At 42.8% G+C, this 576,716-nt stretch overlaps 2 protein-coding genes and 1 non-coding gene across 6 annotated transcripts; 2 read left to right on the top strand and 1 right to left on the bottom strand.

The window, feature by feature from the left end:
• The first annotated feature begins 145,379 nt into the window (after positions 1-145,379).
• On the top strand, positions 145,380-518,893 carry LOC124805311 (epidermal retinol dehydrogenase 2-like). 4 transcript variants are annotated; one of them, XM_047265864.1, is made up of 9 exons: positions 145,380-145,492; positions 250,431-250,554; positions 435,845-435,916; positions 460,886-461,057; positions 493,560-493,711; positions 502,197-502,374; positions 511,035-511,282; positions 511,460-511,585; positions 517,243-518,893. In XM_047265864.1, the coding sequence occupies exons 2-9, from the start codon at positions 250,508-250,510 to the stop codon at positions 517,313-517,315; spliced, it is 1,068 nt and encodes a 355-aa protein (XP_047121820.1). In that variant the 5' UTR covers positions 145,380-145,492; positions 250,431-250,507; the 3' UTR covers positions 517,316-518,893. The 4 variants fall into 4 exon arrangements, with proteins under 4 accessions (XP_047121820.1, XP_047121903.1, XP_047122045.1 ...); XM_047265947.1 differs by lacking the exons at positions 145,380-145,492; positions 250,431-250,554 and adding an exon at positions 362,097-362,242; XM_047266089.1 differs by lacking the exons at positions 145,380-145,492; positions 250,431-250,554; positions 435,845-435,916 and adding an exon at positions 446,870-446,952.
• Trnas-cga lies at positions 384,891-384,965 on the bottom strand. The gene has a single exon. It is a non-coding gene; the product is annotated as a tRNA-Ser (tRNA).
• A 23,182-nt stretch (positions 518,894-542,075) lies between the features above and the next one.
• Positions 542,076-576,140, top strand: LOC124777220 (17-beta-hydroxysteroid dehydrogenase 13-like; the record flags this gene model as incomplete). Its single annotated transcript, XM_047252543.1, has 4 exons — positions 542,076-542,106; positions 559,300-559,442; positions 563,253-563,390; positions 576,051-576,140. Coding segments are annotated over exons 1-4 (402 nt in total), but the record flags the coding sequence as incomplete, so codon positions are not given.
• Between the last annotated feature and the right edge of the window lie 576 nt (positions 576,141-576,716).

The following is a 576,716-nucleotide window of genomic DNA, read 5'->3' as shown; positions in this document are numbered from 1 at the left end:
CTGCAGAAAACAATGGTGGACGATGCTCCCACACTGGTAGCAGCAGCGGCTTGACAGATAAATTCAGTGACGGATGTGCTGTCTCGTTAGCACCATCAGGAAGAATGCATTCGATGTTATTCTGAGCTAATTTCGTAAACAGCTCCTGTTAGGTCAAAAATATCCATGCAGACAAGCTGAGACATCACGAAAGCTCCTACAACAACAAATGCGACTTAACTATTTCTGTGACACTTACGACTTCTCTGAGGGGCTGATATGTGATGGATGGGCTTTGCCGTTAGGAGTATTGGTGTTATTCTGGGAAGCATTACAAAAGATTTCTAAAGCTGGTCCATAGGGAGACTAGGCTGTTGTTTACATAGACATGAGAGATCAGTATAACACTGACAACCTTTTGGCTGCACCTGCGTGGATGAGCCACTATGCAGACATCTCTTGCTTGGCAATTAAGCCTGTGCTGGACCAGCAGGTACACGTGGTGGCTGGGTAAACACGTACATGGCTAGAGGTGTCTTGCCTGTCCCGTTAGGAACGCTAAGGAGAAGGCACACTGTGCTATTCTGGAAAATATTGCAACAGATTTCTATAGCGAGTTCAGAGGGAGATTTGGCTAGTACCCACACAGACATGTGATGTCAGTATAACATTGAGAACCTTTTAGCTGCGTATGCAAGGGTGAGCCACTATGCAAACATCTCTCTCGGCGCTCGACCCACAGCTATGCCTCAGCCACAGTCGTTAGGTGAAAACGTGCGTGTCCAGATGGACACTTGGCTCTTATTTACATAGACATGTGACATCAGTACAATACTCAAAGAACTCTAACTGTATAATTGAAATTAGACACGACTTTAACCTGCTGGCTGTAGGTGGCAGCAGCCTGAGAGCAATGGCTCTCGCCCCTGCATTCGTCTCTCCGGTGATGGCTCACATCCAGAGTCAGCCCCGTTGGTGCGTGCGCGAGTTGGAACCTCTGTAGGGAACACTTCACTGATACATCACGGTCAAATTTCTTAACAATAGTTGGAAAGCGATTTTACATGCAATGAGTGTTTGTGCACTACATTATTTTCGGCTGTTTAAGCGTTGTGTGCATGTTGGCAGAGTGTTATATATGCATTATTTTGACAATTTTACACATTATGAACGTGTCTGTTGCATTATTTTGTGAACAGGTCTGTAGGCTGTGCTGTGCGTTATTTCAGTAATTTACGAGTTGTTTACGTGTCTGTACATCTGTGTACTGCATTATTTCGGTAATTTACGAGTTGTTTGCATGTCTGTACAGCAGTGTATTGCATTATTTCGGTAATTTACGCTTAGTTCACAGGTGTGTAGGCTGTTTATTGTGACCCCAAGGACATCAGAGAGAGTGTTTTGTATCATTGTAATAAATAAACTGTGTGAAATCCATCACTAAATAAACTGTTCCAAAATAAATAAATTACGCTCCTTTTTCTATCCAGCAGTCCATCACAGGGTGAGTCCTTTTCCCACCATTTTCCTCCATACCACCATGGGATGATAGTACTCTGTACCTCATGGTAAACACACTGGATGGAGTTACTGCCTACGATAAACCAAATTGTTTAAATAAGCACTGAAAATAAATAAAGTACACTCCTTCTTCTCCCCAGCATCTGGACACAGGCTGTCTTTTTCCCATCAGTTTCAAGGAAGTGGTGGCGATCGGATGACTTAGGTTAGTGCAGGTAGCGCAAATGACTTATTTTCCTATCACAATTTTCCCACCATTTTCTTAGGTTAGTGGAGGTAGCTCAAGTGACCTTTTTTCTGCCTAAATCTGAACTTTCCACCATTTTCTGGGGGAGGGGAGGGAAGGGGAGATTTCCCACCAAAATTTGAACTTCCCACCATGACGTCATTGCCTCCATCTTTGATCCGCCATCTTGAGTAAATCTGGCAACAGTGCAACATGGGGTGATGCTCTCTTTGTCCTACTCCTCACGTATGTGGTGTAGCTTCCAGTATCTTGGTCATCTCACTCCTTAATTTCTCATACGCTGTCACATACCCAGAACTTCCTTTGAGTATCCCATGTCTTGGCATTCCCTGACGGAATTTGTCGAATGCTTTTTCCAATCTTCTCACCTCATTATGCATCTCCCATGAGTTGCATACCACCTGTATCACCCAGCGATGACTGGTGATCACTACGTCTTCCTGCTTAGCAAACAGCACTCCTTTCCAGGAGATGGATCCGTAATGCTTCCACCCAGACTAAGATCAGTAGTACCACTATGAACCACATCACCTCGCCTTCTCTGCACTTCACCTACAGTCTTTCCTCTCCCTCGAATTCATTGCTGCTCCGCAGCTACTTATATTAAGTACACTAAATCTATACCTACCATAAAAAAGTATTAAATAACTGTCTCCTAGACCTTAATCCATATAGGTGCCTCATTACCGTTACATTCACAACCTCTTGTTTATCTTCCGACACCTTTCTCCTAACTCCCCTTTCCAGCCCATATTTCCTGTCCCTGGAATAGTTTTCGTACTTCCTTAAGAAGGTTTTTGTCGTTCTCGTCGGCAATTGAATCTTGACATTTATTGGCGACGTAGTCTCTATCACTTGGTTTGGCCCCTGTTAATTTGCTGAAAGCTTCTTTGTTCTGCCCTTCGGCGTATACGAAGTTGATAGCATCACCTACTGACCAACCTTGTACTGTGGCATTCTTGACATATGCCCCATTGCTTCTTCTAGTTTCTCCATTTCTCGACTATTTGTCCTCTGTACTCTGTTCCAAATTTCCCTAATCACTCTGGAAAATTCCTTAACAGATTCTCCGGTCTCTCCTTTCTTCGTTTTCAATATGTCGAACGGTGATAGCGTTTTTCGACCAAAGACGACTTCTTATGGTGATAATCCTGTATTCGTATGCTGTTTTGAGTTGTAGGCAAAGACGACGTATTTCAAATAGACATCCCAGTTGGTGTGATGTGAGTCAACGTAGTACCCAAGCATCTTCCCGACACTCCTAAGCAGTTCTCAGTTCTTCTACCGGATTATGGATGGAGAGCACTCGTCCTTATGTTCTTCACATTAAAAAAATGGTTCAAATGGCCCTGAGGACTATGGGACTTAACATCTGTGGTCATCAGTCTCCTAGAACTTAGAACTAACTAACCTAAGGACATCACACACATCCATGCCCGAGGCAGGATTCGAACCTGCGACCGTAGGGGTCACGCGGTTCCAGACTGAAGCGCGTAGAACCGCACGGCCACACCAGCTGGCTTCACGTTAAATAACTTACACAATTTCTTGAATAGATCTGACACGAAGTTCGTTGATGGCCCGTTACAATTGTTCCAGGCACTCCAAACTTCAGTATAGAATTATTCACAAATGTTTGTGCCATTGTTGCTTCCTGCTGGTTTGACATCGCGACCATTTCTAGTACCTTCAAAAATGATCTATGATTGTGTGTACGTATTTACTCCCTGCAGGTGTTTTATTGAATGGACCCAACACATCAATCTCCAGATATTAGAATGGTCCTAATGCTTCAGGTAACCTCTGCAATTGTAATCTTTTTCGACACAAATCCCCTCTCTGCACGCACCGTATGCAATTCCTCACATATTGGTTTACGTTAATCTGCCTGTTCCTCCATCAATACCTTTCTGCTACTCTTCTGTTGGTAGAACTGCTACCTCCATGACACGCTAATAAGTGGTCATGAGCTTCTTGTAGTACTCTATTCCTTAACTTCGCTGGTACCACTACCCGCAGTCCCAAATCGGTTTCTCTGCATAGCAGCCTATCCTGCAAACAAAATTGTGCCTGCTTAAAATACTGCTTATATTCGTCATCAGTTCTCTTTGCATTTTGCCATTCTTTATGCTCCTTACCCGCAATATGTAATGCTGCTACTTTTCTTCTTCAGTCTTCCTCATTTTCGTGTTCTTCCCAGGTTTATGCGTGACTTCTAAATCAAAATCACTTCGACTTACTGTCGATCACGTCAGCCTACTAGAAGGATCGTTCCACTCCAACAACCGTTTTACCTTACAGAAAACATTTGAAATATGAGATTCCATAAATAAGGTTTAACATCTCTTTGTACATTGTGGAATAATTTCTTTCTGCAGAATTTAGTTGTTTTGATGCGTAAGCTATGAGATATTTTACGCCTTCCGCCTCTTGTGATAACACACAACAAAGTCTGATGCATCACATGACAAAGCAAATTCTCTATTGAAATCCGTAAATACCAATATCGGACTCGATAGTAAAGCTTTTTTTTACCTTCTCAAAAGCATGCTCACGTTATTCCGACCACACAATCCATTTTTAAGAATTGTGTTAACAGTGTGGCAATATCTGCATATCTTCATTTTACTAAGGTTTGAAGCTACTATTTTCGTTCCTCCGTGTTTGCGATCTAAAAACTAGGTTATTTTGGAAATCAGCCTTATGCAAACACAATTGGTTTATTTTTATATTTACCCAGACACGTTTCGACACCAATGTGTCATCTTCTGTGGGTCAAATTTTTATTTCTTAAAATTACAATGCTAACTGAATTGTATTATTATACATCGATTTTAGTGCTCGTTTTCGTCGTTTTTTTGACAGCAGGTCATCTGCAAAATTTTTCGTCCTGTTTCGTGTCCCTGGTTGGTGTCTGAATCAACTGCTATTTAGTGCACTGTTTTCACTCAGTTTTGCACAAATTTCCACTCACTACTTCACCTCACATGCACTTACACAAAATGTGGCGAAATGTGATCTGAGCAGCCACTTCTGACAACACACTCAGTGAGAAATGTTATGTCCTTTTAAGAACCAGCGGTAAAAAGTCACAACTCCTAAGAACGATTGCAACTCCTTTATAGACTCTAGTACAGGAAATTCACGTACAGCTCTCACTAACCTTGGATTGGTCTTGACTGCTTCTTTACTTATGATATGCCCTAGGTATGCTACCTCCCCCCACAAAACTACACTTTTGTCCTTACGAATACTTCCTTTAGTCGCTGCATATGCTGTTCCATATCACTCCCATAGACGATTATGTCATCGAGATACACTAAGCATTGCCGTGGTTTTAAACCTCGTGCTGCAACAATCCCTGGAACGTTGAATGTGGATTTTTTAATCCGTCTGGCATTCTTCTGAATTGCTGTTTTTTGTCTAGCCTGTGGTGCAACCTCTACCTGGTGATAACCACACTTCAAATCCATTGATGAAAAAAATTGCATTCCCCTAAATGGTCCAACGTTTCTATGGTATTTGGCAAAGGGTAGGAATCTGTTATGGTTTACGCATTTAGATGTCTGTAATTATAACAAAACCCATATTTTCGTGTTCCATCCTTTGATCATTTTTGCACGATGACTATTCCTGCCCCTCCATGCACTATTACTTTCTTCAATTATTCCATCTTTCAGCAGTTGATCGATAAATTTCTCCAAATCCCTTGAGGATTTTTAGTGTCCAATCTGAGAGATGGTGTGTCTGAAATGTTTCTCCAGCCACCCATAAGAAATTCGAGTGATTTCAACGCTGAGTGTCGCTGTTCCGACCTCCATAGCAGATACGTTAAAAGAAGGGGTTAAATGAGACCAATAGGGGCGGTGATGACCTTCTCATTGTGAGACACTTCTACCTTGGCGTCGGGCAGAATTGCGATGAAATTTGGTGTCAGTTTTTTTTTGGTCATGATTCTACTGACTGGTTTGATGCGGCCCGCCACAAATTCCTTTCCTGTGCTAACCTCTTCATCTCAGAGTAGCACTTGCAACCTACGTCCTCAATTATTTGCTTGACGTATTCCAATCTCTGTCTTCCTCTACAGTTCTTGCCCTCTACAGCTCCCTCTAGTACCATGGAAGTCATTCCCTCATGTCTTAGCAGATGTCCTATCATCCTGTCCCTTCTACTTATCAGTGTTTTCCACATATTCCTTTCCTCTCCGATTCTGCGTAGAAACTCCTCATTCCTTACCTTATCAGTCCACCTAATTTTCAACATTCGTCTGTAGCAACACATCTCAAATGCTTCGATACTCTTCTGTTCCGGTTTTCCCACAGTCCATGTTTCACTACAATGCTGTACTCCAGACGTATATCCTCAGAAATTTCTTCCTCAAATTAAGGCCGGTATTTGATATTAGTAGACTTCTATTGGCCAGAAATGCCTTTTTTGCCATAGCGAGTCTGCTTTTGATGTCCTCCTTGCTCCGTCCGTTATTGGTTATTTTACTGCCTAGGTAGCAGAATTCCTTAACTTCATTGACTTCGTGACCATCGATCCTGATGTTAAGTTTCTCGCTGTTCTCATTTCTACTACTTCTCATTACCTTCGTCTTTCTCCGATTTACTCTCAAACCATACTGTGTACTCATTAGACTGTTCAATCCGTTCAGCAGATCATTTAATTCTTCTTCACTTTCACTCAGGATAGCAATGTCATCAGCGAATCGTATCATTGATATCCTTTCATCTTGTACTTTAATTCCACTCCTGAACCTTTCTTTTATTTCCATCATTGCTTCCTCGATGTACAGATTGAAGAGTAGGGGCGAAAGGCTACGGCCTTGTCTTACACCCTTCTTAATACGAGCACTTCGTTCTTGATCGTCCACTCTTATTATTCCCTCTTGGTTGTTGTACATATTGTATATGATCCGTCTCTCCCTATAGCTTACCCCTACTTTTTTCAGAATCTCGAACAGCTTGCACCATTTTATATTGTCGAACGCTTTTTCCAGGTCGACAAATCCTATGAAAGTGTCTTGATTTTTCTTTAGCCTTGCTTCCATTATTAGCCGTAACGTCAGAATTGCCTCTCTCGCCCCTTTACTTTTCCTAAAGCCAAACTGATCGTCACCTAGCGCATTCTCAATGTTCTTTTCCATTTTTCTGTATATTATTCTTGTAAGCAGCTTCGATGCATGAGCTGTTAAGCTGATTGTGCGATAATTCTCGCACTTGTCAGCTCTTGCCGTTTTCGGAATTGTGTGGATGATGCTTTTCCGAAAGTCAGATGATATATCGCCAGACTCATAGATTCCACACACCAACGTGAATAGTCGTTTTGTTGCCACTTCCCCCAATGATTTTAGAAATTCTGATGGAATGTTATCTATCCCTTCTGCCTTATTTGACCGTAAGTCCTCCAAAGCTCTTTTAAATTCCGATTCTAATATTGGATCCCCTATCTCTTTTAAATCGACTCCTGTTTCTTCTTCTATCACATCAGACAAATCTTCACCCTCATAGAGGCTTTTAATGTATTCTTTCCACCTATCTGCTCTCTCCTCTGCATTTAACAGTGGAATTCCCGTTGCACTCTTAATGTTTCCACCGTTGCTTTTAATGTCACCAAAGGTTGTTTTGACTTTCCTGTATGCTGAGTCTGTCCTTCCGACAATCATATCTTTTTCGATGTCTTCACATTTTTCCTGCAGCTATTTCGTCTTAGCTTCCCTGCACTTCCTATTTATTTCATTCCTCAGCGACTTGTATTTCTGTATTCCTGATTTTCCCGGAACATATTTGTACTTCCTCCTTTAATCAATCAACTGAAGTATTTCTTCTGTTACCCATGGTTTCTTCGCAGCTACCTGCTTTCTACCTATGTTTTCCTTCCCAACTTTTGTGATGGCCCTTTTTAGAGATGTCCATTCCTCTTCAACTGTACTGCCTACTGCGCTATTCCTTATTGCTGTATCTATAGCGTTAGAGAACTTCAAACGTATCTCGTCATTCTCGTCATTCCTTAGTACTTCCGTATCCCACTTCTTTGCGTATTGATTCTTCCTGACTAATGTCTTGAACTTCAGCCTACTCTTCATCACTACTATATTGTGATCTGAGTCTATATTGCTCCTGGATACGCCTTACAATCCGGTATCTGATTTCGGAATCTCTGTCTGACCATGATGTAATCTAATTGAAATCTTCCCGTATCTCCCGGCCTTTTCCAAGTATACCTCCTCTTGTGATTCTTGAACCGGGTGTTCACTATTACTAGCTGAAGCTTGTTACAGAATTCAATTAGTCTTTCTCCTGTTTCATTCCTTGTCCCAAGCCCATATTCTCCTGTAACCTTTTCTTCTACTCCTTCCCCTACAACAGCATTCCAGTCTCCCATGACTATTAGATTTTCGTCCCCCTTTACATACTGCATTACCCTTTCAATATCCTCATACACTTTCTCTGTCTGTTCATCTTCAGCTTGCGACGTCGGCATGTATACCTGAACTATCGCTGTCGGTGTTCGTCTGCTGTCGATTCTGATTAGAACAACCCGGTCACTGAACTGTTCACAGTAACACACCCTCTGCCCTACCTTCCTATTCATAACGAATCCTACACCTGTTATACCATTTTCTGCTGCTGTTGATATTACCCGATACTCATCTAACCAGAAATCCTTGTCTTCCTTCCACTTCACTTCACTGACCCCTACTATATCTAGATTGAGCCTTTGCATTTCCCTTTTCAGATTTTCTAGTTTCCCTACCACGTTCAAGCTTCTGACATTCCACGCCCCGACTCGTAGAACGTTATCCTTTCGTTGATTAATCAATCTTTTTCTCATGGTAACCTCCCCCTTGGCAGTCCCCTCCCGGAGATCCGAATGGGGGACTATTCCGGAATCTTTTGCCACTGGAGAGATCATCATGACACTTCTTCAAATACAGGCCACATGTCCTGTGGATACACGTTGCGTGTCTTTAATGCAGTGGTTTCCATTGCCTTCTGCATTCTCATGTCGTTGATCATTGCTGATTCTTCCGCCTTTAGGGGCAATTTCTCACCCCTAGGACAAGAGAGTGCCCTGAACCTCTATCCGCCCCTCCGCCCTCTTTGACAAGGCCGTTGGCAGAATGAGGCTGACTTCTTATGCCGGAAGTCTTCGGCCGCCAATGCTGATTATTTTATCAAAATTTAGGCAGTGGCGGGGATCGAACCCGGGACCGAAGACGTTTTGATTATGAATCAAAGACGTTACCCCCTTTTTTTTTAATCTCATTTTTGTTCGTTTTTGTTCGTTGAATCTGATTGGAGCAGATATCCTAAGACATCCTTTTAAGATTGTTGTTGATCTATTAACTCAGTTTTTTATTACAGAGGGCAGCTAACCCTCTGACCGAACACGCTGAGCTACCGTGCCGGCCCCCTAGACCACGGGTATTACAGTGTGACATCATTAAATCACTATACATTTCATATGAGCTCCTGAGCTCTGGCCTCGCTGTTTGAAGCGTCGCCAAGCCCAAGCATGCTGTCGCAGGGCACCACACTTTTGCATCATTACAGAGGAAGGTTGTAGCCACCTTATAGCCAAATTGCAAACTTCTGCGTCGCAATGGGTGACAATTACATGAATAAAATGTTCTCGGGTTTCCAGCCGCGTCAATTGCTTAAAACTACACGAGCTTTCGGCCAAGCCAGTGGGCTGTTGGTGCGCCCTTATATACGCTAGCTTCCGGCTGTGACGTCACTGGTGACCATGACATTGCCATATATAAGCATGTTTTGAGTCGGCGTTCGATGTGCCCTCTTCAACCGCGCGATCGCTGGATCCCATGCAGCGCTGAGCTGCAAGTCACCGTCTCTATTCAGGGTGTGTGTGGTAACTTTTATTTCAATAGCTTCCTTTATTAAACTGTCCCAGAAGCCGTTAGTGCGAGCCACGACAGAGGTATCGTCAAATTTTATGTGGTGATTGTTTTCTAACGCATGCTCAGTTAACGCAGATTTCTCTGGATACCATAGGCGATAATACCTCTCATGTTCTTTCCTGCGTTGTTCCACAGTGTGCACTGTTTGTCCGATGTACTTGTGGCCACACTCAGAAGGTATATCGTAGACTCCAGGTGTTCTGAGACCTACTGCATCTTTAACTGGTCTCAGTAATTGGCGGATTTTCGTTGGAGGCCTGAAGATGGATTTGATCTTGTGCCTTTTCAACAGGCGGTTTATCTTGCCCGACACAGAGCCACAGAATGGTAGCAAAGCAAGTCTTTTTCCCTGCTCTTCGTCGGTGGTCTTATTCTGATACTTCCCAGAAATCACTTATTTCACTTGATGCTTGATGGGTGCTGTAGCCGTTATTCCTGAGAATCTTGCGTAGGTGGCTCAGTTCGTCGGGCAGGTCGTCGTCGTCTGATATTACTCTTGCACGATGCACCAATGTTTGTAATACTGTGCGCTTCTGTGCTGGATGATGATGGCTGGTGGCGTGCAGATACAGGTCTGCGTGGGTGGGATTTCTGTAGACGCTGTGGCAAAGGCACACATTTCGTTTACGGTTGACAAGGACGCCGAGGAAGTGCAATGCATTATCTTTTTCCACCTCCATGGTGAACTGGATATTACTGTTGATGCCATTGAGGTGTTCCAAAAACTCGTCTAATTTCTCGCGTCCGTGTGGCCAAATGAAGAACGTGTCGTCAACGTATCGAAAGAAGCACTTCGGCTTCAATGGCAATATCCTCAAAATTCTCTATGAAGAGGTTTGCAACAGCTGGAGCCAATGGGCTACCCATTGCTACGCCGTCTGTCTGATCGTTATACTGGCCGTTGTACACGAAATAGGAGGACGTAAGAGTGTGTACATCGGACAAACAGTGCGCATTGTGGAACAATGCAGGAAAGAACATGAGAGGTATTATCGCCTTCGCTATCCAGAGAAATCTGCGTTAGCTGAGCATGCGTTAGAAAACGGTCACCACATAAAAAATGACGATACCACTGTCGTGGCTCGCACTAACGGCTTCTGGGACAGTTTAATAAAGGAAGCTATTGAAATAAAAATTACCACAAACACCCTAAATAGAGGCGGTGGCTTGCAGCTCAGCGCTACGTGGGATCCAGCGATCGCGCGGTTGAAGAGGGCACATCGAACGCCGACTGAAAACGATTTCACGGGCACGAGTGACGTCACAGCCGTCAGCTAGCGTATATAAGGGCGCACCAACAGCCCACTGGCAGTCATAACACTTGACAATGGCCAAGGAGTGCTTGGCCGAAAGCTCGTGTAGTTTTAAGCAATTGACGCGGTTGGAAACCCGAGAACATTTTATTCAATGTTATCGCCGCGAGACTCTGCATTCATACACGACAATTACGTGGCTTCCAAAAACTGCCACTTTAATTGTGTTCCGCTGTGCACGTTGTAAATACTGTGTCCTCCAGAACCTACGGGACACACCCGACATAGAAGAGCACCGAGCTGCCTACGACTCAGGCGCAACATGTTTATGGTCCAAAGAGGATATATGCTTCAACAACTACACAGCCCGAAATCAGTACTCTTGGAAAAACTACGTGGTTTTCGATCCGACGAGGGCATATACGACTTGGGAGATTGTAGATGTACTGACAATGGTCACAGCGTCATCCGCCAACTGATAGTGTAATAGCAATATGTACCACAGCGATATCTGTCTACCCTTCAGTAAGGAATGCTCTCAGCACGAAGGCTCAGTGTAGTACAAACACGTGAAGCAAGCAGGCAACCATGCCACAGAGACGCACTCGTGCTTCCTACAGCCAACTGAGTGAGGTTGGAAGCGGCCAAATAGCGGCCCTCCGAGTGGCAGGATGGTCGTTCCGGAGAACTGCCACACCATTGGACTTACTGCGTCAGTTGTGCAATGACGCTGGTATCAGTGGTCACGTGAACATTCTCACACCTGTAGACGAGGTTCTGGACGTCCACGCAACACAGACGCCCTCGAAGTTCGTCGTGCTATAAGGACAGCAGTGGCAGATCGTACAGCTCCCTTATCAGAGATAAGACAGCTTGTAAGCCCAGACCTTTCAACACGAACTGTTGCGCGAACCGGTTATTAGCAACGGAACTAAGGGCGTGCACATCTCTAGCCCGTCTTCCACTCACGCCTCAACATCGATGTGTACGGCTCGACTGGCGCAGTCACAGGATCTCTTGCAAGATGGAATGGTGCGCCGTGGTCTTCAGCGATGGAAGCAGATTCTGCCTGCACGCAAGTGACGGTCGTTAGCTAGAACAATATGAACCTGGTGAGCGCTGTTTCGTAGAGTGCATTCGTCCAAGACACACTGGATTAACCTCAGGTCTGGGGTGCGATAAGCTAGAACTCTCGTTTACAGTTGGTGTTTCTGGATGAGATGCTAACCAGCGTTCGGTACGTGCAGAATGTTGTTGGACTCATTCTTGCAACAGGAAGGTGTGTTATTCCAATAGGATAATGCTCGCCCACACACAACTCACGAAACTGTACGTACTTTGCAAGTTGCGCACCAACCTCCCTGTCCAGCACGATCTCCAGAATTGCAGCCAGTCGAGTACGTGTGGGATGTGATGGGACGAGAAGTGGGTCCGGAACAGCGCGACCGCTATGGTCGTAGGTTTGAATCCTGCCACGGGCATGGATGTGTATGATGTCCTTAGGTTAGTTAGGTTTCAGTAGTTCACAGTTCTAGGGGACTGATGACCTCAGATGTTAAGTCCCATAGTGCTCACAGCCATTTGAACCATATGAAGGAGAAGTGACTCGTGCGAACCGTCAACCAACAACTCTTACAGAACTACATGAACAGGTCGAGCAGGCGAAGCATAACGCATCCCAGGACAGTATTCGCCATCTGTACGATCGACTGGATGCTAGAGACAGCGCCTGGTTTACCGCCCGTGGACGCTACACCACGTACATGGGTGTTTCTGCATGGGTCGATACCTGGTAGCTCAGAACCTCCTGTGCTGTTGATCTGTAAATGTAATCTTTTCACTTACTCCATATTTACTGTTGCAACAATAAATCTTGAGCGAATTGGAGACCTCTGTACGGGTGTACTAGTGTTTTTTTCCTGCAATGTATATTGCGCTTCCGCCTAGCGTTGCACGAACAGTATGCAAGCGAACATCCGTCCGTGAAATGTGTATATAAGCAGGCGTACAGTTCTACTCGGAGTCAGTCAGTCAGTCAGCCAGTTAGTTAGGTATTTAGTAACTCAGGACAGTGTTAACGCGAGTGTCTTGGGAAGCATCTGCAGTCGATGCTAAGAAGAGCCAAGCCCGACATTAAACATGTGGTGTTGGTTATTGTCCACTGGATCAACGACTATACCAGCGTTCAAACACAGTAGTGCAAGTCAATGCTGATTTATAATGGAATGCACACTCTTCATATTCCACTTAAGTATTGCCTGTTTTACCATCAATTTTTGCCATAGCTGTTGCCTAAATCTCTTTGGCCTAGTGACGAAGTAGTTCAGTTGATGAGTGCAAACAAACCACTCATAACAGCAAGTACTCGATGATAGGGGGCTCTGTTCCTGCCGTACTTACACTGACGAAAAAATGTCTCAGCATCAAAAAATTATTAATGCAGTGTAACGAAATTTCAGGAATACATCCGTCTAGGTAACGTATTTAAGCAATTAATATTGTAAAATCATTGCTTAACGTAAACACGGAATAAGCCATTGGAAACATGAAATGCTGGTACGTTAATAATCGATGCAACCGCCAGAATATTGAATACAAGCATGTCGTATGGCAGTTTGTGGGATGTATGTTCAAATGTTCAAATATGTGTGAATTCCTAAGGAACCAAACTGCTGAGGTCATCGGTCCCGCCGGCAGGGGTGGCCGAGCGGTTCTAGGCGCTACAGTTAGGACCCGTGCGACCGCTACGGTCGCAGGCTCGAATCCTGCCTCGGGCATGGATGTGTGTGATGTCCTTAGGTTGGTCAGGTTTAAGTAATTCTAAGTTCTAGGGGACTGATGACCTCAGAAGCTAAGTCCCATAGTGCTCAGAGCCATTTTTTTTTCATCGGTCCCTAGACTTATACACTACTGAAACTAATTTAAACTAACTTATACTAAGAACAATACACACACCCATGAGCGATGGAGGACTCGAACCTCAAGCGGGAGGGGCGGCGCAATCAGTGACGCAGTGTCGCAAAGTCGCAAAAAGTCGCCTTTAACCGCGCGGCCACTTCGCGCGGCTGTGGGATGGAGTTCCAAGCCTGTGGCACTTACCTGGTCAGTACAGGGACGTTTGTGAATGATGCTGTAGGTATCGTCCAGTAATGTCAAACATGTGTTCCACTGCAGACAGATATGGTGGACGATCAAAATGGTTCAAATGGCTCTGCGCACTATGGGACTTAACATCTGAAGTCATCACTTCCCTAGAACTTAGATGTACTTAAACCTAACTAACCTAAGGACACCACACACATCCATGACCGAGGCAGGATTCGAACCTGCGACCATAGCGGTCGCGCGGTTCCAGGCTGAAGCGCCTAGAACCGCTCGGCCACACCGGCCGGCGTGGACGTTCAGGCCAAGGCAAAATGTCGACATACTGTATGGCATGTCGAGTTACAACAGCTGTGTGTGGGCACGCGTTGTTGTGTTGGGAAACACTCGCTGGAATGCTGCTAATGAATGTCAGTACAACATGTCGAATCACCAGACGGACTTACAGATTTGCAGTCATGGTGCGTGGGATAAGCGCAAGCGTGCTCCTGCTGTCACACGAAACCGCACCCTAGACCGTAACTCGAGGTGTAGGTCCAGTGTGTGAAGCATGCAGACAGGTTGACTGCAGGCTCTCAATAGGCCTGCTACGAACCAACATCCGGCTATCACTCGCACTGAGGCAGAACCTCCTTTCAGCAGAAAATATTTCAGGCCTCCATCCTGCCCTCCAATGATATCTCGGTTGACACCACTAAAGTCGCAAAAGCTGGTGATTTGGGGTCAATGGAACGCACACTACAAGGCGTCTGGATCGGAGCTGTCCTTGGAGTAACCGATTTGTATCTGTTCGTTGTGTCACTTTGGTTCCAACTACTACTCAGATTGCTGCTGCAGGTGCAGTACGGTGCGCCAGAACCATACGGCGAACACGATGGTCTTCCCTCTCGATAGTGTGACGTGACATTCCGGAGTCCGGTCTTCTTGCGACAGTACATCCTCGAGACCACCGCTCCCAGCAATCATGTACAGTGGCTACGTTCATGCTAAATCTTTCTGCAGTATCGCAGAACGAACATTCAGCTTCTCGTACCCCTATTATACGATCTCATTCAAATTCATTGAGGTGCTGATAATGGCGTCTTCGTCGCGTTAAAAGCAGCCTTGACTAACATCAACTCACCACGTCCAATCTCAAAGGTAACTAACGCTCAGGACCTTTACAGCGTGTATTTAAAGCAGTCCTGATACGCATCTTCATAGTGGCGCTACTAACGCCACTCTTCTGCAAGTGGCGTGAAACTGGAACAGACATCGTCCTTCAGATGAGAAAAAACACCTGCCATCTTCCGTTTATGTAGCGCCACTACTTGTTGGTGTTACCATTTATTTTTCCGTCTGTCTACATGTTTGACCCCAAGGGTATTTGCCTAATACAACATAAAACCCCGCCAACGAGGACAAAACAGCAAAATCTTGTCGACGAGGACATAACTACATGTTGAACAAGTATGAAAAAGTTTGAACTGAAAATAGTCAAACAACAAAAACTGTGTTTGTAAGCTAATTAAAAACGTGAGGACGACGCCTGACTGCCTAATTGAAACAAACAAAATATAAAAAGTTGTTAAATTTTGTAATTTAAGAGCGTTAATTACAGAAGGCAACAGATGCAGCAAGGAAATTAGAAAAAGAATGTTAAAAAAATTTTATCCAGCTGCTCGAGTAACTGAGCCTAATTCCGCTCATGGCCTTCAGGGGCATATCTCGAGTTACAGCCAGGTTGCCATACTTTTGCGTAAGTCTTTTTGCAAAGCGTGTGGCCGCGAATGCCTCTCCTTGAATATTAGCAGCAGAAGGCAGCAGCAGCAGCAACACCGCTTCGTTTATAAGAGCACGAGTAGCAGTTCTGCATCTACATATGCATTTACGTGGGCACTCTGCAAATAACACCTAAGTGCCTGGCACCGAACCACCTTCGCAATAATTCTCTATTATTTTAATCTCGAACACCGCACGAAAAAAACGAATACCCGTACACGTACGAGTTCTGATTTCCTTATTCTATTATGATGGTCGTTTCTCACAGCGTAGGTCAGAGTCAAGAAAATATTTTGACATTCGGAGGAGGAAGTTGGTAACTGATATTTCGTGACAAGTTTCGGCCGCAACGAGGAAGTCTTTGTTTTACGTAATGATGCCCACCCCAAATCCTGTATCATGCCGGTCACATACTCTCCCCTATTTCGCGATAATACAAAACGTGCTGCTCTTCTTTTAACTTTCTCGATGTATTCCGTTAATCCTATCATGTAAGGATCCCACACCGCGCAGCAGTACTCCAAAAGAGGCCGCACAAACTTAGTAGAGGCAGTCTCTTCTAAGAGTTCTGCCAATAAAACGCAGTCTTTCGTTCGCCTAGGTGTTTAGTTGAATTTATGGCCTTTAGATTTGACGATATTTCGTTGAATTGTTCGTACACTGACACTTGTTGATGCCTCAGCATTGAAATATGCAGCAATTTGCGGAAGAGCTGCACTTCTGTCACGCTGAACGATTCTCTCCAGTCGTCTTCGATCCCATTCTTGCAGAAACTTGCTCGTGGTCGTGCGGTAGCGTTCTCGCTTCCCGCGCCCGGGTTCCCGGGTTCGATTCCCGGCGGGGTCAGAGATTTTTCTCTGCCTCCTGATGACTGGGTGTTGTGTGATGTCCTTAGGTTTAAGTAGTGCTAAGTTCTAGGGGACTGATGACCATAGGTGTTAAGTCGCATAGTGCTCAGGGCCATTGCAGAAACCTTCTCCGGCCGCAGTGCCGTCGGAGATTGGATGGCTTACCGAATTCCTGATATTCACGGTGCACTCGTGAAATGGTCGTATGAGAAAATCCCCACTTCATCGCTACCTCGGAGGTGTTGTGTCCCATCACTTGTGCGTCGACTGTAACACCACGTTCAGACTCACTTAAATCTTGATAACCTGCCGTTGTAGCAGCAGTAACCGATCTAACAATTGCGCCAGACACTTGTCATGTATAGGCGTTGCCGACCACAGCGCCATTTTCTGACTGTTTACGTATCTCTGTATTTGAATACACATGTCTATACCAATGTCGTTGGTGCTTCAGTGTATATTACCGTATTTCCATGATCCCACACAAAGTATGCGATGGAGGTAGCGTAATGTTGGCACAGTTTTCTTTCGAATAAGGGTTCTATAATTTTATCCTACAGGAGCTTCACGTAACAACGTCACCATTGTTCCAAGAATTACCATTTAACTATGCTGTGTATCACTGTTGTACTTCGGTAGGAGCTCTTTTGACCAGCTACGACCGCAGCAGCACACCTCCTAATGCATTCCATGCCTCCTGTCACGCTCATTTCCATACGCTGCAACTGTACCCTAGAAATGGTCGCACATGCGTTTTATATGAGAGTATGCTGCACTTACCTATAATCCTTGCAACAAATCTAAGTCTCCCATGCACTTTGTCTCATACTGACGGGCTCCAAGTCATCCATTCACCATTCCTCATACCGACGGGCAACAGATGTGTACCATTACTCTTGTAATGGGCTACTGTCCGGTACTTTCAACGTGTTATTGGTATTATCTACATTTAAAGAGAGCTGACATTCACAACACCAAGAGAAACTTCTGACCATATCTGGCAATATTTCCCTACTATCGCCGAACGAGAATTATTTTCCTCTGGACTACAGAATAGTACCAACCAATCAACTAGTGCTATCGATCCTGTTTGAAAAAACGTTTATAAATGGTGATTTAGCTACCTCTATACATGTCGTTTTGTGCAACCCACAATGCTGTATCTAGCCTTCAAAAACCACACTCGAATTTTTCATATTTTCTCTCTCGCTACGTCCTACAGAAGAAATGGACAGGACCTTTTTTTAAGAAATTTGATGTATTTGAATCTTATAATGGGGTTCGTTTCCGCTGCCACTGTTTTCGAATTATGCAAGAAAAACGTACAGAAGTGGCCTTCAAACGCACCTGCACCCCAACACTAATGGTTCACCAGTCAGGATTTCTAGTATGTTGCTCGAAGTACTTCCTCCTACCACTGTAAAAAATTTTCGGGTGCGCGGACTAGTCGTGATATTCGACCTTTTTGGTCTCTATTGCTTGGGCTATTACGCCACTAACATAGTAGCCTGTTTCGTTAACATTATTAATTTAAACGTGCCTATGAGAGCAATGAAAGAAAAACGACTTTTGTAAACGTTACGCTGTAACTAATTATCTTGACAATTCGGTCCAAACTTAACTCTTAGAAGCACAGTAGTTAGAAGGCCTGACGCATACAAACATATAATTGTTTATTTTATGCTGTTAAAATCCACACAATTGTTACGTAAAATTTACACAAAAGTCAATTTCACAATTTTTAAGTGCTCGACTAAGCCGGTGGCGTAATAAGGCCAATTAATGAAGACCAAAAAAAGGTCTAATGTTGGAAATAATTTGTGCAGTCGCAAATTTTTGTACAATGGTAGGAATAAATGCCGTGAACAACATACTAGAAATCCTGGCCAGTGGAGGGTTGCGTGCGGGAGTGGGGATGCGTTTGTAGGTCACTTTTGTACGTTTCACTCTAAAACTACGGCATCTTGCGAAAATGTATCCCAGTACAAAATTCAACTCAATTAAATTTCCTGCAAAAAGGTCCTGCTCATTTTTCAGTAAGACTAATATTTTTGCCGTAGGGAGCGAGAGTATGAAAATCTCGCTCGCAGTTTTTGAAGGGCACATGTAATATTGCGGGTTGCGTAGAGTGACATCAGAGGGTCAGCAGAAGCACCTAGTAAAGATTTTTCTGTTGCCCCTGAAATAAGTATTCAAGAGATCTTCAACGACATTACGTGTATGGTATCTGATCAAATAGTATCATGACAACAGTGCCGCAGAGCACTGTTTCGCCATCAGAAGAAGAGGTTCCACGAACGTCTAACCTGCACACGACGCCTTGCTTCATTTCAAGACAAAATATATAATATTTGTGGAACCGCGTAGCCTGGTGGTGCTGTTATCTTGCTACTGTTCGATCCATGTCGCTGAAGTTCTCTTAGAAGCCTCTTTCAAGTGCGCACCTACTACCCAATGACGCATTCAATCCGTAGCGTTGAGGGTGTAATTCAGGCCGGAGGTGGTTCTATGACTATCTTGGGACGTTTCTCATGCCATAACTTGAGTCCATATAAGTTGGCGCAAGCAGGAACCAGGATGCGTAATCCAAAGTTTTCGGTGTTGCCCTTACCTCTACATGCTCATACTGTGGACATTGTTTGACGAACCCTGAAGTATCATACAGCACAGTGACTGGCACGCTAAATCACTTGATCTCAGTCCCACAGAAAATACATTGGACTGTATGGAACAGGGCCTGAAACGTAGTAAATTACACACCAGGAGTTCGAGAGCTCTGCGGGATCTAGTAATACCGATGAAGTGGCACATGTGGGTGTGAGATACGTTCAAAATGGTTCAAATGGCTCTGAGCACTATGGGACTTAACATCTGTGGTCATCAGTCCCTTAGAACTTAGAACTACTTAAACCTAACTAGCCTAAGGACATCACACACATCCATGCCCGAGGCAGGATTCGAACCGGCTACAGTAGCGGTCACGCGGTTCCAGACTGTAGCGCCTAGAACCGCACGGCCAAACCGGCCGCCTGTGGGATACGTGATGAAAGTCGTAGAATCTCTTGATAGCCAAACTGAGGCCATTATCAAGGCTGAGGAGCGGTTACACGAGTAGCGTGACGTCTTCTGGGGGAGACCAATTTTTTTTTTTCTGATGTGCTTGTAATAGTCGGCTTATCAGTTCCTTGCTTCAAGAGAACTGCGGACTGAGTAGTGAACAAGGATGCAGCTGTCTCCTTTTAAGGGTTCCGTACCTCAATCGATAAAAACGGAACCGTTATAAGACCACTTTGCTGTACGTCTGCCTGTCTGTCTATCCTCAGGATTGAGTAAACGTACTTTTATAAAATTGAAATTTATGTCACATACTGAGTCCTATAGTCCGTTGGCGGTGTGTAAAATTTAAGGGTCTACGACAAAAAGATATAGCTATTTGTGTCATACATTTTGATACTCGGGAACTCACTCATCAAAACCTAGAGGGTACTTCCCGTTCACTTAGAAACATCAAATTTGGCAAAATGAGAGATAAAGTAAAAATAAACGAAAAATCCAATATTTCTTAATTTCTGGTTACAGAATACGAAAAAAATATTTTTTAAATGTTATCCGACGGTCTATCCTTCTGTATATACCACTTTTTCTAAGGTGTACCAAGTTGAAATTTATGACACATACGAAGGGTTTTGATCCCCGACAGTGCAAAAAAATTAGGACTTTACAACAATTCAGTCAAACGATACGGCCATTTATGTTACATACACTCCTGGAAATGGAAAAAGGAACACATTGACACCGGTGTGTCAGACCCACCATACTTGCTCCGGACACTGCGAGAGGGCTGTACAAGCAATGATCACACGCACGGCACAGCGGACACACCAGGAACCGTGGTGTTGGCCGTCGAATGGCGCTAGCTGCGCAGCATTTGTGCACCGCCGCCGTCAGTTTCAGCCAGTTTGCCGTGGCATACGGAGCTCCATCGCAGTCTTTAACACTGGTAGCATGCCGCGACAGCGTGGACGTGAACCGTATGTGCAGTTGACGGACTTTGAGCGAGGGCGTATAGTGGGCATGCGGGAGGCCGGATGGACGTACTGCCGAATTGCTCAACACGTGGGGCGTGAGGTCTCCACGTACATCGATGTTGTCGCCAGTGGTCGGCGGAAGGTGCACGTGCCCGTCGACCTGGGACCGGACCGCAGCGACGCACGGATGCACGCCAAGACCGTAGGATCCTACGCAGTGCCGTAGGGGACCGCACCGCCACTTCCCAGCAAATTAGGGACACTGTTGCTCCTGGGGTATCGGCGAGGACCATTCGTAACCGTCTCCATGAAGCTGGGCTACGGTCCCGCACACCGTTAGGCCGTCTTCCGCTCACGCCCCAACATCGTGCAGCCCGCCTCCAGTGGTGTCGCGACAGGCGTGCATGGAGGGACGAATGGAGACGTGTCGTCTTCAGCGATGAGAGTCGCTTCTGCCTTGGTGCCAATGATGGTCGTATGCGTGTTTGGCGCCGTGCAGGTGAGCGCCACAATCAGGACTGCATACGACCGAGGCACACAGGGCCAACACCCGGCATCATGGTGTGGGGAGCGATCTCCTACACTGGCCGTACACTACTGGTGATCGTCGAGGGGACACTGAATAGTGCACGGTACATCCAAACCGTCATCGAACCCATCGTTCTACCATTCCTAGACCGACAAGGGAACTTGCTGTTCCAACAGGACAATGCACGTCCGCATGTATCCCGTGCCACCCAACGTGCTCTAGAAGGTGTAAGTCAACTACCCTGGCCAGCAAGATCTCCGGATCTGTCCCCCATTGAGCATGTTTGGGACTGGATGAAGCGTCGTCTCACGCGGTCTGCACGTCCAGCACGAACGCTGGTCCAACTGAGGCGCCAGGTGGAAATGGCATGGCAAGCCGTTCCACAGGACTACATCCAGCATCTCTACGATCGTCTCCATGGGAGAATAGCAGCCTGCATTGCTGCGAAAGGTGGATATACACTGTACTAGTGCCGACATTGTGCATGCTCTGTTGCCTGTGTCTATGTGCCTGTGGTTCTGTCAGTGTGATCATGTGATGTATCTGACCCCAGGAATGTGTCAATAAAGTTTCCCCTTCCTGGGACAATGAATTCACGGTGTTCTTATTTCAATTTCCAGGAGTGTATTTAGAAATCTTTCTAACATCGATTGGCTAAAATTTACAGACACGCGAAATTTGGCACGGACTTCAATGCGAGATGCCTTTAATAGGTTCCACAACGAAACATTGTCTCGAAATTTGGTAGAAAATCTGAAGAAATTCTGGTCGTATGTAAAGTGCACAAGCGGCAAGACGCAGTCAATACCTTCGCTGCGCAGTGTGGATGATACTGTTACCGACGACTGTGCCGCTAAAGCGGAGTTATTGAACGCATTTTTCCGAAATTCCTTCACCAGGGAAGACGAATGGAATATTCCAGAATTTGAAACACGAACAGCTGCTAGCATGAGTTTCTTAGAAGTAGATACCCTAGGGGTTGCGAAGCAACTCACATGGCTTGATACGGGCAAGTCTTCAGGTCCAGATTGTATACCGATTAGGTTCCTTTCAGATTACGCTGATACAATAGCTCCCTACTTAGCAATTATATACAACCGCTCGCTCACCGATAGATCTGTACCTACAGATTGGAAAATTGCGCAGGTCGCACAAGTGTTAAAGAACGGTAGTAGGAGTAATGCATCGAACTACAGACCTGTATCATTGACGTCGGTTTGCAGTAGGGTTTTGGAGCATATACTGTATTCAAACATTATGAATCACCTCGAAGGGAACGATCTATTGATACGTAATCAGCATGGTTTCAGAAAACATCGTTCTTGTGCAACGCAGCTAGCTCTTAATTCGCACAAAGTAATCGCCGCTATCGACAGGGGATCTCAGGTTGATTCCGTATTTCTAGATTTCCGGAAAGCTTTTGACACCGTTCCACACAAGCGACTTCTAATCAAGCTGCTGGCCTATGGGGTATCGTCTCAGTTGTGCGACTGGATTCGTGATTTCCTCTCAGGAAGATCGCAGTTCGTAGTAATAGACGGCAAGTCGCGGAGTAAAACTGAAGTGATATCAGGCGTTCCCCAGGGAAGCGTCCTGGGACCTCTGCTGTTCCTGATCTATATAAATGACCTGGGTGACAATCTGAGCAGTTATCTTAGGTTGTTCGCAGATGATGCTGTAATTTACCGTCTAGTAAGGTCATCCAAAGACCAGTATCAGTTGCAAAGCGATTTAGAAAAGATTGCTGTATGGTGTGGCAGGTGGCAGTTGACGCTAAATAACGTAAAGTGTGAGGTGATCCACATGAGTTCCAAAAGAAATTCATTGGAATTCGATTACTCGATAAATAGTACAATTCTCAAAGCTGTCAATTCAACTAAGTCCCCCCAGGGGGTCCACAACTCTTTTGTGGATACGTGCGTAGCGAGCACGGGACCCCGAGCTAATGTGGCCCTCCTTCCTTTCTGGGCTGCATACCTTCCTTTTCCGCATCCTTCCCTCTCCCCCATCTTCGCCCCTCCTCCCCTCACCTCTGGCTCTTTCCTTCCCTTTCTCCCCCTCTGGGAGTATGGTTTGTGCCTGCGTCCGGAGACGGACGCTTGTAAATGTACCGCATTCTTCGCCTTCTCTGCTTGTATGTCTTCATCCTTCCTTTGTCCTTCTCTTTTCCTTACCTCTTCTCTTTACCCTTTTCTCCGCTGCGGCGTTTGAGACCTCTCCTCTTTCCTTTCCCTTTCTTTGTTTTTCCCTTTCTCTTTCTTCCTCCCTGTGCGTGTCTGAAGGCCGACCCACGCATTTTTGTGCGTAGCCGGTGACGGGGTAACGCATAATTCCCCGCCCCGGGTACACAGGTTGGAGACGTACATACCCCCTGGCAATGGCCAGCCCAGGGAGGGGTGATTACCCGAGCTGATACCTTCCGAAAGCGCCGATTGGTCCCTCCGTCCGTTTGTCGGGAGGTGTAACCTGAGGTGTGAACGATCACCTAAGGCGAGAGTGCCCTCAGAGAGGGCCCCCAGAAGGGAGGAGCGCGCCATCGGAGACGCCAGTAATCATGGGGGATTCTTCCACAATTGTTTCCTCACCTTCCACTATGTCTGCTCACAAGCGTAAGTTCACTGAGTCTCAGCCACAGACAGCTCTTCCATCGTTGCCACAGTTCCTTGTTTCTCGGTCTGACGAAGGTCACGACTTCTCCACGGTCAACCCTTTCATTATTCAGAAAGGTGTCGACGCAATTGCAGGTCCTGTAAAGTCTTGTTCCAGATTACGGAATGGCACCCTGTTGTTAGAAACAGTCAGTGCCCTCCAGGCACAAAAATTGCTGCATACTTCACTGCTCCACATCTTCCCTGTCCGGGTTGAAGCGCACCGCACTTTAAATTCCTCGTGTGGAGTCGTTTATACACGCTCCCTCGATGGATTGTCTGATGAAGAAATTCAGCACTACCTGTCTGACCAGGGCGTAACGGCTGTTCATGGAGTTATGAAAAGGGTTGACACGAACATCATTCCAACCCGCACTGTCTTCTTGACATTTGACAAAGTTCAACTCCCATCGAAAATCAAAGCAGGCTATGAGATAATTTCCGTTTGCCCTTACATCCCAAACCGTACGCATTGCTATCGGTGTCAGCGGTTCAATCACACCAGCCAGTCCTGTTCCAATCCGGCCAAATGTGTTACTGTGGCAAGGATGCCCATGAGGGTGCTTGTTCACCTCCATCCCCTCGCTGCATCAGCTGTATGGGTGACCACGCTGACTCCTCCCGGGATTGCCCCGTTTTTAAGGACGAAAAGCTCATCCAGGAAATCAGAGTGAAGGAAAAGGTGTCGACCTTCGCTGCTCGAAAATTATTCGCCAGTCGACAGCCCACCGTGCCTCAGACAGGAAAATACAGCACTGTCCTTGCTTCTCCTCGACCAACAAAGGAGGCGGCCACGCAGACTAGCGACCTCACCTGTAGTTCCACGGTCGTCAGATCGGCCAGTGCAAAGATCGCCCGTTCAACCTCACCACTTTCGCCTGCCCACTCTCTGGCTCACCCTTCGTCAGGTTCTGCTAAATCTCGAGCCCAAAAGTCAGACACCAAGACTTCGAAAAAAGAGCATACACGTGAAGATTTTTTACGTACCCCAACGTCACAACCATCGGTTCCTCCTTCATCTAAACATCATACTTCCAAGAAGGCTACAAAGAAACCCAGTTCATCTCCTTCTCTGCCAAGGCGTGTCCCATCTACAGCACCACCTGGCGGAAATCGCCCTCGGCCGTCTTCTGTGTCGCCGAGGCGCACTGCTGGCGGCCGATCAACCGGCCGATCACTGATGGCAGGAGCTGCTCCTGAACAACCTATGGATCAGGATCTTCTGCCTTCGGCTGAATGCCATTCCATGCTGTCGGTCGCAAGCTCTGAGCAGTCGTTGAGTTGACAGCAACCTTGGTCACATTCCTCCATTTTCTGTTCACCCTATGTCCATTATCCACTGGAATATCCGCGGCATTCGAGCCAATCGGGATGAATTGTCGATCCTCTTACGATCCTACTCGCCGGTCATCTTCTGTCTTCAGGAAACAAAGCTGCGTCCCCATGACCGCTTTGTTCTCCCTCATTTTCAGTCCATCCGATATGATCTCCCCTCTGTTGAAGGCACTCCAGCCCATGGAGGACTCATGATTCTTCTCCATGATACTCTCCATTACCATCCAATCCACTTAAGCACTTCCTTCCAAGCTGTCGCCGTCCGTCTTTCCCTTTCTGGATACACGTTCTCTCTTTGTACTGTATGCATTCCATCGTCCACACCAATGGCACGAGCTGATCTCCTTCAACTTCTTCGCCAGCTTCCACCCCCCTATTTGCAGGTTGGGGACTTCAATGCCCACCACCCGCTTTGGGGATCTCCACATCCTTGTCCACGTGGCTCACTATTGCTAGACGTCTTCCACCAAGCGGATCTAGTTTGCCTCAACACTGGGGTCCCTACATTTTTGACTGCCTTCACGACAAATTTCTCTCATTTGGACCTTGCGGTCGGTACTGTTCCGCTAGCTTGGCGCTTCGAATGGTTCGCCATTGATGATACACACTGGAGTGACCACTTTCCATGTGTCCTTAGACTGCAGCCTCAACTGCCATATATGCGCCCGCGACGCTGGAAGTTTGCCCAAGCCGACTGGACACTTTTTTCGTCTCTAGCGACATTCGATGACCGTCACTTTCCCAGCGTCGACGATGAGGTCACACATATTACCGACGTTATTCTTACAGCTGCGGAACGTTCAATACCACGCACCTCCGAATTGCCCCGGCGCCCCCAGTTCCTTGGTGGAACGAGGCATGCCGTGACGCAATACGTAAGCGGCGACGTGCTCTCCGCGTTTTCCGCCACCATCCTACTTTGGCCAACTGTATCCGCTATAAGCAGTTCCATGCGCCATGCCGTCGTGTCATCCGCGATAGCAAGAAGGCAAGCTGGAAATTCTTTATTAGCTCATTTAACACCTTCACTCCCTCCTCGGAAGTTTGGAGTCGGCTTCGACGGTTCTCAGGCGCGCCTAGTTTCTCCCCGGTCTCTGGGCTCACTGTCGGGCATGATACATTAGTGGACCCCGTCGCAATTTCTAACTCATTGGGTCAGCACTTTGCTGAGATTTCGAGCTCTTCAAATTACCTGCCAGCGTTTCTCCCGAAGAAACGTGCAGCGGAAGTGCGACCTCTTGCTTTCTCCTCTCAAAATCGCGAAAGCTACAATACTGTTTTCTCCATGCGGGAACTCCAACATGCACTCTCTTCTCCTCGCTCCTCCGCCCCAGGACCGGATGGTATCCACGTCCAAATGTTGCTACATTTATCAACCCATAGTCTGCGTTATCTCCTTCGCCTTTATAATCGAATTTGGACCGACAGTACTTTTCCCAGACGATGGCGTGAAGCTATCGTCGTTCCTGTTCCGAAACCTGGAAAGGACAAACATCTCCCCTCTAGCTATCGCCCCATTTCTCTCACGTGTAGTGTCTGTAAGGTTTTGGAGCGTATGGTGAATTGCCGTTTAGCTTGGTGGCTGGAATCCCGCAGTCTTTTAACACCTGCCCAATGCGGATTCCGAAAGCATCGTTCTGCAGTTGACCATCTTGTTGCTCTTTCCACTTATAACATGAACAATTTTCTCCGGAAACGCCAAACAGTAGCAATATTTTTTGATCTGGAGAGAGCATACGATACCTGTCGGAGGACAGGCATCCTCCGCACACTGTTCTCTTGGGGCTTTCGAGGTCGGCTGCCCCTTTTTCTTCGCGAATTTATGGCAGAGCGCACATTTAGGGTGCGGCTGAACACTACTGTCTCCCGTACTTTCTCCCAAGAAAACGGGGTACCCCAGAGCTCCGTGCTGAGTGTTGTACTGTTTGCCATTGCCATAAATCCAATTATGGATTGTCTCCTTCCTGATGTCTCGGGCTCCCTCTTTGTGGACGATTTTGCGATCTACTACAGCTCTCAACGGACCAGCCTTCTTGAACGACGTCTTCAAGGATGTCTCGATCGCCTCCACTCTTGGAGCATCGAAACCGGCTTCCGTTTTTCTCCCAGTAAGACCGTTTGTGTTAATTTTTGGCGACGTAAGGAGTTTCTTCCACCCTCCTTACATCTAGGACCTGTCAACCTTCCGTTTTCAGACGTCGCTAAATTCTTGGATCTTATGTTTCACAGAAAACTGTGCTGGTCCTCCCACGTTTCCTATCTTTCGGCTCGCTGTCTGCGATCCCTCAACACCCTCCGTGTCCTGAATGGTACCTCCTGGGGAGCGGACCGAGTGGTCCTTCTCCGCCTCTATCGCGCCTTAGTGCGCTCGAAATTGGACTATGGATGCATAGTCTACTCCTCTGCTCGGCCGTCTATTCTTCGGCGTCTCGACTCTATCCACCACCGTGGATTACGTTTAGTGTCTGGAGCTTTTTACACCAGCCCTGTGGACAGCCTTTATGCTGAGACTGCTGAACCTCCGCTGTCCAATCGGCGAGCAGTCCTTCTGAGTCGTTATGCTAGCCATCTGTCTTCCATGCCTGCTAATCCAGCCCATGACATTTTTTTCGACGCCTCCTTTGATGTAGGGTATGCAGGCCGCCCCTCCTCCCTACTACCACCGGGAGTCCGCTTCCGTCAACTGCTCCATTCTCTTTCCTTCCGCTTTCCTAAAACCTTCTTGACAACTTGGGGTACAGCACCGCCTTGGCTCCGTCCCCGGATCTGCCTGCTCCGTGACCTTTGTCGATTTCCCGAGGATGGTACCCCTTCACTTGTTTATCGTCGGGCATTTGCTGCTCTATGTGCACAAATGACGGACGCCACATTTATTTACACCGACGGCTCGAAAACATCGTTAGGTATAGGGAGTGCCTATATTGTTGGCGACACCCCAAATCACTTTCGGCTTCCCGACCAGTGTTCGGTTTATACTGCGGAGCTTTACGCTGTTCTCCAGGCTGTCCACTACATCCGCCGCCATCAGCGGATACAATACATTATCTGCTCAGATTCTCTCAGCTCTCTCCTCAGTCTCCAAGCTCTTTACCCTGTGCACCCTCTGGTCCACCGGATTCAGGACTGTCTGCGCTTGCTCCACCTGGGGGGCGTCTCGGTGGCGTTCCTCTGGCTCCCGGGGCACGTTGGTATCTGTGGAAATGAGGCGGCCGATATTGCAGCCAAGGCTGCAGTCTCTCTTCTTCGGCCAGCTATTCAATCGATTCCCTTCGCCGATCTACGGAGCGTTTTATGTCGTCGTGTTGTTCACTTATGGCACGCGCATTGGTCGACACTTCCACATAATAAATTGCGGGACGTGAAAGCTCTTCCTTGTGCTTGGACCTCTTCCTCCCGAACTCGTCGTCGGGAGGAGGTAATTTTAACTAGACTCCGGATAGGGCACTGTCTTTTTAGCCATCGACATCTTTTAAGCGGCGATTCTCCCCCACTCTGTCCCCACTGCTCTCAGCTGTGGACGGTAAGACACCTTTTAATTGAGTGCCCCTATTTTAATCCGTTACGCTCCCGTCCACAGCTATCGCCTGACATATCGTCGATTTTAGCAGATGACACGCGCTCAGCCGATCGCGTTCTCGAGTTTATTAGTGCCAGTGAAATGACATCAGTCATTTGAAGCTTTTTTTGGGGACAACCAACCCCTTTCTGTAGTGGATTTTTAAGCCTTCCTTCTGCTTTTAGTTTCTCCAATTTTATGACTTTCGTTCCCATTGCTGCTGGTTTCCATTTTCGGTTTTTTACTGTTTCCTAAGTCACGGACCGGGCGCTAATGACCATAGCAGTTTTGCGCCCCAAAACCAAAACAAAACAAAAACAAAAATTCAACTAAGTACCTGGGTGTTAAAATGACGAACAACTTCAGTTGGAAAGACCGCATAGATAATATTGTGGGGAAGGCGAGCCAAAGGTTGCGTTTCATTGGCAGGACACTTAGAAGATGCAACAAGTCCACTAAAGAGACAGCTTACACTACACTCGTTCGTCCTCTGTTAGAGTATTGCTGCGCGTTGTGGGATCCTTACCAGGTGGGATTGACGGAGGACATCGAAAGGGTGCAAAAAAGGGCAGCTCGTTTTGTATTATCACGTAATAGGGGAGAGAGTGTGGCAGAAATGATATGCGAGTTGGGATGGAAGTCATTAAAGCAAAGACGTTTTCCGTCGCGGCGAGTCACCAACTTTCTCTTCCGAATGCGAAAATATTTTGTTGAGCCCAACCTACATAGGTAGGAATGATCATCAAAATAAAATAAGAGAAATCAGAGCTCGAACAGAAATATTTAGGTGTTCGTTTTTCCCGCTCGCTGTTCGGGAGTGGAATGGTAGAGAGATAGTATGATTGTGGTTCGATGAACCCTCTGCCAAGCACTTAAATGTGAATTGCAGAGTAATCATGTAGATGTAGATGTAGATGTAGATATCTAAAACAGACAAAAATCGACTAAATTCTCGATGCCGGGAATGGATGACCTACACACATAGTTAAGTTTTGTACGGAGCATTCGGTGCGTGAGTTCTAGTCTAACTTGCCCCGTTTTTTTTAATTGCTTAACTCCCTACTTCCTGAGTTCCCATTGCACTCATCAAATCTCAGCGAGCAGTTCCCCTCATTTTTCACCGGCCACAATCAACGTCTTCATACTAAAGACAACGCTAATCGAAGCAGTCCAATTATGTACTGTTGAAGTCACAACCTCTGATCTGGGAAAGGGGTACAAGAAAGTTTGAAACGCGTATGTATTCAGTACCAGCGATGGCGAGGCATGACAGAATCTCTGACCAGAGAGTTGTTTATCGTTACTAGTCTGCGCTTGACCGCGCGAGAGTTCAGTTGCGAGTTGGACTCAGTCGGAAGTTGTGTGTGAGGAGTCGGCGGGCGTCGACATGGGTCTCTGGTCAAGGTTCGGGACTAGGTATATTGTTAAATAAGGTAATGAACCAGCATTGCGCACATCTGATAATGTAATGTATGTTAATTGTAATTAATTTGTTCAAGAAATGCCCCAATAATAATTTTGTTTTCAAAGTAATCGTTTTTAAAAAAAGAATCATTCCAATTGAAACAATATTTCCTATGTTTTTCCTCCCAGAATCAATTTATCAGGTTAATTACTGCACAGGGCCTAAGATCAGCGATGCTGCCCTATTATTGTGGGTTTAATGATTAATCTTGATTTCTTAATTTTTGTGTCGAGTTTACATTTGGGTCATTATTATTCTATAATTTTTGTGGGGACCAAACATTTGGCTCGTTTTCATTATCATAGACTTTTCTTTTATTTCTGCTGGGAGGTTACGTTTAGCACGATGCCCATTCATATTTAAAATATTTCATTCATAATTTCTCCGGGGAGGTTACACTTGGCGACATCCGGTCCAGGATCGTATTTCTTTGAGAATCTTCTGAAAAGTAGCCAGATATCTGCTCTTATTTACTAAAATATAATTAGCATTTGGCGCAACGCTTTTACTAATTTTGTGACTTTCTTTCCACAGATCATCGGCAATTCGTTGCTCTTTGTTGTATTTGTATTTGTTGGATTTTGCATTGTCTTTGTCTCATTAGTGAATAATTGTGACTATTGTAAAAATGCCGCAAAAGACTGTGAATAGTGCATCGCGAAGTATAATGAGTGAAATAACCGAATTAAACAACTTGACCGATAGTAATTGTGACACGCAATGTAATGATGACAATCCTCCGTTTATTGACAATCAATATGTACCGACCACCAATGTTGATTTTGATCGTAGTGATGAACAGACGAATTCAATTGTGTTCTCTGTTAATTTGACGACAATTGATGACGCGGGGCGTTCTGTTGTAATGAGCGCTGCCCAGCTTAACACAACCAGTTTGGAAAATTCACGTGACGAACAGACAAATTTTTCTAATGAAAATGAACAGTGTACTGAAAGTACGACGGATTCATTTAATTCGGAGATAGTGACTAAAAGTGCGCATCCGATGAGCAAACTTTTTGGTGAATCACAGAATGACCAAATGGTCACACAAAACGTGACAATTGCAGGTACGTCATCAAGCAGCACTGAGAATAGAGCCGGTAATATTGACTTTGAACAAATTATGGCAAGGTTGCTACAACAACAATTTAGTGAAAATAACAAACAATTTAAAGAAGATTTCAAACAACTTAATGAACAGGTCAAACAACAGAATGAAAAACAAGACAAACTTAGTGAAAAATTAGAAAATAATTCGAGACAGCTTAGTGAACAGATCAAACAGCTTAATGAAAAACATGACAGCCTTAATGAAAAATTAGACAACAATTCCAGACAGCTTAGCAAGCAGATTACAGCCGTTGCCGTGCAGTGTAATGATACTAAGGAACAATTACGTGAGGAAATTGAGGCTTGTGCTAGGAAAAGTAACGAAGAAATTAGGTCTGTTGCTCAAGAATTAAGGGATATGCAAACAACTGCAACAGAATCACTCAGAGACGAAATTAGTACAGTCGGTAAACAATGCTCTGAAAAAGCTACACAATTACGCGACGAGTTTAAACTAATGACAGCAGAACTTTCGCGCACAATGGATGCAAAGATAGACGCGAAATTCGACCAACAGAACACTCAGATTGACGAACGTTTTAATCACCACATACAAAACAGTGATACGCGTTTCCGCAAATTTATACAGGATCAAAATAAAGTAAAACGACAAGTCATGGAAACAATCACTGCACAGAGACAAGAAGATAAACGTAAAATGTTCACGAAGGCAAAAACATAATAGACAACAATATTGCTACAGTATCGGACAAAATTAATACCATCGAACAGTTGAACACCGAATTACGTGATGAAATTTCTGATCTTAAATCAAAAACAGATAGACACACAGTAGATATTCAAACAGTGACCGACAGACTTGAACAATTAGAACTAAGACAGGATTACGATGACATCAAAGCTGACGTTAAAAAACTGAACGAAACCACACGTAAAATGCAAAAGCAGATTAATGCCTCTGACACTAAAACCGATGATCAGGTAAAAATACTGACTGAAAAATGTGATGAATTGGCCAGTCGTATTGATGTTATTGAAAGTAATAATGACAGCAAATCAGACAATACTGCACCGATTTTGTTTAACCAAACACCTGAATTCCAAAATTTACAGCAGACAATCAATGAGATAGATTCGTCTAATAACACATTACGTAGAAAATTGTCAAGTTTACAGCAAGAGGTAACAGAGATAAAAAATATTTCAGTTAATAACACATCACAGCAGACGCCACTTAGTGAACATTTGTCAGACTCACGCAGCGTGTATAATTTGGGTAATCTACAAAGAGTACGGGAGTTAGATTCCGAACAGACACAGACAAATAGATTCTCTTACAATCGTGAACCTGTTCCACCATACAGAGACGATAATTTTGATTACAAACATTTTCTGTCAGTGAGAAAATTTAAAGTGTTTAAAAATGACACAACACAGATTCATCCGCTAGATTGGATACAACGATTTAGCTTTGCTTTTCCACCGACTTGGCCCGTAACACATAAACTTGAATTTATTTGCAGTTTTTTGGAAGGCGAACCGGCAACTCGTATGAGACCGATCACGAGACAATGTTATTCAGTAGAAGAATTTCAGAATGCTTTTCTGTCAGCGTATTGGTCGAAGACGACACAGCGCGGAATTAAAGATCAACTAATTAGTTTACCGAATTATGAGAACTCGAATTTTCCCAGTGTCACGCAATTTTTTGAGCACATGGTCCCAGAAAACCAATACTTAAGTGAACCATATAGTGAATCTGCACTCATTCAATTAAGTATTTCTAAATTGCCACGATCATTAAGAGTTTCACTTTTAACGGGTCAGCAAAAAGAAAATATTTCGGCATTCAGGGATCTGTTGCAGCTTTTAGAAGTGCAGCAATCAGATTATTCCTTCGTAAACAAAAATTTTTCATATAACAACCAAGGCCAACAAACATACAGTAATTACGATCAGCCACGTAATTTCAATAGCAAAGGTAATAGACGTTTTAGGAACGACAACCACCAGAACTTTAATAACAGACACAATTTTAATTATCAATATTGTCAAAATTATCAGGAACAGGGACCACATTTTAGTAACAATAGAGGTTTTTCACAACAACAGCAACAAAACCAGCCGGTTAACATACCTAACCAACAATGTAATGCACAAGGTCAACCTAACTTTCACGTTTCGCCGCGTGGACGTATAGTCCCACCTACAACAAATATTAACGCACGGCAGCAAAGGAACAACTATGTACAGAAAACACAGTATTTCAATTCCTATCGCAATGCACCGTATAGGGATGACTATTACGACAGACGTAAAAATAATGAGGACAATTTTCAGCGTACGTTTAATAACAGTCGGTCTTACCAGCAGCAAAATGATCAGCAACAACATATTCTCATGAATGAACCAGACAGTAGGTATCATCCAGAGCATAATACGTCTGGAAGAAATAATAGAACAGTTCAAATAGTCGAAATGCCACAGAATCGTCCTGACAATAATAACACGTCAGATAGAATTTGACTAGATACTGTACAGATCGCATCTTCCAGTAACACAAACACTACTTAGGCACGCAGAATGTTGTTCACGAAAATGTAGTTACTTTTGACGATATCAGAGACACTCTTCTGCAGGAAAGACTAATTGTGCAAAAATCCATTTCACATCCTGTCATCGAAATTAAAATTGGTTCATCGAAATTTTCAGCAGTAATCGATTCCAGATCACCTATGTCAGTAATAAATGAAGAAACTTTTAACGAGTGTAACAAAGAGAATACGTATCCTACATTACCATTAGGCAAAACGAAAGCGAAAGGAGCAGTATCGAGTAAAGGAGTAGATGTTAAATTACAGACGCATTTATCATTTTGTATTGCAGGTCATACTTTTCACTCAAATTTTTGGATTGTTCCTTTATTGACAACAGACGTTATTTTAGGTACTAATTTTCTGGTACAACACGACGCAGTTATTGATTTTCAAAATTCCTATTTAATGTTGAAGGACGAGAATGTACAATTGGCTTTGGAATTTCAGCACTCATTATCTGCAGAAGAACAGACAATTAATTGCACAGAGGTCGTTTCCGCAACACGTAACATAGACTGCAATTCCACATTGTTCACAGATACGTATGTGCATAACTATAATACTCCAGACGAAGCTGACTATGATGTAATGCAGATGATTTCTGATAAGGTTAAACAGAGTTGTGCAAATACAGACGACGAACGCACGCAACTACACAAAATTCTTTTACAGCAAGCTCCAGTTTTTGACAACATTCCTGGTACTATGTCCGGTTTTATGTATGAATTTCAAGTCAAACAGCACGACACATTTAAATCAAAGCATTATCCCATTCCATATATCCACAGAGAACAAGTTAAAAAAGAATTGCAGGATATGCTTGACCAAGGAATTATTGAACCGGCAGTTAGTCCGTACATAAACCCGCTACATATTGTTAAGAAAAAAGATGGCTCACTTCGCCTCGTACTTGATTCACGTCACATTAATGACATTATTATTAATGAAACAGATCGACCACAGACACTAGAAGAACTACTACAGAAATTTCATGGTACGGCTATTTATTCCACACTAGATTTGAAATCGGGATTTTGGCAAATTCAGCTCCATCCGAACTGCAGAAAGTACACAGCATTTCTCTGTTTTGGCGACTGTTATCAATTTTGCAAATTACCATTCGGTTTGACTATTTCTTCTGCAGCTTTTATCCGCGGTTTGAACACAACACTTCCGACAGAACTTAAAGACAGAATCACGACGTACGTAGACGACATTCTTATCGCAGAAGCTAACTGGTCTGAACACAATATGATTCTTGAAAGTCTGTTACAAACTTTTCATGCTCAAAGACTCACAGTTAATCTCAGTAAATCGCATTTTGGTAAAACTTCTATAAAATTTCTTGGACACGTAATTTCAGCAGAAGGCATTGCGCCGGACCCGGAAAAACTTCAAGCTTTACGTGACATTACCGTTCCTACGACACAAAAACAACTACGCAGTTTTTCGGGTTTAATTAACTTTTTTCGTAAATTTATTCATCACTATGCTTTAGACACACCTAGATTATGTCAATTGACAGGTAAAAACACTATTTGGTCCTGGGATAAGCAAGCATATTCTGGATTTATGAACCTGAAACATGCTTTGTTGAATGCACCACTTTTATCGCACCCAGATCTTACCAGAAATTTTTCCATTGCCACCGACAGTTCTAACACCGCTTTAGGAGTACATATTTTCCAGGAAATTGAAGAAGATGGGGCACTTATGCAGTTTAGCAGGTACGGAAAAAATTTTTCATTTTTTTTCAAAATTTGATCGATTATAGTCAAATTTGATACGCTGATTACGAATACGATATTTATTTTCGCCCCAGTCAATTATTTACATCAAAAAAATTGTTTTAAATTTTTTTAAAATTTTTTTATTTTTCAATATTTTGTCGATATAGTGAATTCTGATGCGCTGATTTCGAATATAACATCCATTTTCATTTTCCCTTGACCGTCGGCGATATCTTCTGCCCGATAAGCGCGGCGCTGCCGATGACGCAACATTGCGTAATACACTAACTAATCAGTATTTTCAAATCATAGGCGGCCGCTGCCGCGGCCGCATTCCAAAAAAAACTCCCAACCTAACCTCAAGTGGGCTACGCTACAGATCACTTTATTTATGAAAATACACAGTACAATCACCAACAAACTTTACATATTCACCCACAAAGCTCTCCAAGCCAGATACATTTGGAATGAAAAATTTTTTCCGTACCTGCTAAACTGCATAAATTGGCAAGATAAGAATAATGTTACGATTAGAAACCATTACACTGTACGCAATGACATTCTGTTTCGCCGCTCTCATCCTGACAGCAACAATTGGTTATTATGCATTCCTGACGAACTGGTTAACAAATTAACCTGGTATACTCATTTAAGTTATGCACATTACGGAGCCAGAAAATGTTTTCTTATACTGAGACAGAACTGTTATTTTACCAACATGGAGAAACGTATGCAACGAGTTTTAGCGTCATGTAAAATCTGCCAGAAAGCTAAGTCAGACACAACTTCACATATTCCTCCATTATATCCCATTGTACCTGTTAAATTAAGACATATGGCCGCTGTAGACATTTTTGGTCCGATTCCCAGAACTAATAGAGGTTTTTGCTACATCTTTGTCGCTGTTGAACTCACTTCAAAATTTGTTGCCTTCACTCCGTTACGCAAAGCTACTGCTAAAACTGTTTCGAAAGCATTTGTAAAACATTTTCTATTTCATGTAGGGCGTGTGTTGAAAGTAATTTCCGATAATGGATCACAATTTCGTTCTGCTATATGGACACATATGTTACGAGCTAGAAACACTTCTTCGATCTATATATCCAAGTACCATGCTTCTTCGAACCCTTGTGAACGATTAATGAAAGAAATTGGTGAACTGTGTAGAATATACTGCCACAAAAGACATATAGATTGGGACACACACATATTCTCATTCCAAGATGTAATTAATTCCATTCCAAATGAATCCACTATGCTATCTCCATCTGTTATACGGAAAAATGTTGAACCACCTAACAAAATTACAGAATTAGTAAACTTTCCTACATTTCGTCGATTACGACACCACGAAATAATCGACATTGCGCTGAACAACATCAAACGTGCCGCAGAGCGCCGGAGAAGACAGCAAAAACAGGTTTGTATATGCCGTGACTTTCACATTGGACAGAAAATATTAGTACATACACACTATTTATCCAACAAAGGAAAAGGTAGGTGCAGTAAATTTGAACTTCTATACGCAGGTCCATATCGGATTCGCAGCATTCCTCACCCCAATGTTGTACACGTCGAAACTTTGAGAACAAGAAAATCCAAAGGCAACCACCACTGGTCAAACATCAAACCTTTTATTGAATGAAGAAACTTTGTGATTTAACAAGCTATAATGCCATTTTGCTAGTTTTATAATCACTTATGCAATTATATTCGCATGACTAATTACCAATGATTATCGTATTTTTTCTTGGCAAGTGCCCGGCAACGTAAGGTTAGCAGGTCGATCTTCTTGTCGTTACACATCAGACCGTGCATATTTTCCCAGATGAATTTACACATTTTATGACCATTTATGCAATTATATTTATGTGACTACTTATAGATGATTATCGTATTTTTTCTTGGCAAATGCCTGGCAAGGTAAGGTTAGCAGGTCGCTCTTCTTGTCGTTACATATCAGACTGTGCACATTTTTTTCCAGAGAAACTTACGTATCTTATGAATTATTATGCAATGCTATCTAGTGACATATTAATTTTATTAAATTTTCTCTCCATTAAAGTCTTTAATTCTCGCCTCTATTAACTACACAACATACAAGCTGAACACAACGAACATCACATTTTTTGTCTTTCTTAGGTATATATGATTGTTTCATGTTTTGTTTGTATGCACTATGAAATAGTTAAAATATAGCAAACACCAGTTGACTTTGACATTTTGCTTTATGATATCTCAACATCATGACTACTTTACTGCTACATTGTGATACACTGAGTACATTTTTGCCTCTGAACACTATGTTTTTTCACATATTACGTTTTTTGTCATGTTATGCTGTATTCTTAATTATGTTACCATAAACCAGTCATTATTTAGTGAGTATATGATGTAAATGCAAGATATTAATCTTTGTTCATCAATTTCAGAAAGAAATGATGCGTGAAACAAATAAATTAAACAAAATGGGAATTTCACCTTCGGAGTGAACTTCGTGATGAAGAGTAAATGGATCAGGATTAACAAGCATTGACAAGAATATACTACACACATCGTAGAATAGCAGTCTTAACTAATTTTTTCTTTCAGAATACGAGGCGATTGATGCAGGCTGTCAGACAGAACTACACATCTTAGTTTTAGTGATGAAATATGATAGAAATACGGAATAGTTGTATAATGAGTAATGAAGTGATTTTTTGCAGATGATAATGAATGCTGATGAATAATGATGAAGAATATGCTACTATGGATAATGAAGTTTTTCTTTACAAGTGATGATAATAATGGAGTTATGATAATATAGATAATGAAGTGATGGATAATGAAGTTTTTCTTTACAGATGAATGCTAATGCTACTAATTACTGGATTGAGATGACCAATGATTAATTAATAATGCTTTGTAACTGGGAAATGAATGCTACTGATTACTTTATTGAGATGACCAATGATTAATTAATAATGCTTTGTAACTGGGAAATGAATGCTACTGATTACTGTATTGAGATGACCAATGATTAATTAATAATGCTTTGTAACTGACAAATGAATGCTAATGCTACTAATTACTGTATTGGGATGACTAATGATTAATTAATAATGCTTTGTAACTGGGAAATGAATGCTACTGATTACTGTATTGGGATGACCACTGATTAATTATCAACATTATTCTGTAATACTATGTTATTGACTACCTCCTGTTTTAAGTAATGACTTCTGATGATTTGTAATTAGGCAACGAATTTCAATGTTCTCTGTAAAACGAATGACTTCTGATGATTTGTAATTAGGCAATGAATTTCAATTTTCTCTGTAAAACGAATGACTACTGATGATTTGTAATTAGGCAATGAGTGCCAATGTTCTCTGTAAAACAATTAATGAACATTTTTCTGTAATACTACATACATGGTACAGAAATGTTCAAGAACTGGGCTTTGAATGCCGCAAACTACTAATGTAATTCCCAATGAAGGCTAGTATGTGACTTAATGTCCTTCACCTTCTGACCTAACTACCCTCAATTACCGCAATATGCATTTGTCCTGTATATCCTCTTGATCATGGAGCACTATATTTGGTTTTTGCACTAATTCTACGTTGGTGTGCCTTGTAAGAGCGTGGTGTTGACACGACAGGCTGTCCACCACCGTGAGCGATGGAGACGTTATTATGGTCCCACTGTTTGGTGTACCTAATGTACTGCCAAAATGACAACATCGAATATTACTACGACATTTCAGTGTCTTGGCTACGCTGATAAACACTTATGGGAAAAGAACTTCAGATTGTCTCACTTGGTGTTGTACTTCTGTGGAAAGATATGGACTTTCAGCGCAGCTTCGTGCAACCTAAAGTGCTACAACCATGATGCAATCCTTTCCTTTCCTATCCTAATCTTGTAGCATAGTGAAAATCATTTTTTGCTAACATCATTTGTATTCATGGCCTATACATTTTTTCGATATATTCTGAATTACAGTGCGTGTGCACTTTTATCATTTTTCTAACATGATTTCTACTTATTGATTTGCTGATATGTTTTGAACTACAGTGCATGTGCACTTATGTCACTTGTCAACATGATTTTTTTGCCATTATATTTACTTGATGTGAAAATGCTAAAGAGTTTTTCAGTGCGTGTGCACTTATGTCATTTGTTAATATGTTTTGTACTCACATTTTGTTATTGTGTAATATGTTTTGTACTCAGTGCATGTGCATCACATTTACTTCATGTTCTACATCTGTATATTCTGTGATTGTAAAGTTAATTAGTAAAAAAAAATTTGTTGCTCATGGCAAGTCCAAATGACTCACCATCGCTGTCAAATTTTTGCCCCCCCCCCCCCAGTGGAGGGTTATGAAACGCATATGTATTCAGTACCAGCGATGGCGAGGCATGACAGAATCTCTGACCAGAGAGTTGTTTATCGTTACTAGTCTGCGCTTGACCGCGCAAGAGTTCAGTTGCGAGTTGGACTCAGTCGGAAGTTGTGTGTGAGGAGTCGGCGGGCGTCAACATGGGTCTCTGGTCAAGGTTCGGGACGAGGTATATTGTTAAATAAGGTAATGAAGCAGCATTGCGCACATCTGATAATGTAATGTATGTTAATTGTAATTAATTTGTTCAAGAAATGCCCCAATAATTTTGTTTTCAAAGTAATCGTTTTTAAAAAAAGAATCATTCCAATTGAAACAATATTTCCTATGTTTTTCCTCCCAGAATCAATTTATCAGGTTAATTATTGCACAGGGCCTAAGATCAGCGATGCTGCCCTATTATTGTGGGTTTAATAATTAATCTTGATTTCTTAATTTTTGTGTCGAGTTTACATTTGGGTCACTATTATTCTATAATTTTGGTGGGGACCAAACATTTGGCTCGTTTTCATTATCATAGACTTTTCTTTTATTTCTGCTGGGAGGTTACATTTAGCACGATGCCCATTCATATTTAAAATATTTCATTCATAATTTCTCTGGGGAGGTAACAAGTTGTAACGCCAGAAATGCATATCATCCTATTTCCATCTATTGTACTATAAACTTTTTTCCTTATTTTGTTACCTGAAGATATGACATTTCTGTGTCTTTATATATTGACACTGTTTTACTATTTGTATATATATATATATATATATATATATATATATATATATATATATATATATATATATATATATATGCAGTTATGTCGATGTATAATTGGCTTGTTTTGTAAATACTATTTGTATTTTTAAGCTGGGTCTGGCCTAGGGAAAACTATGCTATCGAACGATTACAACGATAGGTCGTGTGAAGAACCAGTGTTTAGGATCTTTGGGAGTGTTAACTCTGCCGCGTGGAGCGCGGGCAGAGAGAGAGTCTGGCTGGAGCAGGGCGGTGGAGAGGTGTGTTGTGTGACGCTCCCGCGAGTTGCCGCGCTTTCGGGGTTTGGCAGCATGTAATTGCGCTCGACTTGCTATGATAGTTTCTGACACGGTGTCGCGGACGGGAAGCATTAGCTGGTGCACATCAAGAGCCCGTTTCGCCTGGTGACCGTGTCGAGAACAAGGCGCGCCAACATCCAGCTTCTTCAACAGCGACGGCCGAGAATGAGTGACTGTCGCCACCTCCTCGACCTACGACTTCAAACCTTCAATCAACCAACAAGGAAGACTGGAAGCACGTTAAGTTTTAGAACTGTATGGCAGACCTCAGCTTTTAAAACTATTCCATTAGCAAATTACAGCATCTTAGCATGAACCTTTGTTGCTCATTGTCCCAATTGCATTAACAAGCAGGGTCCCTTCCTTTTCCGGAATGAACCCGAGTGTCGAAATTCAAACGCCAGCATTAAAGTAATATCATTCCATTTCACTGCTTTAATTTCAAAGTTCAGTTAAAGTATTCATAGCTGGCTACAATATTTAGATTACACAAGCACAAATTAAGAGTGCGAGTTTTGTTACCATATTTTAGCTTACCTGTGACTGCAGCTCAGCTTGGTACATACTAAATTTTAATTCAAGTTCTAAGTTAAATCTCTTATTTCTAAATTGCGTAGATTCAAGTAGCTTTTGAAATGATTGTTGAGGTAGCCCAAGAGTAACCTTATTTTATTGAATTTCGTAGTGCTTCAGAAACAAAGTTCACTATTAATTTCAGTCACTAAATTAACTTTCAATTTTCCGGTTTTGTTAATTCTTTTGCTAAATTAAGTCAGAGTGTAGCGAAATTTATTACTTCGGACAAACATTCAGTTTTCACACAACATGTGTCAACCTTCAGTTGCCACGCTTTTAGTGCTAAATATATGTGCATTAATCTTTCATTTTCAGTTATTATAGTAGTTGTCCATGGGACTGGCGACCGTAATTTTCCCCAAATCTCAAATATCTAATTAACGCCAATTAATTGTTAACGTAACAACCGCACATTTACTTTCTTTATTAACTTTACCACTTTTCAAAACTAATTTCCACCAATTTCATTTGCATTTTTCCTTTCATTTAGATGTAACCCTTTCCTCCCTCTTTACCGACAAATTCACTTTGGTGACGATTGCTTTTCCCAAATTTACATTGGGTGCACGCAGTTTAATTTTTCACTGTCATTAAGGTCGATAAGTGAGGGGGAGGTTACAAAGTGATTTAGTGGTTTCATACATTGCAATAACTCAGGACCATCAAATAATCCCCAAAAGTTTTTTTTTTCCTATTTGATCTTCAAGCAACTATCATACTCAGACGATAGTATTACTTCAGAATAAACTAATAAACTGATGCTGGGAGTCATAATACACTCTTCTTACCAGAGTTTTGATCGTCAGTCACTACCACATGTCAGTGCTGCTGTGAGTACGGCAAATAATAATTGTACTGCCACTATAATCTGTAAGGCATAATTTGTAAAATGTGGGAGTTTTTGAAGTAATCTTGTCATCTGCAAACAAAAACAATGCTTCGCAGGTGACCTTGCTGCTGGATTGACGTCAAACTGTAGACATACATACCGTATTTGGCAATGCATGTCTCGAGATTGCGTTTTCCCTGACCATCTATTTATTCGCAGTACGTCCATTACTTACTGCAGCAGAAAATACAACGTAATGTGGCTACGAGCCACTCTTTCGTCTTCAAACCGTCAGTCACGTAATAACAGTTGAACTTAGGTTCAAGGGAGTGAGTGTGCATAATCATGTTCATAAAGGCAATGATTGCGTTCGTTTGAAATGCTGAATCATCCTGGCTCTTACGACATGAATACTTGTTTGGAACTTCGATGATAATATAAAGACTTCGAAACAAAGAGAACAATACATCAGCAGTTATGATGCAACAGACAGAGGACAAGGGAGACAAGTTCCCGAAAATTTATATTTGGCGTCCACAGATAAAATGAGAACTGCTGAGTTAAGAGTCATACAATCACATCTTGCAATTGAACATGGGATTTGAGTTTTCTCAAATTTAAAAATAAATTACGTATAGCACAACTACAGATTTTCAGTATAATAAGAACCCCGTATATGAGATGGCTTAACACAGTAATTTCTATCATGCACATACAATATATATGTAATTCTGATAACGAAATAGTATACTATTCTATCGCGTAAGATTGATAAATGTCAGTGAAATGTCTGTAAGGAGAGTTGTAGGAAGAGTCCCAAATGATGAAATTTGACAGTCGTGCACATGAGCACGATATTTCACTGTAGCAGGAGCGTCGACGCCAGGTACAAAAAACATCTCTCAAAATACTTTCAGCAGTTTTCCATCAGTGCTTGGATCTATGGTAGATAGGAATAAAATTATCATGTTCAGCTGCTCGGCGATGGTCAGCTGTCTTAATCAGCAATAAGGTTATGTTGTTCGACATCTGGCATCTCGGATTTAAGCGGCGTACTGACGGTCCAGCCTAAACTGAACCATAACAGTGAATGACAGCGGTAACGATACAGGAAATGAAATAGAGTATAGTGATACGGAAACAGAAGATGAAGCAGAAATAACACATAATGCAAACGTAGCTACAAAACTACATAAATACGTAGAATAACATTAGAGATAGAAGTACATGCAATACAGCTACGTAGAAACTTACGAATAAAGAAAATGCTAATCAGAAATCCATAACTTGATGGCCCGATTCCACTGACAAGTTTTATAAAAAAATTGACGGCAATAACTACCACGATAATTGTTTTTACAATGAATTTGTTAACAGTTTACAAACGGTATCATCTATTGTCACCTTGAGATCAATTTAAAACCGTAACGAATTAAGGAGATCGCAACACTTTGTTTATTGTAGAAAATGACTGGCTGTTGTTGCATAGGGGCTAATTAAAAAGCGTACAAAATTTAGGAAGCTAACATTACAATCAAGCTGTACAACTCAGTACGTATAATAGTAAATAATTATCTTTACGATAGAGTCCCATTACACAAAAAACTTGTAACGTCAAATTAAAAGGCAAAGGGTCGACGCAATTCCGAAATTTTCTCTTTCCTACATTGACGTTGGTGCGCCACTATTGCTTTCATTAATTCTCTTCTAAGTTACTAACATTTTTTCTTAATATTCTCCGTTTCCTTTAACTAACTAGCAGCTTTTATTTTACTTTATTTTCTTTGTATCTCACTGTTATTACTTTCTTTGCCAAAACAATATTAAACAATATTTGCATGTAATGTGCAATTATTACACGATGAGATTTGTAAGATGTACGACGTGTTTTAAAATGCTAGGTAACGTTCTTTAACTACGAAATCAATTAATGAAAAAATGAGTGAATGTGCCCATGTGGCAACGAAACGCCTGGGTATTCAACAGACTGATAAGGAGAATGACGCGTTAGTAATCAAACCATGTATGGAAGTAGCCTACTCACGCCGTATAAAATTCACATCAGTCTTTCCATTGTGTGCCAGCCAGTCCGCTGTAACTAGCTCTGACGTCATAAATGTTGCGCAATACTTTAAAAATCAAGAAAATAACCTGAAACGTTTCTAGCATGTCAGGAGTAATACTAAATCAATATGTGTTGAATATCAGTTCAATAACTTTAACCATTTTCGAAATTTGGATGTTTTTCTGTAAAAATCATTGGTGCAACAGAAAAGAGCTAGAAACTTGAAAATTTATATTTAGATTCCTTTTTCATAATAATTTAGTAGAAACAGTATTCTGGATCTCACAAATCAAAATTTTAGTTGAAATTCATGATTTTCTGGTTTTTGTCTTAAAAATTATGATAGATTAAGTAGGCGAAAATAAGGCTAGGATGTTAAATTTAAGTACAAGGGAGATCCGCTATAATCATAAAGATGTGAGAAGTTTCACCTGAATAACTATAAAACTATAGTGATAGCATATCTCCAAAGAGCACGTTCAGAGCTCGTCTACTGCGTGTAGTGTAATTAAATTAATTCTCTCGCCTAAAATATTTGACTTAGCCACGTCAGACTTTTATTATGATTACTTACCTGTGTGCTGATTGCACATTTAAATTCAGAACTTCATCAGCCATCAGCAAAGGAAGCAATGATTTATTCGATAACTTAAAGTGGTACATTACTAGCCCAGCGGCTAGTTGGGAGAGCCGATTTGATCAGGCGTTCCCTTAGCCGTCCGCACCGCGGCTTTATATATAAGAACGCTGCACGAGAGAAAAAAGGGCCCCAGTTCTCTCCAGATGCTGATTAGCGTACCATCTGTGCCGGGAGTCGCGTCGCATCGGTATCATTGCTATAAAAACAGACTCGGATGCCGTAATAAGTTACTCGGGATACACGTAACCATGAAATCGTTTTCGAGTGAAGTGTTAATTCTGGGATGACTTTAATGATCTATCGTCAGTTGGCGTATGTCGTATTTTCATGTGCCACCGCGGGACAGACGTTCTACCATTATTTAGCGTGGCGTTTGAAGAACATTATCATCAAATTATGGCGAGCATTCACTTAAACCTTTAATTTGAACAGTTATAGTTGCATCAGCGCATTAGACTCTGAACTGCTCTAGTAGTTGGATTGTGTGGATTCTTTTTTGGTCTGTGACTTTCAGAATATAGTGAACATTTTAGAGAGAATCGTTTTTGATTATGAATCCCAGACAATCTCCTAATTCCTCAGAGCTATAAGCTGTAGCTATAAGTGTATTTCTCAGATGAAGTGGGCACTAGGAATTCTAATTACAGGCTTCACGTTTTGCTAATCACTTTCTGGTTGCCAATATTGTAGTTAGAGAGCCAGTGTTGAGAACGGCAAACAGCAGCATTAAATAAATAATACAAAACATTTTATAACAATAATTCCACCCCCCACCCCACATATGGTGCATCGGCTGGGAAAAACAAAACATTATATAATAACAAAAATATCCACCCGCCGCCCCACATATGGGTCATCGGCCGGGAAATGCATCTTTTCTACATTACATTCTACATTTTATACATAACAATAAATTCCACTCGCCGACCCACAATCACTTAGTCATCGTCGCTCAAGAACGACTCCGATGAGCGCACGTCACAGTGGACGGCACTGGCAAGCGCTTCCAAGCGTGGAAGTAGTGCTTCCAAGCATGGAAGGTCTCCTGAATTGTTGGTTCTTGGTACATGGTGGTGAAATGCAGTGCAGTTCGCGTTAGGCGATGTATCTTTCTCGCCAGCAGCATGCTGTTGAGTCCATACATGGGAAGCTTATGAAGGACGAAATGTAAATCCATGTACGTCTGACGTCAGTCACAAGCGAAAAGCTGTTGACAGTTAGCACATTTTTTGTTCCCTACAGTAGACCAATGGAGACCAGGACATTCAGAACAAGAACACAGCAAAACTTCGGAACCGTGTCGATGAAATGGGCCCAATTTGAGGGCCACTAGGATGCTGTTCAGAAATATGTGCGCATTATGGAGCCTGGTTCTATAGATCATCGTGCACTGCTGTCGATGAATGCAGACTCGTAGGGCCTATTCTGCGATGAGTTGCCACCGCCATAGGTGCGAAACAGCGTGCAGCATGCTGCAGGGTGCTGTCCGTAATTCAGATTCTCATCATCGGAGTTCGTACTGTTTAGGGGCGACTTTCGGAAAAATTTCTTGCGAAATATAAGGAGACAAGCTGATGATTAACACATGGTGCGGTGATTGACAGAAAATGTGGTACAAATAAAATATGAAAGCCATCAAAAACCAACACAAGAATGTATCACGTCTGTGAGTTATCCACTGGTATCCATCTGTAAGAAATTGTTTTATGTTTTCAACGGCTTTAATTTGAGCTTGTTCTTCTCATACTGTGTAAACAATATGTCTGCGGCTGCTAACGACGTCTTCTCTGCTGTATCAAATTTCTTGCTTTGCGCAGCCATAGCATGGTCGTGAGTACATATAAAACCGAGGTTGCCTTCGGGAACAGGTCAGGTCTGTCATCTGTACGGTTGTTAAACAAAGAGGGCGCTAACATGCTTGATGGAGGCATCGTAACTGATTACTCCACTTGCTTCTTTGGCCATGAAAGTCTAGAGAGAATATTCGGTTCTGAGACTATTTCTGATACAGCAGGTAAAAAAAAAAAAACTTTTATGATGTTGGCTTTTTTAATAAAAGATTCTGCGTCATAAGCTGATGCCTTATGAAAACGTCTCCCGTACCATGGTTTCTTCCATACCGAACCTCGTTGTCTTGAGTCAGCTTGGTTATCCGAGACGTAAAGTTCTTCCATGCTTTATAGTCTGCTTTGCAAGATAAGACTCCCCCACACCTTGTAAAGGCTGCTTTGCAGGGAGATCGGGCGATAGCCTTCTGGTTTTTGATATGGCTACAATCTCAAGTCTCTAAATTATTGGTCTTGCAGGATTAGACGGACTGAACAGAAACTACGATAGCCATGCGGCTGTGTAAAGAGCCTCTCTGATGAGTGTTAAAATTACAGCATTTGGGCTCCCACAGAGAAAGATGAATCGTCAGCCAAAACTTCCACTTCAGACGCATTAACGAACGACTTTAGCCTTCTGATAGTGCACATTACAACGTTGCTTCATACTAATTGTTTTTATGGATAACAAGTGGGACGTAATCATCTAATGTCTGGTTAACCTAAGGAACACTGCTGAGTTACTCGTATACGTGCTGGTTAATGCACCAGGACGATAATAAGAAATTTACTAAAGCCCTCTGTTATTAATGTATCGGTCTCAGAAGGAAAATTAGATAAAAATAGGTTTAGGATCAATATAAAATCATTTTAAACGTCATCTTTGAATATAATATTAGAGAAGCTGAAAACGTATTACTAGCACGCATTCCTTAAAGTGTAGACCTTACAAAAACTTGCTCATTAAAATATTTTTGATCATTGGTTACCTGCTCGGAAAAATTTAATGGAGCTATTCTGCTCATATTCATGGAAAATCGTGGCCGCAAAATCTCTTGTCGTTCTTGCAGTACTTAAGGGTTCTCACAGCAGCTGCAGAGATGTTTATTACATCGCTTTCCAGATAACAGGTACGGCGGTTTGCCAAGAGTCGCTTTCAGAGTATCTTGATGAAGCGTTTCGTGTGTTGCGAGTGGTATACTGAAAGCTAAATAAAAGTGGTCATAACTTCTTTACTCACGTCGTTCAAAGAGCACAAGTTGTTGTGAACTTACTGTTCCTCTATACAAGGTTACTACTCGACGTAGCCTGCATTAAAACGGATGCTTTAGCGCTATCATCGCCGTCGTGCAGTTTCATTGTCAGTGTGAACCGCTTTCAGATTCTTTATGTTGATGGTGGCACGGCCTCTTTCTTTCTTCCTTTTTTTTTAAAAAAAAAAAAAGAAGGATTCGTGGAAAATGACGCCATAATCTGGCCAAAGAATAATCCTCTTGTGTTCCTGAGGCAGTTTTTAAACTTTTTATACCTTGCGGAAGGACTATGACACTATTACATTCCTGGGACTGATTCTTTGTTTTACGATCATAAATATATGCCACGATTCTTATCTCGTCACCAGATCGAAGAAAATGGTCTAATTACTGGCTCAAAATAGTTCACTCAGACATGAACACTTCTTCAGTTTAGATCTCAACCGTCAACCTATGTGCTTCGAACACACTTTCCGGGTCCATGAGTTTTCATTTCCTTCTTCATGGCATAGTGCTCGCACAGTCACGGTTGTGCAAATTCTGTTGTTTTGGTGGTTTGCAGCTCCCTACACTATTCTGTCCCGTGCAAGACTCTTCAGCTCTGCATAGCTGTATTCACCTGTACCTGCTTACTGTGGTTAATTCTTGGACTCCCTCTATAGTCGTTTAACCGCACACTTCCTCCATTACCACACTGACGATTTCGAGATCCATCGTGTCAACTGATCCTGTCTTTTAGTGAAATTGTGCCACATGTCTCCTTTCTCCTCAGTCGAATCAATATCACCTTATTGCTGGTATTGTCTACCAGGTACTCTTCTGCACCAAAACATTTCAAAAACTTCTGTTCCCCTGTTGTGTAGAGGTTGTGGATATGCTTTGGTAGAGGATGGTTGGTTAAGGGTGAGTCAAAAGCCACATGATGACATTATTATCCGTTTATTACTTTCCTACAGTTCATATTAGTAGCTCAAGCCACACCTGGTGAGTGTTGGAAGATGATCTTCGTCCCGCAACCTCGGCGGTGAAGCGTTGAAGACACCTGGAAATGTTAAGCCCAGCCTAACCAGACGTAGCAGCATCTAACGTGAAAAACGTTCCCGACTAGTAGACGAGCTATTCCACGAGCTGACACGGCAGAATGGCACAGCGAGACCGAGCACGGGATTGGTAGCAGCCTACTCCCTACCGTGGCAAATGACGGGAATGCAGGCATCTGTGGAGGGACCACCGATCTGGCGTCTGACTGGCAGTGCCTGGAGCTGGCGCTGGCGCAGGCGATCAGTGGCTTGTTGGCTAGGAGGGCTTCAGTTGGACCCTCGGACCACCATCACGGTGGAAGCCGCCACTGTGACGGACGCGAAATTCCATGATTCACCAGTCCGATGACCTGCCTGACCGGTTGGCCAGTATTTATATGAGCCAAAGCATGATAGTTGTGGATTTACCGCTACATATGTCGAGTACCGCCGCGTACCAAAGTGTCCCTGAGCGGTAGGTGGTTGGAGGCGCCCAGTGGGTGCCGCTGCATAATGCTATGCCAGCGTATTGCAGCAAGTTTCCTTTATTGTTGCCTGGGATCAGGCCCTTCCACTCTTTGAAGAATTCGGTCCTCCGAGTTCTCTCTGTTGCTGTACCTGGAACTAGCTAATTCCCACAGTTAACCTCGGGCGCATTCTGTTAGTCATTGGCTCACATTACTTTCAAAAGTCCCTTTCGCAACTCTGCAGGTACATAGCTACTTTAAAATATTTCCACAGTTTACAAGGTTCCAGTCACTGGCTCAGTACTAATGCTAATATAGCGAACAAGCACCAGGACAAATGAGATTTGTTATCACACTTTAACTTTTGCCCACTACATACATGCTTCAGTCCATTTTATGTAATTCACTATTCAAGCTGTCACACTGAGGAGTCCTAAACACACAGTCTAAGACTTTGATTAGTCCATTCGGCAGCAGTGTCAAACATTCTCCTAGGGATAGAATTTTTGGGAATCCAAGTTGGCATCCTACAACTGTACCCCCAACTTGACTTACTATTCCTTACAAAACTACATACCCATTCCTCCCCAAATCTAGACGCATCTTTATCAACATATCTTCTTCGAACTATTCTCTATGTAACAGGATGAACAGGCTGTGGGAGATGTCTCTCAACAGCAAATCTCAAGCACAGAAACTAATTCAGAATAAAGAATTTTAATAAATCGTCCCAGTTCTCTCCAAATGGGCATCCATAATCTACCACATCTCAGGCACGCACTCTCCTTACAACATCTGGCCTAATTGCTTCTTTGCTGACATGTTCAACATACTACGTCATGTGACTCAACACATAGAGCCACATGACTTAAGAGCTTACCTATTATAGATTTCATCAGATTGTCTCTTGGGCCATTTCCAGGTACAACAACCTAACCTATTCCTGATATAATCGAGACACATGAAATGGGCAGAGCGAAGAGGATAAATCCAGGAACAATAGACACAAGGGCCCCACGAGCAGCTACAGAATGCATTCCCGATTATGGTGGCATCTCCAACAGTCCCATTTCTGACACTACCTCTAGATGGTGCAGGTGTGCTCTGATGGAGGTAGTGGGTCGGGTTGAGTCCAATGCCACTCGATGACAGTAGAATCTCTTTATTACTTCCCAACATTTCATATTAGTAGCTCAAGTCCATATCGAGAATAACGGGGAGACGGGAATCGACCCACGGATCCCGGTGGTGAAGTGTTGTCTTCAGACAACGACCGGTGGCCGAGCTACTAAGGGAGCTTATATCCCTTTCGCTGCTACTGACGGCTCTTTGCATTCTATGTTGAGGCGGCTTTTGTTATGGCTGCACTGCTCGCCAAATGCTGGTGCCTGTGTTGAGAGACGGCTTCCACCCGATATGAAATACTTACCATCCAATATTTCAAAACATATTAGGTAAAAAAATTTGATTTTTGCACATCTTACTGCGCTCCATCAAATTAAGTAAAACGTGATAAAGATTTTGTAGAGATAAAAGTGCATTGCGTAAACTTGACAAACGGTTGATTTTATCGCATACGTTGCAGTGAATGAAATGTAGATAAGATATCGAAATTATATTTAAAATTGAGAGCAGAAGAACTTCTCTTTTCGTTCTCGAGTTATTGGGTTTTACATATGAAGGACAGCCTCGCACGACGCGACCATTCACGTCCTTGGACATCACGAATCGTGTGGTCATAACAATTGACGTGTCTCATAAACGATTCAGGACACCGGAACGAAGTTTTTTACAAATGATAGCTTCATCACATGTTGTGTGATGAATACTCAAAACTTTTTTTATTGACAGAGTTATGGAAGTAATTAGTCTGCTGCAGTAAGAGGCCGGCAGCTCAAGGCGCATTCAGGTGCTCATAACACTGTAGAAAACCCAAGCGACTTGCTCACTCACGTCCACAAAAACTAGACAACGGTGGAGAAGAACGTGTATACAGGCTAACAGCGAAAGGGTTAAATGGGTGACTGCTGGCTCGAATGGAGCGTGGGCTGGCAGCATTTCGCAGGCACGGCAGGTGATGAGAGTATAGACGTTCGAGGAGCGAACACCTTTCTCGTGTCTGGTTGGTAGCGTCTGGTGCTAGCTGACGTCCAGTAGCTCATTGGGTAGGAGCGCATCGCTTGGACTGTCAGAATGCCAATGCTGCAGCTGGACCGCCTGATAAGTGGGCTGTCAGGAAGCCAATGGAGCAGTACCGACCTCAGGGCCGATGACGACACTGTAACGGATACCAACTCGATGACTAAACGAGCCAAAGACCCGCCGATTTGATGACCTTTCTGACCAGACGCCCAGTAATTATGAGGGCGAGTCAAATGAAAACCTTAAATTTGTAATAACAAATCGAAATTTCGCGCTGTTATCCTGGAAGTTGGTAAGCGTGCTACAAACAGCGTGCAGAATGGCCTGTAGGTGGCAGCATAGTGCAGATGCGCACATACAGTCGCAGTATCAGTATAAAGATGGCCGCCCCACTTGCGACTTGCACCAGGGAAGAACAGCGTTCTGCTATTCGGTTCTTGCGTAGCGAAGGTGTGAAATCTATTGAAATTCATCGACGAATGAAGGTTCAGTACGGAGATGCATGTTTGTCACAGCAGCAAGTCTACGAATGGAGTAGGAAGTTCGCAAATGGTGTGACTTCAGTGGATGATGCTTCTCGTCCAGGTCAGGAACAGCGAGTTGTGACTCCACAGAACATTGCAGCAGTTGAACCCATAGTGAAGGAAAACCGCCGAGTGACACTGAACGACATTGCAGCATGTTTACAGATTAGTCATGGGTCAGCACACCACATTGTGCATGATGTGCTCCAGTTCCACAAAGTGTCTGCAAGGTGGGTGCCACGGCAGCTGACTCCTGAAATGAGGGAACGATGTGTTGATCCTTGAGCCGGCCGGGGTGGCCGAGAGGTTCTAGGCGCTACAGTCTGGAACCGCGCGACCGCTACGGTCGCAGGTTCGAATTCTGCCTAGGGCATGGATGTGTGTGATGTCCTTAGGTAGTTAGGTTTAAGTAGTTCTAAGTTCTAGTGGACTGATGACCTCAGAAGTTAAGTCCCATAGTGCTCAGAGACATTTGAACCATTTTTTGTTGATGCTTGTGAAGATCTTCTTCGGCGCTTTGAACGAGAAGGTGATGGCTTCCTTGCAAGAATCGTTACTGGGGACGAAACCTGGGTTCACTTCCACCACCCGGAAACGAAGAGAGCGAGCAAGGAATGGCGCCATTCCTCATCACCAAAACCAAAGAAGTTTCGAAGAGAACTATCAGCAGGGAAGGTTATGCTAACTCTCTTTTTGGACGAAAAAGGCGTCCTTTTGGAGCCCCACACTGCCTGTACAACAATTGAAACAATCACAGACCTGCATTTTGAGTGTCTTCCTCATCTACCATACTCACCAGACCTTCCCCAAGTGATTTCCATATGTTTGGACCACTCAAAGACGCAACCGGAGGAAAGAAATTCCCTTCTGATGAAGAGGTACGCCACGCGGTGCATGAGTGTTTGCGTGGACTACCAAAACAATTCTTTCCTAAAGGAATTTATGCACTTTGTAAGCGCTGGAGGACTTGCATTGAGTGTGGGGGAGATTATGTTGAAAAGTGATGCAGCTTTGTACCACTTTCGCACAATAAATAATATTTAATAAAATATTTAATGTTTTCATTTGACTTTCCCTCGTATATGCACCAAACCTAGTTTTTTCGAAGTTTTGCTAGAAATGTCACATATGCTGCATGCCGAAGTGTTCTTTGGCTTAGTAACTAGCCTATCATTGAAGGTGCCTTACTCCTGATGCCGTGACAGCGTTAAGTGGCAAGTGCACTTTTTGCAGCATCAAATACGAGGAGGCATTCAATAAGTAAAGCACCTTCTTTTCTCGGCCAGTTTAGCTTGAAAAAATGCGGAATTTGTTCGTGGGACATATTGGAATATTCCAGCTTACGACTATACATAGCCATCAAAATGGAGTCTGTGACGGTGGTGCGTTCCGAGCAGGGAACTGTCATTGAGCTTCTTTTGGGGCAAAACCAGAGCATTGTAGATGTTCATAGGCTCTTGCAGAATGTCTACGGAAATCTGGCGGTGAACAAAAGCACGATGAGTCGTTGGGCGAGGCGCCTGTCATCATCACAACGAAATCGCGGAGCCTGTCCGATCTCTGGTGTGCCGGCCGGTCGCACACTGCCTTAGAAAATTGAAGAAAAGACTTCAGCGCCTTCGTCGCACAAAAGCGCAAAAGAACTTCTCCTTCTACATAATAATACAAGGCCTCACGAGTCTGCACATCCTAGAGGAGTTCCCAAAACTTCATTCTTCCATTCTACAACCCGGATCTCCCACCTTCCGACTTCGGCCTTTTTGTCCCAGTGAAGGATGCACTCCGCCGGAAGCAGTACGTATTTGATGCGGAGGTTGCTGATGCAGCAAGACGCTGGCTCCGAAGTCGACCAGTAGAGTGGTATCCCGCAGGCATACCGACCCTCCCAGTAAGGTGGTGGAAGGCCATCGCACAGAAAGCAGATTATATTGAAAACCAGGATTTTGCACCCAAGAGGGTGGGGAATAATATGGTGTACTGGAATTCTGAATAAAGCCAACATGCTTTCAGAAAAACAGTTATCTCATTGGTAACTGAATTGCCCTCTTTTGCCTAGGCTCGTGTCGATACACTTATCTGAACTGTTTATTTCCTACGTTTCACTTCCATGTGAGACTATAATACAAACAAAGACCTTCAGAGAAGACATCCTAATGCTTAAATTTATTTTTGATGTTAATAAGTTTCTCAGAAAAGTTGTTTTATATGCTCTCTACTTCAGCCGTCTCATTTATTTGGTGATTCAAATAGAAAAACTCGTCATCAACTTTTTCTATCTCATTTCCTAATATAATTCCCTCAGCATACTACTTTAATGCGACTACTTTACATTACCTTGAATTTGTTGGCGTAAGTTTTACAGCCTGTTTTCCAGACATCATTCATTCCGTTCAAATGATCTTCAGAGTCATTTTCCCCCTGTGACAGCATCACAACGTCATCAGTAATCTTCGAAGTTTGTATTTGTTCTCACTGAACTTTAATATTCTTTTCCAGTTGCCTTACTTGACTTCACTCCCTGTCTCTCCTCCCTGCTATCTTCAGGATTACAAAGAGTGTATTCTAGTCAACATTATCAAAGAGGTTTCTCTAGCACTACAAATGCTGTAAACGGTGGTTTGCTTTTCTTCAGCGTATCTTTAAGATACATTGTAGAGCCAACATTGCATCGTGTACTCAAATATTTCTTCAGAACCCACACCGACCTTACCTAAGATCAGTATCTACCAGTTATTCCATTGTTCCGAAATTAATGCGTGTTGTTGTTTTGGAACCATAAAGTGTTATCCCCGTGTGCAGCCTGCGGCCATTGGTGGTAACTGGACAGCCTGATCCTTTTGCTCAACCAAGAAGTCAAGGACAGCCCACTGCCTCAATTACATAAACAATTTAAATAATCTAAACTGTCAACAAAAAAGTTATTACTAATTGTTTTGTGTTTTGATGCTGTCCTGTTACTATGCTTCTTTCAGTGATGAATTTAGAGTTCACTAACTGCTGCATAAGCGTCCGCTTCATATATGAGAAAACGGGGCAGTTCCCCTAATGTTTTAAAGCAAGAGGCCATTTCAGTAACAGTGTTTTCTGTATTTCTCCAGTTTTCTGTGTGTCTCCAGTTTCCTTATGACTGATATTTCTGATTAGACTTGTGTACTGTCTTATCTTGAACTATTTTAACAAGTTTATTTTATTACTATTCATGTGAGAGGGTAGCATATCAGAGGGGTACTGTGAATGGTCACAGGAGTGTTAAACTCACGAGGAAATGTCACGGAAACATTGTAAAATCTGAATCATCGGAAACACAGAGAAAGACGCCTAACTTCTGGTTAGATTATACTTAAAAATTGCAGCAATTTTTTGTTGGGTCGAAATTAGGAATGTTTTTTCAGCCTCATACGTTATGCTTCAGTAACAAGGTTGAAGAGAAAAGTGTACACTGACAGGTTGTGGTGAGTGGTACAAAATGTACCAGAGCCGGCTTTTTTTCCTTTCTGTTCCGTTCGTGGAACACGCACTTGAAGAAAAATTGTATACGTCTGTATTTACCAAGTTCACCCTCGTAGTCATTACATGAGGTGGAAGTTGGAGGAGGTAATTCGTTTCTTAAATGGAAGGCGCCATTGCAGTAGCGTCTCCCTTTAGGGTTTACATCAACTGAACTGTATTTACTGACGTTGAATGGATGGTGGTTGTGGGAATGAAATCAGTGAAGATGCAATTTGTTAAAATGATATAAAAAAGTATCGCTCAGAAATTCTAGTTGAAATTAAAGTTCGTTTCGTATGACCAAATACACTGATGAACCAGAACATTATGACCACTGCCCACCGCGAGGCTGAGCCCCTCCTGGACGTTTTGCGGACACGTAATGCAGTAAGGAAAGAATGTAAGCGGAAGAGAGAGGAATGGGCAGTCATTACAGCTGTAAGGTTATGGTTAGGTGGTTTCTTATTCTATGAATGAACACAACTGTATAAGCTGTAATGACATTGTTTAATACTGCAATTTTGTCGTAGAAATACACACTTTTACACAGTTTACAATGTGAAAATGTTAAGACAGTTGTCAAATTGACACATCTTGGCCTCTGTAAGTGAATTAATCCTAAACACAACAGTATTAAACTTTAACTCTCAGAAAGTTATATAATCTTAAACACAACAACATTAAATTTTAACTAGAAGTTTCTTTACAAAATTATTCTTACGATTACATTATGATGCTGGCCAGTACTTCGATAAATCATCCGATTTCAGTCCAAAGTTCGGTACTAATTTTAGGATGACATTCAAGTCTAAGGAGGATGGTTAGTTTTGTGACAAGTCGAGCAAAAGATTACCCATAGTCGCTCGAGTTTACCATAGACACAAGTTGGTGAACCAACAAGTTTACGCTTCTGGACGTGGTATTTACGTTAGCTGCGCTGAGTTGTCATCTGCATGGCTGCTCTCGCCCACTGAAATTCCTATAAAATCTAATTAATCCTGTGCCGAATTTTCCAGCAGAAACTCCTATGTTTCTCGATATGCGAAAAAACATGAACTCATTCCTAGTCTCAGACTATGGCATATACATTTGCATGGCTAGAATAGCGTGCATATTATAATGCCCTCTCAGTTCTCGCAAGAACAGTTAACTAAGTGGATCGTTCGTTTCTCCACAGTTGGACCTCAACCACTCTACAGCTAATTTCTAGATGGAGGTAAGCGGCTGTGAATGCAATGTTCACACAAATTTCTCCTCTGTGTCGTACAGAGCGTTATGCGCTCCATTCTGCACTTGACGCCAGTTCAGAGAAGAGTCCCCTAAATTTTCCGCCTTGTCTTTCTCATAGCCGAACTGTCTCCCCACCTGGGTTCTTCCATTCTCCACGTCACTGCTTTTTTCGACCAATCGGAGCGTTCCTCTTATTTTGTGGAAACTCTGTCTACCAATCGCAAGGGTCTTACCATTAAACTGCGTCGAAATCTCGGAACTTTACTCCTTCCAAATGCGTTTCCGCCAATCGGACGTTTTGTGCCTGCTCCATACGCCTAAAACGTTACATGTGTCTATCACGTGTGTACCACTTGCAGTTCACATGATTGAATGCATCACTGGATTTGTTCGTATCCCTTTGGCATTCCGAAACTCAGTTTTCTAAAGCTTCTTTCTGTCCTACTTCTGGTGGCCCCGTTAGTCGCCCTGCAGTATGCGTTACCTGTCTGGCCGCTGACTCTTCCTGCGGGACACGCCCCCTTAAGAGCTTTCTGTAGTGCCTCCCGGGGTGCAGCCACTGCATCTGCCCACGCTGGCTTCCACACAAAACATTTACTCTCACTGCTTGTTTCACCTTCTGCTAATTGACATGCATTATATAGGAGTGGTGTGTTAATGGGTCAAATGGCTCTGAGCACTGTGGGACTTAACTTCTGAGGTCATCAGTCCCCTAGAACTTAGAACTACTTAAACCTAACTAACCTAAGGACATCACACACATCCATGCCCGAGGCAGGATTGGAACATGCGACCGTAGCGGTCGCGCGGTTCCAGGTTGTAGCACCTAGAACCGCTCGGCCACTCCGGCCGGCAGTGGTGTGTTAATACCGTCGATTGAGTGTCATCCCTTTTGCATTACATACTTATAGGCAAATCTGCTCATTACCGCCGAAGTAAGTTAGGTGTCATATTCACCTTCCTATTGCGATGTATAAAACCCTTATGTAAGATGCGAAATTGACCTTCATTTATTCCGCCACCCTAAACAAAGAAGATACAGGGAGCAAATGTGGAAATCCACTGACATCAGCGGTTTTGACAAAGGCGCTGCACCTGGAAGTCTCTGAAACCGAGAAGCTGGTCGCCTGTTGGCGTACTATTGTCGTGAGCACCTATGGAAACTGGTTGAAGGATGGTGGAATAACGAGTAGGCCATATGGTACTGGATGACCACGTCTCGTCACAAAACGTAAAAGTTGGAGGATCCCCCACTGTGTAATCCAGGTTAGGCAGCGATCTGTGGCAGGTCTGACGACACAGTACAATACTGGTGCACGTACCAGTGTTTCGGAGCGCACCGTTCAGTGTCGTTGTTGAATATGGAGTTTCACACCACACAATCCCTACACGTTCCAGTGTTGACCCAACGACATTGCAGTGGCCACATCATCACTGAGTTTTCACCCTTTATCAGTAAAAACTTGTCGCCTGTAGAATTAATCGCATTTCATACTTCAAGTCGATGGTTGGGTCTTTGCACACCGTCATCCAGGTGAATGGCCGCATGAAACACGCACCGCGCCATAGATGTGTGCCGGTGACGGGAGAATTTGTTACGGGGTACGTTGAGTTGGGCTTCCATGGGATCTGTGGTTGTTATGAAAGACATCATGTCAGCAGGGTATTACGTGAACATTATTGCGGACCACCTGCATCGCTACATGCTTGAAGTCTCTCCCTAAGGCGATGACACCTTCTAGCAGCATAACTGTCCGTCTTGCAAGGTCAGATTCATGCTACCGTGATTTTAGGGGCATTTTAGTGAACTTACATTAGTGTCTTGGCCAGTAAACGTGGCTGATCTGTACCAATTGGATCACATATCGGGCGCCAGCTGCTTGCCCGTAAACGACCATCCCGTTATTTGCGGAAATAGCTTGACCTGTGTGTAGGTATATGGTGATACATGACTCTAGAATCCTGTCGCGGACTTCTATAATCCATGTAATCAGAATCTCTGTTGAACTGTATTCGAAAAGTGGAACAACACGCTATTAAATAGTTGGTCATAATGTTTAGACTCATCGGTGCAAATCACGGCCTATGTACCGTTTTGGAATTTCTCTCCAACAAGGAAAACGGAAAAGTGAAAATCTTTATCCTCGAGATGAACGAAAACTTACAAAGTTGAAATATGTAGGTCATAAAACACAGGAAGTTATTTCGAAATTAGTTTCTTTGAAAACGAGAAAGTCACGATTAGGCTATCTCTGTGACTGACTCAAGCTTCCATAGTCACTGTCACTGGTGTACCATCCTGTGACTTCCGAACACTGTAACTGGAGCTTCTTGCACAACTTATTGGGTAAGGTGACCGTACGTTAAAAGCAAGAGATCCCATATCAAGTCCCTGTCTGGCACAAATTATCGTTTCGTATTCGAATAATTTCAGGTTCAGCATTTCCGAAGTATTTGCACTGCTATCATCGCATCCTTACTGATGTTATTCACATCTTTCCCTTGATTTCATCGCAGCTAAATTTAATTCAGTTCAAATACAGATGCATCCCTTATGGCAGGGATACCTCTCAGTAGTACCGCTCCGTTCCCACATATCCTGAGTTAAGCACTGAGGCGTGCTCCGGTAGTCTATTGATTAAGGCTACAGCGAGCGGTAAGCGGGATATAAGAGTTCAAGTTTCGTTTTCGTACAATTTTCAATTGTCCCAACATAGTCACTTAAGTTTACCTTCAACGTTAAGATATTCCTCTTTTTTAGGAAAATTTATTTTGCTATTTCTAGTCCAATTTTTACATTCTATTTACTTCCGCCCAAACAGAAAAACTACGCTACTGCGTTTGGAAGCTCATTCCGTCATATTCATACTGTTTCATTACATTCATTTTTCGAAAGGCAGAAGGCTTGATGCAGTCGTCGATTACTTCTACGATAGTATCGCTCCCTTACTTCTTTTTTATTCACATGTCATCTTTGAATACGTGCAAACGAAAGTGAAATTCCTTAGACAGGTAGTAACTTGCTTTTGCTTTATTTAGCTAGGATAAGAATAAAGTATTCAATTGTAAACGGATCCTGTCATTCGCTGTTTATTACTCTTGAGATGTGTGAAGCGTTAGAATTTTTTTAGAAAATTTATAACTAAATGCAAATGTAGAGTAATAAATGAAAAGCACCAGTTTGCTTTTGTTCTACAATATTGTAGAACAAAAGCAAACTGGTGCTTTTCATTTATGATAATGTTGTTCTACCAAGAACCGACGGAAGGTTCTGTTAATATGCAAATGTAGAGATTTATTGGTGCAGATAGCTAATGTCCACTACCTGAAAGAAGACAATTATGGTCAATTTGTGTTCAGGAGAACATATATTTTTTTCCCTACCAGCATGTGTCCGCCCCACAGTCGCAAAATGAACTGCTGTCTTATTTGCTTGAATGCCAGATGAAAAACTGAAGCAGATGTACCGCTAAAGAGCAGGAAGAGACACTGAGGATGAGAATTTATAGCTAAAACGCGTCAGACATAAATAATTATTTAAATTACGAACTTTTCATATACTGCGTTTTTAAAACGATCTTGTCCGTGTAAATTTTTTTCAGTAGATTTCAAACGTTTAATGGGACTACAACAGAGACATGTGGTTAATTTCAGGTTTATTTCAGTTTCTCTTCACCAGAGTCAACCAACGTGTTACTTCCTCCCACATCTCGTATCTCGCGAAAAGACCGTGAAGATAAGAATTAAGGAGATGCAAGCAACAATCCCACGCGCCGCGATGTTCTCATAACGTGGGCAGCAAGTTGCCATAACACCTTCAGGAAGCACTAGCAAGAAAAATGTGTTGTAACATATAACAACGTATCCTTGGGGCGTCGTTACTTATATTATCTTTTTTACAGTGGTTCTGCATGTGCGTACGTTCTTCTGAGGTTTTAATTACTTCAGACCCGTCTGTCCAGACAAGGTCTTATTTTTAGCAAAAGGTAAGGCGGTGGCCTTCAGACTCCGTCGTTCCTCAGCCTTAAGAAACGTTGGAGCCCGTAATATAAGACCGAAAGCCTCTTAAACATCACAAATGGAAACTAGTGCTTAGCTTGTACTCAAATCTGAGATGCACTCTTTTGCTTTACGAAATATATTGTGATATAAATAACCTTTTCATTTGTAATAAAAGTTTCATTTGTTAACAAAAGCGGTTTTATCGGTCTCCTGATTAAAACAAGCAATTCCTTACAGCGTTTAAAAATATTTTCAATCTACATCGGAACTCGTTGTCGATCACAATTGCAATATTACTAGTGCTGTTATTGATAATTATTTGTTGTGTCGGAACAGTGTGTTCATCACTTCTGCTGGCACATATGTGTGTATGAAATACTATTTTCCTTGCAGCGACCTTGTTGTTGCTGATCTGGATTGTTTCGAGATAATACTTGCACTCCTCAATATAGTTGTAATAGGTATACTTAAGAATCATGCTAGGTTACTCATGTCACTTTTACAATAGCTGCCAAAGCGAATGTTCGCTATTAGTAAAGTTAATGTTGACCACCGTTGAAATTTGGGGTTAAGGCGTGCGCCATTGTGTGAATCAAAGAAATTATCAACTAATTTGTGACTTGACATCCTGAGTGTGGGACCTGAGCTCTTCGTCGGATCTGCAGTGAAATCTTAGGATCGAAAATAACGACTTCGAGCCCGACAGCGAACCGGCACTAAACACTTCCTTCTCTAAAAAAAAGTTTATGAAGTTTATTTCCAGAGCTTGTTCACTGCAGCATAAATTAATGTTAGCAGATGAGCTCAATATGACTGATGAAACTACACGACACTACAGCTTGTAGTTACAAATAAAAATGTATATTTTTTTCAAAAAATATAACTCCCTTTGCGGCTAAAAGCTGTTGAGATAGCAACGCAAACTGGCAGCTAATGCACAGAGTGCTCCACTTATGTCCCACTAAACGAAGAACAAAGTTCATTTCCTACAACACCTGACGGAAACTTATAGCTGACAAAAATGCTTCATGGAAACAGCTAACTACCACAGTTTCTGACCACGCATAGTTCTTTGGACTATGCGGCTGTATACCGACCAGAAACTAACTAAGAAGAACAACTTGCCTGCAGTACCCTAAATAAAGTCTTCTCTCCACCATGTCGTTTATCGTCCTCAACAACTCTCGTCAAACTTCTGCCATCCTGTGTCTTCCCCCACTATCACAGCTGTCTCGCCTGTCGTTGGCTGTCGCTTTTTACTATCTTCCTTCCAGCAGTACCTTTACCAGTGACAAATAATACAAAATATTGGCCTATTTGCGTAAGTGATATATTGTATGACCCTCGCTAAAACGCACGCTAATTTGATGTAATATAACGTAAAAGCAATCAGTTATTTCTTACGTAATGTTAAATTAATAGACTGAAACACCAATGAGTGAGTCTTTTCGTAAATAGTAAATTAAACTACAAGAAATTATCGGTACAGCTCCCTACTAACGTGCAGTGTATGAGACCATTAATCATTTACTTTTTTTGTACTACTTCCTTAACTTAGAAAATTTGCGCAATAAATCTGCTCACATTTTACTTCTACGTAACGGATGTGGGATAAAGGTAGTGAGGTTCCTAAATTTGCATGCCTTGGTGTGTTTTCATATGTTATCCAGTGTTCGTGAACGGAATTTGCACCTTGCTGTTCGTAGCAGGTAATCCCACATTCAGCTGTTTTATACAGGGTGTGTCACCTAACGTTACCGCTGGATATATTTCGTAAACCACATCAAATACTGAATAACCGATTCCACAGACCGAACGTGAGGAGAGGGGCTAGTGTAATTGTTTAATACAAACCATACAAAAATGCACGAAGTATGGTTTTTTAACACAAACCTAAGTTTTTTTAAATGGAACCACGTTAGTTTTGTTAGCACATCTGAACATATAAGCAAATACGTAATCAGTGCCGTTTGTTGCATTGTAAAATGTTAATTACATCCGGAGATATTGTAACCTAAAGTTGACGCTTGAGTACCACTCCTCCGCTGCTCGATCGTGTGTATCGGAGAGCACTGCAACATACATCGCGTTTCTACAGAATGATCTGCCAACGTTGCTCGAAAATGTCCCACTGGAAACGCGTCGACGTATGTGGTATCAGCATGATGGTGCACCTGCACATTCCGCAATTAACACTACGCTGACCCTTGACAGGATGTTCGACGGGCGTTTCATAGGACGTGGAGGACGCATAAATTGGCCAGCCCGTTCTCCTGATCTTACACCTCTGGACTTCTTTCTGTGGGGTACGTTAAAGGAAAATGTGTACCGTGATGTGCCTACAGCCCCAGAGGATATGAAACAACGTATTGTGGCAGCCTGCGGCGACATTACACCAGATGTACTGCGGCGTGTACGACATTCATTACGCCAGAGATTGCAATTGTGTGCAGCAAATGATGGCCACCACATTGAGCATCTATTGGCCTGACATGCCGGGACACACTCTATTCCACTCCGTAACTGAAAACGGAAACCACGTGTGTACGTGTACCTCACCCCTCATGGTAATGCACATGTACGTCAGTGAAAAAGACCAATAAAAAGGTGTTAGCATGTGGACGTAATGTGCTGTTCCAGTCTCTTCTGTACCTAAGGTCCATCACCGTTCCCTTTGGATCCCTACGTAATTCGGTGCTCTCCGATACAAACGATCGAACAGCGGAGGAGTGGTACTCAAGCGTCAACTTTAGGTTACAATATCTCCGGATGTAATTAACATTTTACAATGCAACAAACGGCACTGATTACGTATTTGTTTATATGTTTAGATGTGCTAACAAAACTAACGAGGTTCCATTTTAAAAAAAACGTAGGTTTGTGTTAAAAAACATACTTCCGTGCATTTTTGTATGGTTTGTATTAAACAATTACACTAGCCCCTCTCCTCACGTTCGGTCTGTGGAATCGGTTCGTCAGTATTTGATGTGGTTTATGAAATATATCCAGCGGTAACGTTAGGTGACTCACCCTGTATACGGATGTTTCCAGTACGTGGTAGTATGAGTTTTGCTCCTCACGTCAGGCGATCACGTGGTAGGCAAACATTTCAGGCAGCGCCAGCACACCTGCGCCACCAAGCGCTTTCAGCCCCAACTCAGTACGAGGTACCAGCAGAGCAGTTTGATCACCGTCTCTCGACATCACCTGCGTCAAACCCCCCAAGGAGCCGTAACGGGGAAACGGTGCACCTGGGACATTTTTTAAAGTAGAAAACTATTTCTCTTCATCTCTTCTAAACCTACTACAGTTTTGTATACACAGTTTTTTTTAAAACAATGTATAAATCACGTCAGATTTCCTACGGACTGAATTGTTCTCGAGTGGTAGAAGGCACCTCGGTATTCTGGAGGAAGACTAAATACCGGCCGTGTAAGTAAGTCCAGGTGTATCCCAGAATAATATAAGACTGTTACTGTTATTATTATATGTTAAAGACTTTGCAGATATTTGAGGCCTCAGGTTTCGCATGGAGGATGTTAGTACCACGAACATTACAGGAAAAAAATTATAGTAATATCCAGATAGATTTTGAGAGGACATAGCCTGTTTGAAAAACAGGCAACTAGTTCTTACTCTAGGGAAATGTAAAGTTGTTCTCTTCACGAAACTACGTGGGTAATGATTCACTGCTGGAGTCAGTGCCCTCAAACAATATCTGAGAGCAACAATATGTAGAGAAATGGAATGGAGCAATACAGGTAAAACAAATAACAGGTTCTAATTTATTGCTAAGCTGCTGGAAAACTTCCGCTTGTCAGAGAAACAGGCAGCTTGCAAACTACGTGCACCATCAGAGCGAGAACTACTCAAACGTTTGACTTTATAAACCAGGATTCATACGGTGCATTGAGTGCATACAAAGAAGAGCAGCACGAATGATCACGTATTTGTTTATCTTGCGAGACAATGTAACAATGATACTAAGAAATCTCAACTGACAAACAGTCTAACAGCAAGTCCAATTTCTCACCAAAACATATTTCGTAAGTCTACAACCAGATTTTCAGTACGAAATACATAAATATTCATCACTATACAAAGTATCGTGCTGGTGATGCTTCGGAGATAAAATTGTACTGATAACAGCACAGTGAGAGCAACATAATTAATCTCTATTGGCGTTCCCCAGCTGTGAATACAATGGGAAGAAACCATAGCGTTAAAATAAAAATAACTCTCTGCCGCACACTTCATGATGATACGCAAAATATTGGCTAGGGTGTGCTTAAAAGGGAAGCTTCCGAATTTCTTGTACTATCAGTTTCAAAGCTTTTTAATAAAACAAACTTTATTAACATTTTGCTGTACATCTCTACTATTTCTGTCTACATGTTTATTTCTCAACAAAGTCACTCTGGCGACAAAAATTTCTCCTGACGAGATACCAGTTTGTTGACACCGTCACTGTAGAATGTTTGACTCTGCTGACAGAGCCACAACCCCACCTCTGCTTGCGCCGCTTCATCAATATCAGATTCAAGTTCTCGAAGATGTTCTTTAAGACTTGGAAGCGGATGAAAATCGAATGGGATCAAATCGTGACTGTACGGACGATGAGCGATGACAGTGAACACAAGTCGTCGGATTGCTGCTGATGTCGCAGGGCTCGTTGTGGTTTGACGTTGTCGTGCTGAAGGAGGGGTTGCTCCATGTGTGGACGAGTACTTCCAACACGAAACTCGATTACAGCACGCTATTTCTCACGCACCGACATAATTATGTTACACACCGCCATGTTGCACGTTACATTTCGGAACCCTCTAACGGCAGAGTGTTGCAAATATATAGACATAAAGAACGAAATGGAAAGAGGAATTCCGCCTCATGCAAGACACTTTTTTTTCTTTTCTTCTATTTTGTTTCACCTAGGCATTTTTTAGCACACTTTGTGCTATCTTCAGTGGGTTATTTTTTTATTTTTTTACTTACATGATACTATTGAAAATTTATTTTGGTAGCTACTCTGCTACAGAAGCTACAACTTCTCACGGTGTTGATATTGTGGTGCTATCTCATATGTTGTTGACGAAGTGAATAGGTAGATTTCGTGGCCTATGGTCGCTTGACACTGCACTTTCTCCGATTTTTAAAACATGGGCAGGGTTTTCGCCACCATTACGTGTTGTTGTGGCTGTGTGAAATGAACACGACACAGCCACAACAACACGTAATTCCCATTTTGTAGCAAGCACGGAGATAACAAGGAAAAACTACAACAAAACGAGATGATTATAAAGAACAAAGGTGTCGAATTTTAATAACGTTCAGTTTATTTAAAAAGCTTTAAGAGTTGTTACATAAAAATTTCGGAGGCATTACTTTTCAGCACGACCTCGCATGAAGATGTTTTCAGTCTTCGTACAAAGTTCGATACAAAGACTACAGATAATGGTCACAGGCCTAGGAATAAATATATGAGCCTTTAGGGAATCGTAAGTCAAACGTTGCCGAAATCTCTCGGTGGTTCCCGCTAATTGTCTTATTTAAGTTCTTTGCCCTTTTTTATCTAAAGTAACTTCTGTATAGCTGCGCTCTTTGATGTAGCTTCTATGTAAATGTGCTATTCATTATTTGTCATAATTTTTCAAATTGTAATTAATCTATGGACGTCATTTTAAAAGTAACATACTACAAAAGAATGAAAATGTTAAAATTTTACTTATAATACTTAATTATGCATATGGAAAGTAGGTTGGTAATCATTTAAAATTTGAAGGGAAGACCCTCCCCAATGACACTGGCTGGACAGGAATAGAAAAGATGATTCAAATGCCTCTGAGCACTATGGGACTTAACATCTGAGGTCATCAGTCCCCTAGACTTAAAACTACATAAACCTAGCTAACGTAAGGACATCACACACATCGTTGCCCGAGGCAGGATTCGAACCTGCGGCCGTAGCGGTCGCGTGGTTCCAGACTGAAGCGCCTAGAACCGCTCGGCCACGGTGGCCGGCTTGAAAAGATAGAATTGGCGGTTGAATCGCGACGTTCCTTTGTGGCAAGAATCAGGCGGTGGCTATATGTCAATGTGTTCGCGTCTTGTGGACTGAACGAGGCAAAAGGATAACAACATTATGTAACATAGTCTCGGATGTGGAAGCGATTTGGCTTATTATTCATGGAATACTTTAGTAGTCTCTGTACAACGAAAATCCGACGCTAAGAAGACAATTTTCGGAGTTAGTTAGACAGAAAGAGCCATAGATACTTTTGCGCCTTTTTTTGGAATAACCATAGCAGATCGACTCTGCTGCCACCTTCATCTCAAATTATCAGTTGAGTACTGTATAATTGCGGGGACCAGCAATGTGGTTTCTTTTTCAATAATAAGGTTACGTTCTGTAAACTTTGTGATGTTCCGCCGTATTTTATTTTTTGTCATTTTCCTATAAAGGGTCCTATCCCAAGTGCTACACTTCCAAGTATCCTATTTTATTGAGCTGAAAATTCATATCAGCGAACTTTCAAATGGCTCAGATGGCTCTGAGCACTATGGGACTTAACATCTGAGGTCATCAGTCCCCTAGACTTAGAACTACATAAACATAACTAACGTAAGGACATCACACACATCGTTGCCCGAGGCAGGATTCGAACCTGCGACCATAGCAGCAGCGCTGTTCCGGACTGAAGCGCCTAGAACTGCTCGGTCACAACGGCCTAGGGGTTAACATCCCGTCGACATCGATATCATTATGGTGATTTGGTGAAGACTGCCAGTCTCGCTAGCGGGATGAAAGCAGAGCTCACCATCTGCAGCATCGTCGACAAGACTGACTGCCGACCTATGGTACAGAGCCAAGTGGAGGGTCTGAATCAGAGGCTGAGACGGTTCTGCGACCGTGTGGGCTGCAGATTTCTCGACTTGCGCCATAGGGTGGTGGGGTTTCGGGTTCCGCTGGATAGGTTAGGAGTCCACTACACGCAACAAGCGGCTACACGGGTAGCAGGGCTTGTGTGGCGTGGGCTGGACGGTTTTTTACGTTAGATGGCCTTGGGCAAGTACAGAAAGGGCAACAGCTCAACGGGTGCGGGGCAAAGTCAGGACATGCGGGGACCAAGCAGCAATCGGTATTGTAATTGTAAACTGTCGAAGCTGCGTTGGTAAAGTACCGGAACTTCAGGCGCTGATAGAAAGCACCGAAGATGAAATCGTTATAGGTACAGAAAGCTGGCTGAAGCCAGAGATAAATTCTGCCGAAATTTTTACAAAGGTACAGACGGTGTTTAGAAAGGATAGATTGCATGCAACCGGTGGTGGAGTGTTCGTCGCTGTTAGTAGTAGTTTATCCTGTAGTGAAGTAGAAGTGGATAGTCCCTGTGAATTATTATGGGTGGAGGTTACACTCAACAACCGAGCTAGGTTAATAATTGGCTCCTTTTACCGACCTCCCGACTCAACAGCATTAGTGGCAGAACAACTGGGAGAAAATTTGGAATACGTTTCACATAAATTTTCTCAGCATGTTATAGTCTTAGGTGGAGATTTCAATTTACCAGATATAGACTGGGACACTCAGATGTTTAGGACGGGTGGTAGGGAAAGAGCATCGAATGACATTATACTGAGTGTACTATCCGAAAATTACCTCGAGCAATTAAACAGAGAACCGACTCGTGGAGATAACATCTTGGACCTACTGATAACAAACAGACCCGAACTTTTCGACTCTGTATGTGCAGAACAGGGAATCAGTGATCATAAGGCCGTTGCAGCATCCCTGAATATGGAAGTTAATAGGAATATAAAAAAGGGAGGGAGGTTTATCTGTTTAGCAAGAGTAATAGAAGGCAGATTTCAGACTACATAACAGATCAAAACGAAAATTTCTGTTCCGACACTGACAATGTTGAGTGTTAATGGAAAAAGTTTAAGGCAATCGTAAAATGCGTTTTAGACAGGTACGTGCCGAGTAAAACTGTGAGGGACGGGAAAAACCCACCGGGGTACAACAACCAAGTTAGGAAACTACTGCGAAAGCAAAGAGAGCTTCACTCCAAGTTTAAACGCAGCCAAAATCTCTCAGACAAACAGAAGCTAAACGATGTCAAAGTTAGCGTAAGGAGGGCTATGCGTGAAGCGTTCAGTGAATTCGAAAGTAAAATTCTATGTACCGACTTGACAGAAAATCCTAGGAAGTTCTGGTCTTACGTTAAATCAGTAAGTGGCTCGAAACAGCATATCCAGACACTCCGGGATGATGGAGGCACTGAAACAGAGGATGACACACGTAAAGCTGAAATACTAAACACCTTTTTCCAAAGCTGTTTCACAGAGGAAGACCGCACTGCAGTTCCTTCTCTAAATCCTCGCACAAACGAAAAACTGGCTGACATCGAAATAAGTGTCCAAGGAATAGAAAAGCAACTGGAATTACTCAACAGAAGAAAGTCCACTGGACCTGACGGGATAGCAGTTCGATTCTACACAGAGTACGCGAAAGAACTTGCCCTCCTTCTAACAGCCGTGCACCGCAAGTCTCTAGAGGAACGGGAGGTTCCAAATGATTGGAAAAGAGCACGGGTAGTCCCAGTCTTCAAGAAGGGTCGTCGAGCAGATGCGCAAAACTATAGACCTATATCTCTGACGTCGATCTGTTGTAGAATTTTAGAACATGTTTTTTGCTCGATTATGATGTCGTTTTTGGAAACCCAGAATCTACTATGTAGGAATCAACATGTATTCCGGAAACAGCGATCGTGTGAGACCCAACTCGCTTTATTTGTTCATGAGAGCCAGAAAATATTAGATACAGGCTCCCAGGTAGATGCTATTTTTCTTGACTTCCGGAAGGCGTTCGATACAGTTCCGCACCGTAGCCTGGTAAACAAAGTAAGAGCCTACGGAATATCAGACCAGCTGTGTGGCTGGATTGAAGAGTTTTTAGCAAACAGAACACAGCATGTTGTTATCAATAGAGAGACGTCTACAGACGTTAAAGTAACCTCTGGCGTGCCACAGGGGAGTGTTATGGGACCATTGCTTTTCACAATATATATAAACGACCTAGTAGATAGTGTCGGAAGTTCCATGCGGCTTTTCGCGGATGATGCTGTAGTATACAGAGAAGTTGCAGCATTAGAAAATTGTAGCGAAATGCAGGAAGATCTGCAGCGGATAGGCGCTTGGTGCAGGGAATGGCAACTGACCCTTAACATAGACAAATGTAATGTATTGCGAATACACAGAAAGAAGGATCCTTTATTGTGTGATTATATGATAGCGGAACAAACACTGGCAGCAGTTACTTCTGTAAAATATCTGGGAGTATGCGTGCGCAACGATTTGAAGTGGAATGATCATATAAAATTAATTGTTGGTAAGGCGGGTACAAGGTTGAGATTCATTGGGAGAGTCCTTAGAAAATGTAGTCCATCAACAAAGGAGGTGGCTTACAAAACACTCGTTCGACCTATACTTGAGTATTGCTCGTCAGTGTGGAATCCGTACCAGGTCGGGTTGACAGAGGAGATAGAGAAGATCCAAAGAAGAGCGGCGCGTTTCGTCACAGGGTTATTTGGTAAGCGTGATAGTGTTACGGAGATGTTTAACAAACTCAAGTGGCAGACTCTGCAAGAGAGGCGCTCTGCATCGCGGTGTAGCTTGCTCGCCAGGTTTCGAGGGGGTGCGATTCTGGATGAGGTATCGAATATATTGCTTCCCCCTACTTATACCTCCCGAGGAGATCACGAAAGTAAAATTAGAGAGATTAGAGCGCGCACGGAGGCTTTCAGACAGTCGTTCATCCCGCGAACCATACGCGACTGGAACAGGAAAGGGAGGTAATGACAGTGGCACGTAAAGTGCCCTCCGCCACACACCGTTGGGTGGCTTGCGGAGTATAAATGTAGATGTAGATTAGAGGGGGAACGCTAGCTCGGAATGTTTCATGGATGGTGAAGGAAACTGGCCTCGCACTTTCAACGGCACCATGCTGGCAGTAGGCTGCAACGAGTTAGGATAATCATAGAGTCTGAACTGACGTCCTCTCAAATACGAGTCCAGTGTGCTAAACCATTGAATCGTCTCGCTCGCGTTGCTGGCAGCAACAAGAGGCGAGAGGGGACATTAACTTGTACCGCTGTCGTTGTGGCAGACACGTCTTGAGGCGGTGTTGGACCTGCTGGCGAGCCGTCCAGACCGGTCAAGAGGCCGCAGACGTGGCGGAGTGAAACAGTGCGCTGACGGCCAGGAAGCGAGCAGGAGAGACTGGAAAGTTGAGCGCCGTGGAGCCGGGCAGCGTGGTTGCAGAATCACAACGCTCTAAGCTGTAGGAGCACATCGACTACTCAAAGAAAGGACGATGTCTTTCTCCCAGTGACCAGAAAAGGAAGACGGCAGGTGATAGCCAGAGATGAGGAACGGTGGAGAGTTTAGTTACTGAAGAATTGTGCTGTGCTTTTGTGACCCCACTTGTTTGAGCAAACCGCTGATACGTTTTGCCACAGTAGAACGTGGTGAAGTGAACTGGTGCCTGATACGGCATCTTCAACATGGCGAAGCCATTATAAATTGGCAATGCTGGGCCAGCTGGAGCGCCGTCCAAACCGGCGAAGCGGCCTGAGGCGTGGCGGAGTGAGCCAGGGCGCTGACGTCCAGGAAGCGAACAGGTACGCAGGGCCATCAACTGTGAGGTGTAATATATTATTTTGCTATGCTCGTTTTCAGTAAGAATTATTCCTTGGCATAATTCTGTTCTCTTTTCTGATTTTAGCCATTGAAGATGTGTGTGTTGATGTTTAGGCTTCTATGTTCTGTGGTTGTAAATAAAAGTGATTTGAAAAGAAGTCCACGCTCGCACAACTCACAGCCCAAACCTCAGCCCACCCAGCGCGCGCTGTAGCTGCGCTGTCTACGGCGCCTTGGCACGGTTTGCACTGCTCCCCTCATTAGAAAAAAATGGTTCAAATGGCTCTGAGCACTATGGGAGCTAACTTCTAAGGTCATCAGTTCCCTAGAACTTAGAACTATTTAAACCTAACTAAACTAAGAACACCACACACATCCACGCCCGAGGCAGGATTCGAACCTGCGACCGTAGCGGTCGCGCGGTTCCAGAATGCAGAGCCAAGAACCACTCGGCCACCCCGGCCGGACCCCTCATTAGAGGTTGGAGTCCTCCCTCGGGCACGGATGTGTGTGTTGTCCTTAGCGGAAGTTAGTTTACGTCAGATTAAGTAGTGTCTAAGCTTAGGGACCGATGACCTCAGCAGTTTGGTCCCACAGGAACTTACCACAAATTTCCAATATTTCAATCCATCCAAATCCTGTGCTGCAACATCGAAACAGTTCCGGGTACATAGAATGTAAAGCAGATAACACATTATTTTGTTTCGTGGAATGAGAAAAACAGCATGCTTCTTAAAAACGTGAGAGAGTCCTCCAAGTTTCGTATAAGCAGGCATTCGGCCCGAGCTTCGAAAATGGAATGGCTGTGCGGAGCGATTAAAAATGTGTTGGGTAGTGCACTTAACGCTAGTTTCAAAGTACAGATATGAAAGTGGACTCTAAACAGGACTCTAAATCGAAATATACGAGCCGTGAGAGAGGACAGATACATGCAGCACACTGTACACAAGGCTGCAAGTTTTTCTGACTGCTCAGTGGCGGCGTCTGGCAATGGACATAAGATATCCGCTGTTCAGACCAGACACTATAAAAACCGAAGAGCCCTGAACAAGAATTTTGTATTCATAATTGCAGTGACTTGCATCGCCTTCTTCTAACTGAAACCGGCTCATCAGATCCATTATGCCTACAATTTACGTCCAGCGTGCGACCTCCAAAACGTTTAGCACGTAGATCGAGACCCACCAACTCAACACCACTGTGTCATCAGTAACGAGCGCCGTGGGTCTACCTAGTATGATTACTTCACGAGATGTACCTGTGGTTCCTAAACTGTATGAATGTAAAAGCTATTATAGATCAATAGCTAGTGCTACTTACATTTTCTTACATTAATGAGAATCATGCGTGATAATTAAAACATTTCATTGTTCGCACTCCACTATGAATAACTCGTAAATGAAGTTCCTAGAGCAGTAAGACATAAAAAAGGAAGAAAGAAACTTATTTTAGGACTGGAGGATTTTGGTCCTCAGTTCGACTCAAATAATTTATAATTTGTTCACCTAACAGCCAGCAGGTGAGTGAGTGGCGTAAAAGACTTGTGTTTGTGAAGTTATTGCTTCCGCTAATAGAAACAGTTTTATTGTTCCTATTTCAATTCCTTCTTTTTTAACAAATGGAAAAGTAAACTGATGTACTCTGAATGATGATTTTAATTAAAAATTTTTAATTATGCGGGTATTCACAATTTACGAAAATTTGGTACAAAATTGTGAAACGTCAAATGCACAATGAAACACATTTTCATTTCTAGAGACTAAACGGTATTACTGATATATTTTTTGTTTGTTTACCAATACGGTATTTGGCATGTCTGTATCAAATATTCATTTATTTCCGTATGAACGATAACAAAAAACAAAAGAAGTTAATGTTATTAAAAATTACGATTCACTATTGATTACTTAGCATTTCCATTTGATAATAAGTATAGAATTTAAATACATGTAAAAAATGTTGCCAGTAGCTAGATTCTATTCTGTAACTTTACAAGTGTTTTACACTACTCACTCAGCTACCGGCTGTTAACTCAATTAATTTAAATTTTTGTACTTAACTACGCTCGCAAATCTAATCTTCAAAGACGATTTTTGTTGTGTTTATATAATTGCATCGTACTGTTTTCGGAAACTGAGTGGTGTCCGGGCGCTGAGCCTTATACCCCAAAAGTAAGAAGAAAACGGAAGAGGTTCACTCCATAAGGTCACCTCGTAAGAAGTATCTGAAATAGCTGGAGACAAGAAAAGGTAAGGTTACATATGGACTGTATTTCTACATCTACATTTATACTCCACAAGCCACCCAACGGTGTGTGGCGGAGGGCACTTTACGTGGGGTGACATGCCAAACAATAGTCTCCATTCAGTTTAGATGCTTCATCAGCAAAAGCAAAGCTGTCATCAATCTGAAAATTGATTTGAACACCATAATACTTTACTAGGCGCGGTCCTGTTGGAGGTCGTCAAGCTGCTGCTTTTCTTAGACCTTTGAGCGGACTTACCCAGCTGGGCACTGGGGGACCTACGTTTTAACGTAGCGGCCGAACCACGCTGCAACTCGGCAGTTTTCACATTACCGTACATTACCAGAAGTGAAAGAAGTGAGTGAAGTGACAGATAAAAGTCGGAATACCGACAAGGGATCGAACCCGGGACCTTAAAACTTGTAGGGTGGCACTTCGTCACCGAGCTCCTTACCCTAAATTTAACTCTTCTGCGGTCTTCTAAGTAACGGCTTTTCGCAATTTAGTGAGAATTATGCTGTACGCTTCACTCCTAGAGGTTCATTTGATGAAGAAATTCACCACATTAATAGTCTGATGCTGCCGGAAGATCGCTGCCATGTTCTTAGCACAGGGTTGAGTTCTTTGGCAGCTGTAAATTCCGATGCTTCAGTGCCATTTAGAAGGATTTGTAAATGTCACTTCGGAGCTAGTAATGCTGCTTCCCAGAAAAGAATTTTCTTCCTCCTGTTAATGTCAGTCAGGTACTTCCTGCAACACAGCTACTCAGCTGTTTTGTGTTTTCCCTCAGCATTTAAGGAACCTGGCGGGCAGAGCTTGATGAATTCATAACAACTTGTAACGGTACCGCAGCGATTGGTATACAGTTTCATCAAAGAAAGAACATGAATACGAAACATCGCAGTTGCATAACATAATAATAGCGATTTCAAATACGGTTTGGCCGAGAACCAAGAGCCACTCTAAAATTTATTCAGTTGTTTAAATAAAACCTACGTCAAGCCAAAACAGTCATGAAATAATTAGAATGAACACGTAATGTAATTTCTTTCTTCACACACAACATTTCTTTTATTCATTCAAACATGTAGTTGTTACTTTCGAAATATAATGTTAACTGGTACCACATGTGATGTAAAAGTAGTAAATTACTTGAACTGACGGCCTTCATACATCCAAACACAGTTATTATTGTTGTTGTAGTTATTCTTCTTCTTGTGGTCTTCAGACCGAAGACTGATTTGATGCCACTCTTTACGACGGACCACTGTTAATTTCCATGCACGCAGTGTGTGGTCGAGACCTGACGTTTATTTAATGATTCCATAAAAGTTCAATTACAATGAAAATGCACAGTCTTGTACTATAAAGAAGAATATAAAACAAATCATTTCTTTGTGTCCTTCTTCTTGTTTTTCTTGTAAAATGAGAGCCAGATTAAATTCAACATGTACAGCAAGCAAGAGCAGCTTTTGGTCACTACAGTAGCATTTATATCTGAAGTTTGTTACTGTTTAATTTCAAGTAGCTATTTCATTTTACTTAAATCCTGTTTCAAAAGTTATCATGGTGAACGTAGCAGCCGTAACAATAATTGCAATGTTAGAATTCAATTTAATTGGACAGAGTATTATATACTTTTGTTGCGTGTCCCTGTTGCAGTACTTGAGTAAAATCTGTTTGCAGTAAATGTGGCTGCATAAAATGTTTTGCTTCAAGTCTCAAGAATAAATTATCTCCCGTCAAGTAACAGCTATTAACTTTAATTGTTCTTTGAAAAATCTTAGAGTAACGAAATCAAGTCGCTAAATGCCTTATCAGCTTCATTTGGTTCTAAAAAGTAAACTTTAACTGTTTTAAAAAATAAATTAACTGTCTGTTCTCTGTTAACTGAATAGATTTACATTCTTAAAAATCGGTCCATCGGGACGTACGACCGAAAATAGCAAATATCCTCGTTAATTTTCAAAGTTCTAAAGGTGAGTTTAGTTACAATTACTGCTCCAGTGGCGAATGCAGTCAGTGTATTTAGTGGAGAACATAAATTATCGAAACGATAACTCAAAGTAAGCAGTGAAGTGCAGTGAATACTTTCTTGCTACCTACAGTGACAAAATGGTTCGTCTAGTAAACCTCACAAGAAGTTCGTTAGCCAGTTTAAAAATCAGTCATGTAATCACTCGGTCTGATTATTGGTCAACGTGAACAGAAAAACTTAACGTAGTGTGTAAAGTGTTAATATAACGTAGTGTTTAAAGTGTTAATACTGTTGCGTAGGTTCGCGAGTTCGAAATCAAATGCTACTGAAGACAGCCAAACTCGTAGCAATGTCACGGTGCTTCACGGTCGCCACCAGACGCTCGTAGATACAGAAGTAAAGAGAACACTACATTTGAAAACAGGAAAGATGGCGATAGGATTGCTACACTCTCCATACTAGTGTTTCTTACGCAAGCCTCTTGATATCTGCATAACTAAAGCAATCTATATCCCTTTCAACCTCTTTACTTGGTCTCCCTCTAGAATTTTTACCCCTCATGCTTCCCTCTATTACAAATTAACGACTTCTTGATGCCCCAAGAGGTGTACAAACAACTTATCCCTTATTTTAGTCAGGCTGTGCCATGAATTTCTTTTTTCCCCAATTTGCTTCGGTATCTCCTCATTCGCTACTCTATCAAACCATCTAATTTCAACATTCTCCTGCGTCAGAGCATTTCAAAAGCGTATATTCTCTTCTTGTCTACACTTCGTACCACCTGCGTTTCACTACCATACAAGGCTACACCCCAGACAAGCAATTTCAGAAAAGACTTCGTAACTTATGAATTTGTTTTAGACGTTAACAAAGTTCTCTTTTTAGAAACGCATGTGTTGCTACAACCAGTCTGCATTTCATATCCACCTTACTTTGGCCATTATCACTTATTTCACTACCCAAATAGCAAAGCTCGCCTACTACATTTCCTATTCTGATTCCCTCGTCTGATGTAATAGGATCATATTCGTTTGCCCTTTGTCTTATTTTTGTTGATATTCAACTTATAACCTCTATTCAAGACACGATTCATACTTTACATTTCCAAGTCCTTTGAAGTCTCTGATAGAATTACAATGTCATCGGCAAACCTCAATCTTTTTATTTCTTCTTCCTGCGCTTTAATTCTCTTTCCAAATTTCTCCTAGATTTCCCTTATTGCTTGCTCAAAGTAAAGACTGAATAACGTTCGGGGTAGGTTACAATCCCGTCTCACTCCCTTAACAACTACTGTCACCATTCAAATCCTTCGAATAACTGCAGTCTGACTTCTGTACAGGCTCCCTGTATTTAATGCCTGGTACCTCCAAAAATTAAAAAAAATGCATTCCAATCAACATTGTCAAAAGCTCTCCGTAAGTCTACAAGGGCTATAAATGTATACTTGCCTTCCTTTAGCCTATGTCCTATGATAAGTCGTAGTGTCAGTATTGGTTCGCGTGTGACTATGTATCTCTGGAACCCAGGATGATCTTTCCCAAGGTCGGCTTCTACCAGTTTTTCCACTTTCCTGTAAATAAGTCATGTGAGTCTTTTGCAAACAGTTATTTTTCAATTTATTATTACGTACAATTACTTCTACAGATGATAAGTAGAATAACGTACCAGTGATTAATGAATCCACTGCATGAAGAAAGCGAAAAAGTCATTTCAGTTTCAGAATTCTTACAGTTATAGATGAAGGATATTTTCAATTCAGCTCGTAAAGGCATTAACAATGATTAAGTACTCTGTCTCTACTCAGAAAAGTCTAATACGTGGTTCGTAGCATTTTAATGGCTCTGAGCACTATGGGACTTAACATCTATGGTCATCAGTCCCCTAGAACTTAGAACTACTTAAACCTAACTAACCTAAGGACAGCACACAACACCCAGTCATCACGAGGCAGCAGAGAAAATCCCTGACCCCGCCGGGAATCGAACCCGGGAACCCGGGCGTGGGAAGCGAGAACGCTACCGCACGACCACGAGCTGCGGACGTAGCATTTTATCACTTTAAAAATAAAAAATGTGGTTTATTTCTTTAGGATTTTCACAAGCCTTCGAGCGACAAACATAGATGATTTTCTTACTGTCGCACGTAAGCCTACAGCTTCTGAGTGCAGCTCTACAAGATCACATCTTTGATCTCAGGAGGATTTAACCGCAAATTCCATTTTCTCCTACCGTTGTCCGTACGTCGCCGCGAATGAGTTACAACACGAGAGTTGTCACTTCAAAGACCGTGGGTAACCTGTTATTAAGCACACTCTGACCCATTTTTACTTATCCAAAGAGTACACTCTGAAAACGGTACTCTATTTTAGACGCCTGTATTCCCTTCCACCTGCTTCGTTCACTGCATAATTGTATTTTGTTCTTTTGTCAGTAGAATCTATTCAACTGAGGAACTAATAGGATATAAACTTTATTATTGGGCTGTGCTGGGTGTTGGCTTCGTGTGTGCCATGGTTACGATGATGTGTTCACTATGCTGTTCATAGCGGCTTCTTATTTTCCTGTCTTTTGTAAGACCTGCTCCAGCATCACCCCTATCTGATTCTATGTTGATAACCCTGACCAGGCACTAATACCCACTGTAATTTCAACCTATCCATTTCCCTTTTTGAATTCTATGACCTGTCTACCCGGTCTAGGGATCTAAAAGTGCGCTCTCCGGCCTGCAGAATGTCAGTTCTTTTTATGATGACGACATTCTTCGGATTATTCCCCACCCTGCGGAATATTTTACCCAAGAGGATGCCATCATCACTCTTAAGCCATACAGTATGGCTGCACGGCCTAGAAGAAAATAATGGATATGGTTGCTTCCAACTGTGTGCAGTACCAGCACAGCAAGGCCGTGTTGGCTAATGTTAGAAGACCATATCAGTCGTTAACCCGGACTGTTGCCCCTGGAACAGCTGCCGCCGCTCTTCAGGAAGTAATAGCTGGCCTCTCCACAGATACTCCTCCGTTGTGATTGCATCTACGGTACAAGTATCTGTATCACTGAGGTACGCAAGCTATCCCGTTTTCCTGTGAACTATTCACAACTGGAACAGGAAAGAGGAAGAGTAACAGTGGTACAAAGAGTACCTCCGACTACATACTGCAAGGTGGATGTAGACATAGATCACGGCAAGGCCCATGACTCATGGGGAGTGGTCGTTGTTTTAGTTCATTAATAATCATTTTATCCAATCTTCACCTCAAATGTGTATCATTGACCTTTTACCCACTGTAGCTCCTTAAATGAAGTATTTTCCCGGTGTACCGGAAACAAAAAATATACAATATACTCAAAAGGCAGTCAACCTACAAATAAGCGAGTCGCCAAAACTTGTCAGTGGTGTAATAAGCCGAAAACCGTAGAACAACTGCACTGTGTACTTTCCATGCATACAAAATAGTATCATTCCGAACTGCAACCTTAGGAATAAAAACTACCTTCACTTTTGACTATTTAGCCTCAGTTTGACACTGATACGAGCAAATTACGCAATCTTAAAACTACCCGGCGGCCCTCCACGGAAATAACAGTGCTAACAAACAGTGAAAATGTTTTGAAAACAAACTGATAGCTTTCCTGTTCCATAAATATGGCACTGTCTAAAACAGTGCCGCCAATTTAACACGTTCCTACTACTTTGGCGAATGATTTATCGCTACAGACCGACGTGTATGTCATTCCAGTGAAAAGCGAATAGCAGTAATCGATAGTATTTATATAAATTTTTGTTTCCTGTTTGAATTATATTCTGCAAGAGCATCAGTACCTTTCTAACGGGAGTTTGTGGAACAGATATGTTATTGTCAGAAAATTCCCGAGAGTGAATAATATTCACTGGTAACACCGTAACAACTGGTTGATACGGTACATAGAAATATTTTAAAATATTTCTTTGCATGATACCATAGTTGGTGAACAATCCTTCGCCTCCACCAACATAACACGTTAATTACCATGGGTGGGTACTGCCCTGCAGGTCTCATTAGGGACGTGTCTCGGGGAAGAACACAATTAGCAACAACTCCACTGTTTCATGCTGTGCTGGGCCTACTGATTAATGATATGACCTTTCATACGGTGATGTACCACAGCAGCGATTAGACGAAACTTAAAACAAACGTAGCCTCACGTCTGGTGCACGACTTCAGATACCTGTCGTCATGTAGCAGGTACGCAGATACTGTTCCCAAAGTTATGAAAGGTACAGATAATTGCAATTTGTGGGGAGCGGCATTCTTGGCATCATAGTTACTCGATTTAGAGTTCCGAGAGTTTCAGATAACACACCATAAGCCCGTGCGTTCATATCTTAAAGTACTTCGTTACTTTTTTTTATCCGCAATGGTGCTTCTATTTTCGAGATGCAGGTTAAACCATAACACATTTTTATTTAAACAGACAATAATCACAAGTTCTACAATTATCAGTTTCGACTTGATCTACAGTCCTCTTCGCGTTCATGTTCCAAAGTAACAATTTCGTAAGAGGCGAGATGCATGCATTGTCACACAGTTATACCTGTATTACGAGTCGTCTTACGCTGCAACACCGGCAAGTTGCTGTGTTAGTGCGTCGGTACCTGCATCGCGACGTTTATCAGTAGCTGTCCCAACATCCGCTCCGGAAGCACAAGACCAACCATGTGCAACGAAACCTTGATGCATCAGTTTGGCACTAAATGAATTATCACGAGAGAATACGTAATGGGAAAGACACAGTTCACTCAGTAACTTACAGAATAGAAGTGGTAGGTCGAATTTTGCTCACCATCTCTGTGCTTGCTAAACGTAAGACTGTGAATTTGGCTGTCCCGTCTTGTTAAATACTTCAACTTATGACTGTCCCAAAGCTACTATGGAATAAGATAACACTTTTTCGGGGCTGGCCTCCAACCAGCGATGTTTTGTGGCGTATAATTTGGCTAGAACTTTGTGAGTTGTATTTAAGGAACTATATACTCATGCATTCGGATACTATCATTCGTTTTGACCTGTCAGGATGTTCTAGAGTTTGGTTTTCAACTGACTGTATTTCCTTGTGCAAGTATTGGCTTAGAACAAAGTTTGCGGGTGGCACCATACCGGATTCATTAGACTACCGCCGGCCGGAGTGACCGTGCGGTTCTAGGCGCTGCAGTCTAGAACCGAGCGACCGCTCCGGTCGCAGGTTCGAATCCTGCCTCGGGCATGGATGTGTGTGATGTCCTTAGGTTAGTTAGGTTTAATTAGTTCTAAGTTCTAGGGGACTGATGACCATAGATGTTAAGTCCCATAGTGCTCAGAGCCATTTATTTTAAGAATACCACAAGATAACTTGTCCATTTTATGCCTAGCAGCTGTGCTGTGTTAAAAAAAGAAACGCTGTTAGTTGGTGTTCTGCACATCACTTCGTACAGCTGATAGCTTGGGCAGCAGTTGCTCAATGTATGCCACATATGAATTGCGAATTGGACGTTCGTAAGTAGTTGTGATCAGAGGAGTAGGATGGGTTCAGGATGATCTTGACCTTGAGATAAGACTTCCAGTGATAAGGCACAGAGCATGATGTTACACCTGAGGCTCCCTGCCCCTGGGTATTGCCCCATTGCCCCAGCCTACCCGCACACATGAGTCAGTTCTGTGTGATACCCTGAAGGGCACTCTCTCCTCTCGGCCCCTTTCTCCCTGGGCCAGCTGGATGTCATACAAAAGGAGAGAAATCCCAGGACTAATAGGAATCAAGTTCCTCTCCACTCCCGTTTTTTATTACAAATCTCTGACTGCACGACCCTGTCGTTTGAGATAGTGAAAGGATCACCACGAAGTGCCTGCAGTGATCAGCCACTGCCTGCGGACAGAATAAGAAGAAGAAGCAGAAGACTGTCCACTAATTATTATTAATAGTTGGATACCAGTATCCGTACTAGTTAGAAAATTTCTAATGCCAACCGATGTCAGATTTCAGCTGATGCAACTGCACTACTTTCATTCAGGGCCACACCTCCTCTCTTCTTGCCACCTCTCCCTCGTCCCCTCCCCCTCATTCCCTCCCCATCCAACACTTTGCTTTCGATCAATGGTAAAACGTCAACGTAATGATACTCTTGGCTAACTGCTGGGATAGATGGCTTCATTACTTTTGGGCAAGAAGCAATTACAAATCAGCCTGTGCTCAAAAGTGTCTGAATTATTTAGCAATTTCGCATTGTTGATCTCGACCAAAAGCCACAAGCTCCACTGCTCTCAGCCAATAGGGATCATTCACTAGTGGAGGTCTGTATGTAGTCATAAATAGCCAGAGGCCTGAGAACCGCTTGATCTGAGCCCTCTTTCTGGGTCCCTGGGTCTCATGTGCTCAATTGACAAGATGCTTCTGTCAAGCAAAGAAGACTTTAACAACTGTGTTTCTTGTAAACGTCCGTCATAGAAATGCATTCGCAGCCTTCCATATCAGTAATGGAAAGACTTGATAATGGGAGAGTATATGAAAATTTATTTGGATAATACAGCAGACAAGATATGTACTGACAGGAATACAACAATACTGACAGTGCAACAGAATGGCGTGGAGATGCAATACCTGATTGGGCTCTCTTTGGCAACGAGCTTGGAGAACTTTCCACCCTGTGATGTAATCGCCTACCGCACTTTTATGATAAAGTGTAAAAAGATGACACTCTATCAATATATATATGTGGTAGGTATACTGCAATAAAACTGAAGTTTATCGGTGATTGTACTGTGCATAATAATATATAGAACGCTAGTGTCAGCCGAGTCACCTGACTGTACATCGAGAACAAGGGGCTCAAGGATGCAACAGTTGTGTCAATATATTACATTGCAGTTGCTGAGGCTGTCGTCTCTCTTTGAAAGACCCATCCATTCTGCCTCTCCAGCTGCACAAGATGTAGTTGGCGACAATCCAATGAGTTGACAGCCGAGGCATCGGCTCTGTATTGCATTTGAAAGTAATTAGCTGTTCATCCATTATTATTACGAGTACTATTATTGTTACATTCATAGATACTTGCATTGTGTTATTTACTGTTTCTCCAGAAAAACAATGCTCTCCTGATCAGGTACTTGCAACTAAAGGACCAGGAAGCACAGTTGTTGTCTGTGTCACCACAGCAGTTGCAGCAGCACTCCACAGACAATCTTCCAAATTTATCAGAGTATTCTATACCACTAGAGCTACAGCAGATACCTGAATTATGGGATCAGGAAATGAAGCTGGCGTATGCCACCCAGGAGCAACGGCACAGTGACAGACTGTCTGGCATACAACACTTCTTCCCGGACACTGAGTTCTCATTATCACCATCATCATACTGCTCATCAATGATGTAGTAAAAAAAAATTTTAAAAAAGAATCGGTGGATTTTTTAAATATGATGAATGAAAGTGTGTGTGGGTGTGTGTGTGTGTGTGTGTGTGTGTGTGTGTGTGTGTGTGTGTGTGTACATTGTTGGCTTACTGGTTCGACAGAAGACAGAAACATATTCATTACAGAGCATGGCTTTTCTTCTAAATACACACCCTTCCATTCTAAGCAAATATGGTGGCGTTACGTATACTGACAAATGGCGAATTATGCATGACAGCGTAGTATCCCCCTGTCACACAACACGATTTTTACTTGTAGTGTCACTATGTACTGTAATTTTAACATTCATAACCCGAAATGATGTCATGATCACGTGATCAACTTTTAACACATACACTGCAGTATGTCAGTCTTGAGAAATATTTGCTGTCATCCTTCTATAACCTATGCTTATACCGAAATACTACCCTGCAATCTTTAGTTCGACGAATATGGATGTGGAATGCTGTAAAATGGTAGTAAATATTACATGGTATATTTTGCAAAAATTACTGTAATATATACACCCTTATCCCACGCCACACAAATAAAACACAGAAAAAAATGCGTATTAGTATTTGACCTCGCTATAAGGCTAGTCTGGGAGATGAAAAAGCTTGCACAGGATAGAGTAGCATGGAGAGCTGCATCAAACCATTCTCAGGACTGAAGACCACAACAACAACAATAAGGCTAGTCCTACTATCCTCATAAGTCAACAATGGAGAAAAATCCAAAATTTATATTGTAAAAAAGAACAACTACCGCTACCAGAAGTAGCAGGGTAGAGAAGCACTTTTATTTAAAACAAATTACGATGCTGGAGACCTACACATAACCATCCATATTCAACTTATCTGGTGGCAGAGAAGAGACAGCCACAGTCGCTTGTTGTGACGTCACAACCGCAGATGAAAGAGAGGGGCTGACACTCACACACTCACACTCACACACACACACACACACACACACACACACACACACGCGCGCACGCACACACACACACACACACACACACACACACACACACACAAGCTCCATAATACGTTAGAGCGGGGCACACAAACTGACCTAGAGTTTTCACCATCCCCAACATCTACGTTACTAGCAGTGTGTAGTGCACCAATGAATGTCGTGTTACTTTCTGCAACATTAAATATGTTGTTGTAGGATAGTCATCAAATTCAGAGTTCAATGTGATGTTAATTTGTGAAAATCCAAGATTTATTAACATAAAAATGATGCTCCCAGATTATGATTTGTGAAATAACGCCTCCCGTCACCAGTTAGAAATAATTAATTATTTATGTCTGAGGAAAGATATATTTTGCGTTAACTGCAGCATCAGGGTAACGCTGATTGAGTGTTAATGCCAAGCTTACTGTGATCGGCGTGGCATTAACATCTCTGTTACTACTATAAATTACGATGCGCGACCGATTTTGCGCTCTCTATTGTTCTAACGCCTTTCTGTTAGCCTCTAGAACTATCAGATTCTATCTTGTCAGACTTTTTAGTTCTAGTGTGTTCTATTACTTAATATTGTAATCAACCCTTGTGTCTTATGACATATCATGCATCGCAATTACTGCGATATTATTATTTTCCACGATGATTTCCTCTGCTGATGAGCATTCTAATTTCTAAACAGGACTTAACTTTGTAAACGATAACTAATTTTCACCGTAAGTTGGCAAATTCCATTGTGTTTTCTTTGCAGAAGATTTCTGTCATGAAACTTGTAAATATACGAAACAATTTTTCTAAATAATACTCTGAATTATTGTAAAATAAAAGCGGGATGGTTTTCACAAAATTATTTATTAGTTAGATTTCCAAAGACTCAGATATTCTATATTTCGTGGTTAGTCGACCCCACTTCTGTAGACTAATAAGAAAAAATATTTTTCTTAGCAAAGTTTTACCCTGCTCTTTAAAAGCTAGCCGGTATACCAGCAAACAAACAATATATTTACCGCTGAATGACTTCTTCCAGAACTTCGCTACAGAAATTACAAAAGGTAAATTTCATGTTACTGACCTATAAAACTTACTATTTACTGTGAATATAAGTCGTCTCAGTTATAAAATATTTCCTCTATTTAACAAGATTTAACATTCGTTCAAGTAAAATATAAATACTAAGTTATATTTTAGATTGATATTAATTACGTCAGAATTTAGCACAACAACCTGAAATATCGAACTCTAAAATGCTGGATTACCACACAATATGTGTGAGAAGTACCCAAGAACTGTGAAAATATACATGAACAACGAGAATACCATATAGTGAACTCACTTTCAAAAAACCTGATGCATGTCATCAATACACGTAGATCGCCCTCCATTCTATACTTACCGATCACAGCTTTTAAACCAGGTTATTTTGTGGAGGAAATTATACATCTATTGTAACTTTTAAAAACAACAATAATTCATTAATCTGCACAGACTTTTAATACAAGCTCATTCTTCTTTTATCAAAACCGTTTGCATACATCAATATTTGCCAAATAATTGCTTTTCATTTACGTTAAATCAGCATTTATGTAACCGCGCCCATGTGTAGATACGAAATACTCAACTCGGAACCCTCACACAGAGTGATGCATTGTGTTTCCCTCATCATCACTGAACACATTTTTCACTTACTTACTATATTTGATCACCAGCAAAACATATCATTTAATACAACTCTCAGATACACCACTTACTGTAATACATGTGTCACCTCTGGAATGATTCCCCGCCGTATTACACAGCACTTGTTTCCAAACGATATAGAACTGTATAGCATAGGCCAATAATAGTGTTCTGCTGAGGAGAAAATGATGTTTTTAACTCCATGAAAGACTGCATATGTTGACAAAAAGACGGTGGTATTACCTGTCAGTTCTATATATAAAAATACATAGCAAACATAAAAGTATCTCTAACAAATTCGCGGTTTTCCTCAAAAATGCTCTTACTTTACCTGAAATAGGTTTCTGAGGTTTCTGACACACAGCACAGGAGGGAAGTGAGGTCCACATTTAACGCCAGCAGCAATACGTCTGCAAGGAACGAATGGCACTTCCATTTCTACCCGCAAGCAAGTGTTACACAGGCGAGTATTGTCGTAAGCTCTCAGATACATGGCGTTGTGATGCTGCTTTCAGAATATTTTATGGACATTTAATAACAGCTTCAGCCTTTGCAGTAATTATTCCATCTCTTCCCTGACAAATATTATGCATAAAATCTTTACTCTTCCTAATAATCGCAAACAGACTCTTGGAAAACCACACAACACGTTCAACCCGTAATCTGTGCGTTTCTTCCTAACATCTAAAACTTTCGTCACAGTGAAAAACTGGTTTGCTCTCCATTAGTGCTACAAAAGACTCGGCTACCTCGAATTGTGAGTGCTGTGAATATTCGTGATTTATAGTGAGCGTTAGGGATTCCAACAGACATACTGAGCTGCTGGCGTCCGTATGTTAGAGATGCACACTATGACTTGGAATAGAATATGTCCTGCGTCTAATTCCAACTACCATTCCGCGTTCGGAGTCTATTAATTCCCGTCTTGCGGCCATAATCACATTGGAAAACTTTTCACATGACTCACCTGAGTACAAATGTCAGCTCCACTTCTTTTTTTTTTTCTTTATTGATTTTCAATTCCCCCCGAAGGGGGCGGGCTGGCAGCAGCTTACTACGCTGCTCTACAGCCTACAGACTTTTTTTAAAAAAAAAGGAAGAAGAAAGAAACAAGAAAAAACAGGCGATAAAATGGTGATTTAAAGTGGAAAATGGCGTAAAAATGCGGAAAGTTAAAACAGAAAGCAAAAGGGGACGGCAATGTTGATAAAATACACAGGAATCAGACAAGTAACATAGTAGACACACAATTAAAAAACATGGCGACAGTCTGGATTCTGTTCACAAGTGATAAAAAGCACACCCAGCGACAGTATGATGGCTGTTCGCTACACTTCCCAAAAGACACAACACGGAGCACGCACTGGACAAACACACTGTAAAACACTGCACGAAAAAGGCGGCACAAAGATGGCACTCCCGATCCAAGGCAGATGGGGGGGGGGGACCTGGAGTAGGGGGAAAAACAAGGAGGGAGGAGAGGAAAAAACGAAAAGGGGTGGGGACCAAGGAGGGAGAGGACTAATAAAGGGGGAGAAGGGCAGACGCGAGACGGAATGAGAGGAGGCAGAGGAGGGAAATGTGAAAGGACTCGGGGGAGAGAAGGGGGCAAAGAGAGGGGAGGTGTGGAAGAAAGAGGATAGAAGGGGGGGAGAGGGAGCCCGGGAAAAGGACAGAGGAAAGGAGGGAGAGTGAGGATCAGAGTTTATATAAGGGATAAATGGAGGGAGAGAGGGCATCATCCAGGAGGGGGAGTTGATGGAAGCCACCTTGGGAAAGGAGATGTAGGGTGTAGAGATGGAGGGTAGGGGGGACACAACGGTGAAGACGTGGCAGGGGGCGGGGATCAGAGAGGAGAAGAGCAACCAGGGGGTGAGGGGGTTCAAGATGGCGGAAGGTGTAGAAGACGCGGATATGTTCAAGGAATAGGAGCAGATGGGGGAAAGGAATGAGATCATAGAGGATCCGCGTGGGGGACAGGAGGCGAATACGGAAGGCGAGTCGGAGTGCATGACACTCAAGGATCTGGAGGGACTTATAGAATTTGGGGGGGGGGGCAGAGATCCAGGCAGGACTGGCATAACATAGGATGGGACGGATTAAGGATTTGTAGGTGTGGAGGATGGTAGAGGGGTGCAACCCCCATGTCCGGCCAGAGAGGAGTTTGAGGAGTCGGAGGTGGTTGTGGGCTTTGGATTGGATTTAGCGGAGATGAGGGATCCAGGTGCGGTGACGGTCAATGGTTAGGCCAAGGTAGGTGAGGGTGGGGGTAAGGCAGACAGGACGGGCGCAGACAGTAAGGGAGAAATCCAGGAGCTGGAAGGAGCGAGTGGTACGACCTACGATGACGGCCTGGGTCTTGGAAGGGTTGAGTTTTAGGAGCCACTGGTTACACCATGCAGCAAAAAGGTCAAGGTGATTCTGGAGAAGGCGTTGGGACCGGTGGAGGGTACGAGCGAGGGCGAGGAATGCGGTGTCATCAGCATATTGCAATAGGTGTACTGGAGGGGGGTTGGGGCATATCTGCCGTGTACAGGAGGTAGAGGAGAGGGGAGAGGACAGAGCCCTGGGGCACACCTGCAGAGGGGTAGAAGGTGTGGGAATTGGCATTATGGATGGTAACATAGGAGGGGCGGTGGGAGAGGAAGGAGGCCATCAGACAGATGTAGTTGATAGGAAGGGCGTAGGTTTGGAGTTTAAACAGGAGACCGGGATGCCAGACATGGTCGTAGGCCTTTCCGAGGTCAAGGGAGACAAAAATGGCGGAGCGACGGGAGTTAAGCTGGAGGGAGAGGAGATGAGTGAGGCGGAGGAGTTGGTCATCAGCAGAGAAGGAAGGTCGAAAGCCACATTGGGTGTTTGGGAGGAGGTGGTTTTGGTGGAGGTGGTGGTGGATGCGCCGGGAAAGGATAGATTCAAAGAGCTTGCTGAACACCGATGTGAGACATATAGGACGATAGGAAGAGGCATCAGATGGAGGCTTGTTGGGTTTGGAGAACATCAGGATACGGGAGGTTTTCCACAGGTCGGGATAGAAGCCAGTGGCATCAGCTCCACCAATGCACTGTACTTTTATACCTTGTGTACGCGACACTACCGCCACCTGTATATGTGCATATCGCTACCCTATGGCTTTTGTCACCACAATGTATTAGCGCAGTTGAGTGTCTGCGAATGATATTGTCCACTTAACTGAACTGTCATCTTAGGATATTTGGAGTAGTAGTTCGTTAACACGAGCATACTCGTAACCTGGTTATTTTCAGTTCATACCGCATGGATGCTACCACTGAAGGCATGGATTAAGGTTACCTATATGGCGCAGTCATTGAGCGTTCTATTAATTTGAACACAACCAATGTTCTTGATTGAGCAGTGCCTACACGAAGCAGTTGTCGCAAGATTCCAAAATCACATAACGCCACTGTAACCACACACAACGATGGGTTAAATGCGGATCGTGCGCGGCTAAGAGATGTGATCACATGGAGCTCGTATGTAGCGTTCATGAATAGCAAAGCACATAATTACCCAGGTTGACACTATTAATTACTTTTATTCGCAGGAGCTGAAAAGTAATGCCTCTGAATTTTTATGTGAAAACCTGTGAAGTTTTTAAATAAAACAAGTGACCTTGAGAACGTAGATCTAACCCTCAGAAAAGATCACTGTTTATGAATCATACATTTATCAGTCGTACAACAACCAATGCATGGGAGTGCTCTTCCAATAATTTAGTGTATCCGTCATTTTCTTTTATTCCTGTCTCATTTCTTCACTACTACTGAATTTCGTGAGAGTTCGATTTGCTAACGCAATAAAACTTCAAATGCTAAATAAAACAAACGTTACTAACATTCTGCCTCTTTATTCATCAGATCTACATATTTATTTCTGAAAGTAGTCACATTTGCGAGAAAAAAAATTTCTTAACAAAAATCATACGTTGCTCCTTTTCCAAGTTAACTAGCTCTGAAGTTAGGCAATCAGACCGTCACGCGCAAAATCAAGTGGCATAGATGCTCCTGCTTACTTCACCAAAGCAACCTTACCAATGTGAAAAACGAGAGGTACGGGAGAGAGAGGAAGAGAGAGAGAGAGAAATACGAACGTAAGTCCACGAAAATGCAGATCTCTGCAAAATCTGTCATCTATTTGTACATTTCTGTTATGATGAAAGGCTGAAGAACTGTAATGTGAAGCGTTCATTTTTCACGTGAAAGTTTTTCGTGCAATGGTCAGTCACAATCGCTAAAGATCTGGTCGTCCGTTGAGCGTGATGCCATATGGCTAAGGCAAAGTATTTGAAACATTGGATAGGAAACTGTACATACCAACTGTTTTCTTATCAACAGACCATTACTTTCAAATTCTCCGGGTTTGAGTCATTTTAAGAGATTAACCAAATTGTTCCAGGGTCTGTCCATTTATCGTTTAGACCTCGACGGACATCGCGTCTCCGTCTTTATAAACTGCCTTGTAAATCTTTTAACTTTTTTGGTGTGCATGGTTGCGATAAAAAAACTAAAATAAAATAAACCATCCCTTGTACCATGTTGATACTTTTACGATGTGTATTCTTACCAGGTTACTGCCAGGTTTGTTGTATAAAAACAGCCTCCGTGATTGAAGGGAGATGACGTTTTAATTAATACACATGCACTTCTCATTTTATCTATTGAGGTGATTTCACTGTACTTGTCTTCAGTTTGATTCACAATGATTTTCTGGTGCAGACTAAATATTGTGGTGCATACATTTCTCCCTCTATCTTAAATTTTTCTCAGCGTAACTAACGAAAGAAATCTGCTTAGACTATATCTCTCTGCTTTGTATCGATGTACACTCCTGGAAATGGAAAAAAGAACACATTGACACCGGTGTGTCAGACCCACCATACTTGCTCCGGACACTGCGAGAGGGCTGTACAAGCAATGATCACACGCACGGTACAGCGGACACACCAGGACCCGCGGTGTTGGCCGTCGAATGGCGCTAGCTGCGCAGCATTTGTGCACCGCCGCCGTCAGTGTCAGCCAGTTTGCCGTGGCATACGGAGCTCCATCGCAGTCTTTAACACTGGTAGCATGCCGCGACAGCGTGGACGTGAACCGTATGTGCAGTTGACGGACTTTGAGCGAGGGCGTATAGTGGGCATGCGGGAGGCCGGGTGGACGTACCGCCGAATTGCTCAACACGTGGGGCGTGAGGTCTCCACAGTACATCGATGTTGTCGCCAGTGGTCGGTGGAAGGCGCACGTGCCTGTCGACCTGGGACCGGACCGCAGCGACGCACGGATGCACGCCAAGACCGTAGGATCCTACGCAGTGCCGTAGGGGACCGCACCGCCACTTCCCAGCAAATTAGGGACACTGTTGCTCCTGGGGTATCGGCGAGGACCATTCGCAACCGTCTCCATGAAGCTGGGCTACGGTCTCGCACACCGTTAGGCCGTCTTCCGCTCACGCCCCAACATCGTGCAGCCCGCCTCCAGTGGCGTCGCGACAGGCGTGAATGGAGGGACGAATGGAGACGTGTCGTCTTCAGCGATGAGAGTTGCTTCTGCCTTGGTGCCAATGATGGTCGTATGCGTGTTTGGCGCCGTGCAGGTGAGCGCCACAATGAGGACTGCATACGACCGAGGCACACAGGGCCAACACCCGGCATCATGGTGTGGGGTGCGATCTCCTACACTGGCCGTACACCACTGGTGATCGTCGAGGGGACACTGAATAGTGCACGGTACATCCAAACCGTCATCGAACCCATCGTTCTACCATTCCTAGACCGGCAAGGGAACTTGCTGTTCCAACAGGACAATGCACGTCCGCATGTGTCCCGTGCCACCCAACGTGCTCTAGAAGGTGTAAGTCAACTACCCTGGCCAGCAAGATCTCCGGATCTGTCCCCCATTGAGCATGTTTGGGACTGGATGAAGCGTCGTCTCACGCGGTCTGCACGTCCAGCACGAACGCTGGTCCAGCTGAGGCGCCAGGTGGAAATGGCATGGCAAGCCGTTCCACAGGACTACATCCAGCATCTCTACGATCGTCTCCATGGGAGAATAGCAACCTGCATTGCTGCGAAAGGTGGATATACACTGTACTAGTGCCGACATTGTGCATGCTCTGTTGCCTGTGTCTATGTGCCTGTGGTTCTGTCAGTGTGATCATGTGATGTATCTGACCCCAGGAATGTGTCAATAAAGTTTCCCCTTCCTGGGACAATGAATTCACGGTGTTCTTATTTCAATTTCCAGGAGTGTAATAGAGTGAGACTGCTCGAGGTGTATGGGCATCAGCTTGGTATAGTTTGGGTCTCTTCGCTTCGTGTTGTCCGCCTTGGTGCCATCCCGACACCGCAAAGGCTACCTCGAGGCAACAACTGTTGCACGGAATCCTTGTGTGCCAGGCTTGACAAACACATACGCAATTCTAGACAATCAGGGGGAGCTGACAACTATGGTTCCAACGCCGTGATCACGTGTGGTCAGCAGTCTGCATTCGCAATCCCCACAACGGGTTGGTTAGCTTTATCGTATTTGGGGACTTCGGCGTACCACACAAGACATTATTTTGAGACATAAACGACCTTACAAGGACACTGCATCCCTTGCGTCACCAGGTGTCGCCTGATAAGCTTGTCTACGTGTTATTTAACATCTCTTCTGAGTCTAGTCTGGAAAGGACAGCTTAAAAGAGGTACGTTGTTTTATGAAACTCCATATTTGTATTCATCGCCAATTACACGCGGTCCCTACTCTCATGAAAAAGTCAATAGATCAAAAATAAGGGACGCTCAGATGGGCGTGTGCTTCTGTAATTACATAACGTAGGTCGTCTATTTCTTGTCAACATCTCTTTCACCGTGTGACATGGATTCAGAATTCTCGGCTGAATCGTCGCTCATTGTCTATGAATTGTCACACGAAAGTTTCTCTAGTTTATGGATTGGACGCTGGTACGACTACGCACTGGCGATCACTTCTTTGTACAGTTATATTTCATAACTGAAGTCAGTATTGTTTAGAAATTCTCGTCACAAAAAGGCTTTTGGAGAATATGTTGCGCCAATTACTAAGCGTACGCAGATTACAAGGAAAGTGAAATGTGAGAGGAAATTAGATTGACTGCAGATCATATCTGTTAAAAATTTGACGGCCTGGGTGGCCGAGCAGTTCTAGGCACTACAGTCTGGAACCGCACTTCCGCTACGGTCGCAGGTTCGAATCCTGCATGGATGTGTGTTATGTCCTTAGGTTAGTTAGGTTTAAGTATTTCTAAGTTCTAGGGGATTGATGACCTGAGAAGTTAAGTCCCAAAGTGCTCAGAGCCATTTGAACCATTTGTTAAAAATTTAGATTCGTTACACATTCGCTACAAGGAAATTCTACTACCACATATGATATAGTGAATATATTAGGAATATATACAGTATTTTACATTGTTCCTCATACAACTACAAGAAACATGTATATATTTCATTACTCTGATCAACAGTGGAGCTCTCTTGAGAAGTAATTACGATATGACGCATTGAGCCTTGAATTATTCTTAATGGCACCTATCCATTATTTTTTCTTTTTTTCTTTTTCTTATCGCACAAGGAAAAAATTAAATAAAAACTGCTGGATACTATATTATTCAATGGAGAGGCTCTTGGTGACAATGCATCACATACGACTGAAACGCAAGCCCATTACTCCTGATAAGAATATCAGTTTTCGACATGTAGGAATATTACCGTATGTACAGGAATTCATCCCACTCCGTAATGTTAACACCATATGTCTAGAGAGGGTAATTAGAGACAAACAACATGATCAGAGCAAACCCATAAAATTACAATAATTGGCATAAAATGCATTCCGTGGAACTGTTAGCAACAATATAGTGGCTCGTTTTACTCAGTGCTTTGAGCTCTTTCTAATGGTAAGAATTCCTGAATCATCGAATAGTAGTCATGTTGTGGGCAGTATCAGTCAATCAGCAAGTTTGTCCTAAGTGACATTTACTATTAAAAAAAAAGAAAGAAAAAAAACACCTTCCGGCGGGAAATGCGATTGAATGAATATAGAAAGATAACTGTAGTTGATAAAACGAAAGGGTGACTGGTGAAATTTGGTCTGCCGGGAGCCAGCTCTTTCCTCAGTAACTCACGAACTACAAGATCCGTTAGATACGATCAAATTCAGTCACTTAAAATATATGCTGCAATGAATCAGTACCCACGAAGGTGCAAGCATCGATGTACAAACCATAGCGGAACATCGAATCAATCCAAAGCGACAGTGAAAATGGCACGCGGTCCCACTCCGACTGATGAGGAAACATAGTCACTGTTCCATGCACTACACCAGTGTTTTTCAACCTTTTTGAATACGCTACCCCTTTCCAAGTAAAAATATTCTGGCGACCCCCACAACCATAATAAAAGTATGTCGGCGATTTCAAAGGCAACGTATTTAATTTTCTTTCTATTGATACTATACTGATCGAGAAATCAAGTGCATTGTGAAATGAGGTCGCATTGCTCTGCGGGCAGAGATAACTATATTCTTTGCCGCGGTAGAGGCGTGGGGGTGAAGAGGGGTCAGCGGGGGAACAGTCGCTCGTTTTCGGTCACTACAATCAGTTGTACGAGTACGCCAAGTACGGACGTGATTATTGTTTACGCGCTTCACTCTGAGCGAGTACGAGCGAGTGTAAAGTGGACAAGTTTCTTAAAAGGTTTGTGCAATCCTACACGTCTGGTCCAATGGCAGTCGCGGAAGTGAATCAAAATAAAATAAAAAATAGACTTTATGACGACTGTTATCTGAAGTATGCTTTTACTGTCATGAACAATAAACCTCAATGTGTAATTTGCGGTGAAGTATTGTCACGTGAGAGTTCGAAACTATCAAAGCTTCTGCATCACCTCTCAACTCAACATTCCAAGGAAGCTGATAAACCGTTGAATTCTTCGAAAGGAAACAGAAAACACTTAACAAGCAACAAACTACTATGATTCAGGTAATAAAATAATAATGCTATTTATTGATTTAAGGTAGTATTAATGTTTCTGATTTTTTATTCGTTTTTCTGAAATAATATTTTTTATCTGGTTTTAGGTATCTAGTGTCATCGAGAAATCGTTACTACCTAGCTACCGAGTCGCATTTCGAGTCGTATTTCGAGTCGCTAAAGCAGGGAAGCCGCATACAGAATCTTATTTTGCCAACATCCCTGGACTTCGTTGAAATTATGTTAGGTAAACAAGAGGCAAAGAAGCTAAAAGGCATACCACTTTCTGGTAATACCACTGAACGCAGAATAAACGATATGGCCGGTGGTATTCGAGAACAGTTAGTCGAAAAATTAAAGAAGAGCCCACATTTTTCTTTGCAGTTTGATGAATCTGTTGATGTTCAGATTGTGCTCAAAAATGTTCAAATGTGTGTGAAATCTTATGGGACTTAACAACTAACGTCATCAGTTCCTAAGCTTACACACTACTTAACCTAAATTATCCTAAGGACAAACACACACACCCATGTCTGAGGGAGGACTCGAACCTTCACCGTGACCAGCCGCACAGTCCATGACTGCAGCGCCTTAGACCGCTTTTTTTTATTTTATTCCACAAAAACAGTAACAAAAATGGCTACAATGAAATGACATAAATAAGGTGACAGATAATTGCAGTCATAAATTACAGCATTCAAAGAATGAGGAATCATATTCAGTCTCGGCTAATCCCGCGCAGCTCAGATTGTGCTCAATTTATAGTACTTGTGCGCTTTGAAGCAGATGAAAGTATCATGGGAGACATTTTATTTTGCAAAACACTCCCTGCGAACACTTCTGGTCAGTGTTTGTATGACATGTTTTTAAAAAGCACTCTCAACTACGAGACTGATTGGACAAAATGTATCGTCATTTGTATTGATGGTGCTAAAGCTATGACTAGCAGTAAAATCACGAAATTAAAATCAATAATGCAAAATTTTTCGTGGACACACTGCTTTCTTCGTCGACAAGCTCTGGCAGCCACGATTTTAACCCCTGATTTAAATGATGTCCTTAAAGAGGTGATCAAAGTTGTAAGCTCTATTAATGGGAAAGCGTTGCAAACTCGACTGTTTACGATCATTTGTGAAGACATGGGTTCGCTCCATCAAAGTCTCTTTTATCACACAGAGGTCAGATTGCTTTCCAAAGGAAAGGTATTGACACGAGTTCTGGAGCTTAAAAGGTGAATTGTTAAAGTTCTTACAAGATTCATAATCTGGAATGCGAATTACTTTTGTGACCCTGTTTGGCTATTAGCCATATCTCGCAGATCTTTTAACCACCTAAATATTTTAAACAAGAGTATCCAAGGAAAAGAAGAAAACATTATAACAGCTAAGGGCAGAATCCAAGGAGTCCTCGAAAAACTTAGTCTGTGGTCAACGTTTTTACAAAAGATGATGTTTGAGACTTTCTCTTGCGTTGAGACGATTGTCGAAGAAATTGCAACGGACCAGTGGATGGTGCTAAGTTCTCACATTCCTTGCATGATACAGAGCTTGCATAATTTGGTAGAGAAACTGTTAAGTTATTTTCCAGAGCTGAACTCTGACGCTGACAACGGTCAGAGTTGGATACTAAATCCATTTTTAGATATGTCAGTACAACTGGCTGATCTGAGTAAGACGACGAAAGAAACAGTTACAGAGTTGGCAGTTGATGGGATACTTAAAATAGAATTTAATTCACAAAAGATTGACGTCTTTTGGATGACGAGAAAAGAAGAGTATCCTCAGCTGGCAAAGGAAGCTTTGAAATTATTAGTGCCATTCGCCACTTCCTACCTTAGTCAATTAGCGTTCTCTTCAATGGTGAACATAGAAACTAAGAAGAGAAATGGACTTCAACTAAAACATGATTTGGTGATTTGTGTCTCAAAAATAGAACCACAACTTGACAAATTATTAGTAAATAAACAAGCACAGGCTTCTCATTGAAATCGTTGTATTTGTATTGTAGTCTAGGACCTATAATCCTTGCTTACTTTCATCTCGCTAAGTGGCACTCGTGGCAGACATCGCTGGTGTCACCCTATGAATAAAAAATGTTCAGAACAATAAAATCTTAATAAGTGACATTAGTCATCAGGCATCACATTGCAATTGTGCCGATAAAGCGCTGTGCATTTGCGTATAATCGCTGGATCGTACCATTATTGTTATTGGCTTTACTCTTGACGGTGTTGTTTATGCTCCGCGAGAAAGAAATGACAATGAAATAACAGAAAATGCTGAGCAAAAAGGAGTCTAATGTTTTACTTCAGTGTTATTATTATTATTATTATTACGACGAACAAATTACATTATTCGCTCCGACAAAGACAACGCTGCCGACAATGCAGTATTCAGCTGTACTCCTCGCGTTTCAGTTATTGTAACCGATATCTGCGCTCGGGTCTCCTCGACGATGTTGCCAAATTCTCTGTGACGATGTTGCAAGCAAGACTCATGTTACTTCATGGACTTACAATGCCTCTATATGAATTCCATTTTAGATATGTCGTCGTCAACCAACGCGAATTCAATAAAGCTGCGCGTTAACCAATACGAAGGCAGATGTTTCATTCAGCTAGCCGGCTTCTGTGTTTATGACTGATTTTGAAGAGAAAGTACAAATAAATGTCTTTAGACGACTGTAAAAAAGGATATACATTTTATAAACTGTTTTAGTATTTTTTCGGAATGGAATGCATTATCCTTTTTTCTGTGAATTCCAACAGAAAAATATGTTTCGTATAACGACTGTTTCGTAATGTAGGTAAGGCTCAGAAGTGAATTATCCTCGTTAAACGAAGTCCCACTGTGTAGTCAATTTGTAAATAAGAAGATATTTTTTCGAATTTCTCTTAGTTACTTGTTGGATCTTCTTCATTTAGTTATCGATCGGTTCCTGAAAACAGTTTTCCAGTTTTGCGTTTATTTATCGTTAACATGCGTATATTTATTAAAAAACAATCTACATTATGCTCAATTCAGAATTAATGTTAAACAAGGAATTACGTAATTTTAATAAAAAAATATGTCTATGGTTTTGTAAACCCCTAGTTTTGAGACATGTAGCAGGATAGCTATTTCATTTACTTTCGTTCAGTTTCTGAAGACAACATTTCTTTTTAATTAATTACGGAAATATGTAGCATATATTTTTACAAATGATGGTACTAGTTTTTTGTAAGATATTTTTCAACTCTTTTATAAAGCACTATCAAAAATTCAATGATTCACACAGGAATCACCATAATTAACTACGCGAAACAAACGAGAAATAAACCAGGTGACGAGCAACGACGATTTTGTGGGAATCCCGATGAAGTCACAGTTCTAGGAAAATAGAAAACAAGCCAACAAGCAGTGTGTGGACTAAATTTGAGTTGAGCTCAAGCATCCTAGATCCGCCCGGTAGAAACTGCTGTACTTCGTGCCTTGCCTCACTGCTGCCAATCCTAGCGATCTAGTTTTTGGTTCGAAGTTTGTTACTGAAATGCATTCTAGTAATTGTGGTGCCAAATCTTGCACGTTAGCTGTGTGCGTGTTGCTGCAGCCATTTTGTATCACATTTGAACATGAGCATCTTTCAAATGCACTTTCATAAACTGTTCTCGTTCCGTGTGATATTTTTATCACAGCAGATGTTTAGCACGTAAACTGAGTTGTCAGTAATACAAAAGACGCTGCCACTGCACCGCCGTTCCAGCCCAGAAGTTGATGTGGTCCTTTTCCTCTCCCTGCAAGCCTCTCAGAGGTAAATACTATCTGTACAAGACTTAGTGACTCTCGCCGCCCTAGTTCCATTCCTCGGAAGTGTGCAGAGATCGATAGACATCGTGTTGCTCCTCACTGCTGCAAGTGTTTGCGTATTCGAACTCTTCGTAGGTTTAAATTAAATTCGTATTCATTATTATAAATGAGTACCAGATTTGAACATGAGCGAATTTGCAAGGTGCTTTCGCAAAACCTTGTCACTTCCATGTGATGTTTATACCATATCAGATGATCGTCATGAAACATACGATACCAACCATGCTGCAACTACTTTCTCCTGCGACCGCGACCCCTGAGCAAGGCTCTGTGACCCCCCAGGGGGTAGCGACGCACAGGTTGAAAAACACTGCGCTACACAATCAATAAAAAACGTGATTTTCACTAAAGCGTTGATGGTAACTAAAGGTGAAGCAAACGCGTTAGTTCTTAAGTATTCATCCGTAATCTAGCCTACACAAAGCAATCTGAACTAACAACAGATCATGTTCCGAAGTACAAATATATCCATAAGTCGACGGCTCCAGGAAGAGTGACTTAAAAAAGCAACACCTAGGCGTCCGTTGGAGGCAGGACCCCTTTTTATACAAGGAGGGGGAGAGATCATTACACGGACCCAGCCAACAGAGAAGACCAAAAAAGCGAGAAAACCTCTGACTTAGCTGCAGCCAGTGTCACTGGGCAGCTTTGGAATGGACCTAGCAGGCAGTTTGGTACTGCTAAGCTCCGAGGAAACAGAAATTAAGCAGGGTTTGACCACGGAAAGGAAAATGTTGTTTATCTTAAAAGGAATAAAACAGTAGCGCTCCGTCACATCGCATTGTTTTTTGAAGTACCGACAGATGCTCAACAATAGATCCAAGGCAAACATTCTTAAGACATTAGTAATGCATGAAAACGAAGAATTATGAAAGGGGACCCTGTTCAAGTTTCACACAGAAGATTGACCGACTGGATGCGGCCGACGAGGAATTTATCTCTCCTGTGCTAACTTCTTGATCTCCGACAAGCAATTGTACAATGTCCTCAGTTATTTGTTGGATATATTTAGATCTCTGTCTCCCCAACAGTTTTTACCCTCTTACATCTCCCTTTACTACCAGAAAGGCTGTTCGCAAATGTAACACAATGTCTATCATCCCGTCCCTTTTTCTAGGTCAGTGTTTTTCATATGTTTCATCCTTCGTCGATTCTGCGGACGATCTCTTTATTCTTTACTCTATCACTCTAATTTGCAATATTCTTCTGTAGCTCCACATCACAAACGCTTCAATTCTCTTCCCTTCTGTTCCAGCTTTTCCACGGTCCATGACTCACTACTATGAAATGCTGTGCGCCAAAGGTACATTCTCAGGAATTTATTCCTCAAATTGAGGCCTAAGTTTGATACTAGTAGACTACTTTTAGCCAGGAATTCTTTCTTTGCCTGTTGTGCTAGTCTTCCCCCTTCGTCCGGTTTTTTTTCCAACAATGTAGAAGAATTCCTAGACTTCGTCTACTTCGTGACCATCAGTTGTAATGTTAAGTTTCTCGCCACTCTCGTTTCTGCTAATTCTCATTACTTTCGTTTTTCTTTTCGCTTTACTCTCAGTGAATAGCCGGCCGAAGTGGCCGCGCGGTTAAAGGCGCTGCAATCTGGAACCGCAGGACCGCTACGGTCGCAGGTTCGAATCCTGCCTCGGGCATGGATGTTTGTGATGTCCTTAGGTTAGTTAGGTTTAACTAGTTCTAAGTTCTAGGGGACTAATGACCTCAGCAGTTGAGTCCCATAGTGCTCAGAGCCATTTGAACCATTTTTTCTCATTGAATATTCCGTAATCATTATACTGTTCATTCCATTTAACAGATCCTATAATTCTTTCCCACTTTCACTGAGAACAGCAATGTCATCAGCGAATCATGTCATTTATATTCTTTCAACCTCAATTTTAATCCTACTCTTGAACATTTATTTTATATCCGTCATTGCTTCTTCGATGTATAGATTGAACAGTAGGGGTGAAAGACTTCATCCTTGTCTTCCACCTTTCTTAATCCGAGCACTTCGTTCTTTGAATTCCAGTCTTCTTGTGCCCTCTTGTTTCTTGTATATATCGGATATTACACGTTTTTCCCTGTATCTTGCTCCTGTTTTCTCAGGATTTAGAACATTCTGCACCATTTTACATTGTCGAACGCTTATTTCAGGTTGACAAATGCTCTGAACGTGTCTTGATTTTTCTTCAGTCTTGCTTCCATTATTAAGCAGAACGTATGAACTTCCCCTCTGGTGCTTCACCTTGCCTAAAATCAAACTGATCGTCTACTAGCTGATCCTCAATGTCCTTTTCCATTCTTCTGTATATTATTCTTGTCAGCAGCTTCGAAACATGAGTTTTTAAACTGACTGTTCTGAAGTTTTCGCATTTATTTGCCCTTGCTAACTTCGGAATTATACAGAAGATATTTTTGTGGAAGCCTGGCGCTATGCGCCCTGTCTCATAGATTCCATACACCACCTTGAATAGTCGTCTGGTTGCCACTTCCTCCAGTGGTTTTAGAAATTCCGAAGAAATGTTATCTACACCTTCTGGCTTATTTGATCTCAAGTGTTTCAGAGGTCTTTGAAATTCCGATTCTAAAACTGGGTCTCCTATGTCATCCGTATCGATTCCAATTTCTTCTTCTATCACGTCATCAAACAAGTCCTCAGCCTCATAGATACCTTCAGTTTACTCTTTCCACCTATCCGTCCTCTCTTCTGCTCTTAAAAGTGGAATTTCTGTTGCAGTTTTAATATTACCACCCTTGCTTTTCCATTCACCGAAAATTATTTAGACTTCTCTGTGTGCTGAGTTAGTCCTCCCGAAGATAAATACCTTTTCGATTTTTTCGCACCTTTCCCGCATCCGTTTCACCATGGTTCCTTGTACTTGCTGTTTATTTCATTTGTTTACTTCCTACTTTCGTCGATCAATTGAAACATTTCATCTGTTACCCAAGGTTTCTTCGCAGTTACCTTCCGTATACCTATGTTTTCTTCCAACATCTGTGATTGCCCTTTTGAGGGATGTTCACTCCTGTTCAACTAACCTGCCTACTCCGGTATTCCTTATCTCAGTATCCACATCCTTAGCAAACTGCTAACGGGTGTCGTCATTTCTCAGTACTTCAGTGTCCCACTTCCTTCCACACTGATTCTGTCGGACGATTGGCTTAAACTTCAATTTCTCTTCATCACTACTAAACTGTGATCTGAGTCTATATCTACACCCGGATAAGGCTTACAATCCAATATCTGATTTCGAAATCTCTATCTGACCATGATATAATCCAGCTGGAATCTTCCCATGCCTCCCGACCTTTTCGAAGTATACCTCATCCTCCTCTTGTGATACCTTCGCGGAGCACTCGCTATTACGACCTGGAATTTTCTGTAGAACTCAGTTAGTCTTTCTCCTCTCCCATTCCTACAGCCAAGTTCGTAGCCCTTTCTTCTGTTTCTTCCCCCTACAACCGCGTTCCAGTCACCCGTAACTATCTGATTTTCCTCTCCATTTTCATACTGAATTACCCCTTGAATATCCTCATATATTTCCGCTATCGCATTATCTGTTGCTTGAGACGTTGGCATATATACCTGAACTATTGTCGTCAGATTTGGTTTGCTGTCGAATGTGCTGGTAACAACCCTATCATTGAATCGTTCACAGTATCTCACTCTCTGTTCTACCTTCATATTCATAACGAATTCTACTCCCGTTATACCATTTACTCCTCCTGCTCACATTATCCTGTAACCTTCAGACCAGAAATCCTAGTCTTCTATCCATTTCACTTCACTGATCCCAGTGTATCTAGATGTCCGCCCCGATAGTTGAGTGGTCAGCGTGATGGACTGCCGTCCTAAGGGCCCGAATTCGATTCCCGGCTGGGTAGGGGATTTTCTCCGCTCAGTGACTGGGTGTTGTGCTCTCTTCATCATCATTTCATCCTCATCCAGCTCGCAGGTCGCCCAATGTAATAAGACCTGCACCAAGGCGGCCGGACCTGCCCCGCAAGGGACCTCTCGGCCAATGACGCCAGACGCTCATTTCATTTAATTTCATTGTATCTAGATTGGGCCTTGCATTTCCCTTTTCGGATTTTCTAACTGTTTTATTACATTCAAACTGACCATCTATGCTCTGACTCGTAGAATATTATTCCTTTGTTATTTATTTCATCTTTTTCTCACGGCCATCACATCGTTGCCAGTCCCCTTCCAGAGATCCGAACTGGGACTGCCAGTGAAGAAGTCGTCATTACACTCTTTCAGCTACAGGCCACATGTATGCGGGTACACGTTACGTGCCTTTAATGCTATGATTTCCATACACTTCGGCATTCTAATGCCGTTGATCATTGCTGATACTTCCGACTTTTAAGTGCAGTTTCCCACAACAAGGGTCAAGAGAGTGTTCTGCTTCTCGGCCCTCATTGACTAGGTTATTGGCAGTTCTTATCCCAGACCCGGGACGTTTTGATCAGTAGTAACGTGTATCCACAGGACATGTGGCCTGTAATTGAAGAAGTGTCATGATGATCTCTCCATTGGCAAAAGATTCCGGAATAGTCTCCCATTCGGATCTCCGGGAGGGGACTGCCAAGGGGGAGGTTACCATGAGAAAAATATTGAATAATCTACGAAAGGATAACGTTCTACGAGTCGGGGCGTGGAATGTCAGAAGCTTCAACGTGGTAGGGAAACTAGAAAATCTGAAAAGGAAAATGCAAAGGCTCAATCTAGATATAGTAGGGGTCAGTGAAGTGAAGTGGAAGGAAGACAAGGATTTCTGGTCAGATGAGTATTGGGTAATATCAACAGCAGCAGAAAATGGTATAACAGGTTTAGGATTCGTTATGAATAGAAAGGTAGGGCAGAGGGTGTGTTACTGTGAACAGTTCAGTGACCGGGTTGTTCTAATCAGAATCGACAGCAGACCAACACCGACAACGATAGTTCAGGTATACATGCCGACGTCGCAAGCTGAAGATGAATAGATAGAGAAAGTGTATGAGGATATTGAAAGGGTAATGCAGTATGTAAAGGGGGACGAAAATCTAATAGTCATGGGCGACTGGAATGCAGTTGCAGGGGAAGGAGTAGAAGAAAAGGTTACAGGAGAATATGGGCTTGGGACAAGGAATGAAAGAGAAGAAAGACTAATTGATTTCTGTAACAAGTTTCAGCTAGTAATAGCGAATACCCTGTTCAAGAATCACAAGAGGAGGAGATATACTTGGAAAAGGCCGGGAGATACGGGAAGATTTCAATTAGATTACATCATGGTCAGACAGAGATTCCGAAATCAGATACTGGATTGTAAGGCGTACCCAGGAGCAGATATATCACAATATAGTAGTGATGAAGAGTAGGCTGAAGTTCAAGACATTAGTCAGGAAGAATCAATACGCAAAGAAGTGGGATACGGAAGTATTAAGGAATGACGAGGTACGTTTGAAGTTCTCTAACGCTATAGATACAGCAATAAGGAATAGCGCAGTAGGCAATACAGTTGAAGAGGAATGGACATCTCTAAAAAGAGCCATCACAAAAGTTGGGAAGGAAAACAGGTACAAAGAAGGTAGCTGCGAAGAAACCATGGGTAACAGAAGAAATACTTCAGTCGATTGTTGAAAGGAGGAAGTACAAACATGTTCCTGGAAAATCAGGAATACAGAAATACAAGTCGCTGAGGAATGAAATAAATAAGAAGTGCAGGGAAGCTAAGACGAAATGGCTGCAGGAAAAATGGGAAGACATCGAAAAAGATATGATTGTCGGAAGGACAGACTCAGCATACAGGAAAGTCAAAACAACCTTTGGTGACATTAAAAGCAACGGTGGTAACATTAAGAGTGCAACGGGAATTCCACTGTTAAATGCAGAGGAGAGAGCAGATAGGTGGAAAGAATACATTGAAAGCCTCTACGAGGGTGAAGATTTGTCTGATGTGATAGAAGAAGAAACAGGAGTCGATTTAGAAGAGATAGGGGATCCAGTATTAGAATCGGAATTTAAAAGAGCTTTGGAGGACTTACGGTCAAATAAGACTGAAGGGATAGATAACATTCCATCAGAATTTCTAAAATCATTGGGGGAAGTGGCAACAAAACGACTATTCACGTTGGTGTGTAGAATATATGAGTCTGGCGATATACCATCTGACTTTCGGAAAAGCATCATCCACACAATTCCGAAGACGGCAAGAGCTGACAAGTGCGAGAATTATCGCACGATCAGCTTAACAGCTCATGCATCGAAGCTGCTTACAAGAATAATATACAGAAAAATGGAAAAGAAAATTGAGAATGCGCTAGGTGACGATCAGTTTGGCTTTAGGAAAAGTAAAGGGACGAGAGAGGCAATTCTGACGTTACGGCTAATAATGGTAGCAAGGCTAAAGAAAAATCAAGACACTTTCATAGGATTTGTCGACCTGGAAAAAGCGTTCGACAATATAAAATGGTGCAAGCTGTTCGAGATTCTGAAAAACGTAGGGGTAAGCTATAGGGAGAGACGGGTCATATACAATATGTACAATAACCAAGAGGGAATAATAAGAGTGGACGATCAAGAACGAAGTGCTCGTATTAAGAAAGGTGTAAGACAAGGCTGTAGCCTTTAGCCCCTACTTTTCAATCTGTACATCGAGGAAGCAATGATGAAATAAAAGAAAGGTTCAGGAGTGGAATTAAAATACAAGGTGAAAGGATATCAATGATACGATTCGCTGATGACATTGCTATCCTGAGTGAAAGTGAAGAAGAATTAAATGATCTGCTGAACGGAATGAACCGTCTAATGAGTACACAGTATGGTTTGAGAGTAAATCGGAGAAAGACGAAGGTAATGAGAAGTAGTAGAAATGAGAACAGCGAGAAACTTAACATCAGGATCGATGGTCACGAAGTCAATGAAGTTAAGGAATTCTGCTCCCTAGGCAGTAAAATAACCAATAACGGACGGAGCAAGGAGGACATCAAAAGCAGACTCGCTATGGCAAAAAAGGCATTTCTGGCCAAGAGAAGTGTACTAATATCAAATACCGGCCTTAATTTGAGGAAGAAATTTCTGAGGATGTACGTCTGGAGTACAGCATTGTATGGTAGTGAAACATGGACTGTGGGAAAACCGGAACAGAAGAGAATCGAAGCATTTGAGATTTGGTGCTACAGACGAATGTTGAAAATTAGGTGGTCTGATAAGGTAAGGAATGAGGAGGTTCTACGCAGAATCGGAGAGGAAAGGAATATGTGGAAAACACTGATAAGGAGAAGGCACAGGATGATAGGACATCTGCTAAGACATGAGGGAATGACTTCCATGGTACTAGAGGGAGCTGTAGAGGGCAAAAACTGTAGAGGAAGACAGAGATTGGAATACGTCAAGCAAATAATTGAGGACGTCGGTTGCAGGTGCTACTCTGAGATGAAGAGGTTAGCATAGGAAAGGAATTCGTGGCGGGCCGCATCAAACCAGTCAGTAGACTGATGACAAAAAAAGTCAAAGATGCCACCCACTTTTTTTAAAAAAACGAGGCAAAACGAGTGTCTGGATGTAGGGGGGCGGAGTGGCAACCCGAGGCCTGGCCACTATGTCTCCATCCCCCGTGGCGACCGCTGTTTCAAGTTAGGTAATGCATGGATTTTTTTTATTTTCTTTCTTTCTTTATTTATTTTATTTTTATTTTTGTAATACAAAAATACTATATTCCTTGTCATTATATGCAAGATACTTTGCTGTATATAATTCAAGAGACTTTTCATTCAGGCAGAAAAGTGAAATAAAAAGTATGTACACATATTTATTGGCATCATATAACGAACAACAGAAAAATTACGTGAATTTAGATCGGTTCTAAAAGTCGTCCTATCTGTATAACAGCAAATTCATTTCATCATCAGATTATTGTTTATGATACAACACAGACATACAGAAAACAGAGCAGCCGCTCTGCAAATGTGGAATATATGGTGTGGAGGCGACTGGATACAATCGAGTACAGTATTATACTATGCCCCCCAATCAGTGCATTTGCGCTAGGTGTTGGCAGTTGTACTACATTTACACGCAGTTTTAGAACACAGCACAAGAGGTTATGTCATGACTGCATGGGTAGAACTGACATAAAAAATCGATAGAATTGCGAAAAATACGCATAAATTGAGGGAACATACACCGAAATGTGGGGAAATTGAGGAAGTACTTGCGTGTCTTCTGGTTGGCGCACAACAATTTGTACATGGGAACAAGTATGCGACAGCAAGAGGAATCCGAGGAAAAATCGACATGGAAGCCAAGGGAACCAGGGATACAGTCACTTTTTTTTCCGTCGAGGCAGCATTCTACTGTATGTCTATTGAGGTAACAGTGATACACGCGAGTTGACTACTGTATCTGACGCTTTTCAGGGAACCATCTGCCTTTAAACTTACTTGCATCTGCGTTAAAGGATGACATAGAGTGGATGGAGTGATCGGCTGAGATGGAGCTGTAACGAGGTACTATTTAACGGTAGATTGATGATGAATTCTAGAGAGAGAGAGGGAGAAGTTGCTGCAGGTCATTTGACCATTTTTTCTTGATGTTCTGTCAGGATGAATCAGTTGCGTGACATAGCCTGCATTCGACTCGTATACAACTGTGTGTTCTGCGTGGATGTTGGAGCAGTGTCTAGTTGCGATCGTTAACAGTAAACCTCTCGGTCATCAGAGGAATTCCGTCTCATGTGTGATGAAACGTGACACATTCCACTAAACGAACGAAGATTTACGCGATGTACTCCATTCCCCTGTCGCATCTTGTGTGTAAAACCGATACTTCAGTTCTATAACTAAGTCAGCGATAGGTGTTTGTGAGACACTGCAATCCCCGTGCATACATCTGCTTGACAGATGTGCTGCTTACAGAGGTAGTGGCGGCATGACTTGTAATTTAACATGTCGGACGCTGCTGCAATGCGTTTATCTGTTGTTTTTCCTTGTAAGAGGTATTCTCCGTTACTAATGATCATTTTATATACGACTGATGTGGGCACAGTATAATTTCTGAACCGTGATCGGATGTGAACAGTGGACGCTTTATATCTCTGGAAAGCTATATTGTGTACCACACAGAGCCACTGTTTTAAGGAAGTAGTTTTTTCGTTTTACAGTTTGTTACCATAGTTTATCGTAGAGATCCCTGCAAGAAGAATGTATGTCTTGCGCCGGAAATATATTTCTTACATTGGAATATTAACAGCGCTGCATTTCACACGATCTAACATTATAGCCTGTTTTAAGTGCAGAAACATGTAGCCTTAGGAGTGTCTGTGTTTATGTTCTCCCTTACCAATACCCTCCTGGTACTGATCCCAGACACTAGAACAATGCTTTAAAATAGATAGCGTAGTTCATTTACATAAAATTCTTCGAACTCCATCCACCTGGAGTTCCATCATGCATAAAAATCACCCGTTTCTTGTTATTATTAACCGTCTGCTATTACATCACAACGCTTTCAAATATACATCGATAAGGAGTTGTAACCTCCTCGCCATAGGCGCATCTGGAGAAATATTGTGCACTTGGATGGATAAACGGCTACAGTGACTGTTTGTAAACACTTTTAAAACGACTTCAGCTGTGCATTGGTTCAGGGTGAGATTATTTTGGATAAATACAGTGATCATGCGAACATAATCAAGAAAGTTAGTGGGAGTAATCCACTAAATTACAGGCCCATATCGCTAACGTCGATATGTGGCAGGATTTTAGAACATATATTGTGTTCTAACATAATGAATTACCTCGACGAAAACGGTCTATTGACACACAGTCAACATGGGTTTAGAAAACATCGTTCTTGTGAAACACAACTAGCTCTTTATTCACATGAAGTGCTGAGTGCTATTGACAAGGGATTTCAGATCAATTCCGTATTTCTGGATTTCCGGAAGGCTTTTGACACTATACCACACAAGCGGCTCGTAGTGAAATTGCGTGCTTATGGAATATCGTCTCAGTTATGTGACGATCTGTGATTTCCTGTCAGAGAGGCCACAGTTCGTAGTAATTGACGGAAAGTCATTGAGTAAAACAGAAGTGATTTCTGGCGTTCCCCAAGGTAGTGTTACAGGCTCTTTGTTGTTCCTTATTTATATAAACGATTTGGGAGATAATCTGAGCAGCCGTCTTCGGTTGTTTGCAGATGACACTGTCGTTTATCGACTAATAAAGTCATCAGAAGATCAAGACAAACTGCAAAACGATTTCGAAGAAATATCGGAATGGTGCAAAAAGTGGCAGTTTACCTTAAATAACGAAAAGTGTGAGGTCATCCACATGAGTGCTAAAAATAACGCGTTAAACTTCGGTTACACGATAAACCAGTCTAATCTAAAAGCCGTAAATTCAACTAAATACCTATTAATTACAATTACGAACAATTTAAATTGGAAGGTTCAAAAATGGTTCAAATGGCTCTGAGCACTATGAGACTCAACATCTGAAGTCATCAGTCCCCTAGAACTTAGAACTACTTAAACCTAACTAACCTAAGGACACTACACACATCCATGCCCGAGGCAGGATTCGAACCTGCGACCGTAGCGGTCTCGCGGTTCCAGACTGTAGCGCCTAGAACCGCACGGCCACTAAATTGGAAGGAACACATAGAAAATGTTGTGGGGAAGGCTAACAAAAGACTGCGTTTCATTGGCAGGACCCTTAGAAAATGTAACAGACCTACTAAGGAGACTGCGTGCACTAGGCTTGTCTGTCTTCTTTTAGAATACTGTTGCGCGGTGTGGGATCCTTACCAGATAGGACTGACTGAGTAGATCGAAAAAGTTCAAAGAAAGGCAGCACGTTTAGTATTATCGCGAAATATGGGAGAGAGTGTCACAGAATTGATACAGGTTTTAGGATGGACATCATTAAAAGAAAGGCGTCTTTCATTGCGACGGAATCTTCTCACGAAATTCCAATAATCAGCTTTCTCCTCCGAATGCGAAAATATTTTGTTGACACCGACTTACATAGAGAGGAACGATCACAAGGATAAAATGAGGGAAATCAGAGCTCGTACGGAAAGATATAGGTTTTCATTCTTCCCGCGCGCTATACGAGATTGGAATGATAGAGAATTGTGAAGATGCTTCGATCAACCCTCTGCCAGGCGCTTAAATGTGATCTGCAGAGTATCTATGTAGATGTAGATGAGCCACGAATTCTATTTTTCATAGCCACTGTCCTAAATGAAATGGGACAGACTGTGGAAAACTATTCACTAACGTTTCATCCTCGTCTGCGGGGGACACATTCAGAGATAAATAGAGAACACTAGTTGCCTACTTATTTTCGCAGATGTGTCTTGCAGATGAGGACGAAACTTCAGTGATCGTACTCATTCAACTCGGACGTTTTAAGTAAAGTAAACATCTGCCATTAAAGCTTGTATTGCATTATTTGTTGTTAACAGATTTCCAATAGTCGACAGATCCACTGCCAAAGTAAGTACATTACAGTTATCTTAATATACAATCCAATTACATAAATTCGGCGATATACATCCCACGCAAGTTATGGTATTATGATAAGTCTGAAGGCAGCTTAAACAAACATCATGCCTGAAGGAAATGGGTAAGGTTTTGTCAGTGTCCGGTGCAACGCAGTTCTGCAGTAAACACGCCTCTTAAACGCAGGACACGTCTTGTTGACTCATCATTAACGGGAAAACATGAGAATAACAAAATGCAAATTGACATACGCCCGAGCACAAACCAATATATGCGAGGAGTTAGAAGGGATCTGAGTTGTAGAACTTCGAAAAATAGGTCGACAAATAAGCAGCGTGCTCCGCAACACCTACTAGTACCTTCGTTCTGCCTACACACACTACTGGCAATTACAATTGCTACACCAAGAAGAAAAACAGATCATAAACGGGTATTCATTGGACAAATATATTATACTAGAACTGACATGTCATTACATTTTCACGCAATTTGGGTGCATAGATCCTGAGAAATCAGTACCCACAACAACCACCTCTGGCCGTAATAACGGCCTTGATACGCCTGGACATTGAGTCAAACAGAGCTTGGATGGCGTGAACAGGTACAGCTGTCCATGCAGCTTCAACACGATACCATACTTCATCAAGAGTAGTGACTGGCGTATTGTGACGAGCCAGTTGCTCGGCCACCACTGACCAGACGTTTTCAGTTGGTGAGAGATCTGGAGAATGTGCTGGCCAGGGCAGCAGTCGAACATTTTCTGTATCCAGAAAGGCCAGTGCAGGACCGGCAACATGCGGTCGTGCACTACCCTGCTGAAATGTAGGGTTTCACAGGGATCGAATGATGGATAGAGCCACGGGTCGTAAGGAATCTGAAATGTAACGTCTAGTGTTCAAAGTGCTATCAATGTGAACAAGAGGTAACCGAGATGTGTAACCAATGGCACCCCATACCATCAATCCGGGTGATACGCCAGTATGGCGATGACGAATACACGCTTCCAATGTGCGTTCACCACGATGTCGCCAAACACGGATACTACCATCATGATGCTGTAAACAGAACCTGGATTCATCCGAAAAAATGACGTTTTGCCATTCGTGCACCCAGGTTCGTCGTGTCTGTGATGCGGCGTCAAGGGTAATCGCAGCCATGGTCTCCGAATTGATAGTCCCTGCTGCTGCAAACGTCGTCGAACTGTTCGTGCAGATGGTTGTTGTCCTGCAAACGTCCCCATCTGTTGACTCAGGGATCGATATGTGGCTGCACGATCCGTTGCAGCCATGCGGGTAAAATGCCTGTCATCTCGACTGCTAGTGATACGAGGCCGTTGGGATCCATCGCGGCGTTGCGTATTACCCTCCTGAACCCACCGATTCCATATTCTGCTAACAGTCATTGGGCCTTAACCAACTCGAGCAGCTATGTCACGATACGATAAACCGCAATCGCGATAGGCTAAAATCCGACCTTCATCAAAGTCGGAAAAGTGATGGTACGCATTTCACCTCCTGACACGAAGGATCACAACAACGTTTCACCAGGCAGTGTTGGTCAACTGCTGCTTGCGTATGAGAAATCGGTTGGAAACGTTCTTCATGTCAGCACGTTGTAGGTGTCATCACCAGCTCCAACCTTGTGTCAATGCGCTGAAAAGTTAATCATTTGCATATCACAGCATCTTCTTGCTGTCGGTTAAATTTCGTGTCTGTAGCACGTAATCTTCGCGGTGTAGCAATTTTAATGTCCAGTAGTGTATTTAGAATACGAATCACTGTTAAGTGCATGGCAAAGAGTGCTTTTATTGTACGGTAAATTAAGCTTCTTTCCTGTTGCATTCAAAGATAAGCCGCGAGAAAAGTAACTGTTCATGTTCCTAGCAGTTATAAGTCTAATTTCGCCTTCTCCGTCCCTGTGGAATTGTTATATAAAGAGCTAAAGAATATTTAAATTGGACAAAGAAAACAAGTTGTTAGAATTTTATAATGAACTCGATATTTTTCGTCTTTTCTCGACTGTTAACTGTAATGCACTACTTCTTCATCCTTCTGTACGAAGTGCAGGCAATTGTTATTTCCGTGAACTCTGTCACTGTAGTGTGCAATTATAAGTTACCTAATACTCTGAAAACAATCTATGAATACAAGCAAAATACTTTGGCGGTTGCTGAGAGGCTGCAACCAGACATAACGATCAACAAAACACGATGATTGTAACTGACTACATCCATAGTATGGTGTTTTTTTTTAATTATATTTTGATCAAATTATTATTTTCTTGTGAAGATTCAGAAATCTGTTGTGAGTTTTGCACCACTTCTTGGCCGGGAGAGCAAAGATTTTTCAAAAAACGTAACTGCTCTAAGTTATAGTTTATCTATGTTTCACCTGAAATCGTTTTCAGAAGGCGTAGCGTTCTCAAGATTAAGAACAGAGTTCGCATTGCCACTTCATTTATTTATGTCGTAATCATGTTCGATCACGACCGGATATGAGACATAGCAACTACGAACAGAGAAACCTAAGGTACCAGACAGTGCTGGAAATTTTCTTTGCTATACTACACCACAAAGCACAAACAAGGTAAATAGCAATGCACCTTCTGCCTTAACTACGACGTTTTTCGACATGCAGTCGGTCCTTGGTAGCTGTATGAAAACCATAAAAACACCGTTATTTCTGTTGCCATTAATAGGAGTTGGATAGCACAGAAATACTTTAAGTAATAAGCAGGCGCTACAGCATTTGAGCACAATAACCAGTTTAATTACCTTAGTCAGTATTTCTAACAATAGGCTCCGTACATTTCAATTTTATATCTTGCTGGCTGTTTCTTTAAATAAAGTCCTTTAACAATTTCGACATTTCATCTTAGCTGCACACATAAATTCTTACATAGTACTGCACAATAGTAATATTTTATAATAACTAATTAGTGATTGCGGACCACGCCATATACGCGTCCGCCGTCTTTAAAAAATATCACGACTGTGTTAACAGAAGAGGATTACAATTCTTCAGCTGTCAAAAAATAAGAAACACACAATATCTCTATCGATACAAACTATGAACTATTCGTATTCCGCGCCGTGGCGTGTAAGGAATACTTTGAAATATCAAGTGGTCGCTGCTCAGCGACGATCTAAGAAATTTTTACACAGATGGGTTTTATGAACCTGCGTGGTTAGATTATCGAATGTAAGTTTATTGAAGCTATCGAAACAGATACTAATATTACAATATCCACTTAACACTCAATACGTGCTTTTCATATCCGATAAATATCTGATAATTTCCTTGTCGGTCACACAGTTCGAGGCAAGCCGTTAATCATGTGAACCGCCGCACTGGACTGACCTACCAAACGATAAATTCGTTGTACAGTGATCAATAAAATTGCTGTAATTGCTGGAAAGTAAGAGTCTTCTTGAAGGGAGATTAGAAAGTTAAGAGTTTAAGGTGCTGTCGACGACGCGATCATTACAGTCGGAGCACAAGGTATGACAGGGGAGGGAAGAAAAAGAGAAATCGGTCGTTCCCTTCACAAATGAACCATACCATTATGTGCCTTTAGTGATTAAGAAAACTATGGGAAAGCTGAATCTGAACCCCCGTTCTTCCGCTTGCAAGTGCAATGTTTTGTACCTGTTGTTTATTACTGAAACTGGATGAAATGTGACGTGAACCGGAATTCATGAACTACCCGCCGATGACTCCTTGTTAGCTGGAGAATGAACCTCACCTGACATTCTTCTGTTCCTTCGACCACGATGACATCTGCCTTCTTCTCATCTAGCAGGGGTTTCAATTGTGAATAAAACTTAATGACATAGGGCAACAGGTCATTTCTACAGACCAGTAAACTGACTGAACTGGTCAACAATTAAGATATAGTCACCATAAAATACACGAAATGTGAATTGATCTATTACATGCTACAAGAGATCAATGCACTCACAAAGACACTACCTGCCTCGACACGGGTTATTGCAGATCAAGATAAAACAATAAAATTGACTGAACATAACAAATGAAATATGAACTCTTGGTCCAACCCCTTTCAGTGAGAGCCCTGACAGAAAATCGTGAAGAAACTTTTGAACTCATCATCTCCTTCCACGGATTAGGTGTTGTAATCACCTGTTCTCGTCACTATCATCCATCCACCCATTTATTACGAGGTATACCTAGTTCTTTCTTTCCAGGCGACCGATAATTCATTATCATTTTGGCTTTCTATTTTCTGTCGTTCTGTCGCATAATCCTTCCATTTCATCCTATTTCCTTCTATGTTGTTATTAAATGAAAAGATTTTTAAATCTCATCTTATTGTTTCATATTTTATACATTTTATTACAGCCTCTTACATATCTCATGAAATTAATCTCTGCTGCTTGTAGAAGTGATTTTTCCTTTTTCTTTTTTTTTGTCCATGATTTGGAACCATATACAGGAGTGGGTACCGCCATAATTTTATAGAATTTAATTTGTGTTTCTTTTCTTGTTTTTGTTCCCATAGTTCTTCCAGTTGTTCCGCAGATAGCTTGATATTTAGTAACCTTTTTGTCAATGTCTTTGACTGGTATTACATCCTAGGTAACTGAAGTGGGACATTTGATCTAAAATTTTCTCATTCATTATTATTTTCGATCTGACTGGATTCTTTCCTCTGAGAGCCTTTGTCTTTGTCTTGTTTGCATATATGTTTAAGTTGTGATATACTGCGTTTGCGTTTTGGCTCAATCTTTATACTCCTCTTTGTAAATTATCTTCCGTTTCCTGTATAATTATCTGGTAATCAGCGTATAACAGAGTATTTAGTGGAACACTAGATCCCATTTCATCTTTTCACTTCATAACTGGGTCGTCAATATGTGAAATAAGTAGAGTGGGTGATAGACTGCAGCCTTGTCGAACACGATTTATTAAAATTTCTTCTGACATTTTCGAATCTGAACTTTTAACTATTTTTTGTATTTACATATAGTATTAATAAGATGTTTATGAAAACCTTTAACTTCCAATATGTTGCACAAAAGGAGTCCTTTTACCTTATCAAACGCTTTCTCAAAATCAATAAAAGCGTTTTGAAACCAAATTCCCCACGGTTTTCAGTAATCTGTCTTATTATAAGTACGATATCATTACACGAGCGTCCGTTTCTGAATCCTGATTCTTCTTCTCAGATTATTGCATCAGTGATAGTTTATAGCCTTTTATAATGAATTTTCCCGTAATTTTGTATCCTGCCTTCAGTAAACTAATTCCTCTATAATTTCCTGTGTCTTTCCTACTGCCTTTTTTAAATATAGAGATAACTTCAGCTGTGTTCCATGCTACAGGTAGAGAACATATATTTAAAAAAAAAGAGGAAGGTAATTTCTAAAATGGTTCCTCCATATTTGATTAACTCAGCATTAATGCCATCTAGGACAATAGCTTTTCAATTTTTTTTCTTCTTTTTGTTACATTTAAGGCTGCTTTTAATTTTGTCATGTCTATTTATCTACAGAGTTATTATCAATTATTAACGAATAACTTTCTTCACAATATTCATCATACCACAAATTTCTGTAATGGTGCATCCATTGTGCCTCTGTTATTAGATTAATGTTTACAGTGTCTTTCTCTGTTGTATTCATATGCTTCATAAGTTTAAACACATATTCTGTCTTCTGTGAATGTCATGTTCTACATTAGCAATGAATCTTTTCCACGATTCACTATGATATCTTTTTATTAAATTCTTTGTTTAATTCTTTTCTGTTTATATATTCTCCAGGCTTCACTTGCTTGTGTTTGTAAGTAGGTGTTATAAGCAATTTGGTTTCCTTCAATATTGTTAACTGTTTTTTAATTCTGTTTTTTCAGACCCTTTTCCCAGTTTGATGCTTTACTTTTCCATAGTACCTCAATAGTTATTTTCATCATTGCTGTTTTTATTCTTCCCTATTGTTCTTCAATACTGTGTTGAGTTTCAAACATTTGCAATTCCTGTGTGAGTCTGTGTTGATGTAAGTTCCTTATGCTTTCTTCCTGTTGAAGATGAACTTTATATTTCAAGTTTTTGCTTTGGGTCTCCTTTACATTTGTTTGTTTCCCCCATCTTTCCCCTATTTCAATCTTTCAGGTACCTAGGAATTGATCAAAGCCTATATCATTACCTGTAAACACATGAGTATTCGAATTTGAGAGCTTATTTTTTATTGCCTATTACATAGCCAATTACTGAGTGTGAAATTCTTGCATTCCAGGTGCACTTGTTTATATTTTTTCTTTCTGAAGAAGTTATTTGTAATTTTTAGATGATGCAATGTAACAAAATCTCTTCATGTCTTCCCATTTAAAGTTATTTCACCAAATGTGCCGACTGTATTGCTCTTGATACCTTTCCAATTCTTGCATTTAAGTCTCCTAATATTAACAAACCATCAGTGTTACAGATACTATACTTTCTTGTTTTTGCAGGTCTTCATAAAATATTTCAGAATTCACATTTTTCCTTCTTCGTGTGCATATACTCCTATGGCACATAAATGTCCTCTATAGTTCTGTATCTAGCAACTAGTATTATCCTTTCATTTACGCAGTCCTAAAATTCTTTCTTTTCCACTTTTCTTCTGTAAGAATGTCTAGGTCATTCACTACTTGTTTCGTTTGTTCGACTCCACCTAAATTAATGTGTAATTATTTAAAACTTTTGTTCCTCTCGGTATCTTCTCTGTTTCTGTTATTACAGCACTGTTTATATTTTTTGGCTTCAAGTTTTGTATGAGCTCCAATTCCTTTGTATTAAAACCGCCTCTTATAATCATGGTACCTACACACAATATATCTTTAACCAACTCGTTTTTCTTTATCATGCCTTGTTGTAGCTTTTGAGAACTATCCGGCTTATTCTTTTGTCAGATATATATATCATCAACAATTGGAAGTAACTAATACGCAGGTTGTCACACCCATTTTCTTTTGCAAATGGTTCGAGATATCGAAAGGAAGATTTCAGCGTCTGATGGTATGCAGCGCACGTAATTTTTGTGTATGGTTGAAAAATAGCGATTGTATCAACCGAGATATTGAGGTAAGCACACTTTGTAATGAACGCTGCACTATTTTATACGGCATTCGAAAGCTCTTGAGAAGACGAGTACACTGATGTAACGCTTCGTTAATGTTGGCGTTGAAACTTTTCGCAAAAGTACACGAGTAATGTCTAAAGCTGGAAAGCAAGGCAGTCGGAATTAGCTGTTGTGGTGTACACACGACAAATGTCGACCCCATGCCAGACTCCATCGTTATATGGAACGAGAATATTTCCCTACGCTACTAGGATAAAAGGTGTTTCCTCTCGGTCCTACTTTATACGAGTTAACTCCAGACCCACCCACGCTGGTTATAAACGTAACTATAAGCTAACTTCTAGCGTTATCAAAACGGGATCAGTAAAACTGTTTAAAACGCGTGTACGTACTCATGGTTAAGTTATTCATTGAGCAACTTTTATGGAAAGAAGTAAACAGTAGAAATGATTGATATGACGGATTCTGGCAGGAGCGACCACCTTGGTGGTGATTTTACCGCATCAGCTGATTTCCTCTCCATCCAGTTTAACCACGTTTCTCAGCTATTTTTGGAAAACTTTCAAAATCAGTAATAAAAAGCGTTATATTAATTAACTCTTTTTTCAACAAAAAAGTATATCGTTCCATTAAAAAACCATACTTCCTTCAGTATCGCAATCGATACAAGTGTTAAGAGATTTAACCACAAATTAGGATTATAAGCCAGTCTCTGTGCTATCATTTGCTGAAACTCTCTTTCCAATATCTCGAAGCAGTCACGAAATAATTGTGTTACCTCCTATGCGACTCTGTCTGCATATATAGAGTGATTATTATTAACATTGAAAACCACTGGAGCGACGTAGGCGACGCTGAGACAAGTAATTTAATATAAGGTACATGTGGCCGCAAATGTAGGGAAATACCCCAAAAGTGGTGAATTCTTGTCGAGTTATCAGCGAACTGGCTTCGCCAGAAGATGATGGGTACGAAACTCATTGAAACGTTGCGACAAGACGACGCCACTACTCGACTGGTAACCCGAGAAGAATTCATCAGTGGAATACGCCGAGAAAGACTGCAATCGCATATACCCCAAAAGTGGACAACAAATGTTGAAGTTGGGCCGTCAAAAAAAAATGGTTCAAATGGCTCTGAGCACTATGGGACTTAACATCTGTGGTCATCAGTCCCCTAGAACTTAGAACTACTTAAACCTAACTAACCTAAGGACAGCACACAACACCCAGCCATCACGAGGCAGAGAAAATCCCTGACCCCGCCGGGAATCGAACCCGGGAACCCGGGCGTGGGAAGCGAGAGCGCTATCGCACGACCACGAGATGCGGGCAAGTTGGGCCGTCACCAGATGACGTACCTCGCTGCACGTGCGATTCGACTTGTCGATCCTACCCTCGCCGGTACGGGGCCTTGCTATGCATAGCTCAGCTAAGCTACTCTGTTTGCATTGATCTTTTGTAAATGTTTTCTGGGGCGGTGCTATGCATCGCTCAGATAAGCTACTCTGTTTGCATACATCTTTTGTAAATGTTTTCTGTTGTAAACATTATTTAGTTAAATATATTTATGCAAGTGTGGCTCGGCCAACTGATTACTTCTTGTATGTACTGTTGGTTTTTGAATTGCCCAACACTCTGATATTTAAGATCTGTTAATTGCATGAAGGTTCTCACCGATCATTTGTACCATTCAGGACACAATATTAAACATCAGTTTTGTCCGGTTATTTCTCTTGCATGCCTTGTGCACCTCCGCTATGTAACAGTACAATAATTTTCGTATATGGTGCTTGTTTGCGGAGTACTTCTATTTTGGATTGTAAACCATAAAGTTCCTTTCGACAATGAGTTTTTAGCTCTTTCATTGTATTGCTAAAGGTTTGATTATTGTATTTAATCTGTCTACTATTAATCAATCTGGTACAGTTTTATGATTGTTAACTATTCTGTTTCTTAGTATTAAAACCACTCGAGGTGTTTTTCCAATGGATGTTTGATAAATCTAGCTTAGCATGTTCTATTAAAATAAAGAGAAACTTCACAGCACGTCTCATGTTCAATCTCCCTTTGACCCCGTTTTCCCTATTACAGACCGCTTGACGCGGATGCTGCATACTGTTTCCTTTTGTCCTTTATTTTTTGTTTACTGATTTTATTTAATAAAGAACACGTAGGTCATTTACTGACCGCGATGCAGTTCGGAAGCTTATACGAATTTACTTGTGACGCTGGTAGGCTTTTCTTGTACTGTTCTTTGCAGTAATACAGCGGAGACCGCGAGACCGGAATATAAAATAATGACTGTTGCCTAAATGTAAACACACAATTGTCTAACGCAGTGCAAAAAAATACTTCCTGCCAGACGCAAGATTCGAAACCTGACTCCGACCCGCTAAAGTCGAGTACGTAGGCTGGGAGTCACACCGACGTGAAAACATGACTTCACTTGGGTTGGGATGCGGCGAGGTACGTCATCTGGTGACGTCAAATGCTCAACATTCGTCATCCACTTTTGGGGTGTCTTCCGAAATTTCCAGCCCCTTGTGTCTTATATTAAACTACTTGTCTCAGCTTCATCTACGTGCTTCGGGGGCTTTTAACGTTAATCAGAATCACTCTGTCTCTATTTCCTAATTAGTAAATGACTCTGGATGAACTCTGTTCTCGTCATGAAACGATCGATTGAACAACAACCAGTCAAGTTTTGTCGGGTGATTTTCTTAAATGGGGCGAACCACAAGAGGAGGCTCATGAGAAGACAAGGAGAAGAAAAGGTCATGTGGATGTAAATGCGTTCCAAGGGAGGTACACCCTCTTTGAAGGTAGAGATAAAAGATCTCTGACACTCTGGGTCTCAGAGATTAAAATCACGCGTGGAAACACACCAGGCAAGTAGGAATCTTCTGTCTGCACTAGTGTTTTAGCTCCAAACTTAAGAGAGCCCTCACACTTCGCTGCTAGGTGTCATCCGTTTCACTGCTGCTGCCGACTCGCTCAGCTCATGGGCAAAGTAACTGCGGTCTTCAGTGGAGCTAAAACACTAGCACAGACTGAACACTCCCACTTGCCTGGTGTGTTCTGACATGTGCTTTCAATCACGGAGATCCACACTGTCAAAGATACTTTATCTACATGTTCAAGTGCGTGTACCTCCCTTGGAACGCTTTTCCAGCTGTATGTCCATATGACCTTTTCTTCTCCGTATCCTCTTGTGCGTCGTTTCCTGTACTTTGTTCCAATAGCAAATTTTCCCTGTACATTAAACACATTAATCTGGCGAAGTGGCAATGGTTAAAGACGTAAGTTTAGTGCTTCTAGTGCTCAGTTTTCTTTCTTTTATTATTACTCAGTGATTTGACCGATGCTACGTCGCAAGTATAGAACTCCTCAGTTTGATGGATAACATTTCACCATTCTATGAGAAAGGAAGGAAAATGGTACTGCTGTGACTACACCAAACCTTACGTTCTTCAGATCTAGATGCTAGTCATTAATCTAAACGCAAGCATAATTTTTATTGTTTCAAACATTTCGAAACTACGAAAACTTCAGAAGCTGTGAATTAAGAAACCGGACTGTTAGTTCTAGTAATGTGTTATATAATGTCTAAAACTAAAATGGATTTAAATAAATTACGTAGTCGCAATAAATAAGCACTATAATAAGTAAAACTACATAGTATAAAATCAGTGAACATGAATCATTGTATAACAACCAATACTCGCTGAGGCTAATGGTAATTTCTCATTGCTTGAAATAGTATAGCTCCTAATGAAATCGATCAGTGTCTCTCACTGGCAACAGACGTATGAAATTAAGTTATTTAATTTAAATATACTATCACTGTGACATAACATAACCATTGTGATATACGTTAACCAAAGACCTGCGAAACTCCAGAAGTTACTACCATGGAAAAGCCTTAACATTCTTAATACGTAAAAATATAAAATGAAAATAAAAAAGCTTAGGGAAGATGGGGCATAAACGCATTGCGGTCAGAAGGAAATTATAAGAAAACTGTTTTCGGTTTGTTACATTTTCCGTTTATATATTGCGCCATTCCTCAATACCATTTAACGTTCATTTGACTCTTAAAACCAATAAGATTACTGAAACAGTTGGCGTAAAGACAGCTGTTATGAAAATATGTTGCAGCTCTGTAGCGCTTCTGAAGCCAAGAGCCGTCGAAGGCGAAAACAGCAAACAGTGTTATGACGTTAGAGTGATGCAGAACATTGTAAAGGATAATTGACGCCATCGTGCACACGTGTTGTCTCGTTAACAGAGGAGTCTTCAAGGACTCAGTAAACGCATTCACCACAAGAACATGACAGGTTGACTGCAGCTCTGCAATAGCATCCATCAGATTATTTAAGCCAACTTTGTTTTGAACGTCCCGTGATTACCAATAGATATATTCGTAAACGAGCCAATATGATGTGACCTTGTAATCTTTTCGTTTCAGCTCAGTCCATCACTACAGGGTTATGTTTTTAGAGGAGCTATATCTCTACCATATTTGCGAGTTCCGGTATTATAGTGACCTTACTTGGGTTCACAACACCAGATAAGATTCACAGTTTGAGATGAAACCATAAACTCTTTATTTTAATCATCTAAAAAATTAATATCCACAGATCCGACTGATTAGCAAGATTAACTGAACACAATTAATGATATTCTTGATCGATAACCGATACAGAATAACCGTCTCCTATAGTTCTTGTCAGATACTCTAACACTTGAAATAAATATGTCCGGGTCAGACTTCAATCATTGCATAATGTTTAATAGTAATAGTTTGAGTGCAGACGGACTCAATCTTGGACGGCAGTCCTTGAACACAATCACGAAAGTCAGTAACAATCAGCAGATACCAAGTCCTGATGTCCAGAGTCCACGGGAGGCCAGTGTTGGACAGCAAGAGGCTCGGAGATGATTGCTAGCTGCACATAGTGACTGCAGAGGCGAAACTTCCAACTTCACGTGGCGGCCGGAACTCTTGTCACTGCGAGGTGTGGATACAGACATGGCTCAGTGAACTCAGCTGCCTGCTAGCAGCGGTCAGCTTGTGAAATACCTTCACCTTCTGCGGTCACCTTCTGGAAAATGGAGACGAGTTCAGTGCTTGGTGGACACCGGGATGCTGGACGCAAAATAGTGCCCGCGAATGCTGCGCCCCTAGTGGCGATAAAAGAACTGTCCGTTGGCGAAGCGGCACCGTACATTTCCGTGACGTCTGCCAGAGTTCCTCCTGACAACAATTCAAAAATAGAGAGGGACACCTAACACACAGAAACAAACAACCTGTCAGCAACTTGCGAACATAGACACACAGAACATACACATATAACACAAACACACAGATGACGCACAAGCACGAAGGAACACCCATAACACAAGCAAGTGGTACACACACACACACACACACACACACACACACACACACACACACACAACAACAACAACAACAACAAAGCAGCCCATAGAATAGGCAACATATTCCAATAACAAGGGCTGTAAATAGTCTACAGTCCAAACAGCTAATATCGATAAAACTAAGAACAACCAACACACGCAAAGGCAAATATAACATATCTGGTATTTACCAACTGGCATGCCAAGACTACAAATCAGTTTATATAGGATACACAAGCACACACTTTAATACCATATACACAGAACACAAGGCCATTAAAAAGTAACAGCTGTCACTCTACATTTTCTCAACACCTTATGGACATGAAACACAGTCCAACAAACATCAACACTGTCTTGAAAATTCTCAAATGCAGCAACAGCCCCCACAAAAACTAATGATCGAAGAAAAATATCAAATACAAAAAGCCGTAATTGATGGAAAACAAGTAATAAGTGAATACACAGTTCTCTGCAATAGAACTCTGTTCTCTGCCCTCTGAGAACTATCAGATAACACCAACCCATAAAACCACCAAACCCCTCTTCCAAACATACACAAAATGACATATACGCCCACAAAGATTAAAAACTCCCGCCCAAAAGGCATTCGATTGTTCAGCTGTCAGCCATCTTCTTTCTGTAGTCAGTAAACCGTGACATTGCAAGTTACTTAATGCGAGCCTTCACAGTGAAGATAACGGGGAAACCAGCAAAACTAAGTCGAACATATTGCAAACACACACACACACACACACACACACACACACACACGCACACACACACACACACAAACATACACACACACATTCTTCTTTGGTATTAGTTAATGGGAGGCAGAATTGTAACATGCCAAGTTGTAAATTTTAGAGGCAATTAACTGTTCTACATTAACTTCTTTATGGTTGCAGTTGACAAAGTGTAAAATAAAACAATAGAATTAAATAACGTAAAATCCAGGATATCAACAGCGTGTGGTAACAGGGTACACAAACAAAGTTTTGTCTGTTTTTCAAATATATACTGTGTACAAGCAGTCAAAAGTATTTTTCCTGTTTTATAGCAACGAAACCTGTCTGCGGAATGAAACGAAATAGAAAAACTGTCTTTTGCTAAAGGCGGGCCATCTCCAAAAACAAATTATTTCCAAGCAAACACGAGACAGAACAGCTTCAACCTCAAAATGATTGTAAATACAAAAGTCGTTGATACGCAGCGTTGTGGTGACCACTGGTCCGACGGAGGTCAAAAGCCCATTCTTGGCGACGAGGAAGAGTGTGTCACACAGGACGGAACCCTGCGGGATGCTGTTCTCTGTGGCCTATGCGCAGCTGAGTGATGTACCACCACTAACATGAAACAACGAATACAAATCAGTAACGAGACTCGAAAGCTCCCTTCATGTATGCAAAATTAGATGGCGTCAAGCGGTATTGTATGCCTTACGCTGGTCAAAAAAGACTGCAATGAGGTGTTAGCGTTTAGAAAAATCCCGTCGGGTAGCTGTTTCCTGTCTAACCAGATGGTCGTTTGTGGATCGTCCCTCCCGGAAACCACACTGAGAAGGGGACAAAGGGCCCTTTGATTCGAAAACCCAGCTTATTTGTCGAGATCGAGCTATCGCCCTTTGAAGCAGTTTGCGGAGCATGTTCTTGAGACTATTCGCTCTGTAGCTGTTGATGGTCATGTTGGATCATCTGATTATGGCCGGTAACCGTATTGTATGACGAGTCAAGAGTGTGGAGCAGTTCCCAATCAGTGAGAGGTTCATTACCTAATTCAGTGTGTCGGGGGGTCGGGGCAAAGCGTAGGAAGATGTTATCAATTTGTCTTTTATATGTTCAAAAGGTAGCCAGGTAAAAACAGAAAACTGCTGGTGTCACAATATGGGTCACAAGCTCTTCAGCAACAACTGATGCATTGGTAAAAATACCACTATGAAGGAAGAGACCAAAAAGAAGTTGACCTTTGCTGCTCCGAAGACTATGGAGGTCGGCCAGAAAGTACACAGTACTAAGAGGCGTATGTTCGCAAGGAAGAGACATAGCACATCCAGTAGCCCTCGTTTCCGCATTTAATTTGATAGTGATCTTTAGCTAGACGTCAAATATTATGATAGTTGTCTCAGGAGGATGTCACCTTCATTGTCTAATTTACTTTCAGTAGTACCGGAGGTCAAGAAAACTGGCTACGGTCAGGAGAGTGGTGTACTGACTCCACGTCCCTCCATATCGCATCCAATGACACCACTGGCAAAGGATGACATGGCAATCGGTCGGTACCGATGGACCCGCCAACCACTGTGTACAGAATTTACATTTACAACTTACTATGGTAGGACGTTGTAGAGGGGGTAAATATGCCAGATACTGATGACGAACTGGCCACAGTAGCGGCAAAGGTCGACCATACTGCAACAGGATATAAACTATTATATTTTCCTGAGCTTCAAAATAGGATAGATGATCGACGACCTTCAGTTCCTGGATTTTACAATTGTCGATTAGAGAACATATTTCACTAATAGCCGCAACTGACACAAAAAGTCGAAAGCGTTTATGAGATTTTTCGTTGAGTGGTTGAGAACATCCTGCGCAAACTGGGTCATATGTACACCAGGAAGATATACCTGACGCGATGTCATTTGAGACACTGCTTCATGGGTGGGAAATATGGCTTTACATCACAGTGTAAATCATGATTTTCTCCTTCTCTGGAAACAAATCTTACTGTGATGATGAATGCGCCAGTTTCAATCCTGTTGTCTGGCAGATATCTGGCAGGCGTCGACGTACATGACAGACGAAATGGATCCCACGCTTCTTCAATTGCTGGCGGAGTCCTTCATTCCATCTGCAGCATAGAAATAATAGCAGGTGCCATGTTTAGACTCTTCTGGGGTGTTACGGTAACAGATACAAATGGTTCAAATGGCTCTGAGCACTATGGGACTTAACATCTGAGGTCATCAGTCCTCTAGAACTTAGAATTACTTAAACCTAACTAACCTAAGGACATCACACACATCCATGACCGAGGCAGGATTCGAACCTGCGACCGTAGCAGTCGCGCGGTTGCGGACTGAAGCGTCTAGAACCGCTCGGCCACCTCGGCCGGCGGTAACAGGTACATCACCAAGTAAGTTTTTTACGGGAAAGTAACGGCAGAGACTGGGTAAGATTCACTGTTATAATTAAAATGAAACCATTTCGTAATTTACTAAGGGAAGAGATTTCCGCAAATACTTTCCACACATAATTCTAGCTTAGTAGAGGGACATGATGTTCTGTCTTTCCGAGTGTAAAATAGGAGTAAATAAAAGAGGAGTAAATTTCCGCAAGTTTCCTTGTTTTGCTTTCTTCCCACGTCATGGCCAAGGGAGGAACATTCCAAGCGCCATAATGTGGAGTGGGATTTGGCTGTGAGTGAGTGAGTAGAGTGACCGGGGGTCGCGCAAGCATGGGCTTTTAAACAATTTTTCTTTTATTGATCAACAATTTCAACAGCAAGATTCACACGAAAACAGTAAACCTTCGCACCAAACCACCTGCAATAATTAACTTCAGATAACAAACGACATAAAAACAAAACAATTACTCGCTTCAAAGAAATAAAATAATGTGATCGCCAAAGTGGGCTACTATAATTTACTGTAAAAGCTTATCCTAAGACACAGGTGTACATTATGCAAGTAAACAACATTGTTTCCGCCTCAAAATGACTTACCAAGAAAGAACCAAAGCAAAATCACGACAACCGAATGGTTCACTAGAACGAGGTGCAGTCATTACTACTAAGAACATCTTCATCATATCTCAGGCAGCCAACTAACAGAACAACACCATCTACCTGGATATAAAAACTACTATAGAATCTGCGCGAAAAATGCATAAACAAGCAAAAGGTACAGTGTAGTGACTTATTGCTAACACACAATGATCTCGTAACGGTCTAGTAGCATTTCCAAATTCAAAACAATACACTTAGGCAGCACCATACCCATGCCGTGCAAGTACAGTTATAGTACACTAAAATTCCTCAGGGCTTCGCCGTAATTCACAACAACGAACTATACAAGGATGATGTCACCCGTATCAGCGCACACCACCATACTGTATTTTGGCTGGCCATAACTCTGACAAGTACCAATGCCCGCCAGCTGCAGTTATGGGACACAAAAATAATACTGCACTTGATGCTCTGCTCTCTATCGCAGTAAGGAACTCTCCACCGAACTGCTCCCTGTCCACGGGCTGTCATCTTCTTCTGGACGCTGGAAGATGGACACCATCCGTTACCACAACTCTACGATGTCCGCGTTACCGCCGGCCACGTCCCGTGCTGACCGCTGCAGTCCACTGTTGCTGCTTCCAAACTGACTGCCCTCGGCTCCGCGGCCTCTGTTTCCCCAGGGCCAGTTTTCCTTGGTGGCCGTCACTGAACCCCCAGCCCAGTCTGGTTCGGTTCCTGACAGCGGAGAGAGAATCACTCGCGAAGTGCGCCATCAGAACGCAACTCGAAAACGCACATGCTGCAGCAGTACTGCACAGTAACAATCCTCACTGAAGAATTACATCCTGTCCGAAGAGACTGTCGGGGCCTTGCAGTTTCCGACTGATAGCTTAGGTCTTTTCACAGCACCAAATATCCCCCATGATGCCTCCTACTCAGAAAGAGGGCTGTCCCCACAGCTCCCACCCAACCAGAGCAATGGCTTCCTTGCTTGATGGCCATGTCCCCCGACTGTGTGGAGTGTCTGCCCTCCAAAAGAGACTGGTACTCACTCCTCGGTGTGCGTGGGGCGGTAATAGTTTGGTCATCGATAGTGCATTCCGTGCATAGCCAGGGATCTACCAACATATGGGTACCACACGATGCCCCCTTCTGCCCCCCCCCCACACACACATAAGCGCACACACACACACACACACACACACACACACACACACACACACACACACACACACACACACATTGGCGGGATACCATGCTGAGTGTTAGGTCAACTTCCACTTTCCTGTAAAAAATTTCCAAAAGGTGAAGATCAAACCCAGATATTGGACCGAACGTAAGTTAACTTAAACAGGTGGTGTAAAATAGTGAAACAAAGTGAAAAAAGCCGTAGTCAGCCTCCTATGAGCTAGCTATGTTTTCAACAGGGAATCTGTCCTACAGAATAAGTTTCTCATTTCTCTTCCAAATTTCATGAACAATGTCTGGATATTAAACCCATTGCAGTTACAGTTATTGTTTGTGTGTGTGTGTGTGTGTGTGTGTGTGTGTGTGTGTGTGTGTGTGTGTGTGTGTGCGTGAGTGTATGCGCACGTGCTTGGGGCACTAAGCTACTAGGTTATCATTGCATATAAGGCTAGTAGAAACGAATGTGGTTAAAAACTAGAAGATGCTTCGAAATAAATAAAAAGCAACTGGAGATAAAAATCGAACTTACTGTTTCCCGGTCTCACCCACCATCACTAGCACATTCACATTAGCTCATATCATACAAGAGAGTGTTTTAAATAGTCAGGTGTTTTGAAACTATCAATTAAATCACGAGTAAGACAGGAGGAGAACTAAAATATATTCACAGGAATATGAGATTGACTGATCACTTACAAAAGCCACGGATGAGAGAGTCACCCTGCTAACACATTATAATATCGCTCTAAAATTTTTGGAAACAAGTCCAACATTACATAATACTTAAAAAGACGTACTACTTTTGTGTCATTGTCATTTAAAATAGAGGCCAAATCGGTTGATAAGTGAATTGCTACTCTCCTGTCTGAATACAAAATAGAGTCTGCTAAAATGTGGTGCACCGTTATCTGCACGTCACAAGCACCACATCCTGGAGGTTCCTCTCCCCGGAACAAGAAGCCCTATCTGAAGGTGAAAGAGAAGAAAGGTATGCTATGGCCGCGTTGTGGACGTTAATACATGCAACTTACTGCAGGGTGTGGTTTGCTGGTAGGAGAGGGGGAGATGGGCGGATGAGAGGCTCCCCCCCCCCCCCCGCCCATCCCTTTACTGTATCAGACCATCCCATTCTCTTATTTTAAATTACCCATCACCACCAGGGATGTCTATTTCTTGCTCATTGGGTGTGAAAAACTTAACATCTTATTTAAACTTGTGGAGTCATTCACAGAAAATATTAATACACTATTACAGTTTTAACATTAGCATGTTTGCTCACAATTTTGAAAAAAGCATTATGTATTTAAATACTTCAAAACATTTCAAACTGAATCGTTAATTCTCGTGCCGTCATTGCTGCTTTTATCTAAGCTCTAGCCATCCATTACTTGCGAGCTTATGAGACAAGTAGCATTTTTAGCGAACTGAGTGCTCGCAAGCATGTAAGTACTACGGAATTTCAGAATGTCCTTCGTGCAAAGCAAAATTAAGTCATTCATTACGAGCAGTTCATTCCTGGGAAACGCATGTAAACCTTGACAGTCAGGATACTAACAGTGGTACTGAAAGAATTAAAACAGACGGCGAATGTAAAAAAACAAAACGGTAATGATGGTGCTAACAAAGTGAAAAATAGTGTATCTTCGACGACTGATAACTGTGAGACGTCTCAAGGTAGGAATGGGAGTAACAATAGGCTTGAAATTATAGTTGGAAATTGTGTTGCTTTATCATGTTTTCAAAACCGACAATGACAAATACTTGGTAATACGCAGAGCGTATTCAAAAGGTCGTGAATTTAAGACGGAAAGCATGGAACGTGTGTACATAGATAATACATCATTTAGTTAGTTTAAGTTAAAGTAGTGTGTGACCTTACGGACCGATGACCTCAGCAGTTTGGTCCCATAAGGCCTAATCACAAAATTTCCGAAATGGCAACTTGGGTCCATAACTTTGTGGTGTTTGTGCCACCCTCGAATCCTACCATGAGTTCTTATCAGCTGAAATTGAGACTCATTTGACTATACCACGGCCGTCTGGGGTCCATCTGATATGGTCTCGAGCTCAGCAGAGGCACTGCATGCGATGCCGTGCTATTATCAAAGGCACTCGCGTCGGTCATCTGCCGCCATAGCACATTTCGTCGCACTGTCCTAACGAATGTGTTCGTCATATGTGCCACACTAATTTCTGCGGATATTTCATGCAGTGTTGCTTGTCTGTTAGCACTGACAACTCTATTTACACGCTGCTGCTCCTGGTCGTTCAGAGAAGGCCATCGGCCACTGCGTTATCTGTGATGAGAGGTAATGCCTGAAATTTGGTATTGTCGGCACACCCTTGACACTGCAGAGCTCGGAATATTGAATCCTCAAACGATTTCCGATATGGAATGTCCCATCTGCCTGGCACCAACTACCACACAGCGTTCAACGCCTGTTAATTCCTGTCGCGCGGCCGTAATCACGTCGGAAACCCTTCCAGAGAAACCAACTGAGTACAAATGACAACTCCGCCAATGCACTGCCCTTGCATACTTTATTTACTACTTTAAGTGTCTCATTTCCTAATCCAATTCCCTCAGCATCACCCGACTTAATTCGATTACATTCCATTATCCTCGTTTTGCTTTTGTTGATGTCCATCTTATACCCTCCTTTCAAGACACTGTCCATTCCGTTCAACTGCTCTTGCAAGTCCTTTGCTGTCTCTGACAGAATTACAATGTCATCGGCGAACCTCAAAGTTTTTATTTCTTCTCCATGGATTTTAATGCCTACTCCGAACTTTTCTTTAGTTTCCTTTACTGTTTGCTCAATATACAGATTGAATAGCAACGGGGAGAGGCTACAACCCTGTCTCACTCCCTTCCCAACCACTGCTTCCCTTTCATGTCCCTCGACTCTTATAACTGCCATCTGCTGTCTGTACAAACTGTAAATAGCCTTTCGCTCGCTGTATTTTACCCCTGCCACCCCCAGAATTTGAAAGAGAGTTTTCCAGACAACATTGTCAAAAGCTTTCTCTAAGTCTACAAATATTAGAACGTAGGTTTGCCTTTCCTTAATCTTTCTTCTAAGATAAGTCGTAGCGTCAGTATTGCCTCACGTGTTCCCACATTTCTACGGAATCCAAACTGATCTTCCCCGAGGTCGCCTTCTACCAGTTTTCCCATTCGTCTGTGAAGAATTCGCGTCAGTATTTTGCAGCTGTGACCTATTAAACTGATAGTTCGGTAATTTTCACATCTGTCAACACCTGCTTTCTTTGGGATTGGAATTATTATATTCTTCTTTAAGTCTGAGAGTATTTCGCCTGTCTTATACATCTTGCTCATCAGATGGTAGAGTTTTGTCAGGACTGGCTCTCCCAAGGCCGTCAGTAGTTCTAATGGAATGTTGTCTATTCCCGTGGCCTTGTTTCGACTTGGGTCTTTCAGTGCTCTGTCAAACTCTTCACGCAGTATCATATCTAACATTTCATCTTCATCTACATCCTCTTCCATTTCCATAATATTGCCCTCAAGAACATCACCCCGGTATAGACCCTCTATATACTCCTTCCACCTTTTTGCTTTCCCTTCTTTGCTTGGAATGGGTTTCCATCTGAGCTCTTGATATTCATGCAAGTGGTTCTCTTTTCTCCAAAGGTGTCTTTAATTTTCCTGTGGGCAGTATCTATCTTACCCCTCGTGAGATAAGCCTCTACATCCTTACATTTGTCCTCTAGCCATCCCTGCTCAGCCATTTTGCACTTCCTGTCGATCTAATTTTTGAGACGTTTGTATTCCTTTTTTCTTGTTTCATTTTCTGCATTTTTGTATTTTTTCCTTTCAGCAATTAAATTCAGTATCTCTTATGTTACCCAAGGATTTCTATTAGCACTCGTCTTTTTACCTACTTAATCCTCTGCTGCCTCCACTATATCATCCCTCAAAGCTACCCATTCTTCTTCTACTGTTTTTCCTTGCCCCATTCCTGTCAATTGTTCCCTTATGCTCTCCCTGAAACTCTGTACAACCTCTGGTTCTTTCAGTTTATCCAGGTCCCATCTCCTTAAATTCTCACCTTTTTGCACTTTCTTCAGTTTTAATGTACATTTCATAACCAATAGATTGTGGTCAGAGTCCACATCTGCCCCTGGAAATGTCTTACAATTTAAAACTTGATTCCTAAATCTCTGTCTTACCATTATATAACCTATCTGAAACCTTCTAGTATCTCCACGATTCTTCCATGTATACGACGTTCTTTCATGAATCTTGATCCAAGTGTTAGCTATGATTAAGTTATACATAAACTAAACAGCAATAAATTATGCCTTAAAATGATTAACAAAATAGAGTTTTAGGGAAACTGCCAATCATGAATATTGAAACAAATTTAAACCACATATAGATTGATTTGGGAAAGCCGCAGGGAACAAGTGACCATCGTCTCAACTGGACTTTCTCCAAAAGAGTAACCACGGATGAATGTGCATTAATTGCCCTTATCGTGTCAGAAAGACGTTTGAAACCCACATATAAAAGAACAAAGCCTCCTCGATTATGAATAAGCCTCCCAATACCTCACCAAATGTTAAATAACATGACATGTTTAAAAGCAACACACCGAAAAACGCTAAACTGCTCTCCTTCCCAGGTAGCCTATACTGCCATATATTCCAACATACACTACTGGCAATTACAATTGCTCCTCCACGAATATGACGTACTATAGACGCGAAATTTAACCGACAGGAAGAAATTGCTGTGATATGCAAATGATTAGCTTTTCAGAGCATTCACACAAGGTTGGCGCGGGTGGGACAACTACAACGTGCTGACATGAGGAAAGTTTCCAACCGATTTTTCATACACAGACAGCAGTTGACCAGCGTTACCTGGTGAAACGTTGTTGTGATCCTTCGTGTCAGGAGGAGAAATGCGTACCATCACGTTTCCGACTTTGATAATGGTCCGATTGTAGCCTATCGTGATTGCGGTTTATCGTAACGCGACATTGATGCTAGCGTTGGTAGAGATCCAATGACTGTTAGCAGAATATGGAATCGGTGGGTTCAGGAGGGTAATACGGAACGCCGTGCTGGATCCCAACGGCCTCGTATCACTAGCAGTCGAGATGACAGGCATCTTATCCGCATGGGTGTAATGGATCGTGCAGCCACGTCTCGATCCCTGAGTCAACAGTTGGGAACGTTTGCAAGACAACAACCATCAGCACGAACAGTTAGACGACGTTTGCAGCAGCATGGACAGTCAGCTAGGAGACCATCGCTGCGGTTACCCATGACGCTGCATCACAGACAGGAGCGCCTGCGATGGTGTACTCGACGATGAACCTGGGTGCACGAATGGCAAAACTTCATTTTTTTCGGATGAATCCAGGTTCTGTTTACAGCATCATGATGGTCGCATCCGTGTTTAGCGACATCGCGGTGAACGCATGTTGGAAGCGTGTATTCGTCATCGCCATACTGCCGTATCACCCGGCGAGATGGTATGGGGTGCCATTGGTTACATGTCTCGGTCACCTCTTGTCCGCATTGACGGCACTTTGAACACTGGACGTTACATTTCAGATGTGTTACGACCCGTGGCTCTACCCTTCATTCGATCCCTGTGAAACCCTACATTTCAGCAGGATAATGTACGCCTGCATGTTGCAGGTCCTGTACGGTCCTTTCTGGATGCAGAGCATGTTCGACTGCTGCCATGGCCAGCACATTCTCCAGATCTCTCACCAATTGAAAACATCTGGTCAATGGTGGCCGAGCAACTGGCTCGTCACAATACGCCAGTCACTACTCTTGATGAACTGTGGTATCGTATTAAAGCTGCATGGGCTGCTGTACTAGTACACACCATCCAAGTTCTGTTTGACTCAATGCCCAGGCGTATCAAGGCCGTTATTACGGCCAGAGGTGATTGTTCTGGGTACTTACGAGTATTTCTCAGGATCGATTCACCCAAATGGCGTGAAAATGTAATCCCATATCAGTTCTAGTATAATACACTCCTGGAAATTGAAATAAGAACACCGTGAATTCATTGTCCCAGGGAGAGGAAACTTTATTGACACATTCCTGGGGTCAGATACATCACATGATCACACTGACAGAACCACAGGCACATAGACACAGGCAACAGAGCATGCACAATGTCGGCACTAGTACAGTGTATATCCACCTTTCGCAGCAATGCAGGTTGCTATTCTCCCATGGAGACGATCGTAGAGATGCTGGATGTAGTCCTGTGGAACGGCTTGCCATGCCATTTCCACCTGGCGCCTCAGTTGGACCAGCGTTCGTGCTGGACGTGCAGACCGGGTGAGACAACGCTTCATCCAGTCCCAAACATGCTCAATGGGGGACAGATCCGGAGATCTTGCTGGCCAGGGTAGTTGACTTACACCTTCTAGAGCACGTTGGGTGGCACGGGATACATGCGGACGTGCATTGTCCTGTTGGAACAGCAAGTTCCCTTGCCGGTCTAGGAATGGTAGAACGATGGGTTCGATGACGGTTTGGATGTACCGTGCACTATTCAGTGTCCCCTCGACGATCACCAGTGGTGTACGGCCAGTGTAGGAGATCGCTCCCCACACCATGATGCCGGGTGTTGGCCCTGTGTGCCTCGGTCGTATGCAGTCCTGATTGTGGCGCTCACCTGCACGGCGCCAAACACGCATACGACCATCATTGGCACCAAGGCAGAAGCGACTCTCATCGCTGAAGACGACACGTCTCCATTCGTCCCTCCATTCACGCCTGTCGCGACACCACTGGAGGCGGGCTGCACGATGTTGGGGCGTGAGCGGAAGACGGCCTAACGGTGTGCGGGACCGTAGCCCAGCTTCATGGAGACGGTTGCGAATGGTCCTCGCCGATACCCCAGGAGCAACAGTGTCCCTAATTTGCTGGGAAGTGGTGGTGGGGTCCCCTACGGCACTGCGTAGGATCCTACGGTCTTGGCGTGCATCCGTGCGTCGCTGCGGTCCGGTCCCAGGTCGACGGGCACGTGCACCTTCCGCCGACCACTGGCGACAACATCGATGTACTGTGGAGACCTAACGCCCCACGTGTTGAGCAATTCGGCGGTACGTCCACCCGGCTTCCCGCATGCCCACTATACGCCCTCGCTCAAAGTCCGTCAACTGCACATACGGTTCACGTCCACGCTGTCGCGGCATGCTACCAGTGTTAAAGACTGCGATGGAGCTCCGTATGCCACGGCAAACTGGCTGACACTGACGGCGGCGGTGCACAAATGCTGCGCAGCTAGCGCCATTCGACGGCCAACACCGCGGTTCCTGGTGTGTCCGCTGTGCCGTGCGTGTGATCATTGCTTGTACAGCCCTCTCGCAGTGTCCGGAGCAAGTATGGTGGGTCTGACACACCGGTGTCAATGTGTTCTTTTTTCCATTTCCAGGAGTGTATATTGGTCCAATGAATACCCGTTTATCATCTGCATTTCTTCCTGGTGTAGCAATTTTAATGGCCAGTAGTGCAGTTAAAGAGTTGGAAACCCTAATCCTGTATGTGGATGTCTCTAAAACCTGAGTCTCCGCTTCTGCATCTCCATTCAGAGTGTCCAAAAAACTTGTTTTGCACAAACCCATGCAAAAGTTTCTTCACCAATCAGAAGGCTCCGCTAAGCAATGGCCAATGACATTATTCTTAAGACAGCTGTAAAAAGCCCCTCCCAGCAAAATGTTTTACAAATTATCCAGTGATCTGCCATCCCATGTATACAACTCTGAGAAAACTGAGCGTCAATCTCCCACTTCTCAGATATCCTGTTACGGCGCCCAATGGCTGTTTCCCCACAGCGGTAATTTCTAGAAAACGGAATCCTAAACCGCCACTTACAGATATTTTTTTAGATAACACTATGAGCTACTTTCCCACCTTGTGAGAAAAAATTCTCACTGAAAGTGGCGTGGTGCCCAGCTGTCGCACGTCCTTCTCCACAAGGGCAGAAGAAAAGGCTTTTAACAAAAAACATCCGGCTAGCTTCCCTCGAGCAAGCGGCTGCGACTATCTCCCTGCCAGCGAAATTGTACTTGCGATATAAGCATTACACCAAGCTGTTCTTTGCGCAGAGAGACTAATTTGTAAAAATAATTTATTCTACAACGGCCGAATGTGGGATACGGTTCATTGTATTTGACTTTTTACCAAGTGTCCAGGTCAGCCAGCGCGTGCCTGTAGTCTGTGAAGTCTTGACCGCACATACCTAAGTGGCACCGAGGCAGATGACACAGGGCCCGTATTCGCCTGCCTGGCAGTCAGTGCCCGGATCGCCGTTCCCTACTCCGAGCAGCCTACTCTTTGGTAGTTGGCTGTTCTTCCCCAGCGAGCTCCAGGAGCAGGCACAGAACCCATTCTTCCAGTGGTCAGAAAAATGTGACCCGTCTTCCAAGGCCCGTAAGGGTCCAGGAAAGGATGGGACCTCTTCCTGCCGTTAAAAGCAGGTAGCCGTAACTTTCGAAGCTAATGACAGCCCTTCAGCGCATCGAGCGATGAGACCAGAGTCTGTGGCCAGCCCGGGAAACCGTTAGCGTTTACGCCCTGGCTTTTTCTGTCCAGAAAACGGCTCTCATCCCGGCCCACTCTTCAGTCCAGGGAAGCAAAGCTTTCTAGCATATGTACTTATAGCAAAAGCTGTAAAACTTTTTCGCGTTTATTGAGTATGATTACATGTGACATGGAGATATTCATGACGATATTCTCCAGTTTAGATTGGAAACTGCGAGGTTTACCGCTAGGATGTTTGACATCTCGTCATAGCTTACAGGAAAGAGATGTAGGAGAATAATATACACCTTTCTGCACAAGAGTCATGGAGGTGTGATCCAAACGCAGATTGAATTTGTGTCTAATATTAATTGAATGAAAGCTGCTAATTCTTGGAAATAAGCTCATGTTGTCAAAATCAAACATCATTAAAAAAATACATGTTGAGAATACCAGCTCGTTTACGTTCCTCAAGGTGCGCCACGAGGAGGCGAATTGATTTATAACCCAAAATATTTACATGTTCAATTTTTTGCGTTTTTAAATATATTTACAAAATTCTTTCATTTACGAGGCGTGTTTTTTAAGTAAGTACCGTTTTGAAATTTAAAAGAGACGTGCTGAGATATCTCAACAATTTTATTTTTACGTGAAAGCCTGTACCTTAATCTACTTTTCTACTTAATTTTCTGTCAATATTGAGGCACTTGTCATAACGTTGTACCAGTTTTTGAATACCCTCCTCATACAAGTCTGCCGCCTGACTTGTTAACCACTCCATCACCACTGTTTTGACTTCGTCATCGTCTTGAAGACGCTGACCGCCCAGGTGTTTCTTCAAGTGCACGAACAGATGGTAGTCACTGGGCGCAAGATCGGGGCTGTACGGAGGGTGATCTATTGTTCCCCATCGAAAAGATGTGATGAGATCTTTGGTCTGATTCATCACATGCGGACGGGCATTGTCTTGCAGCAAAACGATGCCCCTGCTCAACTTCCATGGACTGTTGCTTTGATTGTGGTGTGACGTAGGCCACCCATGTTCCATCGCCCGTAACAATTTGGCTTAAGAAATCATCACCGTCGTTGTGGTACCGCTCAAGGAAAATTCAAGTACTGTCTAAACGTTTGATTTTGTGCACATGCGTCAACATTTTCGGTACCCAACGTGCGCACAATTTTCGGCAATTAAAGTGCTCGGTCACAATGCCATACGAAACACTACGAGAAACATTAGGAAAGTCATCCCGCAAGGAGGAAATCGTAAAGCGTTTTTTTTTTCTCTCACCTTATTATCCACTTCCTGCACCAAACTTTCATTAACGACCGAAGGACGCCCACTCCGTTGTTCATCATGCACATTTTGTTTGGCCGTCTTTAAATGCTCTCGCCCACTTTCTTACCATACCATCACTCGATGTTTTATCCGTAAACTGCACAGATTTCACGATGAATATCTATTGCTTTTAGGCCTTAAGCACTAAGAAATCTTATAACAGCCCGTACTTCACAGTCGGCGGGTCTCATCTTTATCGGAGGCATCTTAAACACTCAGTACACAACGTAAACGAGGAAGAATCAGTCTGTAATGGCGTCAGTGCGTAGATTAAGGTACGGGCTTTCATGTAAAAATAAAATTATTGAGATATCTTAGCACATATTTTTTTAATTTCAAAACGGTACTTACTTAAAAAACACGCCTCGTATCTCCTAACATGTATATGTATCAAAATACAACTAAAATCACATTTAGAGATGAGCACAGTTTCTCCATCACCTCAAGAAACCTGTAAATTCGTCGACTGTTGGAGTAGAACTGACTGTTATACCTGCTGTGGAAACTTCTGCAAGTATTGGTGGTTAGATGTCTGTTACAGCTTAGTTCTGTCCACATAGATGGAGGAAAGAGTGAGTTTTCTTCTATATAAGTTTCCACAATGTAATCACAAAACGTTTATAATTTTTATAAAGCAGGCATAGCTGATAAGAAATCCTCAACAAAACAGTCACCAATCACGTCAGGACCCAGCATCAGCAAACCAAATACATAAGACATAAACCTTCCAATTACATTCTTTGGAAGTCCGATTGTTTGTATTTTTCGCTACCGGTTCTGGGTAAAACGAAATTTGCATCCTTAGATTCTTATATAAGTCCAGACTTCACTTTCTGCTTTCGTTATCCTGTCTTAAAAATCTGAAAACATCTTTGATGGTGAAAATTTAAGGCCTAGATCGTTAGTTACATTTATAGAGAACTGTTTGAAAGACATACTAATACGATGATGTTTTCTTGCCGTTCAGTAAAGAAAAACCATTGGAATATAATGTTCCTTAACTAGCCCGTGCACTGTAAACAGCTGACAAAAAAGAAAATTGGTACAACAGCACCTGAATTTTCCATCGACATAGATTGTGTCACGCCAAGTATTTTAAGGTTTTCAGATTCAGAAAATATTACAGCTTCTCTCTCGGAATTATTTTCCAGCGAAAGATTTGTGCCCCCTGTAGTTTCTACATTTAACACGTTGACATCATCATGAACCTCTTCGACACTCGTCGGCAATTGCGGCAGAATTTTTTGCCTAGCTTTGCAAATAGGTCGGCGAAAGCTGTCGACATCTCTGATTGTCATTTCTTGCGTATGTTCTTCTTTTCACTTATTGTAAAATAGCTTTGATGATCTCCCACATATATCTTCCGTGGCTTTGCTCTTCAGATTAAAAATTATTTTTTGTCTCTGAGTTTCGTCACAGGGTATTTCCGAATGATTGCGGTCTTCTTGTATCTCCACGACATCCGGCTCCTCAATAGAAACAGTTTAAATTAAGCTTCTGCAGTTTAATGTTGCACGCCCATCGCACTACATCAGTTTTCAACAGTGTTTGAGGCCCGAAGGTGTTACCTTTCAGAATTAACATTTTTCCTCCTATTCTGCTTACTGATATTGCAAGCGTGTCGCGGGATATTTCCACTGTAAAACGATCTGCCGCAGACTCAAGCATGAGCCTGTAAACTGCTGGGAGGTCTCGGGGCTATTACCAGCAGGCCATTAGGATAGTTCTGGAGGAGTGATTCCTGTTATCTGCTAATCTACCTGGTTTCAGAAGGAATGAGTCCTGCGCCCTTGGGGGTTTGGTCACCAGCGGCACTTGCCCCCTACTACCATGAGGTCCATCCCAACACTTCGTCAGATTCGTAGAAGACAACAAATATGGGACATGGAATTAGCTACACGGATAGAGGGAAATAAAGACGTGTTAGTGGCTCAATCTTCGCAGTCACCGATATCAGCTTTATCATCAGCATCAAATATTCATCAGTCAGTCGTACCATGATACGGATTAAATTAATTGAATCAGTAGCAATTACACTACTGCCCATTAAAATTGCTACACCAAGAAGAAATGTAGATTATAAACGGGTATTCATTGGACAAATATATTATACTAGAACTGACATGTCATTACATTTTCACGCAATTTGGGTGCATAGATCCTGAGAAATCAGTGCCCACAACAACCTCCTCTGGCCGTAATAACGGCCTTGATGCGCCTGGACACTGAGTCAAACAGAGCTTGGATGGCGTGAACAGGTACAGCTGTCCATGCAGCTTCAACACGATACCACAGTTCATCAAGAGTAGTGACTGGCGTATTGTAACGAGCCAGTTGCTCGGCCACCATTGAGCAGACGTTTTCAGTTGGTGAGAGATCTGGAGAATGTGCTGGCCAGGGCAGCAGTCGAACATTTTCTGTATCCAGAAAGGCCAGTGCAGGACCGGCAACATGCAGTCGTGCACCATCCTGCTGAAATGTAGGGTTTCACAGGGATCGAATGAAGGGTAGAGCCACGGGTCGTAACACATCTGAAATGTAACGTCCAGTGTTCAAAGTGCTATCAATGCGAACAAGAGGTGACCGAGATGTGTAACCAATGGCACCCCATACCATCAATCCGGGTGATACGCCAGTATGGCGATGACGAATACACGCTTCCAATGTGCGTTCACAGCGATGTCGTCAAACACGGATGCGGCCATCATGATGCTGTAAACAGAACCTGGATTCATCTGGAAAAAATGACGTTTTGCCATTCGTGCACCCAGGTTCGTCGTTGAGTACACTATCGCAGGCGCTCCTGTCTGTGATACAGCGTCAAGTGTAACCGCAGCCATGGCCTCCTAGCTGATGGTCCATGCTGCTGCAAACGCCGTCGAACTGTTCGTGCAGACGGTTGTTGTCTTGCAAACGTCCCCATCTTTTGACTCAGGGATCGAGACGTGGCTGCACGATCCGTTACAGTCATGCGTATAAGATCCCTGCCATCTCGACTGCTAGTGATACAAGGCCGTTGGGATCCAGCACGGCGTTCCGTATTACCCTCCTGCACTCACCGATTCCGTATTCTGCTAACGGTCATTGGGTCTCGACCAACGCGAGCAGCAATGTCGCGATACGATAAACCGCAATCGCGATAGGCTACAATCCGACCTTTATCAAAGTCGGAAACGTTATGGTACGCATTTCTCCTCCTCGCACGAGGCATCACAACAACGTTTCACCAGGCAACGCCGATCAACTGCTGTTTGTGTATGAGAAATCAGTTGGAAACTTTCCTCATGTTAGCACGTTGTAGGTGTCGCCACCGGCGCCAACCTCGTGTGAATGCTCTGAAAAGCTAATTATTTGCATATCACAGTATCTTCTTCCTGTTGGTTAAATTTCGCGTCTGTGGCACGTCATTTTCGTGGTGTAGCAATTTTAATGGGCAGTAGTGTATTTAAGCACCCTGTCTGATCAGTTGCATCCATTCATGTCCGTTGTGCATTCCGACGGACTTGGACAGTTCCAGCAGGGCAATGCAACACCCCACACGTCCGGAATTGCTACACAGTGGCTCCAGGAACACTCTTCTGAGTTTAAACACTTCCGCTTCCCACCACACATTAATGGGAATATCTTGGATGCCTTGCAATGCGCTGTTCAGAAGAGATCTCCACTCCCTCGTACTGTTGCGGATTTATGGACAGCGCTGCAAGATTCACTGTGTGAGTTCCCTCCAGCACTACTTCTGACATTAGTCGAGTCCATGCCACATCGTGTTGCGGCACTTGCTTGTGCTCGCGGGGCCCTACACGATATTAGGCAGGTGTACCAGTTTCTTTGGCACTTCAGTGTATGTTCAAAAAGCAAAAGATATTTACGTGATGTAATTACAGTGTAACAACTCTCAGATTTTTTTTTTACTTTACTTCTACTGTGAACTCTTGCTTCACGTCGAATTTCACGATTCCAGGTCAACAGGAAGTACTCCATAGGTTTTGATGAGTAGATTTCGTGATTCTAGGTCAACGAGAGATACTCTGAAGGTTTTGATGGGCGAGGTCTCGAGTATACGGGACATAAATGGCCGTGTACTTCAGTGAAGTAACGTAGAAGCTTAAGATTTTTACACTAACGGACCATGGACTTAAGGTACATCATTCATATGAACTTGATACGTCTACCGGTTCGTGAGAAATAGTGTTCTCAACAATCGGACAGACAGATGGACGGACAACCAAGCAATCCTTAAGGGCTCCGTTTCTACAGGTCAAGGCACGGAGCCCTAAAAATAGACCTGGGGGTCGAACTGTCGACTTCGAATGAAGACATGCGCGGAAAATCGGGCTAATCCTAAGTGATATTTATGGGTGAGACCAATGACTATTTTGATAGTTGCCATTCCCAGCAACAGATGGCAACACTTATCTCCAAGTTTTTACATTTCAGGATTGGCCCGTTTTTCAGTGCGAGTCTTCATTAATAGTGATGTCGTCAGTCATACGACCACACCGCCGCCCGAGAGATCGATCCACCGGATGCGATTCTCTCGATAAACGGAACAGAAGGACGGCTGTGGTAGCCAATGAGTACACAGCCAGTAGCAGTACTTATGCGCGCCGTGAGGCGCCGCTGGACCACTTCATGTGCCGCAGGAGAGTAAAGCAGTTGTGTCAATCTACAGTTCGTAGCCGCAGTCAGTGATCAGCCAGAGCCGATGTTAGTCACCGTCTGCAGCTCAGTCGTTGCTGCCATCAAGTCTTTGTAGCTCCGTTCCAAGTTAGTCTTCAAATTCACCAGATTCGTCATTCAAGATTACAAGAGATTTATTCGTCACTGCAAGATTTGTGACTTGTAAATTATGTCATTGTACAACGCTTAGTCTAGTGGCGTCTTCTATAATTGTCAACCAACTGATCATGGACTAAAGGAAAGTTAAGTAGCAAATACTTTCTTTTTTTATACTCCTGCCGGCCGGTGTGGCCGACTGTTCTAGGCGATTCAGTCTGGAACCGCGCGACCGCTACGGTCGCAGGTTCGAATCCTACCTCGGGCATGGATGTGTGTGATGTCCTTAGGTTAGTAAGGTTTAAATAGTTCTAAGTTCTAGGGGACTGATGACCTCAGATGTTAAGTCGCATAGTGCTCCGAGCCATTTATACTCCTGCTAATTAATTGTGTTTTCCTGTTGTAGCTACCAAGCAGTCTTGTCATAGTGGAACCCACGTTTCCACCTCCTTGGCTACCTCATATTTGCCACCTCATGTTGATGGACTCGATTATGGTGGAAGATCGACAGCCATCATTAATATTGCAATCCAAAACTCTGTTGTTGTTGTGGTCTTCAGTCCTGAGACTGGTTTGATGCAGCTCTCCATGCTACCCTATCTCCATGCTACTCTATCCTGTGCAAGCTTCTTCATCTCCCAGTACTAACTGCAACCTACATCCCTCTGAATCTGCTTAGTGTATTCATCTCTTGGTCTCCCTCTACGAATTTTAACCCTCCACTCCAATGCTAAATTTGTGATCCCTTGATGCCTCAGAACATGACATACTAACCGGTCCCTTCTTTTTGTCAAGTTGTCCCACAAACTCCTCTTCTCCCCAATTCTATTCAATACTTCATCATTAGTTATGTGATCTACCCATCTAATCTTCAGCATTCTTCTGTAGCACCACATTTCGAAAGCTTCTATTCTCTTCTTGTCGAAACTATTTATCGTCCATGTTTCACTTCCATAAATGGCTACACTCCATACAAATACTTTCAGAAACGACTTCCTGACACTTAAATCTATACTCGATGCTAACAAATTTCTCTTCTTCAGAAACGCTTTCCTTGCCATTGCCAGTCTACATTTTATATCTTCTCTACTTCGACCATCATCAGTTATTTTGCTCCCCAAATAGCAAAACTCCTTTACTACTTTAAGTGTCTCATTTCCTAATCTAGTTCCCCCAGCATCACCCGACTTAATTCGACTACGTTCCATTATCCTCGTTTTGCTTTTGTTGATGTTCATCTTATATCCTCCTTTCAAGATACTGTCCATTCCGTTCAACTGCTCTTCCAAGTCGTTTGCTGTCTCTGACAGAATTACAATGTCATCGGCGATCCTCAAAGTTTTTATTTCCTCTCCTTGGATTTTAATACCTACTCCGAATTTTTCTTTTGTTTCTTTTACTGCTTGCTCAATATTCTGATTGAATAACATCGGGGAGAGGCTTCAACCCTGTCTCACTTCCTTCCCAACCACTGCTTCCCTTTCATGCCTCTCGACTCTTATAACTGCCATCTGGTTTCTGTACAATTTGTAAATAGCATTTCGCTCCCTGTATTTCACTCCTGCCACCTTTAGAATGTGAAAGAGAGTATTCCAGCCAACATTGTCAAAAGCTTTCTCTAAGTCTACAAATGCTAGAAACGTAGGATTGCCTTTCCTTAATCTTTCTTCTAAGATAAGTCGTAAGGTCTGTACTGCCTCACGTGTTCCAACATTTCTACGGAATCCAGACAGATCTTCCCCGAGGTCGGCTTCTACCAGTGTTTCCATTCGTCTGTAAAGAATTCGTGTTAGTATTTTGCAGCTTAGACTTATTAAACTGATAGTTCGGTAATTTTCACATCTGTCAACACCTGCTTTCTTTGGGATTGGAATTATTACATTGTTCTTGAAGTCTGACGGTATTTCACCTGTCTCATACATCTTGCTCACCAGATGGTAGAGTTTTGTCAGGACTGGCTTTCCCAAGGCCGTCAGTAGTTCCAATGGAATGTTGTCTACTCCTGGGGCCTTGTTTCGACTCAGGTCTTTCAGTGCTCTGTCAAACTCTTCACGCAGTATCGTGTCTCCCATTTCATCTTCATCTACATCTTCTTCAATTTCCATAATATTGTCCTCAAGTACATCGCCCTTGTATGGACCCTCTATATACTCCTTCCACCTTTCTTCTTTCCCTTCCTTGCTTAGAACTGGGTTTCCATCTGAGCTCTTGATATTCATACAAGTGGTTCTCTTCTCTCCAAAGGTCTCTTTAATTTTCCTGTAGGCAGAAATATAGAGGAGACGGTTATTGCGTAACAACAAAACAGGTATAGAGGAGACGGGAAAGTTTCATAGCTACCAAGCAATCTTGGCATAGTAGAACCCACGTTTCCACCTCCTTGGCTACCTCATATTTGCCACCTCATGTTGATGGACTCGATTATGGTGGAAGATCGAGAACCATCATTAATATTCCAATCCAAAACTCTACCTATTACAATTTCTCTTTATCTGCACAAGCGGGCCAGCACAGCTACAAAGTACTGAATGAAGAAGAATGAAGCGTGATTGCCTTTGTTGCCAAGTTACCTGTATTTGACGTCCACTCTGTACTGAAAATACGCACGGGATGAAATTTTTTTCACTCGTTTTTGCAGTGTTAATGTGCAAGGAATGGCGCTTTGGCGGCCGAGTGCGCGAATTTTGTGTCGGCCTTTTCATCGCCTGCGACAGCCCTCGAACAGGTTACCGACGGCCTAGCGCGGCAGCACTAGCGTGCTTTAGCGATCTCGGCTACGGAATGGGAGGCAGGCCGATCCCACGCCGTGACCCGCGCGACAGCCAGGTAGGTGCGTGGTGGCCGGGCAGCCTTGTGGCGGCGGCGGCGGCGGAGGCAGCGCCATTCCGCCCCTGGTGGTGGTGGTGGTGGTGGGGGCGGCCCAGAGGACGCAGCCCGCTCGCCGGAGCAGCCAGTTCCTGTGCGACTCCGGAACACAGCGGCCCGCGCGCGATACCTGAAGCACTCGCCGCTACAACACGCGCCGCGCACAGGTAGGCCAGCCGCCGGGTACGGCGCTCTGCTGTCGCCTTCTCCAGCACGCACTGTATTCGGCGTGGATGTACCAGACACCTCATCAAGTTACTTGTGATTTTATGGTCCATTTTTGCACTTCTAGCAGTGTCTGCTAATGTGAAAACTGGAAGAATCGCACCACGGTTAGAGTCCACGTTAAACTGTTCAAAGCTCGCATGATGACAACAGCGTACTAGCTCCAACGGGACCATGCCCAGTAAAGTACTGTGGTGTTCCAGCCAACCTTCAGGTTAAGCTTCCAAAATCTCATGAGGCCCAAACGTCCGCCCACGTACAAACCAACAATGCCTTACCCCATCTCCACAGTGGTTTGGTGTAATTTGATGTAGACGTTTTCGTAACCATAACTGTGCACCTTCATCGTGTAGAATACAGTATTGTCAACTCCCTTGAATCTTGGTTCATTTGTTGCGCAGCCAGAGATTTAAGTTAGGTAGGCCGGCCTGAGTGACCGAGCGATTCTAGGCGCTTCAGTCTGGAACCGCGCGACTGCTTCGGTCGCAGGTTCGAATCCTGTCTCGGGCATGAATGTGTGTGATGTCCTTAGGTTAGTTAGGTTTAAATAGTTCTAAGTTCTAGGGGACTGATGACCTCAGATGTTAAGTCCCATACTTCATAGAGCCATTTGAACCAAGTTAGGTAGGAAGGCTAATGGCTCAAATGGCTCTGAGCACAATGGGACTTAACTGCTACGGTCATCAGTCCCCTAGAACTTAGAACTACTTAAACCTAACTAACCTAAGGACATCACACACATCCATGCCCGAGGCAGGATTCGAATCTGCGACCGCAGCGGTCGCGCGGCTCCAGACTGTAGCTAGGTAGGTAGGCTACAATCCGCTGCGAATTCAAGCCAACGAATGTGAATGTGAAATAAAAGTTGTGGTAAGAGATTGATCTGTAGCTTTGTCTCTGTGTCCGCGCCATATTTAACACCCTTTTCTCTTCCAAAAAGCTGAAGCTGCAAAGTTAATTCTACGTTGCTTCGTCCTTTCTGTTGACTGGGCTGCGTCAACAGAAAATAAAGTAGAAATCTAGGGCCAAACTCCATGCAGAAAATTTAGTGCTGTTCTGCCGAAAATTGACATCATACTATGGCTGTGTAAATAAGGGTAAATTCGTACAAATAAAGTAAAATCTGCAACCAGGCATCGTTACTGATGTTATATATTAAAAACGAACAACCCCGTTACCAGTTTCGAGCCGTCGTGTTCATCCTCTGAGGACTGTTAATATGTAAAGTTACATTCGCTTATGGTGTGGATGTAACGTTTTGCCTCAACAAAAAAACAGAAAACATAGAATGTATACAATAAGCTAAATTTAATTTCCAATATGAGTAGTGATCCACCAGTTTAAAACAGGTAACAACGCAATTTGTTTTTGATAAATATCGGTTTTTAGTTTCTTGCGCGATTTAATTAGTACAAAACTTTTTGTCCTGCCGAAACTAGTTTCTGCAACGTAATTCCTATGAAAGTGCTAATCAAAACAAACGTTGTTGGTGGCCTCCACGGCAGCCTAAACTGATAGGTACCTATTATAGCGAGGCCGTAGATAGTCGAAAGAGACGTGAAAACTGATTTGACGAAAATTTGAGAGCCATGAAATAACATAAGCCACATGACATGACCTGTGCTAGGAAACATACCTTATAACATGTGTGAAGCAGAAAACTGAAGTTTTAGCCAATCCCAAATCTCTAGTGAAACATGTTGTAAAAGAATTATTTTACTTCAGGGCGGTCCTACATATGTTAAAATGCTTTTTTCTCATTCCCTGTAACACACGTGCTCTCTGCTTCATGTCCACGATACGCACGCAAAAAGTTGCCTCAATATTCCATTAACGGTCAACTGCAGCTACGAAGTCTTCGATTTTGCACGTTTGATGGCATCGTTTTGAAATACTTACGGAGAATCTTAACGACATACGACAAGTATGCAACGCTCAGCATTGACGGAGGAAGCTTTCGCAGGCAGCTTTCTACCGGTCAAGCAGCGTCATTCTTGAAACTTGTTCAGTGGCGCGACCAGGCACGCGGGCTGTGCTGCCCGCCTCGTCTGCTCTGTTACACTATTGTCTGATGGCAGTCCCTCTGAGGTTACCATTATTAAGAAACATACGACTAGTGTCTCTTAGTACCGTTCATTACTGTATCCAGCAAGTCATGAGAGTAACCTATAAACTCAAACTGGCGTACGCTCTCAGACGATACACAACACCAGAATGTTTCACTAGGTACAGTCCTATTTGAATCTGTAGGAGAGTAATCTCCTCCCATCTGATAACTGCCTCACCAGTACAGTGGCAAGTGGCCTTAGTGAGAGCGTAATAACCAAACCAAGGTGAGTCTGAATTTTACACACAAAGCGTTATCAGTCGTGAATATGCAAGAAACAACCGAGGATCGCAACTAATTGAGTTGTTTTTTAAGACAGAGCACAGGCTTCGAAAATTTTCTGCTCTTTGTAGCTATCATACTACTTTGCGTTTCCTTTTCTTTTCTGCTGTGACAGTCTGCTGGAGCTGGAGCTAGTCTCTGTTGATCCATCATGGAAATGGGACATCAGCTGGTCAAGTAATCATCAATGAAAATCGCCATCAGCCGTTTAGTTTTATTTTGACTACCAATTTCGGCATTCCATTATGCCATCTTCAGGCCCCATATACATCTCTCGGAAATAAACAATACTGTCATACAGTACCATGTATTCCTGGATGTCGCCAATTCAAAAGCATATCCCAAATACTTCATTCGAAGACTTGATTGCAAATGAGTTCCAATCAAGTCTTCGAATGAAGCACTTGGGATACGGTTTTGAATTCACGACATCCAGGAATATATGGCACTGTGTGATAGTATCGTTTATTTTCGAGAGCTGCATATGAGGTTTGAAGATGGCATACAGGAATGCCGAAACTGGTAGTCAAAATAAATTAAAGTCTCGATTAGACGGCTGTTGGCGAATTTTATTGATAATTATCTGGAGGTGTGTCGAGCGGTGTTTTCAACAGAACGTTAGAAATGCATCACTGTAAAGACGCTGTCGTCCTTAGCACGAGAATATTTATTTACACAACTGTTCCGTGCTCCATCTCTTACTCCAAAATGCATGTTCAAGTTTACCATATAAACTTTGTGGAACACCATAGTGCATAACAAAAGAAAACTTTCCCTTTAAGAAACTGTCTTTTCCGCTCAGAGAGATAGAGATACAAATAGAAAGATACCTCGTTCATGGAGAGAGAGATGGGGGAGGGGGGGGGGGGGAAGAGGCAGAAGACTGCCTGCGCTTTTGAGCTGTGATGGCTGGTCGCTATCCCTACGCGAGAAAATATTTAGGAGGCAATGGGATACTAAAAGTAAAGCCATTATCAACGCGGTTTGTTTAAATCCTGCATTGCTTGACTAGGCATGGTTCTCTTAGCTGTGGTATGGCTTCCTTCCTCCGAGCTGTGAACAAACTTCAGCAGACAGTTAGGCGGAATCTACAGTTTCAAGTACGCTCAGAATCACGATAACCTAAATACGTCCTATTGTTACGTTTTGTTAATTTTTGTTAGGGTTCGTAGTTGAGACAAAGTAAACAAGGAATATCTTCCATAGCCACTGTTAGGACTTTTTATTTAGTTACATTACCACATTAGAGATACTCTCATTATCTGATGTAACACAGATCATTAATGAGCGACCAAACATTGTACAAAATACATTGTTGCTGAACTTACTTGTCTTCGTTTATACCGGCCTTAAGAACCCAGCAGACATTAAGATTGCAACTCTTTGTAAATCATGTACAACTCTAACATTTACAGAAAGGCGCCATTGTTTCACAAGGAGAAAGCTATGATCTTGTTTCATGATTTGAAGAACAAATTTTGACGATGCCCGCCAACTAATGCCAGTGACAACCATTCAACAACTCCAGATTTTCCATCTTCAGATTACCACAAAAATATGATCTGCAGTGTACTTTGTTCATGAAACCCAAACATTTTATAATTATGCTGGATATCTGATCAAAGGTATGCGGACACCTGTTAGTAGACATTAGTATGGAATCAGCCCACCCTTCTCTTTAAGACCGCTTGAAGTACGCTTGGGACAAATTTGATGTGGCGTCTGAATCTCTGTGGAGGAACAGCAGCCCATTATTCCTACAGAGCCGAAACCAGAGAAGGTACTCATGTCGGAAGCTGGGGATCTCGAGTGTAGTCAACGTTCTCATTTGTGCCAAAGAGATTCTGTAGGGTTGAGGTCCTGAGTCCAGTCACGCTAGCTCACTTCAGGAATGTTACCGTTGACAAACAATTCCTTCGCAAAGTACAAAAAATCTTAGTTTCCTAATTTTTCCTCTAATGTGTGCAGCAGACATTGCTCTAAAACGTGTTTGTCCTTTCGCATTTAGCGTTTTCTGAAGCACAATAAGCGGACCTCTATCTTACCACGATAGACATTTAAAAACCGTATTACCACCTCCTCTAATTCACTGTTGGCACTAAACATGACACGCAGAGTTCTCCAGACATACGTCAAACCCAAACACTTCAGTCGGATTGTCACAGGGTACAGCGTGATTCGCCTCTTCAAATCACTCGTTTCCAGCCATCCACTGTCCAGTGGCGTCCCTCTTTGGACCACAATAAGCGACGCTTAGCAATGACTACAGAAACGTGTAACTTATGATGAGCTGCTAGACTGTTTTACCCGTTCTTTTTAAATCCTTAAGCACAGAAATTGTGCTAGCTGTTCTGCTGGCAGCATTTTGAAACTCAAAAGTGATTTCTTATACTGATTTCGTGAAATTTTTTACAACTGTTCTCCGCAACGTTCCAAGACCTCTGTCCGTCATTACATAAAGTCTGATCTTGACTTAACTGTGTTTGCCCTTCGCGTTTCCACTTCATAATCACATTACCAAGACTTGGGCAGCATAAAGAGGGCTGAAATGTCCCGCATGGCTTTTACTTATGCAACATACAAACAGTAGCCCACATTCGAAGTCACGGAGCTCTCCTGATCGATCCATTCTGCTGTTGCTGTTTGTCTATTGAAGACACAACACTCTCCGCTCCTCCTATATTGGCGATGCTGCCGCTCGTGACATCTACTGGTCGATCCCGCATTACATAGGGGTGTCCGGATACTTTTGATGATATGCTGCAGCCCAAAGCTGATGTAATCCATGCTGTGGATCCCTCATAATCAGTTGGCTGGTTGGTTGGTTGGTTTGGGGGAGGGGACCAAACAGAGGTATCATTGGTCCCATCGGATTTGGGAAAAATGGGGAAGGAAATCGGTCGTGCCCTTTCAGAGGAACCGTCCCGGAATTTGCCTGAAGAGAATCAGGGAAATCACGAAAAACCTAAATCAGGATGGTCGGACGCGGGTTTGAACCGTCGTCCTCCCGAATGTGAGTCCAGTGTGCTAACCAATGTCCCACCTCGCTCGGTCTCATAATTAGTTAAATTTATTCTTGGTGCTCTTGATCCAAGTATAAATTTCGCTATTTGCTATAGCAATGGGTGGCAGCAGGGTCATATCAGCGAGATGGTTGGATAGTGCAGGATTATGTGTGTTTATTTGATCAGTGTGCATGTAAAACAAATAGCGATCCAAAAGTCTTGCTCTAAAAATTGTTCAGTGGTAGCACCAATACCTCATACACACTCCTGTAGAGGGCCATAGATGTAAAATATATATACTTAAGGATCGTCAAGATTTAGGAACCAGGTTTTAAATTGTAAGACATTTCCAGGGGCAGATGTGGATTCTGACCACAATCTATTGGTTATGAACTGCAGATTGAAAATGAAGAAACTGCAAAATGGTGGGAATTTAAGGAGATGGGCCCTGGATAAACTGAAAGAACCAGAGGTTGTAGAGAGTTTCAGGGTGAGCATAAAGGAACAATTGACAGGAATAGGGGAAAGAAATACAGTAGAAGAAGAATGGGTAGCTCTGAGGGATGAAGTAGTGAAGGCAGCAGAGGATCAAGTACGTAAAAAGACGAGGGCTAATAGAAATCCTTGGGTAACAGAAGATATATTGAATTTAATTGATGAAAGGAGAAAATATAAAAATGCAGTAAATGAAGCAGGCAAAAAAGAATACTAACGTCTCAAAAATGAGATCGACAGGAAGTGCAAAATGGCTAAGCAGGGATGGCTAGAGGACAAATGTAAGGATGTAGAGGCTTGTCTCACTAGGGGTAAGATAGATACTGCCTACAGGAAAATTAAAGAGACCTTTGGAGAGAAGAGAACCACTTGTATGAATATTAAGAGCTCAGATGGCAACCCAGTTCTAAGCAAAGAAGGGAAGGCAGAAAGGTGGAAGTAGTATATAGAGGGTTTATGCAAGGGCGATGTACTTGAGGACAATATTATGGAAATGGAAGAGGATGTAGATGAAGATGAAATGGGAGATACGATACTGCGTGAAGAGTTTGACAGAGCACTGAAAGACCTGAGTCGAAACAAGGCCCCGGGAGTAGACAACATTCCGTTAGAACTACTGATGGCCTTGGGAGAGCCAGACCTCACAAAACTCTACCATCTGGTGAGCAAGATGTATGAGACAGGCGAAATACCCACAGACTTCAAGAACAATATAATAATTCCAATCCCAAAGAAAGCAGGTGTTGACTATCAGTTTAATAAGTCTCAGCTGCAAAATACTAACGCGAATTCTTTACAGTCGAATGGAAAAACTGGTAGAAGCGGACCTCGCGGAAGATCAGTTTGGATTCCGTAGAAATGTTGGAACACGTGAGGCAATACTAACCTTACGACTTACCTTAGAAGAAAGATTAAGAAAAGGCAAACCTACGTTTCTAGCATTTGTAGACTTAGAGAAAGCTTTTGACAACGTTAACTGGAATACTCTCTTTCAAATTCTGAAGGTGGCAGGGGTAAAATACAGGGAGCGAAAGGCTATTTGCAATTTGTACAGAAACCAGATGGCAGTTATAAGAGTCGAGGGGCATGAAAGGGAAGCAGTGGTTGGGAAAGGAGTGAGACAGGGTTGTAGCCTCTCCCCGATGTTATTCAATCTGTATATTGAGCAAGCAGTTAAGGAAACAAAAGAAAAATTCGGAATAGGTATTAAAATCCATGGAGAAGAAGTAAAAACTTTGAGGTTCGCCGATGACATTGTAATTCTGTCAGAGACAGCAAAGGACTTGCAAGAGCAGTTGAACGGAATGGACAGTGTCTTGAAAGGAGGGTATAAGATGGACATCAACAAAAGCAAAACGAGGATAATGGAATGTAGTCGAATTAAGTCGGGCGATGCTGAGGGAATTGGATTAGGAAATGAGGCACTTAAAGTAGTAAAGGAGTTTTGCTATTTGGGGAGCAAAATAACTGATGATGGTCGAAGTAGAGAGGATATAAAATGTAGGCTGGCAATGGCAAGGAAAGCGTTTCTGAAGAAGAGAAATTTGTTAACATCCAGTACAGATTTAAATGTCAGGAAGTCGTTTCTGAAAGTATTCGTATGGAGTGTAGCCATGTATGGAAGTGAAACATGGACGATAACCAATTTGGACAAGAAGAGAATAGAAGCTTTCGAAATGTGGTGCTACAGAAGAATGCTGAAGATAAGGTGGGTAGATCACATAACTAATGAGGAGGTATTGAATAGGATTGGGGAGAAGAGAAGTTTGTGGCACAACTTGACTAGAAGAAGGGATCGGTTGGTAGGACATGTTTTGAGGCATCAAGGGATCACAAATTTAGCATTGGAGGGCAGCGTGGAGGGTAAAAATCGTAGAGGGAGACCAAGAGAACAATACACTAAGCAGATTCAGAAGGATGTAGGTTGCAGTAGGTACTGGGAGATGAAGAAGCTTGCACAGGATAGAGTAGCATGGAGAGGTGCATCAAACCAGTCTCAGGACTGAAGACCACAACAACAACAAGGACCGTCAGGGGCATTTTCTCTGGTGTTTCAGCAAATATTTGCAATTTCGTTTTTGCATTTTGAAGTTGGAGTCAGTCCAAACAAATACTGCTCAACACGTCTTTCATGCGTCGCCCAGCGTCGACGGGAAACTTCTGTTTGTTTCCTGTTACGAACAAAATGATTTTCATAGAGGTATTTTAGGCGAACATTCGAGAGACCGGTCGCGCATTAGTCTAGTGCGATCATCGTTTTATCGGTACATATTAATGGGTACAGGAAGACGTGTAGAATAACCATTAATCTAATAGCGACAGCACCGCCCTGACCCCCGCCGAATGCTACTGTCATGCAGCAGCGCTGCTCACTCGTTGCTGGAGTACTGGTTATTATTTATGTTTTATTGCCCCTGTTAACACGCACCGATAAAATGGATATTGCACTAGACCGTGCAACGTTTTATCGAATGCGCATGTGAGATATCGTTTCGTAAATAATTTTGATTGTAACGGGAAATAAACCGACGCTTTCCTTCTACGTTAGGCATCACGTGAAAGGCGTGTAGAGCAGTAGGGGTCTACTTGTTTGGACTGACTCCAGCTACACACTGCAAATACCTGTGTGTGTGTGTGTGTGTGTGTGTGTGTGTGTGTGTGTGTGTGTTTGTTTTCTCGGATGTGACCCTTAGCGACAGACTTAAACTGTGCCAAAGCAGGACTTTAATATACATATTCTCCACTATTACTTTTCTAACTGAACCCGCAGTGCACATCTCACGAAATTTCGCTGCTCTTGTCCATTTGCAAGCCCAATGCCAGCTTTCCAGTGGTTTACAGGAGTAGCACATACAGAAGAAAAGATAATAAAGAATGACTTGAACGTACGACTAATTTCTCTGTGGAATGTTTTACTAATTAGCACTGTGTGCGCTGATAATGACATTAGGTAAACAGGCATGAGTTAATCCTCGTCCAGCGTCTTATCAGTCCGACTTACCAACGAAAGATTCCATCCCATAATCATTCTCGGTTGTCTTTCAGCAATTTTCCGGCCTCTGGTTTGTGGAGGTGATGATGCCATCTTGCAAAAGCCTCCATGTAGTGCAAAAAAAAAAAAAAAAAAAAAAAAAAAAAAGAGAGGGAGAAGGAAAAGGTCACATGATGACAACTTGAACTGGAAGAAGCATATTGCTGAGCTTCTCAAACAATTAAGTTCAGCTTCTATCGCTCTTCGTATAATCGCTAGTCTTGGTAATAAACAGATCAGCTTAGTAACGTACTTTGCATATTTCCACTCAATAATGTCTTATGGAATAGTTTCCTGGGGTAACTCACCACTTAGACGTAAGTATTGATTGCACAAAAGAAAGCAGTGAGAATAATTAGTGGTGTTCACCCGAGATCGTCATGTAGGCACGTATTCAAGGAGTTAGGTATTTTAACTGCACCATCAGAGTACATAAATTCGCTAACGAAATTCGTTATAAATAATCCATCTCAATTCGCGAACAACAGTGATGTTCATACGTACAACACTAGAGGGAAAAATGACCTTTCCTATCCGTTATTGAAGCTGTCAGTTGCTCAAAAAAGAGTACATTATTCAGCAACAAAAATCTTTGATCATTTGCCCAATAACATAAAGTGTCTGGCAGGTAGTAGATCAAGTTTTAAATGTAGCTTAAAATCATTTCTTTTGGACAACTCCTTCTATTCCATGGACGAGTTTCTGTTTCAGAACTGGTAAAATAAATAAATAAATAAATTTGTACGTCTAAATATAGTTGCATGTGTAGAACTAAAAATTACAGTAATATTAATATTAGCACTATTCATGTATATATATATATATATATATATATATATATATATATATATATATCTTGTAATCTAACTTGTTCCACATCATACCGATAAAATAATCGTAAAAATGATCTGCGGAACATGACATAACTAAACTGAACTAAATTATGTGTCGGTTACCGATGGCGTTTTCGGATGGCTCAGCTGAAAGGGGACTACCTACAAGAGGTCATACTGCGTTTCGTCTAGTACTTGTGCTACGAAATTCCATTAATCAAATTCATAGACGGTATTAAATAATTAAAATAAAAGATTCGTTAAGGTGGGAACTATGGATGAAGGGCAACAGATATATTCCATATTTCTAGATTTCCGAAAAGCATTCGACACGATACCCTACTGCAGACTGTTAACGAAGGTACGAGCATACGTAATGTGTTCCCAGATATGAGTGGCACGAAGACTTCTTAAGTAATAGAAGGCAGTATGTCGTCGTCGAGGGCGAGTGTTCGTCAGAGACAAGGGTATCGTCAGGAGCACCGCAGAGAAGTGTGACAGGGCCAGAATTATTTTGTATATATATAAATGATCTGTCGGAAAGGGTGGGCTGCAATCTTCGTTTGTTCGCTCATGAGATTGCTGAGTACAGGAAGGATTAGACAAAATTTCTAGTTTGCGTGATGAATGGCAGCTAGTTCTAAACGTAGAAAAATCTATTTTAATGCGGATGTGTAGGAAAAACGAACCCTTAATGTTCGGATACAGCATTAGTAGGGCATTGCGTGGTACAGTCACGTTGTTTAGATAGTTGGGCTTAGCGTTGTTAAGCGATATGAACTGTAACTAGCGTGTGAGGGTCGTGTTAGAGAAGGCGATTGGTTGACTTCCGTTTATTTGCAGAATTTTAGGAAAGTATTGTTCATGTGTAAAGCAGACCGCATGTAGGACGCTAGTGCGATTTATTCTTGAGCACCTCTCGAGTGTTTTGGGATCCGCACCAGGTCGTTCTAAAATAAGACATCGAAGCAATTCAGAGGCGCAATGCAACGTTTGTTACCGGTAGGATCGAACTAAACGCAGGTGTTACGGACATGATTCGGGAACGCAAATGAGAATCCCTGGAGGGGAGGCGACGATTTTTCCGAAAAATACTGTTGGGAAAACTTAGAGACCCGGAATTTTAAGCTAACTGCTGAACGTTTCTACTGCCGTCGACATACACTCCTGGAAATGGAAAAAAGAACACATTGACACCGGTGTGTCAGACCCACCATACTTGCTCCGGACACTGCGAGAGGGCTGTACAAGCAATGATCACACGCACGGCACAGCGGACACACCAGGAACCGCGGTGTTGGCCGTCGAATGGCGCTAGCTGCGCAGCATTTGTGCGCCGCCGCCGTCAGTGTCAGCCAGTTTGCCGTGGCATACGGAGATCCATCGCAGTCTTTAACACTGGTAGCACGCCGCGACAGCGTGGACGTGAACCGTATGTGCAGTTGACGGACTTTGAGCGAAGGCGTATAGTGGGCATGCGGGAGGCCGGGTGGACGTACCGCCGAATTGCTCAACACGTGGGGCGTGAGGTCTCCACAGTACATCGATGTTGTCGCCAGTGGTCGGCGGAAGGTGCATGTGCCCGTCGACCTGGGACGCACGGATGCACGCCAAGACCGTAGGATCCTACGCAGTGCCGTAGGGGACCGCACCGCCACTTCCCAGCAAATTAGGGACACTGTTGCTCCTGGGGTATCGGCGAGGACCATTCGCAACCGTCTCCATGAAGCTAGGCTACGGTCCCGCACACCGTTAGGCCGTCTTCCGCTCACGCCCCAACATCGTGCAGCCCGCCTCCAGTGGTGTCGCGACAGGCGTGAATGGAGGGACGAATGGAGACGTGTCGTCTTCAGCGATGAGAGTCGCTTCTGCCTTGGTGCCAATGATGGTCGTATGCGTGTTTGACGCCGTGCAGGTGAGCGCCACAATCAGGACTGCATACGACCGAGGCACACAGGGCCAACACCCGGCATCACGGTGTGGGGAGCGATCTCCGACACTGGCCGTGCACCACTGGTGATCGTCGAGGGGACACTGAATAGTGCACGGTACATGCAAACCGTCATCGAACCCATCGTTCTACCATTCCTAGACCGGCAAGGGAACTTGCTGTTCCAACAGGACAATGCACGTCCGCGTGTATCCCGTGCCACCCAACGTGCTCTAGAAGGTGTAAGTCAACTACCCTGGCCAGCAAGATCTCCGGATCTGTCCCCCATTGAGCATGTTTGGGACTGGATGAAGCGTCGTCTCACGCGGTCTGCACGTCCAGCACGAACGCTGGTCCAACTGAGGCGTCAGGTGGAAATGGCATGGCAAGCCGTTCCACAGGACTACATCCAGCATCTCTACGATCGTCTCCATGGGAGAATAGCAGCCTGCATTGCTGCGAAAGGTGGCTATATACTGTACTAGTGCCGACATTGTGCATGCTCTGTTGCCTGTGTCTATGTGCCTGTGGTTCTGTCAGTGTGATCATGTGATGTATCTGACCCCAGGAATGTGTCAATAAAGTTTCCCCTTCCTGGGACAATGAATTCACGGTGTTCTTATTTCAATTTCCAGGAGTGTATATTTCGCGTAAGGACCACTAAGATGGAAGAAATTAGGGCTCATGCGGAGGCATACAGACAGTCGTTTTTCCCTAGCTCTATCTGCGATTGTGACAGAAAATGAAACGTCTAGTAGTGATACAGGGTTTCCTACGCCACGCGCCATATCGTGGCTTGAGGAGTATCTTTATGAATGTAGTTGTAATACGACGAGTTTCCAGTGACATCTTGTCTTTCCTCGTTGGCTAAGGCACTGGACTGAAAATAGTCGGTTTTCCTTTGCAAAACGTACGTAAATTCAGCCACAAACACAAAAAACTTCTTGAAACAAGTTGGTAGATTAAAACTCTGCATGTGACCTGGACTAGAACGACTCTTGCTGTCCGCAGACAGCGCTTTACCAACTGAGCCTCTCGGGAATGCCTAACAGCCACCCACAGTCACAGCAAAGATAGATTGGAGGTTGACGACTTTCTTAATCTCTGGTACTCTTCTAATGTTGACCTTGCAACAGCCTCACATGGCTAATATTAGGTAGTGTGTGCAGCCCGTCCCAGGAACAAGGCCCCAGAAAGAAGATTGTGCGTTGTACAACAAGATTGCGAGGATAACATGACGGAAGTAGCCAAAAACGTTTATCATCGACAGCGCCTGCGAAGACTTGGTTAATATGTGGCTGAACGGCAACAAAATGTGGAAGTCATCCGATTATCTTATTGGTTTCCATTAATTTCACTGCCTCCACCCCCGACATCTCCAACAAACTAAGTTCATCATTTAAAATAATCAGGACGAGGATGTTGGGCCATAGCAATGGAAGGGTGTTCTTTTGGTCTCCGGGTGTAATCTACCCCCTCCTTCCCACTTGCAGCTATTGACCACAATAAGCAAAGTCATTTATGAAAAATTTGGGAGGAGCGAAGATTACAACAAGCTTTCTACTTTACTTAGCTCCTCTTGCCGAGTTCGCTCCAGTTCTTGTCTGCGGGTCCGATTCTTGAAGCTGAAAATGTCACGTTGTGGGTCCTCACGGTTGGAATGATCTAAATAAATTTGAAGATTGTTGTTACAGTTTTACGTAAATATATTTTTTCAAATTTTACTATATCATACAGTCTTTTGATTATTCACATTAACAAAGCCGAAATTAAATTGTTCGCACAAAATATAAAAATACGTCCGATCACATCAGAGTCATGCTTACGACTCTCACACTCTGCGGAAATAACAATATTCCAAAGGGTTTAAAAATTTTTCTTAACCAATGAATTTCTACTAGTTTTTGTTGTTCGAACTGATTGCCGAATAACCACCGAACGTTTGACGTTGAAATTTGGCAACCCTATCCGTAGTATGCTCACAAACATCCACTGGAGATGTGTAATCTAACCACTTGTCTGCTTTTCTCTGTCTAAGTGAATCTTGTTAAAACTGTCTACCAAAGCTTCTCAAAAATAATTATCAAACAAACAACAAATGCTAACTTAACACTTTATTTCGCACACTCAGATACATTGTGAAGAAACAAAATTAGATGTACTCGTATACGGTCATGTGAACAAATGCCCACATTAATATTGTGGCACATAAATACTACCATGTTGTTCCTGTGTCCGAAAGAATGGTTGCATTTTACGCTATTTCATGTGAAATGTCTTTAAAAAACTCAATTTTGTAACAAAGCACTGGACAATTCCACAGTTTCCACATCTTACGGTCGGATAACCCTGAGGTCAATGGCTATATCTTTCCTTTTTTACCCTATTCTAGCCAGTGAACAAAAGTGTCATACTGTCACTGGCATAAAAAGTGCTGTTTTTTTCTTCTTCTGGAGTTGTTGTACAGCCAATTGTCAGTCAGTCTTCCTCTTCACAGAGGAGTGAGTGTATCTATCTTTTACGATTCTTAAAATGCCTCACAAACCAACTCAGTTTCGACTTAATATTCGTTCGTCTCGCCTTCTGAACCGCACCTTCTCGCTCGATGCTGTGGACAGGCCTCGATGCTGTGGTCAGGCTCGACCTCCTTCCCACCCTCTCCCCCTCCCCCTTCCTCCCGAGAGAAAGCATTTAAGGGAGAGTTCAGTTTCACTGCCTCATCCTCATGAGGGATAAACAAAAACGGCTTGCATGTCTAAATACACTTCCCCAAAAATATACCTGGATCCGAGACCCTCTACGGCTCAGTAATTGTCACCAGTGACATACACTGCAGATACTGTGCCAGAAATGCAAGAACTGCTCCCTAAATTAATAATCTTGACTCGGAGTCAGGGAAGCCTTTGTGGTGGCGGTGGACTTGTAGGTAAGCCGATTCGAATGAGTGGAAGGGTTAAGAGAGGTGGCGGCGTAATGTTCTCAATCTCTAGTCTCTGTATCAATGCCCGAATTAAATTCCATATGCCTTTTCAGTGTCTCATGAACTGAAGGATGTGAACTGGACTTGTTGTACAATATTCCAAAGGGTTTAAAAATTTTTCTTAACCAATGAATTTCTACTAGTTTTTGTTGTGCGAACTGATTGCCGAATAACCACCGAACGTTTGACGTTGAAATTTGGCAACCCTATCCGTAGTATGCTCACAAACATGTACGTCGTATAAGAACGTTAGGCCCGGCGATCCCCTTGATACTACTTGAGAATAGTAGTCTATGCACCGGCACCAGGATTCACCGTGCCCTTGTATGATCATCATCATCTTCATTATCATCATCACCAGCACCACCACCACCATCAATAACATGACACGGCTCTCTCATATCCTCAAGAAAAGGGTCCAATGCCCGCGGAGGAAGAAACCCCTTTCCGGCGGGTGGCTGAACCTATCCCGTGGGGAATACCCCACATCACATACAATATTTTAGATTCTCGTACTTATTCTATCAAAGATTAATTCCTAACGCAGTGAAAGTTGTTGTATAGCGTTAACATTGTATCATGCAGAGACTGGACTGAAAAAGAACGACGAAATGGCTTCGTCGTTAAATATTGAACGAGAAAAGCTTAAGTAGTTTAGTGGAGGCTCTTATTTCCAGGCTACCATTAGCTGTGGTTAAGTGCTACATAAAAAGTAAATGTGTAAGATATTGCACTTGAGAATACGCTGCTACAGTAACTTTGTTAGATGGGGCTGCTGAAATTGCACTTTCAAACAGCAGCATCGGAGGAATGCCAACACGTGGACTGTAAACATTCATCCATCTGATCTAAGATCTGCACGGTCGGACGACTGTTGACATGAGGCGCTGAAGTCAAGGACTGCGGCTGCCACCAGGCGTGAGGAGCAAGGACACACCGTGCTCGCGGTTTTTCCAGCCCAGAGGCAGCGGCAGCGCGGCAAGGAGGAGGCTGGGAGAGTGGAGTGGCCACTCGTTTTGCTCTTCCGCGCCGACGTGTGAATGAGTAGCGCTTTCTCTGCCCGTGGCAGACGGCGCAGGGCCGGCGCGAGTGCGCGCGAAACGCTGCACACACTCTAACCCTTCCATCAGCTGTTACCATCTGAAATCGGGACTCACCTGAACAGGCCAAGGTTTTCCAGTTGTCACGGGTTCAACTGATATGGTCACGAGCCCAGGAGATGTGCTGCAGCGGATGCCGCGCTGTTACCTAAGGCCTAAGGCACTGGCGTCGTTCGTCTGCTGCAATATGCCTTTAACGCCAAATACATCTATCTACATCTACATCTACATACATACTCCGCAATCCACCATACGGTGCCTGGCGGAGGGTACCTCGTACCACAACTAGCATCTTCTCTCCCTGTTCCACTCCAAAACAGAACGAGGGAAAAATGACTGCCTATATGCCCCTGTACGAGCCCTAATCTCTCTGATCTTATCTTTGTGGTCTTTCCGCGAAATGTAAGTTGGCGGCAGTAAAATTGTACTGCAGTCAGGCTCAAATGCTGGTTCTCTAAATTTCCTCAGTAGCGATTCACGAAAAGAACGCCTCCTTTCCTCTAGAGACTCCCACCCGAGTTCCTGAAGCATTTCCGTAACACTCGCGTGATGATCAAACCTACCAGTAACAAATCTAGCAGCCCGCATCTGAATTGCTTCTATGTCCTCCCTCAATCCGAACTGATAGGGATCCCAAACGCTCGAGCAGTACTCAAGAATAGGTCGCACCAGCGTTCTATAAGCGGTCTCCTTTACAGATGAACCACATCTTCCCAGAATTCTACCAATGAACCGAAGACGACTATCCGCCTTCCCCACAACTGCCATTACATGCTTATCCCACTTCATATCGCTCTGCAATGTTATGCCCAAATTTTATTTTCCAAGCACAGATCAAAAACTAACAAGAATAAACAACTCGTAACCAAGCCGACTACGGCAAAGATAAATATCTATCAGCTGCAGCTTTCACCCGCTGTTTTTGACGCAGTGGATAAATGACGTCGCCACATCAGCCCCTCTCCTTTTGAAACCGGGTGCACCAGGTATGTGGGGAAACTTGCACTTGATTTTTCTAACAGCTCTCGTGAAAACATCTGGTGCAGGCAATGGCTGCTCCTGTTCTGCACTTGCTGCTTCGTTGTCCTCTTCTGAAACCGAGGGCTCGGCGAGACTATCTGCTGTTTCTTTGGCCTCCACGTTTGAGGGTGATTTTGCAGACCGAGGAAGGAGTGTACCCTCTTCGGTGTAAGCAGGTTTAAGCCACTCAATTGAGACTGTCTCTTCTTTATCATCCTTATCGATTTTGAAGCTGTGGCTTCCTCTTGTGACTACCCTGTATGGTCCAGAGTAAGGCGAAACAAGCAGCGGGCGCACCGTGTCATCCCTAAGCCACACGTGGGACGTTGCTCGCAGGTATTTATGTACAAACACTCTCCGGTCTCCATGTCTGACAGGGTTCTAACGCTGAGTAGACTCGCGAATTGCGTGCATAGCTCAGGGGCGAACGGCTGTGTAGATGCTGGAACGATAAATTCTCCAGGAACCCTCAATTGCTCGCCATAAACCAATTCTGCGGAAGAGCATTGTAAGTCCTCCTTCACGGCCGCTCTCAATCCGAGTAGGACCAGCGGTAGTGCTTCAGGCCATGAAGTGGAACTACACATTAATGCAGCTTTGAGCGTGCGGTGTAGTCGTTCCACCATCCCATTACTAGATGGATGATAGCTTGTGGTACGTAGGTGGTTGCACCCGCACAGTAGTAAAAGTTCATTGAAAAGTTGGCTTTCAAACTGCCTTCCGCGATCTGTTGTTATGTTTTGCGGAACGCCAAACCTGGAGAACCATGAATGCAACAGTGCTTTTGCAACCGACTCCGCAGAAATGTCTTGTATTACAACTACTTCTGGCCACCTGGTAAAACGATCAATGATTGTGAGCAAATAGCGTTGTTCTGAAGAGCATGATAGCGGGCCCACATGTATATGTGAAAATCTTGCAGATGGCGTCGGGAAGTCAGCAATAGGTGCAAAGACATGTCTGCTGATTTTATTACGCTGGCATGTTAGGCATGCACGCGCCCATGCACGACAATCTTTTTGTATTCTAGGCCACACTACTTTGGAGGAAACTAACTTGGCTGTAGCTCGTACTCCTGGATGTGATAGGTTATGTAGTGCACTATAAATCTCGCGACGATATTGTTCTGGTATGTAAGGTCGCTCCTTTCCTTTTGCTACATCACACCAAATTCCGTCTGGAACATTTGGGACAGACACACGTCTGAGCTGCAGCGCAGTTCTCTGTTCCTCTATTAGACGGCGCAAGAAAGGATCTTCTCGTTGTTTAGACGCTAACTCGGTCCAACGAATTGAATTTAAACTGGTACAATTCCTAGGCAGGCAATCTGCGACCAGGTTGTCTTTTCCTGGAATGTGACGCACGTCAGTTGTGAACTGTGCAATGTACTCGACTTGCCTGCACTGACGTGGTGAATTGAGCTCTGTGTCTCGTTGAAATATAGCTACTAACGGCTTGTGATCGGTAAAAATTGCAAAGTGCCTCCCTTCGACAGACGTGCGAAAATGCTTTATGGCTAAGTAAATAGCAAGCAACTCACGGTCAATAGCACTAGATTTTTGCTGCTGTCGAGTCAGGCTTTTAGAGAAAAATGCGAGCGGCTGCCATCAACTTCTTGCTGTAGCGCTGCACCCACTGCTGTTTGGCTCGCATCAACCATGAGCGCTAAAGGAGCGCTCAATCTTGGATGTCCCAGTAGTGTTGCCCGAGAAAGACATTTCTTTAAGTCATGGAAAGCTGCTTCAGCATCTGGATCCCATGGAATTTTACGATTTCCTGTTGTATTTTTACCTGCAAGTAACGTTGTGAGTGGCTCTTGGGCGGCAGCTAATTTAGGTTAAGTGACGTCTGTAATAGTTGAGCATGCCTAAAAATCTGCGAAGTCCTTTGTAAGTTGTGGGAAGGGGCATCTGTTGTACTGCTTCAACCCGCTCAGGCAAAGGTGACAGGCCTGCTGCTGAAACCAAATATCCCAGGAACTTTACCTCGCGTTTTCCAAACGTGCACTTTGTTTCGTTAATAATTATGCCATACACTGTCAGACGGCAGAAAAGCTGCCGCAGATGTTCGACATGCTGATATACAGAACCAGAGAATACTAAAATGTCGTCCATATAACAAAATACGAATGGTAATTCTCGAAGCACCTCATGCATGAATCTTTGCCATGTTTGGGCAGCGTTTCTGAGGCCAAATGGCATAAAATTGTACTCAAACAAACCGAATGGTGTGATAACTGCTGTTTTTTTAATGTCAGATGGAGCCATGGGAATCTGGGGAAATGCTTTGGCGCAATCAATCACACTAAATATTTTGGCATTGCTAATCGTACTGTTAAAATCAGTCACATTGGGTACTGGGTAGCGGTCGGGAATTGTGCGGGCATTGAGCACCCTGTAGTCTCCATATACTCTCCATGAATTGTCTTTTTTACGGACCAGGTGAATTGGAGATGCCCATGAACTATCAGACCTACTTACAATACCTGTTTTTAGAAGTCTGTAGAACTCAGCTCGCGCCGCGAGCAGCTTCTCTGGAGGCAGACGCCGCGGGCGGAAGGCAACGGGTTGACCTTGTGTCGTGCTGATGTGGTGTTGAGTATTGTGTCTGCATTGCCTGGTTGCGTTGACGGGTTCGGTAAGTGCTGGAAAGTCTTGAAGCAGTTTACGAAAAAGTGAATCCTCCGACAGTGCTCTGATATTGCCTACAGTATACGAATCGTTACGACTGTCGGGTGTCTTCTTGCGTGACGCACACGTGTGCGCCCCGCTTAGTTGCGGGTACGAAATCGTATCACAATATCCCGACGCGGATGACACGGCAAAGGAGCCGGAAATCTTCGTGCAGAAAGACACGGGCACATCGCACTGCACTTGAACCGACGCGGAAGACGCAGTAGGCAATATCCCTTCTGTGGGAACTGTCACCAAACGACTGCTAACCAGGTCGGGCATAAGTCGGTAGTTCCGTAAAAAGTCCGCTCCAATTATAGGACTCGGCACATCATCAATCACAAAAGTCCATTTTGGATGGAAGTTGGAATTCAGATGTAATGCCAACTGTTTCTCACTATAGGTTGATATTCTGGAATTGTTTGCCGCAGTCAGCACATGTTGCGTTGTTGTCGTGAGTATATCACCTCTCTTTCTTGGATAAACACTGACTTCTGAACCTGTGTCGATCAGAAACTTCTCACCTGAAGAGAGGTCCAACACGAACAATCGGTGTGATTGGTTGACTACAGATACCGTGGCGTTTTCACCTCTTTGAATCACGCTATGACGCGGGCGCCTATGTTGTTGTTGACGAACGTTAGCGCCCTTTAACGCCCGCCTTTTAAGTTTGGGTAGCTGCAGGGTTGAAGACATTGACGGGCAGTGTTACCGAAGCGTCTGTGGTACCAGCACCATTGATCTGTCAAATCCTGTTGGATAGCATTTCTTCGTCTTTTCCAACTGCGACTTCGTAGCTGGTGGTGGTGTGAAGTTACTTGCACGTTGAGTTTTGCCACTTGTGCTGCCAGTTGCTGTATGGTGGGTTCGGTCGATGAGCACTGCTGTTGGGAAGTATTATTGCATGTTCCTGGCTCACTGACGTCAGATTCCATCACACTACACGTTCTTGGGCCTCTATCCTGGCTGTAGTTGAATTCGGAACACGCAGAAACTTCGGTTAAGGTGTTTGCGATGATGTCTGCCTTTTTTGCTAAGACTTGCAATGGTAAGTCTGTTTCTGCTGCAATGACGGCATGGATGTTGGCAGGAAGTTTACGACGTCATATTAGACGTAAGGACTCTTCAGGTAGGAGTTCCGGGCCGGCTAATGTACGTAAGGCTTTGAGTGCTTGTGACAATTTTTCGGGGTCACCACTATGGGAGCCTTTATATTTTATGAAGTAACAGCTTTTTCATGAGATGAGAAAACATTTTATTTTCCAAGCAAAGATCAAAAACTAACAAGAATAAACAACTCGTAACCAAGCCGACTACGGCAAAGATAAATATCTATCAGCTGCAGCTTTCACCCGCTGTTTTTGGCGCAGTGGATAAATGACGTCGCCACAACGTCATTGGTCAAAGCCGACGGGTTGTATCCCCTGCTTCACTAGACCCGCGGTGCAACATAAAATATTACACTTGGTGGCTTTACAGAGCACACATTAAAAACTGCCTACTGCATCATCTTTCGCTGACAGATTGATATACACTAACTGCTGTGCGCCAAGCGCTCTCTTACTCCAACACTACAATCTCAGACCAGAAGCAGTATCTTTGGCTCTGCGGTCGTGCAAAGTCAGCGATCCGCTTTATAGAGCCCATCAGAGACATACGTCGTTTACAATATAGCAGTTTCATTTTAGTTTACACTAGTATCGTTACAATACTCGGCCGCCAACTGTAAGTGGACCCCAGTAGACGCCTTTCAGTGTCTAAATGGAGTAAATATTAATTGTTTATTAATAATTTGTTAATACCATCTGTAGCATCAAAAGCATAAAACTAATCTCATGATACCGACGTATGGCTTACTTTATAAAATAATTTAATTAACGCGTCTATTAACTAGTGCAATTATGGATGCGTACTCCCTACGATTTTGTCATTTATTGACAATTCAGAAGAGTCAGAAGATACCAAAAGATGGATTTGAACCAGAATCCGCAAATTTACTCACCAGAGCGGAAAGCCAACTAATTGCAATCACATGGACTCAAGCGAAACAGGAAACGCCCAGTCGAATTTCTGAGCGATCACACACTGTCGAACTAAAGGCCGAAGTAGACGTTGATTCCTTTTCTTCTACGACAAATACCTGAGAGGACTTTTATCTAACTAACAAGGGAACCTCCCCATCGCACCCCCCTCAGATTTAGTTATAAGTTGGCACAGTGGATAGTCCTTGAAAAACTGAACACAGATCAATCGAGAAAATAGGAAGAAGTTGTGTGGAACTATGAAAAAATAAGCAAAATATACAAACTGAGTAGTCCATGCGCATGATATGCAATATCAAGGCTACTGTGAGCTCAGAAGCGCCGTGCTCCTGTGTTTAGCGTGAGCAACTGCGGAACGAGAGGTCCTTGCTTCAAGTCTTCCCTCTGGTGAAAAGTTTAATTTTTTATGTAATCAACTTCGCTCTCCAAAATTCCAGGAAATGTTCAGATTTGCTTAGACATATGCAGGATTTGACCGTATATACACGGAAAAATTTGAAAACGTTAAAAACATATGTTTTGACAGAGCACAGGGAAAACTGTGCCACTGTGAAACTGTTGCATTCATTTGTTGCAGTTTATGTGACAAACTCTTATGTTTTCATCACTTTTTTGAGAGTGATTATCACAGCCACAAGAAAACCTAAATCGGGCAAGGCAGAAGAATCTTTTTACCCATTCGCCAAGTGTACAAGTTAGGTGGGTCGACACATATTCCTGTCATGTGACGCACATGCCGTCACCAGTGTCGTATAGAATATATCGGACGTGTTTTCCTGTGGAGGAATCGATTGACCTATGACCTTGCGATCAAATGTTTTCGGTTCCCATTGGAGAGGCACGGCCTTTCGTCTGCTAATCGCACGGTTTTGCGGTGCGGTCGCAAAACACAGACACTAAACTTATTACAGTGAACAGAGACGTCAATGAACGAATGGACAGATCACAACTTTGCGAAAATAAAGAAAGTAAACTTTTCACTCGAGGGAAAATTTGAACCGAGCACCTCTCGTTCCGCAGCTGCTCACGTTAACCACGGGACCACGGCGCTCCTGATCTCGCACTATCCTTGATGTTGCCTATCTTGCACATGGACTACTCAGTTTGTATATTTTGCTTATTTTTTCATAGTTCCACACAACTTCTTCCTGTTTTCTCGATTGATCTGTGTTCATTTTTTCAAGGCCTATCCACTGTGCCAACTTATAACTAAATCTGAGGGGGGTTCGATGGGGAGGTTCCCTTGTAAGTGCCTCTCAGTTGCCGACTTCCCTTTGTCGATTTAGAGTCAAAATGCATAATCCAAAATCTGCTATCTTCAGCATGTGTAACAGGCACCCAGATACAAGTACAGATGGCGTATTGCTGGTGGCTGAATTAACTATGCTACACGAGGAGACCCGAGCGACTGCTCGACTTGAAGTGGAACGCGTTCGCCCGCAGCCTGACTCCACAGCCGCTGCCACCGACCCACATTCGCAGTCACGGTCGGTGGATCGCACTGCAGCCCTAATGCCGGGCCGTTCCTGCTACCGCTAATACGCGCTACACAGTGGCGTTGTACTGTCCCAGCAACCTCGCCACTTTCTGGACGAGATCTACGTATGCCAGCTATGCTAGAACAAAGCTGAAATGCGGCCTGTCAAGAATTCCTCTCCTGTGCTAACCTCTTCATCTTAGAGTAGCACTTGCAACCTACGTCCTCTATTATTTGCTGGATGTATTCCAGTCTCTGTCTTCCTCTACAGTTTTTGCTCTCTACAGCTCCCTCTAGTACCATGGAAGTCATTCCCTCATGTCTTAACATATGTCCTATCATCCTGTCCCTTCCCCTTATCAGTGTTTTCCACATATTCCTTTCCTCTCTCACTCTGTGCAGAACATCCTCATTTCTTACCTTATCAGTCCACCTAATTTTCAACATTCATCTGTAGCACCACATCTCAAATGCTTCGATTTCCTTCTGTCACGGTTTTCCCACAGCCCATTTTTCACTACCGTATAATGCATATAATGCTATACTCAAGACGTACATTCTCAGAAATTTTTTCCTCAAATTGAGGCTGATGTTTGATATTAGTAGACTTCTCTTGGCCAGGAATGCCCTTTTTGCTATTGCTAGTCTGCTTTTGATGCCCCCCTTGCTCCGTCCGTCACTCGTTATTTTACTGCCTAGGTAGCAGAATTCCTTAACTGGGATAGCCTACCGGAACAGAAGCAATAATTTCTGCTGTAAGACCGACCTCCTTTGTTTTTGAAGTTCCAAATCACCGTTTGCAACACGTGCAAGTGGCAAATGCAGTTCATTCATGTAACAAAACAATTTATCCAAGTGATCTGTCAGACGTTCTTGTTGTAGCTGATGCAGCCGAAAACTAGAATACCTAGGCCACAATTTTTAACCGTCTTCTCCAAGCAACGATAACAAATGGCATCAGAGCTCACCTTATGGGGAAGACACTAGAAGTCGTTTAATTCTTTTACGAGAAAACGAAGCTTTGTCTTAACGGATAAATGAAAATTTTTCTAGATCATAAATTTTTCATGCTCTTAAAATGACTTCCATAATTACACTACTCAAAAATATTCAATAATATTAGTACGTCGCTTTGTCATGCGTCTGATTCTTGTTACCAACTTGTAACTTTCTCTAGTGGGTCAAACAGAGCGAGTGGGTGCAATGGCAACACAGTTGACTCGGAATCGAGAGGACGGCGGTTCAAATCTCCGCGATGCCATCCAGAATCACGTTTTCCGAAAATTCCCTAAATCGCTTAGGGCTAAAGATGGGATGGTTCTTTCGAAAAGACACTACCGATTTCCTTCCCCATCTGTGTTGTCTAGTGATCCGATCGTCGACGCGGCGTAAAACCCCAATTTTCCTTACTTCCTCCCTTCCCGTCGTAGGATCCATCCCCACACAAGATATAAATTTATCTGATCAAAATGTCCGGGCATCCCTGTTTAATGCGGAACTGACCACTAGATTTGACGAGAACCAGACCAGCCAGTGTAAAAGGTGACGGGGAATATTGCGTTGTCAGTAGAGAAGTAATAACACCGGAATGGATCGGTCAGGAGAGCTCAAGAGATTTCGAACATGAACTAGTCAGTGGATATCACCTGCATAAGTTCATCACGGACATTTCATCCCTTCTGAATTTGACCAAGTCAACCGTTGGTGATGTGATTGAAAAGTGCAAAAGCGAAGGAATAACCAGAGATAAACAAACAGCAGGCAGACCTCATGTACTTACAGGGACCGCCGAACATTGGGGAAGATGGTTGTAAACAGTCGCAGTACATCAGCCAAAGGAATCAGTGGTAAATACCAGCAGTCCAGTAAGCATAATGGCTGTGCCTAGGCAGTTAAAAACGGTTGGATACAATGGACAAGCAGTTTCTCATAAGTCACACATTTCTGTAGTCATTGCCAAACGACGCTTCAGGTGGCGTATAAAGCGATGCTAGTGGACTGTGGGTTACTGGAAAGGAGTGACCTCGAGTGATGAATCACGCTGTAACCTGTGTTGCAGTCCGACTGAAGGCTTGGGTTTGACACATACCTCGATAACATTACCTGCCATCATTTGTAGTGCCAACGGTGAAGAACGGATGAAGTGGTGCTACGATATGAGAGTGTTACTGCGGTTAAGAAAACTAAAGGCAGTAAGGTACTCACGTTTCACAGCACTGGCTACTACATACAGTAGAGGAACAGTGCGGAGACGATAACTGTATCAGCGTAACTCTGCCGTAAAGCAGCAGCCTTCAGGAAGTGGTTTTTGTGCAATAACATCCCTGAAATAGACTGGTCTGCCCAGAGTCCCGGCGTAAACCCGATGAAACACCTTTGGGATGAGTTTGAACGTCGACTTCGCTCCATGTTTTCTCGATCTGGGACCCAAGACCACTTCCCCGTGAAAAGACCGCTCTTTTATCATTCTGTTTCTTCCAGTTTTTAGATTTGGTCTACCGTTTCACGCCTTCTACTGTGTGTGTTATAGTTTGACCCTTCTGATTCGATCCGTCAACTTTTAGCGGACCCTCTCTAATCCGCAAGTAACTTTGGAATCGCGGGGCTGATGACCTCGCCGTTAGGCGCTACAGTCTGCAATTGCGAGACCGCTACGGTCGCAGGTTCGAATCCTGCCTCGGGCATGGATGTGTGTGGTGTTCTTAGGTTAGTTAGGTTTAAGTAGTTCTACGTTCTAGGGGACTGATGACCTCAGAAGTTAAGTCGCATAGTGCTCAGAGCCATTTTTGAACCTCACCGTTCAGTATCATAGCCCCCCCCCCCCCGGTCAATCAATCAATCAATCAATCGACTTCGATCCAGACGCCAGTTTCCAACACCTAGCATCATTACCTTCTTTCGTTTCGTCTCTGAGGAAGAATGGGGTCTTATTTCTCCACAGACATTCAGACACCTCATTGACAGTGTCCCCAGCGGAGTTCAAGCGGTCATATATGTGAAGGTTGGGCACGCCGCACATTAATATTCACTAATTGTCGTCCGGGTACTTTTGATCAAATACTGTATATGATGGACAATGAAAGATGTTTTGGATTCCTCGGCATCGTGTGCTGCTTTTGCGGATCGACGGAAACGTTGGCTCGTAATTCGGAAAAAATCAAAAAGAACTTTCCCAAATAGGACTGTTGTCAAAAATTACAAATTCCACTGCTTTATTTTGACTAGCACGAGTTTACATGATTTTTAGCTCTTGTAATGAAATTAATGTCTTTCGAGATGACGGAAGTGTGACTTTTTTCATATATCAACGTACACTGTGTATTTACGCCTGTAGATTTTACACAACACGCTAACAACAGCTCTTGCTAGACTGAAGCGCCAAAGAAACTGGTTCAAGCATGCGTATTCAAATACAGAGATACGTAAACAGGCAGAACACGGCGTTGAAGTCGGCATTATCTATATAAAACAAAAAGTGTCTGGCTCAGATGTTAGATCGGTTACTGCTGCTACAATGGCGAGTTATAACGATTTAAGTGAGTTTCAACGTGGTGGTATAGTTGGTGCACGAGCGATGCGACACAGCAACTCCGAGGGAGCGATGAAGTGGGGATTTTCCCGTACGACCATTTCGCGAGTGTACTGTGAATATCAGGAATTCTGTAAAACATAAAGTCTTTGACATCGTTGTGGCCGGAAAAAGATCCTACAAAAACGGGACCAACGACGACTAAAGAAAAGCGTTCAACCTTATGAATCCATGGACCCTGCATGTCAGCAGGGGACTTTTGAAGTTGGAGGAGGCTCTGACAGATGACACGTACGTAAGCATCCTGTCTGATCACCTGCGCACATTATGTCCATTGTGCATTCCACCGGACTTGGGCAATTCCAGGAGGACAATGCTATACCCACACGTCCAGAATTGCTACAGAGTGGCTCTTGTTACACTCTTCTGAGTTTAAACAGGGTTGCTGGCTGGCAAACTCCCCTCGCATGAACATTATTGAGCAAATCTGGGATGTCTTGCGATGTGATATTCAGAAGAGATCTCCACTCCCTCATACTCTTACGGATTTACGGACAGCCCTGCGTTATTCATGGTGTCAATTCCCTCCAGCACTGCTTCAGACATTAGTCGAGACGATGCCAAGTCGTGTTCCGGCACTTCTGGGTGCTCGCGGGGGCTCTGTGCGATATTAGGCAGGTGTACCAGTCTCTTTGGCTGTTCGGTGTATAAAAGTCAGAGAAAAAAAATCGTCACATTGAGAAGAAATTTTAGAATTTACTGCGTCGTTAACGAAAAGTTGTCGAGTTGGGAAGTAATTTTAGAATTTTCTGTGAGTTAATCGGAAGTTTGATAACATCTTTACTGCTTTCGCAATCTTAATTCGCAAATGTTATGGTTTGTTTTAGGTTTCGACATCGTAGTATTAATATATCTAACATATAAAAAAATCGGTATTACCAACATAGAAATATCTCTCCTAACTGATTCATGTTCTACTGTCTTACACCTGAGATAATGAACCTACAGACGAAACTGAACTACTAAAAACCTTGCATATGGACAGAGGTTGTCACACACAATACATGTTCCAATAAATACCTTGGGAAATGACTGGTGGCGGCTGATAAATGCGTTTCTGTGTAGCTCCTACAATGACGTTTAAATGCTATTATTCTTCTGCAGCCGTTCGTCCGGTGTAAATTGCAGCTAACCTCGGAAAAAGCTCGGCTAAAACGATTTGTCGAGCGAGATGCGGCGGCAAGTGGCTGGAATGTTTTCGCTCTGCGTAGTACACGAAGAAATTCCTCTTCCCGGCGAAGAGCGCCTCCCTCGCGGAAAAGGAGAAACTCGTTCACAAAAAAAGCGGCTAGCGAACCGTTAAGCCGGCGCGCCGGCGCGCTGCCGGCTTCGCCCTGTGTGTACGGCCGGAGCCGAGCACATTCGGCTCGTGCGACGCGAGGCGAGCAGAGGCGAGTCACAAGCAAAACAAACATGCCCGGCTGCTGACTCAAGAGGCCCTGGATTCAAGCACTACCGTCAACACCGCCACCAGCTGTACTCCATATCCGACGTAAGCAAGCAGCGGGTCATGGTGTGCCGGTCTCACTTTGACATAACGGGAGTGAAATACGAGCGTGCAGTATCTGGAAAGCCGCATCAGAGCTGCTGCTGCTGCTGCTGCTGAATGTTTACCATGTGCCAATCCTTATACCAACATTTTATTCGTCTAAAAATTAATGTGTGAACCATTTCGTACAACGTGTAAAAACAAAACTGTATTTTTGCAGGTTAATGCACGTATTACCCCTTCACTATAACGGCGAAAACGCGCCTGAACGAAAACAAAGAAACTGAGGTAAAAAAATCGCAACACCAAGAAGGAATTACGCCAGATAAACGAAAGTTGATAGGCGTGCTTCTACATATGAACGATAACGTCTATTCACAGACAGATACGATCGGAGAATGTAAATAAAAATCTTTGGAAGGAAGACTACGTGGTTTTCGGTAAACCCTTTTGCGAAAATGATTTTTGAAAACACTGTTGGAGAAAATTAGCAAACACAATGTAATATTTGAAATTAATTATAAAACAGTCCATATAGTAAGGCACGTTTATTAAAAGGTTGCAGGTTTGGATAATCAGATGCTCATCTTCAGACCTTCAACCATGTTGAAGGACAATCGCTGTGCATGGAGAAGAAAAAAAATTGGCTCAAATCGCTCTGAGCACTATGGGACTTAACATCTGTGGTCATCAGTCCCCTAGGACTTAGAACTACTTAAACCTAACTAACCTACGGACATCACACACATCCATGCCCGAGGCAGGATTCGAACCTGTGACCGGAGCGGTCACGCGGTTCCAGGCTGAAGCGCCTAGACCGCACGGCCACACCGGCTGGCCATGGAGAAGAACCCTCTGAATGACGACAGTCAACTGCTCAGTCATTCAGGCGTTCCTGCTCGATCCACAGCCATAGTCCAGCAATATGGTTGAAGGTCTGAAGATGATAATGATGATGATGATGTAGTGATCGAAACTGATAACCTTTTAATAAACAACTGTTTTACCATTATTTTCAAACTCGTTGCATAAATTTAGAGAACCTGTGTTCTGAAGTGACTGTGCGACCATTTTGCTGTCACCAGGCTATGTCGAGGAGGAGTCACGAGAATAAAAGCTTAAGGCTGAAACAGAGACATATACACAGTCCCTCACTCAATTCCCAAATGCAACGAGAAAGAAAATGGACGACATTGGTACTGAGTTGCTTTAGCAATTACGTTCAGCTGCTTCTGCTCTCCGTATACCTACTGGTCCTCGAAATAATAGTCAATTTGCTATTTTGCTTATTTCCACTCATCTTCTTGCGGCATAGTTTTCTGAGGTAAGTCATCACTTACAGAGACAGTATTAACTGTAGGAAAGCGAACATAATGAATAATATGTGGTGTACACCCAGTCTTCTAGGTACCTCTCCAAGGAGTTAGGCATTTTAACTGTACCTTCAACTATTTACAGAGTGCAAAAAAAAGTTACTTCTTCGAATACCCGTAATTGTCTCCCACTGCGACACACAACATTGGAATTTGGCACAAAGGTGCCTACAAACTACTTCTGTAGTGGCGCAATAGCATGGCGCCCTGAGACGTCAATCGCGGGCTCGGCAACGTTTCAAACAGCAACACATCGACACATGAGAAAAAAAGGGCCACAGCTGTAAGACAGGTTAATGATGTCAAACTGGCACCAAATTTCATCACAATTCTGACCAATGCCACTGCGGAGGTGTCACACGATGGGACGCTCGACACGCCCCCCCCCCCCCCCCCTCCCCTCAGCCACATTTCATCTCTTCTTTTGATGTCTCTCCGATGGAGGTCAGAACCGCGATACCCAGTGCTGAAATTTCGCGGCTTTGTTATGGGTGGCGGAGGAGAACATTTCAGACACATCGCTGCTTAGGGTCGACACGAAAAGCCCTCGGAAGCTGGTATAAAGGGCGTCAGTGAAACCACTCCTCCTCTTGCAAGCATTGATTCCCAAATATTTCGCGGTCGAAAACGACAGGTCGTAGTACAATGAAAAACAGGACGCCGTTCTTCACAACCTTTGACGCTACTGACACCATCGGACGATTCAACCCTTCTGTAAGGACATCATCGGTCTGCAACACCGCTGAACGTGATCGCACCCCTTTAGGGCGTAGCGTGACCACAATGTTTGCTCTGGCGTACAGGGTGGAACCACTAGGGACCGTTCAGAACCATTCTATGAAATGTGGAAGTGATGTGACGCAGCAAAGGGTGCTTTTTTTTCAGCCGTCCTGTTTTGCGTCCTCCTGCGGTAGTGTTATGATGGAGGGTTGCTACATTGCCAAGCCCATGAAAAAACAAACGGGAAAGGGTCCCTCTAAGACCTCTCTCACACCCCACCTTCCCCCCACACCCATGTTCGGCAACGACGTCTGTGGTACCCATGCACCCCAAGCGTTAAGGATGTACCTATGTTAGACTACGCTCAGCTGAGCGGTACGTCGCAGCTGCTGTGGCACCTGAAGGAGGCAACCCCTTACGCATGCAATAGGAGAGGTTGCCTGACCTCAGGCACTACAGCAACCGCAGAGCAACATTCATCTGAATGAATTCTCTCGTAGGTACATTCTTAACGGGATTACCTCAGATCGCAATGTGAGACAATTATGGGGCTTCCAAAAAGTTAAACTTTCTTTGCGCAGTGTGTATTCGCTAATGAAATTTGCCATAACTAATCCGGCACGATCTGAGAAGAATAGCGTTGTCCCAAAGTGCACAGATGAAAGAAAAATGGCCCTTGGCTCATTATTAAAGCTGTAACTGTCTCAAAAAGGACTTCAGTATGGCCCTTACATTTCAGGGCCACAGGTGCTGAGACCACATTATTTCCATAGACGTCTCTAAAAATCTTCGATCATTTATACAATAACAAAAAGTTTAGTGATAAAGCAACTTTTAATTTTAGCATAAAATAATAGCTCTGGATATGTCCTTCCATTTTACAGGTCAAGTCTAGCTTTTAGAGTAGTTGCACGAGTAGAAATGAAAAGTGTGTTCATTAAAGTTAAATTTGGTTCAGTGTTGCATTTATTGCTTGCAAATGGCCAGGTTAAGCCATCCACCAAAATAATATACACTAGCTACTCAAAAGCTAAGAATCATTCAAAAGCCAAGTTCGCACAAAATATTTTTTATTCAAGAAATCGGGTTTCAACAGTCTTAGCTGTCATCTTCAGGTCTGTAAGAAAGTTAAACATTTTTTTCGCAGTGAAACATGTTAATTTACGCTGAACCCCAAGCACAAGTTGTCAAGTGGATAAAACTTTTGAATGCTTTTTCACGATTAAAACAGATCGCCCTTCAGTGCTCTCATAATGAGACAATTCAATCTAGTCAAAAGTGTCAGGACACCAGTATGTAAAGCGGAATTGACCACTAGATGTCACGAGAGACGTACTGGCCAGTATAAAGGAAGGCGGAGACTGTTGTGTTGTCATTGGAGGAGCAGTGACACGGGAATGAGTTGGTCAGCAGAGCTCTGTGACGTCGAAAAGGGGGCAGTCATTTCATGTCATTTGCATAACAACCCCGTCAGCGACATTTCAGACCTTCTGAAGCTTCCAGTGTCGAATGCTGATGTGACTGTAGAGTAAAAACGCGGAGGAACAACCACAGTTAAACCGAGACCTGGCAGGAATATGTACGGATGGACAGGGACCGTCGAGAAATGCAGAAGATTGTTCCGCAAAAAAATGTTCAAATGTGTGTGAAATCTTATGGGACTTAACTGCTAAGGTCATCAGTCCCTAAGCTTACACACTACTTAACCTAAATTATCGTAAGGACAAACACACACACCCATGCCCGAGGGAGGACTCGAACCTCCGCCGGGACCAGCCGCCAGAAGATTGTTCCGCAAAAAATGGCATGAAATTAGTAGAAGGAATAAATCGTCATTTCCAGCGCGCTACCAGCAGCCCAGGTAGCACAGTGTTGTTCGCCGATTTGTAGGGGAAGGGGTAGTTCAGCAATTTGTTCTACCTGCAGTTCAACACGGTGGAGGTCCTATCACGGTTTGGGGATGTTTTTCCGGAGATATATTTGGCGACATTGTGAAAATAGGATGCGTGGATCAGAAGCAGTACCACCGTATACTTCAGAATCATGCAATACGAAGTTGATTGCGCTTAATAGCGAAAGGGTTCACCTTCAACAGGATAATGACCCAAAACATCGGTCGGCATACTGTGCGAACTACATTGCATCAAAGGAAAAACAGAAAGTACTGAATGATATGGTATGCCCATCCCAAAGCCCCAATTGTAATCCCACTGAAGTTGTCTGGGGTGATGTGGACAAACGTGTCAGGGAAGTTAATACATCCAGCAAGGAACATCTCTGGAATATTGTTAAGGAGGTGTGGAATCATATAGATGCACGATACCTACAAAAGCTGATTGTCTGCACGCCTGAAGTTTGTGAGGTAGTCATTAAATCCAAAGGAGGATACTTTGGTGACAGTAAAATATAGTGATTGTGATTGTATTATATATGTGAGCCGGTTAGCCGTGCGGTCTAACGCACTGCTTTCCGGGCTGAAAGGCGTGCCGGTCCCCGGCACGAATCCGTCCGGCGGATTATTGTCGATGTCCGGTGTACCAACCAGCCTGTGGATGGTTTTTAAGGCGGTTTTCCACCTGCCTCGGTGAATGCGGGCTTGTTCCCCTTTTTCCGCCTCAGTTACATTATTGCTGGACAAACACTTTCTCCACGTACGCGTACACCATAATTACTCTACCACGCAAACATTGGGGTTACACTCGTCTGGTGTGAGACGTTCTCGGGGGGCTCCACTGGGGGCCGAACCGCGCAATAAGCCTGGGTTCGGTGTGGGGCGGCGGTGGGGTGAGTGGACTGCTGTAGCCTGTTGTGGGGTTGTGAACCACTTGAGGGCTACGGCGGGGACGAAGCCTCTCCGTCGTTTCTAGGTCCCCAGTTACATATAATACAATACAATATATGTGGAAGTTAATATAATTATATTTGGTGAGAAATAACGTTTGATTTGTGTTTTAAATCTGAAATACAAAGGTGTATTGAAATTTATGAGCGATAGTGTTATTGGAGATTCCCGTATAAGTGGTTTGGTAAGTCCGCTCAAAGGTCGGAGGAAGGAAACGACATACCACCTCCAACAGGACCGTGTCTACTAAAGCACTGTGGTTTGCAAGAAAATCCTGTGACCGACGAGTGCCTTAACTTTTTGCTTCTAAGAACTCATTACAATATTAAACCGTGCAGATGGAGCCGCCTTATTCAGCAGTGATTTAGAGATCTACCTGAACACGTGCACTGTAGCAGTCAGTGGCCTGTTCAGTAGGCTTTTTGTTAGGAAAACCCAATGCGTCACTGTCGGAGTCTTGGGCCACTCCGGACGACACTAGCAGGAAAAACGCCCGTGACTGGATTACAGGCCACGGCGCAGTGTGAAACCGCTACGGAAGCTGTAACGTAATGGGCTGTTGCGTGAACGGGAGCTGCACTGCCTGCTATCGAGGCCCGCGGGTGGGCGTCTGGCCGTGCTGGCTGCGAAGGTCCTCCAGGTGACGCCCGCACGCCTGACTGTGGACGGGCGCGCGTACGCGGCTCGGCGAGGAGGCCGCGACGGCCTTCGGACAGCAGACCCACCAGCCCACGACCCTCTGACTCACCGCAGGTCGGCGCCAAAGCGCTCCTCGCGCCACCTGAATGTTCGCTCGTCAAACGGTTATCCAATTACGGTCCTCCTCCTCAGCTGAGTGGTCAGCGCGTCTGACTACCATGTAGCTGGCCCGGGTTCGATTCCCGGCCGGGTCGGAGATTTTCTCCGCGCGGGAGCTGGCTGTTGTGATGTTATCATTTCATCATCGACACGTAAGTGGTCCAAACTGGAGTCAAGTGAAAAGACTTGGGACTCGGCGGCCGAACTAGCCCAGCGGGGACTCACGGCCATCAATGCCTTACGTTTCAATGAACTTAATATTGCGAAGTTGTCAAATGGTTTTAAGATGTCTTTACCGTCCTTGAAGAGCCCTTCACTTGCCGTTTTCCAGGACAACTTTGCCGATCTTTGAAAACTATTATACAAAGTTCTTCAGCTACCCCTACCTCTAGGACAACCCCTTCAAATACCACTCCCAATACCTTCTTATTCTCTCGCTCGGTACGAGCAAACTATTAGCCCCACTGAAAAAAAGGGACATGACCTTTTGTTAGAAACTCAGTGTAATTAAATTTCGTACTGCTATAAGTTTTTGCTGGAGGGAACGGTTTTAGAGTTGTTGTTGTTGTTGTTGTGGTCTTCAGTCCTGAGACTGGTTTGATGCAGCTCTCCATGCTACTCTATCCTGTGCAAGTTTCTTCATCTCCCAGTATCTACTGCAAACTACATCCTTCTGAATCTGTTTAGTCTATTCATCTCTTGGTCTCCCTCTACGATTTTTACCCTCCACGCTGCCCTCCAATACTAAATTGGTGATCCCTTGATGCCTCGGAACATGTCCTACCAACCGATCCCTTCTTCTAGTCAAGCTGTGCCACAAACTCCTCTTCTCCCCAGTTCTATTCAATACCTCCTCATTAGTGATATGATCTACCCGTCTAATCTTCACCACTCTTCTGTAGCATCACATTTCGAAAGCTTCTATTCTCTTCTTGTCCAAACTATTTATCGTCCATGTTTCTCTTCCATACATGGCTACACTCCATACAAATACTTTCAGAAAGGACTTCCTGACACTTAAATCTATACTCGATGTTAACAAATTTCTCTTCTTCAGATATGCTTTCCTTGCTATTGCTAGTCTACATTTTATATCCTCTCTACTTCGACCATCATGAGTTATTTTGCTCCCCAAATAGCAAAACTTCTTTACTACTTTAAGCGTCTCATTTCCTAATCTAATTCCCTCAGCATCACCCGATGTAATTCGACTACATTCCACTATCCTCGTTTTGTTTTTGTTGATGTTCACATTATATCCTCGTTTCAAGATACTATCCATTCCGTTCAGCTACTCTTCCAAGTCCTTTGCTGTCTCTGACAAAATTACAATGTCATCGGCGAACCTCAAAGTTTTTATTTCTTCTCCATGGATTTTAATACCTACTCCGAATTTTTTTCTTTTGTTTCCTTCACTGCTTGCTCAATATACTGATTGAATAACAAGGGGAGAGCCTAGAACCCTGTCTCACTCCCTTCTCAACCACTGCTTCCCTTTCATGTCCCTCGACTCTTATAACTGCCATCTGGTTTCTGTACAAATTGGAAGTAGCCTTTCGCTCCCTGTATTTTACCCCTGTCACCTTCAGAATTTGAAAGAAAGTATTCTAGTCAACATTGTCAAAAGCTTTCTCTAAGTCAACAAATATCCAAGAAAAACGCGTGTGAAGGTCACTTTTCTTCGGTTTCTTTACTAATTCGAAAACTATGGCAATCCCATACAAAATTTAACTGTACTACATTTCCTACAAAAATGTCCTGCTCATTGTTTCTGTAGAACTGCCAGGTTGCACGTAGCAAGTGAGAGAATATAAAAATCTTACACATGGTATGAAGGCGTTGCAGGTTGCATAAAACTCAGGGGTAAGTGGCAGCTGAATCACCTTGTATTTGGCTTTGGAAAGTTCCAGACCTCATCAACAGTAGAGGACCTCAAACAACGGCCATTTTGCATATTCTCAACATTGTCAAATGTTTTTCTGTGCTTACCAGTGTTCTTACTTTCGTTAACCTACAAAAGTGTCTCGTGGCCGTGGTGCTTTAGAGGGCAGAGCAATACACAGGCCTTTGACTTGGCGGGATGGACGTGGCAATTTTCCCCCTTCCGTTCCATCCAGGACGCCACCAGGTCCACCCATTCTGCTGTCAGATAGCTTTCCCAAGGGTAATATTCGACCGGGGCGAGGCACCTGCTACCCCTCCCCTTCTAGTGCCGTGGCGAATAGAAGGGTTGCACTCTACCCGCAGACATGTCAATAGTCAAGTCACAGTCTTTCGCCACCCTCTACAAAAGGTCCTACTCTACTCACCAACATCTCAGTAAACATTACTTGTAATGCTCAATAGAGCACACAATTGTCTTTCAGAATTAATTTTAATATAAATATTATGATCAGTTAGTTTTCACAATATCACTTGGCGTTGTAGCACCAGGGAGTTCGGCAGCAACAAGAAACACATTGCCAAGCTAGAATTTCCTAATTTTTTTCGCCATTCCCTGAACTTGCTTTTAAATTGCGCATTTTTGTTTTGTGCTACAAACTGTTCAGCAACCAAAATGCATTGGGACCAAGCTGCGAGGCCGCTTGTATTAACATTATGACGATATTACTCTGCAACTTGATGCCTCTGCAGTGGTTAGTAACAGTAAGAGTGGAAAGCAAAGCGCTTCCGTTCAGACACCATAGCAGACACATTAAGCAGTATGAGGACGAAGCAAAGTGCCTGAAACAAATCCTTGTCGGTTATACTCTCGAGATTTCGCATCTTCTAACAACTAACACTAGGAGAATTTTCTACTTTGCGAAGTTGCCTTATAACGGTTTATTCTTACGTTTACTTCATTATGCGTAAATGGTGTTTCATAATTCTTATTGCAGACTTCTAAGGGCAGTAGAAGAGACTTCATAGATAAAATTTTAATAAGAAAGCCTTGTATGTAAATGCGCCGTTTTCATATAAAAATGGTTTGAAGACTGCATCACTTAAAAATCTCCCGCTTCGCGGTATGCACAAACTGAGAAGAGAGCACCATTATCAGTCACTGTTTTAAGTATGATATCACATACAATTTTCATCAGACTTCAACTTCTATGATCGCTATTAGGAGAGTTTACTGAGACCTCAGCAGTTTGGTCCCATAGGAAGCACCGCAATCTCGACTGTAAAGAGCACGTACTTGGTCCTTACTTGGCTTTTTTAGACAAGACAGGTCAGTCCACTGTCTATGCTGTGTGCGTACCGTGAAGCGGCAGATTTGAAAAAGATCTGATGTTCAAACTTACTTTACATCCAAAGTGTTACTCTCCTTACAAGGCTGCGTATCAAAACTTCGTGCACTAAGGCCCCTCTACAACTCTTAGTAGCTTTTATTTGGAACTGTGAAACACCCTACCTAACTGAACCTCCTGAAATTAGGTAATAATTAGCCTTTTCTAACAAAAATTTCAGTATCTTTTTAGAAGTTCTAAGTGTATGAACTTAAAGCTCTTTATTTTAATACGAGGGTTGGAACTTAAATAGTGGCAACTATTTATTTACAACCGATACAAAAGAGTTACATGTTTGCACCTTTACTGTCCTTCAAAGTAGTCACCAGCGTTGTGTAGAAACCGTTGCCAGCGATGTTGAAGGCTTAGTATACCGTTAGCAGAGCCTGTTCTGTTGATGGTGCGAATGGAGCGACCTAGTGCCTGTCGAATCTTTGGAACAGTTCTGAAGCGAATGCCACGAACTGGTTTCTTCATCTTCGGAATCAATATCACAAGGACTTAAGTCCGGGGAGCATGGTGGATGGTACAGTAATTCCCAGTCCCATCGACCGAACAGAGAAGCCACAGCTTGCGCTTTATCCGTGTGTGTGTGTGTGTGTGTGTGTGTGTGTGTGTGTGTGTGTGCGTGTTGGGGATTACGGGCGCTCAGCGTCTAGGTCATCAGCGCCCTGACACACGTTAAAAGAAACGATTGAGGAAAAACTTAGTAAAATGGAAGCATACACTCAAATAAAGCGGGAAAAGATGAAAAATGCTGTATAAGAAAATATAACGTAAGGAAAACGAAAAAGGAGCGTCAAGGATGCCACGGGAAATTATCACTGGCTGACCACGTACGTAAAATATGGGCGAGCCAGTCACCCTGTGAACAAATTAAGACCCTCTCCCTAAAATCTTGGAAAAAACATTGGACAAGTCACAGAACTTTAAAACTTTAACCACATTCGTTTGAGTATTTCCTAAAAGAGATGGCGAATCCGCCGGCAAGTCAGCCGCGGCCCGCTGGTCAGAAAATAAAACGCAATCCAATAAAACGTGGCGCACAGTGACCTGGACGCCACAAGCACCGCACATTGGACGATCCTCTCGCCGGAGCTGGAAACCATGCGTCATAGGACGCCTATCCAAAGCCGAATGAGGAGAACCTCGTCCCGGCTACGGGGCTGGAAGGAAGTACACCACACGCGCGTTGTGGGCTTGACTAAACGGAGCTTATTGTCAGTCATTTCCAGCCACTCATCCTCCAATCGACGCATGACCCGTGAGCTCAACAGCGAGGTGGGTGCGTGCAGGGGGATGGGACACTGAAGTAATTGCGGATCGAGACACGCCTCCTTGGCTGCGAGATCTGCCCTTTCGTTCCCAGCAATGCCGACGTTCCCTGGAACCCAGCAGAAAGCCACCGCCTTCCCCAGTCGCTGTAGTTGGAGGAGGGTATCTTGGATGGTCTGGACTATTTTATCTGCTGGATACAAACGTTGCAATGAGTGAAGGGCACTTAGTGAATCGGGACAGACAAGAAATTTAGGACGGGCTGAATGCGCCCGCGCATTGTCGTGCAAAATGATGGGTGGGTTGCGCAGAAAGTGTCGCCGCTTCTTTCGCAAAGCTGGTCATAGGTGATGCTCCAAAAACGAACAGTAATACTGTCCACTGACGGTCTGCCGTGGAGGAACGTAATGCTTTAGATAAAACCATCACAGTCGTACACGAGAATCACCATAACTTTAGACCGCTCCATTTGCACCATCAACAGAACAGGCTCTGCTAACGGTGTACTACGCCTTCCACATCGCTGGCAACGGGTTCTACATAACGCTGGTGACTACTTTGGAGGACAGTAACAGGTGAAAACATGTAACTCTTTTGTATCGGTTGTGAATAAATAGTTGCCACTATTTAAGTTTCAACTCTCGTATTAAATTAAAGAGCTTTAAATTCTTACACTTTGGACTCCTATAAAGATACTGGAAATTAGCTATTCCACATTCAGCACAAAATGGTAGGAAACGTGTCGAATGCGAACTGAACGTGCAAAAAATGGTTCAAATGGCTCTGAGCACTATGGGACTCAACATCTTAGGTCATAAGTTCCCTAGAACTTAGAACTACTTAAGCCTAACTAACCTAAAGACATCGCACACACCCATGCCCGAGGCAGGATTCGAACCTGCGACCGTAGCAGTCCCGCGGTTCCGGACTGCAGCGCCAGAACCGCACGGCACCGCGGCCGGCGCTTTTTCACATTTTGGTGCATTGGAGTTCGTTATATTCATTTATTTATCTGGAGAAAAGTTATGGTGGTGAAGGTAAAATGAGTATGTAATTCACGTTAGATTTAAGTTACAGGAAGAGAAGCTCATCTGGAAAGGAGACCGCTTGTAGATCACTAGTACGATCCATTCTTCAGCGCCGCTAGTGTGTGGATCCCCATCAAGTCGGATTAAAGGAAGACACAGAAGCAATTCAGAAATGTGCTACTAGTTTTGCTACCGGTAGCTTGATCAACACGTAAATACTATGGAGATGCTTCGTGAACTCAAATGGGAATCTGTGGAGGGAAGATGACGTTATTTTCGCGAGATGCTATCGATGAAATTTAGAGTACTGGCGTTTGAGGCTGAATGCAGAACGATTCTACAGCAGCAGACGTGCATTTCACGTAAGGAACACGAATATAAGAGAAATTAGGGATCGAGCGGAGGCATAGAAAATAGTCGTTTTTTCCGTTGCTCCGTTTGCAAGTGGAACGAGTAACTAAACGACTAGTAGTGGTAAAGTGAACACTGCGCCACCCATCATGCGGTGGCTTGCGGAGCATGTATGCGGATGAAAAGGTTTGTTAGATAACTCGCCAAGTTTTCGCGATTTCTATGTGCGGTGACAAATTCCTGCCTGGCATTTCGCAGGGTTGAATGTTAGGACATTAAAATACGTCAAGCACATGGTCTTTGCCATCTTACACCGATAAAATAGAAACAGTGGTCTTTTCTGAACATGGAAGTATCATGAAGCCCATTAAGTCATAGGCAACAATAAATGAAATATTCTTTCAAAGAGTTGATCGGTTCTGTATAAATGATATACCACTTAAAAGAAACACAGTTAATGCAGCTAAGTATGTCTAAATTATAACTATAGACTCTGTGATTGCTGACTTTGATGATTGAAGTTGGCATGCTTGGCAAGCTTTTATATATTAACATGAAGTGGAATGATTCTGTATATCGATTCCTCAGATACAAATTATTCATTGTGCAGCAACGTGCCGTAAGGATAAAATCTCGAGTTCATACCAGAACCTCGTCTAGGCAACAGTCAAGAGGGTCTAGGGATACTAACAGCTTCACTATACATGCTCTCTGTTATGAGGGGTTTTGTGACAAACAGTTTTTTTTTTAACTGAACGGTCGTGCAATTCTTTCCACCAATTCCCATTCACCTTGGATTCTGCTGGTCTTTATGGTTCGTGCACAGGTTTGTGTGTGGGGTATGTGTGTGTGTGCGCGCGCGCACATCGCCTGTAAGGCAGTACGGCAATGCCACGACGTCTCGAAGGACACCTCCGAGGCAGCTTAGGACGAGGCGCCAGCGCGTGCGTGCTGAAACAGAAGCAGAGAAAGGACGCGTTGCGCGGCGACTGGTGCAGGCCTGGCCTCAGTGCCCAGGCAATGCGGTGTGCCGTGGTGCGTTGTGCAGCCAGGTCGCGTCTGGCGAGCGTGGCGGCCGCTGCGTTACGCAACGCACGACGCATCCACGGCCCGCTGTCGCCTCAGCCAAAGGCCTGAGCCCTAAAGGCTGCACGCACGCCACGCATCCCAACGGATCAGTCACGTCCGTCGCGATACCACTGAGCACACCGTGACGAGATCAACTTTCGACTGGGTGCGGTGTGTGAGGTGACGTGTTGTTACAGACTTCAGTCCGAAAACTAGTTCGACGCGTTTCTCCATACTGCTCTATACTGTGCAAGCCTTTTCATCTCCAATCAACTACTGCAACCTACATTCATTTGAAGCTGCTTACTAAACTGTATTAATCTCTTGGTCTCCCTCTACCGCTGCAAGAATGCTGAAGAATAGATGGCTAGATCATATAACTAATGAGGTAATACTCAACAGAAATGGGGAGGAAAGAAATTCGTGCCACAGCTTGAATAAGAGGAGCAATCGGTTGATGGACACATTCCGCGACATAAAGGGTTCGTCAAATGGTTATTCTTTTTGAAAATTTTTACATTGTTTCTGGATGCGTCATTTTGATCTACAACTCCATCTACATCTACATCTACATCGATACTCTGCAAATCACTTTTAAGTGCCTGGCAGAGGGTTCATCAAACCACCTTCACAATTCCCTATTATTCCAATCTCGTATAGCGCGCGGGAAGAATGAACACCATCTTTCTGTACGAGCTCTGATTTCTCTTATTTAATCTTGGTGATCGTTCCTCCCTATGTAAGTCGGTGTCAACAAAATATTTTCGCATTCGGAGGAGAAAGTTGGTGATTGGAATTTCGTGAGAAGATTCCGTCGCAACGAAATACGCCTTTCTTTTAATGATGTCCATCCCAAATACTGTATCATTTCCGTGACACTCTCTCCCATATTTCGCGATAATACAAAACGTGCTGCCTTTCTTTCAATTTGTTCGATGTACTCCGTCAGTCCTATCTGGTAAGGTTCCCACACCGCGCACCAGTATTCTAAAAGAGGACGGACAAGCGTAGTGTAGGCAGTCTGTTACATTTTCTAAGTGTCCTGCCAATAAAACGCAGTCTTTGGTTAGCCTTCCCCACAACATTTTCTGTGTGTTCCTTCCAATTTAAATGGTTCGTAATTCTAATACCTAGGTATTTAGTTGAATTTACGGCTTATAGATTAGACTGATTTATCGTGTAGCCAAAGTCTAACGAGTTCCTTTTAGCACTCATGTGGATGACCTCACACTTTTCGTTATTTAAGGTCAACTGCCACTTTTCACACCATTCCGATATTTCTTCTAAGTCGTTTTGCAGTTTGTTTTGATCTTCTGATGACTTTATTAGTCGGTAAACGACAGCGTCATTTGCAAACAACCGAAGACGGCTGCTCAGATTGTCTCCCAAATCGTTTATATAGATAAGGTACAGCAAAGGGCTTATAACACTACCTTGGGGAACGCCAGAAATCACTTCTGTTTTACTCGATGACTTTCCGTCAATTACAACGAACTGTGACCTCTCTGACAGGAAATCACAGATCCAGTCGCGTAACTGAGACGACATTCCGTAATCACGCAATTTCACTAGGAATCTCCAGGTTTCTGCTACCTACGTCATCTCTAATCACCATTCTAGTCAAATACGCTGCAGCGGAAACAAAGGACGCTGTACAGAATGGCTAAAATAACACTGGTTTTGAAACTATTTCACGCACCTTAAAACAGGCAACCCAACTCGAATTATCTGCCTCAGTTTCGGGTGATATAAGCTGCGTTGCCTATCTTGAGGTGCATCGTATACTTTCAAAGCCAATTTCATTTTAGTCACACTGTACAACGGTGTGGATGCGAATACGTCACCTTACTGCCTATTTCTAGGAGGATGTCAACATCTACGTAGTTACTCTAAAATTCACCATTATGCGCCTGGCAGAGGGTTCATCGAACCACTTTCAAGGTGCTTCTACATCTACATCTACATCTATACTCCGCGAGCCACCTTACGGTGTGTGGCGGAGGGTACTTATTGTACCACTATCTGATCCCCCCTTCCCTGTTCCATTCACGAATTGTGCGTGGGAAGAACGACTGCTTGTAAGTCTCCGTATTTGCTCTAATTTCTCGGATCTTTTCGTTGTGATCATTACGCGAGATATATGTGGGCGGTAGTAATATGTTGCCCATCTCTTCCCGGAATGTGCTCTCTCGTAATTTCGATAATAAACCTCTCCGTATTGCGTAACGCCTTTCTTGAAGTGTCCGTCACTGGAGCTTGTTCAGCATCTCCGTAACGCTCTCGCGCTGACTAAATGTCCCCATGACGAATCGCGCTGCTTTTCGCTGGATCATGTCTATTTCTCCTAGTAATCCAACCTGGTAAGGGTCCCATACTGATGAGCAATACTCAAGAATCGGACGAACAAGCGTTTTGTAAGCTACTTCTTTCGTCGATGAGTCACATTTTCTTAGAATTCTTCCTATGAATCTCAACCTGGCGCCTGCTTTTCCCACTATTTGTTTTATGTGATCATTCCACTTCAGATCGCTCCGGATAGTAACTCCTAAGTATTTTACGGTCGTTACCGCTTCCAATGATTTACCACCTATGGCATAATCGTACTGGAATGGATTTCTGCCCCTATGTATGCGCATTATATTACATTTATCTACGTTTAGGGAAAGCTGCCAGCTGTCGCACCATGCATTAATCCTTTGCAGGTCTTCCTGGAGTACGTACGACTCTTCTGATGTTGCTACTTTCTTGTAGACAACCGTGTCATCTGCAAATAGCCTCACGGAGCTACCGATGTTGTCAACTAAGTCATTTATGTATATTGTAAACAATAAAGGTCCTATCACGCTTCCTTGCGGTACTCCCGAAATTACCTCTACATCTGCAGATTTTGAACCGTTAAGAATGACATGTTGTGTTCTTTCTTCTAGGAAATCCTGAATCCAATCACAAACCTGGTCCGATATTCCGTAAGCTCGTATTTTTTTCACTAAACGTAAGTGCGGAACCGTATCACGTAAGTGCGGAACTCTAGAAGAGTGCGCGGGAAAAACGAACACTTAAATCTTTATGCATGAGCACTGCTTTATTTTATTATCATAACTATTCCTCCCTACGTAGATGGGTGTCAACAAAGTATTTTCACATTCTGAGGATAAAGTTGGTAATACAGATTTCGTGAAAAGGTCCTGCCGCAACGAAAAACGCCTTTGTTTTAATGGTTGCAGCTCCAGTTCACGAATCATACCCATATCGCTCTTTCCCCGATATCGCGGTTATACAAAACGTGCTGCCCTTTCTTTGAACTTTTTCGATGTCCTTTGTCGTTCCCATCTGATGCACACCGCACTGCAATACTCCAGAGTGGGGCGTACAAGCGTAGTGTAGGCACTCACTTTACTCGACCGGTTGCATTTTCTCAGTGTTCTGCCAATAACTCGTATTTGGCTTTTTTTACCCACACATTATCTATGTGATCGTTCCAACTTAAGTTATTCGTAACTGTAGTCCCTAAATATTTAGTTGAATTTACAGCCAAGAGATTTGTGCGATTTATCGTTGCCAGCCGGTGTGGCCGTGCGGTTCTAGGAGCTTCAGGCTGGAACCGCGTGACCCCTACGGTCACAGGTTCGAATCCTGCCTCGGGCATGGATGTGTGTGATGACCTTAGGTTAGTTAGGTTTAAGTAGTTCTAAGTTCTAGGGGACTGATGATCACAGACTTAAGACCCATAGTGCTCAAAGCCATTTGAGCCATTTGATTTATCGTGTAGCCGAAATTTAACGGATTCTTTTTGGTACTCATGAACATGACTTCTCACTTTTCATTATTTACAGTCAATTGCCACTTTTTTCATCGGAAAGATATACCATCTAAATTGTTTTGCAATTTGTTTTGATCATTTGATGACTTTACAAGACGGGAAATGACAGCATTACCTATAAATAGTCTGAGGGCTGCTCATGTTGTCTCCTAAATCGTTTATGTAGATCAGGAATAACAGAAGGCCTATAACGCTTCCCCGACGAAGGTCAGATTTTACTTCTGTTTTACTGGATGACCTTCCGTCAATCACTGTGTACTGTGACCTTTCTCAGAGGAACTCACGAATCCAGTCGCTCAACAGAGCCGATACTCCATAGGCAAGCAGTTTGATCAGAAGTCGCTTGTGAGGAACGGTGCTCAAATGGCTCTCAGCACTATGACTTACCATCTGAGGTCATCAGTCCCCTAGAAGTTAGAATTACGTAAACCTAACTAACCTAAGGACATCACACACATCCATGTCCGAGGCAGGATTCGAACCTGCGGCCGTAGCAGTCGCGCGGTTCCAGACTGAAGCACCTAGAACCGCTCGGCCACAACGGCCGGCCGAAGAACGGTGTCAAAAGCCTTCTGATACCCAAATCGCTCGACACAAATCCCATCGACCATCGAGAGATCAGCTTGTGCAAGAAATCCTGCACCGACAACACTTTGGACGGCTACAGAGGGAGCATGGCTCAATATTTCTGCAGGGGACTTCCAACGACTTGTTGAATCAACACCGCGTTGCGTTGCTGCAGTACGCCGGGCAAAAGAAGATCCAAAACGATATTAGGAGGCATCCAATGACTTTTGTCATCTCATTGTGCTTCAGGTCCCTATGTATCGCTCTCGTAAGGTCCCAGAAGGCAGAGTAGACAAACTACAGGATCCACAGAGACGTTTCAACAGGCATTTCTCCCGCGTTCCATACTCGAATTGAAACTGTAGTGTATGGTGCTGTGGGAAGTACCCTCTGACATATATTTCAGTGTTTTCTAGGCCATAAATGTAGAATCCACTCTCATAAGTCGCGTTCACGAAACAGGTTTTTTTAAGATACAGCTCTACCACTTTTCTAAGAAATGGTGACCCATGAACATATATAGAACAAACCTCTCGTACCTACATGGCAGAAGGCTAGGGAAACTTCCTAGCCATCTATCCCTCACGGAATCTAAATCTACGCATTGAAAAAATAGTACAGTTGTTATCGCAAACGCCTTGAACTCGATGAGGGCGAGAATAAACATGAGGAGGCTTACACGCTTGGAGGCACGCAAAAATGCCGCTAATGGCTGATGACTGATGAGGCACGCGCATTAAAGTGGGCGCCCGGTGCTCACAAGGCGGGGGTCACGCTGCCGCTTGTGCAAGCCGTGCGCTGCCGTGTATTTCCACCGCTGTCCCCGGCTGTTACTGCTGCTGCTGTCTGCATGCTGTAAGGTGTCTAGACTGTCTGGCAGTTATCATTCGTCTTCTAGCACTGGGCGCTGCAGCAGCTGCAGCTGTTTGCTTTCCTCTTCGATCTCGATGGACTGTCACGACCAAGCTAGAGATAACTGACAAGGGAAGCAGCACATTTTTTCTTATATTTCGCTCGACAGCAGAGCATAAGATGTCACAAGCGCTGCTCTGAAAATAATTTACTGTCCGGCTCAACCATACTAGTTTCCGACGAAATGACCAGTTTCGGCCGGCATCGTCCACGCACAGATCGTTCGTTTGAAATTAATGAGATTGTGCTGGACAATAAATTGTTTTCAAAACAACCAATTACTGTGCGTCTCTAGCCGAGTAGAATGCCATTCTTTTCAAAACACTGTCCTAGTACGATGGGATTTCAAGCATTTTCGAAAAATCGAGGCTCGAAGTTCCTTGACAACTTCAGTGCCACACGAGAGCGGATGTCGAACAGTGTCCTTAGCCGGCTTAACTCGTCAGTCTCGAACTTCGTACGTACTGACATCGAGTCGTCATTTATTACCTTTTTGAAGTATTTTAACAAACACTTCTATCTCTGCAACGATCTTTCTTCCTTTGGAAAGAAATATTATTGTTATTGCTATCGTCATCATCTTCGTCATCGTCGTCGTCATACATTCGTGGCGCGATGTGACAGAGAAATAGTACAGTATCGTAATAAAATACATATTTACCTAGAATGCATTAACGCGATTATCGCAAATCCAGTACAATTTATACAAAGCAGTCCTGTATGGCTTATTGTGATACGCTTGTAACATATTTATAAATCAATGGCCTCTTCATTATTCCTCTTATACCCGTATTATACATCGCTGTGGATGTAACACTGCTGTTGTTCTTCTTCGAAGTGGCTGTAAGAGGATATACGATGGCTTAGAAGGGGAGCGTGCGTACTCTTCATAAGCAGCTTCGCCGTCAGTAGTGACCGAGCGGTTCTAGGCGCTACAGTCTGGAACGACGCGACCGCTACGGTCGCAGGTTCGAATCCTGTCTCGGGCATGGATGTGTGTGATGTCCTTAGGTTAGTTAGGTTTAAGTAGTTTTAAGTTCTAGGGAACTGATGACCTCAGAAGTTAAGTCCCATAGTGCTCAGAGCCATCAGCGGCTTCGTCTACATCTATTGTGAACGCAGGACTCGGTCAGAAATGAAAGTGGCACAAGCGTGAATTCCAGATAGCCAAGCGTTTAGAAAAAAAATAGCATTTTTACCGTTGGTCGGGCGCGGAATAAGTGATTTTTGTGGACCTGGATTTCAAGTAGAGGTTGGCACAGTGAAAAGAGATCAAAGCGGTAATCGTAAGGCAGTGAAGTCGAGTCCGTATAAGAACTCATTTTTTATTTTGAATTTTTACTTTACTTACACTGCAAATAAACCGAAATAATATTCATATGTTGCGTTTATTAATATTTTCATAAAATGCATGAAAAGAAAAGGCAAAGAAAAAATTGGGATTGAAATAAATTTCCAAGAAAGGGTTGAGCTTACGGCGTCCACGAGGATCCTACAAATGTGCTTCAAAAAAGTGATTGTAATTAAAGCGCACAGGACTTCGTATTCCGTTAGTTTCACTTTGACATTAGAGCAGCCCTCGGTGAGGCACTAGAACAATAGGTTCGGTGTGCACGTAACATCGGTCCATTGGACTTGGAGACAACGCTGGCTACAACTACCGAATTCAATCGCTTGGTAACTGTAGACTCATTTTTGTGTATTTTATGAAAATATTAATAAACACAATATACTGGGCATTATGTCGATTTACTTTCCGTGTAACGAGCGTAAAAATTGAAGAACAGTAACAGAAAATGATCCCACTTAGGGACTCGACCCCACGACCTTCGTATTACCTTGCGGAGACATATAGACTGCCGTTCTTTTCCTCACTCCATTTGCGAATGGAACTGGAAAAGGTAAGACGGGTAGTGGTCCAAGGTACCCTCGGCCATGCACCTTACGGTGGCTTGGGGGAGTATGTATGTAGATGTAGACACCAATAATGTTACAGGGGTACGAGGTCTGGCAGACCGACTGCAGTAGGGGCAGGCTCAAATGGCTCTGAGCACTATGGGACTTAACAGCTGAGGTCATCAGTCCCCTAGAACTTAGAACTAGTTAAACCTAACTAACCTAAGTACATCACACACATCCATGCCCGAGGCAGGATTCGAACCTGCGACCGTAGCGGTCTCGCGGTTCCAGACTGACGCGCCTAGAACCGCACGGCCACACCGACCGGCGTAGGGGCAGGCTTCCAGCTTGGCGTCTTACATGTCAACGGCTCCCGGTAACGCAGCTGCTGATCGATTAGAGTTCTTGCGTGGTCCTGAATGGACCCGTAATACTTTGAACCAATATTTCTACAAAATTCGCGAAGCACATCGTACTACATCAGCATTTCCTAAGACTAAGTGTACTACAAACTTCCGGAAGATGCGCAAAACGAGTGACAAGTTGGGTGAGTGTTCCCTTGTCAGATCAGCTACTTCAGAACTTACTACCAGTTTTCTACAGTCTTAACGAATGGCAGGAATTGGAAAAATCAAGAAAGACAGCTTCTGTTAAGAGTTATGTAGAGAGGAAATGTAGCTTATCGCCTCCTGTAACTGTATTGTCAAGAAGAACTGAAATAAGGCGAATTAACAGGAACTGTAATGCAAAGGGCTCTAAAAGTAATGCAACAGCGCTCTCCACTAAAAGTCGAGAAGTCCTGGAAAAGCTCTTGAGTCAGCTAGGCAACCTAAGAGGCACAAAATACGGGTTTAGTAGTAGAGATGAATATTACAAAAGCAAATACTGGCTTGGTACGTATTGAAATTGAAGTGAAATACTACTTGACGCAAAACAGAAAAACATGTCTAGGAAGTAAAATTTCATTTGATGACCGAGGCATGTGAGATATCGGCTGATGATGTGCACAAATAAGAATGAATATTTCGGTAGTAAGAAAGAGGAGAATCAGCTGGAACTATGCTGGCTTCTTATGTCCACTAATTTTTATATTTTTAAACTGTTAGCAATAAAAGACTTAAATCTTCTAATTCTATGTGGAGCTAAGTTACTGCAATTTTGAAACAGTTTGCAACCAAGACTGTCTTTTTTCAAGGAATTTTGAAAATATTTGTGCCGGCGGGTGTGACCGAGTGTTTCTAGGCGCTTCAGTTTGGAACCGCGCGACCGCTACGGTCGCAGGTTCGAATCCTGTCTCGGGCATGGATGTGTGTGATGTCATTAGGTTAGTTAGGTTTAAGTACTTTTAAGTTCTAGGGGACAGATGACCTCAGATGTTAAGTCCAATAGTGCTCAGAGCCATTTTGAAAATATTTGTCTGTCTGTAACGCAAGCTGCATTCTTCCAGGTGAACATCAAATTTGGGTTCAGCATCTCTGCTTTAGCTTTGCTACCCTCTTTCGTGCTTATGTTTAACTTTTGTGAGAGATCTTCAGACAACTGAAACCTTCGGTGACTCTTGATGTACTGCCCTTTTGAGAGCTAGACTTGATTCATGCAACCTCTCTCTATCGATAGCTCTATGTTATTACCTCAGAGGTCTCTTTACAGTGAGCGTATGCCATGGAGTCAGTCTCCCATCAGAAACTACTCTAGTATAGCAAATATTCTTTTAAACTTCAACCACAGCTCCTCCACATACTCCTGTCCAAAGGTAAAGATTTTTATTTCGTCTTTGAGATATGAAACTGTTCTTATCTAGTTTACTGTACTTGCAAATTTTTCTGTTTGTTTTATTTTAGATATTAACATCTTCAAAGAGGTCGGGTCTAATTTGTTGCTATTAGCTGTAATATATTTCCACCGTGCGTGGGCTTTTGAATTATTTGTTCCAGGGAGTTTTCAGACAGTGCTTTCATTTCGCAGTATTACTTCCTTCCTTCCTATAACCTGTCCTCTCGGCAACTGGACGTGATTGAAGAACAGGTTAAGTTTTATTAAGTATGTGTTTGTCACCGTCGTCTTGAGATAACGTCTTCGAGCAGTCATCAAAACGTCCTGGCCCTAGGATTATCCCAGCCACTGCTTAAATTTAGAGCAAGAAATAGCAATAGCGGCCTTAGAGTCAGTGTAAGCAGTAGCCCTCGTTCTCCCTCCACGTAGCTGGGTGGAGGAGCCGGCAGTGTTTCAGGGCAACCTCTAGCCTTTGTAGTGGGTAACCGCACCCAAGTGGCAGAAAAATTCGTAGTGAATCCCCTGTGGCTGACAAAGTGCCATGGTTATCTCTCAACGGGCCAAATATTTCACATTAGTCCCCCATTCGGACCTCCGGGAGTGGTCTGCCAAGGGGCACAGATCGAACAACCAGTAAAAGCGTAACATTCTAGGAGTCGGAGGGTGGAATGGCGTAAACATGGATGTGGTAGGGAAGCTAGAAAATCTGTGAAAGGAGATGCAAAGTCTCATTCTAGATATCATGGGGGACAAATGAATTGAATTTGAAATATGACAGGAATTTCTTGCCATACGAACATGGGGTAGTAGCAACAGCAGCAAGAAAACTGTTTAACAGTAGTAGGAATCGTCATGATTAGGTAAGCAGTGAGAACGGGAGTTACTGTGAATATCATACTATTGTTTTCATCAGCATCGACAGCAGACTAACGCGAACAACAATAGTTCAGGTAAACATGCGTAAGTTAAGAGCAGAAGATGAAGATGCAGAGAAAGTATGGGAGCACTGAACGGGTAATTCAATACGTCAAAGATGATAATGTAATAACCATGGGGCTGGAAAGCGGAAATAGATTGAAGACTAGAAGACAATTAGGAGAAAATATGGGCTTAGCAACAGAAATGGAAGAGGAGAATTATACAAAAAATTTCAACTAGTAACAACGAATATACGGTTCAAAATTCACAAGAGGAGGTGGTGTACTTGGAGATGCCTGGAGATATGGGAAGATTCGTGGTACGTTACATTATGGTCAGACAGACATTCCAACACCAGATACTGAACTGCAACGCGTATGCAGGAGCAGATACAAACCCTGATCACAGTTTCGTAATGATGAAGAGTATATTGAATCATTCCAGAAAGAAGTGGGATGCTGAAGTACCGAGGAATTATGAGATGCGTTTGGTGTTGTATAAGGTGGTAGGTTCTGTGATAATGAATACCACAGTAAGCAGTTCAGCTGAAGGTGAACAGACATCTACACTACTGCCCATTAAAATTGCTACACCACGAAGATGACGTGCTACAGGCGCGAAATTTAACCGACAGGAAGAAGATGCTGTGATATGCAAATGATTAGCTTTTCAGAGCATTCACACAAGGTTGGCGCCGGTGGTGACACCTACAACGTGCTGACATGGGGAAACTTTCCAACCGATTTCTCATACACAAACAGCAGTTTACCCGCGTTGCCTGGTGAAACGTTGTTCTGCTGCCTCGTGTAAGGAGGAGAAATGCGTACCATCACGTTTCCGACTTTGATAAAGGTCGGATTGTAGCCTATCGCCAATTGCAATTTATCATATCGCGACATTGCTGCACGCGTTGGTCGAGATCCAATGATTGTTAGCAGATTATGGAATCGGTGGGTTCAGGAGGGTAATACGAAACGCCGTGCTGGATCCCAACGGCTTCGTATCACTAGCAGTCGAGATGACAGGCATCTTATCCGCATGGCTGTAACGGATCGTGCAGCCACGTCTCGATCCCAGAGTCAACAGATGGGGACGTTTGCAAGACGACAACCATCAGCACGAACAGTTCGACGACGTTTGCAGCAGCATAGACTACCAGCTCGGAGACCATGGCAGCGGTTACCCTTGACGCTGCATCACAGACAGGAGCGCCTGCGATGGTGTACTCAACGACGAACCTGGGTGCACGAATGGCAAAACGTCATTTTTTCGGATGAATCCAGGTTCTGTTTACATTTTCATGATGGTCGCATCCGTGTTTGGCGACATCGCGGTGAACGCACATTGGAAGCGTGTAATCGTCATCGCCATACTGGCGTATCACTTGGCGTGATGGTATGGGGTGCCATTGGTTACACGTCTCGGTCACCTCTTGTTCGCGTATCACTTGGCGTGATGGTATGGGGTGCCATTGGTTACACGTCTCGGTCACCTCTTGTTCGCATCAATGCACTTTGAACAGTGGACGTTACATATCAGATGTGTTACGACTCGTGGCTCTACCCTTCATACGATCCCTGCGAAACCGTACATTTCAGCAGGATAATGCACGACCGCACGTTGGAGGTCCTGTACGGGCCTTTCTGGATACAGAAAATGTTCGACTGCTGCCCTGGCCAGCACATTCTCCAGATCTCTCACCAGCTGAAAACGTCTGGTCAATGGTGGCCGAGCAACTGGCTCGTCACAATACACCAGTCGCTACTATTGATGAACTGTGGTATCGTGTTGAAGCTGAATGGGCAACTGTACCTGTACACGCCATCCAAACTCTGTTTGACTCAATGCCCAGGCGTATCAAGGCCGTTATTACGGCCAGAGGTAGTTGTTCTGGGTGCTGATTTCTCAGGATCCAGGCACTCAAATTGCGTGAAAATGTAATCACATGTCAGTTCTAGTATCATATATTTGTCCAATGAATACCCGTTTATCATCTGCATTTCTTCATGGTGTAGCAATTTTAATGGCCAGTAGCGTATGTAAAGGGCAATCACGGAACGCTGACACATCAAAATAAGTACAAGGAAAGCCGCTGCAAAGGAATCTTGGGTAACAGAAGAAATACTCAAGTTGATCAATGAAAAAATAAAGTATAAAAACGATCATAGAAGGCCAGAAATAAAATAAGTCACTTATAACTGAAAAAGAAATACTTGTCGGAACAACTGATTTAGCATTCAGAAAAGTGAAACTAAACATAAAGACTGTAATGGGAATTCCACTCTTAACGCAGCGGATAGGTGTAATGAGTTCGGCTTTCAGAAAAGTGAAGGCACAAGAGAGGCAGTTGTGATATTGAGGTTGATTATAGCAGTAAGACTTTAAAAAAAATTAAATCACGTTCATAGGATTTGTCGACATAGGAAAGACATCTATACAGAAAAGAAACAGTGTCGGAGCTAAAATAAAGATTAAAGAGTGAAACAAAAATTCAGGATGAAAAATGCTCAACAAAATTCGCTAATGATACTGCTATCCTCACTAAAAGTGAAGAATTAGAGGACACGTTGAATGGAATGAACAGTCTACTGCGCACAGAATATGGAGTGAGAGTAAACCGAAGAAAGATGAAAGTTATGAGAAGTTACAGAAATGAACTTAAGATTCAGATGGAGACTAAAGAAGTGGAAGATGTGCTGGAATTCTGCTACATTTGAGGCAAAATAACGGGCGAAGCAAGAAAGTCAAAATAAGTCTACTGATATCACAAAGTACACTCTAAATTGAGAAAATATTGAGAATGTACGTTTCGAGCGTAGCGCTATACGCTAGTGAAGCATGAACTACGGTAAAACCGAAAAAGAAGAAACCTCGAATTGTTAGAGATGTACTTGGAGTGCTGTGCATGACTGTTGGTAATTTGGTTGTGTGATACGAAATATGGAGGATCCCCAAAGAACAGGCAAAGAAAGGAACATACGGAAAACAGAAAAGAAGAGACAGGATGATAGGACATGTATCAGGATATCATGGACTAATCTCCATGGTACTGGTGGGTAATAGCTGTCACACTATAAAACTGAAAAACTTTGAACTTCGTACTCCTGTTATCATTGACTACATGACTCGACTGATGAAATCTTGTAGGATGATCAGCCGAATGGTGGCGTCGTCTTGTTTCAACGTTTCGATAACTTTCGTGACAATCATCTTTGCTTAAAACGTTGCGACAAGACGGCGCCACCATTCGGCTGATAACGCAAGAAGATTTCATCAATGGAATACGTTGAGAAAGCCTGAAGTCGCATACATGACTCGATCTTTTGGCAGTGGTAAGACAAAACATACGCTCACATTTTGGTAGTGAGGCTCCTATTTTTCGTTTCCTGCTGCTTGGTGCTGGATTGCAGTGTTAATTACAAGACACGGTGTTCGTGTTTGCAGCTGCTACCCCTGGAAACAACACGGCATGCGACCTTCGCGTGTTCTGGCCCGTATCTTGATCTACGTGTCGTTTCTACCGTGATGGTTCTGAAAATGTTGAAGTAACCTTGCTGAACGTCCTTGGCTGGGACGTTTCTGCTTTCGTGTCCTTGGTTTTGGAAACGGAAACGACGTGCAGCTTGGGCTACTTTAATTGCGCAGTTGTTAACTGTGCTGCTTCAGACTAGTCTTTCTGAGGTTTCTCAACGTACTGTCTGGGTCAACATTCAGTGAAAAGGATTCATATGAATTTAGTTTTGGAAAGTCAAACCCCTCGTAGCAAAACTTGTTGAAGCTTTATTTATACCAGTAGCGTGGCTTACTTTGCTGCGTAAACGTTATTTACAGAAAGGCTATTTTCTGTTGCCACGGAATTATATGTGTTCCAAAATGTTTTTCACTACAGAACTACTTTTAATTTTCTCAAAATAATTTTCCTTTTTTCTATACCTCTTAATAACTCTAACCAATATGTCTATTTCAAAGTGTCCTCCACACTTACTGTCAGCTGTTTTTATGTATATAGATTGAAGCGGTGAGTGAAAATTTGTACCAAGGCCGGGAATAGAACCCAAGTCACTAAGCCAGATTGGCACAGCGTTTCACACAACTGCATGGATTACCGCGGGATGCCTCCTCCTCGATTCAAACTCTCACTGTCGCCCCAGTCTATTTTAATTCCCGCTTACACACAACATATTTGCCGAGGCTCCCCATGTTTTGGAATAGCGCCTCAGCGAGGAATGTAAATAGGGGACCCAGCCCGAAACCCAGATGCTGATACTTATACAAATGAAATAACAATTTGCGACTTTACTGGTCTCGTACAGATACGATTTAACGTATATAGATTGAAGCGGCGAATTAAAATTTGCACCAAGACCGGGAAGTATAAGTACCTGCACCTGAGTTGATCTCCCATTTACGTTCGATGTTATTCCAGAACATGGAGAGCCTCGGCAATTCCCTTCGTGTGTAAGAGCGAATTTAAAGCAGACTGGAGCGGCAGTGAGAATTTGGATCGAAGGGGCGCCAGAGTAATCCGAACAGGTGTATGAAACGCTGTGCTAAGGTGGCTTAGTGGCTAATGCACATGCCTAACAAGCAGAAGACCCGCGTTCGATTCCCGGTCTTGGTACAAATTTTCACTGACTGCTTCAGTCTATATAAAGAGAATCAGATCTGTACGAGACCAGTAATTTCTCTGAAATTATTTCATTTGTATGTTACGTGTGTGCGCAGCTCAACATCTGTGGGAAACGGCCCACGCTCAGTTCGGATCGAAACGTGAAAAGCAAAACACTCACTCATAGTTGAAGTATGAAAGGTACAGGGTGACAATTGTTGAACTATATGAAATAAAATCGTCATAACTTCTGAACAGCTTGCATTAGGACTTTCAACCTGCACGGGTGGCCGCTGGGCATGATAGGAATTAGTGTGCTCGTGTGTGGTTTGATTTAGAGGAGAAGCCCACTTTCATTTGGATGGGTTCGTCTATAACCAAAACTGGAGCATGTGGGGGATTGAGAATCCGCATTTCGCGTACGGGAAGTCTCTTCACTTTCAATGGGTGACTATGTGGTCTGCAATGTCCAGTCACGGAATAATCAGTGCGGTATTCCTTGATGGCACGGTGACTACCAAACGGTATGTGAAAGTTTTGGAAGGTGATTTCATCCCCATTGCTCAAAGTCATCCTGATTTCGACATGGTTCATGCAAGAAGGAACTCGACCATATCGAACCAGGAGAGTATTTGATGTCCTGGAGGAGCACTTTGGGGACCGCATTCTCGCTCTGGGGTACCCAGAGGCCACTGGCATTGGCCTCTCTTGGTCGCCATATTCCCCTGATCTGAAAACATGCGACTCCTTTTTGTGAGGCTATACTAAATACAAGGTGTACAGCAATAATCCCAAAACCATTACTGAGCTGAAAACAGCATCAGCGAGTCATGCAGAATTTCGCTATTCGTCTGCGCCACATGATCGCCAATGATGGCAGGCATATCACAAACTAAATCTGAATATCTGCAGTGACGTTTACATGTTGTATAAAGTGTGCGCACGCCGTAGTTTGTAACTCATCTATGTTTTTATTCTTTTTATATATAGTACAACCATTATTGTCATCCTGTATTTATTGCATATTTGTGGTCGATATGCTGCCTTGTTGGCGTGATGAAGAAAACCATCATTGATTGACGGTTTAAGCACCACTGAGCTTTGACGCAGTTGCTCTGCTTGCACCATTGGCAGACCAGGATTTTCTTTTAAATAATGTCAACCCCATCTTATATTGTAACAGTAATATTAAGATTTGTCAGCTTTTGTAACGCTGTTGATGTAGCAAGAGACGTAATATTCAGTATTCTTTTGTCTGTGCGCTTCTTACAAGGGAACCTCCCCATCGCACCCCCTTCAGATTTAGTTATAAGTTGGCACAGTGGATAGGCCTTGAAAAACTGAACACAGATCAATCGAGAAAACAGGAAGAAGTTGTGTGGAACTATGAAAAAATAAGCAAAATATACAAACTGTGTAGTCCATGCGCGAGATAGGCAACATCAAAGATAGTGTGATCTCAGGAACGCCATGGTCCCGTGGTTAGCGTGAGCAACTGCGGAACGAGAGGTCCTTGGTTCAAGTCTTCCCTTGAGCGAAGAGTTTACTTTATTTATTTTCGCAAATTTATGATATGTCCGTTCTTTTATTGACGTCTCTGTTCACTGTAACAAGTTAAGTGTCTGTGTTTTGCGGCCGCACCGCAAAACCGTGCGATTAGTATACGAAAGGACGTGCCTCTCCAATGGGAATCAAAAACATTTGATCGCAGTAGGTCAACCGATTCTTCCACAGGATAAAACGTCTGATATATTCTATACGACAATGGTGACGGCTTGTGCGTCACATGACAGGAATATGTTGTCGACCCACTTAACTTGTACACTAGGCGAATGGGTAAAAAGGTTCTTCTACCTTGCCCGATTTAGGTTTTCTTGTGGATGTGATAATCACTCCCAAAAAAGTGTGTTTCGATGTTTGTTTCGGTGTAGCGTCCCCATACTACGGCGCAGTTACCTCGCATCGAGCGGACGGACGGACAGATAATAATTGTGTGAAAATAAAAAATTAAATTTTTCACTCGTGGGAAGACTTGAACCAAGGACCTCTCGTTCCGCAGCTGCTCACGCTAACCATTTTTTTTATAAAAACCTTTATTAAAAAAAAACAATGTTACACATTCCAAATACATACTAAGTTATACATACATGAAGCTAATTAAACAAAACGGTTTGATCATTTCAATTACGCTGACGTTAAGGAAAGACAACATAAGATTGTGTTACTGACTAAATTAGCAGAAAGAATTAAATTAAACATCAAGAAAAAAATTTTAAAGACATTCAAACTTCAACCTGAAAAAGTAAAATCTGCACTTTGAATTATGAGCTGCAATCTTTACAGAATCATAATTAGTTCTTTAAGATGGATATCAGCAAGTTGGTGGGATAATTTTACATATAAAGCAGTTTAATAATCATATTAGACAATTTCTGAAATATTTGAGAATGGCGGAAAGGAGATATATAATAAAGTTGACTAGCCTTCCAACTACACTTTCTGGACATTAATTGAATCTAATTATCTGAAGTGATCAGATGTATATAATCAGTCTTTCACTGCAAAAATGAGCAGGACAATGTGCCAACCATTGAATATTACATTTATCAGTTAGAATCTTATGGTTTTAACCAATCGATAAGGACATTTCTATAAAAACTGTCTATTTCCAAATTTCTAGTACAAGCCAATAATGCACCTTTAATGTTTTGTGCTTGGCACTATTAGACACACAATCTCAGTGTCACATAAGTTCTGTACATTAGCTTATAAATTTCAAAAAACTACTCTCTGAAGTAGAAAAAGCACACATCATAAATATACTGTAAAACCTTAAATAGTATCCTTAAGATAACTACAATACATCACTGTCAACACAGTCTTCTTTTTTATATTAACCAATGCCCATTCTTTCAAATACAGTTTTTAGCATATGACCGAACTTTTTCTTGTGATTCGAATAGCTTCTAATTTTGTGGAACTCACACAGCATGTGTACCTTGAACTCTATAATGCTATCGGATCCTAATTTGATAAGGACGTAGTTAACAAAATTTCCCAGCAACCAGTACACAGCGTTATTTTTTGCTTCTGGGAAATAGCGTGCTCCAGGCCTGTGTATAAATGACAGCGATATATGCTCAGGGGATGTTCTTGTAATCAGAGCTATTTGCTCCCGGATCCACTTCCAACTATTCATGTGACCACTGCAAGTATACCTATGAATTACTGTGTCAACTAGATGGCATTGTTGACATAAATTTGTTTCACAGAGTCCGATTGCGTGCAGTCTTTCATTGGTGCTAACTATGTTGTTAACTGTCTGTACCATGACGTTTTTATATTAGACGTGAGCACATTAGAACTGATGTTTTTCCAAATCTCAGTCCACTCAATGTTTGGAAACTGTCGTTCTATTTTGTTTCTTCCTTCGCTTTTCTTTCGTTCCCGCATTATGGCTCTCGATGTTAAGTGTCGGGACTGCCTGAGTTCGACACTGACATAACTAAACTCAACATAGAGAATCCTCACGTGCTGTAAGCGACTGCACGTCAATCGGGGGAAGCAGGCTTGGAGGTTTAATGATCTCGAAAAGTTGGCTGGTTATGCTTTTCGTGAGTCTCTTATTAAATTAACTTGCCTTTTCATAAAAAGAGCGGAGGCTTTATCCGTTATATCAGTTAACCCTAGTCCACCATTTTTAGGATCTAAAGTGGCTACTTTAGCAGGTACTCTGAACACTTCACCTCTCCACAAAAAGTTTGTGATTTTGGACATTATTCTCCTCGCTATCATTCTCGGTATTGGAAACAGCTGGGCAGTATAATAAGCCTTAGCAAGGATGCATGAGTTGATATACTGCGTTCTTTGAACTTGGTTCATATATCGAGTTAAATTCTCTACAATGGCTCCTTGCACTTTATCTGCTGCAACTTTCCAATTTAAAGCCGTCATTTTCATAGGGCATGTTGTCAGGGTGATCCCAAGTGTTTTATGTTGTCGGACTAATTTTGCCCACTCGACGTTGATATTATCAAAACCTCTGAGATTTAACATCTTACTTTTTTTCCGTTTGCATTGGCTCCAGATGCTCTACAGTACGAATCAGTCACTGTTGCTAGCGTGGTTATCTCGTCATTATTCCTTATAATGACCCCTATATCGTCAGCATAGACTCTTATAATAGTTTTATTTCCTGATAATGTTAAGCCTTTTAATGTAGCATGGACACGTCGGAGGAAAGGTTCATGAGAAATGGCGAAGAGCGACGTGGACAGAGGACTTCCTTGAGGAACACCTCGTTGTATTTGCATCGGCCTGGGTTGTTGACAATTCACCGCCATTTTAGCATTTATTCCAGTTGCTATGTTCTTAATCAACTGTATGACCCTATCGTTGAAACCTATTTTCTTCAATGCCTGTAGAAGATATTCATGGTTTACTACATCGAACGCTTTATAAAAATCTAAAAACAATAAAGCACACTTTATGTTTATTACAGAAGTTATTGCAATGATATCCCTGAATTCCGCTAGATTTTGAAAAATGTTTCTGCCTTGCGCACAGTTCTGATGTTGACTAATAATTTTATCTGTAAGGCGTGAAATCCTCTTGTTTATTATTCTAGCTATTAATTTATAATCAGAATTCAGCAGTGAAATTGGACGAAAACTATTTAAATCTTTCTTTCCATTACTTTTTGGCAACAGAACAATTTTACTCTCCTTAAACTCAGCCGGAATCATTTTATCCTGAATAACGTCATTTACAATGTCCGTGATTTTCGCACCTACTATTGGCCAGCAACGGATGTAAAACTCTGCTGGCAGACAATCCGGTCCTGGGGATTTTTTTGGTGGTGAGGCGCACAGAGTCTCATACACGTCTTCTTCACTGACAACCTCGAGAAAATTTTCGTTGTCATCTTCTGTCAGCTGTGGGGCTAGGATGTCAAGGAATTCTTCCAAGGAAGCATCACTACTTTGATGTACAGAATATGTTGTTGTTGTTGTTGTTGTTGTGGTCTTCAGTCCTGAGACTGGTTTGATGCAGCTCTCCATGCTACTCTATCCTGTGCAAGCTTTTTCATCTCCCAGTACCTACTGCAACCTACATCCTTCTGAATCTGCTTAGTGTATTCATCTCTTGGTCTCCCCCTACGATTTTTACCCTCCACGCTGCCCTCCAATACTAAATTTGTGATCCCTTGATGCCTCAGAACATGTCCTACCAACCGATCCCTTCTTCTGGTCATGTTGTGCCACAAACTTCTCTTCTCCCCAATCCTATTCAATACTTCCTCATTAGTTATGTGATCTACCCATCTAATCTTCAGCATTCTTCTGTAGCACCACATTTCGAAAGCTTCTATTCTCTTCTTGTCTAAACTATTTATCGCCCATGTTTCACTTCCATACATGGCTACACTCCATACGAATACTTTCAGAAATGACTTCCTGACACTTAAATCAATACTGGATGTTAACAAATTTCTCTTCTTCAGAAACGCTTTCCTTGCCATTGCCAGCCTACATTTTATATCCTCTCTACTTCGACCATCATGAGTTATTTTGCTCCCCAAATAGCAAAACTCCTTTACTACTTTAAGTGCCTCATTTCCTAATCTAATTCCCTCAGCATCACCCGACTTAATTCGACTACATTCCATTATCCTTGTTTTGCTTTTGTTGATGTTCATCTTATATCCTCCTTTCAAGACACTGTCCATTCCATTCAACTGTTCTTCCAAGTCCTTTGCTGTCTCTGACAGAATTACAATGTCATCGGCGATCCTCAAAGTTTTTATTTCTTCTCCATGAATTTTAATACCTACTCCGAATTTTTCTTTTGTTTCCTTTACTGCTTGCTCAATATACAGATTGAACAACATCGGGGACAGGCTACAACCCTGTCTTACTCCCTTCCCAACCACTGCTTCCCTTTCATGTCCCTCGACTCTTATAACTGCCATCTGGTTTCTGTACAAATTGTAAATAGCCTTTCGCTCCCTGTATTTTACCGCTGCCACCTTTAGAATTTGAAAGAGAGTATTCCAGTCAACATTGTCAAAAGCTTTCTCTAAGTCTACAAATGCTAGAAACGTAGGTTTGCCTTTCCTTAATCTTTCTTCTAAGATAAGTCGTAAGGTCAGTATTGCCTCACGTGTTCCAGTGTTTCTACGGAATCCAAACTGATCTTCCCCGAGGTTGGCTTCTACTAGTTTTTCCATTCGTCTGTAAAGAATTCGTGTTAGTATTTTGCAGCTGTGACTTATTAAGCTGATAGTTCGGTAATTTTCACATCTGTCAACACCTGCTTTCTTTGGGATTGGAATTATTATATTCTTCTTGAAGTCTGAGGGTATTTCGCCTGTTTCATACATCTTGCTCACCAGATGGTAGAGTTTTGTCAGGACTGGCTCTTCCACGGCCGTCAGTAGTTCCAATGGAATATTGTCTACTCCGGGGGCCTTGTTTCGACTCAGGTCTTTCAGTGCTCTGTCAAACTCTTCACGCAGTATCGTATCTCCCATTTCATCTTCATCTACATCCTCTTCCATTTCCATAATATTGTCCTCAAGTACATCGCCCTTGTATAGACCCTCTATATACTCCTTCCACAGAATATAGCTCGCAATAATAGCGATAAATCTCGTCCATGATATCCTGCTGGGTTCTGAGAATCGTGCCGTGTTTTGTTCGAATTTCTTCAATAAAAGTCCTTCTCCCGTTTTTCGTATGCTTCACTAAATGATATAGGGAAGTAGTTTCATCTTCTGACACCGAATTTGCCTTCGATTTTATTTTCAACCCTTCCATTTGACTTCTCTTGATATTAAGTAACTTGGCTTTGACTTTTTTGATGTCTGCTATCCGAAGTGAGGAACCTGCTGAGACTTTATCATATAGATCTCTCAAAACGGAATAGTAATACTCTATAGTGCATTTCATTTCCCTTGCGCTCTGGGCACTGTATTGGATAAGAACCTTCCTCAACTTTGGCGTTGCCATTTTAACCCACCAGTCAATAGCAGTGTCATATCTACTACGGGCTCGCAGGCATATTGCCCATGTTTCTTTAATCAGATCTTCTAAATCATGATTAACTAACAAGGAAGTGTTCAAATTCCACTGATTCTTGAATCGGCGAACCGGCTGTCTTGTTAGATTTATGCAAGCTAAGACACTTGAATGGTCTGAAAAGTACGTAGGAATGGTTTCTACTTTCGTCACGGAAATTACAAGATTTTTAGAAATATATAGTCTATCAATCCTGCTACGTGATGTTGCCGTGACATAAGTGAACTCAACAGTGGAGGGGTATTTGATTTCCCATATATCCTTTAATTCTAAACCAGTAACTAATTGTTTTAGTTCACTTGAGAAATTAAAATTAGGTAACTGATCTTTTCGATTTAAAACACAGTTAAAATCACCTCCAAATAATAACTGACTCGGCGATTTCCTTAACAAGTATATCAAGTCATCTTTGAAGAAACGTGCCCTGTCCGCTCGATGAGAACTTCCTGAAGGGGCGTACAAGTTGATGATAGTCACATCATAGATATTTAGTCCTATTCCCCTTCCGGATTCCAGTCGTTCCACCTCGCTTACTGTAATCCCCTCCCTCACCAAAATAGCTGTTCCAACACTTGTTTCGGGAGACGCATTTATGTAACTGACAAAACCGGGAATTACCAAATCCGAAATTAGAACTTCTTGTAAGAGGGCAATATCAGTCGCGGATTCGTACAAAAATTCCTTAAGGGCCGATAATTTCAAACCGGTCGTGATTTTATTTACGTTTATAGTGGTGACAGAATAAGATTGCGTCATTGTGCTGTCATTATGTAGTTGTTTTGATGAACTAATTTAGTTTACTGTGGTTCAGGGTACAGTTAAACTGTAACAGTTTTCTCGGAAGGCTGAACATGGAATAACACTTCAATCAGTTTATTAGTTACTGTCCCGTTTTTTTCTACTTCTGATGTTTTCTCTTGTACCGCAAGCAGACTGATTTCCTGGTAAACTTTCTGATTTTTCCTCCAGTGATTCGTGTACGACCGTTTCGGACTGAACATTCTGTGGACTTGGGTCGCCCCTACCGGATTTTCCCTTCCCTTGGTTACGAGCTACATTCTCATTTGGTTGCGTCGGTATTTTACTTCGCGGCTTATCTGGAGCAGCAGCAGACGCTTTAGCAATTTCAGTTGCGTGCGCCTGCCCTGTGGTGTTGACCGTGATTTCAGTTTGGCCACCACTTCCTCGTTCTTTATTAATTTCACACACTTTCTGATCGAGGGAAACAAATGGAGACTGCAGTTTTGCAACCTCTCCCTGAATTTGTTTATTAACAGATAGATTCTGATCTTTGCAATCGGCTACTGCACCTGTTGTTTCTTGCAAATTAATGCTGCTTACCCCCCCTTCATTTTCTGGTACCGTATGTGTATTATCTTTCTGTTCATTGGTTTCCATTCGCATTTTGCCTTCAGGTTCCTCTGCCTTCTCATCGCACTGTTTTTGCTTGCGAAGTGAGGGAGTGGGACAAGACAGATCGTCCTCTGAACAACTATCAGTTATCTCCAGAGGTCGTTTTTTCGGTTGCGTTTCAGATTCACGGGTAGTGGCAACAGGGTTTCCTTTTGTTGTTAACTGGGGAAATTGACTGTTATCGTGAAGGGAGACATCAGCTTGGCCCGCTGCGTTAACATCCTCAACCAGTTGTTCCGGGCTATTCTTTGGTAACAAATCTTTTAAGGTAAGCTTCTGACGCTGTATCAAATTACTTTTAAGAACAACAGTTCGCCGCGGACATTCCTGTCTGAAGTGGCCGGTTTCGTTACATATATGACATATAGCTTCCTGACCTGTATAAACAATTTGTGCCACATACCCACAAACAGTTATGTGAGACGGAATATTCGTCTTGACGTCCATCTCTACACAGCGGACCCCGTTAAAACACTGCAGTTTAAAGCGAGACGACCATCTTTCATTTGCAATTGATTTAACGTCTCTGTAGTTTGAAAGAGCTTCCTTATCTTATCATTTTCAATTTCAATGGGAAGATTCAAGACACGAACGGTTTTGTAATGAATGTCCGCTCTATAGATGGAAACCTTACTTTTATAACCATTTCTATGCACAAAATCTACTTCATAGCCCCACTTTCGTAACACTTTATCAACAGTCGAAGCACTGATTAACTTGACAAAAAAACAGTATTTTTCCTGATCCAGTTGCCAGGTACGAACGGTTTCAGAATTTAGACCAATTACCTGTGTAATCCAGTCATCTCTTTCCAGGGATGTCGGCTGAACAGGACGGGATTCCTTGTCAAAAGCAAATACCAGAGTATTCTTCCTGAGATTTATAGCCATGGTTAATCCAGCGAAGCAATTTCGGTTATACAACTGAAATTCCAAGTAGCAGCAGCGAGACCAGAAAGAGCGATCAGATCACAAGGAACAGGAACGAACACGGAGATTGACGGACGGACGGCACTCGGCGGAGCACAAGTGCAGCGTTGTAAACACTGAAGTGCAGCGCAACAGTTAACAGCGGCCACTCACGAGCGCGGCTGAAACGGAACTGACCCCATACTACGGCGCAGTTACCTCGCATCGAGCGGACGGACGGACAGATAATAATTGTGTGAAAATAAAAAATTGAATTTTTCACTCGTGGGACGACTTGAACCAAGGACTCTCGTTCCGCAGCTGCTTACGCTAACCATGGGACCATGGCGCTCCTGAGCTCAGACTATCCTTGATGTTGCCTATCTTGCGCATGGACTACTCAGTTTGTATATTTTGCTTATTTTTTTCATAGTTCCACACAACTTCTTCCTGTTTTCTCGATTGATCTGTGTTCAGTTTTTCAAGGCCTATCCACTGTACCAACTTATAACTAAATCTGTGGGGGGTGCGATGGGGAGGTTCCCTTGTTAGTTCAGAGGAACAGAGTTTGTTCTGTTTAATGTAGAGTTGCGGAATGATGTGAATTACAGGTGCAGAGATTCCCAGGAGTTCCTCTGGTGACATGACGCTCATGAGTCACCCTACACTAATTTCTATACAAATATACACTGCTGGAGAAAAGTAGTACACCTGGAAAGACATCTATTTTGATTCTATGGCGTCATATGCCACCTAGGATATAGTTGATGTACAGATAACGGTTTCAACGTCGTTCGCCAACAGATAGCGCAGTTGCATAGCTACTAGACCGCCAGGCCAGATGTCTACCCTTTAATGGGGAATGCTCATAGCCAAAAGGCTCAGTGTGGTGCACACGCAAGCGGCACCATGCTACAGAGAGACTCGAGCTTCCTACAGTCAACTGATCGAGTTTGGAAGGGGTCAAATAGTGGCCTTCGGAGTGGCGGTATGGTTCTTTCGGAGAATTGCCACACAAGTTGGACTTGCTGCATCAGGTGGGCAACTATGCTGGTGTCAGTGGCCACGTGAATGTCCTCACACCTGTAGAGAGGTTCTGGACTTGCACGCGGCACAGCGGCCCGTCAGGATCGTCGTCTTGTAAGGGCAGCTGTGGCAGGACAGATAAGATGGCTTGTGAGGCCAGACGTATCAACTATTAGCAGTGGGAATACGGGAACGCACACCTCTAGCCCGTCTCGCACTCACGCTACAACATCGCAAGTGACGGTCGTTTGCGCGTACGAAGTAGACCTGGTGAGCGCTGCTTCAGAGAGTGCATTTATCCGAGACATACTGGCGCCACTCCAGGCATTATGGTCTGGGGTGCTCAAAGTTAAAACTCTCGCTCACCTTGGGTGTTTCTGGAGGGGAAGCTGACCAGCTCTCGATACGTACAGAATGTTGGTAGCCCCGTTTTTTTGCCATTAGTGCAACAGGAAGGTGATGTGCTGTATGAACAGGACAATGCTTGACCACACACTGCCCGTGAAACTCTATGTGCTCTGTAAGATGCGCAGGCCAGCACACTCTCTGGACCGGTCTCCAGTCGTGGACTTGGGAGATACGATTGAACGAGAAAACGCTTGTAGGACTCGTCAAGCAACAATTATGACATAACTAAGTGAACAGATCGAGAAGGCGCGGCATAACGTATCCCAGGACAATATTTGCCATTTGTTCGATCGACTGGATGCCAATCGGCGCCTGAGTTGCCTCCCATGGAGGCTACACCGCGTACTTAATATGGGTGTTTCAGCACGGGTCGAAACCTGATACCTGAGAACTGCTCGTGTAAATGATGTAATTTGATGTACTCCATACGCATTGCTGCAATAATAAAACTTCAGTGAACTGAATCCCTCTAAAAGAGTGTACTAATCTTTTTCCGGCAGTGTTATCAATATGGAAAGCAAAAAGCCTTAAATTCTATGCGTAAGTAGAAATGGCTAGTTAGCTAGTTTGTCTCACGAGTATTTGGTAGAAGTCTACATCAACATCTACGTGATTACTCTGCTATTCACAATTAAGTGCCGGTCGCAGGTTCGAATCCTGCCTCGCGCATGGATGCGTGTGATGTCCTTAGGTTAGTTAGGTTTAAGTAGTTCTACGTTCTAGGGGACTGAGGACCTCAGAAGTTAAGTCCCATAGTGCTCAGAGTCATTTGAACAATTAAGTGCCTGGCAGAGGGTTCAATGAACCAACTTTAAGATGTCTTTCTATCGTTCCACGCTCGAACGGCGGCGCGGGAAAAACGAGCACTTAAATTTTTCTGTGCGAGCCCTGATTTCTCTTATTTTATTAGTGATTATCATTTCTCCCTATGTAGGTGGGTGCCAACAGAATGTTTTCGCAATCGAAGCAGAAAACTGGTGATTGAAATTTCATGACATGATCCCGTCGCAACGAAAAACGCCTTTGTTTTAATGATTGCCACCAAATTCACGTATCATGTCTGTGGCACTATCTAGTGACAATTTCGACAAAATACGAGGGGCGTTTGAAAAGTCTGTGCAAAGTCCGAGAGATGGCATCACCAGAGCGTATTGAGGTCATGTTTAGTTAGTAGCAACGCACACCAAGTTTCAGCCATATTGGTCTATTTTCTTTGTGTTTGGCATTCGTGTGAATCAAGGAAGTCGAGTGATTGTCAAGAAGTGGACGAAAAAGAATTTCGTGTGGTGATTAAACATTACTTTATGAAAGGCAAAACGCCTCAGGAGACTAAAGAGAAGCTTGATAAACATTACGGTTCCTCTACACCTTCGATTAGACAGTTTCTAAGTGGTTTCAAAATTTTCGGAGTGGCCATATGGGCACAAGTGACACTGAACGTTCTGGACGCCCTGTGGACGTTACGACTCCAGTAATCATTGATAAAATCTATTATATGGTGATGGATGACAGAAGAATTAAGGTGCGTGAGATTGCTAGTGCTGTGGGCATCTCTAATGAAAGGGTACATAATATTTTGCATAAACATTTGGACATGGGAAAGCTATCCGCAAGATGGGTTCCGCGATTGCTCACGCTTGACCAAAACCTGAATCGTGTGAAGTGTTGCAGGGATTGTTTGCGGCTGTTGAGGAAGAATCCGCAGGACTTTAAGTGTCGTTTCGTCACTGTGGATGAAACATGGATACATTACTATACTCCTTTTGGGATTCGCAAGTGATAATCCTCATCGACTATCTGGAAAAGGATAAAACTATTACAGGTGTATATTATTCATCGTTATTGGACCGTTTGAAAACCGAGCTGCAAGAAAAACGCGGCGACTGGACCGCAAAAGAGTCCTTTTCCATCACGACAATGCACCAGCATACAACTCAGCACTTTCGGTCGCAAAATTAGTGGAAATAGGATTCCAATTCGTTTACACCCCCCCCCCCCCCCCCTATTCTCCAGACTTGGCTCCCTCAGACTACTATTTGTTCCCCAATTTGAAGATATGGCTGGTGGAACAGAGATTTTATTCAAACTAGGAGGTGAATGCAGTTACTAATAGCTATTTTGCAGACTTTGACAATTCCTGTTATTCGGAAGGGATCAACAAATTAGAACGGCGTTGGACGAAGTGTATAAGTCTAAAAGGAGACTGATGATGATGATGAAGTCCCACACTCCGTGACAGAGCATAGGGGAAAGATGCTATGTCGAAAAATAAAAAAGGTTTACCCCAAACACGTAAGTAGTTTTTATTTTTGCACAGACTTTTCAAACGCCCCTCGTAGGCTCGTTAACAATAATGTAGGAATTCCAGTAATCACTGGTTGTAGCATTTGTTCCCTAAATCTGTCTGCCTGTCAGGCTCAATGGTACCGATCGATAGCCGGGTCACCCTCAGCCCCAAAGGCAACATCGGATGCGGACATGTAGGGGCGTGGAGTCAGCACTCGGCTGGTCGTCGTCAGTTTCCGTGACCTGGAGAGGCTACTACTGTCACGTAGCTCTTCATTTTGCCTTTCAAGAGCTGAGTGCACCCAATCTGCCAATAGAGAACGCCAGATCCGGGCGGTCACCCACCCAAGTGCGAGCCACTCCCGATGGTCCTTAACTTCCGTGAACTGACGAAAATCGGTGTATCCACAGCAGCAAGGCTACTGCCCTGTTCCATAAACCACTGACGGTTTTTTAGCTCTCAGTGAAAGAAAATATACACTCCCGGAAATGGAAAAAAGAACACATTGACACCGGTGTGTCAGACCCACCATACTTGCTCCGGACACTGCGAGAGGGCTGTACAAGCAATGATCGCACGCACGGCACAGCGGACACACCAGGAACCGCGGTGTTGGCCGTTGAATGGCGCTAGCTGCGCAGCATTTGTGCACCGCCGCCGTCAGTGTCAGCCAGTTTGCCGTGGCATACGGAGCTCCATCGCAGTCTTTAACACTGGTAGCATGCCGCGACAGCGTGGACGTGAACCGTATGTGCAGTTGACGGACTTTGAGCGAGGGCGTATAGTGGGCATGCGGGAGGCCGGGTGGACGTACCGCCGAATTGCTCAACACGTGGGGCGTGAGGTCTCCACAGTACATCGATGTTGTCGCCAGTGGTAGGTGGAAGGTGCACGTGCCCGTCGACCTGGGACCGGACCGCAGCGACGCATGGATGCACGCCAAGACCGTAGGATCCTACGCAGTGCCGTAGGGGACCGCACCGCCACTTCCCAGCAAATTAGGGACACTGTTGCTCCTGGTGTATCGGCGAGGACCATTCGCAACCGTCTCCATGAAGCTGGGCTACGGTCCCGCACACCGTTAGGCCGTCTTCCGCTCACGCCCCAACATCGTGCAGCCCGCCTCCAGTGGTGTCGCGACAGGCGTGAATGGAGGGACGAATGGAGACGTGTCGTCTTCAGCGATGAGAGTCGCTTCTGCCTTGGTGCCAATGATGGTCGTATGCGTGTTTGGCGCCGTGCAGGTGAGCGCCACAATCAGGACTGCATACGACCGAGGCACACAGGGCCAACACCCGGCATCATGGTGTGGGGAGCGATCTCCTACACTGGCCGTACACCACTGGTGATCGTCGAGGGGACACTGAATAGTGCATGGTACATCCAAACCGTCATCGAACCCATCGTTCTACCATTCCTAGACCGGCAAGGGAACTTGCTGTTCCAACAGGACAATGCACGTCCGCATGTATCCCGTGCCACCCAACGTGCTCTAGAAGGTGTAAGTCAACTACCCTGGCCAGCAAGATCTCCGGATCTGTCCCCCATTGAGCATGTTTGGGACTGGATGAAGCGTCGTCTCACGCGGTCTGCACGTCCAGCACGAACGCTGGTCCAACTGAGGCGCCAGGTGGAAATGGCATGGCAAGCCGTTCCACAGGACTACATCCAGCATCTCTACGATCGTCTCCATGGGAGAATAGCAGCCTGCATTGCTTGGAAAGGTGGATATACACTGTACTAGTGCCGACATTGTGCATGCTCTGTTGCCTGTGTCTATGTGCCTGTGGTTCTGTCAGTGTGATCATGTGATGTATCTGACCCCAGGAATGTGTCAATAAAGTTTCCCCTTCCTGGGAAAATGAATTCACGGTGTTCTTATTTCAATTTCCAGGAGTGTATAACATCACATGAGATCCTCATGCACGGTAAATTCCGTCTCTCATTCTCTCTCCCCCTCCCCCCCCCCTCTCTCTCTCTCTCTCTCTCTCTCTCTCTCTCTCTCTCTCTCTCTCTCTCCCTCCCTCCCTCCCTGACACACACACACATATACACACACACACACACACACACACACACACACACACACACACATTCATACACACCTCTGACACTTTGCCAATTTAATCAAAGAAACAAAGTCAGTCTTTCAGAATATACCATAAACTCAAAAAGTGGAACACTGGTGGGTCAATGATTAGGCTTGTAGAGCGGTCACTGCCAGCTGAACGTTAAGCCCTAACAACAAGGAACAACGATGGTCCCTGTTGGAGGAACCGACGTGGTATGAAGCGTCTGTATGTGAACCACAGTCACGACACTCTTCTTCTTTTTTTTCTTTTTTTTCCTGAATTGCGGCAGCAGCGCTTCAAGTGGACAGTAAGCTGCGCTTTTGATTACGATATCGAGTAGTATCGTTTCTACAGATTTGTAACATCGTCTTTTGCAATACAGATCGTACGCAGTTTCATAAAAAAATTTAAAAAAATTCTGAAAATGACACTTGATTTGTCTATCTTTAGTTTTCTAAGGACTGTAGAAGGTATAAACGCGACATTACAGGACAATTTATTTACTGTTCTCTTGTAATGCTGAAGCATATCGTCTTCTTTTAAGAACAAAAAATGGCTAGTAAACAGCAGAACACCTGATCTTTTGTAGAGAGAGGTCGCGTATCTACTCAACAACACGATGTTTTGTTCACCACATTTCCAGCCAAATCAGTGAACACTAACGTAGGAAACTTGTGCCGATTGCAGTAGTTACAATACCCCTTAACGTAGCAAATAAGCCACCACAACGTCACAATAAAACGTCAAAAGCAATGAAACTTGTTCACAATACAGAAGAACCCAACACCACAGTTGTTGCTACATCCGAACGACAAACGACAAGAATGTTAAACATATTCTTTATTGAAGCAAAAGCAACTAAAGTTACAAAAATAATCGTGTATAAGAAAGTTGAGTGAAATTTAAAAATGTGCGAATCATTACACTCCATGTCAAAAGAAGTGCCTAATATAAAAAGAACAGACAACAGAAATACATGATTCTCGTGCATGAAATGCAATGCATGTTTATATTTTCTGGCTTTCGAAAGCATTCATTCATGAGTAACTGAGGCTTTTTGCGGATGATGCTGTAGTATATCGAAAGGTTGTAACAATGTAAAATTATACTGAAATGTAGGAGGATCTGCAACGAATTGATGCATAGTGCAGGGAATGGCAATTGAATCTCAATGTAGACAAGTGCAATATGCTGCGAATTCATAGAAAGAAAGATCCTTTACCATTTAGCTACAATATAGCAGGTCAGCAACTGTAAGCAGTTAATTCCATAAATTATCTGGGAGTAGGCATTAGGAGTGATTTAAAATGGAATGACCATATAAAATTAATCGTCAGTAAAGCAGATGCCAGACTGAGACTCATTGGAACATTCCTAAGGAAATGCAATCCGAAAACAAAGGAAGTAGGTTGCAGTACACTTGTTCGCTCACTGCTTGAATACTGCTCACCGGTGTGGGATCCGTACCAGATAGGGTTGATAGAAGAGATAGAGAAGATCCAACGGAAAGAAGCGCGCTTCGTTACAGGACATTTAGTAATAGCGAAAGCGTTACGGAGCGAATAGATAAACTCCAGTGGAAGATTCTGCAAGAGACACGCTCAGTAGCTCGGTACGGGCTTTTGATGAAGTTTCCAGAACATACCTACACCGAGGAGTCATGCAGTATATTGCTCCCTCCTACGTATATCTCGCGAAGTGACCATGAGGATAAATCCAGAGAGATTAGAACCCACACAGAGGCATACCGACAGTCTTTCTTTCCACGAACAATACGAGACTGGATTAGAAGGGAGAACCAATATAGAGGTACTCAGGGTACCATCCGCCACGCACCGTCACGTGACTTGCGGAGTATGGATGTACACTCCTGGAAATGGAAAAAAGAACACATTGACACCGGTGTGTCAGACCCACCATACTTGCTCCGGACACTGCGAGAGGGTTGTACAAGCAATGATCACACGCACGGCACAGCGGACACACCAGGAACCGCGGTGTTGGCCGTCGAATGGCGCTAGCTGCGCAGCATTTGTGCACCGCCGCCGTCAGTGTCAGCCAGTTTGCCGTGGCATACGGAGCTCCATCGCAGTCTTTAACACTGGTAGCATGCCGCGACAGCGTGGACGTGAACCGTATGTGCAGTTGACGGACTTTGAGCGAGGACGTATAGTGGGCATGCGGGAGGCCGGGTGGATGTACCGCCGAATTGCTCAACACGTTGGGCGTGAGGTCTCCACAGTACATCGATGTTGTCGCCAGTGGTCGGCGGAAGGTGCACGTGTCCGTCGACCTGGGACCGGACCGCAGCGACGCACGGATGCACGCCAAGACCGTAGGATCCTACGCAGTGCCGTAGGGAACCGCACCGCCACTTCCCAGCAAATTAGGGACACTGATGCCCCTGGGGTATCGGCGAGGACCATTCGCAACCGTCTCCATGAAGCTGGGCTACGGTCCCGCACTCTGCTAGGCCGTCTTCCGCTCACGCCCCAACATCGTGCAGCCCGCCTCCAGTGGTGTCGCGACAGGCGTGAATGGAGGGACGAATGGAGACGTGTCGTCTTCAGCGATGAGAGTCGCTTCTGCCTTGGTGCCAATGATGGTCGTATGCGTGTTTGGCGCCGAGCAGGTGAGCGCCACAATCAGGACTGCATACGACCGAGGCACACAGGGCCAACACCCGGCATCATGGTGTGGGGAGCGATCTCCTACACTGGCCGACACCACTGGTGATCGTCGAGGGGACACTGAATAGTGCACGGTACATCCAAACCGTCATCGAACCCATCGTTCTACCATTCCTAGACCGGCAAGGGAACTTGCTGTTCCAACAGGACAATGCACGTCCGCATGTATCCCGTGCCACCCAACGTGCTCTAGAAGGTGTAAGTCAACTACCCTGGCCAGCAAGATCTCCGGATCTGTCCCCCATTGAGCATGTTTGGGACTGGATGAAGCGTCGTCTCACGCGGTCTGCACGTCCAGCACGAACGCTGGTCCAACTGAGGCGCCAGGTGGAAATGGCATGGCAAGCCATTCCACAGGACTACATCCAGCATCTCTACGATCGTCTCCATGGGAGAATAGCAGCCTGCATTGCTTGGAAAGGTGGATATACACTGTACTAGTACCGACATTGTGCATGTTCTGTTGCCTGTGTCTATGTGCCTGTGGTTCTGTCAGTGTGATCATGTGATATATCTGACCCCAGGAATGTGTCAATAAAGTTTCCCCTTCCTGGGACAATGAATTCACGGTGTTCTTATTTCAATTTCCAGGAGTGTATATGTAGATGTAGAATGGTAGCTGAAGTTGCTGAATCAGTGAGATGCGGATGCTTTTCCGTTTATTTTACGACCGTTCGTGTCTCTTAAAGATTCACTAATCCTTTGAACGCAAAAGTCAAATAACTTCTTCGTTAAATCAGTAGAAAAACAATTGAAAACTATCTTACAGGTGGCTTTTTCGTCGCTAAGGCCGTTGATGTCGTCCCAGCCGTCAGACAGTAGCGTCTTCCGACTTCGTGTGTGACTGTTAGAATAAAGATTAAGGAAAGGCAAACCTACGTTTCTAGCATTTGTAGACTTAGAGAAAGCTTTTGACAATGTTGACTGGAATAGTCTCTTTCAAATTCTGAAGGTGGCAGGGGTAAAATACAGGGAGCGAAAGGCTATTTACAATTTGTACAGAAACCAGATGGCAGTTATAAGAGTCGAGGGGCATGAAAGGGAAGCAGTGGCTGGGAAGGGAGTGAGACAGGGTTGTAGCCTATCCCCGATGTTATTCAATCTGTATATTGACCAAGCAATAAAGGAAACAAAAGAAAAGTTCGGAGTAGGTATTAAAATCCATGGAGAAGAAATGAAAACTTTGAGGTTCGCCGATGACATTGTAATTTTGTCAGAGACAGCAAAGGACTTGGAAGAGCAGCTGAACGGAATGGACTGTGTCTTGAAAGGAGGGTATAAGATGAACATCCACAAAAGCAAAAGGAGGATAATGGAATGTAGTCGAATTAAGTCGGGTGATGCTGAGGGAATTAGATTAGGAAATGAGACACTTAAAGTAGTAAAGCAGTTTTGCTATTTGGGGAGCAAAATAACTGATGATGGTCGAAGTAGAGTGGATATAAAATGTAGACTGGCAATGGCAAGGAAAGCGTTTCTGAAGAAAAATTTGTTAACATCGAGTGTAGATTTAAGTGTCAGGAAGTCGTTTCTGAAAGTATTTGTATGGAGTGTAGCCATGTAGGGAAGTGAAACATGGACGATAAATAGTTTCGACAAGAAGAGAATAAAAGCTTTCGAAATGTGGCGCTACAGAAGAATGCTGAAGATTAGATGGGTAGATCACGTAACTAATGAGGAGGTACTGAATAGAAATGGGGAGAAGAGGAGCTTGTGGCACAACTTGACTAGAAGAAGGGATCGGTTGGTAGGACATGTTTTGAGGCATCAAGGGATCACAAATTTAGCATTGGAGGGCAGCGTGGAGGGTAAAAATCGTAGAGGGACACGAAGAGATGAATATAGTAAGCAGATTCAGAAGGATGTAGGCTGCAGTAGATACTGGGAGATGAAGAAACTTGCACAGGATAGGGTAGCATGGAGAGCTGCATCAAACCAGTCTCAGGACTGAAGACCACAACAACAACATGTATGTGAGCTGTGTTTTGAGTGAGATCCTGAAGCGGCAGAATAAGCGTGCAGGAGAGGCTTATCCTACGTCATAAGACAGGCCTGCCTAATGTTCTCACCAGACAGCCATTAGCGCCGACGAAAGCGACAGAGCAACCGTCGGCAGTAGAGCGGTGCGCGTAACGGACTGATAGGCGTGTGGTGCGCGGTACGGCAATGCGTGGGCCGCGGACGGCAGCAACTCCACCGACCTCTCCAGCTGATCCCCATTATCTGCTGTGGATTAAGACGCAGTGAAAGTAAGTCTTAAACAGCACAGATGATGTAGCGATACCGCTCGTACGCTGTTGTTAATTCCCGCTGGCAATACGTACATGTTAAATACTACACACACGATTTGTGAGAACATTAGACTGAACAGTAGTGTAATAGAAATGGAAAATCTGTTCATAAGCTTCCAACAGTACTTTCCTAAAAAAAAACTAGTTTCATAACCAGCTAAAATCTGTTTACTTTCAGAATTTGGAGGAACTCATTTCCTCAAAGCGACCTATTAATTCCATACCTCAGGTTATTAACTCTCTGCCCACATGGTGGGGTGGAAAACCAACCGCAAGCCCTATTTGCCTTAGCTCAGGTCTTATCCACAGCTGGTATACCCTCCTAGCAACATATTCCTTCACTAAACTCTGACTGTGAATCAGAGTCTTAAATTTTCTGTCTGCGTTGTTTTAATCCTCAAAAATTATTCTCTCTCAGTGCAAACAGAACACACAATGTACATCTACAGGTATTTTTTTCTTTCCACAATATTGGTGGCCTTGTTGAGTTCATAAATGACGCAGACTGCTTTCAAAACGTCAAGCAGAAGATAAGCCACTGATCCCAAGCAAGAACTTACTGAAAAATTTCTTTAACATTTTCTGAACTCGTGTAATAACGTCATGCAGTATTGTACACAGCAGTGTAGAGAACATAGATGTGATGCTGTTACCGTTTTCCCAACCTCCCTAATTGCTCACTGACGACATCCCCTTCAGATGTTTTCATGTCTGTTGCCCATTAAAGTTAGCTAACTTTAGGATAACCGCAAGGCTGTATGCGACTGTCTAAATTTTTACTTTGGCGTCCTTTGCTTCTGCCACCTTTACTTACTCTTTTCCACGTCTACTGTGTGGTATTCAATGACTAACATTAAATCTAAGACGCGAAAAATAGCCGAATCCTGCTAGTGGAAGAAAAGCTCATGAGCAATATTTGGCTGGCAAATGGAGATACTGTAAGGTATAGTTTGTAACCATCGGTCTTTGTGCCACTATTATGAATTAAGTGCAAAAGACCTACATGGGAAACTGTTAGTGCTGCTTAATCTGACGCATGGATTATTAGGTATCAGCGGCACTTTTGATCCTATTAGAGAGTAACAGCGGTGGCCGTAGGACGTATCTAGGTTTCCCTCTTCCACTCTTATTCACCGTCATCCACAGCAATGTACGCAAATCAGTCAACAGCGCAACTTGCAAGTAGACACTAAACAAGCTACGCTGCCGAAAACAGAACAAATGCTACCACGCAATATCAGTACGTTCCACCCACGAGAAAGTCATCCACAGTACTTATACAATAACTGACGACTAGCTACTGGAACAAATAAACAGTTTTCACCAAAACAGTTGCATCCGTTTCGTATTTGGCTCATCAACAGCTGTTCATACCTTACGCGGAAATACTGCGAGATCACTTCTCAGGTCAGTGAAGCGGGAGGATATTGTCACAAATTGCTTGTCCATCGATTCGAGTAAAGTACTGTGTACCAAACGCCTTTCTGTACCGTTGTAGAATTCTTGAGAGAGACAATGACCTGATTCTTTCCACGCCTACAATTTCTGATATAGGATACAAAACCCTAAGGTATTTAACAACTTCGATAGCTGGTTTGTTTCGTACTGCATGAAAACATAATTTCACATTTCGTCGCAAACCACTTCCACGAATACATTGTCCTTCCATGGAGAAGGCGTTTTCAGCTGTCTTCTGACCACGATGTCATACGTTCCAACATTGCTACATTGTCACTTGCGCTAAATTCCCTCCTCCCTGTTATCATAGCACCTTATGGTGTCTCACAGTAACGCATAAATACTACACCATTTTGATATTTGCATCCAACTAGGGGCTATAGAGTCCGTTCTTGAACACACAGGTCATCCTGTAAAGGAAGACATCGAACTCACTAAAATTTTTTATGAGGAAATGTCACTGTCGAAAATCAAATTTGCTCAAAACAGCTCGGAGCTCTTTAAAGTTCCCAATAGCCAATGACCTTCATTTACTTTTCAAACAGCTGCTGCTGAGGGGGGGTGGGAGGGGGGGGGCCACTTCAGCAATTATCTCAGTAGACGTGTTTTGTGACTCAAGGACAGATAACACACGCACGACATTTCCGTTAGATGGCGCTTAGGAAACGTGATGTTTCTCCCGTAAGATACCACCCCACCAACCCCACACCCAAGGTTCCTGATAACGAACCATTGCGTGGTAAGATAATCTAAGACCTCAGTGAACAGCACATCGCTGACAGCAGTTTATGACGGTCCTCACGTTCTTCTTAAATGTTGATACTTGACCCTCTAGGTTCCGTACGTTCTTTGCTATGTCAGACCATCACTGACTGCCTACGGTACTACTGTTGTTGCTGTATAAATAAATCACGTTATTGCTCTCTATCATACTACATAAGGGTGAACCGATCTCTTACCTAGATATCAATATAATTTTATTTCTGTTGTGTTAGTTCACGTTGAGGAAGAGCTTAAATCGACATCTGTCTGTGTACTGTGTCCTCGTATAAATCAGAGTCCTACTTACTTTTAAGATGCTACAACAGAGTGAGTCGCTGTACATCACACTGTCTCTAACTAGCTTCCTGTTGCGCTACTACTCACGTACACGTACCGTGCAGACCGCCAGAAATGTGTACAGTTATTAGTAGAGAAGATTTCGTAAATCGTTACCCCTGACTCTCCACGATAGATTCCTGGATTGTTGAGGGTCATAACAGTTTCTTAATGTAACCTGAAAAGTGAGTAAAACCCAACTACACAATCCTACGTTCTTTTAATGACTATATACTCGTGTATTGTTTCTTGCACCGAAGGGAAAATTAGGTTTAAAAAAACGTACAAACACTTTGTGATTTGCGATATGTGATTCAGGCTTCACAGACCCATGTCAACAAGTCGATCATCACAGTTCCTACTCGACACTAATGAACAATTAACAAATCGGCTCACCTAAGGCTATTATTAAGAGGTAACACCTTTATAGGCGAATATTTACTTACGAACAAAAACTCCGAAAAACTCTACCTAGTGAAATATGTGAAATTTACTCTTTTGTTTATAGCAATAAATTCATTCATGGCAAATAAATTACATTTTTGAGCGTTTAGACTGAGATAATACTCGACTGCCTCTGAGCCGGTTTAATTTGGTGCAGAATATTTTTCTCTTTTTTCTGGTAAAAGTATAACTGATATGTTCATCCTTATAATACGACGTCACTACGATCGTATGGAAATGTTTTCTTTAGTTATAAAAATGTCTCTCCTAAATTCAGAATATCTGTGAATCTGTTAGCCGGTTGTATTGTATAGCAACGATAATGCAACCTCTGATTATCTGCGATCACTTTCAATAACTGCGGAAAATAATCACATAAACAATTATGCCTGTCGAAGAAAGACTCATTTCCCAATTAAGAGTGATTTCGCTTGTTTTTCTTTAACTATTTTTCATTTTATTCAGTGGCTAATTACGTGATTATCTTCCCTTATCCCTTTTATCTATGTTAATAGTAAATTATCCGACCACTTTCTTTCCACCAACTAAGGATATGAACACTCTTTGCTTTTCATTATCTAATTCCAGTTATTTACTTTACCTATAGGTTACCTCCACCTTTAGCGATGTTAGCTCATGAATAATGCTGACTTCCTCTTTCCTAACAAAACAGAAATTTGTAAATGTCTTTGTTCTTTCAGTAAAATTACTTTCACCTAGGACGTGGTATCAAAATATTTCGATCACTGACCAAACAAGTTTCTGTCTATTGAAATGAAGAACTGACACATTCTTTATTTTAGTTTACTGTTACGCAACGCACTAGCGTTCTTCATTTGAACTTCAGGTATTTCAGTACAGTTAAACGTAACTTTTGTGCGAGTGCCAGCAACAAAACTAGTAATTCCCTGCACAAACGGTAAGGAAACACGGAAATGCCATGTGCCACCGCCTCTTTGGTCCCTGAAACTTGCACAGTTCAACAGAGATCTGTCTCTTCAAGAACTGGCGGTTCGCTATCAGCTACAATTCTTAAAATGAAGTTCGGCCACTTATCTTTAATAGTCAGTCAAATCTCAGTTGCTACTTGCTGTTCGATCGATGGTTCCTCTTTACTGGGGTTTACTTTAATCAACGGTCAAGGGCAGTATCAACTCAAACTATTGTGGACAGTGTCAATATTAACAAGCCAAGTAATTCCGGTCTAATATGCTACCCCTTGTATATCAAATAATCCGCATTCGAATCAATATCTCGCTCGAAACACCACAAAACACTCAGCTCTCCACAAAATAAGTGCAAAAACCTAGTTACCTTTGGGAGTGCTTTCAGACAGCTTGCAGGACGACGCAGAAAAAGCTCAGATAATTTCTGATACAATAAAAAAAAGGTTCAAATGGCTCTAAGCGCTATGGGACTTAACATCTGAGGTCATCAGTCACCTAGACTCAGAACTACTTAAACCTAACTAACCCAAGGACATCACACACATCCATGCCCGAGGCAGGATTCGAACCTGCGACTGTATCAGCAGCACGGTTCCGGCCTGAAACGCCTAGAGCCGCTCGGCCACAGAGGCCGGCTTCTGATACAATCAGTTACACCAGTGACTACTACCAAAACGAAGACATGGCTACTAAAGTTCCTTCCACTTCACACGTAAACGATTAATCCTAACTTCTTCCCACAAAATACTATCAATCAATATAAGATCTTCCTTGCCAGTATTAAAAAATTTGTAGGGACCACTACCAGCTGAACCTATTCGAACAAAGTCGGTGATAAACGGGTCTCTGGAGAAAAACTCTCGCAGCCAGGCCAGTGAATAGTAGTCTCTTCATAATTTTAGACTTGCCGAACCCGTAAGTCTGCTTATAAGAAAGTCTGGCTCTACCAGACCACAAACCAGACATCAATCAAGACGGAATATGACCTGCCGTCTTTTGACGAACTGACTTCTACGAAAGTCATACATGGACTGCCTGTTCTTCTAAAATCATTTGGAACCACCATTGCGAACAAATACGTAACGCCAACTCGAGTTTTGAGAATGATTTCATTAATACGTCGGCTTTCGATGAGCTCAAGCGGTTGCTAGCTACTCAGGAGTGTCGTTACGTTTCTGGTTTTCACGACGACCAGTGGCTGCCTCACTGCTACCTTGTGCGTTCATTTTCTTTTGTCCTCCAGTGAACAGTGTATCCAGAACATTGTTAGAACTAAAATACAAATTTTATAATACACACTTTTTATACACACAAACCTTGTCTCAAGACCAATGTGCTCTAAGATGCCGAACAAGAGTACAGGCGAAATTACCCCGTGCCCATGACGCAGCCTGAAGATCGAGGATGAGCACTGCATGGTATCGAATAGCAGACTGTTGATGATGCTATAGGCGTTTGAGGAGAGTACGTGGTTCGATATCTTCCTCTCACTTGAAGTATTAGGTATGGGCGAGCTTCATGGGAGATTTGTGATGCATTTGTTGAAAGCTGATCGAGCCCACTTGTGATAAAGAATTTCTCTGCAAAGACTGAACAATTATAAAAATAACGCTTATAATTTTGAAGGGAATGACGAAATTACTTTGCTAAGAACACGGTACCGGGGTGAGATTCACGTAGATTCTCTTCGCGCAAGGAGAGCGGCGTGGTGATACGTTTTGTGCTGCCGCCGTGTCGTCAAGTGGTAGCGGAGTATGCAGTGCAATTAGTTGCGCCAGCGACGGCGACAGGTGTGCGGCTAGAGACACTCGACGTGACACGCACACTGGGCAAGGACAGCGGCCACGTGCTCAACACGGTGGGCAGCAGAGTGCTGCGCTGTTACAAGTGTCCGTAAGGCTAGTCGCAGTCACAAGATCACAAATCAAAGACATGTCGACACAGCAGGGCAGATGTCCTGGGACGACGAAAGATGAAGTAAGCGGACGATAGAATATGACCTGCGCATGTATCTTCTCGTAAAATGGGACCCCATGGCATGTGACTGTGTGACGAAAGCATTCGGCCAGTCATTAAAATTCTGAGGGTAGTAGGGGAAAAATACAGGGAGTTCAAATATATCGAAAACTAATGCAGAAACTAGAGTGTAGTTAGTCGAAGGGCACGACAGGTTCAAATGGCTCTGAGCACTATGGGACTTGACATCTATGGTTATCAGTCTCCTAGAACTTAGAACTACTTAAACCTAACTAACCTAAGGACGTCACACAACACCCAGTCATCACGAGGCAGAGAAAATCCCTGACCTCTCCGGGAATCGAACCGGGAACCCGGGCGTGGGAAGCGAGAACGCTACCGCACGACCACGAGCTGCGGACTGGCACGACAGGGAGGCAGTCTTTGAGAAGGGAGTGCGACGTGGATGTAGTCTATCCCCGATGTTGTTCAGTCTACAGAGCTCAAACGATATTTGTTTATAGTTTTCTACAGTGATTTAGAGGCAGTCGAGACGAAGAATTTGATACAGGGCACTTGTGGTCCATGAAGTCGGAAAACTACCACAAACTGGCCTACAAATACCACCTAAGCTAAGCGCGTGCGCTGTGCGAGAGATTTTCAATATCTCTCGCTCTCTGGACGCAAAGTATTGATCCCAGAGGGAAAAAAAATGAATAGGATATTTTCCGCAGGAATGTTAATGTATTTTAATTTTGTAGAAGGCTGTTTTCGCTGCTGGACGCAGTTTGATTTACTCAGGAAAAACGTACAAAAAGTTACTTTCAAACGCACCCGCCCCCAACGCCCAGCCCGCACACTTACCACCCCTCCTGCCCACTAGTCATTTCGGGTGGTGTATGTGGGAGGAAGAAACATGTTGCCCGGCTCTTACCAGAACGTACACTCTCGGAATTTGAATAGTAAACAACTCCATGACGCAGAAGGCGTCTCTTGTAGGGTCCGCCACTGGAATTTGTTGAGTACCCCTCTAACCCTTTCGCACCGACTGAACTCTCCCGTGACGAAACGTGCCGTCTTTCGTTGGATCCTCTCTATCACTTCTATCAGTCCTATCTAGTAAGGCTCCCATATTGATGATCAATACTCAAGAATCAGCCGCACAAGCGCTTTGTAATCCAGTTCCTTCGTGGATGAGTTAAATTTTTCGAAAGATTCCTCTTATGAATCTCAATCTGCAGTCTGTTTTTCCTCCTATTTGTTTTGTATGGTCATTCCACTTAAGATTGCGACAGTTACTCCTAGATATTTTACGGTAGTTCCTGTTTCCATCAGTCTCCCATCAACGGTGTAGTTGCACAGTAGTGTATTTATTTTCCTATATATGCGCAATATGCTGCATTTATTTACGTTCAGGGTAAACTGACAGAGCCTGCACCGTTCATCAATCCTCAGCAGGCTATTTCTGGCGTTGCTGCTTTCTTATAGACAACCGCATCATCTGCGAACAGCCTTAAAGATGTAATATAATTTAATAAAACTTTAAATTTATTTATCTGTTTGATATCTTTTAATAAAGTGACGTCAAAACAAAAGAGAAATAACTAATAATACTATGGACAATGTAATGTATTTTTAATTTAGCCCGACGCGGATCAGCAATCAGCAGACTAGCTCAGTACTCAGAGTGGTTACGGGATTATAAATAATTAATTATCTCTCTCTTGAATCAACACAGATATTTTCCAATGTACGTATATCCTAGTTAAAACTCATGTGCTTATAGCACCCGTTAATATTTCGTTTGTCAGTTCAATGTGAAGTAATGCAACATGTAACTCAAGATCGTGGTTTCGTCTCGAATACCAATATAAGATAACATGCCTAAACTTTTGAAGATGAAATCTTACACTAGAACTAGAATCCTGTGACCAGGCCTTTCTGCCTGAATATTATCTCTCAACCTTGAGAAAATCTGAATGTGAAATATATATTAAATTATTCATAGTGGTTACTTGTTGTTGTTGTTGTGGTCTTCAGTCCTGAGACTGGTTTGATGCAGCTCTCCATGCTACTCTATCCTGTGCAAGCTTTTTCATCTCCCAGTACCTACTGCAACCTACATCCTTCTGAATCTGCTTAGTGTATACATCTCTTGGTCTCCCTCTACGATTTTTACCCTCCACGCTGCCCTCCAATACTAAAATGGTGATCCCTTGATGCCTCAGAACATGTCCTACCAACCGATCCCTTCTTCAGGTCAAGTTGTGCCACAAACTTCTCTTCTCCCCAATCCTATTCAATACTTCCTCATTAGTTATGTGATCTACCCATCTAATCTTCAGCATTCTTCTGTAGCACCACATTTCGAAAGCTTCTATTCTCTTCTTGTCTAAACTATTTATCGTCCATGTTTCACTTCCATACATGGCTACACTCCATACGAATACTTTCAGAAATGACTTCCTGACACTTAAATCAATACTGGATGTTAACAAATTTCTCTTCTTCAGAAACGCTTTCCTTGCCATTGCCAGCCTACATTTTATATCCTCTCTACTTCGACCATCATGAGTTATTTTGCTCCCCAAATAGCAAAACTCCTTTACTACTTTAAGTGCCTCATTTCCTAATCTAATTCCCTCAGCATCACCCGACTTAATTCGACTTCATTCCATTATCCTTGTTTTGCTTTTGTTGATGTTCATCTTATATCCTCCTTTCAAGACACTGTCCATTCCATTCAACTGCTCTTCCAAGTCCTTTGCTGTCTCTGACAGAATTACAATGTCATCGGCGAACCTCAAAGTTTTTATTTCTTCTCCATGAATTTTAATACCTACTCCGAATTTTTCTTTTGTTTCCTTTACTGCTTGCTCAATATACAGATTGAACAACATCGGGGAGAGGCTACAACCCTGTCTTACTCCCTTCCCAACCACTGCTTCCCTTTCATGTCCCTCGACTCTTATAACTGCCATCTGGTTTCTGTACAAATTGTAAATAGCCTTTCGCTCCCTGTTACTTAGCTTGTGAAATCTGAAAGAAAGTTTAGTGTCCTAACCGGCGGCAGATGAGCTGAAAGAAAATTACTAATTATTTTCCAGTATGGCGCCCAACAATGATCTATATTCCGTTAAGGCCACGCCTACTCAGGACAAGTAAGGTTGAAGAATACACATTATTGAATCCTGTACAAAAATTTTAAGTTATAAACAACTATATTTTTTCTTCGTTTTAAAGTTGCATAGACAATTACAGCAAGATGAACTTCAATCGTTCTTTTCTCTTAAAGTCCAATTACAGAAGAAGACGACAAAAGAATAGAGAGTTCAGACACAGAATCTCTAATGTCCATGGAATACATTGCAACACAATGCGTTTGATTACCCTTTGGTGCACTGCGCCAGCAATTCATACAATAACTATCACCACATGGCACTTATAAACTTAAAATTCATGACCACCCCAGTTAATACAGTACAAAGAGCTTCCGACACTTTTTAGCACATCATTTTATACATTGCAACCAGTAACAGCGTTGTCACACTTTATAATTGAGGTACCCTCGAAATTGACCTCAAATCCGTCGAATTTGTTCCGTTAACAGCAACATGCTGAGCTCTGTGTGCAATGAAGCCTGGAACCAGGATGCAAATCTGATCCGCTGCTCGGCAAATTCATTCTGAAGTCGAGGAACATGGCATCAACCTGAGCGCCCATGTCCACAGCCCAATGGATGTCATGGAGGAACACAGCGAGCTGAGTTACGCAAGATTTCTGTTTGCGGAATCCGTGTTGATTTTAAAAGGGGAGATTTCCGTTCTCCGAAAAACGTCTATAATTCTCGAGCATAAAACACGTTCAATAACTGTACAACAGATTGACGTCAACGATATGCATCTTGAAAATGGGAATGACCTGCGCTTTTTTCCAGTCACTGGGTACCCTTCGCTGCTTCAGGGAACTAGATAAACTGCTGACAGAAGAAGGGCAGCATTATACTTCAGTAGCAGTAATAAATCAAATTTAATGGTGCACTCAAGAGCCCTCCATTTCCTGAAAACAGCTGTATGTTTAATTAACAAAAAAATTCTGAGCTCCTTATTAATCTAATGAATCATGCATCAACTGCTAAAAAATAACGCTGGTTTTCCCTGCTGATTAAGCGTAAGACAAACACACAACTTGTATCTGAATCGTTTGACGACATTACGGCAATTTGGCCTCAGTCATATAGAAGTAGAAATTACAGTAACATTGGAAGTAAATGATTCTTGTCACGTAGCTGCGCGGGTTGTTACCTCGTGAGATCATTAAATAACACGAGAATGCTGCAAGAGCACCTACCTTTGCTCTCCCGGAACACAACCGCATAGTTTTTGCTTACAGTTCTCACACGTCAAAAAAACTGAAATTACACCACGATCGTCGCTGTTGGCCACAATAACAACTGGACGGTAACAACCCTCACCGGCAGCACGAAAACGGTTAGAACCGCATTCAGAATGATGGTGCTAACATATTATGCATTTTCGTGATTTTTGTAAAAATTTTAAGAACCTTTCAAGAGGGACAGATGATTACGTTCCCTATCCGTAGCTCGTTTCCCATATTTAATGATCTCATGGTCCATCGGACATTGAACCCCAGTCTGCCTTCGTTGCTTCGAAGATAATGGTGACTATTGTGATACTGTGGACTGGAACACTAATAGAGTGTATGGGAGATAAGCATCAGATTGTACAAATTACATAATTTTCCTACCAAAAAGTGCAGTGGATGTGATTTTCAGGTTTATCTCGGTGTTGGGTACCGCAGATACGCTGAAAGATTTCAATTGACAGATGACACGGCCAAAAAATGTTACAACGTACAGGAGTTAGTTTTCTTCGAAGAAAATAACTTGATGTTGGAATGTAATTCAGGTTAAATTCTTTAACATAAAGGAGACAACTATTAAAGTGATAAAGACTTCCTCCCTGTCGCGCACATCAGCGTGATTTGCAGAAGACAAACGGGTATTCACTGGACAAATATATTTTACTAGAATTGACATGTGATTATTTTTTCACGCAATTTGGGTTCATAGATCCTGAGAAATCAGTACCCAGAACAACCACCTTTGGCCGTAATAACGGCCTTGATACGCCTGGGCATTGAGTCAAACAGAGCTTGGATGGCGTGTACAGGTACAGCTGCCCATGCAGCTTCAACGCGATACCACAATTCATCAAGTGTAGTGACTGGCGTGTTGTGACGGGCCAGTTACTCGGCCACCATTGACCAAAAGTTTTCAATTGGTGAGAGATCTGGAGAATGTGCTGGCCAGGGCAGCGGTCGAACATTTTCTGTCTCCAGAAACGCCCGTACAGGACCTGCAACATGCGGTCGTGCGTAATCCTGCTGAAATGTAGGATTTCGCAGGGATCGAATGAAGGGTAGAGCCATGGGTCGTAACACATCTGAAATGTAACGTCCACTGTTCAAAGTGCTGTCAATGCGAACAAGAGGTGACCGAGACGTGTAACAAATGGCACCCCATGCCATCACGCCGGGTGATACGCCAGTATGGCGATGACGAATACACGCTTCCAATGTGCGTTCACCGCGATGTCGCCAAACACGGATGCGACCATCATGATGCTGTAAACAGAAGCTGGATTCATCCGAAACAATGACGTTTTGCCATTCATGCACCCAGGTTCGTCGTTGAGTACACTATCGCAGGCGCTTCTGTCTGTGATGCAGCGTCAAGGGTAACCGCAGCCACTGTCTCCGAGCTGATAGTCCATGCGGCTGCAAACGTCGTCGAACTGTTCGTGCAGATGGTTGTTGTCTTGCAAACGTCCCCGTCTGTTGACTCAGGGATCGAGACGTGGCTGCACGATCCGTTACAGCCATGCGGACAAGATGCCGGTCATCTCGACTGCTGGTGATACGAGGCCGTTGGGATCCAGCACGGCGTTCCGTATTACTCTCCTGAACACACCGATTCCATGTTCTGCTAACAGTCATTGGATCTCGACCAACGCGAGCAGCAATGTCGCGATACGATAAACCGCAAGCGCGATGGGCTACAATCTGACCTTTATCAAAGTCGGAAAGTGATGGTACGCATTTCTCCTCCTTACACGAGGCATCACAACAACGTTTCACCAGGCAACGCCGGTCAACTACTGTTTCTGTATGAGAAATCGGTTGGAAGCTTTCCTCATGTCAGCACGTTGTAGGTGTCGCCACAGGCACCAACCTTGTGTGAATGCTCTGAAAAGCTAATCACTTGCATATCAGAGCTTCTTCTTCCTGTCGGTTAAATTTCGCGTCTGCAGCACGTCATCTTCGTTGTGTAGCAATTTTATGGCCAGTAGTATATAATCGGACATCTCGGGAGTCGCAGACCGGTATTCATTCTGCATCGGAATTTCGGGGTAGGCTTCCATCGCTTAACGATGCAGAGCCACTAACGAGAGCAGCAAATGGGAACTCTTACGATTTCGTAACGGCGGACTTCCGTCGCCTTGTTCCGGAACGGCGCAACTAAAACGGGTGGCGGAAAACTACTCCCCCTTGCAGTTTTTGTGGGTCCGGTGTTCAGTCGTCCTTAAGGCGTGTGACAGGTCCGGTTCAGTAGTAGAATTCAGTAGATCTATAGTTTATGTACATTAGCTTCACTAAATTTACACAAAATGTCGGGAAAGCGATAGAGTTTTCACGAGCCACTCAGCCAGTGCCAAAGGGAAAGTGAACTATTCGAACTGACAATTTAACGTACACTTGAAGGTATGTAAAAAAAAGTAAATTCTGAAAAGATTTCAAACAACACGTATCACCGTTTAGAATATGTCAAGATTAAATTTTGTTGCTTAACATAGGTTTTGCATCCCCAAGTGTTCACTCCCGTAAACCACGTCTGGTAAAATCAGCGGATTAACAGCTTGCACTGGTTATAAAGCGACCATTGTTATCATGTTACGTTTGTAATTCGTACGACAAATCTCTGTGGAGAGTCCTAGGACGACTGATCAGTATTTCTGGAGGTGATTGCTCTTTGAAACAAATGAGTTCATCTAGATGTATGCTCTAATCCAGCTTATTTCCAAAATAAAAAATATACGTTACTGCGCAGTCGAACGCCCTTTGTGTGGTAAAAGGCACAGTGTTCACAGAATTATTCCTATTCCTGTATGCGCCAATTAGCTGTCCTACTCGAGGATAGTAAGTGAAGACAAAAATTCCAGTCCCCCTTTCTGTAATTTTAACCTCACTTTAATTGAACGAGGTAGAAATACAAGGAAGTAACGTCTCCTGATTTGTATTGGAACAGGGCTCTTGGAATTTTAAAAGAAAAACTGTCCATGACGCCTGATGCACAGTGCACGTCTTGCACACTGGCTCCCATTGGAGTTCGTTGATCATTTCTGCAACACTCTCGCAGTACGATGCCATGACAAAGTGCACAGCTTCCTCTTTTTCTTCCTCTTCTCCTTTTTCTTGCCTTCTTCCTCTTCCTCTTTTGTCTCCATTCCATTAATCCAACTTAGGAAGGGCAACAAACTGTCGAGCAGTACTCAGAGTGTATTGCGAACGACCTCCTACATGTATGTATGGTTGTCTTCTGTTAAATGTGAAATGTCTTCCGAACATTAGTTATGCGTCGTTGCACCTTAAAACGTCGCACACGGAAACCGTTAAAAGATGACATAACAAAAAATTGTTCCAGATTGGGATTAAACTCCTTATCTTTTACTAATTGCGAACAGTTTCCTTAAGCATTAGGTTGTCTGATGGTACCTCCAATAATAAATACCCCAGGTGGTAGGAGGGGTAGCATCATTGAGGGAAAAGATTGATTTACTGTAGCACAGATGATAAAATGAAACCAATGCTTGTCGAATAAGTAACAGGGGAAAATGTCAGTAACATCGATAATTTGGATGTGTGCTCAAACGACCTATTTGTTAAGGGGACTGCTGGTTGCTCTGTTATATTCCTGACCATGCACTCAAGATCAGACTGCCTCAAAATTCACTGAGTTCGATGCAGAATTATGAAATCTTGACGGCAATGGAGCAGATGGGATGTTCGGACTGCTATATTCCTTGTCCGTTAAGACTCCCTGAGTGGCCCTAACTCTGTACAACTCTTGCACCCAGTAGGAAAAGTAATCAAGAATATCCAGGACGCCCTTCTCCACCTACAAAGGCTGGGGAAGGATGTGTCTTTCTGCTGGGTATCCGGGGAACATGGGTGTTAAAGGAAACGAAATTGTGGATGTAGTAGCCAAGAAGGCTTGTCAAGATAATAGGACAGTTCAGCGTGCCATCCACCGAAATGATATTTCACAGTTGAGGTACAGCCATGTGTAGATGGATCGACGAGTCACTGGAAGTAACAAACAGAAGGCTGCGCCTAATGATGTCAACAGCTCGTATACGGCGTACTTCAAGCCAAAGAGACAAGATGAGGCCCTTCTCACTCATCCTCGCATAGGACATGACCCTGTGATATACGGCTGCTTGCTCCGGTGGGAGCACCCTTCAGTATATATTACTTGTGGTGTACAGTCACACTGTGCCACATTTAGTGGACGGTTTTTTATTCAGACAGTCGAACTTGTTCCCTAAAATTTAAGGGTGAATTTTTAGTCTTATACGGGTGGCTCGTTCACCTGTGATTTTTGTTAAGCGATCAACTAGTCTCATTTCCCTCTGCAATTATTTTAGCTTTCCTTTTGTACTGTTTTAATTGACGTTTTTAAAACATATATCCCATGACACGCTGTCGTAATAGGTATGAGATAGTGTGATTGTGCGGGTGTCGGGGAGTGAAGTTGAGAGAGCAAGACTTACACTTACTTGTTTTATGACGTTTTAGACGTCTTAGTTTTCCTCCTCTAACGAAGTGACTTCCCTGTATATTACTACACCATCTGAGAACAGTTTGAGAGAGAGCTAAAAATATTGTCGGTAAAACTTCTTACGTACAGCGTAAACAGAAACGAGCCAGCAACACATGAACGCTATGTGAAGATCAACGAACTGGATTCTACACGCTAGGAAGTAGTAATTTCAACCGCATTATTGTTTCGATATTCCATTTCGAGAGCACATTTCAATTTATTTTACTTTCGTTAGTGGCGAGTTCATGTCGATTAAACATCTGAAGACTTTCCATTGCCTACAAGGAATTAAATGTACTTCCAGCATGGTGGAACGCTTCTAATTTACCACGTGTCCCAGTCGATGGGTTAGTCGAGGTAGAACCATTATGCCGCCTAAATCTCCAAACCAACATGGTGAGATTTTTATTTGAGAGATGAACTGAGGACAGCAGTATACAAAAGAAAAGTGAATGCGTGAGGCGAGCCGTTACGTCGCATCAGGACCACCACTGCAATCGTCGCAAAGCGACGTAGATGTGCAGTAAGACAGAGGACGCGACAAGTTCTTCTAAGAGTAAGAGAGCGAAATGAAATTAATGGACTGTGCAAATATATTGTGGAATGTGTGGAGCAAGGTAAAATTATAAGCTGACAAATGATAAAACAATTTCATAGTGATGACAAAAATTTTAGAGCTTTTGTCTCCAAACTATTCGAAATGGACCGAATATCTATATGAAAGTTTTTGCATCAGATGACCATTTTACAGCCTCCTCAACTAGCGAAATAAAACTTACATTCTGCCTGCATCTTAGAGCAATTTTGAGAGTTCATCAACAGATGTAAATATTCTGTAACATTTAGGTGTAAAAGAAGTTACTTCTAAGGCTGCACTGAGTTTCAATAGTGTTTGTTACTTTTTCATGGATGTTTCTCGAAAATAAGTTTTCAGATGAAAATTCATTTTAGCTTTGAGCTAAAGCACTGAAATAACAGCAGAAATTTAAAAAAATTAAACGGAAATTAATATCACTGTAGTAACGCACTATCTAATCTGGGAGCACCGATGGTGCCATTCCTTACGCTATATTCATAACAAAATCACCTAACTCTAGTACTACAGTCACAATTGCTCATTTCTTACGTTTCTCGTTAAATAAAATTTTTTGCTCAGGATTACTTTAACTGTACTTGGTGGTACTAACGCGCTTCTTTTTAATCCTCCTACATTTCGCATTACATTATTTTTAGGATTTTTCCTTGTGTAAGTAAAGCGATAGCTTACAGTCCTTGGAGTTCTGGCACTACGAAGTCGCTACTTGTCGCCTCGTATGTTTTCTCGAATTCTTCACTAGACACAGACAGCGCGTGACGCAGCCTCGTTTATGTAACCTGTGGCTTTGTCAATAAATCGTTTTGCGAAAACTCGGGAACCTGTTCTGCGCAGGGTCGACGCGTCATGAACTTACCAAGAACGCGGAAGAAATCTCTCAGTCCTGTGTCCAGGTTGTTCGGAATGGATTCCTTTCCAGGAAGAACGGACGTTTTTAGAACCATAAATTTAGTGTTAACCACGTATGACACGTTTATTCTGTAAACAACAAAGCACTGAACGTCGGTCCACGTTTGTACCTGAATGCTGTATAATGTTCTGCTTACGGTCATTGAGTCTCTAAGTATCTGTTTTCGGTAAAACAAAAGTTGTCGCTCAAATAAGTTACTCATTGTCGCTGACTGGTGTGAGTCCGTCTTCTTGTATTCTTTCCGTGATATGAAGTTTTTCGTTTCATCTTAGCAGCAAGCTGTACATACCAATGTAGTTCCGTGAAAACATTGTGAAACGACTCCATCAATTACTGGCAAATGTCGGCCACGGGGACAGGATATCACGGCGGCCAGAGCCGACAGATACCAGAAGTCTTTCCGTTCGCTGTTGGTCCACTTGACTCGTTATGCTAAGGAGAATTGCACAACACTACACGTTATGGTCATCAGGACAAACGACCGACCTAAAAGGAAAGATTGAAACTTTCTACTCTGTGCCAAATACGAGGGGCGTTCAGCAAGTAATACAACGTATTTTTCTGAAAGCATTTTATGCCCCACTCTTTTGGCTACAAAACCCTATTTTTACGGCATAATCTCCGTTCACTGCGACGGCCTTACACCACTTTAGTGTATGCCCGCATACCACTCTACTGGTCGACTTCGGACCCAACGTCTCACTGCATGAATAACCTCCACGTCCTGCTTCCCGCAACAAATTCTTTATTTTCCAACTGAAAATACCGGACAGATGGTCCTTCGTTGCCCTTCATGATCTGAACAGTGGCAAGGAACTCAGCAGGCACACACGTTTGAGTACCCCTGCTGGTGGACAAGTTGTCAGCACTACCAACAGAGATGTCAAGTTGTGCAGCGAGGTGTTTGATAGTGATCCGTCGATCACCTGGAATGAGCGTCCGCACATTAAAACTTTGCAGGAGTCACTGATGTATGCGGCTGGCTGGCATAGAGGAGGTCGGATAGGTTTAGGTGACATTGCGATGACGACGACTCACCGTGCATTCTGTTCACTGCCAGGTCACGGTTTACATTCAGTAAGCGCTTATGAATATTTGCTATTCTCTGGTTTTCGGGGAAAAAACGCGGTGACAGCTATCTGCTTGTAACGTAAGTCTGTTACAGACGCCAATTTTAAAGCTATATCCAGCGCTGCACCTGTCGGATGAAACAGGCGCCGAAGTCGGACTATTGGACAATGTCCCAAAACAAAACCGAGCGAGGTGGCGCAGTGGTTAGACACTGGACTCGCATTCGGGAGGACGACGGTTCAATCCCGCGTCCGGCCATCCTGATTTAGGTTTTCCGTGATTTCCCTAAATCACTCCAGGCAAATGTCGGGATGGTTCCTCTGAAAGGGCACGGCCGACTTCCTCCCCCATCCTTCCCTAATCCGATGAGACCGATGACCACGCTGTCTGGTCTCCTTCCCCAAAACAACCAACCAACCCAAAACAAATTCCGCATTTTTCAACCGAAACTAGCCGAGAACAACGTGTTCCATTACTTACTAAGAATCGGAGGAATAACATGTTGCACAAATCCCTGGCTCGATATACGGAACAGCGTTCGTCTATAAAATCGCAAAAGCTGCCCCTCAATAGCGAATATCAGAACATAGTCTTTATTTCTTAGGCATAGCTCCTCAAAGGCAGGAATGTGAAGAATGTGAGTATAGCGGAATTTTGTTATCGTTGTTGAAGATTTTTCTGTTGTCGATATACGGTCACAGGTTCGAATCCTGCCTCGGGCATGGATGTGTGTGATGTCCGCAGGTTAGTTAGGTTTAAGTAGTTCTAAGTTCTGGAGGACTGATGATCTCAGATGTTAAGTCCAATAGTGCTGAGAGCCATTTGAACCATCTATTGTCGATAAGCGTTTACGTCTCCCTTTTCAAGATTCCTACGTGTCGCACCTCAAAGGCTCCACTTCATGAGAAGTATAGTGTAACCTTACTTAAAGAACGTTATGGAGAGAGAAGGTACTTCACACTGGACCCGCATTCCCGAGGACGACGGTTCAAATCAGCGTCCGAACATCCATATTTAGGTTTTACATGATTTCCCTAAAATCCAGGCAAATGCTGGAACGGGTCCTCTGAAAGTGTACGGCCGACTTTCTTCCCCATTCTTGAAATAATTAGAGCTTGTGCTCTGTCGCTAATGACCTCGTTGTCAACGAAATGTTAACCCTAATCTTCGTCTATCTTCATTTACATAGATACTACACAAGCCACCGTACGGTGCGTGGCGAAGAGTTCACGCAGCGCGGTACTAGCCGAGCGGTCTAGGGCGCTGCATTCATGGACTGTGCGGCTGGTCCCGGCGGAGGTTCGAGTCCTCCCTCGGGCATGAGTGTGTGTGTTTGTCCTTAGCATAATTTAGGTTAAGTAGTGTGTAAGCTTAGGGACTGATGACCTTAGCAGTAAAGTCCCATAAGATTTCACACACATGTGAACATTTTTTTGGAGAGTACCCTGTACCACTACTAATCTTTTCCTTTCCTATTCCACTAGCAAACAGAGCGAGAGAATAACGACCCTCTGCATGTCTCCGTATGAGCCCTTATTTCTCGTATCTTATCTTCGCGGTCCTTACTCGAAAGATATGTTGGCGGCAGTAGAATCGTTCTGCATTCAGCTTCAGACGCCGGTTCTCTAAATTTTCTCAATAGTGTTCCTCAAAAAGAATGTCGCCTTCCCTGCAGGCATTCTCAGGGATTCCCGAAGCTTCTCTGTAACACTTCCGTATTGGTCGAACCTATCAGTAACAAACCCAGCATCGCGCCTCTAAATTGCGCCGATGTCTTCCCTTCCCTTAAACTGAACTGGTGCAAACCCCAAACATCGAACAGTACTGAGCAATGGGTCTCACTAGTGTCCTATACGCGATCACCTGTACAGATGAACCTCACTTTCCTAAAATTCTACCAATAAACCGAAGTCGACCATTCGCCTTCCCTACCACAGTTCCCACATGTTCTTCCATCTCATATCACTTTGCAACATTACTCACAGATATTTAAACGACATGACTGTGTCAGTCATCACACTACTAATGCTGTATCCGAACATTAGGGGTTTGTTTTTCCTGCTCATTCGCATTAATCTACATTTTTCTACGTTTAGAGCTAGCTGCCATTCATCACATCCACTAGACATTCTGTCTAAATCTTCTTGTATTATCAGCTGGCCGAAGTGGCCGAGCTGTTCTAAGCGCTACAGTCTGGAACCGCGCGACCGCTACGGTCGCAGGTTCGAATCCTGCCTCGGGCATGGATGTGTGTGATGTCCTTAGGTTGGTCAGGTTTAAGTAGTTCTAAGTTCTAGAAGACTGATTACCTCAGAAGTTAAGTCCCATAGTGCTCAGAGCCATTTGAACCATTTGAACGTCTTGTATCACAAACACAACAACTTCGGCAATTTACCGTACACCGCAACATCATCAGCAAACAACTGCACATTACTCCCCACCCTGACCGCCAAACCATTGACGTATATAGAGAACAACAGCGGTTCTATCATACTTCCTTGGCGCACTCCTGACGATACCCATGTCTTTCATGTACTCTCGCCGTCGAGGATAACAAACTGGTTTCTATTACTTAACAAGTCTTAGAGCCACTCACATATCTGTGAACTTATTCCATACGCTCGTACTTTCGTTAACAGCCTGCAATGGGGAACCGTGTCAAATGCTTTCCGGGAATATAGAAATATGGAATCTGTCCGTCCTCCTTCATCCAAAATTCTCAGTATATCAGAGAAAAGGTCAAGCTGAGTTTCGCAGGAGCGTTCCCTTTACACGTTCTGGTACAGTTAGCCACCAATAAGTTGTCTGACAACCTGTTTTGTGGTTTCGTGACCAGCCTGTAGGTGAAAATTCCTCCACTGAGATTCTACCATGTTCTTCGTATCGAGCATAACCACGATGTCGGCCCAGAAGCCGATTAGTGAAACCGAATGCCGTCCATGCCACCAAGTCTTTCTGTAACTTTAACGAAAAGTATGGACTTCGAATATGCCATCAGATAGATATCAGATAGATCAGCATTCATCGAGTTAAACGAGAGATATTCTCAGTGCGCACGAAGACAATCTCTGACGTAATGCAAAGAAAACATAAGAAGCACGAGTGTCGGTCTGCCTGAGTCAGCTTCCACGAATGATGTAATTGATCTCTCGGAGTGGCAACGAACACTTAATGCATCACTCTCTGTCTTCCTTTACATCATAAATGTATTTGCTGTTAAGGAAATTCTAAAAAATGTGCTCATCTATCTGGAAACAAAGAACGAAAGGAAAGTTTTAAAGAATATTAAGTCATAGCGATCTGTCATTTCAAAGGGCACGGAATATGAATAAGGGAATATGATGTTTCAAATGACTATTTTGGAAGCAACTATGCAATTACCGTGTGGGTACGGGTTTTATGTTATTAAACTCCAACACTGAATTTGCAGAGACGAAAATGGATGCTTTCACATTGAGATGGGCGTAGCCGCAAACTGGTAGTTTATTAAAAAACCGTTTTAAATTATGACTTGTAGCGGATTCGAAAAATACTTCTTCCACTGTACTATCCACCTGACACCCTTATAAATCATACTCTTTGTATCAAAAACATCGTTAGAGGTGAACAGTACGAAGTAAGAAAACATGGGGAACACTTCAGAGTTTGTCGTACTCGATATACAGTCATCAGTACGCATGCGGGATGTCGACTTAAATTTGCATCGATTGTGTATGCTGCGCATTTCGCTTAAGACCTTGGGTGTACATCTCAGCAGAATGCAGTTACAGTACGCAGTGATGGACATTTAGTCATTTACTGCCGCCAACGAGTTAACTTTGCAAAATTAGAATCTGAAACATTTCAGTCTTCTCAGCAACATTGTGCTTGACAGAGTGGAACCACTTTTGTTAGCGTCCTACCAGCTTAAGAGCTCACACGATGCTGATATTGTAGCTGCTGCTCCTCAGTCGACTGCGGCACGAGGGTCTGTGCAGACTAAATTTTATGACGACAGTTGATCGGCTGCGGTTTAACCGTAGGAAGACTTGACTTTATCTGTAGCATATGCACCGGATGCCTAATTACTACTGTGGTAAGATCACGTACGTAAATCACCTTTCCTTCGGATGACTACTAAGATACCACTGAATTCTCTTTAAAAAAAAAAAAAAAAAAAAAAAAAAAAAAAAAAAAAAAAAAAAGCGAAACAAACAGTTCATCTCTCCTTATGTGCCACACTTCTTCTGCATCGAATAGTTGTACACAGACTTTTACGTTGATTACTAGTGGTAAAACGTCCACGTATAAGGGGTTATCATAGTTTCAGTTATCTCGGAAAAAAAAGTTAATGTCATTTTTCAATTTCCTGCTACATTTCTACCCTTGCCACGGTACCGCAACACACCGTTAGAAGATCCAAAATAAAACGGTGCAGCCCATCTCGAGTCCATCAATGGGCTGCGTAGATCTGCTTCGGCGACGGCATTTTCAGTGCGCACCAGGGCTGCGTACATTTAATGTGATTCTTCAGTTTCTCCTGGCGTATTTCTTGCTCGAACAGTCCACGGGTGTACTGCCGGTCCATAGTGTCCAACGGTCACAATATTTCGGCGATCAGACATGTCGCCATCATCAGGTGCGCTGACGAACTGAGCTCCTGAGGGTGGGCGGCCGTCTTAAATCCCCTCCCCTTGCGAGGTGTTCTCTCAGCGGTCCGCACCCGCGCGCAAGCAGTCGGTGAGACGCTGGCGTCGGCGTCTGTGATGGCGTCGGTGTAATTGCCTCGTCCGCCCTGGTCGCTCGTTCGTTTTCTTTGCTGAGCCTCTTTTTAATTAGACTCAGTGCTGGTTCCCATGCCTTGCTGAGGTTATAGCCGCTTTCTCGGTTGATAAGTCCGTCCCTCGTACGAATTTCGATAGCCTCTCTAATGACGCTGTCCCAGTATTTAGATGCCTGTGCCTCGGCCCTGGTATGTTGTAGTCCATTTCGTGATTTTCGGACAAACAGTTCTCTGCGACCGCCGACTTGTTGGGGTACCCAAGTCGAGTGTGCGTCTGATGTTCTCGGCAACGATCTTCGATGGTGCGCACTGTCTGTCCAATATAAGTCTTCCCACAATGACACGGAATCTGGCACATGCCGGCCTTCCGCAAACCGAGATCGTCTTTGGCACTTCCCAATAATGCTCCCGTTTTATTTGGAGGGCAAAAGACAGTTCCTACTCGGTGTTTCCTCAATATTCGTCCTATTTTCCCTGACAGTGCGCCAGTATACGGTATACAGACAGTGGGTATCCCTTTCTCCCTGACTTCTTCCGTCCCCACATGCTGTACTGTAGAGGTGCGGCGGAGAGCGTGTCTGATGTGCCATTCCGAGTACCCGTTTATCCGGAGTACAGTTTTGAGGAGTTCCAGCCCTTGGGGCAGACACTCTGCGTCAGAGATGGTACGCGCCCTGTGCACCAACTATCCTCTTGCAAATACAGGTCGGTGTGCGTTTTCTTCCTGTATATCCCGTGACACAGGGTGCAATCCGCTCTTCTTTTGACCATGACGTCCAGGAAAGGTAATCTTCCTTCTGCGTCTGTCGCCATAGTGAATTTGAAGTTCGGATTATGGAGTTCAGGTGTGTAAGGAAGTCTAGGAGCTTGTCCCTTCCATGGGGCCAGATCACGAATTTAATTTTTTCGAGGCGATAATGAAAAGACTACCACCGTTGTTAGTCCAGCTCTGACCCTTGGCGCTGATTGATAGCGTTGTTGTATGTCCTGAGGGATATCGCGCCAAATTTTGTCCAATTGCCGCGTTGGATCGTCAAAATCCTGAGCTGCTTGCAGAGCCCTGGCCATAATGCTCAAAACGTTCTCAGATGGGAAGATATCCGGTGACGTTGCTGACAAAGATAGAGTTTGACAAGAATGAAGACTTGTAGTGACTCGCTGTCTGTGGGCGGGAATTATCTTTCTGAAATCTAAGTCCAGGATGACGCTGTGAAGGGCAACAAAAAGGAGCACAGAGTATCGTGGACGTACCGCTGTGCTATAAGGGTGCCGCTGATGACAAGCAAAGGAGCCCTGCTGATAAGAAGTGGCACCCCAGACCATCACACCTGGTTGTCGAGCCGTACGGGGGGCGACAGTCAGGTTGGTTGGTATCCTACCGCCGTCCAGGGCGTCTCCAGACACGTCTGCGGCCTGTAACCTCACTGACTTAATAGTCTGAAGTGATGAGTCCTGCTTCGAACTGACTTCTTTTACGTCCTAAGAAGTGTTTTTATAATTATTTTACGGTCGTTATACTGTTTCCGTCCGAAATCCAATGAAATAAACATTCTTCTCTGCTATTAAATAACGCTGCAACGTGGTTCCAGGTCGAGGGACAATCTGTCATGCAGCATATCTTTCTTTGAAAAAGGTCTCAGTTTTCTTGTAATGGACGATTGGACACGACTGCATTTTTTCCCAAGACGAGGCCATTAGGAGCTCAGCGTAAGCTTGGATTAGGAAGAAAGAGAAATAAACTGACCGCATTCAACCATTCACCATAACTTTGGGAAGCCACAAAAACGCTGCAAACAGATGTCCTGATGGGGAATTTGACCCTACTCGTTCGGAATGAGTGTGACACGCCAGGGTAGCCGACAGCGCCAATGCGCTGCTTCCTAGACTCGGGTAGGAGCGCCGGCCACAGATCGAATCCGACCGTCGGATTAACGACGAGGGCCGGTGTGCCGACCAGCCTGGCCGTGGTTTTTAGGCGGTTTTCCACATCCCGCTAGGTGAATACCGGGCTGGTCCCCAAGTTACGCCTCAGTTACACGACTCACAGACATTTGAAAACATTCGTACTATTTCATGACTTACACTAGACGCCGACAGCTGGGGTACTCTACTTCCGTCCCGGGGGGTTCGGGGTGGCAGCAGGAAGGGCACCTGGCCACCCTCTGCCATTAACACTGCCACATCCGTACTAACAAAGCCGACCCCGCGTTGGAGTGGGACAAAGGCCCCGAGAAAGAAAGAAAGACAGAAAGAAAGTTCGGAATGAGGCTGGTTTCTTAATCAGTCACAGAGCAAAAAAGCACCACATTCGAAAGGCAGTTGCATTTCCTCATAGTTCTTAATTTTCGGTAAATGTTACCCGAATCTCTGTATTTTCATTTTTCATTACTCACTATACATGGAACGTGTTTTATTCGTTTCAGCTAATTTCTTTACGGTGTTGAGGTTTTCGCCCTTGTGAGTATTTAGAATAAGCGTACAGCACCTGCCATACTGTTTCAGCAGTAAGAGTGCCTAGTATTTTGTTAACAGAGAAGCGGCGTGGTGTTCGTGTCAGTCGCTATTTCTTAGAGGTTAAAATACTTCATAAATTACTGAAATGAGTGATCAGTGAACTGTTCGTCACTATCTTATCCTTCGCACAGAAAGCTACATTTACTTAACATCTTTTTATTAGAATTCTCTAATCATTAATCTTGTGTAATACGGACAGAGGCGACGGCAAAAAAACTTTAAAAGCAACACTTTTCGAGGAAACAAGGTTACTTCCATTGAAGCACTGTCCATTTAACGGCTGAGAACTTTAATTATATTGATTGATTTGACTCATGTTGGCTTTCGTGAACAGATATCCTTTTTGGATTTGTGTGTCACTTCCTTCTGCGGTCTTGTAGCTCTGGCAGCTCCAGATATTTCACCGAAAAGTCGTAATCAGAGCGTAACGACAGAAAATGAAATAAAACCAACACACGGTAGTGTGTTTTCCACCCGAAAACCTCGTTAATTCTCTAGAAACAATAGTTTTAACCATTGTCAACATATGTGGCAAACATGGCGAAGTCTCTTGCAGCAAGACGAAATGCAAATCGTTCAATGGTTTTGAAGGGTTTGCTTTAAATTGAGAAATTCTTCCAAGGTCGTTTAAAAGCATTGCAGATGAAATGCAGTAGATGTTAGTTTTGTTTTCAAATTGACATGGAAGTTAGACAACAAACACCGACACTACCATCCGTGTGATAATCTCATTTTTATTACTTTCGCTTTATTGCATCAGAATTGCAATACCAGTTACGAAATTCAAACATTTCTAGTTGCGATTCGTAACAAATGGAGAAGTTGAAACGAATGTCAGTAATCATACTTGAATAAATGGAATAAGCTAGAAACTACACTGAAGCGCCAAAGAAACTGGCTAAGGCACGCGCATTCAAGTACCGAGATATGTAAACAGGCAGAATACGGCGCTACGGTCGGCAACGCCCATATAAGACAAGTGTCTGACGCAGTTGTTGGATCGGATACTGCTGCTACAAAGGCAGGTGATCGAGATTTAAGTGAGTTTGGTCGTGGTGTTACAGTCGGCGCACGAACGATGGGACACAACATCTCCGAGGTAGCAACGGAGTGGTGATTTTTCCCATTAGACCATTTCACGATTGTACCGTGAATATCAGGAATCCGGTAAAACATCAAATCTCCACATCGCTTCGACCGGAAAAAGATCCTGCAAGAATGGGACCAACGACGGCTGAAGAGAATCGTCCAACGTGACAGAAGTGCAACCCCTACGAAAACTGCTGCAGATTTCAATGCTGGGTCATCAGTAAGTATCAGCGTGCGAACCATTCAACGAAACATCATCGATATGGGCTTTCGGAGACGGAGGCCTACTCGTGTACCCTTGATAACTGTGCCCGTCAACACCGACATTGGATTGTTGATGGTTGGAAACATGCTGCCTGGTAGGACGAGTCTCCTTTCAAATTTTATCGAGCGGATAGACATGTACGGGTATGGAGACAACCTCATGAATCCATGGACCCTGCATGTCAGCAGGGGGGTTTTCAAGCTGGTGCAGGCTCTGTAACGGTGTGGGGCGTATGCAGTTGGAGTGATATGGGATTCCTGATACGTCTAGTTACGACTCCGACAAGTGAAATGTACCTAAGCATCCTTTCTGATCACCTGCATCCATTCATGTCCCTTGTGCATTCCGACGGATTTGGGCAATTCCAGCCAGGATAATGGGACACCCCACACGTCCAGAATTGCTACAGAGTGGCTCCAGGAACACTCTTCTGAGTTTAAACACTTCCGCTGGCCACCAGACTCTCCAGACCTGAACGTTACTGACATATCTGGTTCAATGGCTCTGAGCACTATGGGACTTAACTTCTGAGGTCATCAGTCCCCTAGAACTTAGAACTACTTAAACCTAACTAACCTAAAGACATCACACACATCCATGCCCGAGGCAGTATTCGAACCTGCGACCGTAGCGGTTACGCGATTCCAGACTGTAGCACCTAGAACCGCTCGGCCACTCCGGCTGGCACTGACATATCTGGGATGCCTTGCAACGTGCTATTCAGAAGAGATCTCCACCCCTCGTACTCTTACGGATTTATGGACAGCCCTGCAGAATTCATTGTGTCATTTCCCTCCAGCATTATTTCAGACGCTCGTCGAGTCCATGCAACGTAATGTTGCGGCACTTCTGCGTGCATGCGGGGGCCTTACACTATATTAGGCAGATGTACCAGTTTCTTTGGATCTTCTGTGTATGAAATTCTTTTACTGACGATTTCAGTTTAGTATCCAAGACCCCAAAACTCTCGGCTACAATTCAGTATGCAAATCAAAGCAAATGCTGCACACCCAAGCACTGGGAAATGAAGTCTAAGATGTACCTTATGTGACAGTATCCTGCCTCGTGACAATGATGTCTGTAGCAGAATTAGGTTGCGTGAACGCTGTCTCAACCTGGTGATGAAGTGATACACGAAAAATTCTCGGTGCACTTAAGTTGCCACGCTGAACCTCCCTGTTTACCGCTATCATTAACCTATCCAGCGACTTTTACGTATTCTGCCCATTACTTGTTCGGTGGAACTGTAGAACTAGCATAAATCGTAATATGCTATAATGAAGTAAAGTAGCCTCCAGTCTTCATGGTAAGGCATTTATCATAGTGTATATGTAAACAGCATTTGCAGCTCCAAGTATAACTGTTACGAGGGATACTTCGTCAAGTATTCAGATTACATAGCAACGACGGGGCGTGGGGGAGGGGGGGGGCGAATAAAACCAACAAAGTTATACAGTTTTTGCACTGGTGCTGAAACAACTTCGAGAATTTGAAGGCAGCCGCATATTTCAACTACAGAAATCTATCAAATTCGCGTGGCTGGCCATGAGTATCTCGACCTCCTCTACAATTATGCCACCTGAGGGAAGTCGACGCATCACTAGACACTGAATGGCGTATGCGTCTATATAATTTCTGATCATTCCAAAAATTTTCGGCCAGTGTGAAGCATTAGTGATTCTCACACCAACTAAGAAACTCCGGAAAATTATATTTACACCATAGGCCATTAAAATTGCTACACCAAGAAGAAATAAACGGATATTCATTGGACAAATATATTATACTAGAACTGACATGTGATTATATTTTCACGCAGTTTGGGTGCATAGATCCTGAGAAGTCAGTACCCAGAACCACCAGCTCTGGCCGTAATAATAGCCTTGATACGCCTGGCCATTGAGCCAAACCGAGCTTGGATGGCGTGTACAGGTACATCTGCCCATGCAGCTTCAACACGATATCACAGTTCAACAAGAGTAGTGACTGGCGTATTGTGACGAGCCAGTTGCTCGGCCACCATTGACAAGTCGTTTTCAGTTGGTGAGAGATCTGGAGAATGTGCTGGCCAGGGCAGCAGTCGAACATTTTCCGTATCCAGAAAGGCCCGTACAGGACCTGCAACATGCGGTCGTGCGTTATCCTGCTGAAATGTAGGGTTTCGCAGGGATCGAATGAAGGGTAGAGCCACGGGCCGTAACACATCTGAAATGTAACGTCCACTGTTCAAAGTGCCGTCAATGCGAACAAGAGGTGACCGAGACGTGTAACCAATGGTACCTCATACCATCACGCCGGGTGATACGCCAGTATGGTGATGACGAATACACGCTTCCAATGTGCGTTCATCGCGATGTCGCCAAACACGGATGCGACCATCATGATGCTATAAACTGAAACTGGATTCATCCGAAAAAATGACGTTTTGCCATTCGTGCACCCAAGTTCGTCGTTGAGTACACCATCGCAGGAGCTCCTGTTTGTGATGCAGCGTCAAGGGTAACCGCAGCCATGGTCTCCGAGCTGATAGTCCATGCGGCTGCAAACGTCGTCGAACTGTTCGTGCAGATGGTTGTTGTCTTGCAAACGTCCCCATCTGTTGACTCAGGGATCGAGACGTGTCTTCACGATCCGTTACAGCCATGCGGATAAGATGCCTGTCATCGCGACTGCTAGTGATACGAGGCCGTTGGGATCCATCACGGCGTTCCGTATTACCCTCCTGAACCCACCGATTCCATATTCTGCTAACAGTCATTGGATCTCGACCAACGCGAGCAGCAATGTCGCCATATGATAAACCGCAATCGCGATAGGCTACAATCCGACCTCTATCAAAGTCGGAAACGTGATGGTACGCATTTCTCCTCTTTACACGAGGCATCACAACAACGTTTCACCAGGCAACACCGGTCAACTGCTGTTTTTGTATGAGAAATCGGCTGGAAACTTTCCTCATGTCAGCACGTCGTAGGTGTCGCCACCGGCGCCAACCTCGTGTGAATGCTCTGAAAAGCTAATCATTTGCATATCACAGCGTCTTCTTCCTGTCGGTTAAATTTCGCGTCTGTAGCACGTCATCTTCGTTGTGTAGCAATTTTGAAGGCTAGTAGTGTATTTGATCAGGAAGCGGCTCTCGGCTGCGTTCGCGACATTGGCATCTGAAGATATCCGGTTGGCGATCCCATATATATATATATATATATATATATATATATATATATATATATATATATATATATATATATATATACAGAGTATTAGGAAGTGTTTCGTGTTTGATATTATTATCATGTTCTGCCAAGCACAGACGGAAAATTCAGTTAATATTAGTGACTCCTTTCAATTGTAGCTGTCCACAAGAAAGACATAAAATGTTTGTTGACTTCGGTGAAATGATGGCTGGTTTTTGTTGTTTCAGCAACGAGGCGACGCAGTGAGAGACGAGAGGAGAAGCGTGCACGGAAGTGACCGGTGCGTAGCAGAGCCGCAGCACCCATGTTGGCGTTCGCGACCACTAACGGCACGCTCACCACGCACCAACGGTCAGTACCTCACAGATCACTCAGCACGCAAGCACTGCCGTAGCCAGCACGTTTACTGCGCTAATCCTCCAACATGTAGTGCGGTTGCCAAAGCAGTCCGTAGAAATCAAAGGGAGACTGTCTGTTCCTGAAACTGTTCGTGTGACTTGATGTCATTTCATATGACCTAGTATTTTTGCCACCTTTATTTTCGTTGTGTAGATTAGAGTGCATGACAAACTCTAGTTAGTTTGATTACTAGAGGATGTCCCACGTAAAACCGGCTCGCCTCACGCCCGAGATTCGAGTAACAATGAACTAACTACAGAAATATAAACGTAACGTTAAAAACATGTAGTTAAGTGTTTATAACAGACGCTGCGTGTGGGTGGTCATGGGCATCTAAAAGCCGCTGACTTCGTGTGATGACGTTACCAGCAAGATGATGCACTTCTGCAGGGATTATGTCGTTAATTTCTCTAGTAATTCTAGTAATGTTGAGTTTAAGATCGACTCTGTGTGAGGACTGTCTGCACATACTTTGCTTTTTAATGTGCCCCATAAATAACTCACACGATGTTAAGTCCGAGGATCTTGGCGGCCAAGCCCTCTACTGAGAACTCCGTCCTCGGGGAACACGTTGATGATTTGGGCCGTACCTTGGTTCTATGTGCGAACGGTTGCTCCATCTTGTTGGAATATTGCATACAGCTTCTCTGTAACTGTTAATTTCATGTAGAAGGAGTCAAAGATCTCTAGATATCAGGCACTGTTTAAGGTGCAATTGAAAAATGTGGGGTCAATAATGCACGTGCCCGACAACGCACAACAGACACCTATCTTCTTCGAGTGGAGACGTTTTTCATGCGGAACATGCGAGCAGTATCTGCAATACCGGGAGTTGACATAACCTGACAAATGATACAGTCTGTCTGTAAACTGAAGAGCGAGCAAGCGAGTCCCCACTCTGCCTACCCTGCTACGTCACAGGGCGCTTCTACAGGCTGTTTCACAACGTAGTACCGGCCCTGCGGCGGTGCGCGCTTCATATCTGTGGCGACGCCGCGTACAGATACGTCCCGGCTGTGTTTATTTTTAGACAAATGCATTAAGAGTATAAGGAAAACAAAAGACGATAGCTTCTTCGAAACAAAACATTATAGAGTAAATAATATTAACATAAGAACGGAAGTCAGTATTCTACTACAAACATAGAACCGAATGCCTCTTCATGTGAATGTATGTTCCTCTATTCGTAAGACGAACCAGATATAGTGCAATCAACCTGTAGAATTTAAGGCTTGTTCTTATTAAAATGTAGAAGTTTTCTTTAAAGGGTCTGCATTGGAACTTAACAATTCTTGCAACACGAAGAGTGTTTAAAAAGTAAGCAGAAATTTATAATTCCGTGTTTTGTATTAGTTCGGTTTGCACTGCTTTTTTTGCCACTCTCTTCGTAAACATGTCTGAAAAGTATCTGTGCAATGTTTTGCATATTGGGTATTTACCCAGTTCTCAGTTGTCAAATGGTTCAAATGGCTCTGAGCACTATGGGACTCAACATCTTAGGTCATAAGTCCTCTAGAACTTAGAACCACTTAAACCTAACTAACCTAAGGACATCACACACACCCATGCCCGAGGCAGGATTCGAACCTGCGACCGTAGCAGTCCCGCGGTTCCGAACTGCAGCGTCAGAACCGCTAGACCACCGCGGCCGGCTCTCAGTTGTCAAAAAAGTTATATGTGTTTTGGTAGCATCAACTATTATTTGTTTTGTATAAAAATAGATTAGAGAATCTGTACTAAATTTTGTTATAAGAATGGAATAAAGTGTATCAAATTTTTAGGAATGTTAAATATTGCTTTTGGTGAGTCTCTTATGAGTAAACCCAGAACACACAAGTGGTATAAACATTTCAAAGCAGGCCTTAAAGGACAGCAGTTTTACAAGAATGGGTGAGATTAAAAATGCAGTCAAAAGGCCTATGAACTATCCCGAGGAAATAATTCCTAAAGTGTTTTGGGAATTGGAAAAAGCACTGGCATAAGTGTATAGCATGTACTGGGGAATATTTTGAATAGGATAACATTGTTGTAGATTAACAAGTAAAGTTCTTACCAAAAAATAAAAATTAATATGTGAACGCACCTTGTATGTCAAGCTTTTTACATAGAAGTCCAGAATCGGTATACGTGTCTCGAAAGAAATTTCAGTAGTGTTTAGATTAGCTATTGCACACATGTTTTAAGCAATATTCCTTAGAATCATGTGAATAGTAACCGAGATAGAGTTTTAGTGACAGAGTATATTCAAATGCTGCTGTTCTCTAGGCATTAAATGTATTACGTGATTGAATCACGTTCTGCTAGCGAAACGTTAATTGATTTTACCATGAAGCTCTCAAGTTATTCCTGGTTTTGTACAACAAGTGATAATGGTATTTATTGCTTTGGACAACATTTGACTGTATTTATCTTGGAAAATCTTTTACTACCATGTACTACATTTCTACCAAAAGAAATTTCATAGTGTATGAGCAGAGTCAGGCTTGAAAGAACACACAACATATTTTTCAAAAAAATATTCATTGCCTGTTTACATACATCGTATTTTAGAGGTCATCATCAACATTGTCACTATCATTACTGTCGTCGTCGTCGTCGTCCTCGTCGTCATCACTTTCTAAATTAATAACTATAGCGTCTATTATGTCTTCCATAACCCCATCCTTAACCCAATATTCTCTTTCAAGTTTCTCCACATGGAGGCAGTATGCACTCCAGTCATCTTGACTTATCGTTTCAAAACCTGTAACAATTGGGACAAGTTTTTGTATACGCTCTCTTTCGGTTACGGCAAAATTTAGTTCGGAATAAAACATGGAAGCTCAGAAAATGTCTACATACCTTCTTTCACCAACTGCAGCAACTTCGTCATGCAGATATCTCCAAGAATATTTCTTCCTCTGACGAAATTCTTGAGCTTTGCCCACGCCATTTCAATTGGATTTAAGTCACAGTTGTATGGTGGAAGTCGCAGCACAGTGTGTCCATGGGCTTCAAGTATTTTATTAATTTCAAATACTTTGTCTTCCGGCTTATGTTGTTTAATTAAATCAAATAATTTTGTTTTTCTCATTGTCAACTCAGCTTCCACCTTATTTTTTAATAACCATTCAATCATTTCGCTTTTATTCGAGGACCTAGTTGGAGCTTTGTTGTGTTCCTTGTTGTGATATGAAGCGTTGTCCATAACAATAACACAGTTCGGTGGCAGATTCGGAATCACTTTATTCGATATCCAATTAGAAAAATTTTCGTAGTTCATTTGCCCATGGTAGTCTCCTGTTGCACAACCCGCTTTATAAACCAACTGTGCGTTGGGTAAGAACCCATCTTTTGATCCAATATTCACCACTATAATCCTATTGCTTCCGCTAAAATTGTCCATAATGCCCTCAACGCCAGGGCCCTGCCAACATTTTCTGTAAGTAATGTTATTGTCCACCCAAGTTTCATCAATATAAAAGAATTTTCTGCCTAGCTCCCTTAATTTCCTCACTTGGATCAGATACTTACATCGCCAGTCAATTATATCCGTTCTTTCTACGAGAATCTTTCGTTTACTTACAGATCTTTTCCAGGTAAATCCCATTTCACGCAATGTCTTGTGTAAAACATCTTTCTGCCAAGGAAAATGTATTTTTTGTTTCACGGCATTAAGCAATTTCCGTAATGTCGGCACTATTTTTTGGTTTATGTAAAAGTCCTCCATCGTTTGTCGAATGACTGATTTTGTGAAACTGTCTATGACGATGGGTTTCCTCCCTAAATTATCAGTTTTCCTTCGCGGCGATTCCAGTAAACCATGCGGCTTGTTTTCACGTTCCTTCCTTATGCGTCCTATAGTGGCGAGGCTGACGTTTGCATAAACTGCAGCCCTTTGATTGGGGCTGTTAATGTTAACCAACAGTTCTTTTTGTGTTGCCTCCTTAACACACGCTGTAATAACGTTAGAGACGATCGAACGCTCGTTACTCCGCAAATACCTCCTCTTCTTCGTATTCCGCACATTTTCTTGCAATGCAGGGCGATTATCCATCACTTCGGGATACTGAAGTGAGTACACAAAGTCAACTGACTGACGCTGGCAACAAAGATTCCACAAACAGAAACGACGTATATCAGTATATCACTGCACGCTGAACTACACCGCTAGACGGGTAACAGGGCAACTGATTTTGGGTGGCCCTGTAGGCCAGTGGCAGCGTTCTTCCGGGAAAGGCCACTTCCCCCACCAAAGGCGCTGCTCGCTCTTCAGTTTACAGACAGACTGTAGCAGGCCTCATCTGACATTAAGCAAAGCACGGGGTCCAAATAACCGTCAGCAATTAATGTTAACAGCCATTTGCAATAATTAACTCTTTTTTTTTCCTGAAGTTCAGATTTCAACCCTTGCACCACACTCACATGATAGGCTTGTAATTTCACATCCTTTAGTGCACGTTGTCATAATATACGAAATCCACCAACCTGCTGCGGTAACCTTCTTATCGACTTGCGGGGTCGTCACAGTCGCTCACCTATCCCTCTGAGCGTTCTGAACGGATCCCACGGCCCTCCATTTCTTGTACTGATCTTGACTAGCGATGGTTTTGGGGAGTTTCCTAGAGGGATAGTTCGCTTGAAACATTTCTTCACAGTCCTTGATGGAGACGGTCTCTGTTAAACTTTCCAATATCAGTTCGCTGTTCTCATACAAACTGCCCCATTTCTGTAACAACTCAACAATACGAGCTGCTCACAGCAACTGACGGACGAACACACAGCTGCACTCAACTTTCCGATAAAATGCTGTGTAGCAAACTTTCGAAACAGTGTTGCCACTTCACAAGCAATTCGACTAGAGGTGTTTAACATCCTTTATTAACCGAGCAGGAAAATGACGTTATGAATAAATTAAATACCATAAAATTTATACAAAAGTTACAGGTGTCAGCAAACATGTCTGAAATGGGTTTTTTACACTTCTCTGATATTAACGAGCCTCCGAAGAAAAGGTTGTGAACAGTTATTGTGGCGTCACCAAAAATCCTCAGTTCTCCGCCTCTTTTCAGCAAACCAGGAGCAGCCCAGCAACAAGTGATGTGCAGATGTGTGTAGCCTGAACCTCGAACATGCCATACTGGTAGCTTTCCTCGCCTTAGAAGGAATACGTGCGTCAGAGTGCAGTGTCCTCTTCGGAATAGTATACGAATGACTTCATGTTGACTGACTAATTAGGAAGAAGCTGACTTCATCGTCCGCAGCTTGATACTTCACATTTCCAGACACTCGTTGTTCCATTGTTGTGGCTGTGCATCAACAGTGTGTTGCGGGTAGAAATTATACCACTGAATAAAAAGTGCAGGTGGCTTTGAATACCTCTTCTTCCTTAGCTTTCAGGGGGTAAAAGGTAGTATAGAATGGCTTGGACTGGTACTCTGCTTGCTATAGACATGGGTATGTGCATGCATGGTATTTAATCCACTTCGACCTCGTTAGATTCCTAGTGTAAACCACGTGATTTCGGCACCATTATAAATTCACGCAGATATTTACAGGGTGCCCATAATCATAGTTCCAGTTCCAAAACGCTGTAGAAAGAGAAACACTGTTCAGAATGACATCAAATTTGAACAGTATATTATTCACGCAGTGGGAAACAGCATGGAACACAAAAACGTTACGAAAATTTGACCAACAGATGACGCTGTAAGAGTCAGAATGGGCACGCCTACAGATGCGCGATACCCAGCTGTTCCTCAGTTTGCGTCAGAGACGCACAACATGACTGTCTCCATAAAGATCGCGCGCTGCTGGTCAAGATCTTTTGCAAGAATGGATACTGTGGGCCAATAGCCATGCAGAAATTCCTGACACTCAGGGGTATGCTAAGGGTCTGGAGAAACTGATTACAAAATTAGAAAAGGCAGATTCCTTTGGGATGCAATGGGACAGAGGGAGAAAAGCAGTTAATGTGACGTCTGCCGAAAATGTGGCCACAGCATTGCACGAGAGTTCGAGAAGTGGTTGCCTGAATGTTGGACATGCCTGCAAGTATGGTGCATTACATCCTACGAAACATCCTGCATTTCTGTCCATACCAGCTGACCCATGTTCAGCAGTTGCGTCCTGTTGACCTGGAATTTCTTGCTCGCATTGAAATGGATAATGAATGGCTATGGAACATTCTGTAGACAGACGATGCCCATTTCCTTCTCTAAGGACATGCCAATACGTAGAATTTTAGAATATGGGCAACGGAAAATCTGCACGCACATCAGCCGTTACTATTTCATTCTGGTAAGGTGACTGTGTGGTGCGAGCTGATGGCATCATTTACTGTAGGGTCGTATTTTTTCAAGGAGATGAGTCCTGCGGGTGCTCTTACCTGCACCATCACCGGTAAACGCTATTAGAGTCCTTCACGCACCAAAGTCATTCCAAACCTTCAACAGCGTGAATGTGTGTAGGATCATTTTCATGCAAGATGGCGCTCCTCTGCACACTGCAAAGTCAGTAAAGCGGCTGCTGCAGAGGCATTTCGGAAATGCTAGTATTATCAGCGTCATTTCCCTACAGCCTGGTCGTCCAGATCACCTGATCTTAATCCTTGTGACTTCTGGCTGTGGGGTTGTGTGAAAGATGACGGGCGCAGTGCACCAGTTACGAAAGTATGTGAACTGAAGGCACGCATCGCGCAACACATGCTGAACCTGAACACCGAGACACTCTGATCAGTTGTGGAACACGCTGTTTTTCGATTTCAACTTGTGGCCGAAAGTGGTAGACAGAATATTCATTGAACGTGTCTTGCCCAAGTCTCACGACAATTATAAAGCGATGTCATTTTGTTTTTTATGCGGTTCTTGTCTCCAGAACAATTAAAAACAGATTTTTCCCATCCGAAGTTAAACGACCTTCCCGTGGTGAATGGGCTTACCTAACAGTGCCACAACTGTTGATTGCCGAAGTTGTGCAGTCATGAATATTGAACAGTACGAATGGTTTTATGTGCAATTCAAACCACAGCCATTTTATTTCGATTCAACTGTCATCTGTAATCGACCACGTTAAGACGCTTACTGCCCACATCTATTGGTATAATTTTCCTTCTTTTTGTTCCATGACGTTTCCCCCGGCGTGTGTAATATGCTGTTCAAATCCGACGTCTTTCTAACGGTATTTCTCTTTCTATAGCGTTTTGAAAACTGAATTTTAATTATGGATACCCTGTATATATAGTTTCTGTTTTTATTAATGAGAAATTGTAGCAACCGATGTAATAATTTTTAACGAGTTCGATTCAACACTGTTTCATTTTGCGAAACCTGAATTAGACAGAATTTCTCTGTGTAATTCATATTTTATATAAACTTACTATTGGGTGCACTAAATTTCACATTGGAGATTCCACCAAGAGCAGACAGGCCAGGAAGTAAACGTCGCAGCAGTACAAATTTGAAAACCAGTTTCATTTTAATGTAGGGTGGGCCGAAAGTCACGGAGGGTGTTGAAACTGAGAATGGAGGATATTTACCTCAGATTGTACTCCACTCGCAAGTGTAAATTATCTCTCATGCTTGGTCTTTAAGACTGCGAGATATCAATGCAAACTAAGGATAAATAGATAATATATTCGTATTATAACCACCTCCTGGCTTTTGGCCCACCGTGTATGTAGCTAGTTTTCATGCTATGAGAAGCCGCGCAGAGTGGCCACGCGGTTAGAGGCGCAATGTCATGGATTGCAAGGCGGCTCCAGCCGGAGGTTGGAGTCCTCCCTCGGGCATGGGTGTGTGTGTTGTTCTTAGCACAAGTTAGTTTAAGTGGAGTGTAAGTCTAGGGACCGATGACCTCAGCAATTTGGTCCCTTAGGAATTCACACACATTTGAACTTTTTTTGTTATGAGAAGAAGTTTGAAATCAGTATCGTCTATTCTCTGTGTATCTCGGCGAAAGCAGAGTGGTACATTTCAGGAGGTATACTTGAAGCAACTCGTCCTTGCAAATGCTTAGGGCACACATCGGATTGCAATACAAAATGATACATTACAAACGACGTAATTTATCTGCCGCCTTAATAGTTCCATGTTGAATAATTTTGGTTAGATAGTTATTCATGTGAGTCATATCCCAGGAACTAAAGTGATTTATAATTACTTTTTATAGATTTATTAAGTTAGAATTTGAGAATTAGGTAGTGACCAGTCCGACTAAAATTACCAACTGGTCAGATATCGGAACAAAACCTATTCATGTGTGCTGTCTCTCCCCATTCTGTGTCAATATCCAGTTTTCATTACGAAGTTGAAGAACCTAATTAAACTTTCAAAACTTAAAGAACCCTCAAATTTATTCCCTCGCTTGTTTTTTCTTGAAAGTTAGACAAGTTGAAAGGTTCTCCGCATCGATACGCAAACCCGCACCTCCCTTCTTAATTTAACTACTGGTTTAAATTGTCTCGATCTCTATGTGATATTCACCATATTCTGAATGCAATACATGAAAATTTGCCCAAGGGTGACGATCCCATATCCTAGTAGCGTCAGTTTTGATGTATTTACTGGAAAAACGTAATAATCTAGAAGAGATTCTGCTCAGTAGAGTTAATAATAACGGCTTTTATCGAAGCCTGGTGAAATACAGCAATAGCGTTGATTCCGTAAGTAGCTTGGACGCAAGGTACCATGAAAGTTTCGAGAAGAGTGTGTGTGTGTGTTCGGGGGGGGGGGGGGAGGGTCTGGTCAAGGCGAGCATACTGAGAGCTTCGGGCTGTTCCCATTAGCGCTTACGCTAACACACGGCAGGCTGTCGACCGTGTCCAGTGTCCGATTAAGGCACGAAGTGGTAATACGAGTTTACAAGACCAGCTTAAGGCCATCTCGTTACTCCTACTGATTTCAAGTTTGATTAAGGATCTTAAGCAGAAACGGAGCCGTTCAGTACAAATTTCGTTGTAGAGACCATTGAGTCTGTTGTAGCAACGCAAAGATTTAATGCTGACTACGGCGGAATGCTTATCTTTCGTTCTCATTATCACACGATACCGAATGTCAGAAGTCAACGCAGAAACGAGCTGTATATTCGAGGTTCATTCAATAATTACAGAGACAAGTTGGTGTGGAGTAAAAAGCGTTTATTTTTACAAAACAATACTTTTTCTACTTTTCAACATAATCCCCTTGAACATTTATACACTTGTTCCAACGGGCTACAGCTGCAAATAACTCTTTATCTTGATGTTTGAATCAATTTCTCATAAACTTTTTCACGTTCGCGTTGTCCTGGAACCTCTTCCCACGTAATGCCTCCTTCAGTGCACCAAACAAATGGAAGTCACTAGGTGCTAAATCAGGACTGTAAGTAGAATGAGGCAGTACTTCCCAGCCCATTTTGTCGATGGTTTCATGGGTTACTTGAGCAGTATGAGGACGTGCGTTGTCTTGCTGGAGAATCAAGCTCTCCTCTCAGAACCACGACGTCCCTCTCTCATGGCTGGCTTAACTTTATTTAAAAGCAAATCCGAGTAGTATTGGCTGTTCATTGTAAGCTGAACTTGGAGATAATCACAAAAAACTGGACCTTCAGTATCCCAAAACACCGTCAACACGACTTTTCTTACTGATGCTTGGGTTTTGAATTTTTTCTTGACAGATGAGTTGGTGTGCTTCCACTCCATGCTTTGTCTTTTTGATTCTGGCTCATAATAGTGAACCCAAGTTTCAGCACAAGTTAAAATTTTGTTGAGGAAGTGCTCACCTTCTCCTCCATAACGTTCTGTGCACACTCTCAACCTTGTTTCCTTGTGTAGCCGCGTCAACTCCCTTGGGACCCATCTTGCACATATTTTGCGGTACTTCAGCTTGTTACAGATAAGGGTCGGCCGCGGTGGCCGTGCGGTTCTAGGCGCTTCAGTCCGGAACCGCAGACTGCTACGGTCGCAGGTTCGAATCCTGCCTCGGGCATGGATGTGTGTGATGTCCTTAGGTTAGTTAGGTTTAAGTAGTTCTAAGTTCTAGGGGACTGGTGACCTCAGATGTTAAGTCCCATAGTGCTCAGAGCCATTTGAACCATTTTGTTACAGATAATGTTATGATTGTACCAGTACTGACTTGAACCTTATCAGCTATCATTTCCACAGTCACGCGGCGGTCCGCACGAATAACGCCATCAATGCGACTTTCAAGTGAGGGAGTTGAAACTGCAACTGGTCGGCCAGAACGGTGTTCGTCAATCACTGAGTCGCGACCATTTTTGAACTGTTCTACCCACTTGTAAAAATTTGCATGACTCATACAACATTCACCGTAAACTTTAGACATTCTACAGTGTTTATTCACTGGTTTCTTGCCTTCAGCAAGTAAAAAATGAACAACAGAACGTTGTTCAACTAAAGTGGACATTTCAAGCGGACTCGCAATCTTGAAATGTATGTTTGATGTTATAAACAAAACAATGTTGATACATCAGCTGATCAGGGCTCATCCCAGTGATGCCAACGTAAGGCCACTAAAGTACCATATTTGCCCTACAAACAATTTTTTCCCCAGACCAATTTGTCTCTTTAATTATTGAATGACCCTCGTATCAGGGACAAACTTCGAGTATCTGAATCTGTGCAGGTGTCCATGACTGTGCAGCACTCGAGTCTCATTTCAAGTTGAGAGATAACTGCAGAAAAGGGCAAATCCTGTCGAACAACACATCCCTCAGAAATTATGTGACTCGAGTTTAATATTTCGATGGTTTTGTTTTCGCCCATGTCCCATCAGTGACAAGACACAGGCTTTGCCAAGCTTTATCTCTACCAAGGATTAATTTTAAACCCAGGTAACCAGACGGTCAAAGTGTCCAATGGCGTAAGATATTCTGTGCCAAACGCACTTCGAAACGTGGAATGAAAAAGCCTTTTTCCTCGTATTGTCACATAAACATTACAGTGCCAGATATATTTTTCAGAATACTTGGAATTTTCCCCGTAAGTAGCAAAGATAAGAATTTTTGCCCCTCATTAAGCGTTGTGTGTTATATTTCGTTGTTGGTTGCCGATACAACTTTCTTTCTAGTTCTCGAACCTTCACTCATAAATGCTTAGACGATAGCGCCAGAAAACTCACAATATGAAACGACTTTACGCCATCAGCCACATGTGAAATAAAGTACACAGGATGTTTATTGCCATCCGAAGGTCTTGTCTGTTCGAAACCGGTAATGACTCTTTTTATAATAAAAAAAGGAAACTATAAGGGCTTAATAGTATTTCGGGTAAAAATTGTTTATTTTGGCACGGCTACATATGTATAATAGTTTTTGACATGTCGTAAATGTATGTGTGTATAACACCTCTCTTGGTGTGATCTGTCCCAGCGACGCGCACAAGACGTGCACGGCAAAATGCAAAGGTAAATGGATTTGAGCCTTTGTTGAGTTTGCAAAACGACTTCAGGGAAATGAGAGAATGATTCATTCAGCATTGCTGCAGCCTTTGTCTATCTCAGTTCTCTTTCACTGCCCCCAACCACCACGACCATTATCACTACCACCCCCGCCACCACTACTATTCGTGAAATTTTGTTTTTAGAAAAATTATTCTTTAATCGGTGACACACCACAAAATGAAATAACAAAAGAAAATATCAGAGGCATCCAAAATATTATGAGTACTATTAATAGTCGCTGTCACAAGATTAAAATATAGATTTCGCAGAAAAGAAAAGTTGTAAATATAAATTATTGGGATGATCGAACGTGTACTGTTAGGTCACAAACTAACAAGCTGAAGGCGGAGACGTAGAGTAATATGGACCTGAATGGAGAGACGCAAATACGTCCAACACGCCACAAACTTAAATTAAGATTTTAAAAGACAGCAACATTATCGCACATATGCCGCATGCACTGTGTCGAAGATTGTCATGCAAAAACTTGTTTCTGAATACAGAAGTCATAAAATGAATAAAGTAAGGTTAGCTAATAAACATAACTTCCATTGCAGTGCAGTTGATTCGTGTGTTTCAATCAGAGGTCTCGAAACGTATCACCACTATACATAAACAAAAAACAGCATCTCTTTACTTTTTTTCATCTAGCCATTTATATAGTTAGAGAAAAGACTGAATGCAGTTGTTGTGATTCCATGTAGCACCTCTAAACCTTAAACATAACGGAACAAGGGTATTAAACCGATACAATGCCGTAGTTATTGAGCTGAACGTCAGTGTCGCAAACGAACGCTCTGAAATCAGAGTGCAGTGTGTTAGCCTTTGCGCCGCCTCCCTCGATAGCAGTATGACACGCAGAAAATGTTTCTTCAGAAAAAGAAGTTCGTCTTGATCACGTGATCCACCCTGTTAGACAGTTAGAGATAACTACATTAGAGCAAAACAATAGCTTCCCTCTACTGGTGAAAATAGTTTCGTGAGAGGGACGGTTAAAAGGTTAGGGAATACAGTTGCGAGAAATAACGCACAGAAGCTTCGCTTGATCTCTATTGATGAAGAATCGTGTTTCAAATACTAACCTCAAGGTTGGCTAGAATACATACAGGGTTGTTTCTAATAGGATCAATTAATTTTGCCAAATCGCGAAAAATTTGCATTTCGAACAGGTATAGTACTTATAAATGATTATATAGTCTCTGTCCCTGTCCCATTGCCATTACAGTTCCTAGTAATTTAACTTCACAGTCACGGAGAAAATAACCAAGAATAGTGAGACGCTAGATATTTTGTACTGAGTTGTGTTAGTACTATAACTGACTAGAACAAAGCACATCACGCACATTCTACGAAGATCCAGCAGAAATAGATATGCATATGCCAGCAAAATTTTGAAGGTTGTTTCAATAAATATAAGATACTTTTAATGACAAGAGCAGTAAGAGAACTGACGGCTGTCGGAGTATAACATGAAGCCACAATGGTTGCCAAATGTTGTTTTCAGTCCGAAGACTGCTTTGATGCAACTCTCCACGTTAGTCTATCCTGTTCTAGCATAATCATTGCAGCATATCTACTGCATTCCACGTCAATTAGAATGTTCTTACTGTATTCAAGCCTAGGTCTCCTCCTACGGTTTATAGCCCCCCCTGCTCCTACTCTCTCCTCCCCCCCCCCCCCCCCCAACACACACACACACACACACACACACACACACACACACACACACACGTGCGCGCGCGCGCTCTTCTCTTCGCTACCAAATTGGTGATTGCTTGATGTCTCAGAATCTGTCCTATCAATCGATCGCGTCTTTTAGTCAAGTTGTGAACTTTTTCTCCGCACTTCAATGCAGAGATTCTTCATTTACTATTCTTTCTACTAATCCAATCTTCAGCGTTCTTCTCCAACATGACATTTTAAAAGCTGCTATTCTCTTATTCTCTAAATTGTTTATTGTCTGTTTCGTATATGTACAGGTTGCCAAAAACAAAAGAAAAAGTGTGACAGTTGTGATGAAACTTATCCTGTATGCAGAACAAGAGATGAAAATCCAGTTGCAAAGAAAAAAGAGGTTCAGCTTAAAGCGTATTTGAAAGGCATTAATTAAATGTCTCGATATAAGTAAAGCACAAGTAACTTGAATAGATAAGAGATATTATGCCGATCAGCTGTAGATAACATACAATGATGCGTTAGACACGCACAGTTTGTATTTATGTATGTATGTACAGGTATGCCAGTTGCGGACGTCTGGTTATCGATGATAATGGGAGAAGACATCTTGTGAAATCAGAACATTCGCTCTTCGTACTCCACTTTTTATATTTTCTTGTCAGGTGTCTGTGTTAATGTACACATACGGAACCATCTGAAATACACGCTTGATTAGACGCTTTCCAGAGATACCACATTCATGCAACCATCTGCGGAGATCGTTCTGTGTTACCACGAAGCTCATGGGTCAGCAAGGACATACATTGGGAAGTGCTAAAGCAAATTTGTCAAGGGCGCACGACATTACACCTCTTATTTGAGACTGAACCTTCTAGTAACTGTTCCCAGTCGGTAATCAGCATTAGTCCCAACATTCAACCACCAGACCACATGACTATGCGGTTGGGCTACCTACAGCGTGCCGACAACAGCAAAGAATTTCATCTGTTGAAAGGCGCTCAGTTGCAATTCGGCCAAGTTTGCTTCTTATTCCCACATATGCAATTAAACGCTGTCTACAGATGAGGCAAGCAGATGAAGGCCTGCTGGTTTTATAGTTGTAGCACCATATTAACTATAGTGTCAATTGCTTTCTTTTGTGGTTACCACTGATTTTTTGTCGTATTTACAGAAACCAAGACATTTTCTTAAAATTTTGTATAACGTGTACAATATCTACAGTTGTAAATTACAATTAGATTCGACAATAACATTAGTAATAATTATTATAATACACAAGGAGGACTCAAATGAAAGCGAGACAGGTGGAGAAAAAGTAATCAGTTTATCGTTTCAAAATAAATCGCCGTAAGTGTTAAAATTTTTGCCACTGTGGGACGGGACGATCAGCACCCTCATGGAAAAAATATTAGCGGTTGCCTGCGTAACCATGACTGTACCCAGACCTGGACCTCTTCGTCCGAGAACTATTAACAGCCACGAATGTATTTCTTCAGGCCTCCAAAGATATGGAAATCGCATGGGGAGAGATTGGGAATGCATGAAAGTTGTGTAAGGGCTTCCCAAGGAAAATCCTGCGAAACTTCAGTGGGCCCACATGTTGTCAAGTTTGTTTCGACTGCGCTGCAGAAGTTGTGCTGCGAAACCTTTACACATCTTACATACAGTTCTCATTTCGCCCCATGCGATTTGCCTCTAACGAGTAGGTGCACGCCTGGGTACAATCATGGTCCCAGCAACAGCAAACATTTTTTCCATGATGATATTGACCGTCTCTTCTCACAGTGGGATACAGGTACTAACAATTATGGCGGTAACGTTGGAAATAACGTCCAGTTTACTTAATTTTTTCCGTCTTTCTCATTTTCATTTCACTGCTGTTTGCAGCTCGTTATTATAGCGGTGTATAAATAAAAAAGGGCCTGTGTGAACGGGTGTGCGCAGAGAGGGACGGGAAATACATTGCGACGTCTGCAGTGTATTCTGTCTGTCGCATGCCGCAATATCCAACTGATGCCGACCCTGCTAGCACTGGAGTAAATGCCACACTGGGCCAAAATTTCTGCGTCTGACTCTCTCGGCAAAAAGCTTGGTCGGAAAACTACCGCTGGATGTCAGGTTGACAACTGCCTGTTACAGAGTAGACATGATTAGACATGACACTACTCATCGATCTCTGTCCGTCATGATCTGTATACTACCACCGTTCTTACGCCGTGTTAAATACCTGCGAGTGTCACACCATTCGTTGTACATATTTGGACAGTGCAGATTGACACTCTAACAAATCTGGCAACTTTATTCACAGTGTGGTCAGGGCTCCTCGACAACCCCTCTTTGCTGATTCCATAGACAAGATTGGAAAATACACACTGCCTTACTGAGGTGACAAAACTCACGGGATGGCGACATGCACAGATGCAGATTAATGTAGCATAGCTTACACAAGGTATAAAAAAACAGTGGATTGACGGAGCTGTTATTTGTACTCAGATAATACGTGAGAAAAGTTTCTGAAGTGATTGTGGTCGCAAGACAGGAATTAACAGACCCTGAACGCGAAATGGTTAACTGGACGTAGACGAATGTGACATTCCATTTCGGAAATCGTTAGAGAATACAATATTTCAAGATCGACAGTGTCAAGACTATGTGTAAAAATGGTTCGATGAACCCTCTGCCAGGCACTTAAGTGTGAATTGCAGAGTAACCATGTAGACGTAGATGTAGAATACCAAATCTGAGGCAATACTCTCACCACAGACAACACAGTGGCCTTCTCTTAACGACCGAGAGCAGCGGCGTTTGCGGATGTCATTAGGCATTATGTAAGATGGTGTTGTCGGCCGGAGTGGCCGTGCGGTTCTAGGCACTACAGTCTGGAGCCGAGCGACCGCTACGGTCGCAGGTTCGAATCCTGCCTCGGGCATGGATGTGTGTAATGTCCTTAGGTTAGTTAGGTTTAATTACTTCTAAGTTCTAGGTGACTGATGACCTCAGAAGTTAAGTCGCATGGTGCTCAGAGCCATTTAAGATGGTGTTGTCTCCGTAATGGTGCGCGGTGTGTTTACATGCAATGGACTGTGTCCTTAGGTTCAAGTGAACTGGTCATTGACTGAAAATGATTATGTTCAGCTACTCGGAAACCACTGGCAGCCATTCATCGATTTCATATTCCCAAACAACGATGGAATTCCTATGGATGACAACGTGCTATGTCACAGGAACACGATTGTTCGCGATTTGTTTGAAGAACATTCTGGACAGTTTGAATGGGTGATCTGGCCGCCCAGATCAGGAATTCCATCAGACATTTATGGAACATAATCGAGACGTCAGTTGGGGTACAAAATCCTGCACTGGCAACACTTCCGCAGTTATGGACGGCTGCAGAGGCAGAAGCATGGCTCAACATTTCTGCGGAGGACTTCCAGTGATGGACTTCCAATGACTTGTTGGCTCCGTGCCACGTTGAGCTGCTGCACTAATCCCAGCAAAAGTAAATCAGACACGCTATTAGGAGTTGTCCTATGACTTCTGTCACCTCAGTTTGGCTGGCCGGTGTGGCCATGCGGTTCTAGGCGCTTCAGTCTGGAACCGCGTGACCGCTACGGTCGCAGGTTCGAATCCTGCCTCGAGAATGGATGTGTGTGATGTCCTTAGGTTAGTTCGGTTTAAGTAGTTCTAAGTTCTAGGGGACTGATGACCACAGATGTTAAGTCCCATAGTGCTCAAAGCCATTTGAACCATTTGAACCAGTCACCTCAGTTTACGTCAGCAATGTATCGCTACGTCACCGTCTGGTACCAGTTCTGTCTACACCACCTACAGCTTTCCACAACGGGCGGAATCCTCTTTTAAGGGGATATCTGTTTATCTGGGTGAGTTTAGTTAACTTAAAGATAATTTGCTGCTTACAACGTTACCATTATATCAATACCAAGTACACTACTGGTCATTAAAATTGCTACACCACGAAGATGACGTGCTACAGACGCAAAATTTAACCGACAGGAAAAAGATGCTGTGATACGCAAATTATTAGCTTTTCAGAGCATTCACACAAGGATGGCGCCGGTGGCCACACCTACAACGTGCAGACATGAGGAAAGTTTCCAACCAGTTTCTCATACACAAACAGCAGTTGACCGCCGTTCCCTGGTGAAACGTTGTTATGATGCCTCACGTAAGGAGGAGAAATGCGTACCATCACGTTTCCGACTTTGATAAAGATTGGATTGTAGCCTATCGCGATTGCGGTTAATCGTATCGCGACATTGCTGCTCGCATTGGTCGAGATCCAATGACTGTTAGCAGAATATGGAATTGGTGGGTTCAGGAGGGTAATAAGGAACGCCGTGCTGGATCCCAACGGCCTCGTATCACCAGCAGTCGAGATGACAGGCATCTTATCAGCATGGCTCGATCCCTGAGTCAACAGATGGGGACGTTTGCAAGACAACAACCATCTGCAATAACAGTTCGACGACGTTTGCAGCAGCATGGACTATCAGCTCGGAAACCATGGCGGCGGTTACCCTTGACGCTGCATCACAGACGGGAGCGCCTGCGATGGTGTACTCAACGACGAACCTGGGTGCACGAATGGCAAAACGTCATTTTTTCGGGTGAATCCAGTTTCAGTTTACAGCATCATAATGGTCGCATCCGTGTTTGGCGACATCGCGGTGAACGCACGTTGGAAGCGTGTATTCGTCATCGCCATACTGGCGTATCACCCAGCGTGATGGTATGGGGTGCCATTGGTTACACGTCTCGGTCACCTCTTCTTCACACTGACGGCACTTTGAACAGTGGACGCTACATTTCAGATGTGTTACGACCCGTGGCTCTACCCTTCATTCGATCCCTGCGAAACCCTACATTTCAGCAGGATAATGCACGACCTCATGTTGGAGGTCTTGTACGGGCCTTTCTGGATACAGAAAATGTTCGACTGTTGCCCTGGCCAGCACATTCTCCAGATCTCTCACCAACTGAAAACGTTGGTAAATGGCGGCCGAGCAACTGGCCTGTCACAATACGCCAGTCACTACTCTTGATGAACTGTGGTATCGTGTTGAAGCTGCATGGGCAGCTGTAGCTGTACACGCCATCGAAGCTCTGTTTGACTCAATGCCCAGGCGTATCAAGGCCGTTATTACGGCCAGAGGTGGTTGTTCTGGGTACTGATTGCTCAGGATCTATGCACCCAAATTGCGTGAAAATGTAATCACATGTCAGTTCTAGTATAATATATTTGTCCAATGAATACCCGTTTATCATCTGCATTTCTTCTTGGTGTAGCAATTTTAATGGCCAGTAGTGTATAAATGAGCGAGCCAATAAATTTCAATTATATTTATGGCCGGCATCATGCGGTAGAATCTGCTGAAGACAGTGTGCCAAGCGGACGCCAGAGCGCTCGCCTAGTATCGGCAGATCTTGGGACTCAGCGTGATGAGGAACTTGCAGGCGGCGCGCTGTGTGGGTAGGCAGCGCCCCAGACACTGCATCATCAGCGGGTCCTGCGTCACAGACTCGTGGAAGTCCTCGAACGAGATCTTTCCGTCGCGGTCCAGGTCCATCTTGTTCATCACCAGTAGCACCATGTCCTGCAAACACACCAAACTTCCGGCTAAACTACTACGTCAGTCCAAACGGAGGGAATGTTAGCAATTCTTTCCCAGGAACTTCCAGAATTTGCACATCTTGTCACGTGCGGAAGTACCCTTTAATGAATTTTCGTCTAAGCTCTGCACTCGGGTTGCAGAGCAATTCATGACATTGCGTTGTCATGGCAATTTGGAGGCAGCCAATGACAGGATAATTCGAGTAGCACTGCACCTCCAAGTATTCGTCAAGAAGTCGCTGCTGATCAAAAGTGATTGAAGGTTGAGAGTATTGAAGCTCAACCACTGTTTGGCCATCAACAGTCTTCACCTTGATCTGACTTCCCTCCAGACACAAAGGCCATTGGAAGTATCCCCAGCTAAGGGAAGACTTTCACTGTGGATGTGGTGTCATGTATTGATGCCACCCCATGGGTGTCAAAGTTGGCAACGAAACTGCAAGTTTCCGTCAGACGCCGATAATGGTCGTGCGGGATCCGGCGGACCCAACGGAGCACGCCCACTAAGACACGCCTCCAGGGGCTTCGTACCATGAGCGTCCTGCACCGCCAAGGTACAGAACAACCAGCTGCAGCCAGACTGCCAACTTGGACTTAGAACCTCTTCGTTCAACGCCAAACGCCACCTAGTCGTACGCAACAGTTGAAATCTAAGCACCAAGGCCGCGCGGGATTAGCCGAGCGGTCATAGGCGCTGCGGTAATGGACTGTGCGGCTGGTCTCGGCGGAGGTTCGAGTCCTCCCTCAGGCATGGGTGTGTGTATTTGTCCTTAGGATAAGTAGCGTGTAAGCTTAGAGACTGATGACCATAGCAGTTAAGTCCCGGCCGGCCCGAGTGGTCGAGCGGTTCTAGGCGCTACAATCAGGAACCGCGCGACCGCAACGGTCGCAGGTTCGAATCCTGCCTCGGGCATGGATGTGTGTGATGTCCTTAGATTAGTTAGATTTAAGTAGTTTTAAGTTCTAGGGGACTTGTGACCACAGCAGTTGAGTCCCATAGTGCTCAGAGCCATTTGAACCATTTTTGAGTTAAGTCCCATAAGATTTCACACACATCTGAACATTTTTTTCTAAGCACCAAGACAGGATATGGATAAGTGACACACTGTCAATGAGTAAAATTCTCGTACATTTCGGCCACTGTTGCGAATGGCCTTCCTCAGGGTGTTTTCGATAACTGATGAATGAGATATTTTTATTACCGCATACTCCTCGCCTCCATATTGGTGAGGGATAACACTGTCAGTGGTACAATACTCTGCTCTTCATCCAAGAGAATTCTTGAAAATATAACAGAGAGGAAAAAAAAATATGATAACTACTTTCATTTCAAATTAAGAAGACGAAAAATATATAAAGTTCAAAAACACGATTGCTACTTGGGGATGCTCTATGAAGAAGCACTGGAGCACTGTCTTTTCACTTAGAATTCTGAAGGATCTGCACTGCTTGAGAAGTATTGTAGGAGGAGAGAATATGTTCCATAGGGTTGAGGGGTGTTGGTTAACAGACAGGTATCTGTTAGCTATGGAAACTATGGAGATGACGTATAGGTGAGGCGCGTAGCGGGTATACAGACGATGAGAAAGACAGAGAGTGAGTAGAAGCGTGGTGTGTCGTTTGCGTAGTGGTTAAAAGAGGATCGGAATGCGGAAGGATGAAGAGGGGAAAAGGAGAGAGGAGGCCTAATGCCGAGTGGGATAGGTGGGGAAGAGTTAAAGTTGGTAGGAGTGATAAGTATCTGGACGGACCTAAATGTCAGGGAGAGCGAGTTGGTTGAAGCTGCGTTTAGATAGGATATTGAGGGTGTGAAGACGTAGGGATGTGGGGGTGGAGGGATCAGAGTGAGAGAAGTTTTGGTTCTCATATACTGGCGGAAGAGGCTGTTATCGTAATCCGATAGGGTATTGAAGATGAGAAGGAGGGGTGTTAGACCTCCTTTATTGGTATTTACATTATTTCATTTGTGGAAGTAGACGCGCTTAACTTGCTGCTTAGTGCCGGCTGAAGCGTACCAGTCCTCTGTGTACTTTACTTTGGGCCCTGTGGTGTGCGCGCGCGCTCGTGTGTGTGTGTGTTTGTGTGTGTGTGTGTGTGTGTGTGTGTGTGTGTGTGTGTGTGTGTGTGTGTGTGTGTTCGCGTGAGCTGCCGTTCCGCAGCGCTGTTACTGCTGGCAATCAAGACGCGGAAGCCTGTAACCGTCTTCTCTATTCATGCTGACGTGTCATTTGGCTGTCTCTAACACCTCCCTAAGCTTCCTCCTGAGGATAAGAATCTGTCTCATTAGTATGCAGGCGTCTCGCAAATCTCTCTGTTTACCGCATTCGTGCTGGTGTTCTGCAACCGCTCACCTGGTGTGTTGTCTTAGTCGGATATTTCTTCCATGTTCATATAACCGTGTGCTGAAAAGTCGCACCGTCTCGCCTGCATACGCATGTCCACACTCGCACCCGATTTCGTAAGCTCCACCAGCTAGTAGCTGTGAAACCTTCACGGGTTATCAGCCGAGTGGCGTCGTCTTCTAGTCGCAACGTTTCAATGGACTGAGCATCCATCATCTTCGCCTGAAGATGATGGATACGCAATCCATTGAAACGTTGCGACTAGAAGACGACGCCACTCGGCTGATAACTTGTGAAGATTTCATAGCAGAAATACGCCGAGAAAGCCTGCACTCGCATATATCCACCAGCTAGTAGCTTGACAACTGCATCTTTCGTTGACCCAAGAACATATTTTATTGACTGTTGCTTCGAAAGATCGGCATGATACCCACTCGGCGGAGAATTTTGCCCCCAAATTCAGTGATTCCTTACACATATGGTAGTAGGACGATGTTACGTGTTTCCTTTTGGACTTCCCTACTTCCTTCATACCTTTCTGCCATAGTTTTATCTATCATCCCACAACAATTGATTCCAAAAATGCACCTGAGATTTTGTAGTTCAGCCTTCGGATGTTCTTCATCGCTAATCTTGTGGGACCTCTTGGTTAAAGCGTGCAGGGCGGATTTTTACTGCGTGGGGGGATGGTGGGAGAAGGCCTGTAGGTACTCGTCCGTACTGGAGGGCTTTCTATATCCTCTGTAGCAAAGTTTAGCATTAGGCTTTCGGTAAACCTTCACGTCGAGCAAAGGCAACATCCCATTCTCTTCTACCTTCGTAATGAACTGGGTGTTGCTGCTTGAAGTGTTGGTGAAACTTCTATAGCTCTTCTTCTCCATGTGGCCAGATAACGAAGGTGTCAACATATTGGAGCCAACATTCTGGGCATAATGGTGCGGGGTGGAGTGCTGTTTTTCATATACATCCATGAAGATGTCTACTGCAATAGGAGAGAGGGGGAAATCCATAGCTACACCGTCTGTCTGTTCACAGAACTCCCCTTTCCACCTGAAATAGTTAGTCGCTAAACGGTGGCGTACTTGTTCCCAGACATTGGTGTTATGCTTTCCTCTAAGACGTGCGCAGTGTCTGACAATGGCACATTCGTGAGCAAAGACATCACATCGAGGGTGCCGAGATACACCTTTTTTCAAAGAAAGTGCTACAAAATGAGTGGTGTTCTTAATGTACGAATCTGTGTGGCTGGCTTCGGAGCCAGTTCTTTCACTACACTGTAGGTCGGTGAATTACTGCTATTCACATTGCCCCCCAAAGTTTCGTATAAAAGGGCTCACTCAGAGGTCCTCCATTCATTTGTTATAATCTGCCGTGTCTAATGTTGACTGTAACAATATTTATTGACCATGAAACGGCTGCGGAAGCCTAGGCTTACATCTTCCGGCTGCTTACAATGAGAGCTGCTGTGTTCGGAGGTCCCTTAACGGCATGATAACTGGTGTCGGCAAGGTTAAGTCATCGGTTAAAGCCTCGCTTAAGTCATGGACATTCACATCAGAAGATAGCAAGTACGAGAGCAACCAAGAACAAGTAGTCAGTCATATGTGCCAATGTGCGATCTGTCCGTTTCCGTGCTCAGAACAAAATTTAATGCTTGCCAGCGATAATGATCTAGGTGTGATTGTTTTAGAAAAATGTTTTCTGAATGTCGATTTGGTCAAGTCCGCTGTCTTGTTAATTTATTTTTCTGATTATATATGGATCTCTTTGCCGTGGTAACAGATTGATGTATAGTTTAGCTCGAAGTATATAGCCAAACTGGGTTGCGGCATTCAAAAGACTTTTTTTAATTGTAAGTAAAACTTGTTAGCATTCTGCCATCCACTGCTTTATATCACAAACTTATACCTATTTGTTCACATGGTAGGGAGGATATTAAGTTATCGATATGTTATTGTCTATTGAGAAGTAGCTGCTGATTCGGCTTCTTAACTACCTTTCACCGCTCGTAGATGCTGTTAAGAGCACGTAACATGTGGTTGGAGGTAGGTGTATGGATGGCTTTTAGTAAATGTCTGTTTGATAACTTTTCACGTCCAGATTTTTATCTTGGATAGGTTTAAGGTACTAATAAGACACTTTAGTGTAAGCTACGTCCAAATGCACAAACAACTTCTCAATTACAAACATGCGAAATGTGGCCCTCTGTGCTCTGTTGCATTCGTTCATTTCCCCTTAGAAGGTTTTAAATACCAATGCACATCAGACACTAGATTCACGGCGTTCCCAGATTTTCTCTTTTTTTTCAGACCAGATTTGGAGCGGAGTCATCACAAATGTCAAGATTGCTGTGGCTAATTGATGGCCACTATCAGAAAGTTTGCTCTCACCACACACACTTAAACCAGCACTCTCTTACATTTTCACAGTTCGATAGGGAAGTTCGCATTAGGAAGTAAGAACCCATTAAATAAAAACATTTTAATTTGGCCGAATCATGACTTACGAATATTAATTGAAACCCTGCAAATCTGCAAATAATTATAATCACTCACAACAAAGCACTCCTATCAGGTGGATTTATTTAAATTAATAAGACAAACCATTTGTACACGAGATTTCCCCTGGGCAACGCACAGCACTGTTTGACAGCAGTAGACAACTATAAGGAGCGATCGAAAAGATTTCCGTTCGAAGACCACTCTAACCCCTTGCCTATACGTTGGTGCTCATATACCAGCCTCGGATTCGTTCTGGGTTGTATATACACTGCAGCAACGCACTCAAACGGAAAATTTTTATGACTCCTCATACTTAAGTGAATGGCTCCAAGTTATGTGTATGAATATAAACTCCTTTCAGTGGTCACAGGAGGCTTTTTAATAGTATTTACATCGCATACAGTTTTTATAAAGTGAACTAAACAAAGATTGTGTGTTGTGAGCTAATGAGAGCTAAGGTCCATTAATAGAAAGTATATGTACATTATCTGAACAAAAATCCGGCCGGTGTGGCCGAGCGGTTCTAGGCGCTTCAGTCTGGAACCGCGCGACCGCTACGTCGCGGGTTCGAATCCTGCCTCGGGTATGGATGTGTGTGATGTCCTTAGGTTAGTTAGGTTTAAGTAGTTCTAAATTCTAGGGGACTGATGACCTCAGACGTTGAGTCCCATATTGCTCAGAGCCATTTGAACCATTTGAACCATCTGAACAAAAGCATCCAGACACCTATCGGCAGACATTAATATTGGGTGTGTCCACCCTTCGCCTTTACGACCGCTTGATTTCTGCTGTGGACATTCAACGAGGTGTCTGTGGAGGAATGGTAGCCCATTCCTCTTCATCAAGCGAAATCAGAGAGGGACGTGATGCTGGACGCGGGGTCTGCAGTTAAGTCAACGCTCTATCTCATCCAAAGGTGTTCCATTCGGTTCAGCTTTCGTGGCAGCTGAAGTTCCGACTGAAGAAGCCAACGGGAATTGTCAACAGACCAATAGTTCAAGTTTCGGTGGTTTACCTGGCCACGATTAGTAGATGTGGCTTTATCACTAAACAAGACACATGACATCTTGTCCTAATACCCGTGCACAGAAGTTAACATGATTTTCGTAATTGTTTACATGCAGCTCTTAATGTAGACAGATGTGATATAGAATGCGCAGGACACTTGGTTGATTCATACCACTTCCTAGTCCGATTGCTTGGGAGCTAAGAGCGGATCAGCTGCAACAGCAGCAAGAACATTGATTTCCCCTACTTCTATCGTCACTTGTTTGCTAGATGCTCCACTACCACTTTCACGTAACTGGTTGATGAGGCTGATATACAAAAAAATGGTTAAAATGGCTCTGAGCACTATGGGACTCAACTGCTGAAGTCATTAGTCCCCTAGAACTTAGAACTAGTTAAACCTAACTAACCTAAGGACATCACAAACATCCATGCCGGAGGCAGGATTCGAACCCATGACCGTAGCGGTCGCGCGGTTCCGGACTGAGCGCCTAGAACCGCACGGCCACTTCGGCCGGCGCTGATAAACAACTGCCAATGTCTATTGGAATACCTTGCCGTATACACCATACAAGAACGAACTGCATTCTTTCTATTCTCCATACACCAAAAGCGTTCGGCTTTTTCTGCCTCGGTATATCCTATCCTCCACTAAAGTTCTTCTGCTTGGACTGTCCACACTGATTAGCAAGTCGCAATGTACTCAAGGAACACAAAAGCACGATGTAAGCAAACTTGACATCGAACGTAGCAACTACGCAGACTGAATGGCACAAACAAGTGTCGGTATGGAAACATTGCAAAATACAATATCTCGTAAACGTCTTGCACTAGAATCCTGCAGCTTACACAATTGACTATCTAATTTCCCCTACTTTTAGTTTGTTAATGTCAGTAGACATTGTTGCATTTAAGAAAGAGTACTTTTGCACGAAAACACACTTTCCAGGTACTGTTACACTCTATTTATTGTCTAACAATACGAGTCGTTGACTACCAATCCATTCTGTCTAAACCACAAATCAATAGAACTTTCCATTTCTGCAATATTTGCGGTGAAAGTTTTAGCTGAGTCATCCTGTGTATCAGCTGTGTACATCCTGTTCATTTAAATAAATCTACCTGATGAAGGAATAAGGGTTCTAATGAGTAGCGGGAAAATCAAGGTTATTTGTATTTTCAACTCAAATAAGAACCTATTTTGGTTATATTTGCACTGCATCGTGCCGATCTCTTATTTCTTCCTCTCGAAGCGAATCGAATTCCAATTTCCGAGATTGACAGAGCCCTGGCGAGACTGGCGTGTGCTCACCTCGACGGTGTCGTCCAGCTCCTCTCCGATTGGCGGGGCGACGATGCAGCGCTTCAGCAGCTCAAACATGGCGCGCTTGGTGATGAAGCCGGTGCCCAGCTCCTCGTACACCTGCGGGAGAGGCTACAGTTTGAAAGCGAATCGTGTAACATGCACCTTCTGTATCATGCAGTAGCAGAGAAAAAAAAACTACTTCTTCGACTTTTGTTTCGATGTTGACACTTCGTTCCTTACCATACTGTATCCTCAGTGGAGATTTATTCTCAGCTGTCCTGATCACGTAGTTTCTAGTACAGTGCAATGTTTCTGGAAATTTCACATCGTTAGAAGTTAATGAAGCACAGCACATGATTCACTTGGACAGTTAAAACACATAATAACCGCGAGCTATGCGAGATAAACATCTGACGGTGAAGAACTATCGGAGAAAAGAGGAATCCGCACTAGCCTAGGACGTACGTGGACTGGATCGGAATAATTCATCAGTGCATGCACTTGGTCATAAACAGGCGCAGAACACGACTAACCGCTATTATTCGTGAGAAATTTCTCCACCATGAACGAAGGAGCGGCGAGACTGTACAGAAAAAAATGACTTTCTCCATGTTACGCAAAATAATGGGAAAAACAAATAAGGTTGACTGCGTGGCCATTGTCTGTCTATACCTATTGTAGTTACACAATGAGAAGTAGCAGAAATGAGAACAACGAGAAACCTAACATTATGATTGATGGTCACGAAGTATATGAAGTTACGGATTCTGCTACCTGGCCAGTAAAATAACCAATGACGGGCGGAGCAAGGAGGGCATCCAAAGCAGACTAGCTCTTCAACAAGATATGTCTACTAGTATCAAACATAGTCCTTAATTCGAAGAAAATTCTGAGAATGTACTTCTGGTGTACAGCACTGTATGATAGTGAAACATGGACTGTAGGAAAACCGGAACAGAAGAGAATCAGAGCATTTGAGTTGTGGTACAACATGCGAATGTTGAAAATCAGGAGCACTGATAAGGTGAGGAATGAGGAGGTTCTGTGCATAATCGGAGAGGAAAACAATATGTGGAAAACACTAACAAGAAGTAGGGACAGGGTGAAATGGCATCTGTTAAGACATCAGGGAATAACTTCAATGCTACTTGTAGGAGCTGTAGAGAGTAAGAACTGTTGAGAAAGACGTATTGGAATATATACAGCAAAGAACTGAAATGGAAATGAGCGTTTGAAGTCATTGGCCGGGAGGTCCATTGGGGGCAGGTCCGGCCGCCTTGGTGCAGGTCTTATTACAGTCGACGCCACATTGGGCGACCTGCGTGCAGGAGGGGGATGAAATGATGATGAAGACAACACAACACACAGTCCCTGAGCGTAGAAAATTTCCGGCCCAAACGGCAATCCGTCACGTTGACCACTCAGCTACCGGGGCGGACAGCAAAGAACTGAACGCGTAGATTGCAAGTGCTATTCGGAGACGAAGAAGTTGGCGCAGGAGAGGAATTTGTGGCGGGCCACATCAAAGAAGTCAGGATACTGATGTCTCGAAAAAGTTATACAACAAACGCCCTCACATGCGCTACATTTAAACTAAGCGTTCAGTGGATTGCACAAGTAACGACTCTGTATGTAGATGTAGATGCTAAAAGCCATTAGTTTCGTGAAACATCTCAGAGAACATGTATTACCTTACTCCACAGACACCTTATGGTGCGAGGCGTAGGGTACGCTGTACCACTGCTAGTCATTTCCTTTCCTATTCCACTCGCACATAGAGCGAGAGAGAATCGACTGTCTATATGCTTCCGTATGAGCCCTAATCTCGCTGATCTTATTTTCATGGTCCTTACGCGGAATGTACGTTGGCAGCAGTAGAATAGTTCTGCAGTCAGCTTCAACTATCGAATCTCTCAATTATCTTAATAGTGCTCCTCGAAAAGAACGTCGCCTTCCCTCCAATGATTTCCATTTAAGTTCCCGAAGCATCTCCGTAATACTTGCATATTGTTCCAACTTAACTAAATCTACCACCTCGTCTCTGAATTTCTTCCGTGTTTTCCCTTAATCCGACCTGTTGCGAATCCCAAACATTCGAATAGTACTCAGCAATGGGTCGCTATAGTGCCCTGCAAGCGGTCTCCTTTACGGATGAACGATACTTCCCTGAAATTTCCCCAATAAACCGAAGTCGACGATTCACCTTCCCTACTGCAGTTCCTACATGTTCATTCCATCTCATACTGATTTGCAACGTTACATCGAGATATTTCAGTAAGCACACTACTAGAGCAGTTTTCGAACATTATATGTTAGTTTTTTCCGACTCATCTGCATTAGCTTTCACTTTTCTACATTTAGAGCTAGCTGCCATTCATCACTCCAACTAGATATTTTGTCTAAGTCATCTTTTATCTTGCTACAGTCACTCAACGACGGCACCTTTTCATACGCCACAGCATCAACAACAAGCAACAGCAAACTGCTGCTTACCCTGTTGGCCAGATCATTTATGTGTATAGTGTACACTTAGCATTGCTAAAATATGTCAGCAACTTAGTATACTGTACCGTCAATGATCATTAATTTATACCAGTGGCTTCTGCTGAGGTTCTCCTATCGCAAAACATTTGGTTAAGGCTGAATGTATCTTTTAAGATTATCAGCACGGTTAGTACATACCTTTTGCTCACACGCTCCTCACAGTTCAGAAATTACTTCTGAAGTTACAGTTTAGGGTATGAAACTTTCTTTGGATCATTCATCTCAGAACATTTCCTGTATCACATCTTATCTAGCAAGAATGTTTGGAAGCCGGCAGGAGTGGCAGTGCGGTTCTAGGCGCTGCAGTCTGGAACCGGGCGACCGCTACGGTCTCAGGTTCGAATCCTGCTTCAGGCATGGATGTGTGTGATGTTAGGTTTAAGTAGTTCTAAGTTCTAGGTGACTGATGACCTCGGAAGTTAAGTCGCATAGTGCTCAGAGCCATTTGAACCCAAGAGTGCTTGGAAAACAACTTTGAAAACAATAGCTTGGAAAAAAAATCCTACATAAGTTTTTGACAATCTACATTTATTAGCAAAGGGGTAAGTCCTTTACAATTTTGTTGCGGTGGAAAACTCGCAGTCTCGTAATTCTCTGTTAATATATTAAAAAACTGCGATTAGAACTAACAGGAATGAATACCAGTCTCAGATGTGATAAATAATAAATGACGGTCACACAGATAAGGCAGCAAGTAGAGTATTATGGAAACTAATCAGAAATACTTGGCCTTTTACGGACGCTTGGCGTCAGTCGTTCTTACAACGCAACATTTGCGAATGAACAGGGCAGATGAGTGGGGGGCGAAAGAATAATCATTGTAACGGAAGATCCTCCATCGGAGCGTATGTGTAGATGGGTTATTTCAGACCAAATACTAAACTAAATAAGAAATCGTTTGTTCTATATCTGGCGCTTCCAAAACTACAATCTGCCGTAATTCCCGAATTTAATGACTTTTGCAGTTTGTATATGATTTTTGTGGATCAAACTCCCACGTTTAGAAGACGACTCGTTGACTTAATGCTGGTGAATTGCTAGCATTTACGTAGTAAATAGCCTGTGCTGACGCAATAGAAGCTTTTACAAAATTCCACTTATCGCGGAAATTTTCCGCTTGTTGCACATGAAAATGACTATGGAATCCCAGCCATTTGAACAACTGATGAATTGCCTGTGCGTATGTGTGTGTAGATTCATCATTTGTGTGATGTAACGTGATATAAATCTAGCCAATTACTGCACTTTCACAATCCACGCTATGCTGACAGAGTACGTTAACCATCAGTTGATGATTTGTTCAGCCAGTCTGTGGAATGACGTGCCGATCGAGCATTTGCACAATATTTTCCCACCGTGGAGCGCCGGAAGATCGCTGAGTGGTGCAAGAAGACGTGTCCCACAAAAATTCCAGTCCGTTTTCACCTTTAATTATCTGCACGCACTACAGTAGGGTGCCAAATAGCGTGGATGTCAACGTTGTTGTTCTTGCCTCTTTGTTTCTAGGTATATGGTCCCTTCAATGACTGAATATTAAATAACATCCTTAATAATTTCTTTGTGTGTATTTGTCGTATACGTTAAGTGAAGCAAATTAATACTAAAGAGTGATTTTAACAAAACTGAAGTCAACCGTTTTTACTTAAAATTTCTGCTGTAGGCAATAGGAGCTACACATTTAGTGAAAGGCGTTCTCTAAATTCTAAGAACAAAGACAGTTTCCTGCTGTTAAAAATATAGGTCCATGTCTCTTCCTGTTCGTGATGTTCTGTTGGCAATCTTTGTACATACAAAGTGACAAATTAATTGTCCGCAGTAAAGATAAGTCTTACGAACTGATACTCTCAGAATCAATAAATCTTCTAGTAACAATAAGAATGTGCAGACGGAAAATATTTTAAGATTAAGCTAGTCGAAGGAAGTTAATGCCAAACTATCCTGAACAGCTTTTTGGACTCGCTAAAGTAAGTGTATAAATTAATACATAAGGGGCTATCAAAAGAAAACGAGGCAGATGGAAAAAAGTAAACTGTTTATAATTTCGAAAGTAATTGCCATAACTGTAAAACTTTTAACTTTGTGAGACAAGATGGTCAGTACCTTCATGGCAAAGTGTTTGTGGGTGTCGACGGCTGCTCCTTATGTACCCAAAATTTGACTGTAATTGTTCCAGAAGTTACTAATTTATGTATCTGTCAATCCGTCTTCACCCCCACCCCTGTGAAACGTTGGTGGTTATTAGTCACACAGCGCTTCTTTCTAGATAAGAGGTGATTATACCACTTTTGGTTGCGATGAAGTGGTTCAGCAGATACATTTACATATACACATACACATTTACAAACATACATTCTTGAGTCTGTATTATTTCTTTTGGTTTCCTATAGCTCTATAAATGTTCTCACCGTACAGTAATTCTGTAACACTTGTACAATTCTGTTGGTATCTATCTGCAGTAAACTTCCAACTTTTTGGAGGCGTACATTGTCGATGTGCACTTTTGTTCTGTATCGGAGCCAACATTTTGCAGTTCTGCTGACAGTACCTAGGGCTTACGTATGCAGTTACCTAACAGCTTGTAAAACTCTGCTAAACACAATTGTAAGAAAAACTAAGCTTACGCACAGAGACAAGGAGGAGTTAAAGAAGGTGTAATATGAAGATAGTAATCACGAAAGTGATAGCTGAATTTCATAAAAGTCGTGAAAAAAAATGTCAACAACAAAAATGCAACTGGAACTGCATAAAAAACATTCACACTGAAATTCGTAACCTCAGAGGAATCATATGAATTTAAAAAACAAGGGGGGGGGGGGGTTGAGTATTATAAGTGGAGCAAATCCTCAGTCGTCCAAAAGGGCAAACGTAATGCGTTCTGAGCAGTTTATTCTCTCATTACATTCCGCTGCAGTACGTGTTTATGCAGGGAGAACTTCAGGGGAGACTTGCATTCAGACTCTTTCCTTCCAGCTTTCAACACGGTTGCATTCTTTAACGATTTTAGCGGTTAACTCATGCTTCTTAGAGGGTCTTATGGTCCTACCGAAAGAAAAGGAATCTTATACAGTATATGAACTATTGTAGGTGAACATTCAATCCAGAGGGTATTTGGAAATGCCCAAGAAAGCTTGAGTATGAGGATGGAGTAACTCGTCTTTACTGGGCTCAATGGCCTGTACCGCAGAAACATTAAGAACTCTTCAGTCTTATCCAGTACCACTCAAGGAATTAGAACGCTTTCGTTTGCATGAATGGTATTAAAATTCCACTGAATGACATCCGGTGTTTACAAGTACCGATTCCCATGACGATTCATGCAGGTGTCTCGTTCTGTCCAGCTCCTGCAATTCGCATGAAACGATTACGAAGGGGCGTGGTAGTGGCCACTGCTGTCTTCGGCGAAACTGGAAGCAAACTTTCCGTGCCGTCAGTTTGGCAGATTTTCCCCAGTCTGTGAGGTGGGTTGGGCCACCTGAACTTGGGACAGGGCTGAGTCGACCGTGGGCTGCGGCGGGGGAGGGGCGAAACGCTGCTGACGTCGTAGGCGCCGCTACACAGAGGCACCCGACATGACCAGTCCAAGGGCAGGCGTATCCAGGTTTATGGCGAATTCACGTAGGCGAGTGGTGGAAGCGACACCTGTTTACGTGGAAATCCACAGACTTAGGAATTGAGCAGTTAGGAGTTGAAGTGCCGTCCCTTCCATGGTATGGAGAAACATGAGTGCAGTAGTTAAGTCCACATACAGAATTCGTCATGAAAAGTAAACCATGTTTTGATGCTGAATCAGTTTTCGGAAGCAGTATGTGAACTCGGAGGACCACTGCACTGGCAAACACGTTTTGACTGGAAAGACTGTGACTGAAGTCCCATGAAAATAGTCCCATAGCCGAAACTGGCTTGCTATATTTATAAATAACAGTAAAGTTGAATATTAACAGCTGAAGTTGACTAACACAATTTTTTGCTTTATAAGTATGAAATGAATCTTAAAAAACTGGAAAATTAAAAGCCTTAGCCTTCAGTACAACGCAAAAAAGGAAATAAATTTAATTAGAATTACAGTAAGAGAATGAGGAAAAGTATAACATATCTTTTGCGTCTCCTGGATATTGTAAACTGATTAGCAAAATACGAAAATACTGACCACACGCAGTGTCAAACTACCCTGTATATCAGCCTTCGAGGGTCATCTAAGTAATATAATCCCCCCGGTTGTAAAAAGGAAGTATGCAGAAAGGTGTGTAGACAGAGATATATCACAGCAGTAGGAAAGTAAAAAATAGTATCATTACGATAGAAAAAAGCCGGCGTTCATATTTTCAGTCTCGATCTTGATGGGCACCAGTGAGACAAACTCATCATATTTCGATTTTTCATTCTGATCATCCTCATTTACCAGTATTTCTAGTCGATGCAGTTCTTCTTCAATTTTCTTTCCCCAGAACTCGCTTTATTAGAAAGCAGCTACTTCGTACACCTATAAATTCTTGTTTGCGAATGAGCCAATTAGGACTACGCAAAGTACTTAGTGGCGTGCATTTCCCTTTCTTTGTGCCCATACTTCTTTCATTATTTTTCTGTGGGCTTCTTTTCTTTCTTGAGACCACATTGTTCTAGTCTTCTTCTTTGGTTTCTCTTCTTGGTCAACTTGCCACTTGCGAATTTTGAATCTGAAGATTTCCATGTTTTGGATATCCTGTATGCAATTCCTGCTAGTTTCAGATCTGTTTTGATTTCGCCAATCCAATTCGTTGGGTCTGTTTTAGATTTACTCCTGTTTTCATAGAATTCAACTATTTGCTTTGTAAGTCTGACCGGATTCATTCTTTTGATGTGTCCATAGAATCTTAATCTGCGTTTTCTAATGTCACTGTGAATATTAGAGTATTGTTTGATTTCCTGTTTGCCTGTGAGCCGATACCGTTCATCTACAAGTTTTGGGCCTAAAATTTTTCTTATGATCTTCCGTTCCTTTTTCTAAATGTTTTCCATGTCTGTTTTCCTGTTTAAAATTAGCGTCTCTGATCCATATAGTCATTCTTGTTTTATGACGGTATTGTAATGAGGTAGTTTTGTGTGCTTGGAGACACATTTTTTACTGTAGATATTTAGAGTGATTCGATAAGCAGTGTCCATCTTTTGGCATCTGACTTCGTTGGCTTTCGTTTCTATTTCATTTTCCTGAACCGTTTCACCGAGGTATTTAAATTGTGGGACTTGTTTAATTTTGCCATATTTTTTCTCCATGAATTTTGGTGCTTGTTTGTTGCAAGTCATATATTCTGTCTTTTCAAAAGATACTAGCACGCCGACTTTTTCGGCAGTTTCTCTCAGGAGTTCAATCTGTTTTTTGGCTGTTGAAACATCGCGAGTTAATATGGCAAGATCGTCTGCAAATGATAAGCAATCTACTGTTAATTTTTCCTGCCGAGAGTAATTGGTTGGTCAATCTTGAGGATTGATTTCAGTTTGTGCCATTCTTGTATCACCTTTTCAAGGACGCAGTTGAACAGTAGTGGAGAGAGTCCATCTCCTTGTCTTACTGCTGTTTTGATCACTAGAGGTTCAGAGATTTCCCCATAAATTTGACTTTAGATTTTGTGTCTATCAACGTCTGTTGTATAATTGTACGGCTACCCCTCGCGGCACGTCAGGCAAGAGCGCCCGTACTTGGGGGCAAGGAGAGGCTGCGCTCCTCACCCCCTCCCCCTCCCACCTAGCTCTCAGGGAAAGGAAAAAGGAAAAAAATTTAGAGTAGTCAGGTGAGGTGCTTCTTTCAAGAAAATTGTTTAAAAGTCGGTGTTATGCAGGACCTGCCAAGGTCGGAAGTGGAACTTTATTGCGGCTACTTAAAAGTCGCCATTTGTCTTTCGAAATGTTAAAAATATCCCCTGTCACTAGGTCTCGCGCACACCCAATCCCACCCCGCACCCCCACCCTCCACCCCCCACCACAACCACCACAAACTATCGTATGGACGTTCTTGACGTCAGGTCAGTTTAGATGATTTCCTTAGCTGCCGTACCACAGTGGACGAGTGTTGTCGTGCTGATTGTACTATGACCCCAAGGTTCACCGTCGCTGAAAAACTTGAGGACCCAACGACCAGAAAGAGAGAGAGAGAGAGAGAGAGAGAGAGAGCGGAGGGGGGGGGGGGGGGGGCGCGAAAGTGCTCATAAGAGGCAAACTGTCCAAGAAGCTCACTACCGAAACTTCCTGACGAGGAGACGAGAGGCTGTCTAACCGAAGCTCCGCGGGAAGCTGTCAAAGGTGGTTTTTCTAGCTCCGCGACAACTCTCCGACTCATTGTCCACAGGACGCATTCACACATGCTGCTTCTTTGGACTATAAGACTTTCCCACCCCTTTCGCTACTGTACCCGTATTCTACTGTCAAGGCTCCCATTTCCTGCTACGCTGTTATGGAAGTTGTACATATTAATTCTACTGCCACTGACCGAGCGAGGTGGCGCAGTGGTTAGCACAGTGGACTCGCATTCGGGAGGACGACGGTTCAATCCCGTCTCCGGCCATCCTGATTTAGGTTTTCCGTGATTTCCTTAAATAGTTTCAGGCAAATGCCGGGATGGTTCCATTGAAAGGACACGGTCGATTTCCTTTCCAATCCTTCCCTCACCCGAGCTTGCGCTCCGTCTCTAATGACCTCGTTGTCGACGGCATGTTAAACACTAACCACCACCACCACCATCTACTGCCACTCATCGTAATAATCGTTACACAACTTGAAGTGGACGATTCTACACAAATTGTTATGCTGTCCCCACGCCAGTAAGAACAGAAGACACTGTAGTGATTGGCTTTTTAGACTTTCAGTTGCAAGTAGGCCTACAATGTAAGTTTGGTGAAAATCTAAAAAATGGTTCAAATGGCTCTGAGCACTATGGGACTTAACTTCTAAGGCCATCAGTCCCCTAGAACTTAGAACTACTTAAACCTAACTAACCTAAGGACATCACACACATTCATGCCCGAGGCAGGATTCGAATCTGCGACCGTAGCGGTCGCGCGGTTCCAGACTGTAGCGCCTACAACCGCTCGGCCACTCCGGCCGGCCGTGAATGTCTGTTAACATAAATTTGTGCTCTTCCCATAGCCAAAACCGGCAGAACTCCTGTACAACCTCACGGAAAAGTACAGGTAGAAAAGGTGTAAACAGAGGAAGGAATCAAAAGAAACGTATGTGTACTCTAATGGCCCCTACTTCGAAAGTACACCAGCTAAAAGTTGAACATATTTGATGAGAATAGAAATCTACAAAATCACTCACAGCTCAGACATGGCGGTACAGCCTCTCTATAGCCGCCGAAGTGATCGAATTTGATGAACCTTGTCGTGGCGTAAAGACACAGTGAAAGGTCGCAAAACCGTAACGCAATAATAAGCCACGATAGACAAGATTTTATTTGGTTCTGATGGTACGTTTTTGTTGTCACAAACAAAAGTAGATCCAACTTATAAGGGAGTTTATGGAAAGGATGATAACAGTGAAGACTGCTCAGTGGTTGAATATTGTGGCAGTAGACAAGAAAATGACTTGAGCCTCCGTTGCGTTTGGTCTAGCTTGTGTGATGCATCGATGCTATTCGAGGAAGTTATCCGTCCTAACTATTTTCTTCGGTTCTTTAGACACCAACAGCAACACTACTACACACGAAGTTATCTGTTATGCAATCGCAAGCAGATTGCAGTAACATTGATTTGATTGTGTCGTATTCTTTGTTTTCCTAATTTACGGGTAATTATTTATAAACAGCGGCCAGCTGTTTCGTGCAGAGCCTCGTTGCTGTGGCCCCTGCCATCAGTAGTCGCCTTGATCTGGAGCTCCCCCGCCGCTGTGGGTAGTCTTCTTACTGTTGCTGCTGCTACGGCCGGCTCTCCGTGCCGCAGCACGGCCTAGCCGCACCGCTCGCTTTCTCCGTAGCGCCAGCTTTCCACGGCTTGCACTCGGCTTACCGCTCAGCCTCTGTGATAGCCGGCGTCCGCCCGCTGGAAAGTAATCTCTTAGACATTCCAGCTCCGCGTTCGCTTCTTTCCTGGCTACAAAAGGGCGCAACGAACTGCTCATGTCTCCGATTTTATCACTACTGCGATTGGTAGTCAAACTTTTAGTTGTTGTTGATGTGGTTTTCAGTCCAGAGACTGGTTTGATGCAGCTCTCCATGCTACTCTATCCTGTGCAAGCTTCTTCATCTCCCAGAAACTACTGCAACCTACATCCTTCTGAATCTGCTTAGTCTATTCATCTCTCCGTCTCCCTCTACGATTTTTACCCTCCACGCTGCCCTCCAGTACTAAATTGTTGATCCCTTGAAGCCTCAGAACCGATTCCTTCTTCTAGTCAAGTTTTTCCACAAACTCCTCTTCTCCCCAATTCTATTCAATATGTCCTCATTAGTTACGTGATCTACCCATACAGTCTTCAGCATTCTTCTGTAGCACCACATTTCGAAAGCTTTTACTCTCTTCTTGTCCAAACTATTTATCGTCCATGTTTCACTTCCATACATGGCTTAACTCCATACAAATACTTTCAGATACGACTTCCTGACACTTAAATCTATACTCGAACTTTTAGTTAATAATAATAATAATAATAGTTTCGTGTGTCTCATTGACCTGGTGCAAGTCTTTCAACTGGATACCAGTTCGACAACTGCTTGTCCCTAACCTATACAACTTACCCGAAGGGAAAAGGAGACCCACAGTTTCACGAGGAACCCGAACCACGTGTCATTTCTAGTGAATCCTCGTTGAGAGGTGAAGGCTAGATTAAAACGCAGACTGAAAAATCCAAGGTCCCACCGGGATTTGATCCCGTGACCTCTTCATTTCCAATCCAGCACTTCATAAGTTTTTTTCCATTTTGTCCGTTGTTATTCGTTGCATTTGGTCGGGGCGGCCGCCACATGACAAGTTCGTCGTTGATTCCTTCACTCAGCTTTATGTTATTACGGAGGGCACCCAGCCCTCTGACCAAACAAGCTGAGCTACCGCGCCGGCAAACCGCTAGACCACCAGGTCCTAGTTGTCACCTCAAAAGACAAAATCAAGTATAGGACTTGGTAATCGTGTAAGCCATCCCCTAAATATTCTCCCTTTAGTCAAACATTTTCCCAACTGTGGATGACGTGGAGAAGACATTGGTTGTGGTCTGAATTTTGACTGTGTAGGAAACGCCCCATCGTTAAAGTTATGGTGTCATCAGTCTGGAAATACCTGCCACGCAATTTTTTCTTCATCCGAAAAAGAAGAAGAAGAAGGTGACTTGGTGTCCTGTCACTACAATATGAGAGATGAGGGGCTGAGGCAAAATCTGATTGCCCAGACAAGTATCATGTCTAATTGCGTCCTGTGCACAATGAACAGGAGAGTTGTGGAGCGAGCAAACTGTTCGCTTCCAGCTTCCAGACAGACTTCCTTCGGCCAGACAGACTCTCGTATCCTCGCCAGAAGATTTCGGTAGCTTACTCTTGTGACGGTCTGCCTCTTATGGGCATAATCTGTTAGCTCCGTATCACGGCAGTCCCAAGAAACACGGCTGCTGATGATTGGATCCACAGCTTTCTTGGCTATAGTGAATCACATCTTTTCACTGCTTGTTTTTCTCCTTGGTCTCAAGGTTATAGTACAGCTGGCACTCGTCCATGCTGATTATGTCAAATATATTACTTACCACTGACGCTGCTGCCACTGTTATGTCTGCTTTCTTTGTCATGTTAAAAATGTCGTGCAAGGTGTTGAAAACTGATCTATGATTGATTTTTCACTTTACCGCTATCATCTCGACTGTGATACACCGGTCTTCGAGCACAAGCGTTCATGAAAAACTGCTGTAGTATGGACAGTCCACAGCAGTTAGTTTCTATCGGTAAGTACCATTATTAGTAGTAGATTCCGAAAAAAACACAGATTTTAAGTTACATACATTAATAAGTACCTTTTCCCGTGACCTGTGGTACCTCGTATCTCCTAATTCAAATTTTTGCGTAAATAATAAAGTTCGTATTCAACTAATAATCAGTGCTACTTAATAAACTTAATCTAACCTTCGATGCAGAAAATAAGACCTTGCCTTGTATTACTTTCAAGATCTGACTATAACGAACAAAAACAAAATGTACTTGGAGAGTATCAGTCTGCATAACACTAGTAGGTATGCGAGGTCCAGTTACAAAAGGGCAATCCTGTTACACTAAACAACTTACAATTTCCCCTTGCAAAATAAATTTCTTTTTCATGTAGTTTTTTGTGTCCTTTGACAAGATAAAATTGAGATAGAACTATTCCACGAATATTATGATAACAACTTAGAAGGAGACGTACCCAGTGGTACGATCGACTTTCTGAAACCATCTATACAGTAATTTAGGTTAAGTTTCCAGGCATCACATAGTGCAGCCACACACCTTGGTGGGCGCTAGGTTGCGACTAACTGACGAAAATAATTTGTAATTTTGAGTGACGGTCATTAGCTTTAAATGTGCCGATCTGGGGACTGGTTGTGTAGAGTAATGGTTATGGTAAAGGCTTCAAGTGCAGAAGGTTTTGGGTACAAATGTTGGTAGCTACTCATTACTTTTATTCAGTTAATCAGTTTAAATGTAATTTTTTATTTCTATTCCTTTGTCACACCGTATGAACTTTAGTTGTTTCATTTTTTTATTTATATCATTCTTTTTATTCCACATTTTAGATAATGGGAATTTAATTATATTTACTTATCTATTATAATATTTAAACATTCTGCTCTATCGGATACAAAACAAAAGACGAAATAATCTATTTCTATTGACTGTGCAGTGCTGTCAGATATATTTTTAGTTAAGAGATTGGCATTTTATGGTAATCGTCTTACAAACATTTAAAACATAGATTCCTATCGTAATATGGACAAAATAACACAGATGAAGATTTAAATTAAAGAGGGGATTATAAGTAAAGTGAAATTCAAATAAAATGAGGAGCAGAAATAATGAATGCAATAATATGGACGAAAACATAAGATAATAAAAGGAAACAAATTAAATCAAAATAGATACATAAAATTAACTAAAATCACATGAACAAAGTTTACGAGTGAAGCAGAATGATACCAAGAAAAATGGGAGCAAATGAAAAACATGATACGATAATTAAAATGATGTGACAAAGAAATGAAAGTGAAAAAATTACATTTAAACCAGTTAACTTAATAATAATAATAATAATAAATCATTTCGATAAAGATTAAAAAGAAAAGCATGTACCAAGATTTTAACCCGCATCTTTCTGCATGTAATGCCCTTCCCCTGTCGATTATGCTATGCAACCACTCCTGGGGTCAGTAATTTTTCTAAGCTAATGAACGCCATGCAAGATTTCAAAATTTATATTCGTCCATTACTTGCAAACGAGGACCCACCAAGGTGAATGGCTACAGTACATGATTCCTGGAATGGTAATATACATCACTGTGCAGAAGGTTTTGTAAAATCAGACCCAATTGCTGGGGGATTCTTGTCAGCATGCCAACTTTCTGGCTTAAGACGTGCCATTATCAATGATTTTATATTTGGGTGACACTGTATCGAAAGCGTAATTCGTTAATGTTCTTCATAGTCAAAGTGAATAGGACACTATATTTTAGAGTTTCATTTTATAATTTCATAGGAAGGCGGCTTTTGTAAGAAATACGTAAGTTAAGACTGCAGCGCCCCATCGACGTTGTGGTTGTTACAGGCGAAGCACATTGCGGAAGGAAATCGGCCATGCCCTTTCAAAGGAACCTTCCCGGTATTAGTCTCAACTGTACGTGGACTACCGGAGATTCGAAACGGCGTCCTCCCGAATATGAGTCCAATGTCTCTCCGCTGCGCCACCGCGATCGGTAATAAACATCTTCGAGCCGCTTGCTGACGTATGGTGCACATGATCTCTCTGCAGTCTGCTTCCTAACAAATGTGAAATATTTCGGTATTAGTCTGAAAGTTTCCCGTTCGAAGAGACAACCGAGATAAGTTTCTGTCTTTCCGGGATACGCGTGTCAGTGACCTTAATGGCTTCTGAATGGATCTGCCTGCCAGCAGCCTCTCCTGACAGCACTTCCTTCTGCGCTTTACAGCCTTCCACCTCTTCTGCCTGTGCGTCTGACCGTCACGTTGTTGGTCACGTTACAGGTCGTCCAAGCTGAAGAGTAATGAAGAGACCAAGTTATCTGCTTTAGATGGTTTTATTATCTCTCCTGAGAATTTCTTCTGGGCTCTACGGTCGCTGTTCCCGAAAAACAGAAGACGAGCGGAGCGTACTGTGCACCGTGACATCAAGTATTCTCAAAACTGTAATGAGCATTTCGCAAGTATTCCTATTATTTTCATTCGTATCACTTCTGAACTTAGGTACTTATGGAGCTAACGATCCACAAAGAGCGAACCCTTTGCCACTATAACAGTTTAAACTCCACAGAAAATGTTTTATATGACGTCTTGTAATGTGAGCAGTGCCTGCAAGAGCGGACTGACTGGTCTCGGTCTGACTACGTGCGGCTGCGGCAATAGTGAGAGGTCTGGCTGCGCCAAGTGCGACTTGCTTTGCCGCTTCACTAGGGGCGTGCAGCAGTCGTTACTTTGGACGTGACCACCATCTCATGTTCTTCCTAGTTCCTCGTTCTATGTTCAGCTATGTGACCACTTTAAAACGTCCAGAAAAAGTTAACTGCTTTTGAAACTCGCAGACAAACTACTTGTTTGTGTCTTGAGGAAATAGACATTATGGAAACTTGAGCTTAGTACAAGATTTAATATTTCGAACAGCAACTAGTCACAGGTGAAAAAATTTATTATAAAGTAACTACTCGCAGATATTTGTGGTCACTTTCCACAAATTGGGTACTGTCCTCATATCCACAGTCACTTAAAAAGAATTCCCCAGCGATAGAGTTACTCTTTCATGAAAGTATTTGTCTGAAATGTCTAACCAGTCGCTATTGGTGCGTTTGGGCGAATCGATAAGTAAACTCCTAGGTTTAATCTATTACGAGGAAAGAATAACAAGAAGAAATTATTCGATAACAACCGCACACTGTTCAAATATATCAGGTCCATGACCACTATCAGCTGAATGGCAAATACAGTTAAGCCTAATTTATTTAGCCACAGCGCGTTGCAAGAACTCATTCCCAGACTTTCAGGTAAATAAATGGTTCAAATGACTCTGAGCACTATGGGACTTAACTTCTGAGGTCATCAGTTCCCTAGAACTTAGAACTACTTAAACCTAACTAACCTAAGGACATCACACACATCCATGCCCGAGGCAGGACTCGAACCTGCGACCGTAGCAGTCGAGCGTTTCCAGACTGTAGCGCCTAGAACCGCTCGGCCACCCCGGTTGACGGTAAATAAATGTATCGCTCTTAAATTACATATGCAAACCGATAGTGAGACTGGTGGGAAACATTCTGCGAGGCAGAACAACATTTTCGAACTTGAACGGTAGCAGACTCGAGTTATCTCAACATCAAAGGTGTAAGACGGTTTTCTAAACGAAAGCAGAAGATAGAGCTCTCGGTAAAACATTGAGGTGTGATATATTTTGTGATTTTAGTAGTATCTCCGGCACTGAGGTAATGTCCAAGACAATAAAGCGAATAACTTCCTCTTTTTCGAATGTAGACTACCATCCGTCATGCTGATGTATGAGAGAAGCGCCGAGAGACCTTTAGAAAAGAAAACAGATCTGATTGTTGGCAAATAGCAAGACTTTTATTGCCAACCGTCAGTTTGCTTCCGTGAATCATCTGGTTAGTGGCCGAGCGGTTCTAGGCGCTACAGTCTGGAACCGCGCGACTGCTATGGTTGCAGGTTCGAATCCTGCCTCCGGCATGGATGTGTGTGATGTCCTTAGGTTAGTTAGGTTTAAGTAGTTCTAAGTTATAGGGGACTGATGACCTCAGCAGTTAAGTCCCATAGTGCTCAGAGCCATTTGAACCAATCATCTGGTTATTGAACCGTATGCGCCTAATAGTTGAATTCGAACTGTTGCTGGCCACGTCGTAGACGGAACATTGAACCTTAATCTCTCACCTTCCTTCCTCCCTTTCTTCATTCAAATTCACTGGGATGATGACGCAGTTACGGACCGATAACTCATTCCAGTAAAAAATACCGTGTTGAAAGAAATGCATTTTCCACCATGAAATATTTTGCTTATTGTTCGTGGCTTATCAAATGGTTCAAATGGCTCTAAGCACTATGGGACCCAACATCTAAGGTCATCAGTCCCCTACACTTAGAACTACTTAAACCTAACTAACCTAAGGGCAAACATCCATGCCCTAGGCAGGATTCGAATCTGCGGCCTAGCAGCCGCATGGTTCCGGACTGAAGCGCCTAGAACCGCTCGACCATAGCGGCCGGCCTGTGACTTATCAATGTTGACTATACATTACTAAAGGCGTGGATGTAAATTGGCCGGCCGATGTGGCCTAGCGGTTCTAAGCGCTTCAGTCTGGAACCGCGCGACCGCTACAGTCGCAGGTTCGAATCCTACCTCGGGCATGGATGTGTGTGATGTCCTTAGGGTAGTTAGGTTTAAATAGTTCTGAGTTCTAGGGGACTGATGACCTCAGATATTAAGTCCCATAGTGCTCAGAGCCATTTGAACCATTTTTGATGTAAGTCGTCGAGAGAATAAAACTGTAAATAAACAAGGTAATAACATGGTAACTGAAAGAGGCGAGCACACGTCACTGATCTTCAGCAGAACAGAAGGGGGACAGCAGAGACGGAATCCATTTTGGATGGTACTGGTCCATCGCGCCGTGTAGATAAGATTATTACTCGCCATGCTATATTGCGCCGAATGTAAAGACTGGGCTGTACACAAAGTAAAAGTGACTTGCGTAATAACAGTGAAAAGTTGTTAGTCGGTCCCAGCCGAAAACGTCGTTGCATGACTGTAATAAGAGCTATTTCCTGGTGATTACTTTCTTCTGCTTTTACTCTCGACTGCAAAAGATGATGACATCTTGTCTGAAGTAGTGAATACCTCAGTTTTCTCTAACTATAAAAATGAGTGACTAGACAATTTGGAGGGTGCTGATTCTTTCACGAATTAATTCGAAAGTCGTCGATTAACTGAATAGTGGGTTGAGGAGAACCATTTTTATTCTTTTCATTTTGCGTGTCATAACGTATCAGTAGTGAGGTACTCGTGCCGGGCAGATGACAGGAAGCGGGCAGACAGCTGGTAGAAGACGCGCTTTCACTCACTTCCCGCCCGACACGCACGCAGCCGCCCGGCTGCACGGAGCGGCGCGTCGGAGGCGGACGCAGGTTGTCGGACCCGCTTCTCGAGGAAGCCACGCGGTACCGGTAACAAGCTGGTTTCTCTCACCGCTGGCCACGTTGCCCTCCCTAATAAAAGCGAAACACCTTCACTGGCCGGCCAGTGTGGCCGAACGGTTCTAGGCGGACCGCTACAGTCACAGTTTCGAATCCTACCTCGGGCATGGATGTGTGTGATGTCCTTACGTTAGTTATGTTTAAGTAGTTCTAAGTTCTAGGGGACTGATGACCTCAGATGTTAAGTCCCATAGTGCTCAGAGCCATTTGAACCACCTTCACTGGTCGCTATTGCGAGCTACTCGTAAGTGTTCGTAGACTAACTTATGTTTCTTTTTAAAGAGTGCATTTACAGACGTTTATAATTTTGATTGTCATTTTTAGACTTTCGATGTACAGGGAGACGGGTATGACGTATATATATATATATATATATATATATATATATATATATATATATATATATATATATATATATAATTGGTGGAGAGGTAGCTTACAACCAGGAGACGGACATAGGATACTTTTTATCCCGTTCGACCGCTACAAAAAAAATGGTATAACAAAAACGCATCTGGCATGGAATAACAAAACTCAAATGTCAGCTAAACGTCACTATAAAACGTGGTATAACAAAAACGCATCTGACATGGAATAACAAAACGCAAATGACAGCTAAACGTCTATGGTTAAGTTGTTCTTGCATCTGATAATAAAACAAAAAATGTCGCGTATCACAAGGTACTTAATTGAAGTGTGGAAACTATGCACCAAAAAACATAAAGAATAAAGAATCATTAAAATACTTGTATTTTTTTGATTGGCGACTCCATGGAGTGCTGTGTGCACCACGACCATATATGTTATATTAAAAGGAAGGTGCCGGCCGGTGTGGCCGAGCGGTTCTAGGCGCTTCAGTCCGGAACCGCGCGACCGCTACGGTCGCAGGTTCGAATCCTGCCTCGGGCATGGATGTGTGTGATTTCCTTAGGTTAGTTAGGTTTAAGTAGTTCTACGTTCTAGGGGACTGATGACCTCAGATGTTAAGTCCCATAGTGCTCAGAGTCATTTGAACCATTTTTGAAAAGGAATGTCAGCGTTGGTCGTAATACTGATGTTTTATTGATAGCAGAATCGATTTTCAATCACATAGTGATCATCTTCGTGCTGTCACGTTAAACTCAGACACTGGTATCAAGCTATCAATAACCAAAATATTAATAACTTGATACCAGTGTCTGAGTTTATTGTGACAGCACCGAAGATGATCACTATGTGATCGAAAATCGATTCTGCTATCAATAAAACATCAATATTACGACCAACGCTGACCTTCCTTTTAATTTAACTTAATTTTTTTATTTGTATTTCCTAATAAAAAATTGAACTTAACATCCAAAATCTGATTATTTATTGGCTTTAAGGCGGAACAGAGTTCGCCGGGTCAGCTAGTATCTCTAATAACTTATAAAAGTTTCAATTTATCAGAGCAAGCCTAGAAACTTTCTGGCAGATTCAAACTGCGTGCTACAACTGGACACGTAGGCGAAACCTTGTATTTCACAGGCCTCTTACCCTCTGAGGTATCCAGACACTGTGAGGATGGATTGCGAGACGTGCCTAGGTATAGATGGTTATGTAACTAGGTAGGAGAACTGCCCGCAGAAGCTAAGTTTCCGGGTTAGAGTCCCGGCCTGACGTAAGGTTTTAATCCGACATTAAATTTCCAAACATCGCACGTTCTGTCGCGGAGTGAAAGATAAATTTAATTTTATCCATTTCTGCCAGTGTTGCTTCTGTGATTGTATTACTTTCACAAAATAAATAACAACGGCTTTCAGTCACAATCCTGATGTTATTTCAATGCAAGAGGGATTACGACGTTCCAGGGCTGTAAATGCGTCGTACATTGAAATAAAATCACGACTGTGACTGAAGGCGGTTGTTCTGTATTTTATGAAAGCTTAATTTTATAACCAAGATTTTCTTGGGCATTATAGTATATAAAAGACGTATTTTCCTGTCGGATTAATATTCATGACTTTTATACACGCTTAACGACATATTGTTTTAGACGTAGACGTGACGTCACAAGCGCGTGACTGCGTGTGAGATCGCTCTCTAAGTTTTCATCTATTTTTAGGTTTCAGATATATATTTTAACTGTTTTTGTGATAATATTTACTATATAAGTGACTTATTAGTGGTTTCTTCATTCACCTCTGCATTTCTTGTGTTGTGGCCTGATATTTGTGTTTCGTATCGAGCAACTTAACCTCTTACCCGTGTTTACATTCCGCGCTGACCAGTTGCAGCTGTAGCGGCGCATCGAAAGCTAAATACTAATTAATTGTTTGTGTATAGTAGTTAATTTAGGAACTTTAGTGGTCTTCAACCGGTGTTCTTGGTGTTTTCCGGTGAAATAACTTCAGAAGAAATTTTTGCGAGCTGCTTTCAGTTTCGTTACTGTCATTAGACGTTTGATTTTCTTTCTGTGTTAGTATTTTGTTATATTCTCATTTGTTGAGGATTAATACTGTCAATAATAGTAGTTACTTCCCTTGTAGAGCAAGTTTGTGATAATTGTAGTCACTTTTTATTGTAGTAGCGGAACTTAGATAAAGTTGTTTTCTTGTTTCAATAATTGTAAAATTTTACCATGAGTGAGAAGTGTGGGCTTTGCCGTAGGTTCGTGAGTAGTGGATTGCGGTGTGAGACTTGTTCGAAGTATTTTCACTGGGGGGAATGCAGTGGGGAAGCCAGTGGGCATTCTGGTGAGATCCTCTCCTGGAACTGCAGGTTATGTAGCAAGAGTAAGTTGATAGAGGAGCAGGAGCGTAAGATCTGTGCCCTTCAGGTGCAGTTGAAAAACGCACAGGAGGAGCTAGATAGGATGAGGAGGAAGAAGGGGGTTGGGGAATGGGAGCTGGCTGTTGGCAAGAGATCTGCTAGGAGAAGGAGATTTTCAGATAGTTTTACTATTGGTGTTTGTAATAGATATGGCCAACTGTCAGAGTCTAGTGGAGAGGAATCTCTAGTAGCTGTAGATGTAGGAAGTATGCAGCAGACCTCAGCAATTACGGTGGCTAGGACAGTTGTAAAGTCTAAGAGAAAGAAGAAGGTTCTGCTGTTAGGTAGTTCTCATGGTAGAGGTGTAGGCCAGCAGTTGCAGGAAGTTTTGGGGAGTGAGTACCAGGTCACCAGCATTGTGAAGCCTAATGCAGGATTGGCTCAGGTGACTTTTAACATAGGGGGGTTATGTAGGGATTTTACTAAAGAGGATCAGGTAGTGATTGTGGGTGGGGCTGGTAATAGTATTGATAGGGATGGGGAGTATGACATAGATGGTGACCTGGAAAAGATAGCCACTCAGACTGGCAACACGAATGTGCATTTCGTGGAACTGTTTCAGCGTCACGATCGGCCTCATCTTAATACAGCCGTCAGGCGTAATAACATGAGACTTAGGGGTGCGCTGATAACGGAAGGCATGAGTCACATTTCAGTGGTGTCGGTGGAGTCTATCAGTAGGACGGGTTTCACTAGACATGGCCTGCACCTCAACAGGTATGGGAAAGGGAGGTTGGCAAAACTTATAGGTGACAGCATAGGTGGGGGTGGTGGGATCACTCATGGGAAAATTCCGGTAGTTGTGGGTGTTAGAGCTGTACCTTTTTTAGATTGAAGTCAGCTGATAGGTATTCCTGCTTAAGGGAAGTCTCTCTAACAAAGAAACCACTTTCTACAAAGCTTGGGTATCCGATTAATGAGGGAATTAGTATATTTCATCAAAATATACAAGGTATTAGAGATAAAGTTAGTGAACTGCTTATAGATGTTGACTCTGAAATTATTGGTATATCTGAACACTTCTTAAATAAGGAGATAATTCAGAGGCTTCCTTTACCAGGATACAGGTTGGCTGGCAGCTTTTCTAGGAGCTCTTTGCGGTGTGGTGGAGTAGCCATGTATGTGAAAAACGGTATCCCATTTGAGTCAATTGATGTTTCAAAGTACTGCACTGAAAAGGTGTTTGAGTGTTGTGCAGGTGTGGTTAAATTTAGTGGAGCTAAACTTCTTACTGTTGTTATTTATAGATCCCCAGACTCCGATTTCACAACTTTTTTGCTAAAGCTAGAGGAGGTTCTTGGTTCACTTTATAGGAAATACAAAAAGTTAGTTATATGTGGTGACTTCAATATTAATTGTATAAGTGATTGTGCAAGGAGAAGGATGCTGGTAGACCTCCTTAATTCATATAATCTTATGCAAACCGTATTCTTTCCAACGAGAGTGCAAGGGAACAGTAGAACAACCATAGACAATATTTTTGTTCATTCGTCATTATTAGAAGGGCATTCTGTTAGCAAAAAGGTGAATGGCCTTTCAGATCATGATGCACAAATTTTAAGTCTAAAAGATTTTTGTGCTGAAACACATGTTAAATATAGTTACCAACTTTTTAGGAAAGCTGATCCAGTTGCTGTACAGACTTTTGTAAACCTTATCAAGGAACAAGAGTGGCAAGATGTTTATAGTGCTGATACAGTAGACTATAAATATAATGCTTTCCTCAAGACTTTTCTCGTGCTCTTTGAAAGTTGTTTTCCGTTAGAACGTTCAAAACAGGGTACTAGCACAAACAGGCAGCCTGGGTGGCTGACTAAAGGGATAAGAATATCTTGTAGAACAAAGTGGCAATTATATCAAAACGTTAGAAACAGTCAAAATCTAAATGCAGCAGCCCATTACAAACAGTATTGTAAGGTGCTTAAAAAAGTTATTAGGAAGGCAAAAAGTATGTGGTATGCAGATAGAATAGCTAAGTCTCAGGATAAAATTAAAACCATATGGTCAGTCGTAAAGGAAGTGGCTGGTCTGCAGAGACAGGTCGAGAATATAGAATCAGTGCGTAGTGGGGATGTCCGTGTTACTGATAAGTCGCATATATGTACAGTACTTAATAATCACTTTCTGAATATAGCAGGTGAACTAAATAGAAACCTAGTCCCAACAGGGAATCATATAGCGCTCTTAGAAAAAAGTGTTCCGAGACTGTTACCTGAAATGCTCCTCCATGATACTGACAAGAGGGAGATTGAGTTAATAATTAAATCACTAAAGACCAAGAACTCTCATGGATATGACGGGGTATCTAGCAGAATACTGAAGTATTGTTCCACGTATGTTAGCTCAGTACTTAGCCATATCTGTAACTTTTCCTTTAGGAGTGGTCGGTTTCCTGACCGATTAAAGTACTCGTTAGTGAAGCCAATTTATAAAAAGGGAGACAGGGATAATGTTGACAATTATAGACCTATTTCTATGCCATCGGTGTTTGCTAAAATTATCGAGAGGGTTGTATATACAAGGTTACTGCAGCATTTAAATTCACGTAATTTGCTGTCAAATGTACAGTTTGGTTTTAGAAATGGCTTAACAACTGAAAATGCTGTAGTCTCTTTTCTCTGTGAGGTTTTGGACGGATTAAATAAAAGGTTGCGAACGTTAGGTGTTTTCTTTGATTTAACGAAGGCTTTTGACTGTGTTGACCACAAAATATTACTGCAGAAGTTGGAACATTATGGAGTAAGGGGAGTAGCTTACAATTGGTTCGCCTCCTACTTTAAGAACAGAAAGCAGAAGGTAATCCTCCGCAATATTGAGAGTGGTAATGATGTTCAGTCCCAATGGGGCACTGTTAAATGGGGCGTTCCCCAAGGGTCGGTGCTGGGGCCACTGCTGTTCCTTATTTATGTAAATGATATGCCTTCTAGTATTACAGGTGATTCAAAAATATTTCTGTTTGCTGATGACACCACCTTGGTAGTGAAGGATCTTGTGTGTAATATTGAAACATTATCAAATAATGTAGTTCATGATATAAGTTCGTGGCTTGTGGAAAATAATTTGATGCTAAATCACAGTAAGACTCAGTTTTTACAGTTTCTAACCCACAATTCAACAAGAACTGACATTTTAATCAGACAGAATGGGCATGTTATAAGCGAAACGGAACAGTTCAAGTTCCTAGGCGTACGGATAGATAGTAAGCTGTTGTGGAAAGCCCATGTTCAGGATCTTGTTCAGAAACTAAATGCCGCTTTATTTACCATTAGAACAGTATCTGAAATAAGTGACATTTCAACACGAAAAGTAGTATACTTCGCATATTTTCATACGCTTATGTCATATGGTATTATTTTTTGGGGTAATTCTTCTGATTCAAAAAGGGTATTTTTGGCTCAAAAACGGGCTGTTCGAGCTATGTATGGTGTAAGTTCGAAAACCTCTTGTCGACCCCTATTCAATAGTCTGGGAATTTTGACATTGCCCTCACAGTATGTATTTTCTTTAATGTCGTTTGTTGTTAGCAACATTAGCTTATTCCCAAGAGTTAGCAGCTTTCACTCAGTTAATACTAGGCAGAAATCAAATCTGCATGTGGAATGCACTTCCTTGACTCTTGTGCAGAAAGGAGTGCAGTATTCTGCTGCATCCATTTTCAATAAGCTACCACAAGAACTAAAAAATCTTAGCAGTAGCCCAAACACTTTTAAGTCTAAACTGAAGAGTTTCCTCATGGCTCACTCCTTCTATTCTGTCGAGGAGCTCCTGGAAGAGATAAAAAATTAAGCAAATTCCAGTGTTACATTCTTGATTTTCTTTATTTAAACTAACGACTTGTCGCCTGAATATGTTTCTTATATTTCATTTTATCTGTTTCTACAATCGTGTTATAATTTCATGTATTGACTCGTTCCATGACCATGGAGACTTCTCCTAAATGTGGTCCCACGGAACAATAAATAAATAAAAAAAAATATGGGCATATAATTTATTCGCCTTTAATCCTTTGAACCCCAGTGGTTTCTGCTGCAAACCACCATTTCATTCATTTTGTTTTGAAGTACCATTGCCTTTAGCATGAAACCACCGATGCTGTTAAAGCCCTAATTCAGGTGGTTCATCCAAAAGGGACACACTTGAGAACAAAATGAATAAAATGGTGGTTTGCAGCAGAAACCACTGATGTTCAAAGGGTTAATAGAAAAAGAGTAGCTTAAGACAGATGTCAATATGGTAGAGGAACAGTCCATGAAGTATGACGTAGAGGGAAAAAAAATGGTTCAAATGGCTCTGAGCACTATGGGACTTAACTTCTGTGGTCATCAGTCCCCTAGAACTTAGAACTACTTAAACCTAACTAACCTAAGGACATCACACACATCCATGCCCGAGGCAGGATTCGAATCTGCGACCGTAGCGGTCACGCGGTTCCAAACTGAAGCGCTTAGAACCGCACGGCCACACCGGCCGGCTGACGTAGAGGAACTAAATGTGAAATGCTACATTATCGAAATAGCGCAAACATAAAACATAAAGCATAACGAGGCAGGAACTCCATTGAGCTCTTACATGTAGCTGAGGCACTGATTTGTACTCACCGGCATAACGTGAAGTCACCACCACACATGCCCAACATGCACATTATTTCCCATCTGGCTTAAGACATTGGTATCAATTCTTATATTTTTCGTACGCTATTTTTTTGTCGATGAAACGCATTTGTACTTGTTTTTGTGTTTTCCAATTTACTCCTCAGATTCCTCTAGTCCTGATTTCTGGCCTTCGTGTTTACCTGTATTTTCTCGCGGACTATCTGTTTCGCCATTATCTGTAGTGTGCAGTATGCTATTAAACACTCACTAACACTACTTTCAACTGCAATATTTATGTCCTGTTCCTGCTACCACTACGTCTTTTCTCTATCGCTTGTGACGCACCTGGCAACAAGACTTGACCTGCTTACCTTCGAGTTATCTATTGGCAGCAGTCGCCTCCACGATTTTCATATGCAGGCGGTTTGTCTTACACATTACCATCTTAAATTTTTTTAGTAGTCTGATTTGTGGGTAAAATGATGGAAATCAACGTGCTGTTACTCTCTAAAGTTACATAATCTGTATGTCTCCGGAGTAAATTTCACGAGATACCCAAAGTAAACGAAGTTCATCTGGAGGCATCAAAAGCTGAAGAAATGAGACATAATTGAAAGAGTGGTTACGAAGAGAGGGGGACGTCTTTTCCCTGTTACTTTTTGAAGTACATTAGGCCCGTGTACTAGCTGTGCCAAAGGAGATAAAGCAAATATTACAACAGGCGCCACAAACGAATATGAGGAACCTTAGTAGAATGAGGCTAGGGTCGAGAGGGTGCCCTGGTATTTTAACCACAGAGTTTTCTTGGTCGATGAATCACTTTGCGTAATAACTTACTGAACTTAAAATCAGAGCTCTCAAACCTTTAACGGAAAGAATCTACATTACCACCTTCAAAGATTAACAATATTCTCATTGCAGTGAGTATAAAGGTAACAATGTTTCTGAGATATTACTGCGGCAATCCCAGTTGATCCCACGCTGTACTGCAATTATATGAATGCACCTGTACATTACATAACGTTATTGCTTCTTTATTATTAAACTAAATGGCTACAAGCGATCGTTGTTATCGACCTTCGTAAGCAAGAAATACACCAGAGAGAACTGTTTAACGTGAAATCCAGAGAGCTGTATAACTTAGCAATTTTCACGTACGTGAAGCGTTTTTGGGGATAAAATGTAAGTTTTATGAACACTCATTTCGGAAATCGGATTACAAACGAACTGAATGAGAGCTGCGATACCTGGAAGGCAACATCGCCAAACTTATATACGGAGGGCAGCGAAAAGAGTACGTGCTCCTTGAAGATCACATCGTGAACAACAAACATTCGCTAACGAAATCGTGACCGTGACTACGAGAACGAGCTTACTGTTTTTCAACAGAGCAATTACCAATGTTCCTCGGCGACTTAAATCAGAAGTGGTGAGTGATCCCGTTCCACACGTTACTAGTAACGTTGAAGTGACTGCGTTGTCCTCCTGCAGATATCCAGATTGGACGTAGGGAGTACGCAGTTAAGATAGAGGGAGCGCAATGAAATAAGTGAGTGAAGCCAGGTATGCGACAAAACTACCAGGCAAGAAGATTGACTCTTCTTTCATTAAGTCCATCATTTCTGCCATCCGAAGCCATGCCACATAATCGATGGCCACTTCAGTATTGATGGGCACTTCTGTATCGACCGATAAGATAGTTTCTTGTAGACCAACGAGTCTTCGTCCTGTACTTCAAGTATACACAGCGAAAGATTTGTTACTGTTTCTGTTGAGAACTGTTGCCATGGCTGCCTGCTGAAGAGCTCTGATCAGTTATAAGCAGCTACTTTCGTTTTTGTCTCGACGCACGTGGTAATCGCTTTCGAATAATGGAACGTCCTTGGCAACACGCCAACGACATGTTCGCCGCGTTAAGCGAAACCGACGTCCAAGAAAGAAGTAAAGACCCAGGACAAACTTGAAATTGGTATCGGAAGCTTTGTTTTCATTACCAATCCGACTCGAAATAAGCTGTTATTCAAGTATGTTGGATGCCACGACTTGCGTTACCCGTACCTTCTCCAATTAAGGTCGTGGAAATTAAATCGCGTAATAAATGGTTCAAATGGCGCTAAGCACTATGGGACGTAACATCTGTGGTCATCAGTCACCTAGACTTAGAACTACTTACACCTAACTAACCTAAGGACATCACCCACATCCATGCCTGAGGCAGGATTCGAACCTGCGACCGTAGCAGTCGCGTGGTTGCGGACTGAAGGACCTAGAACCGCTCGACCACAGCGGCCGGCAAATCTCGTAATAATTAAAAAGCCCACGGCTATGCAATTTTTTTAGAAGACATTTATTGTACGTTATACATAATAAGGATACCTATGCCATTTTCATTTGTGCACAACAATTTCTCGTTAAGGAAATCAGTCGAGATGTGTTGTAAAACTGTATTTTGCGCGATATGCTATTGACTGGGGCAGATGATGGATTCATTCAGACCCATTAGTTCGTAGATGGAGAGAGAGAATAATGTCTGGTGGACGAGTTCATCGCAACCTTCTAGGACTAAAGCAAATTTCATTAGCCCATGGTCTGTGGCATAAAATGTTGAGCATCACCATAAATGGAAAACATTCTGGCGGTAGTCAGCCAGGACAACTTCAGCCAGCTTCTGACATAAAAGATCAGAAGTTCCACAATCAATAGCTCCGAAATATTCCTCGAGAGATTTTTGGCCGCGTAGCACTCGGCCCATTCCTGACGACATATTAAGTTATTGTACTAACGACACAAGTCGCGAAGCATCTATATCTACCATGTATCATACTAACGGCGCCATTAAATGGCGATTTCTCTTGCAGTGAATGTTGGAATCTCATGACGTAATTGACTGTTCGGTATTACGCGTTGGCTGTATAGCCAGTTTGTGGCCTTTGCAATAGCTGCCTTTTGCTGCGCAGTTTAGTCTTTGTGGGGTAAATATTCCGTTGAAGGAATCAGAGCTCTTTTTGTTTCTCGTGAGTGACCAGCCACATTCCGCTTCCTACGTACATCCACTGAACTGCGGCAATGTTAACATTGTTTTACCCGTGTGCAGCCTTGCTGCTAATGGTCTCTCAAGGCCAGTCAGCGAGACGCTGTCTCAAGCAGCCTGGAAGAGCTGTTTTCAAGGAGTCGTTAAACATTCTGGACGGTTAGCGAGGCTCCAAAAAGCATACGCGTGGGAGCTTAGTTGGAATTGTGTAAATGACGCCCCGACTCATGATAATGGTGAACGGTGAAGCACGAAAGCTCAAGATTAACCTCCGAGGGGGGATATTAGGTTTGCAGTCCGACCGGTCTCGTTCTCCGGTACTTTTGGGCCTACTGATATTGAGACTGAAATAGTGAGCTGCATCGACTAAGCCCAACTTAATATCAGAATGCCAAACAGGTCGGTCTTCTTCTCTTTTATTTTAAATAAATTTCACTTACTTACCGATGGAGAGAATACAAATAATTCACTGTCCTTATTTAATAAGATATTTTTACCTTGCATATCAACTTCTTGTGGGTTAACAACGTGAGAATTGGTTTTGATTGTATATTACTGAAAAGTTGAATGAAGCAAGTTGAAAGTTGAGATGGTGCCCTTGTTCCGGCATCCGACTCGTATTCTTAACGTGAGTGGTTGGTTGGTTGGTTTTTGGGGAAGGAGACCAGACAGCGTGGTCATCGGTCTCATCGGATTAGGGAAGGATGGGGAAGGAAGTCGGCCGTGCCCTTTCAGAGGAACCATCCCGGCATTTGCCTGGAGTGATTTAGGGAAATCACGGAAATCCTAAATCAGGATGGCCGGACGCGGGATTGAACCGTCGTCCTCCCGAATGCGAGTCCAGTGTCTAACCACTGCGGCACCTCGCTCGGTCAACGTGAGTGGTAAAAAACCCAATCAAACCAGTTCGCTCAATGACAGAGGTCGCAAGCGGACGCCAAAGGAGTGATCTCACGCAGAGGTTGGCGGTTCGAACATAGGTGGCGGCAAAAATTCCGTCATCAGTATTTTAAGGGCAAGGGGAAGAGAGGTGACAGGGTATAGTTCGTGATTATGAGGCTGTGCGCCAAGACCAAGCTTTAAATTTAATGACTCCCGGTGGAGTGGTACTGAATGAGCGTGTAGAGTAGTCTTGCTGGTGATCATTTCGAGGGACTCGGGACTGAAGTTCAGCGTCTCCGAGCTGCAAGTAGCTGTGCACAGCACTTCTCTCATCGTCACCGCAGATCTATTTCAAATTTTGAACACTCCCCGAGGCAGTCGTCTACCCTAAACACCTATACGTTAATAGGAGACGTGCCAATGAGTATGGAAGATTGAAGACCTTTGAACTTAGGAACTTCGTCGTCTCTTCTCGAGGTCTTGCAGCCACCATTACCATAATACTATGCTAAGATCCTCCTAAATTAATGTGGAACACTTATTCACGTCAATAAGATAGCACTCATATTGAGTTTCATCACATAAGTTCGCAGGCACACCCCAACAACAAAACGCTCTCTTCTGGCTCACTCGTGTGTTTTCTTAACGTTGTAAGGAAGATACTTCAATGTGTAACGTCCAGCAAAATTTATTTTGAAATCTACGTTACCTCCGTCCTTTCCACATAGAGGGTGGTACATACGTACATAGTCCGTATATTCAAGTATTTCATAACTTTCTGAATGACCAGAATATGTTTAATTTCTTACGGGCTGCTTGAGAAGAATTCCATTATGTTAGTTTTCTAAGAAATCAGGCCTCAAAAGTAGGAAAATCTTCAATGCTTAATTCGTTAGAAGCTACAACGGCATCAAAACTCTGGAACTTTGGCTAAAAGAGTCCTTAAAGAAATAATACATTATGAAAATGAGTGAGTCTCCTTGCACGCTGCACCTGGAGCAGGCAGAAACAAAGAAAAGTATACCTGAAAAGATTGCTGTACCCAGTCTTTTCGAAATAATAGCATTATCAACAAGCTGAAATTGGCATACCAACTGATCAAGAGTGCCTATAACAGTGTGTCCCTCCCATAACGCAATTATGAAGTTCTATTAGACAGTCATCCGTTCTGAAATCCTATATATTTGAGTGTCTAGTACGCAAAAGGAAGGGTCGCACAGACACACTTGAAATCCAGGAGGGAAAAATAATGAGCAAGATATTGGGACCATTCGTACAAAAGACGTCCATATTAGGAGCTTCAAAAACACTGTGAAGAAATTATGGACGTTGATAGGAAAAGACGTCCAATCCTATGTGGGCATGTGTACAGAATGTATCCCACCGGTTGATGGAAGTGATAAAAGAACTACAGAAACTGAGACGTACAGAAAGAACTTAAAATACTAGACCTCTCTCAAGAGAAAGTTTAAGTAAGTGTGGTTACAGAACAAACCACCAAGAAAGAAGACAGGTACCCTCTGGACAAATGATAGGATGGAACGACAGAGGCTGCACAACTACTAGGCGAACTTCAAAAGCCGACTCCAAACACAATAGTTGAACGTCGTGGTGCTTAGATTGCCGGTAAGAAACAAGAAGAAGGAAGCAAATAGTGAAAAAGCCTTACAGAAAAAAGGGATAAAATTTAAAATGTATGGCGTCGTTAATAGCAGTTCACTAACTAAACGATAAAATCGGTACTGGAAAGACCAATTGAAAATCCATGTCATATATTCGTAGAGTCATAATTCACGGTACCAGACGTGAATAAGAGCATACCCTGAATCAGCTTTTACATAAATAATCGGTATGGAAGATCTTCGTCGTCTGTATCGTCTGCTGCAGCCACATACGATGAGGTAACCATGTAAGAGGTCCTCATGTTTGTAATAGTAAGGACAATTCCTGGCTGCTTTCTCAACGCAACTACCAAACATTTGCATAAAAATTCCGGCAGTCAAAAAATGGTTCAAGTGGCTCTGAGCACTATGGGACTTAACTTCCGCTAGAACTTAGAACTACTTAAACCTAACTAACCTAAGGACATCACACACCCCCATGCCCGAGGCAGGATTCGAACCTGCGATCGTAGCGGTCGCGCGGTTCCAGACTGTAGCGCCTAGAACCGCTCGTCCACCCAGGCCGGCTCCGGCAGTCACGACGGTCTGTAGAGGAGCCTCTAAGTTATACTAGCCGAATGACGTTCAGTAAACGATGGTCGCTCTTTTAATTCAGTTGTAGTCTAGTGAAGGAAACATCAACAGTGAAATACGTGTTGAGCTTCCAGCTCTACAAATGATGTCTGTCTTGAAGAAGAGCCCCTATTGTGCTTTCCTCATACAGATGTCTTCCATTAGGCAATGAATGCCTTTTACTGCGACGTCTGTCTTGGCGAAGAGGCCCTATCGTGCTTCCCTCATACAGATGTCGTCTCTTAGGCAATGAATACCCTTTACTCGATCGTCAAGCACAGACATTAAACCTCAAATTGTGTATATAATCGTATGCGCTAGGTCGTTAGTTCAGATAGCAGCGAACAACTCCCTTGCAAGTATTAACTGATTCTGTCTTTAGCATGCCTGCGAGCTTCATAAATAGCCAACAGAAACTTTCCCTCTCTGTAATATAAGCGTTTCTACACATCTTGCTGGTTTGCCATGTCCAATCGCCTCGTGTTACACGAATATATGCTTCCATACATTTATGATTTAAATGTGAGCTTAGGTGTAACGTATATTATACACCGAAATATTTTAGGTTTTTGCAAAAGGTAAGATCAAAATACCTTAGAGATCTCGGCTGCTGAGATTGTCACTTCCTCAGACATCTTTCGTGCACCATGGTGAAGACAGATATTTGAGTCTTACTGAAGATAATAGGAAGAATGGTGAAGGTTTATTTTTTAACATTCACATATTGAAAAAAAGATTATGTACAATCAGCGGTAGTTAATCTGCGATGCAGATGGAACACGTTTTCAAAACTTACACCTTTCTGTAAACAACGCTTGCTCTAAAACTTATTTCAGAAGCAGGAGAAGTTACTCCGCAAGAATGGAGAATCTAGATATTGTAGCAGACGCAGAAAACAGAAAGAACGGAATTAAATTTAATGCTGATAAGACAATAGCAATTTAAGTTATTAAGAATACACAAACAATGGTTTAGATATCCCTTGTTTAACCGAGAGTAAACTAGACGAGTTAGGAAAGTGCATCTACTGGCCCAGTCAGACACCTTTACTCGACGTCAGAACTGCAGAACTGAATAGACAAACAATGGTTTAGATATCCCTTGTTTAACCGAGAGTAAACTAGACGAGTTAGGAAAGTGCATCTACTGGCCCAGTCAGACACCTTTACTCGACGTCAGAACTGCAACTGGCTACTGCAGTCTGTGCGCGTTGGAGAGGTTAATGTTAAAATGCTCTTTCCTTGTGAAGCATGGCTGTTTTTATTGCGGTACGTGACTTCCAGGACAATCGACGTTGGAGCTGTAAAAATTGTCATCTGTTGCATGACACGAAGACGGGAGTATGGTGTAAAATTGGTGCAGCACGAATTACTGTATCTGATCTTTTCCACCAAACAATAACTTTTGATAGGTGCGTGAACATTACCCTGCAAGAACTCTTTTGTAGAGAACTAACAACTACTGAAAATACCTACCGATATTTAACACAGGACAATGCAAGAGCTCATACCATCAATGCGTCTAGAACAGAATTAGAAAGTGTTTTTGATGATAAGATAGTTGAGTGGCCTCTTCGTTCCCTATGTGATTATCTTTGTGGCTGTTAAAAGGTAAGGTATACTCATAAATGCTCATAAACTGGAAGAGTTAGCAGATAGTATTGGACTAGTGATTTCAAGAATTTAAACTGCCGAAACTCAACAAGCGTTGAAGCTTCAAGTTCTAGCAGCTGCAGTCACATTACATATTTAGTTTATGCTCAGCGCAGGAACGAATGAAGGAAGGTAGGGGGGCAGGGAGGAAGGAAGGAAGATTATGGTTCAATATCCCATCGCCATAGAGGTACTAGGGACGGAGGACACACTTGGAGATCTGAAGCATGGGGAAGGTTATCGGTCGTGCCCTTTCAAAGGAACCACCTGGTCACTCACCTGGAGAGATTTAGGAAAATCACAGAAAACCTAAATGTGGATGTCTGAACGCGGATTTGAAAATTCGTCCTTCCTCTTGCGAGTGCTGTGAGTAAACCACTGCGGCTCCTCGCGCGGCCAACGTAGGGAAGAGGCATCAAGCCTTCACGGGAACAAGCAGGTGCACATCTTGTGTTCACTGGCGGTATGCGCTTGGTCGTACGTGACACATCCAGTATAACAGAACAATACTTTTTGTATTGCTTAAACTCCAGAGTTATGCATTTATTTAGATGAATGTATTCTGTAGCGGCATTTAAAGTTTTTGTACGCCATCCATCGTGAAGTGAACCAAAAGCGGTTTTAAAATCAACGACATGATACTGCATCTGTGAATGTGTAGGAGATCGCACACATCAAACTTCTGTTCGTTATATCAACCTTTCTGATTGGATTCCTTATTTCCAACAGTAGCTGGTTCCCCCCTCCTCCTCCTCCTCCTCCTCCTCCTCTTCCTCCTCCTTCTCCTCCTCAAACCTAAGGCCAGTGGCTTGTTTGATCGCCTCTCAGATTCCTCCTCTCTAATACCATCTTCACTTGGTTGTGTTGTTGTCCTAAGACTATAGCACTCACTATATATTCTCGGGACCTTTCTCTTACTTTTTCCCTTTAAATTTCTGCTCAATGACATCGGTGCACCAATTGGAGTGACGCACAAAATAACCAGCGTTTTCCATTTTCTTTCGACGACGCCTTTTTCACTCATTCATTCTTTCCAGATCCTCTTTTCCATCCTGTCTGTCCATAATGTTCGTAGAGTGGCCACCAGCACCTTCTTACTAAAGCTTCAGATTTACGAAATACTTTGTATCGTTCAGTCACTTTTTACTGATAATGAATTAGCACGATGCGTTTCGGCAGCATGCTGCCATCATCAGGGTCATTTCAGATACATGTACATTACATTAATCCGAAGTTTGGTTAGGATCATTTGCTGCGTGTGGCAGTGAGAGTATGTGTCGAAATGCAATCAGTTTTGTTGGAAGTTGTCCGACACACACAGCACAGTAAGACACACTTCACAACACTCTCAAGATTCAGATGATAAAGTGTTGTTACTGCACGCTGCGTTCCAGGCAACTAAATTCTCAGGAAAAAGATTGTATTTAGATACCTATCATCACCGATAAACACAGCAATTGAACGTATTTAGATACCTAATATCACCGACAAACACAGCAAGTGAATCTAATCACACTTCAGTTTAATGTAATGTACGTGGAACGTAATGCATTTAATGATTGGCAGCATGCTACCGAAACGCGTCGTGCTAATTAAATATTAGTAAAGCCACTGAACAGGAGGAATTATTTCGTAAATTTACAATACTCTCGCAGTCCTCAGACCATTCCGCATAACATGGAAAAATGTAAGTCTCAGACTTAGTTATTTCATATTTCTTCATTGTCAGTGTCTCTGAGAAGAAACTTTCTGGACGCCGCAAAGCTTTTCTAAAGTGCTGCTTCACGTTAGAAGATGTCACCTTGGATGTCAATAGCGTTCACGCCCTGTTAAATGCTTCATTGGCCTGAATAATTCTTACAGCAGCCGTATTGCATCTAAAGTTGTGGATTTGACCCAGAAGCTTCAGTTGCTCAGCGATTAATGTACCACTGACTTTTAACAGACGAGTTCTGAACCGGGTGTGTGCGTGTGTGTAATAGATGGCACGCAGCACAAGAGGTAAAGTACGTTTACCCCGAAGAGTTAAAATCCGATTTGCGATGGTGAGGAGGTAACGGGAGGCGGCGGCGCGCGTCGTGTCCCAGCAGGGCCTCGGCACGTGACCCACAAGCACATGGCGGCATTATTTTGACGCCTTTCGCAAGGCGGGCAACCGGGATACGCAACCACTGGCCAGCTCTGGCCCCCTAGAGTGCCTTGCCCTGCAGTCTGCTTCGCCACAGGGAAAGCTGAGAGGACTGGCCTCAAACTCCAGCGCTGCGTCATCGCTGAACTTGCCTCAGACCGATAGAACTGACCTTCCCTAATGCCGTCGGCACTCGGGACGAATGAGCGAACTTTTGAGAGGCGCTATGGGTTTTGTAATGTCATTTCCTGATATTTCACGCTCAGGGGCCATTTCATCACGTGAGGCACAAAAATGTTCACCGATATTTTGACAATGTGCCATGTAAGGTAGAACCAATAACGAGCAAAAGCTGCAGTGCAGTATCTGACACATTGTGCTGACCATCAACAGCCAGATTCAATTAGGAATGAACTCTCTGTTAGTGTTACAGCTCCGCATCAGGCCTATATCACTAACGTCGATTTGCAGTACGGTTTTGGAACATATACTGTATTCGAACATTAAGAAGTACCTCGAAGAAAAAGATTTATTGACATACAGTCAGCACGGATTCAGAAAATATCGTTCTTGTGAAACACAACTAGCTCTTTATACTCATGAAGTAATAAGTGCTATCGACAGGGGATGTCAAATTGATTCCACATTTTTAGATTTCCAGAAGGCTTTCGACACCGTTCCTCACAAGCGTCTTCTAACCAAACTGCGTGCCTACGGAGTATCGCCTCAGTTGTGCGACTGGATTCGTGATTTCCTGTCAGAAAGGTCACAGTTCGTAGTAATAGACGGAAAGTCATCGAGTAAAACAGAAGTAATATCCGGCGTTCCCCAAGGAAGTGTTATAGGCTCTCTGTTGTTCCTGATCTATATTAACGACATAGGAGACAATCTGAGTGGTCGTCATAGATTGTTTGCAGATGATGCTGTCATTTACCGTCTTGTAAAGTCATCAGATGATCAAAACGACTTGCAAAATGATTTAGATAAGATATCTGTATGGTGCGAATAGTGGCAATTGATCCTCAATAAAGAAAAGTGTGAAGTTATTCACATGAGTACTAAAAGAAATCAGCTAAATTTCGGTTACGCAATAAGTCACACAAATCTGAAGGCTGTAAATTCAACTAAATACTTAGGGATTACAATTACAAATAACCTAAATTGGAACGATCACACAGATAATATTGTGGGTAAAGCAAGCCAAAGACTGCGATTCATTGGCAGAACACTTAGAAGCTGCAACAGGTCTACCAAAGAGACTGCTTACACTACGCTTGTCCGCCCTATTCTGGAGTACTGCTGTGCGGTGTGGAATCCGCATCAGGTGGGACTGACGGATGACATCTAAAAAGTACAAAGAAGGGTGGCTCGTTTTGTATTATCGCCAAATAGGGGAAATAGTGTCACAGACATGATACATGAACTGGAGTGGCAATCATTAAAAAAAAAAGGCGTTTTTCTTTGCGACGGGATCTTCTCATGAAATTTCAATCACCAGTTTTCTCCTCCGATTGCGAAAACATTCTGTTGGCATCCACCTACATAGGGAGAAATGATGATCACGATAAAATAAGAAACATCAGGGCGCGCACAGAAAAATTTAAGTGCTCGTTTTTCCCCTGTGCCGTTCGAGAGTAGAGAGACAGCATGAAGGTGGTTCATTGAACCCTCTGCCAGGCACTTTATTGTGAATAGCAGAGTAATCACGTAGATGTAGAATGTTGGAGAGCAAATGAAACTTCATACCGGACTGGGACTTGGCGCGAGCAGTTCCCTTAACCACTTTGGCTATCTGGGCGCGCTTCCAGAAACGGCCCAGATCCCCATTTATCCTGGTGTCTACTCTCCCATGTGCTCGCACTGTGCTACCGTGAGCCCCACAACAGGGTAAGACACTGTTTCCTCTCGTCATAGTGTGTGAGCTCGTGGGAGAGGTGACATACAGACAAATGGAGATTCGGGCCCCTCCTGGCAGCGTGATCTGATAGCTGAATAGGTTAAGGCGACTGCTCGCAAGTCGGAAATCCAGTTTAGTGTCCCATTTCGGCACAAATTTTCATTTGTTCCGAAATATTTTACTGGCGCCCTATTCGCAAATTGAGAGTTCATCCTTAAGAAGCAAGAGGGCCCTCTACGTCACAAGCAGAACTTGGAAGACGCCATACTGTATTTGTCGTCTTGGACTGAAGCCCATATTTGGTGGGTACTATTTTATACCTAATAGCCTTTGAATATATGTTGTTTCTAAGCCCCAGGACATGACTCTGTCGATCTGGTTCGATTTGTTACAATAAATCGACGGGGAACTTCACATTGGTACTTAAAAATTTTTCGTATTTAGTTATTTTCGTGTTATAATTCGAGTGTTATGAAAGGACGCCGTTTTAAGGAAACGGCACACTGAAGATTCATCAAAAATGTGTTGTTCTTGGTACGATTGATTATAATCAAGTGTCAATTAATAGCACACCGGCAATGAAAGCCTCAAAAAACAAGAAGACAAAATAAAAGGCCGCTAATTGCAGAAGGGTACCATAGGTGGTAGGGGCGCCATGTTACAAAACACTGAGTAGCAAGTTAGCGTACTACTGCATCCAGATTTTTTTTTTCGTCTTCGAGTTTTCTAAAAGGTTGTGGGACTTCCTTAGCAAATTAATAGAAACAATTTACGTAATATTTGATGTTATGTAAATATAAGTGCGCTCTCTGACGGGAGTGAGTTTTTTCGATTGTGTGAAGTTTTATAACCTGATGTCCTTACTGACCGGACATTTCTTTCCTTTTTGTGTTACGGATATTGAAGTTCTTATTTATGCATAGTGGAGACAGAACAACACGAGTATCATATGGACAAAGCAGAAAATGAGCGTTTTAAGTGCGATAACGTAGGAAATTTACGCGCGTTCGTTATCGTAAACAAATAGCGTGGTTTGGGAGCCAAATAAAGCTGACGACTGCCGCTGGAGAGCGCTGAGAGTGCAAAATCACGTTAAGCAGCTCATCCCGAGTGCTGAGGCCGCTCTCTCTCTCTCTCTCTCTCTCTCTCTCTCTCGTGACGTCTCTCTCCACGTCAACAGTAGCTGCCTCGTCCCCTGTGACGACGGGTAAGGGGGAAACTCTAAACGTTCCAGCCAACAAATTGACTGCTTGTTGTGGAAGCACGTTGGCCAACAGACCTAAGTCACAATTACGAGTCTGTTAGTTAACAGGTATGTATAAACTTGCGACCAACATGCTCGAAGACGGTTCATGTACCACTAGATTAGGGGCGCTCGCTCTCTGCATTTGCCGGAAAAACATACAGCAAGTGGCACGCGCCAAATGGCTCAGGAACTATTTACACAACACATGTGCGAGCAGCATGCTCGCGATTGTGTACGCGCCATATTAGCAAACAAGGGAGAGTCCGACAGAGCGCAGTGTGTGCCTGAATAAGAAGACAGCTCTGTGCTGCATTGTGTTCCTGAAGGTATCAGCGCACTCAGGGAAAAACGGAAAAAATGAAAATTGGAACAAGCGTGTCTTTCACACTAGACTTTAGCGTTCCACTACACACCACTACACTAATTTTGTCACGAGATGAAAATGATCTGTAGAGTAACGTTTTGTGACTGGAAATCACTAGCGATGTTTGTAGCAACGTATTATGTGGCCGGTATGTTAAGACAGGTATTGGACTGTTAATAACAAAGAGAGAGAGAGAGAGAAACTGCTGATGTAGCACTCTTCCGAACCTTAATTGATGAGAGCTGTGGATGAATCACAGCGACCACCGCAGGACTTAAATGTGAAAGTCATAACTGAACGGAGTAATATTGATATTGCACTTCTACTACGAATGTCCGTTAGATTACTTGCTTTGCTGATAGTCAGCCTCCGAATCGTTGTTGGCAAACATATAAGTTTGGTGACGGTGGACCGTGTTTGTATTAGATACAATACTACAAATAATTTTGGATTCAATGACTGAAATGAGTCTGACTTGGTACAATATATTTAGATACCAAAGGTTCAACTTCTCTGTTGCGTGAAAATCTACACGTAATGCGAGTGGTTGGCACGTAAATGGACGTGTTACCAAAGTGATATCCTTCTTCAATTACACTGAAATAGAGAAGCTTCTTATATTACTAGTGACAAAAGGCAACAATAGTTATCTACCAATGAATCGCGGACAAAAGTAGAGATTACTATTATTATCACCAAACTTAGATGTATATTACAAGAATGCTTATATGCTAAACTGTTGCGAGAGAGATAGAAAACCAGAGAAGAAGTGACGAAGATAGGCGAATTGTGCCTCTGTTGTTTACAAAAGAATGTCGCAATTCACATCAGCGATTGCTGTAGGGATGTAGTAGCAACATCTTAGGTTTACTTTGTTAGCTAGGTTGGAAGACAAATCCACAGTTAGAGCATTTATACATTTAGAAAAGACTTTCAATAATTTGGACTAGAAAATCTGAGCCTGCCAGGAATAAAATAAGAGGAGCGACAGGAATCTACAACTTAAACAGAAACCCAACTACGGTCATAAGAGCCGAAGAACATCAAAAAGAATGCAGTAAATCAGAAGTGAGAGCGCGCTGTAGCCTTTCCCGACGTGTTTCCTTCAGTATATTGAATAAGCGATAAAGTAAAACTAAAGAGAAATTTGAGAAGGGAACTAAAGTTCAGAGTGAGGATACTGTCGATGACATTTTAACTATGTCAGACGGCAAAGAGCTAAGTGAATCAGTTGAACAATGAAGGAGCAAATGAGTTTTGCTATTTGGGAGTATAAGAACAGACTATGACGCGAGTAGAAAGAATAGTAAATGCAAATAATCAACAGCAATAATATTTAACTTTGCATGGAAGTAAAAGGTGAGAGACAAACAGTCCAATCTAGAACAGAACTGAAACTTTTGAAATATGGTGCTACTGTTGAAGGTTAGATGTGTAAATACTAATAAGGAAGTACTTAATCGAACTGGGGAGGAAAGACATTTACAACACACCTAGAAATGTCGCGAGGCATCAATGACTTGTCGATTTGGCAATGGAGGGAAAAGCAGGCGGCAAAAATTGTAGACATAGAGGCTAGACTACAATAACCAGATTCATATGTATGTAGGTAGCATTAGTTACGCGGAGGTGAACAGGTCTGTACAGGATAGATAGCCAGGAGAGTTGCTTCAGATTAGGCTTCGGACTGAAGACACACACACATAGTTGGCGGTTTTCACTAATACTACTATTACTATTACTACTACTACTACAACCACTACTACTGTTAGTATTATTGCTAGTACATCTACACGGATGCTCTGGAAATCACATATAAGTGCCTGGCAGAGGGTTCATCGAACCACCTTCACAATTCTCTATTATTCCAATCTCGTATAGCGCGAGGAAAGAACGAGGACCTCCATTTCTCCGTACGAGTTCTGATTTCCCTTATTTTATCATGGTGATCGTTTCTTCCTATGTAGGTCGGTGTCAACAAAATATTTTCGCATTCGGAGGAGAAAGTTGGTGATTGGAATTTCGTGAGAAGATTCTGTCGTAACGAAAAACACCTTTGTTTTAATTATGTCCAGTCCAAATCTTGTATCACGTCCGTGACTCCCTCTCTCCTGTTCTCGATAACACAAACGTGCTGTTCTTCTTCGAACTTTCTCGATGTACTTCGTTAATCCTATCTGGTAAGGATCCCACACCGCGCAGCAGTATTCTAAAAGAGGAGGACCAGCGTAGTGTAGGCAGTCTCCTTAGTAGGTCTATTACATTTTCTAAGTGCCCTGCCAATAAAGCACAGTCTTTGGTTTGCCTTGCCCACAACATTTTCTGTTTTTTCTTTCGAATTTAAGTTGTTCGTAACTGTAATTCATAGGTATTTGGATGAATTTACGGCCTTTACATTTGACTGATTTATCATGTAACAGAAGTTTAACGGATTCCTTTTAGCGCTCATACGGATTACCTCACAATTTTCGATATTTAGGGTCAGTTGCCAATTTTCGCACCATACAGATGTTTTTTTCTAAATCGTTTTGCAATTTGTTTCGATCTTCTGATGATTTTACTAGACGATAAAGGGCAGCATCGTCTCCAGACGACCTAAGAAGGCTGCTCAGTTTGTCTCCTAAATCGTTTATATAGATAAGGAACAGCAGAGGGCCTATAACACTGCCATGGGGAACGCCAGAAATCACTTCTATTGTAATCGATTACTTTCCGTCAATTACTACGAACTGTGACCTTTCCGGCACGAAATCACGAATCCTGTGACATAACTGAGACGATATTCCATAAGCACACTTCCACAATTTCACTACGAGCCGCTTGTGTGGCACAGTGTCAAAAACCTTCTGGAAATCTAGAAATACGGAATCTATTTGAAATCCCTTGTCAATAGCACTCGTGTGTGTAAATAGCTAGTTGTTTCAAAAGAACGCTGTTTCCTAAATCCGCGTTGACTGTCTGTAAATAGACCGTTCTCTTCGAGGTAATTCATAATGTTCGAACACAGTATATGTTCCAAAATCCTGCTGCATGTCGACTACAATACGCAGTGAAGGTGATCTTAAGATAGCTGATGCACTTTCAGGTATCAGTGCTTGTTCTCGATCTCAATACGGACGACATTGATAATCACGGGGTAGAACACAATTTAATTTAGTTCGCCTATACTGACGTAGAGGTTTATTGGGTGATATTGTTTCAAAGAGATGGAATGTGTCCTTCGTAACCAGTTATATCGCAGAGAACGTAAATGTTTCCGCAGTAGTTTGTGCAGTTACTTCAGGAAGCGGACGTTAATAGCTTTCACTCCCTGCAACTCTTGTTTTTTTCAAGCGGAACAAGGAAACCACCAGACGAAGTCATGCGCCGGAACATCTGTGAAAAATGTATTACACAATACTAGTTACGAAACACACCGCCACACGCGCGTGCCTCAACGCTCCAATAAAATTACCGCCTGTCTCGTTTCTAAAACAAAGTTCTGAAGTTCTCTTCAACTAGGGATTAATTTAGAAAGGTGTCCGAAATATTTCATCAGCAAATAGCAACGGACGTCCACACACCACGTAAAATGCTTACAGGGGAGATCTGAATGGTCACACAGTCTCATCTGATGCAATCATTATTCAGTGACCTTCGTAAAGACTCCGAAAGTCAAATAGCTTGTTTAGAGTGTTCACAACACCAGAGTTTAAATGGAATGCCTATAACTGAAGGTCTACAGAATCGCCTAACCACTTACATAAAGGGTGATTCCGTGATGATGATAAAAAATTTCAAAGATGATGGTGAATAGTTAATATATCAACTAGAGTTAAAGGACCTTAGTCCGGAAATGACAGAGTCGAAAGGTATAAGCTAAAATCTACTCAAGTTCAGCCTCAGCCCCGTGCAGCGCTCAAACCAAGGGCCCCAACTTCCTAACCCTGATCATGACATACAGAACTCCCACTGAATACTCCCCAGCCGCCCTTGGTGGCCGAGCGGTTCTAGGCGTTTCAGCCTGGAACAGCGCGACCGCTACGATCGCACGTTTGAATTCTGCCTCGGGCATGGATGTATGTGATGTCCTTAGGTTAGTTAGGTTTAAGTAGTTCTAAGTTCTAGGGGACTGATGACCTCACATTTTAAGTCTCTTAGTGCTCAGAACCATTTGAACCATTTGAATATTCCCCAATACACTCAGATAATCTCCTTTGTTGTTGGAGCAGTAGCCGCACATGTAGCTCGGTATCAGAGAGACCGAAAGTCTACGGTATAATTTTAATGAATTCCATTTACCTGTCCAAGTTCCACAAGTTGCTACATTTACAACAGTGCTTCAAAAAGGCATGCCTCAGTGTCAATGCAGGCATCGTCGTACAAAGTGCTGTCATATCCGTTTCCCTGTGTCGTAAGAAAAGTGTCGCAGGCAGCGAGAATTCTTGCCACGAGATCCTCTTTAGTCTCGACAGGCGTCTCATAGCAAGACTTTTCAAGTGGCCCTACAAGAAGAAATCACAAATCAGGTGAACGTGCTGGTCACTAAACAGGGCCTCCTTTGCTTCTCAAGGAATGTCTGATCCAGATGTTAACGAACAAACAGTCCAAAGTAAGGGAGGACTCCATTATCTATGCGTTGAATAAAAAGAGAGATATGTTCCAGAAACCTACAATTGATTAATGAAATATTTATTTGGATATCAATATTTAACGTAAAAGCGCCTTAAAAGCTTGACAAATCAGTGAACTGCAAAAAAAAAAAAAAAAAAAAAAAAAAGCCACCTTTGTATTTATTTTATTGAATTAAGTGACCTACTCCGGAAGAGAGTTGTACCACATTACGTACAGATAACATTTCTGGACAAGACGTGGTTGAATACTGCAGTTGATCTTATAGAGTTAAAACAGCCACGAAGCCGTTGAATCTATCGCAGATTTTACCACTGGACTTGTGAACGCCTGTGACGTGATTGACTCGATGTACATTCCAGTAGAAAGAATTCCTTAAATTACCGAGGAATGTTAGAAGTCGCTTTGCCGTAGTTATTCTCACGTGTTTCTTACAAAATTAAAACAGTTGCTGTCTTCTAACCATAGTCCTACAGTCTACAATGGTTCAGACCTTCGGAATGTATTAGTATTTTATAAACGGGAAGCCTTGCGTGGTAATTTTTAATTGAGATAGGGTTGAGTAATAAAATAGTGACTTACTATGATGTTAAAGAACTTGAAAATACGTTATTTCCTAACTGCATACATTTTGTTTACATGCGGGTGGCATCAAATTCGTCCTTTGCGGGCTGAGCTGTTCAATAAGTATTAACTTTCGAGGTCTCTTCCTCATTGTTGTGCCTTATTTAGTATCATAGACGCAAAGTGTAAACACTTAAGCCCAGCGTTGTTGCCATTCCACTTTCTTTAGCAGATATCCTGTAAATCTTAAGAACAGTTACGAAAAACAGCATAAAATCAAAGCCTAGGGACGCCATCACACGTTAAGTCTATAAGCGAATTACATCCTACTGTAATTCACTCTTTACAAACAACCAAGTTCTTAATATACTGCCGGCCGGAGTGGCCGTGCGGTTCTAGGCGCTACAGTCTGGAACCGAGTGACCGCTACGGTCGCAGGTTCGAATCCTGCCTCGGGCATGGATGTGTGTGATGTCCTTAGGTTAGTTAGGTTTAATTAGTTCTAAGTTCTAGGCGACTGATGACCTCAGAAGTTAAGTCGCATAGTGCTCAGAGCCATTTGAACCATTCTTAATATAATGAATTACCTTTGCAAACTTCAGTGTTATGTAGACTGTTCGGGGACTGGTACACTATAAAGTCCTCTTCCGCTGTGTGTCCGTGCAGTAAAATACTATCACATACCATGTTACCGTTTCACGTTTTCCTTAGTGTCATTCACAAATGTCAGTGTTGGCCATTAAAATTTCAAGGACAATGACGCACTTGTGTACAACAGAACGAGCGGGTAAAACCCGCCTCCGGCGTACGTGTTGTTAACTATCACCTTCAGTTACCGTACAAAGTTCAGGAAAGAAAACTAGATGTATAAAACTGTGGATTAAAATTGAAACTTCCGCTTTTTTTGTTATCTCATACGCGATATCGATCTGTTGGTGGGATTCCAAAGAATGAAGAAAGATCGTTGCGCATGTGGTGGGACGTCATATGCGCGACCTTCACTTCAACATACAGTACTTGTCAAAAAAAAATGGTTCAAATGGCTCTGAGCACTATGGGACTTAACTTCTGTGGTCATCAGTCCCCTAGAACTTAGAACTACTTAAACCTAACTGGCCTAAGGACATCACACACATCCATGCCCGAGGCAGGATTCGAACCTGCGACCGTAGCAGTCGCGCGGTTCCGGACTGAGCGCCTAGAACCGCTCGGCCACCGTGGCCGGCAGTACTTGTCACCTTGACACCTTGCCAATGGCAACCGTCGGTTGATGGCTAACTGAAGGGTTGGATGGCCTTACTTGTTTGAACTGATGACATGCTCACAGACACGAATTTTTTTATTTATGTAGATTACTACATTGGTTTAAATAAATTCTAATCCAGGGACAAAAATGAGTGCATTTCAGATAAATGTTGGTGGGTGACCAACGATACAAGTTGATGTATACGCCCTAACTAGTTATGTAGGCATACTGCCCGTGCTGGAATACTGCTGAAGCGTGTGGGATCCCCGTCAGGTCGATACGACAGAGAGTGCACAGAGAACAGCACCGTGAAAGATAATTGACATGTTTGCCACTCAGGGGAGTGAAGAGGAAATTGTGACCAACCTCAGCTGCTAGACGTACAAAGAAAGATGGCTAATACAGCAAGATAACCTTCCTACAACCGTAAAAGAATCCGTTTTTCTGGTCGGAATCCATCAAAATTCACTGTCGCTGTATCATATACCTTTCCGAGATTGTGATGATAAGTAAAGCACAGAGAGACACATGCGTTCTGCAAAAACACGCGCCATTAGCCCTTCAACACCATCGATAGCCGCACAATATGGCCGCGTGTCTTACAGACTCGTCCTTGCGAGAAAGGTACACTGAAAACTTGAATATCAGCAAACGGACGCACTGCACCATACTAGCGACAGAATAAATTACATAATCCTCTCCTTCTTGTGGGTTCACAGTTTGGATCGGCTCTGGCTAAGTAAGAAGTGGGTATGTGTTTTGTTTTACCTTATAAACTACTGCACGTTATTAGTTGTCACATGAAATAAACAATTAATATACAATTAATTTTACTTAACAAAGGTGAGTACATGTTGCTACTTCTCGGTTCTAGTAAGGAATTTCCATCTATACTAAACAATAATAAAAATACTTTATCATATGACATAATGCGTGGTAAGAAATTTTTCAGCGTCGCTATTAGTATTCTGTTGTGTTTTATATTAATCGCTGCGTTATCGTGCGATGTATTTTAGCTATAATTTGATTATTTTATTTCATTATCAATCAACAGTATAGAAACAGGAGAAAAAATAACAGAAATATCACTGGAATAGATGATTTCGGTAAATATGCGGTTATATGTTGGTTTACTCAAAAGAAAAAAAATAGAAAGTGAAGAAGTAAGAGGAAAGGGGCAAATTGTATATTGGCTTCTGTCTCGGGTTCTTTGGCCAAGATTTGTTAGATAATTTTTCTGCTATTTCGTCAGCATGATTGACTGACACTGTCGAAGTTTCACCCTCCATTGCTGGTGGTGGACTGTAATAGAGCGTGAAGATTCGACAATACAGTCACTCGTGCTGGCGAAACGTCAGGAAAATTATCACACGAAAGTAGGCCGAAGAACCAGAAACGGAACTCAAAAGGAATTTGTCAACAAGTGACCACGAAAGCCTTAACAATTTTGTTAAAGGAGAGGGACTGAAGCTTCAGTTGGCTTGGTTACATTTGAAAGAGAAAGAAACAATTAATTTGTGGCCGAGATTGGTGCCTCGCTGACTAAGACAGTGAACTCACTTAGGCGGAACCCGGCTCAGGTCTGTCACATTGAACTTTTCCGTCGTTTCGCTAAACAACTTAAGGCTAACGCTAGCACGGTTCCTTTGAAAGCGGTGCGGCCGAAATCCTTCACCATTGCTGTTCATTGTGCTCTGTCCTGTGGCCTTGTCGCCAATGGACATTATATCCTAAATCACTTTACCACCATGTATAGGGTGTGGCAGAGTTCCAGGGTACAAAGAACCACAGCAGAGGAAAGGAAATAAAGTAGTAACCCGGCTATAGCAGATGTTGATAGTGACTACCATTCATCTCTTTGCACTTTCTGGTCCCGATCAGCAAGTTTCTGTGGGCAGATCGAAGCTGGACTGCTGGAATTGCTGCAGTCTCAACCGAAACGTTCTGCTGCAGTTTTTGAAGACTACGGTGGCTGTTGTGATACAACTTAGACTTGAGGGCTCCCCCTACAAAGTAATCGCTCAGTGACAGATCAGGTAACCTGCGCGGCCAACCAGGGCCGCGTTCGGCTGTAGGTCCAGATGTATTCGTCCGCATGATCGAAGTGATACGACGGTCTCTTGCGGCAGGCGTCAGGTTGATTTGGTAGGGCTCTGAAGCATTTTCTGGCGAACTGCAGCCACATTTTCTGGTGTGCCGGCACATTTCGGAATGTTTTTCGGCTTGTTCAAAACAGGTCCTGTCTGACGCCATTTTCCGACTAAGCGTCGAATGGCTCTCTTTGCTGGCACTTTGACACCGTTAAACTTCTCAGCAGACAACTGACCACACCGTTTCCACGACTTTGTTGTCACGTAACTTTACACAACGAACGCCCGCTGCTCCACTGCGAGTACCACTGTCCCCTTTGCACTGCTCCACTCACACTGACACAGCCCGCACGACGCTCTGAACCAGTGTTGTAAAGTGGAGAGGGTAAACATGGTTTGCACGTCACAACGTGTGGTTATATGCTGTACTATTCAATATAAAGTACTCTCCATCATATCATTTATTATTGTTCGTAGACTACAGATGGAGACCTGTCGTCGATGTACACAGTCCAATCATATTAATGTGACCACCTCTCAGAAGCTTGAACAAACACTTTTTGCAGCACGGACCACTGTCAGACGTGCAGGAAGAATGAAGAATATTCCTGAGGTTGAGGAAGCTACCGACAGAAATATGGGGCCACGGCGACTGCAGTGCCTTGGCCAGCTGCTAGGTTTCTAGGTTGAGGACCAATGGCGCATACAGCCCAGTCGAAGTGGTGCCACAAATTCTCGATTGGATTTAAATCAGGGGAGTTTGATAACCAGGACGGCGTGGTAAACTCAGACTGGTGCTCCTGGAACCTCACAAGCGCACTGCGACCTGTGTGACAATTTGCACTGTCTTGTTGGTAGATGCCATCGTGCAGAGGAAAATCAAACTGCATGTGGGGGTACACATCGTCTCCGTGGATAACTGTGTTTCTCCTGCCTGGACCCTTCCGACGATTGTTGCGAGGTGTTTGCTTCCACGCCGCACGCTCCAACGGCCATCTGTTCGATGCAGCATGAAACGATATTCATCTCGAGAGGCTACCTGTCGCCAGTCAGTTGACGTCCAACTGCAGTAGTAGCGTGACAGTGCCAGCCTTCGTCATCGATGTACAGCAGTCAGCACGGGTGCATGAACAATTCGCCTGTTGCAGAGTCCCATACGCACCAATGTTAGCTGAACAGTCGTTGAGGAGGTCCGGTTGGTAGCTCCTTGGTTCAGGTGGGCGGTCAGTTGCTCAACAGTTGCACGTCTATCCGCCCGTCATTCAGCCTTGTCATCTATGGCCCGCGGTGCATCAGAGTTGCCTAGGCGTCCGTTTTGGATAACGTCTTTTTGCCATGCTCTGAGTATTTTAATCGGGGTGGTACGCGAACAGTTTGCAAGCTTAGCCCTTTCGGAAATGTTTCAACCAAAAAATGGTTCAAATGGCTCTAAGCTCTATGGCACTTAACATCTGAGGACATCAGTGCCCTAGACTTAGAACTACTTAAACCTAGCTAACCTAAGGACATCAAACACATCCATGCCCGAGGCAGGATTCGAACCTGCGACCGTAGCAGCATCGCGGTTCCGGACTGAAGCGCCTAGAACTGCTCGGCCACAGCGACTGGCAATGTTTCAACCCTTGGGCCGAAAGCCAATGACAATGCACGTATTATGTCAGAGTATAATGACTTTTCTGGAGACTAGAAATCTACTCTGTAGGAATCAGCGTGGATTTCGAAAAAGACGATCGGGTGCAACCCAGCTTGCGCTATTCATCCACGAGACTCAGAGGGCCAGAAACACGGGTTCCCAGGTAAATGCCGTGTTTCTTGACTTCCGCAAGGCGTTTCATACAGTTCTCCACAGTCGTTTAATAAACAAAGTAAGAGCATATGGACTATCAGATCAATTGTGTGATTGGATTGAAGAGTTCCTAGATAACAGAACGCAGCATGTCATTCTCAATGGAGAGAAGTCTTCCGAAGTAAGAGTGATTCCAGGTGTGCCGCAGGGGAGTGTCGTAGGACCGTTGCTATTCACAAGACACACAAACGACCTTGTGGATAACACCGGAAGTTCACTGAGGCTTTTTGCGGATGATGCTGTGGTATATCGAGAGGTTGTAACAATGGAAAATTGTACGGAATCTACAACGAATTGACGCATGGTGCAGGGAATGGCAATTAAATCTCAATGTAGACAAGTGTAATGTGCTGCGAATACGTAGAAAGAATGGTCCCTTATCATTTAGCTACAATATAGCAGGTCAGCTACTGGAAGCAGTTAATTCCGTGAATTATCTGGGAGTAGGTATTAGGAGTGATTTAAAATGGAATGATCATATAAAGTTGATCGTCGGTAAAGCAGATGCCAGACTGAGATTCATTGGAAGAATCCTAAGGAAATGCAATCCGAAAACAAAGGAAGTAGGTTACAGTACACTTGTTCACCCACTGCTTGAATGTTGCTCACCAGATAGGGTTGATAGAAGAGATAGAGAAGATCCAACGGAGAGCAGTGCGCTTCGTTACAGGATCATTTAGTAATCTCGAAAGCGTTACGGAGATGATAGATAAACTCCAGTGGAAGACTCTGCAGGAGAGAGGCACAGTAGCTCGGTACGGGCTTTTTTTGAAGTTTCGAGAACATACCTTCACCGAGGAGTCAAGCAGTATATTGCTCCCTGCTATGTATATCTCGCGAAGAGACCATGAGGATAAAATCAGAGAGATTAGAGCCCACACAGAGGCATACCGACAATCTTTCTTTCCACGAACAATACGAGACTGGAATAGAAGGGAGAACCGACAGAGGTATTCAAAGTACCCTCCGCCACACACCGTCAGGTGGCTTGCAGAGTATGGATGTAGATGTAGCTGTAGATGCAGATGCCAATGAGGACGTCAAATACATCTCTCCGTTTCCGCGTTACGACAACGACTGCGGTGTTTTCCGTGTGTCCCTCCCACCGACACCAACAGGCATCGTATACCCTCCACTGCCTGTGTTGCCACCACCTCCTGCGAGTGGTTATTGTTCACTGACGTCGGACATTAAAGGGGACGTATGCAAATTGGTGAAAAATGTTGGAATTTTTTTTGCGACCAGAAAGTTCTGTAGCAAGTTACAAATACAGTCTCCAATTTTCAGAGTTTAATTCCTTTTAGAAATTGTGTAAAGCCCATTTTTTTAACCAATTCGCAATGCCATGCCGCCTTTTCGACAACACTCTGCCCTTTTTTGAGATATTTTTTTTTCTGTCATCAGAAAAGACATATGCAGAGCATAGAAGGCTGTCAGTCCATTTACGACGCGATTAATTACGATTTATTAAAGAAATGCACACGTAGTGGAAGAAGATTGATGATGTGTGTATTGCTAGTTGTGAATTTCCGGTGAAGGATATCACCCAAATAGGCATACCAGAAGAATCACAATAGAAAAAACGAGCCACATGAAGAGCAAAAAGACAAAATGTTTTATTAACATACTTGTTTTCGTCATATATGCTAGTAAAATCTTTTCCGCATTTCCCGTAATTTTCAATTTTCGATGTATAAAAAACATTTCTTTTACAAACTTCAGGCATGCTTCTAGTGATAAAATAGGTCCACAACTTGTCTTATAATTGAAAGAAGTGGTTTAGCTCCGTCAAAAGTTGCACTGAGAAGTATCTTCTTACTTTTTTGAAGGTGACTAGTTTCGGACACCTGTGTCCATTTTCAAACCATCCGTATCGTAAGTGTGGCAAATACCAGGCGATAGCCTATTCGCAAAAACTGCCCCGCAGTGATGATCAAAGCGGCACTATGGCGGACTCAACAACAGTAAATACGAGTACACCACATAGAACAGACATTAGTGCAACTTTTTTTGCTGAACCACTGCAGATCAAAAGGTGAAATTTGCTACAGTACACACTGTAACACAACCTCCTCAGGTACAAAATTCTTCAAAGTTCGCTACTGACAGATTTATCAAAATTTTCGTGAAATAAAAACTACTATGTATCTTACACATCAATTTGAAAAAAAAATGTTGCGAGAGTTTTAATACAGATATTAAATAACTGATACTCAGATTTATGTTTCTCGTTGTTAGTAATGACCTACCATAGTTTGAAAGTGATAAGAAAAGTGGCCTCTGACTAAATTTTTCTCAACTGATAGTACTGGGAAGCGATCTCCGAGTTTTCTCTGCTACCGTGAGGCAATATGCAAATGAACTATTTTCTGAAGTCGGAATTCTACTATAAATTGCCCCAATGCGATTTTTGTGTGCTTAATGACATCTAACTATGCAATACAGCCCTCTGTTGAAGATTCGGATATGGTGAGGTCGCTTGCCTGATAAAAAGTAGTGATGGATAGAAATTATTAACATCAAGTTAACCCCACCAAAATTTTTGACTATATTGTAGGATAGGTTTGGTGTGTCAATACAGGTATTCTGAAAAATCAGGAAAGATAATCGGATTTATTCCATTTGAGAATATAAATATGCTCTTAAATCGCATTAACGAGGTGACGCCTCTTGAATGTGGACAGATTAATAACTTAATAAGGAGAAAGGAGTATTACACGACTCTAAAACTATAAAACCTAGCGATGCAGATTGATACTTCCCCTTAATTGAACGAGAGCACAAGATTCTAGATCACGAACTTTCCATCTGTATCTGATCACAGGAATAATCCGAGACTGTGCTGCGATGCTCAACAGGAGAATGGCCACTCGTTTAACTTCTTTGAACTGGAAGACTGATCGTGCTACGGTCGGAGCTGGGTACATTGCCTATTCCGCTCTTCTGATCCACGAGAGGTTCCCCAGCGGGCTGTTCTCGTCGTATTGTTATGTCGATCAGGTGTGATGTCCCTGCAACCATAGCTAAGCGTGTACCGAGACAATCCCGCAAAACTATCCTGAGTTCCGGATAAGGTAGACAGCTACTCTGCAATCACTCTGTATCGCCCGGTACGGAGTACTGCATCCTTGTCAGACAGATGCCGAAACACAAGTTTCCTTCCTACCAAAAACATACTGCGGCGTGCCAGTGCGGTGGTGTGGCTGTCCAATCGCAACATTTTAACAATTTTTTCCCGCTCTGCTGTGAGTGTGCGGGGAACACCGCATATGTCACGTGAATCTGGCCAGTCCCAGTTGCTTGTGGGAGTCGCCGCTCGTCCGAAAAACTTTCCAGAAGCTTCATTGGTGCCAGCGTCTAAACGGACACATTCCGCTCCTCTATCCGACGCTAAAAAATATGGAGTGCGGGATTCAGGGAGGTACATTCCTTGGTGGCAATGTCACCCGCGACGCTTCTGTGGAACCCAGGTGACAAGGCCGAGGGGACAACAGCGTCTTCCTGCGTTATTCACTGCGGGGAGACATTCTACTTGCTTCGAAGTGTTTTGCCGGAAATGCCGCCTGCCTGTGAGACGGCATCGAAGCCTGCCGGTGGAAAATGTGTGTGAAATCTTATGGGACTTAACTGCTAGGGTCATCAGTCCCTAAGCTTACACCCTACTTAACCTAAACTATCCGAAGGACAAACACACACACACCAATGCCCGAGGGAGGACTCGAACCTCCGCCGGGACCAGCCGCCTGCCGGTGGAGACCACCCTGACGGTGTCAACACCCTCTCGGGTGCTGGAGGTTGTAAAATTCGACCTTCGTCTAACGCACTGCTGGCTTCCCGCCAACGTCTCCCTGAGTACAAGAATATTTGCACTTAACGCAATCCAGAACATTCTTGTTGCTCATCCTTTAGCCATCTCTGTTAACATAGCGTGATGAATCGCAAATTTGTTCACATCCATGCTGCTATTTGTCGTTACTGCCCTAATTAATTATTCAAAAATGCAAAGTGGAGATTGATGTGGGCGGTGCGCTCCTATTGCATAGGTGCATAGCTCACATAGGATGCCACCATGCAGTATGTGGTCTAAAAGTATCCAGCCATATCCTGATCAAATTATTTGACAAAACAATTGAAAAATAAATCAGACTATAGCCAGCAACATAATGACATCATCTGTAAAATTTAGTTCAATGATCTCTCAAACAGTAGCTTACATGTACCCATGTATTTTCTCAATCCGCCCCATCCCTTAATGTGACTGGAAAAAAATGGCTCTGAGCACTATGGGACTCAACTACTGAGGTCATTAGTCCCCTAGAACTTAGAACTAGTTAAACCTAACTAACCTAAGGACATCACAAACATCCATGCCCGAGGCAGGATTCGAACCTGCGACCGTAGCGGTCTTGCGGTCCCAGACTGCAGCGCCTTTAACCGCACGGCCACCTCGGCCGGCAATGTGACTGGACTGTGTAGTTTCTGCAGTGTATGTGATCATGGTAGAGTCGCACCTTGAAGCAGAGCTGTATGCGCTCCTCGAAGGAGCCTCGCAGCAGCAGGGAGAGGCCCACCACCCAGGACTCCATGGTGATCTTGCGCGCATTCTCGCGGTCCAGCAGGTCACACACGCGGATCGTCAGCAGCTCGTCCGTCATGCCCAGGAGGGAGTAGAGCACCTCGGCCGCGCGCTCGTAGCCCAGAGGACCGCCAGCGCGCTCCAGCTTGAAGTGCATCACCAGCAGCGATTCCACCTCGTCCTGCCCGGCCAAACGGCAATTCATAAGTGGCAACGAAACATCTCCATGTCAGCTTTTCCACTGCTTTTGTTTAAATGGTTACTTGGCACCTCTGATTCAATGCATATAAGCTTTACAGCTGGGAGTAACATGAGCAACAGCTTGCTTACTTTCGGTACTCACAACAGCATTTTAGTATTTAGATCTTGTGATTTTGTTTCACACACCTATACACTGATCAACCAGAATATTACAACCACCTGTCTAATAGGCAGTATGCCCACCTTTGGCAAGGATAAAGCTGCGACGCATCATGATACAGAAGCAATGAGGACATAGTATATCTCTGAAGGGAGTTCGCACCACATGTACACACACAAGTCTCCCAATTGCCGTAAATTCCAGGGAGAGGGGCGATGAGCTCTGACGCCACGTTCCAATCACATCCCAGATGTATTCGATCGGGTTCAGGTTTGCGAGTTTGGGGGTCAGCGCATCAATTAGAACTCTCCACCATGTTCCTTGAACCACTCCATCACACACGTGACATTTTGACATGGCGGATCACGCTGTTGAAAAATGCCACTGCCATCGGGAAATACAATCGCCATAAAAGGGTGACACGGTTTGCAGCCATCATGGTGCCTTGCACCAGCTCCAATGGACCCATGGATGCCAATGTGAAAGTTCCCTAGAACACAATGGAGCCACTGCTAGCTTGTCTCGGTCCTGCAGCACAGGAGCAGTTCCCCTAGAAGACGTCCCATCAGCATGATGAAGGTATCGGTATTCATCAGATCATGCAACTCTGTGCCACTGCGCCAACGTCCAGTGCCAAAGGCCACGTGCCCGTTTTAACTGTAGTTGCCGATGTGGTGTTGACAGTGGCACACCCGTGGGTCGTTGGCTGCGGACGCCCATTGTTCGGAATGTCTGGTGCACTATGTGTTCAGACACACTTGTATTCTACCCAGAATTAAAGTCTGATGTTAGTTCGCGAAATTTCGTGACCTGCCCTGCTTTGCCAGTCTGCCCAGCCTACGACGTCGACATCTGTAATCAGGGGTGCCGCCCAACCCCACGACGTCTGGTGAACGTGCTTTCGCCTTGGGTTCAAGACACTCACCACAGCACTCTACGAGCACCTGGCATGTCACGCAATTTCCAAAATGCCCATGCCGAGCCTCCGGGCCATCAGAATCCACATTCAGTGAAATTCAGGTAGTTTGCGCGCCCACCCCATTTTACACACGGACAGCAAGCAACGTGCGTGTGTTTGTCTAGCAGTCATTCCTCGGCAGGTGACGCTGCTATTGGCTGGACGGGATTTATATCTATAGTAGGTCGGTGGTCATAATGTGCTGGCTGATCAGTGTATGTTTATTGAATGTTTGTATACTCAATAACTTACGGGAATGCAGCCGGGTGACGTCGTCGACCACCACCGATACGTGTGTGAGAAAAGAAATCTGATTGATTTTTCATCTAAAAAAAGTTTTTACTTTTCTGAAATAACAATATTGCCCCCCTTCAAAGTAAACGCCTTCGGAAGGTATATACCGGTGGAGTCGTTGCTCCCAGTCTTGGTTCAAATGGTTCAAATGACTCTGAGCACTATGGGACTTAACTTCCAAGGTCATCAGTCCCCCAGAACTTAGAACTACTTTATCCTAACTAACCTAAGGACATCACACACATCCATGCCCGAGGCAGGATTCGAACCTGCGACCGTAGCGGTCGCGCGGGTCCAGACTGATGCGCCTAGAACCGCACAGTCACAGCGGCCGGCCCAGCATTAGTAGCAGCGCCTGTAACACGTTGGTTACATTCATCTGACTGTTCTCCAGAGTCCCAAAATGACGTCCTTTTAAGTCATTTTTCAACTTCAGGAAAAGAAAAAAAGTCACAAGTACTCAGATCAGGCGAATAAGGGTGCTGTGCAACAGGAATGCCGTTTGAGGTCAACAATTCCGTGACGGAAGTGTCCATGTGACATGATGCGTTGTCATGATGCAGCATCCAATTGTCTGCAGTGTCCCGTTTCACTCAGTTCACCCTTCTGCCTGAGCCTTTCAGGGGCATCTTTGTAAAACGTTCGGTTGGCAGTTTGTCCAGGAGGAACAAAGTCTTTATGCACGATACCCCTACTGTGAGAAAGGCAGATCATCATTGTTCTTATCTTTGATTTGCTCATTCGAGCTTTTTTTCGGTCGTGCAGAAGTCTGTGTGCTACTCATCACTTTGCCATTTTGTCTCAGAATCGTACTCAAAAATCCAAGATTCATCGCCTGTGATCATTGCCATCGGCAATCCTCTCAAAACGATCAACGTACACGTTTCTTTGGCGGTTCTTCGGCTCAGTTGTGACGGTTTTCGGTACCACTTTGGCACAGACCGAAAGCATGTGCAAAACTTCGGTCGAAATTTAATGTACGTTGAAAATGTTCAACAGGTCACCCATCATCCTATCTGTTAAATGTCAGTCCGATCTCACCACATCACACACATGTTCGACAGCTTCGTCAGTTTTTGAAGTTGAAAATCTCTGTGAGAGTGGTTCATCTTCAATGGGTTCTCGGCCTTCCAAAAAATATATGCCCAGTGAAAAAACTTGTGCTCTTGGTAAGGAATGTTCTCCTTAGGCCTGTTTCAACTTCTGAAAAATCACACTCGCGGATTCCCCAAGTTTAATACACAACTTCATTGCATGACGGTGCTCTAAATTCCGTTCTTCCATTTTCATAACACACAACGAAAACAGAATTTCACTTATGGCGCTCAAAAATCGTCGTGGCTTTACGGACCTGAAACTCGGACTGACCATCTGGAAGGGATGAACACACAGGTTGAACAAAGCGTAGCAGCGTTGTCAGTCTCATTACTTTTCTCAAACACATCGTATTTCGACAGGTGCACACTATTTCATTTTCAAAGCAAAACTGCAGCAAGTAAGCGATGTGTAAATGAATTTAAAAACTCGCTTTGCAGAGCAATTCCGGAAAGATAACACACAGTGTAAACACCAGCGCCACCACACGAAAGGAAGATGACCTACGCAGAATTTATCGATGTGTAAATTACTAAACAACGGGTGACGTAGCATTAAGTATGTCCCTATGTTTTTGATTATGGTGAGAGTAGGGTTCCATGCGGAGCTGAAACAAAAAACCCCAGCTCTATATTTTACAAGGTTACTTGCTAACCTAATTTAATCTGCTACCTATCTCAATAGCTGAAACTGCATGCCAGAATCTCCATGTTGTTATATTCCCTATAACGACCAGTGCAATGTTCTGCAATAGCCTGTTTTCTCGGCTGTTGTGAGCTTGTGTGACGCTTCCGCTCAGTGCACCGGTTCTCCAAGTTCCTGGTAGTCTGTCTAATGACATGCTAAAACTGCAAGGAACAAGACAGACACACGCCTTACGCAGTCCACGATCATCCTTAACAGTAGCTAAAAGGATTCTAATCTTAGAAGGCCAGAAAACACATTTCACATCATATTTCCGCAAAATACGTCCAAGCTTGTTGGAGATGCTCTCTGCTTAAGGCAGAAAGGCCGTAGACATTCGTGCCAACTCGGTATTATCATCACTCACCCCATGCCCGCTTGATCGACATCGTAAGGCACGTCTGAGTTGTCTTTCATTATATCAATTTTGATGGAAAGTTAACTCAAGATGGGTTAACTCAGCTAGCAAACTCTCAGGGGGATAGTGCGAGCCAAGGTACATCTTCACGCTGAGCTGGATGGTGACAACTATTGTCCTGTGGATAAGTTATTGTGAGTATCCTTCCTATAAATAGCATGTCCCAACGTACCATCAACCTTCCTTCTGTCCAACACGTCGAGGGAGGGGAAGCAGCCATCCTTTCCCACCTCCATCGTGAAACGAATTTTCGGTTGGATTGAATTCAGGTGTTCTAAAACACTGTTCATATTCTCACTGCTATGAGGCCAAACAATAAAAGTATCGCCCACATCGTTTCCAAAGCACGTTCCTCTAAGTCATACATACACAAATTTGTAATAATAGATGACAACGACCTTCCTATCGCAACTCCATCTGCCTGCTCATAGAACGGGTCATTGAATAAAAGGTAAGTGGCAGTCAACATATTTCGAAATTAGTTCTTTAATTCACCGTCAAACCCAACCACAATCAATGGTAACAAATTAAACAGAGACCACATCAAAACTTCCTAGAATATCAGTCATTCTAAAGCATTCCTTCTAATCGACGTAAGAAATCAGCCGAGTTTCTTAATACTATGAGTACACCGATCAGCTAGTGGGCTCAACGGAGTAGCAAGGTGCTTACTACAAAATATGTCGGAGGACCAATGTTACCGACAACCTAAGAGGGACCTCTTCTTTGTGGATATCCGGAAGGCCATATAACCTAGGGGAAGTAGCACAATAAATATTAAGACTCTTGCTAGTGTCCTGCGTCAAGAAACTTTCTTGAGGAGGCTGTTAGTCTTTCTCTCGACGCTCCTTGTGGGGTCAACAACGATCCTGCGACTTGTTGCAGTTTAGCCTTGAAAATGACAGGGTCTGCATCTGTCCAGATATCAGCGGTCGTCGATAACGTCACTCGGTTGCATTCCCGTAGGTTATTTGAACATAGAATACTCCGGGAAGAACTGACGTCTCGCATACATACAACAACGTTTATTGTGTACCTATGCTATGTTTCTGTGTCCCCCTTTCTATCATTTCTCCCGTCTTCAGGAGAGTGATTAAGTGTCTGCGTGTGATGCCGCAAAAAGCCTTAATTCTTGGCCACGGGCTCTTCAGACGCTGGTGGCACTTAACCCAACTTTTGTGTAGATTTTGGATAGAGCTATGGTCGGTCAAAGAGACATTAGTGATCACTGCACAACAGCTATTGTGTAGGTTGGTACAGGCAGCTGACGCGTATTTTCTGTGACCATTTCTGGCGTTACTGTGGACTCCGGTCCGGTAGCGTGGAGCCCACACTGTGCTCTGGGGCTATGGTAAATGAAGATGTACTTTCAGGGCATCTCTAATAGGAAACTGGATTATGTGAGACTTAGCCCAAAGTTCTAATGCGTTTCTTACCGGTGTAACCATTACAAATCATACCGTATAATTCATTTCAGTTAAGGAGTCGATTCATCTTTATTAACATTCAGATTCTTTAGCTTGATTCTTTGTCCTACCGTAAGTTTGAGAGTGAACTGTAACATCTGTAATCCACAACCTCATAATATCCACTTTGATAACACTGACTCTAACTATATATTCTGAAGTGACAAAACAAGTGGGATGGCAATTGCACATATACAGATAGCAGTAGCATCGCGTAGACAAGTTATAAATTGGCAGTGCATCGGCAGAGCTGTGATTTATACTCAGGTGATTCATGTGAAAAGATTTCGACGTGATTATGGCCGCAAGAGGGGAATTAACAGACGCAGAATGGTAGTTGGAGCTAGACGCATGGGATATTCTAATTCGGAAATCGTTAGGAAATTCAGTATTCCGAAGACTACACTGTCAGGAGTGTACGGAGTGTACCGAAAATACCAAATTTCAGGCGTTACCTCACACCACGGATAACGCACTAGCCAATGGACTTCACTCAACCACCGAGAACAGCGGCGTATGCATAGAGTACTTAGTGTTAACAGACAAACAACACTGCGTGAAATAACCTCAGAAATCAGTTTGGGACGTATGACGGAAGTATCCGTTAGGACAGTGCGACGAAGTGCGGCGAAACGTGGCGTTTTTGGGCTATGGCAGCAGACGACCGACGCAAATGTCTTTCTTAAAGTCATGACATTGTCCGCAGCATCTCTCCTGGGCCAGGGACCATATCGATTAGATCTTAGACGACTGGAAAACCGTGGCCTCATCGGATGAGTACAGATTTCATTTGGTGTGAGCTGGGTTCGAGTATGGCGCAGACCCACGAAGCCATGGACGCGAGTAGTAACAAGGCACTGTGCGAGCTGGTGGTGGCTCCATAATGGTGTGAGCTGTGTTTACATGGAATGGACTGGATGTTCCGCTACTTGGAGACCATTTGCAGCCATGCATTAAACTCACGTTCCCAAACAACAATGGAAATATTTTGGATGACAATGTGCCACGTCACCAGGCCACAGTTGTTCGAGACTGGTTTGGAAAACATTCTGGACGTTTAGAGCTAATGGCTTGGCCATCCAGATCGTCCGACATGCATCCCATTGCACATTTATGGGACATAGAGTTCATATGCAAAATTCTGTACCAGCAACGCTTTTACAATTTTGGACGGCTATAGAGGCAGCATCGCTCAATATTTCTGCAGGGGACTTCCAAAAAGTTGTTGAGTCCATTCGACGTTGAGTTGCTGCACTATGTCGGGAAAAAGGAGATCCGACACCATATTGGGAGGTATTCCGAGACTATTGTCACCTCAGTGTATGTTAGGAGAGGGGAGGCAAAAGCTAAATGTCATTTACTCTGTAACAGTGGCAGAAACGTAGATTGATCCACACTGTTTGCTCGACACATTGTGTAGCACTGTAGTACGGATGACTGTGGCTGATGACGATACATAGTGCTGTGTTGTTACGGATGACATGGAAATTTCATGTGAAATCTGTCGTTGCTGAAGAACACCCGGAGCGCCGCTATGCTGAATTTCACTGTCATCTGACGTGTGACCTCCAACGCCGACCTAGACTGCACTGCTCGTAACACAACGAGGGTCTAAACACCTTTGTAATTGTCCCGGGTGATCAAAAAGTTAGTATAAATTTGAAAACTTAATAAACCACGGAATAAAATTGGCATGCTTGGAATGACGTGGAGTTTTATTAGAACCAAAAAAAAGTTCACAAAATGTCCGACAGATGGCGCTGGACAGCAAAACGTCAGTAACTGCTACCGTGACGGGTGAGACGTACGCCGATATGTTACCGAATCGCATCATCCGCAGCGTGGCTGATAAACACCTGCTGGAACGTACGGTGTTTATGCATGATGGCGCTCCACCCCTTCTTGCTAGACGCGTCAAAGATCTCTTGCGCGCGTCGTTTGGTGATGATCGTGTACTCAGCCGCTACTATCATCATGCTTGGCCTCCCAGGTCCCCAGACCTCAGTCCGTGCGATTATTGGCTTTAGGGTTACCCGAAGTCGCAAGTGTATCGTGATCGACCGACATCTCTAGCGATGCTGGAAGACAACAAAAAAATGGCTCTGAGCACTATGGGACTTAACATCTATGGTCATCAGTCCCCTAGAACTTAGAACTACTTGAACCTAACTAACCTAAGGACATCACACAACACCCAGTCATCACGAGGCGGAGAAATAAAGACAACATCCGACGCCAATGCCTCACCATAACTCCGGACAACTCTTTACATTGTTGTTCACAACATTATCCCTCGACTACAGCTATTGTTGAGGAATGATGGTGGACATATTGAGCATTTCCTGTAAAGAACATCATCTTTGGTTTGTCTTACTTTGTTACGCTAACTATTGCTATTCTGATCAGATGAAGCGCCATCTGTCAGACATTTTTTGAACCTTTTTATTTTTTTGGTTCTAATAAAACCCCATGTCATTCCAAGCATGTATGTCAATTTGTACCTCTCTATCTACATTATTCCGTGATTTATTCAGTTTTCAAATTTATACTAACTTTTTGATCACCCGGTACTGTACCACCTTGCCTCCCTTGGGGAACATATTCAGAAGACGAAATTCTTTTACGGATTATTTCCGGGGAAATTATAATTTCTGTGCGTCTTCGAGGACAAAGGTGGGTACGGAACGGGCGACGTGCCGTCCTTAAACCGCAATAATCGGCAGCGGCTGCCTGGTTCTGCGTCAACACCGTAAATTGAGAGTCCATTAGTGCCAGCTACATGAAGGCCAGAAGTCAATAAACAGAAGCAGCTGTTCAGAAACTGAGAGGTCTTCTTCCCAGCGCTCATTAGAAAAAAGCGCCAGTGGCAGTTAGCGGACGGACCTTGCTGAAGCGCGTGGTGTGCACCAGCTTCTTGATGAGGTCCGAGTAGCGCCTCTTGAAGCGCGCCTCCTCCTCCGGGGTGAGTGGCAGGTTCAGGGTGTCCGGCATGCCGTCGTCTCACAACAGCTACTCCGAAGAGTAAACACAGTCGAGCCTGAAACACAAACATTGCTTATTGACACAACATATTTGACGAGACAGAAAAATGAATGTTATCGTAACATCTGCAACATTTATTTTTCATTACTACTAAAGAGCATCGCGGAGTGGCCGCGCGGTTTGAGGCGCCATCATGTCACGGACTGAGCGGCCCCTCCCGCCGGAGGTTCGAGTCTTGCCTCGGGTATGGGTGTGTGTGCGTGTGTGTTGTTCCTAGCATAAGTTAGATTAATTTGTGTGTAAGACTAGGGACCGATGACCTCAGCAATTTCGTCCCTTAGGAATACACACAAATTTGAACATTTTTCAACTACTAAAGATGATATGATAAGAGATTATGAAATGGTAAGATATTCTGAGTTGATATGCGATTATGACAACGTGGGGATTTAGGTGGACGTCGAGCTCATATGTGGTTTGTGGTGTGATTGCGTTCGGGCACTAAAGTCTTGATCTATCAGCAGCCTCACAAACAGAAAACAACAAAATGTTAAATTTCCTTGACCTCACAATATACAGACAAAACAACCAACACCATTTCTCCATATTCAGAAAAGTAACCACCACCAACACAGCCACTCAGTAACATTCTAATCATCCGATTGCACACAAAGTAGCCGGTTTCCAATATATGCTACACAGACTGAACAAAACTCCACTCACTGAAAGCAACTGTAACAACGAGTTACAGACAATCAGACAAATAGCTGTAGGGAATGGATATGATACAAACACTATAGATAAACTGAACCACAAAATTATAACAAAATTAAAAAAAGGCGCCCAACACACAAAAGTCTTCTCGCAAACTTACAAACACACAAATGAGCACACGTGGACAAGAAACACCCGCAACAACAAACAAATACCTCACTCTCACTTACAACAACAAAGCAGCCCACAGAATAGGCGACATACTCAAAAAAACAGGGGCTAAAAATAGGCTGCAGGACAGACAACTCAACACAGAGGAAACTAAGGACAACCAACACAAGCACAGACGAACACAACACATCTGGTATTTACCAACTAACGTGTCAGGACTGCAAATCAGCTTATATAGAACAGACAAGCAGAAAATTTAATACCAGATACACAAAACACAGAAGAGCATTAAAAAGTAACAGCTGTCATTCCACATTTGCTGAACACCTTACGGACAATAAACATAGCCCAACAGACATCAACACTGATTTGAAAAATCTCAAATGCAGCAATAGCCCCCCACAAAACTAATAATTGAAGAAAATTATCAAATACAAAAAGCCATAGTTGAAGGAAAGCAAGTAATAAATGAATACACAGCTCTCTGCAATGGAACTCTGCTCTCTGCCCGCAAAAAATTATTAGGTAACACCAACCTATAGAACTCTCCCCCCCCCCCCCCCCCCCCGTCCTCCCCCCCCCCTCAACACACACAGACACATACATACATAAACACAAATAAAAACTGAAAATAAATAAATATGTATATAAATAGTATAATAATAATGATAAATCCTTAAACCTACTCTCTCTCTTTTTTCACACACACACACACACACACACACACACACACACCTTAGAGATTCAAAACAACCGCCAATGACATCTTCAACTGTTCCACTGTCCACTATCTTGTTTCTACAGCTGGTAAACAGTGACGGTGACAACTCAATACACAGCACGTGACAATGAAGAAGATGTCGAAAAAAAGAAAACGTAAGTGAAATGTAATGTAAATAAATACACACACACACAACCTTTCACATAAATTATTAAATTCAGGCATAGCCATAACAGTTTAGAAATCGTAATTTTTGAGTAAATATTGTACTTACATTAAGTTGTATGTAGTTACAAATGACAAACTGTAAAGAAAAACAGGCACTGTAAAAACGTAATACTGCAGGAAAATAAGGTGTGAATACACAATTATATGTGCTCTTCAGAAATCTGTAATTACGATTTAGGAACTAATATTAACATGTATTTAAACAGTTAAGAACATTCCTGGTTTTTAACAGCCATTATAATAAAGAACCCACTGATGTTGCTGGAACTGCAGTGAAACATGTCTGGGACAAAAAACAAAACTGTGTTTTGCTGAAGGCGGACCCCACCCAAAAACATATGTTATAGGAAAAACCTGTTGGAGACTAGATTAACTTTGCTGGATGACCACTTAATAATAGTGAATGACAAAATCATTCTCCAACACACACACAAATTTTCTCGCCAGTATTTTCTGAATGTGTCCAGACAAAAAGCTAAACCTTACTGACTCCTCCTGGTTGGATGGTTCGTTGGTTGGTTGTTTGATTGATCGATTGATTTGGGGAGGGGACCAAACAGTGAGATCATGGGTCTCATTGGATTGGGGAGGGACGGGGAAGGATGTCGGCCGTGCCCTTTCAAAGGAACCATCCCGGCATTTGCCTGATGCCATTTAGGGAAATCATGGAACACCTACATCAGGGTGGCCGGATGCGGGTTTGAACCGTCGTCCTCCCGAATGCTAGTACAGTGTGCTAACCACTGCGCCACCTCACTCGGTAGCTAAACCTTAAAACATCTGCCACATTCGTCTCATTGTCATTTAAAACAGCGGGCAAGTCCTTTGGAAATGACAAACCTTCTGGTCAAAAAAGCAAGCAAGCAATTTCAGTGTTACATTGCACCATCCTCAGGCCTCTTCACCAACGTGAATTGGGAGGAATCCACTCTCATTTGCAGTCATAACAGTAACCAATATTACATAACCGGTGTCCGTAGAAATATGGTTTACACGATACTTTCTCTTCGTTCATCAACCGACGACTGTCAGAACAACGTCCAAACCAGAACCAATGTTGATATTGGACGTTCTGCTTTAATATTGTCCTGACAGTCGTCGGTTGATGAACCAAGGAATAGTGTCGTGTAAACCAGATATCTACTGCATTGGTTACATAATATTGACTCCTGTTACGACTGCACACGAGATTGAATTCCTTCAAATCCCCGCTGGTGAAGGGGTCTGAAGCTAGTGTAATGAAACACCGAAACTTGTTGCGTAAATTAATTAAATGTGAAAGGGACGACTGCAGGTGTTACATTCTTTTATTTAAGAAACATGATAGGCTGAAAGTCACAAACTTAATAAAAGTGGTGATAAGAGTGTAAGCCCGTCTGCAGAACCGTCTCTCTCTCTCTCTCTTTCACCTCAATATACAATATACGTGCGAAAGCTGAACTCTACACCAAATGAAAACTGCGGAAAAATAATGGGATAATTATTACAGTGCTACATATTAGAAACAATTTTCTTTTCATAACACAGGAAAGAGACAATGGTTAGTTCATATTATTATTATTTTATAATGCGTAGTTATATCGCTATAATTTTCGTGTTTTCTTTTGTAATATAACTTGTCTTTAAGAATTTTATATGTTACGAAGAAGGGAAAAGCTTTTTAATTTTAGTATCAGCCAAATTAAAATTCTTTCGCCTTGGGAATTTCGTTTATTGATATGTTAGAGGAAAGTGTTCTTGATGAGCAGAATAGGTTAAACAAACATGTTAGTTTGCTTGTCAGCTTCGTTCGGTTGCTAAGAAAGAAGCAATGACAAATATATTTTATCCTTTTAGCAGACAAATATTGCAGCTGCAAATTACAAAAGCATTAGTTCCGTCGTGGTGCGCTTTTGGAAACTAGTGATCTACAGACTTTTATAGGAAGGGAAGAGACTATTATGAAATACAGTAGTTTGTTTGAGCTGCCCGTATCCCATAGCTCCAGATACAATAATCTCAAAACCGTCATGCTCCTGACTTTACTCCTTTATCATAAATAAACGGACTTAGCTGCATAAAGACAGATTAGTTGTGGTACTAGGGCTTGGCTTGAAGTGAGTGAAAGAAGTGAGAGCTCCAGATGGCGAATACTTTAGAAAAATAAAAAACTGTTTTTCGGGCGAGTAGGGTGATGAATGTCATTCATTTTAGCATAGTTTACAGGCTGCGTTTGGCACACTGAAAAGAGTGGGTCGAGGCTATATAATGTAACTTTTCTTATTATCAATTTTCACTTTACACACTGTACATATAGCGAAATAATTCTAAATAAATCGTATTTATTAATAGGCAAAGGAAAGCTTGGGATTGCAAAAAATTTTCAGAAAAGGAGTGTAGGGCGCACACAAGAACTTCGAATATAAAATTAGATATTCTTACTATTTTATAGCAGTTTTACACGTGCTGGGGAGATACTGATGGCAAAAAAAGGAAAACAGAAATTTCCCGGCATCTTGCAGACGTTATAAATGCCACATTTCTACAATTATTTCATCGCTTCAAAGTTTCTATAGGAAAACAAACTTAGTTTTCGTTCATAAAAGGTAGTTTCTCATGACACAGTTTAGAAGCAAACTTCGCGTAACACAACAGTTTGCTAAATATTGGCGAGGATAGCTGATCCTGTCCGATGGAATCTATTTTAACGCAGTATTCTCGGGATGTGATTTCTTATTCTCACTCCATACAGCAGTTTTGAAGCGTTTTGATGAAATCCTTTATCTGACGATAAAAATACGCGTCGCAGGTTGTGCATTTACGGAGAATCACTTTAAAACTGCCTATCCCAGATTGTCCTATACCTTCAATGAAAGTATTAATAAGTACATTATAACGAGCATTATTTCGTCTTATTTCCAGTGTAAGTAACGTAAAAACTGGAAATAAAAAAAAGTTTCCGCATAGGGACTCGACCCGACGGTTCGGATTAGCCTACCGTTCTGTGCTCTCTCCACTGCGCCACTCGCTGCTTGGAAACTACGCCAGCTTCATGCTTCAACCGACCTACACAACAAATGCTGTTTTTCTAAAAGCTGGGCCGTCTGGACTGCCTATTCTGGTCACTTCCATTTCTGGCCAAGCCTCACATATAACATAAATCTTGGGGGAACCGGTGAATGTGAGAAGGTGCGGTCCCTTTGTGAAACTCAGTACTTCCTACAAACAGCGCTTTCTGGGATCCTCGTCTAGAAAGTCCACCATGCAACATCGTCACACGAAATTGCACATACACTTAGTGAAGTTACAAAGCGATTATAGAGACTACACGTACCTGGTAGCATGTATAGTTTGAGTTAAGGGTGTCTGCTCGACTGCCTACCGTTAGCTTATCGTAAATACAAAGCCACAAAAACGCATAATATCCTATGCAGTCACATACGAAATACTGATTTTAGGTATTCACAGAGATTTGTTGAGATGTATTACACTCCGTGCAGCTGCGCGTAAATACTGCACTTTGTTTACTCTAAAATAGTGACACAGACAAAGATTTTACAGATATGAAACTTACATGGAACCTTACAGGAAGAAGACTTAAAAGATTATCGCAGGAAAGACAAAATAAGAACATCTATGGAAGTCACATCACTATGGTACGGCGGTAAGTTTGTACGTGGTCTGCAGATTTCGAATGGGTTTACAATGGGAATTCAAACTGATCTGTCCAAAAGCATAACACGTACTGTAAAAGATGTTTTTAGGAAGTCTTATCAATTTTTATTCGACATCAGAAATAATCTTGGTAAAAGCCTTGAAGATATGAACGCAAGGGTATTTCGCTTCTTTGCGACAAGTGTCACAGCTCAAACGTCGCTCATTTTTGTGACTGGAAAAGAAGGGATAATTAACGGTATTTTTTTGGTTTAGTACTGCTCTTTACAGTATTTATTTTGAATTACGCTGCTGTCGGACTGCGAAATGACGTCTTAGCACGCCAAAGTGTGTGTCCCGAAAAATGTCGTATTTGGGGCTATTATTTCCGTGATGCAGAAACAGAAACGTTTTAGACTTGTTGCCTTAAACTTCGTTCACTACTTCCTGAAAACTTTTTCCGTAACGTTACGAAAAGTGTCATAATGGTCACTTGATGTGTGCAGGGAACATACAGCTAATAGTTATTAGTAAAAATCGCATTATTTTCGCCTCCTTTATCACAAAGCAAACAATTTCTTGTAATGAAATAAAACGACCTGCTTACGTGTCGCTGGCATAGGCGGGAGTGAGACTTTCAACAACCATACCGAAAGAGGTGGCACTACTATTGGCACATTGCACTCGCCATTCTGGGTGAAGGTTCAGATCCTCGTCTCGCCATCCAGATTTAAGTTTTCCGTGAATGCCCTACATAGCTCCAGGCAAAAGCTGGGATATTTGCTTTCAAAAAGATACGGCCGATTTCCTTGCCCACTTTTTCACAATACGAGTTTGTGTTCCGTCTCTAATGACAGCGCTGTACTCTATGTCAGTCTGATATCACATATCTGTTTAAATTATTAACAGTATATCTATCTAAATATCTTTAATTCCTGATCAACGTAACAGATGTAAGCCTAACAAACCCACAGATGACAAAACCAAAACTTCCATCTCCTACTGTCACTCCTTTCATCTTCTGTCTCTGAATCTCAACCTAATTGTGGGCAACATAATTATTGAACTTAATGTTTCCAACATGTCACTTTATTACATCAATGAACACAAAGTTTAAGCTACATACACTTGACAGAAAGGATTTTTTACAATTCAAACTATTTAATCTGACACATCCATTCATTTAGTCAACCCAAGATCTCCATAAAACTTTGAGGCTTACTCTGAAACAGTGGTTTCGTTTTGTTGTGAGTTCTTTGTAATTTGAAATAGTGTTTCTGTTTTTGTTATATATGCTTTATATCTGTCAGTTTCTAGACATCACCTTTGTTTACAAAGTGTGATAGTTTGTACGTGATATTTTACGACAGAGAAAGGAGCCTCCGGTAACTGGAGGTATCCAATTTATTTATTAGTACATTTACGTTTACGTTCAGATTTGCAAATACCTCCACAGAGCCATGTTCTGAGATAGTGTTTAGTTTGCCAACTAGACAGTACCATAGGCTACCCAAATGTGGTAGTCGAACACACATGACACATTAATGCAAATAAATCTACACGATAATAAACGTTGGAACCTTGAAACGCGTTGAGGAAATAAATAGTACATGAAATGTATTTGCAATTGCAAATATGAACCATCAATGGCCATATATTAGAATGATTATAACGAAAATCTGTCCCGGACTGCGACACAAACCGAGATTTCCCGGTTTACACGAGCGGTCGCCTTTACTCCTTCGGCTATCCGTACACGAATCACGGCCAGACCAAACTTGCACATGTGGTGCGCGTGTCACAACGTGCACCCGTACGCCGTGTATATTCCCGTCCAGGAAAGACATGTTAACTAATAGTCGAGGGCCTGGTATTGGTGAATAAATACGAAATAGCAGTGTCTGTGTTATTAAGTAGTACGATCCAATGGCCGGCCGTTGTGGCCGAGCGGTTCTAGGCGCTTCAGTCCGGAACCGCGCTGCTGCTACGGTCGCAGGTTCGAATCCTGCCTCGGGCATGGGTGTGTGTGATGTGCTTAGGTTAGTTAGGTTTAAGTAGTTCTAAGTCTAGGGACTGATGACCTCAGATGTTAAGTCCCATAGTGGTTAGAGCCATTTGAACCATTTTAACGATGCATCAAGGGATCACCAATTTAGTATTGGAGGGCAGCGTGGAGGGTAAAAATCATAGAGGGAGACCAAGAGATGAATACACTAAGCAGATTCGAAAGGATGTAGGTTGCAGTAGGTACTGGGAGATGAAAAAGCTTGCACAGAATAGAGTAGCATGGAGAGCTGCATCAAACCAGTCTCAGGACTGAAGACCACAACAACAACAACATGTTCCTTCAGACATGTATGTATTTACAGCCGATAGTGATTCATATTCGCAGTTAATACATTTCTTTTATTTATTGACGGCTGTAGTCGTTCAGTGCCTGATCCTTCGGACGTGAATGCAAACTTGCTGTTTCATTCAGTATCAATAACAGTCACCGTAGAGCCTAACCTAAAATGTTCACGAAAAGAGGAGCTGTAGGAAGACGTCAACATTACAAAAGAAATAATAAATAGGGAGCGATTCTTGTGAAAGATAGAGACACAAAGTAACAGGTATAGGGAAACAGGTACGTGAGACAAATGATGGAGAAATTAATAATCAAGTTTCGGAGAGAGGCAGACAAGTGTGTACAGTCTGTACTACTCAGCGACTGTTTGATTGTTAAAAAGTGAATGTCGCAGGGGACAGTGTAACACAGGGGTACAGAAAAAAACCGCAAAATTATCGAACAGGCAGGGAAGAACCTGCTTAAGGGACTGAGAGCACTTCTAGACCCAACTAAGGAAAAATATCCACCTCATCCGTAATACACAGACCAATATGAATCTATTATATGAGATAGTATTTATCAGTTAGCATGGTGTATTAATAAGATCAGTTTTGTGCTACTGACTGCTCTTTCTTTTTGTGTCTTGGTTTCATCACCAGATGAATCAATTTTGTAATAAGCTACAAAGACCAAACACCAACAAAATAAAATAAAAAAGGAGAGAGATACAGACCGTACACACAGGACAGGAGAAGCAACTGTACACTGTCGCAGGTGTACGACACAGACAGTTCTCCGCTTCCACTGAACTGTTTTGCTCGATGATGATCGCGGCAACACTCATCTCACAAGGCTTTCCGCATTCGTAATGTCATTTTGACGTCACACACACTATCGACAACTGCAGTAATTACTATCGACTGTGTCACAGGGAAGAATATGAATGTCATGGCCCCTCATTTCATTCGCAGCATTTAAGCTGTCCTCTTAGGTTCTTGCCTAACCACACACACTTGGAAATCACATATTTCGTTCATTCTTCGTTCTTTAATCGGTCGGAAATGCAAAAAGCATCCAATATTGAAGATCGTACTTGTATTATAAGCATAAGAAAGCGCAAAATGTGTTAAAATGCTAAGATGAAAAAAATATTAACATGTAGCGTCATACGAACCTACATGCTTCAAGTATGTAAACCACGACGTTATCCATGAGGCTGGCGCTTGATCATGTGATTTTAATCTCCTGTCTTGGTTATTACAGTGTTTCTTGAAGGCTATGCATTATTAACTGACATGTAATAATAATGGTGACATGTTATTGATAAATTTTCAACGCGCCGTTGCTTCTCAACTGTGTAATGCAAGTCATAAAATGAAACATCTAGATATGCTGAAATGAATAAGGTGCCTGCTGGACCGATAGTCGAGATTGCATGTGACGTCAAAATTACGTCACGTTTGGAAAAAGTCTTATGAGATGAGTACTGCCCTGATGTTTAGCAGTGCTCGGGGTTCTTATTGATGGAAAACAGGCGGAAATAGAGTATCCGATCGCCGCAGCATTAGCTGTGCACGTGTGTTCCAGAACGCATCAGGAAGGCAGGCCGCGCGTGCGTGGCTGGGCGCCAGCGTGCAGCGGACGGGACTATAAATATTTGAAGCGCCTCGCGTTATCTTTGGCTGGCTGGCGGGTGGAGGTCCTCCGCTCACACAGGCTGTTTCCACCTCGCCGCCCGACCGGTTACAAAGTGTCTGCTGCTGTCAGGGCGGGAACTTCCGCAAGATGCCCCTTCCATAATCCAGCGCCAGTAGCCGTCTGTTCATATTAAAGCTACACTAAAACTACCGCATAATCTGAATCAAGATATTTATCGATAGTAACGACAAAGTTTGTTAAATGATCGCAGCGTAACGAGTCATCTACATTCGGTACGTCGCACTGTCGTTAAACTACTCTTCCGACCTTGTATTCCACGGAGCAGGGCACTTCACTCATCCCAAGCCTACAAAGATTCTTCAAACGTTGGAAATAGCCGTACTTTCAGCCGAAAACGGAGCTGTGACCCGGGGAATAAGATCACAGATGTAAAAAGAATGTTGGAGAGCTTACTGCAGTTAATTGGTTGGCATAAACTGGAGGATCATTTGATGGAGCGTTGTCGCGGCCAGTTAAATATCTCTGCCTTGATGCTTACAAGGGAGTTACCACAAGTTGAAATCACAATTGCAACGAAGTTTTGGTTTGCAGATTTGCCACCGACAGTTACACTGCACAATCACGAGCATGTTCAGTCACAGAGTTCACAAAATGGGTTGTTGGCAAAAGATTCAAAAATGTTCAAATGTGTGTGAAATCTTATGGGACTTAACTGTTAAGGTCATCAGTCCCTAAGCTTACACACTACTTAACCTAAATTATCCTAAGGACAAACACACACACCCATGCCCGAGGGAGGACTCGAACCTCCGCCGGGACCAGCCGCACAGTCCATGACTGCAGCGCCCAAGACCGCTCGGCTAAACCCGCGCGGCTCAAAAGATTACGAGGGTGAACATGACAACAGAATATCAAGCGCCGGAAATAGAGTTGCTGATCACAGTAGTAGCCCTGTGTGAAGCAGTCTTCAGTCACAATGCGTTCGGGCTGTGTTTGAAACCTCTCTGATCTGAAGTCATCTTATCCAGCTACAGTCCAGGAGTACCGAACAAAGTCTGCGAAGACTGGAGAACAGAGCTGATTGTGTACACACCAGCAACGAAATACAATCCCTCGACGTTGGTGTGAACTGGTAGTCGTTAAGAATACTGTTATCTTCAACCCGCTTCAGCACATAGCACATAAAGTGACTGACTGTAAGGTGTGCACCCAGGTCGGACGGTCTTGACTGGATACACCATATTTTCCGTCGGATAGCTTCGATAAGAGTTCCGTCAGATATGTCCCAGCGAATCAATCGGAAAAGAGACTCCTTCGCTGCATATGGGAATTATACATCTTGAAGGAATTGCATCAGCATTTGTTTCGTAATTAGGTCTTCCTTCGAGGAAGCTTGAATCAGATTTTGCGGTACACCATGTGTTGCACTAGTTGCACTCCAAACTGACCTCTGGGTTCCTGGTAAATTACCAGAATCTCTGGAAAAACGTACCCACTTGCCGGCGTAACGGCTTGGATGGTGTAAGAATGAGTTGTTGCATGTTTACTCCACACCGAACTTCTTGCACATATCTGTTCCTTGAAATGCAGAGTCCGCGAAGAGTGAAGTTTCCTCCGTATACTACTTTGATCGGTATTATAAATCTGTATACTTCCATGGTGTTCATTAAGAACATTGTCTCCTTGCGAATTCGTGACATCTTTCATTCACGTCACCACGAGTATTCCAGGCTTTAATGGTTATACAGTTTGTTGTGCCCCGTGAGCCAAGATGTTGTCTCTGCTTAAATCTTGCAACCTATCCATGGCCGGCCGCTGTGACCGAGCGGTTCTAGGCCTTTCAGTCCGGAACAGCGCTGCTGCTACGATAGCAGGTTCGTATCCTGCATCGGGCATGGATGTGTGTGATGTCCTTAGTTTAGTTAGGTTTAAGTAGTTCTAAGTCTAGGGGACTGATGACCTCAGATGTTAAGTCCAATAGTGCTTAGAGCCATTTGAACCATTTGAACCAACCTGTCCATGGATAGATCCAGTGAATAGTCAGTCCTATTTCTCCGGTCTTTTCCAAACCCCAAGCACGAATATATATGTGGGAACATTAGCGCCTAGCACAGTTTCGCCAACCTGAATTTTTCAACTGCGTAATAGTCAAGCACTTGATGTTTCGAGCGCTGTCCTTCCTCCCATTTCTCTGCCGCGTGACGTAAACACCGGATCATATATGCCTTGCACCATATGATATAGTTTCTGTTCTGTACTGAAACTTAATCTTTCAGCTCCGCCAGAATCCTGGAATGCAATTATCACCGGCCGGAGTGGCCGAGCGGTTCAAGGCGCTACAGTCTGGAACCGGGCGACAGTTACGATCGCAGGTTCGAAACCTGCCTCGGACATGGATGTGTGTGATGTCCTTAGGTTAGTTAGTTTTAAGTAGGTCTAAGTCCCATAGTGCTCAGAGCCATTTTGAATGTAATTATCTCCTTTGCCTTTTCAAAAGATATCACAATACTTCTTTCTCTTCGGTGGTCTTGGAAGACAAGCAGACGACTGGCTTCCATCACTCATAACAACTCTTCGTCACTATCAGGTTCTAGATCAACCGTAAGTGTTTCACAATCAGACAAGTCCTTCTGCGTGTTCTTAAATATAGGCTATTGTACTTTCGTGATCTGTGTTATTACCTTTGGTTGCCACTGTTCCATCTAAGAATCACGTTTACTATGAAGGCAGCTGCATTTCTCTCTCTTACTGTAATTTCTGTGGATCTTCTTTTGTGTTTGTAATTGCTAACAATCATGCTCATATTTGCAGGTTTCATTATCACACGATTACGTTGACAATGAGAGTAACGTGACGCGTTACGAAATCAGTAACATCAGAAAGCGACGGATTAACTGCCGAGGTTGACGCAACACAGACGAGGGCCACTATTATACTGGTTTCCTTGCTCTTACGTGTAATGTCTGTCTGGTTCCCCTAGATGTCGCATCGGACACTTCGTCAGATGACCTTCACTACGGCGCAGCGTGTGTCGACCGTATCAGACAATGCAAATCTCTACCTTAGCTGGAGGAACAGTGTTACGATGACTACAGTTATTAAAATCACGACATCATGTTAGGTGTGATCCACTGCGAGCGGAATATCGCATCTTCGTAGCTTACAGCGTAATTGGCGATGACGCTTAGTTCATAGTTTCGTAATCATCGCCTTAAGCGTTTATGCAAACCATAATTCAACTGCAATAGCTATCGCAACTTGCGCTAACTCCCGTGTTAGTAAAAGCGCCAGGATTTTACTTTCAAATATTCCCTTTACGATGAGGAAATAATAATAAAAAATAAACAGCCACCAATCTTTATACATTGCGGTTTTTATACAAATACATATGCAGCCTAAACAAATCACTTCAGCCGGCCGGAGTGTCCGAGCGGTTAAAGGCGCTACAGTCTGGAACCGCACGACCGCTGCGGTCGCAGGTTCGAATCCTGCCTCGGGCATGGATGTGTGTGATGTTTTTAGGTTAGTTAGGTTTAAGTAGTTCTAAGTTCTAGGGAACTTATGACCGCAGCAGTTGAGTCCCATGGTGCTCAGAGCCATTTGAACCAAATCACTTCATCTTTTGCAACTTGGCGTAGATAGGAAAATACGCCAGTTCTGAATTTATTGACCTTCTTTGTTCACCAAGAAGTATATGATGAGAAACGCAGTCAAGTGGCGTGGTGTGCCATGTACCACGTGTTATCTTTCAGACAGTGTACTTTCTCACTGTAATGTTGTCTCAAGGAACAGTATAAATTACATGTTCATACGGTCACAAGTATTCTTTCATATTGGCGTGAGCCGTTATTGATGCAGTGGTGCGTAACGGTTTGCGTCGCTGGCTTGGGTCTCCAGTTCAAACACAATCACCCGATATTATTTGTTATTTAGTATTTATCATTTCTGAGTGGTTCTCGAAGTTTCTTATGTTTATAATGTTTGTATACTCTCTAATAATCCATATTCGTATAGCACCACCCTCTCTCTGTCCAGAAATTCAGTTCTGTTCTGGCTGTATGTTGGTGTCGGCAATAAACACGCCTTCAGCGATTAGTGTTGTACTTCATTGAAGACCCTGCTTTCGGATACCGACTTAAGTCTTTTTACGACATGGCAGCATTGTGATGTGACACTTACACGACTGTTTGTTAAGAGTGAAGCACTCAGAAACAATGGTCTGCAAGGCGCCACGGTAAGAGAACGTGTGTAACAGCGGAACCATAGTAAGTGATGTAAATGGCAGAGAGGTGACGTGCACTTAAGCCCAACAGCGCCCTCTTTTGTTCGACCGGGTAGGTCAGTGCCACCCAACGCTCAGTCGGTGCGCAGCCGTCATACGAAGTGCAAACGTGTAATCGAGTCCACCATGGCTCGCAGACACCGCAGGGTGGAATAATCGGCACATACGTTCGAACGGTCCAGAACAACTGGTCTCCGGGAGGCGGGTCTGTTGTTCCATGACACTGCAGCTAGTACAGGGCACGCTGCTAAAACACTGAGGCGTATGTGGAATCAGTGGAGCAAAGAGGGCTGTACACAGCGCCACAGCGACCACAGAATGAAATGATCGCCGTCTTGTCCACTTAGCCGTAACGGACAAAACAACTTCATCCACAGTGGCCCGGATGTGGACATGTCGCCGCCTTCTGCGGGTTCAACTTTCGACACGCGTGCCATTGCGTTGGCTTCCATTGAAGGACCCGATAACACTGCAGACTGCTCTGTGGACGTGAACGCAGACACTGGCTTGCGGAGCAGCAAAATGCAGTGTTTGCGGACGAGTCCCGCTTCGACTTGTACTACAGTAATGGCCGCATACGGGTTGTACATGCTGCAGTGGTGATCGCACACGGCCGTTGTGGCCGAGTGGTTCTAGGCGCTTCAGTCCGGAACCGCGCAACTGCTATGGTCGCAGGTTCGAATCCTGCCTCGGGCATGGATGTGTGTGATGTCCTTAGGTTAGTTAGGTTTAACTAGTTCTAAGTTCTAGGGGACTAATGACCTCAGCAGTTGAGTCCCATGGTGCTCAGAGCCATTTGAACCATTTTTTGGTGCTCGCAGGCTGTATTGTTCAGCGGCATAAAAGCTAGTGGTACCAGACGCCCCGTATTTCCCGGGACGTCCCCCATTTCCGGCATAATTTTAAATTACCCGCCGTCACAGGCTCCGTCCCGTATTTCAGCCTTGTTCGGTTATTACTGCGGCATCTTTCGCGCTACAACTGGCAAGTACCTAATATCTATACAAGTACAGCAAGAAGATACGGCTAGCTCGGTTAACAATCTATCATAGTGCCGGGTGGGCTGATATTGAGATTCCTACCCTCTCGCCCGACGCCGCGCGTCTCTAATGGCCACTGTCTGTTTTACATTCTTCTATTTGCTTACTATACATTTCATTTTCTTTCTACAATTTTGTGTTTACATTTTCATTCGTTTCCTGTCACGTTCAAATGCTATGTCACCGCGTATTAACAATACTGGAACGATTTTTTTATTTCGTTCTTGAGTGTCATTCTACTTCAAAAATTCGGTCATTTGAGAGAACTACTGAGTGTTGAACGTGCAACGCTTGTGAGTCATTTCTAAAACTGCAGAAAAAATTAGTAATTTAAGTGACAATGACACAGATAATTCGTCTGGGAGTGGTGGAAGCCTTACTAAGTATAATCCGAACTGGTAAAATAGTTATTCCTGGTTAAGACAAGTAAAAGAAAAGTCGTACAAGTCGTACAACACGTACTGTCGCCCGTGCAATAAAGATATCTCGTTTGCTTATGGAGGCGTTGCTGATGTAAAACAACTTGCATCTATTAAATATCACTTGACTGTTGTCCGGCCCGGTAGCTGAGTGGTCAGCGCGACAGATTGTCAATCCTAAGGGCCCAGGTTCGACCCGGCTGTGTCGGAGATTTTCTCCGCCCAGGGACTGGGTGTTGTGTTGTCCTAATCATCATCATCATTTCATCCCCATCGACCCGCAAGTCTCCGAAGTGGCGTCAAATCGAAAGACTTGCACCTGGCGAACGGTCTACCCGACGAGAGGCCCTAGTCACAAGACATTTGCATTTTAGTACGGAGCAGCACAGCAACGTCCTGCAGTCAGAGCCGCTAGACATCGTGGAATGGAATGTAGGAGCTCCTGAATATGCTGCAGGGGAATACTCTGCCACGCGGTTTGTAAGCGCGTCCACAAAGCATCAACTGTGATTGCAGGAACAAGTTGCCAACCGACCATAACCTAGATATATTCGATGGTTGATACGTCAGGCGAAGGACAAGCCAGGGAAGCAGAGGTAACCGTCGTTCTTCGTAGAAGGCTAGTGCGTTCCTCTCCACATTCGTCCGGGCGTTGTCCTGCTGAAATATGCCATGTGTGGAACGGTCTGTTCAAATGTGTGTGAGATATTATGGGACTTAACTGCTAAGGTCATCAGTCCCTAAGCTTACACACTACTTAACCTGAATTACCCTAAGGACAAACACACGCACCCATGCCCGAGGGAGGACTCGAACCTCCCCCGGGACAAGCCACACAGTCCATGACTGCAGCGCCTAGACCGCTCGGCTAATCCCTCGCGGCTGGAACGGTCTGAAAGAGTGGCAGTGCCTTGGTATGAAAAATCTCCCTGATGCAATGATAGCTGTTCAAATTGCCCTCAAGACGTAGGAGACGGTGTCGCGTGTTTAGGCAGTGGAGCCCAAACCATCACACTTTGCGTTTGTCAGTTTTGCCAAGTACTGCCAATTTTTTTTTTTTTTTTTTTACCCTGTAAGGGACAAATATTTGTTTGGACAAAAAAACGGGATTTCATTTTGTCCTCGAAACAAATGAAAAAATTATTTTTGCCACTTATTGTTCTTTATTACATTTTAAAGAATAATGTGTAAGTTTGAATATGCTTTGTTTGGTTTTACGTATTTAAAAAACCAATGCAATTATATTAATAGCAGAAAATGGTCATTAATACAATTTTTATCAAATTCGGGGTACATTTATTTCCTACATCAGTCCATTTTAATGCCTTCTGTGAAGAAACCCTTTCTGCGACGTAGATGGAATTAGGGAACTTAAAGGTGAACGATAAGACGTGAAAAATGTTATGGATTTCATTCTTGGAAAACCATTCTATGTTTTTCTTCCATTTCTCAATCGCTCCCTTATTTCTGTCGTCAAAACAGTGTGCCGTGTCTATGCTTCTTTTAATTATTTGAAATTCTACGTTTAAGGAGTTCATGTTCAATTGATCTACCCTTGAAAGTTCCGCAGCTTTTTGAAAATGGTCGTAATTTATTGGTGATTTTAAGTCAAAAAACAGAATCCTGGAAAGGATGTTGTTTTCTGGAACTGTAATAAGCTAATAACTGCCTACTAGAGATACCAAACGATAATGAACTGGTGCGACCGAGCGATTTGAACTCGCTGTTTGCGTCTCTCTTATGCTCTAATAGGAGTATATCATATGTGGCTGTATAGCAACTAAAAACAGAAGTCGAGGAACAATTGTACTGTTGACTTTTATTTTACGAATTTTCAGTATCATTTGACCTCGTTATTTAATATTTCATGGCACGGAATGCCATGAACTTCTACATTACAAAATATCATAAGCGTTATGTCGTATTTAAATCTGAGAATATATCGGTGCTTTTTGCCACCATTGAACCAAAGGAAGAAAGGAGACCTGGCGGAATCAGATCATTCATCAATCGTTGTGTTTATGTCTCACGATCAATTGAAGGCTCAAATGGCTCTCAGCACTATGGGTCTTAACTTCTGTGGTCATCAGTCGATCAATTGAAGCAAAGAGCACAAACATCGGTGAACTGTTGAGAAAACCACGCAGGCACTGTGGCAGCTTAGCGACGAAGATTAACTAGAAACATAGGTTTATTGGTATTCAGTTACATCTAGCAAGTTTCACATAGTTCCTCAATAAAGAAGCCATGAGGCCTGATACTATCACACATTACCGGAGATGGTAGGTACATAGTGTTATAGAAACAATTCTGAAACACCATCTTCAGATACACAAACAGTTCTGAAGAGCTCTCTTTGGGTTTTTATTCAACCAGTGTAGAAAATGGAAGCTTTCCACGTACGGAATGCACTTTAGTCGACGAGTCAAACGCATTGAGATCGGCGCAAAAGCAAGGTAACGCTTGAGATCGGTAGTGGGAGGTGCTAGAATGGCTTAAGTAGAATTACCGTTCCAGAAAAGTCACTGTTTGAACCTGTAACGAAAGTTTTGTGGTGATTCTTCTCAACTCGCTTTCTATGTTTCCAAAATGATCACAATTCAGATATTGATGTAGAATTCACCCTTAACCTCATGCCGCAGTAATATTTATAATCTCAACGATCTGTGCCTCATTCTACAAGCGAGTATCGTTTCCGGGCGTGTGTTCATGGCGGTGTTGCTGTCTTACTAGACTGTTGTGTAACTAAGGCTGGAAACAGGACAGTGCGACCTTTATCTGCTGTCGGCCTCACGTGGTATCGCGTTACCCATGGACTCACACAGTGCGCCATTTCGCCATCCACCAGTACATATACAAATGTAAATTACGAGAGTTCCCTCAACTACACCTATGTAAGAAAAACAATTTTATATTCTGGGCAACCGCGGCTGTTGAAGGGCATGATGGCAGGAAGAATTCCGCTCGCAGCTGGTAAAATTGTTGTTTGTTAAAACGCGACCAGTTTTCGCGGCTTTAAGCCGTATCATCAGGAGAACAATGTTAAAAGATCATAGGCATACCCATCGCTCCTAGGCAAACAAATTGTAATGTATGGAGCACTTCTTCCTTACCTTTCGTTCGCCATAATATTGACGACATTCTCTGAATAGTAACTTTTGACTAGGAGCGATGGATGTCCTATGATCTTTTAACACTGTTCACCTGATGATGCGGCTCAAAGCCGCGAAACAGGTCGTGTTTTAATAAACAAGAAAATGTTTCAAATGGCTGTGAACACTACGGGACTTAACATCTGACGTCATCAGTCCCCTAGAACTTAGAACTACTTAAACCTAACTAACCTAAGGACATCACATACATCCATGTCCCAGTCAGGATTCGAACCTGCGACCGTAGCGGTCGCGCGGTTCCAGACTGAAGCGCCTAGAAAAGCTCGGCCACCGCGGCCAGCAATAAACAACAATTTTACCAGCTGTGAGTGGAAATCTTCCTGTATGTAAGAGGTGCATCTCCCAAACAACTAAACCGCTAGTTACCAGAAACAACAAAAGCTAACTCATTAGTTTTAATTTAAGGTAGGTTTTAGGTTAATTAGTTTTAACTTGACGCATGTTTTAGGCTACTGTGCATTGCTCGCAGCATTTACTGCGAAGGGACTTCAAAAAGTGAGTTACACGTCACTATGCAATGCCAAGAAACTTCTATTGAATGCTGCACTTCACATCAAAGTTACACAGATACATGACGCTGTTTTGCATTATCGTAACCATGTTTTTGCAAACTACAATAGGAACCTTAAGCCAATTTTTCAATTCATCGACGATAGACATCCACTCCTTGGTCATGCAGTTATTCGAGTACATCTGTGTGAAAGCCCTCAGCCTGTTTCCCCGAGATCGTCTTCCAGTTTGCCGAAAACATTCAAATCGCACATATGAACTGTATGGCCAATGTTTCTAAAAAGCCCATATAAAGCATGAACGCGAAGCTTGCGTCGTGCGCGACTTGTCGGATGTTGCATTGTGGTAGAGAACAACAATGCCTTTGCTTAATACTCCACGTCTCGTTCTTTATTGCGTTGTGCAGCGTGCCAGTGTTGCACAGTACGTATCGGCATTAATGGTAAATGACCTTTGCCATAAACTCTGTGTACACGACTCTTTCACAGTGGAAGGAAACTGTGACCACGACCTTCCCTGGTGATGGCGCAACTTTGCGTTTCTTCCGCTGAGGTGAAGTTGTGTGCGTCCATTCCATAGACACGGGTATGAAGTAACAGACCCACGTCTTCTTGCCTGTAATGATGCGGTTTAGGAAACGATCACCGAGACGCCATAAATCCTGCGCCTTGGCTCCGGTCCCGTGAACTGACATACGGTCGGGAGAGCGGTGTGTTGACCACATGCTCCTCCATATCTGCATCCAGTGACGCCTATGGATGAGGATGACACGGCGGACGGTCGGCACCACTGGGCCTTCCTGGCTAGTTTGGGCAGAGAGAGAGTTTGTGTTCAGGTGACAGTGACAGTGGCCGGCCAGTGTGGCCGAGCGGTTCTAGGCGCTACAGTCTGGAACCGCGAGACCGCTACGGTCGCAGGTTCAAATCATGCCCCGGGCATGGATGTGTGTGATGTCCTTAGGTTAGTTAGGTTTAAGTAGTTCTAAGTTCTAGGGGACTGATGACCTCAGAAGTTAAGTCCCACAGTGCTCAGAGCCATTTGACAGTGACAGTGGTCGCGGAACCCAGCGTGAGCAAAATTTCCAATACTGCAGACGATCCCGGACGATGTAATGAGCGCTGCCGATAGATATGCGCAGGTTTTAAAGAATGCCGGCGGTAGTCATTATGCGAAAGCTCCGAATCAATTTCTAGATTGCCTCGATATTATCGTCTATGGTCGATGTCGATGGCTTTCCTTCGCCAGCACCACCAAATTCTGTGAGGTTTTGATCAAATTTCTTACAGCATTTCACCACCGATGGATGCGGCATTGAATTTGGTCCATATATCGTCAGAATGTCAGGGTGAATCTGGATGCAATTTAGACGTTGTACTCACAAGAATCGAACTGTCCTACGACTTCTCACTCCCACACTGTGACGCACATGTTATCCATGCTGTAGCGGAAACATCTCTGCAGGAAACCCGGGCCGTTTACTCACTTCTGACAACGCGCAGCTTTTATTGTGTAATGGTCTTAGCACGGTACGACATCGGTAACGTACTCTCTCAAATCCCTATCTAGAAATAACAGTAGGTGCATGCAGTGGAAGAACTTTTTCGTTGCCATCGCTTCTATCAATTTAAATAGAAAAGTTATGTGAAATCGTCTGTTTTAGAAGAGCAGGTGCACCTTCGTTCGAATAATGTCAGGTTATAGTTCAGGTCATGGCACTTGTATCATTTCAAGCGAATGAACGATGCCCGTAAGATACTATGGGTCAATATGTTATATTGTGAAAACAAAAACACCAAAAATATAGCCCCTGATTTAAGGCTTATTAGACAACAGTTGTACAGCTTAATGTGAGGAACAGGATACAGTTCACACAATCTAGGGTCATTCTCTAACGGCTTTTTATAGTCTGTAGATACTTTAGTTTTTGCGGTTACAATTGTTTAACCGAATCATGTGGAGTAAAAACCCATATTAAAACAATACATTATTGTTGTGGAGGATCGGGTTCAAGTCTGTCACAAATACACATTTAGTTTTTCGTAGTTTCCCTGTATCACTCCTGCGAATGGTTGGCATTCTACGACGGATTCGCTTATAATTCCCTTCTATTCTGCCCTCTATCTACAGGGTGTCTCCAGAAACACCGACAACCTTTAGCATCAGGTTCCTTACCCCAAAACAACAAAAATGTAAAGTAAACATACGCCTTAAAACGGATACCTTAAGTTCTATGTGCACTTGCCCAGTAGAAGAGTTGTTTCGGACTAGTGAAGATGAAAAAGTGCTCATAAAATGGTTCAAATGGCTCTGAGCACTATGCGACTTAACTTCTGAGGTCATCAGTCGCCTAAAACTTAGAACTAATTAAACCTAACTAACCTAAGGACATCACGCACATCCATGCCCGAGGCAGGATTCGAACCTGCGACCGTAACGGTCGCTCGGGTCCAGACTGTAGCGCCTAGAACCGCACGGCCACAGCGGCCGGCCAAGTGTTTGTAGATCTTAAGGTATGTATTTTAGAGCTAATGTTTACTGCATACTTTTTTCTTGTTTTGGTGTAAGGAACCTGATCCTAAAGCACTTGTCGGCGTTTTTACACCCTGGTTTTAAATATTTTTGCCTTTTTCAAAAAGTCCAAATAAATGCTATCTTTCTGTTTCATGATGTCACGAACCCGACTGGCATGTTCGGAAATAATATGTTCGAAATTTCATAAACAGTCTTGCACTGATCATGGCTGACTGTTTCATTATCCTCCCCGTCCCTATCCTCTCCCTAGGTAAGGTTCTGGTTTGAGTGTCGTAATACTTGGACTTGGCTTGCGTTCTTCGAAGCAACACTAAACGGAAGGACAGCGACAGAATGTTCATTATTCTGGAAGATCAGTAATTCAGAAAGGGGTACCATGCTGCTACCGACAATATCCAAATGCGATATATTGCGAGAAGCCTGTGGACGTAGTCTTTCTGTTGCTAAAGTTGCATCATTCCTTCCTTATTCATCACACTCGCGTTTCATTCCTTCTGCAGGGAGCTCATTAATGATTCTCTTAGTATTTTTAAGTGGCTCCACAATTCATCTAAGAAAAAAACTTACATACCTGGAGAACACTGGTGGTTCTAATGTGTTTCTTAGGGACTGATCAAAAGGCCTTTCTTATTTGAATTCACCTTCTAACATAATGTGCTGTGTTCCGTCAGGCAAACGTTTGGAGTCACACACATTCGTCAAAAAAAGCATAGTGGGGAGACGTGCTGGTCTGTTTCGGAGCAGCATACACACATTTGGTACTTTGTAAATCTGTCAAATGAAAATGTGGTTCACTGTCCTCATACAAGATTTTAGCTCTTAATTTGGTATTTTCTGCTTGAGACGTGTTGTACGAGGCGTGTTTTTTAAGTAAGTACCGTTTTGAAATTAAAAAAGACTTGGTAAGATATCTTAATAATTTTATTTTTATATGAAAGCTTGTACCTTAATCTACGCACTGACGCCATTACAGTCTGGTTCTTCCTTGTTTACGTTGTGTACTGAGTGTTTAAGATGCCTCCGATAGTCGTGATTCCCGCCGACTGTGAAGTACTGACTGTTATAAAATTTCTTAGTGCTAAAAGGCCTAAAAGCGATCGATATTCATCGTGAGATCTGTGCAGTTTACGGAGAAAACATATGGGTGATGGAATGTTAAGAAAGTGGGTGAGAGCATTTGAAGATGGCCGCACAAATGTGCATGATGAACAACGGAGTGGGCATCCTTCGGTCGTTAATGAAAGTTTGGTACAGGAAGCGGACAATAAGGTGAGAGAAAACAGACGCTTTACGATTTCCTCCTTGTTGGATGACTTTCCTAATGTTTCTCGTAGTGTTTTGTATGGCATTGTGAGCACTTGAATTACCGAAAACTGTGCGCACGTTGGGTACCGAAAATGTTGACGGATGTGCACAAAACCAAACGTTTAGACAGTGCATTGACTTTCCTTGACGGGACCGACGGTGATGATTTCTTAAGCCAAATTGTTACGGGCGATGAAACATGGGTGGCCTACGTCACACCAGAATCAAAGCAACAGTCCATGGAAGTTGAGCAAGGGCATCGTTTTGCTGCAAGACAATGCCCGTCCGCATGTGGCGAATCAGACCAAAGATCTCATCACATCTTTTCGATGGGAAAGTCAAGATCATCCTCCGTACAGCCCCAATCTTGCGCCCAGTGACTACCATCTGTTTCTGCACTTGAAGAAACACTTGGGCGGTCAGCGTCTTCAAGACGATGACGAAGTCAAAACAGTGGTGATGCGGTGGTTAACAAGTCAGGCGTCAGACTTCTATGAGGAGGGTGTTCAAAAACTGGCACAACGTTATGACAAGTGCCTCAATATTGACGGAAATTATGTAGAAAAGTGGATTAAGGTACAGGGTTTCGTGTAAAAATAAAATTTTTGAGATATCTTAGCACGTCTTCTTTTTAATTTCAAAACGGTAGTTACTTGAAAATCACGCCTCTAATTAGGGAGTGGAAAGGAACCCTGTGGTATTCACTGTGGAATACGTGAGATATCACATTAAGTTCGCAATACGTGGGAGCTACATAGTGGTAATCCGAGGAGAAAGACTGACCTCGGAGCATCTCCTATTCAGTGTCTGGCATTGCGGAAGATGGGAAGTACCGGCGGGGGAGATCTCGCTGGCGGGGAGGTATCATTGATCCCGCATCGGGGTGTGTTGTGGGTCGCTGAGGACTGGTGCGCGTGCGCAGTAAGAGTCGGTCAGTGTTATCTGCTCCGAGCTGGGACGCCGCGCGGCAGTGCGTCGCGTCGCCGGAGCCAGGGCGCACACATCGCCGTCGCAGCACACCCTGCTACACACAAAACACGCGTGCTGACTGTTCTGCTCTCCAGTGACAGCCGCCGCCAGACATGACGTGAGTAACACAGCGCCCGCACTTGCCGACCCAGTCGCGCGCATGCTTGATACACAGTCGTCTGCTGCCAAAAACAGCTACACATGACAAAAACAGTGAATATAGCGAGGTGCGTCTCAGCGGTTAGAATAGACGGGCTAGAAGAAAATATTAACTGCAGTAATCGGCTTACGCTCTTGTAAAAGTATGGAATCGCAAGTGTGTGCGGTTAGCCGAACGGTTCTAGGCACTGCAGTCCGGAGCCGCGGGACTGCTACGGTCGCAGGTTCGAATCCTGCCTCGGGCATGGAAGTGTGTGATGTCCTTAGGTTAGTTTGGTTTAAGTAGTTCTAAGTTCTAGGGGACTGATGACCTAAGATATTAAGTTCCATAGTGCTCAGAGCCATTTGAACCATTTTTGGTTAGCCGAACATTTTCGTACTGCTACTCTTTTTTTACAGCGAATTGAAATGATTCAGACGGTAAACACTCGCGTCGTCTGGATTGTGGTGAGGGCTTCAGTTTCTCAATGCAGAAGGATGAATAGTGTAAAAGTGCGTTTTTTACATCGGTCGGCCGGCCGGTGTGGCCGAGCGGTTCTAGGCACTTCAGTCTGGAACAGCGCGACCTCTATGGTCGCGGTTTCGAATCCTGCCTCGGGCATGGATGTGTGTGATGTCCTTAGGTTAGCTAGTTTTAAGTAGTTCTGGGCACTATGGGACTTAACTTCTGAGGTCATCAGTCCCCTAGAACTTAGAATTACTTAAACCTAACTAATCTATGGGCATTACACTCATCCATGCTCAAGGCAGGATTCGAACCTGCGACCGTAGCTGTCACGCGGTTCCAGACTGAAGCTCCTAGAACCGCACGGCCACACCGGCCGGCTATCCTGCTAATAAATTAATTCACTGCATCTTTTGCGATCTTTCCTAGTCAACTTTACCTCTCTTCGTAGACGTACCTAGTGCCACCTTCTATATACACTGAAGCGCCAAAGAAACTGGTATAGGCTTGCGTATTCAAATACAGAGATAGGTAAACGGGCAGAATACGGCGTTGCGGTCGGCAACGCCTACATTAGACGAAAACTGTCTGGCGCAGTTGTTAGATCGGTTACTGCTCCTATAATGGCAGGTTATCAAGATTTAAGTGAGTTTGAACGTGGTGTTATAGTCGGCGCACGAACGATGGAACACAGCATCTCCGAGGTAGCGATAAAGTGGGCGTTTTCTCGTACGACCATTTCATGAGTGTACTGTGAATATCATGGATCCGTAAAACATCACATCTCCGACATCGCTGCAGCTGGTAAGAGATCCTGCAAGAACGGGAACCACGACGACTGAAAATCGTTCAACTTGGCAGAAGTGCCACCCTTCCGCAAATTGCTGCAGATTTCAATGCTGGGCATCAACAAATGTTAGTGTGCGAATCCTTCAACGAAATATCACCGATATGGGCTTCCGGAGCCAAAGGCCCACTCGCGTACCCTTGATGACTGCACGACGCAAAGCTTTACGCTCCGCCCGTCAACACCGACATTGAACTGTTGATGACTGGAAACATATTGCCTGGTCGGACAAGTCTCGTTTCTAATTGTATCGAGCGGATGGACGCGTACGGGTATGGAGACAACCTCGCGAGTCCATGGACCCTGCATGTCAGCAGAGGGCTGTTCAAACTGGTGGAGGCCCTGCAATAGCGTGTGGCGTGTGCAGTTGAAGTGATATGGGACCCCTGGTCCGCCTAGATACTGCCCTCCAGTAAGCGTGTGGCGCGCAAATTATTCTCGGGACTGAGACCTGGCTGAACCCTGAGATAGGAAGTTCTGAAATATTTAGTGAGGGTTGGAATGTGTATCAGAAAGACAGATTACACACCGTAGGAGGTGGTGTGTTCATCGCAGTTGACAAAAATATTGTGTCTACTGAGGTCGAAGTAGAGTGTGATTGTGAAGTTATCTGGACACGTTAAACAGGGCTAGGGGAAATAAAGTTAATTGTGGGGTGTTATTACCGGCCACCAGGTTCCACCGTGATAGTCCTAGAATCATTCAAAGGGAGTCTATATTCTCTATTGCAGAAGTACCCGGGTCATGCTATATTAGTCGGAGGCCACTTCAACCTACCTAGTATAGACTGGGATGTCTATGGATTCATTACAGGTGGTACAGACAATACGTCGTATGAATTACTTTTCAACACATTATCCGAAAACTGTCTTGAGCAGCTAAATTGACAGCCAACGAGTAATGGAAATATTTTAGATCTGGTAGCCACGAACAGACCAGACCTCATCGACGGTGTCAGTGTTGAGATAGGGATTAGTGATCATGATGCTGTCATTACGACTATGGTTACGAAAGTTAAAAAGTCGGTCAAGAAGGCTAGGAGAGTATTCTTACTAGAAAGAGCAGATAAGCAGTTGTTAGCATCCCACTTAGTAAATGAATCGACTTCATTTACTTCCGGTACGATGGACGTGGAAGAATTATGGGCAAATTTTAAACACATTGTAAATCACGCAATGGTGAAATATGTGCCGAAAAAGTGGGTTACGGATGGAAAAGATCCACCGTGGTTTAACAGCGCAATTCGGAGAATGCTCAGGAACCAAAGACAGTTGCACTCGCGGTACAAGAAAGATCGGGAGAATGAGGACAGACAAAAGTTAGTAGAGATTCGTGCTGCTGTAAAAAGAGCGATGCGTGAAGCATTCAACCACTACCACCGTCATACCTTAGCAAAAGATCTTGCTGAAAACCCAAGGAAATTCTGGTCTTACGTAAAATCGGTAACCGGTTCGAAGGCTTCCATCCAGTCACTCACTGATCAGTCTGGTCTGGCAACGGAAGACAGTAAAACGAAAGCTGAAATTTTAAATTTAGCATTTGAGACATCTTTCACGCAGGAGGATCGTACAAACATACCTCCGTTTCAGTCTCGTACGGACTACCGTATGGAGGACATAGTGATAAACATCCCTGGGGTTGTGAAGCAGCTGAATGGGTTGAAAATAAATAAATCGCCAGGTCCTGATGGGATTCCAATTCGGTTTTACAGAGAGTACTCTGCTGCACTGGCTCCTTACTTAGCTTGCATTTATCGCGAATCTCTTGCCTAACGTAAAGTCCCGAGCGACTGGAAAAAAGCGCAGGTGACGCCTGTATGTAAGATGGGTAGAAGGACATATCCTCAAAATTACAGACCAATATCCTTAACATCGGTTTGTTGCAGGATTCTCGAACATATTCTCAGTTCGAATATAATGAATTTCCTTGAGACAGAGAAGTTGCTGTCCATGCATCAGCACGGCTTTAGAAAGCATCGCTCCTGCGAAACTCAACTCGCCCTTTTTTCACATGATATCTTGCGAACCATGGATGAAGGGTATCAGACGGATGCCATATTCCTTGACTTCCGGAAAGCGTTTGACTCGGTGCCCCAATGCAGACTCCTAACTAAGGTACGAGCATATGGGATTGGTTCCCAAGTATGGCTCGAAGACTTCTTAAGTAATAGAACCCAGAACGTTGTCCTCGATGGTGAGTGTTCATCGGAGGTGAGGATATCATATGGAATGCCCCAGGGAAGTGCGGTAGGTCCGCTGTTGTTTTCTATCTGCATAAATGATCTTTTGCATAGGATGGATAGCAATGTGCGGCTGTTTGCTGATGATGCTGTGGTGTACGCGAAGGTGTCGTCGTTGAGTGACTGTAGGAGGATACAAGATGACTTGGACAGGATTTGTGATTGGTGTAAAGAATGGCAGCTAACTCTAAATATAGATAAATGTAAATTAATGCAGATGAATAGGAAAAAGAATCCTGTAACGTTTGAATACTCCATTAGTAGTGTAGCGCTTGACACAGTCACGTCGATTAAATATTTGGGCTTAACATTGCAGAGCGATATGAAATGGGATAAGCGTGTAATGGCAGTTGTGGGGAAGGCGGATAGTCGTCTTCGGTTCATTGGTAGAATTTTGGGAAGATGTGGTTCATCTGTAAAGGAGACCGCTTATAAAACACTAATACGACCTATTCTTGAGTATTGCTCGAGCGTTTGGGATCCCTATCAGGTCGGATTGAGGGAGGACATAGAAGCAATTCAGGGGCGGGCTGCTAGATTTGTTACTGGTAGGTTTGATCATCACGCGAGTGTTACGGAAATGCTTCAGGAACTCGGATGGGAGTCTCTAGAGGAAAGGAGGCGTTCTTTTCGTGAATCGCTACTGAGGAAATTTAGAGAACCAGCATTTGAGGTTGACTGCAGTACAATTTTACTGCTGCCGACTTACATTTCACGGAAAGACCACAAAGATAAGATAAGAGAGATTAGGGCTCGTACAGAGGCACATGGGCAGTCATTTTTCCCTCGTTCTGTTTGGGAGTGGAACAGGGAGAGAAGATGCTAGTTGTGGTACGAGGTACCCTCCGCCACGCACGGTTTGGTGGATTGCAGAGTATGTATGTAGATGTAGATGTAGATACGACTCTGACACTTACGTAAGCGTCCTGTCTGATCACCTGTGTCCGTTCATGTCCATTGTGCATTCCGACGGACTTGGAAAATTCCAGCAGGACAATGGGATGCCCCACACGCCCAAAATTGCTATAGAATTGCTCCAGGAACACTACTCCGAGTTTAAACACTTCCGCTGGCCACTAAACCCCCTAGAAATGAGCATTATTGAGCATATCTGGGATACCTTGCAACGTGCTGTTCAGAAGTGATCTCCACTCCCTCATATTCTTACCGATTTATGGACAGCCCTGCAGGATTCATGGTGTCAGTTCCCTCCCGCACTATTTCAGACATTGAAATGATAATTAAATCAAGACCCTAAGCTTTCGACAGGCACTGATATACATCAACGGGGACAGTTGAAAATGTGTGCCCCGACCGGGACTCGAACCCGTGATCTCCTGCTTATATGGCAGACGCTCTATCCTTCTGAGCCACCGAGGGCACAGAGGATAGTGCGACTGCAGGGATTTATCCGTTGCACGCTCTCCGTAAGACTCACATTCCTAACTTAATGTCCACACTACATTCGTAGTGCCCCTGGCCATTACACTCATTACTGGCGGCAGACAAACTTACCGAGTCCCGTAAGAGTGCGGGCAGTGCGTGTGCAGAAGAAAATGGTTCAAATGGCTCTGAGCACTATGAGACTCAACAGAGGTCATCAGTCCCCTAGAACTTAGAAGTACTTAAAACTAACTAACCTAAGGGCATCACACAAATCCATGCCCGAGCCAGGATTCGAACCTGTGACCGTAGCGGGTCGCGCTGTTCCAGACTGAAGCGTGTAGAACCGCTCGGTCACACCGGCCGGCCCAGCACAGAAGAAGGAGGTCAATGGCCGGTTAGCCTTAACTATATGGAGATGGTATGTGTTCTTTCGGATATGTCCCAAAGAACAGATACCATCTTCATATACTTTAGACATTAATCGAGTCCATGCCACGTCGTGCTGTGGCACTTTTGCGTGCTCGCGGAGGCCCTGCGCGATATTAGGCATTCTACCAGTTTCTTCGGCTCTTTAGTGTTGCAATAACGTGGTGTTTGAAATTCCTTTCCAGTAGTAAAATGATACTGTGCAGTCACAATTCTCTGGACGCATACAAGCCAATCCATTTTTTACGTAATTCTATGGTTTTCCTCTGCAGATAAAGACCTAACGGTGATTTGTTGTTGTACATGAGTAAAAAGCTAATCAATTGTTGTTGTCGGTATACCTTGAAAACCAGGAGTCCACTTCGTGAGCTCAACGTCATAGACGTCGTACTGATTCGCTGATTGTGTACCCATCCTTGTCTTTTAACATTCTCAGAATATCTGTAAGAAATTGAGAATAGTGTGCCATAAGATTTTTGACGACCTGTAGAGCAGATGAAAGAATGTGCACAGAGAAGGCGATGAAAGAGCTAAAATAAAATAGCTATGTATGTGTACCGTCTAGGAAGCCTGCAAACTAGCTTCGCTAGACAAACAATCAAATAGTCTCATTAATGAGTTTTATTACAATAAGGAAATTACAGTACTTAATTTTGGCAATTGCACAGATGTGTCGCAAGCAAAGGCCGACATACGAAATAATCCAATGTTCTTCAGTATAGACAATCCCAAGTCGGTGCTACATAGAGAGTACAAGTGAAGTAATCTAGCGTTGATGCTGCTATCGAAGTCACTAATCTTGAACCTGCTATTGAACTGGCCAGTCACCAGTCGGTCGCAGCGCTTATGCCCTCTTCACATAGAGGCCGCTGCCGTTACGTTGTCGTTCTTGAGGGAGGGCTGGTCACCGTGCGATTGGCAGACTTCTTCTCAGTCTTCCCATCTCTCTCGTTTCCGACTGGCGTGTCGGCGCTTGACTTTACGCCGTAACGGGATGGACTTCTTGGTGGTAAAGGTGTTACATTAGAAATGTGTATGATGGTTGTTGAACGACAGTGCCTTGATGAAACTTAAAACACAGTAATATCAGACTGACACATCTAAGCCGTGATTATAGTCACCGATAGCATCGGCAGGGGACAAATCCATGGTCACACACGGCGAATATCACAAGAAAAGAAAGAAAAGAGTTGCTCAGTTAGCGCTAAGCAACACTCCGTTAGTAGATAAAAGACGTCTGCCAGTTTTTGTATTCTTGAAGCAAGCTGGCAGTCAATGCTGTACACTTCACTTGTCGGAGAGAACACGGTTTATACCTCCTCCTTTCTCTGTCTTGGACGTGAACAAAATTGTGCTCTGAGAGGCAAAACAGTCGGCCTTGCTTGACAATACGCAAGTATTCGAGTACATGTATTAAAAACACTTGTCGGAGTACCTTTCGATCAGTGATCTCTACACAACCTGGATGTAGAAGTCTGGTCTCTGAGTATAGAAGTGCAGCGTGTCTGCAAATACACCTGCTTTGCATCGTCCGTCATATTGTAGTTTGGCAAACAAATTTCCATCGTTCTGCATGTGACAAAGAATTGCAGACTGATTTCTTGTTTTGAACTTTATGTCAACATATGATGTACTAGGCTGATGAGGGAGCGGAATTGATAAGTACTTTCTTTTCGTATTCTAGTGACAGTACCTAGCAGCCATGTTGTAGTTTGGGAAGAAACGAAATATGGGCATCTATGGCTGGCACGATCAGATAGCTGAAGTTCAACATCCAGATTGTATAGAGATCACTGCTTTCGATTCACAGCTTCAACCACTGGTTAGGTCAACTTTCTGGGTTGCCGACCCTCCAACAAGTTCCTTGAAAGTTTCCGATATTGCCTCCCGACGGCAGTCTGTAGTGACTTTCGTTTGCTGATTTTGGCTGGGGTGTTTTTTGACAGACATCCCATATCTTTTCATATTTTGTACTTACAACAATCCCTGAAAGTTTGACCATCAACAAAGAAGTACCCTATGTACATAACGTCAGGCGACTGAAAAAAGTATTTTGTCTTAGTCCATTTCCCTGATACGGCTTACCTTTATTCTTTGTCAGTCAGTCTCTCGTTTTTAGCAGATGATCACTAAATTTCTTATAGCTTACCATTACAGGGCACCTAACTAGTATTTTCTGTCGAATAATTTCAAAAACACTGCCTAATTCGCTATTGTGGTTGAAGTGATTAGTGTATACAGCGACATTGGCACAACATGTTATATGTTTTAATTGTGTGGTATTTCATTTTTGACATGTTGATGTTGTCTGACACTTTAATTACAATTTGATGCAACATGACTATGTGACTTAGTGTTGTAAAAAGGATATACATCTAGTAATGTTAAAAGATCCGGTTACGACAGCGTATGTATATTTTGATATGCAGCCTAATGAGACGTAGCGACAGCCCAGCATACAGTGCCCAAAACATTGATGGAAAAAAGGGCCACACGCTGCGAAGATGTCAAATGGTGAGAGTTTGTATTGCTACAATTGATCTCTCCCTTGCTGGCTATCTTGACAAACGCGTAGACGGGCAGCTGAGAGTTTCGGCTGACGTTTGGTAGCTTCATACTGCCGTAATACTTCGTGTGCAACGCTGTTCCAGAGAGAGAGTCGCCTTTCGTGTAAATTTCCGGGGCCGGACGCAGGGGATAACTAATTGTGCCCTCCTACGTGGGACCAAAAAGATCACACGCTCGCGGAAAAGTAGCCTCCAGCGAATAACCTTGTGTTTGTCGGCAACAGACAACATCAAGTGTGGGAACAGGATGGCGTCATCTTGAGGCGAAATAGCTGCCGCAAATGGAAGCCATCACTAAAGACACTGGTCAACATTACTGTGGTTATTAAAGAAACAACCGGTTGAAGTACATCGTGTACAACGGCGAAGCAGTACGTAATCTATCACAACTAGCGCCGTCTGATTTCACTTCTTACTAATGTCCAGCTACTGTCCAGTAATAGTGAAGGAAGATCGGTTTATTGATGATGAACACTCAACCTCTGACTTCCTTAGCTTTGTCAACTGACGTCCTTACTCGTGCAATCTAGAACTGCTTCAAATGAAAAATACGTTTTTATCGTATCTAGAGATTTATGTACCAGGTTTTAAATTGTAAGACATTTCCAGGGGCAGATGTGGACTCTGACCACAATCTATTGGTTATGAACTGTAGATTAAAACTGAAGAAACTGTAAAGAGGTGGGAATTTAAGGAGATGGGACCTGGATAAACTAAAAGAACCAGAGGTTGTACAGAGTTTCAGGGAGAGCGTAAGGGGTCAATTGACAGGAATGGGGGAAAGAAATACAGTAGAAGAAGAATGGGTAGCTTTGAGGGATGAAATAGTGAAGGCAGCAGAGGATCAAATAGGTAAAAAGACGAGGGCTAGTAGAAACCCGTGGGTAACAGAAGAAGTATTGAATTTAATTGATGAAAGGAGAAAATATAAAAATTCAGTAAATGAAGCAGGCAAAAAGGAATACAAACGTCTCAAAAATGATATCGACAGGAAATGCAAAATGACTAAGCAGGGATGACTAGAGGACAAATGTAAGAATGTAGAGGCTTATCTCACTACGGGTAAGATAGATACTGCCTACAGGAAAATTAAAGAGACCTCTGGAGAAAGGAGAACCATTTGCATGAATATCAAGAACTTTGATGGAAACCCAGTTCTAAGCGAAGAAGGGAAAGCAGAAAGGTGGAAGGAGTATATAGAGGGTCTATACAAGGGCGATGTACTTGAGGACAATATTATGGAAATGGAAGAGGAAGTAGATGAAGATGAAATGGGAGATATGATATTGCGTGAAGAGTTTGACAGAGCACTGAAAGACCTGAGTCGAAACAAGGCCCCCGTAGTAGACAACATTCCATTAGAACTATTGACAGCCTTGGGAGAGCCAGACCTCACAAAACTCTACCATCTGGTGAGCAAGATGTATGAGACAGGCGAAATACCCTCAGACTTCGAGAAGAATATAATAATCCCAATCCCAAAGAAAGCAGGTGTTGACAGATGTGAAAATTACCGAACTATCAGTTTAATAAGTCACAGCTGCAAAATACTAACGCGAATTCTTTACAGACGAATGGAAAAACTGATAGAAGCCGACCTCGGGGAAGATCAGTTTGGATTCCGTAGAAATGTTGGAACACGTGAGGCAATACTGACCCTACGACTTATCTTAGAAGAAAGATTAAGGAAAGGCAAACCTACGTTTCTAGCATTTGTAGACTTAGAGAAAGCTTTTGACAATGTTGACTGGAATACTCTCTTTCAAATTCTGAAGCTTGCAGGGGTAAAATACAGAGAGCGAAAGGCTATTTACAATTTGTACAGAAACCAGATGGCAGTTATAAGAGTCGAGGGTCATGAAAGGGAAGCAGTGATTGGGAAGGGAGTGAGACAGGGTTGTAGCCTCTCCCCGATGTTATTCAATCTGTATATAGAGCAAGCAATAAAGGAAACAAAAGAAAAGTTCGGAGTAGGTATTAAAATCCATGGAGCAGAAATAAAAACTTTGAGGTTTGCCGATGACATTGTAATTCTGTCAGAGACAGCAAAGGACTTGGACGAGCAGTTGAACGGAATGGACAGTGTCTTGAAAGGTGGGTATAAGATGAACATCAACAAAAGCCATACGAGGATAATGGAATGTATCGAATTAAGTCGGGTGATGCTGAGGGAATTAGATTAGGAAATGAGACACTTAAAGTAGTAAAGGAGTTTTGCTATTTGGGGAGCAAAATAACTGATGATGGTCGAAGTAGAGAGGATATAAAATGTAGAGTAGCAATGGCAAGGAAAGCGTTTCTGAAGAAGAAAAATTTGTTAACATTGAATGTTGATGTAAATGTCAGGAAGTCGTTTCTGAAAGTGTTTTTATGGAGTGTAGCCATGTAGGGAAGTGAAACGTGGACGATAAATAGCTTAGACAAGAAGAGAATAGAAGCTTTCGAAATGTGGTGCTACAGAAGAATGCTGAAGATGAGATGGGTAGATCACATAACTAATGAGGAGGTATTGAATAGAATTGGGGAGAAGGGGAGTTTGTGGCACAACTTGACTATAAGAAGGGACCGGTCGGTAGGACATGTTCTGAGACATCGAGGGATCGTCAATTTAGTATTGGAGGGCAGCGTGGAGGGTAAAAATCGTAGAGGGAGACCAAGAGATGAATACACCAAGCAGATTCAGAGGGATGTAGGCTGCAGTAGGTACTGGGAGATGAAAAAGCTTGCACGGAATAGAGTAGCATGGAGAGCTGCATCAAACTAGTCTCAGGACTGAAGACCACAACAACAACAACAACAACATAAATTACTTCATCCTTTACAGTCATTTTTGTATGTTGCAGTGAACTTTACTGGGTATGTTCAGTCTGATCCACTTACAGTGAGGCTCAGGTATTTGCGTGTGGAGAGTGCATCACTTACTTTCAAGCCTGAACACTTAGTTGTTGCAGAAGATAGGCAATTCAATTCAGTTTTTCAACGTGGCAAAATCTTTCAACTATTGCGTATTAATGAAAACGAGTGATAGTATTTGTCTATGTGTTGGATATATTGTTGATTTTTCATTCAGCTAACACGAAAGCAGCTTAGCAGCGTTTTAGGGTACGTCGTCGTCAGGACCGCATGCAGACTGTTTATCCGGCACTTGTTGCTTCCTACCGCCGTCTTCCAGTCCATTTGATACACCTACTTAATGTACAAACGTATCAAAAAAGTGGATGATGACAAAAAGTGACTCATGTGGGCTGTATCGGTGTTATTTTTTAAAAATGTTAGTGATAGACAAGACGCTGACTTCGGATTACTCTGACTATGTAACGAACATTACACAAGGTGTAACCTCCCACTAAATTACCGACTCATACGGTGCAGTAGTGGGATACTTCAGCTCTTGAACTAGGAGAGCGGAGGCTCCTTTACATGGATTTCGTATATAATTAATGCTCTTCACCAAAGCCACAACCGAATCCTACCTCCTTCAGTCTTCGACAGAGATTTTGTTCTGTGTCTATACGAAACAACATTATTACCTAATATCCTCCAAGTTAATACTGTTACTGATAAAAACTGTAATCATTTCCCCAGACACTCGATTCATCAGACCATAATGGAGAAGCTCACTGACTACATTCATGAAGACTGTCGGTTACCATAGCAGAAACCTTTAGCGATAGACAGTGAGAGAAGCCCTAAATGAATGTACGATATTTTGCAGTACGATTAAAACTTCTCTTTCAATATGAAAACAAATATAACAGTTTTTGGGGAAAGTAACCTTTATCATCGTAGAAAGCAACGAATACAAGAAGAAATCGGCAAAAAGTAAAGTCAACTGTTTTAAGGTGGTGGCTGCGCTTTGGAACGACTGGGCCGTACAGTTTTCAAATCATTTCATTTGGTATATTTGAAAGCAAATTCGTATTTTTCCTAGACACAGTCCCACATTTCGAGACTTCCATGAATTCATAATGCCTTAAAGAACCTTAAAGAATTATATATTTAAGTTAGAAGCAAAAATTTGCTTAAAATTTAATAGTTTGTATCAAAACTACACGCTGCCTCAGTGGTTTAATTTCGAAAGTACTCACAAAAGCAGTAGGAAAAACTCAGATTTAAGTTACACTATCTTTAGACATACTTACTTTCACTGTCAATGATCTCCTCAGTATGGCCGTTATATTAAAAAAAAAAACGCATGTCACACTTCCCTACAATCACGTAGCACAATATCTGCGTCGACTGTGTTGCTTTGAACGCTGTGACTACTGCTACGTGCAGTACGTTCGTAGAAGTACCTCAGTGTACGAATACAAGCTGGTGATTTCATGCTAAAGGAAATGGTACCTGAAAAAAAAAAAAGAAGTTGGTTGTTTCAGGCATAAGCCACCGGCACTCTAAGGGTTAAATTGTAATTCGGTTAATTTCTTAATTGCAAAAGCAGGTGAAGAGTAATTTATTAAGCTTTTATTATTCTTCCTCACAATCCAACACCTACCTAAAGAAAGTTTATTAATAAAGACAAAGTATAGGAATAATCAGGCAAATTTCTTGTGGTCTTCAGGCAGTCACCACAAAGTCAATTTCGTACATTTTCCGTCATCTAGAAAGTTTTCTATTGTGTATTTGAGTACAGAGCGTTTCTGTAGTCAGTTTCGTTTTTTGTTTGTGGAATTTCTTCTATTTTAAAGGGGTCTATACATATATTGAAAGCTATGAAGCCACTAATGCACGCTTGTATGGTGGCTTTCTACTGAAGATGTAGCCAGTTCGATCACGTACGTTTTCTCACAAACATTTAAAAAATCCATCTGATGTTAACAGGTGTCAACTGAAATAAACTAAGTACAGTTCACATCCTTTTTTGGTACTCATAATAAAGACAATGAACGTTTGAGATACCTCCTTAAAAATAACTTAAAAGGACAACATCATACGCTCGCACTCCCTGATACATAACCGGAAATCCTGCAATGGAAACGGCACCGTAACAGTACCTGCGAAAAAGTGTACTATTACTCCTGTTCGTTTCGGAAATGGCGCAAATCTAGGCACAGAACGGATTACAATGAAGTAAGCTAATGATGAAAGTCTAGCGTAAGTGATTTGTTGGTGCGGATGTAGTTTCGTGAGAGTTTCGTAGCAGTTTAAACTATTTGTGTAGTTGGTACTGGTCAACGCAGTTTTATACTCTCTGATTACCATACTCCTTTGTTGCAGAGTTGTCCATTTCTCTGTGGCACCAATCTCGGCTTGTAACGATTCACAAATTACACGTACTTAAAATACAGTCGCACGATTACTGAACGTAGCACTATATAATTCCAAAATCACAGAAATTCTTTAAGACCAGACGAAACTAAAAAAGAAAGAGACTAACGAAAGATTTCAGATTAAAATATTGACAAAATTTTGCAGCGATACGTCCCTAACCAAAGCAGATTCACGCATGACGTTTCCGTAATCGAAAAATGGCCCGCATAATGAGTCGAGATATTTCATAACCACCTCTCGCTTACTGAAACTTATTTGTACCGTTTTTAAGTTACAGCACGAGTGCTTCAGTGAGTTATTCAGTTGGTGCGTAAGCACAAACAGCAGCCTTAAATAGCGGCGACACACAGCACAGCATTTGTTGCGAGGCTACCATGACATACCTCGTAGCTTTCCTCTATTTCACGGCTCTTACTGTTGCGTACAGCCCTTGAACTGTTTGCACATTTTGTGCCTGTTTTGTTCAGTTGTTCCATGCCCTTGTTCCCTAAGCCCTTAAAAAAATGAAGCCACGGTGTACGTCGCAGTGATTATTAATTTCTGTGGTAGCTTTCAAAAGATGATAAATCATCGAGAAATATTGTGCAAACTGTAATTAAAGAAGTTTGATAGGTAGCCAGCTGTGGTGGTATATAAAATTAGATGATGTAGTAATTTATAAAGACACGTCATTAACGAAATTTAGTTATCATTTACCCAAATACAAGGTAATTACGTGGTATTTCGATACACGTATACACGCAAAACTCGCACGGTAAGATAGGGTTTGCTTTCTACAGTATGTGTAATGAGGTCACCTAAAATGAACTTCCACTCCTAATTAGATCAGTCTAAGGCTCTGAAAATAATTGTTCGAAAACAAATGTTGCGTAACACACATCCAAGCCCCACGTCTTGAGCTCACGTTTGAAAATCAGTGGCTACACGGGATATACACCCCCCATGTATTCACTTTCTATTTTCTCCTGACGAATCGCGCACATCATCGTCCGTTGCACTTTGAGGACGACGTGGATCTCGGCTTACATCCCTACTACAGTCACTATCTTTGCAACACTCCACCAGTCACCCCCTCCCCCTCTCTCTCTCTCTCTCAAGAAAAAAGAGACAAATTGAAGTAACATCATCTCCTTTCTGACTTCAAGTGACTTTACGACGTGACCATTAAAAACTAAACGATGTCTCCCAAGTAAGAGAAAGAACAAGAAAACTGGCAGTTTACTGGCCAATGAATCACTCTCTTGGTGAGGTTTTACGAGTTAATAATTTTGACAGCAACGTAGAGCGAGGCGAAGCAGTGGCTAACGCAGTGATGATCGGAAAGAGGGTTAAAGTACCTGTTCGCACGTCCCGATTTACATTTGCCACGATTTTCCTGAATATCTCGTGGTCAAAGCTGAGGTGGTTGTTTCAGCAGGGCAAGGCCTATTACTTTCTCTTCCTGGAAAACAGAACCAGTAACCTTCCTTGTTTGGAAAGCAACGTTAAAAAGCAATGCAATTCGTGTTCAGCTGTTGTGGCTCGTTCTCGAAGCGTTCAAGTTGCTCGATACTGATCAGATGCACCACAAGTAGCTACGAACAGTTTCATTTCACGAAGACCAGAGGAGGTCCATGCCGGTCAACAGCACACTCATTTCCAGAGGTACACGTACCCCGGGGGAAAGTATTCTTAATCAAAGAGCAATATGGGCAGGGGCAGGGGGAGGGGGAAAGGAGGGGTCAATGCCTGTTGCGAAATGCCAGGCATGGCTGGAGATTACGTAAATGCGTGGCGCGGTCTGTAGAACATGGCGATGCGACGGAGACAGCTGCATCTCGCGGAGTTCAGTTCCATCAGAGCTAAGCTTGCCAAGAGACACCGTCGTGCAGGATTACTCCACCAGGAACGCTCTGTCAGGCGACAGACGACGCACAATTGCAAATGACGCTACATGCATCGAATATTTCATTAGTTCATCTTCCTTCCCTTCTCCCTGTACTTACAATCGTAACAAGCATTATATTCATTGTTAAGTACAGCGCCGGAACAGGAGACTAAAGTTTTCCAATCTGGTCACTTCATGATAGCTGTGGGGAAAATGCCTTATGTTCCAGAAGGATATATGTAATGTGTGGTTAATAGAAAACATGAAGGAACTTACCTGATGGGCGTATGCATCATATCACAAAGAAGCGAGCTGAAGGCTATTACACAGAACCAAAATCTTCAATAAATGACGTTAGCGAGCGACAGTCGTAACAACCGGTCTTCAGGAGTAAGAAAATCTGACAGAGTTCCAGAGTTTGTCAAGATGGGAAAGACAAAACGCTAAAAAAGCGAGTCCACGATGTAAATCAGGAAGACGATTCCAACTGATCCTGATCGCGCTAGTCCCACCTTGGAGCAGAAAGTGGTACAGATACGCGATGGAAGAAGAGAAAAATGGCTGAGGTTTGTTTCTAGCTACCTACAAAATTCCTAAAATTCAGCGGAACTGAATGACAACTATATATATCCAAGCAGAAATAGTAGACTTCTTGTAGGAGAGGACAAAGTGGTGACAGAACGGAGAAGAATCAACGCAACTTTCCCTGCGGATTAGAGCTACTGTAAATTTGACAAGCGCATGATAGAATTATTCACTGTTGCTTCGTAAAGCGTCTTCATGACATTTAACATGTTAATGTTAGAACATATCTGAAGCTGATACTCGGTAACAAAGGTAAGAGGCCAAGAAATACCTTAAGCTTCCGGGTAGATGAACTCGTGGAAGAAACGGGAATAAGAGTATGGTATTATGATATCTAATACGAATTTTTTGTATGATTTGTCCAATCCCAAAATGAAATACTAGCGAAAAGCTCTACTACATAGTTGATCAGATCTGTTATAATTTAGGACTTCGTGTAAAGAATACTTTGATTGGAGGTGATTAAAGTCGTGCCTTAGATATATTTCGTGAATAAGCAAATGGGGTAGGTGCAATATTTTCGTTGCGCCTCACCTCCCCAACTATCGATACGTGCTACAAAAAAAAAATAGTCTAAAGAGATCGAACAAAGAGCAGATCGTGTATGTGTCAGTAATGGCTATGCTTTGCGGAAGAACATCTTTTCAGAAGAACCACCACCACAGAACCGTTATGAAACGTTTCTAATTTTATCAGCTTGTCAAAACTGATGTTTCCAATGTAGCAGTATGTACCATTATGGGCATCTATTAATTTATAATGCAGTTTTACATTTCATTATATGCCACGAGCAAACATTAATTATTTCTGTGTGTCGCTCCTCTCGTTTGCAACGTTACATTAAGTTGGCAAGCCGCGGTTTCCTACCCTATTACTCAATCGAAGGTAATAGGATAGAAAAGCAATTATTTGCAGCATTTGCCAGTATCTAAATATAGGTTCCACTATAAAGCAGAAAGGCACATGCGATTGTATGGAGGTGAATAAAATTATTCATTTTAAATGTTCAGGTATGGGACGCTGTGATGATCTTTCGATGTTTAAAATTTTCGTTGCTTAGTATAAGGAGGTTGTTAACACCAAAGGGGGGACAAGGGGGGAGGGAATGTTACACTGCTACTAAAGCATCGTCCTCTAATCATTGCAGTCCTTGCTATTTACTTTCAACAACTATCTGAACAACACAGCAGAAATACTCGTTCTCAACAAAGTAAACTTCTCTCTGTACCACTACAGAAGGCTGCCGTGTTCTCGAAATCATGTTCGGCATCAAGAACCCAACTTCGGAGCAATCTTCCTCAAAAATTTAGAAAAATTAAAATCGTTTCACACTCAAAAATACAGCCAATGACCTACCGTCTATCTTGCAGTTCACCATCCTCAAACCTCTACCCCTCCCCTTCGTCTACAGAGTTCCCTATTGAAATTCACTTCTTTCTTAGCAGCCGCAGTAACTTTAATTTCAATCCTCTCCTCTCTTTCGTTGTCCGTTCCGCGTTTCTAGTACCAAACAAGGCTTCAAAAGTGGTAAACTAATCATTCTCAATGCCTCCATTATTTTATTATTATCGGTTCCAATATTATTATTATTGAAAAGTATAACTTTCATTAATAATGCAAATTATTATGATTGTGGTTATTATGTAGTATTTTTTGTATGTGTTGCTCCTGGTAAGAGAGAAACTGGGGCCGGCCGAAGTGGCCGTGAGGTTCTAGGCGCTGCAGTCCGGAACCGCGAGACCGCTACGGTCGCCGGTTCGAATCCTGCCTCGGGCATGGATGTGTGTGATGTCCTGAGGTTAGTTAGGTTTAACTAGTTCTAATTTCTAGGGGACTGATGACCTCAGAAGTTGAGTCCCATTGTGCTCAGAGCCATTTGAACCATTTGGGACCCTGAAGGCCCTAATCTGGTCGGGTTAAATAAACAATAAACGAATAAATAAGTGAATAAATAACGTTTGCTAGTCCACATTTTATTAATAGGAAGTCATAGTTTTAGGTTATACATTAGGTAGAGCCCAAAAAGTGTTACATACCAAATTAGGCACAAAATGTCCTATTTTACACACTACCGTAGTCGTAAGTGGTTAAACGTCCTAAAGACATAAAAGACCCACTTTCAGTTGACAACTGCGTTTCGTACAGGGCAATTATACAGGGTGTGCCATAATTAATGGCGTGAACGCATACAGTTGAAACTGCACGATACTAGAAGCAAAAAAGTCCCAGTAAACATAGGGTCGAAAATGCATACTTTAAGAGCTACGAGCAATTTTTCATCTTCAATACTGTGAAGCAAATCACTTCTACTGGAAGTTCTTTGCTTTCCATATTTTGAGAAGTGGTAGTATGGACCAAAACAAGAAAAAAAAGGTCCAGTAAACATGTGCTCTAAAATGCAGTCCTTAAGAGCTATGAGCACTTGTTTACCTTTGCTACTTTGAAACACAACTCTTCTACAGATGAAGTGCTCGTAACTTTCACAGTATCGAAGTTGAAAAATTGCTCGTAGCGCTTAAAGTATGCATTTTCGACTCTGTGTTTACTGAGACTTTTTTGCTTCTAGTATCGTGCAGTTTCAATTGTATGCGTTTACGCCATTGATTATGGTACGCCCTGTACAGACGGCTAACTCTACTGAAGCGTCACCTGGCTTTTCTAGCAAGAATGTTTTCTATACATTTTTGTGAAAGCTGATCCACTATTCACGGACAATACTTGAACTTATCGGCTGTTTACATTTCTGTTGGTTTTGTATCATAAAGTACATGTGATACCTGCTGAGGAACTATTACCCAACTGGAAGAGTTTAGATCTGACGTAAGAAATGTCACCTAATGTCACAGAGTAATAAAAACCTGTAGCCCCGAAGGGAAAGCGCGATTGTTGGGAAACATGTCCGTTGGAAGTTCCCTACGACCATTCGCATTCGCATCTACAGAGTGACGGTTTCCTTGTGCCTCAAAGTTTCATGCGCTAGTTTCTCTCCAGAAAACTCAGTTGCGTGTTTCATTCATTTTGCATTGTCACATTTCTTATCACTGTCGGACTTAAAATTAGTTTTGCTAATCAGCTTTTCTGTAGGGGAGTGTTAAGAAACAGAGAATGTAATAGCTTAATTTAGTTCTTCTACCTGAAGTTTGGTTAAAGATTACCACTACCACGAGAAAGTTTCCCCCGTCTGTCGCAGCCGACTGTCGTAGATTGTTACGTACGATGGACGGCTCCCCGTGTACAGAATCACTCTCCATTTAAAAGCTGGCTAACAACAGGTGACCAGACATACCATCCTGGACCATGTTTTCACTTTTAGATATAGAGGCCACCGCCCTATCATTGTACCCGAGCTCACCGTACGTCATACGAGAGGTTAGTATCGCTGGAACGTCATTTGACGCTCGAGGAAGGGAGAAAGGGAGAAAGGTCGCTTGCACTGACTTCTAGAGAATTATTGTGACGGTGCTTGTAGTACTACATAAAGCGATGTATCTCAGTTGTCAACAGAACACCGTTCAAAAAAAATGGTTCAGATGGCTCTGAGCACTATGGGACTTAACATCTCAGGTCATCAGGCCCGTAGAACTTGGAACTACTTAAACCTAACTAACCTAAGGACATCACATACATCCATGCCCGAGGCAGGAATCGAACCTGCGACCGTAGCAGTCCCGCGGTTCCGGACTGAAGCGCCTACAACCGCACGACCACCGCGACCGGCGAACACCGTTCACACAGCTGGTGGAAATATTCTCATGCAGGGATTGTTCTACACAGAACAAAGGAGCCCTTGTTAAGTTTCCATGGTGTCTCATAAGCGAACGGTACAGCGATCTACTGCCCATGATACTCACCTATTTGCTTGTCAGTAGGACTCCGCACTTGGGGGTAACCTATACTTTCGGCAGGAGCACTATCCTAACGCTTCCCAATTGTCAGAATTGCTTTGAGGGATAATGCGCTGACATGAGGGAGCTTCTGGCTTCCAATGGGCTTCTGTCGTAAATGACGTTGCACTCGACTGGGACACATCGACGAGACTTGGCCCTCTAACGCTTCTTGCCTTCAGCCCCGACCAGTATGAATGAATTGAGAACGGCGATTGAGCACTCATGGATAAAGGTGTTTCTCCAACACTTCCGGTAATCTGCAGAGTCCATGCCTCGACGGGACTCCACCGCCATTCGGATGAAAGGTGTTGCTGATAACTACTAGATCGGAGTTTCTTCTGAGTGCATTTGGCTTCTTTAGAACAATGTATATTACTTGAAGAAATAAAGCTATCAGCCACTTTTTGTATAGCTTTATTTATGCCAGGACAAGTTTCCGGATTTCACCCGTCTTCAATTGGCGTAATGCATCTACATCTCTGTCAGTATGAGGTTTTTATTGACTGCATTTTGTAACTCCTTTCTCCGCCGTTATATGCATAGGACAAACACTAAAGTTTACTCACATGCTGACGCAGCCCGTCTTGCCACAAATGAGGCTAAAGAAAAAGTAGCTGATTTATGCAGTCCTTTAAGTAATTAAATTCGCAGCCACGGGACTCCGCCACCATTAACATGGAAAATTAATGAGATTTGATAGTGACAGAATGAGTGTTTCACCATGCAGGAGAGTTTGTTTAATGAACCTTCTTGATAGATTAAGACTGTGCCCGACCTTGTCTTTCCCGTGCTCTACTGACCAAAGCCTTCCACGAACCGCCACGGCGTGCTGCAAACTTCATTGTACCGGATGCTTCTAAGTTCTCGTACGCAGTGAAGTTTTCTTAGGGGCCATGTGCGCGAAACCTGTGCTACGAATGCTACATCTTACTGGCCCTTATTGGGAAAGACTTAGAACTCCAGTTGCATGATTGAAAGAACATAAATCACATCTGAACAGAACACGGAATGTGGGTATATCGCCTGAGCAAATGGGGTGGTGTAATCAGTCCAATGCAGACTGTGATTATGCAGCACCGAACCAGACCTCATTGTCGAAGAGTGTAAATTGAGCCTAACAGGATGAACCAAACGAATTTCGTGGGTACACCATCATGCCTCGGTTGGATAAGAAGACTGGACATTAGTATATAACAACTGTTTGCTACTTTAATGCATCATTTCTATTTTTCTTCTACTTTTTGTTGTATTCCATGTTTACTGCTATGCGATTGATAAATAGATAACGCTGATTAGGTAAATCGTTTCTGCTACAGGCAAGTCCGGGTTCACATCAAATGTCGGTTCAATATATGAAAGTAACGGATTGAATCCTTCCATAATACGAATTTAGAATGATACGCAGACGTATCAGTTATATGTCAAGCTTTCTGAACCCAGAGTGCCAAAACACGTTGTATACGACGGGAAAACCTCGTCACAGGTCACAGTTCATCCACCAAGCTCGCCAAACGAGCAGCGGTGTTGAGTAGTAGTAACTGCTTCGAATGAGTCACAGTAAACTACGAGTAAAACACGCACAACGCGAACAGGGCGACCTTGCACATCGAGAGATGCTGTAAGAATCTCCCAGAATCGGCACGAACGAGGTCGAGCAATGTGCTGTTACAAAATAGCACTTGAAAAGTTCAGAGAGCACTGTTGGAAGTCCAGCCTCTGGTTCTCCGAAAAACTTCAAAATTTCACGCTAGCAATTTCCAGGGAACTCAAGTTCCATTGATGTACATCTACATCTACCTCTGCATGATTACTCTGCAATTCACACTTAAGTACCTGGCAGAGGGCTCATCGAACCATTTTCGTACTACTTCTCTAGGAACACCTAAATCTTTCCGTTCGAGCTCTGATTTCTCTTATTTTATTATGATGATCATTTCTCCCTACGTAGGTGGGTGTCAACAAAATATTTTCCCATTCGGAAGAGAAAGTTCATGACTGAAATTTCGTAAATATATCTCGACGCAAAGAAAATCGCCTTTGTTTCAGTGACTGCCACCCCAACCCGCGTATCATACAGTGACACTCTCACCCTTATTGCGCGATAACACAAAACGAGCTGCCATTCTTTGCACTTTTTCGATGTCCTCAAAAATGGTTCAAATGGCTCTGAGCACTATGGGACTTAACAGCTGAGGTCATCAGTCCCCTAGAACTTAGAACTACTTAAACCTAAACGAAGGACATCACACACATCCATGCCCGAGGCAGGATTCTAACCTGAGACCGTAGCAGCAGCACGGTTCCGGACTGAAGCGCCTAGAACCGCTCGGTCACAATATTCCAGCAGAGGACGGACAAGTGTAATGTAGGCTGTCTCTTTAGTGGGTTTGTCGCATCTTCTAAATGTTCTGCGAACAAAGTGCAGTCTTTGTTTCGCCTTCCCCACAATGTTATCTATGTGGACTTTCAAATTTAAGTTGCTCGTAATTGTAATTCCTAAATATTTAGTCGAATTAACAGCCCTTAGATTTGTGCGATTTATCGAATACCCTAAATTTATCGGATTTCTTTTAGTACCCATGTGGATGGCCTTGTACTTTTCTCTGTTTAGTGCCAATTACCAATTTTTGCACCATACAGAAATTCTCTCTAGATCATTTTGTAATTGCAATTGATCGTCTGATGATTTTACTAGACGGTAAATTACAGCGTCATCTGCAAAAAAATCAAAGGGGGCTGCTCAGATTATCACCTACATCATTTATGTAAATCAGGAACAGCAGAGGGCCTAACACTACCTTGCGGAACGCCAGGTATCACTTCTGTTCTACTTGATGATTTACCGTCTAGCTGTGTTCCACAAGAACGATATTTTCTGAATCCGTGTTAGTTATGTATCAGTAAGTCATGTTCTTCAAGGTGATTCAAAATGTTCGAGTACAGTATATGCTCCAAAATCCTACTGCAAATTAAGGTCAGTGATGTGGGTCTAATTGAATGGGTTACTCCTATTTACTTCCAGAATGAGATTTTCACTCTGCAGCGGAGTGTGCGCTGATATGATACTTCCTGGCAGATTAAAACTGTGTGCCAGGCCGAGACTCGAACTCGGGACCTTTGCCTTTCGCGGGCAAGTGCTCTACCAACTGAGCTACCCAAGCACGACTCACGCCCCGTCCTCACAGCTTTACTTCTGCCAGTACCTCGTCTCCTACCTTCCAAACTTTACAGATGCTCTCCTGCGAACCTTGCAGAACTAGCACTCCTGAAAGAAAGGATATTGCGGAGACATGGCTTAGCCACAGCCTGGGGGATGTTTCCAGAATGATATTTTCACTCTGCAGCGGAGTGTGCGCTGAGATGAAACTTCCTGGCAGATTAAAACTCTGTGCCGGGCTGAGACTCGAACTCGGGACCTTTGCCTTTCGCGGGCAAGTGCTCTTCGCAGGAGAGCTTCTGTAAAGTTTGGAAGGTAGGAGACGAGGTACTGGCAGAAGTAAAGCTGTGAGACCGGGCGTGAGTCGTGCTTCGGTAGCTCAGATGGTAGAGCACTCGCCCGCGAAAGGCAAAGGCCCCGAGTTCGAGTCTCGGCCCGGCACACAGTTTTAATCTGTCAGGAAGTTTCCTATTTACTTTCTTGAATATTGGTGTGACCTGTGCTACTTTCCAGCCCTTAGAAACAGACCTTTCGTCAAGTGAGCCGTTATATATGATTGCCAAGAAAGGCGCAATTGTGTCTGCATACTCTGAAAGGAACCTGATTGGTATACAATCTGGACCGGAATACTTGCCTTTCATAAGTGATTTAAGTTCTTTCGCGACACCTAAGATATCTACTTTTATGTCACTCATGCTAACAGCTGTTCTAGTTTCGAATTCTGGAATATTCGTCTTCTTTCGTGAAGGAATTACGGAAAACTGTATTTAGTAACTCCGCTTTAATGGCACAATGTAGTAACAGGATGCGTATGGAAGTGGAAAAGCTTACGCCCCGCCCTGATACTTGTCTTCGTTTAGAAACGTCCTTTTGATTCCTTCTGGTTGGGCGGAACAGCCTCCATACTTTTAAAGAACGCCTTCGTTTCCATGAGACTTATTTTAAGTTAGTACCTTATGAATAACGACGAGGTACTTTCAAGCGTGTGTCCATTGTCGACTGTAAATGGATGTGCCCACATCATTCTCGCGCGTACTACAAAACAAATCACATGCCAGTCACAGGTTACACATGTGATAAATCTGCGAATAGCTGTGAATGTGTGGTTTGCGGGTACACAACCAGATCGCGTGTACAATGAAGACTATGTTAAGCGTAACTATACATACGTGGGATTTGTTTCATGCTGCTGAGGAATAAGCTCACATTTGCAACTAAACAATAGTTCTAAGTAAAGCCTTAATTCGTCATAGCAGCCTGGTGAGAAAAATGCCATTCCTTGGTATCGTCGTAGTTCCTCTTTTTATTTGCAGTTATTTCCTTAGTCCGTGTTCCTTTCAGCTGTATCTCATTGAGGTGCTAAATGACTCAGCTTCGATGGAAAAACATGGAGACGTTGCAATGCGAATATGTTCAGGTACTGTATGACGAACGGTGGTAAGTTTGACAGCTCACAAACGTACGTTAAGCAGTGGTTCTTCGGCAGCCTCGCGGGCCGCAACCGCCGGCGTGTAGCATTCGCTTGAACTCGCCACCTACCTCCGCTCCTTCGCTCGCCCGCTGACTTGTTTACACAGCTTTTTATTGCTAGCGGCCCAAGCCATGTGCCGCTATGTGCTTGGAGGTGCGGAAACAGCACCACGAACTACTTATGGTCCTGCGCATCTCAGCAGTTGGGAATCGCGTACGGACTGAACCCGAAATGTGAAAATTTTCGAAGGTTGTTAGGGACATTTTCCGAGTGTTGTGACGTAAGGACGTTTGGTCACCGGCGAACTTTTAGACTAATTGCATTTCGTTTGAATTCTTATGCCCAGTTTTATTCGTATCCTTACGCACAGAACAGTGCCTCTGACGACGGTAAGCACTGTGTGTTGTTCTGGAAACAAACTTATTCCTCACGACAAAAGTAATGCCTACTTTGCTATCGCCCTCAAACTTGCAATCGCATTCAATACCGCTCGGTTCTTTCTCGGCTTCATTTTTCCGGGTGCCTTAGTAGCACGTTAACTGTCATACGCCGGCCGGAGTGTCCGTGCGGTTCTAGGCGCTCCAGTCTGGAGCCGAGCGGCCGCTACGGTCGCAGGTTCGAATCCTGCCTCGGGCATGGATGTGTGTGATGTCCTTAGGTTAGTTAGGATTAATTAGTTCTAATTTCTAGGCGACTGATGACCTCAGAAGTTAAGTTGCATAGTGCTCAGAGCCATTTGAACCATTTTGAACTGTCATACACACCGGTATTGGTGAAGGTGATCGGGTAACAAACCGAATAAATCATAATTACATGATTTCTCTGTAACAAGCCATTGCAGATGACGGATCCCTTACGCGAAAATACTGAAATTGTCGCTGATCAGCCTACGGAACTATGTCGGAGTTCGGGTTCACCGTGTGTCTGTAGGGATGCGACTACGTCGCAAATCGGTAGAGTGTGTGCAAGAGGATATTTTTCATTTTACAATGTATTACGTGTCGTGCGCAGGAAGAATGATTCCTCCTGCAACCAACACTAAAATAGTGGAAGGAACATAGAGTGGCAATAGCATTTAGGTCCAATTTTGCGAACAGATTTTTTCGAATTAATCATTTGTCATAAGGTGGGCTGAAGACGCAGATTTTCCGAGTGTGTGTGTGTGTGTGTGTGTGTGTGTGTGTGTGTGTGTGTGTGTGTTTGTGTGTCTGTGTAGGAGAGAGAGAGAGAGAGAGAGAGAGAGAGAGAGAGAGAGAAAGGGCCGCGTGGTTTGAGGGGTCTTGTCACGGAATACGCGACCCCTCCCGCTGGAGGTTCGAGTCCTCCCTCGGGCATGGGTGTGTGCATTGTTCTTTGCATAAGTTAGTTTAAGTAGTGTGTACGTCTAGGGACCGATGACCTAAGTAGTTTGGTCCCTTAGGAATTCACACACGTTTGAACAGAGAGAGATTTTATTTTAATGTTTGTCTCGTTAGCTCTAATTTTTTGGAGAGAGAGATTTTTAGCGTTTGTTTCGTTGTTTCTAATTTTTTGCACAAAGGCAGCTCGTGGCTGCATACTGTTGAGCACTGACTCGTCGCCCAAACAAGAGGTGGCTGGATATGGAATTAAGGAGCAGCGAACATTTTCTTTTTAATATTACTGGCCAGTTGATGAACGTCGAAGTTGAATAGTTACCGAAATAACTTCAACTATTTTAGCCACGTAATTTTTTAAACATTTTCTTCTAGATTTCATATGGAAAACACCAATATCTTTGTTGTGGGACTTCCATGTGCTCTCTTCTTGCCTAAATACGGCCGGCAGGGCATTCTTGAGAGACAGCCTGATGTTGAAACGTGGACACAACTTGCGCAGGAGAAAAAAATAATACGTCTTCGTGACTGTTAACTGTTCAGTAATCCTATGCGTACCTACGTGCAACGAGCGTGTAAAATATTAGTCTGAGGTGCTGGCGATCCCCATACGTTTAAAAAGGGTCATATGTTACTAAGATATTGGGTACTTACCTGGATAATACAACTGGGGCTACTTTTGATCACGTGAGTCGTTAACTACTTCACGATAAAGCCATTCTTAATGTAACCATTAAGAATCCAATGAATATTCTAGCGTCTTCATTAGTCAAATTTTTGATTTTATCAGCTGGAAAAATCTCAGTATCGCGGGGACTTAGAACTTGGTTTCTCTTATTTACAGCTACACTTTTCGGGGCTTTTAGCGGACGGTACTGTAATATTTACTGACTTTTTGACTGGGGATTAAGAGGTAATCTTTCACATGTACATATCTGACTGTGTCAGACTAAAAATAGGAAGCTTTCGTCTTAGATTTCGTATTATCAACATTTTACGCCTAATTTCACCATGAGCAATTCACTAATATACACGAAAATTTCCTTCCCGGTTGCTCGTACTCGCACACAAGAGATCTCTATGCATTCCGTCGCGAATTCGAATTATACGGCAAGAATCTACTGGAGAGGATGGGTTTCTTTTAGTGAACTACAAAATGAACATCCCTGGATATGCTCTGAAAGTGTCAGTAGATTCAGTTTTTACTGTGTGCGTTAGCCATGATGTGTTTAAATTAAGCGGTTATAGACTAAACTGGTTTGTTATTACATGAATAGAGGTTGCAAGGAACTCCGGCAAATCTTCGTTAAATATCTATAGACTGTACTTCCGCTCAATGGAACTCAAGTAGCGAGATTTTGTATTGCATGGCCCTGCGCTAGGGAAAGCAAGTAGGATGAGCAATGGCTAGCGCAAAGGATTTGCGTACTGGAGGGCGGTGCTTTGAACTCACGTCCGGCCATCGACGTTCGGTTTTCTTTGGTTTCTCTAGATCGCTTAAGGTAAATGCAGGGATGGTTCCCTTAAAAAGCACATGACCTTACATCCCCAGCCTTGCCCCAATACGAAGCTGTACTCGGTCTCTAATGATCTCGTCATCGACAAGGCGTAATATCCTAACCTCCATAACGTCCTTTCTTTTCCTTCCTTCATTGTGCTTTGGAATAATTCGATAAATCATAGTCAGTGTAAAGTCATAATGACACGTCCTCCTTGCTAATCTGAAGCAGTTACATACAGTTGCTGAAAAAAACTGCCACCACAAGAAACAAGCCCACGCTAAATGTCAGTGCATTTGTCACAGCCGCGGATCGCACCATATAGTAACGCTAGTTACGAATGTTGCTTATGTAAATATGAGTAACGGCGGGCAAAGCTCTTCGAGTAATTTCTCCATTTCTTCAGTTATATTACAGATGCCTGCAAAAACAGTTTATACGCGTCATTATACTTGTGCTTACCAACAAAACAAAATTTCACTGTTAGCTTTCGACCCGAGGCGCAAATCACTCACAACTAAAAGTATCATTAACGGAATTACAGAGTAGATTGTAATACTCAGTGGTCATCTCACATAGTATTTTACATAAATTGCTTAATTCTTTTGGCTTTGCAGCCAAAAAATCAGAAAATGTAAACAAAGACATATCAATAGATTTACTAAACTAAAACTGGACATTAAATGTGAGAATAAAATGAACAGTTGCCGAGAAATGATTAAATATTTATTTATCAGCAACACCTAGGCGCGCAGTCAGTTTGTAAAAGAATAAGAGGAGGGAATGTATAGTTGCAGAGTAAATAAAGTTTACAATGATCGGCCCTAATGGCGCTAGAAAAGTACCAGTTACAGACAATTGAAAATATCTGTACATAAAAATTGTATATATTAGAAGCAGTAGAGTCGCGTACTTTTCATACATCTCTAAAGTGTGGAATAATCTGCATATTTAAACGAAATTTAATTTAGAAATATAATTTAAAGTTTAATGTATATAAAACCTTTATATCAGCTTCTTTCAAGCATGATAAAAGAACTAGTACATTCACGTAAAATAAAAGTTAAAAATACAAAAACAATTTAAAATGTGCTTGAAGGCTGTAGCCATACAGCTGGATCACATAGGCATAACGTGAAAGGCGGTACATCGCATCGCAGCTGTTACACATTATTATATGTGAAATCCCTAAACACAGGATGGGGTAAGACGAGGAAAACATGGAAGGACCAACCCACAACAGGAGCTTCATTGGTCATTTGATTGTTTCCATTTATTTAACCACCACATTATAGCGTGAATAAATTCATACAATAACCATAAACGAGTGACATGGTAAAGCTAATTAGTTGCTTACACGAATAATCTGTTTTAACGAATGATTTTACTTTAACAAGACACAAAAGTCAGTGTCAGAATAAATATAAAACATTAAAAATATTTTTAAAAACTTTCCTTATAAAAGACAAATTGCTCAAAATGCAAAAGCAACAATCTTATAATTTAAGAAAAGGTGAAGGAAACTAATTGACAATTTTTTTTAAAATCAAAGAGGTCCCTGTCACACAGAAGAGCAAATACACTGCTAAAAATCAACATAAAAGCTACTGAAAATTTCATCAAGTACCAAAACAGCAAATGGGTTGAGCTTATCGACACGTGAGGCAAGTACAATGTCAAGTTAGGCTCAAACAGTAATTGTGGTTAAGCAATTTGCAAAAATTCACTTAACATTATAATAAAAGACAGTGCATTGGTTAAGAAAAACTTAACTACCTGGTATTCACAAAATGTGTAGCACAAGCATGTTCGAAAGGAAATGTAAAACTTTAAATAAGGTCCCATAAATCAGAACGTAAAGTAATATAGCCACTACTCAACTTAAAATATTTTAGCAGGTAGCTTGAACAAGAGGGCCAAGACGATCACGGACATGCTTCAAAAGAAGCCAATAAACACCAAAGCGGTGCGTACGGCAAAAAGCCCACGCGGCGACCAGGCGCTGAAAACCCTGCCACGGGGCTCAGAAGACTACGTAGGACTGTTATACACCACTTAGATGAAACATAGGCCAAACAAACAACTTAGGCAAATATTAATGGCCACCATATCGAGAAATGGTCAGCATAAGGGCTCTTAATCCGCCACAAAATTTAAAAAATTTATCCTTAAACAAATTTTTACAAAATTAAAAAGGGTAGTAGTGGCGAAGGTAATGTCTCTTCGAGCATTTAGCAGAATAATATTTGATACAGGAAAACTTAATAAATGCTCAGAATAAGTTCTGAAAGTAGTTTAGCCAAACGGCTATGAACCTCGCGTGAAACAAATAGTTATGCAAGGAAAATGACAAACGTACCCTGCGAGGCGGTACCTTGAGATCTTAAAAGCATTGCGCCCTTCCGTGGTGTTTAGCCATGTAAATCTACAACAGTTGTAATACATATATTAAATACAGGAAAGTTTCGTTAAAGCAACAAATATAAAGTAAAAGATTAAATACAAAATGCTTAAAACCAGTAAAATACACGTACAGTTATATATACACCCAAATTCGAGTGATCAGAAATATTGATAATTTGAAACAGAGCCGTCATTTAGATTATTGCACTCAAATATTTCAGCCGCCAAGTGGAGGCAATAGAAGTAGGCGTAGCTTAGTACTAGAAATACTGACCATGAACGCACGATGTGGCAGACATTTGGTAATCCTGGAACTATCCAGTGCGGCTCCCCGCACCCAGTTCCACACAGCATGGAATATCGAACCCGGACAAATACGCGGCCGCGAACAGGGCGATGCCGTACTCAGCTCGGTGTCGTAATTCCGACCCACCAGTTACACCAGGTCTGAACACAAACAGAGCTAACGACCGACTGAACCACTGTGTCCGGAACTTGGCCCGTAATGCCGTCTTGTCCACTGTCACTCGCTGCCTGGCCCTTGCTCTCCACCAACAATGCTCAAGGCGTACTTTAGGACTCGCTCTGCCAGAGATAATCAGCGAAAAGCTACAGCCGATTCGCGCTGCCAACATCTACACCTGCAAACTATCGTCCATTGCATGGCAGAGGGTACGTCCGATAGTACCAATTATGGTATCTTCCTGTTCCATTCACGTATGGAACGCGGGAAGAATGATTGTTTGAATGCCTCTGTGTGTGCAGTAATTATTCTAACCTTATCCTCACAACCCCTATATGAGCAATGCGTAGTGGGTTGTAGAGTAATCATTTAAAGACGATCCTTGAAACTTTGTTAACAGACTTTTTCGGGATAGTTTACGTCTGTCTTAAAGAGTCTGTCAGTTCATCTCCTTCAGTATCTCTGTGACATTCTCCAAGGATTAAACAAACCTGTCACCATTCTTCCTACCCTTCTCTGTATACGTTCACTATCTCCTGCTAGTCGTACTTGAACAGATTCCACACGCTTGAGAAATATTCTAGAACCGATCGCACGAATTATTTGTAAGCAATCTCTTTTGTAGACTGATTGCACTTTTCCAGTATTCTACCAATAAACCGAGGTTTACCACCTGCTGTACCCACGACTGAACCTGTGTGATCATTCCATTTCACACCCCTACAGTGTGTTACACTCAGCGCATTTGTATGAGTTAGCCAATTCCAACAGTGACTCATAGGCTATCAAGTTTCTTCGTTTTGTGAAGAAGTGCAAAATTTTACATTTCTGAACATTTAGAGCAAGTTTCCAATCTCTGCATCACGTTGAAATCTTACCAAGATCTGTCTGAATATTTATGCAGCTTCTTTCAGACAGTACTTCATTATAGACAACTGCGTCATCTGCAAAAAGCCTGATTTTACTATTAATATTGTCTGTAAAGTCACTAATATACAATTTGAACAGAAAGGGTCCTAACACACTTCCCTGGGGCACACCCGAAGCTACTTCTACATCTGAAGATGACTCTCCATCCAAGATAACATACTGTGTCCTCCCTCCAAAAAGTCGCCATTTCAGTCACAAATTTGACTTGATACCCCACATGACCGTACTTTTGACAATAAGCCTAATGGCGCCGGTGATCTTCCTCGAAATCCAGGCACGCGAAATCTATTGCGAGCCCTCTAAGGCTCAAATACACATTGTCAGTATATATCAAAAGTATCTTTAGCTTTTAGAAAGATATAAGAAGTTTTCCATCTGCTCCTAACACATACTATTTTTTAGGTACAGATACAATAAATTGTCTGTAAATGTTATTTTACTAGCGCCGATCGCTGTAAACTTCAAGTAATCTGTAAATATTCATTCCCTACCCTTGCTCTTTTATGTACAGACTACGCTCCTACGTGTTGCAGCTAAATTATTTTTAGATAATTTGTTCTCTTTGTTCTCACATTTAACACCCATTCCTGTTTTAGTTTCATAAACCTATTATGTTTTTGTTTACATTTTCTCATTTGTAGATCTGAAGATTGCTGTGACAAATACACTAACTTTTGTAATCTAGTTCGATAAAAAGTCAGCGGTCTCAAAAGGACGTACAAACACATTACACGAAATTACAAATTACGGTTTTGTTCGTGATACTGGGTTAACGAGAGGTTTATTCACTGTTACCTTACTATTGAGTTGCTTCAGCTCACGAAATTCTAGTTTACTGTGCGTATCCATGTGTCCATCGTCATCTTCGGATATATTTTGATGTCTGTTTTTTTTTTAACAAATGCAGCTTTATAAGCTATAAACAGAAGAGCTATTTGTATACAAGTAATTTATAGCCTTTCCCCTCGAGTTCCCACCAGTGGTAGTCTCGAAGTGGCAGTGACATTTTACTATAAACGAAAGAATTTGTGGCACCCAATTTCACCTTGTCAAGTATTCGGCAGAAAACAGCTATGGTACGTTAGACGACGGCGGATCTGATACTGCGGGAATGGCCACGAGTCCTAGCGAAGTATATCCTACGCGAAATGAGGTCGCTCGACCCTGTGTACGCTAAAAATTTTAATTAACTAATATGTGACCAAAACATTGAGTTCTATTATTCAAAGATTATGCTTCTACTTGCGATCAATTAATAAACTTGTGCATATCTCATACTTATGAGAAATAAGTAAGTAAATTTGGAATCATAGTCGTCGTGACAGACAGTATAATAAGCTGCCCTGACATGGATAATGAACGTTTCCTTCCACGCTTCGCTTCTGTGTTCCAAACTTTTTCATAAATAGGCTTTAGCTAATTTGCAAATACCCTTAAATAAGAACAACATTCTTCACCTAATACGACGCATGCTGCTTCTAAATGAACGAGCGATGATATAAATTCAATTAGTATTTGTCTTTGTCTATACATACTGCGTCGCATGTTTGTCGCCTGTGTGAGGAGACGTATTAACATCCAGCATGTAAGACAGACTTACAGTCACGCATAGCATCACTGCCTTCTTATTATTTTCTGATGACAGGGATTGAATGGAATGCGTTATACAACAGCTTGTTACTGCATAACTGGAAGCATAGCTTAAGGGCAAATGTTGTTCTTCAACTATCTATTGTTTGGCTTACCACGAGTAGAAGACTTAAAAACTTTTAGATACTTTATCATCAGACCTTTGGCTTGCAGAATTGCTGTGTGGCTGAAGATAACGATTCTCTCATGTTGCTCATTCATACTGCCGCTCATATTTGCGTTGTAACTGCTGTATTCAAGTACCTTGACCACAGGGGCTTGAAATCGCCGGCCAACATTGCCGTCTGCTGCGAATAGCCAGTTCAGAACCCACTAGTACAACAAACCTTTCGTTTTCGGGAAGTAGCTGGTTAAGTTCTAAACATTTTAGACAGTACACAAAAGATAATCGGAAATCACTTAGTGTGCTTGAATCGCGTGATAGAACCACAGACTGGTGATTGTGCTACATTGTACACAGTGTTAGGTACAACTTCTCCCCTGTGCGTCTTGTATCTGTTTACAACAGAATGATACTGCAGTAAAGTAGTGAGAATGTTGTTTGTTTATGGTGTGGCGTTTGGTAAACAGCTTTAACTAGAGAAACAGCATTAATGATCTACAGAAAAAAACCGTGAAACCACGCAAGCAAGTAAAATGAGAAACACGTAAAAATTATTTTACAGTTGCACTTTCATTTCGAATAATCACCGTTCAGTTTTCCCTTTGGTAAAGCATTGCATGAGTTAAGAGGTGTTAACAAAAACGTCTTCTGGCGTAGTCAACACAAATCAGCGTTTGCTTGCCACTGGTGCCTTATCATGATCTCAGTTAATACAAAATGTATTTAATTAATAATACCCATAGGATTCAGTGTTATGTAAACTTCGTATTCTTCTTCTTGACACATTTTCAACAAGTCATCAGTTACGCTCGTATAAACATTAAATTATTGCTTGTTAATTATGCCAGCAGTCTCCGTTGTTACAAGAACGGTTTATAATGCACTAGCAGACGCGCTTCGTTTAGGGTTCACACATGAGGCGTATGGCACACAATCTCAAATTAATCGTACGTCATTGTCTGGGTGGAGGAGGAGGGTGTGGAGCGAGGAGAGTTCATGCCTTCAACAGTGAAATCTTTCCAGCAAGTTAATTAGTATACCTCTCCCAAGCAATGTATGAAATAGGTTAACGTTTATAATATTTCTGAACAGTGGCAGCTGGAAGGCACACAGGAGCAGATCATTGTATTTATAGTAAATATTAACTTCCTCTAGCTACATTTTGTTGATGTTGATTCGTCGTACCTCACCATTTCGGAATACGTATTCCGTCATCATCAGCGTCTGGAAAACCAGTCACATTTATATCGGTTCAATTAAATACGTTCATGCATGGATAGTCGATAATTATAGGTATCCTGCGTACCACATTAGCACGTAGTTGATGCATAGTTATTCCGAAATCGTTCACGTGCTTTGTGTGACTAATAAACTTAAATACAGAGCAACCTGAGGAAATCCTTAACCTTTCAAATAAGATGTTAAGCATTAGTTTACCCTTAATGTATTAATTGTGTGTATCACACATCTGATAACAGGAACATGCTCTAGACATGGCATCTTAGTTTCATTGTATCGTAGTGTTAAGATAACGAACACACAAGTGCTGCAGTTAAAAAACTGTAACTTGATGCAGCACCGTTAGGATGCTCATTTTCAGCTAACATGGACAACCATCATCCAGCTGCCATAGCTTTTCCACATGTTCAACCGTTAGCTATAAAAGAAAGAGAGAAAATGGGTTCTTCCTTCAACTTCTTAATATTTCAGTTCACGTTGTTAAAATGTTAGTCAGGTTTTGCAAATGTTTTAACCACAGAGATCATAGTTCTCCGTGGAAAAAATGCATTCAAAAAATCACTAAAACAGTTAAGTCTTTCGGTTTATCGCAGTGTTACATGTGAATCAATGTTAAATGGCACGACACTCACATGGGTAAACTTCAAAATAAGGTAGATTCGTCATCTCATTGCACCTGTCTGTTAAACTCAAAAGTCTAAAGAGAGGTGGGAAATGTTGATGGTTGCGGTTGCGTTGATAATATCTAACCAAATAAGTGATTGTGTATGTTGACGTATCTCAAGAAATACAGTATTTAATTATAGTGAAGGCTGCTGCTTCAAGCAGCATATGTCTCCACTGTCACGTTCACCGCACACAACGTCATGCTCTGCAATCGGTTTCATTGGTTGCTATCTTTAGCTGTGTCATTCTTACCCGTTTAGACGACAATCAGCCAGCAAAATTGATGAAATTTCTTAGGAGGTTAAAGAAACACGTAAATAACTATCTTCAGTTTCCTAGTGGTCATACAGAAACAAGACAGGTGATATATCTCCTCCATACTTGAGGCAACAGAGAAAGTGGAGAAACGCTACAACGCCCCGACAGCACGCGACAGCTTTGATACACACACACACACACACACACACACACACACACACACAAACAAACACAAATTGTGCCTGCAGTAGTTTCGAGGAACCTGGTTTTTCTTTTGTTAACTAAATCGCTGCCTAGTTATAGCAACAGGTGAAAGATTCCCCATGTGTTAACAGGAGAAATTGAGTTCCGGTTACTCATTAAGAAAATACGTCAGTATCGCAGTAATAAAGTTTCGCTCTTAAAATAACTTAATTTCCAATCTTGATTTCATGTTTTATAATTTACTGTAACTGGGCTAATCCGACTGATCAGTTCCCCGTTAATGAACTTAGCGTCATTCAAACCATTTTGTAACTTGTACCACTTCATATAGAACATTAATCCTTGTGGAACTATTGCATTCACTTCATTTGCAGTTCTCCTAAGTGAAAGACACTTTCATAGGACAGCCTGCATCAAACCAGACTTGCTGTTATGGTCTTCAGCCCTAAGACTGGTTTAATGCACCTCTCCATGCTACTCTACTCTGTGCAAGCCCTTTCATCTGCAACCTACATTCTTCTGAATCTGCTTAATGTATTCACCTCTTGGTCCGCCTCTACGATTTTTACTCCCCACGCTTCCCTCCAGTGCTAAATTGGTGATCCCTTGATGCCTCAGAATGTGCCTTACCAACTGATCCCTTCTTCTAGTCAGGTTGTACTACAAATTTCTCTTCTCCCTAGTTCTATTCAGTACCTCCTCATTAGTAACGTGATTTATGCATGTAATCTTCAGCATTCTTCTGTATAACCACATTTCAGATGCTTCTATTATCATCTGGTCTAGACTTTCAGAAAGGACTTCCTGGCACTTAAATCTATATTCGATGTTAGGAAATTTCTCTTTTTCAGAAACGCTTTTCTTACCACTGTCAGTCTGCATTTCATTTCCCCCTACTTCGATCATCACCACTTACTTTGCTTCTCAAATAGCAAAATTCATCTACTACTTTAAATGTCTCATTTCCTAATCTAATTCCCTCCTCATCACTTGATTTAGTTAGACTGTATTCCATTATCCTTGTCTTTCTTTTGTTGACGTTCGTGTTATATCCTCCTTTCAAGACATTGTCCATTCCACTCAGCTGCTCTTTCAAGTCCTTTGCTGTCTCTGAGAGAATTACAACGTCATCGGCAAACCTCAAAGTTTTTTTTTTTCCTTCTTCAACTTTTTCATTTGTTTCCTTTACTGCTTGTTCAAGATACAGACTGAATAACACCGGGGATAGGCTATAACCCTGTCTCACTCCCTTTTTAACCACTGCTTCCCTTTCGAGCCCCTCGACTACTATGACTGCTATATATTTTCTGTACAAATTGTAATTGTAAATAGTCTTTCGTTCCCTGTATTTTATCCTGCCACCTTTAGAATTTGAGAAAGAGTATTCCAGTCAATATTGTCAAAAGCTTTCTCTAAGTTTACAAATACTGTAAACACAGGTTTGCCTTTCCTTAACCAATCTTCTATGAGAAGTCGTAGGGTCAGTATTGCCTCGCGTGTTCCTACTTTTCTCTGAATCCAAACTGATCTTCCCAGAGGTCTACTTCTACCTGTTTTTCCACTCTTCTGTAAAGGGTTCGTGTTAGTATTTTGAAGCCGTGACTTGTTAAACTGATGGTTCGGTAATTTTCCCACTTGTCAGGTCCTGCTTTCTTTGGAATTGGAATTATTGTATTCTTCTTGAATTCTGATGGTATTTCGTCTGTTTCATACATCTTGCTCACAAGATGGAAAAGTTCTGTCATGGCTCACTCTCCCAAGGCTATCAGTAGCTCTGACGGAATGTTTCCTGTTCCCGGGGTCTTGTTTTGACTTAAATCTTTTAGTGTTTTGTCAAATTCTTCAGACAGTATTATATTTCCCTTCTCATCTTCATCTACGTCGTCTTCCATTTCCGTAATATTGCCCTCAAGTACATCTCCCTTGTGTAAACTCTCTGTATACTCCTTCCACCTTTCTGCTTTCCCTTCTTTGCTTAGGAATGGTTTTCCAACTGAGCTCTTGATATTCGTACAGGTGGTTCTCTTTTCCAGCAGGCTGCATCTATCTTACACCTAGTGAAATATGCTTCTACATCCTTAAATTTGTCCTCTGGCCATTCCTGTTTAGCCATTTTCACATCCTGCAGACTTAAGACAGCAAAAAACAGTATAAATTATAATCTTTGGGAAAAATGACAATATTATTGTAGAAAAGATTGACGTACTCCACATCTTTTTCTAAGGGGCTATCATAAAGTTATCGTGGCTTTGCTGCAGTGCATATGCAACGTGGCGCGATTCCGATGGGGATATGTAAGAACATGGGGATATGTAAGAACATGGGGATATGTAAGAACATGGGGATATGTAAGAACATGGGGATATGTAAGAATATGGGGATATGTAATAACATGGGGATATGTAAGAACATGGGGATATGTAAGAACATGGGGATATGTAAGAACATGGGGATATGTAAGAACATGGGGATATGTAAGAACATGGGGATATGTAAGAATATGGGGATATGTAAGATCATGGGGATATGTAAGAACATGGGGATATGTAAGAACATGGGGATATGTAAGAATATGGGGATATGTAAGAACATGGGGATATGTAAGAACATGGGGATATGTAAGAGCATGGGGATATGTAAGAACATGGGGATATGTAAGAACATGGGGATATCTAAGAACATGGGGATATGTAAGAATATGGGGATATGTAAGAATATGGGTATATGTATGAACATGGCAATATGTAAGAACATGGGGATATGTAAGAACATGGGGATATGTAAGAACATGGGGATATGTAAGAACATGGGGATATGTAAGAACATGGGGGGATATGTAAGAATATGGGGATATGTAAGAGCATGGGGATACATAAGAATATGGGAATATGTAAGAACATGGGGATATGTAAGAACAGACATATAGGCAAAAGATTAGTGTGGCATTGTGTCTTTCCGACGTGTGTACCGGAAATGAGCAAATGTGAGCTATGGCGATGTGATTACCAAATGTGTGCAAGCAGGACCGACCTGCTATTTATGTTTTCTTGGCTGCCGAAGGACAAACACCTGTAGACACCTGTTGGCCACTGAAAAATGTGTGTGGGGCAGTGGTGTCATCCATCGTTCCTTTGTCCCAAGTAGTTAGAACCAGCCATCTGCTGGAAAGGTGATGCTCACCCTGTTCTAAATTAGCGGGATCCGTTGCTTACTGATTCCAATGAACCTGATGTCTCCATCACTTCGGAACGGCATCCATGCGATTATCATCCCATCTATACTTTAGGAAACCCCTTGAAGAGTCGACGATTCCTGTCGGATGGGCAGGCAGTTACGGACTTCTTCACACAATAGGACACGGTGTTACACCAAACGAGTTATCTTCAACCTGGTGCGTCGGTGGGATGATTGTCTCAGTGCTCACTGCAGTTCTGCGTGATTGGCATATCTATTCTGGACTGTACGGCCATCGAAAAGACTCTTCGATGGCCCATTGTATTTTAGGCATAATCGCTGGTCTGGCCATACACTGACCGTCTTATCACTGGCATTTGGCGAACAAAGCGTTTATCACATGCTTTGTCATGTGTTATGAAACCCGATAGTGATTACAATCTTCTTATGTGACTGTCTAAAATAACTGTGTAATTGTTCATATATCGTGCATATGGCTCTTCGATTTAATGTTATTTGATCGATCGGAAGCCACTTCAAGAGAGTTACTACTCAACCGTACAGCAGCAGACGATTTGATGTTAACACCATTAACTGTGGCGCATACAATACAACAACGTGAAACTTTAATAATGTGAAAATAGACGTGTCAGAATCTAGTTAGGACTGACTGTTATTTTTTAAATAAGATACTGATAGGATGATGATACGAGTATACAGCCGCTCTCATCCTACTGCCAACCTCCCCTGCCAGTGGTGTATCCTGCCAAACAGACGAGGCTTTGACAGCGGAGCATCGGTGGTATAACCATAACCTCGAGTACAGAGTAAATGCTGTACCACACCCTGTTATGTGACTTAGAGCTATGGCTGGTAAAGCTCACAGATGGCAGACCCATCACCAGTCTTGCCTATAATGGGCCAGTACCCCATACAGAAATTCAATAAACGTACTTACATTACTCAATCTAGCCTCAGGAACAGGACGGAATACCGGGATATGACATGAGCAAGAAATGGTTTAATGGAGCTTGAAAACTTGCCACCTGGAACGTTACGGGAATTGCTCTTAAGCAAGTTGAATTAGCTAATCATTTTAAAGAAAAGGAAATAGATTTTGCAGCAGTTACAGAAACAAAGAAGAAAACATCTGGAACTAAATATATGGAAGGTTATGTTATGATCAACAGCGGAGTAAAGCAGAAACTAAGAGCAAGTAAAGGTGGTGCTATCCACAGTCACAAAAAAATTAGAAGATAAAATTCTGGACTATGAATATGTAAATGAAGGCATTGTGCTAGTAGGAATTAAAGGCCCAAGAGGAATCGTAAGAGTAATAGCAACTTACGCCCAGAAGCAGTAAAAACTGACGAGTCGAAGTCTTTCTTTTACAAACATTTAGAAGTGATCTTAAACAGATCCAGGCCTATGGTACCATTTAGTTCAGGTAATGTCTGAATTAAAGTATAATCACACGATAAACTTTTATAATGAGCTGACCATTCATTTTCTCCTATATTATAAACACGTACACGACCATTTTCTTGTCTGCTGAACGATTTCATCACTTTATAAGCGATAGCTTGTTGCCAAGTAAATCGTGCTCTACTACAAAGAGATGCTTATATACAATAGTGTAATATTACTGCGTCGTCACCATGTATACTTCTATAAAAATTGTGTACTACCTGATGATAGATTCGATAGAGATTGGTAACAACGCTAGATTAGCTTCGTCAGCAGCTCTTGATTGTAAGTACATACGACTTCCTTTAAACATTTATGAGCTGTGGGGGGGGGGGGGGGGTCACAAACGCCTCAAATTATTTAATCATTTTATGGATGCCATATTTGCTGCCATATTGTCATTTACCGCATGATGGGAGGGGAACTAATGCACATCACCTGTCTATGAATCGCGTAAACTTCCTACGTTCAGTACTTCTCAGAATGTGTATATCAGTTCATAGGTTGTAAACTTGTCGCAAGGCTTTGATGGGTACATCGCTGACCTCCTGGTCTCGCTAACTAGCGATCTAAAACTTTCATTATACGCGTGTGGCTTGGTAAGTATGATGAATTTTTATGAAAGAACGGAACATTTTTGTTGCGCCTTCATGATTGATAAGCTTGACTATCCCGAGGAGAGCATAAAGAATCTCAACGGTGTTCAGCGTACAGTTCATAGCTGATAGCCGTCTGAACTGGTCAGTGTGTCGACTGCGATTGAAAACAGAGAAAACTGAGGCGCATGCTGTTATTGAACACCTTCATTTGAAGGGTTGGACTGCTGCATAAGTCAAAACAGAAATGGATAAAGTTCACGCAGAGTCTTCACCCTCACTGAAGACCATTTACTTTCAAATTAATTAATTTAAATTTGGTCGGACAAGTACCAAAGATGAAGCGCGCTCCAGCCGTCCAGTTGAGGTCACCACAAAGGAAACCATTGACAACATCCATGATATGGTAACCCAAGGCAGTCTGCGACTGTAGGTACTTCAACTGAGCCATTGAATAATATTCTGCACAGAGAATGGGGCGTGAATAAGCTGTCTGCGAGGTGGGTGCCGCGATGAAAAGCTCATCTGGCACAACTTTCAGCACAATGTCTGGCGATGTTTAATCGCTATCCTCAAGACTTTATGCGCCAAATTGTGACTATTGACGAAACCTGGATCCGTCATTACATACCAGAGTCAAAAAGGTAGTCAAAACAATGGACAAAGACTGCTGAAAGTGCACCGAAGAAGGCAAAGAATATTTTGTTAGCTGGTATTGTGATAGTCACTGTTCCCTTGGATTCTCAAGGAATAATCGAAAATGGTTCAAATGGCTCTAAGCACTATGGGACTTAACATCTGAGGTCCTCTAGACTTAGAACTACTTAAACCTAACTAACCTACGGACATCACACACATCCATGTCCGAGGCAGGATTCGAACCTACGACCGTAGCAGCAGCGCGGTTCCAGACTGAAGCGCCTAGAACCGCTCTTCCACAGCGGCCGGCAAGGAATAATCGACACAGATTACTCGAAGAAAGGTAGGACCACAGCTAAACCATATTACGCTTCACTGCTGGATCGTTTGAAATTTGCATTGGCTGAAAACGACCAAGGTTTGCACCCAAAAAAGTCTTCTTTCACCAAGGTAATGCACCATCCCATACATCAGCGATAACAGTGGCTTTGGATTGGAAACTTACTAACCCTATTCACCAGACTTAGCCCCAGGTGTCTCCTCCCTTTCCCTTCACTTGCACTTTCTCTTGCTGGGAAGAAATTTTCGTCAAAAGAGGAGGCAATAGATGCAAATGGTTCAAATGGCTCTGAGCACGATGGGACTTAACATCTCAGGTCATCAGTGCCCTAGACTTAGAACTACTTAAATCTAACTAACCTAAGGGCATCACACACATCCATGCCCAAGGCAGGATTCGAACCTGCGACCGTAGCAGTCGCGCGCTTCCCGACTGAAGCGCCTAGAACCGCTCGGCCACCGCGGCCGGTTGCAATAGATGCAGTTCTTGAGTATTTTGCAGATTTTGGCAGAACATATTGTTCCGATGGGATGAAAAGCTGGAGGATCGCTAGACCAAGTATGTATCTCCCAAAGGAGATTATGTCGAGAAGTTTGGTGAGTTACTCATGAGACATTTTTTATTTTTTTCAGTTGTATCAAACGAGTCTTGTACCAACAGGGCAATCTTAATCTCCGTGGAGAGTTCCGCGTTGTTGTTCAGAAAGTATCGTGTAGAGACCAGGGCACCGCGTAATTGCTGCGATCGGCTTCGCCGCGACTTGCCCGCTACTCGGAACAGTGGAGATGCTGGTGGTGGTGCCCCGCTGCCGCGGCTGGGCGGTATCTGGGTAAGAGGGCCGGCGGAGGCGAGAGTCGCCGCAGGTGCAGCGACGGCCGCGCTGCACCGCGCAGCCGACACACTTCCAGCGACCCCGGGCTCTCGCGATTAGCCGCGGCTGCAACTCACCACCGGCCGTTGGTGGCCGAGCGGTTCTAGGCGCTTCAGTCTGGAACCGTGCGACCGCTACGGTCGCAGGTTCGAATCCTGCCTCGGTCATGGACGTGTGTGATGTCCTTAGGTTAGTTACGTTTAAGTAGTTCTAAGCTCTAGGGGACTGATGACCTGAGATGTTAAGTCCCATAGTGCTCAGAGCCATTTTTTTTTTCAACTCACCGGCTGCTGCTCCCCCTGTGCGCAAGCAACATTCCGCTCTCCCACAATGCTCCTGTACGCCTTCTCGGCTGTACTTCTATGGGAATGAACGGGCAAGTTACCGTTTCTGTTCCTGCCCCACCGCGAATACACCAGGGTGCAGTGTCTTCAGTCCGAAGACCGAATTCATGCTGCACTCGGCGTTAATCCTTCGTCTGCATAAATACAGTCTTTTGCATCCACTTGTAACAGCTTGCTAACTGAAGCCTTGATCTCCATCTACAGTTTTTACGCCCGACACTTGTCAACCAGTCCCTTCTTTTAGCAAAATGAGGATAATGAAATGCAGTCGAATTAAATCGGGTGATGCTGCGGGAATTAGATTAGGAAATGAGACACTTAAAGTAGTAAATGAATTTTGCTACTTGGAGAGCAAAGTAACTGATGATGCTCGAAGTAGAGAGGATATTATATGTAGACTGCAATGGCAAGGAAAGCATTTCTGAAGAAGAGAAATTTGTTAACATCGAGTATAGATTTAAGTTTCAGGAAGTCGTTTCTGAAAGTATTTGTATGGAGTGTAGTCATGTATGGAAGTGAAACGTGGACGATAAATAGTTTAGACAAGAAGAGAATAGAAGCTTTCGAAATGTGGTGCTACAGAAGAATGCTGAAGATTAGATGGGTAAATCACATAACTAATGAGGAGGTATTGAATAGAATTGCAGAGAAGAGAAATTTGTTGCACAGCTTGACTAGAAGGAGGGATCGGTTGGTAGGGCATATTCTGAGGCATCAAGGATCACCAGTTTAGTATTGGAGGGCAGCATGGAGGATAAAAATCGTAGAGGGAGACCAAGAGATGAATACACTTAGCAGATTCAGAAGGATGTAGGTTGCAGTAGGTACTGGGAGATGAAGAAGCTTGCACAGGATAGAGTAGCATGGAGAGCTGCATCAAACCAGTCTCTGGACTGAAGACCGCAACAACATGCACGAATTATTTAGTTGCTTGATTTGCGATAGGGATAGAAGCTGAAGTATTAACTTAAAACTTCTGCCAAGGCTGGGACTATAACTCGTTGTTTCTTGGACAGAAAACATTTATTTTAATAGAGTTGTCGACGATAATTTACTGAAGGTAGCGTTCTTCGGAAGCTACAACCTCTTCACAATTTTGGATCACAAATGGACTGTACGATCCAAAAAAATCAGGTTCTTTTGAAGCGACCCAGTCATGAAGCCAATTTAGAGATCGTTAAAAGACGTGTTGTTCAGAATGACCGTACTGCATGGACCGGAACAAGTGATAATCGGAAGGTGCTATGTGTGTTGGGTATGGTGGGTGGGTAAGACATCCTGTTGAGCTACCTTAAACATTTCCTGCACTCTGTTTGCAACATATGGTGCGGCATTGTCATGAAACAGAATGAATTTGTTATTTCGCTGAGTATATTTCGGGCACTTGACCTTAAGCGCGCTATTCAGGTTGAGTAATTATGCTTCGTAGCGTTCAGCATTCAACTTTGCAGAAAATCATGGTATACCACACGGATTGGGACCCATTTTGTCATTCACCCCAAACTGTTGTCTCTGAACAACTGAAACCAGTCTCTGAACATTGTTTCCAACAGAACACGTTCTCCATACACCACCACCAGCAAACGATGACTTTCCGCAGCGTATTTCTTCAGGTGAAAGAGGAAGAGTAAGAACAGGGGAAAAAAAACAGGCATGTTCAAGGCACTGAATGTGTATATTTTTTCTACTCCACTCGATAGTCACATACAGGTCTGAAAGCGTAATGTTTCTACTGTTAAATAGGTCTGTTGTCCCAGTCTCCCACGCTGCGCTAATAAAATCACTGCCTCTCTTCAATAGCAAAAATGAATTGAAGCTCCCAATAAAATTTACCGCACTTCGATTCGGTACTTCCTCATTCCTCATTCATTATTGCGTCTACCCATCCAGCCTTCAGCATTCTTTCATACAGTAGATCCAAATAAAGACTTTCCAGTACTTCCTTGTCTGAATTGCATGTGATCCACATTTCAGTTCAGTACAAAACTGCACTCCAAACACGTTCAGAAAACACTTCCTAACCCTGGAATTTATGTTAGATGTTAACAGCTTCCTCTTTATCTGAAATGCTTTCCTTGCTACTGTCGGTCTGAATTTTATATCCTCTCTACGTCGACCATCGTCACTCTTTTTGCTGGCCAAAGAGCAAAATTTGTCTACTACTATTAGTGCATTATTTCCTAATGTCATTGCCTCAATCTCACCTGACTTTTTTTATTAGACTAAATTTCATTATTCCTGTTTTACTATTGTTGAAGGTCATTTTATAACTTCTTTTTCAAGACGCTATCTACTCAAATCAGCTTCTCTTCAAAGCTCTTTGCCGTCGTTGACAGAAATACAATGCTATTGGAAATACTCAGTTTTAATTTCTTCTCCCTGAACTTTAATTGTACTTCAGGATTTTTCCACGGAGTGTAATAAACTGAGTACTTTCCATAAGGAAACAATGTTTACAAATGAAAGTTTAGTTTTTATTGACATCAACAATTAACACTTTACAGCAGCAACTTAAGCTCATAGTCAATCAACTGGCGCAATGTTTGAATTCAAACTTAATCAGTAGAAATGAAGATTGGGTTCAAAATAATTTTGGTCCACTGGTTGTACACCTTGTCTGTAATAGGTATATAACTGCTGATCTTCAGGATTCTCAACACTACATGTTTCTAAGTGCAGGGGCGCTTGATGAATCTTCTCCCACATGGTCCAACAACATCTCCTGAAATTCTACTGTGCAAACAAATTTTTCTTGAGCTCTCTGTAGCTTGAATAAACCAGATTTTCGCAAGTTTCTATTCACGGTGATAAATTTCTTGTATTGAGGAGTAGCATGTTGGGAAACATTTCTCTGTACCTTTGATCAGATTTCTGGATACTACATTCAGCTACAACATTCACCTGATGTGCGCCTGAAAGTTCCAGTAACAAGACACTCACAATCTTAGATGTTTGCAGTTGGGTACTCCAGCCTCGACACATCACAGGCAATAGTGCATCATTTTTTAAGGTAGCGATACCATCGTCGATGTGGCACAGGTTGTTCATCGTGTAACATATGCGTTTTCTAAACACGTGCATCACAAGCAATCAGGATTTCGTACCGCCTGAAATAACTTATTCATTTATGACTATTGCTACCTCATCTCAACATAGTATAGGAACTGATACAGTGTGCATAATTTTGACCCTAAGGTTTTCCGGCACGTCTCTCACTTTTCGTCGCTCCCCGCTTTCATTTATTATCTGCAGCTTGACTTTCTGCTCTGTGTATAGGACTTTTGATGCAGTTTAGTTAGTTAATTTATACAGAGCTTTGGGTATACTCAGAGTTGACTCGATGCATGTGCAACGTAGTCTTATTTGACGTGGTTTCAGATCTAGTAGATCACTCTAGTGATAATTCCTTGTTTTTATTTTGTGTGCTTTGTTCATTACAGTATTCTTCTACGTGTTACATGTATTGTAAGTGGCAAACAGAATTGATGATACAGTTCTTTCTAGAAAATGACTAATCAATGCTGGGGACCACTTGGTGCTAGCTGACAATCGTCCATCCTGTAAGCCGAAAGGGAGGAGCAGTCGGCGTTTCGAGTTTTTAAAAAGTCCTTGATCCTATATTGTATGTTGCTGTTATCCAAATAAGCCCTAATTGTTTCAAGTACGCTGACTAGTTGCTTCATCTTCTAAGTGGAATCAAGAAAGTAGAAAAACAAGTCTTATTATGTCCACGTGACGTTGCCGCATATAAAAAGAGCTCCAGTTTTGCTAGTTAGGAAACTGATAATGGTAACAGAATGAAGAAAATAGCATTCGGACCTCTATGCTACATAAAGAACAGGCAAAGTATGGAAACAAAAATGTAAAATACGTCTGAAAGGTATGCTTTCTTCACAAGTACGGAATACAAAAAACCCTTCCTAGCTCCTAAGTAAAACCTGATTCTAATGATGAAGTTCGACATGTTTCTTGGGGCGCCGGAAGCAAATAACTATCTTGGGCTCCGTGCTGAATCATAATGGTCGGAGATAATGGAAAAAGAATCACTCCAGGTTTCTCCCAGCGTGAGAAGCGTCGGCAGATAGCTTTGTCAGAGTCCTTATCTCGACTGATAAGCAGTTTACACGTTTGAGAGTCCACTGACGGTCGGCAGTACCGCATCGTCGCCGTCAGATGCCGCTGCCTCTGATGCGGCGGTAGTCGAGTCGCCAGACATTAGAAAGAGTCAAATTTGTTGGCATTGCGAACCAGGAGAAACGTGATCTGTCGTAATTTTTTTTATTTATGTTAGGACTTCATAACTCATGAAGGACCTTATGGGTTTTCAATCCCTAAAATAAGCTGTTAAAAAATTAGAAAGTGATTACTTTCATGATCTTCGGCATGTGTACTACACGACAAAAAATATCGTGAACAATGGCAGCAAAATATCGCTCTAATATTTATCATATCCATGCCCTCTTAAATTTATTCAGTTTTATTCCTTACATATACCTTGTTGTTTGATTCAGAAAGTTAAATTTATTTTCCTTATCAAAACTAAATCTCGATTTTTTTCCGAAGAAAAAGTAATTTTGGGGCATCAGCGTGTACTTATGGGAAACTATATTTATCGATTGTTCTGGTATAAGTCACTCAGTTTAATACAGTTTTATTTCACATAGAACTAGTTTATGGCCAACTCTATCATTCATCCTGCTTACCCGCGTAAGACACACTCTTTCACATAGTTAGCGTTCAGAATGCTTGAGTTATTTAGTTACTTCACCAGAAAGTCTTGGACTTCTTCCGAGCCGGCCAGAGTGGCCGAGCGGTTCTAGGCGCTACAGTCAGGAACCGCGAGACCACTATGGTCCCAGGTTCGAATCCTGCCTCGGGCATGGATGTGTGTGATGTCCTTAGGTTAGTTAGGTTTAAGTAGTTCTAAGTTCTAAGGAACTGATGACCTCAGATGTTAAGTCCCATAGTGCTCAGAGCCATTTGAACTTCTTCCGATGTTCAATTTTTATACACTGTAATATTTAAAGAAATTAGTTTACCATGTGCTCCTAATGGCTACGATAAAATATCACTCTGCGATTCGCAAAGAGTTCGTAAATTGCAGTTCTTTCCAGTTAACTTAACAAAAATATTTCCCACGAATAATCAATTACTATCACGACTGAAAATTTCTTATCACTTTCAAACTATTTATTCTTAAAAATTGTTCTTTTCTCTGCGGTTGTGGGCAGCAGCCCGACCATCGCCCTTGACACTCCAACGCCTCGGTGGGGCACACAGTCCATTCGAGAGTCCCCGATCGCTGGTGCGAAACTGTGACATCCAGAACCTTCTAGCACATCGATACTTCAACAACGGAAATGAGCTGTTAATACCGATCTTCATTAAGGGCATCGATAATAATACACTCCTGGAAACTGAAATAAGAACACCGTGAATTCATTGTCCCAGGAAGTGGAAACTTTATTGACACATTCCTGGGGTCAGATACATCACATGATAACACTGACAGAACCACAGGCACATAGACACAGGCAACAGAGCATGCACAATGTCGGCACTAGTACACTGTATATCCACCTTTCGCAGCAATTCAGGCTGCTTTTCTCCCATGGAGACGATCGTAGAGATGCTGGATGTAGTCCTGTGGAACGGCTTGCCATGCCATTTCCACCTGGCGCCTCAGTTGGACCAGCGTTCGTGCTGGACGTGCAGACCGCGTGAGACGACGCTTCATCCAGTCCCAAACATGCTCAATGGGGGACAGATCCGGAGATCTTGCTGGCCAGGGTAGTTGACTTACACCTTCTAGAGCACGTTGGGTGGCACGGGATACATGCGGACGTGCATTGTCCTGTTGGAACAGCAAGTTCCCTTGCCGGTCTAGGAATGGTAGAACGATGGGTTCAATGACGGTTTGGATGTACCGTGCACTATTCAGTGTCCCCTCGACGATCACCAATGGTGTACGGCCAGTGTAGGAGATCGCTCCCCACACCATGATGCCGGGTGTTGGCCCTGTGTGCCTCAGTCGTATGCAGTCCTGATTGTGGCGCTCACCTGCACGGCGCCAAACACGCATACGACCATCATTGGCACCAAGGCAGAAGCGACTCTCATCGCTGAAGACGACACGTCTCCATTCGTCCCTCCATTCACGCCTGTCGCGACACCACTGGAGGCGGGCTGCACGATGTTGGGGCGTGAGCGGAAGACGGCCTAACGGTGTGCGGGACCGTAGCCCAGCTTCATGGAGACGGTTGCGAATGGTCCTCGCCGATACCCCAGGAGCAACAGTGTCCCTAATTTGCTGGGAAGTGGCGGTGCGGACCCTACGGCACTGCGTAGGATCCTACGGTCTTGGCGTGCATCCGTGCGTCGCTGCGGTCCGGTCCCAGGTCGACGGGCACGTGCACCTTCCGCCGACCACTGGCGACAACATCGATGTACTGTGGAGACCTCACGCCCCACGTGTTGAGCAATTCGGCGGTACGTCCACCCGGCCTCCCGCATGCCCACTATACGCCCTCGCTCAAAGTCCGTCAACTGCACATACGGTTCACGTCCACGCTGTCGCGGCATGCTACCAGTGTTAAAGACTGCGATGGAGCTCCGTATGCCACGGCAAACTGGCTGACACTGACGGCGGCGGTGCACAAATGCTGCGCAGCTAGCGCCAATCGACGGCCAACACCGCGGTTCCTGGTGTGTCCGCTGTGCCGTGCGTGTGATCATTGCTTGTACAGCCCTCTCGCAGTGTCCGGAGCAAGTATGGTGGGTCTGACACACCGGTGTCAATGTGTTCTTTTTTCCATTTCCAGTAGTGTAGTACTCCTGCAAGTGTTACGATTATTAGTTCAGACTTGAATATTGAAACCGAGGGAGAGGGAACGGTAGTTAAGATTCTGAATTCGCATTTGAAGGATCACGACTCAAACCGCCGTCAAGCCTTCCAGATATAGGTTTCCTGTGATTTCTTTGAATAGACTGAGGTAAATTCCTGGGTTAAAACTTTTTCTGTACTTGTAAACCATATAATGGGGTTTTAAACTAACCTTTCATATTTCGATACTGAAGCTCAGAGAAGAACTCTGGACTGATGATTTTTTTTTTTTTTTTTTTTTTTTTGTATTATATGTGGTTATACTGAGTCTGCTTTAGGTTCCCAAGACGTGACAAAGCTACTTCCCTAGAATCAATCTTTACTCAAGAAAATGATAGAGTTCACCGCACACGAATTACACAACCACTGCCATTAGCTACTATAGCTATGTTATTTACATAGACAGTAGGCAGGTGGGGTGCGAATGCAATACTGTCTATTTCTGCTAACAGGCCTCACCGACGCACGTTTTTCAACCCTTTTTTTTAAAGAACAATGGCAGGAGTGCTATGTTTTGTGGAAGTGAACAACAGACAACATAGCTGAAAGTAAGGATTACGTATGCACAGATATAAGGCTCAGTATTAGATTATGCCGTAAAAAAACGATAAAGGAAGTAGCAAAATCACTGTGACGAGGCAACGTCCAAGGACCGTACTTGGAAAGGGTAGCGTTATCGAGTGACTTGGTTTTGCAAGTAATTTACACTCGTTGTAATGGGAACGTTTGCTTACTATAAATGGATGTTATCATGAACGTCTCTCTGGTATTTATGTCTGTAATATCTTGCTGCAGACCCTGTTCTCTACCAGCATCTAAGGAAATAATCTAAGAAGAAATGTACGGAACTCGATAGAAATTTGACCGGATCTTACAATCTTCCGTATAATATAGCAGTTCCGGTCGTGTTTTCATGTCGCTGCTGACATTTGTGTACAGGCAGAGAAGATTCGAAAGGGACGAACGCAGCAATTTACGGACCATGAGCGAACCTCAAGACTTAACAGCCGCAGTAGCGAACTATAGCGTTCAAGTGGTAGTGGTTGGTCAATGATGAAACTACATGGGAAAACTCCTTACGCGAGTTACGCAGATCTTATTTGACATTTCTGACATTGATTTTAGCATCTTACATTAGAGACTAGAGATCGACCCTCACGGGTCGGTTTGGAGCATCACTCCAGACGAAAGGAAATGGTTAGACTGAGTCCAGAGTAAGATAACGAATCTTGAAAGTATGGGAGTCCATAAGAATGTTGAAGGAAGGTCCGCTTGACTGGTTTGTTCATAAAAATGGGTATCGTCTGAAGGCCGATGATCCAGTCCAGTATACGTGCAGAACAAGTTTTCTCCTAGAGCGTGTGGTAACCGCCCGGACCGTGCAGGGCTACACACACACACGCCCGCGGCGGTCACGTGCTGCCTTGAGGTCATGGCCACCAAACTGTGCCAAGAGCGACAGCCGCGTTCGGCTCAGGCCTTCACCGATGGCCCCGGACACACAGACACCTGCTGCTGCACTTTCACTCTCCCATACCAACCTGTTCCGTCCCAACGCCATTTTGTACAGGATCGATACGCAAAACAAATGCACTATCACAGTCCAACAGAGTAGCTGACGTGCTCTTGACAGCAGTCAACACCTAAATGGTAAATAGCGGTGATCAGGATCCGAGACTACAGCTCACACCCCAACATACACTCTCGTGAGTACTATCACATGGTGTGTAGCCGAAAGTACACTGTCAAGAGTTTCACACACATTAATCGCCGGTACAAGCCTTACCAAACAGGTTAAAGTGTCTCAGTACCTAGAATTCCCCTGGAAAGATAGAACCGAGTTCTTCCTTTATTCTTTTGTTTTAGAGAGGATGGAATTTAACACAAAACTGTATTGCATAGTTTACGGCGCGTTATTTGACTCCAACACGTCTTGGCCATATGCCGACAAAATATCGCTGAGGAAAATGACAGGCACCGCCGGGATTTACAGCAGCTAATTCCTCAGTCCAGTGATAACGCCTCACCGATATGCTACGCCTTCCCAACTGAGAAGTCGTTTTCAGCATATTAAAAAACTATCGTTTTAAACAAATGTCGATTTTCAATGACGACATTATTGGGGGGGGGGGAGGAAAAGGAGGGGTAGGGGGAAGAAGAGTTTTTACTTTTTGGTTCACGATGCCAAGCTTACAACACAGAGCTTGCAGGAAGCGATAATGGAACATCTGTTGACAAGCCTTCACTTGCAAACTCAGGAAGAAATCGACATAATCACCATTTCTGTCGATGCATTTTTGTAGACGCTGTGGCAGTTTTTGTATGCCCATATCATACCAGCTCGCCGCCATGCTGTTCAGAAAGTTATGAACCTCTTCTTTCACCTCGTCGTCGGAGTTGAATCGTTTTCCGTCCAAATCTTCTTTTAACATAGGGAACAGGTGAAAGTCACTGGGCGCCAAGTCAGGACTATAGAGCGGGTGGGTGATTGTGTTACAATGATACAGTTGCAGGAGAGCAACGGTTTGCCGAACGATGTGTGGGCGAGCGTTGTCATGGAGAATGTGTACACCCTTGCTCAACATTCCTCTTCTCCGGTTCTGAACTGCCCGTTTGAGTTTTTTCAGAGTCTCATGGTACCTGTCAGCGTTAATTGTGGTCTCAGTGGGCATAAAGTCGACCAACAATACCCCTTTCCGATCCCGAAAAACGGTTGTCATGACTTTACTGGTAGACTGTGTTTGTTTGAAATTCCGCGGCTTTGGCGAAGAAGGATGCCGCCACTGGCGTGATCGTTGCTTGGTCTCAGGTGTAAAGTGGTATGCCCAGGTTTCGTCACCCGTGACAACTGAGTCCTGAAAGTTGTCCTGTTCGGCAGAAAGGTGGTGAAGAAATGCGCGGGAAGCATCAACTGATTGCCGCATGTGGTCCTCAGTCAGCATGCGTGGCACCCACCTTGCACACACCTTCCGGTAGTTCAACGTTTCAGTTAAAATTCTGTGAGCGGTGCTTTGGGAAACCTCAGGAACCAACGCGCAGAGATCATCCAGGGTGATCCGCCGATCTTTACTCTTGCTTTGCTCAACCTTCAATACTGTCTCCTCAGAAATTGACGGTCTCCCGCTCCTTTGTTCGTCGTGAATTTCGGTCCGACCAGCTGCAAAATCTCTACACCATATTTTGGACATCCATGTACGACTCACCATACACTTCCGTCAATTGGCGATGGATTTCAATAGGCGCAGTGCCCTTTGCGTTCAAAAACCTAATAACTGCCCGCAATTCGCACTTGGCGGTAACATCCAACGGGAGCTCCATTCTCAACGGGTGCCAAGCCAAGACTGAGCTCGGCGTGCGCATGTTTACACACAGCGCGTGAAGCACTCTTCATAACAGTGTGACCAATTGCCACACAAAGACAGTTCCGTACTTATAAAATATAGGAGACCTCACTTTTGGGATTACCCTCGTAATTGTAGTCGTCATGATGTTAGCGACTGGGAAAACTCTGCAGTCAGTTAAAACTTTCGAAATTTAGTACGTCCACGCCACAACACAGAACGTGGAGGTCGGAGGCTTACCCTCTCTCTCAAGTAGCACAGACAGATCTGGCGACAGAATAAAAAACTAGTGCTGGCAGAAGTGTTTTGGAGCACACCAGTCAGCAACCAGCAGAAAATAACATCGACATTTACTACTGCAGCGACTAAGGGATCTTAGAGACTGGACCGTGGATCAATGGAAATGTATGGCCTGCTCGGATGAACTGAGTTTCTTGTTGCAGCAGGTAGATGGCCGTGTTTGACAACGCATCATCCATTTCTTGATGCAATAATTTATCAACAGCCGTATGTACTGTAGAAACGTATTTTATGAACTTCTTATGTGCTACCAGTTTCGGCATTACATTGATGCCATCTTCAGGCCCCACACGTCATAGTCGTAAAATCGCATACACGGAAGGAGCCATGTAACTGGATCCGTGAATCAAATCGCTATGCAACAGACTATTATACGACTATGACTGTGGGGCCTGAAGATGGCATGAATGTAATGCCAAAACTGGCAGCACATAAAGAGTTCGTGAAATAAATTTCTACTATACATGCGGCTGTTGGTAAATTACTGCATCAATAAACACATGCCAGCCGTTGTCCCACAGTCCATAATGGATCAACAAAGACGCATCGCCCAGGCGAATGGCTGCTCGAAACGCACCGCTCCACGGACGCAGGTTGACGGGGTAGTATTACGTTATAGGGGAGATGGACTACTTTAACGGGATAAGTCCGAACAAACAGACACCATATCCATATAAGTATATCGTTCTGGCAATACCGGCCATGACCTTCTTCTGTGCGGATGCACACATATTACCCGAACTCTTACGGGACTTGGTAAGAATGTCTTCCACGGGTAATGAGCATGTTGGGTAAGGACACAAAGAATGCAGTGTGTGGACATATAAGGTGAGAATGTGCGTCTCGCGGGAGGCGTGCGCGAGATAGTCGCTGCAGTCGTCCTATCCTCTGTGCCCTCGGTGGCTCACAAGGGAACCTCCCTATCGCACCCCCCTCAGATTTAGTTATAAGTTGGCACAGTGGATAGGCCTTGAAAAACTGAACACAGATCAATCGAGAAAGCAGGAAGAAGTTGTATGGAACTATGAAAAAAATAAGCAAAATATACAAACTGAGTAGTCCATGCGCAAGATAGGTAACATCAATGACAGTATGAACTCAGGAACGCCGTGGTCCCGTTGTTAGCGTGAGGAGCTGCGGAACGAGAGGTTCTTGGTTCAAGTCTGCCATCTAGTGCAAAATTTCATTTCTTTTTTTCTTAAAGTTATGATCTGTCGTTCGTTCATTGACGTCACTGTTCACTGTAATAAGTTTAGTGTCTGTGTTTTGCGACCATACCGCAAAACTGTGCGATTAGTAGATGAAAGGACGTGCCTCTCCAATGGGATCCGCAAACATTTGATCGCAAGGTCATAGGTCAACCGATTCCTCCACAGGAAAACACGTCTGATAAATTCTATACGACACTGGTGACGGCATGTGCGTCACATGACAGTTGGCGAATGGGTAAAAAGATTCTTCTACCTTGCCCGATTTAGGTTTTCTTGTGGATGTGATAATCACTCCCAAAAAAGTGATGAAAACATAAGAGTTTGTCACATAAATTGCAACAAATGAATGCAACAGTTTCACAGTCGCACAGTTTTCCCTGTGGTCTGTCAAAACATATGTTTTTAACGTTTTCATACAACGTCCCCATACTACGGCGCAGTTACCTCGCGTCGGACGGACGGACAGATAATAATTGTCTGAAAATAAAAAATTAAACTTTTCAATCGAGGAAAGACTTGAACGAAGGACCTCTCGTTCCGCAGCTGCTCACGCTAACCACGGGACCACGGCGCTCCTGAGCTAATACTATCCTTGTTGTTACCTATCTTGCGCATGGACTACTCAGTTTGTATATTTTGCTTATTTTTTTCATAGTTCCACACAACTTCTTCCTGTTTTCTCGATTGATCTCTGTTCAGTTTTTCAAGGCCTATCCACTGTGCCAACTTATAACTAAATCTGAGGGGGATGCGATGGGGAGGTTCCCTTGTCAGATGGACAGAGCGTCTGCCATGTAAGCAGGAGATCCCGGGTTCGAGTCCCGGTCGGGACACACATTTTCACCTGTCCGCGTTGATATATATCAACGCCCGTCAGCAGCTGAAGGTATTAATATATAATTCTAATTACTTTAACGGGAGTTGTGGCAGTTACCTCAGGCACCGCGACGGCTGTGGATTACGTGACCGTTATTGTGAACTATCTCCATCCTGTAACACTTGATGTATTCCCTGAAGGCGATGGCATCTTCCAACAGGATAACGATTCGAGTCACGACGCTACACTCGTGCTATAGTGGTTTGAGGGGCATAATAGTGAACTCAGTTTGACTCAATGGTTACCAAATTCGCCTGATCAAAGTGTGATGGAGTAGATCTTCGACTTTATCAGATACCAGCTGTGCACCCACAAACCACCGGCCCATAATTTACAGGATTCGCATGACCTGTGAGTAGTCACTTGTGCCACGTGCCTTTGTAAACCTACGAATGAGTTGTTGAGTCCAGGCCACCCAAAAATCGTTGGTGTACTACGTCCCAAAGGTGGACCAACACTCTATCAACCAGGTGGTAAATTGCTTCAGTTCATCAGGAACGTCGTAGTGGTTGGATCCTTTTACCCTACGGCACCTTCGTACTACATCCACATATACATCTACATCCATACTCTGCAAGCCACCTGACGGTGTGTGGCGGAGGGTGCTAGAAGGTTCTTTAAAGAACGTGCTATGGATTGTCCGTCAAGAAATTCTCTTCATAGATTCCTCGGTAGAAGACCAACAGAGCGTGTCGGCCGCTGTGGCCGAGCGGTTCTAGACGCTTCAGTCCGGAACCGCGCGACCGCTACGGTTGCAAGTTCGAATCCTGCCTCAGGCATGGATGTGTGTGACGTCTTTAGGTTAGTTAGGTTTAAGTAGTTCTAAGTTCTAGGGGACTGATGACGTCAGATGTTAAGTCCCAACGTGCTCAGAGCCATTTGAAACATTTTTGAACCAACAGAGCGTATTTGTATCACCGTAGGTGTAGTGTACCGAATGTTTGTTAACGGTAAAGAAAGAAAACTCCTGCATGTAACTGTGAGAAGCGTTGATTAAATAATCGCGACTTCAGTGGTTAAATTCAGATGTTTGTCCATGCAGATATAGCTCAGAATCTGGTTCCAGAGGAAACTATTGTTTCATGAAGTGGATAGCTAAGGTTAAAAAATTTGATAAAGTAATGATGCCATTTTCTATCTTTTCCTTGAGGGACGACGTAATCTAAAATTTGCACACATTAATAAAACTAGTAACTGTATCAAGTTTGGAAACTTCAGTCTTCCAGCCCATAATTATTCTACACTGCCACAAATATAGGAGTTCGACAAAAGTACGGAAACGTCACGAGAAATACATTCTTGAACGTAAGTGAAAAGCTAGCAAGCCTGCGTTTGGTGTTGTTTTATTTGACCACGTCCGGCACGTGTGCAATTTCCTCAATACGTTCCAAGTGTCAGTCGTCGTCAGAAAGGTGTTCTGTGTTGTTTCGAGTGCATTGTATCGGAGCTAAGTGAATTCTAACGTGGGCAAATTGTTGATACTTGTATGGTAGCCGAAATATTCTAAAAGGTACCATATGAAAGACTTTCACTGCATACAGAGAAAGTGGAAAAACATCACTAAGACAACGTGGATGACAGTGTGTGTTGAGTGATCGTGACAGACGCTCATTAAAGAAGACTGTGTCGAAAAATAACAGGAAAACCGCGAAAGTAACTGCAGAACTGAACGTCGCATTTGCGAACCCTGTCAGCATCAAAACAACACGAAGGGAGCTCCAGAAACAGGGAATTGGATGGCGAGATGGAATGCCAAAATCACTCATTAGTGATGCAGATGCTCATAAGAGGAAAATTTGGCACCGAATCCGTAAAACGTGGACCACTGAGCAATGGAAGAGAGTCATTTGGTCGGGATGAGTCTTGCTGCACACTATTTCCAACTTCCTGCCGAGTTTATGTCCCAGGAGTGAAACATGGCGGGGTTTCAGTGATCATTTGGGAAACCATATCATGGTATTCCACGGATACTGTGCAAGGTCTTATACTGCCAAGGAGTATGTGACCATTTTGGCTGATAAGGTTCATCCCATGGCACAATGTTCATTCCTGAAAAGTGATGCTACATTCCAAGACGATAGGTTCCTGTTCACACAGTTCGCATCGTCCATGACTGGTTTTGTGAGCACAGCGATGAATTGTCGCATGTCCCTTGGCCACCGGATCTCAATATTACTGAGCCTTTGTAAGGTGGCTATAATTTCGCACCTTACAAGCACTCATCCACATACTTTGCTGTGATCTACAAACACAATTAGGTATCATGTGATAGGTTGTATATCGTATACATGAATATATAAAGGAGACTCACATTGTCACGTACGTACATAAATAATTGTTAACGCTTATCACGTGAAAGTTGACGGAGTGTCTTTATTATAAAAACGGCGTAATGAATGATTGCCTATACTAGTAGAGGTTGGAACGCCAGTGGAAATGAATGGCTGGCGGAACTAAAGCCCTAGGTGGAAGGCCCACACAGGTGTGTTGCTCCTGCTTAAACACAAGAAATAGCAAGACAGACGTCGTAGCACCTAAGCGCTGGAGCACAATAGAGTCGCGACCGGCCGATTTGTAGCCGAACCGGAAGGATTATACTTCCTAAACGCTGAAAATCTTGGACGCAGGTGAGAGGAACGAAGAAGCGGCACCTCGGAAACCACGCAGGCTGGGTTATTTCCAAGGATTTTTACTCAGAAGGGTACCATTGTACGAGTATAGGTTTTTCCTCGCAAACTTTCCGCGCTGGACGACAAAAGACTAAAATATGGTTGGTCGGCGTTCGGAAGAATCTGAAGAGAGGGAGAATATTCCGTGGTTTCGGGAATATGATTCGTTTTCGGAATTACGATGGTGGGGAGCCGAGCCTTGCTGGGAAGCCAGTGATGGAGAGACGAGGTCTTCCATTGTGAGCGCCCGTGTGGGACGATCGCTCGGTATCATCTTTGTTGGTACAGACGGACTTGCTGTCTTTTTGCTCTCAGGAGAGTTTATAGTTAGAACAGTTAGGAACTATACTGTTGCGAACCAATACGATTCTGGACTTCACCTCCAGGTTGGAAGTCGTTGTTGAGCACGCAGCGTTCAGTAATTGAGGGCACTCCTTCTGCCTATATTTACGTTGAGACGTTGTGTGAACTCCGTCCTTGTGGCTGGGAGTTCGCGTTTCTCGTCTGTAGAACACAAAGAAGAGAAGACAGTATTATAATATATTAGTCAGAGGACCGCCTTCTGCCGTCCTAGTGTTTGAAGGAGTTTTATTTTGCGGCTCCGGCCTATTAGGACTATAAAAGCTAAACAGTTGTGATCACGTTAGTTTATTTCCACTGAGGTTCCACGCCATCGTAGATCATCTCTGAAAGTAGTGTCTTCTAGTGTTTGGTACGTAGATGATGCCAGTCTTTTCGCGTTTTTTATATTACATCGCACAGTCATAATAAGGGGCAGAGTTGGACAATTGATTAGCAATTTTACTTAGGAAATGTAAACTTTGTAACAAAAAAGTTTTTTATTTAAGTCTACAATAAATATATAAGCAGGCACCACGTTTATCATGTAGTAGTATTAGTTGCCTTAATCATTCATTTATGTTTAGGTTGTAATTTATATGTTAAAGTCCATTAAGAGATCCTAAGATCTGCTTCAGTGGGTAGTCCGACAGGGCCAAATCTTCATTTTAGCGTTTATTATTTTCCGTTGCGCACATTCATTTTACACCCGCCCGGAGTAGCATCTTGGACCTTTTTGTTTGATTTACTTTAGTGAGCAGGGTACGCCATCACTCTCCATCTCCATCATCCTTACCTGATCTTGCCACCATTTTGCAAGAAGAATGGTGTAAGATTTCCTTGAAAACTATACTGGACCTGTATTTATCCATTCCGGGACGACTGGAAGCTGTTTTGGATGTCAGCGGGTTTCCTAAACCGTATTAGCCATGGTGTAATGTGCCTTGTAAGCCGAAAACCGGTTAGCAAAATAAAAGTAGTACTATAGAACAGAAGCGAACTAGTGCTTCTCATGATGTTTCCACATTTTTGTCCACCCCACCTAGGCGATGCACAGCATATCTTTGCGTTTTAGCAATTTAGTAATTTAGTTTCCTGAAAATGTTTTTTTCACTTTCTCAGTGACCGCTCCAATGTTGCGAAAGGCACGCCGTAAGGACGTTTCGCAGCCACGTAAAGCAAAAGTTCATCTACTTTCTGTGTATGATACGTTCCGCCTACAGCCAGGCAGTTTTTTCAGAGTGAGCGTTCACTTTTCGCGTCAGTGACGGCGCAACAGAAGATGCTAAACTTTCTCCTTTCACGCGGAGCCCATGTCATTCACACCTAACTTCTCTCCCACTTGACAGCGATGTACTTGAGAACTTGCGACCTCATCGCTACATCTATAGAATCACTCATGTTTGTATTGGCGAAAGACACGGCTGTAAACTGTGTTTAGTTTCACCGGCCGTACACTGTATCAGTTGTTAAGAACGTGCTTACGGAGACAAGAAAAGCGACACCTGAATTTTGCGTACTGGTTGAACAGCAGTAAATGTAATAAATGTCATAACATGTTGTCAATCAATACAAAACATGATATGGTAACGTAGCTTCTTGCAGCCGACTTTTAACGGTGGAAATACGTTGGATTTTTTTGTTTTTCTTATCTGTGAATGATGAGGTGACTGAGACACTGAGAGAGAGGTCCAAATCTCTGTTCAGTCATTGTGAGTTACATCCTAGTAAGTTACATAAGAGATGGTTTTTCTAAAAAGGCCACATAGTCTATTCTCAGCGTATCGCCCGTATATTAATTACAAGGCAAATTGTAACGACTACTCAGTAAATACTGCAGCACTAAACAAAGGAATTTATTTGTTTCTACACAAAATACCATATGACTAAAACTCAAGGTGGTAATTCAAAGTATTCGCTAACTTCTTGTCACAGGGCCAGTACCTAGAATCAGGCCACGAAAATAGTTAACTAACTGCTGCATGTCCCATCTGAACATAAGCTTGGAAAATATTCGAAAACTAGAGTATGCAAATAATTTTTTTATAAGTGTTGCCACAGTTACCAGTGTACGAGAATATATTCAACCAGCACCTTTATTTTGTATTTATTGTCAAAAGATTCTACATATTTTCTTCCAAGCCGAGGTTAAGAGTATTTATTGCTCCAAATAAATCTGCAATACATGCCACTTAGATTATGTGTGTGTATGTGTGTGTGTGTGTGTGTGTGTGTGTGTGTGTGTGTGTGTGAAGCATTGACACGCTGCACATCAATCACGTCAATTGGCAGATTGTAATAAGTCGTAATTCTTCCAAAAAGAAAATAGCTGTTAGAATCCGACCTCGGGGAAGTTTGGATTCTGGAGAAATGGAATACTTGAGGCAATACTGATCCCACGTTTTACCTTGAAGGTAGGTTGAAGAAAATCAAAATGGGTTAATAGGATTTGCATAGTCAGAGAATACCTTTGACACTGTACTTGAATACGCTCTTTGAGATTCAGAAGGCAGCAGGGATAAAATACAGGGAGTAAAAGGTTGTTCGTAACTTTACAGAAACCAGATGGTAGTTACGAATCGAAGGATGTTAAAGAGAACAGTGGTTGAGAAGGGAGTGAAACAGTGTTGTAGCCAATCCCCGATGATGTTCCAACTGCACATCGAACAAGCAGTATTGGAAACAATGGAGAAATTTGGAGAGGGAATTACAGTTAATGGAGAAAAAATAAAAAATTCCAAGTTTGCCAGCTACGTAGAAACTCTATCATGGACGGCGAAGGACTTGTAGGAGCAGTTGCATGGACTAAACAAGAGCAAAAAGAAAAATAGCCAGGTATGAATAGGACTCATGCTCGGAGGGTTCCGCACAAACTTAATTACGTATATAAACACTTCCTGGCGGATTAAAACTGTGTGCCCGACCGAGACTCGAACTCGGGACCTTTGCCTTTCGCGGGCAAGTGCTCTACCATCCGAGCTACCGAAGCACGACTCACGCCCGGTCTCACAGCTTTACTTCTGCCAGTATCTCGTCTCCTACCTTCCAAACTTTACGGAAGCTCTCCTGCGAACCTTGCAGAACTAGCACTCCTGAAAGAAAGGATACTACGGAGACATGGCTTAGCCACAGCCTGGGGGATGTTTCCAGAATGAGATTTTCAGTCTGCAGCGGAGTGTGCGCTGATATGAAACTTCCTGGCAGATTAAAACTGTGTGTCCGACCGAGACTCGAAGTCGGGACCTTTGCCTTTCGCGGGCAAGTGCTCTACCATCTGAAGGTAGGAGACGAGATACTGGCAGAAGTAAAGCTGTGAGACCGGGCGTGAGTCGTGCTTCGGTAGCTCAGATGGTAGAGCACTTGCCCGCGAAAGGCAAAGGTCCCGACTTCGAGTCTCGGTCGGGCACACAGTTTTAATCTGCCAGGAAGTTTCATATCAGCGCACACTCCACTGCAGAGTGAAAATCTCATTCTGGAAACATCCCCCAGGCTGTGGCTAAGCCATGTCTCCGCAGTATCCTTTCTTTCAGGAGTGCTAGTTCTGCAAGGTTCGCAGGAGAGCTTCTGTAAAGTTTGGAAGGTAGGAGACGAGATACTGGCAGAAGTAAAGCTGTGAGACCGTGCGTGAGTCGTGCTTCGGGAGCTCAGATGGTAGAGCACTTGCCCGCGAAAGGCAAATGTCCCGAGTTCGAGTCTCGGTCGGGCACACAGTTTTAATCTGCCAGGAAGTTTCATATCAGCGCACACTCCGCTGCAGAGTGAAAATCTCATTCCACGTATATAGACAGTTCACTCATCCCAGCAATCGAAAATCTCAGTGATTTTTGCCTGTTATCGACATCGACACTAGCAAGACTCAAGAAGTCGTCAGTTTGTTGATAATGGAGGGATAAGTAGGAGTAAAAAATTGGAGTTGGAGGTAAAGACGTAAGTACAATAAGCAGGTTGAAAAGGACGCAGTAGTTAGGCAAGAAACAAGCGCATCATCAAATAGGCGAACACTAAAGAAGCTTCAAACATGTTTCCTGCCTGAAAAGCGTCTCCACACTAAGAGAAACATGAGGTAAAAATACTGTTCTTGCGTACGTTGGCTTTACAACTGCGTATCTCTCTACTGCCCGCCAGGCTCTTAATTGTTTTAGAATAATTCTAGGTAGAGGAATAAACTAGGTCAATTATAAATCAAACGCTAATGGAGACCATCTTAAAAGCAAAATTTCATTGAGAAATTTCAGAGCTCATCTAGATAGGAGTTATGCAGGGAGATGGACTATCATCAATTTTGTTTAACAGTGTCCTGGAAAGGATAACGTGGAAGGAATCCACGAAAGGTGTGGTGGCCAACGATAAAAAGCAGCAGCTCTAAAAATGATCGAAAAGCTACACGAGATAGCAGAAAAAAGCAGAACTTGTGATCTCCTACGAAAAAATTGAATGCACGGAATATGAAATTGATTTAGAAGTTCATCTCAATACAAGATTTGGAAAAATAAAGAGAACTGATACATGTAAGTATATTGGCGAATGGACACAACCGAACACGCTTGATAAAGAAGCAAATGATGAGCCAGAAGAATAGAATTAGCACACAAGTTAGTACAGAATAGAAATAATTAAAAAAATAGTGAGGATCCTCGGACAACAAAAAAGAAACGAAGTTACAAGGAAGAACAGGAAAAAATGACGATCTGTGTAAACAAGTGGAGATCATCACACACTGTACACAATATAAGACTGACTTTCATGGATACCTCTACAGAACGAGTGAATGTAGATTTACAAAGAGTATCGACCACAACAACAAACGAAAGGTGACCACCAAATCGATTGACGAAATTAAAAAGAAGGATATGGAGGAAGTTTGAATGAATCGGAAAGACCTCTTGGATAAAGAAATATTTCGAATAAAGGTCACAGCCGGTCGGGGTGGCGGAGCGGTTCTAGACGCTACAGTCTGGAACCGTGCGACCGCTACGGCCTCAGGTTCGAATCCTGCCTCGGGCATGGATGTGTGTGATGTCCTTAGGTTAGTTAGGTTTAAGTAGTTCTAGGGGACTGATGACCTCAGCAGTTTAAGTCCCATAGTGCTCAGAGCCATTTTTGAAAGGTTCACAAATTTAAGGGATTCCAGGAAGAGATCATGTGGACAGAGGGAAGGAAGAGGAACCTCAGCGACAGAAGTCCAAACAAACTTGATGGTTGTGGTGGTAGTGGGGTGGTGATGGTAATGATAATTATTATATAGCATTATTACTGAGCAGAAAAATCGGCATTGATAACGGCATGAGGATGCAGAATGCAATGGAAACTATTGCACTGAAGACACATAAGGCGAATCTATAGATCATGTGGACTGTAATTTGGACAAAGTGTGTTGATGATCTCTCCATTGGCCAAAGATTCCTGATTAGTCTTCCATTCGGATTTCGGGAAGGAGACTTCCAAGGGGCAGGTGACCACGAGAAGAAATGGAATGACCAACGACGGGATAACAGTCTAAGAGACGGGGCATGGAATGTCAGAAGTTAATGAACGTAGAAGGAAAGCTAGAAAATCTGAAAAGGGAAATGCAAAGCTCAATCTGAATATAGTAAGCGGAAAAAAAAGAATAGACGGTATAACATGATTCATGACCCGCCAGGTTAGCCGAGAAAGCTAATGCGCTGCTTCCTGGACTCGGGTAAGCGCACCGGCCCCGGATCGAATCCGCCCGGCGGATTACCGACGTCGGTCGGTGTGCCAGCCAGCCTGGATGTGGTTTTTAGGCGGTTTTCCACATCCCGCTAGGTGAATACCGGGCTGGTCCCCACGTTCCGCCTCAGTTACACGACTCGCAGACATCTGAACACGTTCGCACTATTCCATGAATTACACTAGTTGCAGGCCGGCCGCTGTGGTCTAGCGGTTCTAGGCGCTCAGTCCGGAACCGCGCGACTGCTAAGGATGCAGGTTCGAATCCTGCCTCGGGCATGGATGTGTGTGATGTCCTTAGGTTAGTTAGGTTTAAGTAGTTCTAAGTTCTAGGGGACTGATGACCACTGATGTTAAGTCCCATAGTGCTCAGAGCCACACTAGTTGCAGACCGCAGGGGTACACTAATTCCGTCCCGGGGGGTACGGGGTGGCGGCAGGAAGGACATCCGGCCACCCCTTTCCACTAACTTTGCCAAATCCGTTCCTAACAATGCCGACCCTGCGTCAGCGCGGGACATGGCACCAGCGAAAGAAAGAAAGTATAACATGATTCGCGGAAGTTCTCCGCAGAATCGGCGAAGGAAGGGAGGTACGGGAATCTCTGACAAGAATAAGGCACAGGATGATAAGACACGTGTATCACCGCCATACCCACCCCACCGCCCAGAGGGAGTGATAGCCCCAGGTTTGGAACGACTGCTGTAGACTCTTTACCCATTTCATCACAGTCCACGACTCGCCCCTGTGACGCGGAACGCAGAAGCTGCAAGGTAAGAGGAGGTTAGTCACGCGGCTGGAACAGCTGGCTGGTATCTGTGCGGCGCGGCGCGGCGTCTGCGGGAGAAAGGACGGCGAGTGCCAGCAGGCGAGGCGTGTGACCGCCATGGCAACTGCCTACTTGGCCAAGTGGCGGCAGCGGCGGCTGCACGAGCCGAGAGTGAAAACGCCGCGAAATGACGGCGCTCTCCAGCCGCGACCGGCACACGCCAGCGGGGGTTTGCCCACCGCCGTAATTGCTCTGTACAGTCCCTGGAGTCCAGCAGTGTCAAGGCGCCCGGTCTCGTGCTGACAGTGAACAGTCACCACTGTTACTGCTCAGGTGCCTGGTTGTTGCGCGGGATGGTTTTGCTGAATCTTGGTAGTATTTCCTTGTGCCTTTCCTGCTTATCAGCTTCCCTTCTATGCGAAGATGGCCAGCACCGTACCCGACGCCTTGCCGTGTGTCTGTTGACTTATTACGTAGCCGGCCAGTGTGGCCGAGCGTTTCTAGGCGCTACGGTCTGGAACTGCGCGACCGCTCCAGTCGCAGGTTCGAATCCTGCCTCGGGCATGGTTGTGTGTGATGTCCTTAGGTTAGTTAGGTTTAAGTAGTTCTAAGTTCTAGGGCACTGATAACCTCAGAAGTTAAGTCCTATAGTGCTCAGAGCCATTTGAACCATTTTTGCCATTGACAGAGGTGAAACGAAGTCCTTCTCACTCAACTTTGGTAGGAGGCAGTGTGACGATGCCTGACTTCCTGTTCAAACTATAAGACCCTCCAATGTATAATGCTTGTGTCCTACTTATAACAGTGCGTCACATTTAAGTTAATTAATCGATATTCAGAAAAGGGGATAGAGGCTACTGTACTACATAAATTCTCTGTTTCAGAAGACGATTAGATGAATGTGGTATAACGTTTAAGATTTTGTGAAAAGTCTGACTTAGTCATTAACTATTAGGGAGAATATTTTGATGTCAATAGTAATTTATCCACGACAATGTTGGTTGAGCTTGTGCCTGTCAACTGAATTACTTAAGCATTATACTAACCAGACACTTTTTGTATAGTTTTATTTTGCGTCAAGACGCGTTTCGGACGTTGATCTATATTCATGCGATATTGCGGTGCCTGTCTTAATCTGACTACAATGCAAAGTTCCTTTAGACATGCATGCATGTCCGAAGGAACAGGCACTGCGCCGACCACAGCCGTTACGAAACACATCAAATTAATTCGCAATTGTCAATAAGGACTACCATCAGCTGTAGAATGGAATGACGTCAATGAAAATTTGTGGCAGACCGGGACTCGATCCCGGATTTCGCGCTTATCGCGAGCGCTCACCTTACCATTTGACTATACGCTCCGGCCGCTGTGGTCGAGCGGTTCTAGGCGCTTCAGTCCGGAACTACGCGGCTGCTACGGTCGCAGGTTCGAATCCTGCCTCGGGCACGGATGTGTGTGAGGTCCTTAGGTTCGTTAGGTTTAAGTAGTTCTAAGTCTAGGGGACTGATGACCTCAGATGTTAAGTAGCATAGTGCTCAGAGCAATTTGAATCATTTGACTACACGCGGACGACTCCCGGTTAGACCCAGTCAACCTCTCTGTATTCACTACTTTCTGCTGTAGTCACGTGATTTTGATGAGACACTATTTAAACTGTGCCTTCCCTCTTGGAATATTAATTTTTGAAATAAAGCATAGAACCGCTAAACGAAACAAAATTGACGGCTTCCAAACACTAAGAATTTAAAACCAAGTTTCTCTCAACACGAACGTTAGTTTAAATAACACAGGACTTTAGTAGGTCGCGTTGCATGTGCTATGCTGTTGCCTTCCTTCCAACCTTAGTTAATTTATACTAGAACCAACTGTTTAGCGTAGACCCCGAGCCAAAGTGCTTCTTGGCATTTTTCACTTACACACCACATTTTCAGAGGAGGAAGAAGCGATTGTCCATAAAATTTCAGAAATGATTTGTGGCCGAATCACAAACTTAAACAATGTGAAGTCCAGATTTGAATATCAACAATTATTACCAGGACAGATTGCTGTTCACCGTAAAGATAACACGTACTGTGTCAAACAAGCAGAACGAAAAGTCTGTTGGTTACACACCGAGTTTTTGAACCAAGCGTTCTCCTGTGAGCTCAGCGTGTAACAGTCGTCGTTATGCATGTCTGTAACTCAACGTGTTATCATTATGGTGAGTAGAGAGAGACCTTATAATTTGTAATCTGTAAAGTATATGGACTTAGATATAAAATAAATATTACACTCAGGATGAGACGAATAATACAAATAGTAAGCAATCACAGTTACTTCAGCCGGCCGCTGTGGCCGAGCGGTTCTAGGCGCTTCATTCCGGAACCGCGCTGCTGCTATGGTCGCAGGTTCGAATCCTGCCTCGGGCATGGATGTGTGTGATGTCCTTAGATTAGTTAGGTTTAAATAGTTCTAAGTCTACGGGACTGATAACCTCAGGTGTTAGGTCCCACAGAGTTTAGACCCATTTTTGAACAGTTACTTCTTAAAGAGGTTGAAATGGCTCTCAGCACTATGGGACCCAACATATAAGATCATCAGTCCCCTAGAACTTAGAACTACGTAAACCTAACTAACTTAAGTACATCACACACATCCATGCCCAAGGCAGGATACGAACCTGCGACCGTAGCGGTCGCGCGAGTCCAGACTGTAGCGCCTAGAACCGCTCGGCCACCCTAGCCGGTTTCTTAAAGAGAACACTGCTGTTAAAGACTGGTTCTTACTTAACATGCTGATACATACACACAAGAATACTCATGGCTATGCAGTGGCAAATCGTTTCACTTGTGAATATAAACGCCATTATTATAGTTCCTGTGTAGAGACTGTATGTAAGAGTAAGTGACATTAAGCAGATGATGCTCTGAATTACAAACAATAAACAACACAAGGAGCTTTCTCACTCTTGGGAATAAGCTCTCACGTGAATGTAAGTCATAAACTGAACGTGATTCTTGAAGGACAAGTTACATGTTTACGTGAAAAACTTCTTTGTTCATTATCAAGCTTTCAACACTCAGAAAACTCATTATCAGATGCTAACGTTTACGGGAATTTTACCGATAACATCGCGAAAGTACGTAACAGTGATGTGGTAGAAAGGCTCAGAGAGTTACAATACAGGCGGAATACGTTTTACCGGCCGAGGTGGCCGAGCGGTTCTAGGCGCTTCAGTCCGGAACCGCGCTGCTGCTACGGCCGCAGGTTCGAATCCTGCCGCGGGCATGGATGTGTGTGATGTCCTTAGGTTAGTTAGGGTTTAAGTAGTTCTAAGTTCTAGGGGACTGATGACCTGAGATGTTAGCCGGTCGGTGTGGCCGTGCGTTTCTAAGCGCTTCAGTTTGGAACCGCGTGACCGCTACGGTCGCAGGTTCGAATCCTGCCTCGGGCATGGATGTGTGTGATGTCCTTAGGTCAGTTAGGTTTAAGTAGTTCTAAGTTCTAGGGGACTGATGACCACAGAAGTTAAGTCCCATAGTGCTCAGAGCCATTTGTTGAACCTGAGATGTTAAGTCCCATAGTGCTCAGAGCCATGTGAACCATTTTTCCATTTTTGCGAACTTTTGAAATTCCTGCATGACGCTTCATGCTGTAGTTCCTCTAGATGATTCCATCAGATGATTTGAGAATCTCGGTGGATTTGTGAAACTTAATTACAATTTAAATTTTCGTAGATATTTACGACAGCCCTCAGTCAGAAAATCAGAACCTTAGTGTCAGTTAGTAACCCGTAGACATACGTCTTCTAGCCGCGGTGTTTGTTACCGTTCTATGCATTAACCAGTGCAGATGGTACAAATTTCTACGAGAAGAATTGCGGCCCATCGGCGATCGTTGTTGATTACTGCATTCCTTAAGACTTTTGCGACCACTTAAAACCAAGAAGCGAAATGGAAGATATGACGGGGGTCAATGATGCCCGCTCCGCTGAAGCAATATGGAAAGCACTGAACAGGTAAGATGCGGGATAAAGTGCTTGCTCGTCGGGCACAAAAATGTTTGGGGCTTGTACGCCCCCCAACAGTAAAAAAGTAAATTTGTATATGGTTCAAGAATTATGTCATACAGGCTCATTCCGCGCACTGCTATTCCTACCGTTGCCAGATTGTTTGTGAGTAACTAAAACAATTATGTACAATTAGTTTAACTACAGAATACTGATTTTCGCACGCGATTTAAATCCATATTCTGTGAGCTGTCGTCAAGAACTTTAACACCAAGAGCTTAAGCTCATAGAATAGCTTATAGACTAAATGCAGTCCTAACTTCCACTCTCTCTGACGGAGAACATGCAGAAAATTCTCTCTTAAATATAAATCCTGTCCTTGGTAAGCACCATAGTTATCTCGATGTGCTCGGTTACAGTTCCGCGCTACGTGGAATAACAGGAACTTGATTGTCGTTTCACTTTCAAATGCAAATAGCGCTAGCTGAAAGCAGTTTGTTGAAACCAGTCTGTAATGACCTCGACATCGAGTTAACGAACATTCTACAAATAGGACAGGAAAGCATGCTTGTGTTTTGGTATCACGATGTTAAGTACAAGCGTGTTCGTAACAACTGTGTTCTCTTTCTGACGGCAGAATTGTGCAGCGGATAGCGCCGAGCCGAGCCGGCCGCGGTGGCCGTGCGGTTCTGGCGCTGCAGTCCGGAACCGCGGGACTGCTACGGCCGCAGGTTCGAATCCTGCCTCGGGCGTGGGTGTGTGTGATGTCCTTAGGTTAGTTAGGTTTAAGTAGTTCTAAGTTCTAGGGGACTTATGACCTAAGATGTTGAGTCCCATAGTGCTCAGAGCCATTTGAACCATTTGATAGCGCCGAGTAGCAGTTAATCAAAATCTGTGTTCCGGTTTTTTTTTTTTTTTTTTTTTTTTTTTTTTTTTTTTTTGCGTTGTTTGTAGCAACCTGCTCTCCCACGAACGTAACTCCACTATTCAGCAACTAAAAAATTTCCTTCTTTTTCAGTCCTTACGAATGGTTCTTACGTATGCATAAAAAGGAAAGGAAACACTAAAGATCTAGGAAAAATTGTGATGATTTCGTGTGGCGCAGCAGCCTGGGGCAAGTCTTCCACTTGGATGTTATTTCGTGACTTGCGTGTCCCTAACCCAGCCCAGTAATCCTACGAGGGAAAGGCTACCATCAGTTTAACGTGGGATCCGAACCGAGTGTCGTTCGTGGCGAATCTTCACTCATTGAGAAGTGAAAGCTAGGTTAAAGGTAGACTGAAGAAAATCCGTGGACCGACCCTCATTCGATACTGCGACCTTTAGGTTTAGAGGCACCCGATAGACCACCAGGTCCGACTGAAATAGAAACCAATCACGGAATAATTGTTAGGGGACAGAATTATTTGTAAAATAAAGTCTGTTTCCCCAAGTTCAAATTCCTGGTCATTTAAATTTAACATGTGTGTCATGCTAGACAAATTTGTAACCATTTCTATACGATCTAAGAAATTAGTCGTAGAACTGGATGTACAAAGGTCGTAATTTTGCGATTCTTTCTGTGATTTGATTTTACACATATATAATTAACGTTATATCTGTTTGGGATTTCAGAGTTTTAAGAATAGTCTGAGCGCGGCGAGGAAGTGAAATAATAGAAAAACGAAATACTTTCCCCTTTTAATCAGAGGAAAATTTTTCTTAATTTATTATTATCTGAATAAACGGTTACGTACGATTACTGATGACGCAGGGGTGGGGGCGGGGGGGGGGGGGGAGAGGGTTTGACACGTGGGTCATAGATTACGATCACGCTTTTTAAGGACGTCCTATACGGAAAAAAGACAGGCATTTTGCCTTTTTGTTAGACACTTCCTAATTTTTGAAAAAAAAAGAAGGTCAGAGTTGATGTCGGAAAATCGTATTTTCAATATTATGCATCGAAAGATCTATAAAAATAACCACCTTTCATCAATATAATGTGGGGTCCAAAACTAACAATGTTCGTGTTATTGTCGTTTTTGTTTTTTTTGTGCTGTATCGTGGATGCCCGCCATTCATAGCGTCTAGCGGAGCGACTTTCGTGGCAGAACGGTCAAGGCATTAGACCAGCGGACTGGTGGTCTGTGTTCGATTCTTGGGCGTGGCATTTTTCGTTCGATATTTTTTGCGGTGTATATGATAATATTCTGATGATCGAAACACTTCCGTTTGTCTTTTTTGAAGTAAAACGTCGGGAGGTGTGATTAATAATCGAATAAGTATATAGTACAGTGTATTGACAGCTATTTTCTTCGTGATACATAGTACAATAATACAAATGAAGTACATTACTGCGTAATCCTAACCGATCATCTATTCGTGAGCGTTCTAACAATCAGCGGGGTGAAAATTATCACGAAACAGGCGAAACAAATTTTTCTCGCATCATGCGCAACACACGAACGAAATGTCGCCTCATTCACACGTTTTCCGGTTCATCGTTTGTGGATAACGTATCTGATTCACATTTCTAAAAATAGATCTATCAGATATCATTTTGCCGGCCGCTGTGGCCGAGAGGTTCTAGGCGCTTCAGTCTGAAGCCACGCAGCTGCTACGGTTTCAGGTTCGAATCCTGCCTCGGGCATGGATGTGTGTGACGTCCTTAGGTTAGTTAGGTTTAAGTAGTCCTAAGTCTAGGGGACTGATGACCACAGATATTAAGTCCCATACTTGACAAAAAAAAAATCATTTTCGGCGCGTACGCAGTGTCTCGAGAGACACGCGTGGACACCTGGTTATGGACCAACGCATGAACTTTGATAACATCCGCCCTCTATTGTAATTCTGTGCCCTGCTGTGATGGATCATAAGTCTGAGGTCATGCGATGAAATTTTTTAGCTGTCCGAAAACATAAACGTCACACGATTGACAGAAAGACACATTTCGGTGTCATCACTTTCACGGTGCAGATCAGACGAGCGCCATCATCTACCAAAGTCCTATTTAGCGCGTCATGTATAAAGCTGAAAATGACAGTGCACAATAATATATACCTCTTTCGTGAATAATCACATCTCACGATGTTGTATTTCAAAAAAAGGCAAAGAAAAGTATTCCGCTTATCAGAATATACCTACACATCGAAATAAACATCGAATGAACGACAGCGACGACCATGAATCGAACACGGACCAGCAGAGTGGTAGTTGAATGCCTAGGCCACTCGACCGCCGACGTCCCTCTGCTAGACTTGTAAAATCACGGTTACCCAAGGTACACCTTTAAGACACAAAATCGTTAATAAACTGAACATAATTAACTCATGATGTTGATAAAAAAAATTCGTCTAAAAGCAGTCTTAAGATGCATAACATTGAAATTACGATTTTCCGTCATCAACTTTGACCTCGATCACTGTTTCTGCCATTGAATTTGCGTTCATCAGGGACGGCGTTGTAGTCCACTCTGGCCAAATTGTTTAGATTTTGCGTGCTAGCCTCTATCAACCTGAAGCCGGGGTGGTTCCTTCCGTGAGGACGCGACCGATGTCCTATCCCTTTTGTACTGCATCTGAGCTTGTGCTCTGTCGCTAATGACCTGGTCGATGACGAAACGTTTAATCCTATGTTTCCTTACTTTTGAATGATTACTTTTACCCAATATATCTAAGCTCGGCGTAAAAACCAAAGAGGTAGGCACAAAAATATTAGAGAGCGTGAACAACGAATCTGATGTGCTGCTAGACAATACTAAGAACGCGGTCGCGCTAGTGCACACGGTTTTGTGAAGCTTGTCACTCAGGTAGGCGTATACTCTCTTATAGTTCATACGACACCTGAGAAAGTTCCTGATGACATATGACGGTCCGTCCTTGGTTCCAAAGCATCTCTATCTGGCGGGATCATCTCGGGCGACGCAACGGACCCGTTAAGTCCACGCTTGGCAAGCAGGGGAGCGGCTAATTCCACTCGGAATAAACGAGCTGTGTTGTAAACACCTGCCAAGACCTTCGACTGTTTCCAGACAGCGCAGAGGCCACTCTGTCCAGGGCTTTAGCAGTTGCGTTTGCCTCCCTAATTTGGTATTCACTCTGTGTCGTGGAGGCGGTGTGCAGATGGATATACAGTTTTGTTACAGGCTTATATGAGATGTGGTTTCCTGGATCCTATTGCAACAGTCATTAACGATGTGTGCACTAGGTGTGCAAGCAATCACTGTCAAGTTAGCGGAGTGCAGAGACAGCTGTACTGAAGACGTAGCCGATGCTTTAATAAGCCTATGTTGCTCTGCTTCATATCACGCTATAATTTTTCAAATTCTCTCATCTGCTCACGGAGGGTACATATGAACAACTCACCTTCCATTCTATAATATCAAATTTCCTTCAGTTTCAACTGTTACATCAAATACCTTACTGATGTCACAGACTCCAATTATTTATCCTGACTCTATACTAGAACGATGCTTGTTATCGTCACGTTGTATGCTATTTAAACGTTAAAAGTTTGTGCAAACAGTCTGCAGAAGATCCCACCGCAGCAGTGACTGAAAAAAGTGTCTAATATATACAAGTTTTGACAAATTTTGAATGGGTGCGTGTATTTTATCCGCAGGGAAATATCCTTCTCATGTTGCTGTGGTGGCATGAATGTAGCCATATTGACAACAGCAGTTGGCTACGTCTAGGAGGAAGTTCGACGGAACTTATTTTCTATTCATCGATACAGACATGATATAGCCACATTCAAGAAAAGCAAATACATTCCTCTTATCCTCACTGATACAGGTACAGGGTCTATATTCTGCTTTCTCTACGCACAACTGAACACGCTGTATATTTCATAATGAATTAGCCGCGAAATGTTGTCTAGATATTTAAGTAAACCCTGGTATTTCAATTTGGAAAGTTCGATGTAACCATTGACCTGCAAAGAAGATGTGAAACTGCTCTTGCCTGTCCCTGTGTCTCTCATAGTATTGTTCTACTGCATGTTTATCATGAAGATTATCATCTCACAGAAAACATATTTTCCTTATGTGTATATCCTGACGTTTACTGGCTGTATTTCCGAAAAGATACCACACAGACTTTTTTCTTTTATTTTGCAGTTTTTTATGTGAATATTAACTGACGTAAATTCTCTCTTTCGTTGCAGGTCGATAAAATCGCCGGATATTTCCGTAACAGAAAAAGACAACAATATAAAGCATCATTTCAAGATAAACAGGTAAGATATCAGTTTCTCCAGCATAAGACAATCTAGCGATTGTCCGAAGCAGGAAAATGTCTGCTCGGCTCTCGCCGGCCGCTGTGGCCGAGCGGCTCTAGGCGCTTCAGTCCGGACCCGCGCTGCTGCTACGGTCGCAGGTTCGAATCCTGCCTCGGGCATGGATATGTGCGATGTCCTTAGGTTAGTTAGGCTTAAGTAGTTCTAAGTCTAGGGGACTGATGACCTCAGATACGCCGGCACGGTAGCTTTGCGTGTTCGGTCAGAGGTTCAAAAAATGGTTCAAATGTCTCTGAGCACTATGGGACTTAACATCTGAGGTCATCAAACCCCTAGAACTTAGAACTACTTAAACCTAACTAACCTAAGGACAGCACACACATCCATGCCCGAGGCAGGATTCGAACCTGCGACCGTAGCAGTCGCGCGGTTCCAGACTGAAGCGCCTAGAACCTCTCGGCTACAGCGGCCGGCTAGGTCAGATGGTTAGCTGCCCTCTGTAAAAGTGAGTTAATGGATCAGTAATGAACTTCAACGGGCGTCATGGGACGTCCGCCACGAACAATTGCAACGAACAAAATGAGATTTAAAAAAAAGAAATTACTCGGCCCTCTTTCTTATATCTGCAGGGGCCCTAAGTTAATTCTCTACATGCAATACGTTGCTTGTGTTACTACAACAAATTACATGTGTTACTCATGCCGTAGGACACTTAGCTTCGCATAAGCTGCTTGGCACTGGGACAGCAGCGAGTCACGACTTGAATCTGACACCAGCTGCCTTCCTGCCTCTGTACTTCGCCATGCAGCAGAAATTGTACTGTAAACGCTTGGGCTCAGGTAATAGATGGTGGTGCAGCTTTACAGATGATGATTTCTTACTTTAAAAAAATAGCACAGCACTACAGTGGTTTGACCTTATATAGTTGTTTGCAAGATAGTCTCCACGAGCTCGTTTGGGTAGGAGAGCTATAATGTTATGAATAAGGCGAGTCGTCCACGGGCTCGAACTCGAATGCTTCAAAGGACATGTGCGCAGGACATGTGGCCTTTATTTGAAAAAGTACTATGATGATCTCTCCAATGGTAAAAAAAGTTGCGGACTAATACCCCACTCGGATCTCCGGAAGAGGACTGCCAAGGGGGAGGTGACCGTGAGAAAAAGACTGAATAAGCAACGAAACGGTAACTTCCTACGAGTCGGGACGTGAAATGTCAGACGTTTGAACGTGGCAGGGAAGTTAGAAAATCTGAAAAGGGAAATGCTAAGGTTCAATCTAGATATAGTGAGTGTCAGTGAAGTGAAGTGCAAAGGAGATAAGGATTTCTGGTCAGACAAGTATAGAGTACTATCAGCAGCAGCAGAAAATGGTAGAACGGGAGAAGGATTCGTTATGAATAGTGGGGTAGGGCACAGAGTGAGACACTGTGAAGAGTGCGGTGATAGGGTTGTTTTTACCAGAATGAACAGCAGACGAACACCGACAACGATAGTTCGGGTATACATGTTGACGTCGCAAGCCGAAGATGAAGAGACAGAGAAATTGTATGCGGATATCGAACCGTAATTCAGCACGTAAGGGAAGATGAAAATGTAATTGTCATGGGGGATTGGAATGAGGTTGTAGGGGAAGGAGCAGAAAATTTTGAAATTTGTGGTAAGGTCTTAAGAGACCAAACTGCTGAGGTCATCGGTCCCTAAGCTTACTCACTACTTAATCTAACTTAAACTAACTTACACTAAGAACAACACACACACCCATGCTCGGTGGAGGACTCGAATCTCCGACGGGGGCAGTCGCCCTAACTGTGACAAGACGCCCTAGACCGCGCGGCGAAGGAGCAGAATAAAGGGTTAAGGGAGAATATGGGCTTGAGGTTGGTACTAGGAATGAAACAGGAGAAAGACTGATTAAGTTCTACAATAAATTTCAGCTAGTGACAGCCAATACTCTGTTCAAGAAGCATAAGACAAGGAAGTATACTTGGAAAACGCCAGGAGACGCGGGAAGATTTCAGTTAGATTACATCATGCTCAGGTGGAGAGTCTGAAGGCAGATACTGGATTGACTGGCGTACCCGGGAGCAGGTGTCTATTCACATCATAATTTAGTAGTGACGCAGAGTAGGCTGAAGTTTTAGAGACTAGTCAGGAAGAATCAATGGCCAAAGAAGTGGGATCAAACAAAAGTTTATTGATTGGCGACTCCACAGTGTCCTGTGCACTACGACCAGATAATGGGTATACTTGAAAGGAGAGACAGCATTGGTCGTATATTTTTGTTTATTATCGCAAAATCGATTTTCGGTCACTTAGTGACTATCTTCAGTGCTCTAATATATAACTTAAATTAGTAAGCACTGGTGTCAATAAGCTTACGGCGATCACATAGACTTGAGTCTATACTTTTGTTTATTATCGCAAAATCGATTTTCGGTCACTTAGTGACCATCTTCAGTGCTGTAATATATAACTTAAATTAGTAAGCACTTGTGTCAATAAGCTTACGGCGATCACATAGACTCACTAGTTATATATTACAGCACTGAAGATGGTCACTAAGTGACCGAAAATCGATTTTGCGATAATAAACAAAAATATACGACCAATGCTGTCTCTCCTTTCAAAAAAAACAAAAGTTTGTTCGTAAGGATTGACTTCGTATACAGAAAAGTCAAAACAACCTTCGGTGAAATTAAAAACGAGGTTTGGCAACATTCAGAGAGCAACTAGAGTTCCATTGTTAAACTAAGAGGAGAGAGCGGATAGGTGGAAAGAGTACATTGAAGACCTCTATGATGAAGAAGACTTGTCTGAAATGATAAACAAGAAACAGGAGTCGATGTAGAAGAGATAGGGGATCCAGTATTAGAAACAGAATTTAAAAGAGTTCCGGAACACTTAAGGCCAAATAAGACAGAAGGGATATTTAACACCCTATCAGATTTTATGAAATCATTGAGGGTAGTGGCAAAAACTAACCATTCACGTTTGTGTGTAGAATGTATGAGTCTGGCGACATGTCACCTGACTTTCGGAAAAATATCATCCACACAGTTCCAAAGACTGCTAGAGCTGACAAGTGCGACAATTATCGCACAATCAGCTTAACAGCTCATGCATCCAAGTTGCTGATAAGAATAATATACAGAAAATGGAAAAGAGACTTGAGGATATGTTAGATGACGGTCAGTTCGGCTTTAGAAAAGGTAAAGGCACAAGAGAGGCAATTCTCACGCTGCGGTTGATAATAGAAGCAACACTAAAGAAAAATCTAGAAAGGTTTATAGGATTTGTCGACGTGGAAGAAGCGTAAAATGGCGCAAGACGTTCGAAATTCTGAGGAAAATAGGGATAAGTTTTAGGGAGAGACGGGTAGTGTTTAACATGTACAAGAGCCAAGATGGAACTATAAGAGCAGAAGACAAAGAACGAAGTGGTCGGATTAAAAAGTGTGTGCGACAAGGATGTAGACTTTCGGCTCTACTGTCCAGTCTATGCACCGAAGAAGCAACGACAGAAATAAAAGAAAGATTAAAGTGCGGGAATAAACTTCAAGGTGAATTGATGTCAGTGATAAAATTCGCTGATGTCATTGCTATTTTCAGTGAAAGTGAAGAAGAATTACAGGATCTGTTGAATGGAATGAACAGTGTAATGGACACAGAATATGGATTGAGAGTAAATAGAAGAAAGACGAAAGTAGTAGCAGAAATGAGAACAGCGAGAAATTTGACATCAGGACTGGTGATCAGACGCGAATGAAGTTAAGGAATTCTGCTATCTAGACAGCAAAATAATCAATGACGGACGGAGCAAGGAGGACATCAAAAGCAGACTAGCACTGTCAAAAAGGACATTCCTGGCCAAGAGAAGTCTACTAGTATCAAACGTAGGCCTTAATTTGAGGAAGAAAAATCTGAGAATGTATGTCTGTAGTGAAACATGGACAGTGGGAAAACCGGAAAAGGAGAGAATCGAAGCATTTGAGATGTGGTGGTACAGATGAATGTTGAAAATTAAGGGAAGGAATGAGGAGGTACCTTACCGATAAGGTAAGGGATGAGGAGGTGCTCCGGAGAATTTGTAAGGAAAGGAATATATGGAAAACACTGACAAGAAAAAGGGACAGGATGGTAGGACGTCTGTTAAGACGTCAGGGAATAACTTCCATGGTACTAGAGGGCACTGTAGAGGTTAAAAGCTGCAAAGCGAAACAGAGATTGGAATACATCCAGCAAACAATTGAGGGCGAAAGTAGCAAGTGCTGCTCTTAGATGAAGACGTTGACACAGGAGAAGAATTCGGAGTGGGCCTCATCAAACCAATCAGAAGAATGATGACTTAAAAGAACAAAATTCAGCAAAAGGCGGGGATCCAGGTTCACTAGTCAGCCGCTCTGTACTGGCAACACATGTAAGGGGGCGGTCGGAAAGTTCCCGTTCCAAGGCCTCACTAATCCCTTGCCTACATGTTGGCGCTAGCACATAACCGCAAAGGAATCGCGCTGGGTTGCATATATGCCACAGCAACGCCCTCAAAAGGAAAGTTTTTGATCGCCCACATATAATTACTGTCCATTACTACGATCACGTCATTGAATTCTGTGCTTTAAAGTGGCCAGGAAACAATACAGCAAAAATACTTCACGAAAATGCCAGTTCTCTTTTGCATATTAGTTACTTTCATCTCGTAGTGGCCGCACTGAGTGACAGAGCTAACATTTTTCCTTGCGCAGTTCACAAGACTTTTAGATTTCAGCATAAATCATGTATTTGTCAGGCTAAACCTTAATCAAGGAAATCGGTTAAATTTATTTTTGTATGTCCATCCTCCCTACTGGAGGTTTGAGGAGCTTCGGCAGTTCTCTTACGTATTAAAACTAAACACCTAAATCCGTACTTAACGATATTATTCATTGTACGGTTATCAGTTTTGGTGGTGAGTCAGTTGGTAGTTGATGGTTGGAGAGACAACATCGTTGTTACAGCTAGTCAGCGAAAACCAGTTCATAGATGTTGGTCACTGACGAATCGCGTATACTGTTGGAGTTAACAACCTCAGCGTCCGTTAAGGCATCAAGATGGTGCACTGAAGCACCAAAACTGGTAGCCATGTAATAAATAACATCGTAAGGACCGCTGTGAGTGATCCATTTTACTACATTAAATTTATTGATCTATACGACCCTGTTACACATAAGCATTTATTAAATGGCTCTGAGCACTATGGGACTTAACTTCTAAAGTCATCAGTCCCCTAGAACTTAGAACTACTTAAACCTAACTAACCTAAGGACATCACACACATCCATGCCCGAGGCAGGATTCGAACCTGCCACCGTAGCGGTAACACGGTTCTAGACTGTAGCGCCTAGAACCGCTCGGCCACCCCGACTGGCCATTTATTAAATGAACCAGTCGACCTGGTCACAATGGCACGATAAGAACAGAGATAGGCACAGTCTCATAAAAAAAGGTTTCGATGAACATAGCTTCCAAACCTAATACCCGTAAACGATTTTTTCTCACATTCACTAATTAAGAGATGTTTACCCTGCGCAAATATTTGATATGTTATTTCTAGTTTCCCCACCATAATTCCTCTGTAAATCTTTTTCGGGGCTTCTTCGTTTCTTTTAATTCCGGAAAACTCTCCAAAAATCTTTCTTCATGCGAAGTAAATTTGTAATTACCAACTGGGTGCACATTCACGCAGACCTAAAAGTTACAACTGTAAGATATTATTTGTAGAAAATGGACTTTCACTGAGTTTAAAAATTAATGTGCAATTCAGTCATACCACTGACGAGACAAACTCATCACTTAGAATACAAGTAGAAGACAAAGATTCAGAAAAGCCAGAATTCTCATATTGCTGAGCAACACCATCAGAATATAACAGCACAAAAGGGAAGCTATACTACAATGTGTAATTTAGGCCACTGTTCCAGCTAACGAACGCAGTCTGTACAATAATGGCACTGTTTATAAGTGATGGAGCTCATCTCAAGCCAAGCTTCTGATGAAAGCTTATTTAACGTCTCGTCAACGTCGAGATCGTAAGAACTGGACCACTTTCTTAAATGGAAGGGGCTCTAGAATCGAATCAGTCGTGACATTTCAGAGACGAATCCTGAAAATCGATGTCCGGATAGAGAGCAGAACTCAACTCCTCCTCAGTCCAGTATCACAACCAATGTTTCAGTTCACACTGGAGAAAAAGTCCGAAAATTGGAGATGATCTGAACTCGTCTAAAAAACGAATGCGGTATATCAAAAAGCTTTAGGGACGATACCGATTGACAGCACACACACATCAAATTTAACCAGTGAGGACAGTGGGGTAAAAAAGGCAGAAAAACTTAAGTTATTTCTAGAACGCAACCAAATTGCTATCATGGGTAATAATGTAAGTAACAAAGACTAAAGTAATTAGAGCATCGTCATCCTGAAAAGTTTTCAAGTGCCCCTGATAAAAGCGACTCGTCAAACAAAAAGGTTACAAGCAAAGAGAGCGGTTCTAATCGCCGTTCAACGCCCAGCATTAAATATCCTATTGTTTCCCGTAAGTCGCTAAAAATTTTGGAATTCCCCACATCCAACCCAACGCCTTTCGCATTGGTCTACAGATGGGTCTCCAACGACTTCATCGTTGATTAGACGTTTAATCATTGCCGCACCTTATAAACAGAGATCACAACCAAGAGGAAGCTAGCAAACGAAGAAAAGGCACAAGCAGGCTAGGAACGAGTGAGGGATGGAAGTCGAAATTAGAAACCACAGAGGTGAAACAAAAAAATTAGAGAGATCGTGTGTTTCTGAAACGAAAGTAAATTTCATTTTTAAATCTTTCATTTTTCATACATGACTGTGAAACAGACAAGTATAATTTTGTTCTTTTCGGCCAAATCCCAGTAAACACGGAATTGGGCCGGTTGTTATCAATCTAGAATTTTGGGAGGTGTATCCAGCGTCGGTATTAACCAGATTAGCCAACGAAACTTCGTTCGGAAACTGGGGATTATAACTTTTTTTAGATTTGTTTCCGCGACAATATTATCCGTTGACACATACAAATATTAATAATTTCTTTTGTTTGTTTGTTTAACCTGTAAGATTAGGGCCATCAGAATCTCTCGATCTTACCAGGCATTCTACATATTCTAAATAGCATTCATTACAAGATTGTTAAAAATTAATGTGCTATAGAACATTATAAAAATTAATTACTACAGTGATGAAAGAGAAAAAGATAAACATTATTAAAAGCGTTCATGAGAAGTACAACACTAGTGACCAGGTTACAGGAAGGCAGATTTAAACTATGAGGACCAGTAGCAACTGACATGACGAAAGGTATGAAGAGGGAGAGAAAGGGGAATGTGATAACACACAGGGGAAAAGAAAGTTGCATCATGTATTAGAAAATGGAAATACAAAGAAACCTAAATGGAAGCATTTCTTTTACTGTTTGGCAGAGGGAAAACACTATGTTAATTTTTTGGAAAACGTTATGGGGGTGACGGAATGAAGCGTTTCAGGTGCTTCTTAGTTCAAAGGCGGACCACAACAACAGAGAATGAGTCTGTCAATTTTTTTGATAACCACAGCTAGAGTACTAGCTGTATTTCGATTATGGTGATGACAGGTGCTTAAAGACTGATGCGAGGTAGTGGGATGCATGAGACAATGAAAAACCGACGAAGTAAACATAGCACATTCTTGGAAGCTTAAGCAAGCATAGAAATGTGAAGCTAACGTGATTAACAACTTCCTGTGGTTCTTCATTCTGTAGGAATTGTACTGGATCACAAGGCACTATCCTCAGTTAGATAGGCGGATTGTGTATTTCAGTGGCCGCAACCAAGCTAACTGGGTACGCGAACCACTGACGCGGCCAAATAGACTGATGTCGCAGACGTAACGCACACAAGCATTCGTGGTTAGTTTTAACAGTCTAGCGTTCTCACTACACCGCCACGTTGGATTGCATCGCCACAGATGTGTTTCGGTAGATAGATTGATTACGTAAGTTCACTTTTCACATCTTGTGGAAATATCTTTCGAAACTTTTATAGCGGTATAGTGGCAAGTGGAAGACAACATTTTTTGCCCGATGGAGACGTTCATCAAAACATAAAATCAAGTTCTCCACTGTTTTCTTGGTATGGTATAGGGCTACCTTCGAGAAGAATAGGAGGCTGTTGTCCACGGAATTCAGGACTTCCTCGCATTTAGTACACTGTGTTTGTGTGTGTGTGTGTGTGTGTGTGTGTGTGTGTGTGTGTGTGTTGCATTAAGGCGGTAGCAGTGACAGCCACTAAGTATGTCAGACCTGAAGTAAGTTAACGTATTTTTAAAAAAAATTCCACCTGGAGTATGAACAGTGTTTGTTGTAGTTGTTAGGAAATACCTTTTATAGTGCCAACCATCCTTTCCTTGCTACTTAATTGTGCAATACATTTTATGAAGTTACGTTGCACTTATGCCACTCGAAATTCTTGGAAGCTTAAGCAAGCATAAAAATGTGAAGCTAACGTGATAAACGACTTCCTGTGGTTCTTCATTCTGTAGGAATTGTACTGGATCACAAGGCACTATCCTCAGTTAGATAGGCGGATGGTTTGGCTCGCCAGCTGAAGCGACCGCGGGTACACAGTAGATCGTATTGAGTCTCGATCTCCAGCAGTCACCGTACGGTGTGCATGCGGTATCCGGTAGACGCGTTACCAACGAATTGCATCAACAGCTGTATTTCATTCACGTGGGTTAAACGGAAACTTACGCCTTAGCGCTTTCGACCGCAGCCAAATTTTTCTTATAGGTTCCTCTTGTTCCTTATGCTACATGAAAGTCAGCCTGAAACACTGAGCATACCGAAAGCTTTCTAGACCATTTGTGCTCCCCTATTTCTTTCTTTTCCTCTTGAACTGTCCGAAACACAAAAACATTAAGTCAGCCAATGACTGTTTCGATGTATTCATTACGCGTTATTTTAGTATTACCACTCAGTATTATTATGAGAAAGAAGTGAAATGAAAGTATTTCTATGCCCTTTTCTCAATTAACTTACTCGTAACACAACGTTTTTTAAAAACACGTTTTGCTACTAGGTACAGTGTCAGCCAGAGGGCAAGGAGAAGATAAAGTTTTGATTCCTGGACGTGACACCTCTTGCACCGATAACTAAGATAGCATCCGTTATCTCTTCGATAGACCGCTGAAAAAGTCCAATAACATGTTAAGCAGTTAAAATTGTTTCGCGGTCGTTCACATAACTTTCTTTTATCGACAACACCGTTCAAAGTCTCACTCAAGTTTTCAGATAAAGTCTAATATTTTATAGGAGCAAATCGACGTTTAACTGTTTGCACCACAGATTCTCGTTGCTTCCTACTTTCATATTCTTTGTGTTTCGACATGCTATTGTCGACTTAAATTTAAATCTTTTATTGAAAGTTGCTTCCTATGCTAATATATACTTCTACCTGTGATTAATCGGCATCTGGTTCTTTTATTAGTCTTCTGACTGGTTTGATGCTGTCCGCCAACCTCATCATCTCACTTGTCAGAGTAACAATTGTACCTAACGCCCTCAAGTATTTGTTAGGCGTATTGCAGATTCGTCTTCTGCTACATTTTACCCTCTACGACTGTCTCTAGTACTATGAGAGCTACTCCCTGATGTCGTAACACATGTCCTATCATCCCGTCCTTCTTTTTTCCAGTGTTTTCTACACGTTCCTGTCTTCGCCGTTTCTTCAGAGAACCACCTCATTCTTATCAATCCACCTAATTTTCAACATCTTTCTACAGCATCATATCTCAACCACTTCGATCCTCTTCTTTCCCAGTTTTCCCACAGTCCACGTCTCACTACTACACAGCGCTGAGCTCAAATCTTCTGAGCCTAACAATTAAAAGAATGATATTTGTCATTATTGCCGACTTAACGTATGCAGCTGTAATATAAACCTGCTGCAGCCACGAAAGTCGTACAGGCAGCCTGTGGTCAGGTACTTCGCTCTTGGCTAGTATTTGCCTTTTCTTCTACTTCTACACGATTACTCTGTAATACACACTTGAGTGCTTGGTTGAGGTCTATGTCTCGATCATTCCACTCTCGAGTAGCAAGTGGGAAGACGTTAACACCTGAGTGTTTCCGTGAGAGTTTCATTTCTCTTATTTTATTTCTCTCTGTGATGTAGGAGTCAACAAAATATTTTCGCAATTGGAAGACAAAGGCGGCGACTGAAATTCTGTGAAAAGATCTCACCGCAATGAAAAAGGCTTTTGTTTTAATGGCTGCCACACCAACTCTTTCCCCTACTTCGCGATAGCAGAAAACCAGCTGCTCACGTTTGAACTTCGTCGACTCCCTCCATCAGTCAGGTAAGGACCCCCACATCACAACAGTACTCCCGGCAGAGGACGGACAAACGTAGTGTAGGCAGTTTCTTTAGTAGAGCTATTGTATCTTCTAAGTGTTCTACAATTAAAATGCAGTCTTCTGACCACCTTCCCTCTCAACATTTTCTGTTACAGGGTTCTACTTTAAGCTGTTCGTAATTGTAATCCTTATGTATTTAGTTGAATCGACAACCGTTAAAACGACGATTGCAAAGTCGGAAAAGCTACATTCAAAATTAATTTTGATTGCATTACAGTTCCGAATCACTTTAGGTTAAAACATAAAGGAATGTAGAACGTAGATGTTAGAACTAGAACATGGATGTTAGAGTTTGAGAAGAACCATGTAAGTTACACCTCTGATTTTTTAATTTTCTGAGTCACTACTAACCAACAACGATTCTGTGGCACAGTCCAACTTCAGATAGCATAGCCCACAGAAGTAAGTCTCTCAGACAAGCAAGGGTCACCCAACGAATCGGGTTATCAGCAAGCTATCGCAGTTCTTACGTAAGCAGCAGAAAAACGGACCAACCAAGCCGACTCACAAAAGTTTTACAACAGTGTGTATAGTCGTTTAGCTCGTAACATGAGTCTTTCACTATAGTATTTCCTTCGTAAAAGGTATTAGTGACACAGTTCTACTTGTATGTTAAGTTTTTACTGTAAGTGATACGCCTTCCAATCTCCATTTATTTATCACAAAATACAGGTGCTTCAACTCTTTCTTTTTTTCTCAGGTGTACATTCACGCCTGTTAGTAGCACCTTTTTATCCTTTTGCCCTCGGTCACTATGGCAAAGACAAAATTTTGATCAAAACTGCCGTAAGCTGTTGTTACTTGTTGCGCAAGAAGTACGCGTGGTGTCTGATGTTACTCGTACTTAAGTTATTCGGCATTCTTACAGTCACCAGATGACGACAGGCTGTTTAATATGTTCGTTTACAAGTAGTATATCATCAGGATACAGTTCGTGATATTCTGAGTGCTAATGCCATTGTTGTTCATTGTATTTAGGTGGAGGTAAATATTTTATGATTTTTCTTTGCAGTTGTTACAAAAGGAGTTGTCGCTCAAAGACGTCTAAACTCAAAAGGATATGCCATGTACGAAGCTGTTGCGCAGTGTTCAGGCACTGGAAATCTTGGATGAGACGGCTACCAAAGAAACTCCTAATTTTCAAGCACTCTTCGTGTCTGTTGATCTGTAACAGGACTCTGAGACTGTCTAAATCGAAATTGTCCATACTACCTCTATGTACTTTCTCGCAAAGAACACAACTGGAATTATGATGTCCTGAACAGTTGAACATTAAGCTGCACTCTGGTTCACTGCTTAACGCGCCAAAGCACAAAACTGAACAGACTAGCTGTGTGTGTAACCGTCATTTTCAACAAAAGAATTGGGATTAGTTGCCCAACTCATCCCCGGCTTCAGTCACCCGTAATAAGATTTTATTGAATCATTCTAAAAGAATAGCTACGGTCGATGACGTAAGTGTCGTAGTGTTGATGCAACAACAATAGTAGAGTAGTTATTATCAGATTTATTCGTTACCGTATTATTCTGAGGAAGTTGCATTCAGCTGTGATCCCACTTCCCATTTATAAAGTGTCGGGCTCGCTCCTGCTCATAAAATACCTCTATACGTCGTCCAGTCAAACCTCACTTCCAAGAATTCTACTTGTATAGCAATAAGGCTTCCTGAAGCCCCTTTAAGTTACTAACATATTGTCTTATTTAATTTTGTTCGTATATGCTCCTTCCGTCTGTGCGAGGCGTCGGGTGCAAACTGTTCATTCCAGTGACTGTTCTCTCTGGGCGAAGGAAACCCATTCGATTGTGCAACATAATAAGTACACTATTATATGGAGCCTCTACACGCGAATAATAGCCCCCAGCGATGTCTGACGCAATACAAAAAACGTCAGGTGACATATAACGAAAAATTGAAATACGCCCCAGTCGTACAGACGGATCCTTATTCTTGTTTGCAAATTTACAGAGACCTACATTAGAACTGTTTCGACGAGAAAAGGAAATCCGGCCGGCAAATTAAAATTCTAGTTTTGATTTTCCTCTATCAGTTGCTTCCTGTGAAAACTACTAGTGAAAAATTATGCCTGAATTCTTCGGCGAAATTTCATTAGTTGCTCGTAAACTAATATTTTGAGGTGAGCAAATTCTAAACTCAGAGAGGAAATATTAACAACGAATGAAACGCACCTCTTATTAATATTGTGTACAGTTTCATAGCCGGAGCGGTTCTAGGCGCTTTAGTCCGGAACCGCGCTGCTGCTACGGTTGCAGGTTCGAATCCTACCTTGGGCATGGATGTGTGTGCTGTCCTTAGGTTAGTTAGGTTTAAGTAGTTCTAAGTCTAGGGTACTGATGACCTGAGATGTTAAGTCCCATAGTGCTTAGAGCCATTTGAACCATATGAGCAGTTTCATAACATCAGTTTCATGACACTCTAATCAAAATGGCACTGCTTACACAATTCTACTCTATTTCTGACTCAGTCTTGGGAACTTCGTGCTAAAACGAAGTTTCCTCCATGTAGCAAATCCAGCAATATCTTTGAGCATGTCTTGGTATCTTAGTGCATAAAAGGAATGTATAATCCTGGACCCAAAAGAAAATAAACTGTAGTAATCACTTCAGCACGGTAAAACTAACTGCGGTATTATTTGATATGTTAACTCACTGTACGAAATATAGTCTGTTTGTTACCTGCTGGTCGAAATGCATAACTGCGTCCACCTAAATGAAAAGGTTTTCCTTATTCGTGCAGACTGGCATCTTTCCTCGCGGAGTGAAGGAGTGAGAGAAGGTGAACCCTGATGCTAACACTTAGCCTGCTTTTCTCAAACAGTATAAGGGACGCCACTGAGTTAAATGTGTTGTCCTGATTTGCGGGACACCATCAACCGTATGACATACCTGACATCATTAAACACTACTGAAATGTTTGGGATTTAACGCAGACAAAGATATGGTGATCATGAACTTAACGCCGATACCTTCATTTTCGTTGCTTTGTCATATAATTAAAATGAAAATGTCGTTCATAAAGTGGACTTGAACAGGTTACGACCAGGTCGAGCGCCGGAAATCGAAGCGGTATTAGTTACCTTGGCAACAGGAGAGGGTTGTGCACAGCTCATAAAATTGTCACACGAAATGAACTTTGTTGCACGTTGTGTCGTCTGAAAGCACCGAAGAATACAAAAATACCGACAGAGGAAAAATGAATATTTTGGTGTTGGCTTACAGGTTGCATTAGGTAGAATTGATCAAAGTGTGTGATTATGAGACTACAGTACACACGTGTATCACAGCAATAAATAGCGGTGCGACTCCTGATGGAACGCTATCAGAAACCTGACAAATATAGATAACGTCCGAATCGTAAACAGTCTGACTTTGAGAAGCAAGTGTGCGGATAGCTGAGCAGAAGGTCTCAGCCGTTCTATCTGTTGAAGTGCTCTCGTCTGCCAGGCTACAGTTGCGCGGACCGAAAACCATGCAACGGTATGTAATTGCGCCCGATTACTGCATGATAATTCAGTTGCAAATTTATCGTCCATCGTCATATATACATTTTTAAAAAGGAGGACAATTATTTTTCTGAAAATTGGTGCATGCTCCTAGGACTTGAACTATTTATCTTACTCACGTCCACCCTTTCTGAAATGTGTACTAAAGCTGCCGACAGTGCTTTTAGTTATTCTGTTCCGCAAGGAGCTGTAGCGTTTATCGCTGTGCGAGTGACTTCCAGAATAATGTAGGAGAAGATGATTTTCTTAACATCGTTTGTCTTAGTTTTCCCAAATTGTATTCTGAAAAATATAGCATCAGAAGTTTACCCTATGTATGGCAGAGCTGTGGTTTCGACATTGGACCATTATTCACAACGTTGTTGTTGTGGTCTTCAGTCCTGAGACTGGTTTGATGCAGCTCTCCATGCTACTCAATCCCTTGGAAGTTTCTTCATCTCCCAGTACCTACTGCAACCTACATCCTTCTGAATCTGCTTAGTGTATTCATCTCTTGGTCTCCCTCTACGACTTTAACCCTTCACGCTGCTCTCCATTACTAAATTGATGATCCCTTGATGCCTCAGAAAATGTCCTACCAACCGATCCCTTCTTCTAGTCAAGTTGTGCCACAAATTTCTCTTCTCTCCAATTCTGGTCAATACCTCCTCATTAGTTATGTGATCTACCCATCTAATCTTAAGCATTATTCTGTAGCACCACATTTCGAAAGCTTCTATTCTCCTCTTGTCTAAACTATTTATCAGCCATCCTTCACCTCCATACATGGCTACACTCCATACAAATACTTTCAGAAACGACTTCCTGACACTTAAATCTGTACTCGATGTTTCTCTTCTTCAGAAACGCTTTCCTTGCCATTGCCAGTCCACATTTTATATCCTCTCTACTTCGACCATCATCAGTTATTTTGCTCCCCAAATAGCAAAACTCATATACTGCTTTAAGTGTCTCATTACCTAATCTAATTCCCTCAGCATCATCCGACTTAATTCGACCACATTCCATTATCCTCTTTTTGCTTTTGTTGATGTTCATCGTACATCCTCCTTTCACGACTCTGTCCATTCCGTTCAACTGCTCTTCCAAGTCCTTTGCTGTCTCTGATAGAATTACAATGTCATTGGCTAACCTCAAAGTTTTTGTTTCTTCTCCATGGATTTTAATTCATACACCAAATTTTTCTTTCGTGTCCTTTACTGCTTGCTCGATATACAGATTGAATAATATCGGGGATAGGCTACTACCCTGTCTCACTCCCTTCCGTTTGTGGAGATGACCATCGACGTAGTGTAGCATATGTGTGATTCAGCCGAAGAGCCGACTCGATTCCATTGCTACCATGTGAAAGGGATGGTCTGCCGCGGAGCTCCATGATCAACAATATACTATGAACGGTGTGCCCCGAAACGATATTAAAATTCTTCGCTGACCACATTTCCGTATCTAAACTCTAAACATAATAAAAGTCAACTCACAATTGAGCAGAGAGGCTATTCTATAAATTTGTTGGACCTTCATGGCACTATGAAAACCTCGTTTAGCATTTATAGCAAAATAAAGGTAGGTACGTATAGCGTAACCTCCCAGCCCCTGCAAATTCTCCGACAGTCACCTTTCCATTCCACGGTTTATCGCCTCACACCTGTTCCATTATCTGAACCTGTCTGTCAAAAAGTATTACAGACAGTGAAACTCGTAGTTTTCAATATTGACTATAGCCCAGATCTGGAAACATTCTTCGAAAAAAGAAAATGCATAAAATTATACTGCATTACGGTATGGCGACAAACAAAAAAGTCAACGTTAATAAAGACTTGTGTACTATTCCACGTGTTGCCGGATTTCAGATAACCTTGAAAAAATAAGAAGTAGATGTCTCGCAGTTATGACATGTGTTTAACAATAACTACTAAACCGAAGACAATAATACGAGATGCGAGTACAGAACTGGAATCTATACACCACCCACAGTTCATAGGTCACTTGCAACTGGCTTCTGTCAACATCCGTCGTGTCTCACGCAACAACAAAATAATAATACAGTTCGAAGTCACTAGGAAAAGTCCCACAAACACCACACTAAAATTTCAAAAGAAACGAAAATAGTTTTGCTTTCAATGAAACCCACGCTAAGTCCGCCTCGTTCATTGAGCACCATCTTCTACTTACCTATTCGGTTCCACATCATAATTTGAGGTCTTTCGTGGGCTCCTAAACACTCGTTAAACGGGAACATTCGTCTAGGAAGACGAAATGCTTCAACCCAAAATCCACGTCCGCGCGGCAGAACGCATAGAATATCTCAGTACTCCAGCTAAAAAATAACAAAATTATTTTTTTGTATCAGGTTATGAGATTTTTCAGACCTGAGTACACACTGCTTGATAATCACTAAACATTCACGTCAGAAGACGGTCGTTACGGACCAAGATTAATAACCTAATACAAAGAAAAAAAATAGTGACCAGTAACTGGAATAAAAAACGCACAAATGACTTCTTGGATCACTGCGAAAAATTTGCTGCGACTATTTCGTAACTCGTGAAGAAGTTGATGATGATCACGAAAAATCATCTCCCGACTTTCGAAATACACTACGGGAACACTCCCTCCGCCCCAGAGGCCACTAGATCTCGATACCCCGCGAAGGCTGCCGGCCTACCCGAATTTTACAAGCTCCAAAAACACACCGCGACATTATTTGAAATTTAGATATACCAGTCAGTCAGAACCAGGAGTATAACGTAGATACTTTCATTAGCCGTTTTCTGTGCCAACACCTTCTGAACCACCTGTAAGGTCCTTGTTGCTGGTAGGCCTTTGTTCCTCTGCAGAGGGTGTTATAAAACACAGGCAATGATGAGGAATCACAAACCTTTAACCCAACCGTGCAGGCGCTGGCAACAATTCATTTAGGAGGCATAGGAAGAGACTGGTCCATAACCTCCCCATGGTGGGCACAATAGCCACCTGAAGAGCACACAAGCGCGGCGAGGAAATGGGATGTTCTTATTGTGAACGTAGTAACTAAATGCTACTGAATTCAGCCCAAATATCAACATTAGCAGAAAGCTGTTACCTAATGATGGCTGATTTGCACACTTGCAACTGAACACTTATTTGATAGGGTGGCACTATAACAAAGATGTACCAACACAATAAGAAATAACACCTTTATTGACAGTAAGTTACAAATGGTACTTAAATTGTACAAAGTTTAGTGCGTGGTACTTGATGTCCTAAACCTGACAAAGTGTGACTATAATTAAAGTTACATTTTCAAAACGGTGTAAAAAAATATCGAAGAAACGAGAAACTTCATCGAAAAAAAATTAACGAAAATTTTTCCGCTAGTTGGCACTGCAAGCATTACAGCGTAAACGGGTTCGGCTACAAATGACAGATGAATGGCAATACGATGGCTATCTTGCGAGTTGCATATTAAACCAAGCGTACTGTGCAATGTCCATGGCCGCGAAAGTTTGGCATTCAACAGTTGTGGCACTGTTGGTTGGATAAGAACAACCACCACGACAAGGTCGTACCACATTGAATGGGAAAATTTGTCTTTTAATGGTCCAGAGCAAAAAATCGCGTAAAAGCAACAACGGCATCGGTTTAAACTATCATGAGACTGACACAAGACATGGTCAAAATGATGTCAACCGCTTCCTGTCACATGTTACATGTCGCACAACAGATCGGAGTGTCACAGGGGTCACGTTCAGAATGCATTACGCTATGCGTGCCTTCAGTTCAGCTACGTTTGTAATCCGAGCACTAAACACAACATCTTTCAGATGACTCCATAGCCAGAGCCCACACAAATTGTCAGATGATTTGGATGGCCAGGCTGTAGGGAAATGACGGCTGATAATTCTAGCATTTACGAAACCCCCTGCAGCAGCCGTTCCACTGGCTGTGCATAAAAAATAATCCTCAACACACATAAACGCTGTTGAAGGGTTGCAGTGATGTCGGTACACAAAAGACTCTCACTAGCTTTTGCCACTGACGCTACAGGTAAAAGGGCCAACAGGACCCTTCCCGTCGAAAAAATACTGCTCTACGATAAACGACGCCACGATCCTTCCCCAAACAGAATGCATCGGTATCGCTTGATGTGCGAGCGGATTTTCCTTTGCCCATATTCCACAGTGGCATGTCCTTCAAGATGGAAATGGGCTTCGTCTGTCCACAGAACGTTCCATGGCCATTAATTGTCCACTTCCACGCGAGCAAGAAATTCTACAGCAAACCATTGTTTTATGGCGAGGCAACACGAAGCCACTCCTGACCATCACCAGTTTTATGTGGATAGCACTGCTGGATGTTTCGCAGAATTTTATGCATCATGTTCACAAGCGTGTCCAATTTTCAGGCAGTTCCCCAAGCACTGCATGTTTGCACACCATCGCTCGACCCCTCGTGCAATGCTGTAGCCACATCTACTAACGTTGGATCAGGTTTTTTCCTCCCTCTTCACCACTGGCCTTCAAAAGAACCTGTCCTTCCGAATTTCGTAGTCATTTCCTCCAAATCTCAGGCATACATCTACATCTACGTCTACATCCATACTCCGCAAGCCACCCGACGGTGTGTGGCGGAGGGCACTTTGTGTACGTCTATCGGTTCTCCCTTCTATTCCAGTCTCGTATTGTTCGTGGAAAGAAAGATTGTCGGTATGCCTCTGTGTGGGGTCTAATCTCTCTGATTTTATCCTCATGGTCTCTTCGCGAGACATACGTAGGACTCTTTGGTGAAGATATGTTCTCGAAACTTCAACAAAAGCCCGTACCGAGCTACTGATCGTCTCTCTTGCAGAGTGTTCCACTGGAGTTTATCTATCATCTCCGTAAAGCTTTCGCGAACACTAAATGATCCTGTAACTAAGCGCACTGCTCTCAGTTGGATCTTCTCTATCTCTTCTATCAACCCTATCTGGTACGGATCCCACACTGCTGAGCAATATTCAAGCAGTGGGCGAACAAGTTTACTGTAACCTACATCGGACCAAAGCCTATTTTTCGTACCCTCGAGTGTCCGGAACTTCTGCAGAGCTAATGGAGCACATCACCATTCTTGTAAAGGAGCACTATCAGCAGCACGCAGTCATGCCGAGTGTCTCAGACACAAACTGAGGAGCAGCCTTGTTCCCTACATCTTTTGTTTTGCGTATTCTGCCACTTACAGCACCATCTAGTGGTAAAATTTTCGTAATTTTTTTGTTTCCATGTTTCCCCCCTTCTTACATAATATTCTGTTTAAATTTGACGTCATTCTGGGCCGTGGTCCATTCTTTACAACAGTTTTGGGACCAACTTATATTAAAATAGTCCCATACAATGTTACCTAAGCAACTTTGCTGTTTGTTGGAAGCCTATATGTTGCCATTCTGATTGTAATTGAGTAGGCACTTGATAGTCGGTAGCTCCGTGAGGCTATTTGCAGATGACACGGTTGTCTACAAGAAAGTAGCAACATCAGAAGACTCGTACGTACTCCAGGAGGACCTGCAGAGGATTAATGCATGGTGCGACAGCTGGCAGCTTTCCCTAAAGGTAGATAAATGTAATATAATGCGCATACATAGGGGCAGAAATCCATTCCAGTACGATTATGCCATAGGTGGTAAATCATTGGAAGCGGTAACGACCGTAAAATACTTAAGAGTTACTATCCGGAGCGATCTGAAGTGGAATGACAACATAAAACAAATAGTGGGAAAAGCAGGCGCCAGGTTGAGATTCATAGGAAGAATTCTAAGAAAATGTGACTCATCGACGAAAGAAGTAGCTTACAAAACGCTTGTTCGTCCGATTCTTGAGTATTGCTCATCAGTATGGGACCCTTACCAGGTTGGATTAATAGAAGAGATAGACATGATCCAGCGAAAAGCAGCGCGATTCGTCATGGGGACATTTAGTCAGCGCGAGAGCGTTACGGAGATGCTGAACAAGCTCCAGTGGCGGACACTTCAAGAAAGGCGTTACGCAATACGGAGAGGTTTATTATCGAAATTACGAGAGAGCACATTCCGGGAAGAGATGGGCAACATATTACTACCGCCCACATATATCTCGCGTAATGATCACAACGAAAAGATCCGAGAAATTATAGCAAATACGGAGACTTACAAGCAGTCGTTCTTCCCACGCACAATTCGTGAATGGAACAGGGAAGGGGGGATCAGATAGTGGTACAATAAGTACCCTCCGCCACACACCGTAAGGTGGCTCGCGGAGTATAGATGTAGATTTAGATGTAGATAGTCCAATTACTCGGTAAATAGCAAACGCTAGGTAGGAAGGTAGTCTTCAGAGCACTATAATGAGTTAATAGCAGGCACTGAAATGCACCGTCTAACTGTCAGTTTGTAAGTGTCGGGGTGTCTCGAGCGCACCAGGTTTTGGTGCCTGTCAGGAGGAGGATTTTCGTGTCTGCCGCTAGCAGGTGGAAGCAAAGTAGTCCATGGTTGACAGCGTTCCCTATTGCCTGCTATCCACTCTGTCAGCGGACGTATCGACGCGTCAGAGAAAGTGGCGTGGAAGCAGAGAGAGGTCCATGTTTGTAAGCGCCGGGCAGAGGCTGCTGCACGGAACTGAGAGACGACTGGCTGTGCCTGTGTGGTGGTGGCCTCTCGCGCTATTTATTGGGTGCTTCTTGCTTGTTACACAACACTTCCAAAAACTTACGACGGAAATCATTCGAATAATGACGTTTATTTTACTGTAAGAAATGCATAATTGAAATCTACGAGGGTCGTTCAATAAGTAATGTCCCATACTTTGAGAAAAAAAAAAAAAAAGCCATTAATGTACTTACAAGGGAACCTCCCCATCGCACCCCCCTCAGATTTAGTTATAAGTTGGCACAGTGGATAGGCCTTGAAAAACTGAACACAGATCAGTCGAGAAAACAGGAAGAAGTTGTGTAGAACTATGAAAAAAATAAGCAAAATATACAAACTGAGTAGTCCATGCGCAAGATAGGCAACATCAAGGATAATATCAGCTCCGGAGCGCCGTCGTCCCGTGGTTAGCGTGAGCAGCTTCCACTCTCGCAGGTATAAGTTCAGTCAGGTGCTGCGAGGTTCCTTGCGGAATGGCAGTCCATTCCTCACGGGGTGCTGCACTTAGTAGAGGTATCGATGTCGGTCAATGAGGCCTGGCTCGAAGTCGGCGTTCCAAAACATCCCAAAGGTGTTCTGTAGGATTCAGATCAGGATTCTGTGCAGGCCAGTTCATTACAGGGGTGTTATTGTCGTGTAACCATTCCACCACAGGGCGTTCATTATGAACAGCTGCTAGATCGTGTTGAAAGATGCAATCGCCGTCCCCGAATTGCTCTTCAGCAGTGAGAAGCAAGAAGGTGCTTAAAACGTCAGTGTAGGTCTGTGCTGTGATAGTGCCACGCAAAACAACAAGGGGTGAAAAACACGACCACACCAAAACACCACCACCTCCGTATTTTACTGTTGGCACTGCACACGCTGACAGATGACGTTCGCCGGGCATTCGCCACAACCACACCCTGCCATCGGATCGCCACGTTGTGTATCGTGATTCTTCACTCCACACAGCGTTTTTCCACTGCTCAATCGTCCAGTATTTACGCTCCTTACACCAAGTGAGGCGTCGTTTGGCATTTAACGGCGTGATGTCTGACTTATGAGCAGCCGCTCGACCACGATATCCCAGTCTGGTCACCTCGTGCCTAACTGTCATAGTACTTGCAGTGGATCCTGATGCACCTTGGAATTCCTGTGTGGTGGGTTGGATAGATGTCTGCCTATTACACATTACGACCCTCTTCAACTGTCGGCGGTCTCTGTCAGTCAACAGACGAGGTCGGCCTGTACGCTATTGTGCTGTACGTGTCCCTTCACGTTTCCACTTCACTATCACATCGGAAACGGTGGACCTATGGATGTTTAGGAGTGTGGAAATCTCGCGTACAGACGTATGACACAAGTAACACCCAATCACTCGGACCACTTTCAAAGTCTGTGAGTTCTGCGGAGCGCCCCATTCTGCTCTCTCACGATGTCTAATGACTACTGAGGTCGCTGACATGTATTACCTGGCAGTAAGTGGCATCACAATGCACATAATATGGAAAACGTATGTTTTTGGGGGTGTCCGGATACAAAAATGGTTCAAATGGCTCTGAGCACTACGGGACTTAACTGCTGAGGTCATCAGTCCCCTAGAACTTAGAACTACTTAAACCTAATTAACCTAAGGACATCACACACATCCATGCCCGCGGCAGGATTCGAACCTGCGACCGTAGCGGTCGCGCGGTTCCAGACTGTAGCGCCTAGAACCGCTCGGCTGTCCGGATACTTTTGATCACATAGTGTACGACTCACATTACAAGCAGTGTCTGTTATTGAAATCTTGTGTGCCGAAAAAGAAACCGTGGTGAACATCCATAAACGTTTGTGTGCAGTGTATGGCGATGCTGCATTTGATAGGAGTGCAGCTGGACGATGAGTAAAGAAAGTTACAGCCTCAGGAATGCAGAAACAGAGCTCCATGATCAGCCGCGCTCGGGACGGCCTGTCACAGCCACTGCTCCAGACATGCTGAATCGTGTGGATGCCATTATCTCTTTGGTCCGCTTAAAGATTCTCTACGGGGAACACACTTTGAAGATGACGAGATTGTCAGCAATGCAGTGAATACATGGGTACGCCTACAGGACAAGATCTTTTACCAGCAGGGAATACATAATGAGATTTTCACTCTGCAGCGGAGTGTGCGCTGATATGAAACTTCCTGGCAGATTAAAACTGTGTGCCCGACCGAGACTCGAACTCGGGACCTTTGCCTTTCGCAGGCAAGTGCTCTACCAACTGAGCTACCGAAGCACGACTCACGCCCAGTACCCACAGCTTTACTTCTGCCAGTATCTCGTCTCCCACCTTCCAAACTTTACAGAAGCTCTCCTGCGAACGTTGCAGAACTAGCACTCCTGAAAGAAAGGATATTGCGGAGACTGGCTTAGTCACAGTCATGGCTAAGCCATGTCTCCGCAATATCCTTTCTTTCAGGAGTGCTAGTTCTGCAACGTTCGCAGGAGAGCTTCTGTAAAGTTTGGAAGGTGGGAGACGAGATACTGGCAGAAGTAAAGCTGTGGGTACCGGGCGTGAGTCGTGCTTCGGTAGCTCAGTTGGTAGAGCACTTGCCCGCGAAAGGCAAAGGTCCCGAGTTCGAGTCTCGGTCAGGCACATAATTTTAATCTGCCAGGAAGTTTCAGGGTATACGTGCTCTTCCACAACGTTGGCGTACGGCCGTAGAATGTGGTGGAGACTACGCAGAAAAATAGGAGATGGACAAGGTATGTTGATGTACACTACTCGCCATTCAAATTGCTACATCACGAAGATGAGGTGCTACAGACGCGAAATTTAACCGATAGGAAGAAGATGCTGTGATATGTAAATGATTAGCTTTTCAGAGCATTCACATAAGGTTGACGCCGGTGGCGACACCTACAACGTGCTGACATCAGGAAAGTTTCCAACCAATTTCTCATCTACAAACAGCAGTTGACCGGCGTTGCCTGGTGAAACGTTGTTGTGATGCCTCGTGTAAGGAGGAGAAATGCGTACCATCACGTTTCCGACTTTGATAAAGGTCGGATTTAGCCTATCGCGATTGCGGTTTATCGTATTGCGACATTGCTGCTCGCGCTGGTTGAGATCCAATGACTGTTAGCAGAATATGGAATCGGTGGGTTCAGGAGGGTAATACGGAACGCCGTGCTCGATCCCAACGGCCTCGTATCACTAGCAGTCGAGATGACAGGCATCTTATCCGCATGGCTGTAACGGATCGTGCAGCCACGTCTCGATTCCTGAGTCAACAGATGGGGACGCTTGCAAGACAACAACCATCTGCACGAACAGTTCGGCGACGTTTGCAGCAGCATGGACTATCAGCTCGGAGACCATGGCTGCTGTTACCCCTGACGCTGCATCACAGACAGGAGCGCCTGCGATGGTGTACTCAACGACGAACCTGGGTGCACGAATGGCAAAACGTTATTTTATCGGATGAATCCAGGTTCTGTTTACAGCATCATGATGGTCGCATCCGTGTTTGTCGACATCGCGGTGAACGCACATTGGAAGCGTGCATTCGTCATCGCCATACTGGTGTATTACCCGGCGTGATAGTATGGGGTGCCATTGGTTACAGGTCTCGGTCTCCTCTTGTTCGCATTGACGGCACTTTGAACAGTGGACGTTACATTTCAGATGTGTTACGACCAGTGGCTCTACCCTTCATTCGATCCCTGTGGAACCCTATATTTCAGCAGGATAATGCACGACCGCATGTTGGAGGTCCTGTACGGGCCTTTCTGGATGCAGGAAATGTTCGACTGCTACCATGGCCAGCACATTCTTCAGATCTCTCACCAATTGAAAACGTCTGATCAGTGGTGGCCGAGCAAGTGGCTCGTCACAATACGCCAGTCACTACTCTTGATTAACTGTGGTATCGTGTTGAAGCTGCATAGGCAGCTGTACCTGTACACGCCATCCAAGCTCTGTTTGATTCGATGCCCAGGCGTATCAAGGCCGTTATTGCGGCCAGAGGTGGTTGTTCTGGGTACTCATTTCTCAGGATCTATGCACCCAAATTGCGTGAAAATGTAATCACATGTCAGTTCTAGTATAATATATTTGTCCAATGACAATGGTGTAGCAATTTTAATGGCCAGTAGTGTGTGTCACCAAATTCTGACTCTTAACAATAAATATGTTCTCAGAGCAAAAAAGTGTGGGGCATTACTTATTGAACGACACTCGTAATTTAACAGGGGGCGGAGGGGGGGGGGCAAAAAGGACAATGTCTATTAATTTAAAACTGTTAGTAAAATAATAAAAGCACGAGATAGAGGATGCATATACTATATTGACGGGATTGTAGTGTATTTGAGACGTCGGGACTGGCTGAGCAGTGTGTGCGTTTGCCCGCAGCTCTGAGGCGCTGGACTCCGAGCGCGGGATGCTGCTGAAGGTGTACTCGGGGCTGGTGCTGGCGGCTGACGCGCTGCTCGTGCTGCTGCGCGTGCTGCTCGCCATCCTAGAGGCGCTCTTCTCCAAGTTCCTGCCCGCCAAGGAGAAGTCCGTCGCCGGCGAGATAGCGCTCGTGAGTACCCAACAACCTTCCGCTGTCTCCATGTCGGCGGTAAACACACTTCCATCAAAAGGATCAGGAAACACCTATTGAAAGTTCTCTTTAAATAAATAAAAAATGTAAGAGTGAAAGTTCTTTTTGAAATAATTAAAAATATCACTGAAATGCTGTTTCCGATTGTAAGGTCTGAGCTGAAATAATAAATGAACTTACAATGAAATGAACACCCTTAGCTGCTTACAGGCGTTGACGTACGTCAACGGGGACAGATCAAAATGTGTGCCCCGACGGGGACTCGAACCCGGGACCTCCTGCTTACATGGCAGACGCTCTATCCATCTGAGAGAATGTGAGAATGTGGGTTTCGCGGGAGGCGTGCCAGTGATAAATCCCTGCAGTCGCGCTATCCTCTGTGTCCTCGGTGGCTCAGATGGATAGAGCGTCTGCCATGTAAACAGGAGATCCCGGGTCCGAGTCCCGGTCGGGGCACACATTTTCATCTGTCGCCGTTGACGTATGTCAACGCCTGTAAGCAGCTAAGGGTGTTCATTTCATTGTAATTACATTCTAACGAGCTGCATGGTCACCGATGGTATCTGTTCTTTCGGACATGTCCGAAAGAACAGATACCATCTTAGTATATAAATAAATGAACTGTCGTAATGAAACTTGTACTGTCGTAATGTGAAAGCTAAGCTACACTTTAATAGTAATTAAACAACGGAAAATCCAGGATGGAATGTAACAATATTAAGCTAAGGAAAGATGCTGAGTCGCAGGCACAACAAAAGACTCACAATTATAGCTGTTCCCCGCAGTATGGTTTTAGCTGCCTGAGACTGCAGTCTTGTGTTTGAGTTGCGTTTGAGTGTGTGTGGGTGTGCTGCGCGTATGTCTGTCTAATTGTTGACGAAGGCGTTAACGGCTGAAACCTATAATTGTGAGAGTCTTTTTGTTGTGTCTTTCTGCGACTCAGCATCTCCGCTCTGTAATAGAAATTAGTTGTCGCAGTGAAAAAGGAAGTCTTTCATACTGTAAAAGTTAGCAGTCTGACTGCAAGACTTTTGAACAGTATAAACTGCCTCAATAATGAACTTTGGCATGAAACATTGGTTTTGCAGAACTGATCACAGAAACTTTCTCTGAATGACATAAACTGGCCCTGATTGAATAAATAAAAAAAACATCAAAATATTTAGTCCTTACCACTACTCTGCGCAAAACTGGATAACACGTTGCAGTACTGCTCTGTCTTGCGCGCCGCTATCCTAAAGCTGCAAATTACTTGTTCAGTTGGCTCTGCGCACTATGGGACTTAACGCCTGAGGTCATCAGTCCCCTAGAAGAACTACTTAAACCTAACTAACCCAAGGATATCACACACAGCCATGGCCGAGGCAGGATTCAAACCTGCGACGGCAGCGGTCGCGCGGTTCCAGACTGAAGCGCCTATAACCGCTCGGTCACAGAGGCCGGCTGCAAACTATTGTACCTACACAGAGGTACTCGAGAGGTGCAATGAGTTCTCTATTAGTTGCAAATCGAACTAATTTTCCGAATACACTTGGTTCTGCGATCCATTAAAAACTCTTAAGAGAAAATTTGGTAAAAAAAATTAATTATACGCATAAATGAACACACTATGTTTTTTGTATACTGTGAAATAGTGTTCATGCATGATTTTAAATTTAATGAACTTCTTAATATCCAAAAAATACTCTTTCCTATCTCTCAGATCTAGCAACTCTCAGTACAGTAACAAAGTCAGTCCGAAGGCACAGAAATAGTGAAAAAGCAACGTCATTATAATATTTGCCTATGACATTTCATTAAACTTCCTCCTTAACAGATCAGTTTCCGCTACAATCTTGATATAATCATGTTGATTGAACAGATTGATAAACTGAGACGTTATATTTTAAACAAAACATTTCCACTGCTTCCTCACTCTAACACAGCTTAACATTGTCTGCTCCACTGCGCCCTCACGCACGTCAGAGATAGTAACCTAACTTCTGCGATACAGCTTTACAACATCGCTGCTCGCTCACAGTCGATTCAGATTCCAAAATTATACATGACGCCTATGATTACCCCACGGTCCGGCGGACCAAAATTTCACACGCAGGGTGATGCCAGTGACGTTGCTTAGACTGGGAAATTTTACTTTATAAAAACAATATTCTGATAGAAAGATGTAGAGAGGTCAGCACACAAGTTTACGAGTACATAGGTAATGATAAAACTACACATGGCAGAAAATACGAGGGCTGTTCAGAAAGAAGGGAATGTTTCCGTCTGACGCCGCTAGGCGCGCGCAGATCGCTTATATTTTGGTACGTGCTTGCTCGGCAGCTCAGTCGGCATCCATCTGTGACAGTGGGAATGTCTCTGCGCGTCTGGTTTTTTCAGTATTCGAATTTGAAATGCGCGCTGCAATCGAATAACCCGCCACTTGTCAGGTGCGGTCTGTGATAAGGTTTTTTTCGCAAAAACCTAAAATCTATAGAAATTTATCGTGAACTGTGCGAAGTGTACAGAAACAATGTAATGAGTGAATGTTCCGTCCGGAAATGGTGCATTCAGTTTAAAAAATGGCCAAACCAACGTTCATGATGAAGAGAAGAGTGGACGCCCGAGCGTTGTGACTGACGATCTTGTCGCTAAAGTTGATGAAACGATTCGTGAAAACCGACACTTCATAATAACGGAGCTTTCGCTTTCTTTTCCACAAGTTTCACGGACTTTGTTGTTTGAAATTGTCACTCAAGAGCTAGGCTACCACAAATTTTCTGCACGATGAGTGCCCAAAATGCTTACAGAGCACTATAAAGAACAGCAAATGGGGCAACGATGACATTTCTGGAGGCCTACCACAAACATGGTGATTGATTACTGGATCGAATCGTAACCAGTAACGAGACTTGGGTGAAACACGTCAATTGCGAGACAAAATTACAGTCCATGGAGTGGGGTGACACAAGGTGTCCACCCCCCCCCCCCCCCAAAAAAAAAACCAAGAAAATGTTTGCAAACCTTGTCAGCAAGGAAGCTGATGGCGACAGTGTTTTGGGATAGGTAAGGTGTGCTTCTTATTGACTTTCTCGAACGTGGAGCAACCATAAATTCTGCCTGGTACTGTCAAACTTTGCACAGCCTTAGAAGAGCAGTTCAAAACAAACGCTGAGGAAAGATGACGTCCAAAATTTTGTTTTTGCATGACAATTCCCGACCTCACACGGCAAACTGCACTAAAGAACTCCTTAATTCAATCAAATGGGAAATTTTCCCTCACCCGCCCTATGGCCCCGACCTTGCACCAAGCGACTTCCACTTGTTTCCCAAGATGAAGAACTGCCTTGCAACGCAGCACTTTGATGACGACGCGGAACTCCGGGCGGGTGTGACTCACTAGCTGAAGTCTCAGGCAGCAGAATTTTACGGCTAAGGTATTTCAAATCTTGTCCACCGCTATGATAAGTGCCTCAATGTGTTTGGTGACTATGTGGAAAAGTAGTATGCCAGTCGCTCTTTCAGATGTATGTAATAAAATGTATTTCTTGTACTTTAATTTTTTTAATGCCAAAACGTTCCCTACTTTTTGAATAGCCCTCGTAAGTACAAATTATTGTTGGACATAAAACAGTTGCATAACTGAAAATAGGTACAAATCATTGCTGGACATAAACATATTGTTACAAGTATAGTATTTGCTAAATAATAGACACACAGTACTGCAAACTGCATTACATGAGTAGACTGTTAGTACAGAGAGCCGATAGAACACATACATGCACTGCACATGGTAGTGTCCTAAGTACAAAGAAAATGTTTATCACCACCCTAAGTTGCGGCACAAAAAGTGTCCTCACAGCAGTAAAACTTGTAAATAACTGCTAACCGTTAGTGCGTGGGCAACAATATGACACATTGAGTAAAAAATCTTGCAGTCCCACAGACAATGACTGTATAAATATTATTTAAAAAGCAGAGTGACGGTGTCGCCAGAGGCAGATCGATCAGTATAAACGAAACTGGGGAGTATTGTGTTGTCAGTAGAAAAGCAGTCACACGAGATGGTGACTTCGAATGTGCACTAGTCATTGGATATCACTTCAGTAACAAATCCGTCACGGACATTTCAACCCTTCTAAAGCTGCTCAGGTAGAGTGTTGGTGATGTGACTGAAGTGGAAACCTTAAGAAACAACCGCAGCATAAAGACCAGGCAGAGTTCACATACTGACAGACAGGTAGCATCGAGCATTGCGAAGATGGTGAAATCAGTGGAAGGAATCACTCGTGTGTTTCAAAGCCCAGCTAACACAATGAATGCATAAGGAATTACAAAGAATGGGGCACAACGGTTCGAGTAGCTCCTCAAAACCACACACTTCTGTAGTCAGTGATAAGCGACGCTCGATGTTGTGTAAACAGAGACGCCACTTATGACATTAGCACCCGTAATTATGGGAAATCTTCTTTATATTCTGAATATGATAATAAAGAACGTTAAAGTTTTGGAGAAATTATTTATCGGAACTCTTTCTTTGGCAGTGACATTACAAGAGAACTGGGGCCTCACAACCTTTGGTTTAATCTTTTTAGGATAATCGAGGATAATGATAATAATTGTTTTGACTTTGATTTTCTTTAAAGCTGCAAAATAGCTGCGGCCCACAGTTAGCAGGGAAACAATTCGTTTGGTATTTTCTTGACCGTGAAAGGAATTGAATGCTACTTTCGTGATAATCGCACTCAAAAAATATCGGACTTCACGAAACACAAATTACTGCAGGTCCTAATAAATGTAATATGTAAATTACTATTTCACACAAAACGGCTTTTAAAACAATCGCGAAACGAACGAATAGCTTCCAATAGCTTCAATATTTAATTTGCTAACTTCTTATGAATGAATTTATTTTTTTCTTTTTATCCAAAATGAAAGAGAATCTCCTAATCACATTGTCGTAACTTGCAGATTACTTTTTACGCTTTAATGAACACTCAGTCTACATACGTCAATAAAACTTACATTTATTATTACAGGTCAGCGACAAAAGACCTAATTGCAGCCAAGAGAACTTTTCACGCTTGTACATGTCCTTTCATAATATTCTAACACTCTTGACTTTGCGTAATTTCTACCTCCCTGTTCTTCTGCAAGGTTCATCCAACGCTGCATTTCATAGATGTTTAAATAAAAAAACTAAATATTGCTTCACTCAGGCGTACTAGACACTGTCATTAGGTAATTATTTCTTCTCAGTCCGCCTGCTTAGCTGAGTGTAACGATCCAGGGTGCATTGCAGCAAAACTCTACGACATTGTCAGGCCATAATGTGTAGAGCCGCCGATAAATATAAATAAGTTTTAAACCAAAACATATTATGGAGTTTCATCTTGAGCTAAGCTACCTCAGCAAAAAGCTTTTAAACTCCAAAAACGTTCCAGCAAAGGCGATTTTACCTGAAAGACGGAAACATGAAACGAAAAATAACATAGAAACTAAATATGCTGGAATAGCATGGAATGTAGTCTGGAAAACATCAGTAGTGATGTTCTTTCGTCTGACGCGAGAATAGCGTGGTACAAGGTGGTCAGTAACATCACCAGCACTAATGAGTGTCTGTTTGCCATCGGTTTAAGTGACATAACCTCTGCAGCAAATGCAACCTCGTTGATAGTGTGCCTCATCGTTACACATGTGGAGATGGATTATCAACTGGAGGTGGACCAGGGAGAAAATTGCTCAAATAACAAGAACTTGAGCAAACAATGTACCGACTAACATTTTCTTCAGACCAAAAGAAAGTTACTACCCTCAGACAAAAATAACGCAGTGATTTGGTGAATTGGCAAATATACAAGTTACATTTTTAACAATATTTGGAATGGTGAACATATTGAGTACAAGACGTAGATGGAAAATGAATTCGAGAAAACACATAAGTATCAGAATCACAATAACAAATATGGTAATATGCTCCGAATTGTCTTCAATAGATTGGGTATAGGTTAGGAACACGTGGATTCCTCGTGGAGAGGGTATGGGTTGGGCCACGAAGCACAAGCTGTGCCGCGGAGAGGCCCCGCTGCTTCTGCGGCGCGTTCCCGACTATAACATGCTCACCTGCAAGACACACATGAAAAATAAATCAATAGTACAGCAGATACAAGAGTATGACAGCAAACATTTGGTGTCTGTTATAAGGTAAAGTCTTGAACTCCCTAAGGATGCGTTTAGAAGACTGAAACTGACAAAAAATAACAAGGCAGTTCAAAATGGTTCAAATGGCTCTGAGCACTATGCGACTTAGCGTCTGAGATCATCAGTCACCTAGAACTTAGAACTAATTAAACCTAACTAACCTGAGGACATCACACACATCCATGCCCGAGGCAGGATTCGAACCTGCGACCGCAGTGGTCGCTCGGTTCCAGACTGCAGCACCTAAAACCACACGGCCACTCCGGCGGGCAACAAGGCAGTAAAAGACTTTTTGCGATATTGCTCTTCGGGACTACTCTCCTATCCGCGTAATTTACCCTGGAGCAGACTGAGGAACACACATCAAGGATTTACTGAATGATTGATTTGGGTCTGGAAAATGATGTTCAGGAGCCTCAGGCTGCAGAAGAAGAATGCCACCAGTTGAAAGTGACAGTGAAGATGCTAAATGTATACTACTGCTAAAGACTGAATACCATTTCTCATTCTATGAATACTGTAATTTATGACTGTAATTATCTGTCACCTTATTTATGTTATTTCATTGTAAGCTAGCCATTTTTCTTACTGTTTCGTGAAATAAATAAAAAAAAAGTGGCAAAGTGCTTGCCTCCCATGCAGTAGGCCCGGGTTCGTTTCCCGGCCGGGTTGGAGATTTTCTCCGCTCGGAGACTGTATGTTGTGTTCTCCTCATCATCATTTCATCCTCATCACCTGCACGTAAGTCGCCCAATGTAGCGTCGACTGAAACAAGACTTGCACTCGACGGCCGAAATTCCCCGGATGGAGCCTCCCGGCCAACAGTGCCATACGACCATTTCATTTTTTTTAAATTTCTTCTCATATGGGGGACAATGCGTTAAGTCTGGTTGTGACACCATACAGTGTACTGTACAATGTACTGCCAACAGTCAAGTGCGGAGAAGGTGCTGTTCCGGTATGGGGGGTGTTTATTCCTGGTTTTGGTGAGACCCCTTACTGTGCTTCAGAAAACCTAAATTCGAAAGGATATGGAAACATTTTACAGCATTGTGTACTGTGTACAGGAGAGAAACATTCGAGAGACGATGATTGTATCAGCATGACAATGCGCCCTGCCATAAAACAACGGTTTGTGGACGGTAACATTACTGCAATGGACTGGCCTGCCCAGAGCCCCGACTTGAACTCAACGCAACACGTTTGGAATGAGTCAGAACGTCGATCTCGCTCCAGACTCTCAGTCCAGTATCACTACTTTCTCTGCTTTCGGCTCTGGAGGAATAATACACTGCCATTCCTCCACAGACATTCATCACTTCATTGAAAGTGTCCCCAGCAGAGTTCAAGCCGCCATTGAGGTGAAGGGTGGGTACATCGCGTATTAGTGTCAGGTAATAGGTGTCAACATACTTTGGATCAGACAGTGTATTCGTAAAAATCTCTTCGCTACATTTGATTACCTAGTGCCTAGTGAAGATAAAATTAAGACTAGAGCACACCGTGACAAAATCATTTTTCGCAAATCTGTAACGAGTAAATTGGCTGATTGCTAGCATTGATCAGTACTGTTACCTTATTTTTGACTGATGCCTTGACCTAGTGACTAGAGTTGCCACTTACTAATCCAGAGGCCCCATATACTATATCCGTTGAAGTCTGATTTTCACAGAGCATATTGTCTTGCAACAGGGATGCATTCAGTCTTGAGCATGTGCTTGGAACAGCTTGATCAGAATGGCACAATTCACGATTCTGTACCATGTTGAATTAATATCTGTGGTTAGTATATGGTATCTTATTTCGATGCCACATTGCGACCAGCACGAAATACATGACTCACTCCTTCTAAAACAGTCATTTTAGAGACCAGGTTATATGCATTTGCATGCTGCATATGCATTTGCATATTTATCTCCTTTTCACCGGTTACTGCATATTTTAACTAAAAACTAGTGACGATGCATATTTTCGCTCTGTGTTTACAACATTTTAAAAGTTGATGTCTCACAGATTGACTGCAATCTGGAACTGCGTGCAGTCGCTGACCGAGTGGTCATTGCCCAGGAAAATCGTTACAGAAGAGGAACAGGAACAGGCAGACAGAGTCAATGCTCCTGCACCCGCGGTTAATCCCCTCCGCTGTCATACCGTACGCGTCGGCAACAGTTACACTACGCAAGCTTTTAGTCGCACGTCCATTGTTTCAGTTCAGCTTTCTATTTACTTGTACGCAGTTAAACGTGTTTACGACGACATGTAGTGTGTTACATGTTGTGCGCCATGCCGTCCGAAAAAAGAAACGTCCTTTCGTGTATAGCTGACCATCCTGGCACATTTACATATGACGGAATTGTTTTATATTGTCCAGCTTGCGAGAAAAACGTTTCGTGCAAAAAATGTTCAAGTAGACCAGCATGTCAGCACAAGTGTTCGTATCGCAGGAATGCAGAAGAAAGGACCACGACAACAACTTCCGACAATAGCAAGTTGCAGTAGCAGGGATTTGTCCAAAGGTAACCAAAAATAGTCGGTTTAACGTGGATCTATGTAAAGCATTCATTGCAAGCAATATTCCTCTTCACAAACTTATAAATCCTATTCTCAAAGGCTTCCTGCGTAAATATTGCTTAAACCAAATTATACCAGATGAATCAAAATTGCTTAAAAATTGCATACCGACAATTTACGTAAATGTTCTGGAAGAAATACGCAATGAACTGAAGGACAGCATTATCTGGATTTCAGTTGACGAAACTACAGACACTTGTGGCCGTTATGTGGCAAATTTAATTGCTGGTGCTTTAAAAGAAGAGCCGTCTTCTTCTTATTTAGCAGCCTGCAAAGAACTTGAAAAAGTAAATCATTCTACGATTGCCAGATTTGTGAATGAGGGTATTAGAAAAATATTTTCAGAATCTTCTGCAGATGAAAGGGTGTTTGTGTTTATTTCAGATTCTGTATCATATATGACCAAATCAGGAAATGCCCTCCGTATATTTTATCCAAATTTGATTCAGGTGACTTGCTTTGCTCAAGGATTACATCGCCTTGCTGAAGAAGTACGTTCCACGTTTGTGAATGTAAATAAACTGATTTCATCCACAAAGAAAGTTTTTCTCAAGGCTCCTGCTCGCATCAAGACCTACAAAGGAAAGCTGCTAAATGTATCTTTACCTCCCGAACCAGTGCTAACTCGGGTCACATGGGTCGAAGCTGCGTTATTTTACAATGAATATTTCGAGGCCATTAGAGGAGTAGTAAACGACTTCGATAGTGCAGAGGCTTTGGCAGTTTGCCAGTGCAAGGAAGCTTTTAACGTTTCCGGTATTGAAAAAGACTTTGCTGTGATTAGCACTCATTTTTCCCATATACCTGCAGGTATTAAAAAAGCTTGAAACTCAAGGTTTGGCATTAAATGAACCTATTCAGTTAATGAATAAAATTATTCTTGTGAACTCCTCATTGCCGGAGGCATTCCCAAGAAAATTGAAAGAAAAGTTTGAAAACATTTTAAACAATAACCAAGGTTTTGGAACCTTGTGCAAAATTGATAGTTTTATTAATGGAATGGATCAATTTTTACCAGAAACAGTAAGTACCAACATAGCACCCAAATTGAAATACTGCCCAGTTACCTCAGTCGATGCAGAACAGTCCTTTTCTGCTTACAAAAATGTTTTAAGTGATTGAAGATACTATCTTAACCCATTAAGTCCCAAATAATTTTTTTTAAATTGAAGTTTTTATTCCTTAATTATAGTGTACATAGTGTATGAACCACAATAAGTACAAAAATAGCCAAAGAACATTTATACATGCTGATATAATGGCCGTCCTCAAAATAGGACTCTGGGGTCTAACAGTGTCGTATAGCATACTCAACTGTATTCAAGTCTTTAACTATTTATTTGCTTGTGAAGTAATAATTTATTGTATATTTATAAATAAATATGTGCTCCCAATAGTTGGTCATCCCTTGCAGTATCTTCTGGATCCTTTCCTCAGTATAAATCAAATTTGAAACAGTAGCCACTTGCTCCACAAAGAGACCACAACTTATAGCCAAATCTAACAGGCTTGCCTCGGATAAACTGTTTCAGCCCACTCCGTCCATAGTATTTGACTATCATTTCGTCAACTGACAAATTTTTCTCAAATATTCCAAATTTTTGAAAAAATTCATTTATCATTTTCAAGAGACGTCTAGTTTTGAATCCGCGATCGTGTTTGTTTTCATTAGCTAAGTCATTATCTTGAAAATGAAGCAATGTTTTCAACTTCTGATATTTATTCCTTGACATAGCTGTCTTTATAATTGGTATGCCAACATCTTCATCTTCAGACCAGTATAGCTTCTCAGCAGGGAGCTTATGGTAGCCAGAAAAAAGAAGAAATCCGACAAAGACCTTCACTTCTTCGACTGTGATGATAAAATCCTGCATATTCTTCATATTTACTGCGTATCTTACAGTTTCTTCTTTATGAACTCGTATATGTTTTCGTTCATCAGTTCTTCAAACATGTCCTTCGGAGTCAAGGAAGAAAGTTGTTCCCTCAATTCCTCTCTCTTTGTGCTGATGTCATGCTCACTAGTTTGAGACAGCTTTGTATAAACTGGAGGTGTCTTTTTCCAATTGCTTTTCTCATCAGTAAGACGTCTCTTCTTCGATTTACTTCTGGAAACTTCGGATGTACTTGGTAGTAAAGTTTTACATACAGTTTCTTCGTTATTCTGTGATGCAACATAATGTAATTCAATATCTCCTGGCACACCTGAGACTTCCACGGTTCCAGTAACATCGTCTGGACCTTCTTCTTCGTCGGTCATACAGTCTACTTCAGGAGGACATACGGTGATATCAAAATTGTCCTGATCATATGACACCGCATTATAGAATGCGTCACTTTTATTATTTCTTCTATTTCTTCCTTAGTGAGGTAACTATCTCGTCTGAAGGCCATTGTAATCTACATAAAATGAAATGAAATAAAATGTAATAAAATAAAGTGCAATGAAAGAAAAATTACCACGTCCTAAAAATAAAATACATCATCAGTAGCAGAGTTTCATATTCGAACGTGCAGCAATACAAATAACTGAAATGATAACACCAAGTCCCAGTGTCCTATTTCGAGTACACCAAATTTTATAACGATGGAAAACAATGAATATAGCTCCAATTGAGCTAACAATGCAAGTAGTTTAAAAGACACATTGTTGACTATAAATAATCACAAAAAGATCTTTGCCACATATTTCAAATATTACTAAATTGTCGATAAAGTAAATACCTGTAATAACGAAAAGTGTGCCTTAGTATTCAATAACCAATTACTGGTAGGATTTATAGCTTGTAATTTCCTGTAAGCATACATTTGTTATAAAAAGCATCAACAAATGACGTAGAACAGTAATAGTTGCAAATTAATAATTTATTGTATATTTATAAATAAATATGTGCTCTGTCCTCAAAATAGGACACTGCTACTTAATGGGTTAATACCGAACATTTGGAACAGTGCTTGGTCGTTTATGATTACAATAGCAGAAAAATTTAAAATAAATTGTAAATGATGCTTTGATCCAGTAGTATTAATTAAAAGTTAATGCTGTTCAAAAAAAATTCATGATTGTATGTTGCTTTTTAAATAAAATATTACGGAATTTTTGAGGGTGTCCCTCTGCATGCGATACATCTCGAAGTTGGTCCTGTAGATATCCGTTGTTTCGCTGCGACTCACTGTTGCGCTGCGACTCACTCGTATCGCATCCGTTTGTTACCGACAACAGTATCAAAGAAGGAACAATTCTTGGGACACGATGTGCGTCCCCATTTTGCAAATTTTTAGAAAATAATCCCAGAAAGGCCCCCTTCCTAACCTCTGCCAGAAAGTATTCAAAAAATATCAGCGTTCTAAATGTACCGATTTTTCGCGTGGCCGGCGCTTTTCCTCGTAGTTGATATGCACAGGTTCGACTTTGAGGTATAATGCAAGCAGTAACTACCATGTTTTTTTATTATTTGATTTTGCATATTTCGACACTTTTCATGCATTTTTAAACTTTTTCCTTGCATATTTGCCTGCGTATTTTAGTTTTTTATGATACGTATAATCGGGTCTCTAGTCATTATTATGTGTTTTGGGCAGTTTATATCGAAGATGTCTCGTGTGTTTGCTGTTTCTGGTGACTTCGTCATATTGGTTGTTCATTAGATGCATGTGGAACAAGATGATAAGTGACCCGAACTGTGAATCGGTTACTTCTTGAACCACTGACGTAAGATGTACTAGCAACTTCAGTATGCAGAATCTTAAGCAATACTTGTATTGAAAGCAGTAATTACGCTTGTCACTGATGGAGATGGAATTACAAAGAGGACTGCATTTTTTAGGGCATCAAACTAGTTCCATATAAAAAAGTCATTACGTCAACTGGAAAATTTCCATTCCGGTCAGGGACTGGCAGAGGTGGAGATGCAAGCAGTGTTCTTGCACAGTCAGACGCGTGTGGTAGGGAAGGTTTAACCATATCACTTACATAATAACTAGCGGACCAGAAGAGCTAAGGCGATAATTTCGTGGCGGCTGTCCACATGCTTCACTACAGAAATCCAACTGTTAAATTAAAGAAAAACCGCCCCATTTGTTGTTGAGAAATTTGAGTCATCACCGGTTTCGGCCTCTATATTAAGCCATTTTCAAGTGAACATATAACACTTCAAATCCACCTAACTTGCACTTTTATCACTTGGACGTTGCTTCTCTACATCATAATTTTTCAGAACCACTTGAAAAGAGTCTAATATACAAAGGCCGAAACCGGTAGTGAAATCAGTTCTCAACAGCATCTGGAACGGTTTTACATTACTTAAATAAAGAGTTGCAGAATCAGCACATGGAGAAATTAATAGTCCTACTGCTTGTTGCGGTCCATGTTGAAGAATACGGCAAAAATAATTCCTCCATTACTGCGATTTTACCATGAAAATAGTTAATAATATACAGGAAAGCTATGATAAATACTTACGGGAAAAGTTAAATTAGTGCCAAGTTAGAGAGATCTGCTCTTCTAGACAATAGCAGTGACTAATTCGACTGAGTCCGGCCGAGGGATTACCGCTCATAAAAACCAACTGTGACGAGGAATCCAGCACTATTTCGAAAAGGAGGAGGGGAAAGGAACTGAAAACAGAAGAAAGAAACTGAAAACGGAACACACTTCTGTGGTCGGCTTTTAGCACTGTTCCATATCTAAGAACGTGCGAACTACAGTAAGTCCCCGGATTTTATTTCTATTTTTTTTTTTTATGGGCCATCAATTCTCAGACTGGTTTGAAGGGTCCCGCCACAGCCTTTTCTCCTGTGCCGAAGTCTCCATCTCAAGGAGCACTTACATCCAACGTTGTCGGGTATGTGTTGGATATATTCTAATCCCTGTCTTCCCCTACAGCGAGGCCCACGAGAAAGACAGGCCGTGGCGCGTACGGCACAGCACGTGTGATACTACAGGTCATCTCCGGTGCGGGAGTAACTATTTCAGACGAGTTTAATAATTCTTGACTGCGCGTGTAAATCAATGCAAGCTCTCGATAGCACACGACAAAGTTAAGATTGTCAGTGGATACCTTCCCAATTACATATTGATATCCAGTGGATCCTTCACGGAACCGAGCGTTCGCGAAGTGTGGCGGACAAGTCGAGTATAGTGAATTCAAAAGTTCGTGGCGAGGACCGTAAATCTCCTCGGCCCCACCCTACAGTTTGCCGGCTATGGTTCCCCACAGTATTACGGAAGTTGTTCCCTAACGTCTTAACACATGTCCTATCCTCCTGACCCTTCTTGTCAGTATTTTCTATATATTCCTTTGCCGGCCGGAGTGGCCGAGCGGTTCTAGGCGCTGCACTCTGGAACCACGCTACCGCTACGGTCGCAGGTTCGAATCCTACCTCGGGCATGGATGTGTGTGATGTCCTTAGGTTAGTTAGGTTTAAGTAGTTCTACGTGCTAGGGGATTGATGACCTCAGAAGTTAAGTCCCATAGTGCTCAGAGCCATTTGAACCCGTCCTACCAACATAGCATGGGCTATAGCACGCGTGTCACTTGAGATTTCATCACTAAACCTGCGGGTCACTTCACCCTCAAAATCTGGCACCCTCACCTCACGCCTACCACCACCAACATGCTGAGGAGGCAAATCCTTGTTTCTCGTAAGCGTCCACGAATTCCAGCAATGCTACTGTGGTGTGGATGTTTTCTGCTAAGAACTGATTTTCGAAGATACGAATAGCTGCTCTTCAATTTCCCCTCGCCTCATCGTTTAACCTTTATATTTTGATTTTGATGGAACGAAGTTTTTATATGCAGTGAGGTGCTCATAATATGGAATACTAATTGCCAGAGTGTCGCCGCCACAACTTCGGACAACGGTGACATGAGGTCTAAGGCAGGTAAAATGATTTCAGATTCATCCGAAATAAATAAATAAAGCTTGTCTAGCCTTCGTTTGTCACACAGCTATGACTTTGTCACAGATTTGCACAGTTTTGAGTTTCGTTTGTTCAGTACGCAGAAAAATATTGTGATAAAAAATAGTTCAAATGGCTCTGAGCACTATGGGACTCAACTGCTGAGGTCATTAGTCCCCTAGAACTTAGAACTAGTTAAACCTAACTAACCTAAGGACATCACAAACATCCATGCCCGAGGCAGGATTCGAACCTGCGACCGTAGCGGTCTTGCGGTTCCAGACTGCAGCGCCTTTAACCGCACGGCCACTTCGGCCGGCAATATTGTGACAATATTTGAAAATTTTGAGTGATCTTTTTTTCTAATTTTCTTAAAATTAAAATGATTATAGGCCTATCCTCATTAAAACAAAATGATAATTACAAAAAATGGAGCTACATCATCAATTAAAGAAAATTTTGGGACTTACTTACACACTTGTTCAATGGGACCATGTGAGAAAAGAACAGGTCACAACATTTACTTTTAACACAGTATACTTTACGCAACGTAATTAGATAAAACCGTCACACATTTACTAACAATTTCAGAGGCATCATAAAAACAGCGATGACACATTTGATACAATATTTTTAACAACTGTATATCATATTTAGGAACAAAGTGATAATGCGCAATAGAACTTTCTACGATCTCAGCTGTCACACTTGTTTCGGCTGGTATGTGTGCTGCCATGCTTACTCCTATAATCTACGGAGAAATTTTTTCGCTTCCTCATAGCTGAAAAACTTTTTGTAATATTTAACTCTGACACAGCATGTTCTGCACATGTAACTTACATTTATCAGCTGTTTGTTTTCAGTCAGCTCTTCAAATTTATCGGAAGTAACGTAAAGTTTCCACACTTACATGAGATACAGAACACGTAACTGTAATACTGCAGTAAATAAAAAAATGGAAATGTCGTGTGGCTAGGGTCTCCCGGCGGGTAGACCGTCCGCCTGGTGCAGGTCTTTCGATTTGACGCCACTTCGGCGACCTGCGCGTCGATGGGGATGAAATGATGATGATTAAGACAACACAACACCCAGTCCCTGAGCGGAGAAAATCTCCGACCCAGCCGGGAATCGAACCCGGGCCCTTAGGATTGACAGTCTGTCACGCTGACCACTCAGCTACCGGGGCGGACATACTGCAGTAAATAAATGGTTTTTTTTATTTATCTACAATTGAGATTCTTGCGCTACTTGCACCAGGATATTTTGCACTTCGTTTTTTCAAGTCTTCCATCCCACATGTTCTGCGAATTCTGCTACTGAATCGAAGCAGTGATCTAGCAAGAAGGACTTCCATGTATTACTAAAAGAGGGAGAATAACAGAACAACTTTTCTTTTGTGGAAGGTTATTGTTAACATGTAACACACTACCTATAATGAAACGTTTATAAGCTGATGTCCTTACTGACTGGACGTGGGTCTTTCCTTTTGTGGACGTTAAACCGTAATTTTCCTTCCTAACTTTCCTTTTTGCCTTATAACATGTTCATGGATACTGAAGTTTTCCACATGCAGATAAGACTAGCACATGAACAAGGGGGGAAATGTGCGTTTTAACAGATCTGGCGTAGGAATTTTACACGCGTCCATTTTCGTAAACACTGTGATTTGTGAGCCAGATACAACAGACAACTGCCGCTCGGAAGCGCTACAGTCGCAAATCGTCAGGAGCAGCACGTTCCGTTGCAATGGCGCCAGCTCGTTTCGAAGCGTGCACCAAACACAATGTAAACCGCGTCTGGCGTGCCTAACGAAGACAATCACGCCCTGCGTCCATCAATGAACGGTTCATTTTTCTTTCCTTCCTGCCCCACAGTCTTGTCTTCACAACATCTTCAATACAACCCCCGCTAAACTAGCCACTAAGTCTCGTACGTACGACATATGACTAAAGTGCTAAGTTATGTTCTCAAAGGTGTCGGCGCATAATCCGTTTATGTTCGTGTGGCGAGGAGCTATTTAACACAGACATGTTGTGCACAGTTGCACTGTTGAAAACAATGATAAAAAGTGGAACAAAAAAGCCAGAATAACTGCACGCTATCGATCGCATCAAAGCAAACGGTTTTCTTCGTCTATCAGATGGAAACAATTCCATCATCCTTCCTTTATAAACAGCCTTACAATTAGCTCCTAACGATCAAGCTATGAAAACCTCTTCTAGAGCATTGTCCAAAGGCCATAAGATAAATCTGACCATTAGAAGACATGTGATATCAAATCCTGGCTTTGTACAGCGCTTGTGAATGTAAAATGTGAGTTGCTTTCTTTTTTACCGGTAGACCTACAGCTACGACGCTCGCCAGTCTTAGGTTTCCGCGTCTTCGAGCAGCGAGTCGGAAGATGGACCCCGCTGGGAATTTCTCCGCCGGTATAATAGCGAAACTCGCGCAAGCAGCACTTTCTCCTCCGTGGTACTCGCAACAGATCAGAAAGCTTCCTCACTGAGGCTGTCATTAAAATGTGGGGACTGAGGAGAAAGTGTTCCTCTGATGAGCTCCAGTCGCTTCAAAATGACTTTTTTTTTTCTCGTCTACAGTGTGACTTGCGACTGTCTGTAATTTCTTACTTCTTGCCATTCACTGCCGCATAGAGTACAATTTATGCGTCCTGCTTGGATCAGCTGCATACAAAGGGCGATCAAAAAGTTTCCATTCCAAGTGTGTACAGTCAAAAATCGGTATGCAGGCAAAATCGCAGTGAGCATTGAGGCAATCATCCCACCGAAGCACCAGGTTTGGTAAAAAACCGTGTCGTCCTGCGTGACGTAGTCCATAACTCCCTGCTGCACATCCCAGTGCGACAGGAAGCGTCGACGCATCAGCGCCTTTCTTAGGGAACCGAAGGCTTGATAATCGCCTGGGGAAAGATCAGGACTACAGGCCGGGTGCTCGAGTGTCTCCCACTTGAATTGGCGTAGCTTCTGCGTCACGACATTTGCGACAGGGGACGTGGATTATCGTGAAGCAGCAGCACCGCTTGCCGCGCACCATTCCACAACGGTGGTTTTCGATAGACATGCTGCCTCAAACACATTCTCCATTCTCCAATGGATGTCGTTCGACAGCCCTGTTTGGACGCATTTGGTAATAACGTCACCGTAGTTCACGTTTCCGCATTTACTGCACGCATGTCGTCAAGACACGAATGTCACACTAACCCCTTGCCTATGTGATATATGAAATATGATTTATTCATCTCACTACGTACAATTTTCAAATCATTTGATTTGATGCACAGGAGACATGTGAAGGTTCACAAAAAGAAATTTTTTTCTCTTTTTTAAGAGAAATACAAAAGTTTTCATTGTACATTACTGACCATTAAAATTGCTACACCACGAAGATCAAGTGCTACAGACGCCAAATTTAACCGACGGGAAAAAGATGCTGTGATATGCAAATGATTAGTTTTTCAGAGCATTCACATAAGGTTGGCGCCGGTGGCGACACCTACAACGTGCTGACATGAGGAAAGTTTCCAACAGATTTCTCATACACAAACAGCAGTTGACCGCCGTTGCCTGGTGAAATGTTGTTGTGATGCCTCGTTTAAGGAGGAGAAATGCGTACCATCACGTTTCTGACTGATAAAGGTCAGATTGCAGCCTATCGCGAATGAGGTTTATCGTATCGCAACATTGCTGCTCGCGTTGGTCGAGATCCAATGACTGTTAGCAGAATATGGAATCGGTGGGTTCAGGAGGGTAATACGGAACGCCGAGCTGGATCCCAACGGCCTTGTATCACTAACAGTCGAGATGACAGGCATCTTATCCGCACGGTGTAACGGATCGTGCAGCCACGTCTCGATCCCTGAGACAACAGATGGGGACGTTTGCAAGACAACAACCATCTGCACGAACAGTTCGACGACGTTTGCAGCAGCATGGACTACCAGCTCGGAGACCATGGCTGCGGGTGCCCTTGTCGCTGCATCACAGACAGGAGCGCCTGCTATGGTGCACTCAACAAGGAACCTGGGTGCACGAATGGAAAAACGTCATTTTTTCGGATGAATCCAGGTTCTGTTTACAGCATCATGATGGTCGCATCCGTGTTTGGCGACATCGCGGTGAACGCACATTGGGAGCTTGTAATCGTCATCGCCATACTGGCGTATCACTCGGCGTGATGGTATGGGGTGCCATTGGTTACACGTCTCGGTCACCTCTTGTTCGCATTAATGGCACTTTGAACAGTGGACGTTACATTTCAGATGTGTTGCGTCCCGTGGCTCTACCCTTTATTCAATCCCTGCGAAAGCCTACATTTCAGCAGGATAATGCACGACCGCATGTTGCAGGTCCTTTACGGGCCTTTCTGGATACAGAAAATGTTCGACTGCTGCCCTGGCCAGCAAATTCTCCAGATCTCTTACCAATTGAAAACGTCTGGTCAATGGTGACCGATCGACTGGCTCGTCACAATACGCCAGTCACTACTCTTGATGAACTGTGTTATCGTATTGAAGCTGCATGGGCAGCTGTACCTGTACACGCCATCCAAGCTCTGTTTGACTCAATGCCCAGGCGTATTAAGGCCGTTATTACGGCCAGAGGTGGTTGTTGTGGGTACTGATTTCTCAGGATCTATGCACCCAAATTGCGTGAAAATGTAGTCACATGTCAGTTCTAGTATAATATATTTATCCAATGAATACCCGTTTATCATCTGCATTTCTTCTTGGTGTAGCAATGTTAATGACCAGTAGTATATTTTACATTTCTAAGTTACAGCTACACAAGTACATAAAATAATACATGTGTAACAATCCCTGTGTTCAGTCTGTGAAGCTGTCCTCAATGAATTCTTCGACAGAATAATAACACTTTTCCACCGGAAGAGTAAAGAGCAATCTTTTCAGTGAACCAAGCTCCATCTTAAATATATTACTGCCTTTTATGTTATCGAAAATTTTTAACCCCATATATTCCGGTGTTTGGGCATAAAGTTTTAAACGATGTGTTGGAAGTTTGAAATTATCTCAGTGGCGAGTGCTGTAGTTGTGGTCAAAACGGAAAGTGTCTAGTGTATGTTGATTTTTATATAAGAACACCACCACCTTATATATGTAAAGTGAGGTAATAGTGTTATTACATTTTTTAACAGTAGTCGACAGGATTCTCGTTTTTTTTGCAACACAAGTGTTTCTAATTATTTTCTTTTGTAATACTAGGAGCCTAGTGACATTTACTGAGTTTTCCCAGAAGATTATGCCATAACGAATAACTGACTCAAAGTAGCAGTGATAAACTATCTTTCTGGTATCCATGTTTGTGGCACCTTACAAAATACACATTGCAAATGCCAAGCTGTTCAGTTTCTCTGCTAAGTAATATATGTGTACCCTCTAATTTAAATTTTTATCTAGATTTAGGCCTAAGAACTTCAAGTGGTTTCCTTCTGTGATACCTTTCTACTGATTTAGCTTCAAATTGCATCATTTTGGTTTTAATTAAATTTAGTTTTAACCCCCTTTTGATGGAACCAAGTTTCGAGTTTTGCTAAAGTATTTTTGGCTTTTTCTGGAATGCTTTCAGATACCTCATTTTCAATTAGAACTGATGTATCATCAGCAAATAAGATTGAATGAACAGCAATAGGAAGTGGTACGTCATTTACGTAAAAAAGAAACAGATGGGGACCCAATATCGAACCTTGTGGGGCTCCTTGGAGAACTGTTTTCCAGTCTGAGGAATAATTGGTTCCACGTGAAGTTAAAATTACTCTTTGTTTCCTATCTGAAAGGTAAGAGCTAAACCATTTTAAAGAAGTGTCCCCGATTCCATACATCTGTAATTTGTGAAGGGGTAACGCATGGTTCACCGAATCGAAAGCTTTAGTTAGATCACAGAATATTGCTGTGACCTTTCTACCCTTATCTAACGTGGAGCGTATGGATAAGCTCATTTATAGCATTCATAGTGCTTTTACCCTGATGGAATCCAACAATAAGAAATTAATTAATTTGTTTTGCTGCTATATGTCGGTGCTTACATATCCGCATCGAAGCCACGCTACTTTGCATATAAGGCTGCACCCATGCCCTCAAATGGAAAATTTCTGATCACCCTCTACATTTTTATTTTATTTATCCTGGAAAGTTAAGGCCAAGAGACCCACACTTACATCTAACTAGGCATTTTACATAAACAATCTGACCAAAATTATCTATGCAACTCGGAATAGATCACCATATGTCAAGAGTGGCGGACCTGCGAGTATAGGAGTCGGGGGAGTACTGTGTTGGCAGCAGAGAAGCAGTCACAGCAGAGTGGATTGGTCAGGCGAGCTCAGTGACTTCGAACGTGGACTTGCCACTGGATTTCACCAAATAAATTCATCAGGGACGTTTAAACCCTTTTGCAACTGCCCAAATCGACTGTTCGTGTAATGACTGTAGAGACGGGCAGGACCACCACAGCCAAACTAACACCATGTACTGACAATGGACCACTGCAAAGGGTGGGTGAATCACTGGTGAGTTCCAGCAGTCGAGCTAGCACAATGACTGTGCACAGGAAGTTGAAAAGAATGGGGTATAGTGGTCGAGCACCTACTTATAAGTCACAAATTTCTGTAGTCACATGTACGTGACGCTTCTGATGGTGTGAAAAGAGAAGCAACTGGACGTTGGATGAATGGAAACCAGTGATTTGGAGTAATGAATCACGCCGGTGGCAATCGGATATAATAGTCAACGAAGGATAATTAGGGGAAAAATTTATGTACTCGAAAATTTTTGTACTGTGGTAGGCTAGAAGTGTAATGAATAGCATACTAAAAATCCTGATCGGGGGAGAGGAGGAAGAGGGTTGGGAATGTTTTAAGATCACTTTTCTAGGTTTTTCTTGACTACTTCGAAAATCGCGGCTCCTAGCGAAAATGTTTTCCAGTAGGAGGCCCTGCTCTACGACTAACAGCTTCCACGTTGCAGGGGATGGTAAAATTGTAGATTATTAAAAATAGTGCTTTAATGGTTTAAAATTGATATTTATTGTTAAATGAAGTAGGTTAATAATAAATGTTGTGCGCACCACATAGTGCAGTAGGACTGTATTACGGAATAAATTACGTTCTGGTGGTGTAACAAGGTGGAAAGGAGGGGCTGGAGATTAGAAGCATTGGAGATTAGAAGCATGAGGGGATGATTGTCGCCAGATTGTACTCATGCATTTGCCTCCTCTCTACTGTACAAAGTCACAAAGCAAACTACAAGCTGTTTCACAAAATCATAAAGACCTTTCTGCAGCTCGACTTATGAATCAGTGGCAGTGCACTGTGAAGACATGCCGATGTTGTTTATTTTCCACAAAGTGCGTTAACGCTAACACAAGAAACTCATATGTACATAAATCTCTGCACAGTGCAGGACATCCTGTACGGCAGCTGTAGAGTTCTTCCGGGAAAAGCAATTTCCCCCGCCACGATTGCTGCTCCGTTCTCAGTTTACAGACAGTCTATAATCCAGAGCATTTCCTAACCAGTTTCTCTCTTGTGAGTAGACAAAATAACTTCGTCGAGCTCGTGTTTATATAGCGGAGTTATTTTCAGTTTGAGTATTTTATTTGCAGTTCTCAAATGAGCTATTGTGTAAAGAAGTTAAGCAGCTGGAGCTATGATATGCCTACTAAATTGAAGAGCCTGCTCCCAAGTGTATCAGTCTGCCAATATGTGTTCGACAATGTCGATTCCGTTGTCTCCACGATCAATGGCTGGAATACTTTTCGCAGCATGAGGGTCTTATAAATGCATCACTACAGCCTCATCTCTTCCAACATCCGAAGAGGCCCAGAGGCTTAAATTGGCTGCCTCTGTAACAGATCACCTAGGTGCTCCGGAACTTCAGATAGTTCAGCACAAGTCAAGCAATGCATTACAGCAGGTTACTGCTCTAGATTTAAACATGATCAGTCCTATTCCATCAGACTGATTGACAGCCATCTTGCAATACATACAGTAGATATGTGGTAAGTGACTCCATCAGTGCAGCCCACTCTAAAAGTGCCAATAATTCCTGAGTAGAAGAGATTTACACAGTCTCCTAGTAACATAATTAATGGCTAGAGAAATGCATTAACTTGTTGATCGTTCAGTAATTCATCACCAAGTGATTACAACATGATTACATGGTTTACAATGTGCTGTCACTGACACAGTAGAAGGTTACACATTTACCAATGAAATCTCTTTGCTACCAACGCTACATAGGTCAGTGATAACATCACACTTAAAAACAAGCGCTTCTCAGTCAATGTTTAGACTTCCTGAAGAAGGGTGCTGAAAAATAATGACTCCGAGCTTTTCATGTGAAAACTCTTAAAGCTTAACATTCTACACCATTATTCTTCGCGTCTACGTATTTATTTCTCAACATAGTCACCCTGGCAACGAACACACTTCTCCCAGAGAGAGACCAGTTTGTTGATATCGTCATCGTAGAATGTCTAACACTGTTGACAGAGCCACCACCTCACATCTGCTTGCACCGCTTCATCACTGTCAACATGAAGTCCTCGAAGGTGTTCTTTCCGTCTTGGAAGCAGACGAAAATCGGATGATGCAAAGTAGGGACTATATGGAGGATAACCCATGGCGGTGGACCCTGATGTAAGACTGTTGCAGGTGTCGCAGCGCTCGTATGTGGTGTGGCATTGCCATGCTGAAGGAGAATGCTTCAAATGGCTCTGAGCACTATGGGACTTAACATCTGAGTTCATCAGTCTCCTAGAACTCAGAACTACTTAAACCTAACTAACCTAAGGACATCACACATATCCATGCCCGAGGCAGGATTCGAACCTGCGACAGTAGCAGTCGCGCGGTTCCGGACTGAAACGCCTAGAACCGCTCGGCCACTGTGGCCGGCGTCGAAGGAGAGAGTACAAACTCTTCGAATAGGGAACCCGAGTACAGCACGCTGTTTCTCACACACCGACATACTGTAGTTGCGTTACATGACGCCATGTTACATGCAACAATTCTGAGTCCTCTAGCAGCGGAAGGCTGCAAATATGTAGATATGAAGAACAAAGATGTAGAATGTTATATTTAAAAAGCTTTGAGTTCTCACATATACGAGGGTTGGAACTTTAATAGTGGTAACTATTTATTTAGAGCTTGTACAAAATAGATATGTGTTTCAAAGTTTTACTGATCTTCAAAGTAGTCACCAGCATTGGGTATAACGCGTTGCCAACGATGTGGAAGTCGTAAGATACTCTTAGCAATGCCAGTTGTGTTGACAGTTCGAGCGGCGCGGTCTATTGCCCGACGAACTTGTAGCAGTTCTGAAGCGAATGCCGTGAAGTCTTTCCTTCAGTTTGGAAATTGAGTTGAACTCACGAGGGCTTAAATCAGGGGAGTGCAGTCGGTGGTATAGCACTTAGCAACCCCATCAGTCAAACAAATCAAAAACAGTTTGCACTGTACGTGCTTAAGCATTGTCCCGCAAAATGATAGTCAGATCCTGCAGAAAGTGTCATCACTTCTTTCTCTATGCTGTTCATTTTTGGAACCATTTTTGGAACACGACTGACGACCAGACAATCTTACGACTTCCACATCTCTGGCAAAAAGTTATACATAATGCTCGTGACTACTCTGAAGGTCAGTAAAACTTTGAAACACGTATCTATTTTGTACGAGCTGTAAATAAATAGTTGCCACTATTAAAGTTCCAACCCTCGTAAAATTCGGAGACATTACTTTTCAGCAGGCCCTCGTATTTCACGAAAAAGCTCACTTAACAATGGCAAATAAATACTCATTTAATAAACCGAAAATAGGTCCACTGTATAAACACCAGCTCTGTGAAGTTATTGTCTACGTATGTGTTAACGGACAGGAAGTGCTGGGGAGGTGTAGTCTATTTGTTAACTGAAAAGCGAGCAGTGCTCCTAGCGGAGGGAGTCACCTTTCCCGGATGAACGCTACATCTGCCGTACAAGATGACGAAGAATCCATTTCTCCTGTAGCAGTGTAGAACAGTGCGGAGATTAAAGTAGAATCTGTCCACATGCTTTTCTTGCGTTTGTACGAGAGTGAGTCAAATGAAACCTTAAATATTATTTAAAATATTATTTATTGTGCCGAAGTGGTACAAAGCTGTATCACTTTTCAGCATAATCTCCCCCACGCTCAATGCAAGTCCTCCAGCGCTTACAAAGTGCATAAATTCCTTTAGAAAAAAATTCTTTTGGTAGTCCGTGCAACCACTCACGCACTGCGTGGCGTACCTCTTCATCAGAACGAAACTTCTTTCCTCCCATTGCGTCTTTGAGTGGTCCAGACACATGGAAATCACTTGGGGCAAGGTCTGGTGAGTATGGTGGATGAGGAAGGCACTCAAAATGCAGGCCTGTGATTGTTGCAACTGTTGTACAGGCAGTGTGGGCCTGGCATTGTCATGTTGCAAAAGGACACCTGCTGACAGCAATCCATGTCGCTTTGATTTGATTGCAGGCCGCAGATGATTTTTTTAGGAGATCTGTGTATGATGCGCTGGTGACAGTGCTCCCTCTAGGCATGTAATGCTCCAAAATGACACCTTTTTCGTTCCAAAAGAGAATCAGCATAACCTTGCCTGCTGATGGTTCTCTTCGAAACTTCTTTGGTTTTGGTGATGAGGAATGGCGCCATTCCTTGCTCGCTCTCTTCGTTTCCGGTTGGTGAAAGAGAACCCAGGTTTCGTTCCCAGTAACGATTCTTGCAAGGAAGCCATCACCTTCTCGTTCAAACCGCGCAAGGAGTTCTTCACAAGCGTCAACACGTCGTTCTCTCATTTCAGGAGTCAGCTGCCGTGGCACCCATCTTGCAGACACTTCGTGGAACTGGAGCACATCATGCACAATGTGGTGTGCTGACCCATGACTAATCTGTGAACATGCTGCAATATCATTCAGTGTCACTCGGCGGTTTTCCTTCACTATGGCTTCAACTGCTGCAATGTTCTGTGGAGTCACAACTCGTTGTGCCTGACCTGGACGAGGAGCATCTTTCACTCGAGTCACACCATTTGTGAACCTCCTAATCCATTCGCAGACTTGCTGCTGTGACAAACATGCATCACCATACAGGACCTTCATTCGTCGATGAATTTCAATAGGTTTCACACCTTCACTACGCAAAAACCAAATAACAGATCGCTGTTATTCCCTGGTGCATGTCGCAAGTGGGGCGGCCATCTTTATACTGATACTGCGACGGTATGTGTGCAACTGCACTATGCTGCCACCTACTGGTCATTCTGCACGCTGTTTGTAGCACGCTTACCAACTTCAGGATAACGGCACGAAATTTCGATTTGTTATTACTAATTTAAGGTTTTAGTTTGACTCACCTTCGTATTATTAGCAGTTCGTATCAGTATTTAATGTAGTGTTAAGACACTAAGTGGAAAACGATCCCTCTCCCCGAGAGATGCTGCAGCGCCAATGGAAGCTGTGGTAGGGTCGGTATAACTTGGCGAAATGTCTGTAGTTGCTTTTTGTGACGTAGTGCGGTGGATACAATGGTTAACTGCCAGTTAGTTCTTCATTTTGCAGACCTATGAAGGAGGGCGACCTACATTAACTCACACTTCCTACACTCAGCCCAGTTTTCCCGCCCTCTTACGGCCCCAGAACATATTTTATCCCTTAATACGGTTCTACCGCACTTCGACGTGTTACACACAATTAATGTTTATTCTTAACCTATTTCATTAAACTATAAGCATCAGTTTTCAGTAAATATACGGCCAACAGGTAGCAAGTTTATTGTAAAAACCTTGACCAGGTTTCAATACACCAAGGACATCTCCTTCAGAACGAAAGCCCCTATAAGACTATATATATGTACTGTGTGTATGTGTGTGTGTGTGTGTGTGTGTTTGTGAATAAAATGAGAATTTGGGTCTGATAGAAGGTATTCTAGGGTAGCCCGTGCAGTTGCAATGAATACTGTGTCCAGATGGCTTAATGGTCAGAGCACCTGCCTAGTAATCATGAAATCCGGCTTCGAATCCTGTTCCGGCACAAATTTTCAACTTTCCCCACTGGTTTCAATCAGTGCCTGGTCGCAGCCAACGTCTGTAATTCTTTTGTGCCTTAATATTATGTTTGAAACATTATAGATGACTTTCCTTCTGAAGAAGATACCGTTATTTTACAATATACTTACCAAATTGTTGGCTGTATACTTTATTTATTGCAAATTTATTTACGGTTGCTGCTGTAACCCATGTTTAAAATTGTGATAAACATGAGTCATATACCATTAAACCACTATTTTTAATAATTTACCATTTTCTGTACCCTGCAACACGGAAATTATTAGTCCTACCAGAAAAATGACTACGAAATTTATTTTTAGGAAATTTAATGAAGTTTAATTTTGTACTGCGAAACATTTTCGCTAGACTCCACCGTTCTCGAGCTATACAAGAAAAACATAAAAAAGTGACCTTCAGCTTCGTGTTTCTCACAAGTTTAAGGAAGACATCAAAGCAATTCAGAGGCGTGTTGCTCGATTTGTTACCCGCAGGTTCGATCGACACGCGAGTACTACGGAAATACTCCGTAAAGTCAAATGGAAATCCCCTGGAAAGGTTCTTTTCGCGTAATCCTATGGAGAAAGTTTAGAGAATCGGCATCTGCGATTGAGTGCAGAGCGATTGTGTGTGACGTTAAGTCTCGCGTTAGGGACCACGTTGCATCACTTAAGCAGCGCGCTCCCTTCCGATCCAGATCCGTACGGAATAAACGCTCTGGGCTGGTAACCGTTAAATTGTTATCCAGGCCACTCTGAGAGTGATTGGCTGCTTTCCGAGCTTATCCGAACTTTTTCCCGATCGGTTATGCGTCTCTGTCTCAGAAAACAAAACAGAACAAAACTTGCGCTTCACTTAATTTTCCCCCTCAGGATGACTGATGTTCGTGTCGAAAAGAAAGGGCATCCAACGGTACAAAATTAATTACAGTTTCGTGGACGGGACCTTATCACAGGCGCGACAAATGACGAAGAAAAAAAATAATTTGTTTCATTTTTAACTGTTTTTATTTTTATTTAGCGTATGGCTATACATGCAACATTAATACATCAAGTGGTAGACATTAAAATCTTGTATCAATCATAAATATAATTTATGTTTATATTGGTCAGTTAAAAGGTTATATCGAGGTTTGAGATCCATTCTAGCGCCGATGGGGATGCCTCCAGGAAGTCGGACCAGTTCCCTGCATATGCTCGCAAGGAGCATTCACCATGGATGTGTTGGATCGTCTGTCTAGGGGCACCGCAGTCGCATTCTGGTGACATCGCTCTTCCCCATTTGTGTAGTGAATCCGCACACCTGCCATGTCCAGTACGTATTCGATTTAATACGGACCATGTTTTCCGTGTTAGTTCCATTCCAGAGATGTTGCAGTTATATCTCTCAAACCAGGTCTGTAGTTGGTCATTTGTCTTTTGATTCCAATCTAGTCTCCATTGTTTCATGTGGTCATAGTTACTATTTTGAAGCTGCTCAGCTGTGCGTATGGGTGGCTTTCTTGATTTCAATCGAGTGTGTCGCAGTTGTGAGAATTCTTCTTTAATTGGTAGTTCTGGTTTTGTCTCAATCTTTCTGAATTCGTGCAGTAGGGCCGCTTTTCTACGCAGGTCCGGGGGCAGGATATTACATAGCACCGGTAACCAGTACGTGGGCGTTGATTTAACAGTTCCAGAAATCAACCTCATTGTGTTATTTAATTGCCTGTCAATAAGTTTGGTGTGACAGCTATTAATCCAGACTGGAGCGCAGTACTCAGCCACAGAGAACATTAAGGCGATAGATGAGGTGCGTAATGTTTTTGCGTTAGCACCCCAAATAGTACCGCTAAGTTTTTGGATGATGTTATTACGCGTTCCAATTTTTGCAGTGGTGTTCTCCAGATGTTTTCGGTAAGAAAGAGTGCAATCCAATGTTATACCTAAGTACTTTGGAAACTTATTATGTTTGAGGTTGGTGTTTCCGAGTTTTATGTTAATAATTTCATTTGCCATTTTGTAATTAAGATGGAATGTAGATACTTCAGTTTTGTTAGGGTTTGGCTTGAGTCTCCATTTCTTGAAATAATTGTATAGTATTTCAACGTCATTATTAAGGACTTCCTCTGTATTGAAGAGATACTTGTCTCTAGTAGCCAGTGCTATGTCATCCGCATAGCAAAATTTTCTTGACTTTGTGTTTGGGAGATCTGCTATATAGAGGTTAAACAGAAGAGGGGCCAATACGGAGCCTTGCGGAAGCCCGTTGTTAATAAGTTTTGTTTTGCTTGTCTTTCCGTTTAGGGTGACCTGGAAGGTTCTGTTACTCAGCATATTATGTATTAAGGATGTTAGAATCTGGCAAGGAATCACTCTTAAGAGTTTGTAAATTATTCCATCTCTCCAAACAGTATCATATGCAGATGTTAAGTCTAGAAATACAGCACTTGTTTTCAATTTCTGTTGAAAGCCAGCCTCTATGTAGGATGTTAATGCCAGAACTTGGTCACAGCAACTACGGTCAGGTCTGAAGCCTGCCTGTTCTATAGGTAATAATGCCGCTAATTCGATTATGGACAAGTCGTTCGAGAAGTTTGTATGTACAGCTAAGAAGTGCTATTGGTCTGTAGCTTAGCGGTTGGTCTGCTGGTTTCCCTGGTTTCAGCAAAGCTAGTATTCTTGCCTTTTTGAATTCTCTATGGAGATGGTTTGTAGTCAAAATGTTCGAAAAGAAATTTGCCAGCCATTTGACTACGTTCTTTCCAGCTTAGGTTAGAAATTCTGGATGTATGTTGTCAAAACCTGGGGCTTTGCCCGGTTTCATATCCTTGAGGGCAGTAATGACATCATCCTCAGTGAATGGTCTGGAAAGCTCTGATGTATTTGGAGTATTCTTTTTTAGTGTTCTGAGTTCGCGCTTAATCATCCTGGTATGTGGTTTGTCTCTCGGAGCTCTTGACATTTCGACAATGTTATTTGCAATTTTCTCTGGTGTTATGGTTGGATTTTTCTGGGCTGGTCTTGTCGTACCTCCGAGTTTACGTAACAAACTCCATGCCTTCCTACTTGATTGAGTGAAATTCATTCTTTCAGTTGCTTCAGCCCATCGTTGTCTTCTTGCGGAATCTAGATTGTGGAGGAGGTCATCAGCTATTTCTTGGTCACCACTACTAGTAAAATCCTCGTATAGCTGATGGCATTTTGCATCCCATCCTGGGATGTATTCTTTTCGAAACCCCCTAGGGATGTGTTTTTTAGCTGTGGTAATTATAGCTTTCCTGAAACGACCGTAGCATTTAGGTAGTGACGGTATAAACCGGATGCATTTATCAAGGTCCGCTGAATACTTCTCCCAGTCAGCTTTTTGGAAATTCATTTTTAACTGTGATAAGCCTTAATGTAGGGTCAAGGGCACATAAAACTAGAAAAAGCAATCCTCAGATGCAATAAGCTGCAGGCGACAGTCAAGTTCCTTATTATTTTATTTCGCTCATCAGGCAAGAGCAGCTTCATATATTCATTACCCAGGCGGCAACACGTTAAAGTTTTATAGCAGCAACGTAGCAGTATTGACGATACTACTGAACGGAGCTTTAAACATCTAACATTTTAACTTTTTGCCATCAAGGCAGTTAATATCTAAAGATGCTCTGGTCTGAAGTGAAATATAGTAAAATTAAAGTAAACGGCCTGATGCGGCTTATCCGTACTATCGTCACCTCAACAAATTATGTACGTCCTATCAGTAGTAAAATAGATTAAAAATATGAACACAGCCAATTTTCGACGATTTAGTACTAGCCTTACTTTCATCGTTGAGATTTTTGCTGAATTTAGTACATCATGGCATCAATAAGGGATAACTCTCCTGACAATGTGTTAGTTATACAAAAAGGTTTCTTCCTTTCTTTCTTTCTTCCTTTCTTCTTTTTCATGCTGAAGTTCTTTTCTGGATATGCAAGAAAAAACTGATTCAAGAGAGTTAGTTGCCTGCACCTGAAAAAGAAATGGAAATAATCGTCAAAGGCAAGCTTGCGATTTTAATTAAACTTGATGCGCCGAGGAAGCCAAGAATAGTTTTTACATTCTCCTATTATTACCTTTCAATTTTACAAATAACGTAAGTAAAAAAAAAATAAAAACACTAAAAACTGTCCACATCTCAAAGGTTTCTTTAAGCCCCGCCGATCTTTTCTTCATTGCCTTCCTCCGACATTTGCACAGATACACCGAGCCTACCAAATAAAATGGATCCTGTCCTTGATGGTTAAACACCAAACTGTTGTTGTGGTCTTCAGTCCTGAGACTGGTTTGATGCAGCTCTCCATGCTACTCTATCCTGTGCATGCTTCTTCATATCCTAGTACCTACTGCAACCTACATCCCTCTGAATCTGCTTAGTGTATTCATCTCTTCGTCTCCCTCTAAGATTTTTACTCTCCACGCTGCCCTCCAATGCTAAATTTGTGATCCCTTGATGCCTCAGAACATGTTCTACCAACCGGTCCCTTCTTCTTGTCAAGTTGTGCCACAAACTCCTCTTCTCCACAATTCTATTCAATACCTCCTATTAGTGATGTGATCTACCCATCTTATCTTCAGCATTCTTCTGTAGCACACATTTCGAAAGCTTCTATTCTCTTCTTGTCCAAACTATTTATCGTCCATGTTTCACTTCCATACATGGCTACACTCTGTACAAATACTTTCAGAAACAACTTCCTGACACTTAAATCAATACTCAATGTTAACAAATTTCTCTTCTTCAGAAACGCTTTCCTTGCCATTGCCAGTCAACATTTTATATGCTCTCCACTTCGACCATCATCAGTTATTTTGCTCCCCAAATAGCAAAACTCCTTTACTACTTTTAAGTGTCTCATTTCCTAATGAAATTCCCTCAGCATCACCCGACTTAATTAGACTACATTCCATTATCCTCGTTTTGCTTTTGTTGGTGTTCGTCTTATATCCTCCTTTCAAGACACTGTCCATTCCGTTCAACTGCTCTTCCAGGTCCTTTGCTGTCTCTGACAGAATTACAATATCATCAGAAAATCTCAAAATTTTTATTTCTTCTCCATGGATTTTAATTCCTACTCGAAATTTTTCTTTTGTTTTCTTTACTGTTTGCTCAATATACATATTGAATAACATCGGGGGTAGGCTACAGCTCTGTGTCACTCCCTTCCCAACCGCTGCTTCCCTTTCATGCCCCTCTAATCTTATAACTGCCATCTGGTTTATGTACAAAATTTAAATAGCCTTTCGCTCCCTGTGTTTTACCCCAGCCACTTCTAGAATTTGAAAGAGAGTATTCCAGTCAACATTGTCAAAAGCTTTCTCTAAGTCTACAAACGCTAGAAACGTAGGTTTGCCTTTCCTTAATCTTTCTTCTAAGAATTGTCGTAAGGACAGTATTGCCTCGCGTGTTCCAACATTTCTACGGAATCCAAACTGATCTTCCCCGAGAAGCGCCAAACTACAAATCGAAAAGGTCTAGAATGTTTTGTCACTTGCTGTCTCTCAATCTCTCTCTCTCTCTCCTGTGCTGTAACGGTATGTTAATGCAAAAATACCAAAAGTACATATTCCTCGCTAAACTACCCAGTGCAACTGGCTGAGCATATCAAGACTAGAGTGTATCGCCAACAATAAGACCATACCTAGATAAGCACTGTCGTGTTTAAACCAGTCTTCGGGTTGTCGACAGCATTACAGTTTACACGTGACATAACCTTGATGTTTTATGTCCGCAGATAACTGGTACGGGTCACGGAATTGGACGCGAACTTGCGCACCAGCTGGGTGCGCTGGGCGCCACGCTCGTCTGCTGGGACGTAAACCAGGAATGGAACGAGAAGACGGCTGCGGAGCTGCGCAAGAAGGGCTACAAGGTGCACGCCTACAAGTAAGTAGCCCAGAGCATCGTGCCGTCTGATCCGCAGGGCCGGTTTAAGGCCCAAGCGACACAAGTCAACATGGATTCCGGAAACAGCGATCGTGTGAGACCCAACTCGTTTTATTTGTTCGTGAGACCCAGAAACTATTAGATACAGGCTCCCAGGTAGATGCCATTTTCCTTGACTTCCGGAAGGCGTTAGATACAGTTCCGCACTGTCACCTGATAAACAAAGTAAGAGCCTACGGAATATCACACCAGCTGTGTGGCTGGATTGAAGAGTTTTTAGCAAACAGAACACAGCATGTTGTTCTCAATGGAGAGACGTCTACAGACGTTAAAGAAACCTCTGGCGTGCCACAGGGGAGTTTTATCGGACCGTTACTTTTCACAATATATATAAATGACCTAGTAGATAGTGTCGGAAGTTCCATGCGGCTTTTCGCGGATGATGCTGTAGTATACAGAGAAGTTGCAGCATTAGAAAATTGCAGCGAAATGCAGGAAGATCTGCAGCGGATAGGCACTTGGTGCAGCGAGTGGCAACTGACCCTTAACATAGACAAATGTAATGTATTGCGAATACATAGAAAGAAGGATCCTTTATTTTATGATTATATGATAGCAGAAAAAACACTAGGAGCAGTTACTTCTGTAAAATATCTGGGACTGTGCGTACGGAACGATCTGAAGTGGAATGATCATATGAAATTAATTGTTGGTAAGGCGGGTGCCAGGTTGAGATTCATTGGGAGACTCCTTAGAAAATGCAGTCCATCAACAAAGGAGGTGGCTTACAAAACACTTGTTCGACCTATGCTTGAGTATTGCTCATCAGTGTGGAATCCGTACCAGGTCGGGTTGACAGAGGAGATAGAGAAGATCCGAAGAAGAGCGGCGCGTTTCGTCACAGGGTTATTTGGTAACCGTGATAGTGTTACGGAGATGTTTAACAAACTCAAGTGGCAGACTCTGCAAGAGAGGCGCTCTGCATCGCGGTGTAGCTTACTCGCCAGGTTTCGTGAGGGTGCGTTTCTGGATGAGGTATCGAATATATTGCTTCCCCCTACTTATACCTCCCGGAGAGATCACGAATGTAAAATTAGAGAGATTCGAGCGCGCACGGAGGCTTTCCGGCAGTCGTTCTTCCCGCGAGCCATACACGACTGGAACAGGAAAGGGAGGTAATGACAGTGACACGTAAAGTACCCTCCGCTACACACCGTTGGGTGGCTTGCGGAGTATAAATGTAGATGTAGATGTAGAAGTGGCCGCTTGAAGGTGCCAAGCTGAGAGTGCAAAATCTGTAGACAGGGTGTATCATAATTAGTAGCGGAAACTACTCGTTTCCAAGCACACTAAATGTAGATTGGTTTTAAAGGTCTTACCAAGAATAGCAACTAATGCGTGTGCGAGGATGGGAAGGATGGAGGGAAGCAGTATGGGAAGCCCCATGTGATCCGCCACTTCTGTAGAAAAATGGAGGGGGGTAGGGGCAGCGTATTATATGTCGCTTTCGTGGAAAAATGTTAACGAAGCGGCCCTGTTAACATGGCTAGGGTGTAAGAAGAGACGAACGGGGAGGGCAGTGGCATAAATACTGCTATAGTTGAGTCGGCGTAAGTTGATCCTGGACAGCTGGCGAACGCTTGCAGGCGAAAAAAAGTAGCCGACTATAGAGCTCCGACAACACTGCAGCGTCCAGCCCACTGATAACTGTCAGGGAAATTCTTACAGCGACTCGATTATGCAGGGTGGAGAAAAATTGTGTCATGAAATTTTAACCCAGGGTAGCTGCTGCCAGTAGGACCCAAAATTACTAATGTGTGGGTTGACGACGCACCATTTTTAAACTACGGAAACTTGGCGCCGCGCGCTCCGGTTGGCCGTGGGGTTGCCCTGTTGGCGTTCGTCGGTTGACGGGAAGCGCTATGGTTGTCGCTTCACACATACAAGCGTCGCTCGGCCCCGTCACTTAAATGTAAATGTCGTACGATTAGGATCTCTCGTCGGGTAGACCTTTCGCTGGGTGCTAGTCTTTCGATTTGACGCGACTTCGGCGACTTGCGCGTCGATAGGGATGAAATGATGATGATTAGGACAATGCAGCACCCTGAAATGATGATGATTAGGACAACACAACACCCTGTCCCTGAGCGGAATAAATCTCCGACCTAGCCGGGAATCGAACCCGCGCCCTTAGGATTGACAGTCTGTCGCGCTGACCACTTTTTTTTTGTTTTTTAATCTCGTCTTGTTCTATATTGTTCGTTGATTTTATTCGTGACGGACGTCCAATGACACCTATTCAGGTTGTTCGTTGATCAGTTCACTCAGTTTTTTTTTTTTTTTGTTACAGAGGGTAGCTAAACTCTCTGACCGAGCACGCTGAGCTATCGTGCCGCCACCACTCAGCCGCGGGGGGCGGACGCCCCGTCACTTCCCCAACGTGATACGCACACGTGTTGAATAGCTCTTGCTGTTTGTCCACACCTCCGTCAGAGGCATTCAAATGTAAGCTTCGCTTCGGAGCACACACATGTCGCCTGCGATTTAGTCATACAGTAAGCATGGTGGCACAGTATTCGTTTGAAGAACGACGAGATATGGGTTTTGTTTATGGACTAGCCGACGGTAATGCGCTGAAGCTCCACGGTTGTATGAGGAACAGTACCCAGCAAGACACCACCCACACCCGCAAACGTTTACAGGAATTCACTGGTGACTTGGCGAAACAGGCTCGTTAGCGGGATGTCATAGTGATGCTGGAAGACGTCAAACACCATGGGAAGGTGTATTTGAAAAGACTGTTCTCTAGCGCTTCGAGGAAGACCCTACGACAAGTACTGGAGCAGCTGCACACGACATGGGGGCCACTTGTCTGTTAGTCTAGGAGGTTTTGAGGGATGACGGCAAGAATCCATTTAGTTTCCACCCTATCCAAGACCTAAATCCTGTGGTGGACTATGAACACAGGCAGGGTTTTACCGGTGGTTTCTGCGATGTGTTGGACAAAATCCCGAGTTCCTTGCCATTGTTTTGTTCGCTTACGAGTGCACCTTCCATCAGGATGGCCTTTACAACACTCGAACCATTCATTACTGGGCAGGGGGAAACCCCCACGTCACGCAGTCCAAGGACACAAGGAACGATTTTCGCTCAAGATTTGGGCAGGCATTGTGGCTGACCACCTGATTGGGCCAGTCCGCATACCTCCTCTAATTGCCGGGTCAAGTTACCTTCACTTTTTGCAAGAAACTCTACCCGGTCTGCTGGAAGATATTCCCCTAGACGTACTGCTACACTTGTGGATGCAGCATGATGGGGTGCCCACACGTAACAGTCGTGCTGTGTGCAGATATTTAAATGAAGTCTTCGACAGCCAGGTAACTGGCCGAGGTGCCCGTAGGACGTGGCACCCGCGATCACGAGGCCTTATGCCACCAGACTTTTCCCTGTGGGGATTCTTCAAGATCCTAGTTCACCCACCCAGATGTCAACCATCTAGAAACAAAGAGGAATTAATGGATCACATTCAACACGCCACCCCCCAGAGCAATGCCAGGAATCTTTGACAGAGTTCGGTAAAACACTGTTCGACATTACCAAGCTTGTATCACGTCAGAGGGTCGCCAGTTCGAGCACCTTCCTTAAATAAACAATGTCCTAGGTACAAAAAAGGCCCTTTCCAGGGCTGACACTATTTGTAAAAGACTTTCTGCATGCAAACCAACAACTGTTGACAGGTTTCTTCCCAGTACGTCTTATCATGGAACTCCAATGGATGTGTCAAGATTAGGTCCCCTGGTGGATTTGCCCCCAGGCCACCAGAGTGGAAGGCTGGCATGCTACCACCGAGCGTGCAGGCCGCCTTCAATACATCACGATATCTGGCAGGCAAAGCATTCACGGACATGCGTTGTCCAGAGCATTTGGCAACCAGCTACCAACTGGAGCGTGTGGCACCAAGTTTCTGTAGTTTAAAGATTGTACATTGTTGACCTACACAGTATTATTAATTTTGCTTTCTACTTACATCAGCTATCCAGGGTTAAAATCTCGAGACACAATTTTTCTCCATCCTGTATAATGGGCGTATTTCTTTCTCACTTGGCGCTGACGTTCAAAAGGCTGCGAGCATATCAAACCACTGATCAGCGTAATGCAAACTTGCCGAAACTGTGTCTCACACATAATTCCTTGGGTCTCCTTCTTTTACCATATTATCTGCACACATTGTTGGCAAGCAATCTATGCATCATTATGCCGGTAACGTCAGTCTACGAAGGCAAGTCAGTCCTTTTTACCTGATCGATAGCACTTCCGCATCAAAGACATTTTTTACGTCGTTGTTGTTCTTGAGCATTTCAGACAATAGCTCTATTTGCAGTGAACTCATAGCATTATTAAGTGACCCTCGTTGTACATATGCATCAATGAAAAAAATTGGTGAGTGATTAATTATCTGTACTGTATAAGGACTAAAACTCCGGAGCTTATTCGCAGAACGCAACTGCAGTACTTAGTGGTGACAGTTCTCTTAATGAACAAAAAATTTACGAGAGAATAAATTGCTTTAGAAGTGATGCAGCCTGTCTGATGAGTCTTCGTGTAGGCTATACACTTCGAATATCGACAGGAAAGTCGAGACAGCCAAGTGAGTTGTTTTGATTGTCATGTCAGAAATGGTACTGCGATAACTCAGACACAGTTTAACTTTTGCTGTCATTCATGAAACTATACACTATCATACAATTCGTGTTCGTTTGGTGTCACACCAAGTTGCAAACATAAACAGGAACATCAGGAAATTTTTTGAAGTTACATTTAAGAGATCTTGAAGAGGAAGGAGACAACATTCTTCGTCACGTCGTAACCATTAATAGGACGTAGTTCCATCACTATGAACCAGAGTGTAAGAATCTGTTTGTTATATGGAGACAACGCCAAATTTTGCATATGATTTTTGAATATGATTTTTGGCAGCAAGAATATGATCAACAAAAAGGAATGTACAGTACCTGTAGGGTAAAATACAGAAAGATTATTATAACAGAAGGAATTAACGGTGGATTCTTGGTGAAACATTGCAAAGTAACCAAACAAATACTGTCTTTTGTACTTTCAACATTGCAGCATGTGTTTTTTGCCTTGCTTCAAAAATTTTATTATGGTTACTCCACAACCTTAGATTTCAGATTAGAAGCCCATTTTCAAGTACGTTATGATTCCAAGTGTGGTAAAGCAAAGATAAACACCACAACTTTTTAATGTCTCTATCCTTGGGTTAAGGCAATTTTCTTCACTGACCATTTTTTGACAAATTACATATGGAATTACACAATTCAGCAATTACACTGACATGACTAAACAGACCTAGGAAAAAAGTTGAATGTCAGCCTACTAATAGACTGAGGCCCAAAGTTTTACTTCTACATGGTGACAATTATTGAAGTATGTGAAATAAAATCGTCATAACTTCTTAACGGTTTGCATTAGGACGTTCAAACTACATGGTTGGCCGTGAGGCAAATGGGAATTAGTATACTCATGCTTGGTTTGGTTTAGCGGCGAAGCTCACTTTCATTTGTATGGGTTCGTCAATAAGCGAAATTGGCGCATTTGGAGGACTGAGAAACCACATTTCGCGATCGAGAAGTCTCTTCACCCTCATTGGGTGACAGTGTGTGGTGTGCAACGCCCAGTCGTGGAATAATCAGTGCGATGTTCCTTGATGGCACGATGGCTATCAAATGGTATGTGAAGGTTTTGGTGGATGATTTCATCCCCATTATCCAAAGTGACCCAGATTTCGACAAGATGTGGTTGATGCAAGAGGGAGCTCGACCCAATCGAAACAGGAGTGTGTCTGATGTCCTGGAGGAGCACTCTGGGGACCCCATTTTCGCTCTGGGTATCCAAAGACCATATTCTCTGGATCTAAACACATGTGATTCCTTTTTGTGATGCTATATTAAAGACAAAGTGTACAGCAATAACCTCAAGACAATTGCTGAGCTGAAAACAGCCATTCAGGAGGTCATCGACATCATCGATGTTCTGCCACTTCAGCGGGTCATGCAGAATTTTGCCATTTGCCTGCACCACATCATCGCCAATCATGGCAAGTATATCAAACATGTCATAGCCTAAATCCGATGTTTACATGGTGAATAAAGCGTGTGTACACTGTAGTTTGTAACTATTTTACGTTTTTTTTTCATATAGTTCAGTAATTGTCACCCTGTATCAAGGAGTTGTGGTATCATCTAAAAATAATTGAATTACATTTTTTTTCATTTAATGGTGGGTGTGGTGGTATATTTCTGGAATTCCTAACTGGCTGAGTTTTGCCCCCTTTTCTTCTGTGTGTAGTACTTCTACATCTACTATATATTTTGTTAAGGCAATGTTCCACAAAGGCTTGAATCAGATCTCTTCAGTCTCCAGCTTCTGTGATGTTCTTTAAGCCTGGTTCAGACTGACCTCCCAGTCTGTCCAATGTAGCAAGAGCGACACTCCCAGCGTATGATCTTATAAACCTCATTTTCTGTGATGGCTAGTTGTTTGTCTTTTCATTGAACAAGCAAATACCTATTGTCTAAGGGACATAGCAAAGCACAGAGAAACCCTTTGCCTTGAAAATGTTATGTATCTTGTTTGATCTTTTCCCTAGAAAAGGTAATCTGCACCATTTCTTTTCCAATTTGTCTGTCGGAAGAAGACTTTGGCCAGGAATGCAATACAATAAAAACAAAGCTATAAATAATTAATTGACCCCAACATCATAGACAAAATTCTTAGTAAAATGATGAACAGCACAGATAAACTGGAAAATTAAATTTTTTATTAGAGTGTATCAAAAGATTCAGTAACTACAGCAAAAATTTCCAGAGGTAAATAATGTAGGCATATGCTACTATTTGCATTACCTATTTTGAAGGCCACCCAAAAAAAAAAAAAAATAGTTTTCGGTGCATTGCTGCACTTAGGAGAAGGTACACACAAAAGCATGGAAATTGTCAATGCTGTGCAACTAAAGCAATATGTAAAAGGACCTAGGTTGTCACACTCCTCATGGTACTCAGTAGCAGCAAAAGTGGCACAGACTAGTTCACATGAAAGAAGAATGTTTTTTCTCTGTTGGCTGTGGATATCATCAAATTCACACATGAAGAAAGTTGGACAGTAACTCCACATTGGTTCACCCTACTTCAAGAATATTTTTCCAAGCTTTTTGAAAGAATTTAACAGAAAAGTGCAGGAAGAACCACCAAAAGAACTTAGCTACACTATGGTGTGCTTCTCACATACAGACCAGTTGACACGAAGTAATCCAGAAACTTCCAAATTGATATCACAGCCCAAGTCTGTTTCTGTGGGAGTTCACTCTCTTGACAAACTACAAAATAAAAGCAACTCATGAGTAGTTTTGAGTTCCTGCTAAAATGACTGAATGCCTGTAAAACATATCTATGTGACCTTCGCAAGGAGGCATATCGTGTAATTTTCACAAAGGTACTCGAAATTTTTGTGTCATATCCTAACGAAAACTAGATAAGTTTCTGCCACTAACCATGTTGTGTATAGACATCAAGACTGATGTGATGTCAATGGCTGAAAACCTAGTAGACAGAGAACCATACGACTGAACATAACATTCGATGTACAATGTCAGAATCGTCTCATGCAAGAACACTTATAGAGTTCCGGATCAAACTGTAGGTTCAGGAAAGTGAGGTAAAGCTGTGTGCTAGAACTGGCATAGAGAACATTTATATGATGACAGTTAACTACTGATCCATCCATAAGGCTGGATATTATTTTGTTAGAAGGCCAATGGCTACCTCCATGTGACGTGTTAGCTGCAGCTACCAGTGTTGTGGCAGCTGAAAGTGGAATTGAGTGTGTCACATGAATAATATACCTGCGACTCTGAGACAGTCTCCATATCACTGGTGTGGCAAGGTACTAGATCCCCCCCCCCCCCAACTAGGCCATAGGGGTGGTAGCAGCTATGGAGTAAAGTAAAGACTGGCAATATTGTTGGAGGGAGGGGGAAGGGGGGCAGCTATCCAGCAAATGGCTTGGTTACAAAATAGTTTTCTGTGCCTCTGTCTTTATTGGCCTCATCACTTTCTTCTGCCTTTCTTTTACTGTCCTCTTTCCCATAAGCAGTCTCATTGACAGTAAGGAAAACTGGTTTATAAGTTTATTGCTTCTGTATTTTAAACATAGCTGCACAACAGTAACAGTTCCACGTAATAAAATTATAAACAGCCGACCATTTTGACAAATGGATCTATGCAGACATTTGTAAAAACGGCGATGATACATCAGTCCATACTAATGTAAAATTGCCACCTTCTGAAGAAGACAAATTTAAATTTGTTGAAACCTAGGTAAAGAATTCTTTATCCATTGCAATGGTCAGCTGTTTATAATTTTATTTATTGCTTCTGATTCCAGTGGTCACTTCTGTAAATTTTTTCAGATGTGATGTGTCAAACCGTGAAGAAGTACTTAACCTAGCAAAGAAAGTCCAAGCAGAGGTCGGTGATGTCAGCATCATCATCAACAATGCTGGCATCATGCCTTGCCGACCTTTCTCGACATACACACCTGAAGTGATACGTCGCATCTTTGATGTAAATGTGTTTGCACATTTCTGGGTATGTAAATTGAATTATTCATAATTTTGCTAACATTGGTTAATTATTTTACCTTGTTATAGACATTAGACTGTTCTGGTTTTTCCCCAATGTCTGTTGTTGTGTAGAATATTCATTTACCAGAAAAATCTTTATGATTCAATAGAGACTTTAGAACTAATTGTTTAATGATGTGCTTTACTAGTTCAATAAACTTAACATACATGATCTCTTAATGAGCTTATTCACTTTATAATTATTTGAGATAGGTCTACAAGAAGGACAGCAGAAGTGACTGACAAAACTACTATCAAATATCCTTGACATCAATTGGTTGTAGAATCTTTAGAACATATTCTGAGCTCAAATGTAATGAGATATTCTAACAGAATGATCTCCTCCAAGCCCACTGGCATGGATTCTGAAAATACTGATAATAGGAAACTCAACTTGGGCTTCTATCAGGGCATCATAAAAGACATGGATTAAGGCAATCAGGTAGACTTCTGAAAAACATTTGACTCAGTACCACAAATAAGCTTGTTATCAAAGTATTGTCATGTGGGATACCAAATGAGATATGCAACTGGACTGTGGCTTTCTTAATGGTTAGACACAGAATCTCATCTCAGATGGACAGTCATTGACAGACATAGTAGTAACTTCAGGTGCTCCCTATGGAAGTGTGGTGGGAATCTTTCTGCTGATGTTGTAAATAAATGATCTTGGAGACAATAGGAAGTCACTTCAGAATTTTTGCAAGTGATGCAGGAATCTATAAATGAAATACTATTTGAATAAATCTGGACAAATATTCAGTCACTTCTTGATTAGATTTCAAAATGGTGCAAAATTGACAACTCACTCTTAATGTTCAGAAATGTAAAATGGTGAATTTTGAAAAATGAAAAAAACTTAAGTAACTTATGACTACAATAGCATTGACCCACAACTGAAATCAGTCAAATCATGCACATACCTGGGTGTAGTGCTTAGTAGGGACTTGAAGTTAAATGACCACATGGGCTCAACTGTATCTGAAGCAGGTGGCAGGGTCTACTTCTTTGGTAGAATACAAAGAAATGCAGTCAGTCTACAAAAGATATTGCATACATAAAACATTCATCTGACTTGTCATGGAATATTGCTCATGTATGTGAGTCTGTACCAAATAGGACTAACAGAAATAACATAACTGGCAGAAGCTTTGAAAATTAGCCCATGAAAGCCTACTTCTGGTTCTAGCAGCAGTTTCATGTGATGGACCTAGAAATATACTACAGCTATCTACATATCCCCCACAGAGGGACAACAAAGACAAGATCAGACAAATTGCAGCACACACAGAGATGTTTAAGAAATCGTATGTCCTTCGCTCTGAAACTGGTACATTTGAATGTATTCTCTGCCGAGCAATTCAGTAGTTCAATGTTTTGTAGAGTATAGGTGAAGATGTGGAGGTAGTGAGGCATACTACCTTCTCCCTCTGCTTCAGAAAAAATAGAGTGTTTTATATTATTTTGATGATGCTAAACAATGATAAAACGTAAAAAATACTCTAATCAGAGAAAGTAATGTCCATATAATGAATAATATAATTATTTGTGCAGTCTCCCACAAAGTAATACTAAACTATTGCATCCCGTATGTATGACATTACATTAATAATAAAAATAGTGTTTAGCACAATGGTAGGTATTCATTGTCTGACATCAGCATGAAATTGTAAACTACTGTTCAAGTTTGTAAAGTAACACCCATTGGTTAAAATCTTAACCATTGTACTTTCTTGACAATCAGTGCAAAACTGCTGTAAAGTACTGAAGCATCTCTAAACAGCTGTTGTGCAAATTCAGGTACTTATAAATGACTGAATGCTTCTTAATAAAAAAAAAAATACTGAAATGTTTGCTCAGGTGGGACCAATATAAAATTTCAGTTGTGAGCTCTCTGAAAAAGAGTACAAAGAATTTTCACAAAAGTGGCAGGCACATATCTAATGAAAATATTGGAATTAAATTTGTTAATAACCCAAAATTGTGGAAATTAATGATAAATTTGGTTCTATTTCATTAATAAATTATATTAAATGATCAATGTTATTGGAGTTTTACTTATTTCATTGGAATGCATTTGCTTCCTCACTGGGAATGATAAAAGGATACAAGGCATTTCCCTTCCAGCCTCCCACCCCAAAAAAAAAAAAAAGGGGGGGGGGTCACACACATGTACTTACATTGATTCTCCTCATCATAAGTTAGTGTCCAATATATTTATTTTTATTTGGTCCTGTGACATCTTGTGTAGATATAGTAAAAGTCAAAATATAATGCACAGATAAATATTACAAATTTTTCTTATAATGACAACACAGAATGTTTCCTACAGACAATGCAGTTATACTGTACACATATGTGGACACATTTAGACATAAAAACAATACAGAAATTAATCATGATACACATTCAGTCTTAGTAACATTTAATACACATGCAATAGATATGATACAAATGATTCCTATATGTAAAACGGCTAGACAGTAGATGCATATGATCACATTTATACAATTTGCTATACATGTTCACCATTTTATGTTTCTCACATAGAGTTAGTATTTGCAATGACTGGTAATTTTACTTTGGAGTTAGATACGTGAGAGAAATGATTATTAGTGCAATTTCTAATTTCTTTATTATGTACAGAGCTGTTTTGTTTACAAGCATTGAAAGTTGTTAAAATATCCCTTACAAATACTATGGCTTAATTTATATACAAGCACAGAAGGTTGAGGACCTTTAATGTTGGGAAAGAGAACAATATGAATCTTTTCTCTTTTTGTTGCAAATGATTTTAACAGCTCATTTTTGTGTTTTGAATATAGTTTGGCTACATGGTGAATTTCCCCAGAATATGCTTTCATACCTGACTACAGATTGGAAACGTGTGTGATATGCCTGCAGTACTGTTTCTCTATTACAGCTTGAGTTCAGTATCCACAGCATATAGCCAATAGATGACATCTTACTTGTTGGAGCCTGAATGTGTGTGTTTTCTATTTGAGATCATCCTACATATGTGTTCCCAAAAATTTCACGTCACCAGTCTGTTTTAAGCTTTTGTTGTTTGTTTTCAGGTGGAGGTGATTCTGGTGCTTTTTATAGCATATTTGAAAGTTAATGGCTACAGTTTTTTCAGTGTTTATAATAAGTTTTTTTTTTTTTCAAACCTGTCTGACAGTTGCATCAGTGTCCTATCTGCTGATGACTGAAGGTCTTTTTTTATATGATCCTGTCATCAAAATGCTTGTGTCACCCACAAACAAAATTTTTCTTTGGCATGAAGGAATGAAGGAATAGGATTCGAGCTAATGCAAACCCTTGTCGCACACCATATTTCTTGAAAGTTTTCCCTGATGAGTTTCTGTTCTTATGATGTGTCCAGTTGTATGTCATGTTTAAGAATAATGTTTTGTTGCAGGTATGTGAGATACGATTTGATCAATTCATTTGGAAAACCTTTAATACCCACACTTTCTATTTTGTGTAGTAGAGTAGCGTGATCTATAATGTCAGACACTTCAGACAAGTCCAGAAATATACCATTAGCCATTACCTGTTGGTCTATGGCTTTCAGGATTGCATTTACATACTCATAGACAGCTGTGTCTGTGGATCTAGATTTCCAGACGCCATGCTGATGGTTTGATAGTAATGAATATGTTGTGGATTGGCAAGAGAGCCAACCCACTATGAGAGGAAGCCAAAAGGCACGCGTTTTAGCTCACGCAGGCTGGCGTGAGGTCTGGAACAGGTCAAGGAAATTAGACTAGCAAAAAAGGACGTAGCCGCTAGAAAGTTGGCTGTACAACTGGGTCGAGTGCTAGGAAGTGTCTCTAGACCTGCCGTGTGGCAGCGCTTGGTCTGCAATCACTGATAGTGGGGACATGCGGGTCCGACGTATACTAACGGACCGCGGCCGATTTAAAGGCTACCACCTAGCAAGTGTGGTGTCTGGCGGTGACACCACAGAATATTTGTTTTTAAATTCCTGTAGCCCATTGTAAAAGAGCTTCTCAAAGATCTTTGAGAGTGAATTTCAGAGGATCAACAATATACTTCCCTGTTAGTTTTATAATGCTGTCTGGAATATCACCAACACCACATGAAAGTTTTGTTGGTGAGCTTACTGCCAGTATGACCTACTCTTGTGTGGTCTGTTTGAGAAATATTGATCCTTTGAGAGGTGTGTTTCTAGTTTGGTAGTTTTTTGTATAAGGTCATTTGCTATATTGCTAAAATAATCATTAAAGATATTAGTTGCTGTGTTGGCACCAGATACTTGTCCACTTTCCAACTGCAGGTTAATTCTGTTTGCAACTGTCTTTACACTTGTTTCAGATCTGATAATGTTCCATGTGGCCCTTACCTTTTGTATGAGATATATTAATCATTTCTCTTTTTTTAATGAGGTCATGGTAGATCTTCTTGTATAATTTTGTATAATTTCTTATTTGTAATGATACAGGATTGTATTTTTCATATGACTCTAAGAATATTTTTGTTGCACTGGAGGTTTGTATGCCAGCTGGAAAGGCTATGTCAAAATAATGCTTATATGTATCGTGAAAGTTACTACTGAACATTTTATTTGTATCTGTCTCATTGTTCACTTCATCCCATGTTTCTTGGCTTAGTAAGCAGCACAAGTGTATAACGTTACTATCAATGAAGTCCATAAACTTACTTATTTTTGACTGGTGGCCTTTTCGGTGAAAATTTTCATGATTGCTGTAGCCTGTGTTTATTACTTCAGTGCTGTATGGGTAGCAGGTTTCTTGAATGAACATTTGGTCTAGGGCAACCTCATTGTTTAAAAAGATTCATGTTGGTGTATATACAATGGAGTTTAGAATGAAACTTTTTGTCATGTTCAGTAGTTTGTCTCTATGATTTGACTGTTTCAAAAAAATCAATTTTGAAGTCACCACATGATCTTATTTTTGGTTGGTTTAGAGTATTTAAGAACATTTCTAGGTTACATAGAAAGTCTTCAAAGTTTCCATCATGGCATCTGTACATAGTGACAATAACTACGCTCTTATCAGAAAGTGCAATGGTTGCTATTTCAGGATCCTTTTCTTTTATACAATCAGGATTTGCTTCCATTGCTCTATACTTTAAATTCTGCTTTACAAATATGATTGTTGCTCCATGTTTGTGAGAAGACTGCACAATGAATTGCCTAGGAGGAAACAAGGAATGTTTAAAGTATACATTTGCTGCTTTCCTAGGCAATGTTGAATTATGCAGATGACATCAACATTAAAGTCAGATCCCAGTAGTACTTCTAGATTTTGTAACCTGTTTGTTAATGATTGAGCATTGTGATACCTTATACTAAAAGGGGGAGCACTGATTTTGTTTTCTTTACTATTGTCATTGCTTTTATTCATTTATGATGAACTGCTTATCTTAGATAAGGTCATATCTCTGTTTATTTTGTGGCTCATTGATTAGTTAACTGTATATGATTACCTAAAGAGTAATAAGAATATAGATGTGTGCAGTTAAAGCAGACAAATGAAGAAGCTAATAAGAAAAATTATCTTAAAATATTATGAAATGGAAAATTTAAATCCCAAAATGTAAATTGAGATGGTTACAACTACATGTACCAGCAAAACAGAGAGCCTGACTGACAGCAACTCCAAACAGATTAAGATACTTCTAGTTTCAAGTCTACTTTTCATCAACAGAAATAGTGTCTAGGATGTATGTTATAGTTCTACATTCTTACGGTTACTGTAGATTTTTTCCTTCCAGTTATGTCCTACATATTTTTAAACTGAGATGAATATAGAATTAATGAAACCACATGGAGGGGTATTAGTCTTTCTTCAAATTCAGTGTACTATCTGTGTATAAATATAGGGTTTGCATAAAAAGTAATGTGACTGATTTTTTGCTCATGCAACTGTACTCCACAGAGCGCACTCACCTGCGGAGGGGGGAGATTGGTGGTGCTGGGTGTCTGGCCAAAAACATGTGGTGTGCCAGTCTATTGTGGGCTCTTGTCACGGCAGCATTATGCATTTAGTGGACACATTGCAAAGTCGTCAATCATGGCGCAACCTGCAGCAAACAATCGAGCAACATTACACCATCAAGTTTTGTGTGAAACTAGGAAAATTTGGTATGGAAATGTTGGATATGTGTCAGCAAGCCTACGGTGAGGATTGTCTGTCAAAAGCCCAGATTTTCAGGTGGGTGAAGAGCTTTAAAGATGGCAGCATTGATTGAGCACGAGGCCTGCTCCGGACGCCAGTCAACCAGCAAAACTGACAAAAACATTGACCATGTGCACCTTTTATTGAACACCAACCATCGGATGAGTGTCAGGATGATAGCAGACGATCTGACTTGATAAAGTGACAGTGCACAACATCATCACCAAAATAATTGTTGATGAGGAAGATCTGTGCCAAGAAGGTCCCAAAGATTTTGTCAGACGTTCAAAAGCAGACACCTGCCAAGACAAATTCAGAGCCTTGAAGCTGATCCAGAATTTTTAGATAATGTTATTACCGGAGACAAAACCTTGGAGTTTCAGTACAACTCAGAGGCAAAGCGCATGAGTGCCGAATGGTGTACTGCAGCATCCTGATGTACAAAACGGACTTGCATGAGCAAATTGAAGGTGAAAGCCATGCTGATTGTGTTTTTTGACATCATGAGTTTGTGCCCCCAGGCTAAACTGTCAACAGTGCTTTTTATTGCAAAGTGCTCAAGAGACTGAATGCCAGGGCCCATCGCATGAGGCTAGCCATCGCTGATTATTGGAAGTTGCATCATGACAATGTGCTGAGTCACACCTGCTTCTTGGTGGCCAGCTACCTGGCCAAGAAAGAGATTCCCCAGCCCCCCTACAGGCCTGTTGTGGCCCCGCCAGACTCTTTTTGTTCCCCAAACTAAAAACTTGCCTCAAAGGACACTGTCATGGGACCCTGGAGAAGGTCAAAGCCACCATGACAAGGGCTTTGAAGGCCACTCCAGACTCAGTGTTCGTGGCAGTGTTTGAAGTGTGGGAATCTTGAATGCAGTGGGTTATTAACTCTCTAGGGTCATACATTGAAGAGTACTAAGTGGTTGAAGCGATATCTACAATAAATTTTGATTCACAAGCTCAGTCTCATTACTTTTTATACAAACCCTGTATAATTTATTTTTAACTTTTGGTTTTTCTTTTTGAATATTAAGAGATCATTCCAAAATGGGGCTGTCATAAAGTCTCAATCCATTTATGAGAAATAATGGATGCATTTACGTAATATATAATTATAATATATTTATATGAAAACATGAGCCTACCACCACCATCACCACCACCACCATGACCACTACCAGGATAATCAAGAAGAATATTTATGCTAGAAGGGTGCATGTGGCTGTTGTTAATGACATGATTGCACAGTTTATCTCACCTGGCTGTGCAACAAGAGTCCGCTCAGAAATTTCACAAGGCAGCACCATTTAGAGCAAACATACAGTTATTTGTCAGTAAGTTCCAAATAAATGGAAACATTGCCGATGGAGAACATTGTAAGATACCTCTTGAACCACAAGAGACCATTCAGAAAATTGGAGAAGCAATGGATAGAAGTCCGAATCCATCAACTTTTTGTTAATCAACAAATTGGATGTTCCAAAATCAATGATTGTGAAAGTTTTGCACTTTATACCAAAAAAATCTATATCACATTAAAGTGCTTAACAAATTAGACTATGGAGATGATGAAGCTTGCCAAGATGCATGATAAAATGTGATAGAAATTGTTAACAGGAAACATTTGCCTTGATATGCTGGAACAATTCTGAAACCATAGTTTCAGCAAGAAGGCATTGCTGACACTGCTGTGTTTCAGCAGATGAATACTCCCCTCATTTTACTATTATGGCAAGGGAGTACCTAAATTGAAGATTTGCCAACAGATGGATTGGCAGATGTTCAGCAAGACTGTGGCTATATGTTGAATTTCTTCACTTAGGTGTATATAAAGTCAAGAGTGTACAAAACAAAAATAAAGAATCTCCAGGATCAAAGAGCTTGAATCAGAGATGCAGTGTTGGCTCTTTGACAAGGTATGCTTCAGAATGAAGTCAGATCAGCTCTACAACAACGGAAGCACTGTTTCAAAATGGATGGAGGCCACATTGCAGTATAATGAAAATGTGTACACATATTGGCAATAAACATAAATGTGTATTTTATATTTGCATTCATTATTTCTTAGAAACAGGTCTAGACTTCATGACTGCTCTGTATAGATACTTGAAAAGGAGGAAACAAGATTATAGAAAGGTCATTGCTTGCACTTGGGATATCTAGATCAATGTAAATGCAATTAGGACTTGAACATTTTGTAGATGTTAAGCATAGTGAATTCAGGTATTTAGACTTGAATGTTTTATTATTTTTAAAGAATAAAATAAGAAATACCTTTAAGTGACTTCTTTCACTTTTTTTCCAAGTAGTCAGTCTTGAAATAAAATAGAATGATTGTCATTATTCAGTTCTCCCTATTACCACATGAAGTGTGCTCCGTCAGTCTCATGAAATGATTTCCCCTTATTATGGGCTACTTCTAAAAGTAATATTTGGTATTGGTTAATTTTGTTTCACAGATCTTGGAAGCATTCTTGCCACGTATGATATCAAACAATCATGGACATGTTGTGGGTCTCTCTTCTATGGCTGGTGTAATGGGTATCACAAATTTGGTACCATACTGTGCTAGCAAATATGCAGTTCGAGGGATGATGGAGGCTTTATCAGAAGAACTGCGTGAGAACTTGAAGAACTCTCAAATACATTTCACTACCATCTTTCCATTTATTGTTGATACTGGCCTGTGCCAGAAACCACGTACCAGGTATGTGATAAATATAACAATATGACACTATGTAACTAAAAAACTTTGGAGACAATTTTGTATCCAGTGATGTTTTAGCCAGAGAGTGTAGTTTTTCCACAGTATAAAAGTAACTATCAGATGGTTTATGTACAAAGTTGAATTTTATTTTATGTTTTTATTAATATTATATTTCAGGTTCCCCAGTCTTCTAGCTATAGTACAAATTCCAAAAGCAGCATCAGAAATTATTAAGGCAATGAGGAGAAACTACAATGAATATTCCATTCCAAATGGGCTGTTGGACTTAAATCACTTCCTCAGGTATGATCATTTTCTTTATGAGAGTTGTGTTAAAACTTTTTATAATATAGAAGGGCATTTATTTATTTGTTATTTACCCATTCTATGTGACAATTTCTAACTAAGAATACTGAATGGGTCACACAGATTCTCAATTAACTCATAATCAGAAAAACAACAATTATATTGGCACAATGAACTAAATTAGCTATAAAGGTATGGTATACTAAACAAATATTTAACTTGGTTATTTTAGACAGTCATTGATAAATTCTTGTTTTGTATAGAAACATTTCTTCTGAAATAACATTTTTTACTTTAGCTCTGATTTGTTCTCTATTCAACTTAAAACATATAGATAGCTTGTTGTATTATAGAACAAGTTTGATGTACCTTGTGCTGTGGTGCCCTTTACATAGCCATTGACTAATTATAGATATGTCACTGGAATGACAGAGTGATGATAGTAGAAGTTATTTTTGGTAAAAATTGTAAATCTTCATGAATAAAACACAGCTTTTTGTGAATATAAATACAAGGCACTGACTGGAGACTGAGCTCCCAGAAGTGGATGTTTACTGGTGAAGGAGAAAGACACTTGTCTCATTATCTTAACTGCTCACTTCTGCATAGTAAATATCCCTCTATGTGACACACCCAAAACCAAAATGCAATATGTAAGTGTTAGAAATACAACTGCAAATTATGCACATTTTAATGTTTGAATGTCATACTTAAGTCATGACATTAAAAGCACAGCACAAACTGCCCAGTCTGTTTACTAACTGCCTTATTTTATATGTTCCACCACAGTCTGTCATCTTTCTACCCTCAGAGGAACTTAGTGGTTATCTCTCAGTTTATAAGGCACATTTCCAAATCTGCCGTCTATTCTTGATGGACCTATGTGATGGACAAAAATTTACACACTAGTTTGTCTTTAATCAGTTAAGCTACTGGTACCCTTTTATACTATGTGTGCATTTTTATGTTAAAGAGGCTTAGCCTTTGACAATGTCTCTGCTGAACATCTTAAGCCTGTTTTTCACCAGGGGCAACCATCTTAGATACGTGTCAGTTGTCTCGTTAAATAGTTCCCCTTACCTCTCCTGGCTTGTTCTTGTATCTTATTAGTGAGTTAATTATTGCTAATGTCTCTCACTAGCATAATAGTTCCACATATATTAACACCTACTGTGTACACTGTTGTGATCAATAAAATTCGATTCTACATTGTCTTTGTAACCTTTTGTCAACAAGCATTGCAGTTTTGTCCATCAGGAATTTTTTTCCTTGTATATAATGTGTGTTGTCCTTTCAACTCTCCCCTTTATTGACATCAGTCCCAAAAACATTTCTACTGCTTATTTCTGTAATATAACAAGTATTTATTGTGAAGTTCACAAATATATTACACATTGCTTGATTTGAAACACTAAAGATGATCAATAAAACTTCTTGAAATCCATTTTGTTGACCTTCCATCCATAAATTAGTACTTTCAATGTCTTAAAATTCAGAATTTCTTCTATAATTATTTCAGAGTTCTTATCAGATATGAGACTGACTGATATTCCCTGTACCTTCCTAATTCATGCCTACTTCCTTGTTCGAAAATGGATGTACTTTACTCTCTTCTATTTTATTGTTTTTAAAACTTCTGGTAGTGTTTCTTCAGCATTTTCTGATTTTTACCTTGAATTTCATTAATTTAGTCTGTTTTATTATGTGCAATCAATTTATTTACTGCAGTTAAAAAGTATTTATTGTATCTTTAGTATCTGCATTCACTTCTCCAACTTTTTGGAGATGACTGCCTTCTGTATATAGTGAAATTTATCCTGTTCATTTCTTTATTATCATATTCAGCACACTTCTTTCATTTATCTCTTACTGTCTTGGTCACCACATGCAAACCATAATAATAGTTTGTTTCAGCACAAAATGTGTAGTACTTTCGAAAATCTTTATTCATTCTTTCGCGTTCTTCTACTCGTAGAGTAAAAAATACTAAATGATGATCTGTAATACTGATACATGCTGGAGCATGTGGCTTTGATAGAAGTAAAGTCTTGGAAAATGAACTTGGAGTAAAAGAAGGCTTGGGGAGGGGGCAGGGGGGGGGACATGACTATCAGAAATATCAGTAGATGGAAGAAAAAGAGATTAAAAATGAAAAGGTGAAAGGGGTTAATAAGGATGTTAGTAACTGACTGTGCAATACTATATTCATTAAAAGTACAAGTAAAAAAAATATAGTTAGACCTTAGGAGTCATGGTAGAGATCAGTGCACTGAAGTTTTTCTTGCTCTTCTTGATTACTGTCATCCTTTTCTTCTTTTCATCAGTTTTCTTTGGTACTTTCATCATCATCATCACCATCATCATTCCAACTAACTCAGTGGGTTGACAAATGAGGCTTCTCCACCAGTCATGGTCACTAACAGTTTAAATGCTCTGGATGTGTTAATGTGCACACACCTTTGTACCTGTCCTTGTGTGCTCTGAATGTTCAGAGCTCACAGGGACAGGTACAAAGGCGCACACATCAACACATCCAGAGCAGTTCAAGCATTAAATTTCACTCCCTCTTCAATGCTATCTCAGGTATATCCTCCTTGCATGGTGTTAGATTTCACCTTATTCTTGTACCTAAGTCTTGATCCTTCATCTCTGAGTGTCAGATCACACATTACTCTTGGTAGTCTTTCAGCATCCATGCATAGTGTATATCCATATCATCTCACCTGCTCAATGTTATTTTGTCTGGTAGTCTTAAAATTTGAGCCTGTTTCAGGTTCCCACATTACAAGGGTCTGTCCCTCCATGTCTTTCTGACTGTGCTATGGATAAACCTCTTTTCAGCTGCCTGAATTTTGCTGATATCTTTACTTCTCATGTTCATGTTTCACTATCATATCTCAAAACTGGAATGTAATAAGTTTCGTAGATGATGCTCTTACATTTTTGTGGTACTTTCTTGTTTCATATTAGGTCCTCAACTGTTTGACAAAAGTTACAACATGCTTGGATCCTGTGGGTGATTTCTTTGTCTTGTTTTCTTTGCCATTGTTACTTTATTTCTGTTTAATTTCCCCCTCTCCCTCCTCTCCCCCCACCCCCAACCCCCCCGCCCCCAACACCAGCAGGGGTGCAATTTTTACTCTTCTGCAGCTTTACAAAGCCTTGATACAATCCTGCCTTGATTATGAGAGTCCGGTAAGCATTTCAACATCACTCTCAGCCTTGTGGATACTGTATCCAATACACCACTGCAGGTTTGACTTGCAACAGGAGCCTTTCAAACTAGCCCTGTGAACAGCTTACTTGTGGAGGCTGGGGTCCCTCCATTACAGGTTAGGGGCCAACAAAAAATGGTTCAAATGGCTCTGAGCACCATGGGACTTAACTTCTGAGGTCATCAGTCCCCTAGAACTTAGAACTACTTAAATCGAACTAACCTAAGGACATCACACACATTCATGCCCGAGGCAGGATTCAAACCTCCGACCGTAGCAGTCACACGGTTCCAGACTGTAGTGCCTAGAACCACACGGCCACTCCAGCCAGCACCAACAACAGTATGTCAATTGTGCTACCCAAGTTCACAGCTTCCCTAAGCATCCAAACTACATTCTTCTCTTTCCAATCCATCCTGCAATCCATTTCCTGCAACAATCACAGTTCGTGTCTGGTCCCTCATCTCCTTTTGTTTCCTCTTCCACCTCTCCTCTAGACTTGCTCACCTCTGTGGTGCATCCCTTGGACACAGCTTTGTCTTGACCTATCCCAAAATCTGAAAGACTTGGTTCCTCTCGAGGCCCTCTGTCATCAATTTTTCTTAATCCTTGGTGCATCCTGGGGTTCAGAAGTAGTCTTTTCAGATGGCTTGATGGTTGCCTGTCAGGTGGGCTTTGCTTTTACTCACAGAGGACATATTGAACTGTGCTCCTCGCCAGATGGCTGTAGTGCTTTCACTATGGAGTTAGTAGCCATCTCTCATGCCCTTGAGTGTATCCATTCCTGCACAGATGGGCCCTTTCTCAGCTGCAGCGACTCCTTGAACAGTTTGCAAGTTCTTGACTGATGTTGCCCTTGCCACCCCTTGGTCATTGCTACCCAGAATTCCCTGTATGCACTGCAACAATGAGGATACTCAGTGACTTTCACCTGGGCACCCGGCCATGTCAGGATCCCAGGGAATGGACTCGCAGATAGCCTGGCCAAACTAGCTACTAATAAACTCACTCTTGAGACTGGTATTATGCCAACAAGTTTTAGGAATCTGGAACACATAATGGCTCAGTCTGTTTTACCAAACAAGCTACAGGTGATACAGTATACTACGAATTTGTGGAGGTCCTCCATGCAAGCCTCGTGCAAGGAATCTGCAGTTATTTGCCAGCTGCACATTGACCATACTTGGCTGACTCATGGTCATCTCCTCCATCATGAAGACCCAACCATTGTCATTGTGGTTCTCTTTTGATGGTGGTCTATATTTTCCTGGACTGTCCCAATGTAGCCACCGTGCTGCAGACTCTTAATCTCCCTTACTCTCTATTAGGACATGATGATGCCTCAGTGGCTGACTTAGTTTTACATTTTGTTCATGAAGGAGGGTTTTACCACTCTGTTTGACACGGGACCACTTAACATTATCAGCCTGCTAAGATGTCGGCAGAACACTCTGTTGCCTCCTTTGTCCAGACTGGGCTGCCACTGACTGGGTGTGGTGGTCAGCCTGGTCTTGGCCCCACCTGCTCTTTTACTGTTCTTCTACCTTCTCATATAGTCTGTTAGACTTGTTCATCTCTTGTCTCTCTATGTCTCTCTTTGTATTGTTAGTCTTTCCTATGCAATTTCTGAGGGGTGTGCCTCTGATAATTGGTATGGGCTGGGAGGTGTATGTCCCCTCAGTGCACTCTGCTTTCAGGGGCCTCTGGCTGCTGCCTAGATAGGGCACCTTACCTTCCTCCCTTCCTCTGTCTCTCTTTCTTCTTTTTGTCTCTTTTCTTGCCTTTGTTGACCTTTTGTAGACCTTGGGGTTTTCTTCCCCTGGGTTTTGCATGATAGGCTCTCCCTGATCTACTGTCATGTAGACCTGTCTGTTTGAGGAAAAAGGGACTGATGTCTTAGTAGTTTTGTCCCTTTAATCATCCAATCAACCATCTAATCTGCATTCCCAACACTCCACTGTGTCAGACAGTCATTCACATAATATTTATTTGCCATGATGACACATTACAGTGCACTCTTCTCCAGGACACATGATTTCTCTTCTTAGAAGCAATGCTATAGCATAGTTTACCCAACTCCTGCTCTCAGAGGTGTTGATACAGTATGACTTGGAGAACAGCATTGTGATTTGCGAAGATAAGATGTATCCCTCAGTACATCTACTGCTAACATACTGTACTCCCCTATATTCATGTAGCTTCCTCCTCTGGGTGTCCACAACATATCACTTAGCATGGTTTTCATTACACTCAAGAATCTAGTTCTACTAACCATCACTTAAATTCATAAACATAAGAAATAAGTTGTTTGTTTTTAAACTGTTTTTCATATAGCTCATTGTATTGTGCAGAAATTATTTTAACTGTTAAATAAACTTTTTATTTATAAAATTATATAAATAGAGAAAAACATGTAATTCTTATTTTTTTAAATTTTAGGTTGCTGCCACTGAAAGCAACAAACACAATTAAGGATTTTGTTGACAGTGGAGTGGGTGCCCATGATGAGTGAATAATCAGAAATAAAACAAAATGTCTTCAACTAGCAACTTGGATGTCATTCTTCTACTACAATTGTAGGAATGATAAATTTTGTTTGTAAATACCACAAGTTTACAACACAGAGACTTGAATAAGTGAGCTTCGTGTCAAAATGTGAATATTGACATGTACATAGGCAGTTGTATAGAAAACATCAGATATTTTACAGTTGATTTATTGTGTAGTCTTTTTCTATTACCAAATCACTTACATATGTGGAGTTCAGAAACAAAATTCTAATTTTCTGTGATTCACCATTAATTTTAGTGATATATTTGGCAGAAGATAGGAAAAAGATACTTTTTCCCTTGCCAACAGTAACACATGTTGTTGCAATTATTGATACATATTACCTACAAAAATTATGACCAACTTTTGCTGTGTGCTATTCATAAAAAAACAGAACTGAAAGACATCCAAAGCAGGAAAATCAAATGAGATTTTCCAGTAACAGATTGTATCCCTTATGAATAAAAAGTATTTCTCTTCATCATAAAAGTATGGTGATGAGTTAGAAGAAGTTGAAAAGACTTCCACAAATGCCAAAAATTATTTAAGGGACACACATGTTCTAACAGCATTTATTTCTCTCTCTCCATTTTGTACAACAATTATAGAATTTTTTTGATACAACACTACAATAAATGTAATTGTGTAAACTTACAGATAAACATGTGATTTTAAAGTGAGTATCTATTTGTCTTTGCACAGTGTACAACAATAAATCATATATATTTTTATATATGTGATATTCTGTAATATATAATGGCAATATGTTATGCAACAAATATGTATTTTTGTACTAGAATACAACATTCTTGCCATCAGTGCAATGTTTTGTGTCTGGATGTGTTTGCAACTCTCATTTGTGCTGTCATTAATACATTTTCCTACATTACTTTGTTACTACCTCTAAAATTGATAATGACACTGGTTTGTTATCCCTCAGTCCAGCTAATGGTGCAAACAAGCTGTTCATTAAAATGCTTCCGTAACAAAGTTCAGGAATTGGAGGAAAATTCATAACTAAGGTCCTTAATAGTTAGTGTGGTTTTTTCCTTCCTTTTTTTGTATGAGTATTTAAGTAGAGTGGGGGGTGGGGTTTGAGAAGATACCCATTTAGGACTGCACAAAGTACTTAAAAACATTGCATGGCCTTCTTCTGTGACCTTATTCCTTTCATTATTTTGTTGTTAGCTTGTTCCCTTGCTTCAGAAAACATTTCCCCTTTGTTTCCTTGTGTTAATGTGTATATAATGTGTACTATTTGATCTTGCGGTTCAACACTGTTACATTATATACACAGTAAAGTAAATGTTACAATCAAGATTTCCCTGTTTGTGATCAGGTGTTGAACAAAGGATGATTGCACACTAGAACTCCCTGGGGGGAATGCATAACAAAATTTACCCACTTTAAATGAACAGTGGTGGTAAGAATGCTGTTACAAGAAGACATGGATGAAAACGCACCTTTGTAAAAGAAAGCTTTGTCTAGTTTTATGGACTGTGCAATGTCCTCATAAATATATTATATTGAAGGAAACATATTTTTGGATTGTGCTTCACCTGCAGTTCTGCTCTTTTGATGGTGGTCATGCTGGAGTTGGAGATAGTGTATGTGTAATGTTGTTCTTAATTAAGACAGTGAATAATGATAGGTAGACCAAAGTAAAGTTCAGTATGCTTTTCAAAATCAGTTCATTATTTGCCTCAGTACAAAATGCAGTCCATTTAACTAGTGTAGGCCAAATGTGTCAAGTACCTGTGGCACACACTGATCAGTAAGTATCTGCTATGTCAAAGCAAGCTAGTGATAAACTGAAAATATACCACACAAATGGGTCACCTGTATGTACTGATCAGCTGGAAAATTATGACCACCTACCTAATAGCCAGAGTTGGACCACATCTGCACACACACACAAGTAACCTAATTCCCATAAATTCCAGGGTGAAGGGGGAGGGGGGTAATGAGCTCTGAACGACACATTCAGCCACATCCCAGATGTGTTCCATTGGGTTCAGATCCGGTGAGTATGAAGGCCACCATATCAACTGGAACTTGTCACTGTGTTCCTTGCATCACTCATCACATGCCTGGCCTTGTGAGATGGGGCATTATTTTACTGAAAAATGCCCCTGCTGTCAGGAAACGTGATTGCCATGGAGGAGTGTAACTTGTCTGCAACCAGTGAATGATACTCCTTGGCCATCATAGTGCCTTGCACAAGCTTACTGGACCTATGTGAATGTTCCAAAGAGCGTAACGAAGCCACTGCCACTGCTGTACCCTAATACATGTGTTAAGGTGCTGTTCGCCTGGAAGACGACAGATTGTGCCCTCCCAGTGGCATGAACGTCCAGTGCTGATGGTCACACGTCCATCTCAGATATAGTTTTACCAATGCTGGCTTTGTCAGGGCTTTGATTATCTGCCTCCATGCCCCGAAATGAGAGACATCGTACCACCCTTCCTAATGTGGTATTCTGTCACCCACCCTATTATACATCATAATAGTCCTTACCTATGCCACTCACACTCCCAACCATTTGCCACAGTGATCATCCCAGTGGCAGGCCAAGGTGCAACCTCTACCCAGTCCACTCACCCAGTACATCCTCCTCCAGTCCTGTCACCCACTGATCGTATCCCTTCAGAGGCCAGTTAAAGCAGCCATGTCATACACCAACTCTGCTGCAAACACTGCACAGCTTTTAACGTGAGATGACTGTCAAGCAGTTGTCCACCAGAATTTATGGCCAACACTGCCAAACTGTTGCCAAGAACAAAGTTGACCAACATGCAGCTGAACACAATATCCTCAATTTCAATAGCTGCTTCACAACCAAGGCTATCTGGAAGAACCTGTGTCTCTGAATTACACAAATGGAAGTTACACCACATCCTCCACTCCATCAATGCTCTTGGTCTCAATTCCTGGTAACCCACTGATCCCACACTCTCCATCCAACAGTTTACCCTCCCTCTGTTCTATCACGCTTTGACAGTGCATGTCACAATGTCACATTCAGCATGCGCCACTCCTCACTAGCTCCAATAACTATGTGTCACATGCCTGACCCAAGTATTTACTGTCTCCCATAGAGATTTTCTGTCTCTATGTGAAGGCTAATCTCAAGAACTACTGCATGGATTTGGATATGGAGATGGACTGATTTAGAAGGTACGTATGAGTGTACAATTTGTTACCACTATGTCAGACCAGTCATCTTACTGTAGATACTTAGTGCTAGCTGGGGTGAACTGCTAGTTATTACTGTAAACCTATTTCTCAATATTATTTTGACTGAAGGAATCACTACATAGAGCCACATGTGTAGTGGGAGTACCAGGGAAATAGCATTCTCTCTGCAGTTCAATAGAGTGCCCTGTCTCTTCAGCCGTGAATGGGACATCATTATTTCTGTACACTGTTCGATCTGTCCAGGTCTCAGAGTAATTACATGAGTACACCATGCATACATTGTCACTTAACAACCCTTCATGTTGTTATCATAATAAGTTCAATGCTGACTGGCATACTCAACAATACTGTTCAAACTTTCAACTGATATTCAGAGTCGCAAAACGTTGAAAATCTATCTCCTTGTGACTGTCCACATTTAACATTATTAGCCAATGACAAATTATGGCTCATAGGTTCCACAAGGAGAATGCTATGAACTGTGCATTAGCATCTTGGAGGGCAAACTAGGCAGTATGCAACCATTTACACACGGTGATCTGGCCTCCAAGTATCCATAATGAAAATCAGGGTAAACACCTCACAACTGAAGGCAAGATAACAACTGGAACAAAACCTGCATCAATAGCATCAGCAGTAATAAATTAAAAAATTAACAATGTATTCATGATATACAATAAAAATAGAAAATAGCTCATCTGTTGCCAGTGTCTCTTGAAAATTGACAAATTAACGGGAAAATCTTTGTTCAGTTTTTACATTTATTTCAGGAAATAATAGGAATAAAAAATGGAAATTAGTTACTTCAGAAATAAGTTATTTTGAGCTGTTTTAACAGTCAGGTAAAAATCGTATGGAAAAAAAATTGAAACTGAAAACTGGTAGTTTGTAGTGCATCACTGTAAGAAGCCTAACTGCACACTCTGTGAGTATTGCCATTCTTGAAGGGTGGTGGTGGTGGTTAGTGCTTAACGTCCCGTCGACAACGAGGTCATTAGAGACGGAGCGCAAGCTCGGGTTATGGAAGGATTGGGAAGGAAATCGGCCGTGCCCTTTCAGAGGAACCATCCCGGCATTTGTTGAAGGGTGGGACAGGTTTGAGCACCAATATCTTGATCACCAAGCAGGAGCCAAGCAGATTACAATGTACAGAGTTGGGAAACACTGTATTGGTTGTTATCCAGCAGCACATTTTGTTTCCACAAGTGTGCTCTTTTGAACAGACCATCTATATTTTGGTTATTCTCTGCCTTTTACTTCTCAATAAGTTCCTTTTTAGTATCATGAGTCTTATTCCCTCATTCCCTGATTCTCTTGTACCTCAACCATACACATTTGCCTGCCAATATGAGCTGTTTATATGTCACCACTTAAATGCCCAAAACTGAGGGTACACTGCTACACACAAATCTTTCGTTTATTGAAATCAAATGCTCGAGTTTCATTAACACAACTGATTTAGACTAAACTAAGTCATTGTTAACATTATTAAGCGTCTATGCCAAGGACAGTCAGAGGGGGTAGGGATGGGGATGGTAGTGGGAGAGGGGAGTGAGGGATGGTGGATTTCTTTCTTTCCCTGCCACTCCCCCTTCCAAGGAGGTGTTACATATGCTTACACTAGTTTTAGGACATGGATTATTCAAGACATTTTCAGAGATGTGATCTGATTGCCAACAGGAAGAAACAATGTGTGTAAAGTTAAAATATTTGTAGAGCTCAGGCAAATGAAATTATTAATTATTTTAAGGGGCATTGATAGCAGGTGAAATGACAATTAGTTTGGGCTTGTAACAACATAAGTGAAGGAATCACACATTATTTTATGCCAAATATGAGGTATTAATAAGTTATTGACCTGACTCATGCCAATTGTTTGTTTAATAATGGACTCTTTCAGGATTCTGGTTTTTTTAAGATACTAGTGGCATTTAGTTTGTCACATGTAAATGAGATCTCACAGTGGCTGGTACTCCACTTGTGTGTGTTTACATACACACAGACTCCAGTGCAGCATATAGTGGCACTGTGCCTTGGATGAATCAGCATATTCCACACACGTTGATCTTAGTAGCTCACACAGTGTTGCATCGTGGGTTGGTAGCATATTTCGTGCACACTGTTTGGTTAGCAGCTCATATTGTGGTACACTGTGTTTTGGTACCTCACTAGTGCTTCATAGTGTGGTGTGCGCAAACTTGTGATGCCATGTATGCTGGTGTTCTGTTACTGTCATGAGCCAGCTGCATGGGTATGATGATTGAATGGTAACATTGGGGATGTCACTGCCCCCACACCTTGTAAATAAACAGAAAGAACAGACAGCAGTATCACGTAGATGTAATACTTGTGCCTCTCCCGCCACCAAACATGTAGGCACTTGTCAAGGTCAAAAACAGAACTTGCGGCTGGAAATAACAAATCCTTCACAACCTGGAAGGTTCTCAAAAGGCTGAGGAGTAGGGTCTCAAGTTGCAAGAATAGCCTTGCTCGATGGGGATATTTTGGTGGGGAATTTCTATGTGATTATGGAAATGTCCAAACAGACAACCACTTACTGAAGTCTCCAAAGCTAGACACAAGCTGTGCCCCACTAGATTTACAACTAACTAATGGTACGAAAATCTGTGTAGCTAATTATTGGGCAAAACATATTTAAACTTTAAATTTAATTATGATCCACATACACTATATTTTAATGTGTGGTGTTCTGGACACAGAAAATAAAATAAACAAGCACTTCCAATGTCATGATTCCACTTCAGTTGCTTCATCAAGATCATAAATGCACACCAGAAATATGCAATTCTCTTAAACAATTGCTGGAGGTATTCTCAACCGGTCTATTACACGTTCACTTATAATGTTGCTTCTTGATTGTTCATTCACCTGAATTCCTTTTCCAAGGATGCTGTTGAACTTCATTCTCAGTTGTGTGGCTTAGTAAATTATTCTGCAGATCATTGAACAAATATTCATCAGGAAATATTGTTTTGAGCTCTTAAGATGTGATAAATTTTCATACACCTACACTAGCTGATCAAACAAATCTGGATACCTATTAGTGGACATTAATATGGGTTGCGTCCACCTTTTGCCTTTGACAGGTTGAAATCTGTTGGGGCAATTTCAATGAGATGTCGCAATGTCTATTGAGGAATTGTAACCCATTCTTCCTCAAGAACTGGATCCAGAGAAGGTAGTAATATTAGATGCTGATGTCTGGATTGAAGTCCATGTTTTCTCTCATCCCAAAGGTGTTTCAGTGGGTTCACTTTGGGACTTTGTGCAGGTCAGTCCATTTCAGGAATGTTCTTGTCTACAAATCATTGCCTCACAGATGCTGCTTTATGATAAGGTGGATTACCATGCTGATACAAACAAATCTTTGTCTCCAAACAGTTCATCTACAACATGCAGTACATAATGCTGTAAAAAGTGTTCATTTCCTCTGTATTTAGCATTTTCTTAAACCCAATGAGGGATGAGGGAGGCCACACACTAACCCAGAAAAATACCCCCATACCGTAACACCACCTTCTTCATAGTTCATTGTTGGCTCTATACATTTGCAACAGCATCTGCATTACAGTGTGTCATGGATGGACTTTGTGTACCAGTGTCACTCCTCCTCTACCCATTTTCCTATTCCAGTCATGAATGTTCGTGGGTCATGGGAAGAAAGATTGATGATAAGCCTCTCTGTGGTCTCAAATCTCTCCAATTTTATCTTTGTAGACTTCTTGTGTGATACACATAGGAGGAAGCAATACATTGGTTGATTTTTCCAGAAACCTATGATCTCAGAAGTTTATCAATAAATGACACTGTGATGCAGAACACCTACAGATAATGGCAGGTAATGTTCCACAGGCATTTTCCAAACCCAAATCTTTCCATCAAATTGTCACAGGGTATACCATGATTCATAACTTTAAATCACTCATTTCCGGTTATCTACTAGCTAGTGGTTATTGTTGTTGTTGTTGTGGTCTTCAGTCCTGAGACTGGTTTGATGCAGCTCTCCATGCTACTCTATCCTATGCAAGCTTCTTCATCTTCCAGTACCTACTGCAACCTACATCCTTCTGAATCTGTTTAGTGTATTCATCTCTTGGTCTCCCTCTACAATTTTTACCCTCCACGTTGCCCTCCAGTACTAAATTGGTGATCCCTTGATGCCTCAGAACATGTCCTACCAATCGATCTCTTCTTCTAGTCAAGTTGTGCCACAAACTCCTCTTCTCCCCAATTCAGTTCAATACCTCCTCATTAGTTATGTGATCTACCCATCTAATCTTCAGCATTCTTCTGTAGCAGCACATTTTGAAAGCTTCTATTCTCTTCTTGTCTAAAGTATTTATCATCCATGTTTCACTTCCATACATGGCTACACTCTGTACAAATACTTTCAGAAACGACTTCCTGACACTTAAATCAATACTCAATGTTAACAAATTTCTCTTCTTCAGAAACACTTTCCTTGCCATTGCCAGTCTACATTTTATATCCTCTCTACTTCGACCATCATCAGTTATTTTGCTCCCCAAATAGCAAAACTCCTTTACCACTTTAAGTGTCTCATTTCCTAATCTAATTCCCTCAGCATCACCCGACTTAATTCGACTACATTCCGTTATCCTCATTTTGTTTTCGTTGATGTTCATCTTATATCCTCCTTTCAAGACACTGTCCATTCCGTTCAACTGCTCTTCCAAGTCCTTTGCTGTCTCTGACAGAATTACAATGTCATCGGCGAACCTTAAAGTTTTTATTTCTTCTCCATGGATTTTAATACCTACTCCGAACTTTTCTTTTGTTTTCTTTATTGCTTGCTCAATATACAGATTGAATAACATCGGGGATAGGCTGCAACCCTGTCTCACTCACTTCCCAACCACTGCTTCCCTTTCATGTCCCTCGACTCTTATAACTGCCATCTGGTTTCTGTACAAATTGTAAATAGCCTTTCGCTCCCTGTATTTTACCCCTGCCACCTTCAGAATTTGAAAGAGAGTATTCCAGTCAACATTGTCAAAAGCTTTCTCTAAGTCTACAAATGCTAGAAACGTAGGTTTGCCTTTCATTAATCTTTCTTCTAAGATAAGTCGTAAGGTCAGTATTGCCTCACGTATTCAAACATTTCTACGGAATCCAAACTGATCTTCACCAAGGTCGGCTTCTATCAGTTTTTCCATTCGTCTGTAAAGAATTCGCCTTAGTATTTTGCAGCTGTGACTTATTAAACTGATAGTTCGGTAATTTTCACATCTGTCAACACCTGCTATCTTTGGGATTGAGATTATTATATTCTTCTTGAAGTCTGAGAGTATTTCACCTGTCTCATACATCTTGCTGACCAGATGGTAGAGTTTTGTCAGGACCGGCTCTCCTAAGGTTGTCAGTAGTTCTAATGGAATGTTGTCTACTCCGGGAGCCTTGTTTCGACTAAGGTCTTTCAGTGCTCTGTCAAACTCTTCACGCAATATTATATGTTCCATTTCATCTTCATCTACATCCTCTTCCATTTCCATAATATTGTCCTCAAGTACATCACCCTTGTATAGGCCCTCTACATACTCCTTCCACCTTTCTGCTTTCCCTTCTTTGCTTAGAACTGGGTTTCCATCTGAGCTCTTGATAATCATACAAGTTGCTCTCTTTTCTCCAAAAGTCTCTTTAATTTTCCTCTAGGCAGTATCTATCTTACCCCTAGTGAGATAAGCCTCTACATCCTTACATTTGTCCTCTAGCCATCCCTGCTTAGCCATTTTGTACTTCCTGTCGATATCATTTTTGAGACGTTTGTATTCCTTTTTGCCTGGTTCATTTACTGCATTTTTGTATTTTCTCATTTCATCAATTAAATCCAATATTTCTTTTGTTACCCAAGGGTTTCTACTAGCCCTCATCTTGTTACCTATTTGATCCTCTGCTGCCTTCACTATTTCATCCCTCAAAGCTACCCATTCTTCTTCTACTGTATTTCTTTCCCCCATGCCTGTTAATTGTTCCCTTATGCTCTCCCTGAAACTCTGTACAACCTCTGGTTCTTTCAGTTTATCCAGATCTCATCTCCTTAAATTCCCTCCTTTTTGCAGTCTCTTCAGTTTTAATCTACAGTTCATAACCAACAGATTGTGGTCAGAGACCACATCTGCCCCTGCAAATGTCTTAAATTTAGAACCTGGTTCCTAAATCTCTGTCTTACCATTATATAATCTATCTGATACCTTTTAGTATCTCCAGGGTTCTTCAATGTATACAACCATCTTTCATGATTCTTAAACCAGGTATTAGCTATGATTAAGTTATGCTCTGCACAAAATTCTACCAGGTGGCTTCCTCTTTCATTTCTTAGCCCAATCCATATTCACCTACTATGTTTTCTTCTCTCCCTTTTCCTACTGACGAATTCCAGCCACCCATGACTATTAAATTTTCGTCTCCCTTCACTAACTGAATAATTTCTTTTATCTCATCATACATTTCATCAATTTCTTCGTCATCTGCAGAGCTAGCATATAAACTTGTACTACTGTAGTAGGTGTGGGCTTCATGTCTATCTTGGCCACAATAATGCGTTCACTATGCTGTTTGTAGTAGCTTACCCGTACCCCTGATTTTTTATTCATTATTAAACCTACTCCTGCATTACCCATATTTGATTTTGTATTTATAACCCAGTATTCAACTGACCAGAAGTCTTGTTCCTCCTGCCACTGAACTTCACTAATTCCCACTATATCTAACTTCAACCTATCCATTTCCCTTTTTAAATTTTCTAACCTACCTGCCCGATTAAGGGATCTGACATTCCACGCTCCGATCCGTAGAACACTAGTTTTCTTTCTCCTGATAATGACGTCCTCTTGAGTAGTCCCCGCCTGGAGATCCGAATGGGGACTATTTTACCTCCGGAATATTTTACCCAAGAGGACGCCGTCATCATTTAATCATACAGTAAAGCTGCATGCCCTCAGGAAATATTATGGCCGTAGTTTCCCCTTGCTTTCAGCTGTTCGCAGTACCAGAACAGCAAGGCCATTTTGGATAGTGTTACAAGGCCAGATCAGTCAGTTATCCAGACTGTTGCCCCTGCAACTACTGAAAAGTCTGCTTCCCCTCTTCAGGAACCACACATTTGTCTGGCCTCTCAACAGATACCCCTCCATTGTGGTTGCACCTATGGTACGGTTATCTGTATCGTTGAGGCACGCAAGCCTCCCCACCAACGGCAAGGTCCATGGTTCATGGGGGAGCTCTTACTGAATATACCCGCTAAATTACTAATGCGGTCAGTGTGGGTGCACTGTCTGCCACTTTTCCCTGTAGTGGCAAAAGTATTTTGTACAGATCGCCATATCACACTGAAAGTTACATCTTGCAAATCATCATTTCTGCATGCTGCGTATAGCTATCAAACATCAGACACTCGTACATATACTGTGAAGACAGACAGCATAGGCACAGGGACCGTATATAGCCCTTGCAGCACTAGATATTTCCTGTGAGCTCGGTAGGTCATCCACTGTAGCCGATGGTCATTAGTCATTTGTCCCCGCACACACACCCTAGCCCAATGTGTGACCAGAGCACCCAAAGCAGATTGAGGTCACTCTCCAAATTGTTGTACAAAGGCTGAGTCAGTTCCCCTCGGCACAAAGGCATTACTGTTTCTGGCCCCAACTTGTTTGCTTTCTACACCAATCTCAAGACTCTGGAATTACAAGAACATATGTATTTTCACATGGTTTGCCAGAATATCATACCATTTGCATGACACTTCTCAATATCAAGCACATATCAGTATGCTGCCAATTGCTTGCACAGTATAATTCTGAAGATATAGACTCACAATTATTTCTCTAGAAACCCAAAATTTTAGCGAGGTGCAGCGTGCTGTAAACCACTGAATATCTAGAAACTTATCACGGCTGTGAAGATCATTACATGACAACTCGAAAAAAATAGAGGAAAGAAATATTTCCACTCACAAATACTGATGTCAGTGATATAACATATTCCAAATCACTCCTATAATTTACAAAGTAAACTAAGCTGCTTCTGATATCCAGAGAACCAACAAATGTATGTTCCACCCATCTTTCACCTGCTAGATGCACACACCACGGTTGATGTTCTATCAACCAAATAAAGGCAGACTTGTGCAGAAGCAGTCAATTGGACAATTTACATTATAGGGAATAATGATACAGCACAAACAGACGCCCATATTGAATCTTCTCAAATTTCCACAGAGAACACAAGTGATCAGGAAGGGTGTTCATCACATAGTGAGTATTGGTTCATTATTCAGCCATCTAGAAAGTGACACGGTTAAGTCAGCTACATTCCTGTGCCCCAATCAGTCTTTCATTCGGACGGCTGCTGCCATAAGCTGGAAATGTGAATCATTCCTGCCACAGGCCACCACTGCCATGTAATCCTTGCACACCAGACAGAATCGTCCTAGGAAACCGGGCACACATATTTCATCACCGTACTTACAATTAAATATTATGGTTACGGTCTTAATTGGATGGTATCTGACAATGAGCGATGTATCGGAAATACTCCTGATGACAGCAGTGGCTCTGGAAATAGAAATATCTCTGCCGTTCTTATGACTTGACATACTTTTCCAAGTAAAAAAAGAAATTTCATTCCCTTTGTGGCTAGTGTAGTATTCCACATCAGACCCATACCTTCCTTATGACTGGACATAGTCATTTTCTTTCAGCATGTCCACACGTACTTTATAAGCCTGATACTGAAGGTAAACTTACCATGCATCCCCTGCTACTAAGTATAATACTTCGTCAAGAACTGATTGCTGACAATACAAAACAATACTGAGTGAAAATCAGTGATGGGTGGACATGTCTCATAAGTTTTTTTTTTTTTTTTGCGAGTGGTGCCACAGTGTCTTATAAAGAGAAATGTAACTGTCTTACAAGCCGCCAGATGTTAAAAAAACAATCACAATGACTTTGTTACTGTCACAAGAGGTCTTGGTTCTATAGATGCTCACAAGTATCGCTAACAATACCTGTGTCAAGAACTATACAGGCCTTATAAATTGAGGTATGGCATTACTTTAAATGAAGTGGTTTTTCCAGACATATACCACAACACTGAATGTAGACTGGGATCACCAGAGTGTATATTAACAGACCAAAAGTGCAGCTACACGTTGCTGATGGTGTAAACTCATAATAAAATCACAGAATTTAGAAAGTTATTCGGCTAAGGAATGTGGTATGAAGTCAGTATTTGCAACTCCCTCATGCCGCTGCTATATATTTTTCCAGTATTTGTAGTGCATTCTTTCTTGAGGCCAGAGGTTCTGTGATATACCCACTGGGTCATAGGTGATGGTTGATGAGAATAATCACATACAGTAGATGGTATACTGATTGAGGTCATAAGAAATGTATACTAGCTTTTCAGATCTCTAGTGCTTGCTCTCCAGTAGAAATGCTATCTGTGATTTGGAATCAAGCCTTTCCATTCAACCACATACCTGTGCTGGATCCTATGGAGAAGTCTTTTAATGATTACAACCACTAGTTGACACTTGATTAATTAACCTGATTAGTTAACTAGTTGACACTTGATTAATTACCATCTAGTACAAATATCATCATCATCATCATCATCACCGTCATTGAAATAATAAAGGCCATTTCTGTGTCAGAAGGGGAGGGCTGTGGAGAACGGGGAGGGAGGGGGGAGAGTCATTAAAGTCAAATTGCAGTAATGACAAAGGTTTAACATTATATTGCATATAAGATTAATCTGCCACACCTTGAAGCAAAGGAGCTCCTTGCCAACTGTTGACTGCACTTGGGAGGCTCCTGTATTAACATATGTCATGCTATTTACAATTTTTTTGCAGTTTATTCTTTAGTTTGTCTGCAAGCTGAGAATTCACATTCATACAGCAACAGATGTCAATAATTAGTCAGTAAAAATAATGTATTCTTGCTGTCAGTGGTTTGTGAATTATCATTGTTGTTGTGATGTGTGAACGAGTTTGCAGAGCATCATACACGCATTATTTTTGACAATTTTGCGCTTAGTGATCATGTCTGTACGTCAGTGTTCGGCATTATTTTATGAATATGTTTGTAAGCTATGCAATGCATTTTTTCGAAAGTTTACAAGTAGTTAGCATGTCTTCACAGAGTTTTACATGCCTTATTTTGACAATTTACGAGTTGTTTGCATCTCAGTTCATCAGTGTACTCCATTGTTTTCGAAATTTACGAGCAGTTTGCAGGTCTGTAGGCTGTACAATGCGTTATTTCGGCAGTTTATAATTATTGAGTGTGTCTGCAGAGCCATTTACATGCATTATTTTAACAATTTACGAGTTGTTTGCATGTCTGTACATCAGTGTACTGCATTATTTCGGTAATTTACGAGTAGCTTGCTGGTCTTTAGGTTATTTATTGTGAACCAAAGCACATTAGGGTGAGGATTCTGTACCAGCGTAATACACTCCTGGAAATTGAAATAAGAACACCATGAATTCATTGTCCCAGGAAGGGGAAACTTTATTGACACATTCCTGGGGTCAGATACATCACATGATCACACTGACAGAACCACAGGCACATAGACACAGGCAACAGAGCATGCACAATGTCGGCACTAGTACAGTGTATATCCACCTTTCGCAGCAATGCAGGCTGCTATTCTCCCATGAAGACGATCGTAGAGATGCTGGATGTAGTCCTGTGGAACGGCTTGCCATGCCATTTCCACCTGGCGCCTCAGTTGGACCAGCGTTCGTGCTGGAAGTGCAGACTGCGTGAGACGACGCTTCATCCAGTCCCAAACATGCTCAATGGGGGACAGATCCGGAGATCTTGCTGGCCAGGGTAGTTGACTTACACCTTCTAGAGCACGTTGGGTGGCACGGGATACATGCGGACGTGCATTGTCCTGTTGGAACAGCAAGTTCCCTTGCCGGTCTAGGAATAATAGAACGATGGGTTCGATGACGGTTTGGATGTACTGTGCACTATTCAGTGTCCCCTCGACGATCACCAGTGGTGTACGGCCAGTGTAGGAGATCGCTCCCCACACCATGATGCCGGGTGTTGGCCCTGTGTGCCTCGGTCGTATGCAGTCCTGATTGTGGCGCTCACCTGCACGGCGCCAAACACGCATACGACCATCATTGGCACCAAGGCAGAAGCGACTCTCATCGCTGAAGACGACACGTCTCCATTCGTCCCTCCATTCACGCCTGTCGCGACACCACTAGAGGCGGGCTGCACGATGTTGGGGCGTGAGCGGAAGACGGCCTAACGGTGTGCGGGACCGTAGCCCAGCTTCATGGAGACGGTTGCGAATGGTCCTCGCCAATACCCCAGGAGCAACAGTGTCCCTAATTTGCTGGGAAGTGGCGGTGCGGTCCCCTACGGCACTGCGTAGGATCCTACGGTCTTGGCGTGCATCCGTGCGTCGCTGCGGTCCGGTCCCAGGTCGACGGGCACGTGCACCTTCCGCCGACCACTGGCGACAACATCGATGTACTGTGGAGACCTCATGCCCCACGTGTTGAGCAATTCGGCGGTACGTCCACCCGGCCTCCCGCATGCCCACTATACGCCCTCGCTCAAAGTCCGTCAATTGCACATACGGTTCACGTCCACGCTGTCGCGGCATGCTACCAGTGTTAAAGACTGCGATGGAGCTCCGTATGCCACGGCAAACTGGCTGACACTGACGGCGGCGGTGCACAAATGCTGCGCAGCTAGCACCATTCGACGGCCAACACCGCGGTTCCTGGTGTGTCCGCTGTGCGGTGCGTGTGATCATTGCTTGTACAGCCCTCTCGCAGTGTCCGGAGCAAGTATGGTGGGTCTGACACACCGGTGTCAATGTGTTCTTTTTTCCATTTCCAGGAGTGTAAATAAACTACGTGAAATTCGTCCCTAAAGAAATTGTTCCCACTTCCCACTGAAAATAAGTAAAGTACACCCCCTTCCTCTGAGTCCTTTTCCCACCATTTTTCCCCAGACCATCATTGCACCACAGCACTCTCTGGTCGCAGTACTGTGTGCTAGTGAAGTTGGACTCTGGACCTCATAGTGTACACACTGGATGGAGCAACTCCTATGACAACTCAAATTTTTTAAATAAAGACTGCATGCAAAATAAAGACTTATGTCCATCCTATCCACCAGCGCACAGGCTGAGCCCTTTTCCTGCCATTTCCAAGGAAAACGTGGTGGTTGGATGACTTTGCTTAGTGGAGGTAGCCCAAGCGACCTTTTTTCCGCCAAAATTTTCCCGCCATTTTCTTAGGTTAGTGGAGGTAGTCCAAGTGAACTTTTTTGCCACGAAAATTTTTCTACCATTGTCTTAGGTTAGTGGAGGTAGCCGAAGTGATATTCTTCCCGCCAAAATTTGATCTTCCCACCATCTTCTTAGGAAAGGGTGGTGAGGGGGAGGGGAGGGAGGGAGTTAGGTTTCTGGAGGTAGTCCAACTGACCTATTTTTCCCGCCATAATCTGAACGTCCCACCATGAAGTAATTGCAACATTGCCACATCTATCGCTGCCAACTTGGATCCGCCATCTTGAATAAATTTGGCAAGAATGCAGTATGGGGTGGTGCTCTGGTTGTCATACTACTCTTGTACTCTCATGGGAGTGAGTGTTTGTGCTGTGTTGCTCATGGAAGAGCTTTAAGGCCTAGGGAGCAGTAGTTAATTTGAACAGTAGTGGGTCAGCAATAAGTTTGATCACTTGCACTGTGATGCTGTCCTGTACATTAAATGCTGATCTGAAGACTTTTTCGATGGCGTTGTCATCTAAAGACATGATTTATCGAGACTGCTATGATTTACCTTCGTGAAATAATCAGTAGGTCTATGTTTTGCTTATAGTTTAATGGCTCTTGTCACTAAAGTGAAGTAGTCATCTAGTTCCTTGGCTGGGACAAAATGATCAGCTGCAGTTTCTACTTCGCTTATTCTTCTCTAGGTCACACAAGCTTTTCCATAGAGCACCTGGGCTTTATGTTTTAGATTAATGTATTGGCATGCCTTAGTTATGGTTTCTCTCAGACTGATTGATTGTCATTGCTTTTTGCTTGTATTCAGTTTTATTTTCGATGGTAGGAGGTCATTTGTAAGTCCAATGTGTAGTGTCTCCGAGATTCAGGAACTGTTTTCCGTTAGCCAAGGTGAAGGTTTTTCCTTCAGTTTCCGATCTCTGAGGGAGCATATTTATTGTGTAATTGAAATAGTTTGGTAGTAAATCCATGGAGCTTGTCTTTCAAGTCCAGGAATGGAAAGGAAGTCGTCTCGCAGATTATTTCTTGCACCTCCGATGCATGTTCCGGTACACTGATACACTTAAAGTCTCTGTATGATGTCAGTTACACTTCATTTCTTGGATATTTTAGAGAGAAAGTCATGAATATGATGATGTGAGCTGATTCCAGGTACAAATTTCTTTGCTTGTGTATTTCGTGGCAGATATTTGTATGAAGGTGTGACTATAGGGTGCATTATAGGTAGGTGCAAGCTGAAATATTGTTACATTTGAAGAAAAACTACACAAGTGAATTTGAAAGTGAAGGGGAAGAATACTTATCTGTTACTAGTATTACTTTATGTTCCTAAGTCGAATAGAATTTAAAAAGGTCAGTTTCGAAACAGGCCATCCTTCCTATTTTTAGAGATCTGTAGAGGAAGCAGATTAAGTAGATATTGCTAAGGAATTTGCTACTTACGAACGTAGGGATATTCGACTTGTTTGTCTTAATTACAATTGGATGTGAGTACCACATGCGGTAATTAGTCACAGCGTTTGTATGCCACTGCTCCACCTCCTCAGCTTTTCCTTCTGTAATGACTTAGGATTATGGAGTCTATATTGATGGAACGGGAGAACATGCTTGGCTTGAGCCAGGTGCCCACGTTCGTTAGAAGAAAGACAATATGCGAGAATTTCACTGCTGAAAGATAAAAGTTTTGAATAACGTGTGATATCCAAACTTGGGCTACATCGCGTGTGAACAAGAGATGGGAGGATAATGGTGCGGATAAAGGATGAAAAAAAGCAGGGCAAGTAGACTCTAAAGCCCGTAATTTGGGATCTACGAACTTGTCTACTCATGCATCCCCATGCTCTATCATTGTGTCTGTATTGTTACTGTAGAACACAGTTGGTCATCACTTTCAACTCATTTCGAAGAACTCCACAATTAATCTCTACGACTGTTTCAGACTTTTTCGTATATGATACAAACTTGACGACTGTGGGTCTAAATTCCGCATATCATAACATACTACATCCTACCCTATAACTTCTGATTATAGAATCTGCTGCATTTATATTTGATTTCACTCTAAAATTTTACAATTTAAAACCTCTATGTTAAAATTAAATATTTTAATTTTTCCAGCGTACTTTTCAGTTCAGCACAATAATATGTCAAGCACATTACCTTCTACTAGAAGAATTACGAACGACGTACGGTAAAATTTTACCAAAATGGGAGAAAAGTGAAAATGCCGCTACTGTCAGCAGATAATTACCATGGCTTCTATCTCGTCATCAATCTTGAAGGGACTTCTAAAACGAGGCATCCTGTAATACTTCTGTAATGATGTGGGTCAGGAAGACGATAAAGATCGCCATCAATCGATGCAGAAATTCGAGAACTCATTTCTTGTGAACCGTCCTCACTGACTTGTGCTTGCACCTCTGGTGAACGTATCCTCTCACAAGGGAACCTCCCCATCGCACCCCCCTCAGATTTAGTCATAAGTTGGCACAGTGGATAGGCCTTGAAAAACTGAACACAGATCAATCGAGAAAACAGGAAGAAGTTGTGTGGAACTATGAAAAAAATTAGTAAAATATACAAACTGAGTAGTCCGTGCCCAAAATAGGCAACATCAAGGACAATGGGAGTCAAGGAGCGCCGTGGTCCCGTGGTTAGCGAGAGCAGCTACGGAACGAGAGGTCCTAGGTTCAAGTTTTCCCTCGAGTGAAAAATTTAATTTTTTATTTTCAGTTTATGTGACAAACTCTTATGTTTTCATCACTTTTTTGGGAGTGATTAACACATCCACAAGAGAACCTAAATCGGGCAAGGTAGAAGAATCTTTTTACCCATTCGCTAAGTGTACAAGGTAGGTGGGCCGACAACATATTCCTGTCATGTGACGCACATGCCGTCACCAGTGTCTTATAGAATTTATCAGACGTGTTTTCCTGTGGAGGAATCGGTTGACCTATGACCTTGCGATCAAATGTTTTCGGTTCCCATTGGAGAGGCACGTCCTTTCGACTACTAATCGCACGGTTTTGCGGTGCGGTCGCAAAACACAGACACTAAACTTATTACAGTGAACAGAGACGTCAATGAACGAACGGACAGATCACATCTTTGCGAAAATAAAGGAAGTAAAACTTTCAGTCGAGGGAAGACTTGAACCAAGGATCTCTCGTTCTGCGGCATCTCACGCTAACCACGGGACCACGGCGCTCCTGAGCTCACCTTTTCTTTGATGTTGCCTATCATGCGCATGGACTACTCAGTTTGTATATTTTGCTTATTTTTTTCGTAGTTCCACACAACTTCTTCCTGTTTTCTCGATTGATCTGTCTTCAGTTTCTCAAGACCTATCCACTGTGCCAACTTATAACTAAATCTGAGGGGGGTGCGATGGGGAGGTTCCCTTGTCAGAAAGGCAAAGTAAGCCTCCAGCTGTATCCAGCCCATAACTGTCGTCAGGTTCTGGACCTAGTCCTGATTTATTTCCTTTTGTGATGCCTTCACTTCAAACTGTTTTTCATTTACAACAACCATTAAGTAAAGGTTTTAATATTATAAAGCTGCTCACATTAATTAAAAGGATAGCATTCGATGTACAGATTTTAAAAATGATTTGCAAAGAATACCATCTCATTCCTGGTTTGTATCACTAGTTATTCGAGAAGATCAAAAATGATTGGCCACCGTAATGGTAGTCTGCCTTACGTCTGATGCGTGGACGAGTGTAAATAACCTAAGTTTCTGTGCCCTCACTGCGCATTGCATAGATGAGAAGAGTGAACTAAGTCATACATGTTACAGTGCTCACAATTCGAAGACAGACGCACTGCTGAGAACATCTCAAACTGGCTAAAGTCTGTTATTGTCAAATATAACATCGATTTTAAAATCACCTCCACGATAGCAGACAATGCGTCAAATATGAAATTACCTGTCATCTTCTCAAATTTCCACATATTCCATACTTTTTACATTTTTTAAACCTCGCTGTGTAAAACGCAATTCAGAAGTCTGTACAGAAAACCGTTGACGAAGTTTCTTAAGGAAAGGCCTTTTTCTTTAAGCACATTTACTGAAAAGAAAAATATTAAAAAGTGGCCGACTAAAACTGAAGCAAAATGTCCCAAACAAATGGAACCCTACTTACGAAATGTTGCAAAGACTAAGGTCTACTTTAGATACAGATCACATAATTTCTTGCCTCACTATTCTAGGTAGAAAATCTATCACCTTAAACTTAAAAGATACTGACAGGGAGATAATGCAACAGGCTTTACAGATTTTGATAGTTGTCGATGAGGTAATCAAAGAAGTGTTCTAAGAGAAAACAGTCTTACATTCAAAAATGAAAATACTGCCAAGATTAATGAAACAGCAGCGGAAATCTTTTAAAGACAAAAATAAAGAATGTCCTCAAGAAATAGAGTCACTAGTTTGTAATTTCCTTAAAGGGTTATGAGAGTGGTTTGGGGTTATCTCCAGGAACGAATTGATTCGTTAGGCAACTTTGCTGGATCCCAGATTCAAAAGGCAAGGATTTTCAGCAGACAAAATAGTTCAGGAGTGCTATATGAAGGCTAGTGCAGAAATGAAACCGTTGGTTGCTCAACAGGAAGAAACACAGCTTATTTCACAACCAGTTACCACCGTAGTGCATGAGACTTCTTCAACCTGGGAGGAGTTTGATGAAATTATTGGTCAGCTTCAAGCAAGTCACAAGCCGGAAAGTGCAGCAATTGTCGATTTGGACAAATATTTAGCAGATGGATATTTGCCCAGAAACAGCAGTCCCTAAAACTGGTGGAAAACAAAAAGACGAAGTGAGCGTATGGCATCGCTGCCCGGAAGGCCCCATCCAGAGAAGCTCGGCCGCCAAGTTCAAGTCTTATTTCAGTCGACGCCACATTGAGCGACATGCGCGCCGGTGATGAGGATGGAATGATGATGAGGACAACACAACGAAAATCTCCAACTCAGTCGGGAATCGAACACGGGCTCGCTGCACATGAGGCAAGCACGTTACCACCCAGCTAAGCATGCAGATTGGTGAGAAACAAGAAAATCGCTGTAGTCAAAGCTGTATCAATTGATTCTAGAAGTGTTATGTAGAACAACAATATCAGTGCCCTGTGAACGAATATTTTCAAAAGCAGGACAAATGTGCACTGAAAAGAGAAACAGACTCAGATCGAATAAAATGGGTCAGATTTTATTTGAAAATGACAATGTTGATTAATTTTTCCTTTTGGCTTCATATATGGTAGTACTGATTGTAAATTCTGACTGCAGATACACTTTCATTACAGTTACGTTATAATTCTTACATTGTATTTTTTCCAATAAATGTATCAAAATATAACAAGAATCAGTCTTCATTTTTAAAATTTTTCCACTTGATAAAAATACAGGGTGGTCCCGAATTCATGGTACAAACTTTAATGGTAGGTACAGGACATTGTAACAAGGATTTATTGTATAGGAATGTATAGTCGCAGGTGACGCGGTGAGGCGTAAACAGGGGAAAGAGAAATGGAGTGATCGGTTGGTGTCACTGCCGGTAGAGGGCAGTAGATGAACATGATGTATCGCAGTAGGGACAAGCGCCATTCACAATTGTGCTGCCGTAGACGATGGGTGACTTTACGTATGCAGAAAAAGCAGACATGCATTACATGTACGGCCGTGCAAATGGTAACGCCAGAGCTGCGTTACGAATGTATCGCGCGGAGTATCCTAATCGACGAATGCCGGATCATAGAATTTTTCAACGGTTACATCGTCAACTTTGTGAAACAGGTACGTTCGACGTCAACAGACATGACGCTGGTCGATTAAGAGCTGTACGCACTCCAAGACTGGAAGAACGCATCTTGAACATAGTGGCTGATAGACCCGAGTCAAGCACAAGAACTGTTGCGCGTGACGTACATGTGAGTCATCAGACTGTATGCAGAGTGTTAAATGAAAATCGCTTACACCCCTTCCATTTTCAAAAAGTACAAGCATTGAATCCGGCAGATTATCCTCTTCGCGTGAACTTCTGCCAGTGGTTGTTGCAGCAATGTGCGTTGCAGCCGGATTTCGTAGGTCATGTGCTATTTACAGATGAAGCGACATTTTCACGCGAGGGTGTCTTTAATGCGCACAATTCCCATGTGTGGGCAACAGATAATCCACATGCAACGCGTCCACATGCGTATCAACAACGTTTCGGTATTAATGTGTGGGCTGGTATTGTGAACGACTTTTTGATTGGGCCATACTTACTACCCACGCGACTCTGTGGCGAAAGCTATCTTATTTTTCTGCAAGAAGTGTTACCAGAACTGCTGCAAGATGTTCCGCTCGCCATTCGTAACCGCATGTGGTTTCAGCACGATGGAGCGCCAGCACACTTCAGCACTGCTGTACGGAATTACCTGAATGCCACGTTTGGTGCTAGATGGATTGGGCGTGGTGGACCAGTCCCTTGGCCACCCCGATCTCCTGATTTCTCTTGCCTCGATTACTTTTTATGGGGACATCTTAAGAGTCTTGTTTATGAGACTCCAGTTGACTCAGATGAGGATCTCGTTGCTCGCATATCTGTAGCTGCTGCAGGTGTGCGTGAAATACCAGGCATCTTTGAACGTGTACGCCAATCGCTGCACCGACGCTGTCAAGCATGTATCGCTCATGGTGGACGCAATTTTGAACACTTACTGTAAACATGACACTTGTCAACAACGATTTCAATAAAATCTTTCGTTTTCCTTTCGGCCGTTATTTCCCCTGTTTACGCCTCACCGCGTCACCTGGGACTATACATTCCTATACAATATATCCTTGTTACAATGTCCTGCACCTACCATTAAAGTTTGTACCATGAATTCGGGACCACCCTGTATTTAGGATTTTATTGTAGTATTTACAATTTTTACAGCAAACGATATTTAAAACTTTTATATCTCAAAATTACTAGGGAAATAACACAAAATTATTACTGCTCATTATATGCTCTTTCAAAATAGGACCAAATCAAATAAAAATACAAGTCCAGTGACCTGAATTAAAAAACCAGTGTAACTTTCTTTTACTCATTTTGTGAGAGGTGAGTCATGAAAAAGAATTAGTTCATTCCAATGAGTGACCAGTTCTGATCCGATCTCTGAAAAGAAAAGTTTTTCCCATCTCTAATTCATGGTAAGACTGTGTTCGGCGTGATAGACCTCGTTTTGATTTTGATCATATACAACTACGCTGGATGATATACACAAAATGGCTGTTTCCACCCCATTTGGACTCTAAACATTTGTGTGAATGCCATTCAGACTACAGTGCAACGGAAACTTTCCACTGTTTCAGAGATGAAGTAACTAGAGGCTTGGAGTTCTGTTACATCTACATTCAAGACGTTGTACTGTTGTCCAGCGAGGCAGAGAATCTAGCCCATCAACAGAAGCTGTTCACTAGACTTCACGAACAGGTTTAATGCTTAATGCGTGAATATGTTTCTTCAGAAGGAAGGAAGATTAGAATTTAACGTTCCATCGACAGTTATGTCATTGGAGACAGTGTGTCTTCAGAGAGACGGAAGTAAATTTCTTAGGGCACCTTACCAGTGCACAAAGTATCCTGCCATCTCAGTGCAGAGTGGAAGCTATTTCTCAATTTCCCCTGCCTAATTAAATATGAGAATTACGCCGTTTATTAGGGTTGACAAACTATTATTGACGTTTTGTGTGCAATCCTACATTGTTGACGGCATGTTTCAGCGAACTGCTGAAAGGTGTGCCTAATTCTGGAGACATGTTACACTGGATTAGTAAAAAAGAAGCATCGAAGCACCCTTGACCAGAATGGAAACTGCTATTGCACAGGCAGCTTTGTTGGCTCATCCTCTTCCTGGTGCACCTCTTGGATTTATGGTGGATGCACCATCAACTGCAGCTGGAGCTGTGTAACAGCAACATGTGCAATATGACTGGCAACCTCCAGCTTTCTTCAGTAAAAAGTTATCCTTCACAAGAAAATTTTTCATCGATCGACCTTGAGCTCCATGCGGCGTAAGCATCAACCAAAACGTTTATGAATATGCTTGAAGGTAGACATTTCACGCTTATCACAGACCATAAACCGTCTTCAGTTTCTGTCGGAAGCTAGACACAGCATACTGTGCCAGTTGTAGCATTTGGACTTCATGTTAGTGGTGAGCAGGATGGACCAGAAGATGCACTACGTCGCTCAAACTCCATCACGAAGAACTTGACTTCATCGTACTTACCAGTGACCAGGAAGGAGACAGCAAACTCAACGCATGTCTTGAAACATTGTCACGCTTACAGCTGTCTTATTCGAATACCGAACTTGAATGTCTTGTTATACCGCGATGTAGGCCTATGAATGCCACAAGCTGGACCGCTGGCTCCGGCAGATTTTCGGAAACAACCAGTTTTCTTTCTTCACAACCTTTCTCGCCCAGAGGTAAGTGCTACTGTATGACTTATGAACAAGACGTTTGTTGGGCCAAACATACAGGGTGACAATTATTGAACTATATGAAAAAAACATAAATTAGGTACAAACTACGGCGTGCACACACTTTATTCAACATGTAAACGTCACTACAGATGTTCGGATTCAGGTTGTGACATGTTCAATATGCTTGCCATCATTGGCGATGATGCGGTGCGGACGAATAGCGAAATTCTGCATGACCTGCTGAAGTGTCAGAACATCATCGATGCTGTCGATGAGCTCCTGAATGGTTGGTTTCAGCTTAGAAATGGTTTCGGGGCTATTGCTGTATACCTTGTCTTTAATATAGCACCACAAAAAGGAGTCTCATGTGTTCAGATCCAGAGAATATGGCGACCAATAGAGGCCCATGCTAGTGGTACCACAGAGCCAGAATGCGATGCCCAAAGTGCTTCTCCAGGACATCAAACACTCTCCTGCTTCGATGGGGTCGAGCTCTGTCTTGCATGAACTACATCTTGTCGAAATGAGGGTCACTTTGGATAACGGGGATGAAATCATCCTCCAAAACCTTCACATACCATTTGATAATCATCGTGCCATCAAGGAACACCGCACTGATTATTCCACGACTGGACGTTGCACTTTCATCCCCCTGAGTCAACCTTTACAGACGTCAGATGGATACCAATACTGCCTGACAGTATTTGACCGTTTCTCTTGTTGGACTGAGACCTGTCCTATAAAAGACGCAATGACAGCAACTATAGCTACAACCTTCCTTTGTGAGTCGGTCCCATGTTTTGGCGTTCCTCTCTGCGTCACTAGCGATCAGGGCAAGTAATTCGAGTCATATCTCTTTCAAGCAATCTCAGCACTGCTCAGTGTGGACCGTATTCGAAACTGTGTAACACCCTGCAGCTAAAACTGTGGAATGGCTCCATCAGCACTGAGATGCCTTGAACAGAGTGCTGGACTAACAGTCGTCCTATTGTCCTACTAGATCTCTGGACAGATTTCGAAGATCATCTCAGTGCAACAACTGCTGGGTTGGTGTATGGATAAACACTTGAACTACCAGGAGAGTTCTTAACTGACACATCAAACAGTATTATTGGAGCCTAGAACTTTGCGCAACATCTTCAATCTCAGATTCGCAAGCTCCGTCCTGCAATTTCAAAAGAAGATGCTACACTACGGCCATCCGTTTCCTACGACTTACTGAGCCAAACAGGTTACCGTCTGACACGATGCCATTCTCCAACCACTATATGATGGTCCGCACACGGTATTGGCATGCCACGGCAGAGAATTTGAAGTTGATGTCAGTGGGTTCTTTTGCCGTGATATCCATCGACAGACTCATGTCCCAGCTGTGGCTTACACCATTTCAGAGACAGCTGCTAACAACAAGACGCTACCGACTGTGGCTACAGTCCATTCCACGAGAACACCTGACACACCCAGTCTTCCACAGACTGTGCCTCCAAATAAAGGTCAAGTCACAACCGGTTTTGGACGTCGCATACATTTCAACCCCAAATAACATTGACCCATGACGGGGAAAGGAGGGAAGGGGTGGGGCGGTGTCGGAGTGATGTGTACAGTGCATCCATCGTTTGCTAAATTGTATGTGAGCAATGCAAATTGTCTGAGTCTTTGCGCTGCCTCAGAACTACAAAAAAATGGCAGGTAGACAATCATTGCAGTCTTGTGATTACAACTCGTAATTAAACGCTAACATTTCTTTGAACAAGTAAATTGTATTTATGCATGACAAATACTTCGATAACAAAATCGTAAGCACATTTCGTTAGTGTAATATATACTGTATATTATTAATATGAATATGAAATCCACCATTTTGATTTAGAAATTACATCAATTTTCGATTAATTACGTGGCCTTCAATGAATTATTCGCGATAAGTATTTTTATTAATACACCAATAATGTTGGGCTGTCCCTGAAAATTAAAAATCTGAAAACGAAAAAAAGTCAGAACACTGGAAAGCATTCTATTGGAATGCAGAAAAAATAATCAGGAAAAATTCCAAGTTAATACTTCTGAGAGTGGAGAAACATAATTAAACTTTAAACTGCACTATTTCCTATCTCAGCTATGCTAAGTCCGTTATTTAGAAATATCTCAGATAATCATTGCTAAATTGCGTGAGAATATTGTAAGGAATGAAAAATATGTACCCCCAGGTTCCAGGAGGGACGAGCATCCCTCCCACCCTACCCCCTGTTGTTCCTTGTTGAGGACGCATATGCACTTCTTATTGTTAAGTATCAAAGCATTGGCTACTGACAGTTATTGTTAGGGCGTGATTCTACCTTAGTCTAGCTGTTTGTTGCTCTGTGTCATTCCATGGTGGGGAATAGCTTAGAACGGGGACAACAGACTGGTTTTAACAACCCAGTACCAAGTCGATTGTTTTTTAGTTTAGTCGTTTTTTTTTTTTCAGTCGAATGAAATAACGGAATAAAACTACTCTTTGCGGCCATGTCAGCTGTATGAATATTTTCCCTCACTCTCCAGATTTGAGTGCTTTCACTTAATGCGAGACAACCGCTTAACAGAAGTCTTTGACAGTTATGGCAGTTTTCACTCAGTCTTCAGGTCTGAGTGATTTCATTTACATACTTTTGCAGCCTTTTCGGTTATACTGAACATGAACCATGACTAGGGTTGCCAACTTGTTTAGGAGACGAGATGAAAGGTATATTTCCAAAAATATTTTCAAAATCTATTTATAAAATTAAGTAAATAGGAACTTCTCGTACTTCCGACATTGAACATGAATTTTTGTCGATTTTAAAAGTGTAACAACTGGTTCTACATTAAGAATTTATGTTTAAATAAATGAATATTTATTTTTTATTTGAATTTATTGAAGCTCTGACTCTCTTTTCCCACTAGTTTGCAACCACCACCGATAATTCTAATTCGGTAAATGCTAATGTGGCCTGAACCGAAACCACGTAAGATACACTTTTTTGATTGTTTGGTGACTTAATCATTTCCTCTTCACGCATATGCACTGATAAGCCAAAAGTTATGACCACTGCCCACCGCGACATAGGACGCCGCCTGGGCCGACCGCTGTGGCCGAGCGGTTCTACGGGCTTCAGTCCGGAACCGCGCTGCTGATACGGTCGCAGTTTCGAATCCTGCCTCGGGCATGGATGTGGGTGATGTGCTCAGGGTAGTTAGGTTTAAGTAGTTCTAAGTCTAGGGAACTGATGACCTCAGATGTTACGTCCCATAGTGCTTAGAGCCATTTGAACTTCTTCTTTTTTTTTTTTACGCCGCCTGGTGGCGTTGCGGCCATGTGACGCGCTAACAAAAGTATCTAAGCGGAGCAGACAAGGACGTGGGATTACCCTAGCAAAGACATGGGCTGCAAATGCGGAAATCAATTGAGATAAGCGACTTTGATACAGAGCAGATTTCTTCATAGAATTTCGGGGTTCGGAAGCTTGTCTGCTCTGTAAAGTAGGATAGATGTTGGTCTGTGGCATCTCTACCGAAAGATCACAATGCTAGTACACGTACAAGTGTTTCGGAGCACACCGTTGGACATGGAGCTTCGCAGCAGATCACCCCTATGTCTTCACACGTCTACCTAACGCCAACGTCAATTACGATTGTAGTAGGCACTGGACCATCGAGATTCAACAGTCGATCAACGGAAAAATGTCAGCTCTTCGGGTGAAACACATTTTTACTACACTAGGTCGGTGGCCGTGTCCACAAACGCCGTCATCGAGGTGAATGGGGTCTCGAAACGTGCAGCGCACCACGGATGTAGTTTGGTGGGAGCAGTATTATGCTATGGGAGACATTCTCCTGCGCTTGCATGGAACCTGTGGTAGTAGTCTAAGGCACGCTGACAGCTGCGAACCACAAGTATTCCCTCGCCGACGTCGGTGTCATCTTCCAGCAGTATTATTGTCCGTGTCTCGGAGCAAGAACCGTGCTACATTGGTGTGAGGGGCATTATAGTAAACTTACGTTGCGACCAAATTCTACTGATGTAAATACTATGGAAGCCATCCGGATCACTATCGGGTGCGCCGGCCGCAGTGGCCGTGCGATTCTAGCGCTGCAGTCCGGAACCGCGGGGCTGCTACGGTCGCAGGTTCGAATCCTGCCTCGGGCATGGATGTGTGTGATGTCCTTAGGTTAGTTAGATTTAAGTAGTTCTAAGTTCTAGGGGACCGATGACCTAAGATGTTAATCCCATAGTGCTCAGAGCCATTTGAACCATTCACTATCGGGTGCCATCAACACGTACACAAATCAGCGGCCCGTTCTTTACGCGAATTACGTGACCCTTTCATAGACATCTAATGCCACGTATCTCCACAAACCTACCAACAAACTGTCGGATCCCTGATACGCAAAACTTTGATGTATTTCTTTCCAAGGACGGACAAACAAGGTATTCATCTGGTGGCCATAATGTTTTGGTACATCAGTGTACACTCACTTGTCGGAAGGATTGTTTTGCGAAAACATTTGTCATCATCCATCAATTTCCTTTGCATGCCTTTAATTAATATGGTTTTATAATGTGAACCATTCTTGCAGATACTGTGTATCGCACTGAATTTGTTTTGAGGATCACTTTCTAATCCAGTCGTATGATTTCTTCTACTCCACGCCACTGAGTGTCGTTTGTTTCCATTCGGTCGCTTTCACAGATGGATTCACTCGAAAGAGGAGAATGAATGATAATACACTCCTGGAAATTGAAATAAGAACACCGTGAATTCATTGTCCCAGGAAGGGGAAACTTTAATGACACATTCCTGGGGTCAGATACATCACATGATCACACTGACAGAACCACAGGCACATAGACACAGGTAACAGAGCATGCACAATGTCGGCACTAGTACAGTGTATATCCACCTTTCGCAGCAATGCAGGCTGCTATTCTCCCATGGAGACGATCGTAGAGATGCTGGATGTAGTCCTGTGGAACGGCTTGCCATGCCATTTCCACCTGGCGCCTCAGTTGGACCAGCGTTCGTGCTGGACGTGCAGACCGCGTGAGACGACGCTTCATCCAGTCCCAAACATGCTCAATGGGGGACAGATCCGGAGATCTTGCTGGCCAGGGTAGTTGACTTACACCTTCTAGAGCACGTTGGGTGGCACGGGATACATGCGGACGTGCATTGTCCTGTTGGAACAGCAAGTTCCCTTGCCGGTCTAGGAATGGTAGAACGATGGGTTCGATTACGGTTTGGATGTACCATGCACTATTCAGTGTCCCCTCGACGATCACCAGTGGTGTACGGCCAGTGTAGGAGATCGCTCCCCACACCATGATGCCGGGTGTTGGCCCTGTGTGCCTCGGTCGTATGCAGTCCTGATTGTGGCGCTCACCTGCACGGCGCCAAACACGCATACGACCATCATTGGCACCAAGGCAGAAGCGACTCTCATCGCTGAAGACGACACGTCTCCATTCGTCCCTCCATTCACGCCTGTCGCGACACCACTGGAGGCGGGCTGCACGATGTTGGGGCGTGAGCGGAAGACGGCCTAACGGTGTGCGGGACCGTATCCCAGCTTCATGGAGACGGTTGCGAATGGTTCTCGCCGATACCCCAGGAGCAACAGTGTCCCTAATTTGCTGGGAAGTGGCGGTGCGGTCCCCTACGGCACTGCGTAGGATCCTACGGTCTTGGCGTGCATCCGTGCGTCGCTGCGGTCCGGTCCCAGGTCGACGGGCACGTGCACCTTCCGCCGACCACTGGCGACAACATCGATGTACTGTGGAGACCTCACGCCCCACGTGTTGAGCCATTCGGCGGTACGTCCACCCGGCCTCCCGCATGCCCACTATACGCCCTCGCTCAAAGTCCGTCAACTGCACATACGGTTCACGTCCACGCTGCCGCGGCATGCTACCAGTGTTAAGACTGCGACGGAGCTCCGTATGCCACGGCAAACTGGCTGACACTGACGGCGGCGGTGCACAAATGCTGCGCAGCTAGCGCCATTCGACGGCCAACACCGCGGTTCCTGGTGTGTCCGCTGTGCGGTGCGTGTGATCATTGCTTGTACAGCCCTCTCGCAGTGTCCGGAGCAAGTATGGTGGGTCTGACACACCGGTGTCAATGTGTTCTTTTTTCCATTTCCAGGAGTGTATAAGGGTCCGTAAAACTACAACCTACTGAATCGACTGTTTTCATTCGGTTGCGCCCACAGACTGGTTTCACTCGAAAGATGAATGAACAGTCCAGCCGATACTAGAGACTACAACCGACCAAATCGATTGTTTTCATTCGGTTGCTCTCATCACTAGAATTACTGCCGTAAAGCATAAATGAAGTTGGCGTACTTTCTAGATTTCGTTTGGTCCAGTGACATCACGCCATCTACATTAATAATTAGTACGACACATTATGTTATTGTTCTCTTAAACTATCTAGTAATGTCAAACATTACGCCTTAGAGGTCTCTGCACATATGAACAACTCACGTCGTGAACGATAGTAATAAACGTGTACTCCATAACCGACTGAAGTCTGTTAGAGTGTTGTCTGACACCTACTCAAAAAGAGTCTGTTGCTGTTTATTTACTGTCCACTACAAAATATTCGTGTCAATCTGTCTTCTTACTCTGAAAAGCGCTTTTTGCGCTTCTTGCACATAAAGTGGCTTTCCGTTACATTTAAATACAATTTCTGGGGATAATACGACAAAACAGGCCGTTGCATCCTATTGATGACCTGAACTAGAAGAGAAAGTTGCGGAAATCTGAATAAAATAAAACGACTCAGTAGTACCGGCAGATGGGGTGAATATTGTTACAGAAGCTGCGTATGTTGGTTTAATACACAGAAATCGTTTGAGTTTTCATTGTTTTTCGTCAGTAACAGAGATAACCATCGATTTTATTTGCAAATTTCGAATTATCGATTCTTTGTGGCCTGCCGTGAAGTCTTAATGGATGTATGTGATTCTTCTATCATCTGGAATCTTTGATGATAACTGACATTTCCATGGGTATTTCATTTCTTATTACAATCTTTGGCACATCTGCATTCTTCCAAAGAGTTTATATTCAGTTTCATGTAGATTTTCGGATGCTAAATTATTCCAGTGAAATGACTGCCACAGTTATTGGTAAGTTATTTTCTCATCTAACATTAGCGTTAACTGTCATACTTTGCATATCACGATGGAGCGCAAGGAAGAGGTACTGTCATTGCACCCTGTTCGTAGTGTTGGACGCCTTCCTATTCTACACAAAGACGGACTTTGATATAAAAGCAACTTTTATTATGTTTATTGGGTCGTAATTAATAGTAGCGTTTCCGCTGGATTCTGACACATGACTGTTCGTAGATACTCACAAACTGTACTTGCCAGATATTTGTCATAACTGTTAGTTGTTGTGGCCTGTTAATCCTTAATAAACGACAAACGTATTTTTAGATTTCTTGCTCAACTTTACATTTTACTACTGTTAAACCCAATTGTCAGTTCCTACACCAGTCTGCAGTCTTGCCCAGCTCAGAAGAATTCTCATTTGTGCAGCTTTCTTCGGACGATAACTTGTCACAGGTGACTATATTATCAGTGGACAATTTGTGCTAACAACTTTTGTTGTAAAACAAACCATTAATGTTCATAAATATTAGGAATAAGTCAGTTCTCTGAATATACCTCTGTCTCTTTTGATAACTTTCCGGCCTACATTACACGCTAGGTTATCCCTCTGAAAAAATCGAGTTAGACAGTCAATATGAATGAAAGCTGCTTTCATAACCTACAATGCAGCCTTTCTGAAGTCAACGAACACGGTCAGTAAGTTTACACTGATCAACAGTTCTCCACTTTTACGCTTCACTCATAAATGCCGCTCGAGAGAATGAAGTTCAAAGTAGGAAACGGGCATGAGTTAAGCAGTGATTATTGCAAAAGCCATTCGTGGGGGAATAGAGATGGAAGCATATGAAAGAATGCTCTGCTCCCAATTGTTTCACAACACTAACAAGGGAACCTCCCCATCGCACCCCCCTCAGATTTAGTTATAAGTTGGCACAGTGGATAGGCCTTGATAAACTGAACACAGATCAGTTGAGAAAACAGGAAGAATTTGTGTGGAACTGTGAAAAAATAAGCAAAAATATACAAACTGAGTAGTCCATGGGCCACATAGGCAACATCATGGACAATATGTGCTCAGGAGCGCCGTGGTCCCATGGTAGCGTAAGCAGCTGCAGAATGAGAGGTCCTTGGTTCAAGTTTTCCCTCAAGTGATAATTTTACTTTCTTTATTTTTGCATAGTTATTATCTGTCCGTGCGTTCATTCACGTCTCTGTTCACTGTGATAAGTTTAGTGTCTGTGTTTTGCGACCGCATCGCAAAACCGTGCGATTATTAGACGAAAGGACGTGCCTCTCCAATGGGAACCGAAAACATTTGATCGCAAGGTCATAGGTCAACCGATTCCTCCACAGGAAAACACATCTGATATATTCTATACGACACTGGTGACGGCATGTGCGTCACATGACAGGAATATGTTGTCGACCCACCTAACTTGTAAACTTGGCGAATGGGTAAAAAGATTCTTCTACCTTGCCCGATTTAGGTTCTCTTGTGGATGTGATAATCACTCCCAAAAAAGTGATGAAAACATAAGAGTTTGTCACATAAAGTGAAAAGTTAAACCTTCACTCGATGGAAGATTTGAACCAAGGACCTTCCGTTCCGCAGCTGCTCACGTTACCACGAGACCACGGCGCTCCCGCGTTCCTAGTGTCCTTGACGTTGCTTATCTTCCCATGAACTACTCAGTTTGTATATTTTGCTTATTTTTTCACAGTCCCACACAACTTCTTCCTGTTTTCTCAATTGATCTGTGTTCAGTTTTTCAAGGCCTATCCACTGTGCCAACTTATAACTAAATCTAAGGGGGGTGCGATGGGGAGGTTCCCTTGTAAGATTGATAACAGAAACGGAAAAGATTTTTTTTCAAATTAAAACTCCTGGAAGAAAGGACATCACAGTTTTCATAAGCCAGGAAGTTTCAAAACAGAGCACACACTGCTTCAGAGTAAACGATTCATTCAAGAAATTTCCATCTTATAGATGATGGCGAGCCTATGTCGATTAGAAGGCTGCAGTTCTCAGAAGTGCCGTACCGCAATGATATTGCACATTTGTTTTAGTGTGATGTATCACAAAGAACAGATATTATTTATAAATTATTAATAGGGGATAAATTATTAATTAGGAATTAAAGTAAAGGAGTTATAATTAAGAGTTGAGAAAAATATCCCTTTCCAGGAGTTGTGTTCTATGACAATTTTTCGTTGAATTTCCTTGCTTCGAGCGAAGCACTATCGAGGTAAACTTTTAGCTCAGTGTTTAAAAAACTTACTGTTTTCGTTGCTTTAGCGTTCGTCTGAGCAAGAATAACAACAAAATGCGAGTGCTCTTACCACACCATAAGCTTGAGCTATGCAACCAATATCAATGGCAGAGCCATAGGCTGCCTGCAACAGCGGCGCTTGCCCTTCCTAGAACCTGGGGATGTAGACTTTGTATTTATGACAGCATACTCGCAACATTTTAACAGTGATTGAGATTCTACTAAAAAGAAGATTTAACATTGCCGTGATAGGAGATACTGTGATATTTTTTGTTTATTTCCGTTTCTTCACTTTCAGAAGTATTAATTTGCCATTTTTACTGATTATTTTTGTTACATTCACAGGATTTTCTCCTTCGCTCTTACAGTTTTTTCTGTTTCAGATTTTTTTTGTTTCCGCTGCCAACCTAACATTATTGGTGTATTAATAAAAGTACTTCTTGTGAATAGCTCGTTGAATACCCAGGAATTAATAAAAAATTGATGTAATTTCTGATCGTTAAATCTAAATGCTGAGTTTCACATTCATATTAATAATATAGATTTATATAATGCTAATGAAATATGCCTACAATTTTGCTAACAAATTATTCTACCTAAGAAACATTGAAAGAATATCTTTTAATCGTTTAATATGCAAAAGTTTTATGTAGTTCCTGTCAAATTTCGTTCTTAGGGAAATATGCATTCTCAAAAAGTTACTGGATCAGTTATACGAGATCTCATGGTTAGAGCATATTTTTGTTTACACGAAGGATGGAATAGTGTGTGGCCGTCTACAGGCACACTTGACAGTTCCCTTAATACACCTGAGCAACAGAAAGCTTATTCTTCAATGCTTTTTTACTTCACGGCTATCGTAGCAACCGAAACTTAGGAGGATAGACTAAATTACATGTCCCCTCCACCAGGGGGTGCCCGCAAGCTTTTACATGTCAGTAGGGACAAACATTTTCCAGATATGTGTAATTTAGAAATTTTGAGGACTCTCTTATATGCTGAAGATTTTCTCTTATCGTTTTCTACAATGATCTTTTAGTACCAGATCAATGTTATAAACAAATTAACAGTATAATTATAGCGTTATATTACAGTCCAACAATTACTTTATTTTCCTTTGGTTCCGTCGTAAGCCGTATTCTCTTAATATATTGTTTTCCTCCTGTTAAGCACTTCGCATGGATAACGTTTTCCACATTATAATATGCGATTTTTTACTACTACCACAAGCTTTAACATCAGTTTTAAAATCTATTTATATGGAAACTATATCGTCTTCACGCTCACACACGACCTGTAGGATAGTTTTTAATAAATAAACTGTAAAATTTGTTTCAGAGTCTAAATCATTTTGGGTTCTATGATAAATATAGGTGGCATTTTTTGGACACTTTCAAAATGTTTCCGCAATTTTCCTCACTTGGTTCCGCTCTAAACTGCAATAAACAGGCTCATCAAAAACAGCATTCGAATTTGTTTTTGTCTTAAGGCAAGTTATGTAATGCACAAAACAATATGCAAGGAACAGTTGGTTTCAACTTCGTGTGATTAGTTAGTATTAATTTCGCAATATTCTCGTTAATAATTTCATCTACAATCTTAGTTTTGTTTTCACTACAGATTTGACTTTTCAGCTGGATCTTTATGCCATCCGGAATTCACATGTATTTTTGAAGATTCGTGGAACTTTGAAATTGTTTAATGGATGTCTTCTGATGACTGCCAATCGTTACACGTGGTCGGAAACGCACACACAACTTACGAAACGCACCTTTAACCGTTTTAGAAAAAATCAACAATGAACATAATGACAGCCAGTCGAACTGAAAAATTCTGTTCACGCCAGCTAGGCGATTCTTGAAGCTGCTGTACAATTCTTGTCAGGTCGCCATGGCTCTAAGATGGGCAGGGACACGTTATAAGCGATGAAATACTTATCGAGCCATGTAGAAGATAGACTGGGGCACAAAATATCCTTGTTGATCTCAAGAAAGCGTTCGACTCACTAAATAGAGGAAAAATGATGGAGAAATTTACAGCATGGCCAGAGAGGGAGACCCACTAGCGAGAGCATTCGAGGAATACCTTCAACGAAAACTGATCCAAATAAACGACAGTACTGAAATGTGAGAGGAGTTATAACGAAGAAATCCAACCCACTTCAACACTATACAGCAATGTGACAAATATAATGGAGGAAGACTTAAAAGCAGGAATGTCTCTGTGCGCAGACGACATATTGATAGGATCAGTAGTAAGAGAGGACGTACGGAAGGCACTAATTGTGGCAAAGACAAATAACCTAAAAGTAAACCAAGAGAAGACAATTCAAAAGACGTTCAGGAAGGGCCAGAAAATGTAACACGAAGATAGTATAAGTGCATACAATTAACCACTGAAGATAGTAGGGAAATGTATGTGGATTACGTTAGAGGCAACAGTAATACCTTTCGGTTTGCACATTCGGGAAAGAACAACAGCAGCCATCAAAGCCTCATACGAGATTTAAAAAAAAATAAAAAAAAATTTTCCATCAACAACAGGTACGGCAATGGCACTGTTTAAAGCAGCAGTGGCGTCAGTCATATTGTGTGGAGCCGGCCGGTATGGCCGAGCGGTTCTAGGCGCTACAGTCTGGAACCGGGCGACCGGTACGGTCGCAGGTTCGAATCCTGCCTCGGGCATGGATGTGTGTGATGTTCTTAGGTTAGTTAGGTTTAAGTAGTTTTAAGTTCTAGGGGACTGATGACCTCAGATGTTAAGTCCCATAGTGCTCAGAGCCATATTGTGTGGAAGAGAGATCCTACGTTAGCACAGTGGTCAAACTGCGGCCCGTGGGCTGCATCCTACCCGAATCAAATATTCGAGCGGCCTGCGGTTCTCAGCCTATTTTATAATAACGTGCATTTAGCCGAATCCTAAAATGTCAACTAACGTTAAGGGCTTCTTAGGAGTGTATTTTTCCTGCCCAGTAGCAAACAAAAATACTTACAGAGATTGTAATATTTAAAGATGTGCTTAATTTTAATTGAGGTTGGTGAAATCAGCTGTGAGTTAAGCTGACCGCTGACCTCAGGGGCATAGGGATAAACAGTGCGGCCACTGCGCGGTTAGAGGATGTGAGAGGAGGGAATGTTTTCGTGTTTGTCTTCCAGTACTGACAACTCAAGGGCGTGCGAGACCGGTACCGATCAGCTGCTATAGTATAAATTGTGAGACGGTAATTACCAGGATTTGCGAATGCGCATTACAGACACCTTCAAATCAGATTAAGGCTGTGGTGGTACAAAAGGCCTCGTCGCTACTGCTGTGGAGGCCGTGTTGCCACTGCTGTTACGGTGGGCCGAGTTTGTGAGTTCGTGAAACGGCTCCTGGTGCAGTACATCGCTAAGACAATTTCTCCCTGCCACTATTACAGAGCTATGCCCAAGGGTCAGGTAACAGAATAGGAGAAAGAAGGTTCAACAACACTCCAGCAAATTAGTAATAAAGTCACACAAATGAGTTAAAAAGGTTTACTTATCATTGTGACTTGTTAAATAATGAAGTCTGCACCACATAACACAAAAAGGGTCCTCAATGGCTAAGTGTAAATAATCGTAGGTAAACTTCTCAGTAGGTAACAAATGCAATTTACATCTGTCTGTTCACGTCTAAGAGTTCACTAAACGACGTTCCCTGTCTAAGTCAGCCCTGGACGATGATCTATAACTAAGTGGGCGAGAACTGCTCTTCTGTCTTCCGAGTAGGCTTCTGTCCGTTGTCCTGCCTCGGGCATGGATGTGTGTGATGTCCTTAGGTTAGTTAGGTTTAAGTAGTTCTAAGTTCTAGGGGACTGATGACCTCAGAAGTTAAGTCCCATAGTGCTCAGAGCCATTTAACTCTGTCCGTTGTCGTCCGGTCATTGGCGGATAGTATTCGGCCGGCAGTTGGCCGAAGCGAAGTCGATATCTTCATCCTCAGCGCCGCCTGTGGCGCTATTAGAACTCGCGCGAGTCTCAATGGGACTGGCACCGTCTCGCATCTATGCGCCTGTGGTGCTTTTTCCCTGGCTATGTCTTGTTCGGACGACACAGCAATCCGCATACACAGATAACAAAACAATACTTTGCCAGGAAATAACAGTGTCATATCTTTGGGTTCGCTGTGGGTAGCAGCAATTTGCAACAGAGAACAGTCAACAAGAAGTGTTCCAAATGGTGCTGCAGACTTTTAACGATTGATACTAGTGGGTCAGTGACCAACTTACCTCACCCTCACTATAGCTAGTCTATTGGTGGCTCACGACATATTAATTTACGTAGGTTATCAATTAATAACAAGACCGGTTTATATGCTGCCCAAGATACCGTCCCACAATGTGAGTATTGGCTCTTGAGCAGAATAAGTTGACGAGCGCTGCGTTAGTAGCACATGGTCTTGTGGTTAGCATTACTGGTTCTCGATCATAGGGCTCTGGATTCGATTCCTGGCCGACTTAGGGATTTTCTCCGATTGGGACTGTGTGTGTGTGTGTGTGTGTGTGTGTGTGTGTGTGTGTGTGTGTGTGTGTTTTGCCCTCATTATCTTTTCATCATCGTCGACGGCCAAGTCGCCGAAGTGGCACCAAATAAAAAGACATGTACCAGGCGATAGAACATTTCAGTAGAGGTCTCCCGGTCACAAATGCCATAATCACATTTCATTTTCCGATATCATATGGAAAAACCTATAGACCATCAGTATGAAAAGAATATAAAAATTCAAGACAACTTTCGTGAAACGGATACCAGGAGTGGAAAAAAGAGCGCCATATCGACCTGCATTTGAACTCATGAAACAGACGTATTTCACAGAGGACATCAGATTAGAACACTGCCTACCTGTCACAGGACCACATCAGCAGCTGATTAAGAAGTAAGAGATAGACCCTAAATTGTGCAATTTACCAGCTGTGCTGGATGTCAGCTAGGCCAGAGAATGTAGGAAGCAGAGACATGTACCAGTAAGACTCGCAATGCACGGTTTTCATCATAAAATATGTAGCAGCAACAAATTCCACGAACCAATTAAAAAGTGTAAATGTATGCTGTGCAGACAAGGATGTAAAAACACCACATTGTAACGAGAGCGAAGAGAATGGAAACTAAAACAATCTATAGCAAATACCAAAACTTATAATCTTGTATAAATCTGTATATTAATGCTCAGTCTGAGCGCATTTAATCCATTAATAGTAATAAACACTTTTACTAGGTACTCTGAATTCTCACTAGGGCCAGCTGCGTAGACTATCCCCGCCGCCCCCCTCTGGTGCCGCTGCCTACACATATTGATTGCTTTCTTCATCGTCGCTTCTAGTACCTTTCGTCAGCTGAAAAAAATCGGACTTCTTCGGTCAAACAGAATTCAACACCCGCTCGCTGACCTTTGAGATCCTTCACCACCGTAGGGCAGTTGCAACAAGAAGTAGACGCAGCAGTTGCGTGGACCAAACGCAGTGTTGCCACAACAGCGTGGGATTTCAGCCAGACCAAGGGACAAGTTTTCCAGAGTTGCCAGTGATTGCTAACTGACTTCTTTTTAATAATATTTACCTGGCAAATGAGTGAATTAGCTGGGGTCTGGAAGCATGACCTTTTTCACAATCATTTGGTTTCTTTTCTAGTTGTTTTCTTTACTGAAAAGCATTAAAATCCATGTTGATTAAAGAAAAATTATTTGTCTCGAACTAAAATTTCGAAATATGTTTCACTATTCCATGAAAATGTGGTATTAGATTGAATTAAAAAGCATAACAAAGCAAACTAAAGCTGTGTTGGTGTATGTTCTAGGCTAGTCAGCATATCCAAGCGCAAAAACATAACTCCTAAATGTAAACAGTTGAGAGTCTTTCTGAAAAGTTGTTGCTGTCATCAGCAGAGATTTGTAACTAAACAATAACGAAGAAAGCTGATTCTAGCAAATCATACTTTGATGTATTCAGGGTGAATCAAGAGTATGCAGGATGAATCAGAAGACATGAGCTTCACTGTTGCAATACGCAATGCGCCAGCGCCTAAACTGACGAGAGGAACAGTGAAGTTCTACCCGTTGCATTAGTTTGCGAGTGTAAGAATAATGTAATATTACAGTGCAGATATTGCGAAGTTTGCCCTGGTATTTATATTTTTATTGTGAGAAAAAGGAAGTTCAGCGAAAGAAACATGCATGAAGATGTTTGTTTAAATATGTTTTCGGATCAAAATATCGAGGTTTTAAAAATGTGCTGATATTTTATAAGCATATCATAGAAATAAAATCTCTAATTGTTATATCTGCATTTGAAGTAAGAGTGTAGCCAGAAATCATTTCCCTAATGAGACGCAGAAGGTACGCCTCTAAATTTTTATTCTTTTTTATTTTTTTGGAAGCTTTACGTTTTAGAACATCTATACATTTTCTCTCCGCCTATTAAAGTCATGAAAATGAAACTTCGTAAGATATGATGCAAAATCTTGTGGAACAGTTATTTCCTGAGTTTTGTTTTAAGCTGGATTGCCGGCCGTTGTGGCCGAGCGGTTCTAGGCGCTTCAGTCTGGAACCGCGCGACCGCTACGGTCGCAGGTTCGAATCCTGCCTCGGGCATGGATGTGTGTGATGTCCTTAGGTTAGTTAGGTTTAAGTAGTTCTAAGTTCTACGGGACTGATGACCTCAGATGTTAAGTCCCATAGTGCTCAGAGCCATTTGAACCGTTTAAGCTGGATTAAACATCTGATACGTGTAAATCTGAGTAGATTACTTTTAGATAACTCGATTCCAAAGTTTAAAAAATCAAAATAATATTAGCGTTCATTACATTTTGGCTTCACTATCTACCTCATTACGTTTTCGTATACGGCTCTCCCCTTTAAAGACCTTACACATTAAAATTACTGCAAAATAAAACTGCACAATAATTCACATTGTTTTATTTCAACTTTCTCTGCCTTTTTCGCAGACACATTTAGCTTACACTGATCAACCAGAACATTATGACCACCGACCTAGGACTGCTAGTCAGACACACGCACGGTGCATGTTTTATCAGTGAGCGTGTTGTACTTGTGTACAATGGGGTAGGCGCGCGATCTGAGTTTGACCGAGGGCGGACTGTGATGGCCCGGATAACATTTTTGGAATTTGCACGACTTGTCAGGTGTTCAAGGAGCGCTGTGGCGAGAGTCTTGAACACGTGGCGGAACCAAGGTGGAACCAAGTCGAGCCGTCACCCCTCTTAACAGATCTCGGACGTCCCAGGCTGGGCAGACTGGTAAAACAGGACAGGCGCGGACTGAGGCTGAACTAACATCAGACTTTAATGCTGGGCAGAATACAAATGCGTCTGAACACACAGTGCACCGAACACTCCTAACGATGGGCCTCCGCTGCCGACGACCTATGCACACCACACCATCGGCAACTACGCTGAAATGAGCGCGTGACTATCGGTACTGAATGTTGGTGTAGTGGTCGAGCGTTGCATGGTCTGGCGAATCCCGATACCTTCTTCCTCATGCCAATAAACTAAAAACTTAACTCCTCCCGCACAGGCCATGAAGGCCCAAAGGTACCGACTGGCCGCCGTGTCATCCTCAGCCCACAGGCGTCACTGGATGCGGATATGGAGGGGCATGTGGTCAGCACACCGCTCTCCCGGCCGTATGTCAGTTTCCGAGACCGGAGCCGCTACTTCTCAATCAAGTAGCTCCTCAATATGCTGCACAAGGGCTGAGTACACCCTGCTTGCCAACAGTGCTCGGCAGACCGGATGATCACCCATCCAAGTGCTAGCCCAGCCCGACAGCGCTTAACTTCGATGATCTGACGGGAACCGGTGTTACCACTGCTGCAACGCCTTTGGCCATCGTGCCAATGGGAGGGGGCAAATCCGCCGTCTTCCAGGGATACAGCTTCATGATACCTATACTGTGGCACGGAGACAAGCTGGTGGCGGATCTATTGTGCTCTGGTGAACATTCACTTGGGCATCCATGAGTCCAGTGGAGTGCGTGCAAGGCACAATGACGGCCAAAGAGTAAGGTACACTGGTTGCAGACCACGTACACCCCTTCATCACGATCACGTTTACTGACAGCAGTGGCATTTTTCAACAGGATAATGCATCATGTCACGAGGCCAGGAGTGTGAAGAGTATGGAGCGGTTTTGAGGAGCGCAGTGACAAGTTCCAATTGATGTGCTGCTCCGCTTTCCACCCCCCCCCCCCCCCACTTCTCCCCAAAGGTGGACATAATGGCTATTAGGTAGGAGGTCATAATGTTCTGGCTGATCAGTGTATTTCGTTTTGGAGAGTTGGCAACATTGAAGGTTTCTTCTCGTAGGCAGAAAATAAGAACTTGAGGGGTAACATAACTCACGTACCTCACCCTATTAATTCTTAAAACGTCTTTCTTTCCTTTTTAACCAGTTTTTAGCTCTCTCCTGTGCCTGTGCTTTTCACGGGAGACAATTTCGTCACTGCCTCGATACGGCGGAGTTCTCTGGTCAGCCTACAGGTAATAGTTTTCTCGGATCTCGCGCTGGAGTGTGTACGTGTGTGTGTCCACAGCGAGGGCGACGGTGCACGGTGTGCGACTGGTGGGCGACGCCATCTCTCTAGCAGTGGGGGTTCTGTGGGTGCTGTTCACTGCGCTGCTTCGGACGCTGCTGCCCCCGCCACTACCCAAGAGCATCGCTGGCGAGGTCGCGCTGGTGAGTGTCCGTCCACATACATGCCTGTTACTTGGGCGTCTGCAAGGTGGGGCATTGGGAAATGGGAGTAGAAATAGTGATCGTAACAGAATACCAACAAATTTATAGCAATGAATCTCTGCGACTCTGCAGTCCGATTAAAATTACTTCATAGTTGACAATTCACGGGCAGGAGTGGCTTCCTCCAATCAGAGCGCTCTATGTCGCGCCTGAACCGTTCGCCGTTGCCAGACTACCACAAGAATTGGTCAGTTCAAACACACACACACACACACACACACACACACACACACACACACACAAATGGCTCTGAGCACTATGGGAATTAACATCTTAGGTCATCAGTCCCCTAGAACTTAGAAATACTTAAACCTAACTAACCTAAGGACATCACACACACCCATGCCCGAGGCAGGATTCGAACCTGCGACCGTAGCAGTCCAGCGGTTCCGGACTGCAGCGCCTACACACACATACACACACACACACACACACACACACACACACACACAAAATGATGCTAACGGCATACACTTATTTCATATATAGCACTAATAAGACACTACTGGATCATTCCCCACTAGACGCGATTCTACACTACATCTACACTTATTTTAATCACAGAGATCAGCGTACATTGGAAACGTTTCGCACATTATGTGAAGCCTAAATCTTTGAGGCTGCAAATCATCGTTGGAACTTGAATGTCAGAATCGTAAATGTAACAACTTCAGGCAACGTAGTCTTGCACTGGTTAGCAGATTAACGTGCTGTGCAGAAGGTCGTAGGATCGAAACACGGCGAAAATTATTTTATTTCTAAATCAAATCAAGAGATTTCTATTATAATTTTTTTGAATTAATTGATTTAAATGTATTTTTTTCAATTTCTAATGTTTTGTGGCGTTATTTTCATTACCATATTAACTTTTTATTTGCCCTTATTTTTCTTCTTATCGTCCTTTTCTCATTTGGAATCTGCCAGTTTCATCTATAATCTATAACCAGGTGTCAATCAGTGTTGCCAACTGATTTTCGACCATGTCCATACACAACATGTGATAAGTCCCAACCTTCACCTTGAAAGTCCCTACGGATGCCAAAGATTCTAGACTGACAAAAAAAGAACTAATCACGTATTGGGTAGTATGATTCCCCCTTTATTAAAAATTGCACCATTTTCAAATAATATATTCAACATGTCTTTTATGTGCTCACCTACGTGATTTGTTGTTGACAAGGATACTGAGTCCTCAGCAAATGCTGTCACCAGTCTTATTTCAGCAGCTCTGGTGCCCTCTTCGAGTTTAACCCTTAGCTACTATGGATGTTGACAGGAACACAGTTACTGTGGAGGGGTCTCCCAATCGCACTGTATGCTACAAACGATGGATCCATGATCACGCCTGGGATTTTCAGACGCTGGCCACCTGCTTTTATTTTAGCGACTGGGATATATGTAAGGTTAAGACAACGTCTGCAGGATCAGCAAACGTATAATTTACGTTAGTATATCTCATTTTGAGCAGACTGGCCCTGGTACTTCTAGATACAGAAGTAAGCTACAATGACGGTGTGGTCTCTTATTAGTTTCGTGAAGGGGCAGGAAACGAAGAAGCACAATCTTCCACAATTAATTTTCCCTCTGCCGTGGAGTGTGCGATGTTTTGAAACTTCCTGATAGAAAACTATGTGCCGGACCGTGACTCAGGCCTGGTACCTTGGCATTTCGCAGGCAAGTGCTCTATCTACCGATGTAGCCATCCATGCACGACTCACTGCCTGCCCTCACAGCTTTACTTCCGTCAGTACCAGTTTCCCACCTTCCAAACTTCTCAGTAACTCTCCTGCGGGACTAGCAATCCTAGAAGAAAGAACGCTGGGGGTTACTGCTGAGCGACAGACCGTTTTTAAATTATTAGGTCATTTAAACCATCACATACACTTAAGTGACAAAAGTCATGGGATACCGCCTAATACCGTGTCGGCCCTCCTTTTTCTCGGCGTAATGCAGCAATTAGACGTGCCAAGGTCTCTACAAGTCATTGGAAGTCCCCTGTAGAAATATTCAGCCTCTATAGCCGTCCATAATTGACGAAGTGTTGCCCATATTGTGCACGAATTGATCTCTCAAATTACCTCCCATAAATGTACAATGGGATTCACCTCAGGCCATCTGCATGGCCAAATGATTCGCTCAAATTGTCAAGGTTGATTGTTGGTAAGCTTCTGTATTAGCTCTCATTTCTCGAATTTCCTCATCGTGGTCGTTTCACTAGATGTATGTAGGAGGAAGTTACATGTCGCCCGATTCTTCCCGAAAAGTACTTTCTCCAAAATTTCAACAGCAAACCTCTCCGTGATGAACAACCCTTCTCTTGCATCATCTACCATTTGCGTTTGCTGAGCATCTCTGAAACGCTCTGTAGCGACCAAGCGATCCGGTCACGAAACACGCCATTTTTCGTTGGATCTTCTCTATCCACCAAATGAAGTCAGCACAGGCATTTTACTGCAGGGGAACAACAACCATTAGAAATTAAAATTACAGAGCAGCCAAAAATCACATGTCACTTTTTCTTCATATTTACTTATTTCTATCGATCACTGTGAGCGTCTTCAGAAATTACGTTGGCGAGAGCCACACATTACATTAAATTACTTATGCTACAATGGAAATGTAAATCATTCCTAAATTAACAGATTTAAATAGTAAAATTACATATGAAGCTAGTTTAGATCAGCCCTTGTACTATATTTTGACAATTCCGCTTTTAAAAAGTAGGTAAAAAAAACATTTTGTTACAGGACCCTTCCTGACATTTGAACTTAAGCGATGCAGGGATATCACAAAAAACTTAAATCTGAAGAGCTGGACAGAGATTTGAAACCACATCTTCCTAGATACAAGTCCAGTGTCGTACCTTTGGACCACTTCATTCTGTTTCAGGGATCTGGACCGCCTCAAGCTATACATCAACAGAAACACAAACAACATTTTTTCATCCGAAGGTATTTGGGTCTACCATCGACTGGTATTTCAGCATTAACTTCAACCGCATTAGAAACGCTACGGGGGACACCAATTCAACACAGGACATCAGTAGCTTTAGGTGCACTCGCTTCATGCTAACAGAAATAAAATTAATACTAAAGTTGCAACAAATAATAAGTCTCCAGACTGTTGCCTATAGTGACAAACGTCCTTTCCAACTGAGCTATCCACACAAGGCCCTCCAATGCAGCTTCACGTACGCCAGTGCCTGACTCCTACGTTCTAATCTCCTTCATTTCTAGAGTGTAAGTCCATCAAGATGTGCGGAAGGGCTCCTTTTAAGTTTGTAGAATAGAAGATAGGTATCAAGAGAAATGAAGATGCTGAAGTGGGTCAATGGTAAGAGCTTTGTCCTCGAAAGGCAAGGACTGATTTTCAACTCCCAGTCTGTCACACAGTTGAAATCTGTCACGAAGTTTCACAACAGTTCAAACTCTACGAAAGAATGAAATAGTGGTTTTGAATGAGTTTCAGTATTGCATAACTTTCCTAGCACTTTCTCTCTAATTCCTTGATGAAACATTTTTATGTTGTTGATGATTTCTAAACTGAAAGGACTAATAGTAATAGTAGATCCACTGTTGAGGCGCAGAATTTAAAAGCCTTTTCAACAGAAAACTCACTAACTTGTAGGATCTGGGACTTGAGATCTAGTTTCTTACATTCACCCACTCACTCTTATTTCTACTCGTTCTACAGTTGCTTAATTTTATTTGTTTTTATGTACCTGCGTAACTGGTTTAATTACTCCGTCAGGTAGTGGGAGCAGGACACGGATTGGGCCGCGATGTGGCGCTGCTTCTGGCCACCAGAGGCGCCAACGTCGTCTGCTGGGATTTCGACGCAGCAGCCAACGGCGACACCGTCCGGCTGATTCGCGGTGTCAGAGGCAAGGTATACAGGCACAGGTGCAGCGGGGGTTTTTAAACTCATTTGGTGCAAGTACCAATCTAAAATAATGGAGTATTAGCTCCTAGTTTATCGTGAAGTTACTGATAAATGCTAAACCACCTAAGACGCTCACCAAGCTTGTGTAAGTGGAGTACGTTTCCTCACAAAAATACATGTACGTGGTGGAATAAATTTCTTTTATTTTCGTCTACGATTTTATTATTTTAAGCAGTAGACTGCCACTAGTTGTATTTGATTGTCCAATGTTTTGCTGCAGATCTGAAGATGGTCGATCACTGACCGAACCAAGTAGTCTAACGTCAAAAAAGTTTTGCGATCGCAGACAGAAATAAAATAAATTAATTCTACACTTTCTGACTCACTGATTTATTCGCGACTGTGTTGCACCTCGTGAAACATGTACATGATACACGTGTTAATATTCTCTATATCGTGCATCACATAGGAAGGCAGCCCAGTTTTTTACACTCTGTACAACACCCATACCAGTCAATAGGAGCTGCTGACATTTAAGCCCATTTTATACACTGTGGCTTCATGTCAGTTGCTTGTGTGTAAATCAGCCGTCAGCTATGTTGTGAGTGAATCAACAGTGTCAGTGATCAAGTGACTGTGCCAAGTATGGAGTTCTAAAATTTGAGTTTGCTGCAGACTGCACATGCAGGAAAGGGGACTGTCATGCCATCTGCTAACATTGGAACTCATCCTATGTTATCTAACAGTTAAAAAGTAAACAAGGTCTCCTTCTTCTTTTTCTTGCACCTTTGTTTTGCATCGGCGCAGGGTCAGCACAGCTATTTACGGGTTTGGTGTGATTAGCGTAAGGTGTGGCCATTTGTCCTTCCTGTCGCCACGCCGTTAACTCCCCCTTCCTGGGATGGAATGCGTCCCCCAAGTTTTTGTGGATGTTGGAGACAGCAGCAGCAATAATTAGTCAACCACAGTATTATTGCACCTGGGAGTGAAGGTGCCTTTGTTGGTTTATCAGGAATTTTTATCATGGTACTTCATGAGGACACGCTGAACCACTTGACAGTATATGCAGAACTGTCTTGAAGTCATTTGATTCCCAGTGTGGTGCACTTTCTTTTGTCACCACTGTACTTGTTTACTGTGACGTCACTGCATGTTTCTGATAACGGCCACGGGAGGCCAAATGCAGTAATGTAATGGATGGTTAGTGCAGCAGCAGCAACAACATTGCAACAACAGTTACAACAACAGTAGTTTGCAACACCAATTTGCTGACAGCAAACGGCACAAGCCCCATTTGAAGATTTTGATGAGACCATGGAAGGGCGGGAAAGTTATTTACACCGCATAGATGTTTACCGGCAGTGAGGAGCTTCACAGTCTGTAGATCAGAGCATTCTGTTGCTGTCACATAGTAGTAGTTTGTACAAAATTATACAGGAATTGTGGCTCATAACAGACCCTTACAGCATTTTCAGAGCTGTGTACATTACTAACACACTACTGCACTACTGCAAATACACATGGCGGCTGCCCATTTATAGTTCAGTTAACATCGTAATCGTCCCGGGCACTCGTGTGCAGTCTGGATAGCCGACTTGGAAGGGGTTAACATGTAGTTGAGTCCTTTTGAGTCTAAAGTGTCCTTCACTGACTCCCTAATTTGCAATGTTGTGGTGTGGCTGACACCAGACAGGGCAGTACAGACTAAGCCATTAGCACATTTGGATCGGACATTACATGAGACAACGCAAACAGCAGAATCTGACAGTGTTGACTACTGCAGTATAAAACGTGTTTTCAGACGATTGGAAGGTGGCGAAAATTCATTAGTCACACCAGCAGGACGGATCCCCATTGGGGACTATTCAGGCTTCAGCAGTCACATCCTTGAGTCAGTCAGTTGTGTTTAGTAATAGATACATTTTCTGGCATCCCGACACCAGTCAGCTACAAAGAAAGAGGCCGCAGGGGACTGCTCTCAGTCATTCACTGAGTTCACCGCAGGCACAGAACGCCATCCTTCCCCTGTACTGGACTCGTCACCACGAGTGTGAAAGTCTTGCCCAGATTGTTGGTCATTATGTGAGAGGAGAAAATTCCCCTATTTCTTTGCAACTTTTTTAGCTTGCCATATGCCAGAAAATTTAGCAGCTTCTTGCAAGCAACAGCAGTGTGCAGCACCATGGGAAAAGATTACTGTGTTTGCAGTTGAGGCTACAGCCTCACTCAATCCTGGTAGACATACAGATAACAGGGTGTTACAAGAAGTTTCAATTAGACGCAGGGGCTTCATGCACTCTGATCAGTTAAGACACTTATCACCAGCTGGGGTGCCTCCCCCTTGGAGCACTCTAAGCGCCAGGTAGTACCTTATACTGGGCAGTGGATTCTCTAGTGACCAAATACAGAAATGTGGAACAGCAGCTCACACTTCTGATTGCAGTTCGCAGTTGGTAGAAAACATTTTCATAAGTGATGCTTTTATTATTGTTGGGTTTGAAGTTGTCAATAAACCTACTTTGCCTCTCAGGTACTACTGTGTGAGATGACTGGTAGCTGGTCCAAGCTCCCAGACAGAATGGCACAGCAGTCACAGCTTTGGGCCTTGCTTTTGTGTAGTTTTTCCTATGACATTCACTACAGGTCCACATAACATCATGTGAATGTGGATGCCTTATCTCGCTTGCCAGTGGGTCCTGACATCACCTTAAGACGGCAGGAGGACTTCTGTTCTGCACTGGACCAGAACGCTTAAGATACTATCAATGAATTTCCTTTGACGGCATGCGAAGTTAAGCCAGCTATGAACGAGGATTCATTCTTGCATAGAGTAATTCAAATGGTCCAGCAAGGATGGCCAGAGCGTTCTCCCACATACTGCTAGCTATAGAATATCAGAATTGTTGCATAGTTATTCAACTGTCACTGCAACAATACATTCCGCAGATGTTACATGCTTCGCTTTGGGGCATATCACTCATGAAAACACTGTCCCAGCCGCATGTCTATTGGCTAACAATTTATTTCGCCTTCGAGTACATGGAGTATGTCTGTCAGCATGTGCCTGCAAGCGCATGATCCCACACAAAAATTTTGTCCACAGTCTATGACAGAGCGTCCATGGGACCAGGTGCACGTGGACTTCACCAGTCCCTGTTTGGAAGCCATGGTGACAGACAACTAGCCTGATTTGTCATATGTTGCTCAATGTTCCTCCATGACATTGCACACTACAATTTGGGCCTTAGCTACCATTTCTGCTGTCTAGGGTGTGTCGTGCAACCCAGTCTCTGACAATGGTAGGCCGTTCATATCAGAGGATTTTGAAGCTTTCTGCACTGAAATGGAATTCAGCACCTGACCATCGTGCTGTTCTGTTTGGCATCAACCATAGATGTCTCGTGGTTGGTCAGTATGTTCAAGTTAGATCTTTACAGTATCTAGAGAAGGTGCACTGTCCAGTTTTTTGGTATCTTACCGAGCAACTCTAATCAGTCAGCGCAGTCTGGGAGAAGTGCTGCATGACAGTCAATGATGTGGTCTCTTCGACCTATAGCTACCAGTGATGCATGCCCCTGATCCGCAGGCCATGCCAGCAGGTGCCGAAAGGTTCCGTTGTCTTGGCAAACATGTTCAGACAGACACCAGGATCGATGGAAGGCATAGTGGTGGGACACCAGGGGCGACAACCTTTTATAATGTCAGTGGGTCAACAGCACCTGAGTCCTCACACATGCCTATTACGCTTGCATCAAACTGTGGAGGAGGTGCCACAGCTCAGACAAACAGGCCCAGCACCAAGCAGCAACCGTATTTGTTCCCAATGTGTTTGCCTCTCACCATGTAATTTAGCCTGTCGTGCCTCTCACCATGTAATTTATCCTGTCGCCTGTAGAAACTTGCCATCCAGGAAACCTATTTGCCTGGATTATCTGATGGAGGTGGAGTACATCCCTCCTCCTTCACTGCAGCTAGCAGAAAGTGCCTCCTCGTCCTCCCAGTTTTCATCAGTTCTCGACCCCAGTCTCTTGTGGAGCATTAGCCTGTCGCCATCCTCAGTGTCGCCCTTGACGTCGCAGTGGAGAGCACCCAGGTGGAACGATCAAGAACTCCATCATAAGTGATGTGGGTGTCGCATATAGTGGGCAATGCCTTTGGAACCTTAGCTTTTCTGGTGTAGCCTTGCAACTGCGAGGCCAGTCAAATCCTAGCTCTAGACATGGTTCAAATGGTTCAAATGGCTCTGAGCACTATGGGACTTAACATCTATGGTCATCAGTCCAGAACTTAGAACTACTTAAACCTAATTAACCTAAGGACAGCACACGACACCCAGTCATCACGAGGCAGAGAAAATCCCTGACCCCGCCGGGAATCGAACCCGGGAACCCGGGCGCGGGAAGCGAGAACGCTACCGCACGACCGCGGACTAGACATGGTACTGGTTTACTTCAGCCTATGCATTTCTGTGTGAATACTTAATGCTGTCACGCTCTCTTAGTTCTGTGTGTGTACCTGACCAAGCTTTTCTATTCCGCCCACTGCTTCGACTGAAACTCTTTGTTTGTTCACAGGTACCACACGCTGTGGTACTCTATAGTCATTCTGAGCATTATTGTGAAGGCTATCATCTCTCTACGTGAGGTATAACAGTAATATCATCAATGAATCAGATATGATAATAAGTTTATTAATAACGAAAACCAAATTCATTGTGAATGTTCTTGAGAAAGGTATGTGGTAAACCCTCCCACACCGCCAAAAACTGAAAAAATACGAAAAAAGAACAAAAATTACAAAATATTATCATTTTTACATAGAAACACATAAAACAGTACTTGGAAGTCAGCACATAGCACTTCTTTACTTTATCCTCTGTGCCTTGTTTTCATAAGTCTCAGATACAAACGAAACCCTTTTTCTACTTCAATAGAGTTGAGTTCTTCACTGCTGAAAAAATTTTCATTCATAACTTTTACCTACGTAAATTTCTATCTCTAAAAAGTGTGAGCTCTTTCTTTGTACAAGTATTGTTACGAGGAAACAGAGTTAATTTCTTGCTTCCGAATATTTGGCCTATCTTGTGGTACAACATTTATAGGAAAAGGTTCAAATCTTCATGCAACCTTGCAGTGTGTCTTGAAAAGAAAAGTAAATAATAAAACAAAAGCTAGGACGACACAAAACCTATTAGTACAGCATGTGTGAACGTGGCGAATCTGATTCACTTCAGGTGTTATCAGACTGCACCACAGTTCCTATTTCTGTGCACGTGCAGTGCCTAACATACTCGAGATTTTAGAGCTCTTCACTCGGCACAGTAAATTTACCATTAGCATCACTGATCAACTCATGGTGTGGTTGACCGTCCCAGCATTTAATTGAAATAGCTCTGGGAAATCACAGACAATCTAAATCAGGATGGTTTAAAACACTAAGGCAGCTTCAGTTAGTTTGATCTCGCAAATATAAGACCACTCTGTTTAAAAACAAGCTAAACTCATTCAGTTAAATCATTTATTATCATTTTGTGTCATTCACCATCCATGTCTGAATAAACTGCGTCAAAGACTACAAAACTGATATAGTACAATACAAATACATTGAGGTGGCAAAAGTCTTGGGATAACGACATAATCATAAATTGATGCCGGTGGTATCGCGTACAGCGTATTAAAGTGCTGTGCATTGGCGGAGTTGTCATTTGTACTCAGCTGATTCATGCGAAAAGGTTTCTGATGTGGTTATGGCCGCTCGAGGGGAATTGACAGACTTTGAACGTGGAATGGTAGTTAGAGCAAGACGCATGGGACATTTCATTTCGGAAATCGTTAGAGAATTCATTATTCTGCAGTCCATAGTGTCAAGGGCGTGCCGAGAATACCACGTTCCAGGCATTACCTCTCTCCATGCAATGGCCGATAGCCTCCACTTAACGACCGAGAGCAGCGACGTTTGCATAGAATTGTCAGCGCTAGCAGGCAAGCAACACTGCGTGAAATAACCGCACAAATCAATGGGAGATGTACGATGAACATATTCGTTAGGATAATGTGGCGAAATTTGGCATTAATAGGGTACAGCAGCAGACGATCGACACGACCGCCTTTGCTAATAGCACGACATCGCGTGCAGCGCCTCTCCTTGTCTCGTTGCCAGGTCAGTTGGACTCTAGATGACTGATACACCGTGATCTGATCAGATTACTCCCGATTTCAGTTTGTAAGAGTTGACGGTAGAGTTCAAGTGTGGAGCAGACCCCACAAATCCATAGACCCTAGTTGTCAACAAGGCACTGTGGAAGTTGGTGGTGGCTCCATTATGGTGAAAGCTGTGTTTACATGGAATGGCCTGGGTCGTCTGGTCCAGCTGAACCGATCATTGACTGGAAATGATTATATTTGGTTACTTGGAGACCATTTGCAGCCATTCATGGGCAACATGTTCCCAAACGACAATGGAATTTTTACAGATGACAATGTGCCATATCACTGGACCATAATTATGCGCAGCTGGCTTGAAGGAAGGTGTGGACATTTCGAGTGAATTGTGTGCCCCATAGAATATTTATGGGACATAATCGAGAAATCGCCTCGAGCACAAAATTTTTCAGCAGCAACACCTTCTCAATTATACGTGGCTTATAGAGATAGCACGACTTAATATTTCCGCAGAGGACTTCCAACGACTTGTTGAGTCTACACCACGCTGAGTTGCTGAACTACGCTGGCCTAAAGCAGGTCAGACACGATAATGGGAGGCATCTATGACTTAGGTCACCTCAGTGTAATGCACGACATTACAAAACAGTCACGCATTTTGAATAAAAATTTCTCGGTTTTCCAGCCGCGTCAATTCGAATAAAATCCTCGAGCTTTCGATGGCCATCTCCGCCATCGTCGTCAGGAGTTCGCTGACTGCCGGAGCTACTACGGTTTCTCGGTTATATAGGCATGATGACATCACCAGCAGCCAATCAGATCGATCCAATGTGGCGTGCGCGTAAGTCGACAGGGGCAGGTAGCGGAGCTATTGCCGGTGGCAGCACCGGTGACGTCATGTGGCGCCAGGGGCAGGCGCCACGTTTGAAGCTGTTGCTCCCGCGTCGCGCATCTGTCTTTGCTTTCTTTCGATGTCCAACACCCACCCCCATGCCCTGCTGAGTGTGTATCCCTGGTCTCTGTTGAAATTTTTGTTGTTTAAACGAATCTCGGCCGCTTCCTTTATAACGGAGTCCCAATATGTAGACGCATGAGCCAACTCTTTCGTATTTTCGAACTGTATTTTATGTATGTTTTTTAGGCAATGCTCCGCTATGGCCGACTTGTCAAGCTCCCTTTGTTTTATATGGCGCTTGTGCTCAGTACAATGCTCCGCAACCGTGCGAATTGATTGTCCAATACACATGCTGCCACATTCACGGGGGTACACCATACACACCGGACACTCGAAGAGCTTACGCGCGCACGCCACATTGGTTCGATCTGATTGGCTACTGATGATGTCATTATGCCTATATAAGCGAGAAACCGTTGCAACTCCGGCAGTCAGCGAACTCCTGACGACGATGGCGGAGATGACCATCGAAAGCTCGAGGATTTTATTTGAATTGACGCTACTGGAAAACAGAACGTTTTATTGATGTATGCCGTCGCGAAAGACTCCGAGGACACACAGTTACGCATTTTACTATAGATACATTTCATCTACCATTTTTATTTTAGTTTTATTACAGATTTACTAGTTTTAGAGAAAATTCAGTTTCCTAACAGTCAAAAAATCTCTTGAAATTTTTTCTTGAACTTCTGCAGTGGTTGGATTTGCACCTGTTATGCCATGAATGGCAACAAAATGTTGCATACAATATTGTCAACATTCTGCTGTGCTGTAAGGGTCCAGCTATGAAAAGAAATGGGTCCACAGATCGTCAGTCTGGTTGTTGGACGACAATGAGGATGGTGTCAAACTATTATGGCCATCTCCAGACACGTCTGACTGGAGTAGACCTTTCTTCAGTGATGAGTCTGCTTTGAACTGAGCCCGAATGATCATTGAAGAAGTGTCCAGAGATGCCCCAGACAGCGGTGGAATACCAGCCTGACTGTCTCCCGCCACATGGCATGACAGCCAGGAGTGATGGTCAGGCATGCAATTTCTTTTCATAGCAGGACCCCTTCGGTCGTCACCTGCGGCACACTTACAGCATACCGGTACGTCGATGATATTCTACGCCCTGTTTTGTTGCTCTTCATGGCAAATCATCCTGGGCTAACATTACAGTAAGATAATGCCTGCTCGCACATGGCGAGAGCTTCTGCTGCTTGTATCCCTGCTTGCCAAAGCCTACCTTGACGAGCAAGGTCACCAGATCTCTCTCCAGTTCAGAACTTTTGGACCATTGTTGGCAGGGCTCTCCATCAAGCTAACGATTTTGACGATCTGACTCATCAATTGGACAGTATATGGCACGATCTTCCTCAGATGTCCTCTTGAGGAATATCGTGCCATCTACTGTCCAATTGAAGCGTTAGAGCCGGTCGCTGTGGCCGAGCGGTTCTAGGCGCTTCAGTATAGAACCGCGCTGCTGCTACAGTCGCAGGTTCGAATCCTGCCTTGCGCATGGATATGTGTGGTGTCCTTAGGTTAGTTAGGTTTAAGTAGTTCGAAGTCTATGGGACAAAAGACCTCAGATGTTAAGTCCCATAGTGCTTAGAGCCATTTGAACCATTTTTCTTGCGTTAGATCGTCAAAATCGTGCTAAAATGCCAAGCCGAATAACTGCTTATGTAAGGGGAAGAGGTGGACCAATGCGTTTCTGGCTTGCTCTGTTTATGAAGCTCTTTCTCTTGAGTAAAACATCCCACCTTTCTGAAATTATAATCATTCGGTTGTCTGTACATGTACAACACATTTACTGGTACCCGTCCCACTCAGTTGAAACCGTGGTGTGTCTAATTTTGTCTTGTTGTTGTTGTTGTCTTCAGTCCTGAGGCTGGTTTGATGCAGCTCTCCATGCTACTCCATCCTGTGCAAGCTTCTTCATCTCCCAGTACTTACTGCAACCTACATCCTTCTGAATCTGTTTAGTGTATTCATCTCTTGGTCTCCCTCTACGATTTTTACCCTCCACGCTGCCCTCTAATGCTAAATTTGTGATCCCTTGATGCCCCAGAACATGTCCTACCAACCGGTCCCTTCTTCTTGTCAAGTTGCGCCACAAACTTCTCTTCTCCCCAATTCTATTCAGTACCTCCCCATTAGTTATGTGATCTACCCATCTAATCTTCAGCATTCTTCTGTAGCACCACATTTCGAAAGCTTCTATTCTCTTCTTGTCCAAACTATTTATCGTCCATGTTTCACTTCCATACATGGCTACATTCCACACAAATACTTTCAGAAACGAATTCCTGACACTTAAATCTACACTCGATGTTAACAAATTTCTCTTCTTCAGAAACGCTTTCCTTACCATTGCCAGTCTACATTTTATATCCTCTCTACTTCGACCATCAGCAATTATTTTGCTCCCCAAATAGCAAAACTCCTTTACTACTTTAAGTGTCTCATTTCCTAATCCAATTCCCTCAGCCCGATTTAATTCGTGTACACTCCATTATCCTTGTTTTGCTTTTGTTGATGTTCATCTTGTATCCTCCTTTCAAGACACGGCCGGCCGGAGTGGCCGTGCGGTTCTGGGCGCTACAGTCTGGAGCCGAGCGACCGCTACGGTCGCAGGTTCGAATCCTGCCTCGGGCATGGATGTGTGTGATGTCCTTAGGTTAGTTAGGTTTAATTAGTTCTAAGTTCTAGGCGACTAATGACCTCAGAAGTTGACTCGCATAGTGCTCAGAGCCATTTGAACCATTTTTTTTCAAGACACTGTCCATTGCATTCAACTGCTCTTTCCAAGTCCTTTGCTGTCTCTGACAGAATTACAATGTCATCGGCGAACCTCAAAGTGTTTATTTCTTCTCCATGTATTTTAATTCCTACTCCGAATATTTCTTTTGTTTCCTTTACTGCTTCCTCAGTATACAGATTGAATAATATCGGGGATAGGCTAGAACCCTGCCTCTCTCCACGCCCAGCCACTGCCTCTGTTTCATGCCCCTCGACTCTGATGACTGCTATCTGGTTTGTGTACAAATTGTAAATAGCCTTTCGCTCCCTGTATTTCACCCCTGCCACCTTTTGGATTTGAAAGAAAGTATTCCAGTCAACATTGTCAAAAGCTTTCTCTAAGTCTACAAATGCTAGAAATGTAAATTTGCCTTTCCTTAATCTATTTTCTAAGATAAGTCGTAGGGTCAGTATTGCCTCACGTGTTCTAACATTTCTGCGGAATCCAAACTGATCTTCGCCGAGGTCGGCCTCTACCAGTTTTTCCATTCGCCTGTAAAGAATTCGCGTTAGTATTTTACACCCGTGACTTATTAAACTGATAGTTCGGTAATTTTCACATCTGTTAACACCTGCTTTCTTTGGGATTGGATTTGTTATATTTTTCTTGAAGTCTGAGGGCATTTCGCCTGTCCCATAAATCTTGCTCACCAGATGGTAGAGTTTTGTCAGGACTGGCTCTCCCAAGGCCGCCAGTAGTTCCAATGGAATGTTGTCTACTCCCGGGGCGTTGTTTCGACTCAGGTCTTTCAGTGCTATGTCAAACTCTTCACGCAGTATCGTATCTCCCATTTCATCTTCGTCTACATCCTCTTCCATTTCCATAATATTGTCCTCAAGTACATCGCCCTTGTATAGACCCTCTACATACTCCTTCCACCTTTCTGTTTTCCCTTCTTTGCTTAGAACTGGGTTTCCATCTGAGCTCTTGATATTCATACAAGTGGTTCTCTTCTCTCCAAAGGTCTCTTTAATTTTCCTGTAGGCAGTATCTATCTTACCCCTAGTGAGATAAGCCTCTACATCCTTACATTTGTCCTCTAGCCATCCCTGCTTAGCCAGTTTGCACTTCCTGTCGATCTCATTTTTGAGACGTTTGTATTCCTTTTTGCCTGCTTCATTTACTGCGTTTTTATATTTTCTCCTTTCATCAATTAAATTCAATATTTCTTCTGTTGTCCATGGATTTCTACTAGCCCTCGTCTTTTTACCTACTTGATCCTCTGCTGCCTTCACTACTTCATCCCTCAGAGCTACCCATTCTTCTTCTACTGTATTTCTTTCCCCCGTTCCTGACAATAGTTCCCTTATGCTCTCCCTGAAACTCTGTACAACCTCTGGTTTAGTCAGTTTATCCAGGTCCCATCTCCTTAAATTCCCACCTTTTTGCAGTTTCTTCAGTTTTAATCTACAGTTCATAACCCATAGATTGTGGTCACAGTCCACGTCTGCCCCTGGAATTGTCTTACAATTTAAAACCTGGTTCCTAAATCTCTGTCTTACCATAATATAATCTATCTGATACCTTCTAGTAACTCCAGGAGTCTTCCATTTATACAACCTTCTTTTATGATTCTTGAACCAAGTGTTAGCTATGATTAAGTTATGCTTGTGCAAAGTTCTACCAGGCGGCTTCCTCTTTCATTTCTCTCCCCCAATCCATATTCACCCACTATGTTTCCTTCTCTCCCTTTTCCTACACTCGAATTCCAGTCACCCATGACTATTAAATTTTCGTCTCTCTTCACTACCTGAATAATTTCTTTTATCTCATCATACATTTCATCAATTTCTTCACCATCTGCAGAGCTAGTTGGCATATAAACTTGTACTACTGTAGTAGGCATGGGCTTCGTGTCTGTTTATAGTAGCTTACCCGCACTCCTATTTTTTATTCATTATTAAACCAACTCCTGCATTACCCATATTTGATTTTGTATTTATAACCCTGTATTCGCCTGACGAAAAGTCTTGTTCCTCCTGCCACCGAACTTCACTAATTCCCACTATATCTAACTTCAACATATCCATTTACCTTTTTAAATTTTCTAACCTACCTGCCCGATTAAGGATCTGACATTCCACGCACCGATCCGTAGAACAGTAGTTTTATTTCTCCTGATAACGACGTCCTCTTGAGTAGACCCCGCCCGGAGATCCGAATGGGGGACTATTTTACCTCCGGAACATTTTACCCAAGAAGACGCCAACCATACAGTAAAGCTGCATGCCCTCAGGAAAAATTACGGCTGTAGTTTCCCCTTGCTTTCAGCTGTTTGCAGTACCAGCACAGCAAGGCCGTTTTGGTTAGTGTTACAAGGCCAGATCAGTCAATCATCCAAACTGTTGCCCCTGCAACTACTGAAAAGGCTGCTGCCCCTCTTCAGGAACAACACGTTTGTCTGGCCTCTCAACAGATACCCCTCCGTTGTGGTTGCACCTACGGTACGGCCATCTGTATCGCTGAGGCACGCAAGCCTCCCCACCAACGGCAAGGTCCGTGGTTCATGGGGGTAGGATTTTTGTCTTAGAGTTTATTTTAATTTTTGGACTCAGGACTCATGAGGAATGCACTCAGATGCTTTACTGAAAGCAATCAGTGTGTGTGCGCCCCAGCCTCTCTCTCTTCATATGCCAGCTTTATGTTTTTTCTTCAAGAAATCCAGAATTGCTGGTTACAAAGCTCATTCAACCTTGAAAAACCTTTTATAAAACTTCCTATTGACCGAACTTGTTGCGGCACGGAGCCTCCTCCTACTGCAGGCTACGGGGTACGCAGTGGACGCATCGAACCGCGACGAGGTGCAGGTGGCAGCGGCGCGGATGCGGCGCGACGTGGGCGTGGTCACGCTGCTGGTGGGCGGGGCGGGGGCGCTGGCGCCACGCCTACCGCTGCTGCAGCAGTCGCCGGAGCTCATCGAGCGCACAGTGGCCGCCAGCCTCTACGCCCTCTGCTGGGTCAGTCTTCAACATTAGATCACTCGTTCCCCCTCACTATGGATGTATCTATACAGGGTGAACATTTGTAAAACCACCAAACTGCAATGACGGATTCCTGACTGGAAATGGAGGAAAAAAGGTCCTATGACCATGTGTCAGGAAATGCATCGTTGCCGTGGTAGATAACACTGATGAAAGAAAGTGCCTCTGACCTAGTGCTGTGTCTGTAGCTCAGAGATGACGATTATGCAGACTGATGATGGCAGTTCTGATAAAGGAAGCTTCCTCAGTAAAAATTACAGATGACAGAAATCCCACAGTTCTGATGGTCTAGTGCAAAAACTAACCATGCTGGCGGGCCACTTGCCTGTAGCTTGTACTAGGGCTTGTCTCAATATCCTCTAGGACCCAGTCCCCTAAATCCGGTGTACACACAGTTCGCCGCTTCCTTGCAGGTTTGTCAGTCTGACACAACCCATGATGAGTCAA

Source organism: Schistocerca piceifrons, chromosome 1 (assembly GCF_021461385.2).
Source record: "Schistocerca piceifrons isolate TAMUIC-IGC-003096 chromosome 1, iqSchPice1.1, whole genome shotgun sequence".
Classification (NCBI taxonomy): Eukaryota; Metazoa; Arthropoda; class Insecta; order Orthoptera; family Acrididae; genus Schistocerca; species Schistocerca piceifrons.
The sequence above is the reverse complement of the archived record's forward strand: the minus strand, read 5'-3'. Positions and strand labels throughout refer to the sequence as shown.

Excerpts from the sequence above, each read along its gene's own strand:
- LOC124805311 (XM_047265864.1), top strand. The coding sequence starts at position 250,508 with ATGTTGGCGTTCGCGACCACTAACGGCACGCTCACCACGCACCAACG. Across the intron at positions 250,555-435,844 it reads ACGCTCACCACGCACCAACG|GTCGATAAAATCGCCGGATA; the intron begins GTCAGTACCTCA and ends CTTTCGTTGCAG. Across the intron at positions 502,375-511,034 it reads ATGTGTTTGCACATTTCTGG|ATCTTGGAAGCATTCTTGCC; the intron begins GTATGTAAATTG and ends TTTGTTTCACAG.